The sequence below is a fragment of the Dama dama genome, chromosome 6, assembly GCF_033118175.1.
Source record: "Dama dama isolate Ldn47 chromosome 6, ASM3311817v1, whole genome shotgun sequence".
In the NCBI taxonomy this organism is placed as follows: domain Eukaryota; kingdom Metazoa; phylum Chordata; class Mammalia; order Artiodactyla; family Cervidae; genus Dama; species Dama dama.
Window position 1 is genome coordinate 37,112,110 of NC_083686.1, and position 576,716 is coordinate 37,688,825.

Genomic DNA, 576,716 nt, shown 5'->3' on the forward strand with positions numbered 1-576,716 from the left:
GGCCATTTGGTGACTCATGGCCATGGAGTTCTCCAGGGGGGTATATGTCTGAGCCCTGGGGCTGGAGTTAGGGGCAAGCAAGGAAGAAACACTACCTTGGGTGTTCTCTCTAAGGCATAGGTATTAGTGGCTTTCTTAGTCCATTTTGTGGCTGCAATAACAAAATGCCATTGACTTGGTGGCTTAAACAACAGTAATTTATTTCTGAAGACAGAAGTCAGAGATTAGAGCACCAGCATAGTTAAATTCTGAGGAGTTCACCCTTTTGGGTTTCAGACTACTGATTTCTCTTTGTATCCTCATGGCAGAAAGACAAGAATGGAAGTAAGCTCAATGATGATTCTTACAAAAGCACTAATTTCACTCCTGAGGGCTCCACCCTCATGACCTCATCTAAACCTAGTTACCTCCCAAAGGCCCAACCCCATAATACCATTATACTAAGAGTGGGATTTCAAAATATGAATTTTGAGAGAAATGCAAGGATTCAGCTCCATACCAAGGAGAGTAACATGAGGGTCATATTCATAAAGTTGTGATAAAATATGGAGCTTGTTTTAGATAGGGCAAAGGAAAAATCAGTACCATGTTTTTTAGTAAATTATATGATACTGCTGTTAGAACACTCTTAGCTCCTAGATCGAGTCACAGTTGTCCTTTAATGCTACACCTACTGCTTGCATACAGCAAGTACCCTTGGGGTTCATCTTTTGTTCAGTATTTTGCCTGAATAGCTGAGATGGAAGAATAATATTTTTCTACACAGAACAAAGGATGGAAAAATAAAATTTTTCTCCTCTTTCCTCTGATAAGCTGTGTATTCCCGGTAACCGCTGTGATTTGTCATTCATCAATGAACTGTTAAATCAGAAGTACTGCTGGGTTCAGGATCAGTGGAGGTGAGAAAGCATTATTTCCAGGCAAAGGACCACTTTGATAAGAAGTACTACAGGAAAAGAAGAGGCATACTCCAAACCAAAAAGAAGCAGGGTTCTCAAGTAAACCACCTGATGAAAATACTTATTTAATATAACATTCTTTTTTTTTTTCCACTTAAAACTGTATCTTTTTAAAAATCAAGAACTTAAGTTAATTTATTGAGTGCTTACTATAGACATTGTCCCATATGCTATATATTTTTGCCTTACATTGGATTACTTAAAAATTCTAATAGCAGTTTTCATATATTTCTGGTATCTTGATATTAAGTACTTAAAAATCTCCAAGCACATTTGATACAAATGAACTTTATATTATAAAGAATTAAAGAAAGTTTGTTAATACAAAAATAGTTACTTTTTCCTACTTACAAATCTTGTTATAATTATATTATTTAAAAAATAGGAAAATATGAATTTAGACCACATCGTGATTTCAACTTATTCATTTATTCAACAACTATTCTGCATGAGTGCTAAGTCGCTTCAGTCGTGTCCGACTCCTTGAGACCCTGTGGACTGTAGCCTACAAGCCTTCTCTGTCCATGGGATTCTCCAGGCAAGAATACTGGAGTGGGTTGCTGTGCCCTCCTCTAGAGGATCTACCCAATCCAGGAATCTCACCACATCTCCTGTAGCTCCTGCAATGCAGGTGAATTATTTACCACTAGGCCACCAGGGGAAGCCCAGCACCTATTGACTATGAGCTTGAAATATAGCAAATACTGTAAGAGCAGGCAGGTAACTAGATGTGAGCATAGAAAAGGGCACAGCCCAAGTGGCAGGAAAGTACACTGTGTGGTGACAGGGGTCCTGGAGACAAAGAAAGAAACGTGGGTAAAACTGGGACTCTCCAGCATCTGAAAGTAACATCTTATTCATTATGCTCTAATTACAATATAAATAGCCTTGCAGATGAGAAGTACTCGGCATATGGCAAGGCCACTTCCTATCAAGACCAAATAAGGAAAACCCATTCCCTCTCCTTGGGAAGGTGGAGCTGTGACAAAAACCAGGATATAAAACCCCATATCCTTCTTTCCTCAATGAATATTTCACCCTATCATTTTGACATCCCATATAGATGGCTTACCAAAAGGACCTAGGCACAGCTGCTCACCTGAGCCTGGCCACTCTCCTTCCTGAGAGTGTAATATCACTTAATAAACTCTTGCTGTGTTTTCTAGGCCTCCATGTCTCATCTCTGAGTCCTTCCCACCATGAGAGAAGAACCACCTCTCCAGTAACAATACTCTAATAGTTACAAGACAAATTGACGACCAAAGGGACAACCAAACTTCTTTTCACGAACTTTACAATAATTAAAACAAAACAAAACAGAAAGTAAAACTGGTACCCGCTATAAGGAAGCTTGAAAGTTACTACAAATACATTAGTAAGAAACCTGATTTAACTGCAGCATAATGGAAAGTTTTCCTAAGAACAGAAAGTTTGCTTTTAAATATGAAGAATAAATCAGAGTTAATTGGATCAAGAAGGATCTGGAAAAGATGGACACAATGGGTTTCAGATACTGGGAACAATGCTTAGAAGGCTCAAATTGCTGGAATTAGCACTGATAGCACCATAGGAAGATCCCGATCTCACCTCCTCCCAGACACACCAAATATGTAGCTGTATGTGGATATTTTTTCTCTGCAAAGATCTCAAAACTCGATGAACTCCACAACTGATCTCCACAGCAAAGGATGAAAAATTGCACATGGAAATGTACTTAGACATTAAGTGGAGATCCACTTGCTAACCTAAAAATGTCATCTGGAGGAGCAGGGGACCAATGCTCCCCAGAGACAGAGAATCTGGTAGATGCCATTACTACTTCCTCAACATAATCTGCTGGCACCAAGCACAAAGCTTTGTAAGGATGCAGCACACTCTGGCCACCTTTCTAAGACAGTTAGAGGTGAGCAGTGACACTATCTCACTGCTTTGCTGAAGCCAAAGAATGTGGGCATTTACAGCATTCCTCAACTTCTTGCCTGGGACAGGTAGGTAGAAATGGTTGCAACATTTTACTGCTCTATAGCGAAAATCTATCAGCTTGGGTGGGTGGTTATGATACTGTTCCACCCCTGGGTGAGGTTATCAAGCATTAGCAGTTGCAGCATTTCATCACTCTCAGCCTAAAGCTGGTTGCCAAGCATGCACAGGACATTCCCCTGTTTCACTGCTAAAGCCCACTCCCCACCTCCTATACCTTCAGCAACCTTGCTAAATGCAGTAGGCACATACATTTCACACCTAACATAGGAGCTCCAAAATAGTTAAAGCAAACATTAACAGATATAAAGGAAGGAATTGACAGCAATAATAGGTGATATTACCACCTCATTTATATAAATAAATAGTTATGCAGATAGAAAATAATGAAAAAGCAATGACCTTAAATGACACATTAGAGAGATAGACTTAATTGATATATATAGAACATTCCATCCCAAAGTAGCAAAATACCCATTTTCAAGTGCACATTAGAACATTCTCAAGGATAGAATGCATATTAGATCACAAAACAAGTTTCAATAACATCAAGAAGATATAACACACAAGGGGATTCCCATAAGGATAACAGCTGATCTTTCAATAGAAACTCTTCAGGCCAGAAGGGAATGGCAGGACATACTTAAAGTAATCAAAGAGAATAACCTACAACTCAGATTACTGTAGCCAACAAGGATCTCATTCAGATATGAAGGAGAATTCAAAAGCTTTACAGACAAGCAAAAGCTGAGAGAATTCAGCACCACCAAACCAGCTCTTCAACAAATGCTAAAGGATCTTCTCTAGACAGGAAACACAGAAAGGTTGTACAAACCTTAACCCAAAACAGCAAAGCAAATGGCAACAGGACCATACTTATCAATAACTACCTTAAATGTAAATGGGTTGAATGCCCCAATCAAAAGATGCAGACTGGCTGAATGGATACAAAAGCAAGACCCCTATATATGCTGTCTACAAGAGACCCACCTCAAAACAAGGGACACATACAGACTGAAAGTGAAGGGCTGAAAAAAAACATTTCATGCAAACGGAGACCAAAAGAAAGCAGGAGTTGCAATACTCATATCAGATAAAATAGACTTTAAAATAAAGGCTGTGAAAAGAAACAAAGAAGGACACTACATAATGATCAAAGGTTCAATCCAAGAAGAAGATATAACAATTATAAATATATATGCACCCAACATAGGAGCACCACAGTGTGTAAGGCAATTGCTAACAAGTATGAAAGGGGAAATTAACAATAACACAATAATATTGGGTGACTTTCATACCCCACTCACACCTATGGATAGATCAACTAAACAAAAAATTAACAAGGAAACACAAACTTTAAACGACATGATGGACCAGCTAGACATAATTGATATCTATAGGACATTTCACCCTAAAACAATCAATTTCACCTTTTTCTCAAGTGCACACAGAACCTTCTCCAGAATAGATCACATCCTGGGCCATAAATCTAGCCTTGGTAAATTCAAGAAGATTCATATCATATGAGCCATCTTTTCTGATCACAGTGGTATGAAACTAGAAATCAATTACAAGATGAAAACTGGAAAAATACAAATATGTGGAGAATAAACAACATATTAATGAACAATTACTGGGTCATAGGGGAAATCTAAGGAAAACTAATAAAATACCTAGAGAACATATGAAAACAGAAATATGGAATGTTTGAAATATGAAATATTGAAATATGAAAACAAAAATCTATGAGATGCAGCAAAAAGCAGTTCTAAGAGGGAAGTTCATAGCAATACAGGCCTACCTTGAAAAAGCAAGATAAATCTCAAATAAAAATTTTAACTTTAAGGGACCAGAAGAAAAAGAGCAAATGAGGGAGGTGGGAAGGGGTTTCAGGATGGGGAACACATGTAAACCCATGGCTGATTCATATCAATGTATGGCAAAAACCACTACAATATTGTAAAGTAATTAGCCTCCAACTAAAATAAATATTTTAAAAAAATAAATAAAAGAGCAAATGAAGACTAAATTGAGTAGAAGAAAGGAAATCACAAAGATCAGAATAGAAATAAGTGAAGTAGAGATTACCAAAATAATAAAAAATAAATAAAACAAAGAGCTGGTCTATTTAAAAGGTAAACAAAATTGACAAACATTTAGCTAGAGTCACCAAGAGACATTTCAAATAAGTAGCATCAGAAGGAAAAAAGAAGAAAATATAACTGATATGTCAGAAATACAAAGGCTTATTAAGACATTACTATGAATAATTATACACCAACAAACTGGAAAACCTAGAAGAAATGGACACATTTCTAGCAATTTGCAATCTTTCAAGACTGAATCATGAATAAACAGAAAATCTGAATAGAAAATTCACTAGTAAGGGAACTGAATCAGTAATCAAAAGCTTCAAACAAATCGAATTCCAGGACTAGATGGCTTCACTGGTGAAATCTTTCAAATATTCAAAGATTTAATATCTATCTTTCTCAAACTTTTCCAAAAATTTGAAGAGAAAGAAAAACTTCTGAGCTCATCTTATGAGGTCAGCATTAACCCAAAGCTGAATACAAACAATGACATCAAAAAACAACAGCAAAACAAAAAACAGGCCACTCTCTCTGATGAACATAGATATAAAAATTCTCAAACAATATTAACAAGTGGAATATATCATGCACTAAAAAGGTCATACACCACGATGCTGCCGCAGCTGCTACTGCTAAATCACTTCAGTCGTGCCCGACTCTGTGCGACCCCATAGATGGAAGCCCACCAGACTCCCCCGGTCCCTGGGATTCTCCAGGCAAGAGCACTGGAGTGGGTTGCCATTTCCTTCTCCAATGCATGAAAGTGAAAAGTGAAAGGGAAGTCGTCAGTCGTGTCTGACTCAGCGACCCCATGGACTGCAGCCCACCGGGCTCACCTGTCCATGGGATTTTCCAGGCAAGAGTACTGGAGTGGGGTGCCATTGCCTTCTCCAATACACCACGATAGATGTGGATTTATCCATGAATACAAAAGTAGCTCAACATCTGCAAACACATCACCACTCTACACCACATTAACAAAATCAAAGATAAAAATAATATCATTTCAATAGATCAGAGGAAGCCTTTAACAATTTAATATCTACTTATGGTAAAAAAAATACTTTCAACAAATTTGGTATAAGGGAATGTACCTCAATATAATAAAGGCTCATATATAGCAAACTCACAGTTAATATCATACTTCATAGTAAAAATATGAAAGTGTTTACTGTAAGATCATGAAAAAGACAGCAAAGCCCTATTTCTCCACTTTTATTCAACATAGTATTGGAATTTTAGCCAGAACAACTAGAAAGAAAACCAAATTAAAGGTATATAAATTGCAAAGAAAGAAATAAAGCTGCTACTATTTGGAGATGACATGATTTTACATAGAGAAAACCCTAAAGATCCCAACAAAAGTGGTTAGAACTAACAAATACAAGTTCAGGATACAAAATTGAATGAAAGACCTGAAATCCTAAAACTCTTAAAAGAAAACATAGGCAGTAAGCTTTTGACATTAGTCTTAGTGATTTTTTTTTTTTTAATCTAATTTCAAAGACAAGGGAACAAAAGCTTAAATAAACAAATAAAAGTGAAAGTCTCTCAGTCATGTCCGACTCTTTGTGACCCCATTGACTGCATAGTCCATGGAATTCTCTAGGCCAGAATACTGGAGTGGATAGCCTTTCCTTTCTCCAGGGGATCTTCCCAACCCAGGTGCTGAACCCAGGTCTCCCATATTGCAGGCAGATTCTTTACCAGCTGAGCCACAAGGGAAGCCCAAGTATACTGGAGTGGGTATCCTATCCCTTTCCCAACGGATCTTCCTAAGCCAGCAATCAAACCGGGGTCTCTTGCATTGGCAGGCAGATTCTTTACCAACTGAACTATCAGGAAAGTCCAAATAAACAAATGCGACTAAATCAAACTAAAAGCTTCTATGCAGCAAAGAGACAATAAACAAAATGAAAATGCAACCTACTGAATGGAAGAAGGTATTGGCAAATCATATATTTGATAAGTTGTTAACATCCAAAATATAAAATGAACAGAGACAACTAAATAACACACATATGCACAGAAAGTTCAATTAAAAAAAAAAAAAAAAAAACGAGCAGAAGGCCTGATAAACATTTTTCTGAAGATGACAGACGGCCAATAGGCACACGAAAAGATGATCAATGACACAAATCAGGGTATTTGCAAATTAAAACCACAATGAGACACCACCTCACACCTGTTACAATGACTAAAAAACAAGAAACAACAAGTATTGGCAGGAATGTGGAAAAAAGGGAACCCTTGTCCACTGTTGGTAAGAATGTAAATTGGTCCAGCCAATTTGAAGAACAATATGGAAGTTTCATAAAAAAAAAAAAAAACAAAAACAAACAAACAAACAAAAAAACATAGCACTATTATATTATCCAAAATGTCACCACTGAGTATCTATCTGAAGAAAATGAAAACACTAATTCAAAAAGACATATGTATTCCTCTGTTTACTGCAGCATTATTTTTAATACCAAAATATGGAAATAATCTAAATGCCCATTGATAGATGAATGAATAAAGAATACAAGCACACACACGATAGAACATCACTCAGTCATAAAATGAATGAAATTGTGCCATGTGTGATACCATAGATGGACCTTGAAAATATTAAGCTAAGTGAAGTCAGACAAACACCATATCATTTCACTTATCTGTGGAATCTAAAAATCAAACAAAAAAAAAAAGCAAAATAAAACCCAAACTCATAGATACAGAGAACAGATTGCTGGCTGCCAAAGGGGAGGGAAGTTGGGGATGGATGGTTGAAATGGGTGAAGGGCATTAGGAAGCACAACTTCAAGGTTTAAAGTAACTTATGGGAATGCAATGTTCATCATGAAAAATATATTCACTAATACTCTATGAAATTTGTAAGGTGGCAGTTGGTAACAACTTATTATGGTGTTCATTTCATAACGTATGCAAATGTTGAAACACTACATTGTATATCTGGACCTAATATCATATTGTATATCAATTATTAGTCTGCAAAACAAAAATAAAGACAGAAAATGGAAAGAAAAGAATATCAAATATTTTTGTTGTTGAAACTAGAGAGGCAGAGTGAACCAAGACTGAGATAGACACAGGCCAGGATATAGAACAGTCTGTCACTTGCAATAATTATATGCAGAGACTTTGTCATATATATATATTTTTTTTCTTAAAGCAATTCAAAGACACTAAAGGCTTTTAGCAAAAGAATGACATGATAGAACCTGAAATTTTAAAACAATCTCTCCAGCTATAAAGAGAAGCAATTGTTTTGAGAGGAAATTGTTAGTGCAGTGAGATATTTTACTTAGAAGACAGTTACATTACTGTAGATAATTATAGAGCTTCCCTGGAAGCTCATCTGGTAAAGAATCTGCCTGCAATGCAGGAGACCTGGGTTCTCTTCCTGAGTGTGGAAGATCCCCTGGAGAAGGGATAGGTTACCCACTCTAGTATTCTTGGGGTTCCCTGGTGGCTCAGATGGTAAAGAAATCACCTGCATGCTGGAGACTTGGGTTCAATTTCTGAGTTGGGACGACCCCCTGGAGGACAGCATGGAAACCCACTCCAGTATTCTTGCCTGCAGAATCCCCATGGACAGAGGAGCCTGGCAGGCCATAGTCCATGGGGTCGCAGAGGCAGAGATGACTGAGTGATTAAGCACAGCACAGCACAGATAATGATAGCCTCATCCAGTCTTATGTAACACAGCAGAAAAAACCAGAGATAAAAAAAAAGCATGTGTACTCATAATCATGCAGTCCTATATTTGACTAACACTAAAGATGGGAAGTAAAATATTACAAGACTAATCAGAAAAGCAAAAACTATGAATGAATCATCTGACTCTGAAACCATTTAGTGAGGATAAAAGACTTGAGATCTGTTTTGAGTCAAAATTATGAACACAGTTCTATAATTTTTCTATTAGTAGTATGTAGACACTAAGTTCTAATAATTTAATATGGATATTAGATTTATGAGTCAGCTCTATCTTACTAAATTATGACTGGCATATACAGTCATAAGATAATAAATGCTTTGCAATCTGAATAGGGAACAGATTGAAAAATAGATTTATTTTTAACTATAAAAGCCTCTCAGTCATCTTTAAGCAAACATTTTTGTTGAATGAGACCCATAATGAAAAACTAACCAAATGCTAAAACAATTAAAAATGTTTGCAATCAGAAAAAAAAAAAACAACTGGTTTGCGATATTTTAACAGGGCTACATTCAAGTTACAGTAAATATAGTGGCTAACTATATTTTAGAAGGGTTAAAAAATATTTTTACTAATAGAACAACATTCTGCTATAAAGGTATATATATATATTTACTTCTAGTTATCAGAAGAAAAACTAAATAGAAAATAAGCTATCATTCTAAAACAATTTATAATATGCTAATTCCAAAAGTAATGCTAAAAAATAATAGATGAAAAATACAGAAACTGGAGAAAAGAAACCTAAATTTTTTTAAAGTTCACTAGATCTTATTAACATTATGAAAAAAAAAAACTTTTGGAAAATATTCTGCTGAGTACTTAATCAGAATAAAAAATGTCATCTTTTAATCATAACACATTTAAACAGCTAGGCAAAAAAATCATCATTCTCAACAACCCACCCCTAAGACATATCTATCACACAGCAAGATCAATGAGTCAGGCTGTCTGCAGCTAACACATAACTGCATGAATTCAGATTTTGCACCACATGTTCAGAGAATTTTAAGATAAGTTGGTGATTTTTAATGAGGTATTTTTGTAAAAATATTTTTGCCAGCTGTGCAGTATGTTTGATAATTTATCACAAAAGATATGAGCATACTAAGCACATAACTAGAGCAAACAAAATTTAATTACATTGTGGATACAAGTTAAGTACCAGAATATATTAAAATCCATATGTTATGAAAGTTTGAATTGGGAGTTGTTTTACCACTTTCCTTGTTTTTTTCCTCTTTTATATAAGGGCGTGCTTTGGGAAATAATTACTTAAAGATAATTTAAGGACTTGCAACCTAATATTTTCTGTTCTTCTAAAAATACATCATTTGTCTCTAGCCCTATCTTAACCTCCCCATATTAACTTGCCTATCTCCATACCATCTCAAAGAAAATGTCCTGACAATTCCATTTAAAAAAATGCTTTCTATATCTTCCTACTTTGCTCCATTTCTATTGATTTTTCAACACAAGCCACCATCAACCATCACCTGGATTGCTACGAGAATTTCTCAATTTATTTATTTAACATCCATTTTCCATATGACACCAAGAATGGATTTTTATATATTAGTGTATTGAGATATAATACACCATGGAACATAGATAGTAAATGAAGGAAGCTAATAAATATTTCAGAAAAATAAAAGGGAACATTTTCTGACTCATTTTGAGTGAATATATTATTGAATACATTATTATCAGGTAAAGGGCATCTCTTAGTGGAAAGCAAATATCCTGTTTCTTTCGTTTACATACAACTACTAGGATTTGTTTTTGTCTACTTGTTTGTTACAATTTAAATAAGTTGTGCTTCTCAAGAGATTATTCATTTAATCATATTGTCAAATTTTGACTTTAGGCTACATTTATATTAATTTATTTTCTTTTTAATATATTTACGATTTGATATCCTCCTCTGTGGTTTCCCTGGTGGCTCAGCTGGTAAAGAATCCACCTGCAATGCAGGAGACCTGGGATCGATCCCAGGTTTGGGAAGATCCCCTGGAGACAGGAAAGGCTACCCACTCTAGTATTCTGGCCTGGAGAACTCTGTGGACTGTAGTGGCTTGGAGAATTCCATGAACTGTATAGTACATGGGATTGCAAACAGTTGGACACTACTGAGTGACTTGCACTCACTATCCTCCTCTATATACCTCATTCTGGCAATTTTTTTTGCATTAATTTCCTGTTGAGGAACCTCCTATTGAAGTTTATTGTTTTTAATCAATTTTTTAAAACAGAAAAAAAAAAAACACTAAAATTTTACATTGTTAATATATACTTAGTTTATTTAACTGATTTTACTTTTTATTTTTATTATTTCTTTCCTTCTACTTTCTTTGCATTTCATTAGGTAGACCTCTTCAGTTCAGTTCAGTCACTCAGTCGTGTCCGACTTTTGGGACCCCATGAATCGCAGCATGTCAGGCCTCCCTGTACATCAACAACTCCTGGAGTTTACTCAAACTCATGCCCATCGAGTCAGTGATGCCATCCAGCCATCTCATCCTCTGTCGTCCCCTTCTCCTCCTGCCCCCAATCCCTCCCAGCATCAGGGTCTTTTCCAGTGAGTCAACTCTTTGCATGAGGTGGCCAAAGTATTGGAGTTTCAGCTTCAGCATCAGCCCTTCCAATGAACACCCAGGACTGATCTTTAGGATGGACTGGTTGGATCTCCTTGCAGTCCAAGGGACTCTCAAGAGTCTTCTCCAACACCATAGTTCAAAAGCATCAATTGTTCGGTGCTCAGCTTTCTTCACAGTCCAATTCTCACATCCATACATGACCACTGGAAAAAACATAGCCTTGACTACATGGACATTTGTTGTCAAAGCAATGTCTCTGCTTTTTAATAGGCTGTCTAGGTTGGTCATCACTTTCCTTCCAAGGAGTAAACGTCTTTTAATTTCATGGCTGCAATCACCATTTGCAGTGATTTTGGAGCCCTAAAAAAATAAAGTCTGACATTGTTTCCACTGTTTCCCCATCTACTTCACATGAAGTGATGGGACCAGATGCCATGATCTTAGTTTTCTGAATGTTAAGCTTTAAGCCATCTTTTTCACTCTCCTCTTTCACTTTCATCAAGAGGCTTTTTAGTTCCTCTTCACTTTCTGCCATAAGGGTGGTGTCATCTGCCTATCTGAGGTTATTGATATTTCTCCCAGCAATCTTGATTCCAGCTTGTGCCTCTTCCAGCCCAGAGTTTCTCATGATGTACTCTGCATATAAGGTAAATAAGCAGGGTGACAATATACAGCCTTGACGTACTCCTCTTCCTATTTGGAACCAGTGTGTTGTTCCATGTCCAGTTCTAGCTGTTGCTTCCTGACCTGCATACAGCTTTCTCAAGAGGCAGGTCAGGTGGTCTGGTATTCCCATCTCTTTCAGAATTTTCCACAGTTTATTGTGATCCACACAGTTAAAGGCTTTGGCATAGTCAATAAAGCAGAAATAGATGTTTTTCTAAAACTCTCTTGCTTTTTGATGATCCAGAAGAGCTTGACAATTTGATCTCTGGTTCCTCCACCTTTTCTAAAACCAGTTGAACATCTGGAAGTTCATGGTTCATGTATTGCTGAAGCGTGGCTTGCAGAATTTTGAGCATTACTTTACTAGCGTGTGAGATGAGGGCAATTGTGCAGCAGTTTGAGCATTCTTTGGGATTGTGTTTCTTTGGGATTGGAATGAAAACTGACCTTTTCCAGTCCTGTTGCCACTGCTGAGTTTTCCAAATTTGCTGGCATATTGAGTCTTCTTCTTAGTAAAACTTAAATAATTGAATTTGGTATTTGTAATACATTCTCTAATATATGCATTATAATCTTACATTTTCCAAAAACATTTCTTTAACTTCATTTCCACCAGATTTTTAGGTCATATTCTTACTTTTATTCATTTCAAAATGTTTCTAAATGTTATCATTCTCTTTTATTTACTGGATTGTTTACAAGACTAAGTCTTAATTTTCAAATATTTGTGTTATTTTAAGTTATATTTATAGCATTTCTACCTAGATTATTTCCATCATTATTTGAGACAGTTGAAGTTTGTTGAAATTTGTTTTATAGCCAGTGAGTATATAACTGATTGTAATATACAGTCCACATGCTCTTGAGAATTATTCCATGTTCTTAAGGTACAAGTTGAGACGTTTTAATTTTTAATTAATATGAGTCAATTAGCTTATATGTTCTTTTACTATTGGCATTTTATTAAACTTTTTCCATAGTCTTTTCAATTTGTAAGTAACTATGGTTCATTTAATTAAGAGAAAAATATATGCACCCTGAAATTCTTCAGAAGTAGGAGATAAGAGAATTCTTCTCAGGGCTATATCTATAGCTATGGCTAGAAAGTTAGAAAAAATAAATAAATCCCTGGTTTCATTTCTTTCTTTCTTTTTTTCCTTCTCTTTTTTTCTCTTTCCATAGATATGGATAAATTAGGGCTTGCCTGGTGGCTCAGAAGGTAAGGAATCCATCTACAATGGAGGAGACCTGAGTGTGATCCCTGGGTTGGGATGAACCCCTGGAGAAGGGAATGACTACCCACACCAGTATTCTTGTCTGGAGAATTCCATGGACAGAGGAATCTGGCAGGCTATAGTCCATGGGGTTGTCAAGAGTTGGACACAACTGGTCACTAACACACATATAATGTAACATGAAGAAATCTGTCTCAGATATTTTTACTGTTGTCAAGATTCTAGAGATTCAGAAGCACAAGAAAATAGTTATTTCTCCAGGAAATAAAATATATATTTTATTTTTGTGATTTAATACTTAAATTTATTTATTTATCCAGCATTATTCCAAAATGTAGATAAAACCCCAAAATGTAAGTTCATAATTATGAAAAATTTAACTTTATTTTTTTTTTTCAAAATTGTATGACTATGAATTAAAGATTGGGATGTGTTTTTCTCTGTTATTTTTACTTCAATAAGCCTGTATTTATAGGTAATTAATTCCCATCTCCTTCAGTTCAATTCAGTTGCTCAGTTGTGTCCAACTCTTCGTGACCCCATGGACTTTGCAGCATACCAGGCCTCCCTGTCCATCACCAACTCTCATAGTTGACTCAAACTCATGTCCATCGAGTCGGTGATGCCATCCAACCATCTCATCCTCTGTCGTCCCTTCCCCTGCCTTCAATCTTTCCCAGCATCAAGGTCTTTTCAAATGAGTCATCTCTTCACATCAGGTGGCCAAAGTATTGGCATTTCAGGTTCAACATCATTCCTTCTGATGAACACTCAGGCCTGATCTCCTTTAGTATGGACTGGTTGGATCTCCTTGCAGTCCAAAGCACTCTCAAAAGTCTTCTCCTACACCACAGTTGAAAAGCATCAATTCTTCAGACCTCAACTTTCTTTATAGTCCAACTCTCACAACCAAAGTTACTGCAGATGGTGACTGCAGCCATAAAATTAAGACACTTGCTTCTTAAAAGAAAAGCTATGACCAACCTAGACAGAATATTAAAAAGCAGAGACATTACTTTACCAACAAAGATCCATCTAGTCAAAGCTATGGTTTTTCCAGTAGACATGTATGGATGTGAGAGTTGGACTCTAAAGAAAGCTGACTACTGAAGAATTGATGCTTTTGAACTGTGGTGTGGGAGAAGACTCTTGAGAGTCCCTCGGACTAGGAAATCAGTTGTGAATACTCAGTGGAAGGAGTGATGCTGAAGCTGAAACTCCAGTACTGTGGCCACCTGATGTGAAGAACTGACTCATTGTAAAAGACCCTGCTGCTCGGAAAGATTGAAGGTGGGAGGGGAAGGGGACAACAGAGGATGAGATGGTTGGATGGCATCACCAACATGATAAACGTGAGTTTCAGTAGACTCCAGGAGTTGGTGATGGGCAAGGAAGCCTCGCGTGCTGGAATTCATGGAGTCGCAAAATGTCTGACAAGACCGAGTGACTGAACAGAACTGAATTACCATCTCAAGAAAATTATAAAATAATTAAGGCTCTTATTTAGGTGCACAAAAGTAGCAGAATTAAGGTGCTGTTTGACACACAGAAATCAGTTTAATATCTTTAGAATAACAATTAAATATCGAAAAAAAGAATGTAAAAAAAAAAAAAAAAACTTTTAAAATCACATTAAAAAATTACATAGGAATAAACTTGACCAAGGTAGTGAAATATTTACATGTTAAAAACAATTAAACCTTGGTAAGGAAACTAAATATAATCTGAAGAAATGAAAAAATACTCCATGCTTTGGACTGGAAGAATGAATATTGTTAAAATGGCCATACCACCCAAACCAATCTATAGATTTAATGTGGCACCTCTCAGATAACCCATTACACTGTTCACAGAACTAGAACAAGTAATCATAAAGTTTAGATGGAACCAAAGAAAACCCAGAATTGCCAAAGCAATCATAAGGGAATAGAACAAAACAGGATGCACAACCCTCCCAGACTTCAGGCAATACCTCAAAGCTACAGTAATCACAATAGTGTGGTACTGGCACAAATACATACATATGGAATAGAATAGACAACCCAGAAATAGACCCAAACATCCACAGTCAATATTAGACAAAGTAAGCAAGGAAATACTATGCATAAAAAACTGTCTCTTCAGCGAGTAGTGCTGGGAAAACTGGACAGCCTCAAATGCATGTAAATTGATGAAGTTACAAAATACCCTCATATCATAATTAAAATACACACCATACACAAAAATAAACTCAAACTGACTTAAAAACTTAAAGACATAGCATCGTAAAACCATTGGAAGCAAATACAGGCAAAACATTCTCTGACATAAATCAATAGCAGGTCAGTCTTTCAAGAAAATAGAACTAGAAGCAAATTAATTAATTAATTAATTAATTAATGAGACATTCAAGCTTACGAGCTTTTGCACAGCAAAGGAAACCATAAATAAAACGAAAAGGCAACCCATGGACTTGAAAAAAAAAAAAAAAAAACTTGCAAATGATGTGACTGACACGGGCTTAATCTCCAAAATATACAACTAGATCATACAACTCAATAACAATCAAAAAATGAAAAGAAGATCTAAATAGACATTTTTCCAAAGAAGACTTTCAGGTGGTCAAAAAGCATATGAAAAGATGCTCAACATCTTCAGTTATCAGAGAAATGTAAATCAAAACTACAGTGAGGTACCACTTCACACCAGTAAGAATGGCCATAGTCAGAAAGCCTACAAATAACAAATGCTGTAGAAGATGTGGAGAAAGGGAATTATCCTGCACTGTTGGTGGGAATGTAAATTGTTGCAGCCACAATGGAGAATAGTATGGAGATTCCTTAAAAAAAAAAAAAAACTAAAAATAGAATTCCCATATGATCTAGCAATCCCATTCATGGGCATATATTTGGACAAAATTATAATTTGAAAAGATACATGCACCACAATGCTAATAGCAGCACCTTTTACAACAGCAAAGATATGGAAGCAACCTAAATGTCCAAGAAGAGATGAATGGATAAAGAAGATACAGTGTATATATATGGACTTCCCTGGTGGCTCAGACGGTAATGCGTCTGTCTACAATGTGGGAGAGCGGAGTTCCATCCCTGGGTGGGGAAGATCCCCTGGAGAAGGAAATGGCAACCCACTCCAGCATTCTTACCTGGAAAATCCCATGGACAGAGGAGCCTTGTAGACTGCAGACCATGGGGTCGCTATGAGTCGGACACGACTGAGCGACTTCACTTTCAACTTTCTTATGTGTATATCTATATACACCGTAGAAGCCCATCCGGCTGTGACGGACCACACAGAAGCATGGCTGAGAGGAGCTACCCCTCGCCCAAGGTCAGGGGTGGTGCCAAGCGGAGTTTCAAAAACTCAGCAGTGGCCACAGGACTGGAAAAGGTCAGTTTTCATTCCAATCCCTAAGAAAGGCAATCCCAAAGAATGCTCAAACTACTGCACAATTGCACTCATCTCACACGCTGTTAAAGTATGCTCAAAATTCCCCAAGCCAGGCTTTCAGCAATATGTGAACCAGTAAACTTCCAGATGTTCAAGCTGGTTTTAGAAAAGGCAGAGGAACTAGAGATCAAATTGCCAAAATCAGCTGGATCATCGAAAAAGCAAGAGAGTTCCAGAAAAACATCTATTTCTGCTTTATTGACTATGGCAAAGCCTTCGACTGTGTGGATCACAATAAACTGTGGAAAATTCTGAAAGATGGGAATACCAGACCACCTGACCTGCCTCTTGAGAAACCTGTATGCAGGTCAGGAAGAAACAGTTAGAACTGGACATGGAACAACAGACTCGTTCCAAATATCAAGATTGCCAGGAGAAATATCAATAACCTCAGAAATGCAGAAGATACCACCCTTATGGCAGAAAGTGAAGAGGAACTAAAAAGCCTCTTGATGAAAGAGAAAGAGGAGAGTGAAAAAGTTGGCTGAAACCTCAACATTCAGAAAACTAAGATCATGGCATCTGGTCCCATCACCTCATGGGAAATAGATGGGGAAACAGTGGAAACAGTGTCAGACTTTAGTTTGGGGGGCTCTAAAATCACTGCAGATGATGATTGCAGCCACAAAATTAAAAGATGCTTACTCCTTGGAAGGAAAGTGATGACCAACCTAGATAACATATTAAAAAGCAGAGACATTACTTTGCCAACAAAGGTCCATCTGGTCAAGGCTATGGTTTTTCCAGTGGTCATGTATGGATGTGAGAGTTGGACTGTGAAGAAAGCTGAGTGCCGAAAAATTGATACTTTTGAACTATGGTGTTGGAGAAGACTCTTGAGAGTCCCTTGGACTGCAAGGAAATCCAACCAGTCCATCCTAAAGGAAATCAGTCCTGGGTTTTCATTGGAAGGACTGATGCTGCTGCTGAAACTCCAGTACTTCGACCACCTCATGTGAAGAGTTGACTTATTGAAAAAGACCCTGATGCTGGGAGGGATTGGGTGCAGGAGGACAAGGGGATGACAGAGGATGAGATGGCTGGATGGCATTACCAATTCGATGGACATGGGTTTGAGTAAACTCCAGGAGTTGGTGATGGACAGGAAGGCCTGGCATGCTGCAATTCATGGGGTCGCAAAGAGTCAGACACGACTGAGCTACTGAACTGAACTGAACTGATATATATACACACATACACTCACATATGCACACACATAATGGAATACTAATCAACTCTGAAAAAGATTATTTTACATATATCAATATACATAACTAAAATATTTGATGTACACTAGAAACTAACACAATATTGTAAATTAAATTAACTATACTTAAATTTAAAATGTTTTCCAAAGCTATTTAGGTCACCTCCTATATTTTTCTTCCTCTTCATTGTAGGTGTTACTTATTTAAATTATAGTTAGATTCATTTGTGATTGTTTTTATTCTATTTCTCTTGGCATATACTTGTTGATTTTTTTAAAGGTATGCATTTATAGAATAAAATCTAGTTTTGTGATGAACTTTTCTATGGATTATAACCAATGTATTGATGTGTGACTACCAACACAGTTTTATACAGTCCCATCACCCCAAATCCCATAATGCTAGCCCTTCATGGATAATCTATCCCCTTACTCCCAACATGCTTCCATTTATTTATTTTTTCACTGATGAAACTTTATCTAAGGTATTTCCTATTTTCTCAATTGTGAATAAAGTTGCTATAAGTAACTATCTACAGGTTTTTAATATATTTTCAATAATTAGGATTAAATAGGTATAATTATCTAAATACCTAGGTGTAATATTAAGAAATCCTATGGTAGATGTATACTTACATTTATGACAAAGTACAAAATTATTTATCAAAATGACTGTACCATTTTATGAGTATTCCCACCATTCCTAACACTTGATTCTGACAAATATTTTAGACATTACAACGTACAAAAATGATAACTTGTAGCTTTAATTCTCATTTCCTTAATGGCTAAATTATGTTCAACATATATTCATTTGCTTCTTTGCCATTTCTTTATCTTTGGTGAAATGTTTGCTCTGATCTTTTGCTCACTTTCAATCAGTTATTTATGCATCTTAATTTACTTCCTCTGTAGGTGAGTTGGAGCTAAAACCACTGGATGGGCAGTAAACTCAAACACTGAGTACTGTATAGTGTATTCTCTAAACTGGGTTTCAGAATATCTAACAAAATTACATATGAATTTACCTTTTGAAACAGTATATTTCCTCTAACAATTAACTCTAGAAATACTCTACCAAATACACACATATTCATAAACATACCCACAATAAGGGAAATCAGTAATGGAAGTGTTATTTGTAAGAACAGGATATTAGTAGCCATCTTAATACTTATCCATTGAAACCTTGTTAATTAAGCCATAGAGCTTTTGTATAATGGAGAAATATGCAAATATAAAAAGAATGATATATATCTCTTGAAGAGTGAAAGAGGAGAGTGAAAACCTGGCTTAAAACTCAACATTTAAAAAACTAAGATTGTGGCATCTGGGTTCCACCACTTCATGGCAAATAGATGGGGAAAAAGTGGAACAGTGACTGATTTCATTTTCTTAGGCTTCCAAGTCACTGTAGTTGTTGACTGTAGACATGAAATTAAAAAAAACAAAAGCAAACAAACAAACAAAAACCCTTGCTTCTTGGAAAGAAAGCTATAACAACCTATACAGCACATTAAAAAACAGAGACATTGCTTTGCCAACAAAGGTCTGTATGGTCAAAGCTATGGTTTTCCTAGTAGTCATGTATGGATGTGAGAGTTAGGCCATAAATTAGGCTGAGCACCAAAAAACTGATGCTCTCAAATTGTGCTAAAAAAGACTCTTGAGATCGTTTGGACAGCAAGGAGATGAAACCAGTCAATCCTAAAGGCAATTAACACTGAAAACTCATTGGAAGGACCTATGCTGAAGCCGATGCTCCACTACTTTGATCACCTATGCAAACAGCTGACTCATTGGGAAAAAGGCTGATGCTGTGAAAGACACAGCAAGAGAAGGCAGTGGCAGAGGATGAGATGGTTAGATAGCATTACTGACTCAATGATTATGGATTTGAACAAACTCTGGGAGATAGTAAAGGACAGGGAAGTCAGGCATGCTGAGTTCATGGGTTAACAAAGAGTCAGACAGGACTTAGCGAATGAACAACAATGCTGTCATATGAAGAATATATTGTTTTTGTTTTTAAGCAACGTGGTTAAGTGTAAAAATGTATAAATAGTATGTAGTACAAAACTTCTTGTTTAGGGAAGCAAAAATATGTTTGCTTATTTAGAAGAATAAACAGCAAAGAAAAATCAGAATCAAATGTATAGCCTTATGCTGCTGCTGCTTCTGCTAAGTCGCTTCAGTTGTGTCCGACTCTGTGCGACCCCATAGACGGCAGCCCACCAGGCTCCCCCATCCCTGGGATTCTCCAGGCAAGAACACTGGAGTGGGTTACCATTTCCTTCTCCAATACATGAAAGTGAAAGATGAAAGTGAAGTCTCAGTCGTGTCTGACTCTTCGCAACCCCATGGACTGCAGCCTACCAGGCTCCTCCATCCATGGGATTTTCCAGGCAAGGGTACCGGAGTGGGGTGCCATTGCCTTCTCCAGTATAGCCTTATAGGGGGATGGGGATAGGATAGACATCTTAGGGGTATCTATATATTTTTGATATTGCTCTTATTATATTGTCTTTTTATTATGATAATATTTTACATGTATTAAAATAAAGTTGAAAATAAATTAATAAAATTAAAGTCAGAATAAACTTTAAAATAGAGCAGGAAAATATCCTATCTTTATATCAAATTGATAATGTAACTACAGAGAAAAAATTGAAAATTGAGGCAAAATTGGTACCTCACGGCCTGCCAGGACACCCTGAGTGTGAATCTATCCTAAGGAAAACTGAAATACAAAATATCTTGCATGTCAATAGCTTTGTTTTTGGTCATGGTATTGCTAGTTATTTTGTAATGAATTTTTTTGGTGTGCTGTAGGACAGAACAGATCAGCAGGAATATTGATGTTTTGGGAAACCAAGTGTGTCACCCTGGAAAAGGAAATTACAACAATGAAAGTGGGGAAGACAAGGAAGAATGCTGTGGTTTTTACATTCCATTTGGAAATAGTGATATTAGTCCTTCATCTTTTAAAAAAAGATATTTTTTAGCTTTGTCCTCTGCAAAGACTTGAAACTATGATACTTCAGTACTGTGTATCACCTCCATAATGATTGTTATCTATAACTCTCAACTAAAAGAAATTATAACCCTTTAAATAATTTGCAAATTCCATGTAAGGGACAACAAAAATGTAAGACGAATGTGGAATAATTTGTTCTGTCAGAAAGCAAGGTGGTGTTAAGAGACTAACAAGAACATGTAAAATAACAAAGGGAAATGCTTGAGCTGGCTCTCAATTTTGAGATTCAGTATTAAAAATAGTGGCACATGGATTCTAGTGTAGGATTGAATGAAAAAAATCTATGAATTCATAGTGACACTTAAAGACTGGAAAGAGAGTATTCTTTACAGAAGAACAATAGCTACTAAATTTAGACAGAACAAGATAATTAGAAAATCAGCATTGTAAATTTTCAAAATTATCACCCATTCAATTTCTTATACTGATATATAATAAAGGAAATAAAAAGATATATTTTGTAACAGAGAGCTCTGAAAGATACCACTTTCATCAAATAATGAAATTTACCATCACCAGTAATAAGATAAATTGACATATGCACCTCCAATGTGATACAGTGAAAAGGAAATATTACTTTAGTGGTACTGTTAGAAAAAATATTTAACCTGAATCTAATCATGAGCAAACTCAGATTCAGAGTGTAACATTCTGCCAAACAGTTGTTCTGTTAATACTGCTGTCATTAAAGACACATACACAGTGAAACATTTCTAATGTTTCTATATTAAAAGATTGAAAGAGAGATAAGTAAATACAATAACTTCATAGGTAGATCCTGGATGTGGAAAATTAAAACCAAGCATAAAGATCTGTTTTTAGGACCATTAAGGATAAATAATGATTTTAGGATAACTAAAAGACAATTGAATAAAGATTTGTGATGGGTCAAAGATTTAACATATAAAAGTAATATAAATTAGGACATGTTACATAACGTATTCTTAGTGAAGTAGGTGGTGATGTTTCTGAAAGTGCTCAGGAGATAGAACAGCTGTTTTCTACTTCTTTCCCTCTTGCTAGCATACATCTGTTTGTTGCAAAAGGAATAAAATCATCCATATTGAAGTTTTCATACCTGACTGTATTTGTTTCTAAATTGCTTATGAGGACTATTGAAATTTAATAACATAAGAGCTAGATTTACCTGTATTTTCACGAACTAGTCAAGATATGGGAAATTCTAAACTCAATCTCATGTAGGGAAAATAGAAGTGAAAATAAGTGCCCTAAATGGAAGCAAATAAATAAATGGAAATCATAGGAAACAATTGCAATTTAATTTTATTACATTGGAAACAGAGAATAGTGTATACAGAAAAAAGATATTTTCCCTCTAAATAAATGTACTTTAATATGGAAAACACAGTGATTCATCTTGATGAATATTATATTATATAATCTTTAGAGAAAATAATACAAATATGATATGCCAGGTGTTGGCAACACAAAGGATTTATTAATGTTATTTTAAATTAATAAAATTAAATTATATTTCTCAGAATAATTATTATTTATTGCTCTCAATTCCAAGATGTATGTTAGAAACAAAAGCAAAACTGAAGTCTATAAATAGAAAGAGAAAGCTAAAATGGGATTTGGTATATGTTGAAATATATACATCAGGGAAGCCGTGGTGTATACCAATAAGATTAAATAAAATGGAGGATAAAGTTTTTATTTTCAAATATGCCACATTTTGTTTCTCAAAAACCTCTACTACTTAATGTGAAATCATGCCAAGAGCAACATAAGCAAATACAGAAGCTAATACTGAAAATGCCAATTTTGATGCAATATAGTATACCATCTGTGTGTAAAGATTTTAAATCAGATGAAACTTCAAATAAAGTATGATTTCCACTTGCAATATTGGAAAGATTTTTTAAATTTATGCATGATAAATAAGAATGTATGAAAGCATCTGTGCCTATATATCCATATGATTTTGGAACACTTCATTGTCAAGTGGCCTGAACTATGCCAAGCTCTAGGAATACATCTTAAAATGTTTATCACCCCTCCTCTTCCACCTGGAGAATTACACTCACAAGGCTACAGTATCAACTTCTCTGTAAGATCTTCTATGAATCATTTAGGAAAAAAGATTATTCTTATTACGAAAGTCTCATAATATTTGAGCGTGTTTTTATTTTATCATTTGATACTATCTCTGATGGTTCATCGCAGCTAGGTATCCAGAAAAGAAATCTATGGAGTGACCACTAACAAGGACAGTTTATTAAAAATATCACAATTGTGATAAGGTAACATTTTTATATCACCATGGGGTAAGAACTTACATCTGGGCATATGATTATCTGGCTCCTCCATCCAGTAAATCAGCCACACATTTTGTTTGATTTCAGTCAGCTAGTTTCCTGGAGATAAAAATACTTTTGATTAGCCAGATTAGGGTCATAACCCCTAGTTGCAATACTTTTCTGGGTGAAACAAATAACTTATAGCATACCAAAAGGCATTATAACTTAGAGTATTTCTTTCAGTTCCATTTCACTTTCTATACTTTAAACTTACTAAGAATTACTAAATTTCTCAAATATCCACAGCAACTCTTTTTGAACCTTAGTTAATCAGCAAGGACAGTATATAGCAGCAGCAGCAGCCTACTGTCCAAACTTAATGTTAGACAATAGCATAGGAGTGAAGTATGTTTGTATGGATGGCTTATATGCATACACATATATATGCTTGCATAAACATATGTTATGCACTAAGCAGATCTTTGACAAAAAATTGACATTATTTTACAATAATTTATACTTTTCTTCCCCCATTATACTGTGAAAGTTTGAGAAAATAGATATATATTTTTATTTTATATTCATTGCATCTAATAGTGACAGGTGCAACCATCAGGTGAATAAATAATTTTTTCAGCATCAACCATTCTAGTTAGATAAAATATAAAAAATAAGTGAAATGATTCTAGAGATAGATAATATTGTGATACATGTCACTAAAGAAAGTCACAATCTGAATATGTTAATTATTTATTTTAAACCCTCCTCTAAGAAATTTGGCAACCTCATGAATATATTATTGCTAACCAGATACTAGAGATCATCTACTTTAAAAACAGTAACTTTTTAAATGAGATGTGATGACTCTAAATATTTAGAAAAGTGTTTAAAGGAATACAGGGATAAAATAATTGCCAAATCAGAGTTGTCACATAGAATTTTTTCTCTCTGCAAACTTCAGGAAAGAACATATGGAAGCCATAGATAGCTAAAATGAATGCATTGAAAAACAGTTGGTAAAAGTAGATACATTGTTGACAAGAATAAAGGTTAATAGCTAAGAATAAAATGTCAGTAATATCAACCATCAGAGGATTAAAAATCAAGTTCATATAAGAGTGACAAAGGCATAAATACCGCAGTATTATCCATGGACTACACTGAAACAAAACATGACTTATTTTCTGTGTATTCTTTAAGAAGAAAGGAAATTATCCAGTGTTCTTTTTTCCTTAGTTATATTTCAACTAAACATAAAACAAATAATGACCTAACCACTGAAATGAAAAGATTCAGCTACCTGAAAAAAATACACTTAATTTGGGAATTTGAATATTTAATTTTATGTAGAAAGCAGACAAAATGTCTAGTTAATTCATCTTCAAAATGGCACTTTTATGATAGTGAAAAGAGGACTCTATTAATAATTAAACAAGTATAATGGGCATAAACCAAGGCTATCCCAGGCAAAACAAGATGTGTGTTCCATAAAATACAACTAATTTCTATATATTTTATTCATGTATAATTTTTACACATAAATCTCTTTATATTTAGATTAATCAGAGACAGGAAGATTTTTTTCCTAGTTGGAAAATTTGTTTTATTTGTTGAGATGGAGATAAGCATCATTTTTGGTAGAAATCAATTATCTTGTTTGGGAAAGTACATTTCACAAAACATTTGATTATACCAAAATCAAAGTCAAAATTTGGTGTGAAATCTGAAACAATGTGAAATTTATCTTTATAATATTATACAAGATTTTTTATATTAGAAATTTGTAAGAAATGAAGTTTTGCAGAGATTATTAGATTGATGTACTGCTTGCTTATGAATCCTGAAACTTTGAGTAGCAACAGTTATTGGCATATTTTAGGTATCATTCAGTTGCTCTAAGAGACATATATTAAAAATTTAATAAAGATGAAGTATATGTATGCATATAATATTTATGTTATGCACTCCCACTGTTTTGACCAAAATTTTCTTTCATAAAATGAAGAGTTCTATCTTACCCAACCTGTATACACAGGCATGAGTAGGCCCACATTACAACCAACAAGGAAACTGAAACTGCCCCATGTGTTTGAGAAACTTCGTACCTGCCACCGAAGCCAGAGTATCATTTAAGAATTACCTACTGATTGCCTATTGAGACTGTCTCTCTGTAGGAGTCAAGACATTACATGGATACCCGTCAGATTCAGCCTGTGGGAATGAATCCCATCCAAAGAAATGAAAACCTCAGAACTCGTGGACACTAGAAAAAATAGTGAAATATCAGTCATTTTCATTTATCTGGTTAAGGAATACCTAACAACTTTTAGAGAAATTCTGTGTAGGAAATTTTGGCTCTTTAACCAAGATTCAACTACATGGAATCTGATAGAAATTGTGAATTAACTAAGACAATAGAAAAAAGGACTGGTTCAAAATTGGGAAAGGAATATGTCAAGGCTGTATATTGTTACCTTGCTTATTTAACTTATATGCAGAGTACATCATGCAAAATGTCCAACTGGGTGAAGCACAAGACAGAATCAAGATTGCCTGGGAGAAATATCAATAACCTCAGATATGCAGATGACACCAGCCTTATGGCAGAAAGTGAAGAAGAACTAAAGAGTCTCTTGATGAAACTGAGAGAGGAGAGTGAAAAAGCTGGCTTAAAACTCAACATTCAAAACTGAAGATCATGGCATCTGGCCCCATTACTTCATGGCACATAATTGGGGAAACAATGGAAACAGTGAGAGACTTAATTTTCTTGGGTTCCAAAATCATGGCAGATGGTGGCTGCAGCCATTAAATTAAAAGACACTTACTCCTAGGAAGAAAATCTCTGACAAACCTAGACAGCATATTAAAAAGCAGAGACATTAATTTGTCAACAAAGGTCCATATAGTCAAAACTGTGGTTTTACACAAACATGTATGGTTGTGAGAACTGGACCATAAGGAAGGCTGAGCACCAAAGAATTGATGTTTTTGAACTGTGGTGTTGGAGAAGACTCTTGAAAGTCCCTTGGCCTGCAAGGAGATCAAATCAATCAATCCTAAAGGAAATTGATCCTGAATACTCATTGGAAGGACTAAAGCTGAAGCTCCAATATTTTGGCCACCTAATGCAAATAGCTGACTCTTTAGAAAAGACTCTGATGCTTGGAAAGATTGAAGGCAGGAGGAAAAGGGGATGACAGAAGATGAGATGGTTGGATGGCATCACTGACTCAGTGAACATGAGTTTGAGCAAGCTTCAGGAGATGATAAAAAACAGGGAAGCCTGGTATGCTGCAGTCCACGGGGTCATAAAGAGTTGGACACAACTAAGCAACTGAACAACAATGGCAAGCCAGTGGAGTATCAGAGTGCTTCACAGGAGAGCAGAGGAGCCATCTCATATTTTTGTTAGTATTTTTATTTCATAAACATATATAAGTACAAATAAATGAACATATTATTTCAAGATAAAATAAAAGACATCATAGAAGAAATCACCATGAAACTTCAGGATATAGAGAGATGATTCTAGATTTTAGAATTAGGATAGGGTTCACTTTGAATATTGGATTTAATTTGAACTTAAATTATGAATAAGAATTGAAAATATGCTTTTGGAGAGGAAAGTAGGTGTATTGGAGACAACATTGTCTAATACATTCACTCTCTTCCTTTCTCAAGAGAAACCATTTTTTTCCCCTTGGAGTAGGAGACAGCTATGGACAACATTAAACATCTGTAGCTCCTCACTTGTCCTTAAAACAAGGGTTGCATACATGTTGTTCTGTTCTCAGTTATGTCCAACTCTTTGCAATCTCTGGGCTGTAGCCCACCAAGTTCCTCTGTACATGGAGTTTTCCAGGTAAGAACAACTGGAGTGGGTTGCCATTTCCTATTCCAAGCAATCTTCCCATCCCAGGGATCAAAACTGTGTCTTCTGCATTGTTAGGTTGATTGTTTACCACTGCACCACCTGGGCACAATGATAGTTTTGAATGTAACATTTGCTTATTTCTCTTCCTTCCTCACTACAGATTGATATGATTCATGAAATCATATCATTTTTCAAACTTCAGGGTAATGATTATCAGTCAAGACTGAGAAGAAAGTGGTAGATTGGGAAAGAATACAAAAGTTGGATCTTTATTAACTTTCTCAAGCAGTAGAACAAACCCTATATTACCACTCTCAGGACATTTTGTTAGGTGAATAAAATAAAATTCATGTTTTATTAATAAGAATATAGTCAAGTATCTCATGTAAACTGTTCAAATGCAATCTTAGCAAACACAGGGCATCAGTGGTGATATTTTAAAATACAGCACAGAAAATCTATCATGGAAGTTAGAATTTCATGGCATATATGTGAACAGGCCCTAGGACAAATAATATGTGGATCAAGAATATGTAAAATCACTTTATAGGAGATTTTAAGATTACAACTATGTCCTGAAATCCTATAGGTTCACGTTCATTTCTGTAGGCCTTTGGAGTTCTGAAATACACAAACGGAGCTGTGTTATATGAAGATTATTCTTGCAGCATTTTCAAGGACAACTTTTGATGGGAAAAAATGCTCAAGTGAAATTAGATTAAGATTCTGAGCTAATGCAGTACAGTATTGGTCATATGGATGCAGAAGGAAGAACCCATGCATGAAATAGTTGAGAATAGGCCACATGTTAAATGAAAGATGAATGTGGGCTGGGGAGGAAGGAAAAAAAGTAGTTAAAGTAAAACTGGGAGTACCATTGTGTTATTAACAGACACAAGGAACATGATGCAAAGCAAGTTTGGAAAGTAGAATTAGTTGAGGTTAACCTAACGTTTAAGTTACTGTTTAGTCACTAAGTCTGTCCTACTCTTTTGCAACCCCCCATGGACTGCAGTCTGCCAGGCCCCTCTGTCCATTGGATTACAGGCAAGAATACTGAAGTGGGGTGTTATTTTCTTCTCTACGGGATCTTTCTGACCCAGGGATCCAACCTGTGTCTTCTGCATTGGCCGGTGGCCCCTGAGCCACCAGGAAAGCCAATGTTTTAAGTTAGTATTGCATAAATATTGTTTTATAATGTAATAACAAACTGCAGTCAATTTAATCAATAAAAGAAGTTTATAAACAAGGCAAAAGTAACAAGAAAAAGATATTGGTATGGTCATTGGTAACTTTGTTAATTGTAGAATATTCATTGTAATATTTCAGAGTAGTAGAGGGAGTGGGATTTAGTGTCATTCAAATGAAGAACAACATTTTACTAAGGATTATAAGCCAAATATACTAGTAAAGTCAGTCATATTTTTCAATGTAAAGTATGTTGTGTGGTTCATGTTTCAGAATGTGTATTATTTTAACTGTATGGCTTTAATTCTTTCTAATTAAGCTTTCTTATATTATTTCCAATATCAGGAATTTTAAATAACTGTCCAATAACGCAATTATATTTACCAAGAAAGCATAGTACATGTACTTTTATGGATCAGACTCCAGTTTATGACCATTTGTTGAGGCTCAGGTAGGCTGACTTCAAGAAAAGAAGTTTCAACCCTTCAAAATTTGAGCTATTCAGAAATGCAAACTCTTCTATTTCATGTTTCTATGAGTTTTCTAAGAATGAGTTTACTCTGAGTAACTAGTCCTAAAACAATTTAAAGTCCCAGAAAGGTAGATTTGGGATACAAATTTAAAATATCCAAGCTAAGTGTAAAACTAGTTTATAAACATTTATAAAGACTAACAATAAAAAATAAAAATCTCTTGTTCCATTTATCTTATTACTGATTATTGTCAAATGTTTAATAACTGGAAACACTGTTACAATCAAATATAAACTTCTGCTCAATCACTTTATTTTAAAATTCATTAAAGTACATGAAAAGTTTTCTAATGTATGGCTTTTATTTTTTTTCCCAAAATTTAAACTTAATGCCATTTACCTAACTTTCTTTCAGTCATGAAAGGTTTTCTCCACATTTCTAACAAGAATTTGTTCATTCCATTAGTTTTCTATAGTCAATAGTTTGTTAAATATAAAATGGATATAAGGTAAATCAGGCAAAATAGAAAAACTGAAAAATAAAAAGTTATTTTCAAAAACTTCAATGTAATCATTTGACACAAAATAATTGTCATCTTTGCAATGGTATTTTCTATAATCACATTTCCCTTTGCTCACTAAAGCCTTTAATAGCCTTATTATCATTTTCTTTTTTTAAATTTTTTGAATATTAACTTTTTCTTGATAAACTCATCTTTTCCCCTTATTTTCAGGACTTGCAGTTTTCCTCGTGCCTCTCCACAGTTCCTTCAATGTCTCCTCTTTCTCTATCACTTGGAAAAAGGTACTACTCATATTTTATGTATGCATATAAAAAGTATATCTCATATGTTTATTATTTAAAATATGAATAAGTGAATATGTATCATCTTCATTTCATATATCCTAATGAGCATGTAACATACACATAAATAATTTCTACTTAGTTTTATTTGGCTGCACAAATGCACCTAAAACCACCAAAACTAAAACCATTCTATCCTTTAATCAGTTATGTTCACAAGTCTAGTCACTTATTATACAAACTAAAGATTTACCTTTTCATTTTTTTTTTCTTTTTTCAGTCTTGCATCAAAATCTAAAAGCTTTGCCCTTTCAACAGCATTCACATTCATCACTTCATTTCCAGTGTAACTCTGTTTTGGGGGCATTAATCTCTTCATATCTGCATAATCATATTACTGTTCTAAACATTTTATCAGAGTCCACTCTAATTAATCACAAATGACACCCATGGATCAGACTTAATTAAATATCACTTTCATTAAAATTACTACCTATCTTGATGTGATCAGTTTTCAATTTACATGGACTATAAGGTAAAATTTCCCTCTAAAAAAGTGAAGTGAAAGTTTTAGTCATTCAGTCATGTCTGACTATTTGTAATCCCATGGACCAATGCCCACCAGGCTCTTCTGTCCATGGAATTCTCCAGGCAAGCGTACTGAAATGGGTAGTCATTCCCTTCTCCAGGGGATCTTCCCAACCCAAGGATTGAACCTGGATCTCCTGCATTGCAAGCAGATTCTTTACTGTCTGAACCACCAGGAAAACCCCTCCTCTCTATAATCTAGTATTTAAGACAACCCACCATTACACGCCAGTCAGGATGGCTGCTATCCAAAAGTCTACAAGCAATAAATGCTGGAGAGGGTGTGGAGAAAAGGGAACCCTCTTACACTGTTGGTGGGAATGCAAACTAGTACAGCCGCTATGGAAAACAGTGTGGAGATTTCTTAAAAAACTGGAAATAGAACTGCCATATGACCCAGCAATCCCACTTCTGGGCATACACACTGAGGAAACCAGATCTGAAAGAGACACGTGCACCCCAATGTTCATCGCAGCACTGTTTATAATAGCCAGGACATGGAAGCAACCTAGATGCCCATCAGCAGATGAATGGATAAGGAAGCTGTGGTACATATACACCATGGAATATTACTCAGCCATTAAAAAGAATTCATCTGAACCAGTCCTAATGAGATGGATGAAGCTGGAGCCCATTATACAGAGTGAAGTAAGCCAGAAAGATAAAGAACATTACAGCATACTGACACATGTATATGGAATTTAGAAAGGTGATAACGATAACCCTATATGCAGAACAGAAAAAGAGACACAGAAATACAGAACAGACTTTTGAACTTTGTGGGAGAATGTGAGGGTGGGATATTTCAAAAGAACAGCATGTATGCTATCTATGGTGAAACAGATCACCAGCCCAGGTGGGATGCACGAGACAAGTGCTCCGGCCTGGTGCACTGGGAAGACCCAGAGGAATCGGGTGGAGAGGGAGGTGGGAGGGGGGATCGGGATTGGGAATACATGTAAATCCATGGCTGATTCATATCAATGTATGACAAAACCCACTGGAAAAAAATAATAATAATAATAAAAATTAAAAAAAAAAAAAAAAAGACAACCCACAATCTTACCTCAAACTTTGTATCCTTCTAAAACTGCCTTTGTGCTAGTCAGCTTTTTTTCCTGAATGTGTCTCATCCACATGATTTCTTTTTTTATAAATGGCAATCTAAAAATTATCTGGGACAGTAAACACTGATATTTTATAATGAAATAACTATATATTTACTTATATATTTATTAAAATTAATGCAAACCAATACATTAAACTATGATTTCACAGAGAATATAATAGTCAACCGATATTATTAGTAATTCTATTCCTGATTTTTGTAAATAGTAACTCTATATATAGTAACTCTAATCCTGATTGCATCATGCTACCACCTGGATGAAAATTATAGGATTCATGATCTTTGATTCTCCCTCAATTCTTAATCAATAATACCCAATTCAGAACTGGCTCTTAATTTTTTAATTCCTCCTTATCCCAGCAAAAGCTCAAGGTCCTATAAGAAGACTGATGGGAGGCAGAAAAGTGATCTACTCAAAGATGTCTACCTCCTAACTCCTGACACATATAAACATACCTTTTATGGAAAAAAAAATTTCTAAAACAATAAAAATTATGTGTTGATGTTGTCTCACAAAATAATAGAAATAAGTTTAATATCTGTGTGTTGTTAAAAGCAGTATCCTATTTAAGCAATATAAATATTTCGTAAATATTCCATCCTCTACTTTTGATGCATCATAGTAAATTAGATTAATAATTTCTGTTCAAAACAACAATTTGAGACTATTCCGTTCAGGGTACAAACAAGATTAATTCTAAATGAATACTGATATATATTTCTAATGATAAGTGGAGTATAATTTTCAGAGTCAAGTCAAATGAACCTAAATGATAGGAGAAAGGAAATTAAATGGAGAAATTTAAATATATAAATATATCTCCATAGCAATTTACTTTGTATTCCTCTTTTCTAAATACTTTCTTTGTACACACTGGTTTACAATACTTATATGAGATTCAATTTCTCTCATGTATTGATTTCACCCTCTAAATGCAATCTAAAATTTAATTTTTTCTTTACCCATCTATTCTCTAAATAAAAGTTTTAGGTCATATATTCCTTTAATTTCAGCTTGTCTTTTATCATTACTGGGTTCTTCTCGTGGCTCAGCTGGTTTAGAATCCAGCTGCAATGTGGGAGGCCTTGGTTTGATCCCTGGTTGAGAAGATCCCCTGGAAAAGGGAACAGCTACCCCTTCTAGTATTCTGGCCTGGAAAATTCCAAGGACTGTATAGTCCATGGGGTTGCAAAGAGTCAGACAAAACTGAGCAACTCTCACTTCACTTCATCTTTACTAACTGTATTGAAGATCCTTTGCTTTCTGGTTATACTAATCAATCCATTGCAAAGCAAGAGCAGCCATAAACTAATTGCTACATATTGTGAATCTGAGGAATAGCATGGTGTGTTAGAGAAATCACAGTACTAGGAGTTAGAAGACTCAGATTTATATCATTTATACCTTTATTATTATGCTTTAGCTAAATTATCTGGGCATGTCACTTAAGCTTCCTAAGCCTCAAATGTATCAGCTGATAACAATGGCTGGCTCAATGGGTTAGTGTGAATACTATAACCAACAACACATATAAAGGGACTTAGTATGGTGTTCCATTCATTGAATTTTTCATTGATTCATTAATTGCCTGAACTATGACTCACATTGGGGAGTGTTATGTAATCAATCTTCTTCCTACACATACATTGTTCAGAATAATAAAAAAAAAAAGAGAATTAGCTTTTTTCTTTAGCATTATATATGTAATTGTTTTTTTTTAATTAAGAAAAATGGGCTTTCTGTATAGAGGATTTCCTTGTTTCTCTCTTTAAATAGTTTATTTTCCATAGTCACATTTGATAGAAATTAAAGCAGTTCACTGGTCACGTACTTTGTTTTCTCTGGTTTTTCAGTGTTTTAAAACAACAGATACTTTCCTGCTTAGACCCTGTGGGCTTAACAGCTAGGCAATACATTACTAAGAAATACCCTTGGAATAAAAATTCCTAATGGCATCAGAAAAATTTCCCTACCTATTGAAAAGAGATTACTTTCACAATCTAGTTTCAATCGACTTTCACAGTCTACTTTCACATTTCATTTGATTATTACACCCTGATGACTGTGTGGATAAAGAATCCACCTTCAGTGCAGGAGGTGCAAGAGACATGGGCTCCATTCTTGGCTCAAGAAGATTCTCCAGGAGGAGGAAATGGCAACCCAATTCAGTATTCTTGCCTAGAAAATCTCATGGACAGAGGAACCTGGTGGGCTAGAGTCCATGGGTTTGCAAAAGAATCGAACATGACTGAGTGACGAAGCATGCACACTGCATTATGCTTGGAAGTTTAAAATAGACCAAAAAAAGTAATGTTAAAACCAAATTTCGAGAAATTTACTTAATCCATGAGCACTGACTGAAAAAAAAAATTATATCAGTTTTTATACTATTGTAGCAGACCGTGCATGAATATTAATTTACAGCAAGTTTCTAAGAGTTCCACTCAGTTAAGGAATTAAATTAGGTAGGACATAAAAATATTCAATATGTTTAAAGAAGGTATACTGAAAATTATTATTATAGTGGTTAAAATTTTATAAATCTATCTGTGATATTTTAAACCAATAAATTCATATACTGTACACTGAGAAAGAATTAATTCTATGTCCTTTAAACCTTATTTCTTAGTCGTATTCTTGATCTTGTCTTCTGCAAAGTAAAATCCTTTCCCAACATCTTAATCTCAGACAAATGGATATAAAAATAATAGTGATGGCTTTCATTGATTTGGGAGGAAACAGAAATTTCACATTAGATTTTACATAAAACTTATGTTAATATTTCAGAGAGGTGAAAGCAACAGTATTAGTATCATTCTAGATAGTAAAAATGCTTTGTTTGGTCTTAGTTATAACTGACATCTTATGCTATATACAATAGCTATAGAATATCCATAATAAAAAGTTACTTAGGCTTCTAAAGAATTTTCTATAAGCAATTATATAACATAGAGGTTAGTGTTCAATTTTGCAGTCAGAAACATTGTGGGACTCTGACTTTTACCAAACCACCTTACCTGCCTCCTGAGAAATCTGTATGCAGGTCAAGAAGCAACAATTAAAACTGGACATGGAACAATGGGCTGGCTTCAAATTGGGAAAGGAGTACATCAAGACTGTATATTGCCCTGCATTTCTCTGATAATGAGTGATGTTGAGCATCTTTTCATGTGTTTGTTAGCCATCTGTATGTCTTCTTTGGAGAAATGTCTGTTTAGTTCTTTGGCCCATTTTTTGCTTGGGTCATTTATTTTTCTGGAATTGAGCTGCAGGAGTTGCATGTATATTTTTGAGATTAATCCATTGTCTGTTGCTTCATTTGCTATTATTTTCTCCCAATCTGAGGGCTGTCTTTTCACCTTGCTTATAGTTTCCTTTGTTGTGCAAAAGCTTTTAAGTTTCATTAGGTACCATTTGTTTATTTTTTCTTTTATTTCCAATATTCTGGGAGGTGGGTCATAGAGGATCCTGCTGTGATTTATGTCGGAGAGGGTTTTGCCTATGTTCTCCTCTAGGTGTTTATAATAGCCAGGGCATGGAAGCAACCTAGATGCCCATCAGCAGACGAATGGATAAGGAAGATGTGGTACATATACACCATGGAATATTATTCAGCCATTAAAAAGAATTCATTTGAATCAGTTCTAATGAGATGGATGAAACTGGAGCCCATTATACAGAGTGAAGTAAGCCAGAAAGATAAAGACCATTACAGCATACTAACACATATATATGGAATTTAGAAAGATGGTAATGATAACCCTATATGCAAAACAGAAAAAGAGACACAGATGTACAGAACAGACTTTTGGACTCTGTGGGAGAAAGTGAAGATGGGATGTTTCAAGAGAACAGCATCGAAACATGTATATTACCTATGGTGAAACAGATCACCAGCCCAGGCTGGATGCATGAGACAAGTGTTCGGGTCTGGTGCACTGGGAAAACCCAGAGGGATCGGGTAGAGAGGGAGGTGGGGGGGGGGGGGTTGGGATGGGGAATACATGTAAATCCATGGCTGATTCATGTTAATGTATGACAAAAACCACTACAGTATTGTAAAGTAATTAGCCTCCAACTAATAAAAACAAATGAAAAAAAAAAAAAAAAAGACTGTATATTGTCAACCTGCTTATTTAACTTATATGCAGGGTACATCATGTGAAATTCTGGGCTGGTTGAAGCACAAACTGGAATCAAGACTGTGAGGAAAATATATATATATAACCACAAATAAGCAGATGACAACATCCTTATGGCAGAAAGCAAAGAGAAACTAATGACCCTCTTGATGAATGTGAAAGAGGAGAGTGAAAAAGCTGGCTTAAAACTCAACCTTCAAAAAACTTAGATTATCACAGCTGGCCCCATTACTTCATGGCAAATAGATGGGGAAACAATGCAATCAGTGACAGACTTTATTTTTCTGGGCTCCAAAATCATTGCAGATGGGGACTGAAGACCTGAAATGAAAAGATACTTGCTCCGTGGAAGAAAAGATATGATCAACCTAGATAGCATATTAAAAAGCAGATGCCAACAAAGGTCCATCTAGTCAAACCTATGGTTTTTCCAGTAGTCATGTATGGATGTGAGATTTGGACTATAAAGAAAGCTGAGTGTCAAAGAATTGATGCATTTGTACTGTGGTGTTGGAGAAGACTCTTGAGAGTCCCCTGGACTGCAAGGAGATCCAACCAGTCCATCCTAAAGGAAATCAGTCCTGAATATCCATTGGAAGTACTGATGCTGAAGCTGAATGTCCAATACCTTGGCCACCTAATGTGAAGAGCTGACTCATTGAAAAAGACCCTGGTGCTGGAGAAGGTTGAAGTCAGGAGGAGAAGGGGATGACAGGGAGTGAGATGGTTGGATGGCATCACTGACTCAAAAGACATGAGTTTGAGCAAGCTCCAGAAGTTGGTGATGGACAGGGAGCTTAGTGTGATGTAATCCATGGGTTCGCAAAGAGTCAGGCATGACTGAGTGAATGAACAGACTGAATTTTAATCCTGGGCTGGTGAAAAAGATCTCTCGAGCACTATTTCCTCTTCTGTGAAATAAAAATATTATTAGCACCTCTCTCAAATATGACTGTTAAATGAAATATTTTATGCAGTGGCACTTAAATACAAAACTTCCCTTTAGTTCCTTTTCCATCAAAATAATATTTGAATAAATGTCTTATTTCAAGTCAAAATTACGTTATGGCAAAACTATTTTGTGACAATACAGTTTTTGTTTTTCAAAATTTGATTTCTGTCCCCTTCACCTTATTATTTTCATTGTTTTTTCTTTATTTTAAAACAAAAAGTGAAAGAGGACCTTTTAAAAACAAAACAAACAAAAAAACTGCCTTCAAACAAAGGCCAGGATCAAAGGGGTTCACTTGGAAAATATCAAACACACAAAGAAGAACTGATACTGATCCTTCTCAAACACTTCCAAATCATTGAAGAGGAGGGGTCACTCCCAAAATCATTTCATGAATCTACTATCACTCTGATACCAAAACCAGACAAAGACACTAACAACAACAACAACAAAAAAATACAAACCATACAATATCTTTGATGAATATAGATGAAAAAATTCTTAGCAAAATTTAGCAAATTGAACCCAACAGTACATAAAAAAAATCATATACCATAATCAAGCTGGGTTCATTCCAGGGTCACAAGGATGCTTCAACATATACAAATCAATCAATGTGATGCACTGTGTCAATAAAAGAAAAGACAAATATCACATAGTCATCTCAATAGATGCAGAAAAAGCATTTGATAAAATTCAGCATCCATTCATGGTAACAACTCTCACCACAGTGGATATAGAGGGAATATATCTTAACATAAAAAAGTTATTTATGACAAACCATAGACTACATAACACTCAAGAATGAAAAGATGAAAGCCTTCTTGCTGAAATCTGGAAGGACATAAGGATGCCCACTCTCACCACTTTAATTAAACATAGGATTGGAAGTCTCAGGCCTAGCAGTCAGATAAGAAATGAAAGGTATCTATATTTAAAGGGAAGAGGTGAAATTGTTACTGTAGGCAGATATCATGATACTATACATATATAGAAAACTCTAAAAACTTCACACAAAAACTATTAGAGCTGAAAAACAAATTTGGCAAGCTAACAGTGTAGTAGGCTAACATACAGAAATCTGTTGTATCTCTTTACACTAACAAGGAACCATCAAAAATAAAAAAGTAAAAAAAAAAAAAAAAAAAAAAAAGAACACTTTTAAACATCACTTCAAAAAGCAAACGAAGAAAACTTAGGAATACACCTGACCAAGGAGGTGGAAGACTTATACACTGAGAACTATAGAACATTGATTAAAGGAAACTGAAGACGGTTCAGAGAAATGTTAAGATATCACATTCTCTAGGACTGGAAGAATTAATACTGTTAGAATGGCCATACTATTGGAAGCAATCTACAGATTTAATGTGATCTCTATGAAATTGCCCATGATATTTTTCACAGAACTAGAACAACAACAAAAAAATAGTCCTAAAATTTATACAGAACCAGTAAGGTCCTGCATCGCCAAAGCAATCTTGGGGGAAAAGAATAAAGCTGTAGGCATAACTCATCCAGACTTCAGACAATACTACAAAGTTACAGTAACCAAAACAGCATAGTATTGGCACAAAAACATAGTGCTCAATGAATAGAAAAGATAGCCCAGAAATAAACCCACACACCTATGGTCAATTTATCTTTGACAAAGGAAACAAAAACATACAATGAAGAAAAGACAGTATCTCAAGTAACTAATGCTGGAAATACTTGACAGTCACATATAAAAAGTGAAATTAGAACATTCTCTAACACCATACACAAAAATAAACTCAAAATGGGTTATAGACCTGGATACTGTAAAACTCCAGGAGGGAAACATAGATAGAATGCTCTTTGACATAAATTGTAGCAGCTATATATGTGTGTATATATATATATATATATATATATATATATTATTCATCCTCTAGAGTAATGGAAATAAAAAACAAAAATGAATGAATGGGACATAATTCAACATAAAAGCTTTGCACAGCAAAGGGAACCAGAAATGAAGCATAAAGATAACATACAAGCTGGGAGGAAATATTTGCCAACAATGCAATGGACAAGGGATTAATTTCAAAAATATACAAGCAATGAATAAAACTCAGTATCAAAAAGCCAAACAAATCAATCAAAAATATAGGCAGAAGACCTTAATAGACATTTCTCCAAAGAAGACACACAGATGACCAACAGGCACATAAAAAGATGCTCAACACTGCTAATTATTAGAGAGATGCAAATCAAAACTACAGTGAAGTGTCACCTCACATCGGTCAGAATGACCATAGCCAAAAAGCCTATAAAAAGAAATGGTGGAGAGAGTGTTGGCCAAAAGGAACTATCCTACACTCTTGGTGTGAACATAAGTTGGTGCAGCCACTATGGAGAACAGTTTGGAGGTTCCTTAAAAAAGAAAATTAAAGATAGAGTTACAATATAATCCAGCAATCCCAATCCTGGACATTCATCCAGAAAAGACAAAAACTTTAATTCAAAAAGATACATGTACCCTAATGTTCATAGCAGCACTATTTACAATTGTCAAGACATGGAAGCAATCTCAATGTCCATTGACACATGAATGGATAAAGATGATATGAGATATATATATATATATATATATATATATATATATATATAGCCATTTCATTCATAAAAAGAATGAAATAATGTCATTTACAGCAACATGGATGGACCTGAAGATTATCATACTAAGTCAAGTAAGTCATTAAAAACAGACAGTATCATACGAGGTCATTTATATGTGGAATTAAAAAATGACACAAACGAATTTATTTATCACACAGAAACAGATTCACAGACATAAAAAACAAATTTTGGTTACTACATGGGAAAGGGGGTATAGGGATAAACTAGGAATTTGAAATTAAGAGATACACACTACTTTATATAAAAATGACAAACAAGATCCTACTGTATAGTACATGGTACTATATTCAATATCTTAGAAAAGTATCTGAAAAAGAATGTGTGTATGTGTGTGTGTACAAGACAATCATTTTGCTGTTTATCAAAAACTAATACAACATTGTGAATTAACTACAATTTTAAAAAGAGTATTATTAAACTATCAGAAATAGTAATCTGGTTTTACAAGCAATAGTATAGGTAGAAAACTTAACCATAATTTTGAGTGTAATAGTATTAAAGAGATTATAGCTATGGAATAATAATAGTTTTGAAAATTAAAAACTTATCTGCATAAAACATTCTGCAATTTGAAATACAACACATGTTAAATGATACATTTAATACACATAGCTCTTAAAAGAACATATAAAGAACTGCACTTTTAGTTATAGACATTAATTTCTGAAGAAATAAATTTTACTTCCTAAAAAATGTCAGATGCAAAATATAAACATTTTTTCATTATAAACCCGTGCTTTCTGTTGCAATTGTATTTATATGTAATATAGCTTCATCTGCTATCTATATGTGTAACTTTATGATTCTTTTAACAACACTTCATTTATAGCTAACATTCTGAGTTGGATTTATGTTGCCCTACTCTTGGTTCAGTTCAGTTCAGTCGCTCAGTCGTGTCCAACTCTTTGCAACCCCATGAACCGCAGCACGCCAGGCCTCTCTGTCCATCACCAACTCCCAGAGTCCACCCAAACCCATGTCCATTGAGTCAGTGATGCCATCCAACCATCTCATCCTCTGTTGTCCCCTTCTCCTTCTGACTTCAATCTTTCCCAGCATCAGGGTCTTTTCAAATGAGTCAGCTCTTTGCATAAGGTGGCCAAAGTATTGGAGTTTCAGCTTCAACATCAGCCTTTCCAATGAACACCCAGGATTGATCTCCTTTTGGATGGACTGGTTGGATCTCCTTGCAGTCCAAGGGACTCTCAAGAGTCTTTTTCAACACCACAGTTCAAAAGCATCAATTCTTCCACACTCAGCTTTCTTTATAGTCCAACTCTCACATCCATACATGACCACTGGAAAAACCATAGCCTTGACTAGACGGACCCTTGTTGACAAAGTAATGTCTCTGTTTTTTCATATGCTGTCTAGGTTGGTCATAACTTTCCTTCCAAGGAGTAAGCGTCTTTAAATTTCATGGCTACAATCACCATCTGCAGTGATTTTGGAGCCCCCCAAAATAGTCAACCACTGTTTCCACTGTTTCCCAATCTATTTGCCATGAAGTGATGGGCCCGGATGCCATGATCTTAGTTTTCTGAATGTTGAGCTTTAAGCCAACTTTTTCACTCTCCTCTTTCACTTTCACCAAGAGGTTCTTGAGGTCTTCTTCACTTTCTGATATAAGAGTGGTGTCATCTGCATATCCGAGGTTATTATTCTCCCAGCAATCTTGATTCCAGCTTGTGCCTCTTCCAGCCCAGCGTTTCTCATGATGTACTCTGCATATAAGTTAAATAAGCAGGGTGACAATATACAGCCTTGACGTACTCCTTTACCTATTTGGAACCATTCTGTTGTTCAATGTCCAGTTAGATCTGTTGCTTCCTGACCTGCATACAGGTTTCTCAAGAGGCAGGCCAGGTGGTCTGGTATTCCCGTCTCTTTCAGAATTTTTGGTAACACACATTTAATTCAGTTTATAAATGTTGGGATTTTTGTCAATGCTGAAAAAAAAGAGGTTACTTAAGCTAGTGATGATTTTCTAATTAATTCAATTAAATACTCATTTAAGTGTATTTGGCTTGGGTGAGGTAATGTTAAAAATCTATAGCTGGGCTTGTAATCTGGCTGTGTGCCTAGAAACACTGAACTGTGATATTAAGTAGTTACATAAAGAACTGAGAACAAATGGTAACAAAAATTAAGCCACTGTTGTCTAGAAGCAAAAAGCTATACATGGAGTGGGAGAGTCATATATTTGTCTTTTAACTCACAGTTGCTTTAAAGTGTAACTGATCTGTGAATAGTAAGACATAAGAATTGAGATTTGAAGCTTCTCCCCCGGCCCCCCCAGGATAGAATTTGTTTTGGATAAAGTTCACTTGGAGTTGCATATAGAGGATTTACTGGGGCAAGTAGTCAGAGTTGACACCATGAAGGAGTAAAGGAAAGTCAAGGAGTTCTGGAACTGGCTGGACACTGCAGAGTTGCCCTGCTCTGAGGCTGGGAGGCAAGACTTTTATATTCCTAAACCAATGAATTATTGATGCAGATTGTTTAGCTCAAGGCATTTCTCTGAGAGGGACCCATCAGGGTGATTGCAGCAGCCAACATTTCCAGCAGCTAGGGGAATGCTTGCTGGGAATCTAGAAAGTATGTAGTCTCTGAAGACAAACTGTAAAAGCCCATAGGGGGTTTTCTGTTTGTCTCTCCTCCTTGGCTGCACTGCAAAGTTTGTAGGATCTTATTACCCTTGCCCCCTGTAGTCTGCAGAAGTATTTTTGAAATACAAGTTCTAAAAGATTATTTGAACTTACTGATACATTTAACAATTACTTGTGTTTTAAATAAAATCTGCTTTTTTAGTTTTTAAAATTTAATACCTAGTTTTTCTCAGGCCAAAATTTTACTTTTTTTTTTTTTTTAAACCTTTTATAACCAACTACAGGGAGAGAACACAGCCCTACACACCCACCCATCAGCAGAAAACTGGATTAAAGATTTACCTGGCATGGCCTTGCACACCTGAGCAAGACCCAGTTTTACCCAAAGCCAGTTCCTCCCATCAGGAAGATTCCATAAGCCTCTTATCCTCATCCATCAGAAGGAAGACAGAATGAAAACCATAATGACAGAAAACTAACCAAAGTGATCACATGGATCATAGCTTTGTCTAACTCAATGAAACTATGAGCTATGTTATGTACAGCCACCCAAGACAGACAGGTCATGGTGGAGAGTTCTAACAAAGCATTCTCCACTAGAGAAAGGAATGGCAAATCACTTCTGTATTCTTGCCTTAAGAACTCCATGAACAGTATGAAAAGACAAAAAGATAAGACACTGAAAGATGAACTTCCCAGGTTGGCAGGTGCCCAATATACTGCTGGAGAAGAGTGGAGAAATGGCTCCAGAAGGAATGAAAAGGTTAAACCAAAGTGACAACATCATCCAGTTGTGGATGTGTCTGGTGGTGAAAGTAAAGTCCAATGCTGTAAAGAAAAATACTGCATAGGAACCTGGAAGGTAGGTCCATGAATCAAGGTAAACTGGAAGTGGTCAAACAAGAGATGGCAGGAGTGAACATCAGCATTTTAGGAATCAGTGAACTAAAATGGACCAGAATGGGCAAAGTTAATTCAGATGACCATTATATCTACTAGTATGGGGAAGAATCTCTTAGGAAAAATTTAGCAGCCCTCATAGTCAACAGAAGAGTCCAAAATGCAGTACTTGGATGCAATCTCAAAAACGACAAAATGATCTCTGATTGTTCTCAAGGAAAACTATTCATTATTATAGTAATCTAAGTCTATGCTCCAATTATCATGCCAAAGAAGCTGAAGTTGAGCAATTCTATGAAGAAGTACAAGATCTTCTAGAATACGAAGAAAAGGATGTCATTTTCACCATAGAGGACTGGAATGCAAAAGTAGGAAGTCAGGAGATCCCTGGACTAACAGGCAAGTTTTGCCTTGAAATACAAAATGAAGCAGAGGAGCAGTTAGCAGAGTTGTGCCAAGAGAACACACTGGTCACAGCAAACACCCTCTTCCAACAACACAAGTGATGACTCTATACACGGACATCACCAGATGGTCAATACCGAAATAAGAGTGATTATGTTCTCTGTGGCCAAAGATGGAGAAGCTCTATACAGTCAGTAGAAGAAAAAAAAAAAAAAAGACCAGGAGATGACTGTGGCTCAGATAATTAACTCCTTATTGCAAAATTCAGACTTGAATTGAAGAAAGTAGGGAAAACCACTAGACCATTCAAGTATGGCCTAAATCAAATCCCTTATGATTACACAGTGGAAGTGACAAATAGATTCAAGGGATTAGATCTGATAAACAGAGGGTCTGAAGAAGTATTGATGGAGGTTTGGAACACTCTACAAGAGACAGGGATCAAAACCATTCCCAAGAAAAAGAAATGAAAAAAGGCAAAATAGTTGTCTGAGAAGCCCTACAAATAGCTAAGAAGAGAATTGAAAAGTAAAAGAGAAAAGTAAGCATATACCCATCTGAATGCAGTTTCAAAGAATAACAAGGAGAAATAAGAAAATCTTCCTAAGTGACAAATGCAAAGAAATAGAGGAAAACAATAGAATGGGAAAGACTAGAGACCTCTTCAAGAAGCTTAGAGATACCAAGGGAATATTTCATGCAAAGATGGGCACAATAAAGAACAGAAACAGCATGGACCTAATGGAAGTAGAAGAGATTAGGAAGAACTAACAAGAATACACAGAAAAACTAAACAAAAAAGATTTTAATCATCTGGGCAACCATGATGGTGAGATCAATCACCTACAGACAGACAGCATGTAGTATAAAGTCAAGTGGGCCTTACAAAACATCACTACAAACAAAGCTAGTGTAGGTGATGGAATTCCAGCTGAACTATTTCAAACCCTAAAAGATGATGTTGTTAAAGTGCTGCACTCAATATGCCAGCAAATTTGGAAAACTCAGCAGTGCCCACAGGACTGGTAAAGGTCAATTTTCATTCCAATCCCAAAGATGGGCAATGCCAAAGATTGCTCAAAGTACTGCACAATCACACCCATTTAACGTGCAAGAAAGGTCATGCTCAAAATCCTACAAGCTAGGCTTCAACAGTATGTGAACCATGAACTCCCAGATGTTCAAGCTGGATTTAGAAAAGGCAGAGGAATCAGAGATGAAATTGCCAACATCAATTGGATCATGAAAAAAGTAAGAGAATTTCAGAAAAAAAATTATTTCTGCTTCATTGACTATGCTAAAGCCTTTGACTGTGTGGATCACAGCAAACTGTGGAAATATCCTAAAGAGGTGGGAATACCAGACCACCTTACTTGTCTCCTGAGAAAAATGTATGATGTTCAAAAAGCAATAGCTAGAACTGGACATGGAACAAGTTACTAGTTCAAAACTGGGAAAGGAGTACATCATAGCTGTATATTGTCACCCTGTTTATTTAACTTATATGCAGAGTACATCATGTGAAATTCTGGGCTGGCTGAAGCACAAGTTGAAATCAAGACTGCCAGGAGAAATATCAGTAACCTCAGATATGCAGATGACATCACCCTAATGGCAGAAAACAAAGAGATACTAAAGAGCCTCTTGATGAATGTGAAAGAGGAGAGTGAAAAAGTTGGCTTAAAACTCAACCTTCAAAACACTGAGATCATCACATCTGGTCCCACCACTTCATGGCAAATAGACAGGGAAACTTGGAAACAGTGACAAATTTTATTTTCTTGGGCTGCAAAATCATTGTCATTGGTGACTGCAGCCATGAAATTAAAAGACACTTACTCCTTGGAAGAAAAGCTATGACAAACCTACATAGTGTATTAAAAAGCGGAGACATTATTTTGCCAGCAAAGGTCCATCTGGTCAAAGCTATGGTTTTTCCAGTAGTTAGTATGAATGTGAGAATTGGATCATAAAGAAAGCTGAGCACCAAAGAACTGATGTTTTCAAACTGTGATGCTGGAGAAAACTCTTGAGAGTTCCTTGGACTGCAAGAAGTTCAAACCAGTCAATCCTGAAGGAAATCAATTCTGAATATTCATGGGAAGGACTGATGCTGAAGTTCCAATACTTTGGCCGCATGATATAAAGAGCCAACTCATGGAAAAGATCCTGATGCTGGGAAATACAGAAAGCAGAAGGAGAAGGGAACGACAGAGGACGAGATAGTTGGATGGCATCATCGACTCAGTGGACTTGAGTTTGAGTAACTCTGGGAGATGATGAAGTACAGAGAAGCCTGGCATGCTGCAGCTCATGGGGTCACAAATAGTTGGACATGACTGAGTGACTAAACAACAAATCCTAGTAAAACAAAAATAATCATTTTCACATTTTATTCAGTAAGCACTGTACTTGACAACTTTATTGAAAATAAACTGACCATAGAAATCTATTTCTGAACTCTGTTAATTTGATCCATAAGTCTGTCCACTAACCAACACCACAGTGACTTAATGAACACAGTCTTGCTCTGAATGTCAAAAATAGGTGTATGATCCCTTCCAATATCTTATGTTTTTCATATTGTTGTGGCTATTCTAGATACTCTGTCTTTTATTGTTGTTGTTTAGTCACTAAGTCATGTCCGACTCTTGCTACCCCATGGTCTGTAGCCCACCAGAATCCTCTGTATCTACACATTTTAAAATCAGCTTTTCATCTTCAAAAAATCCTATTAGTATTTTGAGTGGGATAACATTTAACCTCTTGATCAACTTGGTGAGAACTCTCATCTTAACAATACTTAGTCTTTCAATAATTAATATCTTATAACCCCATTTCTGTAGTATTAAATTTCCTTGTTGATATATGTAGCTTTTAGTTTATAAGTGCAACACTTAAAATTATATACAACTTTCCATGTATAAATAGTCAGATCAATATAGAATACTGGTAAAAATGTAGATACATTTATTGACTTTAATATATGTTTCTATACTGAGCTCTAAAAGTTCAATTATTTTTTTCATTCCTTATTGTATTAAAATTACATGATGCAAATGGCCTCATTTTCATATTTTTTTTTCTCAGCTCAAATGTCTGAAACAGGTGAGATGGCTGACTTCTCCCTCTGAGGTGGTCGCTTTCTACATGGGACCACATCCTTAAGGAAGATAAACCAGGTTTTTTTTTTTTTTTTTTCAAAAGATTGCAGTGTTCTAAGAATTAAAGCCTTTTCAAGCCTCATACTTGCTGATTTCCCATTGGTCAAAGTAAGTAAAGTAGGCATACCCTGAGCAATCTGGAAGGGAACTACACGAGAGTATAGACACTAGAAGGCATGACTCATTGGCAGTCATTAATCTAATCACTTAACGCAAAAATAACAAATGATGTCCCCATATCAGTAGCTTAGAACTTTCACATTTCTGTCATAGTATTGTTTTAGATGGAGTAGCCCCAATCTCAAATTACATTCACACCAGATATGTGTGTATGTACATCTGAACATTGTGTACCACAGTTCATATTTTCCCTAACATCTGATAAGGTCCAATTTATTAATGTTTAGCTATCTAGATGCAATAACATGGTTTCACATTATGGAAATACTTTGCATTTACCTGGTAACTGACAAGTATATTAGGAGTTAGACAGTATTACTACTATTAGTAGTTTTAACAGATTGCCATTTAAGTTTTCTATGCTGTTAAATGCCGATTTATGTATTTTGCCTATTTTTATATTAGACTTTGTGTCTTTGCTGACAGATTCTTTTATTATTTTTCATTATATAATTTTGATACTAACTCTTTTTCAGATATATAAGTTTACATATCTTATTTTTTAATGCAGATGAAGCTCTAAATATGACTTCTTTATTGATACAGTCAGTCAGTGAAAGGTTTTCAAACTGACAGTTTTGCCAACATTTTTTCGTGTCTGACTCTTTGCAATCTCATGGACTATACAGTTCATGGAATTCTCCAGAATACTGGAGTGGGTAACTGTTCCCTTCTCCAGGGGATCTTCCCAACCCAGGGATTGAACCTAGGTCTTGAGCATTGCAAAAGGATTCTTTACCAGCTGAGCTACAAGGGAAGCCCAAGAATAAGTGAGTGAGTAGCATATCCCTTCTTCAATGGATGTTCCTGACCCAGGAATCAAACCATGGTCTCCTGCATTGCAGGCAGATTCTTTAGCAGCTGAGCTACCAGAGAAGCCCTGTAAATATGACTTTTATTATTGGTATAGTCAGTCAGTGAAAAGGTTTTCAGACTGACAGCCTGGCTAATATTTTGTCCCAGAGGACAGTTTGCCTTCCCACTTACAGACATCACTGGACAATTGCAGATCTCCTCAGGAAAAGCAAGAAGTCTATTAACTGCACAGAAAAGAGCAGACCAGAAGTCTTCATCTCAGCAGGAAGTCAGAACAGAATAAAGGGGAGCAAAAACTGAAGTGAGCTTGCCTCATTCCATCTCTCAACTTTTCTATTACGTATTTCTTTCTCTTGTCAAGAAAAATAGGAAATGGAGAGAGAATCCAGGTTTTAAGGTAATCAAAATCTCACAATATAAAAAGTTGAAGCCAAGGTCTAACAGGTTCTTCAAATATTGTCACCACCCAGCATTATCATATTTATTAAGATTCAATATTTTTTATATTAATACTGGAATTTTTAGACATTTTAAAATGTCAAACAGTTTTGTAAAGTTGTGTTTTTCTAAGAATTTGTCTATCGCATATAAATTTTCAAGTTGGCTTGCATGAAATTTTTATATCGTCTTACTTTTTTAATGTCTGTAAGATCAGTAGCATAGCTCCATTATTCATTCAATAAGAATAATTGAAGTCCTCTTAATTCCTCTAGATCAGTGTTGGTAGAGACTTCTACACTTCTATAATCTTCTCCAACCTCCCACCAGTATTATTGAGAAATCATGTACATATATCACTGTATATGTTTAAGGAGTACAACATGATATTTGACTTACCTATGTTAAAAATAATTACTATGGTAAGTACAGCGCCGTCCATCTTCTCATAAAGATTTAAATAAATGAAAAAAATATATATTTTCTCCTTGTTATAAGAACTCAGGATTTACTCTCTTAACCATTTACCTTCTATTATACAGCTTATGACTGGAATTTTGTACCTTTTGACCACCATCTTTCAATTGTAGATTTTTTTCCCATTTTTATTAGTTGGAGGCTAATTACTTTACAATATTGTAGTGGCTTTTGCCATACATATACACCATGGAATATTACACAGTCAGCTGTAGATTTTATAAGTTGAAGATTTGTGGCAACGCTGCATTGAGCAAGTACATTGGCAACATTTTCTCAAAAGAATTATTTTTTGATTAAGGTATTGTGTGTGCGCACGTGTACTCAGTCATGTCTGACTCTTTGTGACCCTGTGGATTGTATCCCAACAGGCTCCTGTGATCATGGGATATTTTAGGCAAGAAAACTAGAGTGGGTTGCTATTTCCTTCTCCAGGGAATCATCCTGATCCAGGGATTGAACCTGCATCTCCTGCATTGCCGGCAGATTCTTTACCTGCTGAGTCACCAGAGAAGCACTGACACAGTACTGCAAACTTAACAGACTGTCCTAAATTAAAGATACCAAGGGAACATTTCATGCAAAGATGGGCACAGTAAAAGACAGGTATGGTATGGACCTAACAGAAGCAGAGGAGATTAACAAGAGATGGGTGACAAGAAGAAACAGAAGAACTATACAAAAAAGATTCTTAATGACCCAGATAACCATGATGGTGTGATCACTCACTTAGAGCCAGACATCCTGGAATGGGAAGTCCAGTGGGCCTTAGGAAGCATCACTACAAACAAAGCTAGTGGAGGTGATGAAATTCCAGCTGAGCTATTTCAAATTAAAAAAAAAAAAAAAAAAAAAAAGGTGATACTATTAAAGTGCTGCACTTAATATGCCAGCAAATTTGGAAAACTTAGCAGTTGTCACAGAATTGGAAGAAATCAGTTTTCATTCCAATCACAAAGAAGAGGAATGCCAAAAAATGGTCAAACTACAACACAATTGCACTCATTTCACATGCTAACAAAGTAATGCTCAAAATTCTCCACGCTAGGCTTCAACAGTTCTCAGTGAACTGAGAACTCCCAGATGTTCAAGCTGGATTTAGAAAAGGCAGAGAAACAAGATATTGAATTGCCAAAATCCACTTGATCATAGAAAAAGCAAGAGAATTCTAGAAAAACATCTGACTATGTAAAAGCCTTTGACTGTGTGGATCACAATAAACTGTGGAAAATTCTGAAAGAGATGGGAATACCAGACTACCTGACCTGCCTCCTGTGAAACCTGTATGCAGGTCCAGAAGCAGCAGTTAGAACTGGACAAGGAACAACAGACTGGTTCCAAATCAGGAAAAGAGTATGTCAAGGCTGTATATTTTCACCCTGCTTATTTAATTTATATGCAGAATACATCATGAGAAATGTCGGGATGGGTGAAGCACAAGCTGGAATCAAGATTGCCAGGAGAAATATCAATAACCTCAGATATGCAGATGATAGCACCCTTGTGGCAAAAAGTGAAGAAGCACTAAAGAGCTTCTTGATGAAAGTGAAAGAGGAGAATAAAAATGTTGGCTAAAAACTCAACATTCAGGAAATGAAGATCATAGCATCCAGTCCCATCACTTCATGGCAAATAGATAGGGAAACAATGGAAACAGTGAGAGACTTTATTTTCTTGGGATCCTAAGTCACTGCAGTGACTGTAGCCATGGAATTAAAAGACACTTGCTCCTTGGAAGAAAAGTTATGATCAACCTAGACAGCATGTTAAAAAACAGAAACACTACTTTGCCAACAAAGGTCCGTCTAGTCAAAGCTATGGTTTTTCCAGTAGTCATGTATGGATGTGAGAGTTGAACTCTAAAGAAAGCTGACTGCCAAAGAATTGATGCTTTTGTGTTGGAGAAGACTCTTGAGAGTCCCTTGGACTTCAAGGAGATCCAACCAGTACATCCTAAAGGAAATCAGTCCTGAATATTCATTAGAAGGACTGATGCTGAAGCTGAAATTCCAATACTTTGGCCACCTGATGCAAAGAACCAACTCATTGGAAAAGACCCTGATCCTGGGAAAGATTGAAGGCAGGAGGAGATGGGGACGACAGAGGATGGTTGGATGGCATCACGGACTTGATAGACATAAGTTTGAGCAAGCTCTGAGAGTTGGTAATGGACAGGGAAGCCTGGTGTGCTGCAGTCCATGGGATCACAAAAAGTCGGACACAGGTGAATGACTAAACTGAACTGAACTTCCATGCCCTACTCCAGGGATCTTCCTGACCAGGGATCAAACCTGCATCTCTGTGTCTCTTGCATTGCAGGCAGATGCTTTATCCACTGAGCCACCTTGGGAAAGAGTTTACATTTTTTATCATAAAGGAGACTTACTTTAAAATATTTTTATGTCTTTATTAAAATGATAATATACATTGACTCATTTTTAAATGAGTAATTTGCATTGATTTTTTTTTACGAGTAATAACCTAATTTAACATAATCTGGAATAATTTGAACTAGGCCATTATGTGATGTATTTTTCGTACAACAGAAGTCCCACTGTGGTATTCTATTTAGAATTAAAATTTATATTATGAACAAAATTAGCCTGCAATTTCAGTTTTCATGATTTTTTAAAAATTATTTTAGTATGAAATTTACCTGGAATAATAATAAAATATATGTCAAAAAGAAAAGAGTACTCTTTTAAAAGAGGGGAAAATGGACTAAATGAGTTTAACTGTATATTAAATTAATGGGACAATTATACAAGTATACAAAGTACTTTCTATAGTATATTTAATTTCTTAATCTTTTCATTCAAAAGCCTAGAAAAGTTAACTCTTAAGCAGTGCTTTGCATTTCTAAATCCCCAACTACAACAACCTCTAAACATCATTTTCAAGTGAAAATAATGAGGGATCTTTTAAGAAATGTTTTAATTCAGATATGGAAAAGAAATGTCCCAGGTGAACTAGAGAGCAAGAATACCATCAAATTTTAAAAGCACCTTGTCCAAAGAACACAGGAGACCACTCAAAGGCTCTGTCCCTGGCCCATGTTGACATAATTTGAGAATCTGACAGATTATAATTTATATTTAAGAAAATCACAAATACATAACAATATGATATTAGAGGTTGTTAGGGCAGCAATGCATTAATCTGATAACTGACAATGTAAGAATAGAATCAAGCATTATCCCATCTATCTTTACTGATTTTATTTCAGCAGAACCAGTTGATTAAAAATGTATCTAATAAATTCAGAATTAAAAGTAGAATTAAAATAATAATATTTTACAGCATATAATGGAACAGTGAATCTAAACAATAGTCAATATAATACCAAATGATTCTGGGAAAATTTAGTGAGGAAATTTTGCAGTGGAGTGATTGGGCTACAGCACTTCACCCACAAAATAATGCTTACATTAATAAACATTAATACTTACATTAATAAACAACTGCCATTTTATGCTTCATAATGTAGCACAATAGGAAGTACAAAGAATAATTATTATTCTTATTGCCCAAAGTTGATTATAACTCTAATCAAATCTCTAGTTATATTCTGCCATTTTATAGGAATTATGATGAATAGAAAAGCCAAGTAAATGATACCATGAAAAAGCAATTTGCCAGACCAGATACAAGTTAGCCTGTAAGGCAGATAATGGGATTTCTAACAAGTTATGCTCTTAAAAAAAAAAAAAAGACAACTCTAAATGAGTTTTTGTGCAACTTTCTGTGATACATGTAAAGTTTTTTAGCAAGCACACTCATAAATAAAAAGGTAATTTTTACTTTTTTATTTTAAAATCAGAAAAAAATATAACATCATGTAGTTTATTTTACTGATGCAATTTTTAAACTCCTGCAAACTATTCTTGCTTGAGGATCAAATAATAGAGACTTATTAAATCTGAGTGTTCTTAGTCTTAAGACAGTAGTGGTATATAATGTGTTTGATGGCAGAGCTTAAAATCATCATAAAACCTAAGTTTCTTTTTCCTATTTCTTGCAGATTCTGTCCATTTGATAATTAAAGTTTGACATATATCATAGGCTCAAAATCTGGAATCATAATGGAAAAAAAAATTGGAACTGATGAAATATTTTATTTGCATACTCAGAAACACACTAATAGTACATTGTTTCCTTAAGATAATTGTTACAAAAGTACAAACAATATCTCTCCTTTTACAAAAGTTGTAAGATTCAGTTCAGCTCTTGTAATATCAATGAGAATAGCACCACAGAAGTAAAGATGCTGTTTACTGGGACTGGACAGGGCAAAACAAAACAGAAATTGTCCTTTCTCTATTTGCTAATCAGACTTAAGATCTATATCCATTGGTAAAAGTCAAATTCTGCTTTTTATACTAACTTAAGGAAATACAGTTATATAACATTTTCTAAAAGAAAGTTTTTCTAAGACATCTATAGTCTAATCAATATGTATGTATAGTTTGCAGTACGCATAGTTGCATCAGTTCAGTTCAGTCGCTCAGTCGTGTCCGACTCTTTGTGACCCCATGAATCGCAGCACGCCAGGGCTCCCTGTCCATCACCAACTCCCAGAGTTCACCCAAACTCATGTCCATTGAGTTGGTGATGCCATCCAATCATCTCATCCTCTGTCGTTCCCTTCTCCTCCTGCCTTTGATCTTTCCCATCATCAGGGTCTTTTCAAATGAAACAGCTCTTCACATCAGATGGCCAAAGTATTGGAGTTTCAACTTCAAAATCAGCCCTTCCAATGAACACCCAGGACTGATCTCCTTTAGGATGGACTGGTTGGATCTCCTTGCAGCCCAAGGGACTCTCAAGAGCCTTCTCCAACACCACCATTTAAAAGCATCAAATTCTTTGGTGCTCAGCTTTCTTTATAGTCCAACTCTCACATCCATACATGACTATTGGAAAAAACCATAGCCTGGACTAGACGGAACTTTGTTGGCAAAGTAATACCTCTGCTTTTTAATTTGCTGTCCAGGTTGGTCATAACTTTCCTTCCAAAGAGTACGCGTCTTTTAATTTCATGGCTGCAATCACCATCTACAGTAATATTGGAGCCCAAAGAAATAAAGCCACTGTTTCCACTGTTTCCCCATCTATTTGCCATGAAGTGACAGGACTAGACACCATGAACTTAGTTTTCTGAATGTTGAGCTTTAAGCCAATTATTTTCACTCTCCTCTTTCACTTTCATCAAGAGGCTCTTTAGTTCTTCTTCACTTTCTGCAATAAGGGTAGTGTCATCTGCTTATCTGAGGTTATTGATATTTCTCCTGGAAATCTTGATTCCAGCTTGTGCTTCCTCCAGCCCAGCCCTTCTCATGATGTACTCTGCATATAAATTAAATAAGCAGGGTGATGATATACAGCCTTGACATACTCCTTTTCCTATTTGGAACCAGTCTGTTGTTCCATGTCCAGTTCTAACTCTTGCTTCCTGACCTACTTAGACGTTTCTCAAGAGGCAGGTCAGATGGGTATTCCCATCTCCTTCAGAGTTTTCCACTGTTTATTTTTATCCACACAGTCAAAGGCTTTGGCATAGTCAATAAATCAGAAATAGATGTTTTTTTCTGGAACTCTCTTACTTTTTTGATGATCCGGCAGATGTTGGCAATTTGACCTCTGGTTGCTCTGCCTTTTCTAAAACCAGCTTTCTAAAACCAGCATGTGGAAGTTCACAGTTCACATATTGCTGAAGCCTGGCTTGGAGAATTTTGAGCATTACTTTACTAGCGTGTGACATGAGTGTAATTGTGTGGTAGTTTGAGCATTCTTTGGCATTGCCTTTCTTTGGGATTGGAATGAAAACTGACCTTTTCCAGTCCTGTGGCCATTGCTGAGTTTTCCAAATTTGATGACATATTACGTGCAGCACTTTCACAGCATCATCTTTCAGGACTTGAAATAGCTCAACTGGAATTCCATCACATCCACTAGCTTTGTTCGTCGAGATGTTTCCTAAGGCCCACTTGACTTCATGTTCCAGAATGTCTGGCTCTAGGTGAGTGATCACACTATTGTGATTATCTGGTACAGTTCTTCTGTGTATTCTTGCCACCTCTTCTTAATATCCTCTGCTTCTCTTAGGTCCATACCATTTCTGTCCTTTATTGAGCCCATCTTTGCATGAAATATTCCCTTGGTATCTCTAATTTTCTTGAAGAGATCTCTAGTCTTTCCCATTCTATTATTTTCTTCTATTTCTTTGCATTGATTGCTGAAGAAGGTTTTCTTATGTCTCCTTGCTATTCTTTTGGAACTCTACGTTTAAGTGAGTATATCTTTCCTTTTCTCTTTTGCTTTTCACTTCTCTTCTTTTCACAGCTATTTGTAAGGCCTCCTCAGACAGCCGTTTTGCTTTTTTGCATTTCTTTTTCTTGGGGATGGTCTGATTCCTGTCTCCTGTACAATGTCATGAACCTCTGTCTATAGTTCATCAGGCTCTCTGTGTATCAGATCTAGTCCTTAAATCTATTTCTCACTTCCACTGTATAGTTGTATACATAAATAAAATGAGTCAAATGATATCATTATTTGGCAAAGATCATAATTTTATTACTATATTTAAGTATATTTATGATGTGAAAATATGTTTATCACAGATAAAATGTTTCAGGATATATTCCATGTTGATTCATGAGAAGAATGATCTTTTCAGGCAGTCATCTGTGATCAAAGAAGAATGAATGTGACCTCTCTGAATTCTGCTGCAAATGTATGAATAATACTGAACAGTCAGAAGGTGAGCTTATGTAATAGAGATGCTGAGTCACAGCTAAAAAGTGATACATGAAACTGTTAACAGCCCTCAGCAATGCTATCTCTTTTTCCTTATGCCAATAACCCAAAAGATGAAATGTAACTCACTGTGAAGGACACAAATAAATGTGTCAGATATGATATATCAGTCCTAAAAATGAAGAAAAAGTACACTTTTTAAAAGATCATATTAATAAAATTGATTAATTCTTCCATCCCGTCTCCACTATATCTTGAACAGTAATTTCAATGCATACAAATTCAGAAGTTTTGGGTCATGTCAGTCATTTTTCTTCACATAAGGAATTCATTGTAACTGTGTTATTCAGTTTTGGAGGCACTAGCAATTCATTGAACTGTATTTTTTTTAATAAAATATATTTTTCATTACTGAAAGGGATGGTGACAACCTAAATTCTTGTTCATCACAGGTAATGCACACAATAAATGACAAAGAAATATCAAGTCAAATGTGACCTTGGATAAAACATATTTCTTCTATAAGACAGACCTAATTTCTGTAGATTCCAAATGTAAAGAAAATATGTACTGTTATATAAAATTGATTAGAAGTCTTAAGCACTGTTTCATAAATATACTTATGTCAGATATTAATAACAATGGAATAACAGATAACTATTTCATGAGAATGTTAATTAACCTTATGTCAATTAACCAATGTTAATGACTTAATGTCATTTTCCCTTTTAATAACATCAACAAAATAGCTTTAAATAAGGAGATACAGTGTAAAGAAGGGACTCTGTGATGACTATGATCAAAAATGTTCTCCTTTCCTTTAAACTAAAAACTCAATAAAATCTGCCTCTTCTGACTCACATGATAATATGAGCTCAGAGGAAAATGAAGTCTTGAGTTCTAGGGGAAAAAAAAAAAAAAAAACTGCTCTTTTAATTTCTCTTCCAGTTCTTTTGGCAGGTGCCTGAAAACTGGTTTTAAGAACTTTGCCCCTTGTCTATCCTCAGTTGAAATTAAATAATATTTAATAATATTAACTAGTTTCACTAATCCACAAGAATGAATTGAGAATGTTGGCTGAATCCTAGTCCTCTTTGTAATTCTTGGGGAATATATGGAAAAGAAAGAGTGGGAACATTCCTTTCTGTATGTTTTCAGGGGGTATAGTCTATGTTCATGTGATGGTTCACGTGGGGAGGGCTTTGATGTCCACCACTGCAAAACCATCACAAACCTTAACTAAACTTTAACTACAGTAAGTAGGCAAAGAGCAATAATATCTGAAAAAGAGACCAACAAGACAAACTGTATATTAACACTACCCTACATAAATATTAATAACAAATATACAGCAATGTAAAATATTTGCAATACAGATAATGAGCAAAGTATCTCTAAATATGAAAATGAAAAAGATGAAATATTAATAAAAAAATAATGGCCAGGTGTTATAAGGGGAAAATTCATCAAAAAAATTCACCAAAAAATACAAATCATTAAATGTACCAATATTCAGAAAACTGCAAATAAAAATAAATGTTGACTCATCATTATCCTGTATGTTTTACATGTTTCAAACTGTTAAAAAATTTAAATGCACATAGATGTTGTTGGAGATTACTAGAAAATGACATGTCTATTGCTTGCAAAAATGTCAGTTATTTTTAAGACAAGCAACTGAAGAGCCCAAAATAATATTTTTTAAATGAATTTTCCTTTTAAACACAATATCTTGTACTAGGATGTCTATGCTATAGAAATAAAATAACATATAGTGATTTATGTATCAAAAATATAATCATTGTTTTCAGGGGAAGAAAAAAGCAGAAATATAGAAGGTGACTATGATTTGAAGGATAACTATATAAATTGTGATATAGCTCCACTATGAAGTGCTACTTGGTCATTAAAAATAATGAATTACATGTAGACCAATAGACTGGGAAGAATTTCATATTGTTCAGTGAAGATAGTAGAAAAGTTTGCAAAATGTTTCCACTTGAAAAACATAAAATAACTAAAAAACTACATGTATTATCTATACAATTAAATAGTTAAATTTATAGCAGCTTTATATTAGACTGTTTATATGAGTTATTTGATGGAACACTGGTTGGATGAATGAATAAGAGTTATCAAAGTTGAAAGAAAAAAAGAGAGAGAGTGTATACACAAAACTAGCAAGTTTGGTATTTGCATTTATGTTAAATATGAATTAAAAAAATAGTTTGCACAGCAGATGGTTTGAGATAATTCATTTAAAACTGTTTGCTGATCATTAAATAGGCAAATGTGGAACTTTGGCCTTGTAAAAGACCAAGGACATTTGAAGAATAAACCAAATAATTGTTTTTGATAACCAGAGGGGCAGTAAAGGCAAAAGGTGAAACCCGTCAGTTTGACTAGTAGGGTAGAACTGACCAATTATTAAATACATTCTCATAGAATTTACAGATGCGGCCATAGTTTTTTTCCAAGATCACTGGTCATCATTTGTTTGAGACCTAGTCTAACTACAAATCTACAAACTATTGACTTTGAAGACATCATGAGACCAGGATTCTAAACCTGAGGTAGAATAAAAGTGAAGAGAAAGGCCCAAGAGAGGGGAGGAAAGGGACCAACATGTAAATTTTTCTTTAGGTCACCTCTGGAACCTGTGTTTTTAAGAGACATAGTTGCTTTTCAGAAAAGGAAGCCCCATCTCAGTTGCAATAATTCATGAACAATGTATGGGCCAATGATATGAAAGCGATGACTTTATTCTGGAGAAAGACCTCAGATTTGATGTATAATGAGAAACACAGAAAAAAAGAGAAAAACAAAGGAGAGGGAGAGCAAGAGGAAGAAGAGGGATGAAAAGTGGGGGGAAAAAAGACATTCTCTTAAAATGGTAAGTAAGGCCAGAGTTCTGGAAAACCAGAGTAAACCATGCTTGTAATCTCCAGACACAAGACACCCTCAGCACTAGTTTCACTGTTAAATAAAAAAATCTAACAATAGAGTCTGGATTATGATTTTTTTTTTTTCCAGCCAAAAAAGAACATGGCATTAATTTGGGGTTAGGGACTAACACATACTTCCTGCCAAATTTAAACAAATGCACCTAAACAAGATATACTTAATGTTTTTCCTGGATTCAAAGAAGCTTTAATAATATATGTAAATGAGTTTGAGGTGGCTAAGGGTTGACCTTCTAAGTTAGATTGGAAAGTGTGGGAGGAAATCAAGCATTTGAAGGGGAGTCCTTCAAAGGAGATGCAAAGATTTAAATGCTCTTTTACTGCCAATTTCTATAACTTACATGAATAACAAATGCTAAAATACATCTTGTACCTACGTGAAAGGCAATATTCTAAGCCATTTATCCATATTAACTCATTTCATCTTTCAATATCCCTATGAAGAAGGTGTTATAATAATTTGTAATTGCAGGACAAGAAAATTAAGACACAGTTAAGTGTTTTGATGAAGATCATATATTTAATAATTTACCAGAGCTACAATTCAAACCTAGGCAAGCTGGCTCAAAACTCTGCTCTTCATCATTAAACTGAATACCATCTGCTATAATGACATAAAATTTGATGAAGAGATAAATTATATTTAAATAAGGAGGTAGTTATGATACAAGAGAAGGATAAGGATAAAACTCCTTTCTGACCAGGATGGTTTATGAGAAGGAAAAAAAAAAAAGAGTTGGTGAAGAGAGATAAGATGAGCCTGTAATAGCTTCCTCACCTGAGATTTTAGGAAGATATAGGTGAAGTTCAGCAACACTGGATTCTGGGCCAGGGAGCTCCAAGTACACAGCTCCTTGTATGTATCTTGTGGACATACCAAGCTTTCTGGAGACCCTTCCACCTCCCACCAGGGGCACAACCAGCCTGAAGTAGTGAGAGTTCTGTCACATGGTGGAGGGTGATGGATGCATAGGTGAGACATGGAAGAAGTGTGCAAAATGGACAGTCTCTCATCCATGTGATGAGATCAAACTTACACATCATCATGATCTACTTATTGTCTTAAAATGTGATGAAATGCAGATTGTTAGTTATTTCTCTGAGAGAAGAGGAAGAGGTCTTCCATTTACAGCAAAAATACTTTTTCAAAACTTAAGATAGTAAATAACTCACATAATTAGTAATAAAATAATTGTACTCAAATCTAGTCAATTCCAGACTCTGAATCTCTAAATCGTTACATGCAGATAATGGCACATAAAATATTTAAACATCTGAGAATAGGACATTTACCATATAGACATTGTGGAATGAGTGAAAAAAATCTAGAATATAGTTCTAAGGGATAAGAAAAAGTAGAAATAATAGATGTAGAAAAGGAAAAATCAGGGTAGAACAACTGGTATGAGTTATCAGAGAAGTGAGTGATGCTTCAGACAGAGAACAGATATTTTTGAGAATAGTTACTACCTATCTCTAACAAGAAAGAAGTCAAACAAGGTGAAGGTTTTTAAACGTTCAATGGCTTTAGAAGTTTAGAGTTTTTCTTTGGTTTCTTTATTTGGTTATTTTTTCAAATGTAAGAAATATGAAAAATGTTGGTTATAATAAATATTAGTAATACAAAACCTTAAGTTTAAATACTTATCCTCATATCCTTCAATATCCAACTTAACGATATTGTTTGATCTAAAACAATGCCAACATCTGATATTTAACTAGTTATTGTAATTATTTAAAGTTCCCTAACAATATTCTTATTAGCACTTTATATTTAGAAGTTTGAGAATATATTAAGAAACAAAATTAAGTAACCAAATGTTCTTGCACTCTATATCACAAAGACCTGCTTTGTTGTTTAGTTTCCTTTGAAATTTCAGCGTTGAATTATTAGTTTGCTCACTGCATTACAGTCTTAACTATGACAGCATAGTATTATCACCTCCCCCCCTGATTCTCTCTTATTTATTCTGGTTAAAATTATCACTCTATTATTTTGGAGTTTATCTTAACCTTTTAATACACTTTGGTTGCTTTTATGTTCCTCACATGTGAATACACTTCCTCAGTAAGTTCATCAAAATCAATTATCTATTAGCAGAAAAAACAATGAATAGAAACAAACATAGGAGATTTATTTACTGCTCAACACAAGATAAATAAACTTGTCCCAAATTGGAATATCAAGAAAGGGTATAAAAAGCAGCAATGACTGATTATGGTGGGCATTATTATAAAAATTTCCATGAGAGCTGTAGGTTGAGTTATGTTCTCTTCTAATTATGGTATTCTATTAATTTTCATGTATGTCACCTATAGCAAAAAATCTCCTTACAATTTTTTTTTTTTTTTACTGCTAATGTTTATACTCATAACTTTAATAATCAGTTAAACACATGAAATTTAAAATTACTTTAGCTTTTACCTCTTTCCACTGGAAAACAAAATATATTGTCTGAAGACATTGAAATTAACTAGCAGGTTCATAAATCTAGTTCCTATTTACAGGTTACTATTTTTTCTTCAGTTTATTTTATATGACATCTGGGAGTCATTCTCATATAGTGAAGTGAATGTTAGAGTGAAGTGAGGTTAGAGAGAGAACTGCCTCCAACTCTCCCTGGGCCACTGTGGGCAAGTTATGTATCACTGCTAAGCTTCAAGGCTCACATATGCAAAATGAAAGCAACACTCTAACTTACAGTGTATTTGTTGTTGTTCAGTCACGAAATTGTGTCCTACTCTTTGTGACTCCATTGACTGCAGCACTCCTGGCTTCACTGTCCTTCATTATCTCCTGGAGTTTGCTGATACTTATGTCCACTGAGCCAGTGATCTCATCCAACCATCTCATTCTCTGTTGCCCCCTTCTCCTTACTTACATTGTACAGAAGCTTATACTAGATTATATCAGACTGGGTACTCAATATATTTGATGAATTATGGCATAGAGTGAGTGACTGAAAAAGCCAAGGGTTTCATCTAATAGGCAGAGAAGCCAGCAAAATATTTGGAAATCTTACTGAGCTTAACATAAAGAAAAGAAAAGGCAATCTGAGTTTGAGAATGCCAAGCAAACCAGAACTTGCATGACCAAAATCCCAGGGAGAAGGGAGTCCTAGGAGAGTGAGGTCAACACACTGCCAAATCCTTAAGCTTCAATGGTGTGCAGGTGAAAAAGCTGAAAAAATGGGCAGAAAATGAAAATCAGTGTGAAGTTTTCAGTGGTGTCACAGCCCTGAGGGGTTTCAGACTGTTAAGGGAAGAGCAGTAATAAACATCCTCAGGCTTCCAACTGGAGAGCTACCCTGTGAAACCACACATAGCCTGAGCCTTAAAAAAACAAAGCAAAACCCACTAAAAAAAAAGGTAAATTAATCCAGTATCATTAAACAAAATCCAGGGAATATCGATAATATAAATTAACTCATTGATGGCCTTAAGGTTGTGGCTATCAGGAACAAACTTTAAAATATTTATAAATAGATATGTTAAAGAAAAATTATGCATATGTTAATTTCCTATTGCTGCTGTGAAATCACCCCAGGCTTTGTGGTTTAAAACAAAACAAAGCCATTATCTTAGTTTCTGGGGATCTGGAAGCCTGGAATGAGTCTTACAGAGCTAAAATTAGAGTCAGCTAGGTTCCTTCCTTTAGCTGCTTTAGGAGAAAATCTTTTTCCTGTCTCTTTCAGTCTCTAGAGACTGCTGGCATTCCGTGGTTTGCGGCCCACACCACTCCAGTCTGTGCTTCTGTTCTCCCACTGTCTTCTCCTCTTTGACTTCTTGCCTCCCTTCCTATACTCATAATTTCATTGTGCCCACCCAGACAATCCAAGATATTACCCCCTTTCTAGGAATCCTAATTTAACCACATCTAAAAAGTTAGCTTTACTATGTAAAATAACACATTTACAAATTCTGGGAGTAGGACATGAACATTTTAGGGGATCCTACCACAGATTATTTATTGACTGTATAAATTATTTATTTATTGTTTATTGACTACTCCAAAGCCTTCGACTGTGTGGATACCAGACCACCTGACCTGCCTCTTGAGAAACCTATATGCAGGTTAGGAAGCAACAGTTAGAACTGGACATGGAACAATACACTGGTTCCAAATAGGAAAAGGAGTACATCAAGGCTGTATATTGTCACCCTCCTTATTAACTTATATGCAGAGTACATCATGAGAAACGCTGGGCTGGAAGAAGCATAAGCTGGAATCAAGATTGCTGGGAGAAATATCAATAACCTCAGATATGCAGATGACACCACCCTTATGGCAGAAAGTGAAGAGGAACTAAAAAGCCTCTTGATGAAAGTGAAAGAGGAGAATGAAAAAGTTGGCTTAAAACTTAACATTCAGAAAACTAAGATCATGGCATCTGGTCCCATCACCTCATGGGAAATAGATGGGGAGACAGTGGAAACAGTGTCAGACTTTATTTTTGGGGGCTCCAAAATCACTGCAGATGGTGATTGCAGTCATGAAATTAAAAGACACTTACTCCTGGGAAGGAAAGTTATGACCAACCTAGACAGCATATTAAAAAGCAGAGACGTTACTTTAGCAACAAATGTCCGTCTGGTCAAGGCTATGGTTTTTCCAGTGGTCATGTATGGATGTGAGAGTTGGACTGTGAAGAAAGCTGAGCGGCGAAATATTGATGCTTTTGAACTGTGGTGTTGAAGAAGATTCTTGAGAGTCCCTTGGACTGCAAGGAGATCCAACCAGTCCATCCTGAAGGAGATGAGTCCTGGGTGTTCTTTGGATGGACTGATGCTGAAGCTGAAACTCCAATTCTTTGGCCACCTCATGCAAAGAGTTGACTCATTGGAAAAGACCCTGATGCTGGGAGGGATTGGGGGCAGGAGAAGAAGGGACGACAGAGGATGAGATGATTGGATGGCATCACCAACTCAATGGACATGAGTTTGAGTAAACTCCGGGAGTTTGTGATGGACAGGGAGGCCTGGCGTGCTGAGATTCATGGGGTTGCAAAGAGTCGGACATGATTGAGCGACTGAACTAAACTGAACTGAACTGAACCACAGATTATAAAATGGAAAACTTCTGAAATAAAAATTTATAAAAGGAATCAAGTGTAACTCTAAAACTAAATATATATATATATATATATATATATATATATATATATATTTGACTTAAAAAATAATTATAACAACAAATTGGAAATGGGAGTAGAAAGGATTAATGAAATAACAAAAGGTTGATAGAAAATATCCAGGCTACTTTATACAGAGAATTATGAAAGAAAGGAAAATAAATACAAATAATGAAAAGATCTTACATATCTGTAATGCAGGCTTAGAATCCATGAAAAGCAGACTAGAAACTGGTAGAGAAAGAATTTTAAGAGATCCACCCTCCAATTTTTTTTAAAGGCTACAGGTTCAGAGAAATCTATGAGATATAAATAGAAAGAAAAATCACAAGTGTGTGATTAAGACAACTGGCAAAAACGAACTACAAAGAAAAACCAATGAGAGCAAATGGATATACACTGTCTTCAAATGAGCTAAAGAGGACTGTTAGCAAACTGCTCAAAAAATAATTAAAAGTGCAGATTAAAAAAAAAAATCTGCTTAAAGTCCTTAAAGTCAGAAGTTTATATTAGCTGAGAATATTCTTCCATTGTTGAAGAAATAAAGAAATTTCAAACAAAATTTAACATACAAAGTTAGAAAAGTAATTATTTGTGATCAAGTATGTATCTAGCATAACTTTGACATTAACACAGCAAGGACATTTTATATCCACATACACATATATCCATTCTCCCTTTCTTATGAAAATATTAATAAAAAGCTATGAACAGAATTTCGCCAAGCTGAATCTCAATTGAATTTTTAGAAGTAGTTGATTTTATTGAACATGATGGAACATTAAAAATGATAATAATAATTTTGAAGCAAGTTTTCCCAAATAACACTTATACAAGTATATATATTCAATGCATCTATACTTACCTATTTATAATTTTTATATTCAATAAATACAAACTGTAGGTATAGTAGACATCAGACTCTGTGTTCAGTGTTAGACATCTGTTTTAAACAAGATGTCCTGTTGTTTAAAAGGGGAGTTTTCCTCAAGGAGCTTATGGTTTATTAAAAATATAGTTGAGGGACAGTAGTAGTGGTAAGAAAAGGAATAAAAGAGGGAACAGCAAAAACCATTTTTATAAAATAGACAATTTCTAAATGGGTGTTGATGATAAATAAAGTTAGAATGATGAATAGATCACACAGTTTTATCTCATGTTGTTTTGTGCTGCCAAGTCATGCCATGATATGATGTAAAATTACATTAATAAATAGAGACCACTTACTGACGGCAATACTTGGGTTTAAGAGCCTCATTACATTTTTCAGTAAAATTGTGGCACAGGGTCTTGAAGTCAAGAGGAAATTCAAGAGCACAAAAAAATTATCATAACACTTGTGAAAAATTAATCAGAATAAATCAGGGAAATAACTGGAAAATTAAAAGAAATGCATGAATTGTGAGGGAGAGGAGTAGCAGGAATTATCATTTATTACTGGTAGTATTATAAAGCTGTATAGCTAGTTGGAAAGACAGGCAGTTTCTGGGCTTCCCTAGTGGCTCATTTGGTAAAGAATCTTCCTGCAATGCAGAAGACCTGGGTTCAGTCCCTGGGTTGGAAAGATATCTTTCCTTTTCTCCTTTGCTTTTCACTTCTCTTCTTTTCACAGCTATTTGTAAGGCCTCCTCAGACAACCATTTTGCCTTTTTGCATTTCTTTTCCATGGGGATGGTCTTGATCCCTGTCTCCTGTACAATGTCAGGAACCTCCGTCCATAGTTCATCAGGCTCTCTATCAGATCTAGTACCTTAAATCTATTTCTCACTTCCACTGTATAGTCATAAGGGATTTGATTTAGGTCATACCTGAATGGCCTAGTGGTTTTTCCCTACTTTCTTCAGTTTACATCTGAATTTGACAATAAGGAGTTCATAATCTGAGCCACAGTCAGCTCCCAGTCTTGTTTTTGCTGACTGTATAGAGCTTCTCCAGATTTGGCTGCAAATAATATAATCAATCTGATTTCGGTGGCAACCATCTGGTGATGTCCATGTGTAGAGTCTTCTCTTGTGTTGTCGGAAGAGGGTGTTTGCTATGACCAGTGCGTTCTCTTGGCAAAACTCTATTAGCCTTTGCCCTGCTTCATTCCGTACTCCAAGGCCCAATTTCCCTGTTACTCCAGGTGTTTCTTGACTTCCTACTTTTTCATTCCAGTCCCCTATAATGAGAAGGACATCTTTTTTGGGTGTTAGTTCTAAAAGGTTTTGTAGGTCTTCATAGAACCGCTCAACTTCAGCTTCTTCAGCATTACTGGTTGGGGCATAGGCTTGGATTACTGTGATATCGAATGGTTTGCCTTAAGATACTCTTACATAGGATTTAATAATTGCACTCCTTGCTATTTGCTAAGTGACTTCAGTTGAGTCCAACTCTGTGACCCTATGTATTGTAGCCCACCAGGCTCCTCTATTCATGGGATTCTCCAGGCTAGAATGCTGGAATGGTTGCTATTTCTTACTCCAGGATATGTTCCTGACCCAGCGATCAAACCTGCATCTCTTATGTCTCTGGTATTGACAGACTGGCTTGTTACCACTAGTGCTGTGGGTCCACACAAAATCCTGCATGTGGATATTTATATCAGCTTGACTCATAACTGTTAAAATTTAAAATTTTTGGAATTCCAAAACTTTGGAATTTGAAAACAAAAATGATGACTTTCAGGAGATAAATGAATAAACTCAGTACATCCAGACTAAGGAAAAATCATGAAAAGACATGGAGAAGCCTTAAATGTATATCACTATGTGAAAGAAATCAGTCTGAAAGGGTTACATACTGTATGACTTCTACTGTTTGACATTCCAGAAAAGGCAAAACTATGGACAGTGGTTGCCAGAGCTTACAAGAGAGAGAAGAATGAATATGAAGAACACAGTGGATTTTGGGCACATAAAACTAATCTTTGTAGTACTGTAACAGCAGATGTTTGTCATTCTGTATTTGTCCAAGTCCATAGAATATACAATACTGAGAATGAAGTCTAATGTAAACTATGTATACCGTGTGGCAATTATGTCAATATAGGTTCATTGCTTGTATGCTAAGTCGCTTCAGTCATAGCCAACTCTGCGCAACCCTACGGACGGTAGCCTGCCAGGCTCCTTTATGCATGGGATTCTTCAGGCAAGAAAACTGGAGTAGATTACCATGTCCTCCTCCAAGGGGGTCTTCCTGACCCAGAGACCAAAACAGTGTTTCTTACATCTCCTGCTCTGCCAGGCAGGTTCATTAAGAGTAACAAATGTACAACTTTTTTGGGGGGGCGGATTATTGAATCACTGATAATGTGGGAGACTGTGCATGTGTGGGGAAATGAGGAACGTGGGCAATTTTTATATCTTCCACTTAATTTTGCTGTGAACCTAAACTGCTCTGAAAAAATAGTCTATTTTTAAAAATCAATATAATTGCCTATTTAACCTGCAGGTGACTATAGATGCATGGGTCAATGTAGTCAAGACCAGAGCCATCAGGTGGTTCATTACTTTGTGGGCAATAATATTTGTTTATTTGTTATTAAAGAAATATACTGAATTAGGATAGTCAAGAGACTTTCAAAGAGTAATGATAAGAGGTAGAAGATTAAAAGAGGCAGGATACAAAGATAATATTTATGTCTCTGGCTTGCTCAAATTTTATTTTTATCATACTCTGTACAAGTTTAGCTAGAACATATGGAAAGATCTTTTTTTCTTTTTTCTTCTCTCCTTCATAATATCTAAGGCATCTTCTACACTTAAACATGCTCTTCTAACTGAATAAAGATGACAGTTGCTATGAAAATAGCAATAACAATAAAAATGGTAATATTTATCACTTACAGAGTACTTATTTGTCTTGCAGTGGACTTGGTGTTTTATATTATTCAATCTATAAAATATCCTCTTGATAGAGAAATTATTTATTTTATATTATAGAAAATAAAACTGAAATCGAGACGTTAAGCCATATACAAACCGATAGGTGAAAAGATCAGAATTCAAACAAAACAAAACAAAAGCCTGCCAAACCAGAATTTGAAATATTTCTTTATATCAATTATATCTCTGGGGAAACCATGAGATCTTCCTGTCTTGCTATATATGACCTCTCTTCTTCATATCTTCTACTTCTATAATTAGGGAAATATTCCTTGTCATACTTGTCAAGTTCCTCTGAAGAATTAACTCTTCAGTCTGGCTGCCTATGTTCAAATCTTGATTTCCTTCCACTTACTGAACCTGACAAGTTAAAACTTATTGAACTTGAGATATTAACTGAACTATCACTGACTCATTAGCTCTTAACAACTATAAGTTTACTGTAAGGATTAAATAGTCAAACAGAATTTAGCACAGGATCTGTCTGGAGAAGACTCCACTGGACAGCAGGTCAAACCAGTCAATCCTAAAGGAAATCAACCCTCAATATTCATTGGAAGGACTGATGCTGAAGCTCCAATACTTTGGCCACCTGATGCAAAGAGCCGACTCATTGGAAAAGATCCTGATTCTGGGAAAGATTGAGGGCAGAAAGAGAAGGAGCAGCAGAGGAAGAGATTGCTAGATAGCTTCAATGACTCAATGGACATAACTTTGAGCAAACTCCAGGACAGAGGAGCCTGATGTCCTGGGGTCCATGGGGTTGCAAAGAGTCAGACACAACTCAGCAAATGAACAACTGGCAATCAAAAGCTCAAGTAGATTTTTGTTTGTTTTACCTTAATATTAATATTATTTTCAACTTCCTGAACCTTTTAAATAAACTTCTTGAAGAATTAACATATCTTTTAATACATGTTAAAGCAGTGGAAAGAGCTCAACTTTCCTTTCTCAAAATACTATCACTTTAGTTTACTTTGGAAAGATGAACTTATTACAAAAAAAGGGGGGGGGGGAGGCTGTGTAAATGGTATAAATAAGTAGCTTAAATATTTAAAATAACATTTTATAAATCTGACAAGTGAATATTTCAGCAAGCTAAGTTGAACAGTTTATGGAAACAACTAACACTGCTATTAGAAAATTCATTAGAACAGACCCTGATGCTGGGAAACATTGAAGGCAGGAAGAGAAGGGGATGGCTGAGGATGAGATGGTTGGATGGCATCACCAACTCAAAGGACATGAGTCTGAGCAAGCTCCAGGAGATGGTGATGGACAGGGAAGCCTGGAGTGCTGCAGTCCATGGGGTCTCAAAGAGTTGGACATGACTGAGCAACTGAACAACAACAACAACAACACTGATACAGCACAATATAGTAGAGAAGGGGACCCCTCAGAGTGTTCTGTGTACATTACTAATTGCATCCTTGGCTTTCCAGGTGGTGCTAGTGGTAAATAATGCACCTGTCATACAGGAGACACAAGAGATGTGGGTTTAATCTTTGGATGAGGAAGACCCCCCCAAGGAGGGCATGGCAACCCACTTCAGTATTCTCATCTATAACATCCCACCAACAGAGGAGCCTGGCAGACTATAGTCCATAGGCTTGCAAAGAGTCAGACATGACTCTTATCCTTAGCATAAGGATAAAACTTTATGCTCATTTTAGGGTAAAGAAGCAAGGGTTTATAGGTAAGTTACTTGACCAGCTAACAATTAACAGAACTGGGGTTCTAGATCAAGTCCTCTTGGTTCACTTTTTGTGCTCTTAACCACTGTGTTAATATTAACTATTCTTAACACTATCTTAAACACTGGATATGTGGACTAAAAATAATAAAGTTTTTTATATATCTCAGGGTGTTATAAACATCAGTTACTGTCCTGAGGTTTAACTCTAGACAGTATTATTTTAACTAGTGATAGTTAACATCTTTAATGAAAAGAGCACTGGAATCCTACCCATTATCTAATGTGACCTTTGTCACTGTCTCTAAGATCTGAGGAAATGTTTCATTTAAAATCTTAAGAATCGAATATGCAATATTTATGACCATGGGATTAAAAAATCTTTAAGTAGATGATCTGGATATTATGATAAAATTTCACTCTCCAATACGAAGTTTCATTCATATTCCCCTCCCTCGACAAATTCACTAACGTAGACTCTAACTTTTTGGAAAAAGCATCTCAAACAACAGCAATCCCTGAAAGGTCTTATTCCAAATAAATGGCAATAGGCAAAAAGAATGAGAAGCTGCACAAAAGGGGGGGAAATATCTGAATGATACATATTCAAAGCTAAAAGACATTTCAAAATATTTGAGTAAAAAAAATTATTGCACATAGATGAGATGAAATGCTTTATATGTCATGCAAAATGATTACATCTAGTGCTACAGCCAGCTTGGGATCTTGCCTTCAGCTTTTACCCTTACAGTGTTCCAAATCCTTGAGGATTAAGTGCAAAATCTGGAAGGATTTCTACTTTGGAATCTCTATTTTTCCTATAACATAGTCATACAAATTGATGTGTTTGCTGAGCTCAGAGACTCACTTTTCCTCTTATTTCCTGCCCAAAAGATCTTTTATAGCTATAAGTGTGCCTTCAAATATTTTTTATTTGTTGCTTCTAATCTGCAAGGTATTGGCAAGTAGGGGGTAAACAAGTGGATTATAATTAGGACTAGAGTAAGTATAGGTTTTTTGCTTGCCTGCAAATCTTTCATTTGTGTTCTGCACCACTAAGGTTATCTCCTAAGTAACTACCAGATAATTGATATCTTTCTCTAACAGATTTTAAACATTCTTAAACTGTTCAGTTTTTAATAGCAGTTAACCAGAAGATAATTCTCTATCAGAAATCCTAAAGTTTATTTGCTTTTGAAATTCCAATCCCTGTGGTATTACTAAACTTCTAAGTAATTCTGAGTCCCAATCTTACTTGTCATTATTTAGTTTCTTATGTTAGTGTTGCAAATCATTTATGTAATATATATACATTTAAATATGTTACATACATATATTTTAAAAATATATATTATATAGATATATATTTAGAAGGAAATGACCTTGATGTTCTATTCACTTACAGTTTAAAAAAATCACACAGAATTACTTAAACTCATGAACCATATCTCAATGTTCATTCTATAAGATGTCATTTGATGCATACAAAGTAAAATTATTTTCTGAAATTTGAATATTTGAAGGGAATTTTATTTAAATAAAATATACAGATTTGCTCTTCAGGAAAATAAAATTGTTAATAGTACAATTTATCATAGTTTATATTTATGGTTATAAAAATAACTTTGAAATTTTACTATGTTACATTGTTCTTCTTAACTCTAGCTTTAAGCTGGTTAAAAAACAAAATACAAATTATTCTTCTAAGCCCAAAATGGGAAAGTAGTCCTAATTTATAATTATCTGATATTGACAACTAATATTAAGACCTCTTCTCTTTCACTGACTACTCTAACAGTCCCCCAAGTTATCACAGAAGCAGTTATTATAGATATCAATTTGTCTCTGAAACAGGATGATGGGTTTCCCCAGAACACCAAGCAATGCTCTGATACAAGCTGGGTGTTGCACAATTCAACTAAACTTTCATAATCCCTATCAGGAGATAGCATCAAATTCTACAGGTTAAGGGATCAGTGTCATAAGACTATTCCCACTCCTCACTTCAGAAGCCAGATGCAAGCCCAGGTTATCAACTCTGCTTCTGGACAACTGGCCATAAATAAGACTACCCACTCATTGGATTTCATTAATTTGCTAGAGTGGCTCACAGAACTCAAGGAAACATTCTATGGAATAGATGTATGGTATAGGCTATGGGAAAAGGATGAGGAGTGTTCATGCTCTCCCCGCATGCCACATTTCCCAAATCTCCAGGTGTTCACCAGCTTGAAAGCTTTCTAAACACTGTCCTTTTGGGGTTTTATGAAGGCTTTATTGCATAGGCATAATTAAATCAGTGGCCACTGGCAGTTTAACTCAATCTCTAGTCCTTCTTCTCTATCTGTAGTTGGGGACAGAAGTGGACTGAAAGCTCCAACAGTCTAAACACACTGTTGGTTCTCATGGCAATCAGGCACCCCACTTTAGGTTACCAAAGAGCTTTCCAACAGTCAGCTCATTAGCATAACAAAAGGTACCTTTTAAACTCTCATCATAGAAAATTCCAAGGGTTTTAGGAGTCATTTGCCAGGGAACATGAACAAATGTCAAATATATATGAGAAATAAAATTTTGTAACGTAAATGACCAAATATATATTTCTTATAAATCAAAAAGTAACAGATATACAAAGAAAGCCCCATCAGATACATAAAATAGGTCCAAAATCTCAGTTTCCATGAGGGAAATTTTTTCTATAAATGTAATATAGATCCTGGTAATGGACAGGGAAGCCTGATGTGCTGCAGTCCATGGGGTCGCAAAGAGTCGGACATGACTGAACGACTGAACTGAATATAAATCCATATTCAATAATCTTTCACCTGTATTTGTGAAATGTAATATGGTGTAAAATGTAGTTAAACAGAAATCCCAACTGAAACAGAATTGGTAGACCAGAAGGGGAAGCTCTCATACTCTCTGATTATAGCAAAGTTCCAAAGGGGAAAGAAAGATTTCTTCTTGTCTGCCAAGAGTTTAGCTAATGAGAGACTGTCACAACTTAGTCAACCAAAAATCAGTATGCTTCTAATTCTCAGTTCCTCCAATGAGCTCTGCTTACTAGAGACTTCCCAAATTCCTTCATCCTTGTTTAAAAGAGTTCTTCTCTCCTTGCTGTGCAGGCGTTTGCAAGTGGAAGTGCTGTAATTGCAAATCTTTGCTGATTCTAAGTAAACCCATCTTTGCTGGAGAAATAACAGGCAGTCTTATTTAAGGTCAACAATGGTATTATAATGAACCAACAAGTTACTCATATATGTGTGTGTCTGTGTGTGTGTGTGTGTATAAATGAACAATCATAATTATTTGAGTTTACCTTTAGGCAGAACACTGCTCCTTAAATAAACCTTTCTTTGGTAGCTTATGACCTATGACTTGTGTTCCTTCAAACTGTTGGAAAAGAGAGTACCATCTTTTAGCTCATTACAAGTTTTATTGCTGAGAGCACATTTACTTATGAGCTATTGAAAGAATTTTGGAGTGCTGTGTATATAATCATATTAATAAAGCAATTACATTTATAAGCAATTACATTTATAAAAGAAAATGACAAATTATCTGGGATGTATTCTACATTTTCTCTATATTCATACAGGGCAAGATTTTACTTTTCAAGTGTCCAACAAATGATATGCAGGATTTAATTTTTGTATTTAGTCCTTTCCTCTCTGGGCTTTTTCTATTCAGTTTTGTATAAGGATTATATCTGCAATATGTTTTAGATATCTTCAGTAATGTATCCTATTTTGGCCTTTCTTCTCAATCTAATATTACTTAATTTAAGTAAACTAACTTTTAATTTTTTAAAATAAATGTCTATTCCAAATGAACTAAAATGAAAACTTGATGTCAGACACATGTCATTGGGGAAAAAAAAAAGCAAATAATATGAAAAACAACATGCTGTTTTTCACAAAATTATCTATAGGGGAAATGCCTCTTTACTGTAAAGGCATATATGAGATAAACTTTTTTGCATTTTGAAAATGCAATCTGTATATTTAATTAAACACAAAAGAATAAGCTATTATTCAATTTTATTTGTATTTTTCTAATAAACCCTAAGTTTCTTGTTGTTAGCAAAGAGACAAATTCACATTTCTCTGTTTTAACTATTCCTAGTTCATAGAAAAAAGGTATTTAATGGATGGTTTCTGAATAAATAGCAATATCTATCTACCTACATTCATTTTATTGTTATAGTTATATCTATATCTAACTACATCTGTGTCTATAAAGTATTTTAAGTGATGTAAAAGTGGTACATGAAAAGCAATTTATGTGTACAAATTAATTGTTTATCTATATTACCTAATCACAGTTTGATAGATTAAAGAGATATGCAAATACTTTGACACTCATCTTGTTACCCATCACCCTGCCTCTTGAATATGAGAGGGCTCTGTAGCTATTTTGAGTAGAACTATTTTATATAGAACACTGTAGAAATACTGTTGGACCAATATCTTGTCAGGTAGTAAAAGACAAGCAACTTTCACTTCCTCTTTTTCTTCTACTGCACTTTTTCTAGGAACCTTGTGTAAGTCTGGCTATCCTACTAAATATCCTACATAGAGAGGTCCTGGAACAAAAATGGAAGGGAGTGGGGCCCAGCTGAACTGTTTCCCACTGTCTTTATCAGGATGCCAAGTGTCTAAGAAACCATGTTGGACCTTGCAGCTGGTGACTTAATAACACAAGTCACAGCCATGCAAGCCTTGGTCAAATTCGTAATCAAAGTTTCAAAATATATACTGAAATAGCTTTTGTTAAGTCACTAAATCTTGGACTATCTTTTTATGTCAATAGATAATTGGAAAACAACCTTGGTGGCTCATGCAGCCACCACTAGGTCCGCTCCAGGCCTATGTTCCCGGCTTCCTGCCTCCGCAGCTCCTTGTGTTGGGTTCTGTGTTCCAGCAGTCTTCCTGCTTTCGCGGTGGAATGAAACCACAGGACGCGGCTCTGCACTCGCTTGGATAATTGTGTGACCTCCAGAACAAGTTCATCATAGCATCTATGAGTCAGTTGCCTCATGGGCGCAGGAGGGCTAAGAGGAGCTACTCCAGGTTCAAGGTCAGGAGGGGCGGCCATGAGAAGATACCCCTCGTCCAAGGTAAGGAGCAGCAGCTGCGCTTTGCTGGAGCAGCTGTGAAGAGATACCCCATGTCCAAGGTAAGAGAAACCCAAGTAAGACGGTAGGTGCTGCGAGAGGGCATCAGAGGGCAGACACATTAAAACCATAATCACAGAAAACTAGCCAATCTGATCACAGGACCACAACCTTGTCTAACTCAATGAAACTAAGCCATGCCATGTGGGGCCACACAAGACGGTCGGGTCATGGTGGAGAGGTCTGACAGAATGTAGTCCACTGGAGAAGGGAATGGCAAACCGCTTCAGTATTCTTGCCTTGAGAACCCCATGAACAGTATGAGAAGGCAAAATGATAAGATACTGAAACAGGAACTCCCCAGGTCGGTAGGTGCCCAATATGCTACTGGAGATCAATGGAGAAATAACTCCAGAAAGAATGGAGGAATGGAGCCAAAGCAAAACAATACCCAGTTGTGGATGGGGCTGGTGATAGAAGAAAGGTCCGATGCTATAAAGAGCAATATTGCAGAGGAACCTGGAATGTTAGGACCATGAATCAAGGCAAATTGGAAGTGGTTAAACAGGAGGTGACAAGAGTCAATGTCAACATTCTAGGAATCAGCAAACTAAAATGGACTGGAATGGGTGAGTTTAACTCAGATGACCATTATATCCACTACTGTGGGAAGGAATCCCTTAGAAGACACGGAGTAGCCATCATGGTCAACAAAAGAGTCCGAAATACAGTACTTGGATGCAATCTCAGAAATGACAGAATGATCTCTGTTCATTTCCAAGGCAAACCATTCAATATCACAGTAATCCAAGGCTATGCCCCAACCAGTAACGCTGGAGAAGCTGAAATTCAACGGTTCTATGAAGATCTACAAGACCTTTTAGAACTAGCACCCAAAAAAGATGTCCTTTTCATTATAGGGGACTGGAATCCAAAAGTAGGAAGTCAAGAAACACCTGGAGTAATAGGCAAATTTGGCCTTGGAGTATGGAATGAAGCAGGGCAAAGGCTGCTAGAGTTTTGCCAAAAGAACGCACTGGTCATAGCAAACACCCTCTTCCAACAATGCAAGAGAAGACTCTACACATGGATATCATCAGATGGTCAACACCAAAATCAGATTGATTATATTCTTTGCAGCCAAATCTGGAGAAGCTCTATACAGTCAGCAAAAACAAGAGCAGGTGCTGACTGTGGCTCAGATCATGAACGCCTTACTGCCAAATTCAGACTTAAACTGAAGAAAATGGGGAAAACCATGAAACCATTCAGGTATGTCCTAAATCAAATCCTTTATGACTATACAGTGGAAGTGAGAAATAGATATAAGGGACTAGGTCTGATAGAGAGTCTGATGAACTATGGATGGAGGTTCGTGACATTGTACAAGACAGGGATCAAGACCATCCCCATGGAAAAGTGCGGGGAGCCGGCCTGACTGCTCAGGACCCTTCTCGGCCCTGAGAGAGATCTAAGAGGTCCCTCTCTGTCCCACCACCCCTGATTTGTTAAAGTGCAAATTGGCCTTTCTCACCTCCCTCAAGGAAATCTCTGCAGCCACCATTTGCCCATTTTCCTGACTCTGATAAGATTATCGGGCTCCTGTGAATGGCTTATGTCTAGGTAGTCTTTACCTGATTGTAAGACGCTGGTGCCATGCTCTGCTGGAGTTAAGATAAAACTCCTGAGCTAAAACTAGTGTCTGCAGTTCTGCACGTATGCAAGTCTTTGATCTAAAATTTAGTGAATCCTGTTAGTATATATATGTATGTTACCCCTCAATAAAGTCGTCGGAATCAGTCACAAGCTGACTCCGTCCCTCTCAACCTCATCTTTCCTAGTCTTTTATTTCTCAGGTGCTCTGGTGATTGCGTCCTCGACCTGTTCATCTAGCCCGCAGGCCCAGCAGAAAAGAAATGCAAAAAGGGAAAATGGTTGTCTAAGGAGGCCTTACAAATAGCTGTGAAAAGAAGAAAAGCAAAAAGCAAAGGAGAAAAGGAAACAGATTCCCATTTGAATGCAGAGTTCCAAAGAATAGCAAGGAGAGATAATAAAGCCTTCCTCAGTGATCAGTGAAAAGAATTAGAGGAAAACAACAGATTGGGAAAGACTAGAGATCTCTTCAAGAAAATTAGAGAGATCAAGGGAAAATTTCAGGCAAAGATGGGTTTGATAAAGGACAGATGGTATGGACCTAAGAGAAGAAGAAGATATTAAGAAGAGGTGGCAAGAATACACAGAAGAACTGTACAAAAAAGATCTTCATGACCCAGATAATCACAATGGTGTGATCACTCACCTAGAGCCAGACATCATGGAATGTGCAGTCAAGTGGGCCTTAGAAAGCATCACTATGAACAAAGCTAGTGGAGGTGATGGAATTCCAGTTGAGCTATTTCAAATCCTGAAAGATGATGCTGTGAAAGTGCTGCACTCATTATGCCAGCAAATTTGGAAAACTCAGCAGTGGTCACAGGACTGGAAAAGGTCAGTTTTCATTCCAATCCCTAAGAAAGGCAATCCGAAAGAATGCTCAAACTACTGCACAATTGCACTCATCTCACACGCTAGTAAAGTAATGTTCAAAATTCTCCAATCCAGGCTTCAGCAATACATGAACCAAGAACTTCCAGAGGTTGAAGCTGGTTTTAGAAAAGGCAGAGGAACCAGAGATCAAATTGCCAATATCCACCGGATCATCGAAAAACCAAAAGAATTCCAGAAAAACATCTATTTCTGCTTTATTGACTATGCCAAAGCCTCCGACTGTGTGGATCACAATAAACTGTGGAAAATTCTGAAAGAGATGGGAATACCCGACCACCTGACCTGCCTCTTGAGAAACCTGTATGCAGGTCAGGAAGCAACAGTTAGAACTGGGCATGGAACAACAGACTGGTTCCAAATAGGAAAAGGAGTATGCCAGGGCTGTGTATTGTCACCCTGCTTATTTAACTTATATGCAGAGTACATCGTGAGAAACACTGGGCTGGAAGAAGCACAAGCTGGAATCAAGATTTCCAGGAGAAATATCAATAACCTCAGATATGCAGATGACACCACCCTTATGGCAGAAAATGAAAAGGAACTAAAAAGCCTCTTGATGAAAGTGAGAAAGGAGAGTGAAAAAGTTGGCTTAAAGCTTAATATTCAGAAAACTAATATCATGGCATCTGGTCCCATCACCTCATGGGAAATAGATGCAGAGACAGTGGAAATAGTGTCAGATTTTATTTTGTGGGGCTTCAAAATCACTGCAGATGGTGACTGCAGCCATGAAATTAAAAGATGCTTACTCCTTGGAAGGAAAGTTATGACCAACCTAGATAGCATATTAAAAAGCAGAGACATTACTTTACCAACAAAGGTCCATCTGGTCAAGGCTATGTTTTTTCCAGTGGTCATGTAAGGATGTGAGAGTTGGACTGTGAAGAAAGCTGAGCACCGAAAAATTGATGTTTTGAAGTGTGGTGTTGGAGAAGACTCATGAGAGTCCCTTGGACTGCAAGGAGATCCAACTATTCCATGCTAAAGGAGATCAGTCCTGGGTGTTCATTGGAAGGACTGATGCTGAAGCTGAAACCCCAGTACTTTGGCCACCTGATGCAAAAAGTTGACTCATTGGAAAAGACCCTGATGCTGGGAGGGATTGTGGGCAGGAGGAGAAGGGGACGACAGAGGATGAGATGGCTGGATGGCATCACCGACTTAACGGGCATGAGTTTGAGTAAACTCCGGGAGCTGGTGATGGACAGGGAGGCCTGGCGTGCTGCGATTCATGGGGTCGCAAAGAGTTGGACACGGCTGAGTGACTGAACTGAATTGAACTGAACTGAAACTTGGGATATATTAAGGATGACAAAGAACAACTGAATGTATTGATATATTAGGATATTATGGCTATTAAAATAAGACTAGTAATGGTTAAGTTTACTGGCTTCCCTGGTGGCTCAGCGGCAAATAATTCAACTGAAATGCAGGAGATGCATGCAGGAGACATGGGTTTAATCCCTGGATCAGGAAGTTCCCCTGGAGAAGGAAATGGCAACCCACTCCATTATTCTTGCCTGGAGAATCCCGGGGACAGAGGAGCCTGGTGGGCTACAGTTCAGGGGTCGCAAAACAGTTGGAAATGGCTTAGTGACTAAACAACAACAATGATAGTTAAGTTTAATTCTTTTGCACATAGACTTAGCTATATAATTTTCAGGTCAAGCAAATGAAAATGGGTCATGTTATTCAAAATCATTAAAAATTCCAAGACAACAACAGTAGAGCTTTAGACCAAATGCAGGGTCCTTCTGAGGGTAGTGTCTTTTTAACTGTACATGTCATATGCTCACTGAAAGGTCGGGGCATGCCCCAGGAAAGTGCTGCAAGGCAAATTCCGGAGGCGGGCTAAACTTCCAGGGGCTGGCCCCCTGCAGCCTTGTCCGATCAGGTACCAACATAGAGCCCTCGGACACTGACCACCGCTGTAGCCCGCGCTTTCTTCCTTATATGAAAAGACCTGGCCTGGATGCCCGGCCCGGACTATAAAGCCCCTCCCCACCCCTCATACCTTGCAGACTCCCTTTGTCTCCTCACTCACCCACCCCTGGGAGTTCTGCCCGAGAGTGGGGCTCAATAAAAGGCCTTTACTACCGGTCATTAGAGGCGGCTTTTTTTTCTCCCGCGGCGTTTTCTAACACACACAAACCCTGTTTGTACATTAGCTTTCAAATATGCAGACAAAATTATTCAGTAATGTAATCATATTCCTCCTGTAATATACTAGAAGCAGTTTAATTATATCCAATTAATGTTAAAAACACTCAGCAGCCAGACAATATATCACCAAGTAACTGTTTTGACGATTTCCTTTAAGTATCAGTATAAGCCTTCGTTTACAAAGATGTAGAGAGGGACTTCTGTTTCAACTAAGAAAACAAGGATTGAATTAGAATATAAATAAAACATGGCAAATATCATGTTGACCATACATACATACATTCATAGATATATAGTTGTATTTTCTATGAAAAAAGTATATAGTTCAATGAGTGGCTCAAATTATTGCCTTTGAATACCTTCATCCAATGATTTCATGCTTTAATTTATTGAATTTAAATTATATGTGGTCACTGGTGGCTCAGAGCGTAAAGAATCTGCCTGCTGTACAGAAGACCCAGGTTCAATCCCTGGAGGAGGGAACGCCCACACACTCCAGTATTCTTGCCTGGAGAATTCCATGGACAGAGGAGTCTGACGGGTTATAGCCCATGGAGTTGCCAAGAGTCAGACATGACTGAGGGACTTTCACTTTTTCATTTTTATTAATGTATTTAAATGTGTTTTGTCCTTTAGATACTATATTTTCTTATTTGTTACTCAGTATTTCATGATGTCAGAATGATGTATTGTATAGAACTAAAGGTCTTAGAACCTATACTAAATCCCTTTCTGATTATAATATACACTTGTGTTTACTTGCTGTGCTGATTTTATGTACAGCATCAGTTTTGTGATCAATCCACTACATTACTCGGCCAGACTACCCTTCCTCTGACATTAGATTTGGCTTGAAGCAAGTTACAAAACAAAGAAACAAAACAAGCAAACAAACAAAAACAAAACACTATGGCTTTATAGTTATTTATTTCTTCAGAATCTCTTTATGTAATCTTTAAGAATTCTCTCTCTAAAGGTCTGATAGCTACAAATGAGTAATATTAGCTTAAAACAGATCTTTTCCGTTAGGAGATTTGGGAAAAATCTAAAAAACATCAAAGTGCCGGGGTCCAGCCTTGGCAGGATCCAGGGGATACCCTCAGGATAAACGGCATCGATGAGAGAGAGGGGGAGAGAGAGAGAGAGAGACCAGACGGGGGGTGCAGCAGAGTCTGGCAAAACTTTATTTTTCACCGTAGCTTTTATATTCTAAGTTAGTACATTTTTAAGGAAAGATAGTTTAATGTTACATCAGCTTGTCCTACACAAAACCAGGGTGTTTTCTGCATACTTCTTTGTGAGAGTCTTGTACATTATCTTCTGGCCTTGGGGCCTATTGACATTTTATGACCTAGGTGAATGCAAAGCTGTTTTCCATAATCTATCCTTTAATGAACACAAAGGTCAGTCCTTTTGCAGAAGTTATCAGTTAAATTTATCTAAAAGGTTTACCACACAAAGACTCTGCAGCTCTGGTGAGGCAGCCCCTGTTTAGCATTCCTGGTTAAAATTAACAATTCTAAACTCTTATTTTTCTAAATCTTTAACTATAACCACTTTTAGAATAAATTTTTATGTTCTCTAACAGGGCTTCCTCACCTCCCGAAGGGCTCTGTGCCTATTAGGGCCTTTTGTGTGATCAGGTTCTTTATGCTGTTTATGATTAAGGTGTTGTGAGCAGTCATGCGCATTAGTATGCATTTGCCAAGCAGGCTAGAATGCCAGCAAAGGGGTCTAGATTGAAACACTCCTTTCATCCTGGATAATCTTATAGGATACCACTGTCGGGGGACATATTGATTAAAGTTCTAAGTTGATTCTGTTTGGAAAGAGATCGGGGAAGGCCTTCTACCTGTGTCACAGAAATTAGGGAGTAGTCTAATATAGCAAGCATCAGAAAAACAGAGATCATCTTTAAGGTGAGCGCTGGGGCAGCTTTTCGAAATCCCTGAAGTCCTGATCTGCCTTGCTTGTCAGGTCTTCTCCTCACGACCTTGTCGTGGGTGGGATCTCGTGTGCTGGCTCCCGGCAACAAAGCTTATCCCACTAAAAGTATATGCACAACCAGCCAAGCAGTGAGAACATTCTAGCTTTCTAGCATAGATGATCTCCCCTTGTTATTCTGTTTCCTGTTTATTTCCAGAATAGGCAGATAAGAAGGAACCCATAAGAGTGACCTTGCATTTTTTTGCCTCCTGGTTACAAAATTTCTAGTTAACTGTCTTATTTTGCTTTAAAACCCTTTAGTTTCCTCAAAATAAAATCATAATCTATATACAAAACCCAGATATTTTGTGGAAATACTGGAAAATGGAAATAAATAAAAAGTGAAGAAACATTCACTCTTTTTAACTGTATTTTTCAGTATTGCCTGATGTATATTCTATCAGAATATGTCCTATGCTTATACTGTAAATATACTGTTTGAAAACATATAAACTTTATAATACATTGTGCTTATCCTTAAAAATTAAGTATTCATTTAGCATATAATTTAATGACTACATATGTAAATGCACTGCTTGTTTAACATATGTTAAATTATTTGATGAGTGTATATATATGTATATATACACACACACATCTATAAGAAAAGATATAGGTAATACTTTGCTTAGAGTAGCTTCTTCAAGTGTAAAAAACCTTGAGCAAAGGTATATGTAATTAAAAAAAATTTTTAAACATATCCAATTGATCTCCAAAATGGATTTAGTTATTTTTATTTTTAAATTTTTAACAAAATCATTAAACTTAAATATTTTGAATACAAATTATGCCAGTATTATATATTATAATTATTTTACATAAATATCCTTATTAAACTTATTAAGAAAAACCTATGAGACAGATTTTATCCCTTTTTCCATTTTATAAAAGTATAGCACAGAAATTCTGAACAATTTGCTCATGGTTACATTGCATTGTAATTGAGAAGTGAGTGATCTGTAATTTAAATATACAGACTTAATCCAGAGTATATACTGTATATAAAACTTTTATGTATTAAGAATAATGAACACATTTTAATAAAACACATACACAAAGTTAGTGTCAAAGCTACCAGAAATCATTGCACATTATCCCTCATCCTTACTGGTTTTACTGCCACACTAATTCAATCTGAAACAAAAATCAAATATGGTGGTACTAGTTAGTCATTATAATAAATGTTTAAGTGTCTCTTAGCGGTTTGGGGATCTAAAGCTTAGGAAATGTGTTTTGATGAAAAATAAATGATGAAAAATTGTTTCTAACATGAATAGAATATTTTTGCTACTATAGTCAAGTTTAAGAGAGCATTTCTTTCCTTTTGCTTGACATTTATCTCACTGGAATTTTATTGCTACCTGTTTCCAGTTATTTTATTTCTACTGCACTGAAAACTACTTAATGATTGGAACTATTTGTGCTGAACATTGGATGCCCACTACTTGGCAGACTGCTGGTTACACATTGATGTTTTCACTTATTGATTCAATAAAAAGGCAAACTGGTTATCTAATGAGGCCTTACAAATAGCTGAGAAAAGAAGAGAAGTGAAAGGCAAAGGAGAAAGGGAAAGATATTAGCCAACTGAATGCCGAGATCCAGAGAATGACAAGGAAAGAGAAGGCCTTCTTAAAGAAACAATAGAAAATATAGAAACAATAGAAAACAATAGGAAAACAATATAATGGGAAAAACTAGAGATCTCTTTAAGAAAACTGGAAATATCAAGGGAACATTTCATACAAGGGTGGGCGTGATAAAGGACAGAAACCGTAAGGACCTAATAGAAACAGAAGAGATTAAGAAGAGGTGGCAAGAATATACAGGAGAACTGTACTAAAAGTGGCCTTAATGACCCAAATAACCACGATGGTGTGGTCACTGACCTAGAACCAGACATTGTGAAGTATGAAGTCAAGTGGGCCTTAGGAAGCATTACCATGAGCAAAGGTAGCTGAGGTGATGGAATTTCAGCTGAGCTATTTCAAATCCTAAAAGATGATGCTGTTAAAGGGCTACACTCAATATACCAGCAAATTTGGAAAACTCAGCAATGGCCATGGAACTGGAAAAAGTCAGTTTGCATTTCAATCCCCAAAAGGGGCAATGGCAAAGAATGTTCAAACTACCATACAATTGCACTCATTTCACATGCTAGCAGGGTGACGCTCAAAATCCTTCAAGCTAGGCTTCAGTAGTATGTAAATTGAGAACTTCTGATGTACAAGCTGGACTTAGAAAAGGCAGAGGAACCAGAGATCAAATTGTCAACATCCATGGGATCATAGAGAAAGCAAGCGAATTCTAGAAAAGCATCTACTTCTGCTTCATTGACTATGCTAAATAAAACCTTTGACTGCATGGATCACAACAAACTGTGGAAAATTCTTAAAGAGATGGGAATACCAGATCACCTTACCTGCCTCCTATGAAACCTATATGCAGGTCAAGGAGCCACAGTTAGAACTAGACATGGAACAATGGACTGGTCCAAAATTGGGAAAGGAGTATGGTAAGGCTATATATTGTCACCCGGCTTATTTAACTTCTATGCAGAGTACATCATGTGAAATGCAGGGCTGGATGAATCACAAGCTGGAATCAAGCTTTCTGCGAGAAATATCAGCAACCTCATATATTCAGATGATCCCACTTTAATGGCAGAAAGTGAAGAGGAACTAAAGCACCTCTTGATAAGGGTCAAGGAGAAGAGTGAAATGCTAGCTTGAAACTCAACATTAAAAAAAAAAAAAAAAAAAAACTAAGATTATGGCATCTGGTGCCATCACTTCATGGAAAGTAGAAGGGTGAAAAGTGACAGATTCTCTTTTCTTGGGCTCTAAGATGACTACGGATGGTTCTTCTGTTTTCTATAAATTTTGAGCTCCTGAAAGAACCATTTTCAAACTACCTATCATCTTCATTTGTGTCTGACTCTTTGTGACCCTATGAACTGTAGCTCACCAGGCTCTTTTGTCCTTGGAATTCTCCAGGCAAGAATACTGGAATTCCTACTCCAGGGGATCATCATGACCCAGTGATTGAACCTGAGTCTCTTAAGTCTCCTGCACTGGCAGGTGGGTTCTTTACCACTAGCATCACATCGGAAGCCCCCAGAGTATTCAAAGACTGCCTATAAAAAGAACACTATTTGTGGATAGTAAATGTCACAACTTATTTGTAACTAAAGTTGGCCTCTACATATATATCCTAACTTTCATTCCTTAATCAGCACACTCTATTTCCTTTCTTCCATTTCTGAATTTCAACAGAAAAAAATTAGGAATTTCTGTGAATTTCTGTGTTTCAAACATTAAGTTATATGTTGAAACTCAAAACCAAATAAATCATGTGCCCTTTTTCTCAAGGAGTTCATAATCTCCAGGGAAACAAAAGTTTTAGAATTTAATTGCATACAATTATTTTCCTTCAGTATTGGTTTGTTGCAAACCAAAATTCTCTGAGAAAGATTGAACATTAAAAAAAAAAAAATCTATTTGGAGGTACTGGACTGCTGCCAAGAAAGATTGAACTTGCTGAGGTAAAATTCTGGAGAAAAGGACATTTCAAAGGGAGAGAATATAATATTTGATGCTACTTTTTTTCTTGAGGTATTGGTCTATTCAAAAGTCATGATTAATGTTTTGGGAAGTTGAAGAAAGAAGTAGAATCTGACATTCTGAAAACCAGATCAGCCTGAACAGAGTGTTTGACAGTTTCAGGCATCTGGGACTTTAATAGAAAATGTGAGTTTTAGTGCTTGCCAAAAAGGAGAAACTCTGACCAACATTCCATCTTTTCATTGGAATCATGAAGGAATACACACCAAAAGAGTGAGTGTAAAATAGAAATTGAACACTTTAATCCTAGATACAAAACAAATCAACCCAAATATTGGTAGCTTAAAACAACAAACGTTACATAGATTGTCAACTTGCACTGGTTCTGTCCTGGAACACTGTAGTGAATGAATAGTTTAACTGGGGCTGCATCTAAGAAGTCCCCATTTATATCCCTGATATTTGGCAGGCTGTCAGCCTCTGCCTAGGTTATGTTCCAGAAGGCTTCTCTAATAGGTTACTCAAGCTTCCTCACAGTGTGAAGGTGGGATTCCTTTAGGCAAAAAAGGTCATGGACAATGTGCAAAAACATTTCAAGTTTTCCTTTTGCCTTGTTTGTTGACACTCTGTTGGCCAAAATAAATCATATTACCAGGCCTAAATTCAAAGATTAAATATATTCCATAACTTGATGAGAAGAGCTACTTTTGTTGTCTTTTTTTCCCTTTTTCTTTTAGTCTATCACATTTCACAAAGTTAGGTCCAAGCTGAAGACAGATGGCTAATCCCTGATTTGATTAAAGTGATTTCCCTTGGTTCAATTAGCTCTAAAATTTTTCATATATAGTATCTACTTCTCACTAACAAATAACATGACATCAAAAAGACTTGTTCAGTGAAAGCCCCAAAGAAAAATTAATAGAAACAGGCCATAGGAAATCCAAATATAAATGTTATTATTCACAGACTATTAATAAAATGACACTCAGCATTTTGAAAAGTCTCCAGGGAACTCTTGATTTTAGTCCTTATATTTTGTCTCTAGTTTTATTAACTGTAGAGCAAAGAGGTGTTAATAATTAACCATATTATAGTTAATTAAAATATATAATCAACTCTGAAATGATATAAATAGAATCACCAAGAAAAGGAAAAGTGTAATAAAGGAATCACAAAATTGTTGAATAACTATATTTAATTAAACCTGTGTCTAAGGAACAGAAACTGAAAAAGAAATGAATTCAAGATGGGGAATAAAAAAAAAAAAAAAGAAACAAGTGAAAAATTGTCATTTTTTTCCTCCTCACTTTTGTCTTCCATCATGACTAACATATCACACACAAAAACATATTATATATAAAATGTATATCATACTAATATCCAAAGAAGTACATTCCCCAAGCCTTATATACTGAGATTAGTCATAAAAAACAAAAAAATGCTTAAGACCTTTAGCATTCTGAATAAAGCCAAGGAAAGTAAGAACACCTTGTTTCTAGCTTTATGAAATCTAACTCAAACTTCATACAATCAGAATTTATAATTTCCAGGTAACAAATTGAGCTTCAGGTTTTGCCTTTAAATTCTGCCTAGGTATTTTTATTAAGGGGACCACTACTATAATAATTGGTCTCTCCTCTAAGGGATCAAGTAAAAATTTAACTCAGAACTTAAATTTGTCTTTGAGCTTTCTTTGATGTAGGTTACTTATGAATACTCAGAATAGTACACACAAACATAACAGATATTATTTCCAAAAATCCACTGAAGCCTAGCAGACAATTGTGCTTTTCTCTTAATGGTAGTACATACAGGATACATTTATTTATCTTTCACTAAGGGGATTTTCCAACACAACTCAGACCAAAAACTTTACTGAAGTATAAGACTTCGAAATTTCATAGGCCTTATCTACAACTCCTAGAATTTTGCATGTTCCTAAGGTATTTATGGTATCTATTACTTCCCCTCACCATCTCCTATCAGCAGAATGTCATTAAGGTAATAGACCAGCTTGAGGCCTTTGGTCTTGAAAGATGATCAACTTCACTGTGGATTAAATTAGGATGGCAGAAAAGTTGAGGTAGACAGATATGAGAGTCAAATGCTACGCATGCTGAAGACAAACTGTCGCTACCTTCATCTGTTTATCACTTATAGGGGCTAAAGGTGGGAAAAGATTGCCAGATAACTTGTTTTTTACCAGCTGCTCTCAAAGGCCATTTTAATTCTCTTTATTAAAGTAGTCATATTTTGATATAATGCCAATTAGACTCTACCTGATTAAATTTGTAGTCCAACATCACTCTTTAAGAACCCTCTGTTTTTGCTCAGGAGTTGCATTTTAGTCTTTGGTTGTGGGATGAAGGTCTGTAATTGATCCATGTGGTGTGAATATGTAATTAGCAATGTTGCTTTAGCTTTACTACTCTGGTAAAGAGGGCTAAAGTCTGGCCTTCCTTTCACACAATAGTTGTTACTCATTTTGTCAGATATGGTTTGACACTTACGTTTATTCCAACTGCTTTTTCAAGACCTGGAAATAAAACCACAACATAGAACTCTACGGACGTATGGTGAAATGTTTCTGGTGAAAACTTTATGAATTGTCTGATCTCTGAACTCTAACATGAAACATTCTGTATCTCTAATTCAAGGCAGTGTCCCACAGATTCTAAAAGTTCTTAAGCTTTATTCTCTAATGCACAGCTGCCCTTGAACGTGACTACTAGACTCTCTGGAGAAGACTTAGAGGGAGATTTAGAATCTTTTGGTTGAAATAATAGCCTGCCAATGGGGCAAAATTGACCCTAGGTGCAGAATTGCCTTTCTCTCCTCTTCCACATTCTAGGTCTGTAACTTCTTACTATCTTGGTAGTTCCTTGATGCTTTTAAGAGGATATTTTCATAAGTTTTCCACTAATTTTTGTAGTCTTTTTCAAGAATTTAGTCCTCAGTTACCAAATTTACCTGCACCTAAATTACCTGTTGCTCACTTGGTCACCAGCAAAGCTCATTATCAATTACTAAATAAAATAGAATCTGGGTAATATAATAAAGTCTAACCTTTTTTTTTCCCCCTTTGTGCATAGTCTAGCTTCACTTGCTCACTGGGTGCCATGTTCAGAGGCCTCACATCAGCTCTTCAGACCAGCATTCCTATTGGGAAATGGCTGCACCAGCACTTCAGCTCCAGGACCAGGCCAGATGGAGACGCTGCACCTGGACACCTCTATTCAAGATGGACGTGGCACTGGGCCACAATCGGAGATGCCCACTGGGTTCTGGAGCCTGAGCAGCACAATTATGCCTGCCCAGCAAGAACTCTGAGAATGCTCCCTCCCGGCTGAGGAGAGCCTTGTAAAGCATCCCCGACCATGGCTTGTCAGGAGAGCAGGTGCCCCTATCTCTCCACTCCCTGATTAAAGAATAATTTTCCATTGCTTCTGAACAAACTCAGGTTCTGTTGGTTAGAACAACCCTGAGCAGAAGGATCCTTGTTGGAGACCACCTCCAGAGGGTTGAAAACAATATTTGGGCACTGCAGGTGAGACAGACCATGGCCTCTTAGCCTGCACCTACCCACCCTCTCTCTGTTCATCCCAACTACAGTGGGAGAATGACAGAAGTGAGATCAGAAAAAGGCCCAGGTCACAAAGACCACTTGACAAAAAGGAATGAAGACATGGGATCTAAATTTAAGAAAAGACACTAAAGATGCATCAGTGCAGAAGGCCCCCAAGGGTGGGACATAACCTGTGGGTGACTTGACCTCTTTCTGTCAGTGCTAGTTTCTTTGCAGTGAGCTGGGGAACCCTGTGAATTGCTTGCAAGGACTGTGGGGACTGAGGGTGAATGAGTGGTATGGTACTGCAGGCAAGGATAAAAACCACAGGCAGGGATGACATTATCTCAGAATGTTGTTACTGCTTAGATTTTGCTTAATGGTCAAGATCTGCCTTGCACTTTGCCTGTTACACATCTTACATTTTGTCCTTAGTCTGAGTGGAGGGAATCAGTGCATGGAATGAGCAACCATGGTGGCCTAACTGCAAAATGAGTCTGATCGCTGGGTCTACAGTGAGATGACGGCGTTCTCCTCTGGACTTTCATGCGACATTGACCCAATAATCTCCTCTTTTACTCTTTATACTCTTTAGCTGCTTGTGTCTGTATTGCATTTTTAGTATTTGGTTGCAGTGCACCTCTCTATACATCAGGGATGTCATGGAAGAAGGACCGATCAAGGTCGTTATGGCTGTGCAGGGTACGTTAGGGTGGAGCTGAATGTTCAGATCACTCAAGATGGCTGTTCTCTTGCTCTCTGTATGTCTCCTGCTTGACCAGTCCCTTGCCTCCCTGACACCCTACTCACAGGAACGTTCTTGCGCCCTATCACAGCTAGTTCTAATTCTTAGGAATGGCTCCACTTGTAACTTTGAAGGGAAACACCTGTCCTTGTGATGGTCATTAACCGTCACAGGGGCAGTAAGGGACATGACTTTGCTTCTGGTTTCCCTGGTAACAAGTGAGCCAACCTGATGTCTATTCCAACTATAAATGGTAGCCCCCTCTTCCCCCGAGTAGCCAAGATCGCTGCCAGGTTCTGTTTGCTGTCTGCAGCAGTGTGGGGTGGCAGATATGTAAAACCCCCTTCCCAAAAAATCGTTGATGTCTCTGTCACTGTTTCTGGGCTCTTTCTTTGCTCTCAAGGCTGGGCAACGGCCAACATAAGGCTTGCAGGTCTATGACGTGCAGCCCAAGAGCAAGATAGCAGTATGTTTACTTATGTGCCCCATTGCCAAGCTTAGCGGTGCCCCTTTCTGTAAACAGAAAACTATCCTCAAATGTTCTTACTAAAAATGTGGACTTTGCTCTTGCCGTGGATAATGCACTCAGGGTTTCTTTCTTGTATACTTTCCCCTCAAATTAATATATATATATATATATATATATATATATATATATATATATATATATATACACATATATATGTACATATATATACAATAGAAAAGTAGAATACAAACTGCTTACACTTTATTTTACTTCAAGATCCCTTGTGCCTAGAAAACTGGTGCTTCTAGCCAAATCAGATCTGTGAAATGTGTGGGATTTTTTTTTTTTTTTTGTATTTTCTTTTATTACTGGTCATGTTGTGTAGTGGTATGTTTTGGTTTTATAGCGGGCACATTTGAGATACCGTGACAACTGTTTATTAAAGCCATATAAGCAGAAATTTGTAAAAGGGGACTAAGTTTATCTTTGAATCATTTTAAAATGCTTTCTTTTAGAATAGAAATATGCTTCCAAATAATTTTCATTCAATCTGTGCTATGCTTAATTTAATTCATAGTGAAATAATCCAAAATACAGTTTTATTCTTTAGGAAAAAAGATATGCAAATCCAGAGAAACTGTGGATGTACTATCAAGATACTAATTCAGATAAATGAGATAGAGACTCAAACATGCCTAAACAAAATATAAGTTTCTCTCTGTGTCTCTAAAACCAAGATAACATGATTTTACATATTTCTTCTGGCTTGAAGTTATTCTCTGTTCTTGTAAATCCTTCACTAGAATATTTCCCTGATCAGAATCTAAGATATTTCAGAATTAAGGGGAAGTTTTTCTCTTTTAATCTCATAGGGAAGACTTAGCTGAAGATCTGATCTAGAATGTGATTATGGAAGTTGCTGTATCATAGCGTATATTAAACTCACAATCTAGTCAGGTGAAATTCTGAGTATAGATTGAAATCCCAAGGAATAACGGACTTTTTGATATGTTAGGCTGACTGGTTAATCTGACTTCTAAGCACCTCTGAGTTTTCCTTGGAAGCAGAAGAAAAAAGTTCTCTGTTAATAGTGAGGCTGTTTCATCACTGATTAAAGACCTGTAAGAAACTCATTTGAGGTAATTACCTTGTACCATTCAAAGTAATGTCCATCTTTTTAAGAATAATCTCTACCACCTTTTTGACATTGTGAGTCAAAACTCTCCTGGTCTCAAAGGGATAAGAATTAAATCTGAACTCTGGTAAGATTTATACACTAAAATATTTGCTAGATATTTATGATTTATTGTGATAGAAACATGGGAATTATATGTGGAAAGAGACACTGATGGTTTTGGACGACTAAGGAGGAAAAAATACGATGGTTTGTTGGACTGCATATAGTGATGGAGCACATTTGGCAATGAATCTGGATTACATGCACTAGCTTATTTAGCAGAGAGTAGATCTCACTTTTTAGTCAGCTGGTTAATCAAAACTTGCATTTTTGTGCAGCCTGCACTAACACAAGCTAAGCTGAAAGTATTTATTGCTAAAATGTTCAGTTCAGTACAGTCACTCAGTCCTTTGATATCAGTTCTCTGATATCTCATCCTTTGATATCTCTTTCTCCTCCTGCCGTCAATCTTTACCAGTATCAGGGTATTTTCAAATGAGTCAGTTCTTCTCATTAGGTGGCCAAAGTATTGGAATTTCAGCTACAGCATAGTCCTTCCAATGTATATTCAGGACTGATCGCCTTTAGGATGGACTGGTTGGATCTCCTTGCTGTCCAAGGGACTCTCAAGAGTCTTCTCTTACACCACAGTTCAAAAGCATCAATTCTTTAGTGCTCAACTTTCTTTATAATCCAACTCTCACATCCATACATGACTACTGGCAAAACCATAGCCATGACTAGACAGACCTTTGTTGGCAAAATAATGTTTCTGCTCTTTAATATGCTGTCTAGGTTGGTCACACATTTTCTTCCAAGGAGTAAGCGTCTTTTAATTTCATAGCTACACTCACCATCTGCAGTGATTTTGGAGCCCCCCCCAAAATAAAGTCTGTTATGGTTTCCACTGTTTTCCTATTTGCCATGAAGTGATAGGACCAGATGCCATCATCATAGTTTTCTGAATGTTAAGTTTTAAGCCAAACTTTTCACTCTCTTTTTCACTTTCATCAAGAGACTTTTTAGTTCCTCTTTACTTTCTGCCATAAGCATGGTGTCATTTGCATATCTGAGGTTATTGATATGTCTCCTGGCAATCTTGATTCCAGCTTGTGCCTCTTCCAGCCCAGCATTCCTCATGATGTACTCTGCATATAAGTTAAATAAGCAGGGTGACAATATAAAGCCTTGACATACTCCTTTTCCTATTTGGAACCAGTCTGTTGTTCCATGTCCAGTTGGAACTGTTGCTTCCTGACCTGCATACAGATTTCTCAGGAGACAGATCAGGTGGTCTGGTATTCCCATCTCTTTACAAATTTCCCACAGTTTGTTGTGATCCACACAGTCAAAGACACTGGAATAGTCAATAAAGCAGAAGTAGTTATTTTTCTGGAATCCTCTTGCTTTTTCGATGATCCAACAGATGTTGACAATTTGATCTCTGGTTCCTCTGCCTTTTTTAAATCCAGCTTGAACATTTGGAAGTTCACAGTTCATGTACTGTTGAAGCCTGGCTTGGAGAATTTTGAGCATTACTTAACTAGTGTGTGAGATTAGTGCAATTGTGCAGTAGTTTGAGCATTCTTTGACATTGCCTTTTTTTGGGATTGGAATGAAAACTGACCTTTTTCCAGTCCTGTGGCCACTGCCGAGTTTTCCAAATTTGCTGGCATATTGAGTGCAGCACTTTCACAGCATAATCTTTCAGGATTTGAAATAGCTCAACTGGAATTCCATCACCTCCACTAGTTTTGTTTGTAGTGATGCTTTCTAAGGGCCACTTGACTTCACACTCCAGGATGTCTGGGTCTAGGTGAGTGATCACACCATCGTGATTATTTGGGTCATGAAGATCTTTTTTATATGGCTCTTCTGTGTATTCTTGCTACCTCTTTTTATTTTATTTTATTTTTTAAAGGAAACAAATTGGCAGTATCCTTTGTTTTTTTATATTTCTGATGGTTTTTATTTTTTTAATTTATTTTTCTTTTTTTTTTTTTTTTAATTTATTTTTATTAGTTGGAGGCTAATTACTTCACAACATTGCAGTGAGTTTTGTCATACATTGACATGAATCAGCCATGGAGTTACATGTATTTCCCATCCCGATCCCCCCTCCCACCTCCCTCTCCACCTGATTCCTCTGGGTCTTCCCAGTGCACCAGGCCAGAGCACTTGTCTCATGCATCCCACCTGGGCTGGTGATCTGTTTCACTATAGATAATATACGTACTGTTCTCTCGAAACATCCCACCCTCGCCTTCTCCCACAGAGTCCAAAAGTCTGTTGTACATCTGTGTCTTTTTTTCTGTTTTGCATATAGGGTTATCATTACCATCTTTCTAAATTCCATATATGTGTGTTAGTATGCTGTAATGTTCTTTATCTTTCTGCCTTACTTCACTCTGTATAATGGGCTCCAGTTTCATCCATCTCATTAGAACTGATTCAAATGAATTCTTTTTAATGGCTGAGTAATATTCCATGGTGTATATGTACCACAGCTTCCTTATCCATTCGTCTGCTGATGGGCATCTAGGTTGCTTCCATGTCCTGGCTATTATAAACAGTGCTGCGATGAACATTGGGGTGCTACCTCTTTTTAATATCTTCTGCTTCTTTTAGGTCTATAGCATTTCTGTCCTTTATTAAACCCATCTTTGCATGAAATGTTCCCTTGGTATCTCTAATTTTCTTGAAGAGGTTTCTAGACTTTCCCATTCTATTGTTTTTTTTCTCTATTTCTTTGCACTGATGGCTGAGGAAGGCTTTGTTATCTCCCCTTGCTATTCTTTGAAACTCTGCATTCAGATGGGAATATCTTTCCTTTTCTCCTTTGCCTTTTGTTTCTCTTTTAGTCACAGCTACTTGTAAGGCCTCCTCAGACAACCATTTTGCCTTTTTACCTTTCTTTTCCTTGGGGATGGTCTTGATCCTTGCCTCCTGTACAGTGTCATGAACCTCCATCCATAGTTCTTCAGGCACTCTGTCTATCAGACCTAATCCCTTGGATCTATTTGTCACTTCCACTTTATAATCTTTAGGGATTTGACTTAGGTTATACCTGAATGGTCTAGTGATTTTTCCTACTTTCTTTAAGTCTGAATTTGGAAATAAGGTGTTCATAATTCTGTGCGATAGTCTCACTTAATTAGAAGACATACAGATGGCTAACAAAAACATGAAAAGATGCTCAACATCACTCATTATCAGAGAAATGCAAATCAAAACCTCAATGAGGAACCATTACATGTCAGTCAGAATGGCTGCTATCCAAAAGTCTACAAGCAATAAATACTGGAGAGGGTGTGGAGAAAAGGGAACCCTCTTACACTGTTGGTGGGAATGCAAACTAGTACAGCCACTATGGAGAACAGTGTGGAGATTCCTTAAAAAACTGGAAATAGAACTGCCATATGACCCAGCAATCCCACTCCTGGGCATAGACACTGAGGAAACCAGATCTGAAAGAGACACATGCACCCCAATGTTCATTGCAGCACTGTTTATAATAGCCAGGACATGGAAGCAACCTAGATGCCCATCAGCAGATGAATGGATAAGGAAGCTGTGGTACATATACACCATGGAATATTACTCAGCCATTAAAAAGAATTCATTTGAATCAGTTCTAATGAGATGTATGAAACTGGAGTCCATTATACAGAGTGAAGTAAGTCAGAAAGGTAAAGACCAATACAGTATACTAACGCATATATATGGAATTTTAAAAGATGGTAACGATAACCCTATATGCAAAACAGAAAAAGAGACACAGATAAACAGAACAGACTTTCAGATTCTGTGGGAGAAGGCGAGGGTGGGATGTTCTGAGAGAATAGCATTGAAACAAGTATACTATCAAGGATGAAACAGATCACCAGCCCAGATTGGATGCATGAGACAAGTGCTCAGGGCTGATGCACTGGGAAGACCCAGAGGGATGGGATGGAGAGGGAGATGGGAGGGGGGATCGGGAAGGGGAACACATGTAAATCCATGGCTGATTCATGTCAATGTATGGCAAAAACCACTACAGTATAAAAAATAAATAAATAAAATAAAATTCAAAAATAAATAAATAAATAAAGTGTTAAGATAGAAAATTTGGAGTGGATTTAAAGAATTTTACTCAATCAGCAAGTTTTCAATTACATCTGATTGACAGGGCTCAGAGAATATTTATCATCACTGAGCTATGTGAGTAGGTTACCAGTATGTCTAAAATACACTGATGGGATTGTCCTCTGTAGGGTGGAAATGAAGATGGGAGATACTGCCATTGAAACAGATTCCCTAATTTTAGTGAAGATGTCAGAGTCCCAGAATATCAGAAAGTACAGTAATTAATTCCCAGAAGAAGTTGATAACTATAAAAGATGGAGGTCATGAAATTGATAAAACTACCTTCTGTGGAATAGTGGGGAAAAGTCAAAATGATAAGAATTCAAAAGAGAATAGAAGAAAAGCAATGAAAACAGAATCAGAATTGGTATTCAAGTTACTAATTAATACAGGATCATTACCTTCTGGAAAAACCCCTGTATGGGATAGAACAATGTATTTTAACTGTGACTAACTCAGATAGACTGGGATGAATGATCAAGCCTATATAGAACACACAGAACTTTTAATTATAAAGTGCCAGCAGAAAGAAGGGGTGAAGTCTGGAAATGTGTTTGTGTGTGTGTGTGTTTGTTTTTTGTTTTTTTTTTGCTTTCCTGTGGATGATGTAAATATAGATTTGAATGCTAACAGGGATAAATGTGTCGAGGGGGATGAATTATAGATACATCATGATAGAATTGCTAGGCTATTGCCAAGAGTAGTCAAAGGATAATATCTAGTGTACAAAGGATGGCTATTGGACACAGTAGAAGCATGAACAATCCATCTATAATAACAGGAGAAACGGTAGAATGTTGGATACAGGTTCTATTTAGAAAGATGTGTTGGAGGCCTCTGGAAGTTCTCAGTAAAATAGTAATTGAAATCATTTCATAAAAATAAAAATAGTGGAGAAAGTTTATCATGAGGGTAAAATAGATATGTTTAATGTAGTCAATAAAGTTTTAATTAATATGATGGTATGTGTAATTGATCATGAAATATTGAAACATAATTCATATTATAAAGCAAATAATACTTTAATGATTAAATAAACATGAAAATATAAGAACACCATAAGCAGTACTGTGAATATATTTTTTGACAAATAACATATTAATATCCTTTGTAAGGATAATTCCTTTAAAAACTAAAGGAAAGGAAAATTTGCTGTAAATATGTACCTATCACAGATAATGCTAATAAAAATGATAAAATAATACTAAATGCTAATAAAATCTGTAGGAGTATGATAAGTATAATCAATAACATAGTACATAAAAAACATTTCTAAACAAAACAGTCATATTTTTAAATAGAAATAATCTTTTAATGACTTCTCTGGTAGCTCAGCTAGTAAAGAACCTGCCTGTAATGCTGGAGACCTCAGTTGAATTTCTGGGTTGGGAAGATCCACTGGAGAAGAAATAGGCTACTCACTCCAGTTCTTGGGCTTCCCTGGTAGCTCAAATGGTAAAGAATCTGCCTGAAATGCAGGAGACCTGGGTTACATCCCTGAGTTGGGAAGATCCCCTGGAGGAGGGCATGACAACCCACTCCAGTATTCTTGCCTGGAGAATTCCCATGTACAGAGGAGTCAGGTGGGCTAAAGTCCATGTTGTCACAAAAAGTCGGACACTACTGAGGTCAGGAAGCAACACTTAGAACTGGACATGGAAGAACAGACTGGTTCCAAATAGGAAAAGGAGTACGTCAAGGCTGTATATATTGTCACCCTGCTTATTTCACTTATATGCAGAGTACATCATGAGAAACGCTGGGCTGGAAGAAGCACAAGCTAGAATCAAGATTGCTGGGAGAAATATCAATAACCTCAGAAATGCAGATGACACCACCCTTATGGCAGAAAGTGAAGAGGAACTAAAAAGCCTCTTGAGGAAAGTGAAAGAGGAGAGTGAAAAAGTTGGCTTAAACCTCAACATTCAGAAAACTAAGATCATGGCATCTGGTCCCATCACCTCATGGGAAATAGATGTGGAAACAGTGTCAGACTTTATTTTTGGGGGCTCCAAAATCACTGCATATGGTGATTGCAGCCATAAAATTAAAAGACACTTACTCCTTGGAAGGAAAGTTATGACCAACCTAGACAGCATATTAAAAAACAGAGACATTACTTTGCCAACAAAAGTCCATCTAGTCAAGGCTATGGTTTTTCCAGTGGTCATGTATGGATATGAGAGCTGTGAAGAAAGCTGAGTGCCAAAAAATTGATGCTTTTGAACTATGGTGTTGGAGAAGACTCTTGAGAGTCCCTTGGACTGCAAGGAGATCCAACCAGTCCATCCTAAAGGAGATCAGTCCTGGGTGTTCATTGGAAGGACTTATGCTGAAGCTGAAACTCCAATACTTTGGCCACCTCATGCGAAGAGCTGTCTCATTTGAAAAGACCCTGATGCTGGGAGAGATTGGGGACAGGAGGAGAAGGGGACAACAGAGGATGAGATGGCTGGATGGCATCACTGACTCGATGGGCATGAGTTTGAGTAAACCCCGGGAGGTGGTGATGGACAGGGAGGCCTGGCACGTTGTGATTCATAGGGTCGCAAAGAGTCAGACACGTCTGAGCCACTGAACTGAACTGAACTGAACAGAGTGACAAAGCACAGCACAATCTTTTAATAATTTGCTTTGGTTAAGTTATGCAAACACAAAACTCACCAGTTGGGGGGAAAGTTCTGAAATTTTAGAAATAATATTTGTAACTTTTGATGGAAAAAATTCACCTCTGGGATTTTGAGCCCAAAAAAGTAGCCTAAGATGCACAAAGTTACTTCTTTTCTAAGGAAATTATCTACATCACTCTTTACAATTGTAAAAATTCAGAAAAATAATGAATGTTTAACAATAGGAAATGGGTTAAATAATTATGTATCAATGTATTAGAATATCCTGCAATTTAAAACTATTTAATGGCATGGGGAAATGCTTTCATTGTTATGAAATTATTTCTATACCCCCAAATTTCATGTTGAAGTCCTAGCCCCAGTATAATTCAGAAAGTGATTATATTTGGAAATAAGGCCTTTAGAAAGATAATTACAGTCATTTAAAGAGGTAAATTGTTGCCATATGGGTGAGTCCTCATTTAATATGGCTAATGCCCTTACAAAAAGAGGGAGAGTCACAGGGGATTTGTGAACACAGAGAAAAACACGTGAGGGCAAAATAAGACTTCCTCTGTCTGCAAACCAAGAGGCCTTGGGAGAAGTCAAACTAACTGACCTTTTCATCTTGAACTTCTAGGCTTTAGAACTGTGAGAAAATGAATGCTTCCTGTTTGAGCCACACAGTCTGCAATGTTTTGTTTTGGCAGCATAAGCAAACACAACTCTTTAGTTCAATTTTAAAAATGTTAACTCTATCAATAGTGTGATCACAATTTTCAAAACACTTTATTTATTCTTTCCTCCAACTATCTATTTGATGTCTAGATTGAAGTGTAAGTCAATGAAGAAGAATGAAAGAGAAGAAGAAAGGAAATAAAGGAGGAAGGGAGAAAAGATAGGTGTACATGTTTTTAAACATGCACATCAAGATTGTAAGAATTAGAGATGGATTATAAAATTGTCTACTTTTATATACTTATTTTTACTGAAGTATAGTTGATTTACCATAGTGTTAATTTCAGATGTACAGCAACATCGTTCAAATATATATTGAATAGTTCTCCATGAAAATGTGATACTAAGATTCTTATAAGTGCACAAACATACTTTCATGTATATTTGTGATTTATTGCCATGGTTTTCAATGTGAGAATATAATTACAAAGACTTTTTTAGTTTTCACTGAGATTTGCTTCATTTTCAAAATAAATGAAAGGAGCAAAATATTTACTTAATATTTTCTTAATATTTTCCTATATTTTGAGGAAACTCACAAACTTGAAGCTGCCCACCCTGTTTTGAATCTTAAATATATTTGAAAAAATGTAAAAATATATGGGGAAAACAAATCATTGAAACAAATTGTATTTTAATCAGATATTGAACATTTTTTTCTTCTAATTATAACAAAGCCCCAGAGTATAATCTAAAATTCCTCTTGCAGATGTAGAGATAGCAGCTTCAAAAGTATAGATTGAAAATGTGGACACCTGACAGTCCCATCATTCTAAAGCATTGTTTTATGACCTGCCTATATTTAATAATAGTTCTTTGGAGGCTCATAACCCTTTTTGTGATTTACTGTGGTTATCCCTTATACCACCTGTGCCTGACATTAATTAAAAACTGGGGAGACAATGTTATAAAAATGAAAAATTTTCTTTGTCATCAGGAAGAAAAAAAGGCACTCAGGAAGTTCTTTGTTCATCAAAGTTTGGTGATGCTCCAACTACTTGTCCCAAGGCTAGCATTTTATATCTCCACAGCTTGAAGCCGTAGAGCAGCTGAAAGATAAAGCTTGCAATTTCAATAGTAGGCTTGGATATATAATCATGTGCTTCTGTCCACTTGAATTAAATGTGCTTAGAGGCCTGAATGTGGCCTGTGCATCCTTTCAAGTCTAGGGCTGAAATAAACAGCTTGGACCTAGCAAGACTTGATGCTAGCTGTTAATCTATGAAATAGTCCACTAGTCTCTGTCATTTTGTATTAACTGACTGTTTTTGTATTCATCATGTTTTAAAGCACACCAATTTACAGATGACTTTAGAGATAGAGTCCCAAAAGTTATTCATCTGAAAAATGTTATGTATTAAAACTATTTTTCTCCAAATTAAGCCCTATAAAATGCACTTTGTCATGACAAATATTAGCTAAAATTTCTAGCTTTCTACTAGTTACGAGAGGCAATGCTAAAATAGGATGTAATTTAGAACAGATTTTATTAATTAACTTTTATTATTTATTAACAATGCTTTCATATGCTTCTGAGCATTCAAAAATGATAATCCTTTAATTTGGAACATTGTTAATGGTATTCTGTATTGCTTTTAGAAAATCAAAGTGAAAAAGATTTTTGTAAGAGTTCAAATTAAACCAAAGCATATGAAAATGAAGCTTTTCTTTCTCCTCTTCAATTTCCTAACCATAAGCAATGTTAACAATATGGCATATATTATATACATTATATATGTTCATATACACAAAAGTAAAATATATCTATTTTTGTTATTATTTGTCGCTAAGTCCTGTCCAACTCATGTGACCCCATGAACTGTAGGCCACAAGGCTCTTCTATCTATGGGATTCTCCAGGCAAGAATACTGGAATGGGTTGCCATTTCTTTCTCCAAGGGATCTTCCCAACTAAGAATCAAACCCACATCTTCTGCATTGGCAGGCAGGGTTTTTTTGTTTGTTTGTTTGTTTGTTTTGTTTTGTTTTGTTTTTACCACTGAGCCACTAGGGAAGCAGAAATATAACACATATATTAAGTTTCTTTTATTGTATTTTTAAAAATGGAATCAGGCTATAGTATCATGAAAAACTTGTGAATCCAACATATCTAACATTAAGTATTGCACGTTGCATAACTCAGTTTAATACATTTTCTATTGATTTATTATTAGATTTCTAACAATGCTGCAAAAACAAGCCATATGCATGTGTATTTAGGTGTATGTATGTTTATGTTTGATGTCATTTATTTATGTAGCTTATATTAACCAGGTAACTATTATTTGTCAAAGAGTTTATGTATTTTTAATAAATACTGTCAAGTAATGTCCTTATTATTGCAATTATTACTGAGACAGCTCACATTTGTATGGGAAATTTCAATTCTTCACATGTACTCCAGCAATGGAAATATCTTTAAAATTTCCATTACCTTAAAAAAGGTGAAATTAGTATGAGTCATGGGATTTTATTCTACATAAGTTAAAGAATTCAAGAGACATATTAGCTAAGGTAAATTCTGCATTTTACATAGAATTTTGTCATATAATTAAAATGTTATCCAAATTTTGAGAATTTTGTGCTATATGAAAATTTCAGAAAATTAAAGGGACTGTCGTGGCAGTGTGTAATTTCCTCTGTTTTGTCTCATCACAAAAAAAATTTTGAAGTGACAGACGTTAAAGCTCTCAGACAGACCATGTCTCAGGTCTCAGACAAACTGTGTTACAGCTCTCGGACAGATCAGTGTTACAGCTCAGTTTTATTTAGAAAATAAAGGAAAATACATCCTCAAGGCGTGAGGGCATACCAACCCAAAAGACGTGAGTGAGTGAGAGAGCTTGTATGGGCGAGAGCCCTGGCCCTTTGGTTCCCCTTTTTATATGCTTTTTCCTCCCCCTGGGTCTTCCCTATGTAAATCAGGCTAGCCAGGAGTGCTGTTTGTTCTACCTGAGGTCCTCACTCTGATCCTTGGACCTTCCTTTGTTCTATTTCCGCGGGCCTTTCCCTTCCTTGTGTTTTAGCCACTGCCATTCTGGACTCCTTTTTCCTATTCTGACTACCTAACAGGACAAAAATGGGGCAATTTTAATGATTTTAAGTGTACCTTGTGGAAAAGGGGATGGAAATTTTATTAAACAAGTTTTCAGTGAATTGAAGAATTAGAAAGAAAAACACTGAGCTATTTATCCCAGGGGCTGCTCAGGTGGCTGAGTGATAAAGAATCCACCTGTCAATGCCGGAAATGTGGTTGCAAAGAGTCAGACATGACTGAGTGACTTAAACAAACAAACAAAAATATCCTATCAAATGAGATTTATATTGATATAAAATGAGATGTGCATCATAGCAAGGATGTGCTATGCTTAGTCGCTGTCCTGTCTGACTTTTTGTGACCTCATGGCCTGTAGCCCTGCAGGCTTCTCTATCCATGGGGATTCTTCAGGCAAGAATACTGGTGTGGGTTGAAAGTGCCCTCCTCCAGGGGATCTTCCCAATCTAGGGATCAAACTCAGGACTCCTGCATTTCAGGCAGATTCTTTACCAGCTGAGCTACCAGCAGAGCCCCATAACAAGGATAGATGGCTTTTAAGACAAGTAAGTAAAAAGTTAGAAGGAAAACCTATTGGTGAATGTGAACGGAATAATACTAACAGAGGCTTTGTTGATGCAAATTACTTTATGGAATGATACTTCCTGTGGAGCAGCTTTCATAATTCTTCTTTAAAATGCTACTAGAGGGTTTCTCAATTACAATAGAGCAGCTTGGTTATAAATATAGAACTTTAATGGGAAAATTCAGATAGAGGACATTACATTTATAATTGGAAGATAATTGTATTTGACATTATGTTGAAGTCAATAAGCATAATTATTGCTATTAAAATGACACTAAAAATCATCAAAACCTTGCAATTTTAAAGGCATAATGCTCAAATTTAATTATTTTGAGCATTTTTCCTAGATTTGAAGAAAATTTTTTCAAATCACACATACTGGTATAGAAGCATCTTTACTTATTTCAGGATACTAAAACTCTGCCTACCTTTTTGTGAAATTTCCAGTTAATAGAAAGCTAATAACCATTCCTTTACAATTTAAAAGAAATTTAAGACCTCTGTCTTGCTAATAATCTTGAATGTTGTACTATGCTTATTCTAGAATAATATGTTATGACTTAAACATAAGTAAATAAATTTCTATGTTTGCTATTGATAGAAAACTATTTTAAGAATAAGTACATCTTTGAAATAACAATTAAAAATTAAATAATATCAGTGGGTATAATTATGACACTTCTGGGTATGATGCTGAACTGAGCAGATAAACCTATCTAGATCCCAGTGAAAATAATGAACATACTCTAAAAATGTAGAAGAGAAGAAGAGTCTGAATCACTTTTAGACTTGTTGCATTGATATCATTCAAAGGCCAACAACTTCAGAGAAATTTCTGCTGAAAATGGAGATGAAACCATAATAAAGAAGAATTGAAAATTGAGTCACTAATTTTAAAAAAAATATTTATTTTAACTGGAGGCTAATTACAATATTGTGATGGTTTTGCCATACATCAACATGAATCAGGCATGGGTGTACAGGTGTCCTCATCATGAACCCCCCTCCCACCTCCCTCCCCACCTCATCCCTCTGGGTTGTCCCAGAGCACCTGCTTCATGTATCAAACTTGTACTGGTCATCTATTTTACATAATGGTAATATACACATTTCAATGCTATTCTCTCATATTGTCCCACCCTCACCTTCTCCCACATAGTCCAAAAGTCTGTTCTTTACATCTGTGTCTCTTTTGCTGTCTTGCATATAGGGTTGTCATTACCATCTTTCTAAATTCCATATATATGCATTAATATATTGTATTGCTGCTTCTCTTTCTGAATTATTTCACTCTGTATAGTAGGCTCCAGTTTCATCCACCTCATTAGAACTGTGAGTACCTGATTTTTATTCTATGAAAGTGATTCAATATCAGAAGAAATAAATTTAATGCACAACCTTTCTAAGTAATTTAGAAGGACCCACAGTAGAACAGAGCACAAACACTGAGAGGTTTTGGACACATTACTTGGAATAAGTTTCAATGACAAGAAGAAATGTATTTGAAAGGATTTGCTTAAAGTTACAAAAGCCAAGCAAAGATTATCTACACACAGGGCTCATTGGGTATGGTTTTTCCTAGATATGTTAAAGATTAACCTTTTATATAGGGAAGCAGAATTGCAAAGCAAGCAAGATAAACTTGATGTTATACTTTGGTGACTAGGAATGAAGTAAAATGGGTATCAGTGTATATGTTCTTCATAAAAACTTTTCCTTCATTTTTCAGGGCATAAGCTCAGTTTCTATAAAACACCACCTTAGATGTGACAAAATTATATCTTGTTCACTTAAAGCCTAGGTAGCCTTTTGCTTTTTCAACATAAGGTATCTATTTCATTATCCACTATGAATACCCTAAATCCCACCATCAGTTGCAGCATGCAGAAAACAGCAAACAAATCAAGGATCCGCCACTGAACTTAAAAGACAGGACCTAAAAATTGCATGTAACACTTTTTTTTTTTAAAGATGTTATATGATTAACATACAAATAATTAACATGAGGTCTATTATCTTAACTCATTTAAGTGTACAGTATATTATTGCTGACTAGAGGGACAATGCACATCAGCCCTCCAGAGCTCATTCTTCTTGTCTAACAAACTAAATCAATGTTGACATATCACTATTGCTCATATCACATTAGACAAAGTTTGACCATATGGTCAAAGCTGGCTCTGAAACTATAAACATATTTTGGTGGGGAGGAGGGGAGGAATGTTACAGCCATGTAGGCAAGCTCAGACTCTTTTTTTTTTTTTTTAAGGCAAACTATGGAATTAGCAGCCCAAGATCAAATATTAACTCCACATCTTACTCAGTTCAGTTCAGTTCAGTTGCTCAGTCCTGTCTGACTCTTTGCGACCCCTTGAATCGCAGCATGCCAGGCCTCCTTGTCCATCACCAACTTCCGGAGATTACTCAAACTCATGACCATCAAGTTGGTGATGCCATCCAGCCATCTCATCCTCTGTCATCCCCTTCTCCTCCTGCCCCCCAATCCCTCCCAGCATCAGGGTCTTTTCCAATGAATCAACTCTTTGCATGAGGTGACCAAAATATTGGAGTTTCATCTTCAGCAACAGTCCTTCCAATGAACACCCAGGACTGATCTCCTTTAGCATGGACTGGGTGGATCTCCTTGCAGTCCAAGGGACTCTCAAGAGTCTTCTCCAACACCACCGTTCAAAAGCATCAATTTTTTGGCACTCAGCTTTCTTCACAGACCAACTCTCACATCCATACATGACCACTGGAAAAACCATAGCCTTGACCAGATGGACCTTTGTTGGCAAAGTAATGTCTCGCTTTTTAATGTGCTGTCTAGGTTAGTCATCATGGAGAAGGCAATGGCACCCCACTCCAGTACTCTTGCCTGGAAAATCCCACGGGCGGAGAAGCCTGGTAGGTTGCAGTCCATGGGGTCGCTAAGAGTTGGACACAACTGAGCGACTTCACTTCATGCATTGGAGAAGGAAATGGCAACCCACTCCACTGTGCTTGCCTGGAGAATCCCAGGGATGTTGGAGCCTGGTGGGCTGCCATCTATGGGGTCTCACAGAGTCAGACACAACTGAAGCGACTTAGCAGCAGCAGCAGCAGCAGGTTGGTTATAACTTTCCTTCCAAGGAGTAAGCATCTTTTAATTTCATGGCTGCAATCGCCATATGCAGTGATTTTGGAGCCCCCAAAAATAAAGTCTGACACTGTTTCCACTGTCTCCCCATCTATTTCCCAGGAAGTGATGGGACCAGATGCCATGATCTTAGTTTTCTGAATGTTGAGCTTTAAGCCAACTTTTTCACTCTCCTCTTTCACTTTAGTCAAGAGGCTCTTTAGTTCTTCAGTTTCTGTCATAAGGGTGGTGTCATCTGCATATCTGAGGTTATGGATATTTCTCCCAGCAATCTTGATTCCAGCCTGTGCTTCTTCCAGCCCAGCGTTTCTCATGATGTACTCTGCACATAAGTTAAATAAGCAGGGTGACAATATACAGCCTTTTCCTATTTGGAACCAGTCTGTTGTTCCATGTCCAGTTCCTACTGTTGCTTCCTGACCTGCATACAGGTTTCTCAAAGGCAGGTCAGGTGGTCTGGTATTCCCATCTCTTTCAGAATTTTCCAGAATATATTGTGATCCACACAGTCAAAGGCTTTGGCATAGTCAATAAAGCAGAAATAGATGTTTTTCTGGAACTCTCTTGCTTTTTTGATGATCCAGCGGATGTTGACAATTTGATCTCTGGTTCCTCTGCCTCTTCTAAAACCAGCTTGAACATCTGAAAGTTCACGGTTCATGTATAGCTGAAGCCTGGCTTGGAGAATTTTGAGCATTACTTTACTAGCGTGTGAGATGAGTGCAATTGTGCAGCAGTTGGAACATTTTTGGGGATTGCCTTTCTTACGGATTGGAATGAAAACTGACCTTTTCCAGTCCTGTGACCACTGCTGAGTGTTCCAAATTTGCTTACTAGCTATATAGTTTAGGAATATATACTTCTCTGTGCTTCACTCTCATTATATGTGAAATGGGAATAATAGCACTTATCTTGCAGCATGGCTTTGAGAATTATATGGAGTTGTTATTTGTTAAAGATCTCAAAAGAGTGTCTAGGGTAATATCTGCCATTGAAAGAAGGGAAACAGGAAAAACACATTTTATTTAGTTTTAGTGTGTTTTGTTTGTTTAGAAGATATGAGAAATCATAGATAGTTACATGCTGTTACTATGATTGAATGATTCAGCTGCTCACAACTAACTTACACAGTCACACACACACATTCATCATTCTTTGATTGAATCTTAGGAAAGATCAGTTAATGATGTAATATCCTTATTGTTTAGTACTGTATCTGTCTCCAGCATACAAGCCATAGGCATAGTGAGACAGAGCACAATAAGAGGACCAAGTCTTAGACTGTGTGGTGCTTCTTTTGACTCCTTAGATCTGGTTAAAAATCTAAGTTTGTGCCCCCTTGAATGTACTAATATAAAAAATAAGCAAACAAACAAAGAGGTAAAATGCTATTTAACTCACAGAGAGGTTACTAGCATCACATTTGTGATCTGGCATATCTGCCAAAGTGAATGTGTGGATCACAGATGTACCTTACATTGGCTGGAGAAGAATATTGAGTAGATGTTTAGCTGACTTGAATTGTACTTTTGCATAATCAATGCTGCCTAAAAAATAAGGATTCTCTCATTACTTTATATGATCCAGATATTAAAAATTTCAACTTTGTAGCTAATAGATAGACTAAAAAATTACTAGGTAAGTTGATCCCAAACGTTTACAAGTTTACCAAAATTTGTACTGACAAAGTATTAAATGAATAAAGAAATTTCATCTTTTAAATTTTTTTTAAATTGACTTATTTTTTTATTTTGAAGTATATATGATGCATAATCAATATTATATAACTTACAGGTATACAATGTGATTCACAATATTTAAAGGTTATACTTCATTTATAGCTATTATAAAATGCTCACTATATTCCCTATGTTGTCTAATATAGCTCATTTTATACATGAGAGTTTGCTCCTTTTAATTCCATACCCTATACTGCTGTCTTACCTTTGCTCTCACCACTAGTAACCACTAGTTTGTTCTTTATATTTGCAAGTCTCTTTTTTGTTATATTCACTAGCTTGCTGTATTTTTAGATTTGACATATAAGTTATATTCAGTATTTGTTTTTCTCCATCTGACTTTACTTCACATGGCATAATAATCTACAAGTCCATCCACACTGTAAATGACAAAATTTCACTTTTACTGCTAAGTAGTATTCAATTTCATGTATATACCACATCTTTATGTATTCATCTGTTGATGGACACTTAGGCTGCTTCATACCTTGGCAATTGTAAATAATGTCTTTATGAACAATGGGATGCATATATCTTTTCAAAATAATGTTTATGTACGAGTGGAATTGCTGGGTCACATGGTAGCTCTATTTATAGGTTGTGTGTAAAACCTTTATAAAGTTTTCCACAGGGTCTGCAACAATTTACATGTCCACCAAGAATGTCCAAAGTTTCTTTTCTCCACATCCTCACCAACATTTGTTATTTGTATTCTTTTTGATAATAGACATTCCAGCAAGTGTGAGGTGCTATCTCATTGTGGTTTTGATTTTCATTTCCCTGATGGTCAGCAATGTTGAGCATCTTTTCATGTGCCTGTAGGCCATCTGCATGTCTTCTTTGAAAAAAAAAAAAAAAAAAAGTTTAATGTCATCTGACCATTTTTTTTTTAACTTTTTAAAGTTGAGTTGTATGAACTGTTTATATTTTAGATATTAAATACTTATTGGTCACTTTGTTTTCTAATATTTTCTCCCATTCATTAGGTTGTCTTTTTTAATTTGTCACTGGTTTACTTTGCTAGGCAAAATAGCTTTTAAGTTTAATTTGGTCCCATTTATTTTTGCTTTTATTTCCTTTGTTTATAAGACAGATCAAAAGATATTTCTATAATTTATGTCACAGAGTGTTTTGTTTTCATCTGTGAGTTTTATAATTTCTGGTCTTACATTTAGGTCTTTAATCCATTTTGAGTTTATTCTTGTATATGGTTTTAGAGAATGTTCTAGCTTCACTCTTTTACATATAGCTGCCCAGTTCTTCCAGCACCAGTTATTGAAGAGACTGTCTTTTATCTATTGCATATTCTCACCTTCTTTGTCATAGATTAACTGACCACAGGTACATGGGTTTATTTCTGTTCCATTGATCTATGCATCTGTTTGTGTGCCAATATAGTACTGTTTTGATGATGTAGCTTTCTCATATAGTCTGAAGTCAAGGAGAATGATTCCATCAGCTCTGTTCTGCCCTCTCAAAATTTATTTTGTTATTCCTGGTCTTTAGTGTTTCCATATAAATTTTAAAATTATTTCTTCAAGTTCTGTGAAAAATGACATTGTTAATTTGACAGGCATTGCATTTAATCTGTAGATTGCTCTGGATAATATAGTCATTTTGATGGTACTGATTCTTCCAATACAAGAACTTGGTATATCTTCCTAGGTAATATCTTTGAGATTTTCTATGTATGTGACCATGTCATTTGTAAATAATGAGTTTTCTGTCTTCCTTTTTGAGTTGGGTTTCCTGTGATTTCTCTTCTTGTCTGTTGCTGTGATTAGGAATTCGATACTGTGTTGAATAAAAGTAGCAAGAGTGGACATATTTCTCTTGTTCCTACCTTAGAGGAAATTCTTTTGGCTCTTCACCGTTGAGGATGACATTAGCTATGAATTTATTAACCATGACCTTATTATGTTGTGGTATATTCCTCTATGGCCACTTTCTGGAGAGTTATTTTCATAAATGGGTGTTGAATTTTGCCCAAAGCTTTTTACTGCATCTATGTAGGTGATTGTATGATTTTTATTCTTCAGTTTATTGATGTGGTGTATGACACTGATTTAGTATAGGTATTGAAAAAATCTTACATCCCTGGGATAAATCCCACTTGATCATTTTGTATGATTCTTTTAATATATTATTGGATTTGGTATGATAATATTTTTTTGAAAATTTTTGAATCCATGTTCATCAGATATTGGCCTACAATCTTCTTTTTCTGTGATATCTTTGTCTGGTTTTGATATCAGGGTGATGCTGACTTCGTAGAAAGAGTTCAGAAGTTTTCCTTCCTCTGTAATTTTCTGCAATAGTTTGAGAAGAACAGGTGTTAACTCTTCTCCATATGTTTGATAGAATTCACCTGTGACACTATCTTGTCCTAAACTATTGTTTGTTGGGAGTTTTAAGGTTACTGATTCATTACTGATACTCAATCTATTTGTGTTTTCTAATTCTCATGGTTCAGTCTTGGGAGATTGTGCTTTCCTAAGAATTTGTCTATTTCTTCTAGGTTGTCAGCTTTATTGGCATGCAGTCATTTGTAGTAGTCTATTAAGACCCATAATATTTCTGTGGTGCTCATTGTATCTTTTCCTTTCCATTTCTGACTTTAATGATTTGGGCCCTCCCCTTCTTTTCTTGATGATTCTAGATAAAGGCTAATTTTTTTTTAAATCTTTTAGAAAAACCAGCTTGCAATTTCATTAATCTTTTCTATTTGTTTTTTTTTGTTTGTTTGATTTTTAGTCTCTATTTCATTTGCACTCTGATCTTCATGATGGACTAAATATTTATAAAACATCCCTTCCAATAGCAACAGACTACACATTCTACTCAAGTTCTGACATTCTCCAGAATTTATCACATGCTGGGACACAAAGCAAGCCTTAGTAAATTTTTTAAAAACTGAGATCACATTAAGCATCTTTTTTGAACACAACACTATGAGATTACAAATGAACAACACACACAAAATGTAAAAACACAAACACATGTATGCTAAACAATAGGCTACTAAAAAAAAAAAAAAAAAACTGTATCACTGAAGAAATCAAAATGGACATCAAAAACTGCCTAGAGACAAATGGCAATGACACCACAACAGTCCAGTACCTATGATACATGACAAAAACAGTTCTAAGAGGAAAGTTTACAGAGATACAATCCTATCTCAGGAAACAAGAAAAATCTCAAATGAACAAACTAAACTTATACCTAATGAAAGTCCATAAAGAATAACAAACAGAATCCAAAGTTAGTAGAAGGAAAGAAATTGTGAAAATCAGAGCAGAAAAGGGTGAATGAGACACAAAGAAAACAATAGAAAAGAACAAGGCAAATAAAAGCTAATTCTTTGAGAAGATAAACAAAATTGATAAACCTTTAGCCAGGCTCATCAAGGGGGGGAAAAAAAGGAAAGATCTCAAATCAATAAAATTAGAAATGTAAAAGGAGAAATTACAGTAGATACCACAGAAATATGAAGATTTCCCAGCTGGTACAGTGGTAGAGAATCTGCCTGCCAATGCAGGAGATGCAAGAGATGCAGGTTTGATCCCTGGGTTGGGAAGATCCCCTGGAGTAGGAAATGGCAACCCACTCCAGTATTCTTGCTTGGAAAATTCCATGGACAGAGGAATCTGACTAATGTCCATGGGGTCACAAAGAGTTGGACACAACTGAGCAACTGAGCACAGATACATAAGAGAATACTCTATGCAAGTATATATAAATAAAATGGACCACCTACAGAAGATAAACATATTCTTAGAAAGGTATAGTCTCTGAAAACTGAACCTGGAAGAAATAGAAAATATGAACAAAACAATCATAAGTATTGAAATTGAAAGGAAGATGAAAAAACTTTCAACAAACAAAAGTCTAGGATCAGATGGCTTCACAGATGAATTCTATCAAATATTTAGAGAAGAGTTAACAGCTATCCTTCTGAAACTCTTTCAAAAAATTGCAATGGAAGAAGCACTCCCATTATACTCATTAGGTATAAGTTTAGTTTGTTCATTTGAGATTTTTCTTGTTTCCTGAGATAGGATTGTATCTCTGTAAACTTTTCTCTTAGAACTGTTTGTCATGTATCATGACACTCTTTGAAGCCATCATCACCCTGATACCAAGCCAAAGAAACATACCACAAAAAACAAGATTACAGACCAATATCACTGATAAAGATAGATGGAAAAATCTTTTAAAAAATGCAAACTGACTCAAGTAATAAATGAAAAATATCATGCACCATGATAGTCAAGTGGAATTTACCTCAAGGGTGTAGGTAATTTTCAATATCCACAAAGCAATCAACGTGATATACCACCTTAACAAATGAAGAATAAAAAACATATGATCATCTCAACAGATGTAGAAAAACCTTTTGATAAAATTCACTATCCCTTTATGACAAAAACTCTCCAGAAAGTGGGGATTGAAGGAAACCACCTCATCATAATAAAGGCCATATCTGATAAACCCACAGGTAACTCCATACTTAGTGGTGAATAGCTGAAATCATTCCCTCTAAGATAAAGAACAAGACAAGGATGTCCACTCTTACCACTTTCATTTAACATAGTTTTGGAAGTCCTAGACACAGCAACGAGGGAAGAGAAAGTAAATGGATCCAAATTGAAAAGGAAGAACCAAAACTGTCACTGTTTGCAGATAACATAATGCTTTACATTAAAAAAAAAAAAAAAAAATCCTAAATGTACTACCAGAAAACCAGTAAAATTCAATGAATTTGGTAAATTTGCAGGATACAAAATTAATATACAGAAGTCTGTTGCATTTCTACACACTAACAACAAATTATCAGAAAGAGAAATTAAGGAAACAATCTCATTTACCATTTACCATCAAAAAGAATAAAATATCTAGGAATGGGACATTCTTTGACATAAATTGCAGGAATAACTTTTTCAATCCATTTCCTAGACTAATGGAAATAAAAGAAACAAATGGGACATAATTACACTCAAAAGCTTCTGCACAGCAAAGAAAACCATAAACAAAACAAAAGGACAACCTACAGAATGGTAGAAAACATTTGCAAACGATGTGACCTACAATCTCCAAAATTTACAAAGCGCTCATAAAGCTCAATAACAAAAAAAGAAAAAGACAGAAACAACCCAATCAATAAATAGACAGAAGACCCAAAAAGACCTTTCTCCAAAGAAGACATGTAGATGGCCATAAAGATGCTCAATATTGCTAATTATTAGAGAAACACAAATCAAAACTACAATGAGATATCACTGCACACAGTCAGAGTGGCCATCCTCAAAACACCTATAGACAATAAATGCTGAAGAAAGTGTGGAGGAAAGGTAACCCTCCTACACTGTTGGTGGGAATGAGAATTGGTGTAGCTACTATAAAGAACAGAATGGAAGTTTCTTAGAACACTAAATATTTAGTTACCATATGATCCAGGAATCCCATTCCTGGGCATGTATCTGTAGAAGGCACTAATTCCCAAAGATACATGTGCCCAATGTTCATAGCAGTGTTATTTATATTAAAATAGCTTAGATGTGGAAGCAACCTAAATGTCCAGTGACAAATAAATATATACAGAAGAAATGGTACATGTATACAATGGAATACTGCTCACTTATAAAAAAATGAAATCATGCCATTTTCAGTAACATGAATGGACCTATAGATTATTGTACTAGGTGAAGTGAGTCAGACAGAAAAAGGTAAATATCATAAGATATTATTTATGTGTAAAGTCTAAAAATTGATACAAATTAACTTACTTACAAAACAGACTCATAGACATAGAAGACAAACTTATGGTTACTAAAGGGGAAAGGTATGCAGAAATGAATTTGGAATTTGGGATTAAAATATACACAGTACTGTATATAAAATAGGTAAACAACAAGGACCAACTGTAAAGCACAAGGGACTGTATTCAATGTCTTGCAACAACCAATAATGGAAACAAATCTGAAAAAGTATACATATATTTGTGTACGTGTATATCTGCATCTTTTTGCTGTATGCCTGAAACATTGTGAATCAATTACATGCCACTAAAAAATAAAAATAGCAGCAACAAAAAATGATGTATTGTTACAGATCTTTCATGATTTACTGTGGGATTACGTCCCAGTAAACCGATCATAAATTGAAAATGCAATAAGTAAAAAAAAAAAAAAAAATTACACACCTAAGATACTCAAAATCATAGCTTAGTCAATGACTAAATCACACTCACAACCCTGATATTAGCTTGCTGCTGTGTTGTTTAGTCCCTAAGCTGTGTCCAATTCTTTGCAACCCCACAGACTATAGCCCGCCAGGCTCCTCTGTCATGGGGTTTTCCAGAAAGAATACTGGAGTAGGTTGCCATTTCCTCCTCCAGGGTATCTGCCCAACCCAGGGATAGAGCCCACATTTCCTGCATTGGCAGGAAGATTCTTTATCACAGAGCCACCAAAACCATCTAATAGAGAGTCTATTTTATACTAAATCATTGAATATCTCATAATTAATTGAATACTATAGGTGAAAACAGAATGGTTGTATGGGTACAAAATGTAAGTGTATTGGTTGTTTGACTTGTGATCCTGTGGCTGACTGGGAGGACCAGCTCCCTGACTCTGTTAAGCACCATGAAAAAGTATCATATCACTTATCACTAGTCCAGAAAAAGATCAAAATTCAAGGAATAGTTTCCAGTGAATGTGTATCACTTTTGTACCATCATAAGTTTGAAAAATTTTAAATCAAGCCATTGTAAGTCAGGGACCATCTGTACATTGCCAAAGTCTAAATCTCCAACACCACCAAATTCTGGCACAGATGTGGTGCAGTAAGAGGTCTCACTCATTGCTGATGGGAATGCAAAATGGCATAGCCACTTCAGAAGATAATTTGGAGCTTCGTATCAAAACTAAGCACATTCTCAGCATACAACCCAGCAATCATGCTTCTTGCTATTTATCCAAAGGAGTTGAAAACATGTCCACATAAAAACCTTCACATGGATGTTTATAGCCTCTTCGTTTATATTTGCCCAAACTTGGAATTAACCAAGATGTCCTCCACAGATAAAGAGATAAACAAACCATGATACTTTTAGAAAAAGAAATATTATTCAGAGCTAAAAAGAAACAACCTCTCAAGCCATGAAAAGAACATTAAACACATATTATGTGAAAGACAGCCCGGAAAGGCTATATACTGTTTCCAACTATATGACATTCTGGAAAAGGCAAACTATGGAATAAGTAACAGATCAGTGGTTGCCAAGAGTTGGCTGGAAGAAGGGATGATTGGTAGCACACGAAGGGTTTTAAGGGCATGAAACTATTCTGTATAACACTCTAATGATAATTATATGTCATATATCCATACTTATAGCCTATACATCATTAAGAGTGAACTGTAACAAACTTTAGCATTTGAGTAATAATGGTATGTCCATATAGGTTCACTGATTTTAACAAATCATTGTGATGATGGATATAAGTAGGGCAGTCAAGCCTGTGTGGTGACAGGAAGCGTATGTGAACTTTGTTCTTTCCACTCAATTTTTTCTGTTTCTAATAATGCTCTAAAGATTAAGTTTATTATATGTTTTTTTTGTTGTTGTTGTTAATAAAAGATTCAGGCTAGGTTAACCTGACCTTTGTTTCTTTACCTTGTTCTTCAGAGATTTGTTTACTATTGTTTACTATTGGTCTTCAGAGAAATTTGTTTGATGAAGAATCCAATTTATAAAACAGAAGACAAATATTGTCTTAATTACAAAATATTTTGTGAAGAAAATTAGATATGTGGGTGTCTTTATGTCTTCACAAGTATAGAATTCTATTACTGATATCTCTGGTTCATAGACCAAAAATGTGGACCTACTTCAAAAAAGCACAAAGTTAGTTGACAGAAACATTAAAACCAAGAAACACAAACATAACTTTAGACATTCTGCAGTGTATCACTTCATTTTTCTTTCTTATTGCTATGCTTTGGCACGAAGTTATTATTTATTCATGCATATATTCAATCAACAATCATTACTGAATTCCTACTTTACACAGAGGTACTGTAAATATAGTAGTATCTAAGCAGAAATGAATTTGCTTATGAGTTCAGGGTCCTCCCAAGTGGGATGAGTTTGCTAAGAAGTTATTTCATTTATTGGGATGGGAGAAGAAAATATTAGATCTTTTATTTGCATATACATTTTGCTTATTTTTTTTAATTATTTATTTATTTTGCTTATCTTTTTTAAAAAAGTACACTTTTTTAGGCCTCATAAGTTTAAAAAAGTCAGAGTACAATGCCTATAGAAATACATATATATATATATATATATATGTAGATATATACATATTAATAGTGAATTCATATTATTTTCTTTGTGATCCAACAAATTTAGTCTTATATAATGAGACAGACTTAAACCAAACATAATTACAAACTGTGACATGTTCTGTTAACGCAAAGCACACAGTGCTTCCAGAAGAGTGTTTGAAGAATGTGTCAAGTGTGCCTGGTGGATGGAACAACGTGTGCAAAAGTTCAAGAATGCGTTTTTCATGACGAAGGAACTGAGACATACCCAGGGCAGCTGGAGCCCAGTCCTCAGGGACAGGGACAGGGAATTCCGGTGAGCTTGGTTGGCCAGGTGACACAGAGGTTTACAGGACAGGAATAAATCTGAATTTAGTGTTAAGTACAAAAACATGCTAGTAACTTTTGTTTTTTGTTTTTTTTTTAATGAATGACATTAGGTTTATTTGTATACAAGACATACCTGGGTGCTCTTTATATTATTTTTGAGAGATTAATTGAAAATGTCTAGCAAACACAAGGAATTTTGTTCAAACCACATTGTAAAAAATTTGTCCCTCAAGACATGATATGAAATTGGATGACATAAAACTGTGACAGGAATAAAAAAAAATTCTGGATTTGTCCTTTAAGATTTTGAGGCTTGTCATTTAAGCTATAACTAATAAGTGGCATCAGTGACTGGTTCTTTGAATAGTCTAAAGTAACCTTCTTGGCTTTAAACCTATGGATTCAGAACTTATGTCTTTTACCCCCAGAATGACAAAGAAGCAACAAGAGAAGGAAAAAATAAAGAGGGAGAAAGAAGATGAAAAGGAAAATGTGGGTGGGGGGAGGACAACAAGCTAAAATTGACTGAAGTTACATAAAAGTTTTGTGTCAACATTTAAAGTTTGCTACCATGTTTATTCTACCATAGACTGTCTCTAACATCAAGCTTTATTAGGAATTAGTGTTTATCTGCCAAATTGGCCTGTAGGAGTGAAAAATTACCTTCAATTGGGCCTACACAAATTAAAGCCCTACGTTGACTTTAAGAATATCTTTTCATCATTTAACCAACTTACTTCATTAAAGCCCAGACATTGTACCTATAAACTTTTTATCAAATGCTCTGAATATAAGATAAAATCAAAACATAGCATTATTTTTCCTATGATAGTGGTTATTTTAGTTTTCTCTCACTAATGCCATTTCTACTAAACCAAATAACATTTAAGTTCACTTTACAGAATTAACAAATTCTTTTTTTTAGGCGTGAAATTATATAGGATAATATCAACAAGTTCTAACCTTCTATGAGTCTATGAGGTTTAAACATTCACTCTTTTCTCTTAACTAAGCTTAGATGCCTGTAATGAAGAAAAGATGAATGTGACCTGTTTTTTTTTTTTCTTATCTTCTCTATTTTATTTACTATTGATTGCAAGGATATCAATCCAAAAGGAAATCAACCCTGAATTTTCATTGGAAGGACTGATGCTGAAGCTGAAGCTCCAGTATGTTGGCCACCTGATGTGAAGAACTGACTCATTGGAAAAGACGCTGACGCTGAGAAAGATTGAAGGCAGGAGAGAAGGGAACGACAGACAATCAGATGGTTGGATGGCATCATGAATTCAATGGCCATGAGTCTGAGCAAACTCCGAAAGATAGTGAAGGACAGGGAAGCCTGGTGTTCTGTGGTCCATGGGATTACAGAGTTGGACACAACTGAGCAACTGAATAACAACAAGAAATGCACTGTATTCAGAGATTTTAGGGCAAGAAGTAGAGGGAGATTAAAAAAAAAAAAAAAAAAACACACAACGAAAACATTTAATTTAAGGTTTGAAGTTGTAGTTTGATTGGTAATAGTTTAGAAGATTCAAATCGTTTTCTCTATTTAACATACTTACATATACATACACACACATCCCAGACTCTGCTTATTTTTAAAATAATAAACATGAAAATTTACCACCTCAGTCTGTTCCAATTGGCACACAAGTTTTAGGCATAGGTTTGATTTAATGTCTTAGCAAAGACCTGACTTCATATTATGTTTCTTATAATTTCCTGGTGCTTGAAGTTTACAGAAGAAGATACCTTTTTTAAACTGCTTTCATCATTAGTCTTTGCATCCTGCTTTTGTTTGTAATTAGATCCAACATTTTAAAACTTCCAAAATAAAAAAGATCAGTCTTGGCAGGTCTTTTTCAATTTGAAAGACTCAGCAAGCTTAATCCTTGATTATTTTCCAGCTTTAATTATTTTGACTGTGGTGTGATATTAATCCTCTCATCCCTGAAGCACTCTTAAATTATCAGTGAGTAGATACAAAATTTTATCTTTATCAGTCTTTGATTCTTTTGCTGACAACTTAAAAGATGTTAATATTTGTTTTTCCTGAATATTCTGAATGCAACTTGAATCCAAAAAAAAAAAAAAAAAAAAATGTAGGCTTGTCCACTAGTTTGGTTTGGCATAGAATTAAAAAAAAGAAAAAGTTCTCAAAGATATTTAATTGGTAAATGATTTTAGAAAAAATATAACTGGAAAAAGCAGAAGAAAAACTGTAATTTTACCTAGGATTAATTCATAAATGATTTTCTATCACTGTAATATTTGAGGAAATTGGAATTATTTTAACATATTTTTTAGATTATTTGGGGTCTCTAGTTAACACCTCATGGTTTGGTGGAAAGAATGCAAGCTTTGGTTTTGGATACAGTTTCCTATCCTGGTCAACAACTTTGTGCCTTTATTATTTGAGGAAAGTTATATCTCTCTAGATCTCAGCTTATATTTTATGAACAAAATATATTTTATAGCTCTGAGGAAGACTGGATGAAGTAATTCATGGTACTATAAATTTTTATAGCACTTAAATGTGATATGATAATATCTCCATCCTTTACATATTCTTCTTCCTTTCATCAAAGTCCGGTACTATAAAGACAGCCATGCTTATCCAGAAGGCAATATTCTCTGGGGGAGTGGCTCCTTTTTCCAGTATTAAGGGTAGTTCTTAGTTACTATAATCCAATCATGGTACTCCCACTTTGCTTGCCAGTGACTGGTCAGGGCCCTAGTGTATGATTCAATTCTAGGCAGTAAACATGATGGGCAATCAGCACTGGAGATATGGGAATAATTTCTTGCCCCTTTAAAGTGAAACTTTAAAACTCATATTCTCTTTCCTGACATGTTTTAATGTCTGGATATATTGCCAGGGAATATGATAGCCATCTTGCTAAAAGCTTATGGATATAATCAATCTGAGAATGGCAGAAAGATGCTGGGATTCTACTTGTTATCACTGATCATCTGATTAATCATTGCTGGAACCACACTAACTCTAGGCTTTTTGTTAAGGAAATAATATATTTCCCTTTATTTTAAATACAGTTTAAGACTTGCTGTTCAAAACTGGGAGAGGAGTATGTCAAGGCTGTAAAATGCCACCCTGCTTATTTTACTTATATGCTGAATACATCCTGCAAAAAGTCAAGTTGGATGAATCACAAGTTGAAACCAAGATTGTTGGGAGAAATAGCAACAAACTAAGATATACATATGATACCATGCTAATGGCAGAAATTGAAGAGGAACTAAGGTGAAGAGGAACCACCCTCTTGATGAGGGTGAAAAAGGAAAGTGAAAAAGTTGGCTTGAAAATAAACATTCAAAAGACTAAGATCATGGGATCCAGTCCCATCACTTCATGGCAAAGAGATGGAGAAAAAGTGGAAACGGTGACAGATTTTATTTTCTTGGGCTTCAGAGTCACTGGGGATGGTGACTGCAGCCATGAAATTAAAAGACACTTGCTCCTTGGAAAGAAAGCTATGAAAAACCTAGACAGCATATTAAAAAGCAGAGACACCATTTGCCAACAAAGGTCAGTCCAGTCAAAGCTATGATTTTTCCAGTAATCACATACAGATGTGAGAGCTAGGCCATAAAGAAGGCTGAGTGCTGAAGAATTGATGCTTTTGAATTATGGAGAATTCTGGAGAAAACTCTTGAGAGTCCCTCGGACAGCAAGGAGATCAAAGCAGTCAATCCTAAAGGAACTCAACCCTAAATATTCATTGAAAGGATTGATGCTGAAGCTTACTCAATGGCCATGAGTTTGAGCAAACTCCAAGAGATATGGAAGGACAGAAAGCCTGGTGTGCTGCAGTCCATGGAGTTTCAGATTCAGACATGACTTGGTGACTGAACAACAACAAGATTTTCTATAATTTAGAAATAAAATATTCTAACCAATACATTGATGACATAGTATGTGGTAGGTGGTAAGTGTTCAATAGATGTTATTTACCTAATTTTAATCCATTTAGCCCAAGTATTACAGTAAGTAAATCTTAAATTATTTTTGCTTGATACAAACCTAAATGTTGTATAGAAAAGGAAAAAAAAAAAGTTTTGATCAACTGCTTGTCGAATCTATAGAGAAAATTTAAAACCAGTGCTAAATATGTGCTATGAATTAAGTGCTAATTATGGTTCTATGAAGACCTACAAGACCTTCCAGAACTAACACCCAAAAAAGATGTCCTTTTCATTATAGGTGACAGTAATGCAAAAGTAGGAAGTCAAGAAACACCTGGAGTAAAGGCAAATTTGACCATGGAGAACAGAATGAAGCAGGGCAAAGGCTAATAGAGTTCTGCCAAGAGAACACACTGGTCATAGCAAACACCCTCTTCCAACAACACAAGAGAAGACTCTACACATGGATATCACCAGATGGTCAACACCGAAATCAGACTGATTATATTCTTTGCAGCCAAAGATGGAGAAGCACTATACAGTCAGTAAAAATAAGACCAGGAGCTGACTGTGGCTCAGATCATGAACTCCTTATTGCCAAATTCAGACTTATATTGAAGAAAATGGGGAAAACCAAGAGACCATTCAGGTATGACCTAAATCAAATCCCTTATGACTATACAGTGGAAGTGAGAAATAGATTTAAAGGACTAGACCTGATAGACAGAGTGCATGATGAACTATGAACATATGTTCATGACATTGTATAGGAGACAGGAATCAAGACCATCCTCAAGAAAAAGAAATGTAAAAAAAGCAAAATGGCTGTCTGAGGAGGCCTTACAAATAGCTGTGAAAAGAAGAGAAGCGAAAAGCCAAGGAGAAAAGGAAAGATATACCCATTTGAATGCAGAGTTCCAAAAAATAGCAAGGAGAGATAAGAAAGCCTTCCTCAGTGATCAGTGCAAAGAAATAGAGGAAAACAATAGAAAGGGAAAGACTAGAGATCTCTTCAAGAAAATTAGAGATACCAAGACAACATTTCATGCAAAGATGGGCTCAATAAAGGACAGAAATGGTATGGACCTAAGAGAGGCAGAGGATATTAAGAACAGGTGACAAGAATACACAAAAGAACTGTGCAAAATAGATTTTCACAACTCAGATAATTATAAAGGTGTGATCATTCACACTCACCTAGAGCCAGACATCCTGAAATGTGAAGTCAAATGGGCCATAGGAGGCATCATTACGAAAAAAAGTTAGTGGAGGTGAAGGAATTCCAGTTGAGCTATTTCAAATTCTAAAAGATGATGCTGTGAAAGTGCTGCACTCAATATGCCACCAAATTTGGAAAACTCAGCAGTGGCAATAGGACAGGAAAATGTCAGTTTTCTCTCAAACACAAAGAAAGGCAATGCCAAAAAATGCTCAAACTACCGAACGATTGGACTCATCTCACATGCTAATAAAAGAATGCTCAAAATTCTCCAAGTCAGGCTTCAGGAATATATGAACCATGAAATTCCAGATGTTCAAGCTGGTTTTAGAAAAGGCAGAGGAACACGAAATCAAATTGCAGACATCCGCTGGATCATTGAAAAAGCAAGAGAGTTCCAGAAAAACATCTATTTCTGCTTTATGGACTATGACAAAGCCTTTGACTTTGTGGATCATAATAAAATGTGGAAAATTCTGAAAGAGATGCTACTACCAGACCACCTGACCTGCCTCTTGAGAAACCTGTATGCAGGTCAGGAAGCAACAGTGAGAACTAGACATGGAACAACAGACTGGTTCCAAATAGGAAAAGGAGTACGTCAAGGCTGTCTATTGTCACCCTGCTTATTTAACTTGCATGCAGAATACATCATGAGAAACACTGGGCTGGAGGAAGCACAAGCTGGAATCAAGATTGCTGGAAGAAATATCAGTAACCTCAGATATGCAGATGACACCATGCTTATGGCAGAAAGTAAAGAAGATTTAAAGAGCCTCTTAATGAAACTGAAGGAGAAGAGTGAAAATGTTGGCTTAAACTTAACATTCAGAAAACTAAGATCATGGCCTCTGGTCCCATTCATGGCAAATATATGGGGAACCTTGGAAGCAGTGGCTGACTTTATTTTTGGGGGCTCCAAAATAACCGGAGATGGCGACTGCAGCCACGAAATTCAGTTCAGGTCAGTTCAGTTGCTCAGTCGTATCTGACTCTTTGTGACCCCATGAATTGCAGCACACCAGACCTCCCTGTCCATCACCAACTCCCGGGGTTGATTCAAACTCACGTCCATCGAGTCGGTAACAGCATCCAGACATCTCATCCTCTGTCGTCGCCTTCTCCTCCTTCTGGCAATCCCTCCCAGCATCAGCATCTTTTCCAATGAGTCAACTCTTCGCATCAGGTGGCCAAAGTACTGGAGTTTCAGCTTCAGCATCAGTCCTTCCAATGAACACCCAGGACTGATCTCCTTTAGGATGGACTGGTTGGATCTCCTTGCAGTCCAAGAGACTCTCAAGAGACTTCTCCAACACCACAGTTCAAAAGCATCAAATTTTCAGTGCTCAGCTTTCTTCACAGTCCAACTCTAACATCCATACATGACCACTGGAAAAATCATAGCCTTGAATAGACGGACCTTTGTTGGGAAAACAATGTCTCTGCTTTTTAATATGCTATCTAGGTTGGTCATAACTTTCCTTCCAAGGAGTAAGTGTCTTTTAATTTCATGGCTGCAATCACCATCTGCAGTGATTTTGGAGCCCAGAAAAATAATGTCTGACACTGTTTCCACTGTTTCACGATCTATTTGCCATGAAATGATGCGACCAGATGCCATGATCTTAGTTTTCTGAATGTTGAGCTTTAAGCCAACTTTTTCACTTTATGCTTTCACTTTCATCAAGCGGCTCTTTAGTTCTTCTTCACTTTCTGCCATAAGGGTGGTGTCATCTGCATATCTGAGGTTATTGATATTTCTCCCAGCAATCTTGATTCCAGCTTGTGCTTCTTCCAGCCCAGAGTTTCTACTGATGTACTCTGCATGCAAGTTAAATAAGCAGGATGACAATATACAGCTTTGACATACTCCTTCCCTATTTGGAACCAGTCTGTTGTTCTGTGTCTAGTTATAACTGTTGCTTCCTGACCTGCATACAGGTTTCTCAAGAGGCAGGTCAGGTTGTCTGGTATTCCCATCTCTTTCAGAATTTTCCACAGTTTATTGTGATATGCACAGTCAAAAGCTTTGTCATAGTCCATAAAGCAGAAATAGATGTTTTTCTGGAACTCTCTTGCTTTTTCGATGATCCAGCAGATGTTGGCAATTTGATCTCTGGTTCCTCTGCCTTTTCTAAAACCAGCTTAATCATCTGGAATTTCACGGTTCATGTATTGCTGAGTTCTGGCCTGGAGAATTTTGAGCACTACTTTACTAGTGTGTGAGTCTTGTCTAACTCAGTGAAACTAGGCCATGCCATGTGGGGTCACCCGAAATGGACATGTCATGGTGGAGAGGTCTGACAGAATGTGGTCCACTGGAGAAGGGAATGGCAAACCACTTCAGTATTCTTGCCTTGAGAATCCCATCAACAGTATGAAAGGCGAAATGATAGGACACTGAAAGAGGAACTCCCCTGGTTAGTAGGTGCCCAATAATATACTGGAGGTCAGTGGAGAAATAACTCCAAAAAGAATGAAAGGATGGAGCTAAAGCAAAAACAGTACCCAGTTGTGGATGTGACTGGTGATAGAAGCAAGGTCTGAAGCTTTAAAGAGCATTCTTGAATAAGAACCTGGAATGTTAGGTCCATGAATCAAGGCAAATTTGGAAGTGGTCAAACAGGAGGTGACAAGAGTCAATGTCGACATTCTAGGAATCAGTGAACTAAAATGGACTGGAGTGGATGAATTTAACTCAGATGGCTATTATATCTACTACTGTAGAAGAGATGGAGTAGCCATCATGGTCAACAAAAAAGTCCGAAATGCAGTACTTGGATGCAATCTCAAAAATGACAGAATGATCTCTGTTCATTTCCAAGGCAAACCATTCAATATCACGGTAATCCAAGCCTATGTCCCAACCAAAAATGCTGAAGAAGCTGAAGTTGAATGTTTCTATGAAGACCTACAAGACCTTCCAGAACTAACACCCAAAAAAGATGTCCTTTTCATTATAGGGGACTGGGATGCAAAAGTAGGAAGTCAAGAAACACCTGGAGTAACAGGCAAATTTGGCCTTGGAGTACAGAATGAAGCAGGGCAAAGGCTAATAGAGCTCTGCCAAGAGAACACACTGGTCATAGCAAACACCCTCTTCCAACAACACAAGAGAAGACTCTACACATGGACATCACCAGATGGTCGACACTGAAATCAGATTGATTATATTCTTTACAGCCAAAGATGGAGAAGCTCTATATAGTCAGCAAAAATAAGACCAGGAGCTGACTGTGGCTCAGATCATGAACTCCTTATTGCCAAATTCAGACTTAAATTGAAGAAAGTAGGGAAAACCACAGAACCATTCAGGTATGACCTAAATCAAATCCCTTATGACGGTACAGTGGAAGTGAGAAATAGATTTAAGGGACTAGATCTGATAGACAAAGAGCCTGAAGAACTATGTACGGAGGTTCGTGATGTTGTACAGGAGACAGAGATCAAGAACATACCCATGGACAAGAAATGCAAAAAGGCAAAATGACTGTCTAAGCAGGCCTTACAAAGAGATATGAAAAGAAGAGAAGTGAAAAGCAAAGGAGAAAAGGAAAGATATACCCATTTGAATGCAGTTACAAAGAATAGCAAGGAGAGATAAGAAAGCCTTCCTTAGCGATCAATGCAAAGAAATAGAGGAACACAACAGAATGGGAAAGACTAGAGACCTCTTCAAGAAAATTAGAGATACTAAGGGAACATTTCATGCAAAGATGGGTTCGATAAAGGACAGAAATGGTATGCACCTAACAGAAGCAGAAGATATTAAGAAGAGGTGGCAAGAATACACAGAAGAACTATATAAAAAGATCATCACTACCCAGATAATCACGATGGTGTGATCACTCACCTAGAGCCAGACATCCTGGAATGTGAAGTCAAGTGGGCCTCAGAAAGCATCACTATGAACAAAGCTAGTGGAGATGATGGAATTCCAGTTGAGCTATTTCAAATCCTGAAAGATGATGCTGTGAAAGTGCTGCACTCAATATGCGAGCAAATTTGGAAAACTCAGCAGTGGCCACAGGACTGGAAAAGGTCAATTTTCATTCCAATCCCAAAGAAAGGCAATCCGAAAGAATGCTCAAACTACCACACAATTGCCACAAAATTAAAAGACGCTTACTCCTTGGAAGGAAAGTTATGACTAACCTAGGCAGCATATTAAAAAGCAGAGACATTACTTTGTCAATTAGGGTCCATCTAGTCCTGGCTATGGTTTTTCCAGTAGTTATATATGGATGTGAGAGTTGGAATATAAAGAAAGCCAGCGCCAAAGAGTTGATGCTTTTGAACTGTGGCGTTGGTAAAGATTCTTGAGAGTCCCTTGGACTGCAAGGAGATCCTACCAGTCCATCCTAAATGAGATCAGTCCTGGGTGTTCACTGGAAGGACTGATGTTGAAGCTGAGACTCCAATCCTTTGGCCACCTGATGCGAAGAGTTGACTCATTTGAACAGACCCTGATGCTGGGAAAGATTGAGGGCAAGAGAAGGGGACGACAGAGGATGAGATGGTTGGATGGCGTCACCTACTCAGTGCACATGGGTTTGGGTGGACTCCGGCAATTGTTGATTGATAGAGAGGCCTGGCGTGCTTTGTTTTTGGGGGTCATGATGAGTCGGACTCGACTGAGCGACTGAACTGAACTGAACTGAACTGAATTGAATTATGTGCTAAATTCATCACTTAATTATAAAATTATCATAATTTGGCTATATATCTCAAAGAGTAGAATGAGATGAGAAAACACTTCATTTGTTTAAAATGTAATTATATTTTTAAAAGTCAACATTAGTTCACACTAAAAATTCAATATTTTATTCTCCATATTAAAATCAATAGAATACTGATACAACAAAAAGCCTACTGAACATTTGGGATACTAAAGGAGCATAAAATGCATATTTCATTCTCCCAAGAAAAGAATGTTAAAGAAAATATTTAAAAGCTAATGAGGACATGGTGCATCTGTTACCCTTTCTTTCTCACCTATAAAATACACACAAACAGCTAATTCAGCATTTATAAATGAACTGTATATTGCACTATACTGTGAAAGCTGATCAATTGTGTCTGAGTCTTTGCGACCTCATGGACTGTATAATCCATGGAATTCTCCAGGCCAGAATACTGGAGTGGGTAGCCATTCCCTTCTCCAGAGGATCTTCCCAATGCAGGGATTGAACCCAGGTCTCCTGAACCCAGGTCTCTTGCATTGAAGTGGGATTCTTTACTTGCTGAGCCACCAGGGAAGGTCAAGAATACTGGAGTGGGTAGCCTATCCCTTCTCCAATGGATCTTTCCAACCCAGGAATCAAATCAAGGTCTCCTGCCTTGCAGGCAGATTCTTTACCAGCTGAGCTACATGGGAAGCCCAAATGAACTGTATAATTCAAATTTAAGTTGTTTTCATGAGTGGAAAAAAATATCAAGAGAAGAAACTTAAGTATACATATCAAATCAAAGTTTTTCTTGATTAAATTAGAAGCATTCATGAGAGAGAGAGAGAGAGAGAGAGAGAGAGAGAAACAAACCTCTTGAAGGAAGCCCTTGTCAGATGAGAATATTCACTTGTATCTTTTTTTGACACTACATGGTTGTGAATAAATCCTGAGAAAGTGAAAGTCACTCAGTGGTGTCTGACTCTTTGCGACCCATGGACTACACAATTCACAAAATTCTCCAGGCCGGAATACCAGAATGGGTAGCTATTCCTTTCTCCAGCGAATCTTTCCAACCCAGGGATGGAACCCACATGGCAGGCAGATTCTTTACCTATGCATATTATTATTTTTACTTTGTTAAGAAAAAAAAGTGAGTTACAGAAGGGAATCCTAATTAAGAAATGGAAATAAAATAAAGAATTTGGATAAATTGATGACACTTGAGGACTGTAGCCTCATTTGAATTCTTTCAACAATTACTATCTGAACCATATTTATGGCATGTATTTTAACTACATTTCTTTACCCTTGTAGCTCAGTTGGTAAAGAATCCACCTACAATGCAGGAGCCCCAGGTTTGATTCCTGGGTTGGGAAGATCCCCTGGAGAAGGAAATGGCAACCCACTCCAGTATTTTTGCCTGAAGAATCCCACCTGCCAGGATCCTCTGTCCATGGGGTAGTAAGAGTTGGACACAACTTAGCAATGAAACCACCACCACATTTCTTTGCATTGCATTTATGTGTGTGTATGTATCTCTTTTATCAATTCTAATGCACTGTAATTTTAAATATCTAAGACATAGACTTGATCCCTACCCTTTCCACATTTTGTTGGCACAGGACAAAGCTTCATGAATAGCAGGCTTTTGTTAAATTTCACAGAGAGAAGGATAAAAAAGAATTATAATTTAAAATTTTGGTTATTTTTATATTTTTAAGACAATAATCTTGTAATTTACTTCTTTTGCGCTTATGATGATATGTTTTGTAAGAAATATAAATGAAATATCACCCTAACAGCCTATAATTACCATGTTATACAATAAATACACATTCAAAGTACAGATTATTAAAAAGACTCTACCTGGGAAGAGTGTACCTTATTTTATATAAATTTTTGAGGAGAAATAATTTATAATTTACTGAAATATATCTCTACAGCAACAGCGAGGTTATTTTCATTATTATAATTGCTCCATTCCAATAAAGAGAACTTATATTTTGATCCAAAAGAATGTTTTACCCATTCTCAGGTCTAATAGGAATCTCTATGAGAGTAAGAAATTGCTAAGTTACATGTACACACACACAGAATACTGATTATAGCATGTTAGTTGACATCAACTACCTAGAATAATCTATCAACTAGAAGGAAACTTAAATTATCAACCCAAAAGAAAGGATTAGACCTATTCATTTTTGTCTCCTCCAAATGTGTCCTATACCCAGTATTTCTTTATCAATGTCTTTAATAAATGAATGAGTAAACAATTACTAAAGTTGTGTATGGATGTGAGAACTGGACTATAAAGAAAGTTGAGCACCAAAGAATTGATGCTTTTGAGCTGAGGTATTGGAGAAGACTCTTGACAGTCCCTTGGACAGCAAGGAGATCCAACCAGTCCATCCTAAAGGAAATCAGTCTCGAATATTCATTGGAAGGACTGATGCTGAAGCTGAAACACCAATACTTTGGCCACCTGATGTGAAGAACTGACTAATTTGAAAAGATCCTGATGCTGGGAAAGATTGAAGGTGGGAGGAAAAGGGGATGACAGAGGATGAGATGGTTGGATGGCATCACTGATTCAATGGATATGGGTTTGAGTAGACTCTGGGAGTTGGTGATGGACTGGGAGGCCTGGCATACTGCAGTCCATGGGGTTGCAAAGAGTCAGACACAATTGAGTGACTGACTGAACTGAACTGAACAAAAATTAAAAGAAACAGTTTCAACATGTAGATATAATTCCAATTTTGAAACATTCAAATCACTTAAACCTTTACCAATTACTGTCACTGAATCATTAGTCAACTAAATTCTACTCATTCAGTATGATACCCCAATATATGTGTAATAGGATATAAAACCAATCAGAAACAACCAAGATAGCCTAGGACAGGTTCTTCAGGTAAATTGAAAACTTTCAGTAAAGATCACAGTCACAATAAGAAGGGGGAATGCTAAACAAATCAACTAGCAAAGAAAACAAAGAAGAAGGGATGCAATGCTGGGGAGAATAAAGATGAGGTAGGCAACTTCTCAGAGTAGGCAATGGTACCCCACTCCAGTACTCTTGCCTGGAGAATCCCATGGAAGGAGGAGCCTGGTGGGCTGCAGTCCATGGGGTCGCTAGGAGTCAGACACGACTGAGCGACTTCACTTTCACTTTTCACTTTCATGCATTGGAGAAGGAAATGGCAACCCACTCCAGTGTTCTTGCCTGGAGAATCCCAGGGAATGGGGGAGCCTGGCGGGCTGCTGTCTACAGGGTCACATGGAATCAGACACGACTGAAGTGACTTAGCAGCAGCAGCAGCAGGCAATTTCTGGCCTCTTAGCTATTTAAATCTGTTAGCTCAAAGAATTTTCAGCAGTTATGTTACAAATCATATTCCACCTTAATGCAAAAAAGGAAGTTCTTGTTTCCTTGATATGTTTTAAATTCTCTTCTGGAAATGGATATTACAAATATAAATGTAGACTCTTTGGTGATTTAACAAAAAGAGACTTTAAAATTCTGAGAAGATGGTGGATAAGGAAGTATGAGGACTTTGTCTCCCACCTAGTTAATAACTGCACTGACAGAATCTGTTTGATGTAACTGTTTTGTAACTCTGGAGTCCATTGAAGGCTTGCAATTCCAAGGCTCACTTCAAGACACAGTATAATTAAACTTTCAAAATTTATAGACACAGAATCTTGAAATTAGCAAGAGAGAAATGACTCATCATGAACAAGAGATCCTAAATAATATTATGAGCAGTTTTCTCATCAGAAACACTGGAGTTTAAAAGTCTCTGGGTAGATTTATTCAAAGTGCTAAGAGAAAAAAAATAATGCTAACCAAGAATCCTGCATCCAGCAAAACTCTTCTTTGAAAATGAGGTAGAAATTAAGATTCCCAGATAAGCAAAATTTGAAAGATTTTGTTATTAATAAACCTGCCCTGCAAGAATGCTAAAAGGAGTTCTGCAAATTGAAAAGAAAGGACATGTGTGCATGTTCAGTCACTCAATTGTGTCAATTTAATTTATGGATAGATGTTCAAATTAATAGAAAGCAGGGTCTTGAGGAGATATATATCACCCAGAACTGCAAAATTGTATTCATCTCACAGGCTAGTAAAATAATGCTCAAAATTCTCCAAGCCAGACTTCAACAGTATGTGAACCATGAACTTGCAGAGGTTTAAGCTGGTTTTAGAAAAGGCAGAGAAATCAGAGATCAAATTGCCAGCATCCGCTGGATCATCGAAAAAGCAAGAAAGCTCCAGAAAAACATCTATTTCTGCTTTATTGACTATGCCAAAGGCTTTGACTGCGTGGATCAAACAAATTATGGAAAATTCTGAAAGAGATGGGAATACCAGACCACCTGATCTGTGTACTGAGAAATCTGTATGCAGGTCAGGAAGCAACAGTTAGAACTGGATATGGAACAACAGACTGGTTCCAAATCGGGAAAGGAGTACATCAGGGTTGTATATTGTCACCCTGTTTATTTAACTTACATACAGAGTACATCATGAAAAACGCTGGGCTGGATGAAGCATAAGCTGGAATCAAGATTGCCAGAAGAAATATCAATAACCTCAGATATGCAGATGATACCACCCTTATGGCAGAAAGTGAAGAACTAAAGAGGCTCCTGAGGAAAGTGAAAGAGGAGAGTGAAAAAGTTGGCTTAAAACTCAACATACAGCAAACCAAGATCATGGCATCTGGTCCCATCACTTCATGGGAAATAGATGGGGAAACAGTGGAGACAGTGGCTGTCTTTGTTTATTGGGGCTCCAAAATCACTGCAGATGGTGACTGCAGCCATGAAATTAAAAGACACTTACTCCTTAGAAGAAAAGTTATGACCAACCTAGACAGCATATTAAAAAGCAGAGACATTACTTTGCCAATAAATGTCCTAGCCAAAGCTATGGTTGTTCCAGTAGTCAGGTATGGATGTGAAAGTTGGACTACAAAGAAAGCTGAGCACCAAAGAACAGATGCTTTTGAATTGTGGTGCTGGAGAAGACTCTTGAGAGTCCCTTGGACTGCAAGGATATCCAGCCAGTCCATCCTAAAGGAAATCAGTCTTGAAAATTCATTGGACAGACTGATGCTGAAGCTGAAACCAAAATACTTTGGCCACCTGATGTGAAGAACTGACTCATTTGAAAATACCCTGATGTTGGGAAATATTGAAGGCGGGAGGAGAAGGGGATGACAGAAGATGAGATGGTTGGATGATATCATCTATTCAATAGATGTGAATTTGAATAAACTCTGGGAGTGGTGGTGGACAGGGAGGCCTAGTATTCTGTGGTTCATGGGGTCGCAAAGAGTCAGATACAACTGAGTGACCAAACTGAACTTAACTGAATATGTGTTCAGTTCAGTTCAATCGCTTATTCGTGTCCGACTCTTTGCGACCCCATGAATCGCAGCATGCCAGGCCTCCCTGTCTGTCACCAACTCCCGGAGTTTACTCAAACTAATGCCCATCGAGTTGGTGATGTCATCCAGCCATCTCATCCTCTGTTGTGCCCTTCTCCTCCTGACCCCAACCACTCCCAGTATCAGGGTCTTTTGCAACGAGTCAACTCTTCGCATGAGGTGGCCAAAGTATTGGAGTTTCAGCTTCAGCATCAGTTCTTCCAATGAACACCCAGGACTGATCTCCTTTAGGATGGACTGGTTGGATCTCCTTGCAGTCCAAGGGACTCTCAAGAGTCTTCTCCAACACCACAGTTCAAAAGCATCAATTCTTTGGTGCTCAGCTTTCCTTACAGTCCAACTCTCACATCCATATGTGACCACTGGAAAAACCATAGCCTTGACCAGACGGACCTTTGTTGGCAAAGTAGTGTCTCTGCCTTTTAATATGCTGTCTAGGTTGGTCATAACTTTCCTTCCAAGGAGTAAGCGTCTTTTAATTTAATGGCTGCAGTCACCATCTGCAGTGATTTTGGAGCCAAAAAAAATAGTCTGACACTGTCTCCACTGTTTCCCCATCTACTTCCCATGAGGTGATGGGACCAGATGCAAAATATGAAATCAACTCAAGTGTCCATCAATGTATGAATGAATAAGCAAAATGTTGTATATACATCCAACAAAGTATTATTTGCCTTAAAAATCTTACATATGCTATGTATGTATAACATTTTGCCACATGGGTGAAACTTGAGGATATTATCCTAAGTGAAATAAGTCAATTTCAAAAAGAATGCCACATAATCCCACTTTATCAAGTAGATAAAATAGTCCAAATCATAGAGATAGAAAATAGAATGATGGTTGCCAGGGGCTAGAAGGAAATGGATAATGGGGAGTTTCCGTTTAATACATAGAGTTTCAGTTTTACTATATGAAAGAGTTCTGGAGAGGCACTGTGGTAATGGTAGCACAATATTATGAATGTTTCTAATCCCACTAAACTGTACTCTTAAAGTGGTTAAGATGGTAGGTTTTATGTTATGTGTATTTTACCACAATAAAATATAAAATACTATAACATTATGCCTCCAAAATGTTATGCTAATTTGCTGACATTTTATGGCAGAAATTTTAGAATTTATCATGAGTCAGGAATTGATGTCAGAAGGGAATCACTGGTTTTAGGGTCCCAGTTACCTCTCTGACTGACTTACAGTTAGGGTAAATGGAGATTTTGGCTATTACGTTTTCCTGTGGATAACATAAGGGTACATATCTTCTAAGAAGGTTGAGCTACACAGGTTACCATGGAGTCAAAAAAGTGTGTGTCCTTGGTAAAGAAAGGTACAGTAAGAATAATAAATAAATTATTTAAACAATTAATTTAATTAATTTAAACAATTAATATTCATGAATATGGGGAAACTTCCCTATAAAAGGTTTTCTAAAATACGTGTATATCCAAAGGGAGTTTTGATAAGTACAGCAAGACAAAAGATTGATCAATAAAGCTTGGCTAAAAATGTAAATGCTAGGAATTCTGGGTCAAGAAGGAATCTATTGTATGAAAAATTCTATCTATACACACAATACTTAAAATAAGACATGATTTTGTCTAGTCTAGAATATTCTGAATTTTCATTAAGATAAAATTATTCTCCTTACTTCCTTCAGTTCAGTTCAGTTGCTCAATCCTGTCCAACTCTTTGTGATCCCACGGACCGCAGAACTCCATGCCTCCCTGTCCATCATCAACTCCCAGAATTCACCCAAACTCATGTCCATTGAGTTGGTGATGCCATCCAACCATCTCATCCTCTGTCGTTCTTTCTCCTTCCACCTTTAATCTTTCCCAGCATCAGGGTCTTCTCAAATGAGTCAGTTCTTCACATTAGGTGGCCACAATATTGGAGTTTCAGCTTCAGTATCAATCCTTCTAATGAATATTCAGGACTGATATCCTTTAGGATGGACTGGCTGGATCTCCTTGCTGTCCAAGGGATTCACCAGAGTCTTCTCCAACACCACAGTTCAAAAGCATCAATTCTTTGGTGCTCAGCTTTCTTTATAGCCCAACTCTCACATCCACATATAACTACTGGAAAAACTATAGCTTTGACTAGATGGACCTTTGGTAGGAAAGTAATCTCTCTGCTTTTTAATAAGCTGTCTAGTTTGGTCATAGGTTTTCTTCCAAGGAGAAAATATCTTTTACTTTCATGCCTGCAGTAACCATCTGCAGTGATTTTGGAGCCCCCCAAAATACAGTCTGTCACTGTTTCCACTGTTTCCCTATCTATTTGTCATGAAGTGATGGGACCAGATGCCATGATCTTAGTTTTCTGAATGTTGAGCTTTAAGCCAACATTTTCACTCTCCTCTTTCACTTCGATCAGGAGGTCTTTAGGTCTTCTTTGCTTTTTGCTATAAGTGTGGTGTCATCTGCATATCTGATGTTATTGATATTTCTCCTGGTAATCTTACCAGTCTGTTGTTCCAAGTCCAGTTCTACCTGTTACTGCCTTAAGTAAAGTAAAGTTGCTCAGTTGTGTCCGACTCTGCAACCCTATGGACTGTAGCCTAGCAGGCTTCTCTGTCCATGGGATTTTCCAGGCAAGAGTACTGGAGTGGGTTGCCATTAGCATCCCTAAAATTATATCTATAATAATCCAATAGAACCTTCATTTTCTTTAAAACCAATACCTAAAGTTGCAAAATTTGTTCTTAGATTACCTGACACCTGACAACTAATATGAAATAGTCTCTTTAAGTAACTTTCTTCAGCTGTTTCCCACCCCGACCCCCTTCAGGTATCTAATCTCAAATGAGTTGCCAGTATCATAAGTGTACTATTTTTGAATAGATTTTGTATATTTACATGTGCATGTAGTATACTGGTACCATAAAGAAGGCTGAGCACCAAAGAACTGATACTTTCAAACTGTGGTGCTGGAGAAGAATTTTAAGAGTTCCCTGGACAGCAAAGAAATCAAACCAGTCAATCCTAAAGGAATTCAACCTTGGATATTCGTTGGAACTGATGCTGAAGCTGAAGCTCCAATACTTTGGCCACCTGATGAGAACAGTTGACTCATTGAAAAAGACTCTGATGCTGGGAAAGATAGAGGGCAGGGGAAGAAGAGGGTGACAGAGAATGAGGTTGTTGGAGGGCATCATTGATTCAGTGGACATGGGTTTGAGCAAACTCTGGGAGATAGTGAAGGACAGGGAAGCTTGATGTGCTACAGCCCACAGGGTCACAAAGAGTCAGATATGACTGAGCAACTGAACAACAACAACAATAGTATATAAATATTATAATATACTGTGAAACTAACAAAAATATAATCATTACATATGGTATATAACTATTATAATACAAAATTAATAAAAACAACTTTTTACAAAATTATGATACATTTTATATAGCTAGTTTTAATGTTTATAGGTCTATTATGTTCTGGTTCCTGAAAATTCTATACCAACTTCTGAGTCTAATTACCAGTAATACTTCTCTGTTCAAATTTTTCAATGGCTTCTAATTAACTCATAATTTTCTTACATTTACATTTAATCTAATTCTTGAAAGAACTGAGCTTAATTCTACCATATGTTACTATATGCTTTGTATTTGTCCCAATACTTCTTTACTCATGTCCTAATCTATTAGTTACTTTTAAATTAATTGACAGTTACCACAATTAGTTTGTAGTTATACATTTTAGTATTATTTTGATGACTACAGTAAGGATTACTATAAGCTTCCTTAAAAATATTTTACTATACCTTATCTTAAAAAACAGGTAAACAACAATAAAGCTTGGAGGTCAAGATATTGTGTTTGTCCCAGTAATACTACAGTATATTGTCTCAAATGTTTACATTTTAGAAATGACATATGAAAAGCAATAGGATATTGTTGTGATCCACACACACACAAGGGATAAAATAGACAGCAGAAAAATTTTTAAGAGAGCTTATATGTTAGATTTAACAGAGAAAGATTTTGAACCAGCAGTAATAAATATATACATGGAACTAAATGTCTAAAAATTTTAAGAAACATAAGATTAACCATATTTCATGAAATACAAAATAACAAAAATTATATAGAATAAAACAGAACAAAATGGAATCTCACATGCTAGTAAAGTAATGCTCAAAATTCTCCAAGACAGGCTTCAGCAATACATGAACTGTTTTAACTTCCAGATGTTCAAGCTGGTTTTAGAAAAGGCAGAGGAACCAGAGATCAAATTATCAAATTGCCAGCATCTGTTGGATCATCAAAAAAGCAAGAGAGTTCCAGAAAAACATTTATCTCTGCTTAGTGACTATGCCAAAGTCTTTGACTGTGTGGATCACAACAAACTGTGGAAAATTCTGAAAGAAATGGGAATACCAGACCACCTGACCTGCCTCTTGAGAAATCTGTATGCAGATCAGGAAGCAAGAGTCAGAACTGGACATGGAACAACAGACTGGTTCCAAATAGGAAAAGGAGTATAGGAAAAAATCAAGGCTGTATATCGTCACACTGCTTATTTAACTCATATGCAGAGTACATCAAGAGAAATGCTGGGTTGGATAAAGCAGAAGCTGGAATCAAGATTGCTGGGAGAAACAATAACCTCAAATATGCATATGGCACCACATTTATGGCAGAAAGTGAAGAACTCAAGAGCCTCTTGATGAAAGTGAAAGAGGAGACTGAAAACGTTGGCTTAAAGCTCAACATTCAGAAAACTAAGATCATGGAAACTGGTCTTATCGCTTCATGGGAAATAGATGGGGAAACAGTGGAAACAGTGACAGACTTTATTTTGGGGGGCTCCAAAATCACTGCAGATGGTTACTGCAGCCATGAAATTAAAAGACGCTTACTCCTTGGAAGGAAAGTTATGACCAACCTAGACAGCATATTAAAAAGCAGAGACATTACTTTGCCAACAAAGGTCCGTCTATTCAAGGTTATGGTTTTTCCAGTAGTCATGAATGGATGTGAGAGTTGGACTATAAAGAAAGCTGAGCACCTAAGGAGTGATGCTTTTGAACTATGGTGTTGGAGAAGACTCTTGAGAGTCCCTTGGACTGCAAGGAGATCCACTCAGTCCATCCTAAAGAAGATCAGTCCTGAGTGTTCATTGAAAGGACTGATGCTGAAGCTGAAGCTCCAATACTTTGGCCACCTGATGCAAAGAACTAACTCTTTGGAAAAGACCCTGATACTGGGAAAGATTTAGGGCAGGAGGAGAAGGGAATGACAGAGGATGAGATGGTTGGATGGCATCACCAACTCAATGGACATGAGTTGGTGATGGACAGGAAGGCCTGGCATGCTGCAGTCCATGGCTTCTCAAAAAGTCAGACAGGACTGAGCAACTGAAATGATATGAAGTAAAGTAAAGTGACTCAGCAGTAAATCTGAGCTGACAAAGCAAATTTCCAGAAACATCAATATAGATTACTCAGTTTGAAGGGCAGGAGACACACACATACAAAATTAAGACAAATATAAAGATCTTCAAAGAAATGTGGGAAGCTGAGGTGTGCTGGAAGTGAAAGTCATGCCCAACTCTTTGGAACCCTCCAGGCCAGAATACTGGAGTTGTAGCTTTTCCCTTCTCCAGGATATCTTTCCAATGCAGGGCTGGAACCCAGGTCTCCCACATTGCAGGTAGATTCTTTACCAGCTGAGCCACAAGGGAAACCCAAGAATACTGGATTGGGTAGCCTATCACTCCTACAGCGGATCAATTGAACTGGGCTTTCCTGCATTGCAGGCAGATTCTTTACCAACTGAGCTATCAGGGAAGCATGTGCTAACAGATGTATAATAGAATTTTCACAGGAGAGAAAAGAGATAAAGCATCAGGAAAAGAGTTCAAAAAATAATTGCTTATCAAAATAAATGTAATGATAAAAGGGCCAATCCACTGAGAAGATATAACAATTTGACCATATATGCACCAGACACTAGATAAAATTACATAAAGAGAAATTAAATTTGAAGCTAAAATCAAAAGAAATTCAACAATACTTAAATACTTTACCATACTACTTTCAATAATTGATAGAGGAACAAGGTATAATGTCAAAAAGGGTATAGAAGACTTGAACAGCACTATAAACTAACTAGATCTAACAGATACATATAGAACACTCCACCCAGCAAAGTAAAATACATATAAATCTTCTAGAGCACACATCAAATTTTCTCCAGGATAAATAACACTCTGGGTAAAAAAAAAGTCCTTAGTAAATTTAAAAGATTGTAATTATACTATATATAATCCTTCTACAATTAAATTAGAAATTAATAACAGAATAAAAGTTGAAAAACTCACAAACATGTAGAAATTAATCATACCCAGTACTCTATCCTTCAACCTTAAAATTGGCAGCATACCAAAATTAGAAGAGGAAATATTTCCCAACTAATTTCATGAGGACAGCATTACTCTGATACCAAAACCAGAAAAAGAGAGCACAAGAAAATAAAACTATAGTGCAAGAATCATTATGAATATAGATGTAAAAATCCTCAACAAAATACTAACCAACCAAGTCTAGTATCTTATAAAGAAACATTATACACCGTGACAAAACAAGATTTGTTTCAGAATGCAAAGTTGTTTTCTTATTTCCCATAATCAAAAATATATCATGTTAACAGATAAAAGACAAAAACCACATAATCAACTAGACCCATAGAAGGCATTTGACAAAGCACAAAATCCTTTCCTTATGAAAATTTTAAGTAGGCAGGCAATAGAAAGTAATTTCCTTAACCTGATAAAGGGAGCCTCCACTAAAATAACAACTAATATCTTACTTAATAGTGAAGGTCTAATAGTGTCTTCCCAAGATGACGAATAAAAAAAGATTCATACTTTAATCACCTATATTCAACATTGAAATATACTGATGATGTGAGCCACAGCACATCATATGAAAAAATTAACCCTGGATGGATTAGAGATTAATTCCAAATATAAGAGTTAAAACTATAAAACTCTTAAAAGAAAAGATAGGATTAATCTTTCATGATATTTAATTCAGTGATAGTTGCCTAGATTGAACACTAAAACCACAAGAAATAAAGGGAAAAAATAGATAAATTAAACTTCATTTAACTTTAAAACTTTTGTGATTCAGTGGACATCAAGAAGCTGAGAAGATAACTTCCAGGACAGAAAAATATATTTGCAAATTATATGTTAGATGAGGCAATAATATCCAGAGGACAATATATAACTTCCAACTTAATAATGTGAGGAGTTGAATAGACATTTCTCCAAAGAAGATATGCGACTGGTCAGTAGGCATATGAGAGATCCTCAATATCATTAGTCATTAGGGAAACACAAATTCAAACCACAATGAAATGCCACACTTGGATGGCTGAAGTAAAAAAAGAGAGCAATAATAACAGCTGGTAGGAATGTGGTAAAACTATAGCCCTTATACATTACACACTTTAAGTGGTTTAATTATATCGCTTGTGAATCTTATCTCAAAAATGATGTTAAATAAATAGGACAGAAAATTCCAATATACCCTTCATTCAACTCCCTTTCATATCAACAATAACAACAAAAATTTCTCACATAAGCAAAGAACATACAGCAAAGCTAAGAAATCAACCTTAAGGCAATATTGTCAACTAATGTACAGACCTAATTGAGACTTTATATATCTTTTGACTAATTTCTATTTCTCTTTGATAATACAGGATCCTGTGTTGAATTTAATTGTCTCCAATCTGTAACAGTTAACTGAGATAATCTGGCAGAGTAACTAGCCAGTTATTTTGTAGAGTATTCCAATCTGTGTTTTTCTAATGTTTTCTCATAACTATATTGAGTCACACATTTTTGGGAAGGATACCAGAGAGTTGATCTGCCCTTCTCAAGGGGTTGTACAATAACATGATTGATTTATCACTGGTTATATTAAACTTTACTTCTTTGCTAAAGTGTATCTGAGGTAATTAGAATGTTTTAAAAATTAGATTGTGATAATGTTTGCACACCTTTGTGAATATACTAAAATGTCATTGAACTGTACACATTAAATGGATGAATTTTATGTTATGCTAATTATAATTAGCAAAGCTGTTAAAACAATACACTTATGCCCACCTATATTAATAGAGGTACATTTCTCAAGTTAAGTGATAATACTCATAGCTTACTTTCTATTATTCAAACATTATCTAGTGTACTCCCAGCAGTTTTCACTATCAGAACTAAAAATCTGGAGCCCTCCCTGCTAATATCTACAATTAAAATCTATCCTGAAGACTGCAATCAGGATAAGAACTGATCAATGAATTGTGTTATATAATGCAGAGGTTCCAAACACTGAGTCATGCATCCAATGACCATTCTTTGATGTAGAAAATTTAAAATACAAGTTCTTAAGCCCATTGTGGAGATGTGTATTCAGATCTAAAACTGGTCCCAGTAAGATCACCAGAAATGGGACCACTGCACTTTACCAAATATTAGATATTTCTCCCTATTACAGTGATAGCTTCTTCATATGTATCTACATGCTAAGCGCTCTCTCCTTTAGGACTCTCCTCTGACTCATTTTCTGTGATTTTTTCAAATGCTGTTTTTTTCAAGGTTCCTGAAAAACTATTCAGGTCATCCTTTGCTGTCTAGGAAGCGTTTGTGTTTTTACAACTCAGGTCCCATCTCCTCCAAACAAAAGGAAAATCCTAGCCTATTTTGTCTACCCACTCCAGTATTCTGGCCTGGAGAATTCCATCAACTGTATAATCCATGGAGTTGCAAAGAATCAGACATGACTGACTTTCACTTTCAGCCTATTCTTACAACTTTCTTGACTTATATTTATATTTATATTTCAGGACCACTCCTATGTGGGCTTGTGTTGAAGCCATTTCATTTACACCCAGGAAACCATCGGTTGTTTGAATTTATCTTTGATCCAAACTCCTCCTTTTTTTTTTTTTTTTTTCTTTGTTCAGTTAGCCATTGGGAATTACCTGGAGAAAATAGGTATAAATTAAAAGATAGGCATCAGTGCAACTGACATAGGTGACATGATCATTGTTGTCATCTGTACAAGTAATTTACTAATGCCATCTGGGTCTCAACTGAAAATGTTATTCCTATCTTGTGGTAGATTGCTTCTCCACCCATCCAACTTTAGGTTTTGTAGGTTTGATAACACCTACTTAAGGATGGGTAGCTCCAGGCACATCAACATTTGTTGTTTCATGATCAGAGGCTCAGTGTCACCTAAATTTCAGTAGTTTACCAGCAGTGATATTTTTAAAATAGCTTGATGCAGCAAGCACAGCCTTGACATATAACACTAAGGATTTATTCAGAAGTCTCTCCTGCTCAGGGCTACTCTTCAATGAGTTAATTAACAAATAAGTCTAAAATTCAGAGAGGCCCAATAATCACCAGGAATCTTTCTTGTGTGTAGTGGAGACTCAGTATATTAACTTGCCTTTTAATTCATGGAGAATAGCCTCTCATACTTCAGAAACCTCTATGGCGGGGATTATTTTGCATTATCTAGGTTCAGTTCAGTTCAGTTCAGTCACTCAGTCGTGTCCGACTCTTTGCGACCCCATGAATAGCAGCACGCCAGGCCTCCCTGTCCATCACCTACTCCCGGAGTCCACCCAAACTCATCTTCATTGAGTCGGTGATGTCATCCAGCCATCTCATCCTCTGTCGTCCCCGTCTCCTCCTGCCTTCAATCCCTGCCAGCATCAGGGTCTTTTCCAATGAGTTAACTTTTTGCATGAGGTGGCCAAAGTCCTGGAGTTTCAGCTTCAGCAGCAGTCCTTCAATGAACACCCAGGGCTGATCTCCTTTAGGATGGACTGGTTGGATCTCCTTGCAGTCCAAGGGACTCTCAAGAGTCTTCTCCAACACCACAGTTCAAAAGAATCAATTATCTAGGTAGAGAGATATTATCTCTATGATATTTAAAGCATCTTTATGAAAAGGAGACAGGATTATCTAAGTCAGTAGTAGAAGCTGTGGTGATGAAATAAAAAATATAATTCCAGGAGTATGTCAGGAGACAAAGACTGCAGGTGGACTTGAAAAGCTGAAACAGATAAGGAAACAGGTTCTTTTCCCAGAAGGTCCAGCAGGAATGCCCCTCTGCCTCCTTGATTTTAATCCAGGAAGAATAATTTTCAGCCACTAAGTTCTTAGCCATTTTTTTTTTATGACAGCAATAGGAAATATATACACACTACATGACTTAGACCTATATTTCTAAATAGTGTGGAGTCCTGGTTTCCAAGAGTAACAGAAGCTATCCTCCTCTCATGTTAGGAAAGGTGTTTGTTCTTTACCTTGGAGAGAATATCTCAGAATATTTAGGAATCTACATTTCCATCTAAAATCAAGGATTACCTGTTATGTGCTCCATATTATCCAGAGTACTTGCCATTTTCTGTCATTAATATATTAGATCAGTGTAATTTTCCTAGTAAATGTCAAAACAATTAAAGTTTCTTTGAAATATGTTGTGATAGAAAGCAAAGGATATAACTTCCATTCAGCCAGATATGTATAAATACATGTATATCACTCTTTGCCCCAGATGCACATGAACAGCTTTTGATCCTCTTTATTGATGAAGACTGAAAAAAAGTCATTCACCAGAGAAATAGCCATATATAAGACCACACATCTCATGCACTAGTAAGGTAATGCTCAAAATCCTCCAAGCCAGGCTTCAGCAATACATGAACCGTGAACTTCCAGATGTTCAAGCTGGTTTTAGAAAAAACAGAGGAACCAGAGATCAAATTGCCAATATCTGCTGGATAATCGAAAAAGCAAGAGAGTTCCAGAAAAAACATCTATTTCTGCTTTATTGACTATCCCAAAGCCTTTATGTGGATCATAGTAAACTGTGGAAAATTCTTCAAGAAATGGGAATACCAGACCATCTGACCTGCCTCTTGAGAAACCTGTATGCAGATCAGGAAACAACAGTTAGAACTGGACATGGAACAGCAGACTTGTTCCAAATAGGAAAAGGAGCACATCAAAGCTGTATATTGTCACCCTGCTTATTTAACTTCTATGCAGAGTAAATCATGAGAAACACTGGGCTGGAAGAAGCATAAGCTGGAATCAAGATTGCTGGGAAAAATATCAATAACCTCAGATATGCAGATGACACCATCCTTATGGCAGAAAGTGAAGAAGAACTAAAGAGCCTCTTGATGAAAGTGAAAGAGGAGAGTGAAAAGGTTGGCTTGAAGCTCAACATTCAGAAAACTAAGATCATGGCATCTGGTCCCATCACTTCACGGCAAATAGATGGGGAAATAGTGGGAACAGTGGCTAACTTTTTTTTGGGGGGGAGGGGCTCCAAAATCACTGCAGATGGTGACTGCAGCCATGAAATTAAAAGACGCTTACTCCTTGGAAGGAAAGTTATGACCATCCTAGACAGCATATTAAAGAGCAGATATATTACTTTGCCAACAAAGATCCGTCTAGTCAAGGTTATGTTTCTTTCAGTAGTCATGTATGGATGTGAGAGTTGGACTATAAAGAAAGCTGAATGCTGAAGAATTGATGCTTTTGAATGTGGTATTGGAGAAGACTCTTGAAAGTCCCTTGGACTGCAAGGAGATCCAACCAGTCCATCCTGAAGGAGATCAGTCCTAGGTGTTCACTGGAAGGACTGATGTTGAAGCTGAGACTCCAATCCTTTGGCCACCTGATGCAAAGAGCTGACTCATTCAAAAAGACCCTGATGCTGGGAGGGATTGAGGGCAGGAGGAGAAGGGGATGACAGAGGATGAGATGGTTGGATGGCATCACTGACTCAATGGACATGAGTTTGGGTGGACTCTGGGAGTTGGCGATGGACAGGGAGGCCTGGTGTACTATGTTTCATGGGGTCGCAAAGAGTCAGAAATGACTGAGCGACTGAAATGAACTGAACTGAGACCTTGAGGATCTGCAATCTGTTAGAATAAAGTCAGAATGAAGTCACCATCTCCTATACAAGAACTGTGATTGGAGCTATGTCTTAGTGTGTAATAACTGTTCAGTAATATCCACCAGTTTTCATGGCATTTGCAGTATTAAGAACAGTGAATTAAAAAGGAACTTAGCTTCTCCAATGCCAATGGCTCTTTGTTCCTCGGGTCAAGGATTTATAGGAGGATTCTGTCAGCTGCTAAGAATATCCATCCCATATGTAGACTAATGAAGAGGGGAAATAAACCCTGTAAGAAAAAATGTATTTAAGGTTCAATTTATCACCCAGTTTCCAACTACCTATTTGCTAATACTTACAGGGACTATACTGGCTTTTGATATGATACCAGTGTCAGTTCAGAATGGGTATCCAACCTGTGTATCTAATGTGGGCATTCCAATTTTTCCAGTGTACAGTCATGGAAAGAATGGGATATAGGTATTATATGTACTTGCAGTGGTATTTCAGTCTTTCCTCTTTTGGATTGACCTGTCTCTTAAATTATGGCTTCTAGAAATGGGAATGTGATTCAGATCTAAATAAGTAAATATCTAAATATTTAATATTTAATTAATTTAATATTTAATTAATTAATATTTAAATATGTAAATATCTAAAATAGTAAGATTTTCCATTACAGTGTCCAATAACAACTTTCTGCTTATAACAAGTAAGTATTTTATCAAAGCTTACTCAGCTATTAAGTCATAAGAACGAGATTTGCACTCTAGCAGTATAGAGTTAGAACTTCTGATTCAAGGTGCTATACCACACTGCTTTTCCAATAGAGGAAAGAATAAATAATAAAAAAAAAACAGGAGTAATGCAGCATGTTTACCAAAGTAATAGAGAATTATGGTACTATAATGTGTGGCCATGAAAAATGGTAATGCAGTTCTAAATTTGCTAATCTGTAAAGATGTTGGAATAAATAAGTCAGTGGAGAGAGTCATGGCCAAAATATTAAGCATTATAAGCCTGACCCTCCCAGGTGGTTCAGTGGTAAAGAACCTACCTGCCAAGCAAGAGATGTGCATTTGATCCCTGGGTTGGGAAGATCCCATGGAGAAGGAAATGGCAACCCACTCCAGTATTCTTGCCTGAGATATCCCATGGACAGAGGAGCCTCATGAGGTCATAAAAAGTCAGACACAACTTAGCAACTAAACAGCAGCAGCAGCATTATAAGCCCATGTCTGTAAATTGCACGTATATGTAAAAATGTGTGGAATCTACTATTATTGGTGTCAATTACTACAAATTATTCTGTCAAGGAGTTTGCAAAAGGACAAAAGAGAACATTAGACATCTTACAAATTAGAGCATCAATAGAACATGGTTTTAGGAGAGGAAAATTTAATATAATTTTAAGTAGAGAATAACAAGTCAGTATGGAGAAAGCCGTCAAAGGTTCAATGATTACAATGAAATTAATAAGGAAATATTACATGTGAGGCATTTTTCTCAGTATGGTACACATAAAAATCCATTTCATCCTCATAATAATCCCATTAAAAAAGCTCTTATCTTCATTTTCTATAGAAAACTCAGGCTCAAAAGGAATGAGTAACTCATTCAGCCATATCAATTTATGAGTATGTGTTTTTCCTGTATTAGATTATAGCAGACTGTTTCATCCACCTGTAAGAGATAAGACAGGAAAAAAAGGACTTATGCTTACATACTTCAACAATGCCAATTCCTCACCCTCAAAATTAAAATTAATCATCTATACCTGCAACTCAATGCATCACTAACAAAATTAATATGGGTTCTTAGCAGTATTTTTTGAAAGACAAAGAGTGAAATTATTCTGAATATTCAGTTGACTTGGATCACCAGAAATCATGCTAAAGGACATTGATAATTAAAGATACCTCTACATTGATAGTAATTACAAATTATTTATAAAGGCTTTAAAAACAGTTTAAATAAAAAAGCTTTAGATGGGTGATTTTTAAGTGGAAATCATCATTAGAAAGATCAAACGCATAGTATCACAGGAATGAGTTCTAAAATTATGCACTTTGGAAATCAATGCTAGATCTCACTTTGCTGCCTAGATTTAATAACAGCAGTTTCTGTCTTTAGATTGCTGTAATTAGCACTAGCCTCAGATGCTCATTTACACCTTTGGCAGTCAAGGATTGGAAACTTGACTTTCACTGATGGTATGTTATAATCACACCAGCTTGGAGCTTTTTCTTCCCTCTGATCTTTGTTGACAACATTCAAAACAACATTAAGAAAGAGGAAAATCAAAGTACATTTCTCTTGAGTTAAGTGCTTTAAAGTCAGAGAGCCTCAGGAGTGCATTGGATAATTTATAATAAGATTTTAATTGATTGCATTTTGTTTCTTTGTTGTTGATCTCACAAAGACAAAAAAAAAAAAAAAAAAAACAAGGAAAAATAGTGTATGGTTAGTGAGCAGCTTCTTCATATGTATATAACCTTAAGATTTCTCACAAATGCTGTTTATTATGAAATAAAAAAAATATTAAGACTTATAGCAAAATGTCAAGGAATTTTTGGATTAAATATACTATTATTACTCTCGATACTCTACTATGTATATATGCTATACTATCATACTATATTATGATGAATATAGAATTTAGAATTACATAAGTTAATATTACACCTTAAATAAGAGAATTTAATTACCAAATTCTGGTTTCAAACATGATCCAAGCTACACAGTGTTCATATTTTTAAAATGAAATAAAATGGAATTTTAGTGCATAGTAAAATCTTAAATAGGAACATTTACTTATAAAATGTATGGTTATCTGTTTTTCATTAAGTTCATACTCCCTTTAACTATCAATATCATGGCCATAATCATTTTTTTGATTTTTATAGGTTAATTTCTAGTGTTTTTATATAATTATTAAAGCCTCGTGTAAACAAGTATATTCATCTGATTTGTGCCAAAACAATGTTCTCTTTTAACAAGCCTAGTCATTTATCTTGTATTGGAATGTATTACATACACTAAAGGGGTATCTTGGTGTTGGAATGTACCGTGTGGCTTTGGCAGGAGTACACACTTGTAGTTGCTGATTCTCAGGTGTAAAAACATGTTATTTATATAAAAAAGATGATGATCAAGAGGATATAGCTTGCTAACAAACACATGAAAAGATGCTCAACATCACTCATTATTAGAGAAATGCAGATCAAAACCACAATGAGGTACCATTACACGCCAGTCAGGATGGCTGCTATCCAAAAGTCTACAAGCAATAAATGCTGGAGAGGGTGTGGAGAAAAGGGAACCCTCTTACACTGTTGGTGGGAATGCAAACTAGTACAGCCACTATGGAGAACAGTGTGGAGATTTCTTAAAAAACTGGAAATAGAACTGCCATATGACCCAGCAATCCCACAGCTGGGTATACACACTGAGGAAACCAGATCTGAAAGAGACACGTGCACCCCAATGTTCATCGCAGCACTGTTTATAATAGCCAGGACATGGAAGCAACCTAGACGCCCATCAGCAGACGAATGGATAAGAAAGCTATGGTACATATACACCATGGAATATTACTCAGCCATTAAAAAGAATACATTTGAATCAGTTCTAATGAAATGGATGAAACTGGAGCCCATTATACAGAGTGAAGTAAGACAGAAAGATAAAGACCAATACAGTACAATAATGCATATATATGGAATTTTAAAAGATGGTAACGATAACTCCATATGCAAAACAGAAAAAGAGACACAGAAATACAGAACAGACTTTTGAACTCTGTAGGAGAAGGTGAGGGTGGGATGTTTCAAAAGAACAGCATGTATATTATCTATGGTGAAACAGATCACCAGCCCAGGTGGGATGCATGAGACAAGTGCTCGGGCCTGGTGCACTGGGAAGACCCAGAGGGATCAGGTAGAGAGGGAGGTGGGAGGGGGGATCGGGATGGGGAATATGTGTAAATCTATGGCTGATTCATATCAATGTATGAGAAAACCCACTGAAATGTTGTGAAGTAATTAGCCTCCAACTAATAAAAAATAAATAAATAAATAAATAATAACGGAAAAGAATATCTCTCTATAGATAGATAGATAGATAGATAGATAACTGAACCACTATGCTGTACCTTTGAAACCAATATCACATTGTAAATTAACTATACTTCAATAAAAAGTTGTTTAAAGAAAAAAAAAAAAAAGAGGATATAGCTTGGATTCTAGAAGAAAGAACAGAACTGGTGTCTTTAATAAATTGGAGGCCTATTTGCCAGGTGCAGGAAATAATGAAAATTTTCTGCCATGCATCATGAAGGTTGTCAAACCTGAAATAGACATCAAGTATAATGATGATTTCCACTATCTGCACATCTTCACTGTGATTCATTCACCAAAAGACATCTCAACTGATAAGCCCTTTAGTTTTCTTTTGATAATTGATTGCTCTGATGGAGAGAAATGGAAACTAAAACACTGCTGTTCTGACTCTATTTCTAGGTACTTTCCTTTTTTTTTTTTTTTTTCCAGTTGAACAGGAGAAATCATTTGGAGTTAATTTCTTCTGTTTATTACATTATGTTTCTTCTCTCCTCAAAGTTAAATTTTCCTTGACTTTATTAGTGGAGACTGGGTTTCTGTTGTGATTTGGTCTGAATAAAATCAGACGTGAGTATAGTTGTTTAATTTTCAAGAGCAAGAAAGAGGCTGGAAAAGAGAGAGTTGATCTTCTTAAAAATGAAGTGGCCTGGCAAGTCACCACAGAGTGCGAAGGTGAGGTTGGAGAATAATTGGGTATATAAATTGTAGACTTTTGAAAAATAGTTTTAAAATATCAGAGAAGTATTAGGAGCAAGTCCAAAACAGAGGACTGATGCATGTGAAGATGAACGAGAAGCTCTTAGAATTTTGACTCAGTGTTTGTGAATGAAAATAAAAAGCAGATAGAAATAGGCAATAGAAATAAAAACAAAAATAAACAAATGTGACCTAATCAAACTTAACAAGCTTTTGCCAAGCAAAGGCAATCATAAGAAAAATGAAAAGGCAATCTACATTTGAATGGGATAAAATATTTGCAAATGATACAACAAAGTCTTAATCACCAAAAAACTAAGTTGCTGGATAATAACTTATTTAATAATAACTAATTATTATTAAAGTAAAATAATATAAAAAAGAATGTTTATATGTGTGTAGCTGAGTCGCTTTTCTGTACAGAAGAGATTGGCAAAATGTTGTTGAGTCGTAAAACTTGACAACAAAAACTAAGCAATGGGCGGAAGACCTTAACAGACATTTCTCCAAATAAGACATACCCATGGACAGCAGGCAAATAAAAAGGTAGTCAAAATCACTAAATATTAGAGAAATTCAAATCAAATAACAATGAGGATCCACCTCAAACCAGTCAGAATGACCATCATTTAAAAGTCTACCAAAAACAAATGCTAGAAATGGTGTGGAGAAAAGAGAATGCTTCTACACTGTTAGTGGGAATGTAAGTTGGTACAGCCACTATGGAAACGGTATGGAGGTTCCTCAAGAAACTAAAAATAGAATTACCATATGATCCAACAACCACAGTCCTGGGAATATACCCAGATACAATTATAATTTAAAATGATACATGCACATCTATGTTCATAGCAGCAATAGTCATAATAACCAAACCATGGAAACAACCAATATGTCCATTGACAGATGAATGGATAAAGAAGATAAGGTATATATATACAATGGAATACTACTCATCCGTAAAAAGATGAGATTTGCATTTGTAGCAACATGGATGAAACTAGAGATTATCATACTAAGTGAAGTATATCAGAAAGAAAATACAAATACCATGTGATGTCACTTATATGTGGAATTTAAAATATGGCACAAATGAACCTATCTACAAAACAGAAACATACTGTCTATGAGAATAGACTGTGGTTGCTGGGGTGGGCTGGGGAAGGAGAGGGACAGAGATAGACTGGGAGTTTGGGGTTGGTAGATGTAAACTAATACACTTAGAATGGATACAGAATAAGGTCCTAATGTAGAGCACAGAGAATTTTATTCAGTGTCCATTGATAAACTACAATGGATAATAATATTTAAATAAATGTTGTAAATGTTGTAAATCAACTATACCTCAATGAAAAAATAGATAAAATATAAAACAAGAAAATAGAGAAGATAAAAAAGAACAAATGATGATCATAAAAGTGGTTTTCCGTTGACAGTTCAATTCAGTCGCTCAGTTATGTCTGGCTCTTTGCGACCCCAAGGACTGCAGCATGCCAGGCATTGCTGTCCATCACCAACTCCAGGGGCTTGCTCAAACCTGAGTTTGAGCACTGATGATATGCAAACATCTCATCCTCTGTTGTCATGAAGTTTCAACTTCAGCATCAGTCCTTCCATTGAATACTTAGGACTGATTTCCTTTAGGATTGACTGGTTTTGATATCCTCTCTGGCCAAGGGATTCTCAAGCGTCTTCTCCAATTCACATTTCAAAAGCATCAATTCTTCGGTGCTCAGCTTTCTTTATAATCCAACTCTCATATCCATACCTGACTACTGGAAAAACTGTAGCTTTGACTAGATGGACCTTTGTTGGCAAAGTAATGTCTTTGCTTTTTAATATGCTGGCTAGGTTGGTCATAGCTTTTCTTCCAAGAAGCAAGTGTCTTTTAATTTCATGGCTTCAGTCACCATCTGCAGTGATTTTGGAGCACCCATACTAAAGTCTCTCACTGTTTCCATTGTTTCCCCATATATTTGCCATGATGTGATAGGACTAGATGTCATGGTCTTAGTTTGTTGAATGTTGAGCTTTAGGCCAGCATTTTCACTCTTCTCTTTCACCTTCATCAAGAGGCTCTTCCATTCCTCTTCACTTCTATAAAGGCAGTGCCATCTGTGTTTCTGAGGTTATTGATATTTCTCCCAGCAATCTTGATTCCAGCTTGTGCTTCATCCAGCCCAGCATTTCACATGATGTACTCTGCATAGAAGTTAAATAAGCAAGGTGACATATACAGCCTTGACATACTCCTTTCCTGATATGTGACCAGTCTATTGTTCCATGTCCAGTTCTAACTCTTGCTCCTTGACTTGCATACAGATTTCTCAGGAGGCAGGTAAGGTGGTCTAGTATGCCCATCTCTTGAAGAATTTTCCACAGTTTGTTGTGATCTACACAGTCAAAGGCTTTGGCATAGTCAATAAAGCAGAAGTAGATGTTTTTTTCTGGAATTCTCTTGCTTTTTCTATGATCCAAATGATGTTGGCAATTTGATCTCTGGTTTTCTGCCTTTTCTAAATCCAGCTTGAACATCTGGAAGTTCACTGTTCACATACTTTGAAGCCTGACCTGGAGATTTGAGCATTACTTTGCTAGTGTATGAGATGAATACAATTCTGTGGTAGTTTGAGCATTCTTTGGCATTGCCCTCCTTTGGGATTGGAATGAAAACTGATCATTTCCAGTCCTGTGGCCACTACTGAGTTTTGCAAATTTGCTGGCATATTGAGTGCAGCACTTCTACAGCATCATCTTTTAGGATTTGAAATAGCTCAACTAGAATTCCATCACCTCCACTAGCTTTGCTTGTAGTGATGCTTCCCAAGGCTCACTTGACTTCCATTCCAGGATGTCTGGCTCTAGGTGAGTGATCACACCATCGTGGTTATCTGGGTCCTGAAGGTCGTTTTTTGTATCAATTCCGTTCAGTTCAGTCACTTAGTCATGTCCGATTCTTTGCGACCCCATGAATCTCAGCACGCCAGGCCTCCCTGTCCATCACCAACTCCCGGAGTTTACTCAAAATCATGTCCATTGAGTCGGTGATGCCATCCAGCCATCTCATCCTCTGTCTTACTCTTCTCCTCATGCCCCCAACCCCTCCCAGCACCAGGGTCTTTTCCAATGAGTCAACTCTTCACATGAGGTGGCCAACGTACTGGAGTTTCAGTCTCAGCATCAGTCCTTCCAATGAACACCCAGGACGGATCTCCTTTAGGATGGACTGGTTGGATCTCCTTGCAGTCCAAGGGACTCTCAAGCGTCTTTAACACCACAGTTCAAAAGCATCAATTTTTCGGGGCTCAGCTTTCTTCACAGTCCAACTCTCACATCCATATATGACCACTGGAAAAACTATAGCCTTGACCAGAGGGAACTTTGTTGGCAAAGTGATGTCTCTGCTTTTTAATATGCTATCTAGGTTGGTCATAACTTTCCTTCCAAGGGGCAAACGTCTTAATTTCATGGCTGCAGTCACCATCTGCAGTGATTTTGGAGACCCCCAAAAATAAAGTCTTACACTGTTTCCACTGTCTCCCCATCTATTTCCCATGAAGTAATGGGACCAGATGCCATGATCTTAGTTTTCTGAACGTTAAGCGTTAAGCCAACTTTTTCACTCTCCTCTTTCACTTTCATCAAGAGGATTTTTAGTTCCTCTTCACTTTCTGCCATAAGGGTGGTGGCATTTGTATATCTGAGGTTATTGATATTTCTCCCAGCAATCTTGATTCCAGCTTGTGCTTCTTCCAGCCGAGCATTCCTCATGATGTACTCTGCATATAAGTTAAATAAACAGGGTGACAATATATAGCCTTGACGTACTCCTTTTCCTATTTGGAACTAGTCTGTTGTTCCATGTCCAGTTCTAACTGTTGCTTCCTGACCTGCATACAGGCTTCTCAAGAGGCAGGTCAGTTGGTCTGGTAGTAGCATCTCCTTCAGAATTTTCCACAGTTTATTGTGATCCACACACTCGAAGGCTTTGGCATAGTCAATAAAGCAGAAATAGATGTTTTTTTTTTTTTCTGGAACTCTTGCTTTTTCGATGATCCAGTGGGTATTGGCAACTTGATCTCTGTTTCCTCTGTGTTTTTTAAAACCAGCTTGAACATCTGGAATTTCACGGCTCACGTATTGCTGAAACCTGGATTGGAGAATTTTGAGCATTACTTTACTAGTGTGTGAGATGAGTGCAATTGTGTAGTAGTTTGACCATTCTTTGGGATTGCCTTTCTTAGGGATTGGAACGAACACTGACCTTTTCCAGGCCTGTGGCCACTGCTGAGTTTTCCAAATTTGCTTGCATATGGAGTGCAGCACTTTCACAGCATCATCTTTCAGGATTTGAAATAGCTCAACTGGAATTCCATCACCTCCACTAGCTTTCTTCATAGTGATGCTTTCTAAGGCCCACTTGACTTCATATTCCAGGATGTCTGGCTCTAGGTGAGTGATCACACCATTGCGATTATCTGGGTCATGAAGATATTTTTTGTACAGTTCTTCTGTGTATTCTTGCCACCTCTATTTAATATCTTCTGCTTCTGTTAGGTCCATACCATTTCTGTCCTTTATCCAACCCATCTATGCATGGAATGTTTCCTGGGTAGGTCTAACTTTCTTGAAGAGATCTCTAGTCTTTCCCACTCTTTTGTTTTCCTCTATTTCTTTGCACTGATCACTGAGGAAGGCTTTCTTATCTCTCCTGGCTATTCTTTGGAACTTTGTATTCAAATGGGAGTATCTTTCCTTTCATCCTTTGCTTTTTGCTTCTCTTCATTTCCCAGCTATTTGTAAGGCCTCCTCATACAACTGTTTTGCCTTTTTGCATTTCTTTTCCATGGGGGTGGTCTTGATCCCTGTCTCCTGTACAATGTCATGAACCTCTGTCCATAGTTCATCAGGCACTCTATCAGATCTAGTCCCTTAAATCTATTTCTCACTTCCACTGTATAATCATAAGGGATTTGATTTAGGTCATACCTGAATGGTCTAGTGGTTTTCCCTACTTTCTTCAGTTTAAGTCTGAATTTGGCAATAAGGAGTTCATGATCTGAGCCACAGTCAGCTCCTCATCTTGTTTTTGCTGACTGTATAGAGCTTCTCCATCTTTGGCTGTAAAGAATATAATCAATCTGATTTCAGTGTCGACCATCTGGTGATGTCCATGTGTAGAGTCTTCTCTTGTGTTGTTGGAAGAGGGTGTTTGCTATGACCAGTGCATTCTCTTGGCAAAACTCTTATTAGCCTTTGCCCTGCTTCATTCTGTACTCCAAGGCCAAATTTGCCTGTTACTCCAGGTGTTTCTTGACTTCCTACTTTTTCATTCCAGTCCCCTATAATGAGGAGGACATCTTTTTTGGGTGTTAGTTCTAAAAGGTCTTGTAGGTCTTCACAGAACTATTCAGCTTCTTCAGCATTACTGGTTGGGGCATAGGCTTGGATTACGGTGATATTGAATGGTTTGCTTTGGAAACAAACAGAGATCATTCTTTCGTTTTTGAGATTGCATCCAAGTACTGCATTTCAGACTCTTTTGTTGACTATGATGGCTACTCCATTTCTTCTAAGAGATTCCTGCCCACAGTAGTAGATATAATGGTCATCTGAGTTAAATTCACCCATTCCAGTCCATTTTAGTTCGCTGATTCCTAGAATGTCGACATTCACTCTTTCCATCTCCTATTTGACCACTTCCAATTTGCCTTGATTCATGGACCTAACATTCCAGGTTCCTACGCAATATTGCTCTTTACAGCATTGGATCTTGCTTCTATCACCAGTCACATCTACAACTGGATATTGTTTTTGCTTTGTCTCCATCCCTTAGTTCTTTCTGGAGTTATTTCTCCACTGATCTCCAGTAGCATATTGGCCACCTACCAACCTGAGGAGTTCATCTTTCAGTGTCCTATCATTTTGCCTTCTCATACTGTTCATAGGGTTCTCAAGGCAAGAATACTGAAGTGGTTTGCCGTTCCCTTCTCCAGTGGACCTCATTCTGTCAGACCTCTGCACCATGACCCGACCGTCATGGGTGTCCCCCACCCCGCCCCAGGTCTTTGCATATTTTTGCCACCTCTTCTAAACATCTTCTGCTATGGTGAAATTCCCTCGGTATCTCTAATTTTCTTGAAGAGATCTCTAGTCTTTCAATTCTATTGCTTTTCTCTATTTCTTTGCGTTCATCATTGAGAAAGTCTTTCTTATCTGTATGAAAATTGTATTAAAGGATGGAGAGTATATAACCAAGAGTGCATAATAAGTATGAACTTCTAAGATAATTATAAGGGAGTATGGATCTCAAAGTAATGTGATTTTTGGTTTTGGCCTATTTTTAGCATTTATCATGGCCTTTTTTGGTTGGTTATTGATTATAGTCAGAGAAAGAAACTGACAACACAAAAGGCTGATCATTTAATCCTGAATGATTGTAAAGTGAAAAGAAAACTCATTTCTACTTAACTTCTTTCTTTTCTATTGAACAGATAGTAATACAAATTCAAAACTATAGTAGGAAATAAAACTCTATTTAAGTGAACCCTCTTCCCTAATTCTCATCGAAAGGATGAAGACAAAATCCTTTTGTCCAATATATGTACAAGTTCCTTTGTCTAGATCTGTGCTGGTCAGTAGAGTAGCCATTAGCCATACGTGGCTGTATACATTTAAATTTTAATTAAAGGTAATTAAAATTTAGGACTTCCCTGGTGGTCAAGTGGTTAAGAATCTGCCTGCCTCAGGAGACACAGGTGCAATCCCTGGTCCGTGAAGATTCCACATGCCATGGGCAATTAAGCCCACACACCACAACTACTGAAGCCTAGTGCTCTTGTGTTGCAACAAGAGAAGCCACTGCAATGAGACGCCTGCACCCCACAGCTAGAGAGAGGACTCCACTTGCTGCAACTAGAGAAAGCCCACAGAGAACAATGAAAACGTAGTACAGCTAAAATAAATAAAGCAAATAAAATTTATAATTAATGTCTGTTATATTACTCAAATCTGAAGTGTTCAATAGCTACACAAGGCCACTACTTAAGCATATTGGGCAGCACAGATAAAAAATATTTCCATCATCACAGAAAATTCTACCAGGGAATTCTAGGAAACTATGTGAAGGGACTTCATGAGGCATAATATTTAAATGACTAGCCAAAGAATGATTTATTTAAAATAACAACTTTAGCTGAAGTGGATACATAAAGTTAATAAACAAACAAACGAATAATTGAATGAAAAAATACTTGAACAACTATGACTATACACCCCAAGTCAGACACAGTCCTCTTTTAGTTCTTAAATCAGCCTTGGTTTTTTAATATAATGATACAGACGTTTAAGTATACCAAGAAATTCAGATTAAAGTTTGTCACTGTTTTTCCTCTGCTACCTTCCGTTATATTTTAAAGAAGGCAGACTTAGTCAGCATTCACATATCTCATGCAGTTTTTCTCACTCATGCCGTTCTAGTGTGATTTTTCATTTTAAGAGTGTCATTCCAGATGCGAGATCTATTGACTGACAGCCTGAAACAAAGAGCTTTAACCTAAACATGCAATGATGTTCCATAGGTACAAGTGATTGCTTTGAAGTGTTCTCACTTACTGCCCCTCTTGAATTAGAAATGTTTTTGCTAATATATACTCATAATATGTTGCTTCATTTGAGACAGTGTCACTGGATATGCTATCTCTAATAGATAAATTTACTAGTAAGTAAGAGTAGTTTCTATACAGTGACATTTCCCAAAACAATTATATAACATTACATGCTTTTGTAATATCTATGTGTTGGTACTGGAAAAAGGGCACAATAGATCTCAATGTTGTTTATAATCATAAACTTCTAGTTATTTTCAGAAAAACAGAAATAGGACACTATACTGTAAATGTAAAGAAGGCACAAAGTTCATAAATAGGAATTTACCAAATATATTTCTAGGATCTAGATATACAACAATGCCATTTTACTCTAGTTTGTATTTATTTTCTTCTAGGTTCAGATGAATAATTTCTTTTTCAAAGCTGTGCTTTGTTTATTTCTGCTTTTTTAATATTTTTGTTTTTATCACATGGTAAAAAATTCCCAGTAATTAAATGCAGAAATTCTTTGCATTTGAGTAAGTCTTTATTATAAAAAAAGTCTATATTATAAAAAAAATCTCTAGATTTCTGCCTAATAACTTGATTTGTTAAGCTGCCAGTGACTTTTTACTCTAATATGAACATACTTTATCTGTTACATGTTTGCTAATATGTTCTTTCCCCATGGCATTTAAATGATTGAATTGATTAATATTATCTCATCTTCAAATTACTTTTTTATTGGGATCCCATAAGAAAACAGTCTTTATACTGAATAGCACATCTTTCTTTCTGTTTCATATCATTAAATTCCCTCCCAGCAACTCATTACAGTTCAGGTGTGTTATTATTTAGTTACCTTTATATCCATGTCTATGTGAAGCACACAGGAGTATGGTAGTACTTTAACAAATAATGATGAATGAAGCAAGTAAAGCCTATATTTTGCTAGCCTATATTCCCTCAAATGCAATTTCTATCATCATAGAAAACTCTACTTGCTAGGGAATTCTAGGAAACTATAGGCAGGAACTTCTTAAGGCATAATATTTAAGTGACTAGCAAATAATTGTAGAAATGGTTAAATGGTACATTTTATGACGTGCTTTTTATCACAATTTTAAGAATGAAAAAGGTGAGAATTTTATGGGTTAAAAAGAGTCTTAACACCTCACAAAAGTCTCACAACACCTCAGATATACTTGTACTAAAAAGATATGTATCTTTTTCAGAATTCTGCAATGTCAACGTCTCATAACCAATTCTTATTGAACTCTGAGCTAGTTCAGGCTTTTCAGGTTTTAATTCAGTTTTGTTTATTTTCCTTGGTATGTATTAAACGACTGCTTAAATATTCCCTGTGGCAATCTTTTAAGATGTTATTGAGGGTAATTCAAAATTTCCAATTTTTTTTAATAAAATAGAAAATGAAAATGTTATTGTGATAAGAGGCAATGTTAAAAACACAGTGGAAATGGTTTAATTGGCATGTGTACTTTAACTTTAAAAATAATTTATATAACATTTGATTTCAGTGCATTTTTCCCCAGTAAATTAAAGCATATACTTCTTTTAACAAATATGAGATGTACTTAATATCTAACTCTAGGGAATTAATGCAGTATGTTGAAAGTAATCTTTAAAGAGCTAAAGGCTAAATTGTTGAAATTGCTGAAAGCAGTGGTCTGGCCAGCTCTTCCAATTGTGAATATATGAGAATAAATATGGTGAATGAGAAATAACACGAACAATTGTTTAGTTATTTACATTTTCCTCAATTTTACATATTAATAGTTGTGATTAAATAGGTCATGAAACATGCATTCATCTGTCAATTAAATATGCTTTGCTTAGTTATCATTTAACTTTCTTCAGAATTGGATAAAGTGCCCTGAATTGCTTCCAGAATATTTCCCTTGCAAATGAGAATCAAAACCACATGAATAATACAACATATACTAAATTAATAATAAAATAATGAATAATATTGTAAACACTTTAAACTGATTTGAATTCATTTAAAACATGAGTTTAGAAATAGTTTTCTTTTGTAATTTCTTCTTTTAGAATAGCAACTGCAAATAATTGAGAAAAATTATCATGTGTCTTCAGTGTTTTAACAATGATAATTTTTTTTTCACAATAACTGTTTCTATTAGAATATAGTCTACTTATAAGAGCTAATCATTAGAATGAAAAATTAAGTCTAGCAACAATAAATCATAAGGTTTATGAAATTATATCATAACCAGAATAATACATTTGGATTATTAAGAGAATTTTGAAAAGCCTCTCAGGAAAAAAAAAAAAGGCTACATACATTTCATATGTTCATTTCTTATATAGTAATCACCAAAATTAAAATTATTTCATGAGTTTTACATCCACAATTAAAGAGAATGCTCACTTTAGTAAGCCAGAAAAGTGTGAAAGTGTTAGTTGTTTAGTCGTCTCTGACTCCTTGAGACTCCATGGACTGACTGTAGTCCACTAGGCTCTTGTCTCCATGGAATTCTCCAGGCAAGAATACTGGAGTAGGTAGCCATTCCCTTCTCCAGGGAATCTTCCCAACCCAGGGGTAGAACTCAGGTCTCCCACATTGCAGGCAGATTCTTTACCATCTGAGCCACCAGGGAAGCCCAGTTAGCCAGAACATAAAAAGTTGATAAGAAGAGCCATAAAAATACAAAATATTTTGATTATTTTTTTAAACAAGAAAGAGATAAACATTTATGCTTCCTAAAATTTTTACTATCAGATATTTATATATATATATATATTTTTTTGAGTTTAATCCTATTACTGCACTCAAACTTTTCTGATTAATCTATTTGGCTAGAAGGCATATCTTTTTCCAAAACAACCCTATCCTTTTTTTTTTTTTTTTCCAGTGAGCAAACAAAAATTCTGAAGATAAAAAAAAAAAAAAAAACTTTCTCTCAAATGGAAACCTATTAGAATACTAAACTTTAGAGTTTATGGATTTTAACTTAAGATCACTAAATTTCTAATTTCGGGAAACATTTCAAAAGCTTCTGTATGTGCGTGGTAAGTTACCTAAGAAGTGTTCACCTGTTTGTGACTCCACGGACTGTAGCCCACCAGACTCCTCTGTCCATGCGATTTCCCAAGGAAGGATACTGAAGTGGGTCACCATTTCCTTCTCCAGGGGATCAAACCTACTTCTCTTATGCCTCTTGCATTGGCAAGTGGGTTCTTTACCACTAGCACCACCTGTGAAGCACTCAAAAGCCTCTACTATGAGCTAAATTAAGTGGGTAGCACAGGACAGAAAGCAAATTTCTAAAAACTCTAAGCTCATCACCAAACTTAAAGGTACATAGTTGAAACATTGTTATCTGCTTTTAATTGCATAGATTTCCAGGGAGAACTAAGGCACAGTAATATTATGTGATTAAACAGTAGTAACTAAATGGAGGAAATGAATAGATAATGGACCATACTTTTAACATTTGTCACAAATTCTGAGATTTTAGAAACCAAAATGAGAGTGCAAGAACCTGCAAATAGAACAAAAGAAAAGCCTGTGGAAGAGAAAAAGATGGAAATTATCACCTGATTGTGAAAACTACGTGTCACTCTACACTGAGGAAGAGTCTCTTCAATTAGAAAATGAAGAAATACTATGTACTCATAAGGTCTTTATACTTCCATCATGCTTGAGAAATACAAAAGTACACATTGTTTGAATATTATTTATAAATTGTTTAAAATCACACTTAATAATATTCTGATTTTTAACATTCTCTCTGTGTATTATTAATAGTGGTTCAATGAAGACCTACAAGAACTTCTAGATCTAACACCAAAAAAGATGTCCTTTCCATCATATGGGATTGGAATGCAAAAGTAGGAAGTCAAGAGCTGCCTGGAATAAGAGGCAAGTTTGGCCTGGGAGTGGAAAATGAATCAGGGCAAAGACAAACAGAATTTTTCCAGGAGAATGCACTTGCCATAACCAAACACCCTCTTCAAATGACACAAGAGATGACTCTACACATGAACATCAACAAATGGTCAATACCCAAATCTGATTGATTACATTCTTTGCAGTCAAAAATGGAGCTGATTTATATAGTCAGCAAAAACAAGACCTGGAGTTGACTGTGGATCAAATCATGAGCTCCTTATTGCAAAATTCAGGCTTAAATTGAAGAGAGAAGGGGAAAACACTAGATCATACAGATATGACCTAAAGCAAATTCCTTATGATTATGCAGTGGACATGGCATATAGATTCAAGGGATTAGATCTGAGAGACAAAGGGCCTGAAAGACCATGGATGGAGGATCCTAACATTGTACAGAAAGCAGTGATCAAAACCATCCCCAAGATAAAAAATTGCAAGAAGGCGAATTGATTGTCTGAGGAGGCCTTACATGTGGTTGAGAAAAGAATAAAAAGGCAAAGAAGAAAGGGAAAGGTATACCCATCTGAATATAAAGTCCCGAAGACTAGCAAGTAGAGAGAAGAAAGGTTTTGAAAGTGAACAATGCAAAAAAAAAAAAAAAAAAAGAGGAAAACAATAGAATAGGATTGACTAGAGATCTCAAGAAAATTAGAGATGCTAAGGGAACATTTCATGCAAAAATGGGCACAATAAAGGACAGAAATGTCAAGGACCTAACAGAAGCAGAAGAGATTAAGAAGAGATGGAAAGAATACACAGAAGAATTATACAAAAAAGGTTTTAATGACCTGGATAACCATGACAGTCTGGTCACTTACCTAGAGCCAGATATCCTAGAGTGTGAAGTCAAGTGGGCTTAGGAAGCATCACTATGAAAACAGCTAGTGAAGGTGATGGAGCTCCAGCTGAGCTATTTCAAATCCTAAAATATGATGCTGTTAATGTGCTGCACTCAATATGCCAGAAAATCTGGAAAACAGCAGTTGCCACAAGACTGGAAAGATCAGTTTTCATTCCAATCTCAAAGAAAGGCAATGTGAAAGAATGTTCAAACTACCATACAAATGCACTCATTTCATATGCTAGGAAGGTAATGCTCAAAATCCTTCAAGCCAGGCTTCAACAGTACATGAATCGAGAACTTCCAGATGTACAAGCTGGGTTTAGAAAAGGCAGAGGAGCCAGTATGCAAATCAAATCTGTTGGATCATAGAAATCATAGAAATCTGTTGGATCATAGAAAAGCTAGGGAATTGCAGAAAAATATCTACTTCTGTTGTATTGACTACACTCAGAGACTTTGACTGTGGGGATAACATCAACTAGGGAATATTCTTAAAGAGATGGGAATACCAGACCACCTTACCTGTCTCCTGAGAAACCTGTAAGTGGGAGATGAAGAAACAGTAAGAACTGGACATGGAACAATGGACTGGCTGAAAATTGGAAATGGAGCACATCAAGGCTGTATTTTGTCCTCTTGCTTATTTAACTTTACAGAGGACTTCATGTCAAATTCCATGCTGCATGGATCACAACTGTAATCAAGATTGCCAGGAGAAATATCAACAACCTCAGGGATGCAGATGATACTACCCTAATGACAGAAAGCAAAGCAGAAATAAAGAACCTCTTGATGAAGCTGAAAGAGGAGAATGAAAAAGTTGGCTTGAAACCCAACATTCAAAAAATTAAGATCATGACATTCAGTCCCAACACTTCATGAGCAATAGATGGGGGACAAGTGGAAGCAGTGACAGACTTTATTTTCTTGGGCTTCAAAGTCACCACAGATGGTGACTGCAGTCATGAAAATAAAGGATGCTTGCTCCTTGGAAGAAAAGTTGTGACAAATTTAGACAGCATATAAAAAGCAGAGACATCCCTTTGCTGACAAAGATCCATATAGTCAAAGCTATGGTTTTCACAGTAGTCATTTACAGATGTGAGCGTTGGGCCATAAAGAAGGCTGAGTGCTGAAGAATTCATGCTTTTGAACTGTGCTGCTGCAGAAGACTCTTGAGAGTCCCTTAGGCAGCACAGGGATCAAATAAGTCAACCCTAAAGGAAATAAACTGAATATTAATCAGAAGGACTGATGTTGAATCTGAAGCTCCAGTAGTCTGCCCACCTTGATGCAAAGAGCTGACTCACTGGAAAAGACTCAGGATGCTGGGGAAAATTGAAGGCAGGAGGAAAAGGGGACAACAGAGGATGGAGATGGCTGAAAGGCATCACCGACTCAGTGGACGTGAATTAACATAAACTCTGGGAGAAACTGGAGAACAGGCACCCTGGAGTGCTTAAGTTCATGGGGTCACAAAAAGTCGGACACAGTTTAGGGACTGAACAACTGTTAATAGTAGTACTACTAACACCTTAGCCTGAGAGGAAAAGGCAAATACAGTTTATTTGGACTTCACTTCTCATATTTGATATTATCATATCAAGTGTGTTTTATTTGGACTTAAAATACAGTTTGAAGGACTTACTTCTTACTAGTTAGAAAAGGCATATCATCACTAATTTTTTTTTCTTTCAATACAGATTGTAAATTCCAATCTTTCACCATATCTTCATCAGGTAGAGATTGGCAGCTAGCTCTGTTGCCCTATCCCTCTGTTTTTCCCTCTCTTGGTTTTCTTTACTGGTAGTTAGGCTGTTATTGACAATAAATTGCTGTCCTTCTCAGCATCTTCAAAGCAACCTCTACCATCCTGAACTCCTTCCTCTTCTTCTTACCACTGGTCTTATGTCTCTCATTATTCAGATTTTTCCTGTGCTATTTGTCCTTCAGTTCCATGGTTTCCTACTGAATGCCCCTAGAAGTATGGTATCTTGGGGATTTGGAAAGGTATAGGGTAAGAAGGAGAAATAAGTCGTTCCAGTGGTCAGTTCTCTCCAGAAAATATCTTTTCAAGATAATTAATTTGTTATGCTAATGCTCATTATAGGGAAGACACTGTTTTAACCATGTTCCACAAAGTAATTCCTTTAATCTTAACAACTCTATGACAGACATCTTATTTTCAAGTCCATTTTTCAAATAAAAATATTGAGGCTCTGAGAAAATAATTAAATAGCTCAAGGTCACACAGAAAAAGTCAGATCACATCTTTGAGCCTGAATAGTCTGTGCTTGCTATGCAGTTCTTAACTTCTTAACGACAGTCCTACGCTATCTCTAGTAATTTACACCACCTTTGTTAACAAACACTTGGGGATTGTCTAAAATTTTAGGAAAGATTGCTTATCCTGAGCTTTCATGAGAGCCTGATGTTTACACTATTGTCAAGGAGAAGAAGGGAAGAGAAGAAGGGGCCTACCACAAAACTGTACCTCTTACTAAGACAATCCATTCAATAGTTGCCAAACAACTGCATTACATGAAGGAAGATTTGGTATGTATTTGTTTTTCTCCAATGAAATGCAACATTTGATGGCTTTCACATAATTTAGTTCATCTACTGGGAAGTAAATAAAATAAGCTTTTACTTTTAGACACTGTATGGTTTTCATTTTCATATAAAATGATGGTGCCATACTTGAAATAATATTTTTCATTAATGAGACATTTTTACAATACTCACACAGCTGTCAAACTATTTCAACCTTGCCACATTCCAAGACCTACTAAAAAAGCCTCAGTTCTTTCCATTTCATCCCAGACATGTACCGATAGTCCTTAGTTTCCCTCATTTCCCTCATATTTGCTTATCTTAATATTCACAAACTTTTATGTAATGCTTAGCATGCTTTTTGTACAAATCCCTCACTTAAATAATATGTATAATTGTTTCATAATTTTTATTCCTATATATATATTTTATTTTATTTGTAATTATTTATTTAAAAATAAATAAAAATTTTATAAAATTTTATAAAAATTTAAATTAAAATCTTATAATTTATTTTTAAAATAAATTTAAATTTAATAAATTATTTATTTTTAAATAATTTAAATTATAAATTAAAGTATTTAATTTATTATAATTATAATAAAATTATAATAAAATTAATATATTTTATTTTAATATTTATTTATAAATAAAATTTAGTTATATTTGTGTATTTAAATATTTATATATACATACACACATATATATACACACACTCATAAAGTGCTGTGTCCCCATAGGACCATGAGATGTCTGAAGTCATAAACATTGTCTTGTATATCAATAGTTCATTACAGTACCTACTAATACAAGATGCCCAATACATTCCTGTGGTTAGAGTAATAATAAATAACTTCCTTTAAATAAGGTAATAAAAGAGAAGGATTTAGTTAAGCAGTTGTTTTCTCTTAATATTTTAGTGATTATTATTTATCTATTGCTGCATGTGGAAAGTGTGGAAAATGTGAAAGTCGTTGTCATGTCCAACTCTTTGCGACCCCATACAGTCCATGGAATTCTTCAGGCCAGAATAATGGAGTGGGTAGCCTTTCCCTTCTCTGGGAGATCTTCCCAACCCAGGGACCGAATCCAAGTCTTCCACATTGCAGGCAGATTTTTTACCAGCTGCACCACAAGGGAAGCCCAAGAATACTGGAGTGGGTAGCCTATCCTTTCTCCAGCAGATCTTCCTGACCCAGGAATTGAACCAGGGTCTCCTGCATTGTAGGTGAATTGTTTACCAACAAGCTATCAGGGAAGCCCATACAGGGACCCCCAAAACTTAGCTGTTTAGAACAACACATTAACTATCTCACAATTTCTGTGGCTCAAGTATCTTGGCATAGAAACAGAAAGATAGCACAAACTAATATGTAAAAATAAATCTAATATGTCAGTTATACTAAAGACAAATTCACTGAATTTTGCAGTAAAAGACAAAGAGAGCAATTGAATAATAAACATAGAAGATAACTCCTTCAGTTTGCTGTTTATCATGAATAAAGACTAACACAGTACACTTCAAAAATAGTATTACACTAAGTCAATTGTTTTGTAATTGATCAACTGAAGAAATTCTGTGCTAAATCATACAAGGCAAGTTTGTAAAACTATTCTTCAAAAAAAAAAAAGAAGCTTTTATAATTTTCATTGAGCAAATGAATTTACTCTATTTGGCAAATGCAAGCCATTGTAAAGGTACATGCCCCTTTGGAAGAAATCAACTCATTACCATATAAAATCATTCTAGCTTTTGGTTCTGTTTTGTAAGCCTACAAAACAAAGTTCTAACATTAGAAAGAAGGCTATCAATGAACTAGTAATGCTATATGTCATCTAGTTTTTTTGTTTGTTTGCATGTTCTTGCATTCTTTTTTGATATCCTCACTCCCTCTTCTTAAGCTGATTTTTATACTCTGCATATTTCAGCCTACTATACTTCTGTTTTTGACTAAGCTCTAGTCGTAAGTTGCCCCTTCGCTGTAATTCACTCTATATACCAAGATTAGGAGAGTTGTTTATGACCCCTAAAATATTTGACTTCATCTCATAACATATTCAGGTTGTGTCACTCTTTGTTATTTTATTTCAGAACTTGTTTCCCTGCTAAATAGTCCAAATTGTGTCACTTTCTTAGTAGGATATTATTTTATTTATAATATGCTCATGTGAAGTTAAATATGTGATATATCATTTCATTGCTACATTAAACATTGACATTACCCAGAGTCACTATTATCTGATATTACTTGGGCATTTATAAATAAATTATGTATCCTATATCTATTAAAAATTTAAAAGAGGCAAAGTTAAAACTAAAATATACAAAAATGATTATAATAAAATAGTCTTAACTCAAGAATTAAATTACAGCCACTTTCATAAAATATCATTATAGAGTATAGTATCTTTGAAACTTGTTTTTTAAATGTCATTTTTTTAATTTAAAATATTTTATTGAATTTTGACAGGATCCCAAACATTTAAAGAGTTATAATTTAGCAGAATGATAATTTGTTTTTCTGAAACCATTGAAGAGTAAATTGCTGACCTAAGCCCTTTCACTTTTGCATACTATATCATGTTTCCAACAAAAAAAGACCTCTTCCTACATAACTACAATACAACCACAAAATAAGGAAATTAATAATGATCATTACTGGCATGTAACACTCAGACCCCATTCAAGATTTGCCTATTATCCCAATAATATCCTTTATAACGAAAAAGTCACTTTTGAAAACTTTTTAGCTTTTATTACTACTTACCCTACATGAAAAATCACAGAACCACAGAACATTGAACAGACAATAGTGTTAAAATGCTGCATGACAATTTTCATTCTGCTAAGGATGACTGGTTCAGATTTAGTCCCATAAAATGCTCTCCCTTTTCGACTTCATGTATGTAAATAAAAACTGCATCTCTTCCAACAGCGTTAGAAACCTGTTTCTAACTATTAAAACAATAACTTTCTCTTCAGTTAAAAATATGTCAAATCCTTCACTACAGTGACAGACCAAAATTACTTTTTGAAGCTCCCTAGTTATGTCAAGTATTTCTGTCCACTTACTAAATTAATTGCAAATTAAAGTTTCTATTAGCATCTTTCCCACCCTCTATTGGATGTGGTTCTAATACTCCAGGCCTGTAGATTATATTAATGATGAGGGAGTAAACTGAAATGAACAGATAAACAAAAGAGCCATGTTTATTACTTATTAAAAAAAAAAGTTACTAGCTTCTTTTGCTTTTCTTATTTATTTACAAATTTAAAAGAAAAAAATTTAAAATGTTCATTTTCTTTCTTTCCAAACCTTTTCCTGAATATCCTCACATGCTCACTAACATCATTCCATTCAGTTCATCTCACCTTTTGCCCTTGTTACCTTCTTCATATATTCTTGAAAAAATGTTATCTATTCTGGGGACAGGGATATCATACAAAAAATATCTACAGACAAAGGATTAATCTCAAAAATATACAAGCAACTCCTGAAGCTCAATTCCAGAAAAATAAATGACCCAATCAAAAAATGGGCCAAAGAACTAAACAGACATTTCTCCAAAGAAGACATACAGATGGCTAACAAACACATGAAAAGATGCTCAACAGCACTCATTATTAGAGAAATGCAAATCAAAACCACAATGAGGTACCATTACACGCCAGTCAGGATGGCTGCTATCCAAAAGTCTACAAGCAATAAATGCTGGAGAGGGTGTGGAGAAAAGGGAACCCTCTTACACTGTTGGTGGGAATGCAAACTAGTACAGCCGCTATGGAAAACAGTGTGGAGATTTCTTAAAAAACTGGACATAGAACTGCCATATGACCCAGCAATCCCACTTCTGGGCATACACACGGAGGAAACCAGATCTGAAAGAGACACGTGCACCCCAATGTTCATCGCAGCACTGTTTATAATAGCCAGGACATGGAAGCAACCTAGATGCCCATCAGCAGATGAATGGATAAGGAAGCTGTGGTACATATACACCATGGAATATTACTCAGCCATTAAAAAGAATTCATTTGAACCAGTCCTAATGAGATGGATGAAGCTGGAGCCCCTTATACAGAGTGAAATAAGCCAGAAAGATAAAGAACATTACAGCATACTGACACATGTATATGGAATTTAGAAAGGTGATAACGATAACCCTATATGCAGAACAGAAAAAGAGACACAGAAATACAGAACAGACTTTTGAACTTTGTGGGAGAATGTGAGGGTGGGATATTTCAAAAGAACAGCATGTATACTATCTATGGTGAAACAGATCACCAGCCCAGGTGGGATGCACGAGACAAGTGCTCCGGCCTGGTGCACTGGGAAGACCCAGAGGAATCGGGTGGAGAGGGAGGTGGGAGCGGGGATCGGGATTGGGAATACATGTAAATCCATGGCTGATTCATATCAATGTATGACAAAACCCACTGGAAAAAAAATAATAATAATAATAAAAATTAAAAAAAAAAAAAAAATATCTGTCAGTCTAGAATGTACACAATAAAAGTGAATATTTTAACAACTGTATTGAATAAATATCATACAACATGCTTCAAAAATGCCTAAATAGTATCCTGCAACAGCAAACATAGTTATAAATCACACATCAAAAATTCAAAATTTGAGCTATGTTAATGGAAAATTCAAGCTTATTAGAAGTGAGAAAGCAAAGTTGTGATGTCTACTGTCGTTTGGCTCTTTACTGTCCTGACCCAATAATATTATACTGTGAAATAGTAAGTTAAAAGTTGGTCTTGAATAATACATCAGTACTTTTTTATGGTACATATCATCTTCTATTTTGCAGTATAGCTATTTATATTTAATTATTATGCATAATTTAGCTCCCTTTTAGAGGAGAGCCTATGCTTGAAGTTACTTTAAATGCTGAAGAAATATTCATTTTTTCCAAAGAAAACAATCTGCTTCTCAAATGTAGTTTGCTAAATTTGGTGTGGTTCCCTGCCTGAATAGCCAGTAAATATGATATTTTGAGATGACTGGGTTTGCATCCTTCTTCTTTCACTTACATACTTAGTCATGTTGCACCAGCCACTTCACCCTGCTGAGCCTTAGTGTCCTCAACTATAAAGATGCACTGATTTGTGAAAACACACAGTTAATAACTCTTTTCTCAAGGGAAAGGGAGATCAGCAAACAATCAATAGTAGACATAAATATAAAAGAGCCAATGATGACAGAAGCAAAGAATAACTTAGGAGCTTAAAGTAAGTTCATATACACACACTATACTCTCTAGTGGGTTATACCAGACAAAAACAATTAATTACAAAATAGATAACAAAGCAAAGAAGATGAGCATTAGAGTCTTTACCTTGACCATGTAATAGATGTATCAATAAAGTGATCCAAATTAAGTTTAGGATTAAAAATAAGAAATAAATGTATCATTAATCATGGTATTCCAAAATAAAGGGAGAATGAACTGGCTGAAGGCATACTTTTAGAGTTATAATGAGACCCAGCCTCCCACAACAAAGCATTTCAGGGGTGAATTGGAGCAATAAAATTTCATTATCAGCTCATAATGTATACTCAAGAAGCTGTTGGAAATTGCAGATAGAAGGCTAAAGTATGATCAGCTATTCTTGAAGTAGGTTCAGATGAAGAGTAGCTTAGATAGATCTTACTAAGGGTTCATGACTTTCTTTTCTGGTGAAAAGTCAGTCAAAGTTGCTCAGTTGTGTCCAGCTCTTTGCAACTCCATGGACTTTACAGTCCGTGGAATTCTCCAGGGCAGAATAATGGAGTGGGTAGCCTTTCTCTTCTCCAGGGGATCTTCCCAACCAAGGGATCGAACCCAGGTCTCCTGCATTGCAGGTGGAGTTTTTACCAGCTGAGCCACGAGGGAAGCCCCTTCTTTTCTGGAATCCTATGTTAATTAGCAGACAAGAAAAGACTACTTTTATCTGAAAAAAAAATAGAAAAAAAAAACATTTTTCTCCCTTTTAGGAGAATTCTTTGGAGGAAAAGCATTTATTAATAACAGAAAGACTACATCTAGCTTATTATCTGTGAGTAGATGAAATTAGCATCTGCCTTTCCATGTCTCCTCCAGGACTTCCCTAGTGGCTCAGACGGTAGGGAGTCCATCTGCAATGCAGGAGATGCAGGCTGGGTCCCTGGGTTGGGAAGATTCCCTGGAGAAGGGAATGGCTACCCTTCAGTATTCCTTCCTAGAGAATCCCAGGGACACAGGAGCCTGGCGGGCTACAGTCCATGGAGTCACAAAGAGTTGGACATGACTCATTGATTAAGTATGCATGTGACTTGCTTTGGGTCAATCATTGTCAGCAATCACGATACAAGCAGAGACTTGAAAAGTGCATGCTTGCCTTTTTTGCATGTCCAGTCTTCCTTCCCTTGTATTAATAATTCTGTCACCAGTATGAGATCAAATCTGAGCCTTTGGGAGAGAATGTGAGGGACGTGTGCAGGAGAACTGAAGCCATCCTAGATCAGCAACCCCAAGCCAGCCTGCCAGCAGACAAAAAAATTAAGGAGTCAAGATCACTGTGAGTGAGGGAAAGTTGCTCAGTTGTGTCCAACTCTTTGTGGCCCCGTGGCCTATACAGCCCATGGAATTCTCTAAGCCAGAATACTGGAGTGGGTAGCCTTTCCCTTCTCCAGGGGATCTTACCCCAACCAAGGGATCGAACCGAGGTCTCCCACATTGCAGGCGGATTCTTTACCAGCTGAGCCACAAGGGAAGCCCAAGATCACTATTAACCCAACCCAAAGCTGCAGCACAATTAAGCCAACCCTGAACAGACATTCAGGAAACAACTGTCATTTTAAACCTCTGGACTTTGGGGTGGTTTACTAATACATTTCTGATGCTCTAAAAGAAAACTGAAGCACACACACACACAGGAAATCTTCCTATTATCCCAAATGAAGTTAACAACTGATTTTCCTTGGGAAGAATTTTTATATTTCCACAACTTTAAGTCCCACATACCCTGGTAGACTTGCCAATTTGTGTTGTTTTAGAAAGCAACTTACTTCCCCTGGTAGATTCCTTGAGGAATCTGAGCTCTGAAAATGTTTTGCTACTTGCTGAGAGCCTGGAGAATCGAGGAATGTTGCTTAGCCAATGTTAAATGGTAATGCTGTTCATGATCTACTCCCCTCCCTGATTCTCCACATCTGCCCTTGTGCTGCTCAGTTTAACTTTATGGACTATCCTGAAAACTAATGATTCCTAAAGGTTAAGGTTTTTCAATGAGTATAAAGTCATGAATATTAGTTTTCTACTTTATAGGTTCAAGGTATGTAATGAATTCCAGCTTAAGCATTTTCTTTTACTTAATAACCAGGAAAGTTAAAGGGTCTCTATTTCTTGTCAAGGCTTTATCAATAAAATTATATTGAAGAACAATCAAAACATACCAAAGGTTAGAAGTGAAGTTTTGGTGATTCTGCAGGGGCACTCTATCCTGAAGGTTTATTTGAAACATAAGGGACATGCACTTATAATTGATCATCTTTTATAGAAAGATATAACTTATAGTGTTCCATCATTCTTAATTGAAAGACTAAGATACCAAGCACAGGTCAATCATGTGTTCAGTTAGTTAAACTGTCTTCTCAGTTAAATCCTGGCTTGAAAACTGCTAGTCTTATTAAACTGGACTTTTAAACTCTTAGGTTTGCAAAAAGAACACTCGTTCTGGATGCATTTTTCCCATTGCCTTCTTATAGGCTTCCAAAGTATTGAAAGGTAGATATGCATTTTTCCCTATTAAGGACACAGAAATTGTGCCACAGAATTGTGAAGTGATGTGCCTAAGATAACAAAGTTAATAGAGGTAGAACTATGATATGTAACCTTTAGGATCAATCGTCTCTGAGCTCTGACTAAGCTCTGCTGTGCTTAGTCACTGTCATATCCAACTCTTTGTGACCCCATGGACTGTAACCCACCATGTGCCTCTGTCCATAGGGATTCTCTAGGCAACAATACTGGAGTGGGTTGCCATTTCCTGCCCCAGGGGATCTTCCCAACCTAGGGATCGAACCCAGGTCTCCTGCATTGCAGGAGGATTCCTTATCTTCTAAGCCACCAAGGAAGCCCAGGATCAATCCTAAAGGAAATCAGTCCTGAATATTCATTGGAAGGACTGATGCTAAAGCTGAAGCTCCCAATGCTTTGGCCACTGTGCAAAGAACTGATTCATTGGTAAAGACCCTGGTGCTGGGAAAGACTGAAGGCAGAAGGATAAGGGGACAACAGAGGATGAGATGGTTGGATCGTATCACTGATTCAATGGACAGAAGTTTGATCAAACTTCAGGAGATAGTGAATAACAGGGAATACTGGTGTGCTGCAGTCCATGGGGTCACAAGGAGCAGGACACGACTGAGCAACTGAACAACAAAATAGTTAAACAGATGCATCTTGATAATATGTTAAATAAATTATTGGCAGGCTTATTAACTATCATAATTCAAAATAAAATAAGAATAAAAGATACTAGGACATATTTGCAGTTGGTATAATAGGATATGAAAATGTCTGTGAGTTTTCCTACTGAAAAAGTTATAGGCATCACTAATATTACCATAATTTATTGCCTGATATATATATATATATATATATATATATATGTGTGTGTGTGTGTGTGTGTGTGTATATATATATATATAATGGAAGAAAATGAAATTTCAGTTGGAAATTAGTGGGAAAATAAATATATATGTGTGTAAATCATATGAAATATAATTCATCTATATGGATAGTTTCCCAGAATTCCCCCTGGTGTCTATAGTTAACAGGTTTCGTACTTCAAACTTACAGGTAAGTTTTTATTGCTGATTTGTGCTTGCATGAAAGTTTAAGGTAGGTTTTCTTGTTGTTGTTTTTCTGGTTTATTTTATGTAAATCTTGTAGTTCTCTTGAGGTATGGTGATTTTGGTGCAGCACCAGTTTACTGTATATAATGTTTTTAATTGAAATATCCATGCTTGAATAACCTGAAGGAGTCTTATTCCCTCATCTTAATTTACTATGAACAGCATTAAATATCCTTAAATTGCAGTTTGCTCCTAAATAGTTGTAGTCTAAAGTGAATCAGATGATTTATATATACATTTTACAGATATAAAAGGGTATGAATTAATGCCTAATTATCATATTTATATCCCATTTATATGTTTTCATTTCTTATTTTATGCAGGTTGACTGCAATTATGTAACTTTATACCCATGACAGAATGCAATTTTCTTTCTTTTTTTTAGCAGTATGGAAGAATGATGTACTAACTGTTCTCAGCACTGTAAGGTTTAGAGTTTTAGTTAAGTCTAGTGGACAAAAAATTAAACATAAGTTCCTAAATCAAACTTAAGGCTTCAGAAAGTAACATCAGTAGCCTATACTTGAATAAGTTCTAGAAATAAAATAAATATTTTTACAAATTCAGAATGAATTTTGTAGAGCTGTTCTATATCTGCAAACACTGTACCCACTGGCATTTTTCTTTACACATAGCTGAACATAAAATACTATCACAGATACCACCCACAATGCCTTCCAGGTTTAGATGCAGAGTAAATTTAAAGCCATATTCACCAAGGTTAAATAAGATAAAGTAAAATAAGTAAAAACTAAAATGATAAAGCTGACAAGAACCAAAATATTTACAGGCCTAGTTAGTACATGCAGTAATTTATAATAAATATTTATTAGCAATTTCACGCGGTTTGCCATTCATAAAATATGTTTACACAAGCGAATGTGAAAAGCGACAAGGATTGATATCATCAGCGCTCTGTTTGTTATATGCTATATCAATACTTATTATGGTCATTTGATAAACAGAAAAAATTAACTCAATTCTGGGACCACATAATTCATGAACTTCTCTTCTTCCCAAAAAACATAAACTATTTTGGACACTATTTATTGACTGGAATTAAAAAGCACATACTAGATAACTGAATACTTTACTAGAGACAAAGGCTGTGTTCATCTGTTCTAGTAAAGACACTAGGAGAGCAGCTCTGCTGGGGCTATGTCTTGTTTAAGTGACCCCTACTAGTCTAGTAGGCGCAATATCCTGTCATTCACTGTCATGGCGCTTCCGTGTATTAAATACCTCGCGGTACCTCCCAGAAGTCCTTAAGGTTTGAAGGCCTTATGCACAGCTGCTGGAATCGCTGCTGGCAGGTACTCTTGGTCGTCATCCCCCTTGAAGAGTTGCCTCATTTGAAGAGTGCTGATTGATTTACCATTAGTCACCAACCCTTTCCTTAGGGCAGCCCATGTCCAAAGACTTATTAATACAACAGTAAAAATATAGCCTTCTTACTCCTATTTCATGAAACCTAAAGGCCAATTCTTGTTCCAGTTAAGTCAGTGGGGTTGTCTGAACATATATTAAGGGCCACAGAAGAGTTCAACTTGTTCCTTTGCTCAATTTAGCTTTCTTCCCTTCCTTTTCACAGATGTTAATCCTAAAATCACTTCCTACTATCCCTCTTGCCTACTTATATTGTGCACAGGGAAGTCAGGGCTTAGAAATAAGAATTTCAGTGAGAAAGACTTGACACATTCAAGCATTACTCAAATGATAGACCTTTCTTTTAAGGACTCGGTCTATCCAAACTTGGGTAAATATTTGTCCCTTTTGAGAAGACAAAATCACCAGGTTATCAATGCGATGTCATTAATATTTTTGCCATAAAAATAATTTTTCATAATCAGAGACTATGATTACCAACCAGTCTTCTGATTTTGTTTTTCCAAATAGATTTCTTTTTAAAGAGATACTGTACTCACTAGAAGATATGAAGCAATAGTTTCCTAGGCAGTAATGGTTGTAATTATGAATTATTAAGTCACCTTCTAGCTATTTATAATATATAGTTAACTTATGAGTTTGAGTAATTATGCTAATAATTATTAAATTTACAAACTTATTATGTTTCTACCATGTGATTTGAACTATTATAAGCACTTTATATTTTAGTTATTCCTCACATAAATTCTCATAAAAACAAAGCAGATACAAATATTTTTTTTTAATTTTTTAATTTATTTTTATTTTTCCAAATTATTTTTATTAGTTGGAGGCTAATTACTTTACAATATTGTAGTGGTTTTTGCCATATATTGACATGAATCAGCCATGGATTTACATGTGTTCCCCAACCTGAACCCCCCCCCCCCATCCCATCTTTATTTTACTAATAAAGTTAACAAAGTTTCAGCGACTTCCCTAAGAACACACTGCTTAGAAGTCTAATCAGCTTAGATTAAGAAACCTAATCATATGGACTCGGGTCCATGCTGTGTTCAAGTCCACATGAAGAACTAATCTTTCCTGGTATAAATACAATCTTGTTAGACTCAGTAGACCAAAAAAATAAATAAATAAATAAAAAGAAAAAAGAAAAATCAGAATGTTCCTAGCAATAACCTTAAAGCTCATATATACCAAAACTTATTTTTAACCATAATTAAATTTTGTCTTCACATCAGAGATAGCACACGTCATCAGATCTCTGTAAACTTGATTTGAGGTATATTTGTTTGATCTGATGCACTGAGAATTGCTAGCAATTCTTTATAAATGCACACACTTTATTTTGAGATCAAATGTATATCTACTGTTCATTGCATAGTCTTTAAAAATGAATAAATGGAATGAATAAAATAATAATAGCCAATATTATTTAAACATATATAATGTATAAGGCACTCATTTTAGCATTTTAATATGTTGACCCAAATAATACAACAAAACTTTTACCAGATATTTACTATTATTATCTCCATTTCACAGATAATATAACTGAGGCATGGACATGTTAAATGATTCACCAATGATTGCAAAGCTTTGGAATGGAAAAACCAGAAGAGGGGATGGTATTAGTTCAAAAATTGGAACATCCAACAGGGATAAAACAAGGGAAGATGAGAGGACCTTTAAAGAGGATACGTAACAAGATTCCCATTTCCATCTCCTCATGCATGCATGCCCTCTTTTTTACACCTTTATCGCTTCAGTTGTCTAATCTTCAGGTTTCAGGTGGGCTCCATAAATAACTAGAAAGATAGCTCTGTGTTGTGATTTAAGCAGCCTAGAAAATCAGTTACACTGAAGTTATTTTATTACTGATTTAGCAGGATTTTTTTTTTTTTTTTGTCATCAGGATCTCTTTTTAGGAGAAAGTAATATGGAAAGCTTTATAGCTAGATAATATCTCTTAAAACATATCCTAAGACAGCAAACCTGATTGATGTGAGGCACAACTGAGTCCAAATCAGTGTGTGCTATATGTGCATCAAATAATAAGAAATTATTATGATTCATACCCTGATTTAAGGTTTTAAAGTCTAGGAGGAATGCTGCTCAAACAAATCTTAGAATTTTTAGAGCATATAAATGAAGCATACAAAAGGGAAAACAAATTTGAGAGCATCTTTATAAATGCACACACTTCATTTTGAGATCAAATGTGTCTCTATTGTTCATTGCATAGTCTTTAAAAGTAAAGAAATGGAATAAATAAAATAATAATAGGCAATATTATTCAAACATGTATAATGTATAAGGCACTTGTTTTAGCATTTTAATATGTTAACCCAAATAATACAACAAACCTTTTACCAGATATTTGCAATTTAGTATTATAAACATAAGTACAGGGTGCTAGGACCTCTCCTAAGAGACACTCCTACCACAACCTGAGAAAGAGTAGGTTTTATGAAATAGATAGTGCCTGGCTGAATCTTGCAGAATAGGTAAATAAAGTAGGAGTGGACATTGTGGAAAGAGCAAAGATCATATGAGGAGACTTGGAGATACAATGTTTGTTAGTTCAATAATCTACAAGGTGGGCAGTAATTCTTGGGGCATGGAGTTTGCATAGCTTGTTTATATAGAAATCATGCTGCCTATGTAATATTATACAATGTGACATTATATAGGAAACATACGGAGTAGGCAACGGCAACCCACTCCAGTACTCTTGCCTGGAGAATCCCAGGGACAGAGGAGCCTGTTGGCTGCCCTCCGTGGGGTCGCACAGAATCGGACATGACTGACGTGACTTAGCAGCAGTAGCAGGAAACATATAGGGTTACTGATACAATATTCTTTTCCCTCCCGTTTTTCTGTTTTCAGTTAGCTTTTTTTTTTTTCATTTATTTTTATTAGTTGGAGGCTAATTTATTTGCTTAGGCTGTCAAAATAAACAATCTCCTTCTCAGGCTCTTTTGAAGCTAGAGGTGACCATGTACCCAGTTTTGGACAAAGTAGAAGTATATTAGACAGGACTTTCTGTAAAGCCATTATTTTCATGACCAAAAAGAACATGTTCAGTCATTTCATGTGTTGCTTTTTCCTCCTCCTTCCTGCTGGAAATTTAAAAGAACTTTCTGTAAATGCATTAGCCTTATTGTGACCTTGAGGTTGAAAGTTATATGGTACAGGGTCCAGAGCAGAAAGATAAGAATTTGAACTCTCAATGACCTCTTCATTGTGTTAATGTTCTGAGAAGTTCCAGTGGCTCATGAATAACTTGAGAGATCAAACAAAAGACAAAATAAGGAGGGGGGCAGGCATTACCATCATTACTGAGTAATGTTAGATTGAACTGTGTTGCTTAATGTGAGAGCCAGATTGCTAACCAAATATCACCATTAGGCAAACTTACCTAGTCACAAGCAATGCTTATCAAGGGCTGGTATCTCTGTGTGGTGAGGGAAGAACTTTCCCTTGGAGGAGAAGTGAGGAATGTTCGCTTTTTGTGATAAGCTCACCTGCAAGGAAGGAAACACGGAATAATAAGGCTAAGCAGACACATTGAACTATCAGCCAAAACTTCCCTTCACTTCCCTGGAGCAGAGAAAATAAAGTTGTAAGAGATGTCAGAGACCAGAATGACTCTAAATAGTCCTTTTGTATGTTAAAAACATTACAGGATTGGGGGAAAAAATGTTTTCTCCTGACATACAATCCCAGTCTGGTCTGTCTACCTCAGAATTAGTATTGGCTGAGAAAAATAAATTAAAAATTATGTAAGTCATTACCAGTGGATTTCTCCTACATGCAGCCACACCAAATCTTAACTGTTTCAGTAGGTAACAAAACAGAAGAGGATGAAGATATCTAGTTGTAATGAATATATGTTAAAAGTTTTGAAATCTATCCTGCATGACATTGAATATTTTAGAAATTTGGTAAAGTATAATTATGGATAACATACTGCCTCCTTTTCCCCTGGTTGAAACCAAAAATAATGTGAATGGAATTGAGAATTCAGTGAGGATTATGGATTTCAAAAATATTATAGAGGCATCATTGATATTGTTGTTGTAGATAGTCATTCAGTCATGTCCGACTCTTTGTGACCTCATGAACTGTAGCCTGCCAGGCTCCTCTGTCCATGGGATTCTCCAGGCAAGAATACTGGAGTGAGTTGCCGTGCCCTCCTCCAGGGGATCTTCCTAACCCAGGGATCGAACCCAGGTCTCCCTCATTGCAGGTGGATCTTTTACTGTCTGAGCCATCAGGGAAGCCCATGATTGATATTATTTCATGTCTTATTGAAATGAATGGGGTAAAGGAATAAATTAAAGGGTGACACATAAAATGTACTGTTTTGTATGAGAAAGAAAAGGAATCAAGAGTGGGCAGAAAAGCAACAGATGGATGTGGAAGGATGAATTCAGTTTCAGACATTTTGATTTTGATTTACTGTGGGTCAAACAAAGTGTAGACTGATCCAAAGGCATTAGGCAATGATATGTACTGAGTTAGAGGCCAATGGTATTGATGGACTAAGCACATGCTTTGAAGACATCAATACAAAAACCATTGGGTGAAATAATGACAGTTTATCTAGGAAGAATATGCAGCACAGAACAGAAATAGCACTTAAGAGAGAGGTTCGAAAATGATAAGGATAACTTGCCAAAAAGACAGCAGGAAAATCCAGAGGAAAACAATGATAGGAAGTCAATAATATTGGTTCGGAGAGAGTGTTTTGCAGCAACAATGTATGGAGAGATCAATAATAAGAAAAAGACTGAATGAAGAGTATCCTTTCCCAGTTCACAAACTGTGTCATTGATAAGCCTGTCAAAGTAACCTCAGCAGAGCTAGCCATAGGTGAGGCATAGCAGATGGTAAAATATTGAGAAACAAATAGAAGATGAAACAATTGCTTCAGTAAATTCAGTCTCTTCTCTCAAGAAGTGCACACCTGGATATAAAGAGATACAGTGGATAGAGGAGTTTGAGAAACGTACATTTTTACTGTGGTTATTATTGCTATTTTATTTCAAAAAACATGAAAACTAAGCCTTTTAAAAGTAATGATGAAATATTGAACAAGGAAGGTTTGTTAAAGGATCTTGAAGATAACTAATGGGTTGTCATTCTCCAGAAAGGGATGGAATATGAGTCAGAATATATTCTGAGAACACATGAAAAGGGGAAAAGCAAGACTAGGACTTTGGAGACATGGAGATGGAGACAAAACAGGAAGCTAAACAGTCATATTTTATGAGTCTGCTTGTGTCTCTTCTTCTTTTGGTGTAACTGAACTTTTCTGCATAAGTGGTGGTCAGCCAATAACTCAGAGTCATATGCAATGATTTCGGAGCAAGTTGAAGGTAAAAATAACAACTCTGAAATGATTTAATAATCCCATGAAATCTCTAATTTAAAAACCCTTGTTAAAATCAAGACTTTCCTGGTGGCTCAGATGGTAAAGAATCTGCCTGTAATGTTGGAGACCTGGGTTCAATTCCCTGGGTGGGAAGCTCTCCTGGAGGAGGGCATGGCAACTCACTCCAGTATTCTTGGCTGAAGAAGCCCAATGGACAAAGGAGCCTGGTGGGTTTCAGTCCACGTGGTCACAGAGTCAGACACGACTGGGTGACTAAGCACACTGCATAAAATCAAGAGTTTTGTTCAGAAGAGGGGTTCTATATTCATGATAAAATAGTTTACCTCAAATTTTTCTCTTCACCTGACACTAACTGTATGGGCATTATGAAAGATAGAATGACTGAATATGAAACAAACGAGCATTTTACACACTACAGAGACATAGTGAATGAGAAAAAACAACCATGGCACTTTTATTTAACAGTTATGCTTGAATCATGAGCCAGTAGCATGGTGAACACTTCAACCCATTTCTCTAATATTGTAGCTGATGAAAATTATGCCAGTTCAGCACAGGTTTGATTTTCTATAGTTTATAAAGGGTATCAGACCGTGAATATCCAGTTTCAGGATATTAATATATAAAATCAGATAATACCATCAAGACACAAGAGACTACCCTAAACAACTTGAAATAGATACAAGCATGCAGTTATATGTATGGCATACTCAACAGGCCAGTGACACAAGCAGCGCTTCCTCCCGCATCCCTGAGGAAAAAGAGCCATCTTCTTCCCGGGAATACAGTCAAATATAGTCAGACAGAACACATACAGGGATAAAAGAAGTGGTACACTGCCTTGGACATCTATAAACCCCTTGGAACCAATACTGTGGCGCTTGTCACAATATTAGGCAATTTAGTTTGAGGGGAATTTATGGTAGTCCTTTTTAATGACACTTTTGCGACTCCACGCTGATTTATTACTCCCTGCTCTTTTATTTCCTATAAATTTGAGGTAATTGTTAGAGCATGGGTTCTGGATTCAAATAACATAAATAAACTGTTTAGATATATGGTGTTTTGCCAGTGAAACATTAAACCAGTTATCCCAAAACTTATTCTCAATATACTTGTTACCTTAAAATTAACTTTGTGCTAGCAAGGCTCTGTTTTAGATAAAGCAGGCTGTCAGTACATACTAAATAATTATTTACATCTCTTTCATTTCCATTTATCAGTTTTTAACTTTTCCCTCATTCATAACCCAGACTTTTATATCTTATTTATCAAAGCTTTCAGGTCTCAGTAGTGGCTCTTCTTTACAGGATGTGAATGGAAATAGAAAATTCTCAAAGGAAATTATATGATCCCAGAGAGACAGGGCCAAGTGAGAATACTTAAATGTCACAGACAGGTTGGTGTGATTACCATAGTAACCAGGAGACCAAATGTTAATCAGAAAGTTGTGAGAAAGAGAGATCTTTCGTGTTGGATAATGCATCATGATGTCAGGATGGGCTGCCTGTTAAACCCATATTTGATTTTGTAAGTAGAAATATGCTGGGTCAGGTGATCAAAAGTCTAAATTTAACCACAAAATCAGAGAATGGTGGCCCCTCCACAAATAGCTCCTCTGAATTCCACTCCACAAAATTGAGCTTTCAGTTCAGAGATCCAGAGCCTCTGGAATGAAGGGGAAGTCAGGTCCCTTTTAGGAAGGACCCTGTTTAAATTTTACAGCTGGACTCTCCTACCACTTAAAAAGATGTACAAAACTTAGTGGACCTCTTTAGAGTTCACAGGCAACATATACGTAATTTTCACTTTCTACTTCTATCCATTTACTGAGTAAATTAAAAGCCTTCCAGTTTCAGCTAGATCCCAGAGGAAAATAAATCTCTTAAATAGAAGCATACAACCCTGACCCTTGGGTCATATACTAAAATAATTTGATGGTGCTTGACCTATCTATAGCTGATAGATATAACAGATGTTGTATGAAACCTTTGAGATTTTGGAGCAAAGCTATCCCCTCTTCTTAAAAAAAAAAAAAAAATCCTGTTTTAAAGAAATAATATTTGACTTACTACTGGGTCCTAGTAGAAATTGATCACACAATCATGGGTCAGATTTAATCATGAAAACTGACCTTCCCCCTCATGAACTGTGATGTTTTCTGACCTACCCGGCTGTGCATTTTAAAGTATCCATCATCAAATGGAAGTTGTCCACACCGTATCAGTATAGAGCAGGTACTAAATGTACAAGTAACCCAAATGAAAAATGATCTGTTTCTCACAGCTCCCATTTCTCCAACATTTCTTCCTCTCGCAATTTGCATTATGATCTCATGGGAAATTCATTATGACCAATTTACCAGGGAATAATAATTCAGTCAGAGTTTACAGATAGTTATACACAAGATGCTGTATGTTTGTGAGAAATGGAATATTTCCTGCCATATCAGTAAACAAAGATGTCATAGTCATCAACAACTGCAGCCCTCCAATGTGAGCTGCTGAGCCCTAAGGGGACACAGGAAGGAAAAGAATACCCATCGAGCATCCATCAGAATCATTTTACAGCCACTCCCTACATAAGCCACAGGGAAGCTCAGGATGAGAAAAACACCACAGGATACTCCAGTGGGCCACAGTCCTTGGGGTCGCAAAGAGTCAGACATAACTGAGTGACTAAGCCCAGTAGGATAGCACATACTGGCCCCAGATAGCTGAGGTGCATACCAAAGGAATGATTTCAGGGAACCCAGATTCTTGTACCTTCCTATACATAGAAAATCACTAAATTCCTTAACTTGGGTTTTCTGTTTTTCTTTATTTAACAACAATCTTTTGATGTTCAGACTATTTGCCCTTTATTGCAAAACTTCTATATAACTTGGGTCCTCTCTTTTCCTCCTTGAAGCAGTTCTCTCAGGGTTACTTGAGATGCTGTCTCCTGGGATTGCAATAACAAAAATTCCCACTGAATAAAGCTTAATTCTCAGCTTTCAGATTGTTAATATTTTTAAAGTTGACAGTTAAAAGCAGACAGTGATCTTACTGCTGCCCCATTCAGGAGTGACCCTAAAGAAGAGAGGTGAATAAACATCTCCCAAAAAGGGATATAGATTTTGAGAAATCTGTATTATTATTCTTTTCTTTTTTTTTAGGAAAAAGATATTTACAGAGCTATTAGTCATTAATTCATTGGCAATAACTAACAATTTGGGTAGATGATAAAGGACTCAGAAGGAATAAAATTAGAAAATTGGCTACACAAAAGTTTCAGAAGTGTGAGACAGAGTGATTGTGTCCCATCTGAATGCTTGCCAAAGACTGACCTAAGTTATTTTTCACTAGCTCAATCATGTCTGACTCTTTGCAACCCCATGCACTACAGCATGCCAGGCTTCCCTGTCCTTCACCATCTCCCAGAGTTTCTCAAACTCATGTCCATCAAGTGGGTGATGGCATCCAACCATCTCATCCTCTGTCATCCCCTTCTCCTCCTGCCTTCAGTCTTTTCCAGCATCAGGTCTTTTCCAAAGAATCAGCTTTTTGCATCAGGTGGCCAAAGTATTAGATCTTCATTTTCAAACATCAGTTCTTCCAATCAATGTTCTGGACTGATTTCCTTTTGGAAATCCTTTAGGATTGACTGATTTGATTTCCTTGCAGTCCAAGGGACTCTCAAGAGTCTTATCCAACACCACAGTTCAAAAGCATCAATTCTTCAGTGCTCAGCTTTCTTTATGGCCCAACTCTCACATCCATATATGATGACTGGAAAAACCATAGCTTTGAATAGACGGACCTTTGTTGGCAAAGTAGTAAGGTGAGTGCAGAGAAAAAGAGAGTGAGCAGGGAGGTCAGGGAAAAGGGAAACTTATTAGAGGGAAATGAGAGGATGACTGGCCCTTAAGGAGAACCAGCGTTCTCCCTTTCTGATGGGGTCTTTGTTATACCCCACCAAAGAAAAATTTCTGAAGGGATGGTTAATTTTTAGCCTGTAATTGAGTCCTGTGGTCATGTAGTGATGCTTCCTAAGGCCCACTTGACCTTGGACTCCAGGATGTCTGGCTTTAGGTGAGTGATCATACCATCGTGGTTATCTGGGTCCTGAAGATCTTGTTTGTATAGTTCTTCTGTGTATTCTCTGTCCATGGGACGGAGGAGCCTGGTAGACCATGCAGTCCATGGGGTTGCGAAGAGTTGGACACGACTGAGCGACTTCACTTTCACTTCACTTTCTGTGTATTCTTGCCACCTCTTCTTAATATCTTCTGTTTCTGTTAGGTCCATACTGTTCTTTGAGCCAAACTTCCCTGTGAATGTCCAGGAGTCTCTGATGCTGGCATAAGTCTTTTTCAAGGAAGTCAGATTATTTCCATTAACTCTACCCTAGTTTGGCCTGAGGCCAAACTATAGGGAGAGAATACAACATCACCCATCAGTGGAAAACTGGATTAAATATTTACTGAGCATGTCCTTGCCCACCAGATCAAGAACCAGTTTCCCTCACAGTCAGTCCCTCCCATCAGGAAGCCTCCACATGCCTCTTATCCTCATCCATCAGAGGGCAGATAGAATGAAAACCACAATCACAGAAAACTAACCAAATTGATCACAGCATTATCTAACTCATTAAACTATGAGCCATGCTGTGTAAGACCACCCAAGACAGATGGATCATTGTGGAGAGTTCTGACAAAGCGTGGTCCTCTGGAGAGGGGAATGGCAAGCCACTTCAGCATTCTTGCCTTGAGAACTCCATAAACAGTATGAAAAGGGAAAAAAGATACAACACTGAAAGATAAACTCCCCAGGTCAGTAGGTGCCCAACATGCTACTAGAGAAAGTGGAGAAATGGCTCCAGAAGGAATGAAGAGGCCAAACCGAAGCAGAAACAATGCCTTGTTGTGGATGTGTCTGATGGTGACAGTAAAATCCAGTTATGTGAAGAACAATATTGTAAAGGAATCTGGAATGTTATGTCCATGAATCAAGGTAAACTGGAAGTGGTCAACCAGGAGATGGTGAGGGAACATCAAAATTTTAGGAATCAGTGAACTAAAATGGGCCAGAATGGGTGAATTTAATTCAGGTGATCATTATATCTACTATGATGGGAAAGAATCCCTGAGAAGAAATGGAGGAGCCCTCATAGTCAACAAAAGAGTCCAAAATACAGTATTTGTGTGCAGTCTCAAAAGTTACAGAATGCTTTCAGTTCATTTCTAAGGCAAACAATTCAGTATCACAGTAATCCAAGTCTATGCCCCAACCACTAATGCTGAAGAAGCTGAAGTGGAAAGATTTTATGAAGACCTACAAGACCTTCCAGAACTAACATCAAAAAAGATGTCCTTTTCATCATAGGGGACTGGAATGCAAAAGTAGAAAGTCAAGAGATGCCTGGACTAACAGGGTAGTTTGGTCTTGTAGTACAAAATGTAGCAGGGCAAAAGTTAACAGAATTTTGCCAAGAGAACACACTGATCATAGAAAACACCCTCTTCCAACAACACTAGAGAAGACTCTACACAAAGACATCAGCAGATGGTTAGTACAAAAATCAGATTGATTATATTTTTTTGCACCTGAAGATGTAGAAGTTCTATACACTCAGCAAAATCAGCAGCTGACTTAGGCTCAGATCATTATCTCCTTATTGCAAAATTCTGACTTAAATTGAAAGTAGGGAAAGCCCTAGGTCATTCTGGTATGACCTAAATCAAATCCTTTAAGATTATACAGTGGAAGTGACAAGTAGATTCAATGGATTAGCTCTGATAGACTTAAGTAGAGGGGTGTATTACTTATCATATGAAGGCAGTGCTCCAAACTGTGGATGGAAGCCAGCCACCCTTGCCCTTACATAATATAAACAAGAGGCCATAACAGCAGAGATAGTGCTTAATGTTGCCTTAACAACATGGTTTTGTAAATCCTCAATTATTGAAAATAATCACCATGTTTTTGGTTTTTCACAGTAACTCCATCTCAATAGTTCCATCTTATTAGGCAAAGCACAATTTTGCTATTATCTTTATTTGTAAGTATAATTAAGAGAGTTTACATGAATGTCAAGTTGTCAAGAGGTTTGCTCTGAATTCTACTTTGGCAGATTGGTTAAGATGGAACTTAGATTTCCCCAAATATCCTTCTCTATGTAGGCTCAGATTAGACTAGTCCAGAAAAAAAACTTGTGGGAAAAAAGAAGTAAAACATCAACCATTACTCTCTGAAATTCTCTGTCAGATAAGTTTAAGAACAGATGCAGAGATATTCATATTCAGCAGTTTTGACTTTTCCTAACCCATATTTACATCCAGCTATTTTCTCAATGGTTGGTCTTGCTGACCAATAGCTGCCCCAGGCCCATAGAAAAAATCTAATTTAAAGACTCATGGAGGAGATAGATAAGAGAGAGTAGCTTTACAAATACCACTCCAGAAGCCCACAGAATTTGTAGAATGTAGCTAAAGCAATGCTGGAAGGGAAATTTATCACAATAACTGCTTGTATTAGAATATGTAGTTAGAAAACAAAAGAGAAAATTAAAGAAACCAAGAGAACCTGAATCTTAAAGAATAGATAAAATTCTAAAAACCTGACACAAATAAAAAGAGAGAAGAGATAAATCACCAATATCAGAAATTAAACAGGGGACTATCACTACAGATCCTGCTGTAATAAAAAGATTTAAAAAATACTATGAACAAATTAGTTCATAAATTCATTTTAGAAGATTTAGACTAATTCTCTGAAAACCACAGATTAACATAGCTCAATCAATATAAAATAGATAATATGAATAATTCTATAACCATGACATAAATTTGATGCATAATTAAAACTCCTCCCAAGAGTAATCTCTAGGTCCAATGGTGTCACTGAATTCTACCAAACATTTAAATAAGTATTAACCCCAAATGAAAATGAAGAAATATTTCCCAAAACATATTTTGTTGTTGTTTTTGTTTTCTAACACATATTTTGAAATCAGTATCACTCTGATATCAAAATCAAATATAACCACCCCCCAGGAAAGAAAAGAAACTTAAACATCAACATCTCACCAGAAATTATAAGTGAAAACTCTTAAAAGCATTAAGAAAGTATCAAATGTACCCCAGAGTAAACCAAAAACTTATGATCACACATAAACAAAATGAACTTAATAGTTCATAACATTTTTTTTGATAACAGACAAAACTAGAAATAATAATTATACCTTTAATAAAAAGTTAAAAGTAAAAAGTTAAACATGCCTGTGGTATATTCATACCATCTCTACTCAGCAGTAAAAAAAAAAAAAAAAAAAAAAAATTGACTATTGAGATGTGCAACAATTTGAAGGGATATAGGCTGAGTAAAAATCCCCAATCTTAAGATGTTACATACTGTATGATTCCATTTATATAATATTACTGAAATAACAAAATTACAAAAATGGAGAGCCCATCAACAGTTTTCAAAAGTGAGCAGGAAGTAGGAGGTTGGTATTGCAATAAAAGGGTGACAGGAAGGATCATTTTGGTGATGGAACTATATTGCGTCTTGACTGTAGCAATGTCAATATGCAGGTAGTGATACTATACCATCAGTTTCTCTATCCATGCTTCTACCATCTCTATGTACTGTACTATCAGGTTTTCAATATGTTACTATAGTGTGTGTGTGTGTGGAGGGGAATCTGGATAAACGGGATTCTGAATGTTTCTATATTAGTTTATAGAACTGAATATAAATTACCTCAAAATAAAAGGTTTAATTAAAAATATATTGCCAGGTAAGTAACTCGTTCTTTGAAATTTCTCTTTACTTGATGTTAGGACATCATGCTGTTCATTTCTGTCCTATATCCTCTTGTGTCATAGTTGGCTAACTGGATATCCTTTTACATAATTATTTCTTCTTTAATTATTTTCCTCATTTCCCTGATTTCTGAATCATTGAGTACTTCAAAATTAAGACCCCATACAACTTATCTTTTTTATTTACATTTGTTCTCTACAGGTAATTAAGCTTAAAAAACCATCTATGTACCGAGTTCCAAAAAGCTTGCCAACCTGCTATCAATCAATCATCTGAGCATCCCGAATTCCACGTAGCTGAACCTAGCTGCCAACCTAATATTTCCAATTGAATGTTTGAAAGGCATCACAAATATACTGTTCCTAATATTAAGCTCCAAATCTCTCCTCCAAAATTTCTTTTGAAAACAATGTTTTCTATCTCAGTGAAAGGATCTTTAATTTAGTTGCAGAGAAATCCTGTTTACTTTGACTCTTGTTTACTCTTTCATTACTGGAATTCATCAACTAGGAATTCTTCTTAGTTCTTAAAATCAGTTCAAGTATCTTTCACTTTTTATCACTTTCAGGGCATCCACCATGCCAAAGTCACCATTATTTTCACTTGGCTTCTCATGCTGCTGCTGCTGCTGCTGCTAAGTCGCTTCAGTCGTGTCCGACTCTGTGAGACCCCATAGACGGCAGCCCACCAGGCTCCCCCATCCCTGGGATTCTCCAGGCAAGAACACTGGAGTGGGTTGCCATTTCCTTCTCCAATGCATGAAGGTGAAAAGTGAAAGTGAAGTCGCTCAGTCGTGTCCGACTGGTAGCAACCCTATGGATTGCAGCCCACCAGGCTTCTCCGTCCATGGGATTTTCCAGGCAAGAGTACTGGAGTGGGGTGCCATTGCCTTCTCCGTGGATTCTCGTAATAAACTTCAAATTTTACTTTCTGCTTATTTCTGTTTTCTTGGACTTCCTGGCCTCCACCCACGGTCTATATTACTACAACAAAAATGGAATGCAAGTGTAAGTGTTCTCAGTCGTGTCCTACTCTTTGTGACCCCATGAACTGTAGCCAGCCAGGCTCCTCTGTCCATGAGATTATCCTGGCAAGAATACTGCAGTGGGTTCCCATTTTCTTCTCCGGGGGATCTTCCCAACCCAGGGATTGAACCCTTGTCTCTTGCATCTCCTGCACTGGCAGGAGGATTCTTTACCACTTAGCCACCTGGGAAGCTCAACCAAGTAAATTTTTAAATATAAATCACATATTTAAAAATTGTTTTCTTTTTTAACTTTCCTCTAACTTTACTCCATTTCCTGCCTAGACATCACTATCTTATAGAACACATATTTTACTTACTTCTCTAATTTTTCAATGTTTCTCACCTACCAGAGCATAAGCAAAGTAAAGGCAGAGGTTTTTGTCTATTTTGTTACCTGAGAAATACCCACTGCAACAGCATTTCTTGACACATGGTAAACATCTGATAAATATGTGTTAAGTGCATGAATGACAAAATTTAAGTAAATGAAATATAAAATTAAGAAGACCCAAAAATGGTCTGAATGTAAAATATGTGTGAGAGAATGATTTAACATGACATTGGGATTTCTTGTCTGAGTGACTATGAAAACTTTCATTATATGAGAGATTCCATAAAACACTGCTGGCAGGGGGGAGTGGTAGTCAGAGTAAGAATGATTTTTGAACATTCTGGGGTTTAATCATATCAATGAGTCAATATCAAAAGTAGTGATTCAAATTTATTATAAGAAGAGAAACTAGCCTAAGATACAGATTAACAAAAAGAAAGGTCATCTTTGAATTTCTTAAAATATATAAATTAAACATTTTTATTTTTCTGCTGTTTTTCCCCTTCAAGCATAATGCACATATGGTGGGACAGATTTTTAACCCAGTCTTCTGTGTGTGTTTGGAATTGTTACATAAAATGTAGGTTTTTTTTTAGTTTCCTGAATACTTGGGGAAATCTGATGAAAACCTCAAAGATCTTTGCAAACTTCCTTAAGGATAGATAGAATTGATGACTAGAAGTCTGTTTGGCTATTGAAAGGGAGCTAACATAGAAATACACGCTCATATGCAATTGAGAAATCAAACACACAGTGGTTTAAAACAGGATCTCTAAATCAAAGTTACAAAAATAGATGCTCCAAATTACAGGCACTGATTTGTAATCAGTGGACAGCTTCAAATGTGTGCTCCAGGATGAGGAAGAACAGGGATTTATTTATGTTTGTTAATGATTCTCCCAGTAGGCTAGCCAGTAATTTAGAAGAAGGGTTTGAAAAACTATGTAACTAACTTATAGCTTGTAATATTGGAGAAGTAGTTAACTATCACAGTAATTAACTTTGAGTACCTGTGGATAGATTTTGGTTGAGTCTTGCCCATTAGAGGTCACATTGTCTGTCTTTGGGTTCACTGCCACCATCTGAATAGTGATACCTTTCTTGAAGCGTAAAGAACTTACAGGTAAGATTTTCTTTGGTATGATGTGATTCCAAACAACTGTGACTAGTTGTTATCCAGTAAAACTCTGTCCTTCTCATAAGCTGCTTTAAGGAGCATTTTTAACTTGAAACCTCTGATATTTCTTCTAATTTCTGCTTTAAACTCTGGCTGCATACACACTTTCTGGCCACCTAATTTACCTTTCTTAAATTTGATATTTCAGTGCTTTAGAGACACCTAATATCAATGTAATTTGATAAAAATAAAAAGTGAAAAAAATAAAAAGTGAAACTGTTAATTTCTCCCTCATGTCCAATTTTTTTGCCGCCCCATGGACTGTAGCTCACCAGGTTCCTCCGTGCATGGAATTCTCCAGGCAAGAATACTGGAGTGGGTTGTCATTTCCTGCTCCAGGAGATCTTGCCCACTCATAGATTGAACCTGGGTCTCCAGCATTGCAGACAGACCCTTTACCATCCGAGCTACATCTAATCAAAGAAAAGACATTTCATGTTAATACCCCGGCACTACTTCTGTGTAACTGGACTACACCCTCTTTTCTTCATGGCAAACAGTGAAAAGAAAGAAAAGATTTAATTAGGAATTAGTATGAATGCTGAAATCTTTAAAGAATGTAAGAGGAGATCCTCACTAACAAAATTAGAAATAAAGTTAAACATAATGCCTTATGGCAATAATTTTGATAAAACAGACAATGGAATCTATTAGACCCAATTGCAGGAAATTAGTTTTAGGGAAAAAATGAAAAGCTCAACTTTAGTGCATAGATTTTCCGTCTTCCTAAATTTATAACTTATTTACTGTGCTCTGTTAAGAATATGACTCCCTTTTAAAATTATTTGAAAATTATACTTTTAGTGATGGTGCATAATAAAAACCATACATTTCTGGCTCTTTCATAAATAATATAGAATGGGAAATAATGCAAAGTACTCTGCTATCTAAAAACACATATAGTGTTTAATTGTATTTTAGTATTTGATAGTAATCCTTGACTTGGTGCAAGTATAATTATGGCTTGCTTAATTTTAGCTCCTTTATTGGCATCAGTATTTTTGAGGTAATAATTATCAGGAAATGCTTTGACACTTAACTGGCACTAAATGCTAGGAGTCTGGAATACAGCCAACATTTGTCAAAAATGATGTTCATTTTAACTTCACTGCAATAGTAAAGGGAATTATACCATTCAGGAACAGAGAAATATCTTATCATTATTATGACTCCTTAGTACTGTCCTTACCCATATGTGTAATCTTCAGCATGCTACTTAATCTCTCATACTTATTTAATTACATCAAAGTTTACTTCTAGTTCTCAAAATAATTCTGATTGTATTATGACTTTTCTGATGACAGTAACAATTTCATCCTCTATACCAACTTCAGATTTAATACAATTTCTGCCTTTTCTGGTTATAAGTAAAGACTAAGTGTTTAAATATGGCACAAAGAAAAAAGCATATAGATATGAGCTATCCTAGACTATTTTTATGAAGTGATACTCTTCGAAAGATGATATCCCATCTGCATTTCCCTCTGCTATTTCCTGTATCCTATCCATGCTTTCAAGTTGATGGTTGGTTCTCATCATCCCCAGATAAGGAAAGAACACAGCCCAAAGAAGAAAAATGTGTAATTCCTATCTGGTGTTTGAATGCCCAAAACTGAAGCCTTTGTGGGTGTTAAGGTGTGGGTGGGAGAATTCAGATTTGGAACCTAAACAAATTGTTTCAGAGAAAGAAAAAGTAACATTAGTTTTCTGGACTGGAGAGACTATGCAAATTAAAGATGGGCCAGTTGTGTTGATTTAAGAATAAGATGCTCTGTGCTGTGCTTAGTCACTCAGTCACCTCCTCCAGGCTCCTCTGTCCCTGGGGATTCTCCAGGCAAGAATACTGCAGTGGGTTGCCATGTCCTCCTCCAGGGGATCTTCCCAACCCAGGGACGGAACCCAGGTTTCCCACACTTCAGGCAGATTATTTACTGTTTGAGTCAGCAGGGAAGCCCAATGTGTCTTATTTCATGGTCAGTCCCAGGAAGTCTTCAGAGATCAGATATATTGATATTGGGTATTTCTAGGCAAATGAAGCTATAGCACCCTCATTAAAAACAATAGAATGTTACTCAGCCTTAAAAAGGAACAACACTGAGTCAGCTGTAGTGATGTGGATGAACCTAGAACCTATCATAGAGAGTGAAGTCAGAAAGAGAAAAACAAATATTGTCTATCAATGCATATATATGGAATCTAGAAAATGGTATTAATGAGCCTATTTGCAGAGCAGCAATAGAGGTGCTGACACAGAGAATGGCTTGTGGACACAGGGTGGGAAGGAGAGTGGGACAAGTTGCATTGATATGTACATTGATTGACTGATACATTGATTAATACACTGATATGCTACAGGAGAGTAGCATTGATATGTACACACTACCATGCGTGTACAGTGTGTATATAAAACAAATAGCTAGTGGGAAGATGTTTTATAGCATAGGGAGCTCAGCTAAGTACTCTGTAATGACCTAGAGGAGTGGAACAGGAGGATAGGAGGGAGGCTCAAGAAGAAATGGATATATGTATACATATGGCTGATTCATGTTGTATAGCAGAAAGTAATACAACATTGTTAAGCAATTATATTCCAATAAAAAATAAAATTAGTATGCCTTAAAAATCCGTGGTGGTGATGACAGATTAGTCAGTGAGTTGAGTCTGACTCTTGTGATCCCATGGACTGTAGCCTGCTAGGCTCATCTGTCCATGGAATTTCCCAGGGAAGAATATTGGCGTGGGTTGCCATTTCTTTCTCCAGGCTATATAGCCATACAAAACCATAATTCAAAAAGATACACATGCCTCTTTGTTCATAGAAACACTATTCTAAATTGACCAGACATGGAAACAACCTAAATGGCCACTGATAGATGAATGGATAAAGAAGATGTGGTACATATATACAACGGAATACTACTCAGTCATAACAAAGAATGAAATGATGCCATGTGCAGCAACCTGGATGGAACAAAAGATGATCATACTAAGTGAAGTAAGTCAGAAAGAGAAAGACAAATGATATGATATCATGTATCAGTGGAATTTAAAATATGACTCTGATGAATTTACCTGTCAATCAGACTCAGAAACAGAAAACAGACTTGTGCTTGCCAAGGGAAATGGGCCATGGAAGAGGAATAGAGTGGGAGTTTGGGATTCAGTTCAGTCACTCAGTTGCATCTGACTCTTTGCAACCCCATGGACCGCAGCACACCAGGCTTCCCTGTCCATTACCAACTCCTGGAGCCTACTCAAACTCATGTCCATACAGTTGGTGATGCCATCCAGCCATCTCATCCTCTGTCATCCCCTTCTCCTCCCACCTTCAATCTTTCCAGCATCAGAGTCTTTTCCAATGAGTCAGTTCTTTGCATCAGGTGGCCAAAGTACTGGGGTTTCAGCTTCAGCATCAGTACTTCCATTGAATCTTCAGGACTGATTTCCTTCAGGATGAACTGGTTGGATCTCCTTGCAGTCCAAGGGATTCTCAAGAATCTTCTCCAACACCACTGTCTAAAGGCATCAATTATTTAGTGTTCAGCCTTTTTCATGTTCCAACTCTGCCATCCATATATGACTACTGGAAAAACCATAGCTTTGACTAGACAGACCTTTGTTGACAAAGTAATGTCTCTGCTTTTTAATATGCTGTCTAGGTTTGTCATAACTTTCCTTCCAAGGAGTAAACATCTTTTAATTTCATGGCTGCAATCACCATCCACAGTGATTTTGGAGCCCCAAAAAATAAAGTCTGACACTGTTGCCACTGTTTCCCCATCTATTTCCCATGGAGTGATGGGACCTGATGCCATGATCTTAGTTTTCTGAATGTTGAGCTCTAAGCCAACTTTTTCACTCTCTTCTTTCACTTTAATCAAGAGGCTCTTTAGTTCTTCTTCACTTTCTGCCATAAGGGTGGTGTCATCTGCATATCTGAGGTTATTGATATTTCTCCTGGTTAGCTTGTTTCCAGCTTGTGCTTCATCCAGCCCAGTGTTTCTCATGATGTACTCTGTATATAAGTTAAATAAGCAGGGTGGCATGGGATTAGCAGATGCAAACTATTATATATGGAATGGAAAACAAAAAGGTCCTACTGTATAGCACAAGGAACTATATTTGATATCCTGTAATAAACCAGAGTGGAAAAAATATTAAAACATAATGTATATATATGCATAACTGAGTCACTTTGCTGTATAGCAGAAATTAATACACTGTAAATCAACTATATTTCAATTTAAAAAATCATTCTGCCCTATAATAAGAAGGAAAGAACATAGATGGGTATCTTGCCTTCTGTGACATAAAGGTAACTGCCATTTATACACAGAACTTTGAGAAGTATTATTATTTATTCACAATTATTTCTTTCCATTCTGCCCGTGGTTTAGTCCAGGCCACAGTAAACCTATGTTATCTTGCCTCAGCTGACTTTGAGCTTAAGACATCAAAGCTGATTCAAAATGTAGAATGTGGGCAGAATGTTACTGTCTGGTTCTAAACAGAAGCTCTAAGAGGCATAAGTAGCATCTGATAATACAGATGTTACTCAAAAATCAGTATACAAAAACTGTAACATTCTCAAAAGTTTCACTGCATTTAGAAACAAAAACATATTTTGGAATAAATAAAGCTATGAATTGAAAATATTAGTTGCTCCATAGTGTCTGACTCTTTGCAAATCCATGGACTGTAGCCCACCAGGCTCCCTTGTCCATGGAATTCTCCTGGGAAGAATACTGGAATGGATTGCCATTTCCTTCTCCAGGGAATCTTCCCAACCCAGGGACTGAACCTGGGTCTCCTGCGTTGCAGGCTAATTCTTTACCATCTGAGACACCAGGGAGCCCTAACTGAATTGAATTGAACTGAATATCCTCAAATTCATTTTGTTGAAACCTTAATTCCCAGCATGATTGTACCTGGGTGTGGCATGTTTGAGAAGTGACTGGGGTCACAAGGGTAGAGCCTTCATGATGGCATTCCAGTCCTGAGACACAAAGGACTTTGTCTCTCCTTCTCTCCTTCCATCTCTCTCATTCCCTTTCCCCCTCTCTCCTTCTCTGCTAATCATGTGTGAGAGAGTATGAAAAGGCAGTCATCTGTAGACTCCACCAAGAACCTAATTTGTAGCTTCCAAATCTGAGAAATATGTTTATTAAACTACTCAGTCTGTATTTTTTTTAATGCTAACAGCTCCAACAAAGACAAAGCATAATGCTGCTCCCAAATCACTGTAGATGGTGACTGCAGCCATGAAATTAAAAGACGCTTGCTCCTTGGAAGAAAAGCTATGACCAACCTAGACAGTGTATTAAAGAGCAGAGACATCTCTTTGCCGACATGAGTTTTAGCAATCTCTGGGAGATGGGAGAAGGACAGGGAAGCCTGGTATGCAGTTCATGGGTTGCAAAGAGTCAGACATGATGCAGTGACTGAACAACAATGAATAAGTTGTATGGTGGAAATAAAATTGAGATTCCCATGCTCTGGGAATGACTGAGAGTTTCTGAAACAGAGTAAAAGTAGGCAACATTTACAAAGAAATATGGCTATGGCGGGGACAACACAGGTAAAGTAATTGGTGTAGATAAGAATTTGAGGCAAGGCTTTTAAAGTTTAAGGTTTTAAAATTTGTGTTTTTTTAAGTTTTCATACATATGATCACTTTTAAACATACAGTAACATGTCAATACAGAGGACTGAACAAACTGAAAATGTATGAGAGTGTTGGGATAATGAAATGGATCAATATCACTAAGAAAGTGAGAAAGGGAAGAGATAAAAGCTTACCTTAAGACAAAGCCTTGTTCTAAATGTAGTATTATAGAGTTAAATTTTTTATCACTTTCTCTATTTTCTCATGAAGTTCTGAAATGGTATCTTGACATGAATAAGTGATGATGTGTTTCACAATATGCTTGAAAAGAGTGATAAAAGTTTGCAATAGTTTTCATTGAGAGGAAATTGTGAAAATGAAACATTTAGTAGGAAGCAGTGAAGGTATATTCAATATTAGGAAACAAGAATCTGTATTGTGTTGTCTAGCATTAGTTAATACAGTCTATTTGAATGTAGTAGTCAACAAAAATAATAGCTGAATTTAGAGTGCAGAGAACTCATTCATTTTAGGTACTGCATTCTTCAGTAACTGAGAAAACAGTGACTAAAATTGAGTAGTTGGAGGAATAGACACAGACAGATGGCATAATGCTCAAAGGAACAGATGTTTTTAATGTGAGGGTGGAGCAGTAATGATCTTGAAGCTACTTTCAGGAGTGACTTGGATATCACCCTTGTTTCTTAGCTAATATAGGAAGGATACAAGATAATGAGAAAGCTGTAACGGGAGTTATACTTTTAGCAGACAAACAGGTTTCAGTTAGTGCAATGACACAGAGGTCAAATATATGGAAATGTTCAGGTTGTGGAAAGTCTTGTGGCTGAGAACGTGAGTTCCAGAAACAGAGTGTTATGTTTTGGTAAAGAGAACAATGGGAAAGAGAGCTGATACAAAGACAGCAAAGCATAGATGAACCTTGTGAATATATATATATATATATATATTTTTAAAAGCTGCATTGTACAGTTTAAAAGAGTTGAGTGAATTTTATCTCTATAAAAGTAAAAGGTATTGAAAATATAGAGATGCATGAGGACTAAAGGTACTTTCATAGAAGATGAAAGGTTAGGAGAGAAATGTTAGAATTAACTGGACAAAATTTTTCCAAAGGTATCAATTTAATTCATACCCAAGAGAAAGAGATAACGCAGGCTTCTTCCTACAAGAATCAGTAGCAACATACAGATGTATTTGACAGTGCTCACTTTTAGCTGTAGTGCTGGCTCAGCTGGTTTGTCGAGAAAACTGAGCTCTGACAAGCAATACACATCACCAGGGACACATAATAAACAATTCTGAAGGGGTCAGGAGGAAGAAAGAATCACACACTCACACACGAATTAAGTAACACCAATCTTATTGCTAAAGCACCATCATCTCCCCAAGAGTAGGTGAGTGCCTGCTCTCCAAAAACAGAGCAGCAGATACTGTGTCTTCTATGAAAACCCTAAACCTCTAACATTTTTATTTTTTCCTTTGTGTCTATTATAGATTTTTACTGTCCCACTGGAGTTCATTCTGCTGAGATAGGATTCAAGTCAGGAAAAAAAAAAAAAAAAACATAAAATGAAAAATAAAGACGAACAGGGACTGTGATGTTCTTCATTATATATCATCTATTATCAGCAGAAGAAAATGCTTGTTCTGTTCTGAGCTCAGTGTTGAATTTTGAATAGCAGAGAAAAACAGAAAATGATGACAGTCCTCACTGACAAGTGTTCCACAGAAATAAATCTGAGATGCTACAATATGGCAATTACATTGATATAACAGACAACAAAGCCCCTTGTAACAAACCCTGGGGGCCTCAAGAGGAGGGAGGAACACTATGTGATCATGGAGAGATTCACTCCAAGTGAAATTCATTGAGTCCTATGGGCTGTGTGTTGAGATTTTGCTGTCATTTTAATATAACTAGGTTTTCTAGAGTTCTTTTAAAGAACTCTATTTTATAATACAAAAGAACTGTATTTTATAATACAAACAGAAAGTATTAAACAAGACAATTTAATAAGAATGAAGTAATGATTGATGACAGACATATCAAAATCTGAGATGATGTTGAGAAGCTGATTTTAGGCAAGAATAATCTGTATTATAGTTTCTTGATTTTTCTTTTTTTTGGGGGGGGGGGGACAACTGGACAGGAGCGAAAGGTAATAGGAAAGAAAGAAGGAAAAATACATTTCCTGGAGAAAAATTAAGCAGTCTGATTATGATATGTATTTATAAAGCTTACCAGTTCAAAAACATTGAATCATATAAATTAATAATTAAGAGAGTCTTTGTTATTCTTATAAAGTGAACAATGTAAAAAGCTTGTCAACTTTCTGTAACCTATTGTTTAAATCCCAGTAGTATTACAGTTCATGTCCTGGGAATTGATCAAGACTTAAGCTTTGATTTTTTTTGTTGTTGTTGTTCTGTAGAGTTAAGTTATTCAGAATTTGTCTCTTCTGATCTCAAGAAAGGTCACAATAATTCATCAGAAAATTTCAAGATTCTCTCTAGTATTATTTTGTATATCTATCTGGATGTCTCTTAGATAGAACAAAAACAACCAAAAAAATCAAAACCCTTTGTTCCTAGTGCCTTAATACTTAAATAACAACACACAAGGCAAATTTCAGAGATGTCCTTTGAAACTTGAAAGCCTTTTACTGTTTTATAATTTCTCAGTTGTAAAATGTTAAAATGGCATTAAGTATATAGCCCATTTTGGGGACAGAAAGTAATAACATTCAGACTTTTGTTACAAGACAGTGGTGCTAAGATTTGTAATATAGAAATGAGGTAGCACTCTACCAATAGAACTGCTGATATGAAATGAATGAGAAATGTTAAAGAAAGATATTCTAGTTTGTTTGTTTGTTTGTTTTTTAATTTACAAACAACTATTGTTTAATTTTTGCTTCCCAGGTTGCTCAGTGGTAGAGAATCTGCCTGTCAATGCAGGAGACATGGGCTCTATCCCTGGATTGGGAAGATCCCCTGGAGGATGAAATGGCAACCCAGTCCAGTATTCCTGCCTGGAAAACCCCATGGACAACTAAGCAACTAAACAGCAACAACTGTTGGATTCTTGTGTGCTGAGTGTCCTCAGCTGCTGTGTCAAGTCTGACTCTGTGATCCTGTGGACTGTAGCCTGCCAGGCTCCTCTGTCCATAGGATTTTCCAGGCTAGAATAATGGAGTGGGTTACTATTCCCTTCTCCAGTGGATTACCAATCCCTCCTAGGGACTGAACCCAAGTCTCGTTCTCCTGCACTTTCAAGCAGATTCTTTAACACTATTTCATCTGGGAAGTCCCACTTAATCCTTACAAAATAGTTAATATTCTGAAATTGTTAATAAAAACAAAGGGAAAAAAAAACATTGAAGTGTATTATTTCCTGATTGCCAAACAAATTAGAAGGAGATTCAGATTCAGTTGAATATAGAGAAATGGAATAATGGTGGTGGGAGCACAGGTGAAATCAGACAACTCAAAACTTATGATGAATAGAAACTGATCAACAGTGATATCCAGAGGAGAGAAACATTTATGGAGTGAATTCTGGGTAAAGTTTGGTTATGAAGCTGAAATAGAAAAACTTTTCCACTGGAACTCATGCTATACTAAGTCGCTTCAGTCATGTCCGACTCTGTGCGACCCCATGGACAGCAGCCCACCAGGCTCCCTTGTCCACGGGATTCTCCAGACAAGAATACTGGAATGGGGTGCCATTTCCTTCTCCAGGAACTCATTGGGTTCTAGTTAATCAGGATAATGCCTTACCCATTTTTGTCTGTCCCCACTAACAATAGGCTGAAGAAGAGGTGCAAACTCTTGGTCTTGGTTACTTGAGGAATGGAAAACAGAGGATGAGCTACCATTGAAGTAATTGATGGAGAGGAAAATCCAACATAGTAAAAGTGATAAATATTTACCTACTCACAGGAAAAAAATATATGTAATATGAACTAACTTACTCAAGCATGAAACAATAGGGAGTCAAGATGACTTTAAGAGAGGAAAGAAGTCCTCATTACAAGGCATTGAAATTTAAAGGAAAATGGCTCTGAGCACCAAAACACATACATGAAAAGCAACAATAAAATAATGTGTGATGGTGGCCAAATGAAGTCCTTATGCTACTAATTTGTTTTTCCTGCATAAAGAAACAGAATAAATCACAAACCAGCTCAGGATCTAGCTTTGTAAATTAATTAACAGAAGAAATACATCTTAAATGTCATATATCAATAAAAGGAGGGAGAGAAAAACAAAACACAGAAAGCTGAAAATCAGAGGAAAAAAAAATATCAGCAACATCCAACTAATCACTAACTTTGGAGTGATTTCTCAGATACACCAGCATAAATATTATTTTCCAGGATGCTTAACTCAGAATATCAAAAAATAAGGTAATTTCTACACAAACTATATCAGTTCCCTGAAGAAAAATAATTTAACTTTTCATATTTACTTTCTAATAGGAAATATAATAGATGATATGTAAGTTTGCAATGTTTTTCACTGTATAGCAAAAGAAGATGCTTTTCATCATTTTACAGAAAATTAAAAATTACTTATTGACAAGATTATACTTACAACATAAATATTGATATATGGTAGTAGTAATCCTAAATAGCATATTAAAAAGCAGAGACATTACTTTGCCAACGAAGGTCCGTCTAGTCAAGGGTATGGTTTTTCCAGTGGTCATATTTGGATGTGAGAGTTGGACTGTGAAGAAAGATGAGCACCGAAAAATTGATATTTTTGAAGTGTGTTGTTGGCGAAGACTCTTGAGAGTCCCTTGGACTGAAAGGGGATCCAACCAGTCCATCCTAAAGGAGATCAGTCCTGGGTGTTCATTGGAAGGACTGATGCTGAAGCTGAAACTCCAATATTTTGGCCACCTCATGTGAAGAGTTGACTCATTGGAAAAGACTCTGATGCTGGGAGGGATTGGGGGCAGGAGGAGAAGGGGATGACAGAGGATGAGATGGCTGGATGGCATCACTGACTCGATGGGCATGAGTTTGAGAAAACTCCGGGAGTTGGTGATGGACAGGGAGGCCTGGCATGCTGTGATTCATGGGGTCGCAAAGAGTCGGACACGACTGAGCGACTGAACTGAACTGAATCTAAATATGGCCATCTATGTTGAAATTCATTTTAGTATTGTTTTTAAATGGTAAAATTGGGGAAAGGATAAAATGTGGCATAGTTATATGATAAAGATCAGTATCAGTTCAGTTGCTCAGTCGTGTCCAACTCTTTGTGACCCCATGAACCGGAGCACGCCAGGCCTCCCTGTCCAAAACCAACTCCCAGAGTTTACCCAAGCTCAAGTTCATTGAGTCTGTGATGCCATCTAACCATCTCATCATCTGTCATCCCCTTCTCCTCCTGCCTTCAATCCCTCCCAGCATCAGGGTCTTATCATATGAGTCAGCTCTTCACATCAGGTGGCCAAAATATTGGAGTTTCAGCTTCAACATCAGTCCTTCCAATGAACACCCAGGACTGATCTCCTTTAGGATGGACTGGTTGGATCTCCTTTCAGTCCAAGGGACTCTCAAGAGTCTTCTCCAACACCATAGTTCAAAAGCATCAATTCTTCTGCGCTCAGCTTTCTTTAGAGTCCAACTATCCTATCCATACATGACTACTGGAAAAACCATAGCCTTGACTAGACAGACTTTTGTTGACAAAGTAATGTCTCTGCTTTTTAATATGCTGTCTAGGTTGGTCATAACTTTCCTTCCAAGGAGTAAGTGACTTTGAATTTCATGGCTGCAATCACCATGTGTCATGATTTTGGAGCCCCTAAAATTAAAGTACTGTTTCCAGTGTTTCCCCATCTATTTGTCATGAAGTGATGGGACTGGATGTCATGGTCTTAGTTTTCTGAATGTTGAGGTTTAAGTCAACTTTTACACTCTCCTCTTTCACTTTCATCAAGAGGCTCTTAAGATCTTCTTCACTTTCTTCCATTAGGGTGGTGTCATCTGCGTATCTTGGGTGTGGGGCCACCCAAGATGGACTGGTCATGGTGGAGAGGTCTGACAGAATGTGGCCCACTGGAGAAGGGAATGGCAAACCACTTCAGTATTCTTGCCTTGAGAACCCCATGAACAGTATGAAAAGGCAAAAAGATAGGACACTGAAAGATGAACTACCCAGGTCAGTAGGTGCTGAATATGCTACTGGAGATCAGTGGAGAAATAACTCCAGAAAAGAATGAAGGGATGGAGCCAAAACAAAAACAACACCCAGTTGTGGATGTGACTGGTGACAGAAGCAAGGTCTGATGCTGTAAATAGCACTACTGCATAGGAACCTGTAATGTTAGGTCCATGAATCAAGGCAAATTGAATGTGATAAAATAGGAGATGGCAAGAGTGAACATTGACATTCTAGGAATCAGCAAAATAGATGGACTGGAATGGGTGAATTTAACTCAGATGACCATTATATCTACTACTGTGGGCAGGAATCCTCTAGAAGAAATGGAGTAACCCTCATAGTCAAGAAAAGAGTCTGAAATGCAGTACTTGGATGCAATCTCAAAAACAACAGAATGATCTCTGGTCATTTCCAAGGCAAACTGTTCAGTGTCACCATAATCCAATTCTATACCCTGACCAGTAATGCTGAAGAAGCAGAAGTTGGATGGTTCTATGAAGACCTACAAGACCTTTTAGAACTAACAGCCAAAATAGATGTCCTTTTCATTATAGGGGAAAGGAATGCAAAAGTAGGAAGTCAAGAAATACCTGGAGTAACAGGCGAATTTGGTCTTGGAGTACAGAATGAAGCACAACAAAGGCTAATAGAGTTTTGCCAAGATAATGCACTGGTCATAGCAAGCACCCTCTTCCAGCAACACAACCAGGAGCTGACTGTGGCTCAGATCATGAACTCCTTATTGCCAAATTCAGACTTAAATTGAAGAAAGTGGGGAAAACCACTAGACCATTCAGGTATGACCTAAATCAAATCCCTTGTGATTATACAGTGGTAGTGAGAAATAGATTTAAGGGACTAGATCTGATAGACAGAGTGCCTGATGAACTATGGACAGATTCATGACATTGAACAGGAGACAGGAAAGAAGATCATCCCCAAGAAATTGAAAAGCAAAATAACTGTCTGAGGAGGCCTTACAAATAGCTGTGAAAAGAAGAGAAGCAAAAAGCAAAGGAGAAAAGGAAAGATATACCTATTTGAATGCAGAATTCCGAAGAATAGCAAGGAGAGGTAAGAAAGCCTTCCTCAGCGATCAACACAAAAAAATAGAAGAAAACAATAGAATAGGAAAGACTGAAGATCTCTTCAAGAAAATTAGAGATATCAAGGGAATATTTCATGCAAAGATGGACACAATAAAGGACAGAAATGGTATAGACCTAACAGAAGCAGAAGATATTAAGAAGAGGTGGCAAAAATACACAGAAGAACTATACAAAAAAAAAAAAAAATCTTCATGACCCAGATAATCACGATGGTGTGATCACTCATCTAGTGCCAGACATCCTGGAATGTTCAAGCTTGTTTTAGAAAAGGCAGAGGAACCAGAGATCAAATTGCCAACATCTGCTGCATCATCGAACAAGCAAGAGAGTTCCAGAAAAAACATATATTTCTGCTTATTGACTATGCCAAAGCCTTTGACTGTGTGGATCATAAAAAACTGTGAAAAATTCTGAAAGAGATGGGAATACCAGACCACCTGACCTGCCTCTTGAGAAACCTGTATGCAGGTCAGGAAGCAACAGTTAGAACTGGACATGGAACAACAGACTGGTTCCAAATCGGGAAAGGAGATTGTCAAGGCTGTATATTGTCACCCTGTTTATTTAACTTATATGCAGAGTACATCATGAGCAACGCTGGGTTTAATGAAGCACCAGCTGGAATCAAGATTGCTGGGAGAAATATCAATAACCTCAGATATGCAGATAATAATGATAACAGCTGAAAATTAAAAACTAAAACTACTTTAGTCAACACAGATCTTCAAAATATATTTGTGAATGATAGAAGAAATGGCAACATTAGATGAATTATAAGGCATTTAGGTTAAAAACACACACAAGATATAAAATTTCTATGACTAAATAATATTTATAATTTTAAAAATATTGCATGTGGGTACAGTTTTTTGTACATGCCTCTAAAAAGAGAGTAGGGTTCAAACAGCCTTTTATTTTTAAAAGTAAATTATGAATTATAAAACATAATAATATTATTATTTAAGAGCCGTGTGTGTGTGTGTGTGTGTGTGTGTGTGTGTGTGTGTGTGTGTTAGTCTCTCAGTCATGTCTGACTCTTTACGACCCCATGGTGTGTAGCCGGCCAGACTTCTCTGTCTATGGAATTCTCCAGGCAAGAATGCTGGAGTGGGTTGCCATTCCCTTCTCCAGGGTATTTCCCCCACCCAGGGATTGTACCCGGGTCTCCTACCTTGCAGGCAGATTCTTTACCATCTGAGCCACCAGGGAAGCCCAAGAAGCATATACTATACATTAGTAATTAAATATACAATAGTCTAAGTAATAGATGAACAAATAGATACATACATAATTCAAAAGAAAGACATTCTAATGCCTGACAAATGGGAGTAAATTTAAAACCACTTCAAAGATGACATCTTCCTTCACAGTAAAGTTTAAAATCATAGAAGTCCTTACAGAAAAGGCTGATTTATATAGGTTCTAAACAACAACAACAAAAAAGTCTACTATTTTACTCTCTGGGTGGAAGAATAAGTTAGCAGATTTTTTATTTTAAAAATTTCTCAAATTTCACAACTCTAAAAGATTATTTTCTTGACTCACAGATTCTACTTTTAAGAAAATATCTCATATAAATTGTTTGACAAATATGCAAGTTTTAAGTAAATTATCCTTCATAGTTTTATTTACTATACAGAAATTGGAAATAACACAAATAATATGCACAGAGAAAGAAAAATCTTCATAAGCATTACTTCAAGTAAAGACATGTTATCACTATAAATATCAGAAAACATATTTAGTAATGTAGATACTTTTTATAATATAAAACTTGGTACAAAAGTATACATGACTTCTTATATGGTATGATTGCAATATATTCAAAGTGTATTGAAAAGTAAATTAGTAAAATTATTCCCAAACTTTGTATCTGGGTAAACTATGTTACAGGAGATCTTTTCAATTTTTATACTTTTCTGTTCCGTAACTATTCTGACATTGAGAAGGCACTATTTTAAAAATTGGAACGATAAAAAACAAAGGACTGGGAGAGATAAGAATATATAAATTATTCCTAAAACCTGCTTTTCCTCAGGCCTTACAAACCTACAGACCTCTAAATTTAAAGTACACATTTTACCAAAGATTTGCATAAAATTACCTCCTATTACCTATGTGTCTAACATCAACATTCTGTTCAAGAACAAGGGCATTCTTAGGGTATGTGAGCTGACAGATTACAATAGTTCCCTGCCACTGATCTCTTGTCAACTTCTTCAGATGCACCCTCCCTATTGCATATGTTTTTTCCAATACTGCCTAGTCTTTTCATCACGGAGATCACTTATGTCCTTCCAGCATAGCTGTCTTGGTCAGATATTAGTATTCTGTATTACTCAGCCTATGCTGTGGTCTCTTAATTTCCACTAGGTTTAGAATTATTTTGGCTCACCAAGTAGAGCTGGAACAAAACTAACATGACCTAGAATCATGTCTTTGAAATATACTGTTTGTTTGTTTGTTTTTGCATCTTTTACTGATAATTAGCATATAACTTTGTGCAAGTTTAAGGTATTCAATGTTTATACTGTTTTAATTATTATTGTTGCATCAGACTGGAATAGTAAATTTATACATAAGGAAAGACCTAACATCTCAGGCATTTCATTAGAGGAGAGGATTTATTTTATTCTTTTGTGTGTGTGTGTGACAATAGATTTGTTTTTCTAAAGCTTTATTTTCTTATATTTTGCATCCAGCATTTAACTTTTCTTATTGCAATTAACCAATATTTGGTTACAGGACACAATGATGCCAGATCACAATCTCCTTTATGGAGAAACAAGAAATAGACATCTTCTCACCCCATTCCTGTTGTAAAATACCAATCCTGAGCCAGGGATAATGGGAAAATCCTATGTATTAGTTGTGAAATGAAAGTTTAGATTGAATTGAATCTCTTTTTTTGTTCCCTTTTTTCCTTTATTATCTTTACATAGTCTCTTCCATCTCAGTACAGAACAATATTTTATTTTTTAATATGTTTCCTTTTGCCACCTAAAAAGATTAACAGTGAAATAAAATGATTGCCAGATATAGTCTAATGTGAGTTCCCAAAATCATGATATGTAAGTCCCTTACAGTTAGATGTCCAGCAGCTGGACCCAGAATGTAGGTGTCAGCTTGGGTCTGAAATCTCCCCCAATTACAGCAGATGGACCTCAGAGCCTTTACACTGAAGCATTATTTCAGAATGATTGCTTTCATTAAAAAGCAGCATGAGAGAATTTTCCTTTAATATTTAAGTTGGAGACTTCCTTTATACTCGAAATTGATCGCAAAAGTTCTAGAAACTTGTAGAAATATGCAGTGGTGGTAAAGAAAAAAAAAAGCCAAGAATCCAGTTCTAATATGATCACTGGTAGAGTGAAAGATGAGTTGTGACCACTCTCTTGTGAGCAAAGGTTGTTGTTGTTGCTCTTCTGTCTCTAAGTCCTGTCGGATTCTTTGAGACCCCAAGGACTGTAGCATGCAAGCCTCCTCCGTCCTCCACTACCTCCCAGAGTTTGTTCAAATTCAGGTCCATTGAGTAAGCGATGCTATCTAACCATCTCATCCTCTGCCATACCCTTGCCCTTTTGCTTTCAGTCTTTCCCAGCATCAGGGTCTTATCTAATGAATCAGCTCTTCGCATCAGGAAGCCAAAGTATCAGAGCTTCAGCCTCAGCATTAGCCCTTCCAATGAATATTCAGGGTTGACTTCCTTTAATATTGACTGTGTTGATCTCCTTGCTGTCGAAGTGACTCTCAAGAGTCTTCTCCAACACCACAGCTCAAAAGCATCAATTCTTCAGTGATCAATCTTCTTTATGGTCCAACTCCCAATTTATGGTCCAACTCTCACTTCCATACAGGACTACTGGAAAAACTATAGCTTTAACTAGACAGACCTTTGCTAGCAAAGTGATATCTCTGCTCTTTAATACAATGTCTACCTTTGTCATAGCTTTTCTTCCAAAGAGCAAGTGTCTTTTAACTTTATAGCTGCAGTCATCTTCCACAGTGGTTTTGGAGCCCAAGAAAACACAAAGTGCCACTGTTTCCATTGTTTCCCCATCTATTTGCCATGAAGCAATGGGACCAGAAGCCATGATCTTAGTTTTTTAAATGTTGAGTTTCCTTGAAAACTGGTGGGTTAGTAAGAACTAGCATCAACTTTATCAATGTTATCATAGTCTGAGATTTTAACAACTTATATATCTTATTATTCATTAATAATTAGCATGTATTGCATTTTGTAATTACAAAAAAGTTTTAAGTAAACAAACAAGAGCATCTACCCATGTTGAGCTAAAAACCTGGACTCCAAAGTCAGACTCTTAGTTCAAATGCTGATTCTGTTATTAACTATTTGACCAAGAGAAAATTGCTCAACCTCTCTGTGCCTCAAATTTTCATCTTTTAAAAATAGATATAAATAGTACCTATCTAAAAAAGTGAGGATTAAATGAGATAATTATTGTACAGTCCTTAAAACAGTACCTAGAACATAGAACATGTCAAACAGAAATACATTGTGAATACGCTTAATGGAAAAAAAAAATGTTGAGTTTCAAGCCAACTTTTTCATTGTCCCCTTTGACCCCCATCAAGAGGCTCTTTACTTTCTGCCACTAAGTGGTATCATCTGGATATCTGAGATTGTTAATATTTCTCACTGAAATCTTGATTCCAGCTTGTAATTCATCCAGCTTTGCATTTTGCATGATGCATTCTGCATATAAGTTAAATAAGCAGGGTGACAAAATATAGTTTTGTTGTACTCCTTTCCCAATTTGGAACCAGTCCACTGTTCCATGTCTGTTTCTAACTGTTGCTTCTTGAAATACATACAGGTTTCTCAGGAGACAGGTAAGATGGTCTGGTACTCCCATCTCTTTAAGAATTTTTCACAGTTGGTTGTAATCCACACAAAGGCTTTAGCAGAGTCAATGAAGCAGAAGTGGATGTTTTTCTGGAACTTGCCCATTCCCACCCATTTTATTTCTCTGATTCATGAATTTTATTTTTAGGAATAAAAGATGTCGATTTTCGGTCTTGCCTCCTCCTGCTTTACAACATCCCATTTACCTTGATTCATGGACTCAACATTCCAGGTTCCTACGTAGTATTGTTCTACGAGAAAGTCCTGGATCTCACTTTCACCATAAGACACATCCACATCTGAGCATTGTTCCTGCTTTGGCTTCACCACTTCATTCTTATTGGAACTATTATTAATTACCCTCAGTTCATTTCCAGTGAGCTTCCCAGGGGCCTCAGTGGTAAAGAATCCACCTGCAATGCAGGAGACACAGGATACCCTTGGAAAAGTACATGCAATCAGATATCAAGATTCTTTCACTTGATTTAAGGAAACAATAACCTAAGCATTTGTAGGCAAATCATACATGATTTGCTTGATGATTCACAAGTGAATTTGAAGCTGAATTTGACCTTTAAAATAGCATTAAGGCAGTCAGAGAAGGCAGGAAATAACATACATTACAAAGATGTAAGGTTTTCATTACGAGGGCTATGTTACTTTTACTTTTTAATTTTTTGCTATGTTACTTTTAATGAAATTAACAGAACTTTGACAAAGAAGGTTATCAGGAAAGATGTGGCATTTATAAATAGGCATTTAGCTAAAACTATGGTATTTATAACCTTTTACAAGTCAATTGAGTTCTTAATAGAACTGATGTTTTATGTACAGAACTTCAGGGAGTTGTTGATGATTTCTAAGAGGAACTTTAATAAAATTTATCAAAACACTATTTTTATACCATTTTACTTAAATTACATGCTTTAATTTATCTGAATTGGTTAAATTCATTCTATCGATGCTAACTCATCGAGGACAGTTTGCTTTGTTTTTATCTACTTGTCTATACATTTCCAAAATACTACCATGTCTTCTTGGTTATGAACAGAAAATATCCTGCTTCCCTTATCCTGTGGCATCTGACCTTGGACAACATCAGTGTCCAGAATATAGGTTTCCTCCATTATGTATTTTATTTCTTAATTGTCAATGTTTATTCTTATTAAGCTATTCCTTCTCTTTTCCTTCTACTTACACATAACACAAGTTTCTATTTCAATTTTATCTTACATTTTTATTTTCTGCTTATCCAGCAGTGAAAAGTGAAAGTTGCTCAGTCGTGTCCGACTCTTTGTGACCCCATGGACTATACAGTTCATGGAATTCTCCAGGCCAGAATACTGGAGTGGGTAGCCTGTCCAGCAGTACTTCAACTCTAAGTGCTAGACAAACACAGTTTTATCTAGTGAGCTATAGATGACCTAAAGATTCAAGACTTGTGTCCATAATGGAAAAGTACAAGACAAGAATTCTAAGGTGGAAATGAGATTAAAAAAAAAAAGAAGCTTTTGTTTCATAATTTATGATTTACTACCTGTCTACAAAAAAACAGTTGAAGAGTACTAAGTTTATTAAATAAAAGCTGTGTGTTCCTTGGGAACAAAGAATATTGCCCTTGGTAAACATTGTACATGTTTACCATATACCAAAATAGCTCATTGTAGAAAATGTAGAGAGTTAGAAGTGGCATTTCTTTAATGAGTTCATCTTCTGTGTTTGTTTGTATTTGAAATTTTCTTGTTGACCTTTGAAGACGCCAGCCATACTCAACTCTCCAACGAGACCTGTTTCCATTTGAATACTGAGGCTTTCACACATTAGCTGTGTGCGGTTGGGCAAGATACTACTCCATGGTTCAAGTTCTCCGTCTTTAAGAGTATAAAGTGTTGTAGTGAAAGTTAAAGGAGTTAATATGTATACATATTTCAGAAGAATGACTGCTACTTAATAAACACATAGTAAGTATTATATTATTATCATTGTGGCTACGTTTTAAAAATTAAAACAAACAAACAAACAACTAGATTGCTTATATCATTTAAAAAAATGACCTGGTTCTAGAAAACAAATTTATTGCATTCAAAAAATTTATAAAGAATAATTAATGTTAATGGAAATTAAATATCTAATCTAAAATTAGATAGAATCTAAATATAAGAAAATCAAACTCAAAAGTTTTTTTTTCCCACTTTTCTCCTTTGTTAATAAATATACTTTTGGTTTATTATGCCAAACACACAAATTTGTTGATTCTAGAAATTCTGGTTTAACTTGATGTCTGTAACTAGGGAAAATGTTAAAGAACAGACCTCTGTATTTTATTCTGAAAGTCTAAGATTGAATAAAAAAGGAATTATTATAATTCTTGATGCATTTATTTTGGGGAATAAAAGTCTTCTGATTTTAAAATAATAAAATGTTTCATGCTCTGAAATTTATTTTTAATAACTTATTTTTCCAAACCAAGTTTAAAGTATCAAATTTTCATGAGACAATAAACTTCAAAAATTTTAGTTCAGTACATAGAGCAATTGTTTCTTAACAAATGAAACATGTGCTCTATTTATGAAAAAATAAATAAAAAAGATAAAATGTCACTTTCAAGCCAAGTCTAACATCTAACATTAACTAGATAGTATTAGTTTTAAAGATTATATACATATACTCATATAAATTGGGTACAATTATATGTTATAGGGTACATATAATCTGTTCTTTGTTGTGTACTTCTTGTCCCAAATGTATAAGTCATAAGCAAACCATGCAATAGCCAACTTTTAGGATATAAAGTTTAACATTAGTCCAGGTAGTCTGAACAGAATGAAAAGAATCACTGAATACATACAGAGAATTAGACTTTCAAATGTGACCTCAAATCATTCCCTGATATCAGATTTCAAACCAAAGCTTAAATTCATAAGTCACTTGCCAATTTCAACCATAATAAGCATATAAAATATCCAACAAAGGTTTGCCCTTGAAAGGAACTCTTCTCTTTTCAGTTTTATTGCATGTGTTAAATTTTCCACTACCTATAGAATGCATTTTGATAAAGTGAAACTTAGATATTAGAATATAATCTTGCCTGTTTCCCAGCACAAGAACCTTTATCCATATTGAAGCATATCAAAGTCATACACATTAATATATCCCAGAGTTCCACATGTGCATGTTTGATACATAATTATATCCATCCCTTTGATGTCTAATACGTGATTACTATTTTTGTGATTTGCGCTCAAAAGAAAAGAGAGTGAGTATCGAGCTAGTATTCCTTCTAGGCATTAGAGGAGTTTTTTTCCTAATGAGAGATACTACAGGTTTATTATTAGACAATCAAACTTATCAGATTATAAATTGCCACATTTCATATGATTTATATTTCATATAAATTTATAGAAAGTTATATCTTAACAAGAATATCAGTGTATTTACTTGTAATTAAAAGCATAGTGGATTATACTATTGGCATGCCAAGATCTCCTTCCTAATTTTTAAGTGCTTGGGGAATTCAGTTAGCAACAACAACACAGTATTACAAGCATTTTGTCAGAATGATAGTCTTTGAAGAGTTTGTAGACTATTTCAGCTCCAGGGAATTAACCTTGCTTTGTTTGTAGAATCTCACATATATTTTTACCCTTTGATTTCAGTGTCAAAGAATGTTATATTCTGACTACATTCCCTATGTCTTAGAAATAAGCAATTTTAAATACCTATTTCCCTTCCCATCAAAGTTTTGACTCAAAGCACTTTGGTAGATTGATTTTAATTACATGTATATTTACTAAGCACAGTGGATTACTTCTTATCCAAATCACAGAGGTGGTTATTTAAAATAAATAAATAAATAAATTCCCCCAAACCTGAAAATAATGTAAATAAAGTCTTATGGATGTAAATATTTTATATTTACTAATATTTATTCACCATCTTTTTTATTGCAAGTACAAAGGTTTTCTTTGGACTTGGATGTATTGATGGTCATTCATGTTGACTTTATTTCATATATTATAGCCATAATAGATTACCTTCTATTTTTACATGATACTGTCTTTCAAATGAAGAGGGGAAAAGTGCTAAATTTCTATCAAAACTAATAAGCACTCTAATAAAGTTAGATCCCAAGTAAACAGGTATTTTGATCAGAGTCTTAAAAACAAGAATATTCAAGGAGGTCAAAATGGGAAAATCATTCTGATCAAATGGTACTGGATGTTCCAACACTTGGAGGTGATCAATAATGACTCAAAAATGGGTTCCTTGCTTTTAAATAATGGTAGAAAATTAGCTGAGGCCTATGTTGCAAACTCTAATACTTTGGTCACCTGATGCAAAGAACTGACTCATTTGAAAAGATCCTGATGCTGGGAATGATTGAAGGCAGGAGGAGAAGGGGACGACAAAGGATGAGATGGCTGGATGGCATCACCAACTCAATGGTCATGAGTTTGAGTAAGCTCTGGGAGTTTGTCATGGACAGGGAGGCCTGGTGTACTGCAGTCCATGGGGTCGCAAAGAGTCAGAGTGACTGAACTGAACTAATGTTGTAAACATTGTTTTGCTTTTTTTTTTTTTTTTTAATTATTTACTTTTTAACTGAAGGATAATTGCTTTACAGAATTTTGTTGTTTTCTGTCCAAGATCAACATGAATCTAGAGACAAGGGATTCATTAGAGGACTTGATTCAGACAGGTTTTTGTTTGTTTACCCAAATTTGTCCTTGATATGGATGTATTTGTATGTAAACTCAATATCTAAAACATGAAAATAGAGAAAAGACTTAGTTTCAGTTCTATGATCTGATAGTTTCTGAGTGATTTGGGGCAATTTCTTCAATGTATCTTGGGTATTAGCAGAGATTTCATTCTCTTTCTTTAACCGTAGATCTTGGACAAAGCTATTCCAGCATGATTACCCCAAGCTGAATTTCTATGGCAACTCACAGGCTGGACACTTCCTCCCCAGGCCCTTTCCTACCGTACCCACTCAGGCAGGCACAAGCATACTAACAGAAGGATACCATCCTCTAGGGACAGCATGGTACAAGAGACCAGAGCATCCCTGGTCCTGGGATAAGCACTTCCCCATCCCTTTTCAATTTCTTGATCTTAGAAATCTCTTGTGGCTTTGTGGCAGCTCAGGATATTTATATTAATTTCACAAAGTGGAAATGTACACAGAAGACAGTTTGGTCAGTTCTTTTAAGTTTCAAATGTCTTTTCTTTACATATGCCATATAAATGGACAATGAAAATATCAACCTCAATCATATATTCCAAAGGTAAGACAAAACTATTTTCATAATTCAAAAAATAAAACCTTGTAGTTAAAATTTTTCAGCACCATAGAATACCATATACAATGGCAATATAGATTTCTTTCTTTCTTACTAGCCTTACCAAAATAACCAAACTCAGTTTGTCTTTATCCATCAGCCATCTATCATTTATCAATCACCCATCAATCACTTATCAATCACCTACCAGATGGTAAAGAATCCAGCTGCAATGAAGGAGCCACAAGTTTCATCCCTGGGTCAGAAAAATCCCCTGGAGGAAGGCATGGCAACCCACTCGAATATTATTGCATGGAGAATTCCAAGGATAAACGTGACTGATGGGCCACAGTCCATAGGTTTGCAAAGAGTCAGACAGGACTGAGCAACTTTCTATCACTTATTTATCTTTATTTCTCCCACTGTTCTCTGATTCCTGCTCCAACTCAAGATGGATGCTAGCCTCCGGGAAAGTTCCTCCTGCATAGCTTGAAGATGTCTCACACTGGGTTAATTAATGAGAACATTCAGGTTGTTTCCATAAAGGATCTAAAATTTTTCTCTTCATTTACTGACACACCCTTATATCAGGCACTATCGCACACTACAGAGAGTTCAGTTCAGTTTAGTCACTCAGTCGTGTCCAACTCTGTGATCCCATGGACTGCAGCATGCCAGGCTTTCCTGTCCATCATGAGCTCCCAGAGCTTACTCAAAATCATGTCTATTGAGTTTGTGGTGCCATCCAACCATCTCATCCTCTGTTGTTCCCTTCGCCTCCCACCTTCAGTCTTCCCTAACATCAGGGTCTTTTACAATGAGTCAGTTTTTCCCATCAGGTGGCCAAAGTATTGGAATTTCAGCTACAGCATCAATCCTTCCAATGAATATTCAGGACTTATTTCCTTTAGGATGGAATGGCTGGATTTCCTTGCAGCCCAAGGGATTCTCAAACATCTTCTCCAACAGCACAGTTCAAAAGCATCAATTCTTCAGTGCTCAGCTTGCTTTATAGTCCAACTCTCACATCCATACATGACTACTGGAAAAACCATAGCTTTGACTAGGTGGACCTATGTTGGCAAAGTAATGTCTCTATTTTTTGATATGCTGCCTAGGTTGGTCATAGCTTTCCTTCCAAGGAGCAAGGGTCTTTTAACTTCATGGCTACAGTAACCATTTGCAGTGATTTTGGATCCCCAAAAAACAAAGTCTCACACTGTTTCCACTGTTTCCCCATCTATTTGCCATGAAGTGATGGGACCAGATGCCATCATCTTAGTTTTCTGAATGTGAGTTTTAAGCAAACTTTTTCACTGTCCTCTTTTACTTTCATCAGGAGGCTCTTTAGTTCTTTGTTTTCTGCCATAAGGATGATGTCATCTGCATATCTGAAGTTATTGATATTTCTCCCAGCAATCTTGATTCCAGCTTGTGCTTCATTTAGTCTGGCATTTCACATGATGTACTCTGCTTATAAGTTAAATAAGAAGGGTGACAATATACAGCCTTGATGTACTCCTTTCCCAATTTGCAACCAGTCTTTTGTTTCATGTACAGTTCTGACTGTTGCTTCTTGACCTGCATACAGATTTCTCAGGAGGCAGATCACGTGGTCTGGTATTCCCATCTCTTGAAGAATTTTCCACAGTTTGTTGTGATCCACGCAGTCAAAGCGGTGTGGAGTGGTGGCTGTGCAGCGCTGGGGCAGCACCTGCATGGTGCTGGAGTGACTGTGAGGAGATACCCCACATTCAAGGGCAGAGAAGACCCAGAAAGATGGTAGGCGCTGGCGTGGTTGCTATGCAGTTTTGGAGCTGTGGCTGTGTGGCACTGGAGCAACTTTGAAGAGATACCCCACATCCAAGGCCAAAGGAGAAGTCCTGCCAAGATCATAGCAGGGGCAAAATCACATTTATAATCAAGCCCCATACACGTCAGGGATGCTCAGAGGACTCAAACATACCTTGGGCATACCAGGGCCCAGAGACTCCACAGAGACTGAGACAGAACTGTCTTTGAGTGCCTCCTGAGGAGGTATAGGTCAGCAGTGGACTGCTGCAGGGGCAGGGGCTCTGGGTGCATTAGACCTGGGTGTGGCATAAGCCCTCTTGGAGGAGTTTGCCATTAACCCTGCCGTAGAACCACCAGAACTTACATAGGATTTTGGAAACAGACTCTTGGAGGGCACAAACAGAAGGTTATGTGCAACAGGACCCAAGAAAAAGGAGCAGTGACCCCACAAGAGACTGACCCAGACTTGCCCATGAGTGTCCAGGAGTCTCTGGTACATGCATGGGTCAGAAGTGGCCTGATGCAGGGTTGGGGGCACGGAATGCAGGAACCATGCATGGGACCTTCTGAAGGAGGTCACCATCATCTTCATCACCTCCACCATATTTTGGCCCCAGGTTAATTAACAGTCACAGTTACAGCCCCATCCTTCAACAGAAAATTGGATTAATTTACTGAGCATGGCACCGCTGATCAGAACAAGACCCAGTTTGCCCCTCAGTCAGTCTCTCCCATCAGGAAGCTTCCATAAGCCTCTTAACCTTCTCCATCAGAGGGCAGACAAACTGAAAACCACAATCACAGAAAAGTAATGTATCTGGTCACAAGGACCACAGCCTTATCTAACTCAGTGAAACTATGAACCATGCCTTGGAGGGTCATCCAAGACAGACAGGTCATGGTGGAGAGTTCTGACAAAACATGATCCACTGGAGAAGGGAATGGCAAACCACTTCAGTATTCTTGCCTTGAGAACCCCATGAACAGTATGAAAAGGCAAAAAGATAGGACACGGAAAGATGAACTCCTCAGGTCAGTTGGTGTCCAATATGCTACTGGAGATGGGTGGAGAATAACTCCAGAAAGAATGAAGAGATGGGTCCAAAGCAAAAACAATACCCATTTGAGGATGTGACTGGTGATGGAAGTAAAGTCGGATGCTGTAAAGAGCAATGTAGCATAGGAACCTGGAATGTTAGGTCCCTGAGTCAAGGCAAACTGGAAGTGGTCAAACAGGAGATGGCAAGAGTGAACATCGACACTTTAGGAATCAGCAAACTAAATGGACTGGAATGGGTGAATTTAACTCACATGACCAAAGTGGATTTAGAAAAGGCAGAGGAACCAGAGATCAAACTGCTAACATCTGTTGGATCATCAAAAAAGCAAGAGAGTCCTAGAAAAAAACATTTACTTCTGCTTTATTGACTATGCAAAGCCTCTGACTGTGTGGATGACAACAAACTGTGGAAAATTGTTCAAGAGATGGGAATACCAGACCACCTGACCTGCCTCCTGAGAAATCTGTATGCAGGTCAAGGAGTAATAGTTAGAATCGGACATGGAACAACAGACTGGTTCCAAATCAAGAAAGGAACACATCAAGGCTGTATATTGTCACCCTGCTTATTTAACTTGTATGCAGAGGACATCATGAGAAATGCCAGGCTGGTTGAAGCACAAGCTGGAATCAAGATCACCAGGAGAAATATCAATAACCTCAGATATGCAGATGACAACACACTTAAGGCAGAAAGTGAGTAAAAGCTAAAGAGGCTCTTGACAAAAAAACGAAAGAGGAGAGTGAAAATGTTGGCCTAAAACTAACATTCAGAAAACTAAGATCATGGCATCTGATCCCATCATGTCATGGGAAATAGATGGCGAAACAGTGACAGACTTCATTTATTTGGGCTCCAAAATCACTGGAGATGGTGAGTGCAGCCATGAAGTTAAAATATGCTTGCTCCTTGAGGAAAAGTTATGACGAACCTAGATAGCATATTAAAAAGCATAGACATTACTTTGCCAACATAGGTCCGCCTAGTCAAAGCTATGGTTTTTCCAGTGTTCATGTATGGATGTGAGAGTTGGACTATAAAGAAAGCTGAGCTCCAAAGAATTGAGGCTTTTGTATTGTGGTGTTTGAGAAGACTCTTGAAAGTCCCTTGGACAGCAAGGAGATCCAACCAGTCCATCCTAAAGGAAATCAGTCCTAGGTATTCATGGGGAAGACTGATGTTGAAGCTGAAACTCCAATACTTTGGCCACCTGATGCAAAGAGCTGACTCATTTGAAAAGACCCTGATGCTGGGAAAGATTGAAAGAAGGAGGAGAAGGGGACGACAGAGGTTGAGATGGTTGGATGGCATCACCGACTCAATGGACGTCAGTTTGAGTAAACTCTAGGAGTTGGTGATGGACAGGGAGGGCTGGCATGATGAACTACATGGGGTCACAAAGAATCGGCCACGACTGAGCGACTAAACTGAACTGAACACAGTCAAAGGCTTTGGCATAGTCAGTAAGGCGGAAGTAGATGTTTCTCTGAAATACTCCAGAGTTTTCTATGATCCAATGGACGTTGGCAATTTGATCTCTGGTTCCTCTGCCTTTTCTGAATCCAGCTTGAACATATGGAAGCTCACAGTTCTCATACTGTTGAAGCCTGGCTTGGAGAATTTTGAACATTACTTAACTAGCGTGTGAGATGAATGCAATTGTGCAGTAGTTTGAACATTCTTTGGCTTTGCCTCTCTTTGGGATTGGAATGAAAACTGACATTTTCCAGTCCTGTGGTCACTGCTGAGTTTTCCAAATTTGCTGGCATATTGAGTGCAGCACTTTCACAGCATCATCTTCTAGGATTTGAAATAGCTCAAGTGGAATTCCATCACCTCCACTAGCTTTGTTTGTAGTGATGCTTCCTAAGGCCCACTTGACTTCACATTCAAGAATGTCTGGCTTTAGGTGAATGATCACACCATCGTGGTTATCTGTGTCATGAAGATCTTTCTTGTATAGTTCTTCTGTGTATTCTTGTCACCTCTTCTTAATATTTTCTGTTTCTGTTAGGTTCATAGCATCTCTGTCCTTTATTGGGCCCATCTTTGCGTGAAACATTCCCTTGAAGAGATCTCTTGTTTGTTCCATTCTATTATTTTCCTCTACTTCTTTGCATTGATCACTGAGAAAGGCTTTCTTTCTCAGAGATACTTCTTGCTATTCTTTGAAACTCTGCATTCAAAAGGGTATAATTGTCCTTTTCTCCTTTGCTCTTCACTTCTCTTCTTTTCTCAGCTATTTTTAGGCCTCCTCAAACAACCATTTTGCCTTTTTAAATTTCTTTTTCCTGTGGATGTTCTTGATCACTGCCTCCTGTACAATGTCACAAACCTCGGTCCACAGTTCTTTATGTACTCCATCAGATCTAATCACTTGGATCTATTTGTCACTTCCACTGGATAATTATAAGGGATTTGATTTAGATCATACATGAATGTCTAGTGGTTTTCCCTAGTTTCTTCATTTTCAGCCTTAATTTGGAAATCATGAGTTAGTTATCTGAACCACAGTCAATTCCCTGTCTTGCCACCTGCCTATCTGAGGTTATTGATATTTCTCCTGGCAAGGTTGATTCCAGCTTGTGCTTTATCCAGCTCAACATTTCACCTGATGTACTCTGCACATAGGTTATATAAGCAGGGTGAGAGTATATAGCCTTGATGTACTCCTTTCTTGATTTGGAACCAGTCTGTTTTTCCATGTACAGTTCTAACTGTTGCTTCTTGACCTGCATACAGATTTATTAGGAGGCAGATCAGGTGGTCTGGTATCCCCATCTCTTTAAGAATTTTCCTCAGTTTGTTGTGATCTACACAGTCAAAAGCTTTGGTGAAGTCAATAAAGTAGAAGTAAGTATTTTTCTGTAACTTTGTTGTTTTTGTAATGATCCAACAGATGCCAGCAATTTGATATCTGATTCCTCTGCCCTTCCTAAATCCAGCTTGAACATCTGGAAGTTCATGGTTCACATACTACTGAAACCTGGCTTTGAAAATTTTGAGCATTACTTTTCTAGCATGTGAGATGAGTCCAATTGTGCAGTAGTTTTAACAATTTAGGCATTGCCTTTCTTTGGGATTGGAATGAATGCTGACCTTTTCCAGTCCTGTGGCCACTGCTGAGTTTTCCAAATTTGTTGGTATATTGAGTGTAGCTCTTTCACAGTCTTATCTTTTTAGGGGCTTCCCTGATAGCTTAGTTGGTAAAGAATTTGCCTGCAATTCAGGAGACCTCAGTTTGATTCCTGGGTCAGGAAGATCTTCTGGAGAAGGTATAGCTACTCACTCCAGTATTCTTGGGCTTCCCTGGTGGCTCAGGTGGTAAAGAATCCACCTGCAATGCGAGAGACCTGGGTTTGATCCCTGGGTTGGAAAGATCCCCTGGAGAAAGGTGCTACAGATAACACATTCATATAACATTTCTGCTCCTTAGAGGCACAATTCTGCTTCTGCTGGTACTGTTTTTATTTTTTCCCCCTATTAACTGGTCCTTACATTTTCACAGGAACCACAAGCACCCTGATCTGTTGACAATTTTCTGGAGCTAAATGCTATAGTCTAGGAAGCATATAATACATAGAAGTTGTTAAAGGTATACGTTTCCTATAGAAGTTAATCAGTTATATGTTCTATCATTTTGTGCTATAATTTAGCACCTTAGTACCAAAACACAAATTTAGGAAAAAAGCTATTGTAGTTTTACATATAGTTTTTATTTGTTTGTTTGTTTAGTCCCTCCATATACTTTATTTTTTATTTTTTTTCAATTTATCTGTATTAGTTGGAGGCTAATTACTTTACAATATTGTGGTGGTTTTTGTCATACATTGACATGAATCAGCAATGGATTTACGTGTATTCCCCATCCCGATCCCCCCTCCCACCGCCCTCTCCACCCAATTCCTCTGGGTCTTCCCAGTGCACCAGACCCGAGCACTTGTCTCACGCATCCAGCCTGGGCTGGTGATCTGTTTCACCCCAGATAATATACATGTTTCGATGCTGTTCTCTTGAAACATCACACCCTCGCCTTCTCCCACAGAGTCCAAAATTCTGTTCTGTACCTCCATATACTTTAAATGTGCTGGATGAGAAGATTATAGGGTGCAACTGTGCTATGTTCAATTGCTCAATCATCTCCAACTCTCTGTGATGCCATGGACCATAGTCCACCAGGCTCCTCTGTCCACGGGATTCTCCATGTAACAATACTGGAGTAGCTTGCCATGCTCTCCTCCAGGGGATCTTCCCAACACAGGGGTCAAACCCAGGTTTCCTGCATTGCAGGTGGATTCTTTACCACCTGAGCCACCTGGGAAGCCCATAGGGTGCAAGGTAGAAAGAAAAATCCTAGTAAGACATCCCAGAATGCTGCATTCCTGATCACCCAAACCTTTTCATCAAGGAACAACACTGAGTTACCTGACTATTATGAATTCCTTAGGAGGTTTTCTCCAGGAAGCTCCAAAGTTCCTTCTCTTAAATAGCTTTAGTAGATCTTCCTTATCAGGTCACCAGACACTGTCAGACAGAACTGAAGCCCAACACTGACATTGCCAAAGATGATTCTAGAATCCTCTGAAGTCCAGGAGTTACATGCTCTTCTCAGAATAATATTCTGTTTTCCCACATGCTATTCCTTGCCACATCTCACTTGTGACTCACTAGTAACCATTTTACATGTTTTCATCTAATATTAATGAACTAAACATAATGCTGCTGGATGTACACTGAGCCATCCAGAGGTGAGTTATACCTAACATGGTGTCTGACTGTGTGCACTCGTGTGTGCTGGGAGGAGGGGTCTTGCATGAGCTCATGAACGTTTTAAGATATATATATTTGCACTTCTATTCTGAAACAGTTCTAATCTCCAAAATGAACTATCTTACTTATCCAAAATCACTGTATGAAAGATTTTCTAGTTCAAAAAATGAAATAAAACTATATTTCCCAGAAATATTAAGAGTTTTCAAGAGTTTCACTGCCCCCCCCACCATCTCAGACTTCTTCTTGATATAATGTATTAGAATGTTTGCATGTGTTCCTTTCTACTTGGACACTCCAAATACTTAGTATATTGGTGACTACTTATTAAACCACTGATAATTAATATCTGCACTTTTACAGTACAGTATAGAATTATGGTCATTTAACTTTTAAATTACACAGAAGAATTATACAAAAAAAAAAAAAAAATCTTCACAACCCAGACAATCACAACGGTGTGATCACTCACCTAGAGCCAGACATCCTGGAGTGTGAAGTCAACTGGGCCTTAGAAAGCATCACTACGAACAAAGCTAGTGGATGTGATGGAATTCCAGTTGAGCTATTTCAAATCCTGAAAGATGATGTTGTGAAAGTGCTGCACTCAATTGTCAGCAAATTTGGAAAACTCAGCAGTGGCCACAGGACTAGAAAAGGTCCGTTTTCATTCCAACCCCTAAGAAAGGCAATCCCAAAGAATGCTCAAACTACCGCACAATTTCACTCATCTCACATGCTAGTAAAGTAATGCTCAAATTTTCCAAGCCAGGCTTCAGCAATATATGAACCATGAACTTCCAGATGTTCAAGCTGGTTTTAAAAAAAGGCAGAGGAACCAGAGATCAAATTTCGATGATCTGTTGGATCATCGAAAAAGCAAGAGAGTTCTAGAAAAACATTTATTTCTGCTTTATTGACTATGCCAAAGCCTTCAACTGTGGGGATCACAATAAACTGTAAAAAAATCTGAAGGAGATGGGAATACCAGACCACCTGACCTGCCTCTTGAGGAACCTGTATGCAGGTCAGGAAGCAACAGTTAGAACTGGACATGGGACAACAGACTGGTTCCAAATAGGAAAAGGAGTACGTCAAGGCTGTATATTGTCACCCTGCTTATTTAACTTATATGCAGAGTACATCATGAGAAACGTTGGTCTGGAAGAAGCACAAGCTGGAGTCAAGATTGCCAGGAGAAATATCAATAACCTCAAATATGCAGATGACACCACCGTTATGGCAGAAAGTGAAGAGGAACTAAAAAGCCTCTTGATGAAAGTGAAAGAGGAGAGTGAAAAAGTTGGTTTACAGCTTAACATTCAGAAAACTAAGATCATGGCATCTGGTCCCCTCACCTCATGGGAAATAGATGGGGAGACAGTGGAAACAGTGTCAGACTTTATTATTTGGGGCTCCAAAATCACTGCAGACGGTGACTGCAGCCATGAAATTAAAAGACGCATACTCCTTGGAAGGAAAGTTATGACCAAGCTAGATAGCATATTAAAAATCAGGGACATGACTTTGCCAACAAAGGTCCGTCTAGCCAAGGCTATGGTTTTTCCAGTGGTCATGTTTGGATGTAAGAGTTGGACTGTGAAGAAAGCTGAGCGCCGAAAAATTGATGCTTTTGAACTATGGTGTTGGAGAAGACTCTTGAGAGTCCCTTGGACTGCAAGGAGATCCAACCAGTTCATCCTGAAGGAGATCAGTCTTGGGTGTTCATTGGAATGACTGATGCTGAAGCTGAAACTCCAATACTTTGGCCAGCTCATACAAAGAGTTGACTCGTTGGAAAAGACCCTGATTCTGGGAGAGATTGGGGGCAGGAGGAGAAGGGGACGACAGAGGATGAGATGGCTGAATGGCATCACCGACTCAATGGGCATGAGTCTGAGTAGACTCCGGGGGTTTACGATGGACAAGGAGGTCTGATGTGCTGCGATTCATGGGGTTGCAGAGAGTCGGACACGACTGAGGGACTGAACTGAATTGAATTGAACTTTTATTTTTTATTGAAATATACTTGTTTTAAAATGTTGTATTAGTTTCCACTGTACAGCAAAATGAATCAGGCATACACATTCATAAATTGAATCCCTTTTGGACGTCCTTCCCTTTCAGGTAACCACAGTTGACTTTGATTTAAAATAAAGAATATTTTGACAGCAAGCAAAGCTTCTTACACATAGAATTAAAGAGCAGATAAGCAAAATGATTAAATATAAATAAATAAAACCCATCAAATCAGTAGAATGAAGTAGGAAGAAAATAGAGATGTTTCTGTAAAAATATGAGTCTCTACCTAAATCCTCTTGGAAATTTGTTTGGCATTTCTATCCAAATTCTCAGATCCAATATTAATAAGATACACTTGAAAACATGGATCTAATACAAAAAAGTAAGATTGAAAAATGAAAATATGAAAATGAATACATAGAAAATGTCAAAATAATTTTAAAATTAGTTATAGTAAAAAAATGTACAGATGTAAAAATACAGTGTGAACAATAAATTAATAAACTGTATCCTTCTTGAGAACAGTTTCTCCTTCCTGAAAACCTTCTGACTAATCCTGATATTTTAGAATGCATATTATGGCAGTTGGTCTGGTAGGATCTTTCTATTGTAAAGTTCTAATCCTGTTATCCTAAAATGTAAATTGTGGGAATGGGTCTAGTAAAATTTTTACAAATTTGAGACATTCTTTTGATTAATTGTAATAACCATTTTAAAAACGTATATAATTCTCTTGCTAACACTACAAGGGGGGGGGGGGGCACTCCCTGCCCCCTCCCTTCTGATGTCTATATCAGAAGCTTTCTCTGTCCCTTTTTCATACTTTAACAAAACTCTCTTACACAAAAGCTCTTGAGTGATCAAGTCTGGTCCCTGGTCCCGAAGTTAACTCTTCTCCTTTGGAGATCACAAATCTGACACTGTTCACCATAAGCTATCATCTTAGGGCTCATCTGGGATCTTCAGGACAAGGTAAGAACACTCAGAGCTCTAGCCTTTCTGCTTTCTCAGTATACACATTTTCTGCTTTACTTTACTAACTCTTCAGTGTGTTTGTGTGCCCTGTGTGAGGCAAGTGATGAGCCCTGCTCCATGGTTTCAAGGTGCCTCGTAATGACTGAAGGCAGCCCCAAAAGGGGAGCCCTGTCTGGGGTTTATACCTACCTGCCAATACCAAAACACACAAGGTCACTGCAAGGGGAACGACCAGAAATGGGTGAAGCATGTGGGCCGAATATTCCTTTCTCAGTCAGCTTTTCCTGGTCAATTTGACCATTTAATAGTTGTGTGGGAAATTAGAACTACTAACCTAATCTGTCAGAGCATGGATTTTTCAATGAACTTGTGATTCATGCTGTTACTATGTATTTTTACTGAGACTACAAGCTTGGTAGTCACGGGAATCCAGACTAGCTAGGAGCATGTTTAGGAACTAAGTGTGACTCGTGAGTCCTTGTCATAGCTGTGCCTACAAACTATATGGATGGAAGTGCTGCTAGTGAGCATGAGGTTTCTAAAAACATAGATTCGGAATCCCAGTTTGGAAGTACAGTGGGCTTCTTCCTTTGGTGGTACTAGCTCTTAGCAGACTAGATAAAGCTCTCTAGTGGCTTACTGATGTAGCAATGATTCATTCTTCTACTGCAGTCAGGACTGTAATCAAGAATGTGAATAGACACACATAAGATGGATGCTTCCCCTAGTAGTACTAGCTTGGGAAACATTCCAGGAAACAACTCTAGCAAATCAAACACAGGTTATGGTGGTATGGAACTAGAAATCAATTCGGGATGCCATCGGGTCTTCCCTTGGTGCATCTCTATACCACCTCCGTGGTAGAACCCGGAGGGATGAATAAGTCACCTGTGTCCGTAAGGGTCAGGCTAAGTCTGGCCAGGGAAGGAAAGCTTCAATGGAAAGTCTGTCTACACCTCCATCTAGAGCAGGGAGGGACATCTCCAGTGGAAGGAAGCAAAGGGGCTGGTCACCACTCTTTTCTCTCTTACAGATAGGAGCTACTCAAAGTTCCAGACTCACACCCTTGGATTGTGTCTTGAAAAACTGGGATAAGTTTGACCCCCAGAGTTTAAAGAAGATACACCTGACTTTCTTTTGCAAATCTACATAGCCACAATCTCTGTTGGATGGCAGCAGACAATGGCCAGTTGAAGGGTCTCTTAATTAAGATACTGTTTTACAACTAGACTGGTTCTGTAGAAGACAAGGGAAATGGGTAGAAATGCCATAAGTATTACTCTTTTTCTCACGAGATATGCCAGACTTATGTCCTAAGCGTACAGATTTGGGTGTAAAGGCTTCAGCTCCCTCCTGTCCTCTTACTATGCCTCTGCCTTTGTATCAGGGACTCACAACTGAGCAAGCTGAGGGTCAAGGAATCCCTCCAAGAAGGGATGCCTCAGTCTCAAAAGAAGTTCAAACAACCCCAGTTCCAATGCAGCTTCAGACTACTTTGGTTTCAATAGGAATTCAGACAGTCAAAGTAGAGGAGGTGCAGGCAACCAAAACTAAGGATGAAACTAAGGACAAGAAAGAGGATAAGGATGAGAAAAAGCAGGTTTCTCCAATCTATCCCTGGGAACATATGCAAAGGGTAGCTAGAGGGGCTGGGGAACAACCACACATCTTACTGCCTCTTCAGGAGGTCCCCACTGGGAAAAATAATCAATCCATAAAAAACCCAGAGGTACAACAGATAAAGAGAGATCTGGGAGACTATCTAGAGGATCCAGAAAAGTACATAGAAGCCTTTACAGGACTAACTTTATGAGCTTATTTGGAGAGATGTAATGTATGTCTTGGGACAGATGCTGACTCCTGATTTGAGAGCTCAAGTTTTTGGGGAAGTTACTGCTTTTGGAGATGAATGGCTTGAGCGTGAGGCAAGGGGAAAGAGGAAACATGAAATATCTCTCCTCCCTACAGGGAGCCAAGTGGTTCCCATAGTAGAGCCAGATTGGGATTATCACAAATAGAAAGGGATATGGGAGCAGACCCACTTCATCAATTGCATTATTGAAGGACTTAAGAAAGCTCAAACTAGGCCTCTAAAATATGCTAAGTTGGCTCACAATGAGCAAGGAGAGAAGGAAGTTTCTGGCAGATTCCTAGAGAGATAGTGGGAAGGCCTACAGAAGTTCACTAATATTTCTCCTGAGAGTGCAAAGGGAGAGATGATTTTAAAAGATAAATTTCTCACTCAGTCAGCTCCAGATTTCTGCCATAAGTTATAAAAACAGGCATTTGGACTGAATCATTCTCTAGAAAAACTGTTGCAGCTGGCTCAAACAGTATATTACAGTAGAGAATGTGAGGAAGAAAAGCAACAACAGAAAAGAACCAAAGAAAAGGCCCAGGCTCTAGTGATGGCTGTGAAAACTGTTATGAATCAGCCTGAAGAGAAAAATGCCCAGAGGAACCCAAGTGAAAAAAGATGGGCTTGCTATTACTGTGGAAAGGAGGGACATCTCAAGTGAAGTTGCTCTCAGGCATCTAAGCTGCCCCTGGGCTCCCTGTCCTGTCTGTAAAGGACCATACTGGAGGAGAGATGCCCCAGAAGTGTAGGCCCCAGGGGTCAGGCTCTCAGGACAATCAGCACTGAAGGAGCCCAGTGGTCCCCACACAAGCTCCCATCCTAATAACACCTGAGGAACCCCGGGTGTTAGTAACTGTGGGGGGCCAATCAGTCAATTTTCTTTTGGACACTGGGGCAACTTTCTCTGTGCTCACTGAAGCCTCTGGTCCACTTTCCTCATGATCCACTACTGTAATGGGACTGTCAGGCATTATTTCAGGCATCCTTTAAGCTGCAACTGGGACTCTGTGCTGTTTTTCTCACACGTTTCTGATCATGCTGGAGTCTCCCTCACCTCTTCTGGGGAGGGATATACTGAGCAAGATCCAGCCTCTGTTTTCATGAATATGGAGCCTGCTCTTTCTCTCCCATTAATTGAATAACTTGTAAATCCTAAAGTGTGGGCTGATGGAAAAACTGTGGGTTGAGCACAAAATGCTGTTCTTGTCGCTATCAGACTCAAAGACCCTCACCTACTTCCACATCAAAAGCAGTACTCATTAAAACCCAAGTGAAAGTGAAGTCGCTCAGTCGTGCCCGTCTCTTTGCTACCCCATAGACTGTAGCCTACCACGCTCCTCCAGCCATGGGATTTTCCAGGCAAGAGTACTGGAGTTGGTTGCCATTTCCTCCTCCAGAGGATCTTCCCAACCCAGGGATCAAACCTGGGTCTCCCACAATGTAGGCAGATGTTTTACCATTTGAGTCACCAGGGAAGATATAAACCCAAGGTTAAGGAAGGGTTAAAATCCATCATTGAGAATTTAAAGGAACAGGGGCTATTATTTCCCTGTAATAGTCCATGCAACATTCCTATTTTGAGTGTGAAAAAGTCAAATGATAAATGGAGACTAGTTCAAGATGTACAAATAATCAATGAGGCTGTGGTTCCTTTTGCTCATATGCCAAAAACAAACAGATTTTCTTGCTTACAGGTCTGGGTAGACACTATTATTGGATGGATTGAGGCCTTTCCCTGCTGTAGTGAACAGGCTAAGGATGTTATAAAAATTTTAATCCATGAAATTATTCCCAGGCTTGGGCTGCTGTGGAGCCTCTGGAGTGATAATGGCTCTGCCCTTAAAATTGTTGTACCTCAAGGAGAGACATTACTTTGCCAACAAATGTCTATCTAGTCAAGGCTATGGTTTTTCCAGTGGTTATGTATAGATGTGAGAGTTGGACTGTAAAGAAAGCTGAGCACAGAAGAACTGATGCTTCTGAGTTGTGGTGTTAGAGAAGACTCTTGAGAGTCCTTTGGACTGCAAGGAGATCCAACCAGTCCATCCTAAGGGAGATCAGTCCTGGGTGTTCATTGGAAGGACTGATGTTGAAGCTGAAGCTCCAATACTTTGGCCACCTGATGCGAAGAGCTGACTCATTTGAAAACACCCTGATGCTGGGAAAGATTGAGGGCAGGAGGAGAAGGGGATGACAAAGGATGAGATGATTGGATGGCATCACCAACTTGATGGACACAGGTTTGGGTGGACTCTGGGAGTTGGTGACGGACAGGGAGGACTGGAGTGCTGTGGTTCATGGGGTTGCAAAGAGTTGGACACGACTGAGGGACCGAACTGAACTGAACTGAAGGAGTGTCAAAAGCTTGAAGAATAAAATATCACTTACACTGTTCCTGGAGACCCTAATCTTCAGGAAAGTTCGAAAAGGCTAATGACTATTAATAAACATCCATGTAAGCTAACTCAGGAAACACAAGACAGTTGGTTTACAGTTCTACCCATAGCTTTAATGAGGGCTCAAACTGCACCGCCCCGCCCCCCCCCCCCTCACCACTGTCTCTATGACAGACCATTTTTGTGCACAGATATTGTCATAGACCCTGAAGCCTTAGAATTAACTAATTATGTGACTCATATTTCAGCCTTTCAAGAGACATTGTGGAAACTCCAAGCGGTGACTCCTGGCCCAGCCTCTGAGTCAAACAAGCCACCATTTGAGCCAGGCACCAAGGTCCTGATAAGACTTTGGGATCTGGAGGCCAATCTCTCGAGCCCCTCTGGGAAGGCCCTTACCAGGTTATTCTTTCTTACCCCACAACTTTCAAGGTACCAGGAATTGATTCCTGGGTACACCACACTTGAGTTAAAAAGTGGCACCCTGACCAAAACTAAACAATGTCATTTTATGTCTTTCAACTTTTACTTTTCAGATGGGCCTGGTAATCTACATGGGCCTGCTTCTGCTAACTCCAAAAGTCATGAGTCTGCCATTTGACCCTAAAGACAATGTCTTCCTGTCCTGGGCTCATTCTTAGGCTGCATTACACAATCGGTCTAATCGCTGGGTCTTCAGAGTGCTCCCCTCTTCCTAAGTTGAAGGCTTCCCATGGGGGGTTTCTCCATTTCAAGGAAAAGACTTTTTTCAACTCTGTGAAAACTGAACTGAACTGATGATTACACAACAAACAATTCAGTTTAAACTCTATACTAGGGATTATATAACAACAATGTATCCTGTTTGAAGACAGTTTCTCTTTCCTGAAAACCTCTGACTAATCCTGATATTATAGAATGTATATTATGGGAGAGGGTCTGGTAGGATATTTCTATCGCTAAATTCTAATCCTGTTATCCTAAAATGTAAATTGTGGAACTTGGTCTGGTAAAATATTTACAACCTGAGACATTCTTCTGCTTTATTGTAATAACTAATTAAAAGAGTATATAATTACCTTGCTAAAGACTAACAAAGGGGGGCACTCTACATCCCCATTTTGATGTCTATGTTAGAAGTTTTCTCTGTCCCTTTTTCATTCTTTAGTAAAACTGCTACACAAAAGCTCTTGAGTGATCAAGCCTGGTCCCTGGTCCTGAGGTAAAATCTTCTTCAGAGAACATGAATTTGACACTGTTCACCATAAGCTATCAAAAACCTGGCTATTTATAAGAAAATAACCAAATTAGTATTTTTAAATAAACACTGTATAGCAAAATTAAACCTGTGATGATTAAAAAATGCCTTCACAAAGTTTCTCAACTGATATAATATTTTATATAACATACTTTATTTTAAATATAAATGGATACTTCCTGAAACACTAATTAACAACATAATTTATGCATATATTAACTTTATTTTTCATCTTCATAATTAGAAATGAATGGGTAAATCACATATTTTTTGAGCTTCTGCATTTTCATATTGTAAAGTAGATTTATTAACATAAGCAGTTCTAGTCAAGAGTTCACAATAATATAAATAAGAATAAAAAATTCAAAACAAATGCCTGTAGTCATTAATCTCTGACAAGCTGAAAAGACAAAAAATTATCTTGCCTCAAAATGCATGTTATTTATCAGTATGCCTATCCAGTCCACAGCAGATAGTCTCAGCAGGGCTACTTTAATCCTCTATTTGAATGCAGATTTCTTGATGTCAGATTTAGAATATCTCAAGGATGCTAATTTTCTCTACTTAAATATCCCCTTACATTCTGAAGTCCCCTTCTAATTTTGTGACTCCTGTGAATGAAACAGTCTCTTTACTATGACTTGAAAATAGTTCCTAAAATAAACATCTCAAAGCTGAACTTTAAAATGCAGATTTGAAAACTTATCAGTATATATTATATAGAAACATATTTTAATCATGGGTTCTCTTTATTTTACAAATATGTTTTTCCACATAAGTTAAATAATCAAATCCTGAAAGATGATGCTGTAAAAGTGCGGCACTCAATATGCCAGCAAATTTGGAAAACTCAGCAGTGGCCACAGGACTGGAAAAGGTCAGTTTTCATTCCAATCCCTAAGAAAGGAAATCCCAAAGAATTCTCAAACAACCGCACAATTGCACTCATCTCACACGCTAGTAAAGTAATGATCAAAATTCTCCAAGCCAGGTTTCAGCAATACATGAACTGTGAACTTCCAGATGTTCAAGCTGGTTTTAGAAAAGGCGGAGGAACCAGAGATCAAATTTTGATGATCCTCTGGATCATCAAAAAAGCAAGAGAGTTCTAGAAAAACATCTATTTCTGCTTTATTGACTATGTCAAAGCTTTCAACTGTGTGGATCACAATAAACTGTGGAAAATTCTGAAGGAGATGGGAATACCAGACCATCTGACCTGACTCTTGAGAAACCTGTATACAGGTCAGGAAGCAACAGTTAGAACTGGACATGGGGCAACAGACTGGTTCCAAATAGGAAAAGGAGTACGTCAAGGTTGTATATTGTCACCCTGCTTATTTAACTTATATTCAGAGTACATCATGAGAAACCCTGGGCTGGAAGAAGCACAAGCTGGAATCAAGATTTTTGGGAGAAATACCAATAATCTCAGATATGCAGATGACACCACCCTAATGGCAGAAAGTGAAGAGGAACTAAAAAGCCTCTTGATGAAAGTGAAAGAGGAGAGTGAAAAAGTTGGCTTAAAACTTAACATTCAGAAAACTAAGATCATGGCATCCGGTCCCATCACCTCATGGGAAATAGATGGGGAGACAGTGGAAACAGTGTCAGACTTTATATTTTGGGGGCTCCAAAATCACTGCAGATGGTGATTGCAGCCATGAAATTAAAAGACGCTTACTCCTTGGAAGGAAATTTATGACCAACCTAGATAGCATATTAAAAAGCAGAGACATGACTTTGCCACCAAAGGTCCGTCTGGTCAAGGCTATGATTTTTCCAGTAGTCATGTTTGGATGTAAGAGTTGGACTGTGAAGAAAGCTGAGTGCCGAAAAATTGATGCTTTTGAACTATGGTGTTGGAGAAGACTCTTGAGAGTCCCTTGGACTGCAAGGAGATCCAACCAGTCCATCCTGAAGGAGATAAGTCCTGGGTGTTCATTTGAACGACTGATGCTGAAGCTGAAACTCCAATACTTTGGCCACCTCATGCGAAGAGTTGACTCATTGGAAAAGACCCTGATGCTGGGAGAGATTGGGGGCAGGAGGAGAAGGGGACAACAGAGGATGAGATGGCTGGATGGCATCACCAACTCGATGGGCATGAGTTTGAGTAACCTCCGGGGGTTTGTGATGGACAGGGAGGCCTGGTGTGCTGCGGTTCATGGGGTCACAAAGAGTCGGACACGACTAAGCAACTGAACTGAACTGAACTAAATAATCAAATAGCATGAAACCTTTTAACTTCCTATACAACTGTCTTTGGCAGCTTTCCATTTGATCAACTTCCTTTTTCCCTAATTCCTCAAGATGATCATTACAGAACTGGGAAAATAGTTTAGCTTTTACAGTAATGCACTGCTTATATTTATAACAAAACTGTTTGCATATAAGTAACAAATATAGTCTCAGTTAAAACTATGAGGTAAATAAATATCCTTTTCTAAAATGTCCTGCAGAGAAGACAATACAGGTTTTCAAGGTTATGAGATGGACACAATGCCCAAATCATGATATTGAGAGCTGCTTTAGATTCTTCATTTCTTTCTTAGTTCCTTCCTTCTCTCTTCAGGAGGACCTGTCTACACTCTGTTCCTTTGTGATATTACACTCAATAGGGCATTGGTTGATTTTGGCTAATCAAGCAATGGTGTATTTAAGTGGATGAAGATATTGTGTAAAATATTCACATAATACCTTACATTGACTGGATAGGAGGGGAGTTTAGTGGAAAAGGATACATTATATGTATGGCTGAGTCCTTTTACTGTCTACCTGAAACTATCACAACATTGTTAATCTGCTATACTCCTATATAAAATAAAAAGTTAAAAAAAATTCAATGATATAAGGAAGCAATATTTAATTCTGAAAGCCCTAACATAAGTCAGAGTAAATATACTGGTATCTGTTATGGGGTGAACCATTTTTCCCATAAAGATATGTTAAGACTAAATTCCATTATTCATGCATGCTCAGTTGTGTCTGACCCCTTGCGACCTCATGGATTTTAACCCACCAGGCTCCTATCTGTTCCTGGAATTTTCCAGGCAAGAATACTGGAGTGGGTTGCCATTTCCTACTCCAAAGTATCTTCCTGATTTAGGGATTGAACCCAAGACTCCTGTGTCTCCTGCTTTGGCTGGAGGATTCTTTGCTACCATGTCATCTGGAAAGCTGCCCCCAGTATTTGTGAAGATGATCTTATTTGGAAGTAGAGTCTTTGTGGATGCTATCAAGTTTAGATGCTGCTGCTGCTGCTAAGTCACTTCAGTCATGTCCGACTTTATGATCCCATAGACACCAACCCACCAGGCTCCTCTGTCCCTGGGATTCTCCAGGCAAGAATACTGGAGTGGGTAGCCATTTCCTTCTCCAATGCATGAAAGTGAAAGCGCTCAGTTGTGTCCAACTCTTCGAGACCCCATGGACTGTAGCCTACCAGGCTCCTCCATCCATGGGATTTTCCAGGCAAGAGTACTGGAGTGGCATGCCATTGACTTCTCCACAAGTTTAGATGAGGTCACACTTGATTAGTGGCTTCTGATTCAGTATGACTTGTGTTCTTATAATAAAAAAAGATATAAACACACAGAGAAGAGAATGCTCTGTGAAACAAAGTCAGGGATTGGAGAATTATATCTATAAGTCAAGGAATTCTAAAGACTATGAGCAACCAACAGTACCTAGGAGAGAGGTATGGGACAAATTCTCCCAAAGGCAGCAAGAGGAAACCAATCTTATCGATAATTTGAACTTCGACTTCTAACCACAAAAACAGTGAGAGTACATTTCTGTTGTTTTAAGCTACCCAGTTTGTGGTAATTTGTTATAGCAGCTCTAGGGCAATAATAAAGTGTCCTTGTTCAGTATCATCAAAATAAATTATTTGATGTATACTGCTGCTCCATGGAAAACCTCTGAAAAAACAGTAAAGCTACATAAAGATACATGTTCAACCAGTTTTTGGCATTTTTAATTATCTAAATGGGAATTATGATCACAAACTTAAAGGTCCTGAGAGAAGTGAAGTGTATATTCCAATTTATCATGTCCCAAGTTGTTATTTTGAGGCCCATGCTATCTATGTGGCAATACAAGCTGATACTAGTCTAGCATCTCTGTGATCATTTTTATATGTGAAAAGTTGATTAAAACAATTTTGTAAAGAAAGATATTCACAAGGAATAAAAGAAATAAAGGAAAGTCAGATTTTTGATTGGGCAGTTTAAAGATGACTTGGCGTGGGTAAAAGGAAGTCTCAGGTATAGGTCATCCAGGAGTTGGGAACCCCACGTTTAGTCTTGGCTCCTCCACCAACTTTGTTGTTATTGTTTAGTCACTAAGTTGTGTCCGACTCTTTGAAACCCCATGGACTGTAGCCAACCAGGTTCCTCTGTCCGTGGGATTTCCCAGGCAAGAATGTTGGAGTGGGTTGTCACTTTCTCCAGGGGATCTTCCTGACCTAGGGACTGAACCCATATCTCCTGCATGAGCAGGCAGATTCTTTACCACTAAGTCACCAAGGAATCCCCCTCCACCAACCAGCTGCCTTAATATCTGTTGTTTTCTGATCCTAAGTTTCCTTATATATAAAATTAAAAGTTTGCCCAGACACATCGGGCATTTATATCCTGCCTAAATCACTGGAGGTGACCTACCTGGCAGTAATACAACTTTGATGTATGTCATTTTTCAAATTTCTTTCAAGTGAGAAAACAAAGCAATTTATCTTGACTTGTTTAAACAGAAAAGACAGTACTTGCAGCTAATTCTAAACAAAACACAATATGAAAATCAAAATGGATTAAAGATGTAAATATAAGGCCGGATGCTGTAAAACTGTTAGAGGCAGACATAGGCAGAACACTTTTTGACATAAATCACAGAAGTATCTTTGCGGACCCACCTCACAGAGTAATGAAAATAAAAGCAAAAATAACAAATGGGATCTAATTAAGCTTGTAAGGTTTTGCACAGCAAAAGAAGCTATAAACAAAATGAAAAGACAACTCTCAGAATGGGAAAAAATATTTGCAAATGAAAAGAGTGATAAGCAATTAATCTCCCAAATCTACAAACATCTCATGCAGCTCTATTACAAAAAAACAAGAAACCCAATCAAAAAGTGGGCAGAAGGTCTAAATAGCTATTTCTCCAAAGAAGACACATAGATGGCCAAATAGTATATGAAAAGATGCTCAACTGTAAATCAAAACTACAATGAGGCATCACCTCACACCAGTCAGAATGGTCATTATGGAAAAGTCTACAGATAATAAATTGCTGGAGAGAGTGTGGAGAAAAGGGTGCCCTCCTACACGGGTAGTGACAATGTAAACTGGTACAGTCACTAGGGAGAACAGTACAGGGGTTCCTTAAGAAACTAAAAACAGAGCTAACATATGATCCTGCAATACCACTCCTGGACATAGACCCGGAGAAAACCATTATTTGAAGAGATACATGAACCCCAATGTTCACTATTAGCAATAGGACATGGAAGCAACCTAAATGTCCATTGACAGAGGAATGGATACAGAAGATGGGATACATATATAAGCCAGAATAGTATTCAGCCATGGAAAGAATGCAATAATACCATTTACAGTAACATGAATGGACATAGAAATTATCACACTGAGTGAAATATGACAGAGAAAGACAAACATCATATGATATCACTTACATGTGGAATTAAAAATATATATATATAAATGAACTTATATACAAAACAGAAACAGATTCACAAACTTTGCAAACAAACTTATGGTTACCAAAGGAGAAATATAAGAAGGGGGGATAAATTAAGAGCTTGAATTAACATATACATACTATTACATATAAAATAGATAAACAACAAGACCTACTGTATACCCAAGAGAACTCTATTCAATATCTGTAATAAACTATATAGGAGAAGAATCTGAAAAAGAATGGGTATATGCATATGTACAGTTCTGCTGTACACTTAAAACAATGCAACATTGTAAATCAAGTTTAATCCAATATAAAATAAAAAGTAAATTTGAAAAGTAGAATATGAGAATGCTTAGTGAAACGACATTAAGCTTTTAATTACATCCAGTCACCGAATCATTTCTCTCTCCTTTAAAACCTTATTTCTATTTTTATCTAGAGATCTTTTTTTTTTTTTTTTAACTTCATCTCCTGTTTCTTATGTGACTTACTTTCACTTTTCAACATTTTCTGCTACCAGAGTTATCATTCACTTTTAACTGGGACAAAATAATTCTAGTCCTCTCTTTAGAGTATGGGTCTATTTTGGAACTCTGTGATATAGGATTTCCTTTCATGCTCTTGATTATTCTCCTAAAACATGCCTTATTACCCAATAATCTCCAGTTTCACGAAACAAACTGACTCAAGCCCTACTCTTTAAGATAACATAATTCATTTCAGAATTATATCCACTTAAAAGAATTACTGAGTTCACAGTTTAACTACATCAAGGAATGAGAAAAAAGAGTAAAAAACTCACTCAATATCACACACAACTTTTTGTGTTCTTTTCTACTTCAAAACTAGAATTTAAATAAAACTGGAAAATTCTTCTTATCATAACATAAGTGAACAATGAGACTAGCACTTTGTCACATATCTAAATATTCTGGCAAGTATGTCTGTCTCCTAGGTAGGAATTACATTCTGATTATTATATAGACAAGAAATTTGCTGAGCCTTTTTCTTTCCTTTCCTCTTGAAAATTTTTGTAGGATTTTAAATCTCTTTCCTCTGATATCACTAATCAACCTGGAAAGCTGAGCCTTAGCTCTTTGTGGGAAAAAAGCCATCTCTGTAGGATTCTGTCAGAGTTTAAGGTATAGAAACCACTCTTTCCGCTGCCATCTTGCCTCTTCAGCCTCCACAAAGTAACACACTCAGATATATCACTGTATATCATACCGCTGTATATCAGATATCACACAACATACAAATAACTTAGAAAAACGTTCCAAAGGAACAAAGGTGAAATTTCTAAGTAACCTGAACTTTTCACTGAACGTTTATAAAGAAAGGATTATCAACTTATGCCAGCTCCCACCAGAAACTTCCAGTGCACGTTTCTTTTGTTCTAAACTATGTCTGCTGTCCTCAAGATCAAATTTTATGCTCCATCCCATAAACAAACGTCATTCTAAACTTAGAGTCTGACTCTTAGTAGTTATTTTAGAAAAATATTATTGATTCTCTTGGGAGGAGAGTTTGTTTCCTAACTCAACCCTGTGTCTTACAGTCCTAAGTGGTATTCAGAGTTTCAGCCATAAATCGAAATTTGCTGAAGCTCTGCTTCATTCACATGGAGATGGCCTCAGGCCCATGAGCATAGAGAGAAGTATCGTAGTTTTACAAATTTTTAATATTTCCACTAGAATAGCAGCATGATTTCAAGTTCTTTTAATCATCAATCAATAATGTCATTTCCCTTTGAGTGTCAAATAGGATAGTTTCACTATAAGTAACAGAAATCCTGACCTAAAATGGTTTATGAATTAGGTAAGTCCCAAGGTAGGGCATGTTTCTAATTTCCTTAGTTCAGTAATTTCATGATGACAGAGACACAGATTATTTTCATTTCCTCGCAGTTTCACTTGCTATGCTAGAGTCTGTGTAAAGCAACTTTAAGCATCATATATGCATTTGAAAGTATTCCCTCAAAAAAATCAGACCTTAACTTCATGTAGCAAACTTTTCTCCAGAAGACACTTAACAAACTTTTCTCATGAATTATTAGCAATATATAGGTCACGTGCCAATTTTCTAAGCCAAATACAAGTGAGGGGAATTGACTTCCCCTTAGACCAAGGGGGCCTCATCTGAAGTGAGTTGGGGGTGCCCTGAGGCCCAAACTGAGCAAAATTTATGCCATCTTGGGGGGAAAAGATAAGAAGAGTAGGAGTTAGGTAGATATAAAGCATTGGCTTAAAGAAAAAGTTATTGTCTCTCTTAGAAATGATAGCAGTTTCTACATTTAATTCCAGGATAAGTAACCCGTTTATCTTAAAATTTTCAACTCAGTAGTTTCCAGCATAGGAGAAGGGGTGAAAGAAATCAGGTACAAACTGGTCTCCTCAGTGTATTAGGACACTGTCTCTTAAGGTCTACATGCCCCTTAGATATTGAGAGATTATACAAGAAAATTACTCTTATTTAGAAATATTAACATCTTCCCAATTAGATAAATTGTTATCATTCAGCTGCTAAGTCATGTCCAACTCTTTGCAACTCCATGGAATGGACTGCAGCACACAAGGCTTCTCTGTCCTTCACTATCTCCAGGAGTTTGCCCAAACTCATGTCCACTGAGTCAGTGACGCCATCCAACCATCTCATCCTCTGCCACCCTCTTCTCCTTTTGCCTTCAATCTTTCCCTGCATCAGGGTCTTTTCCAATGAATCGGTTCTTTACATCAGGTGGCAAAAAGTTTTGGAGCTTCATCTTCAGCATTAGTCCTTCCAATGACTATTCAGATTTGATTTCCTTTAGGATTGACTGATTTGATCTGCTAGCAGTCCAAGGGACTCTAAAGAGTATTCTCTAAAACCACAACTCAAAAGCATCAATTCTTTGGTGCTCAACCTTCTTTATGGTCCAACTCTCACATCTGTACATGACTACTGGAAAAATCACAGTTTTGATTATACGGATGTCTAACATGATGTTTTTGCTTTTTAATATTCTGTCTAGGTTTGTCATACCTTTTCCTCCAAGGAGCAAGTGTCTTTGAATGTCATGGTTGCAGTTACCATCTGCAGAGATTCTGGAGAGCAAGAAAAGAAAATCTGTCACTGCTTCCACTTTTCAGCCATCTATTTTCCATGAAGTGGTGGGACCAGATGCCACGATCTTAGTTTTTTTGAATGTTGAGTTTTAAGCCAGCCTTTTCACTCTCTCCATTCACCCTCATCAATGACTCTTTTTGTCATTAAAGTGATATCATCTGCATATTTGATGTTGTTGATATTTCTCCCAGAAATCTTGATTCTAGCTTGTGATTCATCTACCCCAGTATGGCATGATGGACTGTTATTAGAAGTTACTAAGCAGTGTGACAATATACAGCCTTGATGTACTCCTTTCTCAATTTTGAACCAATCAGTTGTTCCATGTAAGGTTTTTAACTGTTGCTTCTTGATTCACATATAGGTTTCCCGGGAAACTGGTAAGGTGGTTTTAAAGAATTTTCCAGTTTGTTGTGATTCACACAGTCAAAGGCTTTAGCATATTTAATGAAGTAGATGTTTTCCCTCGCTTTCTCTATGATCCAACATATATTGGCAATTTGATCCCTGGTTTCTCTGTCTTTTCTAAATCCAGTTTGTACATCTGGAATTTCTTGGTTCATGTAGTGCTGAAAACTAGCTTGAAGGGTTTGAGCATAATCTTATAAGCATGTGAGAGCAGTTTTCCAGTAGTTTGCACATTGCCCTTTGTTGGGATTGGAATGAAAACTGATCTTTTCCAATCCTGTGGCCATTGCTGAGTTTTCCAAATTTGCTGATGTATTGAGAGCAGCACTTTCACAGCATCATCTTTTAGGATTTGAAACAGCTCAACAAGAATTCTGTCACCTCTGATAGCATTGTTTGTAGTGATGCTTTCTAAGGATCATTTGACTTCACATTCCAAGATGTCTGGCTTTAGGTGAGTGATCACACCATCATGGTTATTTGGGTCCTGAAGATTTTTTTTTTTTTTTTAATAGTTCTGTGTATTCTTACTACTTCTTCTTAATCTCTTCTGCTTCTGTTAGGTCATTTACATTCTGTTCTTTTTCGTGTCCATCCTTTCATGAAATGTTCCATTGATATCTCAGTTTTCTTAAAGAGATTCTTAGTCTTTCTCATTCTATTGTTTTCCTCTGTTTCCTTTCATTGTTCATTTAAGAAGGCCTGTCTTTCCTTGTTATTCTCTGGAACTCTGCATTTAGTTGGCTACATCTTTCCCTTTCTCCTTGGCTTTTCACTTCTCTTCTTTCCTCAGCTAGTTGCAAAGCCTTCTCAGACAATCACTTTGCCTTCTTGCATTTCTTTGTCTTTGACATGGTTTTGGTCACAGCCTCCTGTACAAAGTTATGAACCTCTGTCTATAGTTCTTCAGATAGTCCTTACCTTTACCCAATTAATCTACTTTTGCCTAATAGCATGAGGGCTAATATAAACAAAAAATACATTTACTTAATGCTAAGTGACTGAGGAACATGTATTATTTCACCTTCTTTACTATAATTGTCACGGATCACACTGTGAAATTTCCTGATAGATCATATCACAACACTGGTCTTCCTCCTTGTTGCACTAATTCAAAAATACTTAATCTGAAAATAACCTTATTTAAATTATCAATGTTCTTAAGAACATAATAGATTTTTAACTTTAAAATACTTAAAAGCCTTTCCGAGTAAGTTTATGTATACTATATATATATATATATATATATATATATATACACACATATATATATAGACATATACATATATACATAAATATATACATATGTGTATATATATACATATATATGCATATGTGATATAGTAAATATATGCACAAATTTAATATATATGTGTATGCACACATGTCTTTAGATATGTATATGCATGCATGTGTATATTAATGTCTATATTTATATATGTATATGCATGCATGCTATTAACCAGTATGCACTATAGCTATACAGACATATTTTGGAGATAATGAAGGTTAAGTTCCAGACCACTGCAATAAAGTGAATATCACAATAAAATGAGTCACAAAAATTTTTTGGCTTTCTGCTGCTGCTGCTAAGTCTCTTTAGTCATGTCTGACTATGCGTGACCCCATGGACAGCAGCCCACCAGGCTCCTCTGTCCCTGGCATTCTTCAGGAAGAATACTGGAGTAGTTTATCATTTCCTTCTCCATTTTGGCTTCCTAGTGTATATTAAAGTTATGTTTACATTATACTGCAGTATATTGTTCTGTTCATTAGCATTATGTCAAAAACCAATATGTATACCTCAACTAAAAATACTTTTTTTTTACTAATAAAATGCTAGCCATGATCTGAGCCTCCAAGTTATAAGAGTAACATCAAAGATTACTGGTCACAGATTGTCATAATAAATATAATAATAATGAAAAAGCTTGAAACATTGTGAGAATTACCAAAATGTGACAAAGAGACAGAAAGGGAGAAAATGCTGTTGGAAAAATAGTGCCCATAGACTTGCTCAGTGCAGGATTACCACAAAACTTCAATTTGTAAAAAATGCAATTAAAGTGAAGCACAATAAAATGAGGTATGCCTGATTTGAAGTACTGATAATCATCTCATTTCTATTAAATATTCTTAAGCAGTGATCATGCCAGGCTTATTATAAATGGAAATATACTAAATATTATAAAGGAAGTAACAATTTGTCTTTATGATGAAAATCTTTCTGAAACATGCTATTGGATATAAATGGAATTTTTTTTCCCAGTTAGAGTTGCCTTGAGCACTACTCAAAGAAAACAATAGCAATCAGTACTCCTCTGTCATGTCTTCAAACAAACTAATAAATTTATTTGGTGACAAAATTTATATATAGGTAATGTATATTTCCAATTTACAGTTTCTAAACTATGTATTTGTTTTTCCAAAATTCACCCAAAGCACCATTTATTCTTTAACAAAGTATCAACATATGATTTATAAACTGAGTTATTAAATATGTGAAATCCATTAACTGTAACCTTAAAACATTAAAAAAAAAATACAACTAACCCACACATTTGATATTTTCCTCTTTTAGGAAAACTGTATTCAATCCATCCTTAGGTAATGGATTACAAACATATGGAGGCCCCAAGCAAAAGAAGGACAATGAACAACTTAAAGAGACATGTCATCTTAAGGCACATAAATGGATAAAATCATAAAGAAATTCAGGGAAAATTTGTTCAGTCTTAATCATCTTGTCAGCATCATTAGTTCAAATACTGCTGTGGACTAAAATTTGTGTCCCCTATCTGCCCCCTCTGCCCCTGCCAAATTCATATATTGTTGTGCCAAAACTCCCAATGTGATTGTATTATTATCTGTGGTTTTTGAGAAATAACGAGGTTTAGATGAGGTCATAGCAGGGAAGTCCCTATATTGGGATTAGTAGTCTTATAAGGAGAGCAAGAAACGCCAGAGCTTCCCCCCTCTGCCATGTGAGGATGTAGCTAAAAGCTGCCACACTGTGAGAAATAAATGGCTGCTATTGAATAAGCCACATCATCTATGGTATTATGTTATAACAGCCAGGCTGACTAAGACATATGCTCACAATGAATCAGTCTTGACATCTTCTCATTGCTAATCTAGAGGATGCCTCTTCAACAGTCACCATGAGGTCAGAAATGCCTGCCTTTGAAAATGTCCTGATCTCACCCTATTTCTAAAGCAGTGTCTAACACATATTAGATATGAATAAGTATGTGCAGAATGAAGTAACAGTCCACTTAACATTTGAATAGGGGGGAGGAGCCAAGATGGCGGAGGAGTAGGACGGGGAGACCACTTTCTCTCCTACAAATTCATCAAAAGAATAACTGAACGCAGAGCAAACTTCGCAAAACAACTTCTGATCGCTAGCTGAGGTCATCAGGTGCCCAGAAAAGCAGCCCATTGTCTTCGAAAGGAGGTAGGACAAAATATAAAAGATAAAAAGTGAGACAAAAGAGCTAAGGACGGAGATCCGTCCCGGGAGCTCTTAGGCGGCATTGCTTGGGGTAGGGTCCGGGCCTGAGTGCCCTGAGGACAATCGGAGGGAGCTTCTGTGAGTTGCCAACTTGAACTGTGGGAGACCAAAAGAGAGAGAGTAAATTAACCGGCCCGAACACACTGCCAGCCGTTCGCAGAACAAAGAGACCGAGAGGGTCCAGAGAGGAGCTCGCAAGCTGCTGACCGGCCCAGCCCCGCCGGAGGCAGGAGGCAGGGGGGAGGGGAAGGTCGCGGCGAGACACAGGGCGCAGGCAGCCGACCGGCGCGGGCGGGGACTGGGGCTGGGGACGCGGAGGGCAGAAGGCGCGCGCACCCGACTGGCGCCAGCGGAAACTGAGACTGGGTCCGCGGAAGGGAGTGGGCGCGCCACACCTGGGGAGAGTGCGCCCACCGAGCCCCTGGCTGCCTGGACCGCTCTGACGGGGAAGGCACTGAGAGCGGGCGCAGCTTTTCCTTCCGCGCTTTTGTGGAACACCCAAGGGCTGGAACCTCGCGCAGCGCGGGGCGCGCTCCATATAGAACAGCCGGGAGCCTGAGCAGCGCAGACGGAGAGGGCAGCGTCAGCCCCTCCCGGCAGCCCCATCCCCGCGGCGCCAGCCCGTCCCCACAGCGCCAGCCTCTCCCTGCAGCGCAAGACCCTCCCCACAGAGCGACGGAACTAGCTACCTGAATAAGAGTCCACCTCCGCCCGCCTGTGTCAGGGCGGAAATGAGGCTCTGAAGAGACCAGCAAACAGAAGCCAAATAAACAAAGGGAACCGCTTCAGAAGGGACTGGTGCAACAGATTAAAATCCCTCTAGGAAACATTGACTACACCGGAGGAGCCTGTAGATATCGAGAAGCGTAAGCTGGAACGAGGAGCTATCTGAAACTGAGCCGAACCCACACTGACCGCAACAGCTCCAGAGAAACTCCTAGATATAATTTTACTTTTTTCTCTCTTTTTTTTTTTTAAATTTTTTAATTTTTTTCTTTTTTTTCTTTTTTCTTTTTTATTTTTTCTCTTTTATTTTCCTTTAAAATCCCCTATTACTCCCCCATTACTCCTTAACTTTCATTTCCATAGACTTTTACGATTTTTTAATTAGGGGGGAAAAAAAAAATTTTTTCTTTTTTTTTTCTTTTTCTTTCTTTTTTTTCTTTCCTTTTTCTCTTCTATTTTCTATTTTTCCTTTTCTCTTATTTCTTTTAAAGTCCTCTAGTACTCCTCTACTACTCCTTAATTTTCATTTTCAATACACTATAACCTTAAAAAAAAAAAAAAAAGAAGAGAAGCCCTATTTTTAAACCGAAGATTATTCTCTCCCAATCTTGACTCTCTGTTTTCTACCTCAGGACACCTCTATTTCCTCCTTTCCCCTTCTCTTCCCAATCCAATTCTGTGAATCTCTGTAGGTGACTGGGCTACGGAGAACACTCTGGGAACAGACAGCTGCGTAGATCTGTCTCTCTCCTCTTGAGTTCCCCTTTTTCTCCTCCTGTTCATCTCTATCTCCCTCCTCCCTCTCCTCTTCTTCATGTGACTCTGTGAGCCTCTCTGGGTGTCCCTAACGGGGGAGAATCTTTTAGCCATTAACCTAGAAGTTTTCTTATCAGGGCTGTATAGTTGGAGAAGTCCTGAGACTACAGGAAGAATAAAACTGAAATCCAGAGGCAGGAGACTTAAGCCCAAAACCTGAGAACACCAGAAAACTCCTGACTACATGGAACTTTAAGTAATAAGTGACTGTTCAAAAGCCTCCATACCTACACTGAAACCAACCACCACCCAAGAGCCAATAAGATTTAGAGCAAGACATACCACGCAAATTCTCCAGCAACGCAGGAACATAGCCCTGAACATCAACATACAGGCTGCCCAAGGTCACACCTAACACATAGACCCATCTCAAAACTCATTACTGGGCACTCCATTGCTCTCCAAAGAGAAGAAATCAAGTTCCACGCACCAGAACACTGACGCAAGCTTCCCTAACCAGGAAATCTTGACAAGCCAATCGTCTAACCCCACCCACTGGGTTAATCCTCCACAACAAAAAGGAACCACAGACCTCCAGAATACAGAAAGCCCACTCCAGATACAGCAATCTAAACAAGATGAAAAGGCAAAGAAATACCCAACAGGTAAAGGAACATGAAAAATGCCCACCAAGTCAAACAAAAGAGGAGGAGATAGGGAATCTACCTGAAAAAGAATTTAGAATAATGATAATAAAAATGATCCAAAATCTTGAAAACAAAATGGAGTTACAGATAAATAGCCTGGAAACAAAGATTGAAAAGATTCAAGAACTGTTTAATAAAGACCTAGAAGAAATAAAAAAGAGTCAATTACAAATGAATAATGCAATGAATGAGATCAAAAACACTTTGGAGGGGACCAAGAGTAGAATAATGGAGGCAGAAGATAGGATAAGTGAAGTAGAAGATAAAATGGTGGAAATAAATGAAGCAGAGAGGAAAAAAGAAAAAAGGATCAAAAGAAATGAGGACAACCTCAGGGACCTCTGGGACACTGTGAAACGCCCCAACATTCGAATCATAGGAGTTCCAGAAGAAGAAGACAAAAAGAAAGGCCATGAGAAAATACTCGAGGAGATAATAGCTGAAAACTTCCCTAAAATGGGGAAGGAAATAGCCACCCAAATCCAAGACACCCAGAGAGTCCCAAACAGGATAAACCCAAGGCGAAACACCCCAAGACACATATTAATCAAATTAACAAAGATCAAACACAAAGAACAAATATTAAAAGCAGCAAGGGAAAAACAACAAATAACACACAAAGGGATTCCCATAAGGATAACAGCTGATCTATCAATAGAAACCCTCCAGGCCAGAAGGGAATGGCAGGACGTACTGAAAGTAATGAAAGAGAATAACCTACAACCTAGATTACTGTATCCAGCAAGGATCTCATTCAGATATGAAGGAGAATTCAAAAGCTTTACAGATAAGCAAAAGCTGAGAGAATTCAGCACCACCAAACCAGCTCTTCAACAAATGCTAAAGGATCTTCTCTAGACAGGAAATGCAGAAAGGTTGTATAAACGTGAACCCAAAACAACAAAGTAAATGGCAACGGGACCACACCTATCAATAATTACCCTAAATGTAAATGGGTTGAATGCCCCAACCAAAAGACAAAGATTGGCTGAATGGATACAAAAACAAGACCCCTATATATGCTGTCTACAAGAGACCCACCTCAAAACAAGAGACACATACAGACTAAAAGTGAAGGGCTGGAAAAAAATATTTCATGCAAACGGAGACCAAAAGAAAGAAGGAGTCGCAATACTCATATCAGATAAAAGACTTTCAAATAAAGGATGTGAAAAGAGACAAAGAAGGACACTACATAATGATCAAAGGATCAATCAAAGAAGAAGATATAACAATTATAAATATATATGCACCCAACATAGGAGCACCGCAATATGTACGGCAAACGCTAACGAGTATGAAAGAGGAAATTAATAGTAACACAATAATAGTGGGAGACTTTAATACCCCACTCACAACTATGGATAGATCAACTAAACAGAAAATTAATAAGGAAACACAAACCTTAAATGACACAATGGACCAGCTAGACCTAATTGATATCTATAGGACATTTCACCCCAAAACAATCAACTTCACCTTTTTCTCAAGTGCACACGGAACATTCTCCAGAATAGATCACATCCTGGGCCATAAATCTGGTCTTGGAAAAGTCAAAAAAATTGAAATCATTCCAGTCATCTTTTCTGACCACAGTGCAGTAAGATTAGATCTCAATTACAGGAAAAAAATTGTTAAAACTTCAAACATATGGAGGCTAAATAACACGCTTCTGAATAACCAACAAATCATAGAAGAAATCAAAAAAGATATCAAAATATGTATAGAAACGAATGAAAATGAAAACACAACAACCCAAAACCTATGGGACACTGTAAAAGCAGCGCTAAGGGGAAGGTTCATAGCATTACAGGCTTACATCAAGAAACAAGAAAAAAACCAAATAAATAACCTAACTCTACACCTAAAGCAATTAGAGAAGGAAGAAATGAAGAACCCCAGGGTTAGCAGAAGGAAAGAAATCTTAAAAATCAGGGCAGAAATAAATGCAAAAGAAACTAAAGAGACCATAGCAAAAATCAACAAAGCTAAAAGCTGGTTTTTTGAAAAAATAAACAAAATTGACAAACCATTAGCAAGACTCATTAAGAAACAAAGAGAGAAGAACCAAATTAACAAAATTAGAAATGAAAATGGAGAGATCACAACAGACAACACTGAAATACAAAGGATCATAAGAGACTACTACCAGCAGCTCTATGCCAATAAAATGGACAACTTGGATGAAATGGACAAATTCTTAGAAAAGTATAACTTTCCAAAACTGAACCAGGAAGAAATAGAAGATCTTAACAGACCCATCACAAGCAAGGAAATCGAAACTGTCATCAAAAATCTTCCAGCAAACAAAAGCCCAGGACCAGATGGCTTCACAGCTGAATTCTACCAAAAATTTAGAGAAGAGCTAACACCTATCTTACTCAAACTCTTCCAGAAAATTGCAGAAGAAGGTAAGCTTCCAAACTCATTCTATGAGGCCACCATCACCCTAATTCCAAAACCAGACAAAGATGCCACAAAAAAAGAAAACTACAGGCCAATATCACTGATGAACATAGATGCAAAAATCCTTAACAAAATTCTAGCAAACAGAATCCAACAACATATTAAAAAAATCATACACCATGACCAAGTGGGCTTTATCCCAGGAATGCAAGGATTCTTTAGTATCCGCAAATCAATCAATGTAATACACCACATTAACAAATTGAAAGATAAAAACCATATGATTATCTCAATAGACGCAGAGAAAGCCTTTGACAAAATTCAACACTCATTTATGATTAAAACTCTCCAGAAAGCAGGAATAGAAGGAACATACCTCAACATAATAAAAGCTATATATGACAAACCCACAGCAAGCATCACCCTCAATGGTGAAAAATTGAAGGCATTTCCCCTGAAATCAGGAACAAGACAAGGGTGCCCACTCTCACCACTACTATTCAACATAGTTTGGAAGTTCTGGCCACAGCAATCAGAGCAGAAAAAGAAGTAAAAGGAATCCAGATAGGAAAAGAAGAAGTAAAACTCTCACTGTTTGCAGATGACATGATCCTCTACATAGAAAACCCTAAAGACTCTACCAGAAAATTACTAGAGCTAATCAATGAATATAGTAAAGTTGCAGGATATAAAATTAACACACAGAAATCCCTTGCATTCCTATATACTAACAATGAAAAAACAGAAAGAGAAATTAAGGAAACAATACCATTCACCATTGCAACAAAAAGAATAAAATACTTAGGAGTATATCTACCTAAAGAAACAAAGGACCTATACATAGAAAACTATAAAACACTGATGAAAGAAATCAAAGAGGACACAAACAGATGGAGAAACATACTGTGTTCGTGGATTGGAAGAATTAATATTGTCAAAATGGCTATTCTACCCAAAGCAGTCTATAGATTCAATGCAATCCCTATCAAGCTACCAAGGGTATTTTTCACAGAACTAGACCAAAGAATTTCACAATTTGTATGGAAATACAAAAAACCTCAAATAGCCAAAGTAATCTTGAGAAAGAAGAATGGAACTGGAGGAATCAACCTGCCTGACTTCAGACTCTACTACAAAGCCACAGTCATCAAGACAGTATGGTACTGGCACAAAGACAGAAATATAGATCAATGGAACAGAATAGAAAGCCCAGAGATAAATCCACGAACCTATGGACACCTTATCTTTGACAAAGGAGGCAAGGATATACAATGGAAAAAAGACAACCTCTTTAACAAGTGGTGCTGGGAAAACTGGTCAACCACTTGTAAAAGAATGAAACTAGAACACTTTCTAACACCATACACAAAAATAAACTCAAAATGGATTAAAGATCTAAATGTAAGACCAGAAACTATAAAACTCCTAGAGGAGAACATAGGCAAAACACTCTCCGACATAAATCACAGCAAGATCCTCCATGACCCACCTCCCAGAATATTGGAAATAAAAGCAAAACTAAACAAATGGGACCTAATGAAACTTAAAAGCTTTTTCACTACAAAGGAAACTATAAGTAAGGTGAAAAGACAGCCCTCAGATTGGGAGAAAATAATAGCAAATGAAGAAACAGACAAAGGATTAATCTCAAAAATATACAAGCAACTCCTGCAGCTCAATTCCAGAAAAATAAATGACCCAATCAAAAAAATGGGCCAAAGAACTAAACAGACATTTCTCCAAAGAAGACATACAGATGGCTAACAAACACATGAAAAGATGCTCAACCTCACTCATTATTAGAGAAATGCAAATCAAAACCACAATGAGGTACCATTACACGCCAGTCAGGATGGCTGCTATCCAAAAGTCTACAAGCAATAAATGCTGGAGAGGGTGTGGAGAAAAGGGAACCCTCTTACACTGTTGGTGGGAATGCAAACTAGTACAGCCGCTATGGAAAACAATGTGGAGATTTCTTAAAAAACTGGAAATAGAACTGCCATATGACCCAGCAATCCCACTTCTGGGCATACACACTGAGGAAACCAGATCTGAAAGAGACACGTGCACCCCAATGTTCATCGCAGCACTGTTTATAATAGCCAGGATATGGAAGCAACCTAGATGCCCATCAGCAGATGAATGGATAAGGAAGCTGTGGTACATATACACCATGGAATATTACTCAGCCATTAAAAAGAATTCATTTGAACCAGTCCTAATAAGATGGATGAAGCTGGAGCCCATTATACAGAGTGAAGTAAGCTAGAACGATAAAGAACTTTACAGCATACTAACACATATATATGGAATTTAGAAAGGTGATAACGATAACCCTATATGCAAAACAGAAAAAGAGACACAGAAATACAGACCAGACTTTTGAACTTTGTGGGATAATGTGAGGGTGGGATATTTCAAAAGAACAGCATGTATACTATCTATGGTGAAACAGATCACCAGCCCAGGTGGGATGCATGAGACAAGTGCTCCGGCCTGGTGCACTGGGAAGACCCAGAGGAATCGGGTGGAGAGGGAGGTGGGAGGGGGGATCGGGATTGGGAATACATGTAAATCCATGGCTGATTCATATCAATGTATGTCAAAACCCACTGGAAAAAAAAATAGTAATAATAATAATAATAATAATAAAAAAAAAGAACAACAACATCATCAAAAAAAAAAACATTTGAATAAACTAGGATTTATGTAAATTAAAGCAAAAATAATAGAAGGGATAGATATTAATGAAGAGATATTTAATGCAGAATTTACTATATACTTTATTTTGGGGGGCTCCAAAATCGTTGTAGATGGTGACTGCAGCCATGAAATTAAATGATTCTTACTCCTTGGAAGGAAAGTTATGACCAGCCTAGACAGCATATTAAAAAGCAGAGGCATTACTTTGCCAACAAAGGCCTGTCTAGTCAAGGCTATGGTTTTTCCAGTGGTCATGTACGTATGTGAGAGTTGGACTGTGAAGAAAGCTGAGCACTGAAGAATAGATGCTTTTGAACTGGTGTTGGAGAAGACTCTTGAGAGTCCCTTGGACTGCAAGGAGATCCAACCAGTCCATCCTGGGGGAGATAAGTCCTGGGTGTTCATTGGAAGGACTGATGTTGAAGCTGAAACTCCAGTACTTTGGACACCTGATGCAAAGAACTGACTCATTTGTTAAGACCCTGATTCTGGGAAAGATTGAAGGTGGGAGAAGAAGGGGAGGACAGAGGATGAGATGGTTGGATGGCATCACCGACTCAATGGACATGGGTTTGGGTGGACTCCGGTAGTTGGTGATGGACAGGGAGGCCTGGGGTGCTGCAGTTCATGGGGTCACAAAGAGTCAGACATGACTGAGGGAAGGAACTGAACTGAAATGAACTACTATGTACATTAAACACCTCCTCCAGATCATGACAGATGAATTTCACTAGTCAAAAAGGAAGAAAAAGCTTTTTAATCTAAAGAGATATAAGAAACAAAATCATGAAGTCACTGAACACCCCACAAACTGTATAGGAAAAAAGTCTATACTCCTTAATAGACTTAGATGGTAAAGCTCACAAAAGCAGGGAGTAGTGACCAGGTGAAAAGTGGGTAAAGGAGGTAAGAGATTATTTCAGTGCTCCTGTCAGATGTAGTAAGTACCAAAACTATCATGTGGGGCAGTCATGTGCTGGTAAATGCTTACAAATGGCTCTACAAAGAAAGGAAAATATGTACGGGATGCAGCTGCATGGTGTGTGTGCATGTATACCTATTGCATGTTAGTAAGATTCACAGCAACATTTGAGAGTTAACACTATTTTCAGTTATTCCTTTACATAATTTTATAAACAGCAAATTTTAACAAAAATATGTACACCTAAAAAGATGTACTCCTATATCTTCAGTGTGACTGGCAGTTTCTTAAAAATACTGCAACAAAAAAATCATTCTGGCATCTATGACAAGTTCACAAAATTAGATTAATGCTTGATTACTAATGAATGGGGAAGAAATCACTCAGGTCAGTGATTATCAAGCAAAGTTCATAGTTCATAGTAGTTCCACTATTAATCTTGTTTGTGATCTTCATTTACATTAATAGGTAAGACATCTTGAAACAATAGAGATTTATGACAGAACCTAAACTGCACATAAGTGAATTATTTCTTAAATCAGATTATTTTAAGAATGAGGTATAATATTTCCTCAATTTTTTTGGTGCTGTTTACAACACAATGGCTACAGATATGATAGGTGTTCATCTGTATTAACATGTTCTCTATTATTTTCCTAAATCTACACAATCAATGAAACATAAATCAAGCCCTGGTTTTTGATGTTCATCCATTTCCATGGTGTAAACAATGCAACCATGCCAGATTCTAAGTTGTTAAGAGAGCTGCCTCTGAACATGAATTTGGGAAAAGATATTCAGCAATATATCATGACACAATATTTCCACTTTATGCATACAACAGATATAACATCAAGAGCATAGGCAAAAGTATAAATCAGTAAGATAAATAGGAGTAGTAAAAATTAAGTAATTATGAGCTTTGCTTGTAATATAAAAGTATTTATATGTGTGTACAATTTAATTTTTAGTAATGGCTGTGTTTAACAACCAAATTACAAAAATCACTAAAATCTAAACACTGGAGTAACCTTGGTAGCTTGGAATCTGGCACAGCTGCAGTGTTTACACCATCGAAATGGATGAACATTACAAACCAGGGCTTGATTTATTGTTTTCTTGATTGTGTAGATTTAGGAAAATGTTAGAGAATATGTTGATGCAGATTAAAGTCTATGGTCTAATGGTGGAGCAACCTCCACCACATCATGATTGAGGCTGACACATTTTTGTTTTAAAATCACTAGCTTCTGGCTTACACTTTATAAAAAAAATGTAATATCAGTCTTATCCATTATAAATGTATTCAATCTTTCTTCAAACTAATAGAGAATTATGTTTTCAGTAAATAGGAAGCAACTTAGATTTTTCAAAAAGCAAAATTAAGAAAAATAAATGAGTGAAATTTATTTGACCACAAGTTTGGACATAATTAGTGAACAGCTATTTTCTTTCTCCAAAGAATTTGGAATTGCTTTAGAATATATACTAGAATATATATTAGTCTGTCTAATAGCAATAGAATTATTATTAGTTTGCATAAATTTGCTTTTAAAGAAAAATATGAAAGTTAAATTAAACATCAAATTGAGAGAAAAAATCATTTTGTAAGACCAGAGATATTAATGAAAATATTTTACATGATATAGAAAAGAAAATAACATATTCATTAGACATGTAGAATATGGTTACCTCTTTATCGTCTCCTGAAGTTTAAGGCTAAGACTGGATTCTAGGAAAGAAAGGAAGTCCATAGATACCTGACAAATATGTAATAAATAAATAAATAAATGATGATTATATATATAGATAACCTTTACAAACACATTTCTTATAAATGAATGTGTGTGGGGGGTGCAATTTTCCTCTAGAAACAGAGGTCAGATAAGATTTGCTTTTATATGTTTTGCTTTCTGTCAAATTCATAACAAAAAACAGAATACTATACTGGAGTTTCAAAACCTTATGGTATCCTAGGAAGAAATTCTTTATATTTTTGTTCTTTCCTCACTAATAATAAACAATTTTGTATCACCAAGATAAGTGTCTGAGGTACTTATTTTGAGCACAAGAAATTCCATATATTTTGGAAAAGAGCGCATGAGTCATGACAAGTTTAATATGAAGACAGAAGTCAATCATTCAAATTCAAATATATTCTTTCCTTAGCACTGGTGTTGGTAATATAATGGTGAACATGGCTGCTTTCTACTCTTTACTGAGAATTGAGATTGATGATAAAGTGATCATTCTTCAATTGACAAAAATTATAATATCCTGATAGTGACATACTAATCATAATTATATATAAAAATGCAAAATATTTTAAAGTCTTATTTCAGAATTTCAAAAGAATGTCAGACACTAGTGCCTTTCATAGTAGAGATTGAACTTCTCAATTTGTAGTTTAGGCTTAACTGGAATATATTATAAGGAAGATGGCATCTTTATGTCTAATAACTGGTTTGCTACCTGCTTACTGTGAGCTGTGATGAGTGAGTCATTTTATTTTAAACCAAAATGGAAAACTCCAATATATCTGAAATGTTTTGAGTTCATGGATTATTTTTTTTAATTATGCAGATATTATAGCATTGCTAGGTAGTATTTTAGAATATAACTTAATGAAAATTAAAAATAAATCTTAAAATATTAACAAATCTGAAAATTTAAGTATCCAAAACAAATTCTTGTCTTGAAAAACCAATTGAAAATAATCAAAGAGTACAAAATTGTATTGGAGCAAACTACATGATTTGGGCCAGTGTCTAGCTTCCTATTGAGATTGAAAATCTCATCACAATCTTTTCTGTGGGGGTTGGCTTTCAATTCTTTCAGGAAAGCAAATATATGTGCATGTTTCTGCAGCTTTGCAAAATAGGTTTTTCCAAGAGCGTGTATTAACTATTGATGGTTTTTGGTGGTTCAGTAATCAACAGTTATTTTTAATTACTAAATTCCAAAATTCAGAGGAATATGGTGATCTAAAAGTGTGATGGCTACTTAAGGAATGAAATTGATGCCTAAGAAAATGATAGAATATACACAATAAAAAAATGACAATTTAGCCTGAAATTGATGAACAAATATTTTATTAATAAACTGGTAATAATAGAACATTAATAAATAAATTATATATAATATTTTAAAATAGTTTATAATGCTAAAATAAAATACTTCAATACTTAAAATCATCATAGATTTCTAAGCTGTGTTTTTAAAGTTTTCCAAAGATAACTATACTAAGACACATATTTGGAAAAGGAAACAGGAACCCACTCCAATATTCTTGCCTGGAAAACACTATGGACGGAAGAGCCTGGCAGGCTGAAGTCCATAGGGTAGCACAGAGTTGGACCCGACTGAGTGACTTCACTTTCACTTTCAAGGCACATATTATAAAATTATCTTGAATATAAGAATTATGCAAGTGAATATCCTTATCAGGTTCTCAAGAAAAAAAGGCATTCAAAAAAGTTTTGCTCTGTGTGGAAGTTCATCCCACGTACATAGTCTAAAAATGGAATATTAAATACTATAACACATTCTCTGGAAAAAAAATATATAAATTCAAATCTTCTGTAGAATAGTCAAGCCAAGAACAAAAGAGTCCATGAAATGTAAACTTTCTGAAAAATCACTCCAAATATAACTAATTTGAATCATATAAATTTACATGTGGGATCAGTTGGTCAGTCATGTCAAACTCTTTGTGACCCCATGGACTGTAGCCTACCAGGCTTCTGTGTCCATGGAATTTCCCAGGCAAAAATACTGGAGTAGGTTGCCATTTCCTTCTCCAGGGGATATTCCTGACCCAGGGATCAAACCATTGTCTCCAGAATTGGCAGATGGGTTCTTTATCACTGAGCTACCTGAGAAGACCAAATTTACATGCACTGCCCTTTAACTTCAATCCCTTCCAGTTAAATTTTCTATGTGAGAAAAATGTAATATATCAATGACTGTAAATATCCATTTATTTAATACATTTTTAAACACATGCCATATTAAAACAACACTGTAACAAACACAGATTATGAAACTGATTGAAATATTGCCCACCTTCATGTATAACTATTATATTTATCAAGAAAAAGTGAAGTATGAATAACTCTTGTCATGAGATCAAAATCAAAAAGCTGAATCCTAACTGAGAGATCATGCTGCTATTTCAGAAGTATCTCTAGAAAATCTTACTTTTTCATCTATATGTTTAGTTACAATCTTAGAAATAGTAATGAATTTTCAACAATAACTACTATTAAGGCTTAAACATGATATGAGATCACTGAGAAAAGAAAAAGCACAGAAAAGACAATATAGTAAATCAGCTATTTTTTCAACATGGACTCATGGGAGTTAATACATTGGTGAAAAAGAGAAAATGAGTAGGAAAAAAGAACAGGGAGGAAAAAAATGGTAAAGTTTTCTGCAAAAAAAAAAAAAAGCCTAGACTTTAATTTCAAAATTATTTAGTGCTTATAAAATATGTATGAAAGGAAAAAAATAAGAATTTTGTATTAAAGTGATGATTTACATAGATTTTATTGTTGTTGTTTCATGTCATCTGCCTCAATATGTCACTACTCTAAATGTTTCTTTAGAAATACATTAAGCACATGCACATACATACACACACACACACAATGATACAATATATGTGTGGTAAAATGAGAGTTAGTGGATGCATAAATATATATTTAATACACATATTATATTTAATGTTATGTACAATTTATAAACAACAAATAATCCACACCTTTAAATTGCTAACTAGACAGTGAGTGAAACCACTAGAATAATACTAGACAGACTGAAAACAAAGATGATAAAACAAAATCATTAATAGCTGACACTAAGTTATAACCAAGAGTGTAGGATAATCTTTTTTCCCTACAGATTGCATTTCAGGGTCATATAAATCTTCAAAAGGATAAAATCCCATAGGACTTCAAAAGGATTATGAAATAAAATTTAATAATAAGAATATAAATATGGTACCTTATTTCAACTAAGGTTGAAGAGCATAGTAATATGAGTTTTCCATGTATAAAGTTCCTATAAAATAATTTAAAATACTGTGAAGTAACACGAGCCAAGGACAAGCACTTTATAAAAGTGTTTCTTAAAAAGATTTTATTACTTTGTTTTGAATCCTATCATTTCCCCTGGAAGTGAATTTTACTTTATTTTGCGTTGTATATTCTTCAGGCAATGGAATTTTACTACCAAGTTTTGAGGTCATATGTGTGAGAAAAATTTCTTTCATACGACATTTTCTGACATTATTTTCTTAGAAGGATGTTGTCAATAGGGATTGCAATAGCAGCTTGTTGATCTCATTTTTCACTCACCTATTTATTTTCTTGTTACCTTTAAAGAAATAAATACTTTGTATACTGTGCTACCTCTGGAAAGCATATTCATCATAACTTGGCTTAAGCCAAACAAATGTAAAGACAGTATATAGCATAACGAAAAATGCAAAAGAAAAGAGACATAATAGCGTCCTAAATATTTTCTGGCTTTATGTATACACAGCTGAATCCTAACCTCATGAAATTTATCTGAATGTCTTAGAACTTTAAATGATTTTACTTGAGTAAAATTTGTTTTATTTGCAGAATTTATAAAATCCTCATTGACACAGAGTCATTTCAGTGTTACTTGTTTCTGTGAATGTCTGCCATGCTCCATGAGAATTGGCCACAGCTCATATTCTGAGATCATCTTTGATGAAGATACTCAAATCGCCTGAGACTGAATAGTTGCATTACCTGGAATTTCCAAATGGTTAGTCATTTTTCCTTTCAATATTTAATTCTAATTCCATTTGTTATAAGAATCATAATTGTTCTTAGTACTAGTTATTTCCCCTAAAAACATAAATATGCTAGTCTGTCCCACTTTGCATGTTCACATTCAGAGAATTCTAATCATTGTCTCTCCCTTTTTCTTCCTCTCCTTCTCTCTTTTCTTTTTCCATCTTCCTTCTACTGTAGGAGATTCATGTATGAACACTATTTACTTTGCTGGATTCCTTCTCATCCTGGATAATCCAAGATGCTTCTTACTCTGATTAGAACAACATAGCTATCAAATGTGTGTTGCCAGCACACATAGCTCTGAAAGACTATATATTAATGCTATAAAAAATATCTTAAGAAATTTGGGCATCCCTTGTAGCTCAGTCAGTAAAGTATCTGCCTGCAGTGTGGGAGACCCAGGCTCGATCCCTGGGTTGGGAAGATCCCTTAGAGAAGGAAATGGTGACCCACTCCAGTATCCTTGCCGGGGGGGGGGGGGGGGGGAATCTTAAGAAATTCATATCTGCTCTTTATGTCAAATAAGTGTCTGTGCCAACAGTACAGAACACTGTTGAGCTTGCTGAAGATAATAACAAGTAATAATAATAATACTTTCTACCACTGCTAAATCATTTAACAAAGTATACTATTTCTGATACTCATAAAGATAGTCCTATCATCTTCACAACTTTGCCAAAGATCAACATGGCAATAATTTGAATGCCTTCTCAGAGGCTGGAAGTTCCCTGACTATACAACAGAGCCCACATTTTATAGCATTATACATTCAGAAAGTATATTTTCAAATATATTCAAATTATTTTATTTATAATATTAATTGCATCCTTAGTAAAAATGTTTTTATTTTCAAAATTATATCCTATGCATACTAAACTGGTTCTTATAATAAAATGATTATAAGTGCTTTTGTTTTCTTATCCTTTTGCTTTTTAGCTGATTATTACAACATATCTATCATACTGGGCAGAAGGGAACAATCCATTAAGAGTCCCTTGGAAAATTATGCTTGCTTTGAAATTTACATGCTCCCTGCAACTGCAATCAAAATAAATTATGCTACTTAGCTTATAAGTTGATTTTTGGTTCACTTTAAAAGATTATTTCTCTAGGTGTTTATCCCTGACTTTTCAAGAAAAGAGCATTGCATTTAGATGTCATAATTCATGTATTTATTCTGTGGCAATTAACACTCCCCATACCCCCACTGTGGATTCTAAATACCAGAGCACTTCACTTTAACAACACTTCAGTTTAACGTGGCTCTTCATGGTCATTGAATGAAAATGACTAAATTAAATCCAGAAGACACAAGCATCCTTGTCAATTAGCTTAAATATTTAAAAAAACAGACCTTTGATGTTGATCATGCAATGCCATTATGACTATAAAGTATGAAAATATGAATTTAATGTTTTATTTGCCTTTATTGAACCAATGAATTTGACAAATAAAATGTGAAAATGATTATCACAGTAAAATTTTAAAAATTATTTAGAATAATAAAAATGAACATTTGTAAAATTTATTTGTACTAGGGAAAATTGAGCTTTACTCTGAATAATTCTACTCACCTAGTCAGTGAGAAAAGTCTAGGTTTTGATTTTAAAGGAAAAGTATTCTAAGATAAACAAGTACCTATTTTATAGCACAGGAAAATATACAAAAATATATTTTGTAAAAACCTATAAGGAAAAAGAATGGGAAAAATAGATAACATATGTATATATTACTAAATTATCTTGCTATATACTTTAAACTAACACAACAATATAAATCAACTATGCCTCAATAAAAACAAATAAATTTTTAAAAGTGAAAAAATAAAAATAATTAAAAATAAAGGAAATCTATACACTATTGATACCATGCATAAAATAGATAAATAATGAGAACTTATTGTATAGCTCAAGGACCCTATTCAATGCTCTGTGGTGACATAAATGTGAAGGAAATCTAACAAAAGGAGATATGTGTATATATATGGCTAATTCACTTTGCGTATAGTAGAAACTAACACACTATCATAGAGCAACTATACTTCCAATAAAATTAATTTTAAAAAATAGATAAAATACTCAAACAGACATGTCATAGAAGAGAGAGCCCAAGTAGCCAATAAACATAAGAAAATAATCTCAGTAGTAACAAGAGAAATAAAAATTTAAACTATGATAAAAGATCTCTCACCTATAGGACTGGAAAAACTTAAAAGTCTTTTAAAATCATGTTTCTACAAAGACATGGGCAACCAATTGAGAAAATTGACACAGCTAATTTGAAAAACAATTTGACATCCTCAGTAATAATAGAGATGTAAAAACCACATGACTCAGCAATTTCACTACTAGATCTATTGCCCTAGAAAAACTCTTGCAGACAAGCCCTGGGGGCAAGATGAAGGAATGACATAATAGCACTTCTGCAATAGCAAAATAAAAAAGTAAAAATAAAAAAAAATGTAGAAAGAACACAAGTCTTTATCTACAACATTTTTATTTAAACATTATGGCACCTTCTTATAGTGAAGTACTTTAGGGCAGAGAAGCCAGTGAATTGCACTTATACACCAGAACAAAGTCGAATTTTAAGAACCTAATGTTAGCAAGAAAAGCAAGGAATGTTTCAGTTATATAAGATGAATGAGTTCTAGAGATCTACCATACAACATCGTGCCTATAGTTAATAACAGATGGCCCTAGTTGTAAAAAACCTGCCTGCCAATGCAGGAGACAAAAGAGATGTGGGTTCGATCCCTGGGTCAGGAAGATCCCCTGGAGGAGGGCACAACAAACCACTCCAGTATTCTTGCCTGGAGAATTGCATGTATAGAGGAGCCTGGTGAGCTACCTTCCATGGGGTCGCAGTCAGACACGACTGAAGTGACTTAGCATGCACACTCACATGCATATATTTAAAAGGGCTTCCCTGGTGGCTCAGACAGTAAAGAATCTGTCAGTAATGCAGGAGACCAGGGTTCATTCCTTGAGTCAGGAAGATTCCCTGGAGAGGGGAAATGGCTACCCACTCCAGTATTCTTGCTTGGAAAATTCCACGGACAAGGGAGACTGACAGTCTACAGGATTTGATCTGTAGGACAAATCTAAAGGACAGCAGGAGTTGATTATAGAACTTCCACAGGCCTAGGGGAAACAAAGACTCTTGGAGAGAACAAACAAAACCTTGTGTGTACCAGGACCAGGGGAAGGAAGCAGTGACCCCACCAGAGACTAAGGCAGACATGTCTGTGAGTGTCTGACACTCAGAGACAGGGGTCAGCAGTGGCCTGCTGCAGGGCCAGGAGAGCTGGTAGCATCAGTCTTGGGAGGGACATGTTGGCATAAGTCCTTTTGGAAGGCACCAGTAGCCCTACCAGGTTTGGGCTTCCTCAGGCCAAACAACTAAGAGGGAGGCAAGCACAGCACCACTTATCAGCAGAAAATTGAATTAAAGACTTACTGGTCATGGCCCTGCCCATCAGAGCAAGACTGTTTTCTCCACAGCCAGTCCCTCCCATCACAAAGCTTGCACAAGCCCCTTATTCTCCTCCATCAGAAGGCAGACAGGAGAAGCAACAACTACAATCCCTCAACCACCAGAAGGAAAACCACAACCACAGAAAGCTAACCAGAATGATCACATGGGTCACAGCCTTGTATAATTCAATGAAGCTATGAGCCATGCTATGCAGAGCCACCAAAGACAGATCAGTCATGGTGACCAGTCATGGTGGAGAATACTGACAAAACATAGTCCACTGGAGAAGGGGATGGAAAATCACTCCAGTATTCTTGACTCAAGAACCCCATGAACAGTAATGAAAAGGCAAAAATATATGACACTGGAAGATGAGTTCCTTAGGTTGGTAGGTGTCCAATATGCTATTGGGGAAGAGCAGAGAAATAGTTCCAGAAAGAATAAAGAGGGTGGACCAAAGCAGAAACAATGCTCAGTGTGGTGGTGAAATTAAATCCCAATGCTGTAAAGAATAACATTGCATAGGATCTTGGCATGTTATATCCATGAATCAAGGTAAACTGGATATAGTCAAGGAGGAGATGGCAAGAGTGAACATTGACATTTTAGGAATCAGTGAACTAAAATGAACATGACTAGGTGAATTTAACTCAGATGACCATTATATCTACTACTGTAGACAAAAACTCCTTAGAAGAAACAGGGTAGCCTTCATAGTCAACAAAAGAGGCAGAAATGAATTACTTGGCTGCAGTCTCAAAAATGTTAGAATGATCTCGGTCCATTTCCAAGACAAACCACTGAACATGACAGCAATCCAAGTCTGTGCCCTAACCAGTAGTTCTGAGGCTGAACAGTTCTATGAAGACCTACAAGAACTTCTAGAACTAAGACCAAAAAAAGATGTCACTTTCATCATAGGGGATTGGAATTCCAAGGTAGGACATCAAAACATACTTGGAGTAATAAAAGACAAGTGTGGCCTTGGACAACAAAATGAAGCAGGGCAAAGGCTAGCAAAGTTTTAACAAAAGAACACAGTGGGCATGGCAAACACTGTCTTTCAACAACAAAGGCAACAAATCGACACATGAACATCACCAGATGGTCAGAACCGAAATCAGATTGATTATATTCTTTGCAGCTGAAGATTGAGAAGCTCTATGCAGTCAGCAAAAAGGATAATTGGAGCTAACTGTGGCTCAGATCATGAACTTCTTATTGCAAAATCCAGGCTTAAACTGAAGAAAGTAGGGAAAACCAATAGGCTATTGAGGTATGATCTAAATCAAATCCTTTATGATTATACAGTGGAAATAGATTCAATGGATTCATTCTAGTAAAAAGAGTGCCTGAAGAACTATGGATGGAGATTTGTAACACTACAAGAGGCGCTGACCAAAACCACTCCTAAGAAAAAGAAATTCAAGAAGGCAAAATAGTTGTCTGAGGAGGCTTTACAAATAGTTGAGAAAAGAAGAGAAATGAAAGGCAAAGGAGAAAGGGAATGGCATACCCAAGTGAATGCAGAGTTCCACAGAACAAGGAAAGATAAGAATGCCTTCTTAAATGAACAATGCAGAGGCAGAAGAAAACAACAGAATGGGAAGGACTAGATATCTCTTCAAGAAAATTGGAGATATCAAGGGAACAATTTTGTTGCAAGGATGGGCACAATAAAGAATAGAAACATTAAGAACATAGCAGAAGAGATTAAGAAGTGGTGGCAAGAATACACACAGGCATTGTACAAAAAGGGTCTTAATGGCCTGCATAAGCAAGATGGTGTTCACTCACCTAAAACCCAACATCCTGGAGTGTGAAGTCAATTTGGCCTTCAGTTCAGTTCAGTAGTTCAGTCGTGTCTGACTCTTTGCGACCCCGTAAACCGCAGCACACCAGGCCTCCCTGTCTATCAACAACTCCCAGAGTTTACCCAAACTCATGTCCATTGAGTCGGTGATGCCATCTAACCACCTCATCCTCTGTTTTCCCCTTCTCCTCCTGCCTTCAATCTTTCCCAGCAGCAGGGTCTCTTCAAATGAGTCAGCTCTTTGCATTAGGTGGCCAAAAAATTGGAGTTTCAGCCTCAACATCAGTCCTTCCAATGAACATCCAGGACTGATATCCTTTACGATGGACAGGTTGGATCTCCTTGCAGTCCGAGAGACTCTCAAGAGTCTTCTCCAACACCACAATTCAAAAGCATCAATTCTTCAGCACTCAGCTTTCTTTATACTCCAACTCTCACATCCATACATGACTTCTGGAAATACCATGGCCTTGACTAGACGGACCTTTGTTGACAAAGTAATGTCTCTATTTTTAATATGTTGTCTAGGTTGGTCATAACTTTCCTTCCAAGGAGTAAGTGTCTTTTAATTTCATGGCTGCAATCACCATCTGCAGTGATTTTGGAGCCCAAAAAAATAAAGTCTGACACTGTTTCCACTGTCTCCCCATCTATTTCCCATGAAGTGATGGGACCAGATGCCATGATCTTAATTTTCTGAATGTTAAGCTTTAAGCCAACTTTTTCACTCCCCTCTTTCACGTTCATCAAGAGGCTCTTTAGTTCTTCTTCACTTTCTGCCATGGGAATGGCGGCTGTGCGACGGCTCAGGAGTGGCTGAGGGGAGCTACCCTACCTCCAAGATCAGGGTCAGCAGCCGAGGGGAGCTACCCCACACCCAAGGTCAGGGGCGGTCGCCGAGAGGAGCTATCCCACATCCAAGGTAAGAGAAACCCAAGTAAGATGGTAGGTAGGTGCTGAGAGAGGGCATCAGAGGGCAGGCAGACTGAAACTACAATCACAAACAACTAGCCAATCTGATCGCACAGACCATGACTTGTCTAACTCAATGAAATTTGGCCTTAGACACATTATTATGAACAGAGATAGTAGAGGTGATGGTATCCCAACTGAGTTATTTCAAATCCTAAAAGATGATGCTGGCAAATTGTCACACTCGATATGTCAGCAAATTTGAAAAATGGCCACAGGACTGGAAAAGGTCAATTTTCATTCAAATCAAAAAAAAAAAAAAAAAAGGCAATGCCAAAGTTTGTTCAAACTACTGCACAGTTGCACTCATTTCATATGGTAGCAAGGTAATCCATCAACTCCTTCAAGTTAAGCTTCACGAGCATGTGAGTTGAGAACTTCCAGATGTACAAGGTAGATTTAGAAAAGGTAAGAAACCAGAGATTTTCAACATCCGTTGGATCATAGAAAAAACAAGAGAATTCCGGAAAACATCTACTTCTACTTCACTGACCTATGCTAAAGTCTATGACTATGTGGATCACAACAAACTGTGGGAAATTCTTAAAGAAATGGGAATATTAGATCACCTTATCTGCCTCATGAGAAACTTGTATGCAGGTCAAGAAGTAACAGAACTGGACATGGAACAACAGACTGGTTAAAAATTTGAAAAGAAGTATGTCAAAGCTGTATTTTTATCATCCTGCTTATTTAACTTATATAGAGAGTACATCATGTGAAATGCCAGGCTGGGTGAATCACAAGCTGGTATCAGACTGCCAGGATAAATATCACCACCATCAGATATGCAGATTATGCCACCCTAAAGGTAAAAAGCGAAGAGGAACTAAAGAGCCTCTTTGATGAGGTTGAAAAAAGAGAGTGAAAAAACTGGCTTAAAATTGAACAGTCAAAAAATTAAGATCATGACATCCAATCCCAATCACATTATGGCAAATAGATGGGGAAAATGTAGAAACAGTGACAGGCTTTATTTTCTTGGGTTCCAAGATCACTGTGGATGGTGACTACAGCCATGAAATTAAAAGACTCTTGCTCCTTGGAGGAAGATGACAAACCTAGACAGAATATTAAAAAGCAGTGACATCACTTTGCCAACAAAGGTCCATGTAGTCAAAGTTATGTTTTTTTCCAGTAGTCATGTATACATGTGAGAGTTGGACCATAAAGAAGGTTAAGCACCAAAGAATTGATGCTTTTGAACTGCAGTGCTGGAAAACACTCTTAAGTTTCTTGGACAGCAAGGAAATCAAACCAGTCAATCCTAAAGGAAAACAACTCTGAATGTTAATTGGAAGGACTGATGTTGAAGCTGAGCTCCAATACTTTTGCCACCTTATGTGAAGAGCCAACTCATTCAAAAAGACTGATGCTGGGAAAGTCTGAGGACAGGAGAAGGGAGTGACAGAGTATGAGATATTTGGATGGCATCACCAACACAATAGACATGAACTTGAGCAAACTCTGAGAGATAGTGAAGGACAGGGAAGCCTGCTATACTGTAGTCCATGGGGTTGCAAAGAGTTTGGCACGACTTTGCAACTGAACAAGAATACATTTGAAAATCTACGAAGAGGACAGATCACACTTTTAAAAAATAGAAATAGTGAAATTAACATTAGTGAAAATAAGTCAAAAAAGAATGCCAACAGTATTATGTAATGGTATATATATACACAGACTTCCCTTGTGGCTTAGCTGGTAAAGAATCTGCCTGTAATATGGAAGACCCGGGTTCAATCCCTGGGTTGGGAAGATCCCCTGGAGAAGGGAAAGGCTACCCACTCCTGTATTTTGGCCTGGAGAATTCCATGTACTACAGTCCATGGGGTCGCAAAGAGTTGGACACAACTGAGTGACTTTCACTTCACCTTCATATATTTATGAAATAGATACAATTAAACATAAATCTGAACAATAAAAAATAAAGGGAATCTAATTACTCATTTAGCTTTTACTGTTACTTCTTTTCTAAAATATCCTATCAACTTTTATGTTTAATAAAACATAAAACATCCATAATAGTAAGAATTCAGTACCTCACAAGAAAGTCCACTTTATAATTGAAAGGCTATTAGAAATATCACAAATGTATTCATATAGAATATTTTATCTTAATTTCAAAATGTTTGGGAAGCTATACACTTCATCACACAGAATGAACTTAAGAATATCATCAAACACATAAAGAAGCATCTTATATGTAATATGCTGTCTAACTTTCCCAAAGGTAGCTGTACTATAAAATTAAATATTTTAAGCATTCAAATATGGTTCTAACTATGGCTACCTCTAGAGAGAGCAAATTAGGAAGAAAGCACTTTTCTCTAAACATTACCATTAAATACTATCAAAAGTACTTAGGAAAACCTCATCTTTACTATCTTATTTGCCATTATAATTTCTTTGTAGATCAGAATGAAAAAATCATTAAACAAACAGAATCCATAACTCTGTATAGTCTTTCCTACCTAACCAAAACGTAAGTGTTCAAGAAAGTAGAGAAATTAATAAAATCCTTTGAAATGAGGAAAACCACAAGTGATTAAATGAGGTAGTATCTTTTCCTGTAGAGGAAGTTTCTCATGATCTTTACTATACCATGGCATTTGGGTTAAGTCTTTTAGCCCTATTGCTTTACTTTTTAAAATTTTCTAATTACTGTTGTAGAGTCATTGTTCTCTAACATCGTCTCCTAACCTGGGAATAAAATAATTCATTAGGAAGTCTTTAACAATCACATACACACAAAAGTTACAGTAGATTTTTTTTTCAATCTGTCAAAATTATGTTAACTTGTTAATAAATGTTGAGCATTTGTTTTTATCTGTACCTTCAATTATGGTAAGAAAAAAAAAAAAAGAAAAGAAAGAAACATCTAGTAAGTTTTTTTTTTTTTTTTCATTTTCTGTTTGTATTATAATCTCCAGACCCATTCCAGGACTAACCATGAACACCTATTGATGGTGAGCAAATTTTTCATAATAACTGCTTACCAGGTGTCTGCATAAAAATTACTTCTATAGAGTCCAGAGAGACTTAGATATAAAAGCATTCTATTTAATTTTAGATAGGTCCTAATAGGAATATACTTCAAAAGATGTTGTCATAGGAAAATAGGCTGACAATATATAATATATAATATTCTGCTTCTATGTATATTGATATTGTGAATGAGTTATCCAAATAAGATAAAATACTATTATAAATGACTCTAAAAATACATTATGATTAGTGGTAAGATGTGTTCTACCTTGATAGTAGAAATACATCAAACAATTCTAGAATGAATCCATATTGTAACTGAATTCAAATCATATTCAGAGCCATCTCTAGCCTGTAACATATCAGAAAACTGCCACCCCAAATCTGATGATTAATAGTAGCCAAACAGTAGAAAAGATATTCTGGACATCTAAATATGAGGAATACTCATAATCTCTCTTTCCTTAAACTTCAAATTATAGAGAAAGTATTGTGAGACTACAGAATCTTCAGATTTTCAATTCTGACTTAGAATTGGCTCCCTGATGTCAATTCTGTTAATAAGCATTAAATAGAACATGTTTACATAAAACTAATTTTCACTACATTGACTATCATCATTACAAGCATTGCTAACTTCATATAGTAACAAATAGTTTCCCTGGTATTAGGTTGGTGCAAATGTAATTACAAATTCAAATCATGAATTTTAAATCATTATAACTTAGTTTAAACACATCTTTATTAATCACAATAGAGACCATTACAATCAACACAAGTTTTCCAATAAGAAATAAGTTTGCTTATTTCTGTAGAATATAAATTCATGTCTCAGGATTCAGTGAACTCTTGGAAAGTGTTTTCTGCATCCATCTGATTGTGGAAGCATTTTTCCTGCAAAAAGTTGTTGACATGCTTGAAGAAGTGGTAGTCGGTTGATGAGGACTCAGATGAATATGGTGGATGAGGAAAAACTTCATAGCCCTATTCTTTCAAAGCACTGACCGATGGTGTGACATGTGATCGGGCATTGTCCTAGAGAAGAATTGGGCCCATTCTGTTGACCAATGCCAGCTGCAGGCATTGAAGTTTTCAGTTCATTTCATTGATTTGCTGCGCACACTTCTCAGGGGTAATAGTTTCTCTGGGATTCAGAGAGCTGTAGTGGATCAGATGGGCAGCAGACCATCAGTCAGTGGCCATGATGTTTTTTTGGTGCAAGTGTGTCTTTGGAAAGTGTTCTGGAACTTCTTCCAAGTCCAACCACTGAGGCCGTTGCTACTTATTATGTAAAATCTACTTTCTGTGGCATGTTACGGTCCGATCAAGAAATGGTTCATTGTTGTTACATAGAATAAGAGAGGACAACACTTCAAAATGACGAGATTTTTGACTTACAGTCAGCTCATGAGGCACCCACTTATTGAACTTTTCAATTTGCTTCAAGTGTTGAATCACTGTAGAATGGTTGATGTTGAGCTCTTCAGCAATTTCTTGTGTAGTTGTAAGAGGACCAGTTTCCAAGATCTTCTCAACTGTTGTTGTTCAGTCACTAAGATGTATCTGATTCTTTGGAACCCTATGGGCTGCAGAACACAAGGCTTCCCTGTCCTTCACTATCTCCCAGAGTTTGCTCAAACTCATGTCCATTGAGTCAATGATGCCATCCAACCATCTCATCCTCTGTCATCCCCTTCTCCTCCTGCCTTCAATCTTACCCATTATCAGGGTCTTTTCCAATGAGTCAGCTCTTTGCATCAAGCGGCCAAATTATTGGAGCATCAGCTTCAGCAACAGTCTTTCCAATAAATATTCAGGGGTGATTTCCTTTAGGAGTGACTGGCTTGACCTCCTTGAAGTCCAAGGGACTCTCAAGAGTCTTCTCCAGCACCACAATCCAAAATCACCAATTCTTTGGTGCTCAGCCTTTTTGTGGTCCAACTCTCACATCCATACATGACTAAAATGAATATTTTCACACAAAATATGTCTAGAAAATTGCATTATTAATTATATCTGTATGTTTATGGAAGCAGAATTATTCTCAGCAAACTAGGTCTGTTTGAAAAGTCCTTGAAATGTGGTGATTAAGAGATTGGGTAAAGCACATGTGAAGCCTGGAAGTGTGGTAGGCTGCTGGTAAGGGTACATATCCTCTATATTGGTCAACATTGCCTTGAAACAGTGGTAACACAATTCCAGTGTTGAAACAACTCACTACTGGAACCCTTGGTTTTGAAATGCTCTACTTATAACTTTCTTAGAGTATTCTGTTTATCAAGAGGTTGGGAACTCCAGCTCAGAAGACAAAGATTTAGAAGCCCCACAGACACTTTTCACTGGCAGCTTCTGCTGCTGCTAAGTCGCGTCAGTCGTGTCCAACTCTGTGAGATCCCATAGACGGCAGCCCACCAGGCTCCTCTGTCCCTGGGATTCTCCAGGCAAGAATACTGGAGTTGGTTGCCATTTCCTTCTCCAGTGCATAAAAGTGAAAGTGAAGTCACTCAGTCTTGTCCAACTCTTCGAGACCCCATGGATGGCAGACTATCAGGCTCCTCCATCCATGGTATTTCCTAGGCAAGAGTACTGGAGTGGGATGCCATTGCCTTCTCCGACTGGCAGCTTCTATTTCACCTCACCGCCCCCTCCCCCGCACAGGTTCAGTTCAGTTCGATGGCTCAATCCTGTCTCTTTGTGACTCCATGGCCTGAAGGATGCCAGGCTTCCATGTCCATCGCCAACTCCCAGAGCATGCTCAAACTCATGTCTACTGAGTCAGTGATGCCATCCAACCATCCCATCCTCTGTCGTCCCCTTCTCCTCCTGCCTTCAATCTTGCTCAGCATCAGGGTCTTTTCAAATGAGTCAGTTCTTAGCATCAGGTGGCCAAAGTATTGGAGCTTCAGCTTCAGCAACAGTGCTTCCAATGAATATCCAGGACTGATTTCCTTTAGGATGGACTGGCTGGATCTCCTTGCAGTCCGAGGGACTCTCAAGAGTTTTCTCCAACACCACAGTTCAAAAGTATCAGTTCTTCAGGGCTCAGCTTTCTTTATGGTCTGACTCTCATGGTTGTGTTGGGCTCAGTAGTGGTAGTGTGGGCTTAGTTGCATCAGGGCATGTGGGATCTTAGTTCCCCAACCGGGGATCAAACCTGCATCCCCTGCACTGCAAGATGGAGTCTTAAACACTAGACCACCAGGGAAGTCCCTTTCAGTGGTTATAAAATATTAAGAAACACAATAGTATAGAATTTTCAATTCACTTTTCTGCTATGCATAATGATGACTTCCCAGGTGGTACAGTGTTGAAGAATCCTCCTGCCATGGCGGATTGGTGTTTTAAACCATGGTGAGTATGTTTTAATTTTGTATCAATTCTTATTGAAATTATTTAAGTGATTTAACAAAGTAGAACTTTATGAAACATCCGACAATTCAGGAGACAGCGGTTCGATCCCTGCATGGGGAAGATCCTCCGGAGGAGGAAACGGCAACCCACTCAAGTATTCTTGCCTGGAAAATTCCATAGACAGAGGAGCCTGATGGGCTACATTCCATGGGATCACAAAGAGTTGGAAATGACTGAGCATTCACACAAACATGTAGATTGGATTTAATGGAAACAGTAGGCAAGCTGGAGTACAAATTTCTTTTCCTTTGTTTGCAGGTGTGACAGAAAAAGAAACTAAGTTTTAAAGTGAAAATTAGAAAACAATGACAAAGGGAGTAAAATGAAAAATTACCACTATTTGTAAACTAGATTTTGTTGTAGCCTGTTACCAACATGTATTTCATGTAAAATATTTGATTAAATACCTACTAAAATATATCATTAAAAAATAAATACATGGTGAGTGTGTTTTAATTTTGTATCAATTCTTATTGAAATTATTTAAGAATTTTAACAAAGTAAAGCTTTATGAAACATCCTACAGACTCTTGACTTCTAAATAGCCACAACATATCCTTTAAACTTGCTGGAATGTTTTATCAAATTTATCACATGGCAGTTCTTGTAATGTACTTCTACCTACTCAAACACTAACATCAATTTTATAATGTAATTATGTAGAAAATCTACTTAACTTTTATCAGACTTTCAGCATGCCATGATAAGAATAACTGAATAAGCAGATGGTGCATTGCTATCAAGTTTTCTTAATACCTAAGGCGTCTATATATTTGTTATTAATCCCACTTGGTCCTCTAACTATATTAGGAAAGATATTTTCGACTGTTGATGTTGATGCTGTAGAGAGATTTTTAAAAACAACTTAAAGTAGACCTGAAGGAGCTATAAAATTTGTCATGTTTTCCTTTTTATGAAGTAATCCAATTGATAATAGTTTCAGTATTCTTTCTATGGCTTCCAGATTTCAATTCATCCAGAGAGTGAGGGGTGAGGGAAAGTGATGTACAAAAGGATTATTTCAGTGCACACATTTTTATACCTACACAAAATGAAGGCAGGTCGCTGTTAAATTTATTATCTAAGGTTTACAACCTATTTTTTTTTTTTTCTCAAATTGATTGTATTTTATTCAAGCCCTTAATTACATTTCAACTCTTTGGTTAATTCTTACATATTTTAAAAGACATTAGACATATTTTTATGTTCATATCTGTGTTCCAACAGTTTTTCTCTAAATATCCACAGTTGATAAGAAAAATTGTACAAATTATAATAATTATTGTAAATGACTGTTTTCCTGTGAATTCTTATGCATTTATATAGAAAATATGTGAGGTTTCTTGAATGATGTTATTTGTTTTCATTTATTTATATTAGTTGGAGTTATTTTTTAAATATATTTTTGAAATGTGGGTCTCAGCTGACATCCAGTTTCTTCCTCAGAGCTCTTAATATACGTTTCATATATATGGTGTTACTACTGAAGTAAACAAATATTAAGAACAAACACGGGTAAAGAGTTCACTGTAAATCATAAAACATTTCTGCCACTATTTCTTTTGTTTGTTTGTTTGTTTGTTTTTAGTTGGTAAAATTCATTTCTGAAGAAAGTAATTGTTACCTGAGGTATTCAGTTTAAGCGCATGCTGTTTTGGGATTTCACAAACTAAACATGTTTTTAAGAACAGCAATACCATTCAAAATTACAAATATAGTATTCAGAATTACATTATTGAAATAATAGAAACCCAATTCAAAGTATCTTAGGCAGTAAAGCAAATGTATTGGAAACATATTGGATTAATTCACCTAACCACAAGTAAAGCAGTGTCTAGGTTGGATCTAAAAAGCTACTATATTTGTTTATCTAAAACTAAAGGAAGCAATTCAATCACTAAAAGTTATCAGAACCTGACAGCGGCCCTGTGTGTGTGTTTATGTGTTAGTCGCCCAGTCTTGTCCAACTCTTAACAACCCCATGGACTGTAGCTCGCCAGCCACCTCTGTCCATAGAATTCTCCAGACAATAACACTGGAGTGGGTTGCCATGGCCTTCTCCAGGGGATCTTCCTGACCCAGGATTGAACCCAGCTTTCCCATTGCAGACAGATTCTTTACCATCTGGGCCACCAGGGACTCCCTAACAGTGGTCACATACTTAACCAAAAGGGGAGGCAGAACTGGGAGAATTATTTTGGCTTTTTTGACCCGATAGATCTAAGAAATTCTTTTGGCTTCTTTTTGTGTTTCTCCTTACTCTCCTGGCTACTTTTTTTTAAAATTATTTATTTATTTTACTTTACAACATTGTATTGGTTTTGCCATACATTGACTTGAATCCGCCATGGGTGTGCATGTGTTCCCCATCCTGAACCCCCCTCCCAACTCCCTCCCCATCCCATCCCTCTGGGTCATCCCAGGGCACCAGCCCCGAGCATCCTGTATCACGCATCAAACCTGGACTGGCGATTCGTTTCACATATGACAACTTACATGTTTCAATGCCATTCTCCCATATCATCCTGCCCTCACCCTCTCCCACAGAGTCCAAAAGACTGTTCTTTACATCTGTGTCTCTTTTGATATCTCGCATACAGGGTTATCATTACCATCTTTCTAAATTCCGTATATATGTGTTAGTATACTGTATTGGTGTTTTTCTTTCTGGCTTATTTCACTCTGTATAATAGGCTCCAGTTTCATCCACCTCATTAGTACTGATTCAAATGTATTCTTTTTAATGGCTGAGTAATATTCCATTGTGTATATGTACCACAGCTTCCTTATCCATTCATCTGCTAATGGGCATCTAGGTTGCTTCCATGTCCTGGCTATTGTAAATAGTGTTGCGATGAACATTGGGGTGCACATGTCTCAATTCTGGTTTCCTTGGTGTGTATGCCCAGAAGTGGGATTGCTAGGTCATATGGCAGTTCTATTTCCAGTTTTTTAAGGAATCTCCACACTGTTCTCCATAGTGGCTGTACTAGTTTGCATTCCCACCAACAGTGTAAGAGGGTTCCCTTTTCTCCACACCCTTTCCAGCATTTATTGCTTGTAGACTTTTGGATAGCAGCCATCCTGACTGGCGTGTAATGGTACCTCATTGTGGTTTTGATTTGCATTTCTCTGATACTTTATTTTTAAAAATTTCATTGGAGCACAGTGTTGAGTTAGTTTCAATAGTACAGCAAAACAAATCAGTTAGACACACATCCACTCTTTTTTCAGATTATTTTACCACATAAGCCATTAGAGAGTATTGAGTAGAGTTCTCTGTGCTATACAGTAGGTCCTTATTATCAATAGCTACCAATTTTATATATCATAGTGTTTATATGTCAATCCCAATTTCCCAACTTATCCCTCTCTCCCTTACCCCTTGGTGTGAGCTTCCCTGGTGCTTCAGACTAAAGAATCTGCCTGCAGTGTGAAAGACCTGGATTGATTCCTGGGTTGGGAAGATCCCCTGGAGAAGTGCATGGCAACCCACTTCAGTAGTCTTGTTTGGAGAATCCCCATGGACAGAGGAGCCTGGAGGGCTACAGTCCATGGGTCACAGAGTCAGACACAACTGAGAAGGTAGGCACATCCTTACTCCAGTAACCATAAGTTTGCTTTCTACATCTGTAACTCTGTTTTTATTTTGTAGATACACCCATTTGTACCATTTTTTTTTTAAGATTCCAATATAAGTGATGCCATATGATATCTGTCTTTAATTATTCACTCAATATATAATCTTTATGTCCATCCATGTTATTGCAAATCACATTACTTCATTCTGTTTTTTGGCTGAGTAATATTCCATTATACATATGTACCACATCTTCATTATACATTCCTTGGTTGATGGACATTTAGGTTGCTTCCATGTCTTGACTATTGTAAACAGTGCCGCAATGAACATTAGGGTGCATGCACCTTTGTGAATTATGTTCTTTTTTCAAATATATTCCTGGAAATGAAATTGCTGGATCATATGGTAGATCTATTTTTAATTTTTTAAGGAACCTCTATACTGTTCTCCATAGTTGCTGTACCAAGTTACATTCTCTTAAAATATGCCATTCTAGAGTTTGAACTAAATATCTGGAATACACAATAAGATCCCTCTACAGTGACTTGGTGAGAAGTGAAACAATTCTCAGCTCTGTGCACACTTGCACGTCTTCATTTACCGCTCAGCTTTGTTGTCACTACTCTGCTCTAAGCCTTGCAGATTCTGTGCTTGTATATTCTAAACTTCTGCCCTCCCACCCAAAAAAGAAAAAAAATGCAGCTTACTCCATACAGGATCTGGAGTTTTCTACTTCAGAGTTCCCTTCTCTATAGTGCTCTGTCCCACAAGTTCTAACCATTTTGAAAGTGAAAATGAAGTCGATCAGTCGTGTCCAACTCTTTGCGACCCTGTGTAGACTACCAGGCTCCTCCGTCCACAGGATTCTCCAGGCAAGAGGACTGGAGTGGGTTGCCATTTTAACAGCCTATAATATTCATCTCTGCCTCCTCATCTCAAAATGCTACCATAGCCTGCTCTTACTTTTATCTTTATGCACTCTGTATAAAATGTGCCTCTGAGGAGAGAGTAAAGACTAGCATTTAGTTAGGCCCCCAAATAAAGTTTGTTATTGCTCATTTACTAATGTCTAAAAAAAAGTTGTCTCATTTTATGCCTAGTTTTTTAGTTGCATCGGAAGGGCATGTCTGGCTATTCTATCAGGGCCACAAGCAGACCAGTTTTATTTACTTATGGCAAAAAAAAAAAAAAAAACAAAAAAAAAAACACTATAATAGTAAAGGGATTAATTTTCTCCCATTTAAAGCCCTAAATAAGGGGTTGGGGGGAGGGACACCTCTGTAATTTAATAATATTTAGAAATACATTTTGTCCATTTGTTCTTTGTTTCCTTCAATTTTTATGATAATTTTGAGAAGGAAAGTATAAATAATTATAAAGATAATATTAGCATTATCAAAAAAGGCATGTATACAGATATAAATAATATTGCTTAAAATTTCTTAAACTACACCACTTAGGCCCTATTTTAAGCACGCTTTATTTAAGCAAATCATTCAGACAATTTGACTCAAATCTCTCTTTTTCTGAATTCATATTGTGTGAAAATAAAACATTTAAAAAACTTTCAACTACAACAAAAGGAAATGTTAATTAGCCTGTGAGGTATAGTCTACCTGCAAATACTCCTCCTGCTAAAGCTTTTCCCTCACTTGAACTGAAATCAATCTCTGTATGTGTTATATCATTTCTATGTCCATTTTTGAGGCGTTAAAAACTGATACCTAATTTCTCATTCATAGATTAGCCTTTCAAATACTTCAAGATATTTTTTTTCTCTTTTTTTTCCCAAATACTTCAAGATATTTATAAGAGGTCACATCTTAGTGTTTTACCCATTATTCATGCCATAATATTTTAGTTTACCTTTGTTTTATTTATTTTTCAGTTTGTGCTTAAATTCTCAGAAGTGGAGTCTGCAAAATTGATTTCAAAAATTCAGTGACTTATTATAAGTACACTACTGTGTTCCAGAAATACTGATTAATTTTGCTTGGCTGGGAATATACCCTCTATGAAATAGAGTAGTAAGAAGTGAATCTAGAAATTACATTGAGGGAAGCTCTAGAAATTATATTCATGCTTTTCAAATTACTTATTATTTTATTTTGTGCCTAATAAGAAATTTTGTTTGCCTTAAACAGGATTTTCTTATGATTACAGACATACTTTGGATTAATTACTTTGACAGTAGTAAGTAATTTGGATTAGAAAGTTTAGAGAAGGCACTTAAAAATGCTGAAGGAAAAAAGGTAGGCAGAAGTTCAATTATGGGATTCATGTAATTATATTAGTCAAAAACAGGTTCTGAACTACATTGATAGTGGAAATATAAATTACATACCAGTGGAAACAAGAAAGGTTATATCAATAATAGGCAATTACTTGACTGAGAGAAAAAATGATGTAAAATAAAAAAAAAAATTGTATTTTGAGTTTTCTTTTTTAATACCATTAAGAGAAAAGATAAATCAGAATAGGACTGTGTATAAAGGAGATGGGTGATGACGATGATAATTACAGCAACAACCAGCATATCATCACTAATATGCCTCAGGTACAGTTCTAAGTGCTTTATAAGTACTGACTCACCTAAGATTTACATTTTTCTATGAGATAAGTACTATTATTATCTCTATTTTATAGATGAGGGAACTGAAGCACATGATTAAAATTTTTTTGAAAGTTCATTCAGGATATAAACGATAAAGCAGAATTCTAAATCCATTTTGTTTCATGCAAAAGTCTGTATTTTTAACGCACTCTATCACACTGCCTGTACATGACTCGTTGAATTTATTAGTCAAAGAGTTCCCAAAAAATTAATTTTAAAGAATATATTCAAAACTTCTAATAAAATTACTATAGTCATATTATAGAATTATATTTAGATATAGAGATGGGCATGATAAAGGATAGAAATGGTATGGACATAAGAGAAGCAGAAGATTATAAGAAGAGGTGCAAGAATGCACAGAAGAACTATACAAAAAAAGATTTTCATGACACAGATAACCACAATGGTGTGATCATTAACCTACAACCAGACATCCTGGAATGCAAAGTCCAGTGGGTCTTAGGAAGAATCACTATGAACAAAGCTAGTGGAGGTGATGGAATTCCAGTTAAACTATTTCAAATCCTAAAAGATGATGCTGTGATAATGTTGCACTCAATATGCCAGCAAATTTAGAAACTTCAGCAGTGGCCACAGGACTGGAAAAGGTCAGTTTTCATTCCAATCCCAAAGAAAGGCAAGGCCAAAGAATGTTCAAAATACCACACAAATGCACTGATCTCACAGGCTAGCAATGTAATGCTCAAAATTATCCAAGCCAGGCTTCAACAGTACATGAACCATGAACTTCCAAATGTTCAAGGTGGATTTAGAAAAAAGTAGAGGAATCAGAGATCAAAATGCCTCTTGTCCATCATCAAACTCCTATAGCTTACTCAAACCCATGTCCATTGAGTCGGTGATGCCATCCAACAATCTCATCCTCCATCATCTCTTTCTCTTCCCGCCTTCAATCTTTCCTAGCATCAGGGTCTTTTCAAATGAGTCAGTTTTTCACATCAGGTAGCCAAAGTATTGGAGTTTCAGCTACAACATCTGTCTTCCAATGAATATTCAGGACTCATTTCATTTTGGATGTACTGGCTGGATATACTTGCAGTCCAAGGGACTCTCAAGGGTCTTATCCAACACCACAGTTCAAAAGCATCAATTCTTCAGCACTCAGCTTTCTTTATAGTCCAACTCTCACATTCGTACATGACTACTGGAAAAACCATAGCTTTGACTAGATGGAATTTTGTTGGCACAGTAATGTGTCTGCTTTATAATATGCTGTCTAAGTTGGTCATAACTTTTCTTCAAAGGAGCAAGTATGTTTTAATTTCATGGCTACAGTCACGATCTGCAGATATTTTGGAGCCCCAAGAAATAAATCTCTCAGTTTCCATTGTTTTCCCATCTATTTGCCATGAAGTGATGGGACCATAAATGATCTTAGCTTTCTGATTGCTGAGTTTTAAGCCAAGTTCTTCACTCTCCTCTTTCACTCTCATCAAGAAGCTCTTGAGTTCTTCTTCTCTTTCTGCCATAACTGTGGTGTCATCTGCATATCTGAGGTTATTGATATTTCTCCTGGCAATCTTGATTCCAGCTTGTGCTTCTTCCAACTGGGCATTTATCATGATATACTCTACATATAAGTTAAATAAGTAAGGTGACAATATACAGCCTTGACATACTTCTTTCCCAACTTGGAACCAGTCTATTTTGCCATGTAAATTTCTAATTGTTGTTTCCTGACCTGAATACAGATTTCTCAGGAGGCAGGTAAGGTGGTCTGGTATTCCCATCTCTTGAGGAATTTTCCAGAATTTGTTGTGATCCTCACAGTCAAAGATTTGGCATAGTTAATAAGGCAGAAGTAGATGTTTTTCTGGAATTCACTGCATTTTTTGATGACCCAACGGATGTTGGCAGTTTGATCTCTGGTTCCTCTACCTTTTCTAAGAATCCAACAACATATTAAGAGGATCATACATCATGGCCAAGTGGGCTTTATCCAAGGAATGCAAGGATTCTTGAATATGCACAAATCAATCAATGTAATACACCACATTAACAAATTGAAAAATAAAAACCATATGATTATCTCAAAAGATGCAGAAAATGCCTTTGACAAAATTCAATATCCATTTATGATAAAAACTCTCCAGAAAGCAGGAATAGAAGGAACATACCTCAACATAATAAAAGCTATATATGACAAACCCACAGCAAACATTATCCTCAATGGTAAAAAATTGAAAGCATTTCCCCTAAAATCAGGAACAAGACAAGGGTGCCCACTCTCACTACCACCATTCAACAGAGTTTTAGAAGTGTTGGTCACAGCAATCAGAACAGAGAAAGAAATAAAAGGAATCCAGATAAGAAAAGAAGAAGTAAAACTCTCACTGTTTGCAGACGACATGGTCCTCTACATAGAAAACCCTAAAAACTCTACCAGAAAATTACTAGAGCTAATCAGTGAATAGAGTAATGTTGCAGGATATAAAATTAACACAGAAATCCCTTACATTCCTATATATTAACAATGAGAAAACAGAAAGAAATTAAGGAAACAATACCATTCATGATTGCAACAAAAAGAATAAAATATTTAGGAGTATATCTACCTAAAGAAACAAAAGACCTATACATAGAAAACTATAAAAGACTGATGAAAGAAATCAAAGAGGACACAAACAGATGGAGAAATATACTGTGTTCATGGATTGGAAGAATCAATATTGTGAAAATGGCTATACTACCCAAAGCAATCTATAGATTCAATCCAATCCCTATCAAGCTACCAACGGTATTTTTCACAGAACTAGAACAAATAATTTCATAATTTATATGGATATACAAAGAACCTTGAATAGCCAAAGCAATCTTGAGAAAGAAGAATGGAACTGGAGGAATCAACCTGCCTGACTTCAGGCTCTACTACAAAGCCACAGTCACCAAGACAGTATGGTGTTGGCACAAAGACAGAAATATAGATCAAGGGAACAGAATAGAAAGCCCAGAGATAAATTCACGTACCTATGGACACCTTATCTTCAACACAGGAGGCAAGGATATACAATGGAAAAAAGACAACCTCTTTAACAAGTGGTGCTGGGAAAACTGGTCAACCACTTGTAAAAGAATGAAACTAGAACACTTTCTAATACCATACACAAAAATAAACTCAAAATGGATTAAAGATCTAAATGGAAAACCAGAAACTATAAAACTCCTAGAGAAGAACATAGGCAAAACACTCTCCGACATAAATCACAGCAGGATCCTCTATGACCCACCTCCCAGAATATTGGAAATAAAAGCAAAACTAAACAAATGGGACCTAATGAAACTTAAAAGCTTTTGCACAACAAAGGAAACTACACAAGGTGAAAAGACAGCCCTCAGAATGGGAGAAAATAATAGCAAATGAAGCAATGGACAAAGAATTAAACTCAAAAATATACAAGCAACTCCTGCAGCTCAATTCCAGAAAAATAAATGACCCAATCAAAAAATGGGCCAAAGAACTAAACAGACATTTCTCCAAAGAAGACATACAGATGGCTAACAAAGACCTGAAAAGATGCTCAACATCACTCATTATCAGAGAAATGCAAATCAAAACCACAGTGAGGTACCATTACATGCCAGTCAGGATGGCTGCTATCCAAAAGTCTACAAGCAATAAATGCTGGAGAGGGTGTGGAGAAAAGGGAACCCTCTTACACTGTTGGTGGGAATGCAAACTAGTACAGCCGCTATGGAGAACAGTGTGGAGATTCCTTAAAAAACTGGAAATAGAACTGCCATATGACCTAGCAATCCCACTTCTGGGCATACACACTGAGAAAGCTAGATCTGAAAGAGACACATGCACCCCAATGTTCATTGCAGCACTGTTTATAATAGCCAGGACATGGAAGCAACCTAGATGCCCATCAGCAGATGAATGGATAAGGAAGCTGTGGTACATATACACAATGGAATATTACTCAGCCATTAAAAAGAATACATTTGAATCAGTTCTAATGAGATGGATGAAACTGGAACCCATTATACAGAGTGAAGTAAGACAGAAAGATAAAGACCAATACAGTACAATAATGCATATATATGGAATTTAAAAAGATGGTAACGATAACCCTATATGCAAAACAGAAAAAGAGTCTCTGTCATCTGTGTCTCAGATGTAGAGAACAGACTTTGGGACTCTGTGGGAGAAGGTAAGGGTAGAATGTTCTGAGAGAACAGCATTGAAACAAGTATGCTATCAAAGGTGAAACAGATCACCAGCCCAGAATGGTTGCATGAGACAAGTGCTCAGGACTGGTGCATTGGGAAGATCCAGAGGGACGGGATGGGGAGGGAGGTGGGAGGGGGGATTGGAATGGGGAACACATGTAAATCCATGGTTGATTCATGTCAATGTATGACCAAAACTACTACAAGATTGTAAAGTAATTAGTCTCCAACTAATAAAAATAAATGAGAGAAAAAAAAAATCACAGAAGGAGCAAGTAAAAAAAATAATAATAAAATAAAACCAGCTTGAACATCTGGAAGTTCACAGTTCACGTACTGTTGAAGCCTGGCTTGGAGAATTTTGAGCATTACTTTACTAGCGTGTGAGATGAATTCAATTGTGCAGTAGTTTGTGCCGGGCCTGCCGGCTAGATGAACAGGTCGAGGACGCAATCACCACAGCACCTGAGAAATAAAAAGACTAAGAAAGATGGGGTTGAGAGGGACGGAGTCAGCTTGTGACTGATTCCGACAACTTTATTGAGGGGTAACATACATATATATACTAACAGGATTCACCAAATTTTAGATCAAAGACTTGCATACGTGCAGAACTGCAGACACTAGTTTTAGCTCAGGAGTTTTATCTTAACTCCAGCAGAGCATGGCACCAGGTTCTTACAATCAGGTAAAGACTACCTAGACATAAGCCATTCACAGGAGCCCGATAATTTTATCAGAGTCAGGAAGATGGGCAAATGGTGGCTGCAGCGATTTCCTTGAGGGAGGTGAGAAAGGCCAATTTGCACTTTAACAAATCAGGGGTGGCGGGACAGAGAGGGACCTTTTGATCTCTCTCAGGGCCGAGAAGGGGCCTGAGCAGTCAGGCCGGCTCCCCGCAAGTTTGAACATTCTTTGGCATTTCCTTTCTTTGGGATTGGAATGAAAACTGACCTTTTCCAGTCCTGTGGCCACTGCTGAGTTTCCAAAATTTATTGGCATATTCAGTGCAGCACTTTACAACATAATCTTTTTAGGATTTAAAATAGTTCAACTGGAATCCCATCACCTCCACTAGCTTTATTTGTAGCGATGCTTCCTAAGTCCCACTTGACTTCACATGCCTGGATGTCTGGCTCAAGGTGACTGATTATACTATCGTGATTACCTGGGTCATGAAGATCTTTTTTTGTATAGTTCTATGTATTCTTACCACTTCTTCTTAATATCTTCTGCTTCTTTTAGGTCCATGCCATTTCTGTCCTTTATTGTGCCTATCTTTGCATGAAATGTTCCCTTGGTATCTCTAATTTTCTTGAAGAGATTTCATGAATATCATGGCATCTGGTCCCATCACTTCAGGACAAATAGATGAGGAAACAATGGAGATATATATATATATATATATATATATATATATATATATATATATATATATATATATATATATATATATATATAGTCTATATATATATAGCCTCTCACTGTTTCATGTATATATATATATATATATATATATACACACACATACACATTTATATACATAAATGTATACATACATGTATAAAAATGTATACTGCTACTGCTAAGTCACTTTAGTCATGTCTGACTCTGTGCGATCCCATCCCTGCTATTCTCCAGGCAAGAACACTGGAGTGGGTTGTCATTTCCTTCTCCAATGCATAAAAGTGAAAAGTGAAAGTGAAGTTGCTCAGTTATGTCCAACTCTTCGCGACCCCATGGACTGCAGCTTACGAGGCTCCTCTGTCCATGGGATTTTCCAGGCAAGAGTACTGGAGTGGGGTGCCATTGCCTTCTCTGATATAAATGCATACATTTGCATATATTTGCATTTATATGCACATTTGCAGCATATATATATGCTCCAGTATTTTCACTGCAAATGGTGACTGCAACCATGAAATTAAAAGAGGATTGCTCTTTGGAAGAACAAACTAGAGAGCATTTTAAAAAGCAGAGACATTATTTTTCCAACAAAGTTTGGTCTAGTCAAAGCTATGGTTTTTCCAGTAGTCATGTATGGATGTGAGAGTTGGAGTATAAAGAAAGCTGAACACTGAAAATTTGATGCTTTTGAACTGTGGTGTTGGATAAGACCCTTGAGAGTCCCTTGGACTGCAAGGAGATCCAACCAGTCCATCCTAAAGGAAATCAGTCCTGAATATTCCTTGGGAGGACTGATGCTGAAACTCCAATATTTTGGCCAACTGATGTGAAGAACTGACTCATTTGGAAAAGACCCTGATGTTGGGAAAATTTGAAGGCTGGAGGAGAAGGGGATGACAGAGGATGAGATGGTTGGATGGCATCACTGACTCGATGGACGTGAGTTTGAGTAAACTCTGGGAGTTGGTGATGGACAGGGAGGCCTGGCATGCTGCAGTCCATGGAGTCACAAAGAGTCATACATGACTGAGTGACTGAACTGTACTGAATAGTATATATTTAGATGAATATGCGCTGTATATTAGGATGCATGGTCTGGCTCAGATATAAGTCTATTTGAACAAGGTCAGTAGGTAGGGATAAACCCCTTTAATGGTGTAAGCTAGATAGCATAAGAGTTATGTGGGAAAACATAGAATTTTCCTCATTCCAAGCAAATCAGTGAATTATTTCTTTCTTTTTTTTTTTCTTTTTAAACTCATTCACTAAATAGTCAACCTGTTTATTAGGTATATTATTCAGTTGTTTTTTTATTTTCCACCAAGTAACCTAAAAATATAATGCCAAATGATGACTAGTACTTCCCAACACCCTGAGCTACTGACATGAGAGCTCTCTTGGTGGAAGAAGAGAAATAATTAGAGGAAATATGTTCCAGAGCAGAATAGCTCATTAGCTAAAATCAATGTTAATGCTGTAATATCCGCAGTTTGTCTCATATTCTGTTTTAGACGTGTTAGCCCCAAATATCTATGAAATGAAGTACAGAATATTCTATGAGATAAGAAATAAACAATACATATTTGAATGAATAAGCTAACTACAAATCAAACCACTCATTATTTTTGAATTGAAGGGAAGAAAGGCAAGGGCTAAATAATGTTAAAATTCCCTCTAAGTGTATAGATATATGATCAAAATTATCCACACATTGACTACCTAGTTAGCTAAATTTCAGCCTTCAATTCATTTTCTCAGTAGTGTGTCTTAAGTGTACTGCATTTATTTTATCATTTTATGTCTAATACCAATAGTCACAGTAAATGAGGTATGAATAATTAGGAGTTTGTCATTGACACATGATATGAGTGAAATGATTTCATCCAGATGAGAACCAATAGCAAGTTAGCCATGTAATGTAGTTATTAATTCTTTTTCTTTAAACTCTCTCTCCACTGGTTCATTACACATATGAAAATGAAAGTGAAAGTGTTAGTCACTCAGTCATGTCCAATTCTTTGTGACCCCACGGACTGTAGCCTACCAGGCTCCTCTGTCCCTGGGATTCTCTAGGCAAGAATCCTAGACTGAGTTGCCATTCCCTTCTCCAGGGGATCTTCCTGACCCAGGGATCGAACCTAGGTCTCCTACATTGTAGACAGATTCTTTACTGTCTGAGCCACCAGAGAAGTCCCACTGCACGTATATACTCTTTTTTTTTTTTTTTTTTTCTTCTTAAAACATATATACATATAAGTATGCACCAAAGCATGTGCACTCAACATATGTAGATGCAGAGGTCCATACCTAATATAATTTTGATTTCCTTTGCAGCCTACCTTCTGGAATCTCTTGTCTTAATCTTTATTTTATCTAGCTCCCCATAAGGACAGGTGCTCATCTTCTTCTGTGAGAACCCCAAAATCACAACTAGCTGTTGGACAATCATGAACAGGAGGGTGTTAGAACCCACCAAAAAAAGATACCTCACATCCAAGTTCAAAAGACAAGTCCCAATCAGACAACAAGACTGGCACAATCATGTTAAAATCAAATCCCATACATGCCTGGTGGGTAATCCACAAACTGGAGAACAATAATACCAAAAAAACTCACCCACTGTTGTGAAGGTTCTAGGCCCCACATCAGACTTCCCAACTTGGGGTCCAGCAAAGGGCTGGAAATCCCCAGGGAATCTGACTTTGAAGGACAGTTGGATTTGATTGTAGAACTTACACAGGACTGAGGGAAACAGAGACTCTATTTCCTCTGGAAATCAGAGCCTGGCAGGCTACAGTCCATGGGGTCACAAAGAGTCAGACATGACTGAGCGACTAATACCAAGAGGGCACAAATAAAACCTTGTGTTCAACAGGACCCAGGAGAAAGGAGTGGTGACCCCACAAGAGACTTTGGTAGACCTGCCTGTGAGTGGCTGAGGGTCTCCTGCTGAGGTGTGCATCAGTAGTGGCCTGCCATGGGGACAGGGGTACTGTCAGCAGTAGTCTTGGTAGGCACATGCTGCCATAAGTCCTCTTTTGAGTGAAGTGAAAGTCGCTCAGTCATGTCTGACTCTGCGACCCCATAGACTATACAGTCCATGGAATTCTCCAGGCCAGAATGCTGGAGTGAGTGGCCTTTCCCTTCTCCAGGGGATCTTCCCAACTCAGGGATTAAACCCAGGTCTCTGGCATTTCAGGCAGATTCTTTACCAGTCGAGCAAAAGTTAGCCAATAGCTTTACCATAGAGCCTGTAGACTCCAGGACTGGTTCACCTCAGGCCAAACAACTAACCGGGAAGGAGAATAGCCCCACCCATCAGCTGACAATTGGATTAAAGATTTACTGAGTGTGGTCCTGACACCAGAGCAAGACCCAGGTTTCCCCACAGTCTGTCCCTCCCAAGTCTCTTATCCTCTTATCCTCATGTATCAGAAGGCAGACAGAAGAAGCAAGAATTACAATTCTTCAGATTCTAGAATGAAAACCACAAACACAGAAAGCTAAGCAAACCTATCATATAGATCACAGCCTTGAGTAACTCAACAAAGCTATGAGTCATGCCATGCTGGGACACCCAAGACACATAAGTCAGTGTGTAGAGTTTTGACAGAACGCGGTCCACTGGAGAAGGGAATGGCAAACTGCTCCAATATTCTTGTCTCAAGAACCCATGAAGAATATGAAAAGGCTAAAAGATATGACACTGGAAGATGAGCCCCCATGTTAGAAAGTATCTAATATGCTACTGGGGAAAAGCAGAGGAGTAGCTCCAAAAAGAATGAAGATCCTGGGCCAAAGTGTAAATGACGCTCAGTTGTGGATATGCCTGGTGGTGAAAGCAAAGTCCGATGCTGTAAAGAAAAATATTGCATAAGAACCTGGAATGTTAGGCCCATTTTTTTTTTTTTTTTTTTTTTGTCCAGTCACTAAGTTGTCTGACTCTACAACCCCATGAACTATAGCACATCAGGCTTCCCTGTGCTTCACTATCTCCCAAAGTTTGCTCAAACTCATGTCCATTAAGTTGGTGATGTCATCCAAGAATCATAGTTAATTGGACATGGTCAAGCAGGAGATGGCAAATGAGACCATCAGTATTTTAGGAATCAGGGAATTAAAATGGACAGGAATGGGAAATTTTAATTCAGATAACCATTACACCTACTGAAAAGTAAAAGTGAAAGTTGCTCAGTCATGTCTGACTCTTTGCAACCCCATGGACTATACAGTCCATGGAATTCTCCAGGCCAGAATACTGGAGTTGGTAGCCATTCCCTTCTCCAGGGGATCTTCCCAACCCAGTGATCAAACCCAGATCTCCGACATTGCAGGCAGATTCTTTACCAGCTGAGCCACTGGGGAAACCCAAGAATACTGGAGTGGGTAGCCTATCCCTTCCCCAGCAGATCTTCCTGACTCAGGAATCAAACTGGGGTCTCTTGCATTGCTGGTGGATTCTTTACCAGCTGAGCTACCTGGGAAGCCCATTATATCTACTACTGTGGGCAGGAATGTCTTGGAAGAAATGGAATAACCTTAAAGATAGTCAAAAATCAAGTCTGAAATGCAGTACTTGAGTGCAATCTCAAAAACAACAAAATGATCTCAATTTGTTTCCAAAGCAAACCATTCAATATCATGAAATCCATTCCTAAGCCCCTAGCATTGGTGTCAAAGAAGCTGAAGCTGAACAGTTCTATGAAGACCTACAAGAACTTCTAGAACTAACACCAAAAAAATTTTTTAAAAAATGAGGCCCATTTCATCATAGGGAACTAGAATTGAAAAGTAGGAAGTCAAAAGATACCTGGAATTATAGGCAGGTTTGGCCTTGGAGTACAAAATGAGGCAGGGCAAAGGCTAACAGAGTTTTGTCAAGAGATCACACTGATCATAGCAAACATCCTTTTCCAACAACACAAGAGACAACTCTACACATGGACACAACTAGGTGGTAAATACTGAAGTCAGACTGATTATATTTTTGGGGAGCCAAAGATTTAGAAACTATATAAAGTCAGCAGAAACAAGACCTGGAACTGACTGTGACTCAGATCATGATCTCTTTATTGCAAAATTAAGGATAAAAATGAAGAAAGTAGGGAAAACCAGTAGGCCATTCAGGTATGACTTAAATAATATCTCTTTTGATTAGACAGTGGAAGGGACAAATAGATTCAAGGAATTAGATCTGGTCGACAGAGGGCTTGAAGAATTATGGATGGAGGTTCATAACATTGTACAGGAAGCAGTGACCAAAGCCATCCCCCAAAAATAAATTCAACAAGGCAAAATGGTTGTCTGAGAAGGCCTTACAAATAGCTAAGAAGAGAAATGGAAGGCAAAGGAGAAAGGGAAAGACATACCCAACTGAATGCAGAGTTTCAGAGAATAGCAAGGAGATAAGAAAGCCTTTTTAAGTGAACAGTGCAAAGATACAGAGGAAAACAATAGAATGGAAAAGACCAGAGATCTCTACAAGACAACTGGAGATACCTAGGGAACATTTCATGTGAGAATGGGCACAATAAAGGACAGAAAGAGCAAGAACCCAACAAAAGCAGATGAAATTACAACAAGGTGCCAAGAATACACAGAAAAACTGTACAAAAAGACCTTAATGACACAGATAACCACAATGGTATGGACACTCACCTAGAGCCAGATATTTGGGAATGGGAAGTCAGGTGGGCCTTAGGAAGCGTTCCTAGGAACAAAGCTAATGGAGGTAATGGAATTTCAGCTGAGCTATTTCAGGTCCTAGAAGATGAAGTTGTTAAAGTGCTGCATTCAGTATGTCAGCAAATTGGTAAAACTCAGCAGTGGCCACAGGACTGGAAAAGGCCAGTTTTCATTCCAGTATCAAAGAAAGTAATGCCAGAGATTGTTCAAGTCACCATACAATTGCACTCATTTTATATGCCAGCAATATAATTCTCAAAATCCTTCAAGCTAGGCTTCAACAGTATGTGAACTGAAAACTTCCAGATGTTCAAGCTGGATTTAGAAAAGGCAGAGGAACCAGAGATCAAATTGCTAATATCCATTGTATCAGAGGGAAAGCAAGAGAATTCCAGAAAAACATTCACTTCTGCTTCATTGACTAGGCTAAAGCCTTTGACTGTGGAGATCAAAACAAACTGGACCAGTCTTCTAGAGATGGGAATACCAGACCACCTTACCTGCCTTCTGAGAAACCTGTATGCAGGACAAGAAGCAGCAGTTAGAACCATGTCTGGTTCAAAATAGTAAAGGAGTACATCAAGGTTGTATATTGTCACTCTGCTCATTTAACTTCTATTCAGAGTACATCATGCAAAAATGCTGACCTGGATGAATCACAAGTTGGAATCAAGATTGCTGGGAGAAATATCAACAACCTCAGATATGTAGATGACACCACTCTAACGGGAGAAAGTGAACAGGAACTAAAGAGCCTGTTGAGGTGGGTGAATGAGGAGAGTGAAAAAGCTGGCTTAAAACTCAACATTCAAAAAACCTAAGATAAGGGCACCTGGTCCCATCACTGTATGAAAAATAGTAGGGGAACAGTGGAAACAGTGAGAGACTTTCTTGGGGTCAAAATCACTGCAGATGGTGACCGCAGCCATGAAATTAAAAGATGCTTGGTCCTTGAAAGAAAAGTTATGACAAACCTAGACAGTATATTAAAAACCAGAGCCATCACTCGGCCAACAAAGGTTCATATAGTTAAAGCTGTAGTTTTTCCAACAGTCATGTACGGATTTGAGAGTTGGACAATAAAGGAGATTGAGCGCCAAAGAATTGATGCTTTCAAATTGTGGTGCTGGAGAAGACTCTTGAGAGTCCCTTAGACAGCAAAGAGATCAAGCCAGTGAATCATAAAGGAAATCAACCCTGAATATTCATTGGAAATATTGACAATGAAGCTGAAGATCCAAAAGTTTGGCCACCTGATATGAAGAGCCAACTCATTAGAAAAGACCTTAATGCTGCAAAAGACTGAGTGCAGGAGAAGAAGTGGGCAAGAAAGGAAAAGATTGCTGGATGGTATCACTGAGTCAATGGGCATGAGTTTGAGCAAACTCTGAGAGACTGTGAAGAACAGCAAAGCCTGGAGTGCTGCAGTCTGTGGGCCCTCAAAGAGCCAGACAGGATTTAGTGACTGGAAAACAATAGCAGCTCATTTCTCATTACACCCCTATACAGTAGTGTGCTGGCTCTGTCTTATATTAGTCCTCCAGAGACAGTTCTTAAATTTTCATAACTATTTTGAACTAAGCACAGCATTATTAACATTTCCTTGTGGGAGACGTTAACCATAAATGTTTCAAAAATCTTGAATGATAATTACATACAACACTTGCTTAGACCACTGAGAACAAAAATGTAAGACCCTTAGAATAAGAACCTTCTAGTATCCCTCACTATGTTACAAGTTTTCTCAACACAAGGACTATTTCTATCTTGTTCACTGCTGTATTCACAGTGTTTGACTTACATTTGCTCAAAAATATTTAAAATTCAATATAAATGAGGAGAGTGAGGCATTCAGTAGACAGGACTACTAACAAGAAGTGAAGTTAAAGAGAAAAGAAAGAGTAAAAAATGTTGCTTCCATTTTTTTTTTTTTTTTTAAGTTTTGACCAGTCTGTCTCTGATAATAATTGCTGCAGCACAATTCAATTCAAACATTTATCCCATGACTACAAACTCAGGGTATCACATGATTCTTTTTTCTTTTACTTTACATTTGGGACAAAAAGTTTATTAAAATTTAGGATGATGATAAATATAATCTCAGTTAATATTTGAAAGTTAGCTCTTTTTTTGACAACTGAAGAAAAGAAAAGAAAAACAAATTATTGTACTCTAAATGTAGGTAATTTCTGAACTGAGATAAGCATGTTGGATTAGAGCCAGAAACATTAAGCAATAGTACATAGCATATAGCAATTTTGAGGGTAAAGTGCCATACTGAAGCATCCAAGTTTTTAAAAATGAAGTAAGAATGTTATAGTTGCATTATATAAATGAATCCCAATGTCTCACAGTAAATAAATAGAAAGTACAGGCATATGTGGGAGAGAGTACAGGTTTGTTTCCAGACAACTGCAATAAGGCCAATATTGTGATAAAGTGAGTCACGTGAATTGCTTCATTTCCCAGTGCCTATAAACTTTACAGTTATATGATATTGTAGTCTAAGTGTGCAACAGCATTATGTCCAAAAATAATGTTCATACCTTAATTTAAAAATGCTTTACTGCTAAAAATTGCCAAATATAACCTGAACCCTCCATGAGTCATAATTCTTTTGCTGGTGGAGGGTCCTACTTCAGTGTTGCTGGTTACTGACTGAACATGGGGGTAGCTGCTGAAACGTTGGGGTTGCTGAGGCAATTTCTAAGAATCAAGCAACAATAAAGTTTGCCACATTGCTTGACTCTTTCATCAGAGATATCTCTGTAGCATACAATGCTATTTGATATTATTTTACATAAAGTAGAACTTTCAAAGTTGGAGTCATTTCTCTCAAACTCTGCTCCTTTTTTCCCAACTAGGCCTATGTAATATTCTAAACATTTTGTTGTCATTTCAACAGTCTTCACAGAATTTTTATCAAGAACATCCATCTCCAGAAAACACTCTCTTTCCTTATCTGTAAACGATTCCTCATCCATTAAAGTTTTATCATGAGATAGGAGCAATTCAAGCATATCTTCAGCTTCCACTTCTAACTTTAGCTTCCTTGTTATTTTCACCACAAATGTAGTTACTTCCTCCATTGAAGTCTTGAACCATTCCAAGTCATCCATGAGGGTTAAAATCCGCTTCTTCCAAACTCCTGTTAATATTGATATTTGATCTCTTCCCATGAATCATAACTATGCTGAATCCACCTAAAATGAAAAATCCTTTCCAGAAGGTTTCCAATGGACTTTTCCCAAGTCCACCAGAGAAGTCACTATTGATAGCAGTTATAGCCTTTCAGAGGGCCCCCCGGGTAGCTCCGCTGGTAAAGAATCCACCTGCAATGGAGAAGGCCTCAGTTTGATCCCTGGGTAGGAAGATCCCCTGGAGAAGTGATAGGCTACCCACTCCAGTATTCTTGGGCTTCCCTGGTGGCTCAGACAGTGAAGAATCTGCCTGCAATGCAGAAGACCTGGGTTCTGTCCCTGGGTTGGGAAGATCCCCTGAAGAAGGGAATGGTAATTCACTCCAGTATTCCTGCCTGGGGAATTCCATGGATAGAGGAACCTGGTGGGCTACAGTCCATAGGGTCGTACAGAGTCAGACACGACTGAGCAATTTTCACTTCACTTCACAGCCTTTCAGAATGTATTTCTTAAAATAATAAGACATGAAAGTCAAAATTACCTCTGAATGCATGGCTGCAAAGTAAATGCTGTGTTTCAGTTCAGTTCAGTCTCTCAGTCGTGTCCGACTCTTTGTGACCTCTAGGATTGCAGCATGCCAGGCTTCCTTGTCCATCACCAACTCCCGGAGCTTGCTCAAACTAATGTCCATTGAGTCAGTGATGCCATCCAACCATCTCATCCTCTGTCGTCCCCTTCTCTTTCTGCCATCAATCTTGCCCAGTATCAGGGTCTTTTCTAATGTGTTAGCTCTTTGCATCAGGTGGCCAAAGTATTGGAGTTTCAGTTATACATCAGTCTTCCCAAAGAATATTCAGGACTTATTTCCTTTAGGATGGACTGGTTGGATCTCCTTGCAGTCCAAGGGACTCTCAAGAGTCTTCTGCAACACCACACTTCAAAAGCATCAATTCTTTGATGTTCAGCTTTCTTTATAGTCCAACTCTCGCTTTGACTTAAACGGACATTCGTCAGTAAAGTAATCTCTCTGCTTTTTAATATGCTGTCTAGGTTAGTCATAGCTTTGCTTCCAAGGAGCAAGTGTCTTTTAATTTCATGGTTGCAGTCACCATCTGAAGGGATTTTGGAGCCCCAAAAGACAAAGTCTCTCACTGTTTCCATTGTTTCCCCATCTATTTGCCATGAAATGATGGGACCAGATGCCATGATCTTAGTTTGCTGAATGTTGAGTTTTAAGCCAACTTTTTCACTCTCTTCTTTCATTTTCAACAAGAAGCTCTTTAGTTCTTCTTTGCTTTCTGTCAAGAGGGTGGGGTCATCTGTATATCTGAGGTTATTGATGTTTCTCCCAGCAATCTTGATTCCAGCTTATGCTTCATCCAGCATGGAATTTTTCATGATGTACTCTGCATATAAGTTAAATAAGTAGGGTGACAATATACAGCCTTGATGTACTCCTTTCCCGATTTGGAATCAGTCTGTTGTTCCATATCCAGTTCTCACTGTTGCTTCTTGACCTGCATACAGATTTCTCAGGAGGCAGATAAGGTGGCCTGGTATTCCCATATCTTGAAGATTTTCCATAATTTGTTTTGATCCACATAGTCAAAAGTGTTCATGTAGTCAGTAAAGCAGAAATAGATGTTTTTCTGGAACTCTCTTGCTTTTTTGATGATCCAGGGGATGTTGGCAATTGATCTCTGGTTCCTCTGCCTTTTGTAAATCCAGCATGAACATTTGGAAGTTCATATTTCACATGCTGTTGAAGCCAGACTTGGAGAATTTTGAGCATTACTTTACTAGTGTGTGAGACAAGTGCAATTGTGTGGGAGTCTGTTTTATTAGCAGGCATGAGAACAACATTAATCTCATTGTACATTTCTATCAGAGTTCTTGAGTGACCAGATGCATTGTCAGTGCACAGTAATACTTTGAGAGGAATCTTTTATTTTGAGCATTAGGTCTCAACATTGGGTTTAAAATATTTAGTAAACCAGGTTATAAACAAGGGCTTCCCAGATGGCAAAGTATCCACCTGCCAATGCAGGAAATATGAGAGATGTGGGTCCAAACCCTGGGTTGAGAAGATCCCCTGGAGGATGAAATGGCAACCCACTCCAATATACTTGCCCAGGGAATTCAATGGACAGAAAAGCCCGGTGGACTACAGTCCATCAGACTGCAAAGAATCAGACACAACTGAGCACACACACATACTGTAAACAAATGTGCAGTTATTTAGGCTTTATTGTTCCATTTGTAGATCATGCAGTCAGTTTAGCATAAGGGTCTTAGGACTTTCCGAATGGAAGATGAGCACTAACTTGAACTTAAAATCACCAGATGTTTTCATCCCTGGCAAGAATGTCAGCCTGTCCTCTGAAACTTTGAAGCCAGGCATTGATTTCCTCTAACTATGAATATCCTAAATGGCATCTTTTTTCTAATAGAAAATTGTTTTGTCTGCATTGAGAATTTGTCGTTCAGTGTAGCCACCTTCATTAATTATCTTAGCCAGATCTTGTGGATAATTTGCTGCAGCTTCTACATCAGCAGTTATTGCTTCATCTTGCACTTTTGTTATAAAGATGACTTCTTTCCTTAAACCTCAAAACCCAACCTCTGTTAGCTTTAAACTCTTTATCTGCATCTTCTTCATCTCTCATAATTCATAGAACTGAAGAAATTTAGGGCCTGGTTCCTTGACTTAAGGACATGCTATGTCTGGTTTGATCTTTTATCCAGATCACTAAAACATTCTCCATACAAGTTATCAATTGTGTGCCCACTGGTGTAGCACTTCTACTTTCCTTCAAGAACTTTTCCTTTGCATGTACAGCATGGCTAACTGTTTTGTGCAAGAGGCCTGGATTTCAGCCTATCTTGGCTGTTGACATGCCTTCCTTACTAAACTTAATCATTTCTAACTTTTGATTTCAAGTGGGAGGTGCATGACTTTTCCTTCCACTTTAACATTTAGAGGCTATTGTAGGGTTATAATTTCAATATTGTTTTGTCTCAAGGAATAGGTAGGTCCAAAAGGAGGGGAAAAGATGGGAGAATGGCTAGTTAGTGGAGCAATCAGAACAAACAACACTTATCCAGTTCTTTCTCTTATTATGGGCAGTAGCAGCCCCCAAAAAACAGTAAAAACAAGAGTGACATTAAAGATCACAAGTCACAGAGCACCTTCACAAATATAACAGCAATGAAAATCTTTGAAATATTGCAAAAATTACCAAAATCTGACACAGAGACTTGAATTGAGTAAATGCTGTTGGAAAAAGGAGTGCCAAAAGACATGCTTGATGCAGGGCAGCCACATTTTTTCAATTCATAAAATAGGCAATATCTGTGAAACACAATGAAGCAAAGCACCATAAAGGAGGCACACCTGTGTACACAAATACGGGGCGCTGAGTAATTGATATAATACTGAGCTACAATGTGCTCATTCTGGGGAATTTACAAAAATGTATATTTGGGTGCTCTTTAGTTTGGTTTTGTACATTAAAACAAAGATAAGTTGCTTATTCTATATCTAGGCTCTGTAAAAGAAATGTCAAGTGCAACATTTTTCTGTATGCTCAATTAAAAATTCTAAAATCCTGCTAGGCAAATGCACAATGTTAACCTCTGAGATTTTCACTTCAATTTGCATTTGTTTTAAATTAAATCAATTTATATGACTAAGTTATCAAATATGACTACAGTTCAGTTCATTTCAGTCGCTCAGTTTTGGCAGACACTTTGCGACTCTATGAAGTGCAGCATGCCAGGCCTCCCTGTCCATCACCAATCCCCAGAGTTTACTCAAACTCAAGTCCATTGAGTCAGTGATGCCATCCAACCATCTCATCCTCTGTTGTCCCCTTCTCCTCCTCCCTTCAATCTTTCCCAGAATCATGGTCTTTTCAAACGAATCAGTTCTTCTCATCAGGTAGCCAAAGTATTGAAGTTTCAGCTTCAGCATTAGTCCTTCCAATGAACATTCAGGACTGATTTTCTTTAGGGTGGACTGGTTGGATCTCCTTTCTGTCCAAGGGACTCTCAAGAGTCTTCTCCAACACTGCAGTTCAAAAGCATCTATTGTTTAGTGGTCAGCTTTCCTTATGGTCCGACTCTCACACCCATACATGACTACTAGGAAAGCCATAGCTTTGACTAGATGGAACTTTGTTGGCAAAGTAATGTCTCTGCTTTTTAATACGCTCTCTAGGTTGGTCATAACTTTTCTTCCAAGGAGCAAGCTACTTTTAATTTCATGGCTGCAGTCATCATCTGCAGTGATATGACTACAGGATACTTTGAATTACACAGAATTATAAGAAAAAAATAAGAAACTTTAAATCCTTATTCTTCCATTTCTAGAAACCTAATTTGCATTAAGTACTGTTAATTTGTTCTTTCTTTGTCCCTATCTACTTATCTGCTTATCTATTTCTCAACCAGACCTGGGCTTCCCAAAAGACTCAATGGTAAAGAATTTTCCTGATAATACAGGAGACACAGGAGACTTTGGTCAGGAAGATCCCCTGGAATAGGAAATAGCAAACTCACTCCAGTATTCTTGCCTGGAAAATTTCATGGACAAAGGATCCTGGTGGGCTACAGTCCATAGGATTTCAAAGAATTGGATACATCTACGAGACAGAGCACAGCACGGCACAACAAGCATGTCTGATAAATTGAATTAAGAGTAGACGGTGGCCATACAACTTCTACAAAAGGACATAGGCAAAACATTCTCTGACATAAATTGCATGGATGCTTTCTTAGGCCAGTTTCCCAAGGCAATAGAAATTAAAAAAAAAAACAAAAAACTAATGGGTTCTAATCAAACTTACATGTTTTGCATAGCAAAGGAAACCATAAACAAACAAAAAGACAACCCACAGGATGGGAAAAAAAAAATTGCAAGTGATATGACTGACAAGGGTCATATGATATGATTGAAAATGAGCTGAATGACAAGATTCAAATGTTATGACATTTCCCATAATATACAAACAGATCGTACAACTCAGCAACAAAAAATAATAAAAAATTCAATTCAGTATATCTAAATAGATATTTTTCCAAAGAATAAATACAGATGGTCAATAGGCACAAGAAAAGAGGCTCAACATTGCTTATTATTAGACAGATGCAAATCAAAACTACAATGAGGTACTACCTCAGAGCAGTTAGAATGGCCATTATCAAACAATCTACAAATAATGCTGGGGAGGGTGTGAAGAAAAGGGAACCCTCCTACACTGTTGGTGGGAATGTTAGTTGGTGCAGTCACCATGAAAGACAGTACAGACATTCCTCAGAAAATTAAAAACAAAACTATGGTATAATCCAGCAATCGTACTCCTGGACATATATTGAGACAAATCTGTAATTCAAAGAGATACATACACCTCTATATTCACAGAAGCACTAGTCTCAAGAGCTAAGGCATTGAAACAATCTAAATGTCCACTGAGAGATGAATGGATAAAGAACATGTGGTACATATATACAATGGAATTCTATTCAGACATAAAATGAAGAAAATAATGTCATTTGCTGCAACACTGATACAAGTAGAGATTATCTTACTAAGTAAATCAGAAAGACAAATATTACATGATATGACTTACAAGTGAACCCCAAAATATGATACAAGTGAACCTATCTATGAAACAGAAATAGAAACACAGGCATAGAGAATAAACTGTAGGTTGTGAAGTGGGAGGTAGCTGAGGGAGGGATGCAGTGGGAGCTTGGGGTTAGTAGATATAAGCTTTTATATATAGAATTGATAAACAATAAGGTCATATTGTCTAGCACAGAAAATTATATTCAATACCCTTTGGTAAACTAATGGAAAAGAATGTTTATATATACGTGTATGTGTATATAGATATGTATATACATGAATCACTTTGCTGTAGTGCAGAAATTAACATAACACGGTAAATCACCTATACTTCAGTAAAAAAAAAAAAACAAAACTTAAATGTTTTTAACAAAGAGTACATGATGGCAAACCTGCTATCAATTCCCTCATTTTTCTTTCTAAAAGAATCTCAAGTCTGGGGAGATGGGAATGAACCAGGCTAAAAATTCATCTCTCCAGACACAATGTTCTGGAACCAGAGGAGTTGAGGGAGTGAGAAAGATGACATAATTCTGGCCAGTGAGGTGTAGTAAAATATGTTGGGGATTTCTGTAAAATAACTAAATTTTTGTCAAAAAATGGCAAAGGTAGGTGTTGCCATATTTAAATCTTCTTCTTGCCTTAAACATGGGCATGAGACTAAATCTCCAGTAGACCTTTTTAATATAGGTAAATATATATTGAAAATATATAGTAACCAAATTGATAAAAAGTAGATGGTGCTAGTGGTAAAGAACCTGCCTGCTAATGCAGGAGACATAAGAGTTGTGGGTTCAATCCTTGGGTCAGAAAGATCCCCTGGAGGAGGGCATGACAACCAACACCAATATTCTTGCCTGGAGAATCTCATGGACAGAGGAGCTTGGCAGGGTACAGTTCATAAGGTCTCACAGAGTTGGACACAACTGGAGCAACTTAGCAAACATGGACACAAACACTAAATAAGAGAACTTAAGCAAAATAATGAAATGCTATGAAATATCTAAATCACATATATAAGAATGTTTATTGCCAAGTAAACTATCACAAACCCTGCCAAAGTTTGAAATGGTATACAAAATATTCACAAAGACGGTACTATTTTGTAAATACACAGAGATGAAAGACTAAATTGTAAGGAATCTGGTATTCCCTGGCCAGTGGAATAGAAGTGGAGAGATAGAAACTGTCTATACCAAATATAGTCAACAGTGAGGTTGTATTCTCAGTTATAGTACTTAGAACAGTAATAAAGCTGACCAAAAACTAATTAATGAGTTAATATTGACATGTACCACTTGGGTTTTCTGTTTGTCTGCAGAAATGATACCTTCTATGTACAGAAAACTTGGGAAATAAAAATAAAATCAAGAAAAACATCTTTAATAATTATGTTACCATTTTTTTCATTTTTTAAACTATTCAAAATCAAATGGCTTAAAATGTATCATCATTTTATTTCAGTATTTGTGGTCAAGAATATGGGTGAAGTTTAGAGGCTTATCTCAATTTATCAATATCTGAGGCCTGTGCTGAGATGATTTGAATAGCTGGGACTGGAACAGCTAGAGCTGGTGGAACTTCTCTATCACTTTGTCTCTGTCTTTCTCCGTACTTCCCTTCAAGGCCTCTCCAAGTTTACCATGAAGTTAAGTAAAAGTCACTCAGTTGTGTCCAACTCTTTGCAACCCCATGGGCTACACAGTCCATGCAATTCTCCAGGCCAGAATACTGGAGTGGGTAGCTGTTCCCTTCTCCAGGGGATCTTTCCAACCCAGGGATCGAACCCAGGTCTCCCGCATTGCAGGCTGATTCTTCACCAGCTGAGCCACCAGGGAAGCCCATGTTTACCATAGGCTTTCAAAAATCTTGCACACAGAAGGGCCTGACTTCTCAGATGAAAGTCGGTGCTCCAAGAAAAAGGAAACGGGAACTGCTAAATCCCTTAAAGGTTAGGTCCCAAACTGGCAAGCATTAGTTCTGTCATGCTCCAAGCCTAGACTCAAAGAGATGGGATATAGTTTGCATCTTTCAAAGGAAGGGATGGCAAAGAAGTTGTGGTCATTTTTAATCTGTCACACTATTTATGTATGAATCTGTTTATGTGATTAAGTGGTTAAATATCTTTCTATTAAAATGAAGCAATATAGCTTAGGAAAATTTTTAAAATAAAAAATGAAGCATACAATAAATTATCAGATTGATAGAGAAGACCAAGAAAACTGGGCAAATATATTCTTTATTTTAACACTAAAAAATGCAGTTGGTTTCCAAGAGAGGCTAGACACAGGGTCTAACAATATTCTCTCACTAGCATTCTTTCATTTGTTCAAATGACCATGGGTCAACTTGAGTGGAAAGATTTTGTCATATGACAGTGTCTATATAACAATGCTATAACTTGGAATAAAGGGCCTGGTTAGCCAACCTGAGCCACATAACAAGCCCTGTGGATGGACAGATGAGGCCATGCAATATCATTGCCAACTTCTTTAGGTAGAAGAAGTATATTTCTTAAAAGGATACATTAGACATTAGTTTCTACAAAAGTTTGTGTTTAAAAGGAATATAGGTAAATATATCATAATAAGATTATCAATAATTTAAGAAAATGTATACCATCAATAATTGTTTTCTGTTTGAATTATTTGTGTTCTGAATTAATACCTGCTAGTAATATTTTTTAATATAAGAAAATTAATAGTAGTTATTACAGTTTAAATAGCAGTAACTGGGACTTGAACATATGCTAGGAAAATATATCTCAAGACTCTATATAATGTAATGATTTTTAAAATGCCATTATAGTTTGTTAACTATGCACAAAAAATTGAATCATAAAGACAGGTAATAGTAGAGGGCAAGGCACATATCTCCTCATCTGAGCATTACTCAGGAGGCTGGTACAAACACTGAATTTTCTCTATGTCAGATTTGAAACAGTCTCGAGAAAAAGTTAAAATCACTCCCTATCAATTATCTATCATCGCCAACATCAAGCTCAGGGAAGATAATTGTTAAAACGGGTGTCTTTGGATAGAAAGACACAGAAAGACACTTGCTGGGATATAGATAGTCTCAATATTTCCTGTGGAGGGATAACTGGAAAGTCCAAGTGTAGATCAAGCTTCTGAGACCAGTCCAACCAGCATTTGTCCTATATTCACTACTTTTTACATCAAGGGGACCTATATGCTAGAGGATTTCCAGAAATATCTTTCAAATGAAGGGAGGTCAGGAAATAAAATGTAGCAAGCCTGAATTTGTCCTCATAATCTCTATACATGAGTATCCATTTTAAGAATGATGGCTGTGATCAAACTCAGATTTAGGGATACTAGTGAGGGTCAAAAGTAAAGCTTCTGCAAACTGTATGTGTTAAGACACTGTTGAGAAGAAGATGACTAAATTGTTAGACTAAAAGGGAGTAAAAATGCAGTTCTAGGTATGGAAGATATAACAGTACAACTGATGGAATGTGTCATATATATATGTACATGTATATACAGACACATACACACAATTACCCAAGGGAAAATAATCTTTGTTATTCAAATGAATGTTTTTCAAACTGTGCTGCCAGAGTCCAGTGCATTCCAGATATTGAGAAGATCAAAGAAGAGGGTGCTAAGTGATTGGGATTTCTCACAGATAATACAAAGCATTCATGGCAAGTCTCTTCAGTTGGGTCTGACTCTGTGACTCCATGGAGTCAACATCAATATGAAAACTACCTGTTTTCATATTGATGTTGATCATAGCACAAATTTCTTTTGAAAATCATGAATTTGAGCAAACTCCAGGAGATAGTGGAGGGCAGAAGAGCCTGTTGTGCTGCAGTCCATTGAGTCATAGAGTCTGACACGACTTAGCAGCTGAACAACAAGCAACAAATACATTTTGTTTTTCCACAAAGAAAAATCTGAAAGAGTCCATTGCTATAAAGATATAGAAACTATTGAGCTAGATTTGTTGCCTCTTCAAATATTAACATGAATTTAGTTATAAATGTCATGCCATTGTAGATATCACTTGCATTATAATCATGAATGACAGGTTTTTAAAGGATACACAACATTTTAACTTCAATTGTTAAACAAGGTTTTAGGCCTCATTAAAATCTAACATTGATATATTAATGAAAGAAATAATTGATTATGTATCTCTATTTTTAAATATCTTTATTTAGAAACTTGTGGTAATGAATTTATGACCTTGTCCCATACAAATATAATTCACAACTGTGTTTTAATGACCATCATGCATGAAAAATATACTATGAAAGATAAGATACATAGATCTAAAAGAAAGCAAGACATCAGGGGTTGTGATGACTTATGCTGAGTAGCATATTTAACCCAAACAAACTGTTCACACACGCTTTTACTGAAATGTTGCTAATAAACATTTAGAAACTAATGGGGATGTTTTTGAAACTGTTAGTAAATTGGTTTAAACCTCTCCTTAATCTCTTTACAAGATTTTTAAAAGAAAGAAAAAAATCCTATTTCCAATTATCTTTCCTTTTTTTTTTTTTTTGTTGGTTTGTTTTTACGTGCATTAAAAGTTGCTCAGTCCTGTTAATAAAAAAACCAAAATATATTATGATGTGGATAGATTTGTTGTGGATTTTATTATCTATAAAGAAGGAAATGGCAACCCACACCAGTGTTCTTGCCTGGAGAATTTCATGGACAGAGGAGCCTGGTGGGCTGCAATCCATGGATCCTATCCAACTTCTTGTGACCCCATGGACTGGAATTCTCCAGGCAAGAATACTCCAGTGAGTTACCATTGCCATCTCCAGGAGATCTTCTGAACCCAGATCTCCTACAATGCAGGCAGATTGTTTATCCTCTGAGCCACCAGGAAGTCCTTTTATGTGCATTAGATAAGATTGTTAAAGGTGTTAACTAATCTCATTATGAAAATAAAATCACATGATAACTTCTACAATTCTACCTCTTCACTTTCTGCCATTAAAATGGCATAATCTGCATATCTGAGGTTATTGATTGTTTTCATATTGATGTTGACCATAGCACAAATTTATTTTGAAAAGCATTAACTTTCATTTATTGTAAAAGGTTTACGCTGAAAGAACAAGAATTTATATTCATTTTCAGTTTAATATTAGTTCATCAACAGGTTATTGATTATAATCACTTGTCATTCAAGAAAACATCAACAAATTTAGAGCAGTATTTCTTTTTTGTAAAAGAAAAATATATCATTCATTTTTAACTTTGACAGTTCTTAAGGACTACATAGTGCTATGTTAGTGTGTATAGAGATTTTCATAATAATTTTTCTCAATAGAAAATATGACAAAATTTTACATTTAAATGTATTTTATTATAACAATAACTATGTTTAGGATATTTTGGTACACAACTATGGTATGTTGAATCAGCTGAAAGTATATACACAGTGAGAGCAATATGACAAAGTCTCTGCTTCCCTGAAGCTATATACTTTATGAAATGAGTTAGAGTTCCAAAAGCAAGCCATATATCAAGTTGTAAAAACTAAAATGTTTTTATGACTTAGATAAAAATTTAAATAAAGACTATTAAAAAATACTATTTCTTGCTGTACTTCTTCAGAACATATATAAATACACTTCTGCATATGCTTGCCACCATGTTTTTGCTGCAGGAACTCTACTACATTGCTGGGAAAGATTGAAGGCAGGTGGAGATCAGGACAACAGAGGATGAGATGGTTGGATGGCAGCACCAACTCGATGGACGTGAGTTTAAGCAAGCTCTGGGAGTTGGTGATGGACAGGGAAGCCTGGTGTACTGCAGTCCATGGGGTCTCAAAGAGTCAGACATGTCTGAGCGACTGAACTGAACTGATCTTAAAGGAGAGGATCATGCCTTATTCATGTTTATATTATTAAAACAAATATCTGGAAATATTGAGCTTGATATATTTGTTGAATTAAAATTGTGCTCATTAATGAGAACTTATGCTTATTAATACAAGAAAAATAAATCAAAACCAATTCCCCAATATTCCTGGATCAGCAGTAAGTAAAGAGTAATGGCAATGTCTTAGCTTTCTGCCAGTTCAGCTTCAGGAATGATACTAAATTGCCTTTCCTTGCTTACTTCTTAATAAATGGTTGTTTTATTTATATTAATAATTATTTTGTATGACATTAATATCACTTTTATAGCTCAAAAATGTAATTATTATTTTCCTAGACCTGTTACAGTTAACATAAGACAGTACAAATACTTTTATAATTTGAGACCATAAAGAAAAATACCTTAAAAATCTTAATTAAGAAAGAAAATATTTCAGTACAGTATTTACAGAAAGAATGAAAGAAACACTCTGTATCATAAATAATTACTAAGCAATTGATAAATTCAATGCACAATATTCCCAGTTATTCAACCACATAAAGTAAATAAACCCTTAACTTGACATTCCAGAGACCTACTTAGAAAATTCTGGAAGATAATATATTTTTAAAAGCATTTAATAAGCTTTCATCTACATTTCTGTTTTGAAATTAGCTTTTTCCAATTAAACTGAAAAAGTAAAAATGGTTTAGGCTTTTTTTTGATATGATAACCCCATATGTCAGAGTTATGGCATATAATTCCAGATAATACAAAGACATAAAGACTAGTTTAAGGGTATTTTTTCTGATATACAATTTTATAATTATAATAAATAGTTATTTATTAAAATCTCATGTTCTCTGTTGATTGAAATAGCATTAGATAATCAACAGACATTGAAAACACTGCTATAGATTTTAAATTGGGCTGCTAACAAAGCAGTTCACTGACATAAGTACTGAGTTCAGAGAGTTGCTGAAGAAATTCATTGGAAAAATAATATTAAAAAATGTTTTTTTCCTCAAATGTCCCCATCACTTTTTATTAAGTGGTCCTTTCTATTGATTGAACTATTGCCTATTGGCCTATTATTTATAAGGTCAGTAGCTAGCATTTTTAAAAGCAAAATCATGTGAATAAGAACAGTGTTTGGTCTCAATAACAGAATAAAGTTGTCCTGGTGAAAGATTATCAAAACTTTTATTCAATCAGGAAAAAATGGTTTGTTTATCATGGGTAGTTGTCTCTTTGGTTTTTTGAATAATTGGAAAGCATACAATTAATCTTTAGGGGATTTACTATTCAAAGTAAGAGATCTGAGTTCTAAAAATCATGGTTGTAACAAAGGGAGAGTCTCCTCTCAGCACTGAATGAAACTGTCTGATAAAGAATACCCTGAGAAGTATTAGTTAAATGTGTAAGGAGGCTTTCTAAAGCCCTTGAAAGTACATACATGTTGAAATTTACCAAAGTCATTTATGGTCCTACGCAAGTGCTTTAGTTTGCTTCAATTCTGAAGAGAAGATTGAAGTGTACAATATTTAAACATGAACATTTTCTTCCCATTTCTCTATAAAAGCATTTGAAACATTTGCATGTATGTAGACATTCTGCTCCAGTGGGAAACATCAGAAAATTTTTCTTTAGCATATTTTACTTATTCATTTACTTATCCACTAAACAAATATTGTGTGTACATGTGCTAAGTTACTTCAGTCATGTCCGACTCTTTATGATCCGATGGACCACAGCCCACCAGGATCCTCTATAAAATACCTAACTTTCAACAGTTACAGGGCTTAATTCTGAAGTCTCATGACCTAATTCCAAATGCAGTGATCACAGAGGGGTACAGAGTATATGAACCGGAAGAAGAGACAGCTATTCCAAATTGCAGTTGATTAGAATCAACTTTCCAAAGGAAGTGACAGGCTGAATTTCAGTAGTCAAATAAAGATCATTTAGACTCAGAGAGAAGAAAACGATATTGCAGTAATAAGAGACAGTAAATGCTTGTAAAAGTAGAACAGGTTACTGGGGCGGGGCATGGGGGTGGGAGGGAGGACACAACTTATTTGAATCTTCAGAAACATAAAATGCAAGGCACAGCATGACTAGATGTGTGCCCAGGAAACAGTCAGAGGACATGTCATGGCCACCCTTGAATATTAGGTGAAGTGCTAAGTCCTTCAGTTGTATCCAACCCTTTTGACCCTGGACTATAGCCCATCAGGCTCCTCTGTCAATGGGATTCTCTAGGCAAGAATACTAGAGGGGGTTGCCATGCCCTTCCTACAGAGGAATTGGCCCAGGGATTGAACCCATGTCTCTTATTGGCATGTGGATTCTTTACCACTAGCACCACCTGGGAAGCCCAAAGTACTCAGGAAGTGATTAAAAAAATATCCTTGGATACTTTTAAGCAAAGTCATAATGTTGTTAAGCTGCATTTGAGAAAGAACTTTTAAGCTATGAATTTTTTTTTTTTAATTATTTTTATTTTTTTTTTTCCAGTGGGTTTTGTCATACATTGATATGAATCAGCCATGGATTTACATGTATTCCCAATCCCGATCCCCCCTCCCACCTCCCTCTCCACCCGATTCCTCTGGGTCTTCCCAGTGCACCAGGCCGGAGCACTTGTCTCGTGCATCCCACCTGGGCTGGTGATCTGTTTCACCATAGATAGCATACATGCTGTTCTTTTGAAATATCCCACCCTAACATTCTCCCACAGAGTTCAAAAGTCTGTTCTGTATTTCTGTGTCTCTTTTTCTGTTCTGCATATAGGGTTATCGTTATCACCTTTCTAAATTCCATATACATGTGTCAGTATGCTGTAATGTTCTTTATCTTTCTGGCTTACTTCACTGTGTATAATGGGCTCCAGCTTCATCCATCTCATTAGGACTGGTTCAAATGAATTCTTTTTAATGGCTGAGTAATATTCCATGGTGTATATGTACCACAGATTCCTTATCCATTCATCTGCTGATGGGCATCTAGGTTGCTTCCATGTCCTGGCTATTATAAACAGTGCTGCGATGAACACTGGGGTGCACGTGTCTCTTTCAGATCTGGTTTCCTCAGTGTGTATGCCCAGAAGTGGGATTGCTGGGTCATATGGCAGTTCTATTTCCAGTTTTTTAAGAAATCTCCACACTGTTTTCCATAGCGGCTATACTAGTAAGCTATGAATTTGATGAGAGCAAGTAGAAAGCAGAAAGAATGCTAAAACAGAAAATTTTAAATAAGGCCTTTTCTGTGTGTTTGTTGGGAGAGTTGTACTTGTGTGTGTGAGTGTTTCTTTTACCCTAAAAGACTGTTTGTTAAACAATTATCAACACTTGACTGGCTGTATCCTACTAGTGAACATTTAAGGACTACATCCTGTTATTTTTTAAATGTTCAGAAGCAAAAATAGAATGGTGTGATATTAGTAAAAACAAAAACTCTCCAATGCTTCATAAAATCATGTACATACAATATCAAATTAACCCACATGTTGAAATCAGTAAAAAGCATGTGCCTTTCAGTTACATGAAGAGCTTACTCATTGGAAAAGACCCTGATGCTGGGAAAGATAGAAAGCAGGAGAAGAGGATGCCAGAGGACAAGATGGTTAGATAGCATCACCAACTCAGTGGACATGAGTTTGAGCAAACTCCAGGAGATGCTGAAAGACAGAAACCTGGCATGCTGCAGCCCTCAGGTTTGCAACGAGTCAGCCATGACTTAGCGACTGAGCAATTTAGCTCAACTAAAATACACGTTAGAAGTTAAAAGAGTTTGCATGTTATAATCTGTAATGGAATGGCTTTCGCTACAGAAATCACTGCATTCACCAAAGACAGAAGTTACTCAGCCATATTTTTCTATCCAGGGACCTCTAGTCACCCTAGTCCTGTCATGAATATTGAAAGTAGTTTCTATTTTTTTTTTTTTTTCCAGAGGTTCTCTTATGTCACAACCACTTTCAGAAATCTCTGCATAAAAAAGTGTCATCAAGGAGGAAAAAAATCTCACAGGCACATAAAAATAATTACATTTTTAAATGAAAAAATTCAAAATGCTAAACAAATGCTACATAATAATAAACATATGAAGTTTGACAGTGTGTAAAGCACCATGGTAAATATTTGTATTAATATTTTACATATTATCTTATTGAATTCTCATGCAAGATCTGTTTTTTTTTAATTATCTTAAATTTCTGTTTATGAAAATTAGGACTTGGAATGATGGTGGTAGGTTGGGGGCTTCACAGTTGAAAACTGGTTAATGGATGACTGGATTCTTGACTTTCTCTTGTTCGGTTGCCTAATATGCCCTAACATTCACTATGGTAAGTCTCTTTAGAAAAAAATGAAAGAGGAAACCATGTAAAAATCTCACAAAGTGCAAGCCAAATTACTGATTCAGAAAATGAATTTTAGGAGCTAAAAACCAGAGGTTCTCTTTAGTAATAAAAAGAGCTTTGGTTTTAGAGTCACATAGATCTTAATGGGATTTCCTGTCTCAACAGTCAGATGAGCTGGATAAATATGGGAAAATTAGCCAGTGTGGGCCTCAATGCTATCATCTGTAGCATAGTTATGAGAATTAAATATGAAATTGCCAATAAAGTCTTTAGTGCAGACCCAGGTAATAATGAGTGCTCATTAGCAGGTTAATATAATTGCACTGCTGAAAGGTAAGCTCGAATAAGTGGAGAGAATAGAAATATTGATGTTTCTTTCTTTCTCAAAAGCAGCTTGCAACTTAGCCAACAATAACACTATCAGACATGGGGGTTGATTTCAATAATTTTTCAGAATTATATATATATGTGTGTGTGTGTGTGTGCATATACACACACATACATATATAAGATCTTCAGTTTGTTTTCTGCTTAAATTATAAATTGAGGATCAAGGAGGAAAAATAAGATGAGAAAGGGAAGCAGAACTAACTTTATGTCATTCTAAAACTATTATAATTTCCCTAGGAAATTGTGACTAAAATGAAAATAATGTCACTAAATTAAATTACAATCAAGTATTACTAAATCTATAGAGTTTATGTGACTATTAAGGACATTGTTTTGAAAACTAGTAAAGAAAGAAAGGTTAAATGAGTCTGACATTTGTGAAGTATTAAAGAACTATTCTTGTTTTCTTTTAAAAAATACAAAATGAATTTATGGGCATGAACAGTAAAATGCAGCAAATCATAAAAGCAGTGTGGAGCAAGATAGAAAGTGCTTATTGTAACTCAGTATCTCCTTCAACTGCCTCAAAATTGATCTCAAAAGTTTAATATTCTGATACTTTTACTCATACCTCACAGAAATTAATCATTCTTGTTACAGGTGGTACCACTTTCACTTTCCCAGAGACAACACTTCTTGGGTCATGTCAGTGTCTGCAACACCAGTATCGCTTGTTAGTTTTCTTTTCACACTGAAGCAGTGATTGGAGAGTGAAAGCAAAGCTACTGTTGATAATTGGTAAGATATAGTCAAGCCTCAGAAAGTTGCTTCCTGGTATAAAACATCCATCAATGTCTCAAACACTCTTCCCATCTATCTCCCTTTAAAATAATTTTAAAAAAATGAATGTCTGAGAACTATTTTGATCTTTGATATTTAGAAATGTATGTAATGCAAACAAAAATATCTTGATTTCATTCCTTATACTTTCATTATCATTGAAATTTGTAAATGATCAGTATTGTGATACTAATATGTATTGTCAATATAACTTTAATTTACTACTTAATATTATGTGTTTCTATAGAAGATATGAGGATTATTAAAATTAATGGAATTTATTCTATGTATGCAAACCTAAAGCAAATAAACATAGTTTTATCAGATCCTTAAATAATAAAAAGGAGAAATTCATAACTGCTTCTTATAGTAAGTAATAAAGACACACTCACAAATATACACACAACCTTCTCCATAACAACACAGAAGGTTTTCAAAGGTGTCATCAGGCAAAAACTTTCACAGAGGAACATATTTGAGTAACACTTTTTTTGTTTTAAACAAACATTGCCATTCATATCACTGTGCTTACTGAATATGTAAAATAGATTTCAGTAATTTCACCTAATTTTAATAGCAGTAATGGATATTATATTTACAATGTACAATGCACAAACTATATATCTCATCACTTATGACCCTCACAGTCTGGAAGCAGGCAGGGCAGAATTGCTCCTCCGTCTCTGTAGATAACGAATCTGGGTTTACACAGTCAGGTGGGCAGTAGGTGGCGGTGCTAACATGATTCCACAGCATTTCTGAGTGCCCTTTCAGTACTCATTTTCCTTTATGCAATCATCTGCTAAACTACAATGACCTTTAAAAATACTTCAAGTTAAAATATTTAAAAGAATAAGAAAATTTAACATACCAAAGTAAGAACATGCCAGGCAACTAAAGTGACAGCTCCATCCAAGGATGAGTGTAATAAAATTCAAGTTCTCAATAGCTTTAAGGCCTAAAATATGTGAAAAGTTATATTTAAACAAATAATTACAATATAACATATTTAAGAAAATACAACTATCTAGAACATGTCTCACAGTGGCAAAAGATGAGGATTGATGCATAGCCAGGACATGGAAAACCCTGAGTGCCAATCCAAACAGCCCCCCCGCCCATTACAGATAATATAATATAAATAAAGTATAAGCAGGATAGTAATGAAATAAGATTTGCATTTTGAAAGTCTATATTACCAATAATATAAGGAACAGATTAGAGGGACATCAGGAGAGAGTTCAGAGGCTATTTTTAAAATCTAGAAGAGTGAGAGAAAAAGAGAGATTAAATAAAGAAAGGTATTTTGTGACATCTAATTCTTCTGAGTTTGAAAAGCATAGAGACAGTGAACCACAAACTCCCAATAAAAGGCTGCACTCAGGAAAGAATGACCACTGAGATATCAGCTTTAACAGAAGTAACTGAATCTGAAAAATCAAAAGACTGGTTTCTAGGTCAAAAAAACAGTAAAAGCAGAAACAGTAAGAATTTCAGTCAGATTCCTTGAGTGCCAAAGCTATTGTTTCAAGTTAACTGCATTTTCAAATGGGAAATAGTGGATGATTTTTCCTTTACCATAAAAAAATAATTTAAATGTGCAACATTTGATACTTGAAGAACAGTATAGTAAAGTAGCCATCTATCATTGTCACTAAGATATGCAGTAAAAAAATTGAAGAAAGTATGAGTCACTGAATCCTTCATGAAATCAATTAAGACAGATTATATTTCTTTTTCATCTCCTCTATGTCAGAACCGCAAAAGTCCAATTTATCTTAGATGAATCCTGTATTCGACTATGTGTGTAAGGAACACCATACAATTGTCTTTTCTTTTGTTGTTGCCTAGAATAATAACAAAACATCTTATACTTAGCTTCTTAGAGAGTAAAATGTATTTTTTTTCCAAAGATAGAAATTTGCTTTCTGTAAGTTTAACTGGTTTAAATAAATTTTACTTAAAGGATACCATTAGCTCTCTATTGTAGTGGGGATAAGCTATTTTTCTGATAAAGTGTAAAGTACAAACAAAAAACTTGAAATAGAATCAAACCATTAACCACATAAAACCACTATATCATATAAAGAATAAGTTTAAGAAGGGGAGTGGCCTGCATGGGGCCTACCTGGATGAGACTTACACTCCAATACATTATAAAGGCAACTGATTAATTGTACAAATTGGAAACACTTCATTTTCAAAATAAACACAATTTTACAAAGAGACATAGTAATAGATTCCAATTCTATTGCCAAAATGACTAATATCATCAGAAATATGAATAATATTCTCTATTTTACTTACCAAGTTAAAATACATAGAGACCCAAATACAGGATTTTGTTTCAAAGCCATGGTATACTTTAATTCATATAGATGAAGAGGAAATAAAAACCAGGGACTCTAAACTCTAATTACCCAGGGTGACTTGAATAAAATTACTTTGACAAGTTTCTCATTAATGTATTTTAAAACTACTAAAAACAAATATTGAATTTTCTATGCAAAAACTGGTTGTTAGAAAAAAAAAAACAACAAGCAATATTCATGGGGTTTTATATATCAAAAATTTAACATAATGAGAAGAGTTCAAAATTTAAATAAACTCACATACACAAATGCTATATTGGACTCTGAGCCCCACTACTTGCTAGTTATGAGTAATTGAACTATCTTTCATTTTTCTGAGACTGGTTTTCTCATTCGTTAAATACGAACAATAGAACTATCTTGAAGGGTTGTTATTGGGTTGGATTGGAAATCACAAAGTTGTAATACAAAGTGAATTTCCTTGCATTTAAAATACTCTCAAAAACAGAAAATGTAAGAGTTTCACTTCAGAGTCTTGCTCTGTCATGGACATATTATTTCCCTTCAAATGGTTTGCATACAGCAAATTGTATGATCCCATATTATCCCATTTCCCTCTAAAATTCTTCCCCATAAATCCACATGACCAACTCAATCACATCCTTCAAGTCTTTGCTCATAACTGACTTTATCAATGCGTGTCTTGATTTCTGAAACTTACCACCCATTTCCACCCTTAGTATCCATCATCCCTCTTAAGTGGGTCTACCTTTTTTCCCTTGGTATTTACCACCATTAAACATATAATATTTTATCTATTCATTATATTTATAATTTCTGTCAATACCTATTTATTACATTTCTTAATTTCTATCAAAGAATTTTCTAGACTAGAGACTTCAAGCAATCAGATTTATTTTGCTATTTGGTTTGTTCACAGATATGTCCCAACATTTAGCATAGTGCCTGACACATGATATGTATGCCAAAATATTTGCTTTTGAATGAATATGCTAATTAGATAATCCTTGCATCTAAAGAAGACACTAATCGCTATAAATATTGCGAGAATAGGAAAAAGAGGGACCATATTCCAATGTTCATGAATAAAGAAACAGTAAAATGATCAGAAATCTTTCAAAAGAAAGAAAAATACTAATTTTATCTGAAATTGTTACCTATCCTCCAGAAGAATTAACCACATCCACTTATACACTACTAGGTAACACCTACCATTTTACCTAACCCACTGAGTTGCTTTTTGGAAATTCTCTCTACATCTTTATATTTGAAGATACAATTTAATGTGTCAGTTTCTCTTATCCATACAGTTGTTCAGAGTATTTTTTGTTAAATAAAATATTGAAGGTATTTTAATGACAAGAATTGTGTGCTTGAGAGCAAAAGATATAATATTATAAAAGGCTTTAGGTATTCAAATGCAGACATTCATATTCATCTATCTTTCCAACTCATCTGTGAGATATAAAACCTGTACTCTCCTTGGATTCCACGGAATTTATTTTATTTCTTTTTAGCACAGTGCTGTATCTCAGATACTCATTCCCTTTCATTTGAAAAGTTGTCACAAACTGGGATGTGCTTTGCATTTACACAATGTTGGGGAAGAGGAACACTTAAAATGGTGACAGGCATTTACATTTAGGGTTTAGGATGCTTCATCAAATATTGCATTTAGGACGGCATTACTTCTCCTTAGAGTGGGGAACAGCAACTCACAGCAACTCACCCCAGTATTCTTGCCTGGAGAATTCCATGGACAGAGGAGCCTGGAGAGCTACAGTCTATGGGGTCTCAAAGAGTCAGACACTACTGAAGTGAATTAGCACACATGCACACAAACCATAGATATACTTCTTGGAGAAACAAATGTTTCCCAAAGTTCCCAGAATTGGCAGACTCTGAACCTTTTTATTCCCTGAAACGTGACAGAATTCAACTTCAAAGAAATGAGAACACAACAAACAGCTTGTTTCACTGAGAATAGCATAGAACTTGATCTATGTCTAGTTTATATATAGTTTTAAACACTGAAATCTGAAATAGCCATTCAGACAATTCACTGTCTTAAATTCAATTAAACGTAACACGTTTAAAAATACTGTATTTTACACACAAGAAAGCATGGTTTAAGCTAAAATAAGCAGTGAATGCTCACTACACAAAAGGCACTCTGGCTGTTCCCAGATAATAAAAAGTTAAATAAGAAACAGTCCCAGTACTTATGAAATTTACTATTTTTGATAAACCAAAGTAAAAATTAAGTTTATAAGGAGTCCAAAGGAGGGACTCCTTAATTCTGATTGTAGGGATGAGTAAAACTTTTAAAAGAAGGTTGCACTTGATGAAGCATTGAAGATTTATGATTTTGCTGAAAGAGGTAAAAGGATTCTAACTAAAATAAATAACATGAAAACCACATATAAGCACGGCATTACACAGATTTCTAGAAGATTCCATAAGTGCCTGTTGTGACCGGACATTTAATGTCAATAGATCTATGGGTAAGAAAAAGTTGGTGGAAAAAAGTGAGCAAATTGTTAAAAGCCATGTATTTTTACTTCCCAGCTGGCACCAGTGTTAAAGAATCCAGCTGCCACTGCAGAAGACACAAGAGATGAGGTTTTAATCCCTGAGTTGGGAAGATCCCCTGGATTAGGAAGTGGTAACCCACCCCAGTATTCTTGCCTGGAGACGCTCATGGACAGAGGAGACTGGCATGTTACAGTCCTTGGGCCACAAAGAGTCAGACACAACTGAGCACACAAGAGCACACAAATAATACCTGGATACTGGAATTTGAGTTAAAATGTTAAGTTAATAACACGATTACATAAACTACAGTGGAGTAGTAATAGTGGCAATGATGTCCTATTTTTCATTTTTGACACACTTACTTATAATTAAGATCATTAAATTATAGCCTGAAAGAATGATATTTTTTTAGTACACACACCCGTGTCTCTGAAGTCACCCTGAAAATACTGCATTTTTTTCTTTTTTCAGGAAACTAGAGATATGACTTGGTTAATTACTCATGTGAGGCAATGACATTAAACTAGTGCCAAGAACCTGAAGTGCCCGAACTGGAGCAGGTAAAGCTCTATGTGAGTGGAGTATAAAGTGTTTTTCAACTAGAATGACAGCAATTCTTAAAGATAGATTACAAATTTCCAGTATGAAATCAGACTATTAAAACTGAAATATATTTTAAAATACAATGTGCAATAGTGAGCATTCTAAAATAGTGCAGTATTTTAAAATACAATGTGAATTTTAAAATTTATTCCTAAACCCTTAGGAGTAAATCTAAAAATAAAAATTTAAGAAATATACTAAGATCTCTAAGGGCAACTAGAAAACTATGTTCAGAGAAATTAAAGAAATTATTTAAACAATGGAAAAAAACATAAATAACTGTGAGGAAAAAACAGTATTTCTGATTAGGTCTCAATAATGTAAAACACCAATTCTCTGAAATTAGTCTTTAGGATCAGTATAATCCCAATTTAATATAATTCAATATAATGTAATTAAAGCATCAGAATATATTTCTCTGTGACACTAAACAAGGTCATTCTAAAAGTTAACAATAGGAAAGTTAACTGTAAGAAGAAAATAGTGGAAAAAATGACTATCACATTTCTAGACTTAGAATAATGTTACAGTGATTTAAACAATGTGGTAGAGTAATGATCCCCTAAAGATTTTCATGTTCTTTCAGGAACTGTGCATATGCTAATTTTATGGTAGAAGAGTTTTGGGGTTTTTTTTGGGGGGGAGGGGTTATGATTAAGGTTAAGAATCTTAAACAAAGATGACTCTCTTGTATTATCTAGGGGGGTCCAATTTAATCACAATCCTTAAAAATGGTTGAGAAAGGCAAAAGAGTTAATGAGAGAAACATGATGATAGATAAGGAGACAAGAGATTCAAAGTCTGAGAGAGACTCAATCCAACACTGCTGACTTTCAAGTTTGACGCAGAGAAAACAGGTAATTTCCAGAAGCCTAGAGGGGCTCTCAGTCCTACAACCACAGAAAACCAAATTCTGCCAACAAGCTAAATAAGCAAGAAAACAGCAATCCCAGAAAGAAATGCAGTCCTGCCAACTCTAGTTTTATGACAGTGACAACACTATCCCACTTTGACCCTCAGAATTGTAAGATAAGAGTTACCTTGTTTTAACCCAGTAAGTATACGGCAATTTGTAACAATAGATGGGGGAAAAGATGGGGAAAAAATGGAAACAGTGAGGAACTTTATTTTCTTGGACTCCAAAATCACTGCAGATTGTGACTGCAGTCATAATATTAAAAGACACCTGCTCCTTGGAAGAAAAACTAAGACAAATCTAGATAATGTATTAAAAAGCAGAAACACCACTTTGCTGAAAAGGTTCTTCCTTTATAGTCAAAGCTATGATTTTTCCAGGAGTCATGTATGGATGTAAGAGTTGGACCATAAAGAAGGCTGAGTGCCAAAGAATTGAGTTTCAAACTGGTGCTGGAGAAAACTCTTGAGAGTCCCTTTAGAGGACAGAAAATCCTGGTGTACTGCTGTCCATGGGGTTGCAAAGAGTTGGACACAACTGAGTGACTGAGCAGCAACAAAAACAATAGTGACAAAAAAACTAATATAGACATGATAATATCAGAGGAAAACTAAGTAGATAAGGAAACAAAGTAGAAAGTTCAGAAACAGTTCCGTACGTATGTCAACCCTTCATATATGTAAGAGATGACTGGAAAAAAAAAAAAATGAGATAGCCATTTTTTCAGTATATAAGCTGGGATAAATATGTAACTGTTTGGAAAAATCATATTATTTAAATGTATAAATATGTAAAGGAGAGCAACAAAGATCTTAAAATATAATATAATATTGTCATGAAATATTTATCAAAAAACACCATTAAAAGTGTGGAAAGGAAAACCTGAGGGTGAGAGACTATACTTGCAACATATAGCATTATATAATATATACAGAACTCCTCTCAGTCTCCAAGAGAGTCAGACCACTTTGAAAGCTTGGCAAGAAACTTGAACTTTACCAAAAAATAAAATCCATTGCTCATTAAAAGGATGGGATAGGAATTGACATCATTAGTAACCAGGAAAATTCAAATATAACCTAAAGCTCCTCTTCAAAATGGGTAGATGGGGAAAGAGGGGTGTAGGAGAGGGAGGATAAAGAAAGAAAAGATGACTTGACTTTTGGTTTCTAACTCTGCATAGAAAAAGCTATGCCACTACCCCACACTAATAAAAGTAAAAACATACACAGAATAAAATATAACTTTTCATGAATCTATAAGAAAAGGGAAGGCGCAGGAAAACTGCAAGCCCTGAGATTTCAGAGACACACAGTTGCATACAGGGAGTTGTGACTTACTGGAGCAGCCTCGTGAGTGGAAACTGCTCTCAGGATCAGTGCTTTGGTAGGAAAAGCTAAACTGGAAATGGCTGATTGCTGGAGGCTTTCTGTGGATAATTCTGAGAGTTAGAAACTCTAGAATGCCCTGGTCATAGCGGTGGGAGTTTGCATACTTCTTTGAGGTTTACCTCCAGGAACTTAACTGGGTTCTCAGTAAATTAAGAAGGAAAATACTGTCATACTTCAAGCAGGAGGAACCACTTTGAAATACGATAGAATACTCTTCTTCTTAACAAGGCTTGGCCTCAGGTGAAACTAACCAGAACCTAACTTGAGGGGATTATCAGAGCCTACTTGACCTGGGGAAGGGGAATCCTGGACCCCAGCTGCCTCTAGTATTCCCTGTGGAGAAGTGAAAGTGAAAGTCGCTCAGTTGTGTCTGACTCTGCAACCCCATGGGCTATACAATCCATGCAGTTCTCCAGGCCAGAATACTGGAGTGGGTAGCCCCCCTCTGCAGCAGATCTTCCGGATCCAGGAATCCAACCCGGGTCTCCTGCATTGCAGGCGGACTCTCTACCAACTGAGCTATCAGGGTGTGGTGAAGGGGAATATTCAAATCCAGCTGATACCAGATATTCTGTCCCACATAGTGTGGGGAGAAAAAAAGAAAAAATCTGAGAAACTCTTGTGAAGTTTACAGCCCAGAGGAATGGGTTCCTAAAAGACTGAGACCTAATCCTAGGGCTAAAGGATCATTCCCCTTCCCTGACTCCTCACCACTCCATTCAGTTCAGTTCAGTTCAGTCGTTCAGTCGTGTCCGACTCTTTGCGACCCCATGAACCGCAGCACGCCAGGCCCCCCTGTCCATCACCAAATCCCGGAGTTTACTCAAATTCATGTCCATCGAGTCGGTGATGCCATCCAGCCATCTCATCCTCTGTCATCCCCTTCTCCTCCTGCCCCCTATCCCTCCCAGCATCAGGGTCTTTTGAAATGAGTCAGTTATTCACATTACATAGCCAAAGTATTGGAGTTTCAGCTTCAACATCAGTCCTTCCAATGAACACCCAGGACTGATCTCCTTTAGGATGGACTGGTTGGATCTCCTTGCAGTCCAAGGGACTCTCAAGAGTCTTCTCCAACACCACAGTTCAAAAGCATCAATTCTTCTGTGCTCAGCTTTCTTTATACTCCAGCTCTCACATCCATACATGACCACTGGAAAAACCATAGTTTGACTAGACAGACCTTTGTTGGCAGAGTAAGGTCTCTGCTTTTTAATATGCTGTCTAGGTTGGTCATTAACTTTTCTTCCAAGGAGCAAGCGTCTTTGAATTTCATGGCTGCAATCACCATCTGCAGTGATTTTGGAGCCTAATAATAATAATAATAATAATAATAAAATCTTCCACTGTTTCCATTGTTTCCCCATCTATTTGCCATAAAGTGATGGGACCAGATGCCATGATCTTCATTTTCTGAATGTTGAGTTTTAAGCCAAATTTTTCACTCTTGTCTTTCACTTTCATCAAGAGACTGTTTAGTTCTTTGGTTTTTGCCATAAGGGTGGTGTCATCTGCATATCTGAGGTTATTGATGTTTCTCCCAGCTATCTTGATTCCAGCCTGTGTGTCATCCAGCTCAGCGTGTCTCATGATGTACTCTGCGTATAAGTTAAATAAGCAGGGTGACAATATACATTGCATTACAGGTGGAGTCTTAACTATTAAACCACCAGCAAAGCCCTAACAAAGCGCAAAAAACATAATTAGGAAATACAGAGTAAACACTAGGATGAGCTGTGTCAGAGGTGTTGGAATTCTCAGACTGGAATTTAAAACAACTAAGATTAAAATGCTAGGGCCTCAAACGGATAAAGTAGACAACATTCCAGGACAGATGGGATGTAATCAGAGAGAGAGAGAGACATTCTGAGAAGGAAAGAATCAAAAAGGAATACTAAAGATTAAAAAAAATAAAATCAGCTGTAAGAGAAATGAAGGAGACCTCTGTTGAGCTCATTAGTAGATGGGGCACACCTGCAGGGGGGGAGTCTGCACTACAGCATATTATCAATAGAAACTTTGAAAATCCAAACTAAAGGGAATAAAAACTAAAGAAAGCAGAAGATGGTACTCAAGGACTTTGGGAGAGCTGCACAAATTATAACAAATGTGCTAGGAATACCAGAAGAAGAAGAAAGAAAAAGAGAAGAAAGAATGAAGGAAGGAGGCAGGGAGGAAGGGAGGAAGAAGTGAAAGTAGCTCTCCTGCCTCTTTCCTGTTTGCCCGTTTCTGTTCCCCTCTAAACCTGAAAGAACCTAGTTAACCTATTGATTATTTTCCTAGGTAAAAAGAAGAAGGAAGACTTAAGTAGTTAAAGAATGATTAGCCCAGTACTCCAACAGCCCCCTTAGCAATATCACAGGCAAATCACACAAGCAAGTTGGCTTCTGGAGAGTCAGCCAGCCTGAACACGGAGGAGAATAATGCTGAACCCAAACTCCTGCCTCAAGGATTCACTGAGATTCTTCCACCCCTTTTCCTTTTACAAACTCTCATGACTGAGCAAAATCTTTAGAGCCGGTTTCAGGACATGAGTCAAATTTCTTTTCTAATTAAAGCATCTTTCCTGTCTATTAACACTTACATCATGAATTAATGGAATTGAGTGGTGAATAGCAGAACCTATGTTTGGTGAAAGAAAGTAAGGAAAGAAATATATGTTCATGGATTCACCCTTACTTTCTCTAGGTCTTTGCTGAAGTTTCACCTTCTCAACTAACAACTTATTTAAAATTATAAAGTGTCATTCTGCTGAAACTTCCTATTTGCTTTTCCTATTTTTTGTATTTCTCTTTAGTTTCTATGATCATTTGGTCAATATATGTTTCACTTAGTGTCACATTTGTTTGCCTTTATCACCTATGTAAAAAATGTTAGCTATATGAGAGCAGGAACTTTCTACTATATCAGAAAGTGAATAATTGAGTGAACATTTTTGATACATAGCATTCTCATAGCTTCCAAGGATTTCATCTATGATGAACATAGATTTGATGATCATTACACATTTATTTTAAAATCCTATAACTTTTATGCAGCAGTATTTTTGAAGTATTTTTACAAGAGATTATTTTATGATCTACACCTTATTTTATTTATTAGAATGTGAATTTAATCATAGGCCTTCTGAATCTAGGCTTGCGTTAAAAGCAAAGTTTTATTGTAAATAAGCCCTTGGTCCTTTGAGAAAAAAATATTCATCAAGGCATGATTGTGTTACTGCTCTAATAAATATAGCATCTTAGGGTTTAATAGAGCAAAGCTTCCAATAGGCTGGTCTTCACCCAGAGAAGCCTACATTTGAACACAATGGGGATGCTGTATATGCAAAGAAAAATTGTTAGTAATTTGAAAGGAAACTTAGCAGATTTTGCCTGCTGAGGGAAGCTTTGGCAGCTTGACATATTTTAATTGGCTGTCTATCCCAGGTATTAAAGTGAGCAAAAGAAAATAAAATAATAAGAGGAAATTGAAAATAAGAAGCAAAGATATTCAAAGAAATGTTGAAGAAGACTGGAATGATTGATCTAGGGGAATCTGCAAAAATATATATTAAATTATGAGAAAGTGCTGAGATGAGAATGCTATAATTTACAAGAGTTGAAGGTTGAGAATTAGATAAATTGTGAACCAAGAAGCATGGATATAAAAAAGAGTACATATATTTTTGTTCAAAAATATGTTTAAATAAAAATATTAGTGTTAGAAAGAATACTTGAATCAGAGAGTAAAGATTGGCTTGGCAGGAAAATATAATCATCATTTGTCACTTCCTTTCTTTTTGGGGTGATATATAAGAACAACAGTAGAAAGAGTAGAAAATAAGTGTAAAGTTGTAGAAAAATCTGAAAGCCTGTGTGTTTGGTGAGTGATATAAAAAATTGATGCTTTTGAACTATGGTGTTGGAGAATACTCTTGAGAGTCTCTTGGACTGCAAGGAGATACAACCAGTCTATCCTAAAAGAAATAAGTCCTGAGTGTTTATTGGAAGGACTGATGCTGAAGCTGAAACTCCAATATTTTGGCCACCTCATGCGAAGAGTTGACTCATTGGAAAAGACCCTGATACTGGGAGGGATTGGGGGCAGGAGGAGAAGGGGACAACAGAGGATGAGATGGCTGGATGGCATCACCGACTCGATGGACATGAGTTTGAGTAAACTCTGGGAGTTTGTGATGGACAGGGAGGCCTGGTGTGCTGTGATTCACGGAGTCGCAAAGAGTCAGACATGACTGAGCAACTGAACTAAACTGATAAAAGTCAAATGGGGAAAAATTATCCACAGAGAAATGGTCTAAACATGGCAGTTTGAAAGTGCCATCTAAGTTAATGTCATGTGGCTTGGGCAAGCCTAACAGAAGATAAGGAAAGAAAACTCTGACACTTCAAAAGTGAATACATGAATATCTGTGCCTTGAAGTGCCATTGGCTGATATGAAAGTAAGAAATATCAAGATAGATTTTACACACACACACACAGAGGGTTGCCACATTTTGTTACCTCCTGAGTTTTGGACTTTGAAAGATGGCAAATATCCAGGAGATAATGATGAAAACAAGTGCTGGACTATAACAGTCAAAAGTATCAGAAAGCCTTCCTCTCGCTAAAAGTATATGGTGAAAGTTTAATAAAATGAAGATGAAGGTTAAAATGTTGAGCAGTAATATTAAGTAATATTTGAAAAATTCGTTGATGGGAACCATCATACTTTTAAGACACACATACTAGTAGTACAATAATAAAACAAGATACCTAAAAAAATCCAAGTTGAGTTTTAAAAATACTCAAAATCATTAAATTTAACTGTCACTATAAGTTATAAATGGGCAATAATAAATCAGTGTAAGCCAAAAATGGCAGAAAATAATTATTGACTTATTCTATGATTAACGTAAAGAGTTTATGTTATACCTTTTAATCTATTGTTTTAAAGAACAGTCTGTCCATGTTAACCTTATTACAAAAAGTTTCTCATAGTATACTTACATATTAGTAAAATACTACATTATGTATTACAAGACATAACCCCCTTTTTTGTTTTTCTTTATGTACTTTGCTGGTATTGCATTTTTGACAAATTGAAGATTTGTAGCAACACTGTGTCAAACAAGCCCATCAGCACCATTTTTTCAACAGCTTTTGCTCACTTTGTGTCTCTGTGTCACATTTTGGTAATTTTCACAATATTTCAAAATTTTTCATTATTACATTAATATTTGTTATGATGATCTATGATCAGTGATCTTTGATGTTACCATTATAATTTTAGGGGGGCATCATGAAGTGTACCCAGGTAAGACAGTGAACTTAATGGATTGTTGAAATGACAACAGAAAATTTACTATCTTACATAAACTTAGTTGATAAAGCAATAGCAAGGTTTGAGAGGACTGATTCTAATTTGGAAAGTTCTATGGGTAAAATGCTTTCAAACAGTATTGCATACAACAGAGAAATCATTCATGAGAGGAAGAGTGGATTGATGCAGTAAGTTTCACCGCTGTCTTAATGTAAGAAATTGTCACAGCTACCCCAAACTTCAACAACCCCTACCCTGATTAGTCAGCAGCCATCAACATCAAGAAAAGATCCCCTGTCAGCAAAATGATTATAACCTGCTGAAGGTTTAGATGTTGGTTAGTATTTTTAGCAAAAATATTTTTAAGTTAAGGTATTTACATTGATTTTTTTAAGACAAATGCTATTGTACATTTAATAGACTATAGTGTAAATACATATTTTATATGCACTGGGAAATAAAAAAAAATGGCATAATTCATTTTATTGTGCAATTTGCTGTATTACTGTGGTCTTGAACCAAACCCACGGTATCTCCAAGCCAAGATATGCCTGTATAGTGCAGTATTACTGAACAGAAAGAGAAAGATCAATTAATTATTTTTATGACTTATTTATGGTTGTAAAATGCAATGAGACAAGTGCCATAGAAGAAAAAAGTTTGACACACTAGTATGGAAGAAAAAAGTATTGAGATACATATATTCTTAACACCTATATAAGTAAATTTATAATGCATTAAGTGTTTAATAATAAGCTTCCCGTGTAGGTCAGTTGGTCAAGTATCTCCCTGCAATGTCGGAGACCTGGGTTCAAATCCTGGGTCCGAAAGTTCCCCCAGAGAAGGAAATCACAACCCACTCCAGTATTCTTTTTTTTTTTTTTTTTTAATTTTTTTATTAATTGGAGGCTAATTACTTCACAACATTTCAGTGGGTTTTGTCATACATTGATATGAATCAGCCATGGATTTACACGTCTTCCCCATCCCAATCCCCGCTCCCACCTCCCTCTCCACCCGATTCCTCTCGAAACATCCCACCCTCACCTTCTCCCACAGAGTTCAAAAGTCTGTTCTGTATTTCTGTGTCTCTTTTTCTGTTTTGCATATAGGGTTATCGTTACCATCTTTCTAAATTCCATATATATGTGTTAGTATGCTGTAATGTTCTTTGTCTTTCTGGCTTACTTCACTCTGTATAAGGGGCTCCAGCTTCATCCATCTCATCAGGACTGGTTCAAATGAATTCTTTTTAATGGCTGAGTAATATTCCATGGTGTATATGTACCACAGCTTCCTTATCCATTCATCTGCTGATGGGCATCTAGGTTGCTTCCATGTCCTGGCTATTATGAACAATGCTGCAATGAACATTGGGGTGCACGTGTCTCTTTCAGATCTGGTTTCCTCAGTGTGTATGCCCAGAAGTGGGATTGCTGGGTCATATGGCAGTTCTATTTCCAGTTTTTTAAGAAATCTCCACACTGTTTTCCATAGCGGCTGTACTAGTTTGCATTCCCACCAACAGTGTAAGAGGGTTCCCTTTTCTCCACACCCTCTCCAGCATTTATTGCTTGTAGACTTTTGGATGGCAGCCATCCTGACTGGCGTGTAATGGTACCTCATTGTGGTTTTGATTTGCATTTCTCTAATAATGAGTGATGTTGAGCATCTTTTCATGTGTTTGTTAGCCATCTGTATCTGGAGAATTCTTGCCCCATGGACAGAGGAGCCTGGTGGGCTATGGTTCATGGGATTGCAAGAGTTGGACATGACTTAGCACTATTTTTCTTTTTTTCTTTCTTTCAAGCACTTAATAAGTCTCAGGAATGCTGTTAAGCATGTTACATACATTCTCTCATGCAAACACAAACACCCCTAAAAAAGGTAAAGTTAGTTATAAGTGCATTAAAATAATATCCCAAAAGAGAACTACAAAAGTTCAGAAAAGGGAGCTATTTCTTTCTGCAGAAGTTTCTCCAAAAATGGTATACTATGAGGATAACTTGCTTTAAAATTCGGACCTGATGAGAAGGTAGGATTTGGATGCACAGAGCAGGAGAATACAGCATTCTATATGGGTCCAATATTGTAAAAAATATATCAAAATGGCAAAACAAAGGACACATATGGAAAGAGAGGAAAGCAGTTGATGTGTAGCAGATGTTCATGGTGGTAAATACTATAATGAGAGAAAGGAAAAGCTAAGCTGCATCATGTTTGCCATATGCCATAACAATATGTAAGGTCATGGAACTAAATTTCTGGATATTAATTGGTATCACTGTAATTGTTCCAGTTATTTTAAATTCTTTGTCTTGATATAGAATTAATAATCTCATTGCTGAAAAGTAAAGTCAAAATACAGATAATGCCCTTTAGTCATTAATTCTACACATATTTGTTAAATGTTTAATTATAAGCAAAGATAAATGTGTATATATTCATTTTTATTATTTTTATCTTATCATTACAATTTTTGATAGAAATAAAATGCATAGGTTTGTGATAGAAAACAGTGACTTTTCTGAACATTGCTACTGAAGATTCATTCTGTCAATGATATAGTTTCTCCTAAGGTAACTGGAGATGGAAATGGCAACCCACACCAGTATTCTTGTCTGGGAAATCTCATGGACAGAAAACCTTCGCAGGCTACAGACCATGGGTCCCAAAGAGTCAGACACAGCTGAGCACATTACCTGATTTGAGATGTAGGTCATTGTAGTAGACATATTCTAAGGCAACCTCAGTGACTCACAGCCTCGTATAATCCCTTCCTCTTAAGCAGGAACACAACTGTACTTGCTGCTGGCCAACAGAATAGAGCAAAGGTGAAGGTATTTTGCAGATGAAATTAGTCTTAAAACTGCTTTATTTTGGGTTTAGAAAGATTATCCTAGGTGGGCCTAACTTGATCAGGTTAAAGCCTTTAAAAAAGCAACTGGTGGTTTTCCTGAAGTCAGAGAGACTCACTGTTTTGCTGGCCTCGAAGAAATAAGCCACTGTGAGTTCTACAACCACAAGGAAGTAGGTTATTTCAGCAATCTGAGGTTACACTTGATGCTTCCTCTTAGTAATTTTCCACCTACTGACCCCCACCCTGCTTGTTGGCATTAAATTCCCATTTGTCCATGCTATATTAAGAATTGGGTCCATGTCTACAATAAGGTCTCTTTTCCTGTATTGCAAAAGTCCTAAATAAAATCAGGGTTTTTTTGCTGCTTTAACTACTGTTTAGCTCTGTTTTTTTGTTACCGGAGCTAAGCCATGTCAGGACTCCTGATTCATAGCAATTAGTATGTTGTGTTAAACCATTGTTTGTGGTAATTTTTTATATCATAGTAATAAATACAGCAGCCAACATAAAAGCATATCTTCTTTTCAGTAATGGAAATGAAAAATTTAAAATTCTACATCTGAACACAGACTTCCCCCTCAAAATAATAGTAAAAAAATTGCATATGAGGAATAAACATTGTTCTCCCAAGCACATGCTCATGGTTCCTTAAATCTTTTGTGGATCGTGGGGTTAATGAGCATTTTCTTTCCTACTGTTTTTACAATCTTTTCAAAGTATTACAAAGAGTGAAAAAATATTAACAAAACAAAAGTAGCAATCAAGAACACTTATTTTGCTAACAATATTTTGACAATGTTGATAAATATGCCTATGGAGATTTGAGAATGGACTGCAAAGATTTCTAGAGATAAATTCTAATATCTTTTCAAGGTGCATAGGAATTATTCACAAAGCCTTTGTTTAGCCGTATTTTAAAAGGATTTAGATTGACAAAAATCTGGAGGTTTTAATGCTATTTTTCTTGACTTATATATATTGACTGATTTGGTTTAAGCTGGAATGAACCACCAAGAAGAGTTAAATAATTCATATGGAAATATGTTAACTCTAAGTGGCAAGAAACTCCAGGAGAGTCCTGAATAATAAATAACAACATTTCTTCTTTGTTAGCCTCTTGTATCTATGCTTACTGAGCATCACACTGAGTATCCAAAAAAAATGTGTGTGTGTGTGTGTGTGTGTGTGTGTGTGTGTGTGTGTGTGTGAAAGAGAAGCAAGATACTACAGAGTCAACTTCAGGCTAACTTCAGAGCATCTCTTGCTGTGCCAGCCAGACAATTAAATCACCACATTCCCTTGGTGAGCTACCTGGAACACAGCAGTGCACAGAAAGTGAAATTGAATTTATCTAGCTTTTAACCATTTTCTTAGAACCATTTCAAGTGGGATTTTGAAGGACTGATTCTTCACGATTGTTTGCTTACTATACTATTATATTTTATGTAAGTGAATTTTTCCAACAATGGATTTTTCCAACAATTTTACAACACATTTACTAAACTGAGTACATCTTAAATGGAAATACAATTAAATAACTGTATTGATAAAACACTGAAAATAAAACAGAGCTTTAATGGCCTCATAAGAAAAGTGGCCCTCTATTATTAATCAGCTGCTGTGGTTTCACAGTATGATGATATGACTAAGATCAAAGATAAAGTGAAACCAAACAGTAATGCTGAAATAGTATTTTGTGCACTATAAATTTGAAAGAAAGAGGTTAAACATGTAAAAACCTAACTCTGAATACAGGAAAAGGAATCTTATATATACTACTAATACCACATCTTAAGAAATGATAAACATTCATGTCATAAAGAACACTGTTCAAGTATGAAAGCCATCTGCTTTCCTTTTAAATTGAGCAAACCTAATCAACTGTTATTCCAACAACAATGTAAAGTCTCATAAACAGAATGATTATTTTAATAATGATGAGAAATGATTTATGGATTCTGCATTTAAGCTCTTCACATTACCTCATCTTCAATCCTTTTAAAATTCAGTGGAATTATACACTCAAAGAAAATAATCATGTTTTAAGTAATATGAAGAAGAAAAAAGATTAGTATAATTATTTTTTGATATTTTAGAGATCATTCTTGTAGCAAAGACATCTCTTTTCTATATATTCTTATATTTACTATATATAGATTTATTTACTATATATTAAAGGTAGTTAAATTTATGTTCTAAAATGTTTCTGAATAACAATATCACATATGGAGTTATCCTTTGATGAAAATCTGTTAAATATCTTCCAATTTCACAAATTTGCTTAGAAATTCTGGCTCTTTTAAAATATTCATATTAGAAAGTTCAGGTGTTAACTTTTAATTGCTGCCATAGTCTGAACGTTTGCATCCTCTCAAAATCCATTTGCTGAAAACCTCATGTCCAAGATGATGGTATTAGGTGGTGGAGCCTTTGGGAGGGGATTTACTCATGAGGGAGGAAGCTACCAAGAATGAAATTAGATTTATGAGAACAAACTAGAGCAGCTGTCCCCTCTGTTGTCTGTCCTGTGTGGATACAATGAGAAGACAGCAGAAGAAAGGCCTCGCCAAAACTTGAGTCGAGTTGGCACCCTGATCCCAGGTTTCCAGTCTTTAGAAATATGAGGAATCAATTTTTTATTACTTAGAAGCCACCCAGGGCTACTTTAACAAGATGCAAGAGACTGATCATGTAAAATTATTTCCTTTTGCTCCAAATATTTGTGTTAGAGATTCTGAAAGAGAATGATTCACGTGGTTTGTCTACATGATGTTGGTTGGGAATTGAAACCTGGGTCTCCCACAATGCAGGTCTGTCATCTGTCTGGTTCAGTCCCTGGGTTGGGAAGATCCCCTGGAGAAGGGAATGGCAGCCCACTCCAGTATTCTTGCCTGGAGAATTCCATGGACAGAGGAGCCTAGCAGGCTCCTGGGGTCGCAAAAGAGTCAGACACAACTGAGCGACTAACACACAGACTAAAACAGTTGTCTACCTGAATATTTTATTATTTTTATACATGAGTTACATTAAAGAATGATAATTGTGAGAGATTATACTCTCTAAGGAAGGTCACAAGGTTATCCTCTATCAGACATGCTTGTGTGTAATGTAGCATTGTTAGTCTCTCATTATGAGATGGAGTTTCCTCTATACATCACTTTTAGCCTGGAAGGTCCTATTACTGCCTTGACTATAAAGTACAACAGAACTGATGCAGTGCCAGTTCCAGGCATTCACATTAACTAGCCTGGAAACTTCTACTGCCTGACATTTGGAAACTGATCAGCTTTATGAAGTGCAATTACAGTGACACCAACATGCTGTGAAAAGTTCAAAGTTCATGCTCTTGGGAGGTGAGCTATCTTGTAGAAACAGACATAGAGACAGTGACAAAGAAAAAGAGATCAGAATCATCAAGATTCCAGACAGTTGAGTTAAAAAAAAAATCATAAAAATGAAAGTTCAATTCCCAATCAACATCATGTAGACAAACCACCTGAATCATTCTCTTCCAGAATCTCTAAAACAAATATTTGGAACAAAATAACATAATTTTACATGATCACATTTCATAGTGTTTGCAATAAATTTTTTCACATGGGTTTTGTTAATGGAAGCAGGATACAGACATAATAAGAGAGAGGAACCAGGAATGATCTTAAAAAGACTGTAAGAGAGACTGGAAAGACAATGAGGGGATTGTGTTCAGACTAGATCATGTATTGGTGAAAAGTTTAATGAAACTGGAATCTTTGATAACACAGAAAATGTTTTATAATGAATTCAGAGAAGGCGATATCCAGAAAGGATGTGGACAGTACTAACTGGTTTCTTTCAGCTTTAGAAAGCCCAAGCCAATTTCAAAGGCCATGGAGGATGGAACTGCACAGAAAGAGATCAAGTCCAAGGAGCTCCAAGATGCCTAACATGCAAGCAATAGGTCATCTTAAAAGTGCTTCTTTCAGCTTTAGCAGCCCCAGCTGACAGATAATACATTCAGAGGCACACCATCTGACCAATCACCTTCCAAATTCTTACATGTTAGGTTGTGAGCAAAATAAGTTGTTTCTTTAAGCCACTCTGTTTGGAATGGTTTTGTTATGAAGCAATAAATAGTTAGAATCTAAAGATTGGTTTCTTTTTTTGTAACTATAATTTAAATAAATTGCACCATTACTTTTCTTAATTGCAGAAAATGTTAGAATACTGGCTCTAAATATGTCATTTAAGGCTATAGAAATTTCTAAACAATAAATGGCATCTTGATTTAACAGCTGTGTAATTGGATTTTTAGAACTGTTTTGTATTTTCTAAAATCTACAGAAAAGGATTAATTTTTGGTAAATGTTATTTTCAATATGTTTTATTTTATTTAAGGGAAACCCACTAAAATAGGTAAGTCTAACTATTTAGACATCCAGAAATGATAGTGTGAGCCTATATATATGTTTGTTTATGTTTCCTCTCAGTTCTTTGAATGTAATATTTCATTGCTGTTTGCCATCCATTTTGGTTGATAAGAAGTTTGTTTTTGGACTATTTGTCATTCGTGTGTAATCAGTTTTTCTTTTCTCTTTCTTACAGCTTTAAAGATGTTTTTTCTTTACTATGTTCGGCAGTATCACTAAAATGGAGTAGGTATGGATTAATTGTATTTATCCTTTTAGCAGTCTGTTTGTATTTCAGTCTGAAGACTAAGATAATTCTTCAATTCTGAAAAAAATCTTAGGCATTTTCACTTAGGATAAGCTTTCCATCTACTCTCCTTTCATGTTAGCTATGGTTGAGTCCTAAGTATATTTTCTATACTCTCAATTTCTCTTCCTCATCTTTAATTTCTTTATTATTCTATGCTGAATTCCATGTGAACTTCTCAGTACACTTCCTGTTTGTTAGGAGGACAGTTATAGTGCCATAAGAAGTTGTACTTTTATATGTTACTGTATTTTAATATCCAGGATCTCAATTGGATTTTAATATCCACTAGTTCTTACATGATTCTTTGATTTATGATTTCTTACTGTTTTTAGGGATGTTATATGTTTTCCATTGTCTCTTTTAGGATTGTCAATGTACTTTAAAATCATTTTGAAAGTTCTCTAATGTTTTCATTTCATTACTTTCCTTCTATTTCTCAACTGTTTATTTTGCTGGTCAATTTCTTTTCAGTGTTTGCACTCCTCGTATGCTTGAAATATTTGCAAGAGTCTCACATGTAAAACCTCTGTCCCTCCCTCCCTCTCTCTCTCCCCTCCACCCTCTATCTTTGTCCAGTGGTTTTGGATCTGCCTCCACCTGGCTTCCTGGACCCAATTCTGGAATTAGGAATTCTATCAGCTCTCATTCTGCAACAACCCGGGGCTACTTCAGATCCAGTCACTGGGTTAACAGGCAGTTCATCCCCGACTCCATCTGCGATGATTTCTTTACTTTCCCCATCCTTTCAAGATGAGTAGCTTTGTAAAAGCGATAGCTCTTAGAAATGTTCAATTATTTTCAGGTCTCCTTTCCTGCATGGATGCATAGTCTTATTCCAGTCTTGATATCCATATCAAGTAGATGGTTCTTTTCCTCTGTCCCAGTGATCTGCCAGCTCAATATTTTCACTCCACATGGGGTGAAATGTGATGATGCCTCTGCTTACTTAAAGTTATTAACATTAGGATGCTCATAATATTTTTACCAACTTATGAAAATATTTTCTAAATTTCAGTTATGTCATGTTTGTAAGAAAGGGGAAAATGTGAATTCACAAAGCCATCTTAATCAGAAACCCCTTGAGAACTCACTATTGTTTATGTTCCTCATCAGCATATATTTCCTATCCTTCATCTAGACACCAAAGCTTTAGCCCTAAATATCAGGCAATATCCATCTTTTCCAGATATCTACATACTGTAAATAATATTTAGCTATGGGTGAGTAAAAACAATAAAATTGTTCATTGAAAAGAAAAGAGTTTAAACACAGTTGTTAAAATATCTATATTTTACTGCATAAAATCTACAAATAACTATAAAATATACTTTAATAACAGTTTCTCTTTCTTTCTTATCCAGAAACAGGGAATAGATCTAGAATAGTTGAATTAAGAGTTTGCTTCAGACTATGACTAGTTTTCATTTTGTATGTATTTGATCCTGTTTTATATACCTTGCTGCCTTGCCAAACTTTTACATTGGGTTTTCCATCATTAACCATTGTCCTTTTTTTTTTTTTTTTAACTTGTTAATCTTGTTAATGATTGTGTAATGCTTCTTTCCTTTTCTATTTAACCAGCTCCCTGGAAGTGTATTTCTCTCAGTGGGGTCTATGTTTTTGCTCTACTCAGGCTAGAGGGAAAGACTTTTTTTCTAGTATCTGAAGTATAGTTGGCTAACAATGTTATGTTAGTTTCAGCTGTACGGCAAAGTGGTTTAAATATATATAGTATATATGTTATTTTTCAGATTATTTTCCATTATAGATTATTATAAGACTTTGAATATAGTTCCCTGTGCTATACAGTAGGACCTTGTTGTTTACCTATTTTATATATAGTAGTACATATCATCAGTCTCAAACTCCTAATTTATCCCTCCTCCACCTTTCCTCTTTGGAAATCACAGTTTGTTTCTATGTCTGTGAGTTTATTTCTGTTTTGTAAATAAGTTCATTGTATAATACTTTTTAGATTCCACATAAAAGTGATATTGTATGACATTTGTCTTTCCCTCTCTGACTTACTTCATTTAGTATAATAATCTCTGGGCCCAACCATGTTGCTGCAAATGGTATTATTTCATTTTTATGGCTGAATAATAGTTCATTGTCTAAATTTCTCACATCTTCTTAAACATTCATCTAGTAAAGGACACTTAGAGATAAAATTGTTATTACATGCAAATGACATGATAGTGTATATAGAAAACCCTAAGCCTGGAGACAAAACCTATTAGAACTGATAAATGAATTCAGCAAGATAGCAGGATACATTATTAAAAGAGAAATCTGTTGTATTTATTTTCACTAACAACAAAATACCCAAAAGAGAAAGTAAAAAAGTAAAATAAATAAATAAAAATCCCATTTAAAATCACATAAAAAAAAAAAAAAAACTAGAAATGAACCTGACCAAAGAGGTGAAAGACTTATACACTGAGAACTATAAAACATTGATAAAGTAAATTGAAGATAATTCAAAGAAATGGAAAGATATCCCATGCTTTTGGATTAGAAGAATTAATATTTTTTAAAGTGCCATATTACTCAAAGCAATGTACAGATTTAACGCAACACCTATAAAACTATACATGACATTTTTCAGAGAACTAGAACAAACATTCCTAAAACTTATATGGAGCCAAAAAGACCCAGAATTGCCAAGCAATCTAGAGGAAAAAGAATAAAACCAGTAGCATAACCTTCCCAGTTTCAGACAGTAGTACAAAGCTACAATAATCAAAACAAGGTGGTACTCACACAAAAACAGACATATGGTGAAAGAATTTTTAAACTAACTTTGTTGCGAAAAAGCTGACATAAGTTTACATCTGAAAAGAGAAGACTCCACTGACAAAACAATGTAAATTCCATGAATCTTTCCACTTAACACCACTGAATTTTAATCATAATCGGCAGTTTGCTTTGTATTAGTGCATAGTTACACCATGGTCACATAGTTATTCCCGATGTTACCTGGATCAAATAAGTACACACAGTGTCAAATACTGATAGTATATACAGAAAGGCACAGTTCTTACCTTTAAGCAGTCTGTTTGGAGAGACAATAAGAAACATTTTTAATGTGTAAATTTTATTTGTGTAGGTTGGATTAAAAGAAGATGGAAACAACAGAGAGATTAGATAGCGGAAATTTGTAACAGCAATTTGAGGTAGCAAAAGGCCTAGGTCACAATGATGGTATGTGAATAAAAAGAGCAAACCAAGAAAGATACACAACAAAAGGAGTCCACATACCAGGAGCCAAGACCTAAGAAATAAAAGAGGAGTAAAGTTGATAATGATGATGATGGTAACAAAGGTAGGAGCAAGAAGAACAAAAGCAGTTACATTTGCTAAGTGCCGACTGAAATATTTCCAGTGGAGGAAAATAAAACCGTGTTAGTGGCAGGGATAGAACCTGAAAAGAGAATAATTTAAATAAGGAAAATTTATGAGTTATAGAAACCCCAAATGTGATGTGACTGTAGGTTGTGCAAAGAAGCAGCCCTGAGTTAAGTAAAGGCAATGGGTATATATTTTCAGGCAACAACGGAGACACATTTTTAAAAGGCAGCAAGATAAAGTGGAGCAGCACATTAAAGAACACTCAAGAAACGAAGTAAAATGAGAAGGGTTTTTTTTCCTTAGAAGATAGAGTTACTTTTATCAAATGTAGATAAGTTCTGAGGACTTAGAAAGGAAATTTTATATTTTCTTTATCACTACAGCAAATAAGTAATGAAGCAACATCTTTTTTATTATGTTTTATTTCTACACCTTCCTGAATATGAATATTTATGTTCTAATTGTTTTGCTTAATTGCTAATAGCATCTCTCTAAAGCATCAAATCCCTGCGGTAAAAGTCAGTATAGAAAACCAAAAATTCCACTGCTTCTTTCTGTAAATGCATTCTCATTTTCATCTGTAATTTAATTCAAAAGAAAAGTTACCATTTCATACATGCAGAAACATGATGTATGGGTGAATCTACAATGGCTATTGGAATTATCTCTTTGAAGCATCTTAAAGTACCTTGAAATACACCATGAACTAATAAAACTGCAACAATTTTCAGGAACTTTTTCTCTTTCAAGCAACAAAGATACAGAAAGAGAATACTCACCAGGATATAGAGATTGGAGTGACCATTTCAGTTTGTTTCATGTTGATTTTGTTTTTTGAATTAATGTCTTTTGAACAGCCAGCTTGTGCAATGTCCCTAAAAAACATTAAAATGACGTATTAATATGAAGCTCACAAAGTGTGGTTTGTATTCCTTTTTACTTTGGCACGATAGCCTCCTTTGCAGAGTGCTCCATAGAGAATTCTGTAACACTGGGTGGCGCTATATACTAACAGAACAATATTTGCTTGCATATAGGCTTTTCTAGCTGCATATAGGCTTTTCTAGCTGCAGATCATTTTTGCATATCAGGCATCACTAGGTATTATTTTTCTGGTCCTTCTGATATTCCACTCACACAACTGTCTGCTGAAAATTGGCTGACTAACAAGGAAATGTCAACTATGTTGCTCCAACAGGTAATATGTTCATGATAAAGTATTATGACCAATAAACTGGAAGAAAATAAAAACATTTGATAGAGAAGCATTTTTCCCATGTTAATGACAGGATATTTGTTGCAGGGAAACAGCAAACAACTTACTAGATAGCGGAAATTTTGCATAGCCAATGAATTCCTAAGTAGTATCACATTTTCTACAACTTTTTTTTTAACAGTGATGTAATAACTCATTAAGTGTAATATTAATATGTAAATTACTCATTTGGATTTCCCAGTTACTTATACAAATTGAGCTATATTTTTAGTAAATTGGATACCAAAGCATTTATATTCAGAAAGGATAAATATAAAAGTGTTCTGAAATGTTAACAGAGCATTTGTTGTAGACCAAAAAGTATATTGGAAGAAGATATTAATTAAATATTAGAATCTCTGATTAAAATGGAAACAGAATATGAAATATATTTCTGAAAGCAGGAGTGTATCATTTTTATTCTTAAAATTGATATATAGCTAATACACATTTTTTAAATTATGAAATAAAGAATACTGTTGGCATCTGAAAGTCCTCTTTCATCGGCACCCGCCCTCTGTCCTCACCATTCACGTATGTGTACGTGCTCAATCACTCAGTAGTGTCTGACCCTGAAACTCTCATAGACTATAGACCCCTAGGCTCCTCTGTTCATGGGACTGTTCAGACAAGAGCACTGGAGTGAGTTGCCATTTCCTCCTCCAGGGGACCTTCCCCATCGAAGGACTGAACCGGCATCTCCTGTGTCTCCTGCATTGGCAGGCAAATTCTTTATCATTGAGCCAACTGGGAAGCCCCTCCTTATCATTCATGCCACAAACCAAGAGATAAAACTTGATACATCCAACCATTCCTTTTTGTATGGTTGAGGTGTGTATACACACACACACACACACACATACACACACATTTTGTATTTTAAACTGATAGGATCATATGTATATGGTTCAGGGGGAAATGGCAGCAAGGAGGGAAGGATTGAGAGTTTGGGAAAATCAGGTGCAAACTAGTATATATAAATGTTGGATAAATAATCAGGTCCTATTCTATAGCACAGGGAACTATATTCAATATCCTGTGATAAACCATAATGAGAAAGAATGTGAAAAAAGAATATATGTATGTATGATTCAACAGTTTGCTTTTAAAACTTAAAATATTATAAACATCTTTCTGTGTCAACATAAAGGTCCAATCATTTTTTTTTTTAAGCAGCATGATATTTTACACCATAGATAATGTCATAAATTCTTTAACCATTTTTCTAATTGAATTTTCAGTATTGTTGACCCTTTGTTACAAGAAATATTGCAATAAACATCCTTGTGTATGTATCTCTGTGCGTGTATTGACATTACTGTTACATGGATTTTAGAAGCAGAATTGCTGAGGCAAAAGGGTGCATCTTAAGTCTGTCTAATTTTAAATTTCCTCCAACAGTGGTAAGAGAGTGTTTTGCTGGAATCTCAGCTCCAACTCTTGGCAAAAATAAACACCATTGAATTTTAAAAGATTTTCTTATATTTAAACACTGGGATGCTATGTCTCTCTTCATTGTTGACTAAATGTGAAATTGTGGATTATTTTATTTGTATTAGAATTTATGGGTTTTCCACTTTAGTATTACATATTCATATCACCTTTGCACACTAGCAAGTTGAGTTAATACTTAGTTTTGTACAACATTAAGTGAGATTTTATATTATGTAGTTGTTTTTTGTTAATAATATCCATCATAAACATTTATTCCAGCCTGTCATTTTTCTACTAGCTCTTCAGTGAATATATGCTATAAGATAATAGTCATCTCCATTATTGCTTTTTTTGAGAGTTCTGATTTTATGTTTTACTTAAGAAAGCATTTTCTACTCCCAAATTTCCAATATATTTGCATTTACTTCATTCCTTTCATATTTCAGCTTATTGAATTTCTCTTTAATTCTTTTAAAATTCAGTCTTTACATGGCATGTGGGAGGGAGTTAAACTCTTTTCTTAAATGTATAGCCAATTTTCCAGGTCATTTATTAAAGTGTTTATCCTTTCCCCATTGATTTGAAATACTGCTTTAAACTAAAGATATCATTTTTGAGGTTTTGAATAAGTGTTTATGTTCCCTTGGTTTCATTGTTTGTACTTTGTCATATTTTTTATAAAATGTCTATCATTATAATTAAATAATATCAATAACACTCATAAGTTAATTTTTAAAACATTTGATTACAAGAGGTTTTATTTCTCAAGTTATAATACAACTGAGTTAAGCTAAAAAGATTAATATTCTCCTTCAAATAATGTTAAAATAAGTTATTTTTATTTTTAACTTTGTTCCTTAATTCACAGAGTGACTTCTGAATATTCATAAATTTTTTCTCAAGAGATTTAAAGATGACTGTCCTGGACTTGGAAACTAACAGTCATATATTTGATCAAGGTATGAATCAATTTATGCTAAAAGGAGAAGAGATAATGATTTAATAGTTTTGCAATTATTATATATGTACTTCAGTGGGCATGCTAAAATGTGTCCATATAAGCTTGACTTTTTTGGAGTCTTACACTAGGCAAACTAAACATTTCTCCTAATAACTTAGATGAAGCTTTTTTGGACTAGATATTTGGCCTTCTGAGACACTTTTAAAAAATATGATTTTATGATAATTTCTTGAACCAAGGCTTTCTTTTCCATTTGGAACATCTTAAATAGCAAAAGCAGTGCTCCACATCTAACCGATAAAAGTACAATATTTACATTAATATAGTGTGGATGCTACAAACTGTATTTATTCACATGTTTTACACAAATGTGTGGATTTGTTCATCACCCAACAAATTCCCCAACTTTCTGGACCCCAAATGAGTGTCCTACAATTCAATTCAATTCTGACATTAATTACCTGGAGTTAACACTCCACAGGTTAAGGGCTCAGTCTCACAAAGTAATCTCCCCTCCCCAACAAACACACACACTTCAGATGCCAATCAAGAGTCCTAGGCCTCCCGTATTTCTAACTGACTGCTATAAATCAGTTTGATCATTTGCCAGAATGATTCACAGAACTCAGGAAAATGCTTTACTTACTATTACTAGTTTATTATCAAAGATACAACACAGAAACAGCCAAGTGGAAGGGATAAAAGGCAAAGTAAGAGGAAAGGGCATGGAGTTTTCATGCTCTCTCTAGGCACATCACCTCTTAGCATCTCAATGTATTCACCAATGGGGAGGTTTAGTTACATAGACTGCTTTTCAGTTGCCAAGTTGTGTCTGACTCTTTGCAACCCCATGGACCACAGCACACCAGGCCTCCCTGTCACTCACCATTTCCTGGATTTTGCCCAAATTCATGTCCATTGAGTTGGTGATGCCATCCAGCCATCTCATCCTCTGTCGTCCCCTTCTCCTCCTGCCCCCAATCCATCCCAGCATCAGGGTCTTTTCCAACAAGTCAACTCTTTGTATGAGCTGGCCAAAGTATTGGAGTTTCAGCTTCAACATCAGTCCTTCCAGTGAACACCCAGAACTTATCTCCTTTAGGATGGACTGGTTGGATCTCCTTGCAGTCCAAGGGACTCTCAAGAGTCTTCTCCAACACCACAGTTCAAAAGCATCAGTTTTTCGGTGTTCAGCTTTTTTCACAGTCAAACTCTCACATCCATACCTGACCACTGGAAAAACCATAGCCTTGACCAGATGGACCTTTGTTGGCAAAGTAATGTCTCTGCTTTTTAATATGCTATCTAGGTTGGTCATAACTTTCCTTCCAAGGAGTAAGCATCTTTTAATTTCATGGCTGCAATCACCATCTGCAGTGATTTTGGAGCCCAAAAAAATTAAGTCTGACACTGTTTCCACAGTCTCCCCATCTATTTCCCATGAAGTTATGGGACCAGATGCCATGATCTTAGTTTTCTGAATGTTAAGCTTTAAGCCAACTTTTTCACTCTCCTCTTTCACTTTCATCAAGAGGCTTTTTAGTTCCTCTTCACTTTCTGCCATAAGGGTGGTGTCATCTGCATATCTGAGGTTATTGATATTTCTCCCAACAGTGATTTTAGAGCCCAAGAAAAGGAAATTGGTCACTGCTTCCAACTTTTCCACTTCTATTTGCCATGAGTGATGGGACTGGATGCCCTGATCTTAGGTGTTTTTTTTTTTTTTTTCTTTTTTTAGTATTTAGTTTTAAGCCATCTTTTTTACTCTCCTCCTTCACCCTCATTAAATGAAGTCACTCAGTCATGTCTGACTCTGTGACCCCAGGGACTGTAGCCTGCCACGCTCCTCTGTCCATGGGATTTTCCAGGTAGGAGCACTGGAATGGGTTGCCATTCCCTTCTCCAGAGGATGTTCCTGACCCAGGGATTGAACCTGGGTCTCTCACATTGTAGGCAGAAACTTTGCCATCTGAGCCACCAGGGAAGTCCTCTCATTAAGAGGTTCTTTAGTTCCGTTTTGCTTTCTGCCATTAGAGTGATATCATCTGTATATCTGAGATTGTTGATATTTCTCCCAGCAATCTTGATTCCAGCTTATAACTCATTCAGTCTGGCATTTCTCACTATGTGTTCTGCATATAAATTAAATAGAAGGGTGACAATAAACAGCCTTGTCATATTCCTTTTTCAATCCCGAACCAATCTGTTATTCCATACAGGGTTCTAACTGCTGCTTCTTGAGCCTCATACAGGTTTCTCAGGAGACAGGTAAGATGATCTGGTATTCCCTTCTCTTTAAGAATTTTCTACAGTTTGTTATGATCCACACAGTCAACAGCTTTAGCATAGTCAATGAAACAGAGGTAGATTTTTCTTTTTTCTGGAATCCCCTTACTTTCTCTATGATTCAGCAAATGTTGGCAATTTGATCTCTATTTCCTCTGCCTTTTCTAAACCCAGCTTAGATATCTGGAAGTTCTCAGTTCACGTAATGCTGAAGCCCAGCATGCAGAATTTTGAGCATAACTGTACTAGCATGGGAGATGAGAATTGTACGGTGGTTTGAAAATTCTTGTGCCCTTCTTGGGAATTGGAATGAGGACTGACATTTTCCAGTCCTGTTGGCCACTGCTGGATTTTCAAAATTTGCTGACATATTGAGTGCAGCACTTTGATATCATCATCTTTTAAGATTTTAAATAGCTCTGCTCAAATTTCATTGCTTTCACTAGTTTTATTGACAGCAGTGTTTCCTAAGGCCCACTTGACTTCACACTCCAGAAGGTCTGGTCTCACCACCTCTCATCATGGCAAAGGGGCTTGTGTAACTCAATGAAGCTATGAGCCATGCCATGCAGGGCCACGCAAGGTGGATGGTTCATAGTGGAGAGTTCTGATCAAACATGATCCCTTGGAGGACAGAATGCAAACCATCCCAGTATACTTGCCATGAGAACCACATGAACTGTATAAAAACACAGTTACATACTGTATTGGGCTTTATCTTTCTGGCTTACTTCACTCTGTATAATGCACTCCAGTTTCATCCATCTCATTAGAACTGATTCAAATGAATTCTTTTTAATGACTGAGTAATATTCCATTGTGTATATGTACCATAGCTTCCTTATCCATTCGTCTGCTGATGGGCATCTGGGTTGCTTCCATGTCCTGGCAATTATAAACAGTGCTGCAATGAACATTGGGGTGCATGTGTCTCTTTCAGATCTAGTTTCCTCGGTGTGTATGCCCAGGAGTGTAATTTAAAAAGATGGTAACGATAACCCTATATGCAAAACAGAAAAAGAGACACAGATGTACAGAACAGACTTTGGGACTCTGTGGGAGAAGACAAGGGTGTGATGTTCTGAGAGAAAAGCTTTGAAACAAGTATACTATCAAGTGTGAAACAGATCACCAGCCCAGGTTGGATGCATGAGACAAGTGCTCAGGGCTGGTGCACTGGGAAGACCCAGAGGGATGGGATGGGGAGGGAGGTGGGAGGGGGGATCGAGATGGGGAACACATGTAAATCCATGGCTGATTCATGTCAGAGTATGGCAAAAACCACTACAATATTGTAAAGTAATTAGCCTCCAACTAATAAAAATAAACAAAAAAAAAAATGCAATTACATAGGCTTGATTGATTAAATTGGTGACAGCTGGTGATTAACTCAACTTCCAGTTCTCTCTTTCCCTCACCCCCAATTCTGTGGTGGGGCTGAAGTTAAATATGCCTTCATGTTTCTGGAGACTAGCATCTATTCTGAAACTATCCAGAGGGCCCTAAGATTCTGTTATCTTACTCCATAAACTCAAGTATGGATGAAATTCATGCATGCTCAGTTGCTTAGTCATATCTGACTGCTTGTGACCCAAGCACTATAGCCCCCCAGGCTCCTCTGTCCATGCAGTTCTCCAAGCAAGGATACTGGAGTGGGTTGCCATTTCCTTCTCCAGGGGATTTTACCAACTCAGGGATCAAGCCTGCATCTCCAGTGTCTCCTGCATTGCAGATAGATTCTTTACCACTGTACCACTCGAGAAGCCCTTTATGGATAAAATGGGCATATTATAAATAGAAAAAAAAAATGCTTCTATACCCCTGTCACTCAGAAAATCCCAAGGTATTTAGAGGCTTTTTTAAGCACTGAGGACAAATGCCAACTGTGTATTTTTTATTTTATCACTGATGTTTATATAAGAAATACAATGTAATTTTCTAATACACATTTTTACACTTCTTATATTTATTATTTAATGAGAAAAACACTAAATTTTGAAATATTTAAGAATTATTCCACATATTAAAGCATTAAAATGATTTCTTATAAGCAAAATTTCACTCTAGTCATAATGAAACATTGTAATATTCTTTATGGTAGAATGTATTGATTAGGCAATGAAATCTAAGCATTGTCTGAGTATTTTTCAAATATAAAATACATTCATAAGCAGGGTAGACTATAATTCTGTCATAATACATATATTAATGACTCATAGCTCAGTTTCCTTCAGTTTGGTTTCTTTTTGCTTATAATTGGAACCATTAAACTCTACATTTAAAATCATAATGATGACAATCCATGTGTCCTAAAAAGATCAAGAAGCATTCATTATATCAGGTTACTTTGATTCAACCAAATACACCATTTGAAATATGCCAAATTGACAGTAATTAATTACATCATGTTAGTGCTTTTTCTCCTCTATAGTAATTATTTTTGCCTTCAGCTTGGGATTTACATGCATAGCATTCAAATATCAGCAGCAAGAACTATTCAATGTATCTGTCACATTTGCTATAATTGTTTTCTAAACTAGCATGCATTTAAGATAATCATTAAAAATCTAATCTATCTTCACACTACATGGGTGATTATAAAATCTGTACTTTCTTATTTTTAACTTGTAAATCAATAAATGATTACTTAGATTTCTTCATAAAAATATCCCTTATATCCATTTGGTTTAAATGTATAAACACCATGAAACCACATTATTTTAATTTGTGTATCTGGTTTTCCTAGTGGCTCAGCAGTCGACAATCCCGCTGCAATGCAGGAGACGCTAGAGACATAGGTTCCATCCCTGAACTGGGAAGATCCCCTGGAGGAGGAAATAGCAACCCACTCCAGTATTCTTACCTGGGAAATCCCATGGAGAGAGGAGCCTGGTGGGCTACAGTCCATGGGGTTACAAAGAGTCAAACAAGACTAAGTAACTAAACCACAACAAAACTAAAAACTTGATAAATAATTCATATTCTACAAAAAAAGGAAAGAGGTAAGATTATTTATTATTTGTATTAATTCAGCTTTTGTAAATTAGTTTCAAGACTAAGATTATATCTTACTGCCTTCCAAGCAATACGATTTCATGCATGAAAGATTTTATTAAAGTGAGAGATGGAGGTGGTTTGAACTAAGTGGTAATAGAGGAGATGGTGAGCACAGAGGAGGAGCTGCACTGAAAGGACTCATTGGTAGGATGGATAAGGGTGAGAAAAAAGACAAATCAAAGTGGATTCCAGAGTCTTAAACTAAGAAAGTTGATTAGCATGGCTTGTCATTGACTGGGGAGTAGAAGCAAATTTGTGTATAAATAGGTAAAGCTACACCTGATATGTAATGAGGTTTCATGAAAAGATGCAAGAGCCATTTCAGGGTTATGATTATAGAAGATGAATCCAGGTTATATTCAACACAACAAAGAAAAAGGAAATAACAATGTCCTTCTACATTTAACAAGTCTTGAATTCACAAGATTAATAGCTCTCAAGGCTGCTCTTTCATCTACAAAAGCTATCATAGTCTACTGTTTTCCCTTATTAGTAATAATTCCCTTACTGGATTCCTGTAACAAATAACTCAGATAGAAACAGACTTGGTACAGTCAGGTTATATGAAATAGCCCTTTATGGGAACATACTGGCAAAACTGTATATTTCAATACTGTTTTTGTTGTTGTTTAGCCCCTAAGTCATGTCGGACTCTGCAACTCCATGGACTGCAGCCTGCCAGGCCATTCTGTACATAGGATTTCCCAGGCAAGAATATTGGGGTGGGTTACCATTTCCTTCTCCAGGGGATCTTCCAGACCCAGGGATCAAACTCAAGTATCCTGCATTACAGGCAGATTCTTTACCACTGAGCAACCAGAGAAGCCCATGTTTCAATATACTAATATGTAAAATGTCATATAAATGCTGTAATTATTATTAAGCAGTATATATTTATTTAATATATTTTAATTATCATTTGTGATGTGCTAAATATTGCTCTAGATGTATTTAACACAGAAGTAAAGATGATAGATGGCAATTGCTCTGATCTCATAGAGTATTCTATTAAGCATTCTAATAATATCAGATAGGAAAGTCAAATAATTTACCCAACAAAGATTCATATTGAGCACCAAAAACTTCCTGGGAACTACTGTAGGAAATATAGAAGTAGAATGTAACATAAATCTCTTCCTTCCTGGAAATTACAGTGAAGCAAATAAGAACAACAACATAGAAGACAGATAATATTAAATTTTGGGAAAAAGTTTACAATAGAGTTACGTGATAGATTCAGTGAGTGGCAACTGTGTTTGCTTAGAGAGCAAGTCACACACTTTACCCATGCTTAAAAAGCTTGTGTCTATCACAGTCTCCAAACACTGAACTTGATGTTTCATATATTCTAAAACATACAAAGATGCTGAAAAAAGGCTGATATATTTGCAATAAAGTTTTAATTTTTATGCAGTTTCCACAAATAACTTACAAACTGAATATTAATAATATTTATGGACACTGAGTCATAACATACCTTTTTAAATGTAAGATATTCACATTCATACTAATAATATACTGCTTTGGAATAAGCTATCTTATATTTAAAAAGATCAAGTTATATGTTAGAGAGAAAATTAATTCTCTTTAGTTTACCTAAATAGAAATCACAGTATGAAAGTAAGAAAGAACCTGAAAGCTCATGAGTAGCTCATTATCATCGCTTCCTCACAAGACTAAAGAAAACACTGCAGCTAATATATTCTGAACCAACTCTTTTCACTGACACTCTTTGAAATGTCCAGACTGGTGCTGCAGAAGTCTCTCCAACTAAGGGTGTCTGAGTTACAATCCTCGAACAATTAAGGGATGCAAGTTGAAATAACCTAAGTGCCTTTCTCAAGAGGAGGAAGGTAGAGTAATGGAAAATGAGGGGACTTTTAAGTCAGATAGATATGACTGGAATCCTGCTTATTAGCTGAGAGAACTTGGTTAAATTCTTGAATCTCATTGAGATTTAAATTTCCCATCTGTTCAATGGAGATAACTATACCTCTTTTATAGAATTATGGTAAGGCTGGAAGGAAAAAATATATGTAATTCATTGAGCACTCTATCTTACACATAAAAACTCAGCTCAATAAATTTCTGATTTTTCAGAATTAATAAAATTGTTGTTATACTCACTCTAGTCTTAATCTTACTATGCTCCTAGCAACAGAAAATTTTGATGGTCAGTTAATTAAAAATTTTACTCACAGACGGTATATTAGACCCATTATACCTCATCACCTTTCAATTACTATAATGATAACTTTTAAAGTGAATGATCAGTTATAAAAACACTAGAACAATTCTTTTGTTTGGGTACCTCTATTACTAGATTCCAAAATAAATGGTTTTCCACAACTCCTGTTAAAAAGAGAAAATGCAAAAACTTGGTAGATGACTCTTCTCATCAAATTGTCCTGCCATATTTTTTCAGCAACGCTCTTCATCATTCTTCCACAGTCATCACAAATTAGTTAGATTTTCCTCATTGCACCATCACTGTCTTTATCTCTGAAAATGCTATTTCCTCCTCCTCCTACATCTCCACTTCTCTTTAGCTGTTCAAAGCCAACTCTGCTCAATGTATAGTGCAGGTGCCAATCTGTGTTCCGACTGAAACATTCACATTCATCTTGTAGCAGTGTTAACCAGGAGTTCCTGGAGATGGGATTAACTAATCGCGGTGCTCTCACATGAGGATATGTATGTTAGTTGCTCAGTTGTGTCTGATTCTTGGCCCCCCCATGGACTGTGTAGCCTGCCAGGCTCCTCTGCCCATGGCATTCTCCAGGGAAGAATACTGGAATGGGTTGCCATTTCCTTCTCCTCACATTAGGATAGAGCCTGGATAAGCAACACTAAGTAAATAACTGATGAAATAAAAATGAAACCCAAAGTGTTCAAATACACAGATATAAGCTGCCACACTTATGTATGTAGAATCACAACAGATTATTGAAATCTCTAATGGACTGAATGTTTGTGCCCACTCTACCACCCCCTGATAATTCATGTGTTGAGGTCCTAAGATTCATGTGATTGGAATGTATTTGGAGAAGAGGTGATAAAGGGTGAGTTGGGATATAAGGTCAGGACTCTAATCTAAAGGGTTGGTACCCCACAAGAAAAGGAAAAGGTACCAGAGCTCCCTCTCCAACATGTAAGGATACAGTGAGAAAGGAGTACTCTGCAAACAAGAAAGAGAATTCTCACCAGGAGCAGAATTGGCCAGCACTTTGATCTCAGATTTCTCAGCTTCCAGAACTGTGGGAAAATAAATTTATGGTGTTTAATATAGTCTATAGCATATTTTTTATGGCAGGTGGAACAAAGACAGTTACATTTTATTTAATATAATGGATTTTATGCTTTTAAAATACTCTTTAAGAATTAACTCCTCACCTGAATAACTCTGCTAGTAGAATGTGTATAAATAGTTTATCAAAGCAAAACTAATATTAATAAATTGTGGAACATAAGACTGCACTTGACATTTTGGACTTAACTAAATGATATGCAGATGTAAAAGCAAAGATTCTATTAAAAATCCCATTGACTGCCAAGAATCCCAGATAAAACTGAGTTGCCTCCAGTTTTATACATCTATTACAAAATTTGTTCTCCCTTGGGTATTTTAGGCAAATGGGGTACATTTTTGAGACCCAAATAATATCATTTAATAAAGCTTTGAACCATGGAAAAGATAGTTACAGTTTCTCTAAAAAACCTACAGTAAAAGCTGTGTATAAAAATATTTCTTTTGTGAATCTACTCTGAGACTGAATACTTTATTGACATAAAAGTTTGGACTTCAAATTTTAAAATAAACTAACAAAATAAAACCTAGGTAGTCAGTACAAATTTTTCAAAAAAAACAAATATCTACTTTTTAATCTATACCTCTTCTGTGATATGGGAGAATATGGTTAATCTACCCTTATCACAATATTTTTCTGTTTATCTCCATAATCTTTAAAATAAACATGTCAATAAGTTAGAAAGTTTTTGGTCTTACAGCTGATTTATTGAAGGAAACATCCTTTATCATAACTTCTCCTTAATGATTTGGAGTTGAAAGAAACTCATGAATATGTGTAATGCAAAGTACCCTCATACTAATTCAGGGAACTCTGGAAGAATTACATATGGCAACTGTTCTCTCATCTTCACACAACCTTAAAACATTGGTATTACTCCTGTCTTATAAAACAATAAATGAAGCAAAAGAATTGATATATAACTTGCTCAAGATCACAGTTGTCATTAAGCGGTAGATGTAAAATTTGAATTGTATTTACATCAGAAATTCTGAAAATATTTTTTATAAAATTGATGAGCAAATAATGATGATGAGTAATAATTTAAAAAAGATAATAGTTAAATAATTTCTTTCTCAAAGTTCTTATAATGGACATATAGTCTCTCACCTAAACACCTGAAAATAATCCAAAGATGTCTACAAAAGATAATAAGTTACAAGTGCCTAAGTAGAATATAAGTCAAAGTGAGGGAAAATAAATAATACTAAAGTCATGGAAGAGTTTACAGGCAAAACCATCTAGCCAACATTGTTTATTTTGTGTCTTAAATATAATGTGCTGTATGTAGTTATTTGTCCCTGGAGGAGGGCATGGCAACTCGCTCTAGTATTCTTACCTGGAGAATCCCATGGACTGAGGAGCCTGTAGGTGACAATCCATAGGATCACCAAGAATCAGACTCAACTGAAGCAATTTAGCACACAAGTATTTACCTGTAGTATAAGAATATTTTTCTACCTTGAATTCTATAGTGCCAGGATATGCTACATATGAATACTGTAAGTATTATTTTAATTTCAATTTTGAAATGAAAAAAGAAAATTGAGTTTAAGGACAGAGTGACTTAACTAAGGTGATTTAGACAAAAGATGTTAGTGCTGGGTCAAGAATCCAACTTTCTTTACTCCTGTCCCAGAAACATTTTCTTTAAATCCCCAAAGCTAGAACAAATGCCACTTCTTTTCCCATAAAACTGTGCTTAAAATTGCCTTCAAGCTATAAGGAATCCATACATCTTACAATAAGAAGTGCTAATATTCATTAATCAAAGCACTTGTTTATTGGTTTTGTTATCAGGGTAAAAAACATACTTTGAATAAATATTTAATTTCCTCCTAAGGGCACCAAGTAAATAACACCATTCATCTTCTAACCCTTGTACATACAGGCAAAGAAAGGTAGCTGAGGAATAAAGTCCTTGCAGGACTCAATTTTAGCCTGTTTAGATTTACAAATTCTTGGTGATAGTAATGTTAGTAAATATAGCCCTTTTATAACTTTTTTTTATTTTAAACTCGGAATGGAAATAACATAATCTCTCACTCACAGCATCTACTGAGTTATTAAACCAATAAAATTTAGATCAAATATTAAGTAAAAGAACTGACAGGCAGAGCAATGGGTACAGATTGATATAAGTTTACTAAAACTTTAATTTGGAAAGAAAGAAAGTGAAGAAAAAGAGTCACTAAAACTGTTTAACACTTTCAGAGTGCCATCTCATTTTCAGTTGCATGATCAACTATAGGACTACCATAAAGATGCAGCATTAATATCAGTCCAAGGCATACTTGAAAAAGACAATAAAGTCATATATGGTATGCTGCTGCTGCTGCTGCTAAGTCGCTTCAGTCGTGTCCGACTCTGTGCGACCCCATAGACGGCAGCCCACCAGGCTCCCCCGTCCCTGGGATTCTCCAGGCAAGAACACTGGAGTGGGTTGCCATTTCCTTCTCCAATGCATGAAAATGAAAAGTGAAAGTGAAGTCGCTCAGTCGTGCCTGACTCAGTGACCCCATGGACTGCAGCCTACCAGGCTCCTCGGTCCATGGGATTCTCCAGGCAAGAGTACTGGAGTGGGGTGCCATTGCCCTCTCCCATATATAGTATAGACAGCTTTAAGCAGTTTAAAATATTGCCAGTGTGTTAAATGAAAAAAAATTAAGTGTAGAAATAGCATATCATATAATATAATGACTACTTATATTACTTGTAAGCTGAAACTTTTTCAGTAATTAGGTCAACACTAGAAATAATTAGTAATTACGGTACAAAAACTCACATTTTGATTAATAACCTTTTCTTTCTTTTTGCTGCTTTTATTAGCCAGAAGAATGTCTCATCATTATGTATTTTCAAATAAGAGCAGACTAAAAGGAATTAATTCATGTTCTTCTTTCACAGGTAAATATTTGTAAATTTAAGTAACTTAGTTAATGATGACAGTTCAGCACATTAGAAGGTAGGATTTAATTTGATCTCAGCTACTTTAAATCTTAGCTCATTGAGTTAAGAAATACATTTAATCAGTAATAATGCTTGTTGCTGTCAAGACAACAAATCACAGAATTTCAAATAAATATATGTTAAGTTTTTCTGATAAGGTTGACATATTTTTCTTTGTATGCATGTAACTATTTTTTTTTCAAATTATAATCATTTTGCTTTCCTTGTTTTCCCAGAGAAAATCAATCAATAACATATGAAAGATGATAAAAATCCAGGTACCTCATCTTACTTATTTCTAGAGAGCATAATGTCATTTTAAATGGATTTTTACATATTTGCATGCAAAAAATAGTGTATTTTAAGACATTTCATTTTTAGACAGATATTATTAACATTTTCTTCCCTGGAACTTAGAACCACTCGGACTTTAGACTTTCATTACATACAATAGTGAAGTTAAAAATATTCAGAATAGAAATCTCAAATAAATACAAAATTTACATTTCAGGGAACTAGAAAAAGAATAAATCAACCCAAAAGTTAGTAGGAAAAGGATCAGCATAGAATTTAAATAGAGGCTGAAAAGACAATGAAAAAAAAAAAAAATCAATGAAACCAACAGCTGGTTCATTGAAAAGATAAACAAAATTAACAAATCATTAGCTAGACTCACCAGGAGAGAGAACTCAAATTAAAAAAATCAGAAATAAAGGAGAGATTACAAGTGAGATCACAGAATGACAAAGTATCATAGAGACTGCTATGAACAAATATATGCCAACAAATTGGACAGTGTAAAAGAAATGAATAAGTTCCTAGAAACACACACATTTCCAAGACTGAATCATGAAGAGTAGAATTTCCAAACAGGCCAATTACCAGCAAGGAGACTGAACCAGAGATCAAAATTTCCCAAAAAAGAAAAGTCCAGGACTAGTAGACTTTGATGATGAATTCTATCAAACATCCAAGGAAAAATTAATAACTCATCCTCCTCAAACTCTTCCAAAAAAAAGGAGGGGAAACTTTCAAATAAACCTAAAGAAGACAGCATTCAGTTCACTTCAGTTCAGTGGCTCAGTCGTATCTGACTTTTTACGACCCCATGGTCTGCAGCAGGCCAGGCTTCCCTGTCCATCACCAACCCCAGGAGTTTACACAAACTCATGTCCATTGAGTTGGTGATGCCATTCAACCATCTCATCTGCTGTCATCCCCTTTTCCTCCTGCCTTCATCTTGCCCAGCATCAGGGTTTTATCAAATGAGTCAGTTCTTCGCATCACATGGCCGAAGTATTGGAGTTTCAGCTTTAACATCAGTCCTTCCAGTGAATATTCAGAACTGATTTCCTTTGGGATGAACTGATTAGATCTTCTTGTTGTCCAAGGGACTCTCAATAGTCTTCTCCAACACGACAGTTCAAAAAGCATCAATTCTTCAGTGCTCAGCTTTCTTTATAGTCCAACTCTCACATCCATACATGACTACTGGAAAAACCACAGCTTTGACTAGACGGACCTTTCTTGGCAAAGTTAATGTATCTGCTTTTTAATATGCTATCTAGGTTGGTCATAGCTTTTCTTGCAAGAAGCAAATGTCTTTTAATTTCATGGCTGCCATCACTATCTACAGTAATTTTGGAGCCCCCCAAAAATATAGTCTGTCACTGTTTCCACTGCTTCCCCGTCTATTTGCCATGAAGTTATGGGACCAGATGCCATGACCTTAGTTTTCTGAATGTTGAGCTTTAAGCCAAGTTTTTCACTCTCCTCTTTCACTTTCATCAAGAGGCTCTTTAGTTCTTCTTCGCTTTCTGCCATAAGGGTGGTGTCATCTGCATATCTGAGGTTATTGGTTTTTCTCCCGGCAATCTTGATACCAGCTTATGCTTCATCAGTCAGTGTTTCTCATGATGTACTCTGCAAATAAGTTAAATAAGCAGGGTGACAATATACAGCCTTGATGTACTTCTTTTCCTATTTGGAAACAGGAAACAGGACATGTTGTTCAATGTCCAGTTCTAACTGTTGCTTCCTAACCTGCATACAGGGTTCTCAAGAGGCAAGTCAGGTGGTCTGGTATTTAAATCTCTTGAAGAATTTTCCAGTTTGTTGTGGTCCACACAGTCAAAGGCTTTGGTATGGTCAATAAAGCAGAAATAAATGTTTTTCTGGAACTCTCTTGCTTTTCAATGATCCAACGAATGTTGGCAATTTGATCGCTGGTTCCTCTGGCTTTTCTAAATCAAGGTTGAACATCTGGCAATTCATGGTTCATGTACTGTTGAAGCCTGGCTTGGAGAATTTTGAGCATTACTTTACTAGCATGTGAGATGAATGCAATTGTGCAGTAGTTTGACCATTCTTTGGCATTGCCTTTCTTTGGGATTATAATGCAAACTGACTTTTTTCCCTCCTGTGGCCACTGCTGAGTTTTCCAAATTTGCTGGAATATTGAGTGCAGCACTTTCACAGCATCATCTTTTAGGATTTGAAATAGCTCAACTGGATTCCATCACCTCCACTAGTTTTGTTCATACTGATGCTTCCTAAGGCCTACTTGACTTTGCATTCCCAGATATCTGGATTTAGGTGAGCGATCACACCATCATGATTATCTGGGTCATGAGGATCTTTTTTATATAGTTCGTCTGTGCCTTCTTATTATCTTCTGCTTCTGTTAGGTCCATACCATTTCTGTCTTTTATTGTGCCCATTTTCTTTGCATGAAATGTTACCTTAGTATCTCTAATTTTCTTGAAGAGATCTCTAGTCTTTCCCATTATACTGTTTCCCTGTATTTCTTTGCATTCATCTCTGAGGAAGGCTTTCTTATGTCTCCTTGTTATTCTTTGGAACTTTGCATTCAAATGGATATATCTTTCCTTTTCTCCTTTGCTTTTCACTTCTCTTCTATTCACAGCTGTTTGTAAGGCCTCCTCAGACAGTCATTTTGCCTTTTTGCATTTCTTTTCCTTGTGGATGGTCTTGATCCCTGCCTCCTGTACAATGTCAGGACCTCCGTCCATAGTTCTTCAGGCACTTTGTCTATCAGATCTAATCTCTTGAATCTATTTGTCACTTCCACTGTACAATCATAAGGGATTTGATATAGGTCATACGTGAATGGTCTAGTGGTTTTCCCTACTTCTTCAATTTAAGTTTGAATTCGGCAATAAGGATTTTATCATCTGTGCCAGTCAGCTCCCAGTCTTATTTTTACTGACTGTATAGAACTCCATCTTTGGCTGCAAAGAAAATAACTGTTTCTACATTTTTAAAATGGATTTTATTTTGTATTTGGTTATACTAAATGTATTTTCTCAGATAATAAAAAATGTGTCTTATAGTTTTAAAATCACTAACTAGATGGAGTTATTCTGACAGTTTTTATGCTACTAAGAATTTTATGATTATAATTTTCAGTTCTGCCAGACCTATTTTGAATACATGCTAAGAACTTGCTTTCTATAGAGAAAACCCAGTTCTTTTGCATTCTGATTTAACACAACCTAGTAGTCCAAATTACAGAGTTACAATCTATAATTTTGCCATCATTACTCTTTGGGGACTTAAATAAATTTTTTTAAGCACAGTATGTGCATAAAACCCATAGAGAATCCCAGGCTGACCCTTGGAAAAATATTAAAATAAAGCACTAATTTTCAGAGTACTTGGCTTTTCCTTCCCTTGTAACTATTTTACCATTTAGATTCTACCCAGAGTTATAAACAGTCTTGCATTATTTCCCTCCTCTTTCTCATCAAGGACTTTGTGTAAAATGAAGTCAACTTGGAAATAAGGATATATTAATTTAATATGAATAACATTCTAGGCTATGGGAAGTTGATATTACTACCACTCTCATAAGAAAAGTAGATGCCCAGGAGACAGCTGATAATCAGCAAACCAAGCACTGGAACTCAGGCCTCCAGTTCATTCAGCTGAAGAATTGAATGCATTTTTCCTTTTCAGAGAATTCCTGACATTATCAAATATGCAGAGTAAAAATTAGCAAATCACTCTCTCTCTCTGAGTATCCGTAAACTTCTACTACTAATTTGTGTGAATGTCACACACACATGTGTGCATACACACACAATTGTGGAAGGGAAGTATTCTTGTTTTTTTAAAGGGCGCGCATGGGTGCTCAGCTGGACACTCAGTTGTGTCCAACTCTTTACGATCCCATGGATCACGGCCTGCCAACTTCATCTGTTCATGGAATTTTCCAGGCAAGAATACTGGAGTACATTGCCATTTCCTACCCCAGGGGATTTTCCTGACCTGGGATCAAACCTGTGTCTCCTGCATTGGCAGTTGGGGCCTTTATCACTGGTATCACCTGGGACACTAAATGCCAAGTGTATAGTAACTACTCCATCTCCTTTTTATCTTAAATAGCACTTGGAGAGATAAATTGCTGATTCATTCATAAATGATACCTGAAAGCAGGAAACACTGAGAAAAACTAATGGCTAAGTGGTTAAGAAACTGATAAAACATTTTATCAGTTTCAGACCAGAATGGAAAATTAAGTTCAGAGCTAAACAGGGTGGAGGGTGCAGTCTTTTTTTTTTTTTTTTTTTTTCAGTTCTACCACTTTATTGCTACCAACCCATCTCCCTCCACCCTTATACACACATGCTCAGTCATGTAACCCCATGGACTGCAGCCCGCCAGGCTCCTCTGTCCATGATTTTTCCAGGTAAGAATACTGGAGTGGGTTGCCATTTCCTTCTCCAAGGGTGCAGTCTTTAAACTGTGACCAATTTCATTAGTACACCTAGCACATAGATGATATTTGAGTGCTGTTCACTGAAAGCGCTAGAACTCCTTAGAGAAGTAACAACTTTGGGACTGGGGCAGGGAAAGAAGAAGATGACCCTGTAACATCTTGTGTCCCAAATTTAGGAAGTGCCTGAAGAAAGATAAAAAAAAAATGTCCAGAATGATACTGAAACTAGCTAAAAGACAATCCCACTGATGAAATCTGGGACAAATTTAAAGTATCTTTGAAATAATAGCAGTTTATAGCACATTGAATAAAATTGGAAAACATGAATCTATATTGATAAAAATAAATGGACAATATGAACATTTGGAAAGGATCAGGGTACTTTTAAAGATTCACAAGCTTCCCACAAAGTTAAAAGGTAAGTCACATGTCTGTGTTGGAGAATCCTCTTTCATCAAGTGATGAAAGCATGAGTGCCAAGCAGTCTACTGAGTGACATTCTAGGTCTCTTCCTGGCTGCCTGTGTGGAGGAATTCAATTAGGTAATGCATTGTACGACATTAATTTGAACTTTTTGGTGTCTCTATTTCCCTTTTTTTTTTTTTTTTTATCAACTTCACTGCTTGGTCTTATACCTCCTTAGTAAAGCTTTAGCATTTTGATCCTTGCTTTAGTCATTGCTATTTTAGGACATCATCTAAGATATTTGATTGTACACTTGAAATTCAAAGAATAAAATAACCATAAGAACAGAATAAAATTGAACAATCCATATAATCATCACAATAGATACAGAAGAAGCACATAGTGAAATTCAAAATTCAGTTTATAATAGAACTATTGACCAAGTAATAGAGAAAACTTCATTAGTTTAATAATTAATACCAAGTAATAGAGAAAACTTCATTAGTTTAATAATTAATACCTACCAATAATAGCATAAAGATTAATCAATATCTATAGCACAGTTACTAATGAAATAATGAAAGATATTTTTATCTGAGCTGAAAATATAAGAATGTCTTCAGCATTTATAATCACTATTAAATTTGATATTTTATTAAAAGTGAGAAAAAATTACAAGAGTTTGAAAGAAAGAAAACTTCATTGTTTATAGAGGACATGACGAGTTACATAAAAATTCATAATCTAAAATATAAATTGAGAGGGTTAAAGTGAAACATAGTAAGATAATTTAAACAAAATTTCCATGTATAAAAATCCACTATATTTGAAGAAACAATAATAACATTTAATTTAATAAATTTATTTAATATATTAAATAAACATCATTTATAGTTACTTTGAAAAAGATTCTTGTGAATTAATCTAGTTGTAAGAATTTTAAAAAAATAAGACAACATTGCACAGAAATGCATAAATGCTATTGAGAAAAATTAAAGGAGCTCCTTAAACATTTAAGAATATATTATGTTCATGAATAAAATGATTCAATACTGTAAAGAACTTATCTACAGATTTGATTCACTGCAAACATAATGGAGCAGTGTTTTGTGTGTCTATGTGTGTGTTCAGAGTTGTTTAGTTTATTTTCAAGTTTATATGGAAGTGAAATGACCCGAGAATAGCCAAGACAATCCTGATGAAGTCAAAAGCTGATAGAAAACTTTACCTGGTGGTTAAGTTTATTCTAAGGCTTCATGCTTGCTATTAGGTGCCAGGAGAACCCAGACAAAGTAGTGAAACATAACATTTAATTTACATCCAATGTGGCATTTAAGAGAAGTGGGTGAAGTCTTTAAAATAAATTGTATTTATCAATGAAATATATATCCATTGATCCCTACCTCATACCACACAGAAACACACACACAAATAATTGTATGTGAATCGTATATATAAATTGTTAGAGGTAGAGCATTATGCTTCTAGAAAATATCATTAAAAATAAAATAATAAGTAGGTATACACAATTAACATATATGAGAGAAGTAGGAATTTATGGAAGCATTCATATAGAGTAAAATTTACGTTTTTAAGATGTACAGTTTTAGAGTTTAACAAATTTTAAGCTCACTTTGAAAACAGAAATTTATAAGGAAAATAATATTATAAATAGGATTATATTAAAATTTATGAAATTCTGCATATCAAAACATATTAGAAAGTGAAAAGTTAAGCCACAGAGTAGACAAAACTATTTGAAATTCATATTACAACAAATTATTTGAATACTAGATATATATAGAAAAGTAAAAAAGAAAAATCCTATTAAAATTGAGGAAAATATATGAATAGACATTTCAAGTCAATAAACTTTTAAATGAAAAGCAAACTAAAATATGTTACAACTCATGTGTATGCATGTTAAATCACTTCAGTAGTGCATGACTCTTTGCGACCCTGTGGACTGTAGCCCACCTCTATGTCCATGGAATTTTCCAGTTAAGAATACTGGAGTAGGTTGCTGTGCCCTCCTCCAGGGGACCTTCCCAACCCAGGAACTGAACACATATCTCTTAAGTCTATCTGCAATGTCAGGCAGGTTCTTTACCACTAGAGCCACCTAGGAAAGGAAAGATTAATAATTAATATCATACCTTTGACCCAATCTATATTCATCAATGCAAAAATAGACTTACGGGTCAAGTGTTAGCAAGAATGCAAAGTACCAGAACTCTCATTCATTGATGATTTAAGAATACGGTGATAATAAAGCTTTGGGAAGCTGGTAATATATTATTGTTCTTGTTATATAGTCACTTAAGTCGTGTCTGACTCTTTGAGTCCCCATGGACTGTAGCCCGGCAGGCTCCTCTGTCCTTGGGATTTCCCAGGCAATAATACTGGAGTGGGTTGCTATTTCCTTCTCTACAGGATCTCCCCAACTTAGAGAGCAAACCCAGATCTCCTGCATTGGCAGGCCGATTCTTTACCACTGAGCCATTGAGGAAGTTCCCAGTAATATCTGTAGCTCAAAATTTGCACATTCTATGATCCAGCAATTCCACTGCTAATATATGTGCCAAGAGAAATATATTCCAAATGACATACCTAGAATGTACATAACATTATTATCCATAAAAACCAAAAACCTTAAAACTACTTTCACAACACAAGGGGTAAGCAACCAAAAAGTAATATGCTTACAGACAAAGGCCTATTACTATATAAAAGCATTAACCAAACCATATTCATATTGAGTAACTTGTATGAACTTCAATAATATGATGTTAAGCTTAAGAGGCCTGTCATAAATGAATTCACACTTTTACACCATATAAATAAAATGCAAAAGAGATAAAATAATCTATGATTTGAGAAGTAAGGTAATACTCATCTTTGGAGAGACTATATGGGTGCTGTAGTGAATGGGCCAGGTTCAGTTTCATAGAATTGAACAGACAATTCACTTTTTGATAATTCATCAAGATTTACACTTAGGATTTGTTTGCATTTCTGTATGTATGGTATACTGAGATAAAATATTTATTAAAATTGGTTGGTACTTTTATTGTATCTAGTTTTAATTCTGATATAACCATATTAATAGTCATGAAGGAAATTTGATACTCATATATTATGTACCAGGTTTATTTCATAGGCCTGAATACTCCCTGGAACATGACTTCTGTAGTTTCTAAATTATGTGTATAGCATGAGAATATGATAACCAAATTGCCTTAGTGAATCAAAAATTGCTAGCTAATAAGCCCTGTAAGCTAATAATGTAGTGACAAATTGTAGGAAATTCAGTGGGCACTAATTTGAGTGTCAATCCAGTCTTTTTGGGCACTGCCTGCCTACCCACAGGTTTACTTCCTTATATCATTGTTTCTTTTCTATAATTCTACTCTCCTGGCTGCAGGCTACTGCAGCCTAAACTGGGCTGGGATATTAGGATATTAGGAACAACACATAAACTGGGATATTTTCATTCTATCTTTTGGAAACTTGGAATTTAAGTTGAAAATAGCTTACCATGAACTGGCCTATTAAAAAAGACGATATAAACCTAGAAGCCATTAATGCACCAATTTCCATTCCTTTGGACAAATAAGCAAAAAACTGCTGGTCTACAAAGAAAGAAAAACAGAACAAATATGCAGAAAGTGGAAAAATGAAAATTCAGGAAAAGAGTGCTACTGGCTTTCCAGTACAAAACTGCAGTTTCTTGCTGCAGTTCAAAGTCATTTCTACCTTGGATTACACAAACATTCCCCCTAGTCCTATAAAAAGTATACTTCTTTCACTCCTACTGTTTTTAAAGACAAACTCCATGGTAATTTTATCTAGGATATTTTGTATTTGCATTGTATGTGCATGAGAATTAGTGGGAAAGGGAGCTATGTAAGTTTCCCCAAGCTGAAAATATTTATGATGGAATAAGATGTACTTTGGGGGCTTTCCCGATGGCTCAGAGGTAAAGAATTTGTCTGCAAGTTCAGGAGATATGGATTTGGTCCCTGGGTTGGGAAGATCCCCTGGAAAAGGAAATGGCAACCCACTCCAGTATCCTTGCCTGAGGAATCCTATAGACAGAGTTACCCAGCAGACTACAATCCGTGGGGTCACAAAGAATCAGACACAATTGAACACAACACAACACAACAACAACAACAACATAGGATAATGTGCATATCACAGGGGCTGTTAATTGTAAATATGACGTTATCTGTAAATATAACACAAGGGCTTCCCAGGTGGTTCAGTGGTAAAGAATCTGTCTGCCAATTCTGGAGATACAGCTTCAAACCCTGCATTGGGATGTTCCCCTGGAGGAGGAAATAGCAACCCACTCCAGTATTCTTGCCTTGAAAATCCCATGGACAAAGGAGCCTGGCAGGCTACAATCCATGGGGTTGCAAAGAGTCAGGTATGACTGAAACAACACAAAAACAGCATAGGATAATGTGCATATAACAGGAGCAAAAGTATAGTAAAAATAATCAATTCTTTATATTTCAGTGCATTAAAGAACTATAAGGTCAATTTTTCTAGAAATTAAAACAATAAAACCCTAAAAATTCTTGTGCATTGAGGGAAGGAATTAGGGAGGATGGATTGTGGCTGTATGTGTGCTTGTGAACAGATAAATTTGTTCCAGAAGATAAATGGAATTAAATTTATTAAAAGAAATACAAAATGAAGGCATTTTTATATTAAAATTATCAGGTAAATTAAACAACCTTATTTTTACTATTGCTTCTTGTAGGAAAATATGACCAACCAAGTAAGATTTAGATTGCCCTTTTAATTGTGATGCTATAAATCACTTTCTTCAGTTCCCAAATCACTATGAACAGTGACAGCAGCCATAAAATTAAAAGATCCTTGCTTGTTGGAAGAAAAACAATGACAAACTCAGACAATGTTTTAAAAATCAGAGATGTTACTTTGCCAACAAAGGTATGTATAGTCAAAGCTATGGTTTTTTCAGTAGTCTTGTACAGATGTGAGAGCTGGACAATAAAAAGGGCTGAGTGCCGAAGAATTGACGCCTTTGAACTGTGGGGCTGAATAAGACTCGGAGAATCCCTTGGACAGCAAGGAGATCAAACCAGTCAATCCTAAAGGAAATCAACTTTGAATATTCATTGAAAGGACTGATGCCTAAGCGGAAGCTCCAGTACTTTGGCCTCCTGATGCAAAGAGACAACTCATTGGAAAAGACGCTGGTACTGGGAAAGATTGAAGGCAGGAGGAGAAGGCGATGAGAGAGGATGAGATGGTTGGATGGGCATGACTCAGTGGACATGAGTTTGAACAAACTGCAGGAGATGGTGAAGGACAGGGAAGCCTGACATACTGCAATCCATGGGGTCACAAAGAGTTGGACATGATTGAGCGACTGAACAACAACATAGGTCATCGGGTAAACAATAAAAACTAAATTTCAATGTTTTGCATCCCTTGGATAAATTGGGCTATCAACTGGTGTTTATTAATGGCACAAATAAAAATTGTTCCCCTGCTTTACCATCTAATAATAGAGCTAAATTTTTATGTTCAATAATTGGATGCATAGGTTCTAAGTCAGTATTGTTTAAAAAGCACTGTATTTATGGTTAGACGGCAGGAGTATAGGCTTCCTCTCTGAACATGAAACTTTGTGACAAAGGGGAACTAATAGTTTCTTTGAATGTCATTTTCATAACTTAAAAACTGAAGATAATGCTGCCTTTCCTGCAGAACTATTATAACAATTAGCTAAAATGCTAAATATAAAGTTCCTGCCATAAAAATATGCTTGTAGATAATCTTTTCTTTTCATATTTCTGGAGAAGCACTTGAAATCCTAATTATATTATCAACATTCATTCAACATTTTCAAATATATAATGAATGCCTTCTGTGATTTAGGTTTTAGAAATACAGTGGTGAACAAAATCTTTTTTCTTGAAATATGCATTATCTGAAGTAGATATGTAATTGAAGAGAGACATGAAATTAAAAAAAATTATGATAAATTTTGTAAAATAATAAGCAGGACAAGGTCATAGAAAAATGAGTAGAATAAAATGATCTAGGATGGCCAGGCTTCCTCAGTAAATGGGTATAATGTATATGCACATTTATATATGTGTGTGTGTGTGTGTGTGTGTGTGTGCATGTGTGTTTATTATATATAGAGAGAGTGGTTTATTTAGTCCTTAAAGCAGTGAAATCATTACAAAAGAAATTATAGATGTATGTGATTATCATAAATTAAATGTCTGCCTCTGACAAAACTTTCTAAACAAAAGTTAAGGACAATATATATATTTTCAGTAGATATTCATACACTGTCAGTGGCATCTGGGTTCTTCTGAGCAAGATATGTGCATCAGTTCAGTTCAGTCACTCAGTCATGTCTGACTCTTTGTGACCTCATGAACTGCAGCACACAAGGCCACCCTGTCCATCACAAACTCCCGGGCTTTACCCAAACTCATTTCCATTGAATCGGTGATGCCATCTAACCATCTCATCTTCTGTCATCCCCCTCTCCTCCTGCCTTCAATCTTTCCCAATATCAGGGACTTTTCAAACGAGTCAGCTCTTTGCATCAGGTGGCCAAAATATTGGAGTTTCAGCTTCAACATCAGTCCCTACAATGAACACCCAGGACTGATTTCCTTTAGGATGGACTGGTTGGAATCCTTGCAGTCCAAGGGACTCTCAAGAGTCTTCTCCAATACCACAGTTCAAAAACATCAATTCTTCAGTGCTCAGCTTTCTTTATAGTCCAACTCTCACATTCATACATGACTACTGAAAAAACCATAGCTTTGACTAGATGGACCTTTGTTGGCAAAGTAATGTCTCTGCTTTTTAATATGCTGTCTATGTTGGTCATAATTTCCTTCCAAGGAGTAAGCATCTTTTAATTTATTGGCTGCAGTAACCATCTGCAGTGACTTTGGAGCTTTCCCCAAATAAAGTCAGCCACTGTTTCCACTGTTTCCCCATCTATTTGCCATGAAGTGATGGGACCGGATGCCATGATCTTAGTTTTCTGAAGCTTGAGCTTTAAGACAACTATTTCACTCTCCTTTTTCACTTTCATCAACAGGCTCTTGAATTCTTCACTTTCTGCTATAAGGGTGGTGTCATCTGCATATCTGAGGTTGCTGATATTTCTCCTGGCAATCTTGATTCCAGCTTGTCCTTCCTCCAGCCCAGCACTTCTCATGATGTATTCTGCATGTAAGTTAAATAAGCAGGGTGACAATATACAGCCTTGACATACTCCTTTTCCTATTTGAAACCAGTCTGTTGGTCCATGTTCACTTCGAACTATTGCTTCCTGACCTGCATATAGGTTTCTCAAGAGGCAGATCAGGTGGTCTGGTATTCCCATCTCTTTAAGAATTTTTCACAGTTTATTGCGATCCACACAGTCAAAGTCTTTGGCATTGCCAATAAAGCAGAAATAGATGTTTTTCTGGAACTCTTACTTTTATGATGATCCAAAAGATGTTGGCAATTTGATCTCTGTTCCTCTACCTTTTCTAAAACCAGCTTGAACATCTGGAAGTTCTCAGTTCACATATAGCTGAAGCCTGGCTTGGAGAATTTTGAGCATTACTTTACTAGTGTGTGAGATGAGTGCAGTTGTGATGTAGTTGAGCATTCTTTGGCACTGCCTTTCATGGGATTGCAATGAAAACTGACCTTTTCTAGTCCTGTGGCCACTGCTGAGCTTTCCAAATTTGCTGGAATATTGAGTGCAGCACTTTCACAGCATCATCTTTTAGGATTTGAAATAGCTCAACTGGAATTCCGTCACCTCCACTAGCTTTGTTCATAGTGATACTTCCTATGGCCCACTTGACTTCACATTCCCAGATATCTGGGTTTAAGTGAGTGATCACACCATTGTGATTACTGGGTCATGAAGATATTTTTTTGTATAGTTCTTCTGTGTATTCTTGCCACCTCTTCTTAATATCTTCTGCTTCTGTTAGGTCCATACCATTTCTGTCCTTTATTGTGCCCATCTTCACATGAAATGTTCCCTTGGTATTGCTAATTTTCTTGAAGAGATCTCTAGTCTTTCCCATTCTATTGTTTTCCTCTATTTCTTTGCATTGTTTATTTATTTATTTTTTTTAATCTCTCCTTGCTATTCTTTGGAACTCTGCATTCAAATGGGTATATCTTTCCTTATCTCCTATGCTTTTCACTTCTCTTCTTTTCACAGCTATTTGAAAGGCCTCCTCAGACAGCCATTTTGCATTTTTTGCATTTCTTTTTCTTGGGGATGGTCTTGATCTCTGTCTCCTGTACAATGTCACGAACCTATGTCCATAGTTCATCAGGCACTCTGTCTACCAGATCTAGTCCCTTAAATCTATTTCTCACTTCCACTTTATAATCATAAGGGATTTGACTTAGGTCATATCTGAATGGTCTAGTCATTTTTCCCACTTTCTTCCATTTAGTTCTGAATTTGGCTATCTGGAGATCATGTTCTGAGCCATAGTCAGCGCCCGGTCTTGTTTTTGCTTACTGTATAGAGCTTCTCCGTCTTTGGCTGCAAAGAATATAATCAATCTGATTTCGGTATGGACCATCTGGTGATGTCCATGTGCAGAGTCTTCTCTTGTGTTATTGGAAGAATGTGTTTACTATGACCAGTGCATTCTCTTGGCAAACTCTATTGGCCTTTGCCCTGTTTCATTCTGTACTCCAAGGCCAAATCTGCCTGTTACTCCAGGTATTTCTTGACTTCCTACTTTTGCATTCCAGTCCCCTCTAATGAAAATGACATCTTTTGGGGGTGTTAGTTCTAAAAGGTCTTGTAGGTCTTCATAGAACTGTTCAACTTCAGCTTCTTCAGTGTTACTGGTCGGGACATAGACTTGAATTACTGTGATATTGAATGGTGAATGAGAAAAATCCACTTGAGATTATCAATTAAGGATGTAGAAAGAGTAAATTAAATCTTGGAGTGGCTAAGAGAGTTGCTATGGCACAGAAAATAAGCTTTAGTAGCCAGGTAGCAGTCAAGAAGTTTTACTAGAAAATCAGCTAGCTGATCTGAATCAATTCCTACATGTCATGGCTAATAAAGTTACTTTCATATTTTTTGAGAAGATCTTTGGTGATTTTTAAATAAACAACTCTTACTTTTTTATATTTTATACATTTGTTTTACTAACCTTATTTATTCAGAAAGCTTGCTTTATGTTTGAAATAATCAATAATGTGTTACTTTTATTTATCTTATTTTCTCAGTGTTTATGTAAGACCCCTTTAAAAATGGTCTCTTCTTTACAGAGTTCTGAGTTGATAGTAGAAAAAATGTTTATGTTGAACAAAGTAAAAAATAGTTTTATATCCTTTGGAAAGGTATAGTGGGAATAGAAAATTATAGAACTCCAAGGATGAAATGAAAACAAGATTTGCTTACATTGTGGTTCTTTTCTGAATGTAATTTCTTTGATGGTAGTTGGAAGTTTTAGGGCGTTACCTGGAAGGAGGTAATTCCCTTTACTACTTAGTATAGAAACTGTAAATTTTAAATCATTTATATTCTGCTTATGAATAATACCTTTTACCAAGATCAGAAACTGGTCCTCACATTATTCAGGGCATGCATAAGGAATGCTGATGAAAAAGTATTGAATAAAATCCAGGTATGATGGTATGAAATTGATTCTAATGTTGAAAAGACTATAATTACAAGCTAGGTTACTAAACATCATTTCATTTTTTAAAATTTAATTAGGAATTCATATTAATCTTGATTTGTTATTAGAGCAAAGGCTGTGTTGCTTAAGGTAAGCTTCATCTCTAACAGATTGAGTATTTTCCATGTTCTTTCTCAAACTTCTATCTCTACAATCCCAAATCTGCAGTAGTTATTTGAAGAACTCAGAGTACATAGTCAGACATTACTGTTTCTCACAAGGAGTTCTCACTAGGTTGAGTTTAAGAAATATGTGGACAGATTTTTTTCCAAAACCTTACAGTTCCCTCTAGTTACCCTCAAGCAATAGCCAGTCTTAAAGAATGGCATTAGATAATTAGGGTTTCTAAAAGTGCATTTTAAAGCTTATCTACCAGATATGTGAAATGTTTTTCTCTTCAAACTTTTGCCCCATTTTCAAATACAGGGTAAATATAAGGGCTAAGAGAATTCCATTTGGAACTATAGACCTGGGTTTGAGTTCCAGCTCTATCATTTAATAGCATTAGTTAGCCATATTACTCAAATGTTTAAATCACAATTTTCTACCTCTACATCATAGATAAATAAAACAATTGCCCTAATTGGAATGTCATCATTAAGTTCAGAGTAAATATTTAATGGATATGTCTAGGGGATTTGTAGCTACTATTGTAGTGACAATAACAGTAGGATAGCAATAGTATTTTACTACTTTGAAGATTCATCTCTAGCATATTTGAATTAGGATCTATTGGACTAACAGTAGCACATTCAAGGCCCTGCTCTGTACCACCATTATTACAAGAAGATAGTGAGAGATAGAAATTTAATTTATAGAGGGAGTTCGTTGAAGTCCAAAGAACCACAGACACGGGCTTACTAAGAACCTGTTATTTAAAATAAAAAGTACAGCGAAACCTATCTAATGAACTAAGCATGACTCCTTGAAATAGTGACAATAGATAAAATTTATGTTCAAGTCATTAAAACTTTTCTCTACCCTATGGTCATAAGTTTCTAATTGAAAACCAGTGAGAATAAAAGGGGAAAATTGCTCAATAAGGAGGAAAATGAATTTGAAACTGTGTGTACTCATCTAATATAAACTATAGTTGACACTTGAGATAGGGAAATGGCTGCAAAATCAGTCAAGAAGACAGCCAAATCATAAAGGTTAAGATCAAAACAGTTTTTTTTTTTTAATTGCACTTATCTCTTTTAAATTTGCAGACAAGCCACAAGGTATGCTAGAAAATTAAAAAGTGATCATTGTTGTTAAATGATCTGTAAATAGTAACTAGATAAGTATCATTATCTTAATCAAAACCATTCATTAAACCTACCTCTAAATTGGCTGGTGGTGCGGCATTGAGCACTGGGAACAAGGTTGCTTAAAATGTACTGATCTTTATCCTGGGTGGTGGGGGAAGGTGAGAGAAGAAAACTGTATATGTGGCATAAAAGACAAATGAAGTAGCATTAATCAAATACACTAACAAGAAAAGTGTATGTATTAGGTTTCAGATAGAAAGAAATAAGGGATTCCTTGTTTCTAAATGACTCTACATGAAAACTATCTCCTTGTTCCTTTGAACAGAGAGATTCATCAGTGCACTAACATCACAAGAAGACTGACTTAACCCCAATTTTAAAGGTCACAGTAATTGCATATATTGTGGCACATTTAACAGATATCATCTGAATACATTGCAAAAGGCAGAGGAAGTAGCCAGTGTAGGGTACACTCAGCAACCCACAAATCTCAAAATCATCACCTTCAGAATTATCGTGATAGAAAAATCTCTCTACATGCATTTTTCCATAATGAGTTTTCATGTAAGTAGTTGCCAGCATTTTACCATATTATAGTTAATGTGTGACAGAATCAGAACATTATAGCATGTGTGTGTCTGTGTGTTTGCGTGTGTGCACATGCGCCTGCCTGTGTTGCAGTAGAGAGGGACACCATCAGTGTATTCAAGAAGCAGGGGATAACTATAGAGAGCATTCAAAATTCTTCACCCTGCACTTAAAATAAGGCTCTAAGTAAAAAACTGCATATCATTAAAAAGCTTCCCTAGAGGCTTAGATGGTAAAGAATCTGCCTGTAATTCAAGAGATGTGGGTTCAAACCTTGGGTCGGGAGGATCCACTGGAGAAGGGAATGGCAACCCACTCCAGTATTCTTGCCTCGAGAATTCCAGGGATCGAAGAGCCTGGCAGGCTACAGTCCATGGGGCCTCAAAGAGTTGGATGAGATTGAGAGGCTAACACTTTCACTTTATGTTCATAAGAATTAATTTAAAAAAAAATCTTGAAATCATGATTTTTTTAAAGAATAGTCTAATTAGATTTGGAGAATACTTACGTCATTTCATTTGTATAAGCCTTGCTGTGCACTGCAAACCTACAGAAAATGTGCAGATGTTTTATAAATGGACACACTTCACAAATATTTCTTTTATCCTCAGGAAAAGGAGAGATAACATCAGCCAATCAAAAGAAGAAGCAAGAGCGACTCAAGGGGAGACTTTTTTCATTGCTAATTTCCAGAGGGAATTAACCAATTTTCTGTATTGTGATAGAATCAGCATATTGAGGATTGGACCTGTAGATAATGTCAAAGCAGAAGAGGCGCTTTCAGCTTTGTGTGCCTGCTGAATCTTAACTATGAATGGCTGCCGCGCTTCTGTTCGCTCCACGATTACTGGTCAGGTTTCATCAGATGGGAGCCTGCTGTGTAAGCTGTATTTAGGACATGACCCTAGCAGCTGGCTCCACTGAATGAGCCGCTTCAAGGTGGTTATTACTGTGCATGTAATAACTAAAGAATTTGGAGGGGCTAAGGAAAGCACTAATCCTTGTGTACTCTATTGAATATTTTGGTAGATTAGTAGATTTGAAATCCAACTATGCAAAGCGCATATGCAAAATAAAAGTATGGTAATTTACACTGCAAATAACTTTAATATTACCATCCAGATGACAGAAAATGCCACAGGACTTTGTCAGAGTAAGGAAGATATATTTTTTGCAAATAACTTTAATATTACCATCCAGATGACAGAAAATGCCATAGGACTTTGTCAGAGTAAGGAGGATATATTTTTAAATGCCTATAACTTAAAAAGATTTTGAGAGTTTTTACAATAAATTTACAAAAACCTTGTTTAAGTGATTGGTGTTTGAATAATATCTGGAAAAATAAAAAATGAAAATCCAAAATCAAAACTGTCAAAATACATTTACTTTTATATCCAAAATCTATAAGGATGAAGATTATATCTTATTTAGCCTTATATCCCATAGGATATATCATAATGCAATCATCCATGAATGTTTCTTGAATTAAAAGTTGTTTATCAACATTTGAAAATGTAAAAATGAGAACTTTGGAGAAATTTAAAATTTAAAATTCTACAGAAATTTAAAAGCTACCAAAAAATGTGCATTGTAATATGAAAAAACCTTAAATGTCCAGGAGAACTAAATCTTCTATTATCTGTCCATAGGACTAAAAACAAAAATAAGGTTAATGATAAATATATTTCAATTTTATAAAGATCAAGAAAAGAAAGTAGTAAGTATATTTTTTATAGGTTTTTTATTATCTGACTCCAGAAAAGATAAGATGTAAAAAGAGCTGTATTGTTTTTCACAGGTAAACAATTTGGATTTGGTCAATATAGTCTTTTACCTAAATATGTGTGCGTGTGCACTATGTTGTTTCAGTCATATCCAACTTTGTTTGACCCTGTGGACTCTATGTAGCCCACCAGGGTCCTCTGTCCAGGGGATTCTCCAGGCAAGAATACTGGAGTGGGTTGCCATGTCCTCCTCCAGGGGATCTTCCCGACCCAGAGATCAAACCTCTGTCTCTTGGCATCTCCTGAATTGGCGGGCAAGTTCTTCACACTAACACCATCTGGGAAGCCTTGACCTAAATATAATGGTTATCAAATACTTCAGTAATAGTTACCATTATCAGAGTTACCAAATCATTTGGAGTTAGGAAATGACACACACTGAAAATGATTGCTAAGTATTTCTATGCAGTTTCTTAAATAAGTTCCCTTTAGGGCAACAATCTAGGGTTGCTTGAACACTAAAATATTCATTGAAACCTCCAGGAAAAAGTGTAGCATTAGAAACTCCTGAACTCTAGGACCTGACCAAAATGCATAATGAAAAATTAAAATGTTGGGCTTGAGGGCATCCCTCTGAACGTGAGATAAAGTGTGAACTATATTTTATAACATTATGCAACATTACAACGTAGTATTGTTTTCACTTTTAAAAAAATAAACCACATACAATTAAATTTTTTTTTTTTCTCTTTGCTTCTTTCCTAAGGCATAAGTAAAATTTCCCCTCGTCTCCTTCATTCTTTCTGAATGACATTCTACAGCTAAATTATATTGGATCAAAGAAGGTTGTTTAGATGGCTCTCTGATGGTAGGGTCAATTTCTTGATTCACAAGCACCTCTGTGACTTTCTTCTCATCTCCCTGAAGTCTATTATGCCAGGAGAGTCACACTGGGTGGGGTTCTGTAACCTCCCTCCAGGGAACTACCATGACACAAACATTTATCTCCCCAGGACATCTGGGGATAATCTTTCAGGTTGTATAAAGTTAACCTCTCTTTTTGCTTTACCTGGAAGTTCAGGAATGAACATTTTATGCAGTTATATAAATAAATGTTTTGAGCTAGGACTTCTCTCTATTGACCTGCCTCTATTCAACAGAGGCTTAATGGATTCATTTCGCTTTCACTCAATTCTTTCCTATTCATTCCAAATGCTTAATGCAATTGCAGGCCCTTATATTGCAATTACTCAATAAGAAAATACTTTTAAATGGAAGCTTATGAAAACATTTTATAGCATTTCAATTGGAGCCAAAAAATAACTGCAGGTACAATTATTATAAGAAAAAAACAACTACTCAGTAAATAGAAAGGCTATTCTAAGATATTTTTCCTTGTGCAGGTTGCTAGAGCTGAAATATGTAGAGTTAAAGAAAAGTATATTTTTTCCACTATATTAAGTTTGATATGAAGAGTTTGACTGGCAAATGACAATGAATTCAAAGTCATTTATTCTGCAGTTTTCAGCAATTATATATTAACATATTTATATACACTAAAGTACTTTAATTTCCCTAGAAATGTATTAGGATGCTTTTAAAGGCATATTTTTTTTAAAGAAAAATCATTCTAAAACATTTACATTTTATAAATTAGGTGGCACTAGTAGCAAAGAACCTGCCTGCCGATTCAGGAGACATGAGAGACATGGGTTTGATCCCTGGGTCAGGAAGATCCCCTGGAAGAGGGCATGGCAACCCACTCTCTTGCCTGGAGAGTCCCCATGGACAGAGGAACCTGGTGGATTACAGTTCCATGGGGTCACAAAAGTTGGACGAGACTGAGTGACTAAGCCCAGAACTGCACCGCACAGCACACTGAGGGTACTCTGAAACCTATAATGAACTTGAACTTGGGCAAGATCTGGGAGATGGTGAAGGGCGGGGAGGCCTGGTGCTCCAGTCCATGGTGCCACAAAGAGTGGACACGACTGGGCACCTGAACAGCAACCACAACGACATATTAAAACCACATTAGAGTAACTTACCCTTAACAATGCGTTTAAAAGTCAATCACACAAAATAGTGGAGCATTGTTAGTTGCTCATTTAATAAGATCAAATTTGTAAGGAAGGGGTATGATTGGTTAGTTCTTAGTTTGTATTTTACATGTTAGCTATGTAAGTTAGCTAGTAACTCTATGTCATAGAAGGAAGATTTTTAATACAATTTAAAATAATTTGAGCAAGCCTCAAAGTAATATATTTAAAATCTGGGGTTTACTTTTTAAAAAAATCAGTATTGAGGGGTGAATCAGCAAGAGCAAAACTTACTGGGAACATTATAGTAGTCAGAGGCTACAAATAGCTATATGTTATTTATCTGTTTAGTGCAAATAACTATTTTCTGTCATTTAATTATCTCTAATCAGGAAGTAAAAACACAATAATTTGAAGAAGAAAAATTTAACATAAAAAATTACTAATTATACCTGGAGACTGGAGTAACAAGGGATTGGCTAGTAAGACATAAAGAAAATTCAGAATAAGATAGGAGGCACAGATATAATGAATAATTTAATAGCAAAGATAATATCACATAATATGGTAGGAATAAACATTTCCCCTTTTCTCCCTCCAGAATTAATGTATTGAAACCATGAACCCTAGTGTGATGGTATTAGGAGGTAGGGCCTTTGGAAGGTAATAAGCATTAGATGAGGCCACAGGAGTGAAGCCCTCTTGAATAAATTTGTGCTCTTATGAGAGTCATGAGAGAGCTCGCTTCTCCTCTCTGCTCTCTGCCATGTGAGGACACAAAGAGAACTTAGCAGTCTAGAACCTAGGAGAAGGGCTTTTCTAGAACTTGACCTTGCTGGCACCCTGATCTGGAAACCTGGATTGGAAACCTCCAGTTTCCAGAACTTCCATTCTATAATAGATAAATTTCTATTGCTTAGGGCACCTAGTCTATGATATTCTACTATTGTTACCCAAAGTAAGACAATCATTACTCCTGTGGGTAAGAGAGAACACCCAAGGAAGTGTTCCCTCCTTAATTACCCCGCCTCCTCCAGCCCAAGGTTGAGACCCAGACCTCCCTGGAAAAGGCATAACCATGACTTGTTTTTTTTTTCTTTTTTTTTTTTATTTTTTTATTTTTATTTTTTTTTATTAGTTGGAGGCTAATTACTTCACAACATTTCAGTGGGTTTTGTCATACATTGATATGAATCAGCCATAGATTTACATGTATTCCCCATCCCGATCCCCCTTCCCACCTCCCTCTCCACCCGATTCCTCTGGGTCTTCCCAGTGCATCAGGCCCGAGCACTTGTCTCATGCATCCAGCCTGGGCTGGTGATCTGTTTCACCATAGATAGTATACATGCTGTTCTTTTGAAATATCCCACCCTCACATTCTCCCACAGAGTTCAAAAGTCTGTTCTGTATTTCTGTGTCTCTTTTTCTGTTTTGCATATAGGGTTATCGTTACCATCTTTCTAAATTCCATATATATGTGTTAGTATGCTGTAATGTTCTTTATCTTTCTGGCTTACTTCACTCCGTATAAGGGGCTCCAGTTTCATCCATCTCATTAGGACTGGTTCAAATGAATTCTTTTTAACGGCTGAGTAATATTCCATGGTGTATATGTACCACAGCTTCCTTATCCATTCATCTGCTGATGGGCATCTAGGTTGCTTCCATGTCCTGGCTATTATAAACAGTGCTGCGATGAACATTGGGGTGCACGTGTCTCTTTCAGATCTGGTTTCCAAAGCACTTGCTCTGGTGATGTGTAGGAGCAACTAGCTGGAAAACCTTGCTCTGGAACTTGCTGGAAACTTGCCCTCTGGGGTGCCAGGAAAGGCCTCCCCCTGGGATGTGCCATTCCTCAGAATTTGCTGTGAACTAAACCAAAGGGCCGCCAGGGGAAGCTGCTTGCTGCTGAGTGCTGCGGGCTGCTTTGAACTGCAGGGTGAGGAGCTGCAGAAGCTGCAAGGTGACAGGAACACAACAGAACTAGGAAGAGAAGACTCTTCCTCCTCCTGCACCTCTCCTGGCAGAGCTTTATGTTAGTTCAGCTGACAAAGAAATGATGCCGCTGAGAGGCAATAAACCGATCAACTGATCCTTATCAGTTATTTATCTTATCAACAAGTCTGTCTCTCACCTCCTCATCTCTTCTAACTAGATTTGTTACACTGATTCTCCTACTAGCTTTGTTTCTCTTTCTTCACAGAATATAAAAAATGTCCACTATTTCAAGACATTAAAAATCCTTTATTTTGACAATAACATATATCTTATATCACTATATGGATTTAAAGTATCTTTTTCTTAACTGCTTAAATATAAAGCAGTCAAAAGATGGAAAAAAACTATTAACATTACGCAGAAGACAAATCTAAAGCAATCAACCCAGTCCACTTCTACACTTCTTCTCACAATAAGCTCCTGTGTTAGAATACTGCATAAAAACATGTTTTGGTTTCCTTCTTTTTACAGAATGAAATTGAAATTCAATCAGCCACATATTCACATTCTGAACCCAATTTACTTTTTCATCCTTTATTTCTTTTATTGTATCACACTCAACATTCACTCTGAAGACACAACATAGCTTTCTCTTTCCTCATTAAGTCATGTTCCTTGTTGGCAAATACATTACTCAGTATAGTGTATTTCTTCTCCTGGCTCAGAAAGCCAAAGTCAATAAGTGGAGTAATTATGTATACTTGGTGGAAATGGAAGAATCATATTACTTAATTACTTTTAAATATAGTAAGTAAATACATGTAATGTGTTCGGAACATTGCTTAGCACATTCTAAATGCTCTGTAAATGTTAGCTCTTTTGTTATTTTTTGTTAATTTCAGTTTATTCACACCTTCAGCATTGGTGAAATATCTCTATTAGAACTACTACATATTCAGATTTCCCAACTTCTGGCGTGAACAGAAATCTAAGAAAATACTGCACAGTATAGCTGACTAAATGGTAGGAAAAAATCAGGTGGATTACATGGTAACTCCCACATCCAATTTCCCATGACCAGAATTGCTTCCTAATCTTTGCAATTGCTGTTGCCTTTCCATCATCATCATCATCATATAAAAGTACAACACAATGAGTCATTATGGTCAAGTAATAACATAATCATAAATGGGCCAAGAGCAAAATACTGGACCTATGGGGAGTAAATGAGCTGAGTGAAGTGTGGAAGCAGACAAGGCCCTTTGGGGAGAAATCACATATTATTAAAAGGAGGATGAATGAATGCTGGAGAGAATACAAAAGATGCCTACTACATATATCCATTAAAATTTATCTTTTATTTTTTATTATTATTATTTTTTTTTCCAGTGGCTTTTGTCATACATTGATATGAATCAGCCATGGATTTACATGTATTCCCAATCCCGATCCCCCCTCCCACCTCCCTCTCCACCCGATTCCTCTGGGTCTTCCCAGTGCACCAGGCCGGAGCACTTGTCTCGTGCATCCCACCTGGGCTGGTGATCTGTTTCACCATAGATAGTATACATGCTGTTCTTTTGAAATATCCCACCCTCACATTCTCCCACAAAGTTCAAAAGTCTGTTCTGTATTTCTGTGTCTCTTTTTCTGTTCTGCATATAGGGTTATCGTTATCACCTTTCTAAATTCCATATACATGTGTCAGTATGCTGTAATGTTCTTTATCTTTCTGGCTTACTTCACTCTGTATAATGGGCTCCAGCTTCATCCATCTCATTAGGACTGGTTCAAATGAATTCTTTTTAATGGCTGAGTAATATTCCATGGTGTATATGTACCACAGCTTCCTTATCCATTCATCTGCTGATGGGCATCTAGGTTGCTTCCATGTCCTGGCTATTATAAACAGTGCTGCGATGAACATTGGGGTGCACGTGTCTCTTTCAGATCTGGTTTCCTCAGTGTGTATGCCCAGAATTCCAAAGTAACAGAATGCCAGATATACATCAGAAATGCAGGTGCATTGATAATTACTTCCAATTCTGCTATTTTAGAGGCAAATATATCAATGGTCCAGAGAATGTCAAACCTGGGAAACCTCAGAGCTGGGAGTAGAAACAGCTATTTTAATCAGGTGAGTCTTCTCACAAAGACTTATGCTTTAAAATGTGCTCTAACATAAGCCAACAAATATAACTAAATTAGGAACATCAGCAAGGCAAACAGTAATTTGCAAACTGCTGCATATGAGATAGCAAAGAAGGAGTACTCTGCTGAATATTGTATTGACCCTTCAGATCTAACTAAAACTCACCAAAATTCCTAAGAATGCATTTCTCTAACTTTTCTTCAAAACCGTTATTTGATATTAGCTCTTGGCTTCATGTTCCCCATTAGCTGAGTTATTACTCTAGTGTTGTGCAGATTTAGCATATCTGTCTGTTCTGTGCTTTTCAGCAATTCTAAAGAATGCTGATATTCCTTGCTTCCTAATAGCATCCCTTTTTTTTGATATTGATGATCATGTTATATAAGCTGTATGAAGCCAAGTGAGCAACTAAAAATTGCATATTACAGATTCAAATTCTCAGAGATAACCTCCATCAATTTTGCGTTATTCTGTAATACAGAAGCTGCGCTATTTATCTCAGGACAGAAGATCTGAGTTCAAATTCCAGCTGGAATCTACAAACTGTGTGACCTGCAGCAATTTGCTACTACCTTGGATCTCAGATTCCATATATTTAAAATGGATATAATACTGATACTCAACCTACAGTGTTATTTTTATGATTAAATGAAATGAAAATGTATAAGCCACTTAACACTACCTTGCTCACAGGAATCACACAATTAATTCCATGATTGTTGCTACTGTGGCTATTCATGGAGTTCCAAGTTCTGGAGGAAAAATGAATAATTTCACTATGAACAGTAAATGAACTGAAAATGAACTGCTGGGAGAAAAAAAACAAAAACAGGGACACCAGACCTTTATAGAAAGGATAGACAAGTTAGCATCCAAATGGGCCAAATATCAAAACCTGGAAGGTTGGCGACAGCATTTATTGCAACGAAGGTCTCAAATATAGAGTAATTACAGTAGCTTGCTACATAACTTTGGGCAGTTCTTCTCTTCTAAAGTTCAGTTTCTTCCTCCTAAAAGTGACATTTGTGGCTTACATTCGCCGAAGCATGCTTTTTGCCAGGCATTGTTTAAACATTCACAACAATCAACCTTAATAGTTAAGTTCAATTATTATTTCCCTTTCAGAGATGAGGAAATAAATTCCAGAGAAATGACATACATTTTCTAAGATCATCCCAAATTTACTGGTGGAGCAAAGCCACGCAGTTTGGCTCCAGAGTTTCAGCTCTTAGTTACTAGGCAATTCAGCCTCCACTAGGCCAGTGCAGAAACTATGCGTAAGGTCTGTCTAAAGATGAAGTGAGGTATGTATGTAAAACAATAAGCACAAAGCCTGTCACACAGACAAATTGCAATAAGTTTTAGCTATTACCACTAATATAATACTGTTGCAATAAAGAGTCTGCTCAAATCTGAAATAATAACATCTTTATTATGCAGAGATCACTTAAATGCACAGTGACCCTTGAACAAAATGGATCTGAACTGCATAGGTCCACTGATAAGTGGAATTTTTTCAATAAATACTACTAGAGTATGACACAATCTGCAGTTGGCTGAATCCACAAATGTGTGAACTATGGATCGAGACGGCTGACTGCAAAGTTATACTTGAATTTTCAACTGTGGGGAGGTCCGGTGCCCCTAACTCCCATATTGTTCAAGGGTTTACTGTATTTTACCCTATATAAAGGAAAAAAAGATTTAAAGTTCAATTCCACAGTTCAAAGAAGAATTTGTACACTTATTTGTGTGAACAGCTCAAGAAACCACATTTTCTATGCTTTCATATTACTTATTGTATTTTAAATGGTTATGAAGTTTTCCATCAGTATATGTGTTCTCTCTCCATTTTTTTGTCAAATCTTTTTTCTGTTACAAAAATAATAAAATAATATATATTTTAAAATGTAACATAACCAAAGCTTTGGGGGCCATTTTCTTTATGTAACCTAAATTAATGATAACTAGCCCAACTTTGTAGACTTATATACATCATATTTAGCCTTTTTGAGCTTGTTTCTAAATTCTATAAACTAGAAATCATGATAACTGACTACCCTAAGTAACAAATGTTATAATGAATTGTGGAAAAAGAAAGGTCTTGAAAACTATAAAAACTCTTTTAAAAAGTAGAAGAGTTTATTTCTCTTCATTTTTAGCAAGATAACTCCAAAAGATCTATTCCAAAAAATGAATGTTAGCCAAAGTTTGTAATCTAAGAGTTTGTATTTCAACTGAATTTTTCCATTATCCTAATCTGTCAAATACATCCACAGCCAAATCCATCATTTCCTTCTTATTAAGCCAGCAGCTTCTTTTAATCGGAAGAAAAGTGTAGTATTACACAAAACAATAAAACTTCTAGGTCATAGTGGATTTGTGGAAACCAGAGCCCTGATCTTCTAATCTAATATACTTCTAGATAATTGAGGGGGAGTAGAAAATGTTAAGGCTTCCCTGCTGGCTCAGATGGTAAAGCGTCTGCCTGCGATAAAGACAGTATAGATGGTGTTTAAGGTATTCTGTATCTGCACTACTGGGTGTGATTCTATGTTCTGCCACTTCCTGCTTTATGACCTTAGGAAGTTACCTAACCTCAGGGTCTTTTGTTTGTTTGTTTGTTTGTTTGTTTGATCTTACTCACTTGAAGCCTGTATATTTCAAATGGCTACTGTGGGTATTAAATGTTTTAGTTTATGTAAAGTGCTTAAAAGAATCTGACATATGCTGCCCATTAAATAAGTGTGAGAACATCTAAATCCATGGCTGATTCATGTCAATGTATGACAAAAACCACTACAATATTGTAATTAGCCTCCAACTAATAAAAATAAATGGAAAAAAAAAGTATTATATACTGCTTGTAGTTTGAACATGTTAATTCATCTTCCCTTCTCCCTTTCAAGTTCTGATCAAATGATAACAGACTCAAGAATTCAAATGGGAATTAACATAAATGTCAATTCTCACTTGTAGAGCTAGATTACAGAATATGATGGTATCTTCTATCCCACTTGGGACTGAAACTTCTAGACCCACATAAGCCTGTCTTATTCAGGTAGAAAGGATAGAGAATGGCATAGCACACTTCCTCAGGACCCACTTCATCCACTTGGAGGTTTGGGCCAGAGGATAAGAGGAGATGGGAGAGCACAAGAATGAGAATGCCTAGATAGGAACTGATACATTAAAAAGGGGAACCAATAGATATGAAATTCAGAAATCAGGTAAGTCTTTCAGCATCAAAAAGGAGAGGTGAGTAAGGTGACAGAAGATGGCTTATAAATGTTTAGAAGACTACCCCTTCCTTGAGAAAAGAAGTTGAGCTCTTTTCTCTTTTATGAAAAACAAAAATGTGGTGAGGGAATAAGCATTTTCTGACTAGACATTACATAAGTGTTGGAACTTCAGTTGCTTAGGAACACTTTCTGCAAGTATTTGTTCTTTTAACAAACATTGATTAAGACTGTATTATGTGCCAAGTATTTGTGCAAGCATAGACTAAAAAAAAAAAAAAATAGCCAAAATTAATAGTCAGATTCAGTGATGTATGGATTATAGGTCTCATTAAGCAATTGAGCAGAGGTCCTTGCTTAGAATCTCTATAGAACATTGTGTACTTCACAATGTATACGTAATAATTTGTCCTCCCACTATGGCATACTGTCCAACACAAATTCTTTGTAATATGCCAGAATATATTCTTAAGCATTCCACAATTGTTTGGTCTAGTGCTATGAAAGGTGGACTAGATAAATGACTCTCAATTTTTGTCTTAGCCCAGATAAGCAGGATAATCTCTTATTTAAAACCTTGAAACATAAACTAATAACAGATTCTCTGTTTGGTCTTGCCGTTACCACCTTCAGCTTCCCGGGAGGACTGATGAAGAAATTTCACCTCTAAAGGATGTATCTGAAGACCACTGGGCTCATGAGCAACAAGGATTTTTTCCAGTTTATTAAAGTGTTAATTCTAAGAAACTATATTTTTATCATATATATGTATATAGTCAGAAAGCTAAAATGAAAAGAAGCTGCTAGGAGAATTGAAGCCTCTGGAGGCTCAGACAGTGAAGAATCTGCCTCCAATCCAGGAGACCTGGGTTTGATCCCTGGGTGGAGAAGATCCCCTTGGGGAGGAAATGGCTATGCAGTCCAACATTCTTGCCTGGAGAATCCCACTGACAGAAGAATCTGGTGGAGTACAGTCCACAGGGTTGTGAAGAGTTAGATATGACTGAACGACTAACACTTCTCTCAAAACATTTTCTTTAAATGTAGGCAAAAAATAGGAAAAAAGAAAAAAGCTACTTGTTTCTATGAATGTCTTAGTAAACACATGATTTTTCTGAATCACAATCAAATAGTTATTAATTGTAAGGATAGCTCCATATAAGTAAAAAATGTTTTTGCTCTGAATTTCTCTAAAAATGTTGTTTTTGCCTAAGTGCAAATTATATTAATGAAACATTCATATAAGGTAATGTTTAGCAGATTTTCCTTCTTACAGGGTTTTCATTTGTCAAGTTCTCTGAACATAAGCTATTGCAATCATTCTGTATTATATTTCTATGTATTTCTAAATATTTATAACAAAATTTAAGGTTAAACATACATATACATAGATACACATATTCAAATATGTTCTGTCAAGTGTTCTTTTGCCCTCAAATGTAATATAGTAACATATATCAATCCAGTAGCTTGTAATGATAGCTCTAGATGTTTTCTTTTTTCTGTGCCTCTGTTCTTCCTGCTTCTTTAAACTACAGACTATTGAGAAGAAGTGAAATCATGAGAATACCCACTTTATATTAGCACTCATAGTACACTGTGAAGTTGAATGAAGAAATTGGCAAAGGATAAGAGCTTGACAGGGTTTTTTCTGTTCTTTGCTATTTTTCTTGGGCACATGCAGATGGCTGTTTAAGAATGGGCACAGTGTTCAGCCTAGGTTTGCCAACAATGTAGACTTAGAGGGTAGAATAAAGAAAGTCATCAATGAGCACAGTAATGGCAGGAAATGGTTCAAAAGAGAGCCCTGTGTTGCATACAGACATATCCTAAAAAGCCTAAAAGTAACTTCAGTAATCACTAATGATAAAATTTAGGTTTTCCATTTTGGCAGACTGCACATGGCCAAAAAAAAAAAAAAAAAAATCTGAGCTGAAAAATGTAGTTACCTAAAAGCTTTGGGAAGCTAATCTATATAACTAGGAAATCATTAATGCGTTCAGTTTCCTTTACAGCATCAACAAATATTTATAGCTTGTTAATGATATGCCATTCACTACACTACAAACCAGAGATAATATGCTGGGCCAGAAAGCTTTCATTATGCTTTCACAGAACTTTCATCTGAGAAAAACAGACATACAGTTAAAGACACAAATCTAATTAAGAGTGATGTGTCCCTTAAAGCATTTTGTCTAGGGAGCTGAGTGGAATAGTGGAGAGACCATGAGCTTTGTGGTCCTAGATAACTGCTTTCAGGATTCTTACTCAGACACATGCTAATTTTGTTAGCTTAGAAAAGTTGCTTAACTTGCATAAGACTGTTTCACTCACTGAACAATAAACAGCTAAACTTGCTTCATGGTTTTGCCTCAAATGTTAAATGAAACAGTAAACATAAAGGACATTGTAGCTAGCACAATTCAGGTATCTGATGTTTTGTACCTGTTGTTACAAATTTTCAACAATAAAAGTAGAAATTAAGGAGATCCTAAGCTTTCACCAAAGTTAGTCTCAGAGAAATTCTGTGGGCCATTCCAAAGTCATTACTGTAATTGCAGAGAATACTTTGATTTGGGGGTATGTGTAACATTATTCCAAGATAATTAATTTTTAACTTTCTCTTTATTGTATCCTGCTTTAATTTGTCCTACATGTACTTTTATTTACATAACTTAAGAAGGAATACTAAAAAGCAGAACTGACCCTCATTATTTACTGATCCTGTATATGTCAGTTTGTCTAAAAGCTAACATTTATTTATAACCCTTAAATCAATATTTGCAGTGCTGTGGAATGATTTGCCTACATGTGCAAAATGAAGGGAAAAGATTGCATTTCCCAAATGTCATGTTCCCACTTGAGGTGGCAGGAAGCAACACTGTCTTCTTCTTTGGCTTTCATACATATGTTGTCAGGGAATGGAGACGGTAGTGAGGAGTATGGTTAGAGCAAGAAATTCTTGCTCTAGGGGCAGTAAGATAGGGTTAGAAGCCCAATTCTGGCACTTGTTCGTATGGGGAGGGGACCCTCAGGCAGTTGACTTACTCAGAAACTTTGTTTTCTCTTCTGTAAAATAAAAACATAAAATCTACCCTAATGAGTTGTTTTTATAATTTGATTATATTCTATGCAAGATAAATATGTTTATTTAGGTAGGCAGATCAATAGATATGAGTATATTTCCACTGGGTTTCCCAGATGACTCTAGTGGTAAAAAACCAGTCTGCCAAATGCAGAAGACACACGAGACATGGGTTTGATCCCTTGGTTGGGAAGATCCCCCAGAGAAGGAAACGGCAACCCACTCCAATATTCTTGGAAAATACCATGGATGAGGAGTCTGGGTGGGGGTCTACAGTCCATGGGGTTGCAAAGAGTATGGACACGCATACACACACACACACACACAATTTCCACTAGGAACACTGATTCAGCGTTTGCTAATTCAGTGTTTGTGAGACTTTACAGAACTTAACTACCATGGATAACAGAATCAATTGTATTTTTTTTTTTTATCATGTCATTGACCCTTAAACAACACAGGTTTGAACTACATGAGTCCACCTATATGTGGATTTTTTCTTCCAAAAAATACTTAGTATAGTACTATAGGATCTGCAGATGTGGAACCTTGGATAAGGGGGACAGACTGTAAAGTTATACCCAAATTTTTGACTGCCTTGACATCGATGCACCCTAATGTCACCCATTGTTCAAGGGTCATCTATAGATAATTCAAACTGCATTTTCAACTCTGTGTGCTATTAAAGTAATTACTAAACAAAAAAGATACACTCTGGAACATAACCCAAATATTCTAGTTAATCTCTTTTTGGAATAGAAAAAATCATTATTGTTAGTATTGGGAAGGAATGAGATTCACACAGGAAAAGAGAAGGTTATGTTTCATTATAAAGTGCTTCAATATCTCCCTATTTATGGCATGCTAAAATAATTCAGATGGCATTTGTTGCTTCTACAGATACAATTTTTAAATGTTAACATCGTAGGAAAGTTTATTGTTCCAATGTCTGAAAATAAGTTATCAGATTATCACATTTCAGCCTCTTAAGTAAACTGATTTAAGGAGTCAAAATCATGAATGAAACTATGAGCATAAGACACTCTCAGTAGTCTGCCAAAATATATTTTGTGTGGACGATTCAATATACCTATGTTTAGACTGATTACCAATAATTATCTTTATAATTAAATATAAAGCCACAAATTTAAAAAAATCCGTTATTTGAAATTAAATATTATAGAAAAATTCTATGAAATTTCTATGAATTAAAAGTATAAACTTTCAAAATCTGAAATATAACTGGACACAATATTCTTACTTTGGCCTTTATGATCCAAACACTTCAGACAAAACAGGTTAAACTTAAGCTTTGAATACTCAAGATTTTGATCAAACAATATATTGTGAAAAATAACCCACAATAATTTTAAAGCAATCTTTCCATGTGAAGCATAAACTTTTTTCAGAAAATTTTTAAAGAGATTTGTCAGACAATGCAGATTATAGTTGAAATGATCTCAAAACATTCCAAATATGTTAAGCAAAAACAGCTGTCCAGAACTAATGTTCATATGTTATTATGTAAGTTAAACCAAGCTCATGCTTAAAGGACTAATGGAAGAAAAGGAATTTCAAAATACTTCTCATTTAGACAAAAAGTTTCCACAAATACTGGAGAGACATGCTAGCAGAGGTGCTAGTTTTATTCTTTTTGCTTTTCTGCCTAAGATAGCTAATTTACAAGGTGCATTAAAACATGCATTGTATATAGAAATGTTTTTGTAAAATAATAAAATTTTATTAGTAAGAATATGTGGCCTACTGTTTCTTTGAATGAGAGCCCAAAATAAATTTACATTTTTCTTCAAACCAGTATGTAATAGTGTTGTGACCTCAAATTTACCAACTCATAATTTGCCCTGCAAGTACCTGAAAATAGCTAAAGTAATCACTTTTTGAAATGGTAAAAGTCATAATTACAATACAATTCTTATTCTGTCACAATATGATTTCTATAATAAAGACATAACATTAAGCAGGTAACTGAATAAAATTATGTATTTTTTTCAGTGTCATGTAACCTGAGCATAATTTCTAGGATTTTAGGATTCCTGTCTTTTTCTTTTTCAGTATGAACACAAATTGTTCAGGGATCACAGAGACTAATTTCTTTTTTGAACTTAACCATACAAATGTAATTCTATAGATATCAGTGCAGAAAATAGAAGTTGGCAATGTTTAAGTAACATCAGTTGAGTCTAGATCTTAGATTTGACACAGAATTAGGCAGAATGAAAATTAGAAGAAAAATGTTTAATAGCAAATAAGGATGAGATATTTTAAGGGGAAATTCAGCATTAGGAATTCTAGCTTCATTAGTGGTACAAGTAACTAATAGCTTATTTGAACTCTGGTGCCAGGTTATTTCTACTATGCTACAGTGCTTCCTTGAAATGGTTTTGAAACACAATTACACACTTCATAAATATATTAGCATTCCATTAGAGCTGAGTGTATTATTAGGTATACTGAAATATACCTCAGATCAAGTCATGTTCCTTAAACCTCAACCTCCACCAAAAAGTCTTATAAATAAAATAATAAGTCTGTAAGGTGAGCATTCAATTTGTATCCTCAAACCAGCAGAAGTAGAGACTATATCATTTATTTTTCAAAATCATAAGCCAGGAAATATCAAAGATGAAGGAAAAAATGTTATACTTCCAGAAAACCAGATAACGTAAACTATTCTGTAATAGGCAGAATAAGGTCCCCTCCAAATACATCCACATTTTAATATCATGGTAAAATAACATGATAAAAGTCATTTTCCAGATGTAGTTCCATTAAGGCTGTTAAACTTAAAAGCTTTTGCACAATGTAGGAAACTATAAGCAAGGTGAAAAGACAGCTTTCAGAATGGGAAAAAATAATAGCAAATGAAGCAACTGACAAAGAATTAATCTCAAAAATATATAAGCTGCTCATGCAGCTCAATTACAGAAAAATAAATGACCCAATCAAAAAATGGGCCGAAGAACTAAACAGACATTTCTCCAAAGAAGACATACAGATGGCTAACAAGCACATGAAAAGATGCTCAAGGTCACTCATTATCACAGAAATGCAAATTAAAACCACAATGAGGTACCATCTCACACGGGTCAGGATGGCTGGTATCAAAAAGTCTACAAACAATAAATCCTGGAGAGGGTGCAGAGAAAGGGTAATCCTCTTACACTGTTGGTGGGAATGCAAACTAGTACAGCCACTATGGAGAACAGTGTGGAGATTCCTTAGAAAAACTGGAAATAGAACTGCCATATGACCCAGCAATCCCACTGCTGGTCATACACACTGAGAAAATCAGAATTGAAACAGACACGTGTACCCCAATGTTCATCGCAGCACTGTTTACAATAGCTAGGATATGGAAGCAACCTAGATGTCCATTGGCAGATGAATGGATAAGAAAGCTGTGGTACATATACACAATGGATTACTCAGCTGTTAAAAAGAATGCATTTGAATCAGTTCTATTGAGGTGGATGAAATTGGAGCCTATTATACAGAGTAAAGTAAGTCAGAAAGTAAAACACCAATACAGTATATTAACATATGTATATAGAATTTAGAAAGATGGTAAATGATGATTCTATATGTGAGACAGCAAAAGAGACACAGATGTACAGAACAGACTTTTGGACTCTGTGGGAGAAGGCGAGGGTGGGATGATTTGAGAGAATAGCATTGAAACATATATATTATCATGTGTGTAATAGATCACCAGTCCAGGCTCAATGCATGAGAGAGGGTGCTCGGGGCTGGTGCCTTGGGATGACCCTGAGGGATGGGATGGGGAGGGAGGTGGGAGTGGGGATCAGGATAGGGTCACACGTACACCCATGGCTGATTCATGTCAATGTAGGGCAAAAACCACTACAATTTTGTAAAGTAATTAGCCTCCAATTAAAATAAAAAAATAATTTAAAAAAATTTAAAGAGAAATAATGAGATTATTCTGGATTAATCAAGTAGGCTCAGTGTAATCACCAGGCCTTTTGTAAGACTGAGGAGGAAGGCAGAATCAGAAAGACAATAACGTGAAAAGGATCCAGCCCAATCTTGCTGGTTTTGAAGTTAATGGAATAGAGACATGAACCAAGGAAATGCAACTAGTCTATAAAAATTAAAAGAAGGCATGGTGAGAGAGTCTCTCTTAGAACTCCTAAAAGGAAAACAACCTTGCAACACTTGGATTTTAGCCCAGTTAGACAGACCCAGACCCGTTTTGGACTTTGGACCTCTAAATATGTGTGTGTGTGTGTGTGTGTGTGTGTGTGTGTGTGTTAAGATTACTTTGGAGGTGATGGATCTCCTCTGTACCTTGATTGTGTTTGTAATAATATGTCACTATGTGTTTGTTAAATCTCACAGAAGTGTGAAATAGGAGCACTAAATTTTACTCTAGGTAAATTTTAAGTTTTTAAAAGCTAACTTTAATTCTGAAGAAGTGTTTCAGATTTGTACTTAGACAATTCTGATTTCCTTTGTTTCTCAAGTACTTATTTTACAATCAATCTCTAAAAGTAAATCAATGGATTCTTTTTTCATTAAATACATTTGAAATACTGGTATTGATGGATTGAAATCTTATATGTGACCTTTGACACTCTTTAAAAAAAAACAGAAGAAAAGATAATTCAATTATTCCTTGAATAAAAAATGTATTAAGTGTTTATTCTGTGTAATACATTTGAGTTGAGAAGAACATGAATGGAAAGATTATAGGGTAATCTAAGATACTATATCAAGCAAAATATTTGAAGAAATAATGCCATTTTCTGTATTTGCTGAAAAATATAAACTCACAGAAGTTAGAAGCTTGGAAAACTCCAAGAAGCATTAATGCAAAGAAAATTACAACAGAGCAACTCATATTCAAAATTCTGAAAACTAATTTATGAGTCTGCAGAATTTTATTCTATTCCATAGGCTTCATGTTCATATTATTATTATATTTGCTTGAAAAAAAAATAATCTGGAAGCACTTTGTAAAGCATATCACACTTGAAAAAGACACTACAAGAACAAAAGGGAGGAGAGACAAATTGGGAGGTTGTGATCAGCATAAACACACAACTATATTTAGAAAAATAGCTAATAAAAACCTATTGAATAGCACAGGAAACTCTATCCAATACTTGGTAATGATCTATATGGGAATACTCTAAAAAGGAGTGGATTGATGTGTATGTGTAACTGATTCATATTGCTGTTCAACAGAAACTAACACAATATTGTAAATCAACTATACTCCAATAAAATAATTGAAATAAGAATAAAGACTGTGAAAGAGATGATTACTAGCACAAGTGTGAGTTAATGGTGACATATATTGTCAGTGGAAATAAGAAAACATGTTCAGTTTCTTTCATAAAATCATGTAAATTATTTCCTTAAGCCCATTTGCAGAATGCCTATCATAAACTGTGTACTGTACCAAGAGCTGGGAGAGTGAAAAACATAAATAAGATTATTAAGACAAAAATTAAAAAGTGTTACAAAAAAAAAAGGTAGTTGCCAGATACTGATTTGGGGAGATAATTCATATTCCTGCATATCAATAACAGTCAATTTCCTCCATATTGATTTTTCAAGAATATTGTTCTAAGTGAAAGATACTTACAGTTGGTGTCTCCTAAATTCCATAATGGGCTTTCCTGGCTGCTCAGACAGTAAAGAATCTGCCTGCCAATGCAGGAGGCCTGGGTTTGATCCGTGGGTCAGGAAGATCCCCTGGAGAAGGAAATTGCTACCCACGCCAGTATTTTCCCTGGAGAATTCCACGAGTCTGGCGGGCTACAGTCCAAGGGGTCGCAAAGAGTCAGACAAAACTGAGCGACTAACATTTTCACTTTTCTCCTAAATTCCATGGTAAGAAAGAGAGATATCTCCCATTGCTCAAAACCCCAGGTTTATTTTCACTCCAGGACAAGGAAGATAGAGAGACATTCCTCTCCTCCTTAGCACAGATATCCTTGTATTCTGGTAAAATAAGATAATCTCTCTCTCCACAGGAGAAGGTGGACATTTTTCCAGCAGCCCATTCACAAGATTGAGGTTTTCAAATGCCACATGGACAGGCAATATCGAGACCTCTTTTCATCTCTCTGTGGGAACTTGGGCTCAGAGAACTGGCACAATATATAACTCTGGCTAGTGTAATTGTACTAAGAAACTTCCTTGTATTTTGGACCAAAAATCTGGGATTTTCCACTATAGTTTATGAAATTCTGACAGACTAACTTGTTTACCTTGAGGTTGGGTAAAATCTCACACTTCTTACAGTTTCTGATTTCTCAATGAGGGCATAAGCAAGAGAAAGGATTAAATATACAAAGAAGTCACCTAAAACTTCATTATCAGAACTGACATCACACTGGATCTTGAAGACCAAGTCGAGGTGTTTGAACTTGTAGGCAGGGAAAGCTGCTTGTCATTTAATCTAAAGAGAGCATTTGTGAGCTGTAGTGCAAAGCCGTATTTTCAATCTGGTAAATAATGACTAATACTTAGCTTATAGAACTGGAAGGATTTTTTAAAGTAAGCAAAATCCTTTCCACAAACCCCCAGAATGCAGGTATACACCCTCAAGACTCCCCTTCCTGCCTCTGGGATTCCAGATCTTTAGAATCAATGATAATGAATCACTTTTATAAATGTGTTATATCTACTCTTGTTCAGGTGGGAGATAACAGTCTTGAAGGTATTATACAGGCAGTGTTAGTTAGCTAGTTAATTAGTTAGTTATTTGTTAGTTAAATGTATTATGAGAAGGTTTCCAAACTTCTAAAAAAATTAAAAATACAAGAGAAAGTTTATAAACAGAAAATAAATAAGATGAAATGACTCTTCAGTTACATTGCTGACTTTCAGTAGAGGATGGCATTCTAGACTCGGGAAGTTGCCTGGCATTTAACCTAGGGCAAGTTTTGTACTCATAAATGCCAACTGAAGAGAACGTTACAACCATGGCTTGCCTTTGTAGTATATTGCTGCAAAATTTATTAAAAACAAAGTATTGTATATATCTACACTACAACTGGTAGGAAATAGTAGTTACTTGCATGAAATCAATGTATTTCAGGGACCAGTTGGGGATCCTTCAGTCACTCAAAATCCATGTAAAATTGACTTATTTCACAAACCACTTTCCAGTCATTACTTCTCTGTGTGGTAGAGCAAAGTCCTATACAAGATTTTCAGTAAATTCCCAAGAAGCTTCCATTTTCATATAAGGTTTTCCTTTTGTACATGTAGAAAAAGGTACACTTGCTTTTTTTTTTTTTTTAATAGAGTCTTCCTGAAAAGAATGTTAAGTATATTACATTTTATCCAAAATTACACATTTGTTTTACATAATAGGAAAATATCTATGAACTAAATAATAAAAATTAACATTGCTACCATGCTTTCAATCTTTACAAGGCTGAGAACACTGTACTTAAACTGGTGTCAATGACTAACTGAAAACAAGTTTATTAAATGTCAATGCTTATTTATTTAGGTATTTTTACAGAAAACATGGATGTGCCTTTGAGACGACCAGCAAGAATTATTGCTGTATTATCAATATCTTTTACCTGGGAGAATGTAACAAAGAAAAAGAAAAGAGGCTATACACATATAATAAAAACATTTATCAATGGATGGCTTTAAGGAAAATTTCTGGTTTAGCAAACTGTGTAGAATAAAGAGTTAATCCATAGGCAAAACAGTTTCAGAAATAATCCACGGTCTTGCTACTGCAGCATCAAGTTTTCTCCTTTAAGGATAGGATCAGGTATACTTAACACTTAAACTTGTATAGAAAATTGCTGAACTCTTTTCAGAGTTGCTGAATTGTTCAAATTAATGTGAGGCAGGTGCTAAGGTATGCAATGTTGATGCCTTCCAGAAACTTAGCAAGTGGAAAAGATATTCTGCTAGTATTTGCTGAATTAGACAATCAGCAAATGCATTATTACTAACCCGTGTGATTGAACATGTGGTCACAGTATTTTCTATGGCTAGACGCGTGTCCCTCCATAATTCATGTATTGTAGCCATAACCCCCAATGGGACTGTATTTGAAAATACAGGGTCTTTAGGAGGTGATTAAGGTTAAATGAGGTCAGAAAGGCGTGTCCCTAATCCAATAGGGCTGATGGCCTCATAAAAAGAGGCAGAGAGGGAGGCCACTTTCTATCTGTGGTCACATGTGAATGGGGCATCCCTTGTGGCTCAGCTGGTAAAGAATCCGCCTGCGATGCGGGAGACCTGGGTTCCATCCCTGGGTTGGGAAGTTCTCCCGGAGACGGGAAAGGCTACCCATTCCAGTATCTGGCCTAAAGAATCCCACGGACTGCAAAGAGTCAGACACGACGGAGAGACTTTCACTTCACTTCACATGTGAATATACAGCGATAAGTCAGGTTTCTTCACAAGCTGGGAATAGAGCTCTCACCAGGAAATGAGTCAGCCAGTATCTCGATGGGAAGCTTAGAGATGCATGGAAATAAATCTCTGTTGTTTAAGCAACTCCGTGTAGGGTATTTTTTTATGGAAGCCAAAGCAGATTAAGACAGTATTTATTTCCTGAGTCTTAACCTGCTGCCTCATAGACATGTATCAGTTTCACACTAAGACAGCATTAACAGCAAGATCATAATTTTTAACAGTCCATAGAAAAGAAAATCATAATTTCTTAACTCAAACTGAAATTCATGGTATGCCTGGAGTTACTGCCATGGCTTTATTTAGTTTTCTGTTGCCTTAGATAAATTTCTTTCTATTATCCATTTGGATATGTTTTCTTTTGTTCTTACTAATTTAACATTCAATCATCATAACTTAAGTTGGATCTGTTGCCTAAAACCCACCTTACATATTTGCTTTCCATATCTAGAATGATGGACATACTCATATTATTCTTTTTTTTTTTTTTAGATGTGGTGAAATTTTTAATTTTTTTTTATTATTATTTTTTTTTCCAGTGGGTTTTTATGTAGAAGAATATTCTTTATTTTAGAAGAACAGAAATGGCTTAAATGCATAAAATAAAATTTTATTTTTATAGTAAATATTACTAATAAAAAATGGACTATTTCATTTGATATTCATCAAAGACCCCTAAATATTGGTCATTCAAAGCACCAGAAAGATATATATTTACTGACAATAACAGGGGCTCAATTCAAAGTGGGGATACATTCTAAATCTCCATCACTAATTTCTCATAAATTATATCTTTGGAACAATAAGAAAACTTAATAACAAAGGCTGAATATTATAGTATTCTGTATTCTGAATATTTTGATAGTTAAATCTAAATCCCAGAAGCCATTTTTTAACATAGAATCTGTCTCCTCATAATTCAACTAACTTATAGTTATGAAAATTTTTCTTTATATAAAATAGCTAATTCTGATTTTGCTTGTAATAGCCAATAAATTATTTCATGTTACACCATTTATTTTATTTTATTTTTATGAAGATAGTGAACTTCATTTTCACTTAGATAGCCGATGTTCATAAACTTTCTGCACAAATATTTTAATCAAGAAAAATATGCTACATAGGACAGGTATAATAAGAATTTAAATGTTTGTATTAAAATATGTATAAATGCAATTTCTAATTAAATCATCAGCATAAAATTATTTTTTTTCAGTTTGCAGTTCTCTAAGTTATTTTCTTTCCCTTAATGAATAATTTCATTCACTGTTCCAAACAAAATGACAGTAAAAAGTTAAATTTGGAGGAAAAAGCTTCTTTTAAGTCTAATGATCTTGCTTCCTGAAAACTGAAAGCTAAACTAGTATTTTCCTCTAGAAAGAAAAAAATTGAGCCATATACTGGAACATTATATCATTTTAAAAAGAAGTTAAGTACATAAACATACTAACCAACATCACCTCTTATGTTTACTGCTACCCAGAGGACATGAGAATAATGACTTTTTCATATACATGAATGAATATATGTATATGGATGGCTGAGTCCCTTCACAGTTCACCTGAAATTATCACAGAACTGTTTATTGGTTATACCTAAATAGAAAATAAAAAGTTAAAAAATAATTATAGCGTGAAATAAAGCAATATTATGAATATTTTGGAAAAAAATTAAAAGGTAAAATGAAAGGTGAAAATTTTCACATTTTTTTCATAGTCTCAAACATGCATCCAATGTGTATTTTATACTTCTAGCACATCTCAATTCAGATACTAATCTTTATTAGATATAGTTCAAGTGTATTTAGATTTCATTCTTTTCATTTAATCTCATTTTTCATTTCAAGTTTTCAATAGCCACATGTGATTACTGATTATCCTTTTGGATAACATAGAGTTAAAAACTATAAATGGCACAATCTGTGTTATTTCTCAAAACCACTTGGTAGATTTCTTCCAACACATTCTGTTTTTAAAAGGTGACTTAGGGACTTGGCTTGCTTTTTCAGTCTTGAATAACCCATTTCAAAGAGATGGAATGTAAACTATATGCAAAATTGTGCTGCTGAATATCAGCAAATGGAATGCAACAGAAAGAGGAGAAAACAGAAATCACATCCTGAGCCTGAGAGTGGAAAGTAACAAAGCAAGGGTGGAACTCGAGGAATATGACTGATATATATCAAGGATGAAGGGAGAGGAATTGGACAAGATATTAAGAGAAAAGTGTATATCTGTGATATAAGAGACTGAAATAAATTCAAATTATTGTGAGAAAGTATTTAAGGATGCAAGCATTAAGAAGATTGAAAAGAGAAAAAAAGATTAGAAGTTGAATTTGCCAACATCTCAGTTCAATTCTCCTATCCACCTCCCCCAAAATGAAAGACTAAATGACTACAATTCTAAAAGGAATATAATCATAACCTTAATACTTTGTTATTAGTTTGCTACAGGAGTGAATACTGAGTTAAGATTGTAATAATTGCAATACTGTTATAATACTACGTTAACATTGCACAGTAACTATGAGCTTAAATACATTTTAATTGAACATTAAAATATCTTATTAATCTTTCATGATATGTTATAAATCAGATATCTAAATTCCTAATGAAAGATATTTTATTTTTAATAAAACCAAGTATTTAAAATTTAATATGCAGTCTAAGACTTGCCACTCTACATAATTTCATTTTTAAAAAATTTCCTATTTATTGACTATTTGGTTTATATTTCAAATTCTTCACTTTTCTAGAAATATAAAGAATGTTAATAATACATATTGCATGAAGACAATTTATTGGAGACATGTTACAAGTAGATTTACCCATGATTTACACAAATGTTTAAGAAGGAATATTTTATTTCTTTTTAAAGATATTTAGGTACTGAAAGGGAAAGAAAAGGTACAATGAAATGTAAAACTGAGGTTACTCTTATTTAAGTGAATACCAAGTAGCATAAACACTGCAATATGAATATTTTAGTACATATATCAAGTAGATTTATCAATACCCTTGGGAAACACAAATCCTAGCCTGATGATAGAACACTTGCAAGGGACAATCATATTATTTGAAATACTTTGAAAAGATTACAGATGCAGGGAAATTAATGCTATGTGTTGATAACTCCCATGATGCTCCTTAGAAGTCACTGAATGCACCATTGATCTGTCAATATCTGTTAATATCACTATGAATAAAACTATATGGAAGCCAGTGTAAATTGGTAAGACTACTGAATATAATTTTATGACCTCTTTTGTTTTTCTGAGCATTTGGATCTTTGTTACATGCTCTCTTTTTCCTTTATTTGATTTTACTTTTCGAAAAAAAATGTATTTCTCATGCTGTCAGAGCTACTCTGGGATAACTTTAAAACATGGTTTTAAAAAAAAATCTCATTGCTCAGATGTGCTCTTTCTTACTGTTCTCAAATGCAGGTTTTCTATTTAAGAGACAATGGTATCAGCTAAAGAGTCTCAAAGCCATGTCTTCATGACATTATCTTGTGATGTGAGCAAAGAAGAAACAAAATGTTTTGTTGTAACTTTTTTGCTATGTAACCATAGATGAGACATTTTCCCCCAAGACAGTTCATTAAAAAGATCTCAGAGGTTGTTTCCTCTCCTTATGATGGATGTTTTGCTCATGAAGAGTAGGAAATAACTGCTACTAGTTTTTGTTATGTCTTCCAGAGGTTCCTCTGCTTCAGAAACTGTACCGATTCTGGATCTGTCAGTCAGATACCTCAGGTGTGCCATATTTAATTGGGCTACATGGAGGCATTATTAGTTAAATAATACACACTGCCATGAGCTATAGCATTTTTCCCTCTGAATTTTTTTGAATATGCCACACTAAAGAAAGACTATGAAACACGGCAGAGTTAACAATGCCTTGTCATAAAATAACTTTGTTAAATCACAGAGCTACTAATAAATTCAACCTTATTCCATGTTTTTGAGCTTCTACTGATTACTGTATTATGCTAAGGCCATTCTATTTTCTTTTTTGTTTTCAGTACCTAACATACAAAGAGCATGCTCCTTCTTGCTATCTCAGAAATAAGCAATTTTGATTAAAGACTTCACTGGATAAGTGAGGGCAGGCAGATAAGTCATTTAACTTACTTAGGGAAAAAATGTAAACAGAAAATAAATAATAAATAGTTTAAAAGTAAGCTAAACCTGAAGTCATCTAATTCATCATTTATGCAAATAAGAATTTTTCCTTATTATGCCTACCATTGTGTTATATATAACATTTTTGGCTAGGAAAACAAAACTTGCTATGATTGATGAACAAAACATCCTGTCTCCCAACCTCCCTCTAGGCAAAGAAATAGTATTGTTTTATTTTTCCTTAAAGTATAATAAAATTTTACTTAAGTAATAGCATTTCATATAAATATTTATTGTACAAATTACTACATGCCAAGCACTAGGTCATCCAGACACACCCCAGACCAGCCACCTTAGAATGTATTGGAAAAGTGGGGTTGTCTTTACACTTGGCTTGTGGTAATTGTTCTGTGAAAACACTTAAATTATATTTTACTTTACTTCCTAATACCTTACTTTTTATTTAATACCTCACTAAGAGAATGTCCAAAGCCCAGCTTTGTTTATCATATTATGCAGGCATTTTGGACTTGTATATTAGAAACAGAGGATATCAAACCAAGAATCAAAAAAAGGTAAGAGCCATAAACTGTTGCAATAAAGATTATCTTTATTCTCCTTCTGAAGATTTCCCTCACATCAGAAATTAATCCAATAATTCAGTTAGGTTTGTACTAAAAAAATAATGCAATGACCTTTGTTATCATTATATTGTGACATTTAAAATACTCTATAAAGGGCTTCCCTGACAGCTCAGACAGTAGTGAACAGTCTGCCTGCAATGCAGGTTCAATCCCTGGGCTGGGAAGATCCCCTGGAGAAGGGAATGGCAGCCCACTCCAGTATTCTTGCCTGGAGAATCCCATGACAGAGGAACCTGGTGGGCTACAGACCATGCAGTCACAAACAGTCAAATACGACTGAGCGACAAACATAAGGCAAGACACAGATATCATAATATATAGATTTATTATAGAAACTAGAGCTGAATACTATTTTTTTCTTTTAATGACAGAAAGAAACCTGAAAATTCAAAAGATTTTTAAATTATTTAGCACTTGAGTTACATCTTTAGATTTGAAAGAGAACTTAAAGCCTAAATAATCATCCTCAATTAAATATAAAGCTTCTATCTACCAAAGGGGGAAAATAACTTGATCAACCTAGACAAGACCATGTCTCATTGATTTTTTAATAAACACTTGATGCTTGTTGTTTTAGTTACAGGTAGCAAGTGATAATAGACAAATAATTTGGAAAATTTGAATCTCATTCCTTTCTCTGAGCTTTCAGTTTTCTCTGTTTTTGACCATTAAACTTGGCCATTTCTCCCATCCTAGCCTCTCCCACATGCATTGAGAATTGAAAAAAAAAAAAAAGGCAAAAAGGAAAGATGCCTTCTTTTTGTTTCCTGCACAAGTCTCTCTCTCTGTCTCTTTTTTTTTTTAGCAATGTGTCATAATCCCAGATGCAAAATTCTAATCCTCTAATATGATGCATCTTTATGATATAAATCTACAGATCTTTGTAAGTCTTTAAATAGAAAAGAACATGAGACTATCTTACAGAATATTTTGAAAGGAAAAAGGAAGAAGAATAATAAGCTTCTGAACATGAAAGTTTAATTGGCAAAGGAAATCATTTGCTTATTAAAGAGATTTTAAAGTTGGAATGGTTCATTTTATTGTTACTAATTTGGGAATGAATTTAATGTTTGCTTATATATATTATTTCAGTAAAAGTAAAATCAAACAGCTAGATGATTTTATAGATATTAAATAAATTATTATTAGTTTTTTGTCTTTATTTTCTCTTTGACAGAATCAAACTGACATAATGGATATATCACTGTTGGGGAAAAAATGGAAAGAAAACACAAGAGGTTTTCTAAGCAGCAAACTTAGAAAAAAAATAAGCCTCATTTAATATAAATATTACAATCAATGTATTATACCTATAAAAACCAGTACTAGTTGTTTAGAGTTAAAAGACAAGCTTTGGATTCCTTCCTAGAAGTTTTAAGTGGCCTGGACTTCAGTAAGATGCTACTTCTTTTCTTTCTGAATTTCTACGAATAAATCTCAATCTTCGCTCATGCTTTGTTCAAATCGCAATTTTGTTAATCCCAGAGTTGACTGCATAATGAGGCAATGTTTTCTCTAATCCAGGTAGTTTTTATAAGGGTATTCTCTCTTGTTTTCTGTCTGCTCTATCAGCATTTTGAGTCTACTTTGATAAAGGGAGGGCTTCTTAAGCTCTTTTAGAGGAAAAAAATCATTCCAAGATTGAACTGAAACAGAATCAATCATTTCTGAAGAATAGAAGTCTGGGTGCTTCAGGATGGCATGAACAGAACACTAAAAGAAAAACTAACCAAAGAGGAGAAAGATATCATACTTGTGTTGAAACACCTCAGAGTCAAAGGATCAAAAGAGAAATAAGATCAAATCTGAAACCAAATTGTGCATATTATCTCCAAAAAGTTCTTCACTTATTGAGTATGAATGTTTATATAGATTCTCCTTTAAAATTAATACCGTTAGTGAAATTTCTGCATAAAGATTCAACTTGAATGATTCTAAGAATTGGTTCTGATAATAACAAAATATGGCAACCATTAATTTAAAAATGAAAAGCATTTTTACCTTTAAAACTGCTACATAATTCTATATTCTGTATATTTGATTTAGAATTAATACATGAGTGATTTATAAAACCACCTCATCACATTATGCAAAGCAATTGTGATTTTTAACCTGCCATTCTCTTTTTATTTGTGCAGAAATAAGAAAGCTTCCTCAGTGATCAATACAAAGCAATAGAGAAAAACAATAGAATGGGAAAGACTAGAGATCTCATCAAGAAAATTAGAGATGCCAAGGGAACATTTCATGCAAAGATGGGCTCAATAAAGGAGAGAAATTGTAGGTACCTAACAGAAGCAGAAGATATTAAGAAGACGTGGCAAGAATACACAGAAGAACTGTACAAAAAAGATCATCATGACCCAGATAATCATGATCCAGTGATCACTCACCCAGAACCAGACATCCTGGAATGTGAAGCCAGGTGGGCTTAGGAAGCATCACTACGAACAAAGCTAGTGGAGGTGATGGAATTCCAGTTGAGCTATTTCAAATCCTGAAAGATGATGCTGTGAAAGTGCTGCACTCAATATGCCAGAAAATTTGGAAAACTCAGCAGTGGCCACAGGACTGGAAAATGTCAGTTTTCATTCCAATCCCAAAGAAAGGCAATGCCAAAGAATGCTCAGACTACCACACAATTGCACTCATCTCACATGCTAGTAAAGTAATGCTTAAAATTCTCCAAGCCAGGCTTCAGCAATACATGAACCGTGAGCTTCCAGATGTTCAAACTGAACTTAGAAAAGGCAGAGGAACCAGAGATCAAATTGCCAACATCCACTGAATCATTGAAAAAGCAAGAGAGTTCCAGGAAAACATATATTTCTGCTTTATTGACTATGCCAAAGCCTTTGACGGTGTGGATCACAATAAACTGTGGAAAATTCTGAGAGATAGGGATACTAGACCACCTGACCTGCCTCTTGAGAAACCTGTATGCAGGTCAGGAAGCAACAGTTAGAACTGGACATGGAACAACAGACTGGTTCCAAATAGGGAAAGGAGTATGTCAAAGTTGTATACTGTCACCCTGCTTATTTAACTTATATGTAAAAAGTACATCATGAGAAACGCTGGGCTGGATGAAGCTCAAGCTGGAATCAAGATTGCTGGGAGAAATATCAATAACCTCAGATATGCAAATGACACCACCCTTATGGCAGAAAGTGAAGAACTAAAGAGTCTCTTGATTAAAGTGAAAAAGGAGAGTCAAAAAGTTGTCTTAAACCTCAACCTTCTGAAAACTAAGATCATGACATCCAGTCCCGTCACTTCATGGCAAATAGATGGGGAAACAGTGGAAACAGTGGCTGACTTTATCTTTTTGGGCTTCAAAATCACTGCAGATGATGACTGCAGCCATGAAATTAAAAGATGCTTACTCCTTGTAAGGAAAGTTATGACCAAACTAGATAGCATATTAAAAAGCAGAGACATTACTTTGCCAACAAAGGTCCATCTAGTCAAGGCTATGGTTTTTCCAGTAGTCATGTATGGATGTGAGAGTTGGACTATAAAGAAAGCTGAGCACCAAAGGATTGATGCTTTTGAACTGTGGTGTTGGAGAAGAGTCTTGAAAGTCCCTTGGACTGCAAGGAGATCCAACCAGTCCATCCTAAAGGAGATCAGTCCTGGGTGTTCATTGGAAGGACTGATGTTGAAGCTGAAACTCCAATACTTTGGCCACCTGATGCAAAGAGCTGACTCATTTGAAAAGACCCTGATGCTGGGAAAGATTGAGGCAGGAGGAGAAGGGGACGACAGAGGATGAGATGGTTGGATGGCAACACCGACTTGATGGACATGGATTTGGGTTGACCCCGGGAGTTGGTGATGGACAGGGAGGCCTGGTGTGCTGTGGTTCGTAGGGTCTCAAAGAGTTGAGCACAACTGAGCAACTGAACTGAACTGAACTGAAACTTCCAAGCTTCTGGAACTTTCTACTCTCTCTCAGACAAACTTTTAACTCCTGAATAACTCTGAGATCTTATCTCAATTTCACTATATTATGAAAGCCTTTGCTCTTTTAAATGCAACTCATTCCTCAGGCTTTTATTTAATGTGTTCACACAAATACCTGTATACATTCATTACTCTTATTAGGCAATGATGTAAATATTTACTAAACCATCAGTCCCATTAACTGATTAGAAACAAGAAGACAGATGCTGCCCTTTTCATTGTTCATGACCACTGTTTATCACAATGCCTACCACAAAATTTACACTCAGTATTTTTCAGTAGGTGAATTTTTATAATGTAAACTACCAGAATACTATTGATGGTAGGAACAAGCATTGCAATTCTCTTTTAAGACTGATTTTATTCAGGTATTTTAAGGGTTACAGACAATAGAACTATTCAATTTAATCCAAGTTCTGTATAAAGTGACAACGCTGACTTCAAAGTACTACAACATCATAGACAGGAAAACTTTTCATGCATTTCTGGCTTTCATTTGGCCATTGATAAAGCTTGCAAGTAAGACTGAATACTTCTCCAATGTTCTGGCTTAATTTTTTTCCATCTTATTAACAAGACCACCCCTCAAGCTTGTTGCTTATTTTTTAGTTGATCTGCCTATTTTTCTTCTATTATTTAATACTTGTCTTCCTTGTTTGTTGTTTTTGTTATCTGTGGTTGTTGCTCTTTCATCTGCTGCTAAGTTCTTACTCATAAGGTTCTTTGACATTGGGTATCATGAGAACCTTGAAAATTAGAACACATACATAAAATATTGGGAAGCTTCCTAGTATTTTCCATTTCTATACTTTAGAGCAGAATTTACAATCTCTCCATAATCCAGCTTGACTTGGTATTTCTATGGAGGTGTTTATTTAAGGTCTGTAACACACAAAGCCACAGTGTAAAATAGCACATTAACAATTAGCACCAGGTTGGATTTTCAAATAGGCAGTGATACAATTTTAAGAGTTCCCCAAAGTACTCTAAAGACTGAGAAAACATTTGTGTCATTACAGGGCCATAGTTTAAAGCTTATGAGCTTTCCACCCTACTAAGAAAATCATTTAAAACAACCCACAGAGGATAGGGTAACACAAAAAATAGGTGGATCTGTAATTACCAGGAGCATTATAATGTTTCAGCATACAAAGGAGGATCACTCCTTTACTCACAAATATTTAATGGTAGAGCATGTTTTCTTTAGTAGTTAGTCACTAATAGTCAAAGTTTCTAAATTTACCACGCCTTATAAATCTAGAATTTTTCTATGTTTTATGAGAGAAGTAAATTTAAGCCATAGTCACTCTGCACTTATGTTTCCACTTCAAGCCAAAGCTGCTTTTGTGAACAGTATTTCTGTTTCAAAACTCAACTGTTCTGATAGAATTTTCTACTGTTATTGCCATAGGTTGCTTGTATCTTTTACTTGGACTATTTTAATAGCCACTAGAGACTAAACTAATTCTCCCTAAGCACTCCAATGAGAGTGTTCTTCATAGAATGCAATTCTGATAATGTCAAAAGGCATTGTTATATAGGTACAAAAATTGGGAATTCAGATCTTGGTGTCCCCATAAATTACCAATGTATTTAAACTATCTACGACTCAGTTACCTTCTCTGTGAATTGGGAATAATAATGTAGCCTACCCCATAAGACTGTTGAGGGAGTTAAGAGTCTTCATGTAAGACACTCACATCAGATCCTGGAAATATTTAAACACTCACAAGATGTTAGGTATTAGTACTTGCACCATGTTTTTAAAATGTGCAATTGTTCCCTGCTGAATTCAGAAGTAATAAATTAGGGGTCCCTTCACGGAATCATGAAAATTTGTCTTACTACTTTCTTACCTATGAAAATAAAGACTTGAATACCAATCTATATTCTAGTTTTACACAGCTTTATTAGGATAGAATTTACATACCACAAAATTAACCCTTTTAAAGTATACAGTGCAGCGGTTGTTAGTCTATTCAAAAATTTGTGTAAATATAACAATGATTTAATTTTATAACATTGCATCATCCTATAAAGAAATTTCATACTTCTTGATAGTCATTCCGCTTCCCATTCACTACCCTTTCACAGTCCTTTGCAGCTACTAATATACTTTCTGTCTCTTTTGATTTGTCTTTCTTGACACTTTTATATATACTGAATCAAGCAAGATATGGTCATGTACATCTGGCTTCTTCCAACTGGCATAAGGTTTTCGAGCTTCATTCATGTTGAACAATGTGTGAGTACTAGATGCATTTCTTATGGCCAAATAATATTTTGTCCATCTGCTAATTAAAATGGAAATTATTTTCAGTTGTAACTATCATGAATAATGTTGCCATATTTGGGTGGAAATTTGTTTTCATGGGTATATCTTTCCTTTTCTCCTTTGTCTTTTACATCTTTTCTTTTCTCAGCTATTTGTAAGGCCTCCTCAGACAACCATTTTGCCTTTTCGCATTTCTTTTTTGGGGGGATGGTCTTGATCTCTACCTCCTGTACAATATCATGAACCTCCATCCATAGTTCTTCAGGCACTCTATCAGATCTAATCTCTTGAATCTATTTGTCACGTCCACTGTATAATCATAAGGGATTTGATTTAGGTCGAGGAAAGATATACCCATTTGAATGCAGAGTTCCAAAGAATAGCAAGGAGAGATAAGAAAACCTTCCTCAGTGATCAATGCAAAGAAACAGAGAGAAAAAATAGAATTGGAAAGACTAGAGATCTCGTCAAGAAAATTAGAGATACCAAGGGAATATGTCATCCAAAGATGGGCTCAATAAAGGACAGAAATGGTAGGGACCTAACAGAAGCAGAAGATATTAAGAAGAGGTGGCAAGAATACACAGAAAGCAAAAGCAAAGTCGCTCAGTCATGTCTGACTCTTTGCGATCCCATGGACTGTAGCCTACCAGGCTCCTCCATCCATGGGATTCTCCAGGCAAGAATACTGGAGTGGGTTGCGACAGAAGAACTGTACAAAGAGATCTTCATGGCCCAGATAACCTTGATGGTGATCACTCACCTAGAGTCAGACATCCTGGAATGTGAAGTCAAGTGGGCCTTAGGAAGTATCACTGCAAACAAAGCTAGTGGAAGTGATGGAATCCAGTTGAGCTATTTCAAATCCTAAAAGATGATGCTGTCAAAGTGCTGCACTTAAGATGCCAGCAAATTTGGAAAACTCAACAGTGACCACAGGACCAGAAAAGGTCAGTTTTCATTACAATCCCAAAGAATGCTCAAGCTACCACACAATTGCACTCATTTCACACATTAGCAAAATAATGCTCAAAATTCTCCAAGCCAGATAGTACCAGTATGTGGTGAACTGTGAACTTCCAGATGTTCAAGCTTGATTTAGAAAAGGCAGAGGAACCAGAGATCAAATTGCCACAATCTGTTGAATCATTGAAAAAGCAAGAGAGTTCCAGAAAAACATCTACTTGTGCTTTATTGACTACACCAAAGGCTTTGACTGTGGGGATCACAACAAACTGTGCAAATTTCTTCAAGACCACCAGACCACCTGACCACCTGAGAAATCTGTATGCAGGTCAAGAAGCAACAATTAGAACTGGGCATGGAACAACAGAATGGTTTCAAATTGGGAAAGGAGTACGTCAAGGCTGTATATTGTCACCCTGCTTATTTAACTTATATGCAGGGTACATCATGAGAAATGCTGGACTGGAAGAAGCACAAGTTGGGATCAAGACTGCCGGGAGAAATATCAATTACCTCAGATATGCAGATGACACCACCCTGATGGCAGAAAGTGAAGAGGAAATAAAAAGCCTCTTGATGAAAGTGAAAGAGGAGAGTGAAAAAGTTGGCTTAAAGCTCAACATTCAGAAAACTAAGATCATGGCATCCGGTCCCAATACCTCATGGGAAATAGATGGGGAGATAGTGGAAACAGTGTCAGACTTTATTTTTTGGGGCTCCAAAATCACTGCAGATGGTGACTGCAGCCTTGAAATTAAAAGACACTTGCTCCATGGAAGAAAAGCTATGACCAAACGAGACAGCATATTATAAAGCAGAGATATTACTTTGCCAACAAAGGTATATCTTGTCAAAGCTATGGTTCTTCCAGTAGTTATGTATGGATGTGAGAGTTGGACCATAAAGAAAGCTGAACACTTAAGAATTGAAGCTTTTGAACTATGGTGTTAGAGAAGACTCTTGAGAGTCCCTTGGACTGCAAGGAGATCCAACCAGTCCATCCTAAAGGAAATCAGTCCTGAGTATTCATTGGAAGAACTGATGCTAAACTGAAACTCCAGTACTTTGGCCACCTGATGTGTAGAACTGCCTTATTGGAAAAGACCCTGATTCTGGGAAAGACTGACGGCAGAAGGAGAAAGGGACGACAGAGGATGAGTTGGTTGGATGGCATCACCAACTCTATGGACATGAGTTTGAGTAAGCTCCAGGAGTTGGTGATGGGAGTCAGCCTGTTGTGCTGCAGTCCGTGGTGTCGCAAAGAGTTGGACACGACTGAGCTACTGAACTGAACTATGCTTGTTTTCATATTCATTGCAGTATATACCAAGGACTAGGACTGCAGGACATAGTACCGCCATGTGTAACATTTTGAAGCATGCCAAACTGTTTTCTAATATGGCTGCACCATTGTACAATCATACTATGTCCTCTTTTAATTTTAGCCAGTTTCATGGGTGTAAAGTGGCATTACAGTCTATAATGTTCAGTTCTCTCTATACTCTCGCACCTCTGTTCATTTATTCCTGCTGTTCTCTGTTTACAACACCCCCCCCCCCTTCTCCTACCCAGTCTCCTGTTGTGGAGTTGAACCCCTATTCTTCATCGAAGCCCTAAAACCTCACCTATCCTAGGAAGTATAATCCAATGCACCACTAAAATAAGAAATCATCTTCCACCTACTTGAATAGCACATTAATCTTTATTGCAGCTTCTTAAATGTTTTGCTTTATAACAAAAGCAAATATATTTTTATTGATTTTCTCAACTGACTCTGAAAAGAAATGACCTTACTTAACATAGTGTTTCACACACAGGAAACACTTATTATTTCCCAGATTCACATGTGCCCAGTCATTCGTTTTGATTACTAAAGAAATAAGCCTTTTGACTAAGGCACCTCAAACGTTCTTAAATAAAATATTAAGACTAAAAGAACAAATGTACTTAGATTACCTGGAGATAAACTAAATTGATATTTTACAATATTTGTTAATAATATGTTGACCCTTTAATCTCCCTCAACTGATTTCAATTCTTTCGAGGATGGACATCACCCTAGGGCCTAGAACAATTGAGCAGAGCTATATGACACTGCTGACTTTTGCTTACTCAATCTATTGAATTACAATGAAATAATAGTTATCATTTCTGTTCTCTCTCTCTCTCAGCAAAGGACAATGACATAAGTGCTGAAATATCGTTTATTTCTCTGGCTGTAATACTCTCACAAATTCAAGTATGAGTGTGAGTCAAAATGATATGTCTTTTAAAACTAATTAGGTTACTTGTGAAAATTCTGTAACCACTAAAGGGTTGATATATACAGATATATTCACATTAAGTATAGAGATGTGGGTCTTGATGAATGTTTCTTGGGTAGAAATAGAAAATAATTGATGATACTTTTTTTTTTTATTGGTTACTGTTTTTACTTTACATACATCATTGACACTGAAGAAATATAACCACGAGGAGTCCTGGTCTTCATATGGGATACCTGAGCTGTTCTGCATCAAATGTCCTCCAAAAAATTCTCTAATCATTCCCTCCCTTTCAATAATGATGGTTATTATGACATATTTATTCATCTCTTACTCTGGACCAGATGCTGTATCAATTCATTCATATAGATTATCTCATTCACAAAAAAACCCAAAGAGATAAATAATATAATTAATCTCAGTTTATACATGTGCAACTGAGACACAGAGTAGACAAGTAACTTGCCTAAGATCCCATCACTAATTAGTGATAGAGCTAGAGTTAGAACACAGGCAAACTGTTTCCCTGGAAAACACTGTCTCCTTTTTATTAATTCCAAATTTTATGTAAATATCAAATATCACACAGCATGCAAAATAAAAGAAGTGCTTCTTAGAAGTACTCCAAGTTCAGGACTCTATAGTTAAATCAACATTCTCATCATCTTCTGTCCACCCAGCTCCTCAGTCCTCTCCTGCCTCTCACATTTTTAATGTTAAATAATTTAATTTCCTTTTAGTTTTACAGTATAAATGTGGCTATTGATCTCTCTTGGGTTATCTCAAAGTCGTGGCTTAAGAATTACTTGAAATTTTACCAAAGTAATTATGCCATGTTACACAGTTGTTAGAGAACCCCTGAAGAATATAAATAACACCTACATCCATGTGAGACAGAGAAATAGAACTGTCTACTAGGTGCCATGTTTGAATAAAGCATATCGCATTTACACTAGATATGTAGGACTGCATGTTGCAGTCTACCCTTTCCAGTCCTCAATGTGCTAAGCTCCAATTCCAGAAACTGCTCCATAAAGAACCATTCTTGGAAATATTATTACTGGAAAGCTAATCAAGTTGACGAGGTTGAAAGAAAAAGATAATAAATGGCACCCATATATCTTTAAGGATGTGTGGATTTCTTTAAGGAATACTCTCTTAAAGTATAGTATAGACAGGCTGGTTGAATTCTAACTTGATCATTCATGACCAGAGTTTGTTGTCTGCTTGTTACAACAGTAGTAGCACCACCACACAAAGCCAGAATGAGCCTGGATGCATGGAATGAGCAATATTTTTTTTTTTTCTCTCCACAGTACTTACTGCATCCACATTTTAATAGAATCTTGAAAGAACTCTTCAGCATTCATCAATTTTATTTAGACACACAGATCCATACTATTAAAATGATAGGGTAGTTTTTAGCTTTTTAAGGAACAATCATACTCTGTGTTGCAGTGGCTTAGCACAGAGATAAATTTTGGAAGACTGCACCAATTTTGAAACAGAACAAAATAAACACAGACAATGGGTTAGTTTATCAATTTGTCTCCACATGTTTTCACAGTAGCCATTTCTCTACTGAACCACGTTTATTAGTTCACCCCCTTTCTTATTCCAACTTCCTTATCTCAGCAAAATAATTTTCTCTGGGTTGATTTAGTTTATTCTCTAACATAATGCCTCTTCCCTGAATATCAAGAAAAAATAGAAAGAAAGAAAAGAAAAGGATGATGAAGATCAAAAGGAGTAGCAAACATTGTTAATTCAGATGTTTAGAAATTCTTGGAAAGTAGAACTGATACATCAGTATATGCATTCATTCATTCAACCAACAAATATTTATTGAGTCAGACATGTACTAGCTATCAGAATATCTCTCTGAAAAAGACCTAATCTTGTGAAATTCTAACCCTAATTTACCAAACACTGAATAGTGCATACTTTCCATCACTATCCAGGCACTAGTTGTTCTCTTTGTTTTTCAATAATTCTTATTTCTTAGTGCAACTACACACTAAAACTCTTGTATTTTCTATGATCTGCAATAAGCAAGACATACTATTATTGATAGGAACAAAGCAGTAATAAATACTAATAAAAATAAATGAAAAAAAATTTAACTTCTTAACTGTCTTAATCATCGCTAATATTTTTCTTTAAAAATAAGGACTACAGATAATTTTAGCACACTGCAATTATATTATCAACTAATTACTTCAAAATAAAATTTTAAAAAATTTGCATAAGTCCCAGCTATTTTCAGCACTTGAAGTTCATATCTTCTGCATCAGTGGTAACATGACAGATGGTATATTTCCTTAAAGAATTTTTTTTTAATATGAAAATATGTGCTAAATGTGGATAACCTGCTTATTCTCTTCTAAACAACAGTTTTATGAACTTTCTGTCCAAAGTTTAATTAGCTCTTCCACACTCTGTTCTTTTTTCAAATTGTAGTTATTTCCATTTTAATTTGGGTTAAGAAAAAGGTTGTGATGTACAATATGTTTAAAACATTAGCTAGTCACTGAAGAATAGAACTGTCTCCTGTGTTCTGCCAAGGAGAGTAAATTGCTTGGAAAGATATCAACACTGAAAAACTGTCAATAACTTTTTTGGCTGCTGTTGTTCAAAACATTTTATTAGTATTTGATCTGTGTTTTTAAAACAGATCAAAATACACTCAGGATTTATAGACTTTGGAAACAAATGATTATGTGTTGAGCCAAAATCCTTTTCTTTCTCACTATGTTGCTTCATTCAAAAGTATGAACCCATATTTGAACTTCTGACATTTTTGGGGGATATGATATATGTTCCATCTGGATTCCTTCCAGAGAGCTTTTAATAATTAAAGTACCAGTGAAGTAAGGTACATTATCTCTTAATGAAGGAAAAACATACAATTCAGATTTAGGAGACCTAGATCCAACCATCATAGTAGTCAGAATCCCTAGGTATTGGTTTTGGAAGATATAGAGATAACTTCTTCCTACCCATTTCAAGGGGTTGTTTTTAATATAAAATGAAATCGGCATCTAAATGAACTTTTCTAAATTACAAATAAGTGCTTTTAGGTTATAGACATCTGATAGCAATAAAAATGTACCAGAGAATCTTCAGATAATTGGGCAATTTTATTGAAACCAGTCAAAATGTTTTAAGTGCAAAGACTAAGAGGGAAAGTGTACATATAATACATATGCTTAGAAATACCAGGAGGAAGTATGCTAAAATGTTATCCATATTCCTCTCTATTTACGGTACCTAATAGGCAAATATCACTTTCTTTTTAACTCTTATCCATTTTTTCAAATTTTCAGTATTGAGTATACATTAATTTTACAAGAAAATATCAATGCAAAATGAGAATTATCTTTTTCATTATATTTCAGTTACTAAGTGAATAAGAAATTTAAATTTTATATCTATATTACTGACAATTGCTTTAAATAATCAAGATTGGGTTATTTGCACTGAAGTATAAGCAATCCTACCTACCTCTGGAATTTTCTAATACATTATCTATATCTCCCATTTATTATGAAATGAAGAGAAATATCTTCTGTCTTACATAGTTTTTTAAGAAATAGCTTTCATGATTATTTCTTTTTCTTTTCCCTTCCTGTATTAAAAGTTTTATGATCATTTAATTTTCCATGGGAATAGATTATTTTTATCTAGATTTTTTTTCTCCACAGTATGCCATGCTTTTCAGCTCCTTGTACCATGCCTGAACTCTAGGCAGGAAGAGTATCTCATGTCTTTCATACTCTTAGGATCCACAGACAAGGTAAATTCAGTGTTTTCATTTCTGTAACTCATGGATAATGACAAAATGACTCAAACTGAAGAAAAATTTTAAAATGTGAACTGAGAACTTAATTTTGCATATGATGCCTCCTGAAAAGTAGGTATAACAGGGTGAAATGTTTATAAATAGTTCTATAATACTAATAAAGTTGAAAATTGAAATCTATTTTCTTCCCTATATTATTCCTGCCTTATAATAATATCAAACTCCAAAAACATTATAGAAATTAAGGTTTGGTGTTGTATATTTCAGGTTCTTTTCTTATAATCTTGTATGAGGAGTTTAAGGTTTCAAAAGCAAAAATAAGTTTGGGAAAGAAAATGTTTGACCATAAGAAAGATAATTTTTCCCTAGTGTCTATCAGATAAAATATTTTAGAATAATAAAAGAAAATTGAAAATTGGCTCATGCATTCCTTCTATTAATACTCCTCTTCCCTCCCATATAAGTTCCATGAAAGGCAATAGATTAACTCTCTCAATGGTACCTGTGTTCCCACACTAAAGTTAATTGAACTTAAAAGACAAGTTTTTCAATACTCTGATCTCATTCAAAGATCATAAGGTGCACTGACTAATGAATGAATAAGGCACTTTGAAAACCATCTAAAATATAATATATAATTATCTACCATTAGGGGAACATATCAGAAAGTTTTACTTTCATTTTTTAAACAGTTGACTTCAGGCCAGTTCCTCATTTTGCTTTATTTTTCTCATCTTGCTCTGGCTTGCGTTCAGAACTCCCATTGACTTCCAGAAGGATCTTTGCATTTGGCTCAGTTTCAGTAGTAGAAAACAAGATATTGAACAGACCCTTACTGCTTCTCAATATCTCTAAAATAACAATGTTCCACCTTCAAACTAGCTATTCCAGAGTGGATTTTTTTCCTCATCAACATCAAACAGTGCAAACAACTCTGCACAAGATAGTTTATAAAATGAATTCAAAGAGTATAAAGAAGTTTGCTTACTTTTTTGTGGAATGTTCCTTGTTTTCTGTTATTATAAGTGCATTATTTCAGGTAATCTTTACAATGTTTTGCGAAATTTTTAGGGCAGATACAAGTTTATCCATTGTGCAGAAGGGAAAACATGGAATAGAATTATTATCTATTTAAAAATAACTCCTAGATCGGTACTACAGCAGTCTCTGTACTACAGATTTCTGAAAGGTTTTAGCACTACTTAAGGGAATTTTACACATCATTATAGTACACCAACCATTGTCTCTAGAATGGAAGCATTTCTCTCACACATGTATGTACTTTAGTTTTAAAATGTGTTTAGGTACCATTTGATTAATAAACCACATGCCAGTTATATAATATTGTAATAGTACAGTAATATTTTTCATTGTGTACAATATCATTCAGTGGCTATAAAAGAACAATTATTCTTACATACAATCACACTCAAAATTATTTTCTAGTATTAAAGAAGTGTCAATATGTAAAGAATTTGAAAAATACTGACCTTCATTTACAATGCTAGAGATAGTGGCACTAGGGAATAAAATAGGTAAACTGGATAGAGTCTAACTATTGAGGCTGTCTTGGTGACTCAGCTGGTAAAGAATCTGCCTGCAATGTAGCAGACCTGGGTTCAATCCCTGAGTTGGAAAGATCCCTTTGAAAAGGGGACAGCTACCCACTCCAGTATTCTGACCTGGAGAATCCCATGAACTGTATAGTCCACGTGGTTGCCAAGAGTTGGACATGACTGAGAGACATTCACTTTCATTGAGGCTGTCAAATGAAATTCTACTTTCTAGAAAACAAACTTATAGTCAACAAGGTAGAAAGAGGGGGCGGAATGAATTGGGAGAGTGGGATTATCATATATACATTATTATGTATGAAAAAGATAACTAGTGAGAACCTGCTGTATAGCACAGGGAACTGTACTCAGTAGTCTATGACAACCTATGGGAAGGAAATCTACAAAAGAGATGATATATGTATAAGTTTCTGATGTACAGCAGATACTAATGAAACATTGAAAAGCAACTACAGTGCAAATTAATAGAGGAAAAGAAACTCTACATTCAAATGTACTTTTATTAGTTCTTATTTTTTCTTCAATAAGAGATGTCTGACTCTTTGTGACCCCATGGACTATAGCCCATCAGGCTTCTCTGTCCATGGGATTTCCCAGGCAAGAATACTGGAGTGGGTAGCCATTCCCTTCTCCAGGGGATCTTTCCAACCCAGGGATCGAACTCTGGTTTCCTGCACTACAGGAGGATTCTTTACTGTCTGAGCCACCAAGGCAGCCTGTTACACAATACACCACCTCTTAACTGAGATATTCCCAAAGACAAACAGCCCATAGCCCCAAACCAAGGTACCTTAGCCTTAGAGAATAAACTTAAGCAAGACTCTGATGCTGGGAAAGATTAAGGGCAGGGGGAGAAGGAAGCGAACGAGCATAAGATGGTTGGATAACATCACCAACTCAATAGACATAAACTTGAGCAAACTCCAAGAGACAGTGAAAGACAGGGAAGCCTGGCATGCTATAGTCCACGGGGTCACAAAGAATTGGACACAACTTGGCAAGTGAACAACACAACAAATAGACCTTACCTTTAGGTTGAAATTGCAGAGACTGATCATTAAGTTCTAAAAGGTGCCTTTCTAGAAGTCATTCTTCACTGGTTCAAGAAAGCTGTAGAAAGAAGAGGCCTTTGCTCATTATATTTGCAGTATCTTCAATGACATAATACAAATAAGAAACCATTATATTTATGAGCGAAGAAAGGAATCATATTTGAAAGAACTTAGAATTCTCCAATTTATTAATAAACTATTAGATGAAGCAATTCTAATTTCTACTTATAATCCTATAATATTCATTATTGTCTTAGAATTATGGGAAGAAAGACGACATGTTAAGTGATGAAAAGAGAGAAAATAGAATTTAGAGAAAAACATTTTAAGTGAATACCAATATAGTAAAACAGAAGAGTAAGATCAGAGGTCCATCAGGCCCTGAAAGGAGAATACCTATAGATGGGATGAGACAATGGGAAATAAAGACAAAGGATATTGATTATTCTTCATAGAAGGAAACAGTATGCCCTTAGTTTCCATTTCAATTCAGTTCTATCTTTTGGTTCTAGTACCATCTCATCTCATCATTAAACCAGTTTGTGACCATACGTAGTCCCTAAAAAAGGGATAATACTTCAGTTTATATTCTATGCTGTTGACAAATGTTTCTCAACTTCAAATTTTGCAGTATTATAAATCACTGTTTTTTTTCCTTGTTTTCTTCGAGATGTGATAGAAATAATACAATAATTTACCAGTATCTTCAGTAACTTAGGATATAGATCATTATCAGATGGATGGGAATTAGATGAAATCCATTTTCACATTTAAGACATGAAAAAGAGAGGATTGTCTGAGTAAGACTTAGTGACTCTTTTCCATCAAGCAAAAAGTTAAGTTTGTAGAAACATAATAAATATTGTAAGCCTAAAACTGCCACCTAACATTTAGTCAGTGCTATATACATGAGGTGACTCTTACAGTACCATATTAAAAACAATATAATTACCATTATACCACATCTATAACAGGATCTACTAGGCACTGCAGTTGTATAATGAGGTCATAATGACTAATAATAATAATAATCACAGTTAATATATAATTTCAAGAGACAATCATGCATTAGTTCATGCTGTGGCATTCTTATTAAAAAGGAAGTCCCAAAATAATTTAGAAATTATAAGGTGGATTTGTAGAAATGACAGGGCATGAATTACCTCATTGGCAGTAGAGCACAAGCCAGTGACTAACATTTCGACTTTTTTTCATCATAAATACTATCAAATTGTTGGTTTTTCTTCTTTTTCAATAAATATTAGTAAAAATGTGAACAAGAGGCATGCACAGAAAAGGTGTGACATTTACAATATGACAGTGGCCTCACAAAAACAATAGGAAACTGATCTGGGCATTTATCCCCTATCTTCTCTACAAAACAAAAGCTTTAACATATAGTTTGTTGTTGTTAAAGTGTCTTCTAATTTCATGGCTGCAAGTCACCATCCACAGTGATTTTGGAGCCCAAGAAAATAAAGTCTGTTACTGTTTCCATCATTTCCCCATCAATTCGCCATGAAGCCATGGTTCCAGACGCCAAGATCTTAGATTTCTGGATGCTGAGTTTTAAGCCAATTTTTTCACTCTCCTCTTTCACTTTCATCAAGAGGCTCTTTAGTTCCTATTAGCTTTCAGACATAAGGGTGGTGTCATGTGGGAGGAAGGACAACAAACACCGCTACCATAGTGCATAAATAAAAGTTCACTGCACCAGTGAAGGGAAGAAAAAAAAGATCAAAAATCTAGAGGAAAAGAAGAAATGCATGCTAGCTTCAGAAGTATGCCCAGAATCAGAATCAACAGGCTACACACCTATGTCTGTAAAATACAGAGATTATCTGACACAGAGGCTTCATGAGAACAGTAGACAAAGTCTCTCCTTCTTTTATAATGTATAGAAAATAAAGTAATTTGTGAAAGACAGAGACTATCTGAAGCCTAGTACAATGAGAAAACTTAAAGTGGAAAGGAGAGAAATCATCAGAAAGCAAAATATTCTCCAAGCAAACCATCTCCCACACTGAACACAAAGTACCACCAAAGGTAGCTGAAGCCAGTGTTGTAACCGGAGAGGATAACTAGAAAAGCAAGTGAAGAGGAACTAAAAAGCCTCTTGATGAAAGTGAAGGAGGAGAGTGAAAAAGTTGGCTTAAAGCTCAACATCCAGAAAACTAAGATCATGGCATCTGGTCCCATCACTTCATGGGAAATAGATGGGCAAACAGTGGAAACAGTGGAAACAGTGTCAGACTTTATTTTTTTGGGCTCCAAAATCACTGCAGATGGTGATTGCAGCCATGAAATTAAAAGATGCTTACTCCTTGGAGGGAAAGTTATGACCAACCTAGATAGCATAATAAAAAGCAGAGACATTATTTTGCCAACAAAGATTCGTCTAGTCAAAGCTATGGTTTTTCCAGTGGTCATGTATGGATGTGAGAGTTGGACTATAAAGAAAGCTGAGCAACAAAGAATTGATGCTTTTGAACTGTGGTGTTGGAGAAGACTCTTGAGAGTCCCTTGAACTGCAAAGAGATCCAACCAGTCCATCCTAAAGGAGGTCAGTCCTGGGTTTTCACTGGAAGATGCTGAGTCTGAAACTCCAATACTTTGGCCACCTCATGCGAAGAGTTGACTCATTAGGAAAGACCCTGATGCTGGGAGGGATTGGGGGCAGGAGGAGGAGGGGATGACAGAGGATGAGATGGCTGGATGGCATCACCGACTCAATGAACCTGAGTTTGAGTAAACTCCTGGAGTTGGTGATGGACAGGGAGACCTGGTGTGCTGATTCATGGGGTCGCAAAGAGTCGGACACAATTGAGTGACTGAACTGAACTCAACTGATACATATATACAAATGGTAGAGCTTTTTGGATATTAACATCCTAGAATTTATGGGTAAAAATTTGTATTTAAAAATTTTTAAGATATTTACAGCATAGGCCATTGACCTTTTGGGAAGGTCCTAAAAGTTTCAGAGACTATGCAACAAATAAATATCTGTATAAAGTTATTTAATTTTGTAAATGGAAGGCAGAGTATAGTGACAAAATCTTGCCACCAGAGCTAGAACGCTATTCCTAGCAAACTGCTTTCCGGAAATATTTTAGCAATTTATATTCATATTCCCATCAGAGTTACTTATTTCTGTCACAGAATCATCAGTAGTTACTAATGTCTTTATTTCTAAACACTAACTTTATTGTTGAAAACTATATTACAGTATTATTTAAATTGCTGTTTACTTGACATTTATTGAGATTGAGAACATTTTTATATATTTTATTGGTAAGTCATTTCACTTATTTTAAATTATATATTTATTACCTTCCCATTTTTCTTTTATATTTCAGTTCAGTTCAGTCACTTAGCTGTGTCCAACTTTTTGCAACCCCATGGACATACAGTATGCCAGGTTTCCCTGTTCATGGCCAACTCCTGGAACTTATATTTATTTCTCATCAATCAGAAGAAATTCTTGTTATATTACCCATATTGGCTTTATTTGTCATAACTTTGCATTTTATTTGTGACTCATTGATGTTGTCTATTGCTATAAAAGTGTTTAATTTTAAGCATTTTTGTTCTTGTTCAGTTGCTAAGTCATGTCTGACTTTTTGTGACCCCATGAACTGTAGCATGCTAGGCTTCCCTGTCTTTCACTATCTCCCTGAGTTCACTCAGACTCATGTCCATTGACTTAATGATGCCATCCAACCATCTCATCCTTTGCCATCCCCTTCTCCTCCCGCCCTCAATCTTTCCCAGCATCAGGGGCTTTTCCAGTGACTCAGTTCTTTGCATCAAGTGGCCAATGTATTGGAGCTTCAGCTTCAGCACTGGTCCTTCCAATGTATATTCAGGGTTGATTTCCTCTAAATATTGACTGGTTTGATCTTCTTGCTGTCTAAGGGACTTTCTAGAGTCTTCTCCAGCAACACAGTTCAAAAGCATCAATTCTTCAGCATTCAGCCTTCTTTACAGTCCAGCTCTCACATCCATACATGACTATTGAAAAAACCATAGCTTTCACCATACATACCTTTTTTGGCAAAGTAATGTCTCTGCTTTTCAATACACTATCATAGTCTTGTTATAGTTTTTCTTCCAAGGAGTAAGTGTCTTTTAATTTTGTGGCTGCAGTCACAGTCTGCATTGATTTTGGAGCCCAAGAAAATGAAATCTTAGACTGCTTTCACTCTTGCCCGTCTATTTGCCAAGAAATGATAGGACCAGATGCCATGTTCTTTGTTCTTTGAATATTGACTTTTAAGCCAGCTTTTTCACTCTCTTCTTTGACCTTCATCAAGAGACTCTTTAGTTCGTCTTCACTTTCTGCCATTAAAGTGGTATCTGTATAACTGAGGCTATAAATATTTCTCTCAGCAATCCCGATTCCAGCTTGTGAGTCATCCAGCCTAGCATTTCATATAATGTACTCTAAATATGAGTTATGTCTATATTTAGACATATTAAAGATATTTTATGGCTTTCTTCTTTCTTTCTATACATGGCTTCATTTGTTTGAATTACACATCTGTGATTATCAAATATTATTTTTTTAACAAACTGTCTCACAACCATATTTCAATGTCATACATACCTCTTATGAATATCAGTTACAATGTTAGTCACGTTTTGAGAGAAGATGAATGATACTTCAAATTAAACTATCTTGCAAACTTCTACAATGCACATGTTATCTGCACCCAATTGCAAACAGAACTATATAACACACACATTTTATTATTCAGTCACTTGGTCATGTCCAACTCTTTGCAAGCCCATGGGCAGCAGCACGCCAGGCTTTCTATCCTTCACCATTTCCCGGAGTTTACTCAAACTCATTCCAATGAGTTGGTGATGCCATTCATCTATCTCATCCTCTGTTGTTCCCTTCTCCTCCTGTCCTCAATCTTTCCCAGCATCAGGGTCTTTTCCAATGAGTCAGCTCTTCATATCAGGTGGCATGTTAGGTCAAGGCAAGCATTTTTTAAGCAACTTGATAAGCATAGCTTATATTCTTGCTCAAGAGAGGAACCACCCTACTTATAAAAGAATGCTTCCTGGCAGGGTAATTTTTTTTTTCTTCTAAAGATGGGAAAATACTTAGTTCTCTCCAAGAACTCACATACATTATTGTTTTCCAGAGTTCTGCACCACAGAGCATGGAGGATAAAATTTTAGCCACGAATGTTTTTAGAACAGATGTTGTCAGTTGTCCACTTTGAATTTTTTTATCAAATGCATGATTTTGAATAGTCATGCTCCTTGAATGGCCTGCCAGAGTGCATCAGCTGCAAAATGCATCAACACTTAACTTAGCAAATTGACCTGGTAGGTAGTTTTGATAGCATTCTGCATTTAAGATTGCTTGCTACCTTCCAAATGCAGCAATTTTCTTCTTTCCATAGTTGATATCAAGCTTAACTTTCTGGCACTAGTTAAGAAAAAGATCAAATGATTTTTCAAACAACCACTAGTTTAGAATAGAAAAGCTATCTTTTTAATACAGAAAGATACTTTCATATTTACTATAGCAACAGCATCTGGATTCAGTTTTTTTCTAAAAGCTTATCAATGTGCTTATAAAAATATGCTTTAAATGAAAATGTGTTTCCTTGAATGCAAGGGCAGCATCCTTGTGTTTGCCAGACTGACGTTTATCACAAAACTTGAAGAAGAATAGTAATATCTGAAAAAATTGCTAAAATATACATGAAAGGAGGACTTCATTTTATACATTGCATTTGAATCTTATACTTTCAAAGACCATTTTTCACTCAGACTAATCTCATGGTAGTTTTTAAACTGCAAACTTTGAAGTACTTTTGTCAATCTTGGATCAATAAGGAACTGATGTAATTTGATCTATAAATACTTTCTAACCATAGTAAAATACTGATAGCAGATTGATGAATGTCATGAAAGCTCTTATGATCTTGGCTATTATCAATGTAAACTGAGAACACAACAAAGACAGCATAACAGTAATGCTTTAAACCAACTGGGCCTCTCACATATGTGGTACATTTTTAAACCCAAGTTGGGAACTTATTATGCAAGAAATAATCCTGGAAGTTAAGCAAACTAAAATTTAGGAGGACAGAAAAAAAGGCTTCTAATATTTGTATTGTACATATTTGAGAAGAGAGTTTCTCTCAAAAACTGTTGAAAATAAATGTCTAGTATTTATAGGTATAGAAAGAAAATATGAAAGTAATTTTAGATAAACTAAAGAAGAAACAGGCATTCAAAACAAAAATGTAAGAAGTTTTGATTTTAGAAGCCTGTCTATGAGATTACAGTAACCGCATACCATCATAATCTTTTTGTATGTGTTCATTCATCCTTCATTTATCCATTTAAAAAATGTAGGGTAGGGCTCTGTTAAGCAATGTGGACATAAAGATATTTAAGACATATTTCCTTGTCTTTAGAAAGATAATTTTTAGTCTAATTATAACACAGTGAGATAAATTTTTTAAAATAAATAAAAGGCAATTAAAAACAAAGTATAGTGAAGTCACTCAGTCATCTCTGACTCTTTGCAACCCCGTGGACTGTAGCCTACGAGGCTCCTCCCTCCATGGGATTCTCCAGGCGAGAATACTGGAGTGAGTTACCATTTCCTTCTCCAGGGGATCTTCCTGAGCCAGGTACTGTGGTATGAATAATGAAATGACTACTTCTAAAGAATACATTTGAGGACTTCTTTATATGAGTGTTAGGAGAGAAAAAACTTCAGTGTTCCTAGATGAGAGACTATTCTTGAAATAGGAAACAATGTAGTCACCTAATGTTATATATTAAAGTTCACTGTCACAGAACACATTTTTATCACCTCTACCTAAAGCCCCACAAATACACTCAATCTGTCACCAAATTGCACTGTCTCTATAAAAAAATGACAACGCATTACTTTACAAAAGTAGGAACTTCAAAAGAATGTTAATATCAGTGAAATGCTGTTATTTAGTATGATTTGCACTCAGAAAATCCTTATTTTGACTTTTTAGTAAGTCATTGATAAAAATTTAAAATAATAAAAAAGATTTTTGCTTTAGTAATGCAGACTAGGTTTTTGTACCAACCCTCCTACTGAGACAGTTAGAAAATATGAACAAAAGAAAATTTGTCTTCTTGAAAGCTTTAGAAATTTTAGAAAACAGTGAAAGCTTTAGGGTCAAGATCCAAAAGAATAAATAAGTGCAAAGAGGAAAACCTAGACTTTTTTCACTATTTCTTATGGGCATATGTGGATTATAGAGGTGAAAGACTCTGTGATGCTGTTCCATTTGGAAGATTGTAGCTCATGATGTATACTCCTTCAGCTGGGTAGTAATGAAGTAGGAATGACCATTGTTTCCTGTTGTGGAAGTATTTCTCTTTTCCCCAGCAGGATTTAAGGAGCCATCTCATGTATCTTATTTGGGCTATCATTCTTGTCTCTCCTTTAACACTCTTGCTCTCTAATTGGAGATATTTTCAATGAAGATCAGTATCTTGCCTTTCTAAAAGTTCCATATATAATGATCCACACTCTTAAACAAAATATTCATCTCAATCAAAAGTCATTGCTAAGGAGCTAGAAACACAGTAGTTCTCCTTATTAAATATCTCTACTGCATAGGTGGATGAAAAGTTAACAAAAAAGACATGAATTCTAAACTGAATCCTGTCACCATCTGCTGATGTTATTCCAATGACTCTGAACCTCAATTTTCATCTGAAATTAGGAATTCTATTATCTTTCTATCTTAGTTTTAAACAAGGATCAAATGAGCTCATGCAAGGGAAGTCTTTTGTCAACCATAGGTCATTTTTCCCCAAAATTAAAAGATACATGTATTGAATTTAAGGGAAAAGACGTCTCTACAGGTGAGAAGTGTGTTTAAGTCATTTCTGACTGATATCTGATTTTTAAGCAAAAAAATAATAACAATAATTTGCCATTTTTAAGCATCATATGTTTGACACTCTCCTTCCCTTGAACTTTCACATTCCAGTTATGAGTATTGTTAGTCTATGTTGATGGAGAACACCCTGGTCATAGCAAACATTCTTTTCCAACAACATAAGAGACAGCTCTACACATGGACATCACCAGTTGGTCAATACCAAAATCAGATTGGTTATATTCTTTGCAGATGAAGATGAAGAAACTCTACAGTCAGCAAAAACGAGACTTGTAAGTGACTGTGGCTCAGATCACGAGCTTCTTATTGCAAATTTCAGGTTTAAATTTGAAGGAAGTATGTAAAATAACTAGATTATTCAAGAATGACATAAATCAAATCCCTTATGATTATACAATGGAGGTGATAAGTAGATTCAAGGGATTAGATTTGGTAGACAGAGGGTCTAAAGAACTATGTAGAGAGATTCTCAACGCTGTACAGGAGGTGTTGACCAAAACCATCCTAAAGAAACATAAATACAAGAAAGCAAAGTGGTTGTCTGAGGAGGTTTTACAAACTGATGAGAAGAAAAGAGAAGTGAAAGGCAAGTGAGACAGGAGAAATATACCCATCTGAATCCAGAGTTCCAGAGAATAACAAAGAGAGATAAGACGGTCTTCTAAGTGAACAATTCAAAGAAAGAGAAAAAAACAATAGAATGGGAAAGACTAGATCTCTTCAAGAAAATTTAGATATATTAAGTGAACATTTCATAAACGAACGGGCACAATAAAGGATAGAAACAGTAAGGACTTAACAGAAGCAGAAGAGATTAAGAAGTGGCAAGTATACACAGAAGAACTGTACAAAAAATGTCTTAATGACCATGATAGCCATGATGGTGTGGTCACTAACCTAGAGCCAGACATCCTAGAATGTGAAGTCAAGTGGACCTTAGGAAGCATTACTGTGAACAAAGCTAGAGGAGGTGATGGAATTTCAGCTGAGCTATTTCAAATCCTAAAAGATGATACCACAATGCCACAAAAGCGCTACAAACTTCAATATGTTAGCATATATGGAAAACTCAGCAGTGTCCACAGGATTGAAAAAGTCAGTTTTCATCCCAATCCCAAAGAAGGGCAATTCCAAAGAATGTTCAATTACTATACAATTGTGCACATGTCCCATGCTTGCAAGGTAGTGCTCAAAATCCTTCAAGCTTGGAATGAGTGGTATGTGATTCGAGAACTTCCAGATGTAGAAGTAGAATTTAGAAAGGGTAGAGGAACCAGAGATCAAATTGCCAGCAACATCCATTGGATCATAGAGAAAGCAAGGAAATTCTAGAAAAGCATCTACTACTGGTCCACTGACTACACTAAAGCCTTTGACTGCATGAAAGTGAGAGTTAGTCACTCAGTTATGTCCAACTCTTTGTGACCCCATGGACTGTAGCCCACAGGCTCCTCTGTCCATGGAATTCTCGAAGCAAGAATACTGGAGTGGGTTGCCATTTCCTTCTCCAGGGGATCTTCCTGACCCAGGGATTGAACCCAGGTCTCCTGCATTGCAGGCAGACTCTTTACCGACTGAGCCAACAGGGAAGCTGTTTGATTGTATGGATCACATCCAGCTGGAAAATTCTTAAAAGACAGGAATACCAGACCACCTTAACTGCCTCCTGAGAAGCCTGTATGCAGATCAAAAAGAAACAGAACCAGACATGGAACAATGGACTATTTCCAAATTTGAAAAGGAGTATGTCAGGGCTGTATATTGTCACCTTGATTATTTAATTTCTATGCAGAGTATATTATGCAAATCGCCAGGCTGGATGAATCACAAGCTAGTATTAAGATTGCTGGACAAAACATCAATAAGCTCACATATGCAGATGAAACCACTCCAATGGCAGAAAGCAAAGAGGAATTAAAGAGTCTCTTGTAGAAAGTGAAAAAGAAGAGTGAAAAAGCTGGCTTGAAACTCCATATTCAAAAAACTAAGGTCATAACATCTAGTCCCATAACTTCATGGCAAATAGATGGGAAAGCAGTGACAGACTCTATTTTCTTGGGCTCCAAAATCACTACAGACAGTGACTGTAACCATGAAATTAAAAGACACTTGCTCCTTGGAAGAAAGCTATGACAAATCCAGAAAGCATATTAAAAAGCAGAGACCTCACATTGTCAACAATGTTCTGTATAGTCAAAACTATGTTTTTCCAGTAGTCATGTACATATGTGAGTGTTGGACCATAAAGACAACTGAGCGCCAAAGAATTGATGATTTTGAACTGTGGTGTTGGAGAAGACTCTTGAGAGTCTCTCGGACTGAAAGGAAATCCAACCAGTCAATCCTAAGTGAAATCAACCCTGATTATTCAATGGAAGGACGGATGCTGAATCTGAAGCTCCAATATTTTGGCCACATGATATAAAGAGCTGACACATTGGAAAAGACCCTCATGCTAAGAAATATTGAGGGCAGGAAGAGAAGGGGGTGACAAGATGAGATGGTTGGATTGTGTCACTGACTGTATGGATATGAGTTTGTGCAAACCCTAGGAGATAGTGAAGGACAGGGAAGTCTGGCATGCTGCAGTCTATGGGGTTGCAAAGTGTTAGACATGACTTACCAACTGAACAACAGCAAATGCTGACAGTAGGACTAACAGAAAAAAGTTTCCAATTAAAATAATTTAAATTATTCTTATTTAAAATTAATTTATATTCCATTTAAATGTGAACTTTCCATATGAAACATCACCAGTTCTTGATTGGAGATCTAAATGTATCTTTGAATATTGAACCAAAGTGACATCATTAGAATACTGTATTATCCTTCTTGCTCCAGTTTTCTCACTGTTTCCTGCCTTGATTTAGAATATCATTTCTTAAATAGGTCTCCTGGAAAAACAACTTTATGAATCATATTATCTGAGAAGAAAAAATTGTAAGTATTATCACCAGCCTACCATTCACAAAGTTGCATAAAGTTATAGAATTAACTATAAATCAAAAAATTAAAGATCAGATTCCTAATAAGTCTTAAAGCAAATCAGTAAGAAAAATATAAGTGTAAAAAGGTATTCCCTGTATCCATTATCAGAATCAATATAAGCAAGAGTGTATAGAAAAAGGATTTGTCAAAAAACCAACTCTCTGAAAAGATCTGTCTGAAGAAATGCCAGCTGTCCACAGTACATTTTGCCACTTGGCAACTGGTGAGAGGTGAAAAGGGAAGACAGGACTTGGAAAGTTTTCATTTCTGCATCTGGTAACACTTTTAACAATTACTATCGCTAAATTCCACTGGAATTTGGTGAAAGGTTGCTATATCACAGACACCAATGCTATTCATCACTCTTGTTACTCTGCCACAAATTCTAGACACCTCGGTTAGCAATTATATCCTGTTGCTTCAAGGTCAAGGATACATTTCTGGTTTAAGGCAGCCCTACCATTTCAAGTAGAGGCATTTCCATGCCAGGAATCTTAGCTCATTGTTTATCTTTGACTCACTCCCAGTTCTTTGGGGTCCAGAATTGTGGTTTCCTTATTTTACCTGAATAGCACCTGGACACTAACTCCAGGCCTAGACAGTATATATACCTCCTCATCAGACCATGTCAGGGTGACTGGGTTTTATAGGATATATTATTTTCCTAGGAAAGCCATAACATACTACCACAAATGGTGTGGTTTGAAACAATAGAAATGTATTGTCTCACACTTCTGGAGGATCAAAGCTCAAAATCAAGGTGTTGTTAAGGCCAGGCTCCCTCTGAAACCTATAGCAGAAAATCCTGTCTTGCCTATTCTAGATTCTGGTGATTTGCAAAAATCTTTTTATTTCTTGGCTTGCCCTAGCAGCACTTCAATTTCTACCTCTGTCATCATGTGACCTGACCTCCACTTTTTCTCTCTCTCTCCATTTGGCATTTTCTACTTCTTGTAGGGACACCAGTCATAATAGATTAGGACCCACTCTAGTGACCTTAGCTTAGCTGCCTCTGCAAAGATGCTATTTCCAAATAAGATCACATTCCCAGGTTCCGGGGACTAAGACTTCAACAAACCTTTTAGAGAAACACAATTCAACCCAGAACAAGGGACCCGGGATGCTTTTCCTCAGCACTTGGCTCCGTGTCCTTTTCATGCTTGCAAACCTTTCATTCTTATGAGACAGTTAAGTAATTACACTCCTCAATTCTCCTCAATTATTTTGAGGTAAAAGGAAGAATTCTAGATTATTCACTTCTCTTTAGTAAAGTATATATCCACAGACTTTGCTGTGTAATTTTCAGTGTCATCCCACTGTGGATGGTGTATAATTTTCCTGCCCAAGTGTGGTAAGACTTTACCACAGGACATGCTTAGCCTGTGAAGTTTAGAACATTGGCTGAAAGGCTAAACTGCACTTGCTTGACTTGATTCTTGGTCTCCTGCTATAACTCATAAGAAGATGTCCCAGGTATCCTCTAGGTCAAAAAAGAGTGAGAAATATGTGGAACTATCTGATCCAAACTTTACCTTGTAAACAAGCCTGATAGATCTGCAGATTAAATCAAAGGTAATTCTGCTGATTCACAAAACTCTGAGCAAGAGAAATAAATATTTGTTTTTGTAAGCCACTGCATATTAGGGTGGTTTGTCTCAAAGCATTATTTTAGTAATAGTTAACCAATATGTTCTGCTGTGTTTTGATGATTTAAAAAATGTGCTCACTTTATCACTCCCTCCTCTCTAAAATTTCTGATTGATTTTGCAGGTTCCTTCTACTGAAAATTATCCCAGGTTTAATTTATTAAGAGAACTACTCAGCATTAAAAGAAATGTTTATGTGCCATTTGTTTTAGAAATTATGTTTTTGATATTATTTGTGATCATCACAATTGGCCTAGTTTATATTCTACTGAAATTAACTTCCTACAGAAGGTAACAGAAATAAAAGGTTAAAGCCTTGGGCATGTGTGAAATAATTTCAGGGACCTTTTATAGATAAGGTGACCATATAATTAATTGTGCACTCTGGAAATGCAAATCAAAACTACAATGAGGCATCACCTCACACTGGTCAGAATGGCCATCATTAAAAAAATCTATAAACATTATATGCTGGAGAGAGTGTGGACAAAAAGGAACTCTCTTGCACTGTTGGTAGGAATGTAAATTGATACAGCCACTATGGATAACAATAATGAAATCCCTTGAAAAAACAAAAATAGAACTACCATATGACCCAGCAATCCCACCACTGGGCATATACCCCAAGAAAACTATAATTCAAATAGACATGTGCACCCCAATGTTCACTGCAAAACTATTTACAAAAGATAGGACATGGAAACAGCCTAAATGTTAATCAACAGAGAGAGGGATTGATGAAGAAGATATGGCAAATATATACAATGAAATAGTATTTAGCTTAAAAAAAGAATTGAAATTGGGTCATTTGTAGAGATGTGGATGGACATAGAGACTGCCATAAAGAGTGAAGTCAGAAATAGAAAAACACATACTGTATATTAATGCACATATGTGAAATCTGAAAAATTGGCATAGATGATCTTATTTACAAAGCAGAAATAGAGACACAGAGGCAGACAACAAATGTAGGGACACCAAAGGTGGGGGAAATGGGAGATGGGGAGGGATGAATTGGGAGATTGGAATTGACATATATACATTATTGATATTACGTATAAAATAGATAACTAATGAGAGCCTGCTATATAGCTCAGGGACCTTTGTACTCTGTGGTGAAGTAATTGGGGAGGAAATTCAAAAAAAGAGGGGATCTATGCATATGCATCACCTCACTGTACAGTTTAATTAATTTCACTGTACAGTAGAAGCTAACACAACACTGTAAAGCAGCTGTGTGCCGACAAAAATCAGTAAGAATAAAAGCTAACAAAAACTCAAAATCAGGCACTCTGAGACCCAGGTTTCTCACCTTTCAGGTGGGTTCTTTACCAGCTGAGCCACAAGGGAAGCCAAGAATACTGGAGAGGGTAACCTATCCCTTCTCCAGTGGATCCTCCTGACCCAGGAATCTAACTGGGGTCTCCTGAATTGCAGGTGTATTTACCAACTAAGCTATCATGGAAGCCCAACTATATGCCAATAAAAATCAGTAAAAATAAAAATAAACAAACAGAAATCAAAATTATACATTCTGAGACACCTTTGAGAATGTAAGAGAATGCTTTTAATAGTTATGCCATAATCTGTTATAAATCAGACTTGTTGAGCATTCTGGCGTCTATGGTCATTATTCTCATAGTGAAACAACATTGAAGTACATAAAGAGTTTAATTTTAATCAGTGCTCATTCAGCACCTTAACATCTTTCATATAAATGCTGGTTAAAAAATTTGCATTTAGATTTGAAAAATAAGAAATCAGAAAGAGTAAGTACAGAAAACTCCCAAAGGAAAAAGCAGCAATTTACCTTCTTTTGCACAGGTTATCAGAGGCTGTATTTATTTTTAAAGCAATTCTTACTGCAGAAGATTCATGAAGAAAATGTTCTAGAAAGAGTTCAGACTCTTCAGGAAGCAGGTTAATTTCCTGTTGACATTTCCAATTCCAGGAATACAGACAATTGATTTCCTTACTGGATAGGATAACAAATCCAAATCACATGCCTTTTAGCCTTATTATATCCCAATTATTCTCAAAGACTTCAACACTAGTTTTCAGAATAAAAAGATGATTCAGCTAGACAGCTGAATCATTTTTTTCTGTTTTCCCGCTCTAAAGCAGCAGTATCTCATAGTATGATTTAGAGAATCTTAGGTATTCCTTATACTTTTTCAGGAAGTAGTAAGACCGAAATTGTTTCAATGACAATACTAAGAAGTTATTTATCACTTCATTGTGTTGACATTACAATGATGGTGGAAAAGCAAAAACAAAAGTAGTTGTTGCTCAGTCATGTCCTACTCTTTAGGTGGGTAAAAGTGGTGGCATCTTAACACAAATTAGAGGACTAATTCAAGCCTTTACAAGCAGCTAAGCGTTCCTCAATACCATGCACATGTGATTAAAAAAAATGCAAATCTCAACTAAGAATGTCCATGAGGAAGCATGATTTTATTAAATCTCAGCCCTTGAGTCGGAGAAGGCAATGGCACCCCACTCCAGTACTCTTGCCTGGAAAATTCCATGGACGGAGGAGCCTGGTGGGCTGCAGCCTATGAGGTCGCGAAGAGTCAGACACGACTGAGCGACTTCACGTTCACTTTTCATTTTCATGCACTGGAGAAGGAATTGGCAATCCACTCCAGTGTTCTTGCCTGGAGAATCCCAGGGACGGGGAGCCTGGTGGGCTGCCGTCTATGGGGTCGCACAGAGTCGGACACGACTGAAGCGACTTAGCAGCAGCAGCAGCAGGCCTCGAGTATGGGTACTTTTAAATTTTCTGTGCAATGATATGAGAAATACACAGAAAGAATTTCTATTATATAATTAAATAACGTGATTATCTCACAGAAAACTTGCATGAAAATTTATTTCCTTGTGCCACTGAACCAAAAGAAAGTGCATTTTTTCACAAAACAGCATTGTCATTTGAAAGGCTGTCTGACACACAATCTATGGGTATTGAGTCTTGGATGTTTGGAAGACATTTTCTCAAAAATAAACAAACTCAGCCTGTCATGCTGAGGAAAGCAAATGACAGGTATGCTGTCAAGAATTTAAGAAAAAGTTGAAACTGGGAAAATGCCTACCCACCTGTATGAACTTTAAACCTCCGAAGAAGTAAAGACTCTTCTGAGATAATCGGAGGTAATATTAATAAAGATTATATTTTGGTATCTGATTTATATAATGAATTTGCCAATTTATATAAATTGTAAAATGTATAAAATCATGTTTAAATAAAATATATAATTTAAATAAAATCTATAATTATATTCATCAGTTCAGTTCAGTTGCTCAGTAGTGTCCAACTGTTTGTGACCTCATGGACTGCAGCATGCCAAGCTTCCCTGTCCATCACCAACTCCCGGAGCTTACTTAACTCGAGTCCATCAAGTCGCTGATGCCATCCAATCATCTCATCCTTTCTCGTCCCCTTCTCCTCCTGCCTTCAATCTTTCCAGCATCAGGATCTTTTCCAATGAGTCACCTCTTTGCATTAGGTGGCCAAAGTATTGGAGTTTCAACTTCAGCATCAGTCCTTCCAATGAATATTCAGGACTGATTTCCTTTAGTATGGACTGGTTGAATCTCCTTGCAGTCCAAGGGACTCTCAAGAGTCTTCACAACACCACAGTTCAAAAGCATCAATCCTTTGGTGCTCAGCTTTCTCTATAGTCCAACTCTCACATCCTTACATGACCACTGGAAAAACCATAGCCTTGACTAGACGAACCTTTGTTGGCAAAGTAATGTCTCTTGCTTTTCAATATGCTGCCTAGGTTGATCATAGCTTTTCTTCCAAGGAGCAAAGTGTCTTTTAATTTCATGGATGCAGTCACTTTCAGCAATGATTTTGGAGCCCCTGAAAATAAAGTCTGTCACCGTTTCCATTGTTTCCCCATCTATTTGCCATGAAGTGGTGGGACTAGATGCCATGATCTTAGTTTTCTGAATGTGGAGTTTTAAGCCAACTTTTTCACTCTCCTCTTTCACTTTCATCAAGAGGCTCTTTAGTATTATAAATTATAATACTCTACTACCCATAAACTATACTTATAACAATTATATAACTATAAATTATAATATATGAATACTGGAGTGGGTAGCCATTCCCTTCTTTAGGGGATGTTCCTGACTCAGGGATCAAACCCTGATTTCCTCCATTGCAGGCAGATTCTTTACCATCTGAGCCATCAGCGAAGCCCCATATTTATATATAAGTACATACAAATTACATAGAATAATATCTATTTATTATATAAATATATAATAAATGCATATTTTAAATAAAATATAGTTTTATATATTTCTATAATGAGTTATAGAAAATTTTACAACTCAGTAGACAAATATTTTCCAAGTGACCATAATATGATCTTATAAAATAATGCATAGAGAAATGATCCAAGTAAAGTGCAAAAGAGATGATAATCTCTAAGGTAAGAATGTACATTTCATTGATATTGTTTAATATTTTTTACTGATTTCTAAGAAATTACTAATACTGAGTTTTGATGTAGAATCAAATAATATTCCAAAACAAGTAAAAAAAGGTATTGAAACATTTTTTCCCTTTCCATTTATAAATCTGTGTAAAGCCAGATTTTCTTCATGTTCTTCAACCAAAATAATTTAGTAGGTTGAATTCAGAGATATATAGAAAACTATTTTCTTCTACTCTACCATATATTAAGGAGATTTGAAAAACTATTCAAAAATCAATTTACCACTTTTTTGAAGACTGTAGTTGTTTTAAAGATTTTTTTTTATTCTATAATAGTGAAATTACTATTATTCATTCTTTAACATTTGATTTTTAATTTCCAACATAATAAATATTGGTAGATATAACTCATGTGAATACAAGCTTTTTTGTGGCACTCAACAATTTTTTAACACAATAAGAGAGTCCTAAAAGCAAGTTTTGAATATCATTGCTCTAGTCAAAGCCTTTTTGTCTCTTCAAGATTCTGGTTTTTTTTTTTTTTTCTTTCTTTCTTTTTTTAATTGATATAGATACAGAGATAAAATCACCTTTAGTTTCCTAAAAACCCTGATATGTATGATCCTTATTCTAGTCAACTCGTGTTAAGCTGACTATTTTAGGTGTTTAAGTTGACTTCTATTTTAAGAAGAACATTTATAAGACTTACACCATCAAATTATCTGTTGGAAACATTGCACTGATGGTAGAAAAATCAATTTGTTGAGGTGTATGTAAAGTACAGCCCAAAGTAAAGAGGCAATGATATGATTATGATTCTTCTGTTGTGTCTTTTCCATGAAGTATTATGTGAAATTAGAAGAGTTATACTGTAGATTTCTCCTCTGGATGAGATTATCCACCCATTTCCATCTCCTTATCTATTGTGAGCTTCTTTCAAATTGTTTAAGTAATGGGTGGCATAGCTAATGTATTTGTTCAGGAAGAAAAAAAAAATCATTTGATGTACATTAAGCAAAATAGTTCTGATGTTTTCTTAGGATTAAACTTATTTATTGTCCCCCTAGTTTGGTAATAGTGACTTTTCAACCTGTTTGCTCTTTTACTTTGTTTTTGAAATTTTTGGACTCCAAAATACTTTTTAAAACTCTCAGTTTCTTTGTGTTCTGATTTAATGTGTGAGGATTTCATTAAGGAATTTACTATTCCCTAATGACTTACTGCAGAGCCAGTTTCAAGGGGAAATGAATTAACTTCAGTTCCCTAACCTTAGGCATATTCTATTCTCTATATCCCTCATTATGACTCCCTATGTATGCTATAAAAGAAAAAAAGAGCTTTACAAGCATTAGAAGAACTAGCATATGAAAAATAGGTAAAATGAGTTTTTAAATGAGTTATTAAATTTTAAGAATAAACTCTTATAGATCAACAAACATATACCTTGACAAATTGAAGGGCTAAAAGTGGATGGATGGTGTTCTTTATCTTGGAAACTTCAGCTCTCATACTCAGGACAACAGATCCTTGAGGAAGGAAGACATTGGCTGTGTCTTGTCAGAATAATAGCAAAGGATTTTTTTTCTTATTCTTTAACTCAAACTTGTAAATCATGTTGGAAATTAATGTCTAGATATGTTCAAGATATGTCCTATTCTGACAACTTTTTATTCAGTATCTATCCAAGTTCCTGGCACACACTAGACCTGAAATGTGTGTTTGCTGAACAATAATCTTGATTTAGTTCCATGTTAATTCTCTTTGATAAATTTCAACAGGCAGAAATTTTTTTAAAAATCTACCCAGTATCCAGACACTTTATTTTGTCTTTGATATATCATTTCCAGTCCAACTCCGACCCTGAAAATACCCTGCGTATTTTCTTTTTTCAGCTCCAATTCCATATATTGAATGCAAAAATTAAACATGTGTATAATCTGGAAATATACAAGCAATGAACTTTGAGTGCTCTACTTAGACATGTGAGTACTTAATAAAAGGTTGATACTATGCCACAAGCAGCCAGGAACTCTTTTCTGCCTGCTTAGTATAGAAGAGTCAAATGACAGCATGTGGCAGAGTACAACTCAGAAAGGAATGTTTGAAAGATGTTTACAGAATGAACTATCCAAAGCCCCAGATGTACAATAAAAGGTGCCTAGAGAAAGAGGAGGTGGACCCAATTCCCCGGAAATCTTTTTAAATTCTTCCCCTTAAATCTTTCGTGGGACTTTGGCTGTCAAAATGGCAAAGTAGATAGAGCATAGGGGAAAAAAATGATAGAAGAGTTATATTTTTTATACTTGTGACCTGGATAGCTGTAAAGCTTTGGGTAAAGAGTGAATTAACTTCACAGCAATGCAGGATAGGTATCGCTTGCTGTAAGCTGCTCCCATTTCTAAGTTCAATTGGAGGTGATTATTGGTATAATGATACAATGCTATAGATATGATGTGCAAGATTAGAACGCATTCTGTATTTCCATTCAACAACAAACTGTGAAGGTACAGCTGTAGGTCTTACAATCTCACATTATAAAATAAGAAAAATGATATTATACAGTTGGTTCTATCAATGAGATTGGGAAATTAAATGAGTTTTTTCAGCTCAAAATGAAAAAAGATCTACTCCGGGGAGCCAGTAAATGCATTCTGAAAGTAGACAATACCTTATAGTGGCTGACCTAGAAGATACTGAAGACCACGAATAAAGAAAGACTAGGGAGTGCTGAAATGAAAATCTTGCAATATTCAGAATATCAAAATAACTCATTAGTAATTGTAGGGCTAAATTGTTGTTTTTCAGTCACCCAGGTGTGTACAAGTCTTTGTGACCCATGGACAGCAGCAGGTCAGGCTTCCCTGTCCCTCACCATCTCCTGAAGTTTGCCCAAGCTCATGTCCATTGTATCGGTGATACCATCCAGCTATCTCACCCTATAACTCTTTCTCCTTCTGCCCTCAATCTTTTCTAGCATTAGGGACTTTTCAATGAGTTGACTGTTCACATCAGATGACCAAAATACTGAAGCTTCAGCTTCAGCATCAGTTCTTCCAACCAGTATTCAGGGTTGATTTCCCTTAAGATTGGCTGGTTTGATCTCCTTGATATCCAAGGGACTTTTCAGGAGTCTTCTCCAGCACCACAGTTTGAAGGCATCAATTCTTTGGCGTTCTGCCTTCTTTACAGTCCATCTCTCACAACCATAGATGATCACTGGGAAGACCATAGCTTTGACAAAACAGACCTTGGTCGGCAGAGTCATGTTTCTGCTTTTCAGTACACTGTCCAGGTTTCTCATCACTTTCCTGCCAAGAAACTGTCATCTTCAGATTTCATGACTGCCGTCACCATCCGCAGTGATTTTAGAGCCCAAGAAGAGAAAATTTGTCACTACTTCCACTTTTCCCCTTCTATTTGTCATGAAGTAATGGGTTAAATTACTTAGAGCAAAAATATATTTAGGAAAATAAAAACTTTAAATTATTTGCAATACTACCATTAGTGACTATAAATTATACTTTTTGCTGACCAATATATTCCACTTCAAAATTTCCTCACAATTCTAATTTAAAAATTCTCTTTTCTTGAAGGTTTCTGAAGTTTCAAGTCAATTTTGTCACCATGAACTTTTGGTCACAGATTTTCTTTCCCTCATCTAGCTACATTTTGTTTAGCCTATGTAATCAGAGACAACATTGAGTTCACATTTCATGAATTCTCAAAGTTTACTTCATGTTGTATGTGATGGCCATATTTAAATTCTTAAAGTTGGAAAATCATTTTAACTTATACAAATGAATGAATACCTGAAAGCAAAATCACCTCAATTATATGCTACTAATTTCTCCTAATGGTATGCTTGCTTGAGGAACTTTATTTGTATTAGTAAACTAAATTTTGCTTAAATGAAAATGCATTTACTTTAAACCACTTAGCATATTTACTATAATCTAAAATATATCAATGCATATTAGGTAGCACCTTACATTTTTAAAATAAATTTTCCATATAATATATATTACTTTACAGATTGAATCTTCAAACTTTAGCATGTGCTAGTCAATACTAATGACAATATAGATACCATTAATCACTATTATATAATAGAAAGACTGGTATTGGTGAAGTAGTTTTTAGTTTACTTTGGGGAGATCATAAGTATATATAACTTTTGAACAAAGCATAAAAGGCACTATGGAATAAACAAAATTAGACAGAAATTAAAGTGAATTTGACTGTTGAAAAAAAAGAAATTGGATTGAGTTAGATCCATATTTATACAGATTTCTCCCTGAGTAGGTTCCCATGTCTGAAGGTCATGGAGTAGCTAAAATTCAGGGAACAGTCACAGACTTATTTAGATTGAGATTATCACAGATAAAGTTTAGACCTTCCAGACTGCTGGCAACTGAAGGAATGAAACAAACTGAAGGAGAAGGGCACACAGAGAGAAAACCACAAAACAGGTATAGAAAATGCTCAGAAAGTATGCATGCATGAAGAAGACTGTAAGAAGTCCAATAGAAAACATTTAGCTAACAGAGGTATATTTTAGATGTTTGGTAAACACATGGGTTTTCTATTGAAATCTAAGAATGGTGAAACCTTTTTCTTAGTTTTAAGGAATTCACTCTGAGACTACAGGCAAAACAAATATAGATCTGTTCTAAGAAATCATACAATCAGGACTTCAAGATTGCAAGTTAATCAGCAAGTTATATAACTGTCATCTAGAATGCAAAACTTCCAGAGGAAAGTAACAGGAACTAGTGTATCTAAAGTAAATCATTCAGACAACAGTAAAAATTAATAAATGTGAATGGGAATATCTAGCCCACATTCAAGAGAATAAGCAGCACACAGAAGCATACACTTAAATAAAACAGAGGTTAGATGAATAAGCAAGGAATTTAAAGTAGCTAACACAAAATGTTCAAGGAGTTAAAGGAAAACCCAGTCATAATAATCAAAATGATGGATAATTTCAACAGGGAAATGGAAATTATAAACAGAAACTGGAAATTCTGAGACAGGAAATACAATATCTGAATTCAAGAATTTGCAAGTTTTAGAGAACTTTGAAGTTGGTGAAGAGAGACAAAGAGATAGAGAGGAAATGTAAAGATAGTAGAATGAAATTTATCTAATACATAAAACAGAGAAATAAAATAAAAATTTTTGTCCATAAGAATAGGAGAAAGAAAAGAAAATAAAAAATAGTAATGCTTGAAGAAATGCTGAAAGAACATATAATTTATAGATCTAAGAAACTCAGAGTACTCCAAACTTTATAAATACAAAAAACCCACATTCAGTCTCATCATAATCAAACTGCACAACACCAAAGATGAGTGAAACTTGGAAAGATGCCAACAACAGCAAGAACAACAAATATTTTATTTACAGGGGAGTATTGATAATAATGCTAGCTCAATTATGATCAGAGTAAGTGAAGGAAAAAAGACAATGGTGTGGTTTTTTTTTAAGTATTGAGAAAAAAAAAATATATATATATACACACACACATAAACCTAGAATTATCTATCTAGTTTAACTATACTGCAAAATTGGAGAAAACATTGAGACATTTTCAAGTAAACATGTTCTGAGAGACTTTATTCTCATAAAAACTAAACTACAAAAAAAAAAAAAAAAACTAAACTGCTAAATGAAGTTTCTGAGACTGAAGGTGAATGGTGCAAAATGAAATCTCAGCTCTAAGAGAAGGAATGAAAAACATAAGAAATAGAAAATACATGGATAAACATATAACATATATGAAAATATCATCTTAATTTTTTTCTCTTAATTTATTAAAAAAAAAAAAAAAACAGTTTAAATTACACCATCCTAATGTGGAGCTTGTCACATTTGTGTGTGTGTGTACCTGTATGTCTGTGTCTGTGTGTGTATAGAGAACATCACAAAGGTTGGAAATATTGTATGAATCTTGCATTTTACATTCATTTTACATTAGCTCTGAGAAGACTGATAAATTATGAATTTGCAATACAATTCCTAGAGCACCATTAAACATAAAGAGACTAGAAATAATAAGAGATTAATATGGACTAAAAGTAATAATATTTGATTACCACATAAAAGGGAGAAAAGGAGGAACAACAGAACAAAGGTAGACAAAAGAAATATACTATGGTAGAGCTAAATGCAACAGCAAAACTAAACATAATAAATTTAAATGAATCAAACAAAAGGAGGGGTTTGTCGGACTGAATTGCAAAAGGAAGACAATTTTATTGTCTATAAGTTATTTGCTTTAAATAGAAAGACACTTTTGATTAAAAGTGAAGTGTTTGCATGCAAACAGCAATCCAAAGAAAACTAATGTGCTTAAAGTAATAGAATTTAAACTGAGGAATGTTGTTAGAGATAAAGTAGTATACTAATGTCAATAAAGGGTCAATTCACAACATGGAAAAAGCTTTTCTAAATAAGTTTCATCTAATAAGAGATTCTTTTTTTTTTTCATTTATTTTTATTAGTTGGAGGCTAATTACTTTACAATATTGTAATGGTTTTTGCCATGCATTGACATGAATCAGAAATTCTTGATATATATGAAGTTCAGTTCAGTTCAGTCGCTCAGTCATGTCCAACACTTTGCCACCCCATGAACTGCAGCACGCCAGGACTCCCTGTCCATCACCAACTCCTGTAGTCCACCTGAACCCATGTCCATTGAGTCAGTGATGCCATTCTATCATCTCATCCTCTGTTGTCCCCTTCTCCTCCCACCTTCAATCTTTCCCAGCATCAGGGTCTCTTCAAATGAGTCAGCTCTTCACATCAGGTGGACAAAGCATTGGAGTTTCAGCTTCAACATCAGTCCTTCCAATGAACACCCAAGACTGATCTCCTTTAGGATGTACTGGTTGGATCTCCTTGCAGTCCAAGGGACTCTCAAGAGTCTTCTCCAGTATCACAGCTCAAAAGCATCAATTCTTTGGTGCTCAGCTTTCTTTATACTCCATTTCTCATATCCATACATGACTACTGGAAAAACCATAGCCTTGACTAGATGGACCTTTGTTGACAAAGTAATGTCTCTGCTTTTTAATACGCTGTCTAGGTTGGTCATAACTCTCCTTCCAAGGAACAAGCATCTTTTAATTTCATGACTGCAATCACCATCTGCAGTGATTTTGGAGCCCAAAAAAATAAAGCCAAGAAAAACAGGTAAAGAATAGAAGGTAAATAAAACTAATATTTGCACATATTAGTGGGTATTGACTAGAAAGACACATAAGGAAAATGTCTGGAATAATGGGAATATTCTGGGTGTTGACTATAATTTATATAAATTTATCAAAACTTAATGAGTTGTATATTGCAAATTTATCCATTTCATTACAAGTAAATTTAGCTTCAAGGCCAATGTAATGTAAATTTAATATCAAGGCTATATACTGTCACCCTGCTTATTTAACTTAAATGTAGAGTACATCATGAGAAATGCTGGACTGGATGAAACACAAGCTGGAATCAAGATTGCCAGGAGAAATATCAATAACCTCAGATATGCAGATGACACCACCCTTATTGCAGAAAGTGAAGAGGAATTAAAGAGCTTCTTGTTGAAAGTGAAAGAGGAGAGTGAAAAATCTGGCTTAAAACTCAACATTCAGAAAACTAAGATCATGGCGTCTGGTCCTATCACTTCATGGCAGATAGATGGAGAAACAATGGAAACAGTAACACACTTTATTTTCTTGGGCTCCAAAATCTCTGCAGCTGGTGACTGCAGCCATGAAATTAAAAGACACCTTCTCCTTGGAAGAAAAGCTATGCCAACCTAAACAGTATATTAAAAAGCAGAGACATTACTTTGCTGACAAAGGTCTGTATAATCAAATCTATGGTTTTACCAGTAGTCATATGTGGATTTGAGAGTTAGATCATAAAGAAAGCTGAGCACTGAAGAATCGATGCTTTTGAACTGTGGTAATGGAAAAGACTCTTTAGGGTCCCTTGGACAGCAAGGATATCCAACCAGTCCATCCTAAAGGAAATCAGTCCTGAATATTCATTGGAAGGACTGATGCTGAAGCTGAAGCTCCAATACTTTGGCCACTTGATGCAAAGTACTGACTCATTGAAAAAGACCCTGATGCTGGGAAATATTGAAGGCAGGAGGAGAAGGGGATGACAGAGGATGAAATGGTTGGATGGCATCACTGACTCGATAGACATGAGTTTGAGTAAGCTCCAGGAGTTGGTGATGGATAGGAAAGTCTGGCGTGCTGTAGTCTATAGGGTCACAAAGAATCGGATTCACTGAGTGACTGAACTGACTGACATTATGAGTTAGATATTATTAAATTTTTGATATGATGAAACTTATTTTAAGAGAAATTAAATGATTCCCTCAATGTCTGGAAATATTTAGTAGAAGAATCAATATTAAAAAGGTGCTTGGTGTTTATTCAACTATACCATATTCTAAGGCCTTCCCAGGTGGCTTAGCGGTAAAGACTCCACCTGCAATGCAGGTGGGTTCTTCCCTGGGTTGGGAAGATCCTCTTGAGATGGAAATGGCAAACCATCCCAGTATATTTGCCTGGGAAATCCCATGGACAGTGGAGCCTGGTAGGCTACAGTCCATGGGGTCACAAAAAAGTGGGACACAACTTAGCAGTTAAACAACAACAACGATATTCTAATTAAAAACATTCTATGTAACATAAGCATTATAGTCTCACTTATAAAATCATATGTTACTAAATTTTGGTTATGCCTTTCTATTTTTTTCCTTCATTAATGTTCATTTTACTCTAAGTTACTACCTGCTATATGCTCATTCTGCCTTGTCAGTAAGACCACTGTCAAGAGGGTCTTTGCTAGGAGCAGAAAAGATAGCAGAGATAAACTTCTCAGTGACTATTAATATGTGGGTCTTTCCAAGAATTACAAACTACTACTTTGTAATTATAAATTACATACCAACTACTATGTCAATTGAATAGAAATTAATCATAGGTGTAAGATAAGCCATACATAAACACCATATTCCATTATTATCATACAACTGTCAGCAAAATTGTTTCTGTCAGTGCTCAGAGTATTTTTTCTTCTTTTGTTCTTTATTTCTAATTTTTTTTTTAAGCAACAAAAAGTTTTCTTTCAAAGGGTAACATTTTTAATGTAATTCATTATTAACATGTAAATTAAGTGATTCAGAAGTTTAAAACTGAAGTCCTTGCTTTGTTTGAGATTCACCATCTCCTGGGAGACAACTGAAAATTAACAGGAGTGATCAAGCTTTATTTCTGAATACTAACTTTCCCCGAGGGAACTTTCTGCAGTCTTGAACTGCAGAGAATTTGTAGTCTTGGAATTAACAAATTTTAAAATATAATAAAATACAATGAACAACAGTTAAATTATACAGAATTCTCCTCATTGACTTAGAAAGCTCTTGAGAATCTTGCAATATGTCAGAGTCAATCAGCACTGTGAACATTGTGATTATCATTGCTTATCACAGACTAATAAACTGGTCATTTGAACTTTCAATGGAATTCTACATAAAGGAAGTCTTTTATGTTTACAGATGTCTTATGTTTTAATTCAATCAGTAATATTCTTGCTTTGTGTTTATCAGTACTTTATACATATTTCACCTTATAGAAGTTTAATTGTTTTTTTTTTAGTTTAGTGCATTTTTGACACTCATATAGTATTTATTCATTCAGTCACTTATTCATTCATTAGCTTCATTCATTCTCAGATGATGCCACTATTAAAAAAACAAAAAATATATACAATCAGAGATCTTCCTCCTCAAACACCATATCAGTGAATGAACTTCTGTTAGTGCCCACATACTCTATCTATACTCCAAATGAAATCAGCAGTCACCCTCATGTATGATTTGGATCCTGAAAACAAACTCAAAGACATTGTTCCTACAGTTATGGACTATCTATTGTATCATTGTCCTTGCCCTCATATCTGAATCATAGCTTAAAGATAAATCATGCTTTAACAGCTCCCATCTTAAAACCAACCAACCAACTTTCCTTGATCTTATATCCTTCTGCCGATGTTGTCCTTTCCTATCTCACTGTTAGGACTGAATGGGTACTCCCAAGATTCTTATGTTAAAATCTGATCCCCACATGATGGTATTCAGAAGTGGGTCTTTTGAGTGAGTGAGTCATGAGGTCGTTATGATGGCATTAGTGTCCTTATAAAAAGAGACCAGAAAGTTCTGTTGTGTCTTACTGTCATATGGTGCAACAGAAATTCAGGAGTCTGCAACAAAGAAAAGAACTCTCAGCAGAATTTAGCCACATTAGCACCCTGATCTCAGACTTCCAGCCTCCAAGACTGTGAGACATAGATTTCTGTTGCTCATTCATGATTCTTCGTTAAAGCAGCTAAAATTGACCAAGACACTCTCCTCACAATGAAATCTTCAAAGGAGTTGTCAGTACTTATTGTTTCTAATTCCTGATCCTCAATGCTCTCCTGAACTCTCCCCAGTCATCTCCTGTCACCCCTATTCCCCTAACATCTTTGTCGTCAAAGTCACCAATAACCTCCTCTGTGCTAAGTCCCACCATAAAATACTTCTTGACTTTTCCTCTGAAATACTAGTCTTTCTTGGCTCTCCTTTGCTTCTTTCTTAGCTGTATCTTCAATGTGTAGACCTGTGGCTGAAATGACACAGGCACTTGTTAATACTTTTTGTACGAATAAATCAATGAATACTTGTTTTTTAAACCACTCTTTCTTTTCCACTGAAGGTAATTATAGAGACAAGTATTGTGTTGTTGTTCAGCTTAACATTGTATGACCTTTTGCAGTCCCATGGGCTGCAGCATGCCAAGCTTTCTTGTCCTTTACCATCTCTTGGAGCTTGCTCAAACTCATGTCTATTGAGTCAGTGAAGCCATAAATGAGTGCCATTATTTATCTCTTCTAACAACAGTACCACATGAAGAGAATATGTTCCTATAAAAATCATAAAAAAGTCTAATGACAGTTGTTATGCAGCTTTTCTTGTATATTATTATTATTATTATTAAAATAACATGAGTTTTTTCTTTTCAATTTTAGCATTGTCTTTCAAATCAATCTAATTAACATTACTTTGGATTTTTGTTTATAATTGTATCACATTTACCTATATTGTATACATAAATGTCATAACTATACAGTTTCTTCTACATGTAAGGTTTTCTGAACAAATTACATGCTTGTCATTAACCTTCTCAAATTAAATGATGAGAAATGATAGTTAATTAGAAAATTTCTGTTTAAGTCCACTGTGAAACTTAAGCTTTCCATTTAAATAAAATAATAACAAACAAAAATTAAAATGTCCAAGAACTATTAGTTTCTTTAGCATGACCCGTACAGGCACAGCAGGATCACTATAAAAGAAGAATAAGTAGAATAGAAAACCATGAAATTACTACATAATTTAGCATGCATATTTATATTTATACTTTGGTTAAAAATAGTTCATTATAATTGAGGAGATTATTCAAATAGAGCTATTACCATCTAAGAAGTCAGGAGATTAAAAAGGAGCTATTAATATATTTTCAGAACAGACATACTTGAAGTATGCTCAAGTAGCATAATTAGCCTACTCAGGACTGGCTCACCGTTTTACCTATCAAACTGAGTCTCCTTTATGTGAAAAAAGAATCATCATATAATGATTAGCAGACAGATGTGATTTAATAAATATTGAGAATAAAAGCACTGCACAATTTTAATGGATCTGTAATTGTAATTCCCAAGTATCTTTCCTTCCTCAACTAATTGGGTAATGACATTGCTTGAATTAATCCAAGGTCATCAGCTTGCACACAGTGCAGATGGTTTCTCCACTTTACGGGTATACAGGGGATTCGAGATTACTGTTGCCTGCTGCTTTTCAAGCTAATTTTTATTCTTAAAAATCCACATTTTCACTGTAGCTGAACAGCTAAGCCATATGTTACTTTGTGCATACTTTAAAATATCTGGTGCATGTAATTATTACACCAAAACTAGCATGCATTTGTACGTTTCAATTTTGTTATAAGGAAAAACACAATATTCTGCTTTGTGTATTTTGGGTTTTATTTTGTTTTTTCTATGTACCTAGGTTTAGTTTAAATTATGGTTCCAGTGAGAATTTTAACCTAAAATACATTGGTCAGTTAATCTGTTTCCTCATGTGTAATATACCCCAGCGTAGCTCACAATTTGCCTAATAATGTTTGAGATACTATGTTAATCCATCTAGCTACTAGAAAACCTGACTTTGAAATATCTTTCTAAGTGTTCCTGTGATAGTCATGATAAATAGGAATGAGGTATATCTAGCTTTTTTAATCCTGACATGCCAATGGCGGGGTTGACAGTTTGGGCCTTTTCGTGCACTGCATGGGAAAAATAGTAATAGCAATCATACTTATTTGTTAGTATTTAACAGTCACCAAAATGTTTACATATGAAATATATTTTTACAACACGGAAATAATCGGAGCTTAGAAGGCAGATGAATCATTATTTTGCATATGAAAAACTAAGAGATTTTAAATGATTCATTCAAAGGTCCCACAGCAAGTAAGTACCAAAGCAAGGATGGGACTTGCTGCTCCTGTGGTCTTTCTAAGCCTATTCTGCCCCCATGGGTAGGTCCAGGGTTCTCTTTCATTTTCCTCCTACGCATTCACAGAATAGGAACTAGCCGTGTAAGACTGATGCTGTGTGCTGTGCTTAGACCCTCAGTCACGTCTGATTCTTTGTGATCCCATGGACTGTAGCCTGCCAGGCTCCTCTGTCCATGAGGAGTCTCCAGACAAGAATACTGGAGTGGATTGCTATTTCCTTCTTTTTTTTTTTTTCCATTTATTTTTATTAGTTGGAGGCTAATTACTTTATAATATTGTAGTGGTTTTTGCCATACATTGACATGAATCAGCCATGGATTTACATGTGTTCCCCATCCCGATCCCCCCTCCCACCTCCCTCCCCACCCCATCCCTCTGGGTCTTCCCAGTGCACCAGCCCTGATCACTTGTCTCATGCATCAACCTGGGCTGGTGATCTGTTTCACCCTTGATAATATACATGTTTCGATGCTGTTCTTTCGAAACATCCCACCCTCGCCTTCTCCCTCTTCAGGGGACCTTCCCGACAGAGGGATCGAACCCTCATCTCCTATGTCTTCTTCATTGGCAGGCAGATTCTTTGACACTGAGCCACTTGGGAAACCAGGTATATATGCATGTATGTATGTATGTATGCATGTGTGTGTGTGTGTGTATACATAAAATTAAAAGTTATCAATATAGCAAAGCAAGAAACCTAAAAGTTTACATCATACTATATGAAAGATATCACATAAAAAATTGATCCTCTATGTTCCTAGGGGGAATATATCATAGGACTTGAATATAAAGTGTGACCTGAGATGACCTCTGAAAGACTATAATTAGTTACATTAAATGAACAAAGAAGGCTATTCCAAGCCTAGGAAAGCCTGAATAAAGTGAAAACTGACAAATTTAGTGAGCAAATTTTGAAAAATGTGTTGAGGACCATCAAAAAGCAAATAAGAGAGAGGAATTAGGAGGCTTATGGGTAATATAAAATTCTTCAAATAGGAAGGATTTGATTCAGAGAAAAATGGGGTCAACTGATGATTTTGAGCTAAGAGGTAATATGATGAAAGTAGTCATGTTTCTGAAAAATTTGTTTGAGGTAGTAAATAAAATAGATTCAAAATGAAGGTATAGACATAAGGAAAACAAAAATTCATAATCCTTGGCACAAGTTCATGAGTATATATATCAGAGTAGCTGCAGAAGGATAAAAAAGGAAGGAAACAAACCTAAAAGTAAACAACCATTTCCCTGGTGGTTCAGACAGTAAAGAATCAGCCTGCAATGCAGTAGACCTGGGTTAAATCCCTGGGTTGGGACAATCCCCTGGAGGAGGGCATGGCTATCCACTCCAATATTTTTGCCTGGAGAGTCCATGGACAGAGGAGCCTAGTGGGCTACAGTTTATGGGGTCACAAAAAGTGGAACTCAGCTGAGCACTAACATTGTGAATATGTGAAAAAGAAAAATAGAATGATGTATCAAGATTCTAAGACATAAGAGCTTGGGGAATGATAGTATCTCTGATATATTAATACATTCAGAACCAGGGCTAAGATTCTGGCAACACTCTCAGCCAAGGATATATGAGAACAACTAAAAACCAAGTCTGAAGAGGGAAATGTCAACCCACTCCAGTATTCTTGCCTGGAGAATCCCATGGACAGAGGAGCCTGTTGGGCTAATGTTCATGGGGTCACAGAGGGTCAGACACAACTGAGTGACAAAGGATAAAAAGTCAATGAAGAAAGAAAAGAAAAAAGGATCATAAGGAAGAGAGAATCAAATTGGAAAATTTACCAGGAGGAGTGTGTGTCAAAAAGACTAGGTGCTTCGGAGGAATGGAAGAAAATTATATATATATAACAGACTTACATAAACATAGATGACAGATTAGTATGAGGTTCTAAAAGGGAAATAATTGGTGGAACTGTTTAGAGTCCTTCTACTAGATGAACATTGCACACACTAATCAATTGCAGAGAAAAACATTGTCACTGAATTATAATTGCTAACTTTCACTGCTTAATCTCTCTGTGGAGATAGGAATTAGTTATGGAATTTTATGGAGATGGCAGTCATCTTGTTTGCCACAAACTCGTTTGCATGGAAAAGTGCACATCAGTTAGATCCCTGTCAAAATAATTAGCTAAGCATGAGATAAGGCCTTTTAGATTTCAGCATGTTCCAAGCATTAAATCTTTTTTTAAAAAATATGTGAAACCAAATCAACACATTTTACAGAAATAATGAGCACTGTATATAATTCTACAATTTTTTGTGTTATTTTTATTTGGTTTCTCTTATCTATTTAATAAAATATCTAATTTGGTAAAATAAAACATTACCAGCTGGTAATCACTGAGATAATGAGAAATGGAATTTCTTCTTACTGTTCTCATCCCTCTCATTCTATGTTAGGCATTATGAAATTGAAATAAAATCCATTTCAATTAAAAGAGCTCTGTTCTCTTACCTTAGAGCCTGATAAACAGCATTACTGAATTCAGGTCAGTCATAATCTAATCACAATGCATCCATCATTGAACACAAAGTTCACAAGAATATATCCTTTTCTCTTTCTACACAGCAGAAACCCAAGGTTGAAGTATACTTGAAAGCAGCTTGTTAGTAAGAACACTTTCTACCTTATTCTTCCTCTTGAGCATGGAACAGGAAGCCAAAGATCAGAGCTTGTAAGTCTGGAAGATAAGATATGATTTGTTGCTATATAAATGCTTTTTAAAAAAATTTTAGCCTGTATCTTACAGTAAATTTTTTGCCCACTATTAAAAGTTTCAAAATATGAAGTTGATATTAGTGCTTTTTATTATTTGCCTTCAGAGTAAGTCACATAATGGCATAGTGGCCATTTTGGTAGATTAAACTCCAATTTCCACGTTCTCAGGCTATTTTAAAAATTGCATAAAACAAACTACTTAATATCCTAAGTTGTGTAGATATGAAAATGAATGAGAAGCAGTTCTTGTCCTCAAGTATGCTCCATAATGGCTAAACATCTATAATCATGGCTCTATTATTAAAGGCAAAAAAAAAAAAAAATAAACATTTGAAAGTCACTTTACACACAAATGCTTGCCTTTTTTACCTACTTTGTATTAGTCAAGAATGATCCTAAGCACACAGACATTACATTCTTCTAACTCAAGATGTCCCAAGTTTGTCACTATTGACATTGGGTAACATTTAGAAAAGCCTTTGTTATGGGGACGGCCCTGTGCATTGTAGGGTGTTTGGCAGCATCTTTAGCTTCTGCCCGCGGGATGCTAGTTGTGAACCCCCAGGGGTGACATCGGACAGTGGGTCCCGATGCACAGTTGCCCCGTCTGAGAACCCCTGCTCTCATTGTGGTTGAGGACACCTACATTTAAAAGGCAAGTAGAGGTGTACCTTCTTTGTTTTATTCCATATATAAGTGATATCATATGATATTTGTCTTTCTTTATCTGGCTTACTTTACTTAGCCTGATAATCTCTAAATCCATCGATGTTGCTGCAAATGGCAAGCCAGACAGAGAGAGACACATCATATGATATCACTTATACATAGAATTAAAAAACAAAACAAAACAAATGAACTTATTCGCAAAACAGAGCCACAGACATAGAAAACAAACTTATGGTTACCAAAGGGAAAAAGGTGGAGGGATAAATTAAGAGGTTGGGATGAATGCATATACAATACTCTAGGTAAAGCAGGGAACTATGCCTAGTATTTTGTGATAGCCTATAATGTAAAATAATCTGAAAAAAGTATGTTTGTTTAACCTAGCACATTATGAGAAATGCTGGGCTGGTTGAGTTACAAGCTGGAATCCAGACAGACAGGAGAAACATCTACAACCTCAGATATGCAGATGATACCACTCTAATGGCAGAAAGCGAAGAAGAAATAAAGAACCTCTTGATGAGGGTGAAGGAGGAGAGTGAAAGAGCCAACTTTAAATATTAAAAAAAAAAAAATCTAAGATCATGGCATCTGGCTCCATTACTACATGGCCAGTAGAAGAGGAAAAGGGAAAGTAATGACAGATTTCCTCTTTGGGGCTGTAAAATCACTGCGAATGTTGACTGCAGCCATGAAATCAGAAAACGATTGCTTCTTGGAAGGAAAGCTATGATAAACCTAGACAGTGTGTTGAAAAGCAGAGACATTACTCTGCCGACCAAGGTCCATATAGTCAAAGCTATGTTCTTCCCCGTGGTCATGTTTGGTTGTGAGAACTGGACCATAAAGAAAGAAGAATGACAAAGAATTGACACCCTTAAACTGTGGTGCTAGAGAAGACTCCTAAGAGATGCTTGGACAGCAAGGAGATCAAACTAGTCAATCTTAAGAGAGATCAACCCTGAATAATTTTTGGAAGGACTGATGCTGAAGCTGAAGCTCCAGTGTTTTGGTCATTTGATGTGAACAGATGACTCACTGGAAAAGTCCCTAATGCTGGGAAAGACTGAGGGCAGAAGGAGAAGACGGCATCAAAGGAGATGGCTGGATAGCATCACTAATGCAATGGACATGAACTTGGGCAAACTTCAGAAGATAGTGAGGCTAGGGAGGCCTGGTGTGCTGCAGTCCATGGGGTCTCAAAGAGTCAGACATGAGTGAGCGACTGAACAACGACAATATATATGAAAGTGTTGTGTTAGCTGCTCAGTCCTGTCTGACTCTTTGCGACCCTTTGGACCAGGAGGCTCACCAGCCTCCTCTATCCATGGAATTCTCCAGGCGAGAATACTGAGTGGGTAGCCATTCCCTTCTCCAGAGGATCTCCCCACCCAGGGATTGAACCTGGGTCTCCTGCATTGTAGGCAAATTCTTTACACTCTAACAGCATCACTGGGCCAAAAACCTGACACTAACAAACTGTAAATCAACTATATTTCAGTTAAATATATATTTACAAAAAAATGCAATAATGAATTAATTAAATTCAATTAATCCATGCAAAGGAAAGGAAAAAAAAAAAAAAACGACTCTTCAGCTTTCTTGCCCTTTCACCATGTAAGGATGCAAGGAGTGTGCAACCCAGAAAAGGTCCCTCACCTGACCATGCCCACACGGGCCTCAGTCTTTCATCCTCCAGAACCATGAGAAATAAATTCCTGTGGTTTATAAGGTAAAAAACAAACAAACTAAAAAAAGACAATCAGAGGAAATGGAGTACACAAAGTAGATTTGAAGAAATCAGTCAAGAAATAGAGAAACAGAAGAAAGTCTGAGGAACCAAGATAGGAAAGAATTTCAAGAAGGAATCTGGTCAGTGGTGCCTTATGCTGTGCCAAATAATAAAGATAAGGTTCTAGAATTGAGTTCAAACCAAGCATTTCGGGAGTGATTTTTACAGACTGACTCTTACCACATAGCATCTCCTCTAGCCCAGTAGTTCTTAAATGGCTGTGAACATCTGTGTCAGCTAGACATCTCAATCTCCGGAGATTCAAATTCAGTCATCTTGGAATGTACTGGGCTATATGTACATATTTTGGAAAATAAATTTACCTGAGAGATCCTGGAATGCAACCTAATTAACAGCTACTGCTCTAATCTAATTTTCTGTTCCCTTTATTTCCTCTGTAATTTTCTCCCTGTCTTTAGCAGTGGGGGATAGTATAAAGAATATTGAACCCAGCCGTTCTGGTCAGAGTTCCTAGTTCCCAATGTGACACTAAATAAATGTGTTTACTGGATAAAGTCCCTTAAACTCTCAACCTCCATTTAATCACATGTAAAATTGGATTGGACAGTTTCTCTAATACTAATCTTCTACATATAATCTGATAAAATAACCAGAGTAAGCAGATTCCAGGTGGAGATATTACTTGATTCATTCCAATCAGATATAAATATTCTGAAAATAAAAAAGCAAACTACAGATTATAGAGCAGATTATATTCTAAAACATGATACAACCATCACACAGTAACTATATAATAACATTTTAAATTACAACATATGCAAACAGCTGGGAAAAAAGACAACACACACACACAGAAAATAGTATGTAATACTACATGTCCAAATAGAATAATTAATTCTCAAAGAAACCTTCTGAGTGATTTACAGTTCTATATTTTGAAGAATAAATTCTCACATATCTGCATAAATTGTATTGTTTCTATGAATGAGATAACTCTATACATTCAGCTTGGAGTTTTGCTTTCCAGGTACATTTACTGCAGTTCCTTTATTATTATGGGAGTTATCATCTCTGAAAGGACCACTTAAGACAGTCAAGAAGCAAGAAACTGCTGCTACCAACTCCACTCACTGCCATCACAACTACTTCTCAAGCACAGAAGTAGGAGAAAAGGTAGCCAAAGCTGCAGTTTGTGGATTCACACATCTGATGGAGCATCCAACCGCTTCAGCCTGCACACAAGGAATGCAGGAAGGCCAGTGCCAGACATCTTCACACTTTCAGAAGAATCGGGTGGAGAGGGAGGTGGGAGGGGCGATCAGGATGGGGAATACATGTAAATCCATGGCTGATTCATGTCAATCTATGACAAAAACCACTACAATATTGTAAAGTAATTAGCCTCCAACTAATAAAAATAAATGGAAAAAAAAAAAAATTTGTTTCTAACAGCCAAGCACCTCCTCAGGAAGAAGGGTTCTGCCTTACCAGAACTCACACAAGTTTATATTATTAGTCAAACCTAATTTGTATTCAGGTGAAAAGAACCAATTAGCTTTTAAATATCTCCCCCCAAAATAATAGAATATTTGAGAAAGTTTAAAGAATGCACCACAGTTTACTCCTGAATTTGCCTTTACAAATGGATTAAATAGAGCCATAGTAAACTCTTTGAGTTGGTTATCTTTATTCTTGGCCATGATAGAGTATCAGCAAAAAATTGGGGCTACTTCAAAGGTTTAGGGGTGCTGATGTGGTTGATGTGACTATTAAGTAATTAGTCATAAAAAGAATTGATGCAAACTGAAGCAGGAAAATTTTATTAAATGTTCAAACTCTGCAGTAAAACCACTGGACTAAAATTTCAGTTCTACCATAGAGCTAACTAATAGGACTGTGAGCAACTTGCTTAAATTTTCTTTTCTTCAGAGATTTTCTTGTACATGAGGTGAAAGTAATAATATTACCTGGTTTATGTTATTGTGAGGATTAAAAGAGAAAAATCTGTGAAAGGCATCTAACTTAATGACTGGAACTTGGTATAAGTAGTGTTAATGATAAGAGTAATTAAGTCAAACTGATTGTACTTAACAGAAATTTTAAGGTCATCCTGAAAGAATTTTTGAAATTATTGCAGTATCCACTTAACCATATACATCCAGTTTGTCTACAAGTAATTGGCCAAATGATGTGTATCATACATGCATATGTGTATTTTTTCTTCTTAGAATATTTTGTGATTATACTGGTGAGCATATTTTACAGCCTGAAATTAACTCTGTTTTATTATATAATAGAATCTTTGGGAGGAAAATCTCTTCATCCAAAATATGACAAAAAGAATTTTAGATAAAAGTTATAGGTATATGACATCTCTACAATAATGTATTTGATTCTGTACTACTTAATTTGAATTTCCAAAACATGTTTTACCTTTAATAACTTCTAGACTGCTTGAAGAAGGCCATTATTCCCCAGATTACCAGCTCCCTAATATGAACATGAGATAATGAGAAGTTCCTAGGATGGTGTTCTGTGTGTGTGCTGAGTCGCTTCAGTTGTGTCCAACTCTTTGTGAACCTATGGACTGAAGACCGCCAGGCTCCTCTCTCCATGGGATTCTCCAGGCAAGAATACTAGAGTGGGTTGCCATGCTCTCCTCAAGGTGATCTTCCCAACCCAGGGATTAAACCCACATCTCTCATATCTCCTGTATTAGCAAATGGGTTCTTTACCCACTAGCATCATCTGGGAAGCCCTCCTAGATGTTACTAAGCATGTAATACAAGTTTTAAATACTTATCAGTCTCCTTTTATTTACACAGTTCCACGGGACTTGTACTATGTTGTCTTCATCTTAGAATTAATGAGAATAGTCAGTGAACAAAAGATATGGTAGAAAGAGCATGAGTTCAAAATTAGATTCATATAGCAGGTTGCAAAATGTCCATAAATTTCTTTCCCAACATGCTCATCACTTGGCAATGTGATTTTTCCTCTCTAGTTCCTAAGAAGTGGAGAAATGTTCTCCATTTGGCCTTGGCCATGTGACTTGCTTAACTCAATGGAATATTAGGAAATACAATATAGAGTCTTAAAAAGTGTTTGAACACTGGGTGATTGTCATCACCCAGTCACAACACCATCACATTGTCATATGGTGTTAAAAATCCCTCCACCATATGAGCAACCTCAGAGTAGCTTCCTGAATGATGAACTACAATATGGAGATAGACCCTTAGCTTTCCCAGACACTCAGTCTGTCCCAAATATATAAGTGAGGTTGCCCAGATTGGAAGAATTGCCCAGACAACCCACAGAATTATGAGGAAAACTAAAATGTACTGCTTTCAACCATGTGTTCTGATGTTCAACTACTGAACTGAAAAAAAAAAAAAAACTAACTGAAAAAGCTCATACTACAGTTCTACTACTTAATAATCTGGTTAAACTTGGATGGGCTACTTACCATATTGAAACTCAATTACCATACTTGGAACATTGAGATAACTTCTAACTATACATGGTATGTTGAGAATTAAAAGAGATAACATGTTTAAAACCCCTAGCATAATGGCTGGTACCAGTTAGGGGCTCAGTAACATTCCTTGCTTTCCTTTCCTTTCCTCTTACAGTTTCTTTCATACAGTGTTTTGGGGGCCACAATGTACATTTGTATAAGATGTGCCAAGCACAGAAGTGCTTCCAGCTAAAACCTGGCACTTGCCATCTGCCTCTACAAGGATTAAGTCATTAACCATTGCAGTTGTTGACCTTCAACATATCCTGAAAGGAGTTCCAGGTAGAGATCAGGAATGAGGTACTCTGTGCTCTTGAGAAAACTGGCAAAACAAGCCTTCAGATAGTCAGATATTTTCAGGAAAAGATCTTATGAATCCAAATTCTTGCATTGTCTCATATCTAGAAAAGTCCTAAAATCATTAAAGGTGACATCTGCTCCTTATAGCTAGCAGCAAGCTTCTGCCAAATATGTGCTTGACTGAAGGTATTCCCCCTTCACTAAAATCATATATAACAGTGACCTTCCCCCACTTCTTTGCAGCAGGTCTGCACAACTATCTGAGATGTCATCTTTCAGGCTGTAGTTCTCATTTTGTCCCAGATAAAATGTAACTCACAACTCTCATTTCTTTTTTTTTTTTTTTTTTTACAGTACTAACACTAAAGAAGCAGTAGTACCTGTAATATAGTCCACGCTGTCTTTCCCAAACTGTGCACTCGGGTCTAGGGTTTTCTTTACCCAGAGGAATGGGTGCCTTACCTAATTCACACAGGCCTAGCTAGAATCTGGACCACATGCTTAACAAATATCTGTTGAACTGCATTGAATTAAATTATTTGGTAATGGAAAAGTTGAGTTTTATAAAATAAAATAGAGGAAGTTACTCTGGCTGATTTCTAAATCTAGAAAATAGTTATCCAAAACCCATCCTTACCTTTCCTGGATCTCCAGTGAATTTCACACTTCAGTACTTATATATATATATATAAGGCTACATTCTAGAAGTAAGCATCACGTCATTTTTTGACCTCAGAAAACTAAGATGTAATGCACTGTACTTTGATGACAACTGCTATCCCCCACTGTTCTGACTTCCCTAATTATGCTACATTTGAACTTCACCTCTTTTAATTCCCTCATTTTCTGCCATCTATCAGTAGTCTCTTTCAACACTCTCTTCTCCATGCAGTCTGGTTTGTACTGTATATTACCTAAACTGTTTGCTCATAAATACAGTCAGTTCCCCATATTCCTTTTACCTCATCTGCATAACAAAAAGCCCTAAAGCTGGATAAAGACTAAACCTTCTTTTCTGATCCCAAAGATACCTTTGTTGCTATGCTACACTAGAGAAAAAAAAAAAAGGAAAAGCATGAGAAATGTAGATGCATTTGTCAATATTTGTCAATCAATGCATTATATTGATATTCTCCAGCCACAGCTGGACCTTAAACACTGGTTAGAAATCTTTGGTCATTTCATCTGCCTTTCCTCAAGGTGACCATGCCAAATCTTTATCACACTTCTCAACCCCTTAACCCATTCCTACTCATTCACTTATTCACTACTTTTTTTCAAAATTTTGCATTAAGTTTCTACAATGGGGCTTCCATCATGGTTCAGATAGTAAAGAGTCTGCCTGCAATGTGGGAGACCTGGATTCAATCCCTGGGTAGGGAAGATTCCCTGGAGAAGGAAAGAGCAACCCACTCCAGTATTCTTGCCTGGAGAATCCCATGTACTGTAGTCTGTCAGGCTCTTCTGTCCATGGGGTCGCAAGAGTTGGACATGACTTAATGACTAAACCACCACCATACACACATACATATATAGATTGTAGGTGCTCTGATTCTCTGTTCCCTGTTTCTTCTCATTCTGGAATGTAGGTTAAAGAGCAACCGCTACACTAATTATGCCTTTCTTATGGAAGAAACATAGTCAAGAAGCAAAGACACTCCATGAAATCACTTTTAATGCTTTAGCTTGCCAAACATTATGGCTATCCATGTTCTTTTGGCCAATCAAGTCTCACAGCAAGTTTAGAATACATGGAATGGGGAAATATTCTCTCCAATTGCAGGGGCTGGGGAAGGAGGAAAGAAGAAGTAAATATTTGTGAAAAATAATGTATTAACACAGTCTAGGAGATCTGGGTTCCATCCCTAGGTTGGGAATATCCCCTGGAGGAGGGCATGGCAACTCACTCCAGTACTCTTGCCTCAAGAATCCCTATGGACAGTGGAGCCTGGTGGGCTACAGTCCATGGGAAGAGTTGGACACAACTGAGCGACTAAACACAACACAGCACATCCTCTTAGTCACAAATATTCATTTCCTTTTCCCTTGCTCAGAAAACACACCCCAAGGAAGACATCTTAAATGTCTTACCCAATTATGGCATCAGACTATAAATCCGTCATTTTGTGATAAATCTCTACTTTATCTCTAAATGATGGCACTCCTCCAGCTCACACATCCATCATAAAATGGTAGAATATCCACCAAAAAGCATTACTGTTTGAAAAGAGAGTAATGAGAGAGACACAGCAATCAATCACTGGTCCAACGATATCTGAAATTCAGCTAGACAAATACTACAGAAATCCCTCTTCTTGGTAGTTGAGCATGTTTCTCAATTAGTTTTTGGTTCTGTCCACTGGGAGGAATTCTTCAGCTCATTTTTCTCCATCGGTCTAAACCTTGCCTTCTGGGAAGTTTCATTTTGATTAGTCTCCTTGGCAACATGTGATGAGAGTTTTCTGCCATTTTTTTTTTTTCCAGTAGAAAGTGGAAGACTAAAGTTCATTTTACATATTGAATGGTCACAAACTCTTCATACAAACTAGTAGTGGTTTTAAGGTAAAAATCTCTCAAAAACAGGGTTGAATTATATTTTCTACCAATTTGATGCTAGTCAGCTTAATATTCTATTAGCCATAGAAACACCTATTGTGGAGACATGCTTTTCTCCTTATATTAATTATAGATATTTTCAGTATACATGGTTTTCATTTGATCACACTCTTAGCTTAAAAATTTCTGAACTATTTTACTCAGCTAAAAGGATTTATTAGAGGCCATGTAATAACCAGGGAGGCCCCATGTAATAATAAATAAAATACATTAAAAATCTATTCTGAGATTTTTAACAAAGAACCACACTTATGACTTATGTTTTCCCTTGAGCATGTGTCTCAATAGCTATGTCCATGATTTGGTCTTTGATCTGAAGATATATCCATGAGGTTTTGGGTCTCAAAACATTTCTCAATTTTGTATTTACTATTTATAGATGAGAATCCTTTACATTTCCTAACTCTGCAAGTCTAAGATATTTAAAAAACAACAACAACAACAACAAAACCCCTCTAATTTTGCTCTTATTCTTTCTCAAAAGCACACAACCTGGTCTCATTTCTTATTGGTATCACTTTATCCAATGCAGCATAATACCTAGCCTTCATAATAGCATTTAATTTCCAAAATTTATTTCAAAGCCATAGTTTTATTAGACACATTACCTGCCTTCCAAATTATCACAGTCGATTTTTTTTTTTCTAACTGCATAATATGGGGCAGTTCTAGTGTCTAATAATAGTTTGGGGGAGGAATTTTTTCTTCCTTCTACTGGTCTCAAAGCCAATATTAAATGCACTAATTCTTTGTTTTAGTAGAACAACCCTTCTAGGTGCCAATGTTTGTATTAGTCAGTGTTGATAATCTAGGTTGTGTAACAAACATCCCCAAAGCCACATGGTTAACAGTGCAGGTTTATGTGTCACTCTTTCTGCATGAATTCTGAGGGGTGGCTGTTTCTATGCTCTTATCTTTGGGTAACTCTGAGTTTTCTACGTTTGTACTCCAATTCTATAGGCTAGGGTGAAGGGACAGCTCAAACGTAGAACATGAGCTTTCTTGTACCAGAGGGGGAAAGCAAGAGCATGTTGTTGTTTTTAGCTCCTGCTCAGCTATGGCATATAGCCAATCCTCTCACACAATGCTGACAAAAGTTAGTCACTTGGCCAATGGGATGAAAAGTTAAAATCATTCATTAAGAGGTTAGCAGTAAAAGAGAAAAGGAGAATAAATATTTGTAAACAGTAGTAAAACTAACCACAGAGTGAATGTAAAAACAAACCAAGTCCTCAGGACCTATAACAATTAGAATTCTAAAAAACAAAGAAGAGTCAAGGAGGAAAATCGACTAGTGAGATAATAAGAGTATCAGGGAAGTAATAAATCATGTGAACAAATAAGAAAGCAGTTAAATAAAAATCAAGCACCTAACTCTGACAAGAATAACTAAGAGGTTAGAGAACTTGGTGCCTAAAAGATATCTATGTGCTGAGGCAACATGATGGCCATTGGTGGATCAGATATGAAAACTTTCAGCAGACTGAAGGAGCTTTTGGCAGGTCAGAAATCTATGTTAAAGAATAAATAGGAGATCGTAAAGTTTGAGAGGATTAATAAATTATAGTCTCTCTTCCCTACCAGTTTCAGAATCAAATGATAAATATACGTAAGAGTAAAGCTATTGAGATTAAAAAACAAACAAATTTATAACTACTAGAGCTGAACATGTTTGTTGGTCAGTCATGTCCGACTCTTTGAGACTCCGTGGATGGTACGCCACAGGCTCCTCTGTCCATGGAATTCTCCAAGCAAGAATACCGGAGTGGGTATCCATTCCCTTCTCCAGGGGATCCTGACCTAGGGATGGAACACGGTCAGTAGCAGGTGCTCAGTAAACATGAGATTCCATCAGTAGCTTTGCCTGTGATAGGAAGGACCAATTGCTGGGCTTGACCAGTGCCCCCAGGGATCAGGTTGGTGAGAAGGGAAAAGCTGAGGCCCAAAGAGGCGGGAGTGGTTGCATGCCAGCCTGACCTGCGCTACAGTGGGCAGGGGCCAGCTGGGCTGGGTGCCAGGCAGAGACAATTAATGAGCTTTAATGAGGTGGCATGCCTGGTCTCATCACCTCCATGAACTTCTGGTCAATCCACCATGGAGCAGGGCAGGAGGGGGATGCAAGTGGGAGCCAAGGGCTAACAGAGCTGATCAGGGGATCAGGGTTCAAGCCTTATCTCATGTGATGTTGAAGTCTCTGGAGCCTCTGTCTGTCAAATGGGTATAGCTGGGTTGAGGGCCAAGACTAAATCTAGACCTGTGGCCAATATATGCTTCCTTACATTTTCCTTTTCCTTTGAAGCATAGTATAAATCCACATGGTAGATTGAGTGTGAAGAACATGCTTCATTTATCCTTCAAGGTATAAGGGAAAAAAAAGTTTCTCTCAGCCCTTTCAACCATTTCAAGTCAGTATATCGAGAAAGTCACTTTCTGGAGTCTTCAAATGGCAGATCTGGGGCCTCAGTCCCAACACGTTTCCTACGTAGAGAGCATAAATAGTGGAAGAATGCATCTATCCTCTCAGTAGATGTGGTGGAGACTATTAATTTTCTTCAGTGTCACATTTCCCTTCATAACTTTATAACTGTACCTCCTCCTGAGGAGGACAAGAAAATGGACATCTAGAGACCAAATTGCCCAGCATTTCTTTCTTCTGATATGGTTCAGATTAAGTGATACAATGATATGAGCAAATTCCAGGTCCCATTCTTAAAAAGAAGAATATATGATCATCTACTTCTCTTTCTCCCTATTTGGATTCAGAGAGATGGAAACAAGCAGTATATGAGAGATGTAAATTACATATCAATGATAACAGAGTCACTCCACCAGGCTACATCTCTGGATCATCTTTTGCGTCAGCCATCTAACCACCACAGAAGCTTCATATCCCTTTGAATTTTTGCATAAAAGATAAATTTTCTCTTATTGATTGACTATAAGTTGGGGATTAGTTGTTACAGCCACTTATGCTATACCACAATTAATACATAATTTGATACTTAATGTTATACTCCATAATAAAAATCTCAAATAAAGTATTGGCTTCTCAGGTGGGTTGTAAGCCTCAAGGACAAAAAAAAAAAAAAATTAGTTTCAAGGCCTGGTAACCCTTATTATGTCATGACAAAATATTTGGTCAGCTGCAGCAGTGAGGAAGGCAAACCACATGCTTTCCAGACATATAAGTAATTCAGAAATGGTAAGTGTGTGGTAGTCTGTGACTTCAACTTGTGCTTTTTATCAAGATCTTGAAAGACACTAATGGAGACGGGCAAGAATTAGCCAGTTTGCAAACAGAGGCCAAATGGAAGTTTTCTACCAAATGACATTTTCTTGTCTTATGGTTTACAACTTGAATTAGCTATAAACTGGGAGTATGAGTACCCAACAGCACTGAAAATATTAGTTTTCCTATAGTATTCTGTCTACTCAAAACAGAGAAAATTACTTTCCAGAGCCTTTTTCTAACACATCTCCTTAGGATTTCTCATATATGCTGGCAAAGATCATTATAGTGTTTCTTCCCAGCCAAACTATTTTTTTCCTATTAAATAGCTTCATACAGCCTTAGTTACTTTGAGGAAGGAAGAATAGACATAACAATGTAAAGAAATAAAAGCATGAATTATTATAAACAATCAATACACTCTAGACATAAAAAAAAAAAATCTTCAGAAAACAAACCAAAAGCTTGGACAAACCAGACAAGAACCAAATTCTAACCAAAGAACTTTTCCACCACCAACTGAAAAAGTCTTTATAATTCTTGCCCAAGTAGGAGTCCATTATTAGCATGAACTGGGAAGAGCTATATGTTGCCTATTCTATCCAATTCTGAATGGCCAAAATAGCACTTTTATTGACAATATTCTCTTTCCATTATACTGTGTATTAGTAAGTTGAGTCTGTGTGTGTGTGCATATGTGTGTGTGTGTACTAGGGACATTAATTTCCCTATCAATGTATATGTCACCAAACCTTGAAGAGTAACATCCAGACTCAATGGAGAGCATTTCATATTACCTGGAGATGGTGAACTTTGTGCAGAATGGAACTTTGCACTACCTTTAGGAGAAAAGTGTGGGAGACAATATGCATTAAGACTTGAATGACCAGAGAAGAAGAAACTGCTCATCACTTTTCACTACCCATCCATCCACCTATTAATGACCTACCTCACTCCTTGATTTTGAGCCAAAAAAGGTTAAATACAAAGAAAATTTCTGAGTTTCTTTTGTGGTTAAGTGGCCACAATCTCAAATGAATTGAGATTAGAGGAATATGTACAAAACACTGGTGACATCTTAAAAAAAAAAAAAAGAAAAGCTTCTTTCCCTCCATTTCCTCTTTTCTCTTTCCTTCTTGTTGGATAATGGTGACAACGGGAATAGACAAAATGGAAGCCAGTTGTTGAAGAAAATAGAGGCCCCTCAGCCAGCATGCTTAATACCCTTGAAATTTCTGCCAACTTCTAAGCCAAAGCTTGAGAGTGAGATAAACCTCTGTTATTGATAGGTCCAATGAGTCTTTGCAGGTTTTTTGTTTTTTACTTTAAGGACATTTCACATATGCTTAACTAATTCAAAAGCCACCTATGTATTTTACATTCCTTTTCTCAAAATCACCAATAGCATATGTCACTCATCTTAATGAGAAGACTGAGTGAGGGGGACTCAGTTCAGTTCAGTTCAGTTGCTAGTCAGGTCTGACTCTTTGCAACCCCATGGACGGCAGCACTCCAGGCCCCCTTGTCCATCACCAAATCCCAGAGCCCACCCAAACTCATGTCCATTGAGTTGGTGATGCCATCCAGTCATCTCATCCTCTGTCATCCCCTTCTCCTCCTGACCTCAATCTTTCCCAGCATCAGAGTCTTTTCAAGTGAGTCAGCTCTTCACATGAGATGGCCAAAGTATTGGAGTTTCAGCTTCAACATCAGTCCTTCCAATGAACACCCAGGACTGATCTCCTTTAGGATGGGCTGGTTGGATTTCCTTGCAGTCCGAGGGACTCTCAAGAGTATTCTCCAACACCACAGTTCAAAAGCATCAATTCTTTGGCACTCAGCTTTCTTTATAGTCCAACTCTCACATCCATACATGACCACTGGAAAAGCCATAGACTTGACTAGATGGAACTTTGTTGGCAAAGTAATGTCTCTGCTTTTTAATATGCTGTCTAGGTTGGTCATAACTTTCCTTTCAAGGAACAAGTGTCTTTTAATTTCACGGCTGCAATCACCATGTGCCGTGATTTTAGAGCCCCCAAAACATAAAGTCAGCCACTGTTTCCTCATCTATTTGCCATGAAGTGATGGGACTGGATGCCATGATCTTAGTTTTCTGAATGTTGAGCTTTAAGCCAACTTTTTCACTCTCCTCTTTCACATTCATCAAGAGGCTCTTTAGTTCTTCACTTTCTGCCATAAGGGTTGTGTCATCTGAATATCTGAGGTTATTGATATTTCTCCCAGCAATCTTGATTCCAGCTTGTGTGTCATCCAGCCCAGCATTTCTCATGATGTATTCTGCATATAAGTTAAATAAGCAGGGTGACAATATAGTACAATAAAAATTTTCTCCCATGCAAAGTAGGAATATTATTCTTCCTTAGATGTAGAAGTAGACAGTGGTTATACAATAGCTCTATCAAGAATTAGTGACAATAAGAGGAATATAGAAATGAGGCAGGTTTGGAGGAATTAGAAAGCTCTTTTAAATGAGGATAGGCTGAAACATATCTGTAGTATTGCTATTTTATGAATTCTGATAGATTACATCATAGGTTAGGAGATAAAATGAAAAACTAAAGATTTGGTTATTCCACACCAGATACACTGGTTTCCCAGGTGGTGTTAGTGCTAAAGAACCTGCCTGCCAATGCAAGAGACGTAAGAGACACAGGTTCGATCCCTGTATCAGAAAGATCCCCTGGAGGAAGACATGGCAACCCACCCCAGTATTTATGCCTGGAGAATGCCATGGAAAGAGGAGCCTGGCAGGCTATGGTCCAGAGGGTCACAAAGAGTTGGACACAGCTGAAGAGAGAGCACAGCAGAGATACCCTAAGTCAGAGCTGTTTAGATTAAAGCAAGGGTCAAAAGTTGATACAAAATATGGTGCCAAACTGAAAGAAAAAAGTTACACATTCTGGACTCAGAGATCCTGAATTTCAAAAATGAAATTTAAGTTTCACTGACAAAGGAAGCCTTTGCTAATAGGCAGGATTTGGAATGTGCTATTGAAATAACTGGCAAAACTTAAGCTGAGAAGGAACACAACACCCCTAATGCCAGGGTGAGTTTCAATCACCTGGGGACACAGTCGGTTTCTGGGCAAGAATCAACTGGGCATAGCCACAATCACTACCCTACCTTCCTTTCTCAAGTAAGCGAGGCTTTGCTTGGTTATTAGCTGCAGTTACAATATTGGTACAAAAATAAATGAGAATTGCATAAGTGAATAGTAGTGATAATTTACGTTAGAACTATGTGTAGACATAATGATGTTTGGAATCACTGAGACATATCACAAGTGTTGCATGGATTTTTCTATATCTCTGAAGCTTTTAAGAAAACCAAGCATATCTTTGATTTAATAAATTACTCAATCCATTAAAGTTTAAATACAAAAAGCACTGAGAATTTTACCAAAAATAAATAAATAAAAAATAGGCAGTATGCTGATGGCAACAAAGCTAGAATTATGATATGGTGGACAGATGGAAAAGAGAAGAGATATGCCTTTACAAAGACAAGGAAGGGCAGGATCAGTCACACGGATGGAAGGTTTTGGCTTTGAGAAAGTGAGGTACTCTCTTGCCATCACTGTTTAGTGAAAATGAAGAATATATGGTTGCAGCTGCAGGTTGATTTATAAATTTGGTGATGGAAAGAGTCCCATTGGACAGCTTTGATTTTCTTAGTGAAATATGAGGTAAAGTCATGATTTTAAAAGGAAGAGGAGAGGAGGAGACATCAGTAAGTTAAGAAGAGAGAAAAATCATGGTCACGAGAAGAACAAGCAAATTTTCTAGGTAAAATAGTTAGATGTGCTGAAGTATGAAGTTCCCAATTGAGTCTGTGTTTATGTAATTAAAATGAAATCATACAACCCTGTCTGTGTTCTCCTATAGCATTCAGAAGCATAGATACAATCATAACTAAATGAGATTTTTTTTCACTGAAACAAACATATATTTCCCTCACCAGCCATATATGAGTGGAGTCTAAGGAGCCAAGTGTCTGAATTTATTTTGGGGGGCTCCAAAATCATGACACATGGTGATTGCAGCCATGAAATTAAAAGACACTCCTTGGAAGGGAAGTTATGACCAACCTAGACAGCATACTGGGAGAAGGCAACGGCAACCCATTCCAGTAATCTTGCCTGGAAAATCCCATGGATGGAGGAGCCTGGTAGGCTGCAGTCCATGGGGTTGCTAAGAGTCAGACACGACTGAACAACTTCACTTTCACTTTTATGCATTGGAGAAGGAAATGGCAACCCAGTCCAGTGTTCTTGCCTGGAGGATCCCAGGGACGGGGGAGCCTGGTGGGCTGCCGCCTGTGGGGTCGCACAGAGTCGGACACGACTGAGGTGACTTAGCAGCAGCAGCAGCAGACAGCATATTAAAAAGGAGAGACATTACTTTGTCGACAAACTTCCATCTAGTCAAGGCTATGGTTTTTCCAATAGTCATGTATGGATATGAGAGTTGGACTATAAGGAAAGCTGAGCGCCAAAGAATCAATGCCTTTGAACTGTTGGAGAATACTCTTGAGAGTCCCTCGGGCTGCAAGGAGATCCAACCAGCCCAACCTGAAGGAGATCAGTCCTGCGTGTTCATTGGAAGGACTGATGTTAAAGCTGAAACTCCAATTCTTTGTCCATCTGATGCGAAGAGCTGACTCATTTGAAAAGACCCTGATGCTGGGAAAGATTGAGGGCAGGAGGAGAGGGGGACGACAGAGGATGAGATGGTTGGATGGCATCACCGACTCAATGGACGTGAGTTTGGGTAAACTCTGGGAGTTGGTGATGGACAGGGAGGCCTGGCGTGCTGCGGTTCATGGGGTCACAAAGAGATGGACACGAATGAGTGACTGAATTGAACTGAACTGAAGGAACCAAGAGGTTAAGAGCACTTTCCAGGAACTGTCAGAAACTCATAGCAGGAACTCTCATGCTATGTGGTAAGAAAGGAAGTGAAGCAAGGAGGGGACTAATGGATGATGAAAAAGTGACAGAATCAGCAGACCAGAGAACTCGATGAGACTGAAAACAATATATTATCACATGATAGATTTGGTAGAAATAGTGGGTCTTTCTCTCTCTGTGAGCATCCAATACCTCCTAATGATTCTCACTTTCTGGAGATGCCATTTATTTATATTCTTGAGAGCAGGGGCAGTAAGAATCAGAAGAGAAAGTTCACAAATTCCATTACTATCACCACCCTATATCCCAACTGATCTTGCTCCCTACTTATATTCTCTTCCTGTTGACAGGGATAAACTGTTCAAAATCCCACCCAAGTTCAAGTCCTTCACTTTTGCACTGGATCCCATCATTGGTGTGATGTGTTTCCTTTCTCTCTTGCATCTTTAATTCTTTCTTCTGACTTAAAACATCAGCCAAAAACATATGCTACTATTTATCATTATTTTTTTTTAAATTGCAACCTCACATTTGTTTCCAGCTACCAATGCATTTTCCTGCTTTCTGCTTAAGATAAAAATCTTTAAAAGTAGCCTATGTACCCATCATTCCCAATTTGTCTCTTCTCTTTAACTCAGTCCAGTCATACTTTTATCCTAGTTACCGCAGATTAACTGTTATCTACAATGTCACCAATGGCCTCCAGGTTGCCAAAATCAATAGAAAACTCTTAATTCTCTTCCTAACAACGCAAATTGGAAGTGGTCAAACAGGAGATGGCAAGAGTGAATGTCGACATTCTAGGAATCAGCGAACTAAAATGAACTGGAAAGGGTGAACTTAACTCAGATGACCATTATATCTACTACTGTGGGCAGGAATCTCTAAGAAGACATGGAGTAGCCATCATGGTCAACAAAAGAGTCTGAAATGCAGTACTTGGATGCAATCTCAAAAACGACAGAATGATCTCTGTTCATTTCCAAGGCAAATCATTCAATATCAATGTAATCCAAGCCTATACCCCAACCAGTAACGCTGAGGAAGCTGAAGTTGAACGGTTCTATGAAGACCTACAAGACCTTTTAGAACTACCACCCCCAAAACTATGTCCTTTTCATTATAGGGGACTGGAATGCAAAAGTAGGAAGTCAAGAAACACCTGGAGTAACAGGCGAATTTGGCCTTGGAGTATGGAATGAAGCAGGGCAAAGGCTAATAGAGTTTTGCCAAGAGAACACACTGGTCATAGCAAATACCCTCTTCCAATAACACAAGAGAAGACTCTACACATGGACATCATCAGATGGTCAACACCAAAATCAGATTGATTATATTCTTTGCAGCCAAAGATGGAGAGATCTATACAGTCAGCAGAAAATAAGACAAGGAGCTGACTATGGCTCAGATCATGAACTCTTTATTGCCAAATTCAGACTTAAACTGAAGAAAGTAGGGAAAACCACTAGACCATTCAGGTATGACCTAAATCAAATTCCTTATGATGGTACAGTGGAAGCGAGAAATAGATTTAAGGGACTAGATCTGATAGACAGAGAGCCTGATGAACTATGGATGGAGGTTCATGACATTGTACATGAGACAGGAATCAAGACCATCCCCATGGAAAAGAAATGCAAAAAAGTCAAAATGATTGTCTGAGGGGGTCTTACAGATAGCTGTGAAAAGAAAAGAAGTGAAAAGCAAAGGAGAAAAGGAAAGATATTCCCATTTGAATGCAGAGTTCCAAAGAATAGCAAGGAGAGACAAGAAAGCCTTCCTCAGTGAACAATGCAAAGAAATAGAGGAAAACAACAGAATGGGAAAGACTAGAGATCTCTTCAAGAAAATTAGAGATATCAAGGGAACATTTCAGGCAAAGATGGGTTTGATAAAGGACAGAAACGGCATGGACCTAACAGAAGCAGAAGATATTAAGAAGAGGTGGCAAGAATACACAGAAGAACTGTGCAAAAAAGATCTTCACGACCCAGATAATCACGATGGTGTGATCAGTCACCTAGAGCCAGACATCCTGGAATGTGAAGTCAAGTGGGCCTTTGAAAGCATCACTACGAACAATACTAGTGGATGTGATGGAATTCCAGTTGAGCTATTTCAAATCCTGAAAGATGATGCTGTGAAAGTGCTACACTCAATATGCCAGAAAATTTGGAAAACTCAGCTGTGACCACAGGACTGTAAAAGGTCAGTTTTCATTCCTATCCCTAAGAAAGGCAATGGCAAAGAATGCTCAAACTACCGCACGGTTGCACTCATCTCACACGCTAGTAAAGTAATGCTCAAAATTCTCCAAGCCAGGCTTCAGCAATATGTGAACCATGAACTTCCAGATGTTCAAGCTGGTTTTAGGAAAGGCAGAGGAACCAGAGATCAAATTGCCAACATCCACTGGATCATCAAAAAAGCAAGAGAGTTCAAGAAAAACATCTATTTCTGCTTTATTGACTATGCCAAAGCCTTTGACTGTGTGGATCACAATAAACTGTGGAAAATTCTGAAGGAGATGGGAATACCAGAGCACCTGACCTGCCTCTTGAAAAACCTGTATGCAGGTCAGGAAGCAACAGTTAGAACTGGACATGGAACAACAGACTGGTTCCAAATAGGAAAAGGGGTACGCCAAGGCTGTATATTGTCACTTTGCTTATTTAACTTGTATGCAGAGTACATTATGAGAAACGCTGGGCTGGAGGAAGCACAAGCTGGAATCAAGATTGCCGGGAGAAACATCAATAATCTCAGATATGCAAATGACACCACCCTTATGGCAAAGTGAAGAGGAACTAAAAAGCCTCTTGATAAAAGTGAAAGAGGAGAGTGAAAAAGTTGGCTTAAAGCTTAACATTCAGAAAACTAAGATCTTGGCATCTGGTCCCATCACTTCATGGGAAATAGATGGGGAAACAGTGGAAACAGTGTCAAACTTTATTTTTTTGGACTCCAATATCACTGCGGATTATGACTGCAGCCATGAAATTAAAAGATGCTTACTCCTTGGAAGCAAAGTTATGAGCAACCTAGACAGCATATTAAAAAGCAGAGACATTACTTTGCCAACAAAGGTCTGTCTGGTCAAGGCTATGGTTTTTCCAGTAGTCATGTATGGATGTGAGAGTTGAACTGTGAAGAAAGCTGAGAGCCGAAAAATTGTTGCTTTTGAACTGTGGTGTTGGAGAAGACTCTTGAGAGTCCCTCAGACTGCAAGGAGATCCAACCAGTCCATCCTGAAGGAGATCAGTCCTGCGTGTTCATTGGAAGGACTGATGCTGAAGCTGAAACTCCAATACTTTGGCCACCTGATGCGAAGAGTTGACTCATTGGAAAAGACCCTGGTGCTGGGAGGGATTGGGTGCAGGAGGAGAAGGGGACGACAGAGGATGAGGTGGCTGGATGGCATCACTGACTCGATGGGCATGAGTCTGAGTAAACTCTGGGAGTTGGTGATGGACAGGGAGGCCTGGCTTGCTGCGATTCATGGGGTCGCAAAGAGTCGGACACGACTGAGCGACTGAACTGGCTGAACTGAACCTACTTTTATCTCCTTACTTCCCTTCTTTGAAGAAGAAAAGATGTTTTTTTGTATACCCTATTTCTACTCAATGACAACACCTTCATTCTTCCTATTTCTTCAAAAGGATTACTCTTTCAAATAGCCCCATTTTACTCTGTGTATTCAATTTCTTTCACTCTTTTTATTCTCTTGTTTTCAGCTGCTAAACACATACAAGATTATTTCATCCTGAAAACTAAAAATTATATTGACACTTTTACCCTGTATCTTTCCAAAATCTTTCATTTTCTTTTTACTACTAAGGCCCGTGAAAGATTACTGAGTCTTCTTTTTCTTACATCATATTCATTTCTTAAATGTTTTTGGTTCCCTAACACTTTACTAAAATCATTTTGGAAAAAGGTCACTAAGGATATCCTTATTGCTGAGTGCAACAGAAAATGTGCACTTCCATAACACTACCCTCTTCTATTCTAACTTTCCTCTAGGTTTCCTGTGTTACCTCCACTCCTAGGACTCACTCAATTTAACTTGCTTGATCCCTTAAACCACGACATCCTGGTGTTCACTCTTGACCTAACACACCACTGGAGCCTGGTGATAGAGTTCATCTCTTCGATTTCACATGGCCTCCAGGTCAAACCTAACAACTCTGTGAGGGTGTTTCCATACTACATTCTATCCAGCCAGATGTCCTACATGAGTTTGGCAAATAGTCAATAGTTCTGAAGATGGAGATCATTGTCAATCTCGAAATATTCATCAACAAACATTGTAGCAATTTAATCCTATTGGTCACAGACCAATAACGTCTGTTGTTGTTAGGAAAACGTGCCAACACACAGTGGTGCCTCTGAGATCTCCAGGGCAAGTGAGAGGGTTCTTGGAGGGTGAGATGTCGGTTGTCATGGAAACACTTTAGGTCCTTAGGAACAGAGAGAGCTATTTTCTGTTTTGAAGGAGGCTTAAGAACTGCTTTCCTAATACAAAGAAGGACAATAAAACTATGACATGTCAGTTTTTTCTGGGTCTTTGTAACAGGGAGTGGTACCCATATTCTAGACAGTACAGGTAGATTTTCATGGAAATTAGGTCTTAGGCAAAAGTTGAACTGATGAAATTTTACAAAAAAGTGAAAGTACAGGCAAACCTCTTCCACATGACTTTAAGTCCCACCAAATAAATTAAAAAACAAACAAACAAACAAAAACAGAATAACATTAGCAACAATAAATTTTCACACAGCCCTGATGGTGCCACCTTCTTCCTCAGGCCTGCCATGCAGGGGAGAGAGGCAGCCTTGGAAGGGTTCCTCTAACAGCTACCTGGCGGAGGACCACACTTCTCTTCTTGCTCCAGCCTGCCATTCCCATCTTTTCACCAGCTATTTGCCATTGGAAATCAGTTCACCACAGATCCCTAGCTCTTTGTTGTTCCTGGAAGGTTGCCCACCTCCTGCAATGCTATCTCTATCTCCTCTCTGTTTAGAAGTATTTTCCTCATTCTTTAAGGATCTAATCAAATCTTAACTTCCTAGAAGACTTCCCCAACTACAATTGCTTTTGCTGGCATGGCTAAATTCATAAAGTCCTGACAGCCTGCAAATACCATTTGACCTCAACAAAGATAGCCTTGTATTTCTGCTTTTGTTTTTAATTAAAAAAAAAAAAAATTAAACCTATACTACTATCATTCCCACTGCTGTTGGCTTCTTTGAAGGGTCAAACTGAGTCACAATCATCTTGGTCTCCACCTTAGTCTGTAACACAAAGTAGGTTCACAAGTCAATGCTTATTAACATCAGAACCATAAAAGCATATACCATAAATCACCAATGAGAAATGTGATATAGTGAAATCACATTCTTTCAGTAGAAATTTCTAATTCTATGGATAATTCTCAAGGTTCAAGTTACCTTGGCTATTTACAATTTACTTCTGATTCCACATAGCCTACCCAATATCCATAGTTTATGTGCTGCGTATTCACCTTTCATGTGAACATTTTCACCTGTGACCTCTTTCAACTTTTCTACAATAATCTGAAGATGTGCATCAAAGATAAATTTTAATAGGTGGAATAACTGGAGTTGCATGGATCCTGAAGAATTCAAAACACTAAAAATACATATGGAAAGTATTAGCAAATATATACTGTTTTATTCAACTCTGCTGCTCTATGGTAATTCCCTTGGATAAAATATAATACCTCTTACAGCATATAGAATCACTTGCTTTGAAAAATATATGTTGCAGAAATATTTATATTGAGACTATTACACATTTTAGGTATATTCTGTTTTCTGACCCCAATGGTTCTGTTACAGTTTAACCAGGGGCCATTAGCACCTTAGCAAGCATGCACACAGCACATACCATTAATTTTCTTCCTACCCTCATCTTAATGTGGCCACCCTAAATATTTAGAATTTCTGAGGATGTTTCAGAATCCCTAACGTGTTTCTTGATCATAGTGAACAAGTTTTTTACTGTCTCTGTTATGTTCAGCCAATGTTTAAAATTATTCCACTAGTTTAAAACAAAGTTAAAATTTTTCAGTCAAAAACATTTGAATAATAATTCTGATAGAAACTTTTCTGGGTGGTTCTTAAAGACAGAAAGAGATATACCAAGTGTTTACAACTGGCTGAGAAAAATATCTATCAATAGACAGCCATTTTCATTTTTATGAAAACTATACTTATGGCTACATGCAAAGAGCTATTTGGGTAGAGCAAATTCAAATTGAAAAAAGCCAGCCTTGTACTGTTGACTATTAGCTGGATTTTACTATTGCTGATATGACATTTTTAGAAATAGCAAAAAGGAGACAATTTTTCACAGCTAATACAGATAATTTCAAAAAAATCTACAATATTACAAGTATCCAACAAATGAGAGCATCTATTTTCCCCTAAATATCAGGATAGAAAATCCAATATGTCATTTTGTTATTTAAAAGGCTTTTGCTTAACTAGAGATGAGAAGAGAAAAGCTATTTCAATTGGTCTATAGATAAAAATAAATAGTATAATATTGAGCGAACCACATTGGTGAAAACATAACTTACTGTATTAGAGAAGTGAAAGATATCTAGTGAGTAGATGAAAGTGGGTTAGGTTAACAAGTTTGGAAAGAATGTTTGCATTGATGTGACCTTTGTGTAGTAAGAAAGAAAATAGGGAAAGAAACAGAATTGCATTATATTTTAGAATGAAGAAGCAGCTTCCCAGGTGGTGCTAGTGGTAAAGAACCCATCTGCCAGTGCAGGTGACCTAAGAGATGTGGGTTCGATCTATGGGTTGGAAAGATCCACTGGAGGAGGGCATGGCAACCCACTCTAGCATTCTTTCCTGGAAAATCTCACAGACAGAGAAGCCTGGCAGGCTACAGTCCATGGGTCTCAAAGAGTTGGACATTACTGAAGCAACTGGGCACAGAATGAAGAAAGAAGGGGGACCAAGAGCACCTCTGTTGGTTAAGTAGTAATCTAAAGTAGGATTATGGTTTCCATAATGCTAAATAGCACAAACATGTCTCCTTGGTGAATGGACAACAAACCTCTCCCCCCCCCCCCCCACATCCCCATAATCTTATAGGAATTATAATGAAAAATATTCACAAATTAGGTAATGATTATTCATGTCAAAGATGTACTTAACTAGTGCTACTTTAGAAGAAAATCTCTCTAGGAAAAAATGGTTTTGAAACTTTTTTAATGTCATGGAATACAAAAGAAATAATTTTTGCATGCACACTGGGATACATGGACAAGGTGGGCAATTAGCACAAGCTCACTGGCTCCTCAGGCCTTGCACAGCCTCTTTATGGGATGAGAAGATCAGCATCTGCAGGGGACCTTTAAATCCTACCTGCAGACCAGTATTCTCTGACTCATCTTCAGACATTGGTTGATATGTTTGGGAGCAAAATTTGTCATCCTGAAATGTGTCACTTTGACATGAGGATTAATTTAGGCTGACTATGTTTAAAAAACCATGGAGTCAGGAAATTTTTCTTGTTTCCTCTCCCTTAAATGCCTAAAAGAATTTAGATCAAGGGCCCGTACCTAATGTAAATTGGTCAAGCCACTTTGAAGAACAGTATGGAGGTTTCTTAAAAAACTAAAAAGAGAATTACCATATGATCTAGCAATCCCACTTTTGGGAATAAATCTGAAAAAGAAAATTCTAATTTTAAAAGATACATGGCTTCCAGTGTTCATAGCAGCACTATTTACAATAGCCAATACATGAAAACAACCTAAATGTCCATTGAGAGACGAATGGATAAAGAAAATATGGATGGACCTAGAGATTCTCATACTGAGTGAAGTAAGTCAGAGAAAGACAAATATCATAAGCTATCACTTATATGTGGAAACTTCAAAAATGATACAAGTGAACTTATTTACTAAACAGAAATAGACCCACAGGCATAGAAACGAAACTTACAGTTACCAAAGGGAAAAGGGGCAGGGAGGGATAATAAATTAGGGATTTGGGATTAGCAAATGTAAACTACTATATATAAAATGGGCTTCCAGGTGGTGCTATGGTAAAGAATCTGCCTGCCAATGCAGCAGACATGAGACCCTGGATCAGTCCCTGGGTTGGGGAAGTCCCTTGGAGAAGGAAATGGCAAACCACTCCCATATTCTTGCCTGGAGAATCCCGTGGACAGAGGAGCCTGGTGGGTTACAGTCCATGGCCTCGCAAAGAGTCAAACACGACTTGAAGCAACTTAGCACATGCTCATATATAAATTAGATAAACAAGGAAAACCTACTGTATAGCACAAGGAACTGTATTCAATATCTTGTAATCAACTACAGTGGAAAAGAATCTGGAAAAGAATGTATATGTGTGTGTGTGTGTGTGTGTGTATCTATCTATCTATGAATCACTTTGTTGTATACCAGACAACTAACACAACATTGTAAATCAACCTTATTTCAATTAAAAAAATAAAAAGAGCTTGTTCCTAGAACAGAGCTATCACCAGATGTAACTGCAAAAATATGGGCTAGTTATAACAGGATAAACTCAACAGGGTCCAAAGATCAGAGTTCACTCTGTGTCACATTTTCTCTATATGGGGCAGCAAACATTTGTCTACCAAATATTTGTTTTTCCTTCTCCATGTGAATTTTCTTCTTCACTTCTGAAGTCCCAACCACAAGCCTCAGCATCCTGTTTAGTCTTTAGCTGCAGTTGTTTTTTAAGGTGAGGATTTCAGCCATTTTGGAGAGTTACTCAGTTTTCCTGGGTCTCTTTCATATTAGTTTTTTGTTTTTTTTGTTTTTTTTTTAATTTTCTCCTGTCAATCTGTCTCACGTAAGTTCAATTCTTAGACCATCCAGAAGAATCAAGAAGGAAAATGTATTTATCTATGACAGTATCAGTTAAGAAAGAATCTGTGTTTTGAATAAAAGGGTTAAATAAGGCTTGAGTACCTTGACTTTCTGGACCACACCTGTGGTATCGGCTGCCATTTTGGTTGCAAACAATTTGAATAAATTGAACAGTAGCATATGCACTTTACATAACTTGTCCAAACTACTGGCATTACCTATGGAATGGAATTTTGGATTGAAGAATAAAAGTCAACTTTCTGTGTATTTTGGCTGGTTGTTGCAAACATTGTAGCAACTTGTTTCTTGTATTGATTTTCCTAGAGTGAACTATCAGTCAAAAGGGTTTAGTTGGCCTAGTGTTCCAGAGGTACCAAAATCAAAATATAGTAGCTACCTTTAAGTATTTATTTTCATAGCTTTCCAATTTTTTAAAATATCATGGTATCAATTCTTTTGAAAACTAACACATTATGTTACTTTTGCTTCAATTTTAGGTAAAAGGTTAATGACTACACTTTGTAAATTACCTTTGCAATCTAACAAAGCACAGGTAAGTATATCTTAACTCAAATATGAAACACAGATAATAAATGTTAACCTATTGCCAAATTTATAGATATGCAGGAGCCACAAATTCCTTTTTTTGACAATAAATGTCTTGAGATATGTTGCCTCAGGCTAAACCCTATCACTGACAATATCTCACAATGCTTATAACAGAGTAGTTTTCTCTTTTGTCTAAGCATATATAAAAAGATCAAGCAATTGATAAGTAGCAAAATCACTTCACCAGAGATCTTTAATTATAATCAAAGTTATTTTAAAATCACCAAATATATAAGACAGATATGGTCAAATTAGTGACCAGAAACACATATAGTCATTATTTTACAAAGTCCAAAATGCACTGATCCCTACCAAATGACAATGTGACAGGTGTGGTCCAGAAAGTCAAGGTACTCAAGCCTTATTTAACCCTTTTATTCAAAACACAGATTCTTTCTTAACTGATACTGTCATAGAGGAATACATTTTCCTTCTTGATTCTTCTGGATGGTCTAAGAACTGAACTTACGTGAGAGAGATTGACAGGAGAAAATGAAATAAACAAATATAATGTTAGAAAAATCGTAGGACAGCAATGCAAGGGTGGAAGTGACACAACCCTAAAGCACTTTGTGCATTTCAACCCCTGCCATATTCCAACTGTACACCTTTATACTATGAACTTATAGATTATGCCTTTGATATTAAAAGCATAATCTATAATTCAGACACAGGATCTAGGGCATTTGTAGGTTCATAGTATAAAGGTGTACAGTTGGAATATGGCAGGGGTTGAAATGCACAAAGTGCTTTAGAGTTGTGTCACTTCCACCCTTGCATTGCTGTCCTACGATTTTTCTGACATTATATTTGTTATTTTTCTCTCCCTCTTTTTTTATTTATTTATTTTTTGCCCCTCTAATTTACTATTGGTCTTTTAACTCTTTGAATTCTCCTTTTACCTTTTTGCTTTAAGTGGATAAACTACCTAGTATTCACGTAAACAAAATAAATCCCTTTTGTATTAAATAATTTATTTTACTTGGGGAAATGGAAGCATCATAAAGTTACCGAGGGTTAGGAAAGCCTGGACTAAAAAGTAAGCATTTTCTGTAGAAACAACATGAGAAAAAAAAAATTCTCTTTGATAATTTAGCACAACTCTTGTAACAACTTTAAATCGGTAATGCTGTATATTCATTAACAGTAAGTAATGCTTTCTGAGCTACTCTAGAAATATCAAGAAAATAAATATACTCAGCTAATCCTACATGTGTTTATTTCAACCTGACAACAGTAACAAAAAGTGAACATGTGAATTGTCTGATATGCAAATACAGATTGAAAATGGTATAAAAGACAACAGAAAGATGTATTATAGACTAAGAAAGCCTTCCCAATTAGAAAAACAAAATACTCATTTTATTTTGTGTTTAAAAGCTGTCCTGAAGAGGTCCATGAAGGGTTATAGAGAAAATCTTTGCTACAAAGACAGTGCAACTTTATATATACTCTCAGTAGTAACGATAGAACCAGAAATATTGACACACCATTGTAATAGAACAAATCATAAAATGGGCATAACAGTGGCTTTCTCTTGTTGAAAAAGGAAAGAGAAGAAACATAAGGTAAGGGACAAGAAGGTAAGGGATGACATGACAGTTTTGAATATAATAAATTGGTTACAGAAAAATACTTAGAAGATGATTACAAGTCGGTTTGTCTGAATCATAGTCAATGTTTCTATGCTGTTTAAGTTTATGACAATTTGCTTCTCTTGCCACGCTTAAATTTTAGGGTATTTTCCACGTGAATTGTATACATGTACATGTGGGAAAATATGTATCACACAAAAAGTACACATGCTTTATTTTTTAGGGCTTATTTGTATAATTTCTGAAATATTCTAGGAAAAAAATATTTGCATCTTTAGGATGTTAGCACAATGATTGTTGGATAGTATCACACACAAAAAAAATTCAATGCAATAGATTTATGACCTTTGCTTTTTTCAGTCTCTTTTTAAAAAACAGCCATGCCTTTATAAAATCACAGTGACTGACTGAATTTGACTTATATCTTATCTTAATTTTAAAAGAATGTTCTATGTAATGTCTCTCAGTTGACTTTCTGCATAAAAATTAGTCAATAATTCTGACACTACCTAATACAATGCAAACTCTAGCAAAAGCAATGTTCTCATGTTCTGATAAGATGTTCTAATAGTTGTGTGCATGAATAAAGTTTATTTAGTAAGTAAGTAACTGTTAATCACTCAGTCGTGCCCTATTCTTTGCAACCCCATGGACTGCAGCTCACCAGGCTCCTCTGTCCACGAGATTTTCCAGGCAAGGATACTGGAGTAGGTTGCTATTTCCTTCTCCAAAAGTTTATTTAAAACAGTCTAAAATTTACTTCTAAATGTTCTTATTGTTTGAAACAAAGAAAGACTAAAGAACTATTGAGTTTCTGATTTTTGACATCATTTTCTGCTGCCCCTAAAATGATATATTTTTTAAATATAATCCCCTAAAGAACAACATATTCTTTGCACATTTTAAAGGGATCTATGCTCATTCAAAAAACACAAATGCAAAACTGTGAAGTGAGAAAAGTAATGAAAACTCATGAATTTGAGTCCAAAGACTGTATTTTTTCAGGTTTTCCAAAGTGGTTTAGTTTTAAAGCACAGGGATACAATTACTTGTCATGGAGAAATTTGTTTTCATTTTGGCTCTGCTCCACCTGGAGTATTATTGATACCTCTAAGTCCTTTACTATCTAAACTTCCAAATGCATATTCCTAATACAATTTACTATAATAAAATAAATTTAGCTTAATCACCTAATACTGTTATATCAATTCATATAATACTTGAGTGAGTATAAACTACAACACAAATATGAGGGTTTTTGAAACATAACATGCATCCATAATTAATAAAGTTATTAAACTTTGTAGTAGAGAAGTATATCAATTCACATTATATATTCACAATCTGAGATATGTATGTCACAAATGTATCATTCTGTGTCTTGCATCATAGAAAACAGACTTCTGAAAAATTCAAGAGGTATATCAAAAGGAGAATTCTTTCATATGCCACTCTTTTGCTGCCATGAGACCGTGCAACATCCAACCGCATCCATGACTTCACACGTCTTTGAAGCAGTACAAGCATGCATTATTCCCTTCTGAGGAGTTCTTCTTTAAGATGCCAGCCCCTGCCATAGCAGCTTATTAATTTTTAAAACTACAACCTGTAGTTTTCTCAGTAAACATATCCATGTATGAGGCCAGTAGTTATATGTATTGTGTTACTTAACAAATGCAAGTATTCTTACACCAAAATTGTTCCCTGTTTTCAGTAGGGTCTATACTCCCTAGTTAAAATCAGTCTTATGTTATAGGATATGGGATCTCCATAAAGACACTCAATTGATAGCAGGTTCAATTTATTAATGGATTTGCATCTGATTTACACAGAACAGAACAGGCTATATAGCCTTACATGGCTATAGGTCATGTAAGGGTTTATTTGAAAGAAAATAATGACAAATCTGAGGAGAAAGGAACTGTCTAAGAAGGGCAGGATAGAGAATCTAAGGATGCAGAGTGAGAATACTGAGAGAAAAAGGCAAGGAAAAGTGGAGAGAAGTGTGTTGAGGAGACTGGAAGAGAGAATGGTATTATATTTAGTGAAAAAATAGATAACTTAATCTATAAATAAATGTCCATACCAATGTGACCATTGTGTTGAGACATTTAATGCAGAAAAGGAATGAATAATAGACTGGTTAATATTCTTTTGAATACTGAAGTGAGAGAAATGATGGACCCCAGCTTGTCCTCAGTCCTCTTACTCTGGGTTCAACCAGTCTCCCCAGCTGCTGTCCTAACCAACCAAAATCAGCCTCAAATGCACCAACATAAGTTTGCCAGCACCTTCCACAGAGGTGGAAGTTTCCACAATGTGACCATGATCAACTTCTTCATGGTCTCCTTTACATGGCTTGATGATCTTACATTCTCAGACATTCCCACAAGCTCCGGTTGGCCTCTTGTCTACCTATGAGTGATCCAGGCTGTTAGAGTGAGTGAGTGCTCTGATCCTCCAGCTTTTCTTTCCAGACCACCGCTTCCTCAGCGCCTTCCCATTCGTGTAACTCTGATCTCTATGAAACCTCTAACTTCCTGATGCCAAAGAAAGGAATCACCCATCTGACAGGGGCACCTGAATCTGATAATTACAGGGAATAGATTCAGTTTTGCCAATAGTCACATGAATTTAGGAAGTCATTATGTACTCAAAAAATCAGATTCCTCATATTAAAAAAAAAAAAAAGATAAATTCTAATTCATGGGACTTTTGTAAGATTTAAACAAGAAGATGAATATAAGCAGTCTAATAAACATTCAGTTCAGTACAGTTCAGTCTCTCAGTCATGTCTGACTCTTTGCCACTCCATGGACTGCAGCACGCCAGGCCTCCCTGTCCACCACCAACTCCCGGAGTTTACCAAAACTCATCTCCATTGAGTCGGTGATGACATCCAACCATTTCATCATCTGACATCCCCTTCTCCTGCCCTCAATCTTTCCCAGCATCACGGCCCTTTCAAATGAGTCAGCTCTTCGAATCAGGTGGCCAAAGTATTGGACTTTCAGCTTCAGCATCAGTCCTTCCAGTGAACAACCAGGACTGATCTCCTTTAGAATGGACTGGTTGGATCTCCTTGCAGTCCAAGGGACTTTCAAGAGTTTTCTTCAACACCACAGTTCAAAAGCATCAATTCTTTGGTGCTCAGCTTTTTTTGTAGTCCAACTCTCACATCCATACACGACTACTGGAAAAACTATAACCTTGACTAGATGGACCATTGTTGGTGAAGTAATGTCTCTGCTCTTTAATATGCTTTCTAGGTTGGTCATAACTTTCCTTCCAAGGAGTAAGCATCTTTTAATTTCATGTCTGCAGTAACCATCTGCAGTGATTTTGGACCCCGAAAAAATAAAGTCAGCCACTGTTTCCACTGTCTCCCCATTAAGTGATGGGACCAGATACTATGATCTTAGTTTTCTGAATGTTGAGCTTTAAGTCAACTTTTTCACTCTCCTCTTTCATTTTCATCAAGAGGCTCTTTAGTTCTACTTCATTTTCTGCCATGACCATGGTGTCATTGCATATCTGAGGTTATTGATATTTCTCCCAGCAGTCTTGATCCCAGCTTGTGCTTCATCCAGTCCAGTGTTTCTCATGATGTCCTCTATATATAAGTTAAACAAGCAGGGTGACAATATACAGCCTTGATGTACTCCTGCACTGATTTGGAGCCAGTGTGTTGCTCCATGTCTGGTTCTAACTAATGCTTCCTGACCTGCATACAGGTTTCTCGAGAGGCAGGTCAGGTGGTCTGGTATTCCCATCTCTTTCAGAATTTTTCACAGTTTATTGTGATCCACACAGTCAAAGGTTTTGGCACAGCCAATAAAGCAGGAATAGATTTTTTTCTGGAACTCTCTTGCTTTTTCCATGATCCAACGGATGTTGGCAATTTGATCTTTGGTCCCTCTGCCTTTTATAAAACCCGCTTGAACATCTGGAAGTTCACAGTTCACCTATTTCTGAAGCCTGGCTTGGAGGATTTTGAGCATTACTTTGTTAGCCTATGACATGAGTGCAATTGGGCGGTAGTTTGAGCATTCTTTGGCATTGCCTTTCTTTGGGATTGGAATGAAAACTCACTTTTTCCAGTCCTGTGGCCACTGCTGAGTTTTCCAAATTTGCCAGCCTATTGAGATGATTCACAGCATCATCTTTTAGGATTTGAAACAGCTCATCTGGAATTCCATCACTTCCACTAGCTTTGTTCATAGTGATGCTTCCTAAGACCCACTTGACTTCACATTCCAGGATGTCTGGCTCTAGGTGAATGATCACTGCATTGTGTTCATCTGCGTCATGAAGACTTTTTTGTGTAGTTCTGTGTATTCTTGCCATCTCTTCTTAATATCTTCCACTTCTGTTAGGAATTTGGTAAATAATAGCTGCTATGATCTGTTACTGTTTTCAGCATTATTATCATTATTCTTATCAATATAAGCCTTTCTGGAGTTTACACTCTGCCATAGTCAGTAATGTTCCTAAAAGTAAATTTAAATTCCTAAATTCTGTCAAATGAAAGGTCAAATGTACTATAATCACAGGTGAATTGTAAACAGACAAATGTGAGTTCATTTCCCTCTTAAAATAATAATATTTTCCTCCTCCCTTCCTGATATTGTCAATGGAAATTATTTTTTTTCCTGGAATCTAGACCCTTCACTAGGTGTCAATATTCTTATTGAGGTATGTAGTCAAAGGACTTACTGATTTAGAAAATGTTCCTTCCCTCGTTGTCTAGGAAAAGGTGGAGGTTCTTTTCAAATCATAAAGAACACTCAATTCAGTTCAGTCTTTCAGTCTGTCTGACTCTATGTGATGCCATGGACCACAGCACAACAGGACTCCCTGTCCACCACCAACTCCCAGAGTTTACCCAACTTCATGTTCATTGAGTCAGTGATGCCATCCAACCATCTCATCCTCTGCCGTCCCCTTCTCCTCCTGCCTTCAATCTTTCCCAGCACCAAGGTCTTTCCAAATGAGTCAGTTCTTCACATTAGGTGGAATTTCATCCTCAGCATCAGTACTTCCAATGAACTCGCAGGACTGATCTCCTTTAGGATGGACTGGTTGGATCTCCCTGCAGTCCAAGGGACTCTCAAGTGTCTTCACCAACACCACAGTTCAAAACCATCAATTCTTAGGCATTCAGCTTTCTGTGTAGTCCAACTCTCACATCCATACATGACCACTGGAAAAACCATAGCCTTGGCTAGATGGACCATTGTTGGCAAGGTAATGTATCTGCTTTTTAATATGCTATCTAGGTTGCTCACAACTTTCTTTCCAAGGAATAAACGGCTTTTAATTTCATGGCTGCAGTCACTATCTGCAGTGATTCTGAAGCCCCCAAAAATGAAGTCCGCCACTGTTTCCAGTGTTTCTCCATCTATTTGTCTTGAAGTGATGGGACCAGATGCCATGATCTTAGTTTTCTAAATGTTGAGCTTTAAGCCAACTTTTTCACTCTCTTCTTTCACTTTCGTCAAGAAGCTCTTTAGTTCTTCTTCACTTTCTGCCATAAGGGTTTTGTCATCTGCATATCTGAGGTTATTGAAATTTCTCCTGGCAATCTTGATTCCAGCTTGTCCTTTTCCAGCCCAGCATTTCTCATGATGTCCTCTGCATATAAGATAAGTAAGCAGGGTGAAATATTCAACCTTGACATACTCCTTTTCCTAATTGGAACCAGTCTGTTTTTCCATGTCCAGTTCTAACTGTTGCTTCCTGGTACCTATACAGGATTTTCAAGAGGTAGGTTAGGTGGTCTGGTGTTCCCATTTCTTTCAGAATTTTTCACAGTTTATTGTGATCCACACAGTCAAAGGCTTTGGCATACTCATAAAGCAGAAATATATATATATATATATATATATATGTGTGTGTGTGTGTGTGTGTGTATTTTCTGGAACTCTCTCATTTTTTCAATGATCCAGCGAGTGTTGGCAATTTGATCTCTGGTTCCTCTGCCCTTTCTAAAGCGAGTTTTAACACCTGGAAGTTCATGGTTCACATATTTCTAAAGCCTGGCTTGGAGAATTTTGAGCATTACTTTGCTAACGTATGACATGAGTGCAATTGTGCAGTAGTTTGAGCATTCTTTGGCATTGCCTTTCTTTGGGATTGGAATGAAAACTGACGCTTTCCAGTCCTGTGGCCACTGCTGAGTTTTTAAAATGTGTTGGCCTATTGAGTGCAGCACTTTCACAGTATCATCTTTTAGGATTTTAAATAGCTCAACTGGCATTCCATCACCTCCACTAGCTTTGTTCGTAGTGATGTTTCCTAAGGCCCACTTGATTTCACATTCCAGGATGTCTGGCTCTAGGTGACTGATCACACCATCGTGATTATCTGGGTCGTGAAGATCTTTTTTGCACAGTTCTTCTCTTGTATTCTTGCCACGTCTTCTTAATATCTTCTGCTTCTGTTAGGTCCATACCATTTTTGTCCTTTATTGAGCCCATCTTTGCATGAAATGTTCCCTTGGTATCTTTAATTTTCTTCAAGAGATATCTATTCTTTCCCATTCTGTTATTTTCCTCTATTTCTTTGCTTTTATCACTGAGGAAAGCTTTCTTTTCTCTCCTTGCTATTCTTTGGAACTCTGCATTCAAATGGGTATATCTTTCCTGTTCTCCTTTGCTTTTCACTTTTCTTCTTTTCACAGCTATTTGTAAGGCCTCCTCAGACAATCATTTTGCCTTTTTACATTTTTTTTTCCTTAGGGATGATCTTGATCACTGCCTCCTGTACAATGTCACAAACCTCCATCCGTAATGTTTCAGACACTCTATCAGATCTAATCCCTCGAATCTATTTGTCACTTCCAGTGTATAATCGTATGGGATTTGATTTAGTTCATACCTGAATGGTCGAGTGGTTTTCCCTACTTTCTTCAGTTTAAGTCTGAATTTAACATTAAGGTGTTCATGATCTGAGCCACAGTCAGCTTCTGGTCTTGATTTTGATGACCGTATAAAGCTTCTCCATCTTTGGCGGCAAATAATGTAATCAATCTGATTTTGGTGTTGGCTATCTGGTGATGTCCATTTGTAGAGTTTTCTCTCGTGTTGTTGGAAGAGGGTGTTTGCTATGACCAGTGCATTCTCTTGCCAAAACTCGATTAGCCTTTGCCTTGCTTTATTCTGTACTCCAAGGCCAAATTTGTCCATTACTCCAGGTGTTTCTTGACTACCTACTTTTGCATTCCAGTCCCCTATAATGAAAAGGGTATTTTTTTTGGGTGTTAGGTCTTGTAGGTCTTCATAGAACCATTCAATTTCAGCATCTTCAGTGTTAATGGTCGAAGCATATACTTGGATTACAGTGATATTGAATGGTTTGCTTGGAAATAAACAGAAATCATTCTGTCATTTTTGAGATTTCATCCAAGTACTGCATTCTGGACTCTTGTTGACTATGATGGCTACTCCATTTCTTCTAAGGTATTCTTGCCCACAGTAGTAGATATAATGATCATCTGAGTTAAAATCACCCATTCCAGTCCCTTTTATTTCGACTGATTCCTAAAATGTTGACGTCCACTCTTGCCATCTCCTGCTTGACCACTTCCAATTTGCCTCAATTCATGGACCTAACATTCCAGGTTCCTATGCAATATTGCTCTTTAAAGCATTGGACCTTGCTTTTCTCACCAGCCACATCCTCAACTAGGTGTTGTTTTTGCTTTGGATCTGTCTCTTCATTCTTTCTGGAATTATTTCTCACTGGTCTCCAGTAGTATATTGGGTACCTACCGACCTGGGGAGTTCATCTTTCAGTGTCCTATCTTTTTGCCTTTTCATACTGTTCATGGGTTAGGGTCAGAGCACTTACATATTACAGTTTATAAAATATCACCCTATTTTGTCTCATAGATCTTCTAGCACAGAGTTCAATATTGATCATCATTTTGCTTACTTGTATTCATTAAAAAAAATTTTATATAACTCCTGTGTAAATATAGACCACCCAAATGGGAACAACTCAAGGATATCAGATGTTGCTCTAAAGCAAGAGAATCAGCTGCCATCACTTGCATTTGGCAGAGACTCAAGGCAGGTGGGAGTGGGAAGTTTTACAGTGACAAAAAGGGCAGACTCTGATTGGAGATTGTTGGTCTCCTTATTCTGGAGGCAGGCTAGTAGAAATGGGCATCTTGCTTGATTGGTTAGGAGAGCAAACTTTTCTCATATTGACTGGCCCTAAATTGTGAGTGAGAGCAAAATGAGGGAACCATTTGGGAGAAATTGATTAAAGTGTCGTGGTTTGGCTTCTGGGAATGATTACTGCAGTTTGTGGATTAGAATTTTATTTTAATATTTGGTCTGGTCATTTCTATTTGCATATTAAGCCTATTACTCCTTTCATGATAGAGGACCCCTCATAGTAATAAATGTTTACTTTCATGCTAACCTATGCCTATGAAAATGAGTTTCCTAACAAGTTTATGTACTCAAAAATATGTTTCTACACTGGAAATAAATGTTTTTTAAAATCTGTATATAGATTTTTATGTAAAATAGATGGCCATATTTTTATTGACTTATGCTTTCTGTTAGTTTTGGGAGAATTTGAATTAGTTTTGAAAACCACGATGGGAATTGTTTATAGACCATCATAAGCTATGAGAAGTATGAAAACCTACTAACAGTATTCTTCATTCATTGATTATAGCCCTGAAAGAAGAGCAATATGACTGTGAAATTGCTTTTTACTGGTAATAATTAAATCTGATTTGTAAAATAATTTATTAACTATACAAGGACTTCAAAAACAATTTTGTTAGATTAATATATTATTGCTGTCTTTAGGAAGAGATCAGAACAAATCATAAAATATGTATAAAATCATAAAGCATCTTGCATATATCCAAGATGGTGGAGTAGAAGGATGTGCGCCCATCTTCTTCTATGAGAACTCCAAAGTTATAACTTGCTGCTGAACAACCGTTGACAGGAGAATGTTGGGTCCCACCAAAAAAAGATACCCCATATCCAAGGGCATAGGAGAGGCCCTAACAAGGCAGTAGGAGGGGCGAAATTGTGTTTAGAATCAAACTCCATACCTGCCAAAGATGCTCGGAGGGTTCAAACAAAACTTTGTGCACAGTAGAAAAACCCACAGATACTGAGTCAGATGTGCCTTTAAATGTGTGACTGTCTCATGCGGAGGTATGAGTCAGCTGTGGCCAGCCACAAGGGCAGGGGTTCTGGGTACAGCAGACCTGGGTATGGCATAAGCCTTCTTGGAGCAGGTGACCATTAACCCCACCATAGAGCCGCCAGAACTTAAACAGGACTAGGGAAACAGATTTTAGGAGGCACACACAAAACATTTTGTGCACCAGAACCCAGGAGAAAGGAGCAGTAACCCCACAAGAGACTGACCCAAACTTGCCCATGAGTGTCCAGGAGTCTCCGGCAGAGGCATGGGTCAGCAGTGGCCTGCTGCAGGGCTGGGGAGCACTGAGCTTAGCAGTGCCTGCGTGGGACCCTTTGAAACAGGTCACCATTATCTTCATTACCTCCATCAAAGCTTGGCCTCAGGTAAATAACACAGAGGGAACACAGGTCCACCCATTAACAGAAAATTGGATTAAAGATCTACTGAGCATGGCCCCACCCATCAACACAAGACCCAGCTTCCCCCTCAGTCAACCTCTCCCATCAGGAAGCTTCCATAAGCCTCCTATCCTTCTCCATCAGAGGAAAGACAGATAAAAAAAACCACAAGCATAGAAAACTAAGCAATCTGATCACATGAACCATAGCCTTGTCTAACTCAATGAAACTATGAGCCATGATATGTGGGGCCACCAAGTACAGATGGGTCATGGTGGAGTGTTTTGTCAAAACGTGGTCCACTGGAGAAGCGAATGGCAAACCATTTCAATATCTTGCCTTCAGAATGCCATGAACAGTATGAAAAAGCAAAAAGATAGGACACTGAAAGATGAATTCCCCAGGTCGGTAGGTGCCCAATATGCTACTGGAGATGGGTAGAGAAATAACTCCAGAAAAAATGAAGAGACAGATCCCAAGCAAAAACAACACCCAATTGTGGATATGACCAGTGATGGAAGTAAAGTCTTATGCTGTAAAGAGCAATATTGCCTAGGAACCTGGAATGTTAGGTCCATGAATCAAGCCAAACTTGAAGTGGTCAAACTGTATATGGCAAGAGTGAACTTCTATATTTTAGGAATCATTCAACTAAATTGGACTGGAACGGGTGAATTCCAGTATCTACTACTATGGGCAAGAATCCTTTTAGAAGAAATAGAGTAGCCCTCATAGTCTACAAAAGAGTCCAAAATACAGTATTTGGAAGCAATCTCAGAAATGACCAATGATCTCTGTTTGTTTCCAAAGCAAATCATTCAATATCACAGTAATCTATGTGTAGGCCCCAACCAGTAATGCTGAATTTGAACAGTTCCATGAAGACCTAAAAAATCTTCTAGAAGAAACACCTCCAAAAGATGTCCTTTTTTCATTATAGGGGACTGGAATGCAAAAGTAAGAAGTCAAGAGATATCTAGAGGAACAGGCAAATATGGTCTTGGAGAACAAAATGAAGCAGGACAAAGACTAATTGAAGAGAAGACTCTACACATGGACATCACCAGATGGTCAATACTGAAATCAGATTGATTATATTCTTTGCAGCAAAAAATTGAGAAGCTCTGTACAGTCAGCAAACACAAGACCAAGAGCTCACTGTAGTACAGATCATGAGCTCTTCACTGACAAACTGACTTAAATTGAAGAAAGCAGGGAAAACCACTAGACCATTCAAGTATGACCTAAATCAAATCCTTTATGATTATACAGTGAAAGTGACAAACAGGTTCAAGGGAATATATCTGATAGACAGAGTGCCTGAACAACTATGGTCAGAGGTTTGTGACACTGTACAGGAGTCAGTGATCAAGACAATCCCCAAGAAAAATAAATGCAAGAAGGCAAAATGGTTGTCTGAGGAGGTCTTACAAATAGCTGAGAAAACAAGAGAAGCAAAAGACAAAGGAGAAAAGGAAAGATATACCCATTTGAATGCAGAGTTCCAAATAATAGCAGGGAGAGATAAGAAAGTTTTTCTCAATGATCAGTGCAAGGAAATAGAGTAAAACAATAGAATGGGAAAGACTAGAGATCTCTTCAAGAAAATTAGAAATACCAAGGAGATATTTCATATCAAGATGGGCTCAATAAAGGACAAAAATGGTATGGACCTAACAGAAGCAGAAGATATTAAGAAGACGTGGCAAGAATACATAGAAGAACCATTCAAAAAAGATCTTCATGACCCAGAAAATTATGATGGTATAATCATTTACTTAGAGCCAGACATCCTGGAATGTGAAGTCAAGTGGGATGTAGGATGCATCACTACAAACAAAGCTAGCGGAGGCAATGGAATGCCAGTTGAGCTATTTAAAATCCTAAAAGATGATGCTGTTAAAGTGCCGCACTCAATACGCCAGCAAATTTAGAAAACTCAGCAGTGGCCACAGGACTGGAAAAGGTCAATTTTCATTCTAATCGCAAAGAAAGGCAATGCCAAAGAATGTTCAAACTACCGCACATTTGCACTCGTCTCCCATGCTAGTAAAGTAATGCTCAAAATTCTCCAAGCCAGGCTTCAACAGTACGTGAATCATGAACATTCAGATGTTTAGGGTGGATTTAGAAAAAGCAGAGGAACCAAAGTTCAAATTACCAACATCCGTTGGATCATTGAAAAAGCAAGAGAGCTCCAGAAAAACATCTATTTCTGCTTTATTAACTATGCCAAAGATTTTGACTCTGGATCACAAGAAACAGCGGAAAATTCTTCAAGACTGGGAGTACCAGACCACCTGACCTGCCTCCTGAGAAATCTGTATGCAGGTCAAGAAGCAACTGGACATGGAAAAACAGACTGGCTCCAAATTGGGAAAGGAGTACATCAAGGCTGTATGCTGTCACTCTGCTTATTTAACGTATATGCAGAGTACATCATGTGAGAGACCAGGCTGGATGAAGAATAAGTTGGAATCAAGATTATTGGGAGAAATATCAATAACCTCAGATATGCAGATGACACCACCCTTATGGCAGAAAGCAAAGAAGAACTAAAGAGCCTCCTGATGAAAGTGAAATAAGAGAGTGAAAAACTTGGCTTAAAACTCAACATTCAGAAAACTACGATCATGACATCCAGTCATGCCATGACTTGATGGCAAATAGAAGGGGAAACAGTGGAAACGGTGAGAGATTTTATTTTGGAAGGCTCCAAAACACTGCATATGGTGACTTCAGCCTTGAAATGAAAAGGCACTTGCTCCTTGGAAGAAAAGCTATGACCAAACTAGACAGCATATTAAAAAGCAGAGACCTTACTTTGCCAGGAAAGGTCCATCTCATTCAAAGTTATGGTTTTTCCAGTAGTCATGTATGGATGTGACAGTTGGGTTGTTAAGAAAGATGAGCACTGAAGAACTGTTGCTTCTAAATTGTGGTGTTGGAGAAGACTCTTGAGAGTCCCTTGGACTGCAAGGAGATCCAGCCAGTCCATCCTAAAGGAAATCAGTCCTGAATATTCATTGGAAGGACTGATGCTACACCTGAAACTCCAATACTTTGGCCACCTGATGCAAAAAACTGATTCATCTGAAAAGACCCTGATGATGGGAAAGATTGAAGGTGGGAGGATAAGAGAGGACAGTGGATAAGACGGTGGGATGGCATCGGTGACTCTATCGACATGTGTTTAAGCAAGTTCTGGGAGTTGTTGATGGACAGTGAAGACCAGGATGCTACAGTCTATGGGGTCTCCAAGAGTCAGACAAAACTGAATGACTTAACTACTGATATATAAAATAATTTCACCATAAATATGTGATTATACAATCTCACAGTGGTTTTATTCTGGGTAAAACACAGCTTCTGAATATAGGAGAATGTTACCTTTTCATGCATGTGTGTTAAATCTCCTCAGTCATGTATAATTCTGTGCAACCCTATGAACTGTAGCCTGCCAGGCTTCCCTGTTCATGGGATTCTCCAGGAAAGAATACTGGAGTGGGTTGCCATGACCTCCTCAATGTTACCTTTCAGAACCTGGGAGGGGGGGAAAAATACCACATTTGAATAAGAAAGTTCAAAAAGTATGTGGTATTAATTTGCTTGATTTAAAGGAATCCTCCTTTAATAATAACAAAATATTTAAAGTAAGTTAAAGACAATTATCTTCTTCATTTATTTCAACAAATACTTGGGGAATATGTGCAAATATATATATATATTCTGCACTGCTTTAAAAAGTTGAACCAGCATTTTAAAAATTCAAGGGGTTTCATATACAAATCTAGATTTCTGTCTTCTTAAACAACTCAGGGCTGCACCTGCATAGACCAGACAATCCCCTGGGTGAGAGAAGAGGCTGCTTCCATTAGAGAGGGTATGTCATCTTCTCCACAGTTCTGACCACTATCCACTCAAAGACTGTTTCTTTCAATTATCTGCTCTCAGAGCCCTATCACCTTGTTATCATTAGAAAATCATTTATGTATACCTGTGCCTCTGTAAAGAATTGAAAAGCAAAAGCTATACCAGTAAAATATCACATTTTAAGAGGAGAAAAATATATGTTCTTGTGGAAATCATGCTATTTCCACAATTAAGTACACAAAGAGGCTCTGTATTAAAACAAGACAAAACTCAGTTCACTTTCTAGTATTTATATTATCATTGTGGCCCCTGCAAGATTTTGCATTAGGAGCCTCAGGTAAACAAGCCAAGCACTATGTTAGGTCCTAGGAATATAATTATTAACAATATTATTGGTTTTTGGACTTCATAGAGTATGCATAATCTAGCAGGGAAAAATCTATATAGAATTCTAGTAAAGTTACACAAGTAACTATAACAAAGATCCATCCTTATCCATTAAAAAAAAAAAAAAATAGAAATTTCAATGAGCTACCTCTTAGTAAATCATTGGAAAAGCTCAAAAAGCACAAAGAAAGACCAGAAAATGGTGTTTGGTTCACCTTTATTTCAGATTGAGATCTGAGGCTTTGATACCTCACAGGCCATTTATTCCCATAATCACTACTTACCAAATTGTTGTCTCAGTTCAGTTCAGTCACTCAGTCATGTCCGACTCTTAGCGACGCCATGGACTGCAGCATGTAAGGCCTCCCTGTCCATTTCCAACTCCCAGAGCTTACTCAAACTCATGTCCATTGAGTCAGAGATGTCATCCAACCATGTCATTCTTTGTCATCCCCTTCTCCTCCTGCCTTCAATCTTTCAAAGCATCAGAGTCTTTTCAAATGAGTCAGTTCCTCTCATCAGGTGGCCAAAGTATTGGAGTTTCAGCTTCAGCGTCAGTCCTTCCAATGAATATTCAGGACTGATTTCCTTTAGGATGGACTGGCTGGATCTCCTTGCAGTCCAAGGGACTCTCAAGAGTCTTCTCCAACACCATAGTTCAAAATCATCAGTTTTGGGGGAGGAGCTAAGATGGCAGAGGAAAAGGATGGGGAGATCACTTTCTCCCCTACAAATTCATTGAAAGAACATTTGAACGCTGAGCAAACTTCACAAAACAACTTCTGATTGCTAGCAGAGGACATCAGGCGCCCAGAAAAGGAGCCCATCATCTTCAAAAGGAGGTAGGTAGGACAAAATATAAAAGATAAAAAGAGAGACAAAAGAGCTAGGGACGGAGACCTGTCCTGGGAAGGGAGTCATTATAGAGGAAGTTTCCAAACACCAGGAAACCCTCTCACTGGCAGGTCTCAGGGAAGTTTTTGAATCTCAGAGGGCAACCTAACTGTGAGGGAAAATAAATAAAACCCACAGATTACATGCCTAAAAGCAACTCCCAGCAGAAAAGTACCCCAGACGCCGGCACCCGCCACCAGCAAGTGGGGGCGAAACGGAGAGGCACTGCTTAGGGTAAGGACCGGGCCTGAATGCCCTGAGGGCAATCGGAGGGAGCTAATGTGAGACAGCAACTTAAACTGTGGGATAGCAAGAGAGAGAGATAGAAAATTAACCAGCAAAAAGCCCAAACCAAAGATACTGCCAGCCCGTTACAGAACAAAGGAAGAACTGAGTGATCCCAGAGAAGAGCTAGCCTGCGGCGGACCGGCCGATCCCTGGCCAGAGGCAGGAGGCAGGGGGGAAGGGAAAGGGGCAAACCCGGCCCCAGAGATGGCACCCCCTACCAAACTGCAAACAGGCTCCCAGTTTCTAACCAAAGACTTCCTGAGATTCTAGATGGTTGACATCTGCCGGGAGGGTTGTGGCTAAAGACCGGCCCCCTAGAACAGACACAAGGCGCACCCGACCAGCGCGCGCAGAAACTGAGGCTGGGACCGCGGAGGGAAGAAGGCGCACCACACCCGGGGAGAGTGCGCTCGTCAAGCTCCTGGCAGCCTGAGCTGCTCAGAAGGGGAAGGCACAAAACGCAGGCCCAACTGAGCCCACGCTTTTGTGGAGGACCCAAAAACTGGAACCGAACACAACTCAGGGCCCGCTCCCTGGAGAGCAGCCTGGAGCCTGAGCAGTGTAGACGGGGAAAGCACACGCCGCGAGTGGGGGCAAACCCAGTGTGGCCGGAGCACTGCGGGTGCTCCCCACACAGGCCAGTGACATTTGTCTGCAGCGCCCCTCACTCCCCACAGCACGACTGAATAAGTGAACCTAAACAAGAGACCACCTCTGCCCGCCTGTGTCAGGGCGGAAATTAGACACTGAACAGACCTGCAAACAGAAGCCAAATAAACAACGGGAACCGCTTCAGAAGTGATTAAACAGATTAAAATACCTGTAGGTAACACTGACTACACCAGAAGGGGCCTATAGATATCGAGAAGTGTAAGCTGGAACAAGGGGCTATCTGAAACTGAACCGAACCCAAACTGACTGCAACAGCTCCTGAGAAATTCCTAGATATATTTTTACTTTTTTTTTTTAATTAAAATTTTTTTTCTTTTCTTTCTTTTTTTTTATTTTTTCTCTTTTATTTTCTTTTAAAATTCCCTATTACACCTCTATTACTCCTTAACTATCATTTTCATATTCATATATTTTTATTATTTTTTTAATTATTTTTTCTTTTAAAATTTTTTTCTCTTATTTTCTTTTAAAGTCCTCTATTACTCCTCTATTACTCCTTAATTTTCATTTTCATTTCACTATAACCTTGCCAAAAAAAAAAAAAAAAAAAAAAAGAGGCCCTGTTTTTAAACCAAACTTCATATATATTTCTTAATTTTTTTGTGTTTTTGTTTTAATATTGTATTTTTAAGAGTCTAACCTCTACTCTAGATTTTTAATCTTTGTTTTTCAGTATTTGATATCAACTTTGGACACTTAAGAATCCAATATTCAGTACCCATTTTTACTCAGGAGTGTGTTGATTACTCTCTCCCAATTTTGACTCTCCGTTTTCTCCCTCAGATCACCTCTATTTCCTCCCTCTCCCTTCTCTTCCCAATCCAATTCGGGTGTCTGGGCTTCAGAGAACACTTAGAAAACAGAGAACTGCATAGATCTGTCTCTCTCCTCTTGAGTCCCCTTTTTTCTCCTCCTGCTCGTCTCTATCTCCCTCCTCCCTCTCCTCTTCTTCATGTAACTCTGTGAACCTCTCTGGGTGTCCCTCACTGTGGAGAATCTTTTCACCATTAACCTAGAAGTTTTATTATCAGTGCAGTTTAGTTGGAGAAGTCTTGAGGCTACTGGAAGAATAAGAGCAAAATCCAGAGGCAGGAGAATTAAGCCCCAAACCTGAGAACACCAGAAAACTCCTGACTACAGGGAACATTAAGTAATAAGAGATCATCCAAAAGCCTCCATACCTACACTGAAACCAACCACCACCCAAGAGCCAATAAGTTCCAGAGCAAGACATACCACACAAATTCTCCAGCAATGCAGGAACATGGCCCTGAGCGTCAACATACAGGCTGCCCAAAGTCACACCTAACACACAGACCCATCTCGAAACTTACTACTGGACACTTCATTGCACTCCAGAGAGAAGAAATCCAGTTCCATGCACCAGAACACTGACACAAGCTTCCCTAACCAGGAAACCTTGACAAGCCAGTCATCCAACCCCACCCACTGGGTGAAACCTCCACAATAAAAAGGAAACACAGACCACTAGAATACAGAAAGACCACTCCAAACACAGCAACCTAAACAAGATGAATAGGCAGAGAAATACCCAGAAGGTAAAAGAACATGAAAAATGCCCACCAAGTCAAACAAAAGAGGAGGAGATAAGGAATCTACCTGAAAAAGAATTTAGAATAATGATAATAAAAATGATCCAAAATCTTGAAAACAAAATGGGGTTACAGATAAATAGCCTGGAGACAAGGATTGAGAAGATGCAAGAAATGTTTAATAAGGACCTAGAAGAAATAAAAATAGTCAATTAAAAATGAATAATGCAATAAATGAGATCAAAAACACTCTGGAGGGAACCAACAGTAGAATAACAGAGACAGAAGATAGGATAAGCGAGGTAGAAGATAAAATGGTGGAAATAAATGAAGCAGAAAGGAAAAAAGAATAAAGAATTAAAAAAATGAGGACAACCTCAGGGACCTCCAGGACAATGTGAAACACCCCAACATTCGAATCATAGGAGTCCCAGAAGAAGAAGACAAAAAGAAATGCCATGAGAAGATACTCGAGGAAATAATAGCTGAAAACTTCCCTAAAATGGGGAAGGAAATAGTCACACAGGTCCAAGCAACCCAGAGAGTCCCAAACAGGATAAACCCAAGGCGAAACACCCCAAAACACATATTAGTCAAATTACCAAAGATCAAACACAAAGAACAAATATTAAAAGCAGCAAGGGAGAAACAACAAATAACACACAAAGGGATTCCCATAAGGATATCAGCTGATCTATCTATAGAAACCCTTCAGGCCAGAAGGGAATGACAGAACATACTTAAAGTAATGAAAGAGAATAACCTACAACCCAGATTACTGTACCCAGCAAGGATCTCATTCAGATATGAAGGAGAATTCAAAAGCTTTACAGACAAGCAAAAGCTGAGAGAATTCAGCACCACCAAACCAGCTCTTCAACAAATGCTAAAGGATCTTCTCTAGACAGGAAACACAGAAGGGCTGTATAAACGCGAACCCAAAACAACAAAGTGAATGGCAACAGGACCATACCTATCAATAATTACTTTAAATGTAAATGGGTTGAATGCCCCAGCCAAAAGACAAAGACTGGCTGAATGGATACAAAAACAAGACCCCTATATATGCTGTCTACAAGAGACCCACCTCAAAACAAGGGACACATACAGACTGAAAGTGAAGGGCTGGAAAAAAAAAATTTTCACTCAAACGGAGACCAAAAGAAAGCAGGAGTTGCAATACTCATATCAGATAAAATAGACTTTAAAATAAAGGCTGTGAAAAGAGACAAAGAAGGACACCACATAATGATCAAAGGATCAATCCAAGAAGAAGATATAACAATTATAAATATATATGCACCAAACATAGGAGCACTGCAATATGTAAGGCAAATGTTAATGAGTATTAAAGAGGAAATTAACAGTAACACAATAATAGTGGGAGACTTTAATACCCCACTCACAATCATGGATAGATCAACTAAACAAAAAATTAACAAGGAAACACAAACTTTCAATGACACAGTGGAGCAGCTAGACCTAATTGATATCTATAGGACATTTCACCCCAAAGCAATCAATTTCACCATTTTCTCAAGTGCACATGGAACCTTCTCCAGAATAGATCACATTCTGGGCCATAAATCCATTAGAAATTCAAAAAAACTGAAATCATTCCAGTCATCTTTTCTGACCACAATGCAGTAAGATTAGATCTCAATTACAGGGAAAAAAAATTATTAAAAATTCAAACATATGGAAGCTAAATAACACGCTTCTGAATAACCAACAAATCATAGAAGAAATCAAAAAAGAAATCAAAATATGCATAGAAACGAATGAAAATGAAAACACAACAACCCAAAACCTATGGGACACTATAAAAGCAGTGCTAAGGGGAATGTTCATAGAATTGCAGGCTTACCTCAAGAAACAGGAAAAAATTCAAATAAATAACCTAACTCTACACCTAAAGCAACCAGAGAAGGAAGAAATGAAGAACCCCAGGGTTAGTAGAAGGAAGGAAATCTTAAAAATTAGGGCAGAAATAAATGCAAAAGAAACTAAAGAGACCATAGCAAAAATCAACAAAGCTAAAAGCTGGTTTTCTGAAAAAATAAACAAAATTGACAAACCGTTAGCAAGACTCATTAAGAAACAAAGGGAGAAGAACCAAATCAACAAAATTAGAAATGAAAATGGAGAGATCACAACAGAAAACACAGAAATACAAAGGATCATAAGAGACTACTACCAGCAGCTCTATGCCAATAAAATGGACAACTTGGATGAAATGGACAAATTCTTAGAAAAGTATAACTTTCGAAAACTGAACCAGGAAGAAATAGAAGATCTTAACAGACCCATCACAAGCAAGGAAATCGAAACTGTAATCAAAAATCTTCCAGCAAACAAAAGCCCAGGACCAGGTGGCTTCACAGCTGAATTCTACCAAAAATTTAGAGAAGAGCTAACACCTATCTTACTCAAACTTTTCCAGAAAATTGCAGATGAAGGTAAGCTTCCAAACTCATTCTATGAGGCCACCATCACCCTAATTCCAAAACCAAACAAAGATGTCACAAAAAAAGAAAACTACGGGCCAATATCACTGATGAACATAGATGCAAAAATCCTTAACAAAATTCTAGCAAACAGAATCCAACAACATATTAAAAAAATCATACACCATGACCAAGTGGGCTTTATCCCAGGAATGCAAGGATTCTTTAATATCCACAAATCAATCAATGTAATACACCACATTAACAAATTGAAAGATAAAAACCATATGATTATCTCAATAGATGCAGAGAAAGCCTTTGACAAAATTCAACACTCATTTATGATTAAAACTCTCCAGAAAGCAGGAATAGAAGGAACATACCTCAACATAATAAAAGCTATATATGACAAACCCACAGCAAGTATCACCCTCAATGGTGAAAAATTGAAGGCATTTCCCCTGAAATCAGGAACAAGACAAGGGTGCCCACTCTCACCACTACTATTCAACATAGTGTTGGAAGTTTTGGCCACAGCAATCAGAGCAGAAAAAGAAGTAAAAGGAATCCAGATAGGAAAAGAAGAAGTGAAACTCTCACTGTTTGCAGATGACATGATCCTCTACATAGAAAACCCTAAAGACTCTACCAGAAAATTACTAGAGCTAATCAATGAATATAGTAAAGTTGCAGGATATAAAATTAACACACAGAAATCCCTTGCATTCCTACACACTAATAATGAGAAAACAGAAAGAGAAATTAAGGAAACAATACCATTCACGATTGCAACAAAAAGAATAAAATATTTAGGAGTATATCTACCTAAAGAAACAAAAGACCTATAGATAGAAAACTATAAAAGACTGATGAAAGAAATCAAGGAGGACACAAACAGATGGAGAAATATATTGTGTTCATGGATTGGAGAATCAATATTGTCAAAATGGCTATACTACCCAAAGCAATCTATAGATTCAATGCAATCCCTATCAAGCTATCAACGGTATTCTTCACAGTACTAGAAAAAATAATTTCACAATTTATATGGAAATGCAAAAAACCTCGAATAGCCAAAGCAATCTTGAGAAAAAAAGAATAGAACTGGAGGAATCAACCTGCCTGACTTCAGGTTTTACTACAAAGCCACAGTCATCAAGACAATATGGTACTGGGACAAAGACAGAAATATAGATCAATGGAACAGAATAGAAAGCCCAGAGATAAATCCATGAACCTATGGACACCTTATTTTCGACAAAGGAGGCAAGGATATACAATGGAAAAAAAGACAACCTCTTTAACAAGTGGTGCTGGGAAAACTGGTCAACCACTTGTAAAAGAATGAAACTAGAACACTTTCTAACGCCATACACAAAAATAAACTCAAAATCGATTGAAGATCTAAATGTAAGACCAGAAACTATAAAACTCCTATAGGAAAACATAGGCAAAACACTCTCTGACATAAATCACAGCAGGATCCTCTATGACCCACCTCCCAGAATACTGGAAATAAAAGCAAAAATAAACAAATGGGGCCTAACAAAACTTAAAAGCTTTTGCATAACAAAGGAATCTGTAAGCAAGGTGAAAAGACAGCCCTCATAATGGGAGAAAATAATAGCAAACGAAGCAACAGACAAAGGATTAATCTCAAAAATATGCAAGCAACTCCTGAAGCTCAATTCCAGAAAAATAAATGACCCAATCAAAAAATGGGCCAAAGAACTAAACAGACATTTCTCCAAAGAAGACATACAGATGGCTAACAAAGACATGAAAAGATGCTCAACATCACTCATTATCAGAGAAACGCAAATCAAAACCTCAATGAGGTGCCATTACACGCCAGTCAGAATGGCTGCTATCCAAAAGTCTACAAGCAATAAATGCTGGAGAGAGTGTGGAGCAAAGGGAACCCTCTTCCACTGTTGGTGGGAATGCAAGCTAGTACAGCCGCTATGGAGAACAGTGTGGAGCTTTCTTAAAAAGCTGAAAATAGAATTGCCATATGACCCAGCAACCCCACTTCTGGGCATACACACCAAGGAAACCAGAATTGAAAGAGACACTTACACCCCAATATTCATCGCAGCACTGTTTATAATAGCCAGGACATGGAAGCAACCTAGATGCCCATCAGTAGAACAATGGATAAGGAAGTTGTGGTACATATACACCATGGAATATTACTCAGCCAGTAAAAAGAATTCATTTGAATCAGTTCTAATGAGATGGATGAAACTGGAGCCCATTTTACAGAGTGAAGTAAGCCAGAAAGATAAAGACCAATACAGTATACTAATGCATATATATGGAATTTAGAAAGATGGTATCGATATCCCTGTATGCAAAACAGAAAAAGAGACAGAGATGTACAGAACAGACTTTTGGACTCCGTGGGAGAAGGTGAGGGTGGGATGTTTTGAGAGAACAGCCTCGAAACATGTCTATTATCAAGGGTGAAACAGATCACCAGCCCAGGTTGGATGCATGAGACAAGTGCTCAAGGCTGGTGCACTGGGAAGACCCAGGGGGATGGGGTGAGGAGAGAGGTGGGAGAGGGGATCGGGATGGGGAATACATGTAAATCCATGGCTGATTCATGTCAATATATGGCAAAAACCACTACAATATTGTAAAGTAAGTAGCCTCCAACTAATAAAAATAAATGGTAAAAAACAAACAAACAAAAAACAGTATGATTTCCCATTGTTTAGCTAATGCTTCTACATACATTGTAGAAAAATATATGTTTTGAAGATTGCCACAGACATCTCTAAGTAAATAAATTAAAACTACTAGTTTTTTCTTGGGGGGGGAAAAAAAAAGCAAAAGCATCAGTTCTTCAGCCCTCAGCTTTCTTTATGGTCCAACTCTCACACCCATACATGACTACTGCAAAAGCCATAGCTTTGACTAGACGGAACTTTGTTGGCAAAATAATGTCTCCACTTTTTAATATGATGTCTAGGTTTGTCATAACTTTTCTTCCAAGGATCAAGAGTCCTTTAATATCATATCATCGAGATTACCTGGGTCATGAAGATCTTTTTGCACAGTTCTTCTGTGTATTCCCACCACCTCTTGTTAATATCTTCTGCTTCTGTTAGGTCCATACCATTTCTTTCTTGAGCCCATCTTTGCGTGAAATATTCCCTTGGTATCTCTAATTTTCTTCAAGAGATCTCTAGTTTTTCCCATTCTGTTGTGTTCCTCTATTTCTTTGCTTTGATCACTGAAGAAGGCTTTCTTTTCTCTCTTTGCTATTCTTTGGAACTCTGCATTCAAATGGGTATATCTTTCCTTTCCTCCTTTGCCTTTTGCTTCTCTTCTTTTCACAGCTATTTGCAAAGCCTCCTCAGACAATCATTTTGCCTTTTTACATTTCTTTTTCTTGGGGGTGATCTTGATCACTGCCTCCTGTACAATGTCACAAACCTCCATCCATAATGCTTCAGACACTCTATCAGATCTAATCCCTTGACTCTATTTGTCACTTGCACTGTATAATCATATGAGATTTGATTTAGTTCATACCTAAATCGTCGAGTGGTTTTCCCTACTTTGTTCAGTTTACGTCTGAATTTGACATTAAAGAGTTGATGATCTGAGCCATAGTCAGCTCCTGGTCTTGTTTTTGTTGACTGTATAAAGTTTCTCCATCTTTGGCTACAAAGAATATAATCAATCTGATTTCGGTGTTGACCATCTGGTGATGTCCATGTGTAGAGTCTTCTCTTGTGTTGTTAGAAGAGGGTGTTTGCTATGACCAGTGTGTTCTCTTGACAAAACTCGATTAATCTTTGCCCTGCTTCATCCTGTACTCCAAGGCCAAATGTGCCTGTTACTCCAGGTATTTCTTGACTTCCTACTTTTGCATTCCAGTCCCCTATAATAAAAAGGACATATTTTTTGGGTGTTAGCTCTAGGAGGTATTGTAGGTCTTCATAGATCCGTTCCACTTCAGCTTCTTCAGCATTACTGGTTGGGGCATAGATTTGGATTACTGTGATATTGAATGTTTGCCTTGGAAACCAGAGATCATTCTGTTGTTTTTGAGATTGCATCCAAGTACTGTATTTCGGGCTCTTTTGTTGACTGTGATGGTACTCCATTTCTTCTAAGGTATTCTTGCACACAGTAGTAGATACAATGGTCATCTGAGTTAAATTCACCCATTCTAGTCCCTTTTCGGAGAAGGCAATGGCACCCCACTCCAGTACTCTTGCCTGGAAAATCCCATGGATGGAGTAGCCTGGTAGGTTGCAGTCCACGGGGTCGCTAAGAGTCAGACACAACTGAGCTATTTCACTTTCACTTTTCACTTTCATGCATTGGAGAAGGAAATGGCAACCCACTCCAGTGTTCTTGCCTGGAGAATCACAGGGATGGGGGAACCTGGTGGGCTGCCATCTATGGGGTCGCTCAGAGTCAGACACTACTGAAGCGACTTAGCAGCAGCAGCAGCAGCAACAGTCCCTTTTAGTTCGCTGATTCCTAAAATGTCCACATTCACTCTTGCCATCTCCTGCTGATCACTTCCAATTTGCCTTGTTTCATGGCCCTAACATTCCATGTTCATATACAATGTTGCTCTTTATAGCATCAGACTTTACTTCCATCACCAGTCACATCTACAACTGGGTGTTGCTTTTGCTTTGGATCCATCTCTTCATTCTTTCTGGAGTTATTTCTCTACCCATCTCCAGTAGCATATTGGGCACCTACCGACCTGGGGAATTCATCTTTCAGTGTCCTATCTTTTTGCTTTTTCATACTGTTCATGGCATTCTCAAGGCAAGAATATTGAAGTGGTTTGCCATTCCCTTCTCCAGCAGACCACGTTTTGACAGAACACTCCACCATGACCCATCCATATTGGGTGGCCCTACATGGCATGGCTCATAGTTTCATTGAGTTAGACAAGGCTATGGCCCATGTGATCAGACTGCTTCATTTTCTATGCTTGTGGTTTTCTGTCTTTTCTCTGATAGAGAAGGATAGGAGGCTTATGAAAGCTTCCTGATAGGAGAGACAGACTGAGGGGGAAACTGAGTCTTGTGTTGATGGGTGGGGCCATGCTCAGTAGATCTTTAATCCAATTTTCTATAGATGGGTGGACCTGGGTTCCCTCCCTGTTATTTTCCAGAGGCCAAACTATGATGGAGGTAATGAAGATAATGGTGACCTCTTTCAACAAGTCCCATGCAGGCACTGCTAAGCTCAGTGCTCCCCAACCCTGCAGCAGGCCACCACCAACCCACACTTCCACCAGAGACTCCTGGACCCTCATGGGCAAGTCTGGGTCAGTCTCTTGTGGGGTCACTACTCCTTTCTCCTGCATCCTGGTGCACACAAGATTCTGTTTGTGCCCTCCAAGTGTTTATTTACCTAGTCCTGTGTAAGTTCTAGCAGCTCTATGGTGGGGTTCATGGTGACCTCCTTCAAGAGGGCTTATGCCATACCCACGTCTGCTGCACCCAACCATACCCACGTCTGCTGCACCCAGAGCCCCTGCCCCTGCAGCCCACTGTTGATCCGTACCTCCCCAGGGGACACTCAAACACAATTTTGTCTCAGTCTCTGTGGGGTCTTTGGGTCCTGGTGCACACAAGGTTTGTTTTTAGCTCTCTGATCGTCTCTGGCAGGTATGGGCTTTGTCCTAAACATGATTTTGCCCCTCCTACTGTCTTGATGGGGCTTCTCCTTTGCCGTTGGATGTGGGGTATCTCCTCCCAGTTGCTCCAGTGCCCTGTAACCAGGGCTCCAGCACTGTCGTCTATACACCTTCATCTACCAAATTATCTTCCTCACTCCTTCATGCATTTCAACCTTCTAATTTGTGATCATCAAACTCACCTATGCCATGACTTCTTGGAGTGCTCTTATGACTGGAGAATATTAAATGTTATTAAAACCTGGCTACCCCCTATGGAAATTCTTCCACTGAATTGCTCTTAACAGTTTTTTTTTTTTTTTTTTTTTTTTTTTCATTCCACAAACCTCAGGATCAAGAGATAGGTGTCTTCCCTCCTCCTTAATGCTTCATTCAGGTAATTGACCTCATCACCTTCTTCTGAGGGAATTGATGCTATTTAAAGTTGATATTGGGGTTCCCAGGTAACTCAGTGGTAAAGGACCTTTCCACCAATGTGGAAGACAAGGGTTCAATCCTTGGGTCAGGAAAGTCTCCTGGAGAAGGAAATGTCAACCCACTCTAGTATTCTTGTCTGGGAAATCCCATGGACAGTGGTGCCTGGCACTCTACAGTCCATGGGTGTGCAAAGAGTTAACACGACTGAGTGACTAAACAGCACCAGAACTTGTGCCAACCACTCTGTGCCACTTTCTCTCTTGTGTCTTGATACCATCTACTGAAATATTCCCTATTATTTGTTGAAGACATCTCTCAAGGCAAAGAATTTCTTCCTATCTCATTATCATCCTCAGCAACTTCAACATGGACATAGATGGATTAGCCACACCCAATCTCTTCAATCCTCTATCTTAGAGGATTGAACTCTCACCTCTATCTTAGATGCTTATCCCCCCAACATTTAGCACTCCCAACTCTTTTGTCCTTTTCACCCTCTCTTTTTTACCCCCAGAAGAGCTCTTGTTGAACTCTAACCTACACCATTTTGTTGCTTATAGTTGAGCACCTGAATATTTCTAGAGGAAAGAAAATCACACAATATTTCACATTGAAGTAAAAATTCTCAAATGAACACAACTCTCAAATGAGTTTCCTTTGATGTTTCCTTTGTGCATTTATTTCTAGTATTCTTTTGTGTGTGGAGTGGGGGGGGGGGGCAAGGAATAGCAAACTTATTTGTAAGTCAGCAATCTGAGATATACTATCACATCCTTTCTCCACATACTCAACTCTGTTCTGTTAAGTAGTTATGACCCACTTACTGTTTTATAACAAATGAAGAAACAAAATGTAATCTATTGGTAGAAACTGATAGGAACCTCAAAAAAGTCATTTTTTTTTTTTAATAACTCCGTTCTTATTAAAAGAACTCCATTCTTTCCATAAGCATTTTGCCATCAGCTTAAACTCCAATACTTTGGCTACCTGATGTGAAGAACTGACTAATTGGAAAAGACCCTGATGCTGGAAAAGATTGAAGGCAGAAGGAGAAGGGGACAACAGAGGATGAGATGGTTGGATGGCATCACTGACATGATGGACACGAGTTTGAGTAGGCTCTGGGTGTTGGTGATGGACAGGGAGGCTTGGCGTGCTGCAGTCCATGGGGTCACAAAGAGCTGGACATGACTGAGTGACTGAACTTAACTAAACAGACTTTATATCCCAGAATTTCTTGAATCTAGATAGGTCCTCATGACTTAGTCCTATCCAGGGAGATCTAAATAGAAATATATGATAAATTCATAAAGCACATTAGAAGATTTGGATGTTGCCTTCTTTCTCTCTGTTCTCCAACTTACTGCCTAGAGATAAAAAATAACTGTACTGACTTTTATGCTAAAAGGCAGAAATGTTTTTCAAGTAAGAGAGAAGGACCAAGTAAAAAGGAATAAAAAGGACTCATTGCATGTCATGATAAAATATTATTTGGGGTCTTTGTCAAATATTGTTTCAGTGGAGTGAGAGGATTAGCAGACATAGACTGGGATAGAGTGAGTAGAAGTTGGAACAAGAGACAACTTATAAAAAGTTTTTTCAGAAGTCTCATAATGAAAAAGATGAGAGAAATGGAAAAGTAAATTGAGGAAGAAGTGGAAATTAAGCAGATTTTTTTTAAAGGAAGGTGCATGATCATGTTCACATTCTTTTTTTTTTTTTTTTTTTTAACATACTGAAGGTATCTATGTTGATTTTTAACAAGCTAATAAAGCTAGAAGTGACTAAAAGAAGGATTAATGTTTTCTCCCCATCTCTTCTGTTCTTCCAGCCCCATAACAACCTGTTTGTAGTCCTTATTACCATTTTTTAAAAACAGCATTGTTTTCACTTTCTCTCATGTAAAGTGGAGATGTTAGTATCAATATCAAAGGTTGATAAATATTACATTTTCTATTGTCCTTGGCAGGTGGACCTGTGACTGGCTTGCTTACTTTCAGACCCACTCCCTGTTATCTCATGCTTTGCTCTACACCACAGATATCTGACTTGTCCATTTCCTGGAATCCTTTGTCTATTGGCTTATAATTAGTTTCAGATGCAGTGGCAGAACATTAGAGGAGAGAAAAGAAATCAGGATATTTATCTTTCTCTTTCACTGGGCTCTATGCCAGGCCTCAGCAAGAGTTCTCTTTCACTGTGGGAGCTAACCTGGAGACTAGCAGGCCCTGACTCTGGGAGCACCATCTCGTCCCATTGTACCATGTGGATGGTAATAGCTTTTAGCTAAGTTCTGGATATCTTATTATCACCAGGTTTTTCATGTCTTTTGTCACCTTTGTAACTAGTTTCCAGTGTTGTTGGGTTGCTCAAAAATTCTGTTTGGGGTTTTCATAAGATGTTACAGAAAACCCAAACAAATTTTTTGGCCAACCCAATATATTCTCTCTAGAACACTCTCTGGCATGAGTTCTCTCTTCCTTGTTTTTCCCTGATTGGTACAGCCATTATCATTATCACCATCAGAATGAGTCAGTAAACAGGAATAAGTTAAATATATAAATAAATGACTAAAGAAAGAAAAAGAAAGATCCTTATAGTCAAAGCTGTGTTTTTTCCAGTAGTCATATACAGATGTGAGAAATGGACTGTGAAGAAGGTTGAGTGCCAAAGGTTGATGCTTTTGGAGTATGGTGCTGGAGAAGAATTTTGAGAGTCCCTTGGACAGCAAGGAGATCAAACTAGTCAATCCTAAAGGAAATCAACCCTGAATATTCATTGGAAGGACTGATGCTGAAGCTGAAGCTCCAATACTTTAGCTACCTGATGCGAAGAGTTGACTCACTGGAAAAGACCCTGATGCTGGGAAAGACTGAGGGCAGGAGGAGACAAGGGGTGACAGAGGATAAGACGGTTGAATGACATCATTGACTAAATGAACATGAGTTCTTCCCAGGTGGTGCTAATGGTAAAGAACTCTCCTGCCAGTGCAAGAGATGTAAGAGATACAGGTTCAGTCCCTGGGTTGGGAAGATCCTCTGGAGGAGGAAATGGAACCCCACTTCAGTATTGTTGCCTGGAGAATCCCATGGACAGAGGAACCTGACTGGCTACAGTCCATAGGGTCCCAAAAAGTCGGACATGACTAAAGCAATTTGGCATGGATGCATGCCGGCAGATAGGGAAGGAAAGGAAAGCCTAGTGTGCTGTAGTCCATGGGGGTCACAAAAAGTGGGACATGACTGAGTGACTGAACACCTAAGAAAGAAAAAGATAGAGTGAAAAGCCCAGATTAGAGGAAAAGCTGGCTATAGGGAAAAGAAAAGCTATCTTTTTATTTAACAGGAAAAGGGGGAAAAAAAACAACAAAAATTAGGCATGTAGAAGGAAGTAAATGGTCAGCCCAGTTTATTTTGTATTACTTTTTGTTATTTTTATACAATCCATTCATCTGGGACATGTTTGATGCAGCTGAGACCAGGGTGTAACTGTTACCTTATCTCTCAGTAACACCTTAGCAAACTAGTGAGTCTCCGAGGAAAGATGAATAAATTGTGTTATGCAGATAGAGCCTTAGAAAGCATCACACAGTACCTTAGGTCCCAGAGTGTGGAGCAACAGAAGAATAATATCCATGTAACACAAGATCCAGTGGAAAGTAAAAACAGTTATATGGAATTTCTAGGCAGATGGGGGCTTAGGCTCAAAAATTTCTCCAAGAACAATGTTGTGTGAGTAAAAAACAGAAACAGTTCTCTCTGCCTGAATATGGTACTGCAAAAGAAAAGACTTTCACTGAACTTTGCGGACCCAGATGAGAACCAGCAATGATTTAGTAGGAATCTATATAGAGTGACTGAGAACCAGCACGGAAACGCAGGATTCAATAGAAGTCAGCACAGGCAAAGCACACTTAGGACTAAACTCCCAGGCTGCCCTCCAGGGCCCTGGGACTGTGTAAGGATGACGGAAACTGGACACAGTCCTTAGAAACAGAGAGACTGTGAAATAATTTGGATTATAAGTTTGACACTCTTCTGGAAGACGGCTCCAAATTAAAAAAAAAATTATAAAAAATTAATTTCTATGTATCACACATCTGAATTAGTAAAATGAGATTCTACCTGTGACTTAGCAAATAAAAATAACTGAAGCTTCTTCCAAATGTTCGACTTATGTCAGATAAATAAGTTCATGCAATGGGAAATTTTATGAAGTATTGCATTGAAGATACAGATGCATCTATTTTTGGTTTAAAAAAAAAAAAAAGAAAGAAAGAAAGAAAAAAGATACCAAGCTGGGGTGGGTGGGGAGTGTCCTCATTTTGTAGTGCTTAAAAAATATTTTGAATAAGAGGCTGAAATCAACCAGAATGATACCTTGAATCCTTATGAATAGTTAACAATTTGGTTATTTTGTAGTTTTGTTTTACTTTGTTTTCCCACACACACAAAAAATGTATATGTGTGAAAACAGATTTAATTGTGAAATGAATTTTAAAGAATTTTTCAATTATTTTTTTTTCAGTTGGGAAAAAATAGACAAGCTTATATGAGACAAAAACTGTAACAGGTAAAATGTAAGACTAGGGGGTCACACCACACCCATTCTTTATCCTGAACATCTTTCATTATGATTTCTCAGCTTTAAATTATTTCCATCGTGGTTTTCTCAGTATCTTCATTGGGTATTCAATTGGTATATTAAAATATATTGAACAGTCTTTTGGATTCTGTGGGAGAGGGTGAGGGCGGGATGATATGGGAGAATGGCATTGAAACATGTAAATTTCATATGTGAAACAGATCGCCAGTCCAGGTTCAATGCATGAGACAGGGTGCTCAGGGCTGGTGCACTGGGATGACCCTGAGGGATGGGATGGGGAGGGAGGCGGGAGGGGGTTCAGGATGGGGAACACATGCACACCCATGGAGGATTCAAGTCAATGTATGGCAAAACCAATACAATATCGTAAAGTTAAAATGAATAAATAAATACATTTTTAAAAAATAAAATAATTTAAACCCTTTTGGCCACATTTATAATGGATTTGGAAGTGACTTATAAGCTTTCTTCAGATACAGATAAACTCTTACTTAGCTGTAGAATGCATTAATCAACACTTATTTGCTGCATTTCTTAAAATGAGAAAAATAATGATGTCCTGGCAAAGGATAAGTTGAAAGGGTTCAACTTATTTGAACTTATTGTTTACTTATTGTAAACTTATTGTTTACCTAAAAAGTTACACACCAACTCAGATTATTTAGCAACTATCTTTCTAGCCTGAGTACTAATGCTTCACATTCAAGAACTATGAGCTTAACTGAAAACTGTTGTAAGGTACTTGATGATATTATTTAATAGAAATACAAATAATTTTCCACATGTGACAAAAATTGTAGTGTTAGTGGTTAAAAAGAATGCATGAGCTATCTTTACTAAATGTGTGTAGTCTGGTAAAATAGACTGAGGAGTAAGTCAGTGAACCTTTCACTGGCATATGACACAATTAAATAAATTCTCAAATAGTAAGACTCATTTATTGAAAATTTCAGCACTGTAAGGAGCTGCCTCTTTGGAAATATTATTCTAGCACGCCTCTTCAGGGATTCCTCTGACAAAGCTCATTAAGCTGGGAAATATTGGTTCACATTTATATCTGTATCTCTCTATGTATATTTCTAATTTTTTTTTTGTTTTTATAAAAGGAAAATTCCCAGACAAGGAAGCTGTTATACAATGACATTTCTCCACTCAACCTAAATCTTACAGACATTTATTTTAGGCATTAAGCAAAATAGAAATTAAAAATCTTATATGGTAAGTAATGTTAAACATCATTTTTTATGAGAAGATACAGATGCTTTATAGAGTTGAAAGTGAAATTTCCATAAACTTTTAAGAATGGGGCAATGGGACACCATGCAGTCCACAAGGTGTCCCCGGTTTATTATCCTATGCCATTAGAGACTCTGCAAAAACTTTGAGAAACATAGTTATGCCTTCAATTCTTTGGTCACTAATTTTCACATCCTTTGAATAACTCAGTAATTTTGTTCAACTTTGTCCATCAGCAAATAGTACCTCCTTGAGGAACCAATAGCCCTTACCCCTCATAATGATTCTCTCACTCTAAACACAGGGGACACAGGTTCTGGTCCCAGATCCCAGTGAAAAGGGCCAGGGATTCTGGCAGCTGTGTCAACTGCTGACTAATAAAGGCTTTAGTGGGCACTTCAAAAAAACTAGCAGAAACTATTTATGTCTCTTTTACCCATTGCTTTCAGTAACCTAGTTCCCTCAGAAAAAAGAAAAGAATTTTCAAACATGTCTGTCTGCAGTATAACAATAATAGTGTAGTGGTTTGTCGCTCAGGCATGTCTGACTCTTTGTGGCCCCATTGACTGGAGCCTGCCTGGCTCCTCTCTCCATGGGGATTCTCCACACAAGAATACTGGAGAGGGTTGCCACACCCTCCTCCAGGGGGTCTTCCCTAATTAGGGATTGAACCCAGGTCTCCCGCATTGCGGGCAGATTCTTTATCATCTGAGCCACCAGGGAAGCCCAAGAATGGTGGGGGTGAGTAGCCTACCCCTTCTCCAGGGAAACTTCCCAACCCAGAAATTGAACTAGGGCCTCCTGAATTGCAAGCAGATTCTTTTTTTTTTTTTTTTTTTTATGGAGGAAGCAAGATTATTTTCTTTTTTTTTTTTTAATTTTATTTATTTTTTCAGTGGGTTTTGTCATATATTGACATGAATCAGCAATAGATTTACACGTATTCCCCATCGCGATCCCCCCTCTCACCTCCCTCTCCACCCGATTCCTCTGGGTCTTCCCAGTGCACCAGGCCCGAGCACTTGTCTCATGCATCCCACCTGGGCTGGTGATCTGTTTCACCATAGATAATATACATGCTGTTCTTTCGAAACATCCCACCCTCACCTTCTCCCACAGAGTTCAAAAGTCTGTTCTGTATTTCTGTGTCTCTTTTTCTGTTTTGCATATAGGGTTGTTGTTACCATCTTTCTAAATTCCATATATATGTGTTAGTATGCTGTAATGTTCTTTATCTTTCTGGCTTACTTCACTCTGTATAATGGGCTCCAGTTTCATCCATCTCATTAGAACTGGTTCAAATGAATTCTTTTTAACGGCTGAGTAATATTCCATGGTTGGAATATGTATGTACCACAGCTTCCTTATCCATTCATCTGCTGATGGGCATCTAGGTTGCTTCCATGTCCTGGCTATTATAAACAGTGCTGCGATGAACAAAGAATGCAAGCAGATTCTTTACCAACTGAGCTAGTCAGTAGTAACATCGCAAAACGCTAATAAGTGGTGAAAATATGAACATGATAGTTATCATAAAAAGCATAGAAAGAAAGAAAAAAGCAAGATAGAGAATGGTTTATTTTCCATGAAGAGTGAAAAATATTATTTTTTAAGAAACTCAAATATAGAAATAATTTAGAAGATGCCTTTATATTGCTTTTCTAACCTGTGCTTCCATATAAGGTTAATATTTGGAATATTTGACTGCCTTTTTAAAAAACCTAGTACTAAGTACTTCTACTGACTTAATAATTCCCTGGATATGGGAAAACAGCCATGCCTGTCAAGTATAACACTAACCATCTCCTTTCTGCAGCTATGTTTGGTATTTCAGGCCTGTTTTGCATTCTTCTCCACAGCAATTGTTGAAGCCTTCTCATGAAAGAGAGAAGTATAGGATTTCCTGCAAATTTTGGTCTCATTGATTTATTAACTGATATCTATAAAATGGCTGTTTTAATACACTAATTACTAGTGATGACACAGAGAATAACAACCCTATAAATGATCAGAAAATTCATTTTTGATATGAAAGTATCTTTTATCATTAAAAATCTACACAGGCCAGCTCTCTCTTTTCTAGGATACTGCATAACAGAAGTTATAAATCAGTATCCCAAATACTTTCAGGGTGTTGAATATTGTTGAAAACAGTGAGAGGACTAAAGCAAGTGCATGTTTTATAGGTCTAATTTTTTTTCTTAGGTTTCCTTTTGATGCACAATTGAAAGAGTATCACTGATCTTGCAATAATATGACAAAAATAATATTATAAAGCAATTATAAAAAGTTTTATATTTTTAAAAAATGCATTAGGGCTAAACAGAGATATCAAACTATAATTTCAATGAAATAGTCTTTATATAAAACAATATATTACTAAAGAAAAGTATTACCTAAAATCAATTTTGAATCATTTCACGGGTGGATGAATTCAAATTAATATTGATATTATTATACTTCACTCTTAACTAAAAGAAAAATAACATTACTAGAAAATGTTCATATAGTGATGTTGCTCTGGCTGGCTTTCTGCCATTTAAGCAAATAACAGTGGCTTTTTGTTAGGCTGTTAAAATTAAATTTTGGTATGAAAAATTATTCTTTAATAATTACTTTCATTATATAGAATTTTCCAATAGGTCAAAGTACAACTGAAGATTCTATCTTCTTTTTTTTCTGGATTAATTATATGTCTTGAAATTAGATATTTACAAGAGAGACTTTTTTCTTTTTCTGTCCCTTGATTTTTCTTTAACATATTATAAATTTATCTTTTCTCTTTGGTTTTATAGACAATGATACATGTAATATGCATTTGCCTTTTCCAATTCAGCATTCCAAAACAGTTACCTGCCAAATCATATAAAATTAAGAATGCTCACAGTTCCTCCATCAGCATGAACTATTATGATCTACGCCTCTCTATCCATTTTCTTGGATACAGCCTTTGTGAAAGCATGAACATTTAATGGCAACACTGCTGTTCATACCATCATGGTCCACCCTGAACCACACAGAGTTCCTTCATCACTAACAAAACATTTTAATAGTTTTCATTTTTACAATTTATTTTTTCATGAGCCCTTGTTTGGATATGTTAGTCATTTAGAGACTTGAAAAAAACAGCTTTTTTTCCCCTTAAGAATACAAGAGCTCTTTTCTTTTTCTAAATTGAATTAGAATTTATAGATTTCTCTTCCCTTTTCTCTGCTTTTCTTTCTCTTCCTTCCTTCCTTCCTTTTCTCCTTGCATCCTTCCTTTCACCAAAATACTCAGAGAAGCAACAAATAATTGTACTATATTCTAGCTCACCGCCCAGGTGGCACTAGTAGTAAAGAATCTGCCTGTCAACATAGGAGATGCGAGAGATCTGGGTTGGATCCCTGGGTTGGGAAGACCCCCTGGAGGAGGAAATAGCAACCCATTCTAGTATCCTTGCCTAGCAAACCCCTTGGACAGAGAAGCCTGGTGGGCTACAGTCCATGGGGTTGCAAAGGGTTGGATACGACTGAGCGCACATGTCACAAATACTAATTTAATGACTTCATGTCAAAATTCTTCCTCCTAATTTGTATCCTTGATGAATCCTTTTACACTTCTTTAGGTAAAATACTTTCATTTTACCCACTGTATCAATCTGGGATCACCAGAGAAACAAAAGCAATAATATACTTATGTCTGTCTATATAAAGAGGTTTATTATAAGGATTTGTTTACACAGTTATGAAAACTATGTCCCTCAATCTGCTGTCTGCAATCTGTAGACCCAGAAGAGTTGGTGGCATAAGACCCAGTCCAAGGGAAGCAAAGACCAGTGTCTCAGCTCAACAACTGGGCAGAGAAAGAAAATTCTCGCTTTCTCTATATTTTTGTTCTATTCAGGCCTTCAATGAACTAGATGATGCCCACCTACACTGGAAAAAGCAATCTAAATCTATTTTACTAAGTCTACCAATTGAAATGTTAATCTCATTCAGAAATGACCTCACAGTCAGAAATAATGGTTAAACAAATATCTGGATACCCTTTGACCCAGTCAAGTTGAACACATAAAGTTAACTTAATATTCACATATTATTGTTCTATTTTACTCTTTTCCCCTTTGCTGGAACTGGAAAAATACATAACCTCATAAAATTATGTCAAAATACACTCTTCATGATTATTTTCTCCTCAAACTATGACATGCATCTCATTTACTTCCATTATACTTTTTATTTTGTATTAAAATTCAATGATAAGGTATATTATAGGAACTCAGAAGTAATGCAAAACAGCAGCAGTTCAGTCACTCAGTTCTAACTCTTTGTGACCCCATGGACTGCAGCACGCCAGGCTTCCCTGTCCATCACCAACTCCTGAAACTTATTCAAACTCATGCATCAAGTCGGTGATGCCATCCAACCATCTCATCCTCTGTCATCCCCTTCTCCTGCTGCCTTCAATCTTTCCCAGCATCAGGGTATTTTCAAATGAGTCAGTTCTTTGGATCAGGTGGCCGAAGTATTGGAGTTTCAGCTCCAGCATAAGTCCTTCCAATGAATATTCAGGACTGATTTCCTTTAGGATGGACTGGTTGGATCTCCTTGCAGTCCAAGAGACTCTCAAGAGTCTCCTCCAATATCACAGTTCAAAAGCATCAATTCTTCGGTGCTCAGCTTTCTTTATACTCCAACTCTCACATCCATACATGACTACTGGAAAAACCATAGCTTTCACTAGATGGACCTTTGTCAGCAAAGTAAAGTCTCTGCTTTTCCATATGCTGACTATGCAAAACAACCCTTGCCAGAGCAGAAGCAGGTAGGAGGAGGAGATCAAGATGATAGAGTAGGAGGGCATGGATCTCAACTCCTACATGAAGACATCAAAAGTACATCTACATGTGGAGTAATTCTCATAGAAAGACTCTTCTATAATTAAGACTGTCAAGAAAGACCCATGTGGAGTCAGGTAGGAAGGAAGAAGATGCAATCATGTTGGGACCTGGACCCCTAGGAGGGGTCACAGAAGAAAAGGAGGATTGCCTAGGCTTGGAGATCCTCCCTAGTGAACGAGCTTTTTGAACCATATATTAGACACCACTGCCCTGGCATCCAGCACTGGGAAAATGAATTCACTTTGTTGGTTTGAGAAGCAGTGAGATAACAGAGGGCTGTAAGGAACTAGACTCCACTCATGAACAGTGCACATATGCTTGCTTACTCCCAGGAGCAAGGTGGAGGATGCAGACTGAAACAGCCCAGCACTCCGGCTGGCTTTCCGCGACCACTCCAGCACGTGCCCTCTCCCACACCAAGGGCCCATTTCAGCACTTCTACTCCAGTGCAGCTCCTTACTAGGGCAGAAGCTGTTGTAGCAGGGAAGGAAACACAAGTGGGGGGAAGGGAGCTGTATGCTGTCGGGGACCTGGCAAAACACTAAAGGGGGCGATGTTGGCCATTAGTGGCACTGACAGAGATGACAGATTGGGAGATGTCTAGAGCTCTGGGCTGTTGAGACCATCCTAGCATACTCACTGCCTTGCCCTGGACACCCACCCCAGCTCCTGCTCCAGCACTGCTCCCTTCTGGGGCAAAAGTACGAAAGCTAGGAGTGGAGAGAACGCATATTTAGAGGGGACAGAACCGGCTTGGGCCCTACCCTCAGGGCTTCTGCTATAGCACTTTGGGACTAGTCTTCACCCCTGAGAAGGATGGGATAGCCACTGAGCATAGAAACCCTAGCTCATACTTGGCTCTGACTCCAGCCCCTCCGCTTCCAGTCCCAACTCCCACCAAGGTGATAGCTGCCAGTATACCTTGAGGGGAAGATGTAACCTGTACTCACTTCATATCCAGCTCTCCCAACAAAGCCACAGGGCACAAATAGACTGCATAGGGATGCTTACACAAAAGGACACCCCTTCAAGACCAGCACAGAAAACTGTTTCACCTATTTTCACAGAGACAGAGAAGGAAGAAAATCAGAAGACAGAGGAATTTGTTTAAAACAAATGAAGAAGGAAAAACGTCTGAAAAAAACAACTAGTGAAACAGACATAGATAATTTACCACATAAAGTTTTCAAAAACTGAAATGAAAAATATACCGAAAGGAATTAACAGGAGACTAAGTGATACAAAAGCATTCATGTGATCTAGAAGTTAAAATAACTAAAATTACCCAATCTGAACAGCAAAAAGAAAAACAAACTTAAAAATGAGCTTAGTTTAAATTACCTCTGAATCAACATCATGCATACTAACATCTACATTATAGGGACCCGAGCATGAGAAGAGAAAGAGAAAGGGTTTAAAAACGTATTTGATAAAATTATGACTGATAACATCCCAAACCTGAAGAAGGAAATAGATAGTCAGGTACAGGAAGCACATAGAGTCCCAAATGAGATGAATCCAAAGAGAGCCACACCAAGATACATCATAATTAAAATGGCAGAAGTAAAAGATAAAGTCGGAATTCTAAAGGTTATATGAGAAAAACAGTCAATTACAAGGGAATTTGCACAAGGCTACTGACAAGGGATTAATTTCCAAGATACATAAACAGCACATACAACTCAAAGAAACTGAAAAACCCAACCAAAAAATGAGCAGAAGACAGACATTTCTACAAAGAAAACATGCAGATGGACAAAACCACATGAAAAGATATCCAACATCGCTAATTATTCAGTTCAGTTCAGTTGCTCAGTCGTGTCCGACTCTTTGCGACCCCATGAATCGCAGCACTCCAGGTCTCCCTGTCCATCACCAACTCCTGGGGCTTACTCGAACTCATGTCCATCGAGTCAGTGATGCCATCCAGCCATCTCATCCTCTGTCGTCCCCTTCTCCTCCTGCCCCCAATCCCTCCCAGCATCAGGGTCTTTTCCAATGAATCAACTCTTCGCATGAGGTGGCCAAAGTATTGGAGTTTCAACTTCAGCATCAGTCCTTCCAGTGAAAACCCAGGACTGACCTCCTTTAGGATGGACTGGTTCGATCTCCTTGCAGTCCAAGGGACTCTCAAGACTCTTCTCCAACACCACAATTCAAAAGCATCAATTCTTCCGTGCTCAGCTTTCTTCACCCGTCCAACTCTCACATCCATACATGACCACTGGACGGACCCTTGTTGGCAAAGTAATGTCTCTGCTCTTTAATATGCTATCTAGGTTGGTCATAACTTTCCTTCCAAGGAGCAAGTGTCTTTTAATTTCATGGCTGCAATCACCATGTGCTGTGATTTTGGAGCCCAAAGTCAGCCCCTGTTTCTACTGTTTCCTTGTCTATTTGCCATGAAGTGATGGGACCAGATGCCATGATCTTAGTTTTCTGAATGTTGAGCTTTAAGCCAACTTTTTCACCCTGCTCTTTCACATTCATCAAGAGGCTCTTTAGTTCTTCTTCACTTTCTGCCATAAGGGTGTTATCATCTGCATATCTGAGGTTATTGATATTTCTCCCTGCAATCTTGAGTCCAGCTTGTGAGTCATTCAGCCCAGCGTTTCTCATGATGTACTCTGCATATAAGTTAAATAAGCAGGGTGACAATATACAGCCTTGACATACTCCTTTTCCTATTTAGAACCAGTCTGTTGTTCCATGTCCAGTTCTAACTGTTGCTTCCTGACCTGCATATAGTTTTCTCAAGAGGCAGGTCAGGTGGTCTGGTACTCCCATCTCTTTCAGAAGAGATTCGCAAATTATTAGAGAAATGCAAATCAAAACTACAATGAGGTATCACCTCACATCAGTCAGAATGATCATCATCAAAATGTCTAAATGTAATAAATGCTGGAGAGGGCGTGGAGAAAAGGAACCCTCCTACACTACTGGTAGAAATAAAAATTGGTATGGCCACTATGGAGAACAGTATGGATGTTTCTTCAAAAACTAAAAAGAGCTACTATATCAACTAACAACCCCACTCCTGGGCATATATCCAGAAAAAAAAAAAAAAACTCTAATTTGAAAAGATATATGCACCCCAATGTTCACTGCAGCATTATTTACTATAGCCAAGAAATAGAAGCAACCTAAATGCCCATTGACAGATGAATAGATAAAGAAGATGTGGTATATACACACGATGGAATACTACTCAGTCATAAAAAAAGAATAAAATCATGGCATTTCAACAACATGGATGAATCTGGAGATTACCATACTTAGTGAGGTAAGTCAGACAAAGAAAGATAAATATCATATAAACCACTTAAATGTGAAATTTTTTTTAAAAAGTGATACAAATGAACTTATTTACAAAACAGAAACAGACTCACAGACATAAGAAACAAGCTTATGGTTACCAAAAAGGAAATGTGGAGGGGGGTTAATTAGGAGGTTGGAATTAACATACACAAACTAATGTGTATAAAATAGATAATCAACAAGGACTTACTGTATAACACAGGAAACTCTACTCAATACTCTGTAATAACCTATATGGAAAAGAATATGAAAAAGAAAAAAAAATACAATGAGGTATCACCTCATACCTGTCGAATGATTGTCATCTAGGATACTGCAAATAACAAACGTTGTCAAGTATGTAAAGAAAGTGTAGTACAGGTTGGCAGCAACATAAATTTGTTCAACCACTGTGGAAAAGTATGAAGCAAAGTGAAGTGAAAGTCACTCAGTCATGTCTGACTCTTTGTGACCCCATAGACTATACAGTCCATGGAATTCTCCAGGCCAGAATACTGGAGTGGGTAGCCTTTTCCTTCTCCAGGGGATCTTCCCAACCCAGGGATAGAACCCAGGTCTCCTGCATTGTAGGCGGATTCTTTATCAACTGAGCCACAAGGGAGGCCCAAGAATACTGGACTGGGTAGCCTATCCCTTCTCCAGCAGATCTTCCCCACCCAGGAATTGAACTGGTGTCTCCTGCATTGCAGGCAGATTCTTTACCAGCTGAGCTACCAGGTTGCTAAAACAACTACTAGCAATTTAGTTCTACTAAGAACAGGACTACTAGTAATTCCACCCCTGGGTATATATCCAAAGGAAATGAAAACACTAATTTGAAAAGATACACACCTCAACATTCATAGCAACAATATTTATAACAGTGAAGATGTGGAAGCAACCTAAGAAGTGTCCATCAACTGATGAATGAATAAAGAATATAGGGTATGTGTGTGTGAATATATATATACATATATATTCATATTACATGTTATGTATATACATACACAAAGATATACATAAAATGTCATTCTTTGTTATGACTGAATAACATTTCTTGTATACATACACAGTAAGAATGAAATTTTGCCACGTGTAACAGCACAGATGGAAGATTTTATGTTAGTGAAATGTCAGACAAACAAAGACAAATACCATATGCTAGCACTAATATGTAGAATCTACAAAATAAAACAAATGAACATAGCATAATAAAGACTTACAGATATAGAGAACAAATTAATGGTTGCCAGTGGGGAGAGAGAAGTCAGAGGGGCAGGAAAGGGGTAGGGAATTAAGAGGTACAAACTACTATGCATAAAATAAATAAATTACAAAGATATATTTTATAGTGTAGAGAAAATAGCTGATATTTTTAGTAACTTTATATGGAGTATAATAAATAAAAATACTGAATCACAAAAAATAATACAAAGCATATATATCATTATGATAAATTATAATTGGCATATAAAATAGGTTAATTTCACATTATAAATATTAACTATAATTTTTAATGGATGAACTACATTTATTATTTCAGTTAAGTCTATTTCCAAGTATTCTGAATCCCACATGATGATACCTGTAATGCAAATATTGAACATGTGTGTGCATGTGTTTGCTAAGCTGCTTCAGTTGTGTCCAACTCTATGTAACTCTATGAACCATAGACCCCCAGACTCCTCTTTCCTTGGGATTCTCCAGGCAAGAATACTGTAGTGGGTTGCCATGCCCTCCTCTAGGGGGTCTTCCCAACTCAGGAATTAAACCTATGTCTCTTGTCTCCTACATTGGCAAGTGGGTCCTTTTACTACCAGCACCACCTGGAGACATATATTTATTCAAAATCTGTATCACAAACAACTAAAAATTAAAAATAACCTGTTCTTCAAACTTATGTTTAACAAGGGGAAGGGTGGATTGAAGGGATAGTTAGGTAGTTTGAGATTGACCTGTATACCCTGCCATAATTAAAATGGATAACCAATAAGGACCTACTGTATAGCACAGGGGAACTCTGCTCAGTACTATGCAACAACCTAAATGGGAATAGAACTTGAAAAGGAATAGATATATGTATATGTAAAGCTGATTCACTTTGCTGTATATCTGAAACTATCACAACACTGTTAATCACTTATACTTCAATTAATATTAAATTTTCATATCCTCCTAAGATAATTTTCTTCTTCAAAAATAAGGTATGTAATATATCAAATATTAATTGAATTTTTCACCACAATTCATAGTCTCCTTGATTTATGAAGGGAAAAGTATAATTAGATAAAAATATGCTTTGGTTTATTTCTCCATTTTGTTTTTTTTGGTTGTATAAGAGTAAACTGCATTTTGGGACATGGAGTATAAAAAAGTTGCTCTAGTAAAATAACTGTTGTCTATCAGAATTAACTCCTAATAATCAGTATTTATTTAGAAATGTTTAATGACGTTTAGAACCATTGTAACTTTATTTTTAAGATAGTTTCATTATTTGATTGTTCTATAATATTATAGTGTTCAACTCTCTACAAGGTTTAATTAATTTTGTCTCATATATACACACATATGTGGGCTTCCCAGGTGGTGCTAGTGGTAAAGAATCTGCCTGCCAATGCAGGAGAAGTAAGAGACACAGGTCTGATCCTTGGGTTGGGAAGATCCTCTAGAGGAGGGCATGGCAACTCAGGCCAGTATTCTTGCCTGGAGAATCCCATGGACAAAGGATCCTGGCAGGCTACAGTCCACAGGGTGGCAAAGAGTCAGACACAACTACAGCAACGTAGCACACACACACAAACATATTTACATGTGCATCTTATAAGTAAATGTCTTTTTACAGAATATATAAGCAAATTAAAGAGTTAAGCCAGAACTAACTTTTTTCTTTACTGTTAAATAGGAAATTGTTAAAGGCTCTGTCATGTCATTTGTGTCATAAAGGCACAGATTTTTATAAATTTAAAGAAGACAGAGATAACATATATTGGTTGCCTTCATTATACTGTGTAATGAATGACTGAACACATAAACATGGGCATTGCTTTCAGTAGGAAAATATAAACAGAGCAATAACAGTTCAGTAGAGTGAGTGATTCTTTTTCAGATTAAAATTCAAATAGCAAGTTAATGCTTCACAATCAAGATTTTAGGTGTTTTGCCCTTGGTTGCAAAGAAAAGACTACTACCTTGGCCAGGAAGAAGGGCCCAGCATGGAAAAACAAAGAGAATTCAAGGAATGGAAACAAAGGGGTAAAATATTAGATGACGCTGACACTCCCAAGGATGAATCAAGCATAGAACTGTACAGAGCACACAGGAATGGAGTAAGCACAAGAGACTCCACTAGAGGGAATTATGCAGAAGTGCAAAGAGAGTGAGGTAATGGCAAGCAATTGACCATAATGAATGCAGCACAAATGCTCATAATTGAAAGATATTCAGCAAAAAAACATGGAAAATCCTGACTGAATCAGAATAAAATTAAGAATTGTAAGTTGATGATCAGAATACAGTGAACACAGATTTTTACTGTGCATGTTTATTATGTGTGCTGAGTTGCTTCAGTTGTGTCCAACTCTTTGTGACCCTATGGACTGTAGCCCACCAGACTCCTCTGTTAATGGGATTCTCCAGGCAAGAACACTATAGTGGGCTGTCATTTCCTCTGCCAGGGGATCTTCCCCAGCACAGGGATCGAACCTGTATCTCTTACAACTCCTGCACTGGCAGGCAGGTTCTTTACCACTAGTGCCACCTGGGAAGCCCCAATAATGTACATTAAATAAGTATAGGTCCCACCATAGAGTATAATTGGTTATTCTCTATAAATCTGTTAGAAATAAGACAATAATACTTGTTAAATCCTTAACAGTATTTAACATGTAGGCAATTGGATTATATTTATTATGTGCTTTAAAGTCAAGTGAGAAAAAAGAAATTTGGCACCACTTATAAAGTCCTATCACCATTAAGACTCATTTCTGTCTGAGTCTCTCATAGCTCCTATTTTAAAAGTATGATTAATTTTGGTGAAAGGAACACTGTGCAAATAAATGATAGAGGAAATGTATATAGACACTGACAACAAAAAGTATAATCATACTCAAGCCTAACGATTGAAATATTTTAATCTGCCCCCCAATTAATTGCATATTTCTGTTTCCTTCTTCCTATGGAGTCTCTATAAGTTGATTTTGCAAGCAATACCCCATTACACAAAACTGTGAAAAGAAGAAAAAAAGTTTAAGGAATCTGCCTTCTAAGGTACTAAATTAGCTCTTTTTACATATCTATTGACAAAGTCACCAAATACAAACTGGCCAAATGCACTGTGTTTTCACCCATAAAAGATGATGACTTGATCATTAACATCTCAGATTACTTTCTGGGAGAAAATAATATTGTATTAATAAAAAAAAAAAAAAAAAAAGATTAGGTACACACCTAACATTTAATGGGCTCAATTAAATGCTCTGTCCAACCCCCAATTCTGAAAATACAGGCTTTCTTCTCATAAGGAAGAAAATCAGACCTCATGTTCAGCTCTTGTAGTCAACTTCCTACATAAATTCTCACTGCAGTAAGTTCTCACTCAGGCAAAGAGGGATTGAGATCTTTATCTTTTCTCTCCTCACCTGACAAAAAATATACAAAAGCTGAGTTTAGATCTCCTGCAGTTTTAGGAAAGAGAAGCATTCTCTTTATGCATGATTAATGGAGTTACTGAAATAGAAAAATATCATGGAAACTTTAACAGTTACTCTTGTGCCCTTATCGTCATTATTAAAGTTATTAAATTCAAATTACTAAAAAGTAAAGAACAATTACTGCGTAAATTAGAAAACCATGGGAATGCAAGATTGTAAAAAAAAAGTCTTAGAAGAAATTATAGAAGAGGTTTGAGTTTACCTATTAGAATTTATTGTAAATGAACTTACTGTCAATAAGGTTAGAAAATATTAAGGTAGAAAAATAAATTATAAAGTAATGAAGCTTGACAGTGATATTACACAGGCATTGCATGTCTCCACAACAAAGGGTCACCAAACTGATCTGAAATGCTTTGAGGAAAAACTGATAAAGCACATCCTGGAGAGATAAGATGGATGTAAAAACAGTAGGAAGTAAAAGAGATAATCCAGAAGTTATCAGGAACCATGAAAATAAATATACATAATATTATTTTGGAAAAATAAAATTTTGGGAGACTATTACATCAAAATTATCCCTCATTATGTACTATCTATTCTACTAAACTTTAGCAATAAAATCCAAGCAAAAGATAAAACAGAGAAACAAAGTTTACTATTCATTGTCCAGTTAAAGGAGAAAACATACTAATAATCACAGAAACAAACAGCTGTTTTGGAAACTGATACTGTCCATGAAGGAAAGGAAACTGATGCTCTGAGATTATTTTTTAAAAGAATTTATTTAAAGAATAATGGAAAGTTTTTTGAGAAATTGACTTTAAGCCAAACTTTATTAATAAGGATGAACAGCTTGGCAAAATTATTTGGAGTATGGACTAAAATGAATTAACCATTAGAGAGGTGTGCTTCAAGAAAAGAGAGATAAAATTTTAAAGACCTAAAAGAATTGCCCAGACCCTGACAGAAAGCCAAAGTAGAAAGAGTAAGTGGATAGTAAGAGTAACAAAAGATAAAACTAGAACTGTATCATGAGGGCAAGGTTAAGATTTTTTTTTTTCCTTTCTCTTGAATGCAATACAAAGTTATTGGAAAATTTAATCAGATAAATGGCATCACCCAATTTATATTTTATGATTATTTTGGCTGCTACTGGCAGATTGGATTAGTTGGGAATGATAGTACAATAGCAATTTTTATAGAGATAAGGCAAAATGACTAAGACAGGTGGGGGAGGTAAAGATGGAGGTAACTTGTCATAGTTGAGCCATTATTTTTGTGGCAAAATTGGTAGGATGTGGTGTTCACTTATATGTGAGTGCTGTTCTACTTTATCCCTTGAGCAACTAGTAGGTGGTGGTGTTATTTACTTAAAATAGTGAATACTGGAAGAGGAACAAGTTTATTTGAATATAAGAAAAAATTAATTTTGGTCATGTTAGGACTGAGATGATTAAGAGATATTCAAATGTACATGTATAGTAGATTGTTATTCATATTTATAGGTACTGAAACCCAAAAATGAAACCAGAACTGGTGATATATTTTTGGGAGAAATAAGAGTATAAATGGTTTCAAAGGCAGGGAGATGGCATGAGTTAGACAAAGTAAGTGTATTTAAGATGAGGGAAAAAATAGTACAAGGCAAAGACCTGAGACTATATGAAAAAGAAACAGCCAGCAAAAGAGACATAGAAGAAAACACAATGAAGAAAGAAAAATCCAAAGCCAAAGAATGTATCATGAAGTTAAATTAAGTAAGTCTACATTAATACAAAGAAATTGGCCAAATGCATCAAATAATGCTTAGATATATATGAAGTAGACTTAATCATATTGGGAAACCTGGGTTAAAAGACCTGATCCTGCTTTGGTAGCTAGATAATCATGAGTAAATTAGAAAATCACTCTTCAATTCAATTTTCTTAAAGGCAAACTACAGTTAAACACCCATATTTCTCATATTTTTATGAAGGGAATAAGCACATTATAAACTGTTATGTTTGTGTAAGGTAGAGTTCACCACTAATTTTTTTTTTTAAATCTATTGATTTTTTAAAGATGATAACAAGACATTTTAAAGCAAGCCAATAATACTGAATTTATATAATTCATAAATTTATATAATTTAGCCAGATATAAGGTATGTTATGCAGATTCATTATTGGCCTAATCAAGTTTCAAGAATTTGTAAATTTTTAATACAGATTGAGCCAAAATTTCTGTTCCAGGCAATGTTGATGTAAAATTGGATTTTTAAACTTTATTGTTATAAATAAACATATATGATTTTTTCAGCTATAATTATTTTCAACCTATTTGATGTCTGCAAAGGTGGCTTTGGTGCACAGACATTCAAGTGGCCCACAAATCTATCTCCGCCTCTCTCCTTAAGAGTGGGTGGGGCCTATGACTTCCTTCTCACTAATACAATATGATAAATGTCTGTTAGTCACTCAGTCCTGTCTGACTCTTTGCAAGTCTATTGACTGTAGCCTGCCAGGCTCTGCATCGCAGGCAGATGCCTTACAGCCTGAGCTACTAGGGAAGCCCAGAATATGACAAAAATGATGAGATAACACCTAACTGATTAAATTACTGTGGGGAAATAAAACTTTCCTAGATTTCTTAATATTCAGGTAAAAAGCCCTGTCTCCCAGTAACAAGTTCACATACTATTAGAATTAGGTCCTTAGCCATCTGTCTAGTTAATTGCTCTAATTCAAAAGAATAATGTAATTTCTTATCTCTTTAAAGGGCTAAATGGATATGGCCACCAGTAGGTGTCTGGGTTAAGCCCTCAAGGAACCAGAAAAACTGCAAAGGTTATCTTCTTAAGTATTTTCATTTCAAGGAGGAATGAGGCCCAGGCACTTGAAGATTTCTCTAGATTGTAGACCAAACACATGGGGTTATCTGTTTTCAGAAGAAATTTTATTTACAGAGCTAAGGGCTAGAGTAAGGAAGACACCCTTCATCAAGAGAGAAAAAAGAAAGAAATAGAAGGTATCTTGGCCCTTTATAAGCACAGAACAATGTTTTCCACACTCCTCACTATGGGGGCAAGTTCTTCTTCCCTTGGAACAATGGCATGCATCCATCTTATAGTCCTAGGGATAAAGATGGAACATGTGAATGATAATGCTATTACTTACTGTGAAACATCTAATTAAAAAATCTGTTTCTAATTTAAAACACCTTATGTGGGCATTTAGGATGAAATCAGTAGAGAAATATAAAAAATCCAACAGCTTCATAAGATTGAAATGTCTTTCTTGCTGACGTCCTCTACTGCTTTCTCAGCTTGCATATTCTGGTGATGCAAGAAACAGGCAATAGGCAGCTTAGAACTGAGGCCCAATAGGCTGTAAAAAATTGAATTTTATCAAAACTACATGAACTTAGAAAACAGATCTTAGCTCAAACCTTCCAGTGAGATTGCTGTTCAGTCTCTAAGCCATGTCGCACTCTCAGACCCCATGGACTGCAGCATGCCAGGATTCCCTGTCCTTCACTATCTTCCCAAGTTTACTCAAATTCATGTCCATTGAGTCAGTGGTGCCATCCAACCATCTTATCCTCTGTTGCCCCTTCTCCTCCTGCGCTCAATCTTTACCAGCATCAGGGTCTTCCCTAATGAGTCGGCTCTTGGCATCAGGTGGTCAAAGTATTGTAGCTTCAGCTTCAGCATCAGTCTTTCTATTGAATATTCAGAATTGAAATTAGCACTGGCCAAAACCCAGACTGTAGCCCTGTGAGAGATTCTGCAGATGAAGCTTCACATAAGCTATGACTAGATTCCTGACATCAAGAAACAGTGAGATAATATGTGTTCTAAGAAATTAAGTCTGTGTCTAATTGTTACTAAGCAATGGATTATTAATACATGGCCTTGGAATCCAGAGCACAAATTAATAGTGCCACACTGTATATTTGAAAATTGCTAAGCGAGTACATCTTAAAAGTTCTTATCACAAGAAAATAATTGTAACTATGTGTGGTGATAGATGACTTACTGTTTTAGTCATTTTGCAATACATACAATTACAGAATAATTATGTTATACAGCTGAAACTAATATAATGTTATATGCCAATTATATCTCAGCTACAAGAAAAATCTAGAGTACAGATAATGAATAATTTCATTAGCAAAAGCTTTCTCACATGCATTATTATATAATGTGAACTGTGTCCTGTAGATTAATCATTTTTTTTCTAGTAAATGAAGGAAGTTGTCTCTTGGGAGGTTACTTATTACTCACTTTTTATAAAATTTCTATAAAATGTAAGGTTTTACTATGATCATTTTAAATGCAAACTAATTTGAAAAATGATGTTTCAGAATTGAGGTAACTAGAAAAAAATTCTGAGATACAATGGATGAAACATCTGATTTTCTAAAATTCAATACTTTAAAAAAATTATTAAGGAAGACCATTTCCCCAAAGTTGTTTGTGTTAATAACTTTAATGTAAAGTACCTATTCAACTAAAATAGCACACAATTTCATGAAGTTGCTAAAGAATTATTAGAAGACTTTGAATTGAAAACAGGTAAAATCCTACCAGTAAATTTAGCATATCTGTCCAGTTTTTGATCAACAAAACCATCCATATACTGCTTAAAGGCATACATGTACGCCCTAGGCATACATAATACATGCAATTTCAAAGTTTGGAAGAAAAATAAAAGCTGTCACTATGAAGACTGCCACTAACAAAGGAAAGAATAAAAGAAAAATAAGCCTTTATAAAATATAAATTATACTCTTTTCAAGCTCCTCGTGTGAATTTCATTACATAAAATATGCAATGGCTAAAGAAAAAAAAATATAATAATTTAAAATTCTTGCCAAAGAAGTATATGAATAAACATATATGAATGTTATATATTTTGTATTACAGATTATACATTTTGAAGAGATCATTTTTATTGTGTAAATGTTTTATTGAGTATAAGAAAGATCAAGCATGAAAAGCAGATAGAATACAAAGGATATTGAGAAATATGTTTTTAACTTAGCTAAAATCCTATTATTTTCTTTCCTCAGTTGATATAAATATAAATGCATTTTATATGAACATGAAGCAGCACAACAGAAATAGTAAATAATGTATAAACATCTGTGTCTTTTCAAGATGGCTATTTGCCTTATGTGATTATATGCTGGAAACACTTAATAGATAGAAAATTAGAGCTCTAGGACCTAATCCAAATGGTGCTTACAGAAAGAAAAAAAGTTTATGATCCATATATTCATTTATAGGAGAAAACAATAATATACTTTTTGAGACATTATAATAAAACATATGGTGCTCTGACTGTTTAAAAAGACACAGCTAATCTTTTCCTTATCATTTCAAGGAAGAAAACAACTGAGTATAAACTCCACTAATCTTTAAACAATCAAAGGTGATTGAGACATATTTGTTACTCTTTCTATCACATACAACTCTCATGACTTGAGTGATTCATATGCCCATATCATATTTCTATATTAGAAAAGTTCATGTGCAGCTGTTTTAACCAAGGAAGTGACATCAGGAAAATTCTATTATACATAAACCACATATGTGGAGAAAGGATTGGACAGAGACTAAAAAGTAGCAGGTGATGTTTTAGGAGTTTACTGGTGAGGTTTAGGAGAAACAAAAAATATATTTGGATCGGTAGGGACAAAGCAAAAGGACAGGAGGAAAGGAATCCAAGATAAATAATATGGGTGATAACACCAGCTGGACTTACTGATGTGAGAGTCAAAGAAAAGAATACATTAAGGCTGACTCCTTGGTTTGAGGTTTGGGCAAATAAATCTGGATGACTGATAAAGGAATGGTACTGATATTCTGTTACTTGATCGGTGTGGCAGATTGTATCCCCTGCCTCCCCACCCCCCCCCTCAAAAAAAAGTAGCAACACAATATATTTGATCCTACATCCACTTCTGGAAATAGTAGGATCCTGCACCCAATTCTGGAAGTAGCTTGGGGAGACTATTTCCCTTCCTTTGAACCCAGTGGGCCCCTTCTGGCTACATTACCAAATAAGAACGTAAGGTAAAGGATGCTGCCTGACCCCTGAAGTTAGCTCAGAAAAGGCATCTCACTCTCAGGTCACTCATCCTCGAAAGCTACCACCAGGTTGTAAAGAAGCAAAGACTACCTGGGAAGAAAGGTACCCAAACCAACAGCCTCGAAGCTGAAAGCCAGCACCAACCAATTGATATGAGAGTGCAGACACCTTCAGGTGATTCCTGATTCCAGCTGACACCAAGTGTAGCTAGCAGTGACAAGCTGTCACGGGCTCCAGCCAGGCTCCTCTGGCTGGGATTCTCCAGGCGAGAATACTGGAGTGGGTTGCCACGTGCTCTTCCAGGGCATCTTCCCAACCCAGGGATCAAATCTGTGTCTCATGTCTCCTGTGTTGGCAGGTGGGTTATTTACCACCAGTGCCGCCCAAAAGGCAGACTTCTGAGAGAAATAAATGGCAGTGTGCTTTAATCTACTCAGATGTAGTTGCTTGGTTAGTGCTTTTGTTATTTATGTGTGTGTGTGTGTGTTTGTGGAGCAGGGGAAGTGGGTGTGCATGTGCATATGCTTTTGCAAGAAAGGCAATTTATCAGTCTGATCAAAAGTTCAATTTTGAATGTGAACCTGAGAGAGATACAAGGTGATGCATCCAATGTGCAGTTGGAAGTGAATGCGGAATTCAAAGGGAAACTTTAGCGCGAAGATGAAAATGTAAAGGCATGGGCTTCCCTAGTATGCTCAGATGGTAAAGCATCTGCCTGCAGAGCAGAAGACCTGGGTTCGATCCCTAGGTCAGGAAGATCCCCTGGAGAAGGAAATAACAACCCACTGCAGTATTTGTGCCTGGAGAATTTCAAGCACAGAGGAGCCTGGCAGGTTACAGTCCAGGGGGATGCAAAGAGTCGGACACGAGTGAGTGACTAACACATATATAAATAAAATTACCAAGAGATCTAGTTAAAATAAGTTAATTTTTTTAAGTAGCTAAAAAAATTACATAGAATAATTGGATTAAATCATCAAAATTAATGCTATACTCTGCAAATTATCAGGTCTCAGGTGTTAGGTATTGGCACACAGTATGTTTCTGCAATGAGAAGAATATAACAATAATTACAGTAACATTATTTATTTAGTTTACTATATGGCAAGCATTGTATTATAAAACTAAATTATCTGTACATTGAATCTAATTTTCTCATTAAAGCCATTTTTTTTTTCAAATTTCCCTCACTTAAGAGATGTGGAAATGAAGTCTAAAGGAGAATTGTAATCAACCCAAAACCATGTACGCAGTGACTGGCAAAATCTTAATTTTGGCTTAATTCTATGTGACTACAGCTAAATTATGCTGATCTTTTCATATACAATTTTTCATTTGTTCATAACCAAAATAGTTTTATATTGCTTATATATGCATATATTTCTCACTCCATCATGTTCATATATTCAATGCTAATAAATAAAATCTATTTTTAATTTTTTTAATATCCTACACCTTGCTCAGAGATTGCTGAATTTTCATTTTCTCTCAGGGGATTCATCATTATGGGGTTTCATCTCTTTAATGACTGATTTTTTAAAACAATTCTCAAATAGACATTTTAGAAAGCTTGTAAAAATATATAGGCATTTTCAGGCAATAATAAAAACACTATTACTTCCTCCTTGACATTATATTATGTGCTGTGTGCTTGTGCAACCACTTGGATTATATCCCAACAGGCTCCTGTGTCCATAGGATTCTGTAGGCAAGAATTCAGGATTGGGGAGCCATTCCCTTTCCAGGGGATCTTCCTGTCCCAAGGATCGAACCCAGGTCTCTTGCACGGCAGGCAGATTCTTTACTGTCTGAGCCACCAGGAAAACCTGACATTATATTTCTCTTAAATTGTTTAAAGAACAAAATGTAATTTTACATCTTATAAACCTGAGAGTTTACAACAAAAATTATAAAATACAGGGATAAATAGAATGTTCTGAAATAAGCAACTTATGATCCCACAGAAAAATAACGAATTTTAAACTCAACTACTATGTCAACTGCAGTAGTCTTTGCTGTGTTAGTTTATATTAATGAGGACATTTTACATAAATAAACATTTTTTGCACCCTTTTAAAGAATTCAACTCTGACCAATTTAGAAGAAGGGCACCTTTGCAGATCCTGAGATGTAGCTATCCTTGTTCAATTGCTGACAACTGAAACTGCAAAAGCCAGGCTTCAGCGATATGTGAACCATGAACTTCCAGATGTTCAAGCGGGTTTTATAAAAGGCAGAGGAAGCAGAGATCAAATTGCCAACATCTGCTGTATCATCAAAATAGCAAGAGAGTTCCAGAAAAACACCTATTTCTGCTTTGTTTACTATGCCAAAGCCTTTGACTGTGTGGATCACAATAAACTGTGGAAAATTCTGAAAGAGATGGGAATACCAGACCACCTGACCTGCCTCTTGAGAAACCTGTACGCAGGTCAGGAAGCAACAGTTAGAACTGGACATGGAACAACAGACTGGTTCCAAATAGGTAAAGGAGTACATCAAGGCTGTATATTGTCACCCTGCTTATTTAACTTATAGGCAGAGTACATCATGAGAAACGCTGGGCTGGAGGAAGCACAAGCTGGACTCAAGATTGCCAGGAAAAATATCAATAAACTCAGATATGCAGATGACACCACCCTTATGGCAGAAAGTGAAGAGGAATTAAAAAGCCTCTTGATGAAAGTGAAGGAGGAGAGTGAAAAAGTGTCTTAGAACTCCACATTCAGAAAACTAAGATCATAGCATCTGGTCCCAACACTTGATGGCAAATAGATGGGGAAACAGTGGAAACAGCGGCTGACTTTATTTTTCTGGGCTCCAAAATCACTGCAGATGGTAACTACAGCCATGAAATTAAAAGACACTTACTCCTTGGAAGGAAAATTATGACCAACCTAGACAGCATATTAAAAAGCAGAGACATTACTTTGCCAACAAAGGTGTGTCTAGTCAAGGCTATGGTTTTTCCATTGGTCATGTATGGATGTGAGAGTTGGACTATAAAGAAAGCTGAGCCCAGAAGAATTGATGCTTTTGAACTGTGGTGTTGGAGAAGACCCTTGAGAGTTCCTTGGACTGCAAGGAGTTCCAACCAGTCCATCCTAAAGGAGATCAGTCCTGGGTGTTCACTGGAAGGACTGATGCTGACGCTGAAACTCCAATACTTTCGCCACCTCATGCGAAGAGTTGACTCATGGGAAAAGACCCTGATGCTGGGAAAGATTGAAGGCAGGAGGAGAAGGGGATGACAGAGAATGAGATGGCTGGATGGCATCACCGACTCGATGGACATGGGTTTGGGTAGACTCCAGGAGTTGGTGATGGACAGGGAGGCCTGGCATGCTGCAGTTCATGGGATCACAAAGAGTCAGACACAACTGAGCAAGTGAACTGAACTGAACTGAAACGCCAAAGACTGAAGGAAAATATAACTGCTTTTTAAATGCAGATTCCCTTTTTACGTCTTTCTTTCTAAACTCCAACTTCATATTTTTTTTCATGGTGAGTTTTAGGAATTTATAGGCCCTATTCATGTTGCGTAAACATAATGCTTGTTGACATTTTGTTGATCAATTCCTGCTCTTCTGTTTCAACACTTTGCATTTCATCACTCTTGATAAAGGAAAATCAAGGTTAAGCTATAAATTCTGTACTAGTGGGAAGCATTCAAACCTTTGGTTTGGCTTTAGAATATAAGCCCAAGCCATTCAACAACTTTTATTGCTCTTCAACAGCCCTGAAGGGTTAAAATTTTACTTTCACATAAGTTAAGATCTCTATTTCTAGAAAATATTTAGCTTTCTAGTTATAATTTCACTGAGTTTTGCATTTCACTCTTCCAAATATTGGCTTAGTGATAATTATGCAAATAGTGGTAAATATATTTAATTTAACAATATTTTATAAACAAAATATTTTGTGTGTTATTATATCCTAAAGTATTCTTTATCATTTTTTAACAGTTTTAATTGTGCTTTTCATATATGCAGTCTTCCCTTGTGTGAGATAAAAAAGGTAAATTTAAAAAGGTCATAGAAGTGATTGTGGGAAAATGCCACGCTGTTCCTCTTTTTCTTTTATTATTTTAATAATTGAAAAATAGCATGACTTAAAAGAGAGGATAAAAATACACAAAAATATTTTTGCTAGACTATAGTCATACAACACCAAAATAAGTACTGACAAGCACATTCAAGAAACCTATTGATCCCTCCATATGATGTCAAAAGATAATATTGACAGATTTTTTTTTACCAAATTATCTCTTTCCTGTTCATAAGCATAATAGCTTCTATGATAAAGAACTGGCATAAGTTTACTTAACTAATAATAATTATATCTAAATATAATTAAAGTTCAGTTCAATCAAATCAATTTGATTTTTGTTTCAAATGTTATCAAATGTTATCCCAAGTTTAAAGATCCATTTTAACATTTAAAAATTTTTCTACAACTTATTTTCTATATATGTCATGGTCCTATTCTAACATCCATTTAAAGAAAATAATTGTTTTCATATTTGTATTCATCTTTTCATTATGTTTTCATACTACATATTATCACTGTCCTTACTTTTATTCTCAGTTAAATACATGAAGAAATTAACCTGGATTCATGAAAAAATTGATAATATCCAAAAATGACAATATAAGGGAGCTCTAAGAAAAGAATAATCCATGCAGTTAACAAATGAGTTACATTGTCTAATTGTAAATACATCCTGTTGAATTTGGCCAAAACAGCACACCTTAAAATTTTCTTGGGAAAACCTCTTGTAACTTCCAGGTACCTTGCATCATCTATAATCACAGTCATTTCTGAAGAGAATCTATGAATTTGGTTCTTAAAACCTTTAGATTGACATGTTCAGATTCCAGTAGGTACAGAGAGAGTCTGAAACAGTGTTTCCAGTTAAAACAAGGATGACTTGACCAAGTCTCCACACATTCAATCCATATTGTGCTTTATTTCTGGAAATACTTTAACTGATAGTTATACTGCATGATAGCTGAGATTATGAATTTTAAAGCTGGCCCTACTTGCTTTTCAAGATCATCACAACTTTCAAGTTTCATATCTTTAAGAAAAACTACATATCATATGTTCCACTGAGTCCTTTGTATTGATTTGAATTTTTTCCCAGGATTCCTGAGGGGAAATATCAGGAGGATCAGAAAGCCTTCATTCATTAGGAATGTCTCTCGAATTCTTCCCATCATATAATTAGAAATCTTTTGTTATAATACCAGTTAAGGTTCTTGTCACCATCAGTCCAGATTTGTCAAGTAGGTACCCAAGGAGTTGCATTCTATGTGGTAGATTTATTTAGTCCTTGGCCCCTTTTCTTCACTTCCCCCTAAACCACAATGATAGTGCCACAACTTTCGTCACGTTCCATTGAGGTACTACTAAAATGTGCAAAGTAAATGCTTTCAGCCTATTGATCTTGAGTTTAGCCATTGACTTATTTTGGCCAGTAGAAAGTGGAGAATGACAATAATCACTTCTGAGCTGAGCTTTGAGAGTCAGCAGGTATTTCTGCTTGTGCTTGTGCGTCATTACCAAGAAAATATCCTGGGAGACCCTGATCTCAGGGTGAGAAACTGTGGGACCTGGGGACCTGAACCCACCCTGCAATCTATAGCAAGCCTAGACAATTGGCAACCTGAAGGCAAAGAGCTTCAGCTGACCTGAAAAACTATGAAAGAGAAGTTATAAATGTCCATTGTTGTGAGCCGCTGGTATTTTGAGGCTCTTTGTCGTATAATAAAAACTCAGTCTTCGGGCTCTCTTTCCTCTGTTTGATAGCATGCACCTCAGCCAGTTTTAACCTCTGTACTACCACTGGAACTTTCCAGTTATTGATCAAATGTTTTATTGTTCCCAATCACCTAACAAAAAATTCCCATTTTAACCTGACTGTTCACAACCTGGTGACTATTTACCTTTCCTGGCTTATCTTCAAATACACCTAAAACTGAAACTATTTGTTCTAGCTCACTGATGGATTCATTGCTCCAAAAGCATATATCATTTATTTCCTGGTTGACCCTGTAGTTCATTACTCACCTCCTTTCTTAAAGTACCCTTTTTATTCTTTTTCTTGAGCAATACATGTCTGAAAGTTTTAAAATATTTCTAGATAATACTTATCCCTTGTGCAGAATATCAAAAGTATTTTGTAACCATGTAGAAGAATTAGGCCATTGATGTTCATGTAAGGCCAAGTAAAGATGGTACCCAGTACTCTTCACTCCTGAAATCCTGGAAGCCACAGATGCTGAGTGAGCTTTTAGTGTGGTTTAAATAGCTTCCATATTCATGGCACTTTTAGGCTACTCAAGAGAGACAGTATTGTCTTAACTGTGTTTACCATGTTAACTAAATATTTAAAAAGCAATTGCATGACTATCCATCTCAAGCAGAAACAGAAATGAAAGAAGATGAACTTTGTTTTTCCTTAGCCCTGATGATGTTAGTATAACATACTTCTGTTTTGAATTATAATCATTGTAATGATTGCAATATTATAAGTTAAAGTTAGAAATCATGAATATTTTTTCATGAATATTTTCTCGTATGAAGGTTTCCCCTTATTGGAATGACTCCTTTCATGTTCTAGCTTTTATACAAATTGGCGGTTTAAATTGATACATCTAAATCCCCCAACTAGACTTTAAACCTTGAAAAGTCAAGTTCTAGGTAACTCCAAAACCTAAATGGACTCCTATATACTGTAAGTAAAATATTAGAGGAGAAAGAATACAAAGTTTGTACTCCTAAAGATCTAAGTGCAAAATATGCATACATGCATGTTCAGTCATGTCCGACTCTGTGACCCCATGAGCTGTAGTCTGCCAGGCTCCTCTGTCAGTGGGATTCTCCAGGCAAGAGTATTGTGGTGGGTTGCCATTTCCTCCTCCAAAGGGTCTTCCCGACTCAGGGATCAAACCCACATCTGCAGTGTCCCCTGTATCTCCTGCATTGCAGGCAGATTCTTTACCACTTGAGTCATCAGGGAAGCCCTGAGTACAAAATATAATTGTACCAACTGGAAGTTATGATAAGTTATTAAACTCTCCATACTCTAGATTAATCATGTTTGAAAAGGTGGGAAATGATTGCAGTGGGTGTGTAGGTACTAAGATCTAATATGTTTGGGACAAGGTATTTAGTTAACAGCTCTTGGTCACCAATCCCACTTCACTGACCTCAAATTCTAAAACAAGATGGCTTTCACATGAAAGATTTGGTCTATTCTGGGAGCCCCCATATCTACCACATTGTTTCAATTTATGATTAAGATTCTAGAATGTTTAGTATTTTCCAGAACTGTTTTTCACCAACATTTCAGTGTCCCATTGCTATCTCCAGCAAATCCCAAACAAAAGTCAAAGAACTCAGACCCCACTGAACTGTCCCTATAATGCAGAAAAGATAACCTAAGCATCACAGCACAGAGTTGGGCTGTGTATCTTTCAAGCTTAGAGAGTAAAGTATCTGTTACACTGGGAGAAAAACTAAAAGGGAAATGAGCACACCGTTTCTGTTTGATTTTAATTTAGATGTTCTTTCCTAGCACAGATTAAAATTGACAAAAGTTATATTTTATCTAACTAGGTAACAGCTTGAAAGCCAAATTTAAGTAGGGCTGCTTGAAGAATGCTCTGTCAAATATCAAAGCTCTGAAATTCATAGTATGATGCCACAGTGGAGGTCTGATAGCTCAGACTGCCTGCTAGGCACTCAATAAATATATGACAACAATTGATTAAACCACAGATGCAGTTTAATGATTAAGTACTGCATACCTCTTACACTGTATCAGTAACAAACAGCTGTTTATTTGCTTTATCAAAATCACCAACTTTAGCATCAATATGATGACCATAGAATATACATCATTGTCTGAAATTTCATGTAAGGTTTTCAGTTTTAAAATGAAGTCTGGCTAGTAGTAGTCTCTGATCCAACTTTTTAAATCTTCCTCCTAGATGCCTATAAATGGAGAGGAGAAAGACGTTTTCTATTGTATGTTAAAGCCAGGTTCCTAAACTTATTGCCAAAAATAAAGAGAAACTTTTTAGTAACTAAAGCCATGGAGCTACCTTGGCAAACTCAATTAATTGAACAATTTTTGCCTGTTTATCTTCCAAAACAAAGTGAACTTTCTACTCTTGGAAGTAGGTAGAAAGTGATTCCAATCCACAGTCAATTTCTTGATCAAAAGGCAGCAGACCTGTACTCATTAGTGTGGATGTTCTTTGATGTTGCCTAGTATCCTTCACTTCCAGTTCCTAACTATTATCAGAATCTTGTTAGAAATTACACTAGAATTTGCATAATACAATTTGCCTTCTTGTCATAGCAATGCCATAGAAAGTTTACCAAGATTGCAAAGAACACTTAACAAAACTGTAGCTCTCACTTATGCTTTCTGGGTAATATGTCAGTTCTAATTAAATAATAATTTCAAAGTAGGCAAGATTAGGGGACAAAGAAAGAAACAGTGTTACAATACAGAATAAAAAGAACATCATCCTGAAACAAATTAAAGCTTTATCAGGAAAAGATTCTACAGTATACCTTAAGACATGTTAGAAAATGTTCTGCATTGTCATCAATAGGTTATAAGCAGATGTAAAGAAAGAAGTGTCTGGAGGAGGAAATAGCAACCCACACCAGTATTCTTGCCTGGAGAATCCCCAAGGACAGAGGAGCCTGGAAGGATACAGTCCATGGCCTCGAAAAAGAGCTGGACACGACTGAGTGACTAGCAACAAAGAAGGAAGTGTAATACACAAAGGAAAGCCAACACTTGAGATTCTTTGGAATAAAATGCTAGCTGTTTGTCCTGAGTAAGGATGAAAATGCAGTTTTAAAACATCCATTGAAACAAGAAGAAAGTTATTTGCAGAAAATAATCTTCAGAGATCTAGAGTGGAAAACACAGAGGAGATAGACAAGGAGAAAAAGTTATAAAAGAAATACAGGAACTATGAAAGACAAAGAATGGAAACCTGAAATTTAAAAAAATAAGTACTTCTGAGGAATGTACCAGAAATAATAATTAGAAGAATAATTGAAGATATAATTAGAAAGAGTTCTACTAACACTTAAAATGTGTCAATTTGCACCAGAATGTCACTCCAACCCTAACAATGAGAAAAGTCTGATTTTTTTTTAATTCAACAAGGAATTGAAGTTAACAAGATAATAAGATAAATTTAATTCTAATGGGTGATAAGCATTTCTGTGCATCAGAATTACTGTGTCGATTACATAGGAGCCTCATCTACAAGGTGAGGTTGCCCCCATCCTACAGCTCTTTCCTGTAGGCCTTCACCACGTGTTCAGGAGAAAGACTGGAGACAGGATAATGGAAACAAAGGAGTTCCCCTGGGGCACAGGCGTGGGGGGCGTATTGATAGTGGAGTGTTCATACCTGCAGGCTTCCCAGGGGTCTCAGTGGTAAAGAATTCACCTGCATAGGTGACGCAAGAGATGTGGGTTCAATCTCTGGGTCAGGAAAAGCCCCAGGAGTAGGAAATGGAAACCCACTTCAGTATTCTTGCCTGGAAAAACTCCATGGACAGAGGAGCCTGGCAGGCTATAGTCCCTAAGGGTGCAAAGAGTTGGACAAAACTGAGTAACTGAACAAAGAAACACATTCATACTTAGAGAAACAGATCAAGGACTCAAGCTGTCATTCATGCAAAATGGTAATCAGCTGCTGCTAGGGCACAAACTTGACAGACCTTTTTCTGAAACAAAACAAAAGCAAGCTGCTTCTGAAGAAGAGGCAAAGACTCTCTCTTGTCTGGGATCTAACTCTGCTTTGATGGGAAAAGTCAAACACTGACTTGGACTTCACCAGGTCCAAGGCAAAAATGGTCTGGCTGCTGATTTTTGGAAGCTAAAGTAGCTGGTGGAAGCTAAAGCTATCTTTGAAAGTGAACGTGTTAGTCACTCAGTCATGTCTGACTCTCTGCAAGTCCATGGACTGTAGCCCACCAGGTTCCTCTGTCCATGAAATTCTCCAGGCAAGAATACTGGATTGGGTTTCCATTTCCTTCTCCAAGGGAATCTTTCCAACCCAGGGATTGAATGTGCATGTCCTGCATTTCAGGCAGATTCTTTACCGTTTGAACCACCAAAGCTATCTTTACATGACTACATTTAGGTTAGAGTCGAACAAAATTCTCTTTTACTTCCTGGTTCCTGCAAAGGTCAGATGCCTCTGAGGGAGGGATACAAAACCTGCCACTTCCTCTCAGTTCCACTCTGAAGTAACAACAGGCCAAAGCCATCTGCCCTGGGGCCAGGGCAGGGAATGTGCTCAGGCCTAGAAGCTGCACTGACATAAAACTAGAAACTGTTGCCAGGGCAGTGAGAGCATTCACCTGCCATCCAAGGTTCCTTACCAACAGAAGGAAGATTACGGCCGCTGTGTGGTGGATGAGAAGGAACACACCTGCCCGCCCGATAGACTCTGAATCATACACGTGATAGAATTTGTCTTCTGTGAGTAAAAGACAAAGAATTCAGATACAGTCTCATCCATGAGTCTCAGACACACAGGACCTGCTTAAGACTAATAAAGGAGCACACTGTTCCACCTCCTCCCAGAACAAGACTTGCATTCAAATAGCAAGTCATAACAATCTTCCATAGCTGAAGGGCCAAGGCAAGTCACCCCTCTGCAATACAGGTGTGTAGGGTCTGATGAGAGGAGAAGATGAAGCCCTGCGTAGAATGGTCCAGCATTCTCATAATTACTCTTATGAGTTGATCTTGTCCCTTCCAAAATTTATTGAAAACATAATTCCCAATATCTTAGAAGTTGATTTTATTTGAAATAGGAACATTACAGATGTATTTAGTTAATACTTCAGTAGGGAGGGTCCCTAATCCAGTATATCTGGTGGTTTTACAAAAAGGGGAAATTTGGGGACAGACACCTACACTGAGAAAATGTCATGTGAAGACTGGAGTCATGCCACCACAAAACAAAGAATTTTTAGAAGCTAGAAAAGAGGTCTGGAATAACCCTGCTGACACCTTGATCTCAGATTTCCAGCCTTCAGAATTATGAGGGGATAAAATTCTGTTTTGAGTCACTCAGTCTGTGATACGTTGTTACAGAAGCCCTAGCAAACTATTGCAACCACATAATAAACAAGGTAGCAATACTCTGCCACTGGAGGCATTTGAATTCCACAGTTTATTAAATGCAGATATACCAACAATGAAAACCCTAACCCAGCTCAACTACAGACTAGATTAACACAAGCAACCATTGTAATGGCCTGACAAGAAGAAAGGTACCCTTTCCCAGCCATAAATAATTTTATCTCAGATTCTACTGGTCTTCCACATATAGTGTCCAGCATTCAATCAAATATTATGAGACATACAGAAAAGCAACAAAAAGAAATCAATTGTCAAGGAAGAAAATAGTCTACAGAACCAGGTGAAAGAAAGCCTAGGTGTTGAAACTATCAAACAGGGATTTTAAAAATAACTATCATTAATACTTAAATAATCTAACAGAAAAACTGGGCAAATCCATGAACAGGTAGAGAATTTCCAGAATAGTAGAAAACATTAGGGGAAAAAAATAGCCAAGTGGAAATGCTAGGGAAAAAAAAAAATACCAAAAATGAATAAATCTATCCAAAAAAAAAAAAAAAACCTATAATAAAGATGGGCATAGCAGTGAAAGAAAATCCCTGGACTTGATTCATTTAGCTTGAAAGTGAAAGTGAAGTCACTCAGTCATGTCCAACTCTTTGGGACCCCATGGACTGTAGCCCACCAGGCTCCTCCATCCACGGGATTCTTCAGGTAAGAATACTGGAGTGGGTTGCCATTTCCTTCTCCAGGGGATCTTCCCAACCCAGGGGTCGAACCCAGGTCTCCCACATTGCAGGTAGGCGCTTTAATCTCTGAGCCACCAGAGAAGCCCTTAGCTTGAGATATGTCAATAGAAATTATCCAAACTGAAATACCAAAACCAAACAATAACAAAAGATTTTTGAAAAGAGCACAAACTTGAGAAAATATCAAAGGACCTAAAATATAAGTATGAATGGAATCCAGGAAACAGAAGAAAAAGTAAAAGAGAAGATATGGAGATATAATGGTTGAGAATTTCCTAAATTAAGAAATGAAAACAAACCACAGACTCAGGGAGCTCACAGAACGCCAAGTAGAATAAATACATGAATACAAAGAAAAATGCAACAAGATACATCATCGTCAAATTACTGAAAGCTTAAAATAAAAATAATGCTTTAATGACAGCAGAAGAGGAGGAGGAGGAGGAAAGGAAACAAAATGGAAAGAGAGAGAGAAAATGGAGGAAGGAGGAAAAAGATGTCCCCCGTAATAGGAGTGTAAAAATTATTTTCAGTTGTACATGAAACATTCACCAATATATACTATAATTTGGACCATAAAACAAATCTCAATAAATGTCAAAGGGTTAAGATTGTACGATGTTCTGTGAATTAGGACTCAATATCATAAAAGTAACTGATATATCCCCAAATAGTTGGAAATTTGTCAATGTTCTTCCAAAGAATCCATGAGGAATAGAACAAATCACAAAAGAATTTGGAAAACATTTTTGAAATACTATTCACTCAAAGAAAACATTACAAGCAAAATACGTGAGATGCAGCAAAACCACTGTTTCAAGGGAAATTTATCCACTAAATGTCTGTTAGAAAATCAAATTTCAAATCAATGATCTAAGCTTCTACTTTATAAAACCAGAAAGAACAGCAAAAAAAGAAAAAGAAATAAGCAAAAGGGAGGATATAAAGAAATAATGAAATAAAAAAAATAAAGTCCATGAATCAATAAACCTATTTTTTTCCTAATGAATTACATTGATAAAAGATTGATAAGATTGAATATTGATAAACCCCTAGCCTAATTGATTCCCTCAAAAAAACCAACAGTGAGAATGAAAGAGAGGAGCACATCCTTATGGATTCCTACTGACATTTCAGGAAAAATGAGGAAATAGTGTGAATAAATGTATGCCAATACACTTAGCATCTTAGATGATAAGGTTAAAATGTACGTTAGACACAAAATGCATTAAATAATAAACAGAAAAAATTGAATATAACTGTATCTATTAAATAAATTGAGTTTCAGTTTAAAGTAGAAACTTCTCATAAAGAAATAATTTAGAAAAAAATTCTAAACCTCTCCAAACTTCTGAACACATACATTGGAAAAACATCCTTCATGATTCATGTTAAACCATGTAAAAAGATGCATTAACAAGACAGAAAAAAATTTTTGCTTTGAGAGTTAATAAGAAAATCAGTGAACATAAAAATATTATCTAAGAGGAGTAAAATTCATGCTAGCACTAGCATCTGCTATACTAAATATTAGGATTATGTGAAGTAATTTTTACAGAATTTTAAAAAGAAAATAGCTTGTGGTTTAAGTATTCCATGGAGAAGGCAATGGCACCCCACTCCAGTACTCTTGCCTGGAAAATCCCATGGAAGGAGGAGCCTGGTAGACTACAGTCCATGGGGTCACAAAGAGTCAGACACGACTGAGCAACTTCACTTTAAGTATTCCAAGTAGAGCTGTGGCTCAGATTCCCCATTACACCACGATATCCATTCTTCCTTCTAAGACAGTGTGTGCGCAGTTTCTAAGTCATGTCCGACTCTCTGTGACCCCGCGGACTGTACCCACCAGGCTCCTCTGTCCACGGGATTCTCCAGGCAAGAATACTGGAGTGGGTTGCCGTTTGCTTCTCCAGGGGATCTTCCCAACTCAGGGATCAAACTCCTGTCTCCTGTATTGATAGGCGGATTCTTTACCACTGAGCCAAGTGGGAAGCCCCTATTACAATGCATTATATTGCAAAAATAGCAAAGTATTCACCCTTCCCAAAAGGCCTTGTCCTTCACAATATAACTCTGTAGTGCCCTCCGGCTCTTACTCTGGGGTCAGCCATGTGACTTGGGATTTCCCGACATTGTCCAAATAACCCAGAACTATGTTTACATAGTCATTTAAAAAAGAACTGTGGATATGGCTTTTTGGCTCATGGGACGAATTCAAGATAAATAGGGTACTACAATACTTTTGAAATAGCTATAAAAGCAAAAGCATCATCAACTTGGACTGAAAGGAATTGAGACTATTACAAATATAAAAACATTCTTGCACTCCCAATTTTCTAAGAGCAGGAAGTAGACTTAGAAATCTGCTCATGTGCCCACAGGAGTAATTTCTCCTGAAGTAGCCAAGAAGGGTGATAAAGAAAGAATTTATCAGAGGATATAGCCAAAAGCAATAGAGATAACAGATGGGGAAGTCAAACCCAGGGAGAACTAGAGACTAATTGATAATGGTATAGCTAAAACAAAAAAGACAGTCAAACATTCATTCCATGGTATGCTTACACATTTTGGCGACAAGTAACAAGTCCTTTAAAAATGGCCATACCTTTTAATACAATAATTTCATTTTTAATATGTATCCAAAGGTAATAATTAGATAAAATGAACTACATTCAAGATTTTGAAGCAAGATAATGGTCCTATAATATGAAAATGTTTAAACTGCAGATCATCAAATAATGAAATGTTATTCATTTAAAACATATTTTAAGTGGTAAAATGCTCAAAATATAATATTAAATTATAAAAACAGAATATTATATGAGTTATGAGCTTAACTTCTTAAAAGATCATCATAGTAAACAAGTTCAATGCACCAAAAATTGTTTTTTCTTTTTACCTAGTAGCATTGAGTCAATAATCTTTACCACGGCTATTTGCATAAGTATCTATTAGAATGATCATTACTGCTGTGAAGTGCTACCTTTTTTTGCTTTAAATCCAATGCTTTGGTATGTCAGAAACAGATTTTTTAATTTAAAAAAAACTAATTTCGATTTTAATCACATATGGTGTGACTATCTAGAAAATTTTTTCATATATATCAGATATTTAATTTGCCAAGAAATAATTTTAGTCAGCTAGGATTTAAGCCATTTTTGTTCATCTCCTTGCTAAAAGGTTTTTAATGGTTCTTAAGAGTCATCATTAAAAGGATGGAGAGATCCACTGGGGAAAATGGAGTTGTGGATGCTTCAGTGTCAGAAAGCAGGAAGAAACAAAGTCTCTGGTATATGGGAAAGGAGTTCTATATATTAATTGCTCTGCAATCATGCTTCATAATCACCAAAAATCCAAAATTTCTACATTAAAACTTGAAATAGAGAAGTGGATTTTTTAAAAGGTAATCCAAAGAGGATCTGATTTTGTTTTAAGATCAAGATGGAAAGAGGAACAACAACAACAAAAAGGTGCTAAAATGAAAGAAAAATAATTGAGTAAAAGTTGAAAGAAGATTAAAGTTATAACAATGCTAAATACAAGATAGATAACATTTTTAAAATATAGGAAAAAAATAAAGGTGAGAAGCACAAGGTAACTTTATAAGGAAATGGAGTTTAATGTTTGAGATACATAGATTAAAGCAAGGCATAACAACATGGTGGTGATTTAGTCACTGAACTATATATTATCTTACATGGTAAAGTTACTTATAAAAAAATGTTTTAATTGGACTTTACAATAATGGAGTTTAATGTTTGAGATACATAGATTAAAGCAAGGCATAACAACATGGTGGTGATTTAGTCACTGAACTATATATTATCTTACATGGTAAAGTTACTTATAAAAAAATGTTTTAATTGGACTTTACAATAATGGAGTTTAATGTTTGAGATACATAGATTAAAGCAAGGCATAACAACATGGTGGTGATTTAGTCACTGAACTATATATTATCTTACATGGTAAAGTTACTTATAAAAAAGTTTTAATTGGACTTTACAATAATTTGACTTTTTTTTTTGCCATACATCAATAAGAATTGGCCATAGGTACACACGTGTCCCCTCCATCCTGAATTCCCCGCCTGCCTTTCTCCCTATCCTGTCCTTCCAGGGTGGCTCTGGGTGCCCTGCATCATACAGGAAACTCTCACTGGTTATATCTGTTTTACACATGGCAATGTATATGTTTCGATGCCATTCTCTCAAATTATTTAACTCTCTCCTTTTTCCACTGAGTCCAAAGTTTTCACTGAGTCGAAGCTGTAATATATTCTTTACATCTCTGTCTCCTTTGCTGCCCTGCACGTAGGATTGTTGATAACATCTTTGTAGATTTCACATATATGCTTAAATGTATGGTATTTGCCTTTCTCTTTCTGACTTCCTTCACTCTGTATAACAGGCTCTAGATTCATCCATATCATTAGAACTGACTCAAATGCATTCCTTTACATAGCACAGTAATATTCCATTGTGTATGTGTACTGCAACTTCCTTATCCATTCATCTGCCAATGGACGTCTAGGTTGCTCCCATCTTACATGGTAAAGTTACTTTACAGTGTGACTAAGTTAAGGGTGTTGAGCTGGGGAAGTAACCCCACATTTCCCGGTGGGCCCAATGTAATCTTTTTATCTAAAAGAGAGAAGCTGGGGAGTCAGAGGAGAGTTTAGAGTAATGTGATTGATGACTAGGAGGTACTCACAAGCCAAGAAATACAGGCAAATTCTAGAAGTGTCAAAAGGCAAAAGTCTTCAAAGGGGACACAGGCTTATTAATACCCTGATTTTAGCCTGTGGAGACAGATTTTGCAATTTTGACCTCCAGAACTGCTATGTAATAAATGTGTAAGTCAGTAAGGGTGTGGAATCTGTTATAGAAGCAATAGGTAACTAACATGTTCACCCTTTTTTTTTTTTTTTTTTTTTTGGCCTCAAATTCTTTACATATATGATATTCCCCTTACCTGGAAATTTCTGCTCCACTTTACCTGGCTAATTTTTGTTTTTTTCTTTATGCCTCAGATTAAATATATTGGGGCTTCCCTGGTGACTCAGATGGTAAAGAATATGCCTGCAATGCAGGCGACCTGTGTTTGATTCCTAGGTCAGGAAGATGCCCTGGAGAAGGGAATGGCTACCCACTCCAGTATTCTCACCTGGAAAATCCCATGGACAGAGGAACCTGGCAGCTACAGCCCATGGGATCTTAAAGAGTCAAACACAACTAAGTGACTAACACTAACAGATTAAATACCATTTCCTATGGAAAATCTTGTCTGTGTCTCACCTACTAACAATAGGTGTATGTATTATTCATCTATTTATCATACACTTAGTGGCTTAAAACAAGAAATATTTACTATTTTGCCTATTCCAAAGGTTGAAAGTCGAAAATCATTTTCACTGGGCAAAAATAAAGATGTCAGCAGGGCTTGCTGACTCTTGGTAACAATCTGTTTTCTTGCTTTTTCCAGTTTCTAAAAGCCACCTATAGGCTTGGCTCATGGTTCCTTCCTTATTTTATTTCAACCTCTTGCTTTCATGGTCACATCTGCTAGCAACTCTGGTCTCTTTCTCTTAAAGGGACCCTTATGATTACAAATGACATAGCAGGATAATCCAGGATAGTCTCCCCAACTCAAGATTCTTAATTTAATCATGTCTACAAAGCTTACTTTGCCATAAACACACACGTTATAGGGATTAGGATGTGGACATCTTCAAGGGTCCATTATCCATTTTATCAGGGCTTCCCCAGTGGCTCAACAGTAGAGAATCCACTTGCCATTCAGGACATACAGGTTCTATTTCTGGGTCAGAAGCACCCTGGAGAAATAAATAGCAATCCCTTCCAGTATTATTGCCTGGGAAACCCCTTGAACAGAGGACCCTGGTGGGCTACTATCCATGGGGTTGCAAGAGAGTTGGACATGACTAAGCAGCTGACAACAATGACTATCCATTCTATCAGAGCCCCCATGATACATTCCATACATACCTGTATTTTCATAATCAAAAACACTTTTTAAGTCTTTGCAGAATTAAAATTATTCACTTGTAATAACTTTTTTAATATTTATTTTTCCTTCTTGGCTATATTCTTCACAAGTGTATTGAAATATATATATGTTAGCATATAATTTTCATATTTTTTGATAACTATGACTTCTATAATTTGAAGTCTTCAAAATATTTTCAAATGGTAAAAATAACCACCTTTAAGTATATTTTATGAAACCTGTGTTCCTAGACTACCCTTGCACAGTTGTGCATTCCTTTGAAGCTGTTTTTTGAGAGAAAGAAAATAGCTAAGGATATGTCATGTATAAACATGAGGGAAAGAAGTTTTAAGTTATCAGGAATGATTTCAAGTTAGGGGTGATTTTTAGTTCACTGAGCGAGTCTAAAGTGATCTGAATTGCAAGAGTAGACATTCTCATGTAATTCATAAAAGTTGATGGAAGTAAAGTTATATGCTAGAATTCAGAATTAGGACAGGATATCAGAGAATGCTCTAGAATAGTGCTTTTCAATCTATAGTTAATGAAGGACTAGTTTCATCATTTTAAATTAATAAACAGTCATGGTTAGATAACTTTATTTAATTTAACATTAAATTACCAAAATATTAACATGATTCTCTGTCCATGGGATTCTCCAGGCAAGAATACTGGAGAGGGTTGCCGTACCTCCCTCAATGGGATCTTTCCAACCCAGTAACTGAACCCATGTCTCTATGTCTCCTGCACTGCAGGTGGATCGCTTAAATGCTGAACCACTAGGGGGGCCAAATATATATGCATACATATGTGTGTGTGTGTGTGTGTGTGTGTGTGTATACACACATGCATACAAGACAAAATTTCACAGACATAGGGGAAAAAGTTATAAAACTATACATGTTGCTTACTGAATATTCAAAAGATGTCACTTACGGGACCACTATTACACGCCCACTTTTCTGTCATTTCAGAATGTATATTAATGAAAACTTGTGACTCAAATGGCTATTTTCCAGGTTAAATCTCTTTATAAATATTTTGATGCATAGTATGCTTGTCAATATTTAAATATATAATGTGACATAAGAGCTTGCTTCTTATCTGTTAGTTTATCTAATCTTGGTGAGATTGATTACAACAGTGCTTTCTTGGGATAAAGTTATGATGTTTATATTTTTTTTTAAGTATTTGGGAAGATAAGGCAGTCTCAGAGAGGTTTGTTGAATTGAATGGGGAAAAAAAAATAGAAAGAAATTTAAAATGATTTCAGTCAGTTTCAATTTTTAACCATTATCTAAAACGAAGCAGGTTGGGCTGAGTCAGCGAATTAAAATGAACTGGAATGGGTGAATTTAACTCAGATGACCATTATATCTACTACCATGGGCAAAAATCCCTTAGAAGAAATGGAGTAGCTCGCATAGTCAACAAAAGAATCTGAAATGCAGTACTGGGATGCAATCTCAAAAATGACAGAATGATCTCTGTTCATTTCCAAGGCAAGTCATTCAGTATCACGGTAATCCAAGTCTATGCTCTGATCAGTAATGCTGAAGAAGCTGAAGTTAAATGGTTCTATAAAGACCTACAAGACCTTCTAGAACTAACACCCAAAAAAGATGTCCTTTTCATTATAGGGGACTGGAATGCAAAAGTAGGAAGTCAAGAAACACCTGGAGCAATGGACAAATTTGGCCCTGGAGTACAGGATGAAGCAGGTCAAAGGTCAATAAGAGTTTTGCCAAGAAAACGCACTGGTCACAGCAAACACCCTCTGCCAACAACACAAGAGAAGACTCTACACATGGACATCAATAGATGGTCAACACTGAAATCAGATTGATTATATTCCTTGCAGGAAAAGATGAAGAAACTCTATAGAGTCAGCAAAAAAAAAAAAAAAAAACGGGAACTAACTGTGGCTCAGATCATGAACTTCTTATTGCCAAATTCAGACTTAAATTGAAGAAACTAGGGAAAGCCACTAGACCATTCAGGTATGACCTAAATCAAATCCCTTACAATAATACAGTGGGAATGAGAAATATATTTAAGGGAATACATCTGATAGAGTGCCTGATGAACTATGGACAGAGGTTTGTGACATTGTACAGGAGACAGGGATCAAGACAATCCCCAAGAAAAAGAAATGCAAAAAAGGAAAATGGCTCTCTGAGCAGGCCTTACAAATAGCTGTAAAATGGAGAGAAGCAAAAAGCAAAGGAGAAAAGGAAAGATATACTCATTTGAATGCAGAGTTCCAAAGAATAACAAGGAGAGGTAAGAAAGCCTTCCTCAGTGATCAATGCAAAGAAATAGAGGAAAACAATAGAATGGGAAAGATTAGAGGTCTCTTTAAGAAACTTAGAGATATCAAGGGAATATTTCATGCAAAGATGAGTTCAATAAAGGGCAGAACGTTATGGACCTAGCAGAAGCAGAAGATATAAAGAAGAGGTGGCAAGAATACACAAAAGAACTATACAAAAATGATCTTCATAACCCAGATAATCACTCACCTATAGCCAGACATCCTAGAGTGTGAAGTCAAGTGGGCCTTAGGAGGCATCACTACAAACAAAGCTAGTGGAGGTGATGGAATTCCAGTTGAGCTATTTCAAATCCTAAAAGATGATGCTGTGAAAGTGCTGTGCTCAATATGCCAGCAAATTTAAAAAACTCAGCAGTGACCACAGGACTGGAAAAGGTCAGTTCTCATTCCAACCCTAAGAAAGGTAATGCCAAAGAATTCTCAAACTACTGCACAATTGCACTCATCTCACATGCTAGTAAAACAATGCTCAAAATTCTCCAAGCCAGGCTTCAATAATACATGAACCATGAACTTCCTGGTGTTCAAGCTGGTTTTAGAAAAGGCAAGGCCAGAGATCAAATTGAAAATATCTGCTGGATAATTGAAAAAGCAAGAGAGTTCTATCAAAACATCTATTTCTGCTTTATTGTCTATCCCAAAGCCTTTGACTGTGTGGATCACAGTAAACTGTGGGAAATTCTGAAAGAGATGGCAACACCAGATCACCTGACTTGCCTCTTGAGAAACCTGTATGCAGGTCAGGAAGCAACAGTTAGAACTGGACATGGAACAGCAGACTGGTTCCAGACAGGAAAAGGAGTACGTCAAGGTTGTATATTATCACCCTGCTTATTTAACTTATATGCAGAGTACATCATGAGAAACGCTGGGATGGATGAAGCACAAGCTGGAATCAAGACTGCTGGGAGAAATATCAATAACCTCAGATATGCAGATGACACCACTCTTTTGGAAGAAAGTGAAGAAGAACTAAAGAACCTCTTGATGAAAGTGAAAGAGGAAAGTGAAAAAGTTGGCTTAAAGCTCAACATTCAGAAAACAAAGATCATGGCATCTGGTCCAATCACTTCAAGGCAAATAGATGGAAAAACAATGGAAACAGTGGCAGACTTCATTTTTGGGGTGCTCCAAAATCCCTGCAGATGGTGACTGCAGCCAGGAAATTAAAAGATGCTTACTCCTTGGAAGAAAAGTTATGAGCAACCTAGACAGCATATTAAAAAGCAGAGATATTACTTTCCCAACAAAGGTCCATCTAGTCAAGGCTATGGTTTTTCCAGTTGTCATGTGTTGATGTGAGAGGTGGACTATAAAGAAAGCTGAGCGCCAAAGAATTGGTGCTTTTGAACTGTAGTGTTGGAGAAGACCCTTGAGAGTTCCTTGGACTGCAAGGAGTTCCAACCAGTCCATCCTAAAGGAGATCAGTCCTGGGTGTTCATTGGAAGGACTGATGCTGAAGATGAAACTCCAATACTTTGGCCACCTGATGCAAAAAGCTGACTCATTTGAAAAGACCTTGATGCTGGGAAAGACTGAATGCAGGAGGAGAAGGGGATGACAGGGGATGAGATGGTTGGATGGAATCACTGACTCAGTGGACATGAGTGAGAGTAAACCCCAGGAGTTGGTGATGGATACAGGGAGGCCTGGCATGCTGCAGTCCATGGGGTTCCAAAGAGTCGAAAACGACTGAGCAACTGAACTGAACTGAACGAAACTGTACTGCTTTTCAAAATTCAGTTCTAATTTCTTATCAGTAGCAATTTCTACAATTTATTTTATAAAATTCTAATTAAACTTAAATTGTTTCAAAACTAAAGTAAGGAATTCTATATTCATAGATTTCTCATATGTGAAACTTACTCTCTTGAAAATCTCAAATGAAAATTTTCTATAAAATTCTTGGTTTTCACATCATGGCTGATCCATGTCAATGTATGGCAAAAACCACTACAACAAGTAAATAGCCTCCAGTTAAAATAAATAAATAAGTTTTTAAAAATTAAAATAACATACAAAATACTAAAAAAAAAAAAAAAAAACCAAAACTTTATTTTTATTTTCAGTGATAACATTTTTCATAAATGTAATCAGTTCAGTTCAGTCACCCAGTCCTGTCCAATTCTTTGCAACCCCATGGACTTCACATGCTTGGCTTCCCTGTCCATCACCAACTCCCTGAGTTTACTCACACTCATGCCCATGGAGTTGGTGAGGTCATCCACCCATCTCCTCCTCTGTCATCCCTTTCTCCTCCTGCCTTCAACCTTTCCCAGCATCAGGGTCTTTTCCATTGAGTCAGTTCCTCACATCAGTTGGCCAAAAAAATGGAGCTTCAGCTTCAGCATCCGTCCTTTCAATGAACATACAAGGTTGATTTCTTTTAGGATTGACTGGTTTAATCTCCTTGCAATCCAAGGGACTCTCAAGGGTTTTCTCCAACACCACAGTTCAAAAGCATCAATTCTTTGGTGCTCAGCTTTCTTTATAGTCCAACTCTCACATCCACACATGACTACTGGAAAAACCATAGCCTTGACTAGATGACCTTTGTTGGGAAAGTAATATCTCTGCTTTTTAATATGCTCTCCAGTTTGGTCATATGTTTTCTTCCAAAGAGCAAATGTCTTTTAATTTCATGGTTGCAGTTACCACTTGCAGTGATTTTGGATCCCAAGAAAAGAAAGCATCTCACTGTTTCCACTGTTTCCCTATTTGCCATGAAGTGATGGGACCAGATGCCATGATCTTAGATTTTTGAATGTTGAGTTTTAAACCAGCCTTTTCACTCTCTCCTTTCCCTTTTATCAAGAGGCTCTTTAGTTCCTCTCCACTTTCTGACATAAGGGTGGTGTCATCTGCATATCTGAGGTTATTTATATTTCTCCCAGCAATCTTGATTCCAGCTTAGGCTCCAGCCAGTTCAGTATTTCATATCATGTACTCTGCACATAAATTAAATAAGCACGGTGACAATAAACAACCTTGACACACTCCTTTCCCAATTTGGAACCAGTCTGTTGTTGCATGTCTGGTTCTAACTGTTGCTTCTTGACCTGCATACAGATTTCTCCGGAGACAGGTAAGGTGGTCTGGCATTCCCATCTCTTTAAGTATTTTCCACAATTTGTTTGATTCACACAGTCAAAGGCTTTAGCATAGTCAATGAAGCAAAAGTAGATGTCTTTCTAGAATTCTCTTGCTTTTTCAATGATCCAAAATATGTTGGCAATTTGATCTCTGGTTCTTCTGCCTTTTCTAAATCCAGCTTGAACATCTGCAAGTTCTTGGTTCATGTACTGTTGAAGCTTGGCTTGGAGAATTTTGAGCATTACTTTGCTAGCGTGTGAGATGTATGCAATTGTGCAGTAGTTTGAACATTCTTTGACATTGCCCTTCTTTGGGATTGGAATGAAAATTGACATTTTCAATCCTGTGGCCACTGCTGAGTTTTCCAAATTTGCTGGCATATTGAGGGCAGCACTTTCATAGCATCATCTTTTAAGATTTGAAATTGCTCAGCTGGAATTCCATCACCTTACTAGATTTGTTCGTAGCGATGCTTCCTAAGGCCCCCTTGACTTTGCACTTTAGGATATCTGGCTCAAGGTGACTGATCACACCATCGTGGTTATCTGGGTCATGAAGCCTTTTTTGCATAGTTCTTCTGTGTATTCTCAACACCTCTTCTTAATATCTTCTGATTCTGTTAGATCCATACTGTCTCTGTCCTTTATTGTGCCCATCTTTGCCTGAAATTTCCCCTTGGTATCTCTGACTTTCTTGAAGCAATCTCTAGTCTTTCCCATCTTACTGTTTTCCTCTATATCTTTGCATTAATCACTTAGGAAGGCTTTCATATCTCTCCTTGCTATTCTTTGGAACTCTGCTCGATACATCTTTCCTTTTCTTTTTTGACTTTCACTTCTCTTCTTTTCTCAGCCACTTGTAAGCCTTCCTCAGACAACTATTTTGTCTTTTTGCATTTCTTTTTCTAGCGGATGGTTTTGAATCCTGCCTCCTGTGCAGATCTGTAATACCTGGTAATTATTCCCAGGTGGCACTAGTGGGAAAGAACCTGCCTGCTAATGCAGGACCTAAGAGACTCAGTCCCATCCCTTGGTAGGGAAGATTCCCTGGCGGAGGAAATGGCAAGCCACTCCAGTATTCTTTCCTGGAAAATCCCATGGACAGTGGAACCTGGTGGGCCACAATCCATAGAGTCACACAGTCGGACATGACAAGTGACTTAGCACAATACCTAACTGATAATTATTCTTTTTTCTTTTTTTTTTTTTTTTTTTTATTAGTTGGAGGCTAATTACTTCACAACATTTCAGTGGGTTTTGTCATACATTGATATGAATCAGCCATGGATTTACTTGTATTCCCCATCCCGATCCCCCCTCCCACCTCCCTCTCCACCTGATTCCTCTGGGTCTTCCCAGTGCACCAGGCCCGAGCACTTGTCTCATGCATCCCACCTGGGCTGGTGATCTGTTTCACCATAGATAGTATACATGCTGTTCTTTTGAAACATCCCACCCTCACCTTCTCCCACAGAGTTCAAAAGTCGTTCTGTATTTCTGTGTCTCTTTTTCAGTTTTGCATATAGGGTTATTGTTACCATCTTTCTAAATTCCATATATATGTGTTAGTATGCTGTAATGTTCTTTATCTTTCTGGCTTACTTCACTCTGTATAATGGGCTCCAGTTTCATCCATCTCATTATTCTTAAATTAAGAAGCATGTTACAGAATCTAGTGAAATGGTTCTTCTAGACATCTAACTTTTGTTTTTGTTCTTTGATCTTATCTGCTTTAGAAAGTCATGTTGCATTACATCATTTGCATGCAAAAATTAAACACATTACAAATGCTCAGTATACACATTATGAAAACTAGTAGTCCAATTTATAGCTTTAAAAAATTGAGACCAACCTGATTTTTACTTTGTAGAAATACTACATGTTTATTAATTAAAACATTTTGAACAAAATGTTTGATTCCTAGCATATATTAATAGTTGTTTAGGATCAACTTCTATATTATTACATAATAATAATCATAACTTTAATGTGTTAGCTCTATAATTAATTTTCACAGCAATCTTTTTCCAAGAAGCAAGGAATGTATCATATCAATCTACATTCTGACACAGTCTCACCCTCTAATCTACGTAACTACTTCAGAAGGCTTTCTGATATCAAAGCTATTTCTTCAGAACATACTTCTACCAAACAGACTCAAAACTACATTTTGAAGCTGTGTAATCTTTTATCTTTTAATAAAACAGAAATATTGTCATATATCTAGCAATGAAACTAAAAAGATTATTCTTCCTTCCCATATCTATTATGTTCAAATCAAAAGTGTCATGTTAGCCATATCTGCACATTTGCCAGGTTGCAAGGAAAAAGGGGTTGGTAACTTTGATCTCTGAGGCCTATCACAAACAGGTCACAATTATCTATTCTATACTTTACTCTGTGAAATGTAAGTTAACATATTTATGTCCAGTATATGTTAATGAGACTCTACCAGAAGAAACTGGCAGAGAAAAACAAATTTCTGCACAGGGGATTCAGGAGGTCCTTTGGTTAGGGGGAAAGGAAAGTAGTTTTGTCCCAGTATAAAATGATTAGTTGATTAGTTGTTCCATGTGAGAAAGAGGAATGTGTAGAACAAAACATAAATAGGTATAGTAAGTTGTAAAATTCTACTGACAGGCAATTTTACTTGTTGTGTTCAAAGCTACCAAAGGTTTGATGGGTTATTAATAAGAATTGTTTGAAAAGTGCTTTTATATTAAATAGTGTATTGATACAAAACTAGAATCTGGTTTTCTGTCTGTTAAAATGACATGTTTTCTTGAATTTTGGTTTGTTCTTAATAAGAGGTTGCAAAATGTGTATCGTGGCCTTCTGAATAGTCTGCTTGGAAGGCAAAATTCTGTGTCATGTCACAATTGTTCCCTGTGCTTTATTTTGACTTTATCATGACCTTAGTTAGTTAAGAAAATAATATTTTTTTCACTTTTATGCTAAGTTCTCATTATATCTTATGTATATGCTAAAAACCACTTATTGCTATGTGAATTTTTTTGCTTTGTGTGCCAAAAGCAAGCAAATATCCTTGTCAGTTGCATTTATTTTTAATGAACTTTCATCAGATCTTTTGTTTTTGAAAATTATCAACGGTAAGTTAATCACGAGTTTAAAGTCTTGCATTCTCTCGACATAGCTTTTTGTTTGACTCTAGTACTTTGTTGAAAGCACTTTCAAATTAGCTACAGAGCAGAATGCTGTTTTCAAAAAACGACTGTCTCAGAGACTCTTAGAAAATGACAATACCAGGTACTCTTGAACATACATTTCAGATGGTATTTATTCCTTAAATAACTTTGTTTGAGACCATACCATTGGACAGTCAGGATTTTCTTAACTCTAATGCAGAAGCAAACAGGTTCACAAGACAACTTAGAATCTATCAGAACAGAATTACATAGGCCACAAAGAACTCATAAAGGATGAATTATGAATACTGTTGACTTAAAAACCTATTTTCTGGATATGAGGAACCCTTTTTTTGTTTACTTGTTTTTTCTTATTCTCTCTACAACTTCTAACAAGTTAGTAGACTATGTTCTTACAAACAAATATGTTAATCCTGATCCCTTCATATTTTGGAAATGCTTATTGACCGAATATTCTTATTTTATGGCAATATAAACTTGGTTTAGTTTCAGTAAGCATCTGTCTTCCTTTGTTAGCAGGATGTAATTGAAAATACTGGTAATTAAAAAAGAAACAGAGTTTTGACTGAAATGTATTTGGGAATGATGGTTTAAATCACATATGATTAGACACCATTAAAGGGCTTCCCAGGTGGCACTAGTGGTAAAGAATTCATCTGACAGTGCAGGAGACTCAGGAGGCAGGGGTTCAATCCCTGCATTGGGAAGATGCCCTGGAGTGGGAAATGGCAACCCACTGCAGTATTCTTGCCTAGAAAATGTCATGGATGTAGGAGTCTGGTGGGCTACAGTCCATGGAGTCACAAAAGAATCAGACAAAACAAGTGAGTGAACACTTAAAAAGGCACTGCTAATGAGTTCAAGTTAACTTTAGGAAGCCAAAACTCACAAAGCCCTAAGTAGGAAAACAAGTGAAGTACCTAGCTCAGGTTTACAAATGGTAAGGATGAGCTTTTTTTTTTTTTTTTTTTTTTGCAGGCACAGGGAACTTAGGATATTTTAGGAATCTCTAGGTGAGAGAAAATCACCCAAATTTATAACTATTGTAGGTAAAATATAATGATGAATTCTTGGCTTGGCTGCCAAGACTTAAGAGCTTTTTGAAACCATACCTGAGATTCCTTATGAAAATTTCCAGTAAAGTAAATTTTAGAAGGTCTCTAAGCATAAATCACCATTCAAACAATATCTATGAAATAATGAAGCCAAATCTAATGAGAGAAGCCTCAACTTCTGATCTAGAATAATGTTTGTTTTCATTCCAATCCCAAAGAATGGCAACACCAAAGAAAGTTTAAACTACTGCACTATTGCACTCATCTCACACTCTAGCAAAGTAATGCTCAAAATTCTGCAAGCCAGGCTTCAACAGTACGTGAACTGTGAACTTCCAGATGTTCAACCTGGATTCAGAAAAGGCAGAAAACCAGAGATCAAATTGCCAACATCTGTTGCATCATCAAAAAAGCAAGAAAGCTCCAGAAAAACATCTACTTCTGCCTTATGGACTATGTCAAAGGCATTGACTGTGTGGATCACAACAAACTGTGGAAAATTCTTTAAAAGATGGGAATACCAGACCACCTGACCTGTCTCCTGAGAATTTGTATTCAGGTCAAGAGGCAACGGTTAGAACTGGACATGGAACAACAGACTAGTTCCAAATTGGGAAAGGAGTTCATCAAGGCTGTATATTGTCACTATGCTTATTTAATATATGCAGAGGGCATCATGAGAAATGCTGGGCTGGATGAAGCACAAGCTGAAATCAAGATTGCCAGGAGAAATATCAATAACCTCAGATATGCAGATGACACCACCCTTATGGCAGAAAGTGAAGAAGAACCAAAGAACCTCCTGATGAAAGTGAAAGGAGGAAGTGAAAACAGAAAACTAAGATCATGGCATCCAGTCCAATTCATTTTGGCAAATAGATGGGAAAATAATGGCAATGGTGATAAACTTTATTTTTGGGGGCTCCAAAATCACTGCAGATGGTGACTGTAACCATGAAATTCAAAGATGCTTGCTCCTTGGAAGGAAAGTTATATCCAACCTAGACAGCATATTAAAAAGCAGAGACATCACTTTGCCAACAAAGGTCCGTCTAGTCAGAGCTATGATTTTTCCAGTAGTCATGTATGGATGTGAGACTTGGACTATAAAGAAAACTGAGCACCGAAGAACTGATGCTTTTGAACTGTGGTGTTGGAAAAGACTCTTGAGAGTCACTTGGACTGCAAGGAGATTAAACCAATCAATCCTAAAAGAAATCAACCTTGTTCATTGGAGGGACTAATGCTGAAGCTGAAGCTCCATTACTTTGTTCACCTGATACGAAGAACCTAGTCATCAGGAAAAAACCCTGATGCTGGGAAAGATTGCAGGCAGGAGGAGAAGGGGATGACAGAGGATGAGATGGTAGGATGGCATCACCAACTCAATGGACGTGAGTTTGAGCAAGCTCTGGATGTTGGCTATGGACAAGGAAGTCTGATGTGCTGCAGTCCATGGGGCTGCAAAGAGTCAAACACGACTGAGTGGCTGAACTGAACTGAACCTTTATTTGACATTATCTTTGATCAAAGGAAAGACAACTGTAGAAAGAAACTGTGTGCTGGACTACTGTAGCACACCCAAGCAGGTTATCATACTCTGGCCCTTTTAATTATTTTTTGGGCTATTTTGCAACACTTGGCAAGTTGTAACTAACAAATAAATATGAAAAATCAATTATGTTACCAACATTTTATTGGAATGGATCCTTTCATGTGGCATGCATTGTCAACATCTGTCCAGTTGCTAAGTTATATCCAACTCTTTGTGACTCCATGGATTGCAGCACATGAGGCTCCTCTGTCCTCCACTATTTTCCAGAGTTTGCTCAAACTAATGTCCATTAAGTCAGTGATGCTATCTAACCAGCTCATCCCCTACCACCCTCTTTTCCTTTTGCTTTCAATCTTTCCCAGCATCAGGGTCTTTTACAATGAATCAGCTCTTCACAACATGTAGCCAAAATATTGGAGTTCCAGCTTCAGTATCAGTTCTTACAGTGAATATTCAGTGTTGACTTCTTTTAGGATTTACTTGTTTGATCTCTTTGCAGTCCAAGGGACTCTCAAGAATCTTCTCCAGTACCACAATTCAAAAGCATCAATTCTCCAGTGCTTGGCCTTTTTTATGGTCTAACTCTCATAGCTGCACATGACTACTTGAAAAAACATGGTTTGACTATAGAACCTTTGTCAACAAAATGACGTCTCTGATTTTTCATATACTGTCTAGGTTTGTCACAGCTTTCCTTCCAAGAAGCAAGTGTCTTTTAATTACATGGCTGAAACTCCAATACTTTGGCCACTTGATGCAAAGAACTGATTCATTTGAAAAGACCCTGATGCTGGGAAAGATTGAGGGCAGAAGGAGAAGGGGACGACAGAGGATGAGATGGTTGGATGGCATCACCGACTTGATGCATGAGTTTGAGTAAGCTCTTGGTGTTGGTGATGGAGAAAGAATCCTGGCATGCTGCAGTCCATGGGGTCACAAAGAGTTGGACACATCTGAATGACTGAACTGAACTAAATAAGATGTCAGTGTTCAGGTATCTCTCATCTAAGAGCTTGCAAAACTTGAGGATTTTATCAGACTTCTTGATGACCCAATCAGCAGATTGTGCAGGAAGAAATCTCTTCTACACATAGTCTACAGGGGTTATGAGTCCTTCAATGTTATCAAGTCCTCAGAATTTATTTCATGGTGTTTCTCAGACGGTGAGGGAAGAGATTTGCTACATGGATACCTAGAGTCCATATAAGAGTTTAGTTAGTCAGGTTTTAGCTCTTGGTAATACCAAGTAAGGGAGAGGGGAGAAAAATTAGTAACACTTAGTTGGGAGTATAGTCACATATTGAAGAAAATGAAAAGAATTGAAAATATTGTAAAGGTTAATATCCCTTCTTGGATCACAGTCTTGTCATGGCAAAGGGGCTTGCATAACTTGATGAAACTATGAACCATGTCATGCAGGGCCACCCAAGATGGAGAGGTCATGGTAAAGAGTTCTGACAAATCCTGGTCCACCGGAAGAGGAAATGGTAACCCACTCCAGTACTCTTGCCACAAGAACTCCACGAACAGTATGAAAAAGCAAAAAGATACACCACTAAGATAAAGGACAGAAAATGTAAGCCCCTAACAAATGTAGACGAGATTAAGAAGAGGTGGCAAGGGAACTTTCCGGCCGGTCCAGTGGCTAAGAATCTGCCTTCTAATGCAGTGGGAAGCAGGTTCAGTCCATGCTTCAGGAACTAAGATCCCACACACTGTGGGGCAACTAAGCCCCCCAGGCACCAACTACTGAGCCTGCCCACCCCAACAAAGATCCCACATGTAACAACTAAGAACTGATGCAACCAAATAAATAAATAAATATTTAAAGAAGAAAGAAGAGGGGACAAGAATACCCAGAACTGTACAAAAAAAGGTCCTAATGATCTGGATAACCACAGTGGTATGACCATTAACCTAAAGTCAGACATCCTGGAATGTGAAGTCAACTGGGCCTTAGGAAGCATTACTATGAAGAAAGCAAGTGGACAGAATTCCAGCTGAGCTATTTCAAATCGTAAAAGATGTGAAAGTGCTGCACTCACTATGTCAGCAAATTGGGAAAACTCAGCAGTGGCCACAGGGCTAGAATGGGTCAGCTTTCACTGTAATCCCAAAGTAGGGCAACCCAAACAATGTTCAAACTACCACATAGTTGCACTCATTTCACATGCCAGCAAGGTTATGCTCAAAAATCCATCAAGCTAAACTTCAACAACATGAATTGAGGACTTCCACAATCCAAAATTGTCAACATTTGTTGGATCACAGAGAAAGCAAGGGAATTCCAGCAAAACATTTGCTGCTTTGATCATGCTAAACCCTTTGACAGTGTGGATCACAACAAACTATGGAAAATTCTTGAAGAGAGGGGAATACTAGACCACTTTATCTGTCTCCTGAGAACCTGTATGTAGGTCAAGAGGCAACAGTTAGAACTGGACATGGAGCAAGTGATTAGTTCAAAATTGAAAAGGAGTATGACAGCGAGTATGTTATCACCCTGCCTATTTAACTAAAGTGGGAGAACATTGTACAAAATGCCAGGCTAGAAGAATCACAAGCTGAATATTCAGGACTGATTTCCTTTACGATGGACTGGTTGGATCTCCCTGTAGTCCAAGGGACTCTCAAGAGTCTTCTCCAACACCACAGTTCAAAAGCATCAATTCTTCGGTGCTCAGCTTTCTTTATAGTCCAACTCTCACATTCATACATGATGACTGGAAAAACCATAGCTTTGACTAGATGGACCTTTGTTGACAAAGTAATGTCTCTGCTTTTTAACATGCTGTCTAGTTGGGACATAACTTTTCTTCCAAGGAGCAAGCACCTTTGAATTTCATGGCTACAGTCACCATTTTCAGTCATTTTGGGCCCCCCAAAATAAAGTTTGTCACTGTTTCCATTATTTCCCCATCTATTTGCCAAAAGTAATGGGACCAGATGCCATGATCTTAGTTTTCTGATTGTTCAGTTTTAAGCCAACTTTTTCACTCTTCTCTTTCACTTTCATCAAGAGGCTCTTTAGGTCTTCTTCACTTTCTGCCTTAAGGGTGGTGTCATCTGCATATCTGAGGTTATTGATATTTCTCCCGGCAATCTTGATTCCAGCTTGTGCTTCTTCTAGACCAGTTTCTCATGATATACACTGCATATAAGTTAAACAAGCAGCATGACAACATACAGCCTTGATGTACTCCTTTTCCTATTTGGAACCGGTCTGTTGTTCCATGTCCAGTTCTAACCATTGTTTCTTGACCTGCATACAGATTTCTCAGGAGACAGGTCAGGTGGTCTGGTATTACCATCACTTTTGGAATTTTCCACAGTTTGTTGTTATTCACAAAGTCAAAGGCTTTGACACAGTCAATAAAGCAGAAATAAATGTTTTTCTGGAACTCTCTTCCTTTTTGATGATGCAATGGATGTTGGCAATTTGATCCCTGGTTCCTCTGCCTTTTCTGAATCCTGCTAAAAGATCTGGAAGTTTACAGTTCATGTACTGTCGAAGCCTAGCTTGGAGAATTTTGAGCATTATTTTGCTAGTGTGTGAGATGACTGCAATTGTATGGTAGTCTTAACATTCTTTGGCATTGCCTTTCTTAGGGATTGGAATGAAAACTGACCTTTTCCAGTCCTGTGGCCACGGCTGAGTTTTTAAAATTTGCTGGCATATTGAGCCCTTTCACAGCATCATCTTTTAGGATTTGAAATAACTCAGCTGGAATTCCATCACCTCCACTAACTGTGTTTGTAGTGATGCTTCCTATTGACCACTTGACTTCACATTCACATTCTAGTCTGGCCTTGGGTGAGTGATCACACCATCGTGATTATCTGGGCCATGGAGATCTTTCATGTATAGTTCTTCTGTACATTCTTGCCACCTCTTCTTCTTCTTTTTTTTTTTTTTTTTTTTTATTAGCTGGAGGCTAATTACTTTGCAATATTGTAGTGGTTTTTGTCATACATTGACATGAATTAGCCATGGATTTACATGTATTCCCCATCCCGATCCCCCCTCCCACCTCCCTCTCTACCCGATCCCTCTGGGTCTTCCCAGTGCACCAGGCCCAAGCACTTGTCTCATGCATCCAACCTGGGCTGGTGATCTGTTTCACCCTAGATAATATACATGTTCCTGGTTAGTACTTGGATGGGAGGCCACCTCTTCTTAATATCTTCTGCTTCTGTTAGGTCCATACCATTTCTGTCCTTTATTGTGTCCATCTTTGCATGAAATGTTCCCTTGGTATCTCTGATTTTCTTGAAGAGATCTCTAGTCTTTCCCATTCTATTATTTTCCTCTATTTCTTTTCACTGGTCACTGAGGGAGGCTTTCTTATCTCTCTTTGCTATTTTTTGGAACTCTGCATTCAAATGGGTATATCTTTTCTTTTCTCCTTTGCCTTTCACATCTTTTCTTTTCTCAGCTATTTGTCAAGCCTCCTCAGACAATCATTTTGCCTCTTTGCATTTCTTTTCCTTGGGGATGGTCTTGATCACTGCCTTCTGTACAATGTCAGGAACTTCTGCCCATAGTTCTTCAGGCACTGTATCAGACCTATTCCCTTGAATCTATTTGTCACTTCCACTGTGTATTTGTAAGGGATTTGATTTAGGTCATACCTGAATGGTCTAGTGGCTTTCCCTACTTTCTTCATCTTAAGTCTGAATTTGGCAATAAGGAATTCATCATCTGAGCCACAATGACCCCCTGGTCTTGTTTTTGCTGACTATATAATGCTTCTCCATCTTTTTCTGCAAAGAATATAAGCAATCTGATTTCAGTATTGATATCTGGTGATGTCCATTTGTAGGGCCTTCTTTTGTGTTATTGGAAGAGGGTATTTGCCATGACTAGTGTATTCTCTTGGCAAAACTCTGTTAGCCTTTTATCTGCTTCATTTTGTATTCAAAGGTCAAATTTGCCTGTTACTTCAGGTAGCCCTTGACTTTCTACTTTTGCATTCTAGTCCCCTATAATGAAAAAGGATATCTCTTTTGTGTGTTAGTTCAAGCTCTTATAGGTCTTCATAGAACCATTCAACTTCAGCTTATTCAGAATTACTAGTCAGAGTATAGACTTGGATTACTGTGATATGTAATGGTTTGCCTTGGAAATGAGCAGATCATTCTGTCATTTTTGAGATTGCATCCAAGAGTACTGCATTCTGGACTCTCCTGTTGATTATAAGGGCTACTCCATTTATTCTAAGGGAGTCTTACCCACTGTAGTAGATTTAATGGTCCTCTGAGTTAAACTCACCCTTTCCAGTCCATTTCAGTTTGCTGATTCCTAAAATGCTGATGTTCACTCTTGCCATCTCCTGTTTGGCCACTTCCAATTTGCCTTGATTCATGGACCTAATATTCCAGGTTCCTATGCAATATTACTCTTTATAGCATTAGACTTTACTTCCATCACCAGTCACATCCACAACTGGGTGTTGTTCTTGCTTTGGCTCTGTCTCTACATTCTTTCTGGAGTTATTTCTCCACTGATCTCCTGTAGCATATTGGGCACCTACCGACCTGGGAAGTTCATCTTTCAGTGTCCTATCTTTTTACCTTTTCATACTGTCCATGGGGTTCTCAAGGCAAGAATACTGAAGTAGTTTGCCATTCCCTTCTCCAGTGGACCACATTTTGTCAGAACTCTCCACCATGACCCATCTGTCTTAGGTGGCTCTACAACTTATTAGCTTCAAAAAATTCAACAAGTGCTTCTGCATAACTGAAAGATTTTCATCCATCAAATTCCTAGAATTCATTAGACTGAATACTTGCTAGTGTACAACATCTGGCTTTTTACTTAATACACTCTTTCATATTAATATTTCTCATTTTTATTTTAAACATCTGTCTTTTAAGATGCCTTTACATAACACAACAGACATTTGCTACTATCTCTCAACAGATGGTTTAATTGCTTTTACAGGAACAATGCCAACAAGAGTTCTCACAAGCCTACTTCTTAAAAGCTACTTTTCCCCACTCTGACTTATAATCCCCTCTGAGTTATTTAGCAATGAATGATATTCATTTTGTTTAAAGAAATGGTGGAGCTGACAATGAATCTCCCTCATCCTATGGTAACAGAGCCCTTCCTTCTATTTCAATTGTACCTTTTAATAAAGCTTCTCTTTACCTCATATCGCAATTTCTTACACTATCATTTTACAACATTTAGAAAACTTATATTTTCTTGAGACATTAACTACGTGAAAATATTTCATAATCTGTAAAAGTGGAAATAAATAATACAAATGTCACTTCCTTATTTTTCCAAGTCCTGTTAAACTATAAACAAAAATCAAGCTTAATTAAAACACAATATAATGTAAAAATAATGAGCCATTAAAAACCAATGACACATTTTCTCTGATCATATATCCTTTTTAGTTATACTTAACAAACTAGCTTTAAAATACTACATGTTGTATTGTGATTCTTCTACACATAAGCATCATATTCTACACCAACTTATTCCCCATGATGAACTTCACCAAGACTAGTCTAAACCTGTTCAATGCTGAATCCACTGATCACACATATAGAAGCATGAGGAGCCTTCAGTAAGACAGGAAATTAGTGGATAAGAAGTCAGCATTAAGACTAAATATTAAAAGTACTCCTAGTTTAAATATGGCTATTGCATTAGCTAAGGACTAATCAATTTTAAAATATTAATTTTCTAAATTAATTTTAAAGATGAAAGAAATGTTTAAATACCCTTTGAAGATCAGTGGATATGTTTCTAATTCAGTCTGTTAAATTCATTTCCAGAATTCTGTTCACTTCATATTATCTCTTGACATATTTAAACAAATGAAAAATATAATAACCAATAGGAAACTAATCAAAATATCAAAGGTAAAGAATTTGCTACACAATCAACTTGAGAAATCTTAAAGTCTGATCTTCAAAATTAAGTATTTTGCCCTTTCAGCTCTGAAGGACAGACTTAAGTGATTTAACATAATATATATGGTTGATATGCTAGAAAGGAAATTATTTGAAATATGTGAACATTATTTAGGGATAATAGTGGTATGTGGACAGAGCATATTAACACTAAGAAAATTTTCAAAAACTCATATAGGTTCCGTATCCAGCACAAAGAGAATACATTAACATGGAAAAGCAGATTTGGACTGACTGCCCACTTCTTCATTAAGCAAAAAATGTGGTGGTCACACTGAGAGTGAATTAACATTTTTATTGTTTCTTGATATATGAAATCAAAGCCAGGAATCATATTGATGTTCACAAAATACTTACTATGAATGTGGTGGTATACAGATTACTATTAAAGGACACCCACACTGATCCACAAAGTAATCCCCTACCCTCCTCCAAACTCTCCTTACAAGACCACAGACACGAAAACCAAAGTCACAAAATAAATGGTAACGAAATAAAAAATTTCCTCTCTTGTACCATGAGTTCCTCATTGATAAACAGAATAAGAAGCCATCAACTCTGATTCTCTCATATCTGTATAGTCTTTGGTTCAAGAATTTTTTTCATTAACTTGCAGTTAGCTTCAATGAACTGGTTATCAAAATATCTACAGACACCTACCATATAGTAATTCTTTTTCTTCCTTTAATACATAATTAATATTTTTCATCATCTTAAAATAGCATTCAAGAAAAGATTTCTGACAATAACTTCCTCTATTTTCTCTTTGTAATATTTGTCATTAATATTGCAGTGTGAAACCTTAAATGCTTCCCCAACTTTTGGTGCTGTCTGTACCTTTAGTAAGAAGTTCTTCACTTCTACTGCATGGAAATTAAAGCATGCTATTTTTTGCATATTACTTTTAAAAATCTTCCTTAATTTACTGGATCAAAGATAAAAGAATCAATGACAATTTCCAACTGATTATTCCCAGTTCTTCCTTCTCCCATTCCTGCAATGAGTGAGCATCACCACCACCACCAGTCCACTAGACAACTTGTGTCTAAGTCTCCCTCTGCTAAGGAGGTACAGAAAGTGTCCCAGTCTAGGATGGTGGTTAGTCACAGGTAAGGTGACATTTGAGAGTGGGCAAAATCAAGGTAGACTCTTCAGGTTACAGGACAGTTATGTTGCAACTGAGTGTTCAGATCAAAAGGCTGCAGTGTTGGAAAAAATCACCCCACAGTTAGCTAGGATCCATGCAGTCTCCTGGTGCCTAATACTGAAGGCGTTTCTGTCTACTCCTCAGACAAGACAAACCCTTCCTTTCCTGCTTCCTTTCTCTCTCCCTTTGGTGCCTGCTCCTTCCTTTCTTTCATCTCCTGTCCCCGTTTCTTCCCTTTCTTCCCCTATCTGTATCATGCAAGACTTTCAGTGGATGTTTCTGAAGTGGGTGATTTTACTCACTCATGCAGTCGAGGAGAGTGGAATATTTCTCAGGCTATAAGCTGGATACTTCACAAGGAAACAGGGGAAACACATCAATTAATCCTTAAAGAAATGGTCTTGCCAGACACTTATGCCCCTATTTGACAAGGCTTTACAATGGAAAATAAACTGGGGAATAGTGGTAAATTAATCTCCGGTCAAATGTAATTCAGTTTTTTAAAGATATTCATAAATGCATTTCCTATTTGCACTTTTATTTTCCTGCTGCCTATGTGAAATCCTGCCACTTGCACATTTATGTGGCCCAGCATATACAGATTTTCATTTCACATTCAGCACTGGAGACCATTTCACTCTTTGTTTACGATGTTATTTTGGATTGTAGTGTTTATGTAACTCTTTCTATCACTTTTTATGCTTCAGTGAACCACATTTCAGTCATGGGTCCATTCTGAGTATTAGGGATATTATGCAACACAAGCATAAAAAAAATTACAAATTTAATAATGTTAACAGTAGCATGAAAATGGCATGAAAATATATTAGGTGAGACAAGTTGTATCATATTAGCTAGATATTTGCAAGTATCAAACCAATGTGGTCCTGGAAAAGACATATACAACCTTAGCAGCGGTCCCCAATCACTTTAGCACTGGGGACTGGTTTCATGGAGAACAATTTTTCCATGGGCCAGGGGGTTGGGAGATGGTTTGGGGATGATTCAAGTGCATTATATTTATCATGCACTTTATTTCTATTATGATGACATTAGTTCCACCTCAGATCACCAGTCATTAGATCCCAGAGTTTGGGAACCCCAGCTTTAGAGGACATACTTATCATTAACTGTATGAGTAATGCTATTTCTATGAAAATAAAAATTAGCCTTACATTTCAGGTTTGTTTAAGGCTGTAAACAAATTGTTTCATGGATTTTGGACTTCTTTCTCTTCAAACTGACAAACTGCCTTCAACATGACCACAAACCATACTTGAACAAATACCACTCTATCAAAAAAACACCACTCTGTTTCCCTTCACATTTCTTGTCTCTAAATTCCCTTTATATTACATTGTATTTTGCCTTCTGAGATATTACATGTGTACACACACACACATTATAATTAGAAAATAAATTAGAAGGACTCCTGTGTTTTGACCTCTTATCATAATTTAAAGCAATTAATAAAGAGTACAGGAACATAAAAACATATTTTGACCTTAGAGTACTTATCTCTATGAAGCCAGATAAAACACAGCAGTAGCTTTCATTTGTCCACAGCTTACATCTTCTCCACAGAATGTGCGATGACTGCACCCTTACTCCAGAGGGATGCTGTGCAATATCTAGAGCACAAAGAATCTGAAGGAAGGAGACGGAAACCATTGTGACGGAAAAAAAAAAAAAACAAACCAGCATTGCTGATTACAGCAATAATGATATTGCATATCCATTTAGAAAAGGGCATTCTGGAAAGAGTCAAAATTGACTTCTCTGACACACACTCAAAAGGCTATGATGAACAAGCATGTGCATTTATATATAAAAGTAGTTTCATGAATTTTCTAGTAAATAATTGGCAAGTTAATTTTATTGCAAAAATAACTATTCACTGTGTTAGTACCAATAAACTGGTTCAAACTGACATCAAACTTCTTTTCTTTACTTGCAAAACAGGAACAGTAATACCTAAACTTCCTCTCTGAAGTCAGCATGTACTGAACTCATATCCTGAGCAAGACTCATTCAAGAGGAACAATACTTAGTCTTAATTCTTGCTTTCACTCTGTGTGTGGGGTGGGGTGGGGATTGGGCATGTGCTACTGAAATAGTTATTGTATTAAACATTATAGAAGGCAGAGGAAAAGACAGTATTAACTGAGTCCTCAGCATGTTGGTTTATATTTTATCATTAGTTTTAAAAGCCATATTGAGTGAGATACTTTATCTAGTAGAGTTTATGGAAGGATCAAGTATACACCAGGAGAGTGAAAGGGAGAAGGGAATAAAAATGCTGCAAGAGCTGCCTTTATAGTAGGGATGGTGTGGAAGTCTTGAGTTGCTACATATACAAAGCGATAGTGATAGCTTCTGACCTCAGTGACAGACTTCAGACAAAGCTTGCTTTCTCCTCATGGCTGGGCATAGTTTTACAACGTAGTAGCATAAAGAAAGTGAGATTATCAAGGAAGACATTGATCCTAAAATCAATTATAAGCTTGTTAGTGTGTTCAGTTTCATCCATTTCAGGCCTGGTATAAACAATGGACATTTTAGCACTCCTTTTATATTGACAGAACTAAGAATTCTCAGTTCTATTATGATGGCAAAATATGTCATCTTGTCAAAAGTGAGTAATTATGACAACTATATTTCATGTGTCTGAGAAGAAGGCCATATTTAAAACTTCTTGGCTATTATTTTGAAGAACTAGAGGATTCCTAAGGCAATTAGGCTAAAGAGTAGATGATCTGAAAAGGTGGAGAATTTTTGGAAGTTAAAAAAAAAAAAACACAGAAGGAAAGAATTGGGGTACTTTTACAAGGGCAACTAAAAACATAGACTCCCTGACAAATATAGACTCTCTGATAAAAAATGGATAAATTATATACATACATCTTTAAGATAATCATTATATTTCTTTGTATACTATACTTGAAGTAACTGTAAGTGATTCTCTCAAGGCTAGATATGAGCAGTTACGATCATTTTGTCATCTAATATTTGCCAGATACTTTAAAATTATTCACTTGCATTCTTCACAATATAGACCCATCTGAAGAAATGAAAATTCTGAGTAACATGTTACCAAACACCACACTAGAGGTCAGCTGAAAGCTAAAACTCTATTGTCTCCTCTTGGTATAAAGTATGACCTGAGAACATGTAGACTCAAAAATAATGGAAGACTGAGAGAGACAAAGGACAATATTTGAAATATCAAAATGTGTTTAAAACAATAAGTCAAACGAAGGTTTAAAAAATCTAATGAACATATATGAGACCAAGTTTGAGAAGACAACTTTTGGCTTTGCCTTGTATAAGTTGCTTCTTAAACCAAACTTCTTCTGAAAAGAGAAGGTTAACATAAATTTTCCCAAAGGTTTCTCCAAGCATGAAAGTCAGCACAATAAAAGAGAGTATAGATTTTAAGGTTATTATTTTCTGGATTTTAATCTGAAATTTACCACATATCGGCTGGGTGAACAATGGCTAGTTAATTAGCTTTCATGAGTGTAAATTTAGTCTTAAATATGTACCTTTTAAGACTGTGCAGGAGAGGGGATTATATTTTTAAAAATGGAAATTAAGTGCTTGGCCATTGCAGTCAGTACCAAAATCATCTATCCCTTTTTATTAATTTAAAATTCTATAAATTATAAGTGATAGATTACTAAATTATGCTCTAAAGATTACTGTTTCTAGGTCTTTCTAGCTAAGTGAACTTGGGCAAATATCTGTTTCTTCATGTGTAGGTAGGGTGTAAATGTAAGCTTTCTTTTCCACTCCTTATGAAGAAGAAAAATAACATAAAAACATAGTCATGAAAATAGCTATACTCATGAAAAAATGGACACAGAAGGAATTAGCCCTTCTGGGTACTTACAGTGTTCTAGGGGATTTGCTTGCAGTATTATCTGCATTTCAATTCTGTGAGGTTTTATTATTATTATTATCATTTCACAAGTAAGAAACTGCAGCAAGTGTAGCTTGGCCAAGGTTGACCCAAGTCATCCAACTGTTAAGTCATAGAGCACCAAAGTCAGTCCATAGTATGCTCACCTACCCACTCCACACATGACTTCTGAATAACCACGTTGTTAGTAGGAGAAAAGGACTATTTAATCTTAAAGCAAGAATGAAAAAGAGAAGGGTAAAGAACAGGCTAATAGATGCTATGAACAACTATTTAAGTGTCTGCTCATTTAGCAGAACAAAATAAAACTCACTAAGCTGACAAGGAATTATAGATAAGTAAACAAATCACAGAGGAAATGGATAATTATTAAATACAACAAAATTGTTTAATGTGTATGTCTAATAGTATGTTTTTCCTATTTTTATAAAACTGCCAGTGAGAAGAGGAAGAAAAATCCACGTTAATTCATCATATATTCTGATACACTTCAGCTGCGGATTAAAGGAACGATGCCAGTTGCTGCAACTCCAGACAGAGAGCGAAGGAGTCCTATACGAGCCCCCTGGGTTTATAGAAGTCTATCAATCACCCTGTCGGTCTTCCGGATCATTATTCAAGTTGCTATACCCAATTTTGCTGGATATATCAGATCAACTCCAGCTCCATAGGTAATTTCTCTCTCTAATGGGTTTGGAATTTGTTCTTTTTTTATTATCTTTGGGCTAATGTCCTGCTCAAAGTCTTTTTGAAAATGATGGTAAGAATGTTAATCATTGCCCGTGGGCGTGTGCATGTGCGTGTGTGTGCGCGCCTGTGCATTTCCTTCACAAACAATTACCTTACTGTTAATACACAGGGAATTTAAAGGTATAGACAGAACAGTTCTTTAGTGCTAGTAATATTAGCTGAATATCATGCTTTCTTGTGTTACTATTAACATATTATTTTATATATTCCTTTGCTTATCCTAAGGGATCTTCAAGGATAAGGAAAAACATATTTAATGGTTCCAGGTTGATGCAAAAATTTGGCAGATATCTAGTCATCTGATCAATAAAGAACAACACACTGGGAAGATTTAACTGAATATTTATCAAAATTCAATCAGCAAACAGATATATACACACAAATATATATATATATATATATATATATGTATATATATATACACACACACTCTGTCACTAATTTTATTACTACAGACAATATTTATTAATAATATCAATAATTATATTAATTATATGCAATATAACATTTAAATACATAGTGCTTAGTGACTAGCAGCAACATTAATGAAACAGGTATAGTTCTTGGACTTTGTGTGTGTTCAGTCACTCAGTTGTGTCCAAGCTTTTGTGACCCCATGAATTGTAACCCACTAGGCTCCTCTGTCCATGGGATTATTCCGGCAGGAATACTGGAGTGGATTGCCGTTTTCTTTTCCAGGGGATCTTCCGACCCTGGGATTGAACCCAATAATTGATACTCCTATTCATATTTGCCCCCCAGACTTTGTCCTTGTAATGTAGAATTTTCTTGATACAACTTCCCATCATACTCTCCCTATGTCCATTTACCTTGGAATATATCTTTGCTGGTGGAAGTTAATTTAATGTACCTAAAATTGTCCTTGGGGAGGATACCTTTCCAAATATAATTTTCCGTCAGCTGTGGCATTTTGAAAAGACCGTTTTTCATTGCAATTAAAAGAATTGAGTTCATATCTCAGACCTGACATAGACCAGGCATACAACTTCCTTTTCCATTTACATTAAAAATGATATCAAATCAAAACCACAGAGATACTGGAGATTATGATTTATTTTCAAATAACTCAATCCTTTTGTTCCTTAATCTTAATTTTGAAAGGAATAGCATCCTCTGACTTCCATATAAACACTTTTTCAATTCATCCTCATAACAACGAATGCTACAAGGTAGCACATATCAGCATTATCCATACTTTATACAGGAACAGATAGGAAACTTGCATGAGGCCAAATGCACTATGCCTGGCTCCATAATCATTGGACTTTCTGCTATATACTTATACCTTGCTTTGACTTTGGTTAGTCAATGAATCTGAGACAGTTATTGAGAGAAGTTACCTTTTATTATAATATATAAACAAACACATAATAATTACTTTTTTTTTGCCTTCATTGAAATAGGAAAATATCTGTCCTATGGGCAAAGTGGATAATTGTTTTATGAGGGTTATGCTTAATCCCTTATGCTTATGCAATTAATTTGTATGTTTGTCATTCTATGCATATATATATAAGACTAACCTAATTTATATGCATATGTATAGACATCTATAATGTATGAACACATATATATACATACACACACAATTAACAAGCTTTCAATCCTATCGTTTACTACTCCAAGGGACGCTAGTATTTTTTTCTTTGCTAAATATAGTGCCAGATCAATCTCTTACATATCCTAGATTTGCTTGTTTCTGCTATTATGCATGTTATTAAAATGAGAATTAGATTTTCAAATCAGACACATAACATATTAGATATAAAAAACTTGCTAACATTAATTAACATAATTTTTTTGGTGGAAGTGTCCTGAAGAAAACAACAGCTGTATTGGTCTGGCACAATTAGTGAGGCAAGATAGTATAAAAGATTCTCACCATCTACAGATAACCTGAGGTTTGTGAGATTGTCAGGAAAAGCCATTACCTAAGTTACCATGGTTTCTTACACAAATATAATCATAAAACCTCAAAATCATCATGTTGAATGGTAAATACATGTGGGATGTCATGAATTTTCCCATGAGTTTTCAGACTGATGATATTATACTATAAAATACATCTTTTACTATTTTGAATTTGGTGGCACCCAGTAAAAATGATTGCATATGTTATTTCAAATTATATTTAATTTTATCATCATTATTTTCTTTTCTTTCCAGATGGACAGTGTGTTTTCTTCCTATTTTTAAAGACAGAAAGGTGGAAAATTGGTGAATGTTATGAGGACACACTGGGAAGTACATTGTTACTATGGCAATAAAAAAGAGAACAAATGCCTCAATTCTTCTTGGTAAAATTCCATTTCTCTGTGTGAAATGTTATAGTTCACTGCATTAAGTGTAAGAAAATAGTCTTTAACATTTTTAATTGAACTAGATATATTTCAGTTTAATTTAAATGCATTTAACACCTACTATGTTCCTGGTAATTCAGTTTACAAACATGACCGAAGCACCTTTTCTGACCTCTTTGCAGCCTGTTTAGGAAAACTGGGAAACTGTTAACTTTGACACAAGAAGCAAAAAGTGGTGCAAGGGAGGTTTCCACAGGAAGTCAAGCATCTAACACTCTCCTCCCCTTCAACTTGAAAATGCATGTTCAATGAATTTTTCTTCAAAGAAATTTTGAAAAGCTTCATCTTCTTAACCAGTAGGGATATACAGAAGATAGTATGAAAAATTACTGTAGGATAGACTAAAAGGAATTATCAAGTATTTTTAAAAGAGAAATATGGTGATACCTTTTCAAGCCTAGATATAATCATGGCAATCACTACTTAAAACCAGTTACTAATGAGAACCAGTAACATGACTTAACGAGCCATTTGAGAGTTAGCTCTTGCCTGCTTCTGAAGTCCCATTCCATTCCATTCTCTGTTTTCTCCATACTTTGTCACTCTGATCTTCTTTAAGTTCCTTGAACAATGTTCTCCTTTCTCAACACCTCCATATAAACTGCTCTCTCTGCTTGAAACATCTCCTGAACTTGAAGTATTACTTTAATATCCTTGTAAAAGTCTAAGCTGTTCCAAATTTCCACCATTATTGTCATTTACCACCACTCCTGCCTTCACCAGACCATCTCAGTTCCACTATTAAACTCATATAATATTATCTCCATTAAATCTATCCCATATTATAGTTATTTTTGTGACTTACAAGCTCTATTAACTTACAAAAATGCATTGAGGTAGTGCTCTCAACATGGCAGAGCAGAAAGATCCTGGGAGCACCTCCTCTTACACACACACCCAAATCACAAATATTTACAGAGCAACTAGAGGAGAAAAAGAGGAACCTACCAGAAAACATAGATACTTTACAACAAAAGATAGATACTCTACAACTAAAGATATAAAGATGGAGCCAAACAAGGCAGAGACGAGGGATAGAGTCACACTAGAGCCAAGGTGAGTGACCATCAAATGGGAGAATAATTACAGCAGCAGAGATTCTCCCCAAGGAGTAAGGGGTCTGAGCCCCATATCAGACTTCCCAGCCCGAGGTTCCTGTGCTGAGAAGATGTGACCCCAGAATATTTGGCTTCAAAGGCCAGCAGGGTCTACTTTAGGGAGTCTCAGACTACCTAAGGGAAATAGATACTCCACTTAAAGTGCACACACAAAACCCCACACATTCCAGGACTCAAGGAAGAAGCAGTAATTGGAAAGGAGCCTGAGTCAGATCTACCAGTTGATCTTGGCAAGGCTCTTGGGGAGGCAGGAAGTGATTGCAGCTCACCTGGAGGACCCAGACACGGGCAGTAGTCATTATTGTGAGCTTATTCTACCACATGCACACAGGACTGGCGGGTACCATTTTGGAATCCTCCATATAGTTTAATCATGGCATCACCGACTTGATGGACATGAGTTTGAGCAAGGTCCGGGAGTTGGTTATGGATAGGGAAGCCTGGTGTGCTGCAGTCCATGGGGTGGCAAAGACTCAAACATGACTGAGTGACTGAACTGAACTGAGAACATATAGTTTATTAGCTTCAGCATCCATTCCCATCCTCACCCACAAGCCTTGAGGCACCAGTACAGGGATGCCTCAGGCCAAGCAACGAAGTGTGCAGGGCACAGCCTCACCCAGCAGTGGATAGGCCTGCTCTTTAGACTCTCTTTAGACTCTCTGAGACTAAAGCTGCACCTGGACACATCTCTGCCCACCAAAGGACATGGCTCCACACACAGGCACAAGGACAAGGTCTGAGACCTAGCAACCAGAGACCCTAGGACCAAGGGTTTCCCTTCATGGCAGGCCCCAACCCAGGATTCCCTAGGCCCTGGTCACACATGCCAGCAAGCCTGCTCCAGCTTCAGGACCAGCCTCTCCCACCAGCAAGTTGACATTAGTTCAGTTCAGTCACTCACTCATGTCCAATTCTTTGCAACCCCATGAATCGCAGCAAGTCAGGACAGCCTGTCCATCAGCAACTCCCAGAGTCTATCCAAATGCATGTTCATCGAATCGGTGATGCCATCCAACCATCTCATCCTCTGTCGTCCCTTTCTCCTCCTGCCCCCAATCCCTCCCAGCATCAGGGTCTTTTCCAATGAGTCAACCCTTCGCATGAGTTGGCCAAAGTATTGGAGTTTCAGCTTCAACATCAGTCCTTCTAATGAACACCCAGGACTGATCTCCTTTAGGATGGACTGGTTGGATCTCCTTGCAGCCCAAGGGACTCTCAAGAGTCTTCTCCAACACCACAGTTCAAAAGCATCAACTTTTCGGCACTCACCTTTCTTCACAGTCCAACTCTCACAGCCATACATGACCACTGCAAAAACAATAGCCTTGACTAGATGGACCTTTGTTGGCAAAGTAATGTCTCTGCTTTTTAATATGCTGTCTAGGTTGCTCATTACTTTCCTTCCAAGGAGTAAGTGTCTTTTAATTTCATGGCTGCAATCACCATCAGCAGGGATTAGGGAGCCCCGCAAAATAAAGTCTGATACTGGGTCCACAGTTTCCCCATCTATTTCCCATGAAGTGATGGGACCAGATGCCATGATCTTAGTTTTCTGAATGTTGAGCTTTAACCAACTTTTTCACTCTCTTCCTTCACTTTCATCAAGAGGCTTTTTAGTTCCTCTTCACTTTCTGCCATAAGGGTGATGTCATTTGCATATCTGAGGTTATTGAAATTTCTCCCAGCAATCTTGATTCCAACTTGTGCTTCTTCAAGCCCAGCGTTTCTCATGATGTACTCTGTATATAAGTTAAACAAGCAGGGTGACAATATACAGCCTTGAGTACTCCTTTTCCTATTTGGAACCAGTCTGTTGTTCCATGTCCAGTTCTAACTGTTGCTTCCTGACCTGCATACAAGTTTCTCAAGAGACAGGTCAGATGGTCTGGTATTCCCATCTCTTTGAGGATTTTCCACAGTTTATTGTGATCCACATAGTCAGTGGCTTTGGCATACTCAGTAAAGCAGAAATAGATGTTTTTCTGAAACTCTCTTGCTTTTTCGATGATCCAGCAGATGTTGGCAATTTGATCTCTAGTTCCTCTGCCTTTCCTAAAACCAGCTTGAACATCTGGAAGTTTGTGGTTCATATGTTGCTGAAGCCTGGCTTGGAGAATTTTAAGCATTACTTTACTAGCATGTGAGATGAGTGCAATTGTGTGGTACTTCGGGCATTCTTTGGGATTGCCTTTCTTTGCGATTGGAATGAAAACTGAACTTTGTCAGTCCTGTGGCCACTGCTGAGTTTTCCAAATTTGCTGGCATATTGAGTGCAGCACTTTCACAGCGTCATCTTTCAGGATTTGAAATAGCTCAACTGGAATTCCATCACCTCCACTAGCTTTGTTTGTAGTGATGCTATCTAAGGCCCACCTGACTTCACATTCCAGGATGTCTGGCTCTAAGTGAGTGATCACAGCATGGTGATTATCTGGGCCATGACGATCTTTCTTGTACAGTTTTTCTGTGTATTCTTGCCACCTCTTCTTCATATCTTCTGCTTCTGTTAGGTCCATACCATTCCTGTCCTTTATCGAGCCCATCTTTGCATGAAATGTTCCCTTGCTATCTCTAACTGCGTTCAAGAGATCTCTAGTCTTTCCCATTCTGTTATTTTCCTCTATTTGTTTGCATTGATCGCTGAGGAAGGCTTTCTTATCTCTCCTTGCTTTTCTTTGGAACTCTGCATTCAAGTGGAAATATCTTTCCTTTTCTCCTTTGCTTTTCTCTTCTCTTCTTTTCACAGGTATTTTAAGGTCTCCTTAGAGAGCCATTTTGCCTTTTTGTATTTCTTTTCCATGGGGATGGTCTTGATCCCTGTCTCCTGTACCATGTCATGAACCTACATCCATATTTCATCAGGCTCTCTGTCTATCAGATCTAGTCCCTTAAATCTATTTCTCACTTCTACTGTATAATCATAAGGGATTTGATTTAGGTCACACCTGAACGGTCTAGTGGTTTTCCCTACTTTCTTCTGAATTTGGGAATAAAGTGTTCATGATGTGAGCCATAGCCAGCCACCAGTCTTGTTTTTGCGGACTGCATAGAGCTTCTCCATCTTTGGCTGGAAAGAATATAATCAATCTGATTTCAGTGTTGACCATCTGGTGATGTCCATGTGTAGAGTCTTCTCTTGTGTTGTTGGAAGAGGGTGTTTGCTATGACCAGTGCGTTCTCTTGGCAAAACTCTTATTAGCCTTTGACCTGCTTCATTCTGTACTCCAAGGCCAAATTTGCCTGTTACTCCAGGTGTTTCTTGACTTCCTACTTTTGCATTCCAGTCCCCTATAATGAAAAAGACATCTTTTTTGGGTGTTAGTTCTAAAAGGTCTTGTAGGTCTTCATAGAACTGTTCAGCTTCAGCTTTTTCAGTGTTACTTGTTGGGGCATAAGCTTGGATTACCGTGATAGTGAATGGTTTGCCTTGAAAAACGAACAGAGATCATTCTGTCATTCTTGAGATTGCATCCAAGTACTGCATTTCAGACTCTTTTGTTGACCATGATGGCTACTTCATTTCTTCTAAGGGATTCCAGCCCACAGTAATAGATATAATGGTCATCTGAGTTAAATTCACCCATTCCAGTCCATTTTAGTTCGCTGATTCCTAGAGTGTCAATGTTCACTCTTGCCATCTCCTGTTTGACCACTTCCAATTTGCCTTGATTCATGGACCTAACACTCCAGGTTCCTATGCAATATTGCTCTTTACTGCGTTGGACCTTGCTTCTATCACCAGTCACAACCACAACTCAGTATTTTTTTTTTTTTTTTTTTGCTTTGGCTCTATCCCTTCATTCTTTCTGGAGTTATTTCTCCACTGATCTCCTGTAGCATATTGGGCACCTACTGACCTGGGGAGTTCCTCTTTCAGTATCCTATCTTTTTGCCTTTTCATACTGTTCATGGGGTTCTCAAGGCAAGAATACTGAAGTGGTTTGCCATTCCCTTCTCCAGTGGACCACATTCTGTCAGACCTCTCCACCATGACCCGTTCATCTTGGGTGGCCCCACACAGCATGGCTTAGTTTCATTGAGTTAGACAAGGCTGTGGTCCGTGTGATCAGATTAGCTAGTTTTCTATGATTATGGTTTCAGTGTATCTCCCCCCTGATGCCCTCTCGCAACACCTACTGTCTTACTTGGGTTTCTCTTACCTTGGACATGGGGTGTCTCTTCATGGCTGCTCTAGCAAAGTGCAACAGCTGCTCCTTAACCCCAGGACAATTGGAGCCCCACAGCATGCTGTGGTAGGACCTAGTCCACCCACCAGAAGACCAGCCCCAGTCTATATCTGGTTGGTTCCCCTCCCAAACACCAGCAGACCAACACAAGCTTTGGTATGCTCCCAAATCTTAAAATTTGTTAGAAACACTAAAGACAGCAAATAGCCAAAATTATCCTGAGAAAGAAGAGCAGAGATAGAAGTATCAATCTTCCTGGATTCAGACTACACTACAAAGCCACAGTAATCAAAACCCTATGGTACTGGCATAAACACAGACCCACCGATGAATGGAACAGAATATGGAGCCTTGGAGTAAACTCACATAGTCATTTAATTCATGACAGAGGAAGTAAGAATATACAATGGAGAAAAGATAGTCTTTTCAATAAGTGGTGCTGGGAAAACTGGACAGCTACATGGAAAGAATTGAAATGAAAACATCTTCCCACACCTTTACAAAAACAAACTCAAAATGGATTAAAGACCTAAATGTAAGACAAGAAGCCATGAAACTTCTTAAAGAGAACAAAGGCAAAACACCATTTGACATAAATCACAGCAATATTTTTTGGATCTGTCTCAAGGCAAAGGGAGAAAAAAGCCAAAATAAATAAATGGGACCTAATTTTTTTTTTTTTTTTTTTGGACCTAATTTTAAAAGCTCATTGATAAAGACAAATATACAATAAAGGGAGTAAATCAATCTTGCACAAACCTATCAAAAGCAGTAATCATGAGGGGAAGAGAGTAAAAACAAACAGTTGTTAAAATGTATCTGAAATTAAGAAATCAGCAATTTAATCATTCATAGATAGATAACTATATATAAATCTTATGGTAATCACAAACCAAAAGTCTGTAACTGATACACATGAGAAAGGAACCCAAACATAACATTGAAAATAGCCATCAAATTATAAGGGAAAAGAAAAAAAGAGTAAAGGGACATAAAAAACTAGAAAAATAACCAGAAAATAATTAACATAACGGCAATAAGTACATGCATATCAATAAATATTTTAATGTAAATGTACTAAACACTGAATTAAACCTGAAAGTTTTGTAAGGCAAATTAAACCATCAATAAATAAAAAGGCAACCTACTCAATGGGAGAAAATACTTGCAAATGATATAGCCTACAATAACAATATCCTGAATATATAAACAGCTCATACAATTCAATAACAAACAAAAGCAAATCATCTGATTAAAAATGGGTAGAACATCAGAATAGATAGTCTTTCAAAGAAGACATACAGATAGTCAACAGGCACATGAAAAATTGTTCAACATCATTAATCAGAGAAATGCAAATCAAAACCACAATGAGATATCACCTCCTACCTATCAGTGGCTACCATCCAAAAGAACACAAATAATAAATGTCGGTGGGGATGTAGAGAAAAGGGAATGTCGTACACTGCTGGTGTTGTTAATGTAAATTGGTACAGCCACTGTGGAAAGCAGTATGGAAGTTACTTAAACAACTAAAAGATAGAATTACCATATTATCTAGTAATTCTACTCTAAAAGAAAACAAAAACATTAATTCAAAAAGATGCATGCACTTCAGTGTTCACAGCAGCATTATTTATAATAGCCAAGATATGGGAGCAACCTAAATGCCAACAAACAGATGAATGGATAAAGAAGATGATGTATATGTATACATATATGTACATCTATATGTATGTGCATATATATATACACACATGTATATTCACATATATATACAGTGCATACTACTTAATTTAAAAAATGATCATTTGCATCAATATGGCTGAATATGGAGGTTATTATGCTTAGTGAAATGAGTCAGAGAAAGAAGATTACTGTATGATATTACTTATATGTGGAGTCTATAAAATACAATAGTGAATGCAATAAAAAAAAAAAACAAGCAGGCTCACAGATGGAAAGAATATGCTAGTGGTTACCAGTGAGGAGATGGAAGGGTGGAGGAGCTAGAACCAGTAGGTTAATAAGTGGTACAAACTTCTATGTACATGATAAACAAGCTGTAGGGATATACTGGGCAACACAGAGGCTACAGACCACATTTTCTAACTATAAGCTGATTATATTAAAAATGTTGAATCACTGTTGGACACCGAAAACTAACATAATATTGTAAATCAAATATAGCAATAAAAAATTAAATTAGAAAAAGTAGAAATTTTTAGATTTGCATTTCTAGTCAACAGTAGATAAGTTTTTAATTTTTTTCCCCAAATAGCTTTCTATTCTGGGCTTGGATTCATAATTTAATCATTGTCTATGTAAGCAATGCACATTATCATGAAAAAAAAAAAAAAAAGAAAGCTGCCTCTTTTGCTAACTATATTATTCTGAGTACCTACACAAGACTTGACATATAATCAGGGTACAATCGGAGAAGGCAATGGCACCCCGCTCCAGTACTCTTGCCTGGAAAATCCCATGGACAGAGGCGTCTGGTAGGCTGCAGTCCATGGGGTCGCTAAGAGTCGGACACGACTGAGCGACTTCACTTTCACTTTTCACTTTCACGCATTGGAGAAGGAAATGGTAACTCACTCCAGTGTTCTTGCCTGGAGAATCCCAGGGAAGGGGGAGCCTGGTGGGCTGCCGTCTATGGGGTTGCCCAGTCGGACACACTGAAGCGACTTAGCAGCAGCAGCAGCAGTAAGGGTACAATGAGTATTTGTTGAATGAATAGTGTTTTCAAGATCACATTGCTATAGGAAAGATGATTAAAAGAAAATAACACCAAGGACAACAAGAAGAATTAAGAAAGTTTTATGTGAGTCCAAAAATTTAAATAAGTCAAGAAAATTGTACAAAGGAAGGATGAAATAAATCTTATTAAATGTTCAGAGAATATTTCACCATGGAAGTAATATTTCAGTTGAATTAAAAGGAATATGGAAGACTTAAATAGAAATCATGGAAGCAAAAAATACTCAGGGTTGTTGACAAAGCCCTCCCAAAGATATTTATGTTCTAATCCCAGAAGCTATAAATACGATACTTTATGTGGCAAAAGGAACTTTTAATGTGTGATTAAATTAAGGATCTTGAGATGAGACAATTAACCTGAATTATCTGGGTGAGTCAAATGTAATCACAGAGCAGTTTATTATAAAGAGGTAGGGGGGTTAAGTTTAGAGAAATGAGCTGCAATAATGGAGGTAGAGTTTTGAGTGATGCACTTTAAATATGGAAGAAAGCCAAGAAATATAGAAATCCTTAGAAATTGGAAAAAGCAAGAAAATATATTCTCCACCTGCAGGCTCCATATTAAATAGAGGGAACTTCCTCAACTTCACAAGGAACACCCACCCAAAACACTGAAAGTAACATATTTGATGGTTAGATACTAGGTGATTTTCCCTTAAGATGAAGAACAAGGTAAGGATGTCCCTTCCCAGATCTCTGATAGAAAATTATTCTGAATCTCTTAGTTAATGCAATTAGACAAGAAAATAAAAACCTTCTATATTAGAAAGCAAGAAATAAAACTGTGTTCATTTGCATATGACTTAATTGTTTATACAAAAGAATGATGTTCTAGAAGATAAAAGAGGAGAAAATCAAGGTGACTTTGGGTTTGGCAATGAATTTTTAGGTATAATACCAAACACATGATTCATGAAGAAAAAAACTTATGTTGTACTTCATTAAAATTTATAATGGTTTGTTAACCTGACTTTATATCTACTTTGCAAAGACACTGTTAAGAAAACAAAAAGACAAGTCACACAGTAGAAGAAAATATCTGCAAAATAGGATTCATATCCCTCAAATCTGCAAGAATTCTGGAAACTCAATAATAAGAAAACAGGCAACACAATTAAAACGTAGGCAGGCAATCTGAACAATCACCTCATGAAAGAAAGTATCCAGATGGAAATAAGCATATGAAATGATGCTTAATACTATACATCAGTAGGGGATTGCAAATAATAAGACAGTACTACGGAATCTGGTGGGCTGCTCTCCATAGGGTTGCACAGAGTCGGACACAACTGAAGTGACTTAGCATGCATGCATGCACACACCTACAGAATGGCTAAAATCAAAAACAATGACAGCCCCAAATGGTGGTGAGGATATGGACCAACAGGAACTGCCATTCTTTGCTGGTGGGACTGCAAAATGATACAGCCACTTTGAAAGATAGTTCTGCAAGGTTTTTGTTTACAAAACTAAACATAGTTTTACCACATGATTGAGCAATCAGACCCACTAAGTATTTACCTAAATCCACAAAATCCCACACACAAAAGCTTATAGCAGTTTTACTATAATCGCCCAAAATTGGATGCAACCAAAATGACTTTCAGTAGGTGAATGGATAAACTGTGATAAATCCATACAATAAAATGCTATTCTTTGATAAAATAAGTGACCTATCAAACCAAGAAAAGACATTGAGGAGCCTTAAATGCATATTGCCCAGTGAAAGAAACCAGCTTGAAAAGACTACATACTACATAGCTTTAACTATATGATATACTGTAAAAGGTAAAATTAGAGACAGTAAAAAAGATCAGTAGCCGCCAGGATTTGGGGAGGGAAGGATGTATTGGTGGAGCACAGGGTGTTTATAGGAAAATAGACCTATTCTGTGCAATATTGACGTCATGCATTTGTCAAAACCCATTGAACTGTACAGCATGAAGACTGAAGCCTAATGTAAACTACTGACTGTAGTTCATTATAATACATTAATATTAGTTCAACAGCTGTAACAAATGTACCACACTAATGCAAGAGGTTAGTAATAGAGAAACTGTTTGGGTGGGGGTAGGCAGAAAGGAGAAGGAAATACACAAGAACTCTTTGTAAAGCTCATTATTTTCTGTAAACCCAAAACTGCTCAAATAAGTAAATTCTATAATTAAAAAAAAGAAGTTGGGAGAAGTATGTTTAAAAGAAATAAACTTGTGCCTAGTGTTGTATTGCTACTAGGCAAAAGTAGAAAAATCAAAAAATGGCTAATGTTCTACTTTTTGTTTTGTTTATATTTCTATTCTAGTCTATTTTTCCAATTCAAAAGTGTTCTCCAAAAAGATGTATTTTGGAACAGTTGACAACTTATTAATAGAGGTAGCACTTCTGACATCAAGTGAGAATCAGTTCTATATTTCAACAACAGAACACAAAAAGGCTTGCATTCCTTAAGGATTTCACAAACCGCTTATTAAACTTTCACAGGCTACTTCAAAAAGTTGAAACAGGAGTCAGGTAAAAAACCTCAAAGGGGGAAGAAAAAAAAAAAACCTACATAGAAGGCCAACTCCTATTTTATTCTCCGCACAAACACAGCTTCCATTGAAATTTTTTTTTCCTTTTATACAATGGCAGACCCTAAGAATTCTACAGAGAAACAAACCTATTCCCAAAGTGTACATAACTAGTACTGCCAAACAGAAGGTTATATCTAAAGGTGAAGCTGATCTCTTCACCATGAAGAGAACAGTGGAGAACAAAAAAGGTCTTTCATCTGGACATTTAAGAAACAACTGTGCAGGACTTGTTAAGGTTATAACTATAGATGACACTGAGAACCTGAATTTAAACATAGTCATCCTGAGTACAATATTAGCTTGGCTTAAAGGGCCTATAATATTATTTTTTGAAGAGGTTTGTCTATTAAGAGGCTGAGAGCATTGAAAATGGAATCTTTCTGTGTGGTTACAAGAATATAAAATCCTTTTTCTCCTCCAGAAGATGTTTCCAATAACAAAAAATACCCAAGAACTCAATTTATACTACAAAATTTATTCCCTATAATTATAATATGTAGAGTAAAAAGTAAAGTTTTATGAAGGTTTACACTCCTAAATCAAAAACATAGAAAGGGGCATAATATATAATAGATTTAAATGTCAATGTACACTTTTTCATCTATATGAAATACTGCTGGTAATTTCATACAGGTACCAAAATAGAGGTGATATTTTTCATCATTATGATTTGCTTATAACAGGAGGCTATTTCATAGCTGCAATCTTTTATAAAAAATTATATGCTTTAAATGAGTGGAAGCTCTGAATATAGCCTAGGAGAAAAGGCTACTGTACTAAGATTAAATTTATCTATGAAAGCTTTGCTCAAAAAGTCTGCAGGAAATTACTTTATGGTAATAAATAATTTTTCAAAATTAAATTTATCATAAATATTGAGAAAATGTATGTGGAAGGCACTTTTAATGGGTGATAGGATTTTGACGTAGTTGACAGATAAGATTTGAGAACTACAGATTTCTAGCTGTACTTTCTCCTTCTCTCCTGCTAAAAGCAGCTAAAAACTCATCTGCTTCAAAAAGTCTGGGCTAAGTAACCCTATCAAAATTCATTTGATCCTGCATATTTTCTCATTTTTTGTAGAACCATAATATGAATAATATCCAATGGATCTTTGAAAATAATATTAAATCTTTATTCCACATGCAGTTTTCTGGAGACCACAGTTCTTGATTATTATTATTTTCAGACCTCATCAGTTAAGTTCAGTTCAGTTGCTCAGTCCTATCTCATTGTGACCCCATGAACTACAGCATGCCAGGCCTCCCTGTCCATCACCAATTCCTGGAGTTTACTCAAACTCATATCCATTGAGTCGGTGAATCCATCCAGACATCTCATTCTCTGTCATCCCCTTCTCCTCCCGCCACCAATCTTTCCCAGCATCAGGGTCTTTTCCAAGGAGTCAGTTCTTTGCATCAGGTGGCCAAAATTGGAGTTTCAGCTTCAGCATCAGTCCTTCCAGTGAATATTCAGGCCTGATTTCCTTTAGGATGGACTGGTTGGATCTCCTTGCAGTCCAAAGGACTCTCAAGAGTCTCTTCCAACACCACAGTTCAAAAGCATCAATTCTTTGACACTCAACTTTATTTATAGTCCAACTCTCACATCCATACATGACTACTGGAAAAACCATACCTTTGAATAGACGGACCTTTGTTGGCAAAGCAATGTCTGCTTTTTAATATGCTGTCTAGGTTGGTCATAACTTTTCTTCCAAGGAACAACCGTCTTAATTTCATGGCTGCAGTAACCATCAGCAGGGATTTTGGAGCCCAGAAAATAGTCTGTCACTGTTTCCATTATTTCTTCATCTATTTGCCACAAAGTGATGGGACCAGATGTCATGATCTTAGTTTTCTGAATGTTGAGTTTTAAGCCAGCTTTTTCTTCACTCTCCTCTTTCACTTTCATCAAGAGGCTCTTTGGTTCTTCTTCGATTTCTGCCATAATGGTGGTGTCATCTGCATATCTGAGGTTATTGATAATTTTCCTAGCAATCTTGATTCGAACTTGTGGTTCATTCAGCCCAGCGTTTCTCATGATGTACTCTGCATACAAGTTAAATAAGCATGGTGACAATATACAGCCTTGACGTACTCCTTTTCCTATTTGGAACCAGTCTGTTGTTCCATGTCCAGTTTTAACTGTTGCTTCCTGACCTGCACACAGGTTTCTCAAAAGGCTGGTCAGGTGGTCTGGCATTCCCATCTCTTGAAGAATTTTCCACAGTTTATTGTGATCCACACAGTCGAAGGCTTTGGCATAGTCAATAATGCAGAAGTAGATTTTTTCTGAAACTCTCTTACTATTTTGATGATCCAAAGGATGTTGACAATTTGATCTCTGGTTCCTCTGCCTTTTCTAAATCTAGCTTGAACATCTGGAAGTTCATGGTTCATGTACTGTTGAAGCCTGACTTGGAGAATTTTGAACATTACTTTAGTAGTGTATGAGATGAGTGCAGTTGTGCAGTAGTCTGAGCATTATTTGCCATTGCCTTTCTTTGCAATTGGAATGAAAACTGACCTTTTCCAGTCCTACGGTCACTGCTGAGTTTCCAAATTTGTTGGCATATTGAGTGCAGCACTTTCACAGCATCATCTTTTAGGATTTGAAATAGCTCAACTGGAATTCCATCACCTCCACTAGCTTTGTTTGTACTGATGCTTCCTAAGGCCCACTTGACTTCGCACTCCAGGATGTCTGGCTCTAGGTGAGTGATTTCATCATCGTGATTATCTGGGTCGTAAAGATCTTTTTTTGTACAGTTCTTCTGTGTAGTCTTGCCACCTCTTCTTAATATCTTCTGCTTCTGTTAGGTCCATACCATAGCCCCCATCACACTTTACAAATGTGAAATAAGCAGTGAACAGTTAGTTTTGAAGCTGCTGTGGGTTGTCCTTATTTTCTGCATATTAATGCCCTAGATCACAAGAAGATATTTAAAATGTATTAAAATTTAAATGTTTCTAAACTTTGCTAGTGCATTTATGATTCTTGGATCTAAACAACAAAACAAAACAGGATAACTTTTGAATGTCCAGTCATAAAAGAATGATAGAATAAAGTATTCAGCCCAGTATTACTGAAAGTTACACCATGATTAGAAAGAATGCATTTGATCTAGATAACTTTATTAATGGATAATTCCTTTTTTAAATTACATCACTCCCTTGCTAGGAGTCCTTTACTTTAATTCCACAATTACATTAAAAAAGAGACACAATAATGCCTACAACAGTGTCAACTGATAAAAGCAGATAATTCTTTTTAAGTAGATAATTAGTGTATATAATATTTTTAAATGTTTGTGCATAAGTACAATGGTAAAGAATCTGCCTGCCAATGCAGGAGACTGGGTTTTAATCCCTGGGTTGGGAAGATCCTCGGGAGAAGGAAATGGCAATTCACTCCAGTATTCTTGCCTGGAGAATCCCATGGCCAGAGGCAACTGGTGGGCTACATGCAGACAGTCTGACACAACTTAATGACTGAGCTCACTGGCACACGTGATTATGCACATGCTGAATAGCAGTAGCTGCCACTGCTGATTTATCAATAATTTGTATCAAAAAAAATAAATGATAATAATAATAATAATTTGTATTATAGAGGTAGCCAATTATGACATACAGGCCAATACACCAACAGCTTGTTTTTTAAAATAAAGTTTGAAACACAGTCATACTCTTGGTTTACATATTATCCATGGCTACCTTTATGTTACAATGATAGAGCTGAGTATTTACAACTGACCACATGGCCAGCTAAGTCCAAAATATTTACTTCTGGACTTTACAGATGAATTATTTTCTGACCCCTGATTTAGAGAAATACTGTAATTCCCTGACTATTACATTTGAGCATTTGGATAGTCTGGGAAGAAAGAAATGGTGAGTTTGGAGAAATTATACATATTTTATTTCATTGTTAAAAAATGAGTTGTAAAAGAGAAAACAAATGTAGCTTGGCCTTTGATTAAATCAAGTTTCTGAAGTTTAAAAATAATACAAATGGTACCATTTGTTACATGCTTACCTTTCACTTTATATGTAGTGTTTTCTTTAATAATAGTTTTAATGAGAAGGCAATGGCACCCCACCCCAGTACTCTTGCCTGGAAAATCCCATGGACAGAGGAGCCCGGTAGGCTGCAGTCCATGGCATCACAAAGAGTCGGACACAATTGAGTGATTTAACTTCACTCACTTCACTCACTTCATACTTTATCACTGGAGAAGGAAATGGCAATCCACTCCAGTATTCTTGCCTGGGCAATCCCATGGACAGAGCAGCCTGGCTGGCCATGGCCCATGGGGTCGCAGAGTCAGACACGACTGAAGTGACTAAACACACATGCACTTTTAATGAGGTATTATTATAGTTCTTTTCCATGTGAGAAAAATGTGGTTTATATAGATTAGGAAACAGCAAAATTTACCTAGCAATTTACTTAGGAAGTGACGTGACTAATTCCTGATTTCAAGTCTGGTGAATTTCAAAGCTAAATGTTAACAACAAAGTTAAATTGTACTTTGTTCCTGAACAATGAACTATATCATGAATATGCTTTACCAATATTAGGAAAAAAGTTTCAACTGAATGTCCCGCTAAGAATGAGTTAATATATACTTCCTTAAAAAAAAAAAAAAAAAAAAAGGCATAGATATGTTTTTATTTGTACTGCAAACATTTTCCTCAATAAGAAGGAAAAATGGCTGGAAACAGTTCATATAAGAATATTAATTAAATGGTTTTATAAAACCAGTTACCTACTGTTACAAAGAAACAAAAAGAGAATGTAAATGCAGTGAAACTCTGCTTTGCCACTCATTAGTTTTGCTTTCTAGCCAAAACTTTTAAACTATCTGAGCTTCAAACTGATCATCAGTAAAGCAAGACTAAGAAATTTGTATCCCAGTGTTCACAGCAACATTTGATTATAACTGCCACGATCTGAAAACAACCTAAGTGTCCATCAACAGATGAATGGATAGAGAAGATGTGGTCCATATCTATGCAATGGAACACCACTCAACCAGAAAAAAGAATGAAATTTTGCCATTTGTGACAACATGGATCAACCTGGAGGCTATCATGCTTAGTGAAATGTCAGCTAGTAAAAGACAAATACTATCTGATATCACCTATTAAGCAGAATCTAAAAAATTAAAAACAGTAAAACCAACAAATGAATGAACAAAAGATATATACAGGCTCACAGGTATAGAAAATAAACTAGTAGTTACCGATTAAGGAGACAGGAGGAGGAAGGGGCAAGATAGATGAGGGAATGACAAGGTCCAACTATTAGGTGTGCACTAAATAACAAGCAGAGCACAGGAAATACAGTCAATAGTTTATAATAACTTCATAAGGAAAGTAATTCTACAAAAAATAAAATTACTATGATGTACACCAGAAACTAATACAATATTTTAAGTCAACTGTACTTCAATTTAAAAAAAAGAAAAAGTTATAGTAACTAATGCAACCATGAAACAAAAATGCATAGAATGTAGTAGTTAATAAATTTTAAGTGGTTAGTTATGAAATACATTGGTTACATAGGAAGACTTTTTCTTGCAAAAATGTTTATTTAAAAATTAACTCATAGTCTAAAAGTATTGCAAAATAGTATGTTTTCATTTCTCTAAGATGTACGGTTTTCTCGTAAGAGTGGGTAGATTCTACAAAAGCAGGAATCAACAGTCTCTTGAGGTCTTTTTACTTCCAATAACTTAAAAAAAGTATTAGTTTACTGGATACAAATAAAGGCCCAGAGCTAATCTCAGCACAGTGGATATCTTCCACCAAACAAGTTTGCCGGATTCAAGCATTGTCTACCTAATACTTTCAACAGCCTTTGTCACTAACCTTACCATTTCCAGAAGCCCAGTTCTGTGTACTTTCTGAACACTTCCCACTATTTATTAGAAAGTACAATAACATGCAGAAAATAAGAGTTTTATGGCAAAGATGTTATCTTGGCTAAGCAAGAGCTTGAAACTGGTAATTACTGAGAATTTTGCATTACTACTAAATCTGTTCCACATATACATGTATGCATACATATTATGTATATATATATACAGTAAAAAAAATCTGGCTTTGTAGTTATTCTTGCCAACCTATTTTAAATTCAGGAAAAAGATCATTTTCAAATGATACTAATAGGCAATAAATATCATTCTACTATTAAAAGCAAGCAACTCACTGATTTATTATGGGCAGGTTTCTTGCTCTTCACTAACATTTACTATGTATTTACTATGTACTACATATGCTTATTATTTAATATTCATTAAAATTGCAAGAAATGTCTAGTCAGTATACATGAGAACTGAGGCTTAAGAACCATAATTTACCCAAAGTCTAAAAGCTTAGTAAGAGGCAGAAATGGAAATCAGTGACAGCCCTTTCTAACAATGAAGTGTGCTATTATACACCAGGGAATTATATTTGCATTTCAAATTGTGGTCATTTGGGATAGTGTGTTCTTCACTTGGAAATAGCTATTATTATAGTCAGTATGTGAAGGATTAGAAAATTATAAAAAGGCCTATTATGATGACAGAGGGACAAAGTGCCAATGTATTTATGACTTGCATTTACTTCATTAGATATGCAAAACAAAATGTGGTTTTAGGATGCAATTCTTAGACAAATTCTTTTGTACACTGACAAATCTCTGGTATGAAAATGTCATTATATGAAGTGAGACTGGTTAAAAGCAAGCAAGCAAAAAAAAAAGAAAGAAAGAAAGAAAGTTACAGCTAATAAAGATCTCTGTTTTGCTTCTACAAGGCATGAGTACTTTCAGATTTGACTTTCTATTGATCTGTTGAATTTCTGTAGGGACTCAGGTGCAATTGAGTGCATCTTGTCTTTTCTAAGTCTAAACTCTTTCTTTACACAATTATCCCTCATTTCATGAATCTAATGTGTGTCTGCCCCTTACCGCAATTGAACTTAACCTTTGAAACAAAATTAATCTAATACCAATAACTACTTAAGTGCTGTCTTTCCTGGGCATATTTGCATTTTAAGCCTGTTAACACTTATTTACAAAAATAGACTTGTAACCTTCTTCTGGTAAAATATATATATATAAATATATATGACAAGGAAATGTGTCATACTTCAGAGAAGAGAATAAGCCATGTAACTCATGCACTTAGTCATTTTACAACAAGACTAATGAGTATGGCCATACAGAAGGTCAGCCCTGAGGAATAACCCAGGTACATTCTCTAGACTCCTATCTTAGGAGCTATTAAGGGTGGAACCCTTTCACTCCTGAGTCCAGAATCTAAGTTGTGTAGCCCTGGAACCTATCGTTTCCCTCCAGTTTTCCTCTCTAACTCTTCTTCTTAACCCAGCCATGCATCTCTTAACCCAGACATATATCTCTAGGAACCAAGAAGCCCAGATCTATAGATTAAATTCTTTGGATCTATACATAACATTTTTAAATGTTGTAATTTATAATATGTTATGATTGATTTCTGTGTTTTCTGTCTACAATTGGTTATTAGGGATAAAATGAATAATAGCATAGACTGGTACACAAACAATCCTTATTAACAGTGTCATTATTATTGTTGTTTACTAAGCAACACTGCTTTTAAGAATAATTATTTCACAAATCAAATTATTTGCTGGATGTATATTTTAATATATAAGAAAAGTAAGGTTTCTATTTCATGCTCAAATGTCACTTGTACTTCAGACTTAGATATGAGTTATTAAAAACAGATGAAATTATTATTTTTCATAAATCATAACTGAATAGTTATAACCTCAAGGAGCTCAGCCTGACATATATAACAGACCTACGGGTTAAGTGTGACAATAACATTGTGCTCTTTGAGGTCAGAGTGTTATCTCCAAAGTAATTATTTTCTAGTCCT

General features: G+C 36.5%; 1 long non-coding RNA gene across 2 annotated transcripts; it reads right to left on the bottom strand.

Moving 5' to 3' along the window:
• Positions 1-23,246: 23,246 nt before the first annotated feature.
• On the bottom strand, positions 23,247-402,904 carry LOC133058552 (uncharacterized). Of its 2 annotated transcripts, none has more exons than XR_009693348.1 (4): positions 402,873-402,904; positions 328,409-328,504; positions 175,053-175,158; positions 23,247-23,329 (listed from the first exon to the last, which is right to left on the bottom strand). It is a non-coding gene; the product is annotated as an uncharacterized LOC133058552 (long non-coding RNA). The 2 variants fall into 2 exon arrangements; XR_009693349.1 differs by lacking the exon at positions 23,247-23,329 and adding an exon at positions 143,152-143,300.
• Positions 402,905-576,716: the final 173,812 nt, after the last annotated feature.